Source organism: Panthera tigris, chromosome A1 (assembly GCF_018350195.1).
Source record: "Panthera tigris isolate Pti1 chromosome A1, P.tigris_Pti1_mat1.1, whole genome shotgun sequence".
Taxonomy (NCBI): Eukaryota; Metazoa; Chordata; class Mammalia; order Carnivora; family Felidae; genus Panthera; species Panthera tigris.
This window is the reverse complement of record NC_056660.1, coordinates 119,186,456-119,763,171: the sequence shown is the minus strand read 5'-3', so window position 1 is coordinate 119,763,171 and position 576,716 is coordinate 119,186,456. Positions and strand designations below refer to the sequence as shown.

At 39.2% G+C, this 576,716-nt stretch overlaps 2 protein-coding genes, 2 long non-coding RNA genes and 1 pseudogene across 11 annotated transcripts; 2 read left to right on the top strand and 3 right to left on the bottom strand.

The window, feature by feature from the left end:
* Window positions 1–132,875: 132,875 nt before the first annotated feature.
* LOC122232440 lies at window positions 132,876–133,012 on the bottom strand (annotated as a pseudogene).
* Window positions 133,013–243,345: 110,333 nt separating this feature from the next.
* KCTD16 (potassium channel tetramerization domain containing 16) lies at window positions 243,346–502,456 on the bottom strand. Of its 2 annotated transcripts, XM_007077946.3 has the most exons (3): window positions 502,351–502,456; window positions 500,803–501,981; window positions 243,346–245,431 (listed from the first exon to the last, which is right to left on the bottom strand). In XM_007077946.3, the coding sequence occupies exons 2-3, from the start codon at window positions 501,632–501,634 to the stop codon at window positions 244,977–244,979; spliced, it is 1,287 nt and encodes a 428-aa protein (XP_007078008.1). In that variant the 5' UTR covers window positions 501,635–501,981; window positions 502,351–502,456; the 3' UTR covers window positions 243,346–244,976. The 2 variants fall into 2 exon arrangements, 1 of the variants encoding a protein (XP_007078008.1); XR_006217648.1 differs by lacking the exons at window positions 500,803–501,981; window positions 502,351–502,456 and adding an exon at window positions 441,826–442,255 and having other exon boundaries at window positions 245,369–245,431.
* LOC122238636 lies at window positions 442,255–487,125 on the top strand. 4 transcript variants are annotated; one of them, XR_006217652.1, is made up of 7 exons: window positions 442,255–442,491; window positions 451,282–451,464; window positions 456,236–456,316; window positions 460,796–461,008; window positions 477,211–477,304; window positions 485,878–486,072; window positions 486,787–487,125. It is a non-coding gene; the product is annotated as an uncharacterized LOC122238636 (long non-coding RNA). The 4 variants fall into 4 exon arrangements; XR_006217651.1 differs by lacking the exon at window positions 485,878–486,072 and adding an exon at window positions 486,494–486,541 and having other exon boundaries at window positions 442,259–442,491; XR_006217653.1 differs by lacking the exon at window positions 485,878–486,072 and having other exon boundaries at window positions 442,259–442,491; window positions 451,329–451,464.
* Window positions 502,457–535,445: 32,989 nt separating the features above from the next.
* YIPF5 (Yip1 domain family member 5) lies at window positions 535,446–553,630 on the top strand. Of its 3 annotated transcripts, XM_042986333.1 has the most exons (7): window positions 535,447–535,572; window positions 535,693–535,820; window positions 536,149–536,268; window positions 544,100–544,272; window positions 545,113–545,258; window positions 546,293–546,474; window positions 547,755–549,139. In XM_042986333.1, the coding sequence occupies exons 3-7, from the start codon at window positions 536,159–536,161 to the stop codon at window positions 547,915–547,917; spliced, it is 774 nt and encodes a 257-aa protein (XP_042842267.1). In that variant the 5' UTR covers window positions 535,447–535,572; window positions 535,693–535,820; window positions 536,149–536,158; the 3' UTR covers window positions 547,918–549,139. The 3 variants fall into 3 exon arrangements, with proteins under 3 accessions (XP_042842275.1, XP_042842267.1, XP_007078007.1); XM_042986341.1 differs by lacking the exons at window positions 535,693–535,820; window positions 547,755–549,139 and adding an exon at window positions 553,356–553,630 and having other exon boundaries at window positions 535,446–535,572; XM_007077945.3 differs by lacking the exon at window positions 535,693–535,820 and having other exon boundaries at window positions 535,448–535,572.
* A 16,019-nt stretch (window positions 553,631–569,649) lies between these two features.
* On the bottom strand, window positions 569,650–575,161 carry LOC122238630. 2 transcript variants are annotated; one of them, XR_006217643.1, is made up of 3 exons: window positions 574,990–575,161; window positions 573,672–573,819; window positions 569,650–570,464 (listed from the first exon to the last, which is right to left on the bottom strand). It is a non-coding gene; the product is annotated as an uncharacterized LOC122238630 (long non-coding RNA). The 2 variants fall into 2 exon arrangements; XR_006217641.1 differs by lacking the exon at window positions 569,650–570,464 and having other exon boundaries at window positions 573,375–573,819.
* Window positions 575,162–576,716: the final 1,555 nt, after the last annotated feature.

Below are 576,716 nucleotides of genomic sequence, written 5' to 3'. Positions count from 1 at the left end.
CTCAAAATTCTCATTCAGAATGTTCATTCAATGTGCCACAATGATGCACCGATACCTATGAAAGTGAGGATAAAAAAAGTGTGGGTGTGTGTATTGTTCTTGTAGACTAATTGAGCGCTGTTGTTTCTATTTCAATTATTAGTAGTAACTGCTTAGAAGACATCTGTTAATGCTGGAGTTTTCAACAGACTTGTTCTGTAACAGCTGGAGATCTGAAATAATGATCTCCGAATACTAAATTCACCTTTGAAGTACATTTTGTACTCAACCAATTTGAGGCATTTTTTGCACATCTTAATTATTCCAGACTCGAGACATGGTTTGAGTACATTAGAAAGACCCAGATTCAAGGTGGCCACAGCTCTAGTAACTGCTTCTCTTCTAATTAGCAGTGACATTTCTGAAAAACTCTTACAATCCCCAGGCCTTGGTTTCCTCACTTGTAAAATTAAGTGTAGGAGTAGTTGGCTAGATGATCTTTAAATTGTTGGCCAAATAATCCTGTGATCCTAGCTCTGTAAGTTAATGACATGAAGTTAATGACTAGTGTATTTAAAAAATAATAATAAAATAAGTCCCATTAAGTTCCTGTTCAATCAGTCTGAAAACATCAACATTTTTTTAAAAAATCATGGATGAACTTGGATGAAACAGCTTAACAATGGCAAATACCACTCTTAGGTACTTCTTCAAAGACTCATGCCATCCAAGTGAGGATAGGATGCCAATGGTACATACACAGCCATGTTATTATGTCTAGCTTGATGTACTTTATAATCCTCCATCAAAAATTTAATAAGCACTTACTGTATAGCGGCCATAGAAAACAGAAATAAGTCTTACATAGTCCCAGCCCTTAAAAATTCACAGCACTGGGGATTTAGGGTAAGACTCAAGTTCAAAATGGCCAGATGGTCAACGAGGAAGCCCCAGATCCTTTTTTTCCCTACAAAGGTATCAATTCAACAACAATATAGGGAGTTCTCTTTGTGAGCATTTCAGAAAACATTGAAGAAGTTCCTGCACCCCAGATGAACGTAAAACCAGCCACATTGAAACCAGTAGGAAAATTTGTGGTACAAAGCATGGAGCATCTCCCTGAGATGGTAAAGACTGAAGCAAATGTTCAATGTTCTGGCTTCTCAGGAGACTGCCTGAAGGACTGACGTGCATTTTATCTGAATCTAAGTGCTGACAGGAGAGGGTACCAGATCAGGGATTAGAGAAAACAAAGGTGAAGGTTTGGAATACATCCCCACTCATCACAGTCCCTACCCCTGGGTCAGTATGAAATGAGCTTCAGAAAACCTCCAACTCCCAGATTCTCCCTGGGGAGGCAAAGAATTGGAACAGACATCCAATATTCCAGCTTTTCAGACATGTGCTCAAAGAACTTGTTTCTGTCTCATTTGTTTTGGATGCTGCCTGGGACAGACATATTCTCACTGCCTGGAGGCTGCTGAGAACAAGAGAGCAGGGTAGCTTACTGATGCTCCAGAATCCCTCTGGTTCCAGAAACAGAGAATGATACAGTTCAGGAGGCTCTCTCTGGGGGCAAAGAAAGAGTAGATTACACATCCAAAGTTCTGGGTTTTCCCAGGGGGAGGGGCAGCGGACAGACTGGTTTTTGTGTCACCTGTCACAGCACTGATGCGGTCCAGCAAAATCAAGAATCACGGGACCACTGAGAACAAAGGACCTGTGTAGCAGCTCCACAGAAGAGGTAGTACCACAGACAGATACCACAGAGAAGAGGATATTATGAACACCAAAAAGAAACCAACTCATCTCTCTAACTGGGAATTTACACATACAATTTCCAGCTAAGTCGCATCAACAGAAAATACTTGAAAGACCCTCAGAATCGCTAGCCATGATAAATGGTAAAAATCTTTCCCTGTACAAAGCCAGTTCCCTAAAGACTTGAAGAGGTGGCTGTTTTTCAAAGCATAGATATTAACAAAATGTTACAAAGCACATGAAGAAATAGGGAAACAAAGCCCAATCGAAGGAATAAAATCAATCTCTGGAAACAAACCCTATAGAAATGGAAGTGTATGAATTATCTCACAAATAATTCAAAATAACCATCATAAAGAAGTGCAATGAGCTCGAAAAATGGTCCATGAACAAAATGAGAGTATCGATAAGCGAAAAAAAGTTTTTTTTATAAAGAAACAATGGAGCTTAGGAATACAATAATTGAGTTGAAACCTTCACTACAGGCATTTGCCAAACTTGATCAATCACAACAAAGAATCAACAAACTCAAAGACATGTCATTTAAATTTTCCATCAGAAGAACAAAAAGAAAAAAAACAGAATGAAAAAGAGGAAGAAAGCCTAAGGGATTTCTGGGATACCACCCAAAGGACCAAGGTACACATTATGAAGATTGCAGGAGAAAAGAGATAGCAACGGGAGAAACACTTATTTGGAGAAGTAATAGCTTAAAAATTTTCCACATCTGGGGAAGTAAAAAGACATTTATATTCAAGAAACTCAGTAAACTCCAACTAGAACCTACCTAAAGTAGCCTACTCATAGACACACTAATATCAAATTGTCAAAAATCAAAGACAAGGAGAAAATTTTGCAAGCAGCAAGAAAAACGGACTTATCATACAGGAATCCCCGTAAGGTTATCAACAAATTTTTCAGGACAAAAGGGAGTGGGATGATATATTAAAAATTCTGAGGGAGTGGGATGATATGCTAAAAATTCTGATATAAAAGAACTGCCAACCAAGAATACTATATATGGCAAACTGTCTTTCAAGAGCAAAGAAGAATTAAAGGCATTACCAGATAAACTAAAGGGAGTTCATCAGCACTAGATCCATTTTATAAGAGATGCTAAAAATGGGTCTTTTAAGTTGAAACAGAAGGATTCTAGGGAGCAACACTGAAAGCATATGAAAGTATAAAGCTTGCAGGTAAAGGTAAATATATAAATAAAAAATACTGTATTACAGTAATGGAGGTGAGAAAATCACTTTGAATTCTAGCATAGAAGTTACAGGCCAAATATAAAGAAACAATTTTAATTACAAAAATATGTTAATGGTACACAACATAAAAGACATAATTTGTGACATCAATAACACACATTGGCGAAGAGAATGAAAAGAGTAGATTTTTGTATGCTACTCAAGTTGTAATTAGCTTAAAATAGATTGCCTTAACTCTAAGATGAACATACAAAAAAAAAAATGACTGTAGAATAAACAAAACAGTAGAAAGCAATAAAACCATGTCACTAAAAAAGAAATCAATAAAACACAAAGGAAGAGAGAGGAAAAAAAGAACAAAAAAGTTGTAAGAAAAACAATTAACAAAATAGCAATAGTAAGTCCTTCTACCAGTAATTACTTTACATATAAATGGTTTCAACTCCACAACAAGAAGACATAGAGTGGCTGAATGGGCTTAAAAAAAATACAACTCTATGCTGTTTACAAGAGTCTCACTTTAGACATAGGATAGATAGCACTTAGGCTGAAAGTAAATGAATACAAAACATATTCCATGAAAATGGTAAGCAATGGCAGGAGTGGCCATGCTTACACCAGACAAAATAGACTTGAGCCTGAAGGATACATTATAATGATAAAAGAGTCATTCACAAGGAAGATATAACAATCGCAAATATTCACGTGTCCTCAGAACACATGGATACATGAGGCAAAGAGAACTAAAGTGATCAAATAGACAATAATACAATAATAGTAGGAGACTTCAATATTCCAACTTAAAATAATGGACAGATCATTTAGGGAGAAAAGCAATAAATAGAGGACTTGAACAAAACTATAGACCATATGGATCTAACAGACATATACAGAACATTCCTCCAGAGAGTAGAATACATATTGTTCTCAAGAGCACACGGAACATTCTACAGAAAAAGCCACATGTTAATCACAAAACTTATCATAACAAAACTAAGACTAAAATCTTGACAGGTATCTGACAAACCAAAATAAAACTGGAAATCAATATCAAAAGGAAAACTAAAAATTCACAAACATGGAAATTAGACAAAACAGTTTTTAATAACCAATTGCTTTATCAGAAAGCAACCAAACTTGACAGCCCAAGGAACTAGAAAAAGAAGGACAAACTAAGTCCATAGTTAATAGAAAAAAGGAAATAATAGAGATTAGAACAGAAATAAATGAAATAGACTCCAAAGAAAAAGAAAATATCAACAAAACTAAGTTAAATTTTTAAAAATATAAACAAAATTGAAAACATTTGTCTAAGAAAAAAGAGCAAAAGTGCTTTTGCTCTATACATGATTCTACAGAAATAAAAAGGGTTATAATCGACTACTATGAACAATTATAAGCCAAAAACTTGAATTACTTAAAAGAAACAGACAAACCCCTGAAAATATACAATCTACCAAGACTGAATCATAAGGAAATAAAAACATGAACAGGCCAATAATAAATAAGAAAATTCAATCAGTAATTAAAATTTTCCCAACAAAGCAAAGCCTGGGACCAGATGGCTTTATTAGTGAATTCTACCCAACATTTATTAGAGAATTAATGCATTTTCTTGTCAGACTCCTCCATTAAATTGTGGAGAAGTCAACACTTCTAAACTTGTTTTTAGGAGACTAAAACCATAAACACGACAGGAAAAGAAAATAATAGGCCACTATCTCTGATAAACATAGATGCCAGAAATCTTCCAGAAAATACTAGAAAACTGAATTTAACAGCACATTAAAAGGATAATACACCATCATCAAGGGACTTTATCCCTGGGATCTGAGAATGTTTCAACATACATAAACAATAAATTAGATGACCATGTGAATATAACACAGGACCAAAATCATATGAAGCAGAAAATTCCTTTAACAAAATTCAAAATTATTTCATGATAAAAATGCTCAACACACTAAGAAGAATGTATCTCAACAAAGTAACAGCCATGTATTGTAAGTCCACTGCTAACATTAGTTCCACAGTGAAAAAGGAAAACCTTTTCTTCTAAGCCTGACACACATCAAAAATGCCCATTCCCACCACTTCTACAACTCCTAATTAGATTAGGCAAAAAAACAAAAAATAAACAAAAATAAACAAAAACCATCCATATTGGAAAGGAAGAAGTAAATTATCTTTGTTCAATGAAAGACATGATCCTTTATGTAGGGAGCCCTAAAAATTCTATAAAGTATTACAATTAATAAGTTTAGCAACACTGCAGAATACAAAATGAACATACAAAAAAATCAGTTTCTGTATACTATATAGTAATGATGACAAAAAGTGCAAAATGGAAAATATAAAAACAGCCCATTAACAAAAGCATCAGAAAAAAATACTTAGTGATAAATTTAACCAAGAGGTAAGAGCCTTGTACAAGAAAAACTACAAAATGGTGATGAAAGAAATTAAAAGTCATACAAATCAATTGAAAGATATTCCACATTCATGAGTTGAAAGACTTAATATTGCTAAAATGTCCATACCACACCAAGGTAACTAGAGATTCAATACACTCCTTATCAAAATCCCAAGGGCAATTTTGCACAAATGGAAAAAATTCTAACATTTCTATAAAACCACAAAGGGCCTTTAATTGCCAAAACAACCTTGAGAAAGAACAAAGATGGAGGCATTATACTGCCTGAATTCAAAATATATTACTAAACTACACTAATCAAAAGTATGGTGTTTAAATAAAGACACGGATGAAAGGAACAGAGCACAGAGCCCATAGTTCATTGAATATGGTAAGATGATACAGTACAGCTTCTTTAAATGCTGATGTAAATATTTACTGACCTGGAAAGATATCCAAAGTATTTAGCTGGAAAACATAATATAAAAATACATTTACAAAGAAATCTATTTATAAGCTCATCTTTGTTTTAAAATTTCTATATATAGGAACATGTTTATGTAAGAAATCTGGAATTGTTGGGCGCATGGGTGACTCAGTTAAGTGTCTGATTTCAGCTCAGGTCATGATCTCACAGTTCATGAGTTTGAGCCCTATGTTGGACTCTGATGACAGCTCAGAGCTTGGAGCCTGCTTTGGATTCTGTGTCTTCTTCTGTGTCTACCTCTCTCTCTCAAAAATAAACATTGAAAAAATTAAAAAAAAGAAATCTAGAATTGTATACACAAACAATTAATACTAATTTTCTCCATAAGGTATAAAATGAATCCTTTTTTCTCCTTTATGTTTTTATGCGTTTCTTTATTTTGCAAAGAACAAACATTTAAAACTGGGCTTGCATGTGTGGAGAGACACAGTAATGCTGTGTAAATTAACAGCCTGGGTTCCAGGTAAATTTGGTGATCTCAACATTAAAACCTATGAAATGGAGGAGATATATTATGAAAATCTGCCTGAGGGCAACTGGGTGGCTCAGTTGGTTAAGTGTCTCACTCCTGACTTCTGCTCAGGTCACCATCTCACAGTCGGGGGATCAAGCCCCATGTTAGGCTCTGTGAGACAGCACACAGCCTGCTTGGGATTCTCTCTCTCTCCCTCCCCCTGCCCCTGCCCTGCTTGCACTCTCTCCCAAAATAAATAAATAGCCATTAAAAAGAAAAAAGCAGGGGCGCCTGGGTGGCTCAGTTGGTTAAGCGTCCAAATTCGGCTCAGGTCACGATCTCACAGTTTGTGAATTCGAGCCCTGCACTGGGTTTTATGCTGACAGCTCAGAGGCTGGAGGCTGCTTCTGATTCTGTGTCTCCCTCTCTCTCTGCCCCTCCCCTGTTCATTGTCTGTCTCTGTCTCTCAAAGATGAATAAACGTTAAAAGAAAAATAAAAAAAGGAAAGAAAATTAAAAAAAATAAAAAATAAAAAAAGGTCCAGACGGGACCTCTGCCCGTCTCCCCCACTCATGTGCATGCTCTCTGTCTCTAAGGATGAAAAGAAAAAAAAATCATGAAACTATGTCTTTCATCCTCATTTCAGCTTTGTCTCCCATTCCCCTTTGCCTCCACAGATGCCCTCCGGGAGCCCTGAATCCCTCAGTCCTCAAAATATCTGTAGCATGTAATGTTCATTGTTTCATAAGTACTCACTATCTATAAGCATCTGGTACCTTGAGTCCTTAGCTCTTTCTCACATGCCTAGCTTTTGCCTCTCGAACTAGTTTTTAAGTTCCATGAGGACAGACATTCATGTCTTTCATGGGGTCTACTCAACTGCTTAGGGATTTTAAACATTGCTGATTTTGCTCACATTACACTTATTCTCTTTCTAGTTATTCTCTGTTCTTTAATCAGTTGCTGACTTGTATGCCTCCATGGCTATGCTCATGGTGTTCCCTCACCTCTTCACCCTTTGTCTGCCTGACACACTTTTAATAAGCCTTCCAACCTACCTCAAATGTTTCATCTTCTCTGTAGCTCCCCTGGACTTCCCTACCTGGCACCCTCACCTCTGCTCTGAGCTTCTGTATTGCCTTTGTCACAACACATTATAATTACTTACTCAGTAGACTGTCCACTCTGTGAGAGCAAGAAGATCTGTCTCTTCACACTCCATGCCTCATATACAGTAAGTGCTCAGTAAGTGCTGTGTGTTGAGTTGAACGGGACACAAGGTACAAAGTTTCAAAGACTCAGAAAGGTAAGCTACGAATGTGTTAGGCCGGCCCTCTTCCTATTCACGATGTGATTTTCTATTTTCTCAGCAATGAATTTGAAAGGTAAAATAGTTCTCAGTTGGGAGGCTCTCAGGGGAAAGAGTAAACATCTTAGTTTTCACAGTTCATCCTTTTGTGTGTGGGGGAGTCTTGGTCTGAACTGATAGAATATCAGGCACACCCTTGTTAAAAGCTATCAAAATATGCAGTGATGCCAAGATTATTCTTGAAAAATCTGCTGTTTTAAATTAACCACTCCCTTCCATTAGGAGACATCATTGAAAACTGAAGCCAACCAAAACAACACTTAAAGTACATCCAGAAGATCTGGAAGCAGAGAAACATGTGAACTGAGCTGACAGTACGTATCCTAATGACTCTCATTTCACCAAGATCTCTTTATTAAACGTCTGTGAATTGCTAAGTGCTGTCAGAAATCTTTCAGAAAGAAGCACTATGTGGTCATATCCCTCATGGGAGGACTATACCAGGAACAATACTGCTCATGTCATTAGTGTGTGGTGAACAGATGCCGTGAGAGACGTTCCCAGGGAAGTCGCTGTACAACTGGTGTAGTCCTTATTCTCATTATGGGAGATGCCAAGCAGGGAAGAGCTTGGGTCAGGGCCTCCCTCATGGTCCTGGAGATACCATCATTGGAAGTTTCTGGCCTTTATTATTCAACAACTGTTCTAATTTCCCTTATTCTGTGTTGGGCCATATGTTACATGACTGTAAGCAGCACATTTACAGGGCAGAAAGCTGGAAGGCACCTCGCCCTCCAGGAACTTCTCGGCCATGGCCTCAAACTCTTGTTCAATCTTCATGCCTTCAATCTGCAGAAGACCTAACAAGGTCTCTGGCTTCAGTGCCGAAGCAAACTTCTCCAGCTTCACCTTCTGCTCCTGGCACAGCTCCACGAGCTTCCGCAGCTCCTGGTACATGTCCGAGAGGTTTGAGCAGCTTATCTCCAGGGGACCTTGAAACTCCAGGTTGCACTCTGCCAGGCTCCAGCTGGTGGCCAGAGCCATCTCTCATTCCAGCTGCAGGGCCTGGACCTCAGGGGACTCCAGGGCCATCCGGTCAATGGCCTCCAGGTGGTTCTGCATTTCCAGTTCATCCAAGGTCTTGTCTTTCAGTCCATCTTCCCTTCACACATGGGGGCTCTGGGGCCTCAGCATTACAGGCTCAAGAGCATCACTGCTAGTTGTATCTAGTGCACCGACAACCTTGGGATTCCCTTAAGTATTCTCTGCACCTACAGTCCCCTCCACGTGCCACAGAAACGGATGTCACATGTAGGTCTCCTTCCCCGGCCAGGGGCTGTAAAAAATTATTTTGCTGTAAAAAATAATGACTCTTACTCTGGTCTGCACCTTGGCTCTGCCCTCTAATTGAGTTTTCTGAACAAAAATCAGGGTAGTGGCCATTTTGGACACTTTTCTTCTGTCTTTATCCCCAGACAAAATGGAGCAAGATGGCACTCAAGTTCATTACTGAAGAGAAAACAGACTTCTAAAAGATTCAGTGACTTCAGGACTCGGGTCACTCCTCTTATAATGTTTAATTATTAAAAAAAAAATCCTCCCCAAATTTCCGCTAAAAATTTCTCTTAAAGTAGGTTATTCATAGTTTTTTTTTCCAAAAAATTTTCAAAATTCACAGTTAATTTTGCTAGTCAAAAAATAATATGACCCCTCCTCAGGCAGTTATAGAATATCCAAATTTGAGGTCTGAAAGATAACTTAGAAATAATTTTAATCAATTCTTTTATTTAACAAATGAGGGAGGGTCAATTTGACAGGCTAAATGACTTTCCTACTACTATACCATTAGTTAGGGACAGGATTCAGTCTAGAGTTAGAACTCAAGCCTCCTAACTCTGAGGGGGGGCATGGTCTATCTTCAATTAGCTTTTTGTACCAAAGGGAAGACAACTGTTTAACTGAATTACTAAATCAGGAGAATTATAATATGCATTTGATTTTAATCTATAATGCAGAAAAATAAACACATTCTACCAAAAAATCCCTCTGATTACCAAAGAAAAACATCCAATGTCAGAATAAACCCCTTGGCCTCATGGCAAGGGTCAACCTCAGAATACTGGTTTGGTACGTATGTTTTGATCAAATAAATGATTCATTAGATTCAATCAGAGTGTGTCATCTACATGATGCCAAAAACAACCATTCAATTCAAACAAATCAGAGAAACAACAGTTCCAAATTAGTCTATTCAAAAGAACCAAATGAAATATGTAACTTGATATTCAGAAATTAAAAGAGCAAAGGGCAAAAATAAAAGCATAGCACCAGAATCCTCTCTGGGAAACCACAGACCTAATAACACATCACTATGTGATGTGTTCAGACAACTCTTAGGGCACATGCCTTTACTCCCACCCCGTAATTGTCCCCATCCAAAAATGTGTGGTCTTGGCATGGATGCTTATATAACTTGATCCATCACCCTAGCCGTAGTTGACTGTACCAGAGTAGGTCACCTGAACCAAGCTGGGACAATCAGTACCACTCTCTAAGAGCTGGAATTTGGACAAGACGAATCTCACTGAGTGACTTTTAAAGAAGTGAAAGTACCCAGCATGAGTGGAGCACAGGGACTAAGAAGGATGGAGAATGAGTTTGAAGATAGCGGTCTAGTTAGTGAAACCTAGGGTCCCCATTTGCCTGGGACATGAGTTGTTTGAGCCTGTTGCCCAAGCAAAATTATTCCCAGCATTCCTTTTACTCTCCAATTGTCCTAGTTTGGACAATGAATTATATGGCAATCCTATAATTTCTTACCCAAAGGTAAGAATTTCTATTACCAGTGAAGGTTTTGAGGGAGAAATATCGAGAACAAATCTGTATTTTTTTCAGAGATCACTTTAGTAAAGAGTACGAATTATAAATTAGAAAGCACAAACTATGGATAGCTGGACTTCTGGTCCAGTGTGGTATTGGAGAGCACCTATTCTGGTGCTTTTTATGTACTCAGAGCCGGGAATTTCCAAATAGTTCTATGAAGAGATACATAGAGAGTTCCCAACACTATGTAAGAACAGCTGTTAAAGGGACAGAGGAGGACATAGAGCATTTAGACCACACCAGTATACAAAACAGAAAGGGTTCCAAAGTCTGGATTACCCAAACAGTTACCTCAATTATCCTCCGTTAGATACATCCTCATGATTGTATTACCTAAAAACATTCATTCACTTTACTTAATGCTTTCATTTAACGGTAATTCCTCTGTGATAAGAAAAAAAAAATCTAAGCGAAATCCCAAAACCAAGTCAGAGATAAAAGAAAACACTAGAAAGAAAAGAATTCTACATACAGCTGCCGCGTTCTGCATACAAACAAAAGCAATTGGTGCAACACCTGAAATAAAGCACCCTAATCAGGAAGCTCGCCTGGCAACCATCAGACCCCACAAATGAACATAGTTATGATGCAAGAAAGATTAACGATTTAAAAATATCGCTGGCTTTCAACAATACCACAAAGTGTACATTAAGACAGATAAAGTTGGTTACCTCTCTAAAAGGAGTGACTCCTCTCCATGCTGCCCGCTTGTCTGGGGTAGTTATTAGGAGCGATGAGGAACTTCCATGTCAAATAAGAATAAGCGAGAGCTTTGCAAAGGCGTTATTTTTAAAGAAGTAGGAAGGTCAATGGGTGCCTGCGTGGCTCAGTCCTTCAAGCGTCTGACTTTGAGGTCACGGTTTAGGAGTCAGAGTCCCACATTCCAAGAGCTCCTGCCGGGAGTTCCAGGGAGCACAAGTACCTCCTTGGGTGAGCAAATGCCCCGCCTCCGTTGAGCTCCAGCCCTCGCTTCTGGTGAACACGTGCCCTGCCTCAGGTGAACTCCATCTTCGCTTTGGGTAAAAAGCACGAGACCTGCTTCAGGTGAGCCCGCTTCTCTTTCTCCTTCTCTCTGCCTCTCACTCGTTTGTTCCTTCTCAGGAAGGAAGGGAGGGAAACAGAGAGGGAGAAAGAGAAAAAAAGAGAAGGAAAGGTTAAATCAAGAGGCATGACTATTGACACAGAAGAAAAGGTCTAACGGTGGAAAGTTATCTCCATATTGTCGTGTTCCAAACTGTAGGCTCTTTTCCTAAATGCAGTTTCTAGGTTTGAGCTATTTTAGACCAACATTCTTCCATAGCCTAACGTCTCCGCTTTTATTCTCCTCACACCCTATCCCTCAACACAAGAGACAATATATTGCTTTCTCAAGCTTAGCTACAGGCCTACTCATTTTACTAGGAGTTTTCTTATAAAATACAGCATATTCCTTGAGGTGAGAGCAAGAGAAACAGAATTTCAATGATACATGCATCATTAAAAGTGTATTATATATATTTCAACCTGAAAAAGGAAAAATAGTGACTTAGAATTGTAATAGTATACAAATATTGTTCAAGTCAATTAAGTAACTGTGCACTGAGATAGCTTTTGGACGTCCTGAATTGGGCTATGCTCCATGAGCAACATAGAAGCACCTAAAAAATATCCCGTGGTCTTGAGATGATGTATTTTGTCAGTGTCTCTAGGAAAGAGAAATAGGGGGAATAAACACATGTGTATGAGCCAGAGAATAAATTCCAGAAGAGATAACAGAAACTGAAATAATGTTTGTTACAGTGTGATCCAAAGTCTACCTCTGTGGCAGTTTAACAAGTGAAGATCCTCAGATGCCTTCATTAACATAATAAATCAGATTCTCGGGGGATGGGCCCAAGAATGTCAACAAAAATTATATTATTCTCCTTCTAAAAACTCTCTAAACAAAATGAAATAAGATTTAAACTCTTTATGAAGACCTACAACGTCCTACACAATCTGTCAACTGCTTGTTTCTCCTTCCTCATCTCCCATCCCTTCAACACTGCCCTCCACCACCATAAAGGCACACACCTCAATCCTCTATTAAGCTCCAGTTATACTGGTATTATTTCCAGTTCTCTGATGACAAACTTTGCCTACACTGTCCTCTCACTTACTCACCCTATTTCCTCTCTGGGAAGTTTCCAATCAATACCCAAGATAGCACAGCCTCCCCACCACTTCCACCACTTTCTTTTCTGTCCTTTTTTTTATGTTTATTTTTGAAGGAGAAAGAGTGCACAAGTAGGGGAGGGGAAGAGAGAGAGAGAGAGAGACAGAATCTGAAGCAGGCTCCAGGCTCTGAGCTGTCAGCACAGAGCCCAAGGCAGGACTTGAACCCATGAACCATGAGATCATGTCCTGAGCTAAAGTCAGATGCTTAACTGAGCCACCAGGAGCCCCACCACCACCACTTTCTACATCACTATAGATGTAGTGCATGTACACACTACATACATAGTAAGTATATATATACAACCTATCTGTATTTTTTTATGGTATTGTAGTAGTTTTCTACAAATGTTCTACAAATTACCACAAACCTAGCAGCTCAGGACAACACAGATGGATTTTCTTATAATTCTGTAGATTGGAAGACCAGCATGTGTCTTATTGGGCTAAGATAAAGGTGTAAGCAAGCCTGCATTTCTCTCTGGAGGCTTTAGGGGAGAATCTGTTCTCTTCTTTTTCCAGTTTCTAGAGGCTATCTAAATCCTTGGCTCATGGTCCATTTCTTTCATCTTCAAAGCTAGCAGTGTAAAAGCTCTCTGATCCTTCTTCTGTAGTCATATCTCCCTCTGACCACAGCCAGGAAAGGTTCTCAGCTTTTAAAGACTACCAGGTTAATGCAGGATAATTTCTCCAGCTCAAGGTCCTTAGCCTTAATAAGATCTGCAAAGTCCCCTCTGCCATGTAAAACAACGTATTCACAGATCCTAGGTATCAAGACGTGGATATCTTTAGGAGCCATCATTTTGCCTACCACAAATACTTAACACTATCCGAAATTACCGTATTTGTCTCTTTATGAATTTACTGTCTTTATCATCTTGCTAATACGAAAGCCCACCATTGATTCAGAGCGCCTAGAAACTAGGCTAGCATATAGTAATCTGCAAAAATATTCCATGTATGAATGCCTGAAAAAATGAGAGGCTTTTATAGTAACTCCCTGAATGACTGCTATACAGGCTTTTCTATTATGAATCATTGCACATTGTCCTTTTCTTAATGAAGGTGTAGTCCTCAAGTCCACCTAATAAGTCTAATTTTCAGTAATTCCAAATTTCTGACATAATATGATCTGTAGTCCATATAAGGAGCATCTAGTACGCTTGTTCTAGAAATGCCTTGCCTTTACTAGAAAGTGCCTGTAATGGAAAGATGCTTTATGTCTAACAAAAATCCTTTTTATTGCCACTGATGCTCCTTTCCTGTACTGTGGCTTTGAAGAACAGAAAATATACTATTCTCTCCATACACTTCACAAGATGCAAAATCAAATGATTACAGAGGGGTGTACAGAGGACAGCGGTGAGTGAAGCTGGAAGAGTGAAGGACAATATAGAGTGGTGAAGATTACGTGTCTTGGTAACTTGCCTGCTGAGTTGAAAGGAGTCAGGATTCTCTGCTGCCATGGCTTGTTATTTTCAAGTGCAAAAAAAATGTGAATTTTCATGTGAAATGTTCTGATGTCTAAAATAATATGCAGGTGAGAATGCTTCTGCTTCAAGTGATGATGGAGTAGTACATTTCACTAAGAGAAACTAAAAATCCAAATAAAACACACACAGGGGCTCCTGGATGGCTCAGTCAGTTAAGTGTCTGACTCTTGGTTTTGGCTCAGGTCATGAGCTCACGGTTTCATGGGTTCAAGCCCCGCATAGGGCTCTGTGCTGACAGCATGGAGGCTGCTTGGCATTCTTTCTCTCTCCCTCTCCACCCCTCCCATGCTCATGCTGTCTCTGTCTCTGTCAAAAATAAATAAATGAACTTTAAAAAAATTAAAAATAATAAAAACATAAAAAAAATACAAACACACACACACACACACACACACACACACACACACACAATCTGAAGACAGAGTAAAAATGCCAATGCAGTCAGGATTTGTGGAAACTTACTGAGGTGAGGTGTATATTCTGAATATCACTTTCCTACTGGAAGAATCTGCTACTTTTTGCTTGAGATGAGAGGTTGAGAAGCCAAAAGAGAGAAGGAAGCAACTATAAAGAGGGAGATAAGCCAGCAGCAGAGTATTCTGGCAGTTTTCCAGAGCTGTGGAGACCAAAATTTAAGTTTAGGGCTGCCAACGTTTTTACAATGAGAGGAAACAAGATTCCTGAAGGAAGGGAAGGTAGAGTCATAAGCCTAAAACTCAGTATGTATTACTTTGAAGCATTTGCCAATTCTTAAGCTGTGCATTATTCTATGTCTGACACAAATCCATATTACTGCTACTAAAGCTTCTTTCCTCTGTTAAGGAGAGAATATCCTATTTTCATACCTGATTTTAGGAGACAACAATCAAATGATTGCAGAGAAGGACCATGCACCTGATAAAAATGAATGAATTATTCAACATAGGGATGCATATATCCTTTCAAATTAGTGATTTCATTTTCTTTGGGTAAATACTCAGTACTGGAGTTACTGGATCATATGGTAATGCTATGTTCAATTTTTTGAGGAACCTCCATACTGTTTTCCACAGTGGCTGCACCAGTGTGTGTTCCCACCAACAGTAAACAAGGGTTCCCTTTTCTCCACATCTTTATCAACATTTGTTATTTCTTGTCTTTTTGATGCTATCCATTAGGACAGGTGTGAGGGATATCTCATTGTGGTTTTAATTTGTATTTCCCTGATGATTAGTGATGAGGAGCATCTTTTCATGTGTCTGTGAGAAAAATGTCTATTCGTGTTTTCTGCCTATTTTTTTAATTTTTTATGTTTTGTTTTATTTTAGTTTTGAGAGAGAGAGAGACAGAGTACAAGTGGTGGAGGGGCAGAGAGAGAGGGAGACACAGAATCCAAAGCAGGCTCCAGGCTCTGAGCTGTCAGCACAGGGCCCCATGCGGGGCTTGGACTTTGAGATCATGAACTGAGCCAAAGTCGGACGCCCAACCGACTGAGCCACCCAGGTGCCCCTCTCTGCCTATTTTTAATTGGATTATTATTATTGATTATTTTTTGCTGTTGAGTTGTGTAACTTCTTTATATATTTTGGACATTAACCCCTTACTGGATATATCATTTGCAAATATCCTCTCTCCCATTCTATCAGTTACCTTGTTGTTTGGTTGATCACTTCCTTTTCTGTGCAAAAGCTTTTTATTTTGGTGTAGTCCCAACAGTATAATTTTGTTTGATGTCCCTTGCCAGAGGAGACCTCCCTATAAAATTTTTTCTAGGGCTGATGTCAAAAAAATTATGGCCTATGTTTTCTTCTAGGAATTTTATAAAGGAGATGTGGTACACAGACACACACACACACACACACACACACACACACACACACACATAGGAATATTACTTAGCCATAAAAAATCTTGTCATTTGCAACAACATAAATAGATCTAAAGGGTATAATGTTAAGTGAAATAAGTCAGTCAGAGAAAGACAAATACCATACGATTTCACTCATATATGGGCTTTAAGAAACAAAATAAACAAAGGAAAAAGAAAAAAATAGACACTTGAAAATAGACAATTGGTGGTTGCGGGGTATGGGGGAGTAATGGGAAGGGTGAAATGGGTGAAGGGGATCAACAGTACACTTATCTTGATGAGCAACGAGTAATGTATAGAATCTTTGAGTCATTATGTTGTACACTTGAAATGAAAATAACACTGCTAATTATTCCTGAATTAATATGTCTTTTAAAAATTTTAAATTAGGGGCACGTGCATGGTTCAGTTAACTGAGCATTCGATTTTTGATTTTGTCTCAAGTCATGATCTCAGGGTCATGGGATCCAGCCTTGCGTCAGTTTCCCGCTGAACATAGAATCTGCTTAAAATTCTCTTTCTCTCTCTCTCTGCCCCTCTCCCCCACTCCTGTGTGCTTTCTGTCAAAAAAAAAAAAAAACACTTAAAATTAAAAAAAAAAAAGAAATTAGTTGGGTGCAAAGCAACAGTGAGCAGAAGAGTTTGCAGTGAGCTAGAAAGTGCACACTGCATCTAAAGAAGAAAGGTATCCCTGAGTACCAAACATTTCTTGCCTTTTAAGAACAAGAGTTCTGTATGCTCAAAACAGGACAGATTTTTCAGCAGTTTCAGTAACAAAACTGGAGTTCAGGATCCCAAGGAAGAGGGGCCATAATAAGAACTCCAGGCAGTCAGTTAAAATCCCTGAAGACCTACATCCTAGGAATACTGATTTTTACATTGATTTTTAAAGAAACTCTCTCCTTCTAGTATTGAATATATACACCCTACACTAGCTAATAGCCAAAAGCAAGGATAAAGAATGTTTTTGAGGAATTTAACATCATCTAGAACCTCTACAATTTTCCTACAAATATTTATTCAAGAATCACCAGTCATGACAAGAAAAGTGGCTAAGACAAAAAAAGCAATAAAAACAAGCCTACAGGTAACCGGACATTTGCAGTTATCAAGCATGGCCTTTAAAATGGCTATGAATATGTAAGTGATGAATCACTGAATTCTACACCTGAAACCAATATTGCACTGCATGTTAACTAAAATTTAAATAAAAAATAAAATAAAATAAAATAACTATGATTAATAAGTGCAAGAAAATAAATAAGATGAAGACTCTTCACAGAGAAATATACCCTTAACAAAAAAGTCAAATGGTATCCCCAAACCAAAGAATATGATTGATAACTGACAATACTAGTGAACCAGAAAGTAAGTCAGGATAAAACACCAGATAGAAGCACAGAGTACAGAGATTTATACACACACACACACACACACACGTATATGTATATGTATATGTATATGTATATGTATATGTATATGTATATGTATATGTATATGTGTAGAGAGAGAGAAAGAAAGAAAAGGGCTTAAGAAATGTTTGGGAATGGTCTAACTTATGTGTTACTGGAGTTTCAGAGGGGAAAGAGAATGAGACACAAGAAATACTTGAAGTCAAATGGTTGAGAATTCTCTAAAACTTTTAGGAAAAAAAAAAAATAAACCCACAGCCTCAAGAAGCTCAGCAAACCCTTGGCAAAATAAATACAATGAAATCATTCCTGGGCACAATATTGTCCAACTGCAGAAGATAAGACAAAAAAGAAATCTTAATTGGAGAGAAAAAAAGATACTAGCTTTAAGCATCAACAATAAAACCAACAACTTATTATGTAACAGAAATAATGGGAGCAATATGATAATAGAATGACATTTTTAACCAGCTAAAAGAAAATAGATGACAAAAATAAATCACTAACTTGGAATTCTGTACCTAATAAAATATTCCTCAAAAATAAGGGACAAAGACATTTCCAGAAAAGATATAATAACTGAGAAGACCCATTGCTCACAGACCCAGTAGTACAATTACGGTAGGATTTTATCTTACCCCATTTCATGGTTCTCTATTCCTTTCTTTTGACTTCTTTTTCAGGTGATTTATTAGTAGTAGTGACTCCAGGAAGATTCAAGCTTTCATTTTTATAATTAAGAGTTGAGTAAAGAAAAAAGGTTTCTTCCAGCAGTCCAAAGTATAATTGAGTCACATTTTTAAATTAATCACCAAAGACTGGGGATTCAAGGTTTTGATTATATAGCCTTTGATCACATAGAACACATAGGTAGGGGTCAAGTTGGCTCAGTCAAACACATGGAAGAGATCATTGTCCAAATGAAATAGAGTGTAGAGTCAAAGAGAGCAGCATAACATGCTCCTTACTTGTAACAAATTTACAGGCTCTTCTGGGGTTCTATACTTTCTCTCGTAGATAAATCCACAGCTCTGGAAAGGTTTAATGGGTTGGTTAAGACTTGGAACTTCACTTGACTGGGTAAACTGGCATGTCAACTGGATTTAAAAATAAATCTTTCACACTTTCAAAAAAAAAAAAAAAAGACTTGGAACTTCAAAGCTTATGTCAGACGCAAATTGAAGAAACAGCACATCTTATTTCTACTTGGTCCTGTAAGGTCTGCATGTGGCCATCTCCTAGTATGTACTCATCTGGGACTTCTGTAAACACACATTTGGCTGAATCCTTTCTTCCTTCTCTCCCTCTCTTTTCTTCCCAATTCCCTTTTTCTTTATTATTCATTTTCCCCCAGCTTCCTGTCCTGCATTTGTTTGTCCAAGGTGGCTCCCCCTAAACTCAAGATTTTCTTCTAGAAACTTCTGAGTTCAACTTTTTTACTTTACTATCTTCAGGTATTTCATCCTGAATGTACAACTTTCTTGAATTTTTAAATGTCCATAACAATTTCCCTGATTTTCCATTATTTTAGATCCCGATTCATGTTGTTTAATCTCTCCTCATTTGTCCCGATTATCCTAGCAACTTCCCATGTACCTTCAATACCCAATAAAATTTCTGTTCTTTAAAGAATACTTTTCTGAATTCTCCAAACAATAGCATTGAAATCTATAACTCCCATTTCACTTATCAGATGGCATTGCAATTATATGATAATATTTCCCTTCTCTGACACTTTGTGATTACTCAAAGGTAAGGGCTGCATCTTATTATGTCCTCAATACTTGCCACAGAGCCCAGCGCATGTTACATGCTCAATACATGTTGACTGAGACGCATGGAAAGGAGAACAAATGAAGGATTCTAGACTAACTCTGTGAAGCAAAAGTTCTTCTTTCTCTAAATCATTTTTACATTTCGTTCTCTCCCTTTAACTCTCTCTCTCTCCGTTTAGAATTGCTTTATGAATGTTCTGAAATGTAAATTTATGAAACAGTGTAATATGATAGTGAAGTCTTTTTTTTTCTTTTCCTATCAGATCTTTAGACCATTTAAAAAGTAATTATATGAACCCACAGTGTTATTAGTTACGTTCACTGAATTGGCATTTCCATTATGAATCCATTTTTAATTACATTGGACACATTTCATCAATATTTCTTCTAAGAGCAGCAGAATGTATAATGGCACTTGCAGAGACATGTGTACCAGATTAAATGGAAAATTCTACACCTGTGCAGTTATGCCAGCCACGATTGGAGATTTGATGAGGCCTGTGAAGAACCTCATCAGCTTAAATGTGGTCTGCACTAGCAAACACAACAGAGGGGAGCAAGGGCACATTACCTTGGTAATGCAGGTTTTTGTATCAGTCAAGATGATTTCGCTACAAGTGTTAGGATCCTATTCACATGGCTTTAGAAGAACAAATATGATTTGTTGGCTCATGTTAATGCAAAGGCAAGGGCTACATCTTCCTGGATCTAGGAGCTTAAATAAAATATATTTTTACCAGTATTCTAGTCCATGAGTTAGCCAACTGTTTTCCGTTAAGTACAGGATAATAAATATTTTAGGCTTTGAGAGCTTTATCAGCTCTACACTGCAAAATTTTGGAGGCTTTTTTTCTTTCTTTGTTTTGCGGAGGGAGGTTGTGTTTTCACATTTTAAAACGTAAAAACCACTCTTGGCTCACAAATACTACAAAAACGGGCCCTGGGATAGATCAGGCTCACACACTGTAGTTTGCTAATCTCTTATAATCCATAGTCTATATTCAAAACTCTGTTAATTCCTGCAATACCATCCTTTATAGCTGTTTCTTTTTCACGTGTAGAACCCAATTCAGGGTAGTACATTACATTTAGTTGTCCTGTCTCTTTTAAAATAAACAATACTTCAGTTTTCTTTCTAACCTTCATATGTTTAAAAAGTACATGCAACTTAGTTTGTAGATTATCTCTCAACTTGGATTGGCCTAATGTGCCTTCTTAATTAGGTGAATGTTACTCTATTATTATAGGCATTTTCTTTCATATACCGAGGAAGAAACGTTACATCTTTTTCAGCGCATCATGACAGCAGGCACTTGATGTTGATCTGTCTCAGTGTCGGTAATATGAAATATTAGCTGTTATCACTTGAGTAAGGCAGTGTATGCCAGGTTTTTTCATCATAAAGCTACTATCTTTTCCCTTTGTAATCAGTAAGTAAGTTGGGAGAGATTTTTTGAAACTATGTCAGTCTCATGTTCCTTATCAAAATTAGATCTATAAATTCTAGTTTCCATTGATCGTTTTTAAACTTCTAAACATATTAGCTATAATCCCACTATAAGAAAGAGATTTTCCTATTGTTGCAAGCACAAAATCATATAATTGTTTAATTAATGGGTTATAATTCACTGCTTTCATTTCTTAGGCATTCAAAGTATTCAAGATTTGATCACTGAGTGCCCAAACTGGCTCCTATGTCCTTTTGACATGTCTCTTCCTTACTTTTTTGATAAAATAAGATATTTTGGGCTCAGCTTACCACAATCATGGAATCAGCCATTGCTCCAAGAATCTTCTTGGTTCTTTCTCATGCAGAATGGCATAGAACATGCATAACAAGGCCACAATTTGCTATGTGGATGAAGGTCATATGGGAATAGCAACAAGCCATCTTTAACCTTCCCAGCCAGGCTAATATCCCCATAAATGATAGGAGGAGTGTGAACTCCTGTCTTCTACCCAGATTGCTGAGACATGACCCCGCTCAGGATGTCAAGGAGGCTGAGTGGGGAACCTGGACTTCAACCCTAAGTGACAACAACCAGGTGGTACTCTACTTTGCCCACCAAGCAGCCTCAGAGGGGGCTGGTAAGCAGAAGACTTAAATGAGATTAAGAGTCCCATAACCTAATATATAAAATGTACAGGATTCAACAACAACAACAAAAATCACTCATCTTTCGGGGTGCATGAGTGGCTCAGTCGGTTAAGCATCCGATTTTGGCTCAGGTCATGATCTCATGGTTTGCGAGTTCAAGCCCCACGTCAGGCTCTGTGCTGACAGCTCAGAGCCTGGAGCCTACTTCAGATTCTGTGTTTCCCCCTCTCTCTCTGCCCCTCCCATGCTCATGCTCTGTCTCTCTCTGTCTCTCAATAATAAATAAACGTTAAAAAAATTTAAATCACTCATCTTTCAAAGAAGCAGAAAGATGTCAAAGACAACAAAACAAATGCCAACAATGAAATGACCAAGATGTTAGAATTAAGTGAGATGTATTTTAAACCAGCACACAAAAATATGCTTCTATGAGCAATGATGGGTGTACTTGAAAGTAATGGGAAAAAAACAGTCTTGGAAAAGATGGGAAAAAATGTAATAAAGAATGAAATGAAAATTTTAGAACTTAAAAGTAAAATAACCAAAATAAAAAACTTACCGATGAGATCAATAACCAAATTGAACAGAGATCACCATCAGTGAACTCCAAGATAGAACAGAAATTATCCAGCAAACACAATAGAGAGACAACAGACTAAAAATTCATAAATAGAGCCTCAGAGACCTGTATGACTATTGCAAAAGATCTAACATTTGTGTCACCGGAGTTACAGAAAGAGTGGAGAAAGAGAATGGGGCTAAAAATATATTTAAAAAAAAACAAGGAAAACAATGGCTGAAAATTTTCCAAGCTTGGTAAAAAATGTATGGAAACAAAAGAAGTGAGCAAATCCACAGTGGATACGCAATAAAATATCATGTGATGAGTAAACATCTACTCATATTCAAAGGACTTTAACAAAATCTGAGTAGATCTCTTAGTGACCATCTAATATGGGGGCCCACAGTAGGTCCACTGGCTGCCTTTATCTCAGATGTCAACAACATCTGGCCAGGAGAGGGGATCTCATGGTTCCAGATATGGGTTTATGTATGAGGAATGCCCTCGGGCTCTGTTGGCCAGGGACTATAAGCTGTAAAATCTCTCAAAGGATGATGCCTATCACACATATTTAATACTCCATTGTCATACATTACAAGTCAGACTTTTCTGATAATCATTGCTATAAAAAGCTAAACAAAGTTTGATAGTTTACTTGTAATATCCCTTCTGACTGAGAGGCACTGGGTGACATTGTTTGACTCTTGAATGACTCTCCTTGGAATTTTAATTACCAGATTGATGTACAATGTGATAGGCGTCACATTAATTAAAAGACTGATGTCCAAGGAGATAAGGGCAAGGGTACACACAAGCTATTCTTTGGGAAAATAGTGACAATGGAAGGAACAAAGGGAAAAATGAGGGCAGACATGGCAAAATAAGTAATTTTATCATGCTTTTTAAGAACACTGGTCAGATGTTAGTTTCCAAATTTTTCATTCTGTGTGTATTCTTGTACGATCTCCCAGGTAGATGGCCGCCAATGTAGAAAGAATAAATGAGATATTTCTAAAAGCATTCAGTTCCAGTGGCCTCTTGGGAGCAAGAGGCAGGCAGGGAGGCATTGCATTAAACATGTGGGAGAGACAGAGGGGAGGAGGAGTGAGGTTAGCCTGCCATCTCACTCTGTATATGCTGCCCTTATCTAGGACATTGAGGAAATCCATAGGATACTCCCAGTAGCACCGTTATTCTCAGGGACTCTATAGAAATTATTATGGAGGAAAATTGCTCTCCTTAGGGGAGTTATTTCTGTTCATTCAATAAGCATGACTAACAGAAAACTTATATAAAGAACATTATCAGCTAAGCCAAAGCTTCTCAATTCCCCTTGGCCATTACACATCTGCCTTTTTGGCACTAAATAATCTGCTAATAGATGGAAAGTACATTACTGTTTGAAGGAAAAGTAGGTCTCTCAGTTATGACTTTCATATTTTCCCATCATAAAAACATAATACATTAGTCTGCATAAAGTGGATGCTAAAAGTTAATACTAAAAAAAAAAAAAAAACCTCTGAAAACTTATAGATCAGATACATACTAAGAGCTAAAACACATGTCAGAAGTGCTAAGTGCTTCAGAGTCATCATCCTGATCATTACTATATAACCCAATGAAGTAGTTAATATCATTTTCCCATTTTACATATGAGTACACGAGGCCATGTAGCTTACAGGGTGTGGAGCCACCGTTTTAATTTGATTCCACGGTCCAAGGTCTTAAACACTATGCAGGAACATAGGCTTCATGATCAAGAAAAGGTTTTAAAGTCCCCAGTTGGGGCCCGGCCAAGATGTCTTTGAATACCAAAATAAGGAGTCTTCATCTTATTCTCCAAACATTTGGGAATCACTGAGGATTTTGAGCAAAGATGTGGCATTATTACAATGATGGTGTAGGAGGATTTATGTGAGCATAATGTACAGAACAGACTGAAGAGGAAAAAGAGATATTCAAAAACATACCACATCTCCCATTTATTAGGTACTTATTATGTTCCAGGCACATGGTATCTAACTTAACGAATGATATAAGGCCTGGAATAGAGGGGGGAAAAAAAGGAAGTAGACAAGTATACAGAATATACAGTAAATAAAACCAGTAGAATTAGCAGTTGATTAGCAATGATAACAAGAAGCTCTCAAATATATTTATAATAGCTCATTCCTCTTACCTATAACATGAGAAAAGGGTGATGATGGCAAGAATGAAAAGCACTGAGCAAACAGGACGCCAAGCTGTGAAATAATAAGCCCTATTTCCTAACAAAACCCCCCCATGTGCTGAAACTGGTGTTGTGGGTCTGCCTTGGAAAGATCTATTTCTACAACCTCATACACAACATACGCGCCTAGCCTACACTTCCTCCAGCAGCAAACAGCATTTATTGAGAGTTCACATTGTGTATAGCCCCAAACCTGCTGCTGTGTATCTATTCTAATAAAATACCCAGTAGCAAGTAGCACATCTCTATTGTGAAAAAAAGTACATATATTTAATAATTTATATAGCACCATGAGAATATCTGTATAAAACTTCAGAGCTCACCTCAAATTCCCTCAAAGAGATCCTTTTTTTCTTGGATCTGCACATGAATTTCACAGCACCGGGGCTTTGAACAAAAATGTTCAAAATTCCAAAACTTCATGAATAACTTTGAAGTAAAAGATTTTTGAAGCTGACAGAGCTGAACATATTAAAGATTTCATTTACTATTTCCACTTCAGGGTTGATCCTAATTTACTGAAAATGCTAGCATGATGTTAGTCCCTAGAAATTAAACTAATTTCTCCACTGATTGGTTTCTTGGCCCACCCCTCCTCAGTACCATCCCATTGTAGTGTGGCACCTCCCTTCCACAACTGTTTCCAAGGATCGCAAGCATACACAGCAAAATCCATTTCAACTGAGAAATTAACATCTGAACTAAGGCCTGGAAGAAGAGATGTCTTGGGCGAGGGATGAAGGGTTGTATATTGGTTATGGGAGGAAGTGAGTTACTTCATTTGATTAGAAAAAAGAGCACTGGAAAAAAATGGCATGAAAAGAAAATCTTTCTATCTAACTATGAAGTATTATTTATTAACTGTATGACCTGCTTACGATTTGGAAGACATCAAATAATTGGTTCTACAACATAATGCCTTTTCTGTGGTTATACAAGCTAGTTAATGTCACATAGGAGAAAGATCACTTGAGAGAAAACACATGTATGGAATATAAAAATGCTTGAGTGATGACACTTAGCAATGATATATAAAATGCTCTGTGTTTCGTGTATCACCCACTATGAACTTGTAAGTAAAGTTGTACCTATGCCAGGTACTAAATATACTAATTCAAATAAGACAAATCTTTTCCATCAAGGGGCTTATGGTTTTATACATGGATATATATCCATGTATATGGATATGGATGGTGGGAAGAACAAGTATACAAACCTCTTTAATATAGTATTATAAAGGGGTATGTACTAAGGAAGTATACAAAAGGCATAGAAAATCACATTCAGGATATCAAGGATGTTTCCCAGGAGAAATGTTCAATTTGAGTTTTAAGGGACCAAAGTAATCAAAGAGTTGGCGGCAAGCATGTAAAGAAGAGGGAACTTCCTGGTTTTGATGCCTACTGACATCCTGAAAGAAAATAAACCCAGCCAATCAAAGCCTTTCTAGACTCTGACAATGACTCTCGTTTTGAGAATTTGGGGACGAACTGCATGACCACCACTGCCACCTTCAAGAAAATTCAAGAATGCTTCCAAGAATAACTAACTGTCACAAGAGCAGAGGGGAATTCCTTAGTGATCAGTCCAAAGGAAACACGCCCGCATCACAGTCACTGCCTATTGATCTCTTTCCATTTAATTTTCTTTACAGCACATATCCCATATCACCTCTTTTACATATTTATTGTTTAACTATGCCCATCAGAATGCATGACCAAAAAAGCAAGGACCGAGTATATCTTATTTACCTATCTATCCCCAAAGTCTGGAACAGCCCCTGTTGTATAGAAGCTGCTGAATACATGGCTTGTCAGATGAATGAATGAGTGCCTTCTGTACCTACTAAACAAAGGTTAGGAACATCTGGTGTACTTCTGCCCTGGCATTTCTAGTAGCAGCTTAATAGACCACAATCCTTGATTTTAGTGTATACTGAGTCATTAAACAACATCAGGGTATCTATTCTGTCACATCATAGGACAAGTTCATTGCAATGCAAGTATTTAACAAAATGCAATCATTGTCAGTGTGTTGAATAGTTTCATGATAGCGATCTACAAATCTTGTGTAAATATTTTAAGTCTCAGATGAAGAGATTTGCTCATAAAGATCTATTGTATATGCTTCCTTCTCTTACACTAGAACAAATAATACAAAGGAAAACCACCTCAATTTATCCAGTATTTGTTGAGTAGTTATTATGTGACAAAGCTTTTGGGTAAAAGGATTTAGTCATTACTCTGTGATTTAAGGAGTGTATGTAAAGTCAATCTGCATCTTTTGAGAAGACTCAATATAAATAAAATGCTTTTTCACCTGTACATCTGACTCGTGATACAAGAATGGATTAGAACTCCAGCTTATATTCAATTTTAAATTGTCTCAAAATATTCCCAACTTCCTACATGTTATTTCAGTCATAATCATAGTAGTAGAAATTCTAAAAATGATTAAAACTTACCAACTTCACAGCAGGCCAGGCCTTGCATATCTGCAGCATCTTTATTATCCTCATTATTTTTTTTTTAATATATGAAATTTATTGTCAAATTGGTTTCCATACAACACCCAGTGCTCATCCCAAAAGGTACCCTCCTCAATACCCATCACCCACCCTTCCCTCCCTCCCCCCCCCCCCATCAACCCTCAGTTTGTTCTCGGTTTTTAAGAGTCTCTTATGCTTTGGCTCTCTCCCACTCTCACCTCTTTTTTTTTTTTTTTCCTTCCCCTCTCCCATGGGTTTCTGTTAAGTTTCTCAGGATCCACATAAGAGTGAAACCATATGGTATCTGTCTTTCTCTGTATGGCTTATTTCACTTAGCATCACACTCTCCAGTTCCATCCACGTTGCTACAAAAGGCCATATTTCATTCTTTCTCATTGCCACGTAGTATTCCATTGTGTATATAAACCACAATTTCTTTATCCATTCATCAGTTGATGGACATTTAGGCTCTTTCCAGAATTTGGCTATTGTTGAGAGTGCTGCTATAAACATTGGGGTACAAGTGCCCCTATGCATCAGTACTCCTGTATCCCTTGGGTAAATTCCTAGCAGTGCTATTGCTGGGTCATAGGGTAGGTCTATTTTTACTTTTTCTGAGGAACCTCCACACTGCTTTCCAGAGCGGCTGCACCAATTTGCATTCCCACCAACAGTGCAAGAGGGTTCCTGTTTCTCCACATCCTCACCAGCATCTATAGTCTCCTGATTTCTTCATTTTGGTCACTCTGACTGGCGTGAGGTGATATCTGAGTGTGGTTTTGATTTGTATTTCCCTGATAAGGAGCGACGTTGAACACCTTTTCATGTGCCTGTTGGCCATCCGGATGTCTTCTTTAGAGAAGTGTCTATTCATGTTTTCTGCCCATTTCTTCACTGGGTTATTTGTTTTTCGGGTGTGGGGTTTGGTGAGCTCTTTGTAGATTTTGGATACTAGCCCTTTGTCCGATATGTCATTTGCAAATATCTTTTCCCATTCCGTTGGTTGCCTTTTAGTTTTGTTGGTTGTTTCCTTTGCTGTGCAGAAGCTTTTTATCTTCATGGGGTCCCAGTAATTCACTTTTGCTTTTAATTCCCTTGCCTTTGGGGATGTGCCGAGTAAGAGATTGCTACGGCTGAGGTCAGAGAGGTCTTTTCCTGCTTTCTCCTCTAAGGTTTTGATGGTTTCCTGTCTCACATTCAGGTCCTTTATCCATTTTGAGTTTATTTTTGTGAATGGTGTGAGAAAGTGGTCTAGTTTCAACCTTCTGCATGTTGCTGTCCAGTTCTCCCAGCACCATTTGTTAAAGAGACTGTCTTTTTTCCATTGGATGTTCTTTCCTGCTTTGTCAAAGATGAGTTGGCCATACGTTTGTGGGTCTAGTTCTGGGGTTTCTATTCTATTCCATTGGTCTATGTGTCTGTTTTTATGCCAATACCATGCTGTCTTGATGATGACAGCTTTGTAGTAGAGGCTAAAGTCTGGGATTGTGATGCCTCCTGCTTTGGTCTTCTTCTTCAAAATTACTTTGGCTATTCGGGGCCTTTTGTGGTTCCATATGAATTTTAGGATTGCTTGTTCTAGTTTTGAGAAGAATGCTGGTGCAATTTTGATTGGGATTGCATTGAATGTGTAGATAGCTTTGGGTAGTATTGACATTTTGACAATATTTATTCTTCCAATCCATGAGCAGGGAATGTCTTTCCATTTCTTTAAATCTTCTTCAATTACCTTCATAAGCTTTCTGTAGTTTTCAGCATACAGATCTTTTACATCTTTGGTTAGATTTATTCCTAGGTATTTTATGCTTCTTGGTGCAATTGTGAATGGGATCAGTTTCTTTATTTGTCTTTCTGTTGCTTCATTGTTAGTGTATAAGAATGCAACTGATTTCTGTACATTGATTTTGTATCCTGCAACTTTGCTGAATTCATGTATCAGTTCTAGCAGACTTTTGGTGGAGTCTATCGGATTTTCCATGCATAATATCATGTCATCTGCAAAAAGCGAAAGCTTGACTTCATCTTTGCCAATTTTGATGCCTTTGATTTCCTTTTGTTGTCTGATTGCTGATGCTAGAACTTCCAGCACTATGTTAAACAACAGCGGTGAGAGTGGGCATCCCTGTCGTGTTCCTGATCTCAGGGAAAAAGCTCTCAGTTTTTCCCCATTGAGGATGATGTTAGCTTTGGGCTTTTCATAAATGGCTTTTATGATCTTTAAGTATGTTCCTTCTATCCCGACTTTCTCAAGGGTTTTTATTAAGAAAGGGTGCTGGATTTTGTCAAAGGCCTTTTCTGCATCGATTGACAGGATCATATGGTTCTTCTCTTTTTTTTTTGTTAATGTGATGTATCACGTTGATTGATTTGCGAATGTTGAACCAGCCCTGCATCCCAGGAATGAATCCCACTTGATCATGGTGAATAATTCTTTTTATATGCCGTTGAATTTGATTTGCTAGTATCTTATTGAGAATTTTTGCATCCATATTCATCAGGGATATTGGCCTGTAGTTCTCTTTTTTTACTGGGTCTCTGTCTGGTTTAGGAATCAAAGTAATACTGGCTTCATAGAATGAGTCTGGAAGTTTTCCTTCCCTTTCTATTTCTTGGAATAGCTTGAGAAGGATAGGTATTATCTCTGCTTTAAACGTCTCGTAGAACTCCCCCGGGAAGCAATCTGGTCCTGGACTCTCATTTGTTGGGAGATTTTTGATAAACAATTCAATTTCTTCACTGGTGATGGGTCTGTTCAAGCTTTCTATTTCCTCCTGATTGAGTTTTGGAAGAGTGTGGGTGTTTAGGAATTTGTCCATTTCTTCCAGGTTGTCCAGTTTGTTGGCATATAATTTTTCATAGTATTTTCTGATAATTGTTTGTATCTCTGAGGGATTGGTTGTAATAATTCCATTTTCATTCATGATTTTATCTATTTGGGTCATCTCCCTTTTCTTTTTGAGAAGCCTGGCTAGAGGTTTGTCAATTTTGTTTATTTTTTCAAAAAACCAACTCTTGGTTTCGTTGATCTGCTCTACAGTTTTTTTAGATTCTATATTGTTTATTTCTGCTCTGATCTTTATGATTTCTCTTCTTCTGCTGGGTTTAGGCTGCCTTTGCTGTTCTGCTTCTATTTCCTTTAGGTGAGCTGTTAGATTTTGTATTTGGGATTTTTCTTGTTTCTTGAGATAGGCCTGCATTGCAATGTATTTTCCTCTCAGGACTGCCTTCGCTGCATCCCAAAGCGTTTGGATTGTTGTATTTTCATTTTCGTTTGTTTAAATATATTTTTTAATTTCTTCTCTAATTGCCTGGTTGACCCACTCATTCGTTAGTAGGGTGTTCTTTAACCTCCATGCTTTTGGAGGTTTTCCAGACTTTTTCCTGTGGTTGATTTCAAGCTTCATAGCATTGTGGTCTGAAAGTATGCATGGTATAATTTCAATTCTTGTAAACTTATGAAGGGCTGTTTTGTGACCCAATATGTGATCTCTCTTGGAGAATGTTCCATGTGCACTCGAGAAGAAAGTATATTCTGTTGCTTTGGGATGCAGAGTTCTAAATATATCTGTCAAGTCCATCTGATCCAATGTATCATTTAGGGCCCTTGTTTCTTTATTGACCGTGTGTCTAGATGATCTATCCATTTCTGTAAGTGGGGTGTTAAAATCCCCTGCAATGACCACATTTTTATCAATAAGGTTGCTTATGTTTATGAGTAATTGTTTTATATATTTGGGGGCTCCGGTATTTGGGGCATAGACATTTGTGATTATAGCTCTTCCTGATGGATAGACCCTGTGATTATTATATAATGCCCTTCTTCATCTCTTGTTACAGCCTTTAATTTAAAGTCTGGTTTGTCTGATATAAGTATGGCTACTCCAGCTTTCTTTTGGCTTCCAGTAGCATGATAAATAGTTCTCCATCCCCTCACTCTCAATCTAAAGGTGTCCTCAGATCTAAAATGAGTCTCTTGTAGACAGCAAATAGATGGGTCTTGTTTTTTTTATCCATTCTGATACCCTATGTCTTTTGGTTGCCGCATCTAATCCATTTACATTCAGTGTTATTATAGAAAGATACGGGTTTAGAGTCATTGTGATGTCTGTATGTTTTATGCTTGTAGTGATGCCTCTGGTACTTTGTCTCACAGGATCCCCCTTAGGATCTCTTGTAGGGCTGGTTTCGTGGTGACAAATTCCTTCAGTTTTTGTTTGTTTGGGAAGACCTTTATCTCTCCTTCTATTCTAAATGACAGACTTGCTGGATAAAGGATTCTCGGCTGCATAATTTTTCTGTTTAGCACACCGAAGATATCGTGCCAATCCTTTCTGGCCTGCCAAGTTTCAAAAGAGAGATCAGTCACGAGTCTTATAGGTCTCCCTTTATATGTGAGGGCACGTTTATCCCTTGCTGCTTTCAGAATTTTCTCTTTATCCTTGTATTTTGCCAGTTTCACTATGGTATGTCGTGCAGAAGATCGATTCAAGTTACGTCTGAAGGGAGTTCTCTGTGCCTCTTGGATTTCAATGCCTTTTTCCTTCCCCAGTTCAGGGAAGTTCTCAGCTATAATTTCTTCAAGTACCCCTTCAGCACCTTTCCCTCTCTCTTCCTCCTCTGGGATACCAATTATGTGTATATTATTTCTTTTTAGTGTATCACTTAGTTCTCTAATTTTCCCCTCATACTCCTGGATTTTTTTATCTCTCTTTCTCTCAGCTTCCTCTTTTTCAATAACTTTATCTTCTAGTTCATCTATTCTCTCCTCTGCCTCTTCAATCTGAGCTGTCGTCGTTTCCATTTTGTTTTGCATTTCATTTAAAGCTCTTTTCAGCTCCTCGTGACTGTTCCTTAGTCCCTCGATCTCTGTAGCAAGAGATTCTCTGCTGTTCTCTATACTGTTTTCAAGCCCAGCGATTAATTTTATGACTATTATTCTAAATTCACTTCCTGTTATATTATTTAAATCCTTTTTGATCAGTTCATTAGCTGTTGTTATTTCCTGGAGATTCTTCTGAGGGGAATTCTTCTGTTTGGTCATTTTGTATAGTCCCTGGAGTGGTGAGGACCTGCAGGGCACTTCCCCTGTGCTGTGGTGTATAACTGGAGTTGGTGGGCGGGGCCACAGTCCGACCTGATGTCTGCCCCCAGCCCACCGCAGGGGCCATGGTCAGACTGGTGTGTGCCTTCTCTTCCCCTCTCCTAGGGGCGGGATTCACTGTGGGGTGGCGTGTCCCATCTGGGCTACTTGCACACTGCCAGGCTTGTGGTGCTGGGGATCTGGCGTATTAGCTGGGGTGGGTAGGCAAGGTGCACGGGGGCAGGAGGGGAGGCTTAGCTTGCTTCTCCTTAGGTGATCCACTTCAGGAGGGGCCCTGTGGCAGCGGGAGGGAGTCAGATCCGCTGCCGGAGGTTTGGCTCCGCAGAAGCACAGAGTTGGGTGTTTGCGGGAGCGAGCAAGTTCCCTGGCAGGAACTGGTTCCCTTTGGGATTTTGGCTGGGGGATGGGCGAGGGAGATGGCGCTGGCGAGCGCCTTTGTTCCCCACCAAGTTGAGCTCTGTCATCCGGGGGCTCAGCAACTCTCCCTCCCTTTGTCCTCCAGCCTTCCGACTTTCTGAGCAGAGCTGTTAACTTATGACCTCCCAGACGCTAAGTCCCGCTTGCTATCGGAACACACTCCGTCCGGCCCCTCCGCTTTTGCCAGCCAGACTCGGGGGCTTTGCTTGGCCGGTGGGCTGCCCCTCCGCCCTGGCTCCCTCCCACCAGTCCGTGGAGAGTGCACTGCCTCGCCGCCCTTCCTACCCTCTTCCGTGGGCCTCTCGTCTGTGCTTGGCTCTGGAGACTCCGTTCTGCTAATCCTCTGGCGGTTTTCTGGGTTCTTTAGGCAGGTGTAGGTGGAATCTAAGTGATCAGCAGGATGCGCGGTGAGCCCAGCGTCCTCCTACACTGCCATCTTCCCTCTCTCCTCTCTCTTATTATCCTCATTATTAGTTCATGGGTGGGTAGGTGCTACCCTTATCTCCATTTTGCTTGTACAAGACTGAGGCATAGAAAAGTCTGTTCTGAAAAGTCAGAGCTATCTAATATCAGGACCTATAAATATCTGATCACAAACCTTATGTTTCTAGTCATTACATCATAGAGAACTAAGATACTTGGACTTTTGCTTCCAAAGTAAAAAATCTACTCATTTAGGTTTGTACCTATTTGGTTTATAATTCATATTCATCTCTGTTATTAAGAGAAGCTTGTCTGTCTACTTTATCATAGACTTAAATGCACAAAGAATCCATGCAAATTCATTTGCTATTGGGCTGAAATTTTGCTTTCATTTGTGAGGTTCCTGTGGGGACCTCTGAAGACACAGTGCAAGTAAAAATGATAGACACCACAGGGCCCTGATTGTGTCTCAAAGCAATTAAAGATCAAAGTTCTTCTTACACTTGTCTCTTGACTTTCCTTAGCCAGTACATGCTAACATACTCATATCACATTATGAGTGAGTTAATTTGAGACAATGTAGTGAGTTGTTTTCTTCTGTTAAGCTGTTAAACCATCCTCTCAGATAGAGTGAAAACACTGTTAACCCACTTAGTACTTTCTCTCTTTGTCCCTCCTTCCAGGCTCTAGCGATATATCATACAAATAACTTAAAGTGATAGTGAGATCAATAATCCCCAACTGATCTAGCTTTGAACTGACACCTATTTGTCAAAGAGGCCTTTGTGTGAAGTGAAGCTTTCAAAGAAGTCAGCCCTACACAGACCTTTGTTCAATAGTAGCCCTGTCTCTTAACCATCAGTATGTCCTAGGGTATATTGGTTATTCTTTTTTGTCCTACCTCAGTTTCTCCTATTTGAGATAAGATAAGAAAGATAAGATGAGATGAGATGAGATGAGATGAGATGAGATGAGATGAGATGAGATGAGATAGGAAAAAAAGAAGTGCTTACACATACTCCTCAATGGTTTTTCCCCCCCTAATTAAAGAACATGCAAGTGGAGTGTTGGCCATGAAACAGGCACTTACTAAGTACTAATAAACTATGATGACACAGCCATCAAACTTATCAAGAATCTTCAGGGTAAACTTCCATCCCACTTCATCCCAGAGTTAGCCCAACAGAACTATCAGATAGAGGAAAGGAGATTGAGGACCCAATGAAATTAGGTCTTTTCCTGACAGACTGATCCCTCTTTCATTCATCACAGTGGCTCCAGCTGTAAGATTTACTGTCCTTGCTCCTATTTTGTTGTGTAGGTACAAATCTGACCAGGGGACAAAACCAGAGAGCACATCAAAAGAAAGCTCTTTTGCTTGGGCTTTTAAACAACCAACATACCAACAAACCATCCATCCACCCTTCATCTGTCCATCCATCCATTCGCTTTGGCATTGAAGAGCTGTACCCACTGTTGATGAAGGATAGATGGCCAAATCTCTGTACTTTGGCCATAAGCTGCTTGACTAGTGAGTGATTAGTGGGGAACAAAGCCAAATTTGAGCACCAAGATTCCTAGAATCTCCAATGTTTCCTATGGGTTTGGCATATTCAAAAACCACCCAGGAAATATTTATGTACCATTTTCTTAGAGGGTGATAACTTGATTGTATTTGAGTGTGTGTGTTTGTGTACATGTGGCCTTAGGAGATGAATTATTCAGACCTATGAGCTAATTTAATCAATTTTAAATATTTATTTATTTTTGAGAGACAGAGTGAGACAGAGTGTGGGTGGGGGAGGGACAAGGACAGAGCAGGTACACAGAATCTGAAGCAGGCTCCCAGCTCTGAGCTGTCAGCACAGAGCCCAACACGGGGCTCGAACTCACGGACTATGAGATCATAACCTGAGCTGAAGTTGAACGCTTAACAGACTGAGCTACCCAGGCACCCCAAGACCTATGAGTTTCTTTATTAAAAGAAAATAACTTGGAACAAATCTTATTAATTGCTTATCTGGCGAAGAAGAAAAAAAAAATCTCCTTCTGGGTATATCCCATGTGGAAACAAACTAGGAAAAAAAATACTAAAACACTTAAATCATCTTTTCTTATGTTTCAAATAATTCATGTCTATTTCATTTAATCATACTCTTCTTTCAAAAAGATAGTTAGTCATCTTTTATCTCTACTGGAACAGGGAATATTATCTGGTTTTGCAGCCTGAACTGAATTTGGTAGAGCTGGTGTATTAGAAAGTGATTAGTGACTGGGCCTTATTTATACAAGTTTATACTTGTTTGGGTTCCTCAGCAGAGTAGCCACAATGTCTCCACAGACAGGGAGGCCAGATGACTGTCCTATGGTCAGGAGATAGAGGTTTTGCATACAAATCAGCACCAGGTTTTCAGTAGTGACATTCTTTCTCTGCATAGCCACATTAATTTTGTTAGCTGATTGCTCTCCACTGGCTGCCTTTTTATGACCCAAATAACTCATTTAAAAATTTATATTTTATCCATTTTTACATTTTTAGTCCAAGTAATCATCTAGGAGACAAACGTGTTTCCTGAAATATATGCATACAACCATACCCAAATCCCCTTGGGTTAATGCACACTAAGAGAACATGCCATCCGTTGATGCTAATTATTCCAAGGTCACTAATCCCTGTGTTATGGTAACCTGGGCTCACCCCTAAAAGCCTTCTGTGTCTCACTCAGGCCAGTCCCACCCGCTCTATGTACTCAGAGCAATTTCACTTGGGTTTCAATGTGTTAAGAGTTATGAAAGAGTTGAAGACATAAAGGCCTGGCCTTCCTCATTCTAAGCTGATGCCTATCAAAATGTCTCACTCTGTGCTATGCTACACAGAACTTCGTGTCAGAAATTCCACTAAAACACTAAATTCCACTAAAATACTGACATTGCAATAAGTTGATCTATTATACAATTTGGTCCAATCTTCTTTGGAACCCTAATTTTTTTTCTTATTTTTTTTAATTTTTTTAATATGAAATTTATTGTCAAATTGGTTTCCATACAACACCCAGTGCTCATCCCAAAAGGTGCCCTCCTCAATACCCATTACCCACCCTCCACCCTCCACTCCCTCCCACCCCCCCCATCAACCCTCAGTTTTTCAGTTTTTAAGAGTCTCTTATGCTTTGGCTCCCTCCCTCTCTAACCTCTTTTTTTTTTTTTCTCTTCCCCTCCCTCATGGGTTTCTGTTAAGTTTCTCAAGATCCACATAAGAGTGAAACCATATGGTATCTGTCTTTCTCTCTATGACTTATTTCACTTAGCATCACACTCTCCAGTTCCATCCACGTTGCTACAAAGGGCCATATTTCATTCTTTCTCATTGCCAAGTAGTATTCCATTGTGTATATAAACTACAATTTCTTTATCCATTCATCAGTTGATGGACATTGAGGCTTTTCCCATAATTTGGCTATTGTTGAAAGTGCTGCTATAAACATTGGGGTACAAGTGCCCCTATGCATCAGCACTCTTGTATCCCTTGGGTAAATTCTTAGCAGTGCTATTGCTGGGTCATAGGGTAGATCTATTTTTAATTTTTTGAGGAACCTCCACACTGTTTTCCAGAGCGGCTGCACCAGTTTGCATTCCCACCAACAGTTCAAGAGGGTTCCTGTTTCTCCTAATTTGTAACTTGCTGTGTGATATATAGCAGAAGCTTATGCTTCTGTTGGTTGAATGAACAAATGATAGCCTTGGAAATTTTGAGTGATCTGGATATATCACATGTAGATTTATTCAAAACTAAGATACAGGCACTTTAAATCACCAATGTATAGATGTAGCAACTTCTTATGTTAAGAATTAAGAAGAAAGTGATAAATAAAATACTGCTAGAGTATCTCCTCACTACCTCTTCACTCCTGCCCCAGGGCCTTGGCTCACACTCTTCTTCTATATAAAGGAGTTTCCTCCTTCTGTCTTCTCTTATACAACTTAAAGCCACCTCTTCCACAAATTTTCTCTGCTTAGTCTAGGTTTTGTCGAGTCTTGTGTTCTCAAGAATCTGTCTGATTTCATGAGGTCCTCATATACTTAATGATCTTTTTAGTTCAATATTTGCTAGGCTGTTGTCTACTTCATTATTCTCCAACCTCGGAGAAGTTTAAATAACTACATCTGAAAGCAAAAAGAGTAGAAGCAAGAAAGGATGAGAGGGAGGACAAAGGTAATGTAACCTTTCTTTTATTTTGTTTTTTATACCAGCACCCTGCAGCTGTTTAATAAAACCATCTACTTGCAGTGATAAATTACTTGCAAATTATATCAGCCCTAAATTGCTTCTCGAAGTTTCTAGCTGCTGATGGCAGAAATGTTTTATGGAGATTTAAACAAGGTGATTTGGCAAAGGAGTTCAACTCACACTCGTGCATCCCTGAAATGACAGTTTTGGTGGCAGAGACTGAGAAATGAGCCCTGAGGTAAATGTCCCAAATACATAATTTGTCACTTCATGTACTTGTGCTGTCTGAGTTAGCAGCAACGCAAAATGCTTGATGGCCAAAGATATCTAGCCTTCATTACTGCTTGGGGGACCATTTGCCAATATTGTTTTAAGGCTAAAGAAAAAAACATTTCTATGCAGATGGCTTCTGATCTCAGTATTCAGCAGGCTTTTGCTGTTTTGTTTAATGCCATGTAAATATACTCCAGGGAGAAAGGAGAGGCGAGAAGTGAATACTTCAGTGTCTCTCACTCACACATACACACACACAGCCTCTTTCCCCCCCACCCCCCCACAGGGGGATAGCCTAATAAAAATTTAACTGTTTGGTTCTACTGAGCCAAAGTTGAACCACCATCACGTGGCATCTTTGTTTTAAAACGAAAGGTAGGGGCGCCTGGGTGGCTCAGTCGGTTAAGCGTCCGACTTCAGCTCAGGTCACGATTTCACGGTCTGTGAGTTCGAGCCCCATGTCAGGCTCTGGGCTGAAGGCTCGGAGCCTGGAGCCTGCTTCCGATTCTGTTTCTCTCTCTCTCTCTCTGCCCCTCCCCCATTCATGCTCTGTCTCTCTCTGTCTCAAAAATAAATAAACGTTAAAAATTAAAAAAAAAAATAAAAAAAAAATACCATAAAACGAAATGTAGTCCCTGTGTCAGTAAAATCTAAGAATGGTTGTGTTTAGGAATCAAATAGCACAAATACTTGTCCAGCTCTTGACCTGCCTTCTGCCTTTTTTTGACACAATTCCTCCAGTTTAACAAAGTATTCAGCTATGTCTCAGATAAAAGAATTGGGTTGCAATAGCTTGATCCAGACCACTACAGAATATATGCCTATCTTTTTAAAAGTCTTTATCAAGAAAACATTTGCAACATTTTGGATTCCATGGAAACCCTTCAAGAGTAAGTAGCTGGCTTCATCAGAAACTTCCTGGCTCATGCATGGAAGAGGTAGCTGTTCATGCTTGGGCATCTTGTGTGAAAGCAGATAATTCCCTAGGGAAAGCACCTGCCTGATACAGCACAGATCCCCCAGGAGCAGCTTTATAAACTAGAGCAAAAAAATCTCTATTTCTGCACAGGGCTGTTCTGACTGATAGGGCTTTGCAGAAATGCAGCTGAAACTCCAGAGATGTCCAGACTACACAGACGTAGATCTTAAATTGCTTAGTTTCACCAACCTATTGCAATTCACTCAATTAGTAAATATTTTAGAGGGCCTATTACTAGAGCCACTCATTTTGTTAGACACTCAAGCAATGCAGTGGGTATCAAAAAAACAAAATCTCTGCTCATAACGTTATATCCCGGTAGAGGTAGAAAACATACAAATCAGTTTCTTTTCCATTATTATAAGTGCTCTAAAGGTAGCAAATAGGATGAGATACTATAAAACATGGAATGAAGAGGGGCTGCCTTACATTGACTGATCCAAGATGTTCTTTATGCGGATCTGAAGGGGCTGCATTTCAACAGTAACCTGAAGAATGAAAACACACCAAATATACAGATATGCAAATAAAGCAGAGGAGGGAATGAGGATTGCGCAAGCCTGAGGTTAGAGCCTGTGCACAGATTTGAAGACTTTAAGTCCTGAAAGAAGAGTATGACAACTTAAAGAAATACAAACAGATCATATAGGTCCTGTCAAGGAGTCTAGACTCTCACCCCTAAGAGCCCTGAGAAATGACAGGTATTTTAATTCACTGACAACAAATGATTTTCAACACTTTCTAATGTGCTCATTGGTCATTCATATGTATTCTACTGTTAAGTGCACATTTAAAGGGTGCCTTGGTGGCTCAGTTGGTTAAGCCTGTGACTTCAGCTCAGGTCATGATCTCTTAGTTTGTGAGTTCCAGCCCTGCATCAGGCCCTCTGCTATCAGCACAGAGCCGACTTCGGATCCTCTGTCTCCCTCTCTCTCTGCCCCCTCCCTTCATTCTCTTTCTCTAAAAAATAAACAGAAGAAAGTAGTTTAAACAGTGTATGTTTAAGATTTTTGCCTGTTTTTATTATTTATTTTTTGTCATTTTACTGGCAATTTTACTGGTATATGGAGAGTTCTCCATATATTCTGGACCTGAGTCTTTTGTTAGACTTGTGTATTTTGATTATTCTTTCCCATTTTGTAGCCTGCCTATCATTTTCTTAATGGGGTCTTTTGATGAACATTCATTTTTTTATTTTAATAATGCCAAATTTATAAATTTTATGTTTTGTGGTTAATGATTTTTTTTTTCCTATAAAAGTAATCTAGAGCCAACCTAATTGTCACAAAGTTACCCTCCACTGCTTTGTTCTAAGTACTTTTAGGTTTCTAGCTTTTATGTTTAGATCTATGATTCATCAAAAAATAACTTTTGTGTATGGAGTGCTGTAGTATGCTCAAAATTTTACTTTCTTCCTGCATTCCTAGTATCCAGTTATGATGCCACCATTTGTTAAAAACCAACTAACCAACAAAACAACAACAAAAAACCTTTGCAGTTCCCAATGAATTCAATTGGCGCCTTAATCATGATTCAACCATATGTATTCCTCTTTTTGTTACTTTTCTGTTTCTGTGATCTATTTGACTATCTTTATGCCAGTAATGTACTATATTAATCAACATAACTTGATTACAAATCTTGAAATCAGGAATTATAAGTTCTCCAACTTCTTTCTTCTTTCGTAGGATTGTTTTGACTATTCTATATACTTTGTATTTCTATATACATTTTAGAATCAGCTTGTCAATTTCTAAATAAAACGCTTGTGTTTTGACTAGGATAAAATTGATACCACAGATCAATTTGGAGAAAATGAGCATCTTATAGTAACATGGAATTTTTCAATTCATGAACAGAAAATATCTAATTTTCCATTTTTGTTTCTCTCAAAATTTTTTTATTATATTTATATCTAGGTGTGTGATTTTATAATGTTTATTTCCAGGTGTATAATTATGATGTACTCATACATTTTTACATTCATTGTTTAATTGTTTAATGCTGGTATAGTGAATACCATATTTTTTCTCTATTTGGTCTTGCATTCTGTGACTTTTCTAATTTCACATATCATTACTAGAATTTTTTGTACATTCCATAGGATTTTCTATGTACACAATCAAGTCACCTGTGAATTATGAGGTTTTTATTTTCTTTTTCTTACCTTTAAACCTTTTATTTCTATTGCTTATCTTTTTACATTGTATAGGACTTCCAGACAGTGTGGCAGATCAGTGATAGAATTTGACATTCATGCTTTGTTCCAAATCTTAGAGGAAAATCATTCAATGTTTTACTATTAATTATGATGCTAACTGGAGATTTTTTCATAGATTTCCTTTGTCAAATTGACAAAGTGTCCTTGTATATTTTTGGTATATTTTAGTTTGTCAGATAATTTTTAACATGAATTGGCGCTAGATTTTGTCAAATGTTTTTCCCGTTATCTACTGAGATAATCCAATGACTTTATCCTTTTTTATGTTAAAGTGGTAAATTGCATTCCTGAAATAAATTCTACTTAGTTATGATATTTTTAATATGTCACTGCATTTGATATGCTAATAGTTTGCTAAGAACTTTTGGCCCTTTTTTCCATGAGTGTTACTAGCATCGTGTTGTCTATTTTGTTTTGGTGTCAGAATTACACTGAACTTAGAAAACAAGTAGAGAAATGTTCCTTCTATCCCTGATTTCTAGAACAATTTGAGTAAGATTGGTATTACTTCTTTTTAAAGTTTGAAAGAATTCCCTAGTGAAGCTTTCTGAGCTTCAAGTTTTCTTGGTAGGAAAGTTTTCTTTCTGCTTTTTTTGTTTTTGTGACTTTTACAGATACAGGTCTCCTTGCATTGTCTGTATCTTGCATCAAAGCTGATTTTCAAAGAAATTGTCCAGTTTATCTAAATTTTCAATTATTTGCATAAAGTTGTTCATAACATTCCCCTACCTTTTAAAAAGAAAATTAATATTTATTTTTGAGAGAGACGGACAGACACAGCATGAGCGGGGGAGGGGCAGAGAGAGGTGAGACACGAATCCAAAATAGGCTCCAGCTCTGAGCTGTCCATACAGAGCCTGACAGGGGGCTGAAACTCACCAACTGCAAGCTCATGACCTGAGCCCGAGTCGGAAGCTTAACTGACTGAGCCACCCAGGCACCCCTTCCCTCCCCTTAATACAAACACACACACACACCCACACACACACTCACACACTATTTTCTTATGATTTTTGTGATTCATGAATTGTTTTGAGGACCTTGCTGTATTTCCAAATAATTGAGAATTTTCCACATATCTTATTCTTGATGATTTCTAATTTATTGTTGTTGTGACCTAAAACACACACTACATGATTTCAATCATTTACAAGTTGTTGAGAGTTGATTTGAGTCAACTAAATAGTCTACCTTGCTGAATATTCTATATATATTTGAAAAAAAAAAACACTTGTATTCTACAGGTTTAGAGCATAGTGTTTATAAATATCAAATAGGTCAAATTGTTGGTAGTATTGGAATGATTAATATTCCCCCTGACCTTGAGTGCTTTGGTTCATTTTGTTCACTCTTTTTTTTTTTCCTCCAAAACCTTCCCTTTAGATAATCTTCATGCTTCTTGATCCTTTTCTGTTATGTCCAGTCTTCTGTCAAGATCTTCAAATTAATTTTTCATTTTTCCTAGCACACAGTTTATTTCTACCATTTCTATTTGGTACTTTTTTATAGTTTATTACTCTGCTGAAATTCTCAATCTGTTCACACATTTTGTCCACATTTTCCATTATACTTTTTAACATATTTGTCTTAATTATTTTGAAGTCCTCAACTGTCCATAATTCCAATTATCTGAATCATTTTTGTGTCTGCTTCTACTGATACTTTGCTTTTTTTTTTTACCATGTTTCATATTTTCTTGCTTTTTTTGTGTGTTATGCTTTTTTTTTTTTAATTTAATGCTAGATGTGTGTGGAAGAATAACAGAAAGCACTATTATACCTACAGAAAGGCATGGTGCTTCTTTTATAAGGTAGCTAATCTGTGGCTGATTGGAATTTGATTTTTGCTGCATGTTTACTTAGATTCAGTTCACCCTTGGCCTTAATGTTCATTGGGGAAGAATTAGGACTTCCCCTTCAGGAGTGCTTGAGGTCTAAGGGCTAATTCTCCAGAAATCTTCACATCTAACAGTATATCCACCATCATTTGGGGGTTCCTAGGGAGTTTTCTTAACTCTCTCACTCTGTCCCCAGATTTAGGTAACTCAACAAATCAATCTCTACATTCCTGTCCTGCCTGGCCTTTAGCAACCACCACCCTGCATGTGATGAAGGAGGACAGCCTTGAAGTGTCAAGTCTAAACTACCTTAAGAGGAATGAGAGAATTCAGCAGAGAACATTCAGTGAGTCTAGGCAACTAACCAGTGATTTTTTTTTCCCCAATGTCTATGCCTTCTCAATGGAAATGAAGATAATTTACATTTTCCAAAGTAATGCACAAAGATTTTAACAACTAAGATACTGTTTTGCGACCAGTAGACATTATGCATATCTTTGTTTGTTCTGGTTGAGTGCTAATGTAATTGGAATTGGTAGATAGAAAGCCAACAGTTGTCAGATCTCATCAAGTTACACTACAGCCAAATTAGAGGTATACGAACAGACAATGCATCCAGCAAAGGTGAACCCACACATCCCACGTTCTTCCCCATAAAAAAGCCTTTCTCATATTTCAAAATAAATATAAACAAAATATCAAGAGTTCCCTGGGGGTTGAAGCTGAAGAACACCCAGGTACAGTGTATTTCCACTGAAAGCATTCTTCATTTTGATACTGAGATAGAGGTTGGTAGGTTAATTGAAACTTACAATATGCTGATGTGAACATCAATGAAGCTTGACAATTCTGTAACTTTATTAACTCTTTTGCATCTTTTGTATTTGGCAAGAATATAATTCACTAGTCCTCCTATTTTTCCTTGAGAGATACATGAAACCCACCTTGAATTTTCTAATGATAATGTTATAACAAAAATGTACCACTGTCATTTATTTTTGAAGAGTAGCTGTTATAGTTTTAAGTGCACATGAATCATAAGGAGATGACACCAAAATGAAGATGCTTTGATGTCTATCCCAAGAGATTTAGATTCAAGTTATAGGCAAAGCTCAAGATTTGAATATGAAGACTGAGGCAAGCCCTATTTGAAGCACTGCCATATAAGTAACTCCCGAATTTACAAATTTACAAATTCCAAATGATTCATTACACTCTGATAAGGACATGTTAGGTCTTTATGTCTCTAGTTTCCTCTTACATTACTCTCCCCTCATTACTTCAGCTACACTATCCCTCAGCGTATGTATAACTACATGTTCTTTTCTGCTTTTATACCATCACAGAGGCTGTTTCTTTTGCCTGGAAAGCCCATTTTTCCTCCCTGATCAACTCCTTCTTATCCTTGGTTCTCAGTTTAAATGCTTCTCTAGTGTGGGGTGCCTGGGTGGCTTAGTTGGTTAAGCGTCCAATATCAGCTCAGGTCATGAACTCACAGTTCAAGCCCAACATGGGGCTGTGTGCTGACAGCTCGGAGCCTGGAGCCTACTTCAGATTCTTCATCTCCCCATCTCTCTGCCCATTCCCTGCTGATTCCCTGTCTCTCTCTCTGTCTCTCTCTCTCTGTCTCTCTCTCTCTCTCTCTCTCTCTCTCTGTCCCAAAAATAAATAAATATTAAAACTTTTTTAAATGCTTCTCTAATGCATAGATTAGGTAGGTCTCCTTTCTCTGAACCACCTCCCACCTCAATTAGACATTTCTTTTAAAACTAGCTTCTTCACAGCTATTTACACAGTTGTAATTATGTATTAATTTTAAAAATATATATTAAATAGCTGTCTTTATCACAAATAGTATAAATGTAGTAGTAGGGACATTAAGCTTGCTGGTTATGTTCACTAATGGCACATAGTGACTATCTCAGTGCTTAGCACAAACAGGTACTCAATAACAACTTCATGGACTGCCTGACACCTAATGGCTGCAAAAAGGAGTAATGCCAATCATGAAACCTGTGTCCTTTTATAGTGCTAGTTTGTTTTTCTGTCCAGCCATCATCTCTCCTCTTTTGAAAACATCCTCCTCAATTTGAGTCCATCCACATGGTTACTTTGGGTACCATCCTGTTGACTAACTCTAATAAGCTCTCCACCTGACCACTGTTGGCTGATCCAGCATAGACCATTATAGCTCCTGGACAAAAGTTTTAGAAGTAAAGTCAAGAAAGAGAAGGAATTTCTCTGGGTGACTGTTGTATTACCTGAAACATTCAGGAACTCTCAGGAGTCACTGCTCAGACCTAATCATTGGAGAAATTGAAAAGCCAGTCTCCAGAGAGAAAAGAATGAAGTTGACATGCATAATGGTATGTAGGAAGATGTTCTTATATCCATTCTAGGCTGTGGTTATTTATGAGGCCCAACCACTTTCCTGTCTTTGAGTTTCCTGAGATAGTTCTGTAGATCAAAAGTCTAACGCGGGTCTTGCTAGGTAAAAATCTAAGGGGATGCAGAGTCTTATTCCTCTCTGCAAGCTGTAGGAGATAATCCAATTACTGTTCTTTCCAGATTCTAAACACTGTCCACTTTCCTTGGCTCATGGTCACTTCCTCTCCCTTCCAAGCCAGCAATGTCACATCTCTTTCTAATCTCAACTGAGAACCTTTCCCTGCTTTTAGGATTCAAGTGATTAGGTCGGGATCATGTGGATATTCCAAGATCAACTCATTTCAAGGTCCTTTATCTTAATTGCCTCTTCAAAGTCCTTTGTGCCAGGAAAGAGAATATATTCACAGGCTCTGGAGATAAACACATAGACTTCTTTGAGGAGCAGTATTCTTCTTATCACACTCAATGTCTTTGAAACAAATTCTCCTGTGTACTCCAAGTCAGAATGAATTTCTATAATAAAGAGAGTCCCCTCCAAAAGCCTTATGTTTGCTTCTAGATTAGTGGAAATAAAATTCCTAGGTAGATATCCAGAACTTTCTTCAATGTCTTATGTTCCTAACATACACATCTAATTTTTAACTTAGTCCTGCACAATTTAACCCTACAATGGATTGACTGAACTTTTTTCTCCTTGTTTGTACAGTGCCCTATTTTAGTTCACATCCCCTTTTACCATTGGAGCAGCTGGGTAGCTCAGTGGGTTAAGCATCCAACTCTTAATCTCAGCTAAGCCTTGATCTCAGGGTTGTGATGTCAAGCCCTACATTGGGCATGGAGCCTACTTAAAAAAAATAATAAACAAACAAACAAATAAATCCTCTTTTACCTGTATTACAATAGCCTTCAGCCTGGATTCCATGCCTGTAATTTCTTTATGTTCCCAGTCACTCTTTCCCACTGCTAACAGTGTTATCTTTCACTGCTGACCACATAATTACATAATGCTACAAATTTCCTAATAAAAAGCATTTGCTGGTTATTAAAGACTTTAAGTCCAGACTTTCATAAAATAATCTGATATAACCTATGGGACATTCATTTTTGTTCTGTGGCCTTCTCTACCTACCCCTCTAACATTCTGAGTTACCACAAATACTAAATGACTATTTGTGGCATAAAATGCTTGCTCCACCCACCATTCATTTATCCTGCACTTTATCAGGTACTAATATGATAGGAAAAGATAGCGTTCGATAGGCAGAGATGGAAAGATTAGGACATGAGATCCCTGGGTGGGGAAGAAAACACAGATTTTGGAATAATGCTGGGTGTGTCTGACCACAGCAAACCCCCTCAAAGCATAAGGTTCCTCTTAAGAATGTAAAAGACCTATTCCCCCTCAGGTTTCCCTCAGGAATTTGGCAAAAGACCTTAGTATGGTCTTAGACCACCCCTCATACAATGGACTTGGGCCAGTCAGGAATGGACAACCCAGCACCCAGAGCTATCAAACCAATAAGGGTAGAACCTGAGAAGGAACAAAGGGGAATGGAAGAGGGAGGGCTGACCAGAACCTCATAAAACAAGGACACTTGCCTATAGTCTGCATATTCACTTTCAAATGCCCCGTCTCTGCAAAGAGAGCTTTCCTACTGTTCTTCTTTCTGATCTTATATTATCTTTTTATTTTTTTAATGTTTATTTTTAAGAGAGAGACAGAGAGAGAGCAGGGGAGGGACATAGAGAGACAGAGAGAGGGAGGCAGAGAATCCAAAGCAGGCTCCAGGCTCTGAGCCGTCAGCACAGAGCCCGATGCAAGGCCCGAACCCACAAACCACAAGATCATGACAAGCCAAAGTCAGATGCCCAACCAACTGAGCCACCCAGGAGCCTCTCTAATCTTATATTTTAATAAACTTTTGCCTGCTGCTCATTTTGTGTTCACCTCTCCATTCTTCTAACCGGTGAGACAATGAACCCTGGGTATTGAGGTAAAAAATCCTGCAACACCACGAAGGGTAGAAAGATAAAGTACACTCTAGGCAAATTTATTTATTTTTTAAAATTTATTTTTATTTATTTTTAGAGAGAGAGGGAGAGAGAGAGAATCCCAAGCAGGCTCTGCACTGATAGTGCAGGGGCTCATACTCAGGAACCCTGATATCATAACCTGAGCTGAAATCATGAGTTCCATACTTAACTGACTGGCCCACCCAGGTGCCCCTACTCCAGGCAAATTTAATAAAAAGTTATGGTATGGAAAAGGTTCAAAAAATAGGAGAGAGATGGTACACCATAGGGGACAGAGGCAGGATATTCTAAGTTGAAGGAGAGCTTAATAGTTGGACACAAAAAATTGTTTTTATTAGAATGTATTCATTCCTTGATTCCAATATTTTTAGATTATTTACTATCATTCTATGTTTTTAGGAGACAGTGGTAAAAAGACAAAAAACAACAACAATAACTTCTTGTCCTCAAAGAGTTTATATTCTAGTGGAAAAAATACACGATTAACCAGTAAATACACACACACACACACACACACACACACACACACACAATTTTGGATAGAGTTACTTTAATGAAGAAAATAAATAGGGTAAGACATTAGAGAGTCCAGGTATGGGCTGGAAGCAGTTTTAGATTGGGTGATAGGGACAGTCTCTGAAGAAGTGATGTTTAAGAACAGATCAGAATGGTAAGAAATACCCTACAATGTGAAAACCTAAGAGAAGAGAACTCAAAGATAGAGACTAGTTGTGCAAAAGCCATGTTTTGCAAATAAACTCTGTTTATTCAACAAAGAGCAACAAGGTCAGTTTGGCTGGAAAAGACAAAGCAAAAAAAAAATGTATTAAGAGAAAGAAGAAAATGCAAATCTAAAGTAGCCTTGTTCACCGTGACATGCAGTTTGAATGGTATTGTAAGTGTGATAGGAAGGCACGGGAAGATTTTCATGAGGAAATGTGCTATCTGATTTGTGTTTTCAAAAGCTCACTTTGCCTGCTATGGAGGGAATGAATTTTAAGGGTGCAAGAAAGGAAAGAGAGATCACTGTAGAGTCTATAGCAAGAGTTCCAGCAAGAGAGAACTGTGGCTGGGACAAGGAAAGTGACAGGAGATGCAGTGAGAAAATATTGGACTTGAGACATTTGTTGAGGACTGAGTGACAAATGTCAAGGAATGGAGTATAAAGACAAAAAAAGAAGAGGTCTAAGGACTGAACCTCTGCTAGCACCCCACGGTGGCTTAAATCTTGTGATATAAAGTAGAAAATTAGCCAGGGAAATGAGTGAAATTGAAATACAGCCGGGAGGGGTAGCCAAGAGAACAGGAGCCTGTGTCATCCCAGAAGCCAAGTGAGGAAAACATTTAAAGAAAAAGAAAATAATTAACCATGTCAAAAAGGCTGACAGAAAAAAGGGGACGAGAAGATGGTAAAGATCATCGTTACCCTAATAGGAGTCATTTTCATATTAGGACAAAAACTCTACTGGAGTGGCTCAGGAGAAAAGCGATGAAGATAAGGAACCAGCAGGTATAAACTACTCTTTCACAAAGTTTTTTTTTCTGTGAAAGGAAATAGTAAAATTAAGGAGTAGGTGAAGATGGACATAGGTTCATGTCTCTTCTAAACATTTTAAGATGTCTGCATGCCTGTGGGATTTCTGATAGTAAGCTTTACTCTAATGGGGTTGACTCTACTCCAAATGTCGGTAACATTCTGGATAAAAGTTTTCCTCAAAAGCCGAGTATTATAGTAGGCAGCAAACATTATAATTAAGAAGTTAAGCCTATATAGGAACCCTGACCCTGCTACTGGTGAATATGAGTTGAGACTAGTTCGTTCAGTTCTCTGAGCTCTAAGTTCCCTATTTATATAACGTTTATGACCATTTTTTTGAAGAGAAAATGTAATCGTGTATATAAAGCATAAACACAGTGCCCAAGACAGATTAAGCACTCAATAATTGAGAGGAATTATCATCATTGCTATTTAGGGCTTGACTGTTAACACCTTCTACAATCACTAACACAGCCTATTAGGATTACAGCAGCACCAAAGATAACAATTTCTGTCTTGATTTTTCTACCCCCTTTCTGTACCTCTTGTTTCAAAGCAGACTCTAATGCCCTTTCCCATTTCAAAGTACAACAGGGGATATAGCCAAGGGACTGAAACAGCTGTGTGCCAAGCCCCACATGGAAACTGAGTGAGTTAATGTCATTTTAAACATGGTTTTCTTATGAGTAAATTAGCTTGCAGATTTTGCAAGCTTCCTACCACTAATTACTAGATTAGCTAGAGTTACCCTGCAGGGAAAGCAGCAATGAGGAAGACAAACACAGCATTCTTATGTGAATGCTCATTTGCATAGTTCATACAACTCTAGGCTTTCAGGAAGACAGCCCCTTCCTCTCCCAGTTAAATCTATTATGACATTTACAGTTTTACACAAGAATATTAGACAATAAATTAGCCCAAAGCTGCAATTAATCACAATCCAGAGTCAACCCAAGGGAATAGAGAACTAAACAAATGAATTTCTAACATTTAGCTCTCCCCCTGACCTATGCACAGTTACCAAGATAATGTCCTAACTCAAGAAATGTTGGTTGAAATTTCCACAAGGAACCTTTGGTAACAAAGTTGTGACATGCACAGTTCCACAAATATAATCACTTGAAACCACTTCAAATCTCAATTCTCATTAACTTCTTACAAAGAATAAATATTGTTCACCAAGACAATCTCGCATGCAAGAAAGGGAAGGGTGCCCAATTCAAACAACTTAAGCAAATACATTGGCACATGTTAGGGAGAAGTTGAGAGATCAAAAGACTTCAGGCTTAACTGGATCCAAAGGCTCAAAGCATGTTATCAGCAACTGGTCTCCTGCCTCCCCATCTTACGATTCTGCTTTCCTTTCTGTGCATCATCTTTGCTGCTAGGAGTCCCAGAAAAGAAAAAGATTCCTTCTTCTTAAGACCTTCAGAATTGAGGCACATGCCCACCTTAAACCTATCACAGTGGCCCATGATGCTGATTGGCCTGGACTGGGTTACATGCATAATGCTGAACACAGGGTGGGATCCTCTTCACCTAAACCATAGCAACAGAAAACACTGGTGGTTTTGCTTCCCCAGAGAAAATTGGGATGTTATTACTACTTTAAGGAAAGAAATGTGAGTTGAAGCTAGGAAGAAAAATATCACAGATGCTCCCTGCTACAAATGCTTCAATTGCCCATCTTTTCAGTTTTCCTATTTGTAAAGAGATAAATAATAACTATAATTATAGGAGTATCTGCCTCTTGGGATTATGCATGTTTGCATAAATTAAATTCTAAAGAATTGTGTTTTATTATCATTGCTTTATTGAAGCTATGCAGTCCCACTGCTATTGGCCATACAGCTGATTTCACTTTATCATATCACTGCTATAATTACAAACACATTATGTCTTATAAGTTAATTGTATTATCTCGTTTAGCAAGTGGTTCTTGAAGCATAAGAAGTGAAGTGATTCCCAAAGCCCACACACTCTTCTAAGCATTGTTCAAGTTAGCCTTCTAGTTACCAAAGTGCTGGAAGCCGAGCTATCCCAGCCTGAGTGGCAGGGCCCGGGCTGTGGATGGATTGGTGACTGCAGGGTGGCCCGCCGACAGTGAAGCTTCTTGTCCTCCCACTTTTAGGTAATTTGGCCTTAAAACTACCTGGGGTATTGTCTGTTGGGGAATTGCCCTCGGCAGACCCCCTGGGAAAACAACCAGTAGGAAGAAGATAAGGTTCTGCAAGAAATTCTGTGGCCTTACTTTTAGCCCTTGCCATCCCTATGGAGACTCCTCTACTTACAAGAAGGATAACCTCATACCTTTGCCAGCAAAGAGGGCATGTATAGGAGAGACATATGGATTTGAAAGCCCCACTCCGGCAACTAAGGAGTGTATCTCTGGGCACAGGTGACTTCAACCCCTAGGCCCGCCTGGCCCCACCGGAGGCATTCCAGATGATGACTGAACCTAGTGGGTTAAGGTACAGAATGGTTCATTGGTTCCTAGGTGCATGGTCTCTCTGAGAATGTATAAGGCATGGGTTTCTAAGGCCTTTTCAGCCCCTTTCTGGCACCTCGGACCGAGGCAAACACATTATTCTTCTGGCCTCATGTGGTTAGGAGGTCATGTCCCTGTAACTGTTCCACTTGAGGTGTTGAGAAATGGAGGGCCTTTCACGAGAGCAGCAAAGCAAATGCCTTGTAGATTACAGATAAACGCAGATGCATAATGGAATAATGTAAGAAATTAATCTATAATCAAAGGGTATGCGGGAAAGTTAGGGGAAAATCACCATGTTATTTCTTAAAGGTCGTTTATACATAGGAACATTTTCAAAATTAGGTAATGTTAGAAAAACATAGTTGACGTATGCTACAAGGAAATCACTAGCCTATATAATGCCACGTTTACTGCAATAAATCGGCCAGTTCAACACACTGCTGTTGTCTTGTCCATTTTTATTTTAGTTTTAGTTTTTTATTTTAGTTTTGTATTTTCCAGTTTTTTATTTTAGTTTTATTTTATTTTCACCAATGCCATTCTTCCTTCAGGAACCCCTGGTTGCTGGAGCTGGTCTCCAGCACCAAAGTTTAGAGGCAAGCATCTCCCCTTACATGAGTGAAAAGAATTGTTGAATAGAAGAAGTTGAATGCCAGGGTCCATCACCAGTAAAGCTTCTTATGATACATACTACATAAGAATCAAGTATAGACACACTTTATTTTTGAGATATTAGTTGCAATCTGCACATAGATCACCTCAAGAAGTTTGCCAATTCCTTGCTATTTGTGTGTGCTCACCACAATTTTGTATTTTATTGTGTCCCACAGAGGATAAAAGCAATAGTCCCACAAACTCTACCTTCAAAATAGCAAACAAATTTCCATTGCTATCGGTGTTGAAAGAAAATCCCGAGAGATTTTCATCTTCACTTTAACAATATAAATGTATAAACCCAATAACCCATAAAACCATAGTTTGTAAAAACAAATCAAAAGAAAACAAAACAAGGCAAACAAAAAACTATCAAAGAGTTCAGGATGCAAAGAAATCCAAATGAACTAAGTGCCAGAAAGTTAAACGTCCTTCATAGAGAAGAGACAAATGGAACCTATTAAAAATATTAAAAAAATAATAATAATAAATGCTAGAAATAAAAAGTTTGCTATTTGAAATGAAGAATTCTTCTGGTAGGCTGAATAGCAGATTAGATACAACAGGAAAAAAAGTGAGAACTTGAAGACTAGTCAAAAGAGAGATCCAAATGGAAACTCCAAAATAATAGAAAGGAGTTGAAAACCAGATGATTATGAGACATTAACAATTGGTTTAATGCATATGTATTTACAATCCTGGAACAGAGAGACAAAGAGGAAGAGATAATGGCCAAGGACTTCAAAAGCTGACAAAAAGAAAAAACCCACCAACCTATAGATGAAAGAAGCTCAGAGAGAATGAAACAGAATACAAAGAACTCACATCTAAAGTTACCATGGCTAAACTGATGGAAACTAAAGACAATGAGCAAATTATAAAAGCAACAAGGGAAAAAAATAAAGGTAATTTTTAAAAATCAGCAAATTGAATCCAAAATAACCAAATGATAGTTATTACATGAATGCAAGTTTAGCTCAATATTTGAAAATCAATATATTTTACCACAGTAAAGAATAAGGGATTAAAAACTATGTAGTTTTATCAGTAAATGCAGAAAGGGCATTTGACAAAATTCAGCATCTATTCATTATAAAAACTGCTAGTAAATTAAACATCATAGAAGACCTGCTAAACCTGATAAAGAGCATATAAAAAAATCCTGAAACCTGGCATCATATTTAATACTGAAATATTGAATGCTTTCCTTCATAAATTGGGAAGAATGAAAGAATGTCTGTGCTGATGATTTCTATACAGTATTGTGCTGGTGGTCTTGACCAGAGAAATAAGAAATAAAAATGTTTGTTTGTAGACAACATGATTATGTGGAAAGACTGAACAGAACCTATGAGAACACTGATAAAATAAATGAGTTTAGCAAAAATAGTAGATACACAGTCCATATGCAAAAACCACCTAAAACATAAATGCCTAGGAACAAATGTAACAATAAATGTGCAAGACTTCTAAAAATTATTCAAAATTCCTGCAATTATTAAGACCTAAATAAAGAGAAATACAATATTCGTTAATTAGAAGACTCAATATTAAGATGTGTATTCTTCCTAAGTTGATATATATACAACTAGTATCTAAACCCTAACACAATTTTGATGAAGAAAGGGACAAGTTGATTCTAAAATGTGTATGGAAATGCAAAGAATCTAAAAGAGCTAAAACATTTCTTAAAAAAAAAAAAAGGACAGTGATGGAGGAATGTACATTATTTGATTTAATGACTTACTACGAAGCTACAATAACAAAGACAGTGTTGAAATGGCCCCAAGATAGACATGTCCGTGGATGAAATAGAGTTTATAAATAGAATGACATTTAACGGTCACAATATTTTAAAAAAAAAGAAAGTTAACATTTATTCATTTTTTTGAGAGACAGAGAGAGATGGTACAAGAGGGGGAAGGACAGAGAGAGAGGGAGACACAGAATCCAAAGCAGGCTCCAGGCTCTGAGCTGTCAGCACAGAGCCCGACACGGGGCTCGAACTCATAAACAGTGAGATCATGACCTGAGCCAAGGTCAGATGCTTAACTGACTAAGCAACCCAGGCGCACCTTTATGGTCACAATATTTTTTGACAAGGTGCTACGTCAATGTCTTTTTGCTTTACTTTGAGTAATTTAAGATTTACAACAAAGTTGCAAAAATAGTGCAAAGAATTCAAGTATACTCTTCACTGACTTGCCCCTATTATTAACATCTTATATCCATGGCACATTTGTCAAAATTTTAGGAAAGCAGAACTGATATATTATCATTAACTAAATCAAATCCTTATTCGTATGTCACATTATTTTTGTATTTGAATTACTGTATAGTTAATATACAGTGTTTTATTAGTCTCAGTGCTCATGATGATAAGTGTACTCTTGATCCCTCTCACCTATTTCACCTATTCCCCCTCTGGTAACCATCTGTTTGTTCTCTATAGTTAAGACTCTGCTTTTGGTTAGCCTTTTTTGTTTTGTTTTGTTTTTTCTGTTTCTTAAATTCCACCTGTGAGTGAAATAATATGGTATTTGCCTTTCCCTGTCTGACTTATTTTACTTAGCATAATATCTGCTGGGTCCCTCCATGTCGTTGCAAATGGCAAAGTTTAATTTAAAATAATTTTTTAATGTTTATTTATTTTTGAGAGAGAGAGAGAGAGAGAGAGAGAGAGAGCACAAGCAGGGATGGGGCAGAAAGAGAAGAGACAGAGAATCCCAAGCACAAATCAAGAGTCAGATATTTAACTGACTGAGCCACCCAGGAGCCCCCAAATTTAATTTTTTTAATAGCTGAGTAATATTGCATTATGTGTGTGTGTGTGTGTGTATATATATATATATATATATATATATATATATACACATATATATATATATACACACCACATCTTCTCTATCCATTCATCCATCAATGGACACTTGAACTGCTTCCATAATTTGGCTTTTGTAAATAATGCCGCAATAAACATAAGGATGCATAAGGATCCTTTCAAATCAGTGTTTTGGTATTCTTTGGGTAAATACCTAGAAGCATGATTACTGGTTCACATGATAGTTCTATTTTTAACTTTTTCAGAAACCTCCATACTGTTTTTTATAGTAGCTGCACCAGTTTGCATTCCCACCAACCGTGCACAAGGTTCCTTTTTCTCTACATCCTGGCCAATACTCAGAGTTTCTTGTGTTTCTTATTTTAGCCATTCTGTCTATGTCATTAATTTTTTTTACTACTGTCCTTCACTTTGTAGTTTCAGGGAGCCAAATTGTGTTTAATCATCATGTGTCCTTAGGCTTCAGTAGTTGGTGACAGTTTCTCTGTCTTTCCTTATTTCTGATTGCCTTGCTATTTTTGAAGAGTGTTGGTTAGATATCTTGTGGTATGTCCCTCAACTTGGGTTTGTCTATTATTTTTCTCATGGTTAGTCTGGGGTATTGAGTGTTTTGGAAGAACAGCACAAGTGTCAAGTGCCCTTATCATCACATCCTACCTGGGGTACATGCTGTCAAAATGATTTATTACAAATGATAGTAACTTTGATCACCTGTGGCCAGAGTAGTATTGCAGACTTCTTCACTGTTGTTTTCTCATTCCACACTCTGTTCTTGGGAAGCAAGTCACCAGTCCAGCCTATAGTTCAAAGTGGGGGCTTAAGGGGATTAAGCTCTACTAGCTGGAGGGAGGGGTAGTATTCACATATATTATTTGGAACTGTTCTGTAAGAGAGACTTTTCTCTCCTCCCTCATTTATTTATTCATTCAATCATTTATTTTGTTTTCACTTTGTGTTAGGATCTAATATTATATTATTAACTTTGTTAAATTTTTCCAGCTTTGGCCATTAGGAGCTCTTTCAAGTGTGTTCTTGTGACTCTTTGATAAGCCCTCATTCTTTTGATTTTCAACCATTTTCTTACATTTAACCACTACAAGAATCTCTTGGCTCCTGTTGCATTTTCCCTTCCCCAGTCCTGAAATCAACATTTCTCTAAGAGATCCAGGTACTTTTTATTGGAGAATGGTATGTAGAAACCAAGATCTGAGCCCTGGCTCTCCTCGTTGCTACTGGAATGTCACTGTTTCTAGTCTCGCTTGGTGGACAGAGCCAAGATATTTATGTATGTGAACTAACCCATGTATACACACATATCTATATTTATTCTATCTATAGAATTTATCTATAGAATTATTTATAGAATTTATCTATAATTATTCTTGGATCTCTTCATCTACATCTATGATAAATTAAACATATGTTAATAATATCTTCTAGTCTAATCCAGTACCACATAATTAATTCAAGTCATGCCCCCTTGCTTTATAACGTTGCTATCCAACATTGAGAAGCCCATCTCCCACCACCATCCACAGCTATTTAATTATTTGTTTGACTTGAGTATACAGGCATTTTTTGGAATCCCTAACCTGTATGTCCGTGATAAATAACCTTTCCAACTAGAGCACACAGTTTATGTTCAGTTCATTTTGTCAATACCTCTATAATTTCTGGTTAAACATCTATTTTCAAGAGTAACTTCACTCTTTTTTTTTTCATCTCCTTCAAAAAGATTATGTCAAAAGTATGTAATACAGATAGATTCTTTTATCACAGCTAACATTTCTTTCCTGGATTTTATCCCAAACTGATTTTTCATTTAATTTGGCTGATTTTTCATTTAATTTGCATACATTCAAGTTTACTCTCTGTAATGTAAATTTCAGTGGATATTGACAAAGTCATAGTTGTATATTCACCACCTTAATACCATATCGTATGGGTCCATCACCCTAAAAATGCTTTGTTTCCCCTCTGTAATCAACCAGCTTCCCTTCTCCCCAACCCTTAGAAACCATTGATCTAGGGGCAACTGAGTGGCTCAGTCAGTTAAGTGTCCGACTCCGGCTCAGGTCATGATCTCACGGTTCATGAGTTTGAGCCCCACATCGGGCTCTGGGCTGACAGCTCGGAGCCTGGAGCCTGTTTCAGATTCTGTGTCTCCCTCTCTCTCTCTGCCCCTTCTCTGCTCTCTCTCTCGCTCTCTCTCTCTCTCTCTCTCAAAAATAAATAAAACATTAAAAAATTAAAAAAAAAAAAAAAGAAACCACTGATCTGTTTTTTGTTCTTTCAGTTTCTCTTTTCCAGAGTGCAATCATATAATATGTACCCTTTTGAATTTGGGCTTTTTAACAAAATGCATTTATGATTTATCCAGTTTGGTGTCTGATTCAATAGACCATTCCTTCTTACTGCTAAATAGTATTCCATTTTATGGATATATAATTATTCACCCATTGAAGGGCACTTTGGTTGTTTCCAGTTTGAGGCAATTATTAATAAAACCTCTATGAACATACACACCCAGTTTCTGTATGAATCTAAGTTTATTTTCAAATGGATGAATACCTAGAAATGTGTTTTTGGTGTCATATGGTTAAGTCTAGTTAGTTTTATACAAAACTTGCAAACTGTCTTTCAAAGTGGCTGTAGCATTTTTTTATTCCAACAAGCAATAAATCAGTTCCTATAGCTCTATATCTTCACCAGCATTTGGTATTGTCAGTTTTTTTTAACTTTCTTATCCAATATAAGGATCTACATATAGCAAGAATAAATATAATTCTGTGGCTCTGATTTAAGTAAAATTGTATTCACCAGAACAAAATTCCTATCTAAATAAGTGTCAGGAAATTTGTTTTGTTGATATTTGTAAACATGGGATTGCATTAAAAGGAAGTAAAATTACCTCTAGATGGAAATGGTAAAGTGGTTTCTCTCATGTAAGAACCTGAGTCTATTGCTAGAGTATACTTGGAGCTTTACCTTAAGAAGGATGCTGAGGCTATACCTGGCCTCAGTAAGAAAACATGCTGAGAACAATTAGCAATGTCTGTTACAAAAAGAGGACAAGACACTGGGGCACAAGATCATTTAGTTTCTAAGGTCTGGGCTAATTCAGTGCCATCTCATTAAGGTCTTCCAGAAGGACCTAATATGGTAGGTAGAATTATGGCTTCCAAAACTGCCCATGACCTTATCCCCAGAGCCTGTGACTATGTTATGTTACATGATAAGGGAGCTCTGAAGTTGAGGATCGAATTAACGTTTCAAATCAGTTGACCTTAAGATAGAGAGATTATTCTGGATTATCCATATGGACTCCACATAATCACAAGCATCTTTAAATGTGGAAGAAAGAGGGGGCCCTTGGGTAGCTCAGTAAGTTAAGCATCTGACTTCAACTCAGGTCATGATCTCACAGTCTGTGAGTTTGAGCCCCGTGCTGGGCTGTGTGCTGACAGCTCAGAGCCTGGAGCCTGCTTCAGATTCTGTGTTTCCCTCTCTCTTTGCCCTCCCCCACTCATGCTCTGTCTCTCAAAAATGAATAAATGTTAAAAAAACAAAAACTTAAAAAAAATAAAAATAAATGTGGAAGAAGGAAGTGGAAGAGTTAGCATCGCAGTGATGGGTTGTTAGAGAGATTTGACTGGACAATGCTGATGGAAGAGGCTGTGAGCTAATAAATGCAGTAGCCTCTAGGAGCCAGAAAAGTCAAGAAAACAGATTCTCTCCTAGAGTCACCAAAAAGGAATGCGTCACTGTCAACACCTTGATTTTAGCTCAATGAGACACACACCAAAAGCCTGACTCAAAGAACTATAAGATAACAAATTTGTATTGATTTAAGGCACTAAGTTTGCAAGATTTATTATAGCAGTGATATAATACAAATGCAATTACTATTATTATTATTATTATTATTATTATTATTATTTTAATTTTGAGAAAGAAAGAACACAAGTAGGGAAGGGGCTGAGGGAGAGAGAGAGAGAATAAATCTTAACATTTATTCATGCCCAGCATGGAGCCCGATGTGGGGCTCAATACCATGACCCTGGAATCATGACCCAAGCCAAAAGCAAGAGCCAGATTCTCAACTGACTGAGCCACCTAGGTGCCACCAAAGACAGTTATTTTAATAATTAGAAAGCAAAAGTTAAAGATGAAAGTGTTAACTTTTTTTTTTGAGAGTGTTAACTTTTTACCATGAAAGCAGAAAGTTTAAAGAGTTTTAGGTGGGTTATACAGTCAGCTATCAATTCATTTCTTAAAATATTGTGAAAGTGCAAATTTCAGACTTACTCCTATCCATTTCACACTACTTTGGAAATGATGGGTATAAAATAATGAGGTTTTCTGACACTACCAAAACACCCATTCAGAAGAACTAAAAACTTCTAGAGGCATTCTGTCGGAGTAGTCTGCAAAAATACGGGCCAAATGTCATTGGAGGAACACTGGAAAGATGGAAAACATCATCATTGCTGCCATGGTGTAAGTGCTCTTCTGTTGATGGAAGAAAGCCATGTGTCAGGACTCCATCTCTGACTCCTTACCCGACTCCCAGGGTAAGAGCAGCATGCACTTATGAGTCAGCCAACCCTGTCATTCTTTTGATAATCTCTCTGTGTTGTTTATGACTCTGGGCTGTGTAAACACATAATCAATGCTGCTATTATTGTCTGATGGGCCCCCATGTGCGTGTGGGTTCTCCTTGCCCCATATTCGTGACGAATTCTTCGTCCTCCCTCACGTCTCATTCCACACCTCCATACGTTTCCCCTTCAGATGGCATTGGAGGCGATGGGAGATGTGGGATCGTGCTGGGAGCACATTCTTCTCTCTTCATAGCTGTGTGAGCTGTATCCTTTTTATTAAATTCAAAATTGGACCTCGGGGAACAAAAGCAGCATAATGGTTGTATGAAGGAAGCACTGCTTTCGTCACACGTCATAGAAAATAAAGCCCATGAACTATGTATATCAGTAAAAGAGCATCTTTATGGAAACATTTAAAAACAAAGAATAGCCTCAAAATCGTGACTGGAGGCTATGTAAAGTATCTATTATTAAATAGATATCTGAAATCTAAAATAATTAGGAATGGACAGAAAAAAAGAAAAGGATTTTTTTCCTTACCCCTCCGACATGTGGCTAAAAGAGTTTTTTGGGTTTTTTGTTTGTTTGTTTGTTTGTTTTGTTTTTGCCTCTAACTGAGCCAATGAAGAATAATGAGAGTATTAATGTAGCCCCAAACCAGGACCTGAATAGCAGGGGGAACCATCAGGGGAGCCTCAATCTCTTCTGGGAGGCAAGAAGGAATTAAGAGAGCCTCAGGGCCAGAAAGCATCCCACAGAGCCATTAAGAAGCTTTCTTTGAGGGGGAAAAAAATGTCCTCTTTTGATCTTATGGTTCATATCCAAAAGGGATGTTGTTTCAGCTATTGAAACTTTTTGATATTGTTTGTTTGTTTGCCAAAGGATTCACGGAAAAATTTTGCCCTAATTACATGCTTGGGTTCCTCACTCCCGTTTTATATCCATGATGAAGAAATGATGGACATTATCGCACACCATGTCATGAAATTTAAGTTGTTGCCTAAATATCGAGATCTAGAGCTTAGTACACAGTAAATGTTCAATATTGAGAAGCTCCAGGCTTATCTTTGTTACACTTTGCAAAAAACAGAGCACTCTATCAGTAATGCCCTCAGTTATCAAGAGGATATTCTAAGGGACTTAAAAAGTAAGGCGGGAAGCTGACTTCCCAGCATCTCACAGAAAGATGATATAGGACAGGGCAGAAAAGACATGTTTAACTTACAAAAAAGTATCTCTGATATTTAACAACATTTAAATAAAACAGTATCACTTTCTCTGATTCTGTGAGTGCATTCAAGCCACAGGTAACAAGTTATAAGTACAGAAGGTAAAAATGAAGACCCAGACTAGAATTACAACACTAATGGTCACTAGCAGAATGAACATCGACAAAGGGCTTAAACTCTCTGTGCCTCTGTTTTCTCATCTGTAATATTCTGTGACAATTAATGAGAATGCTTGGCTCATTCTAGGTACTTAGTAACAAGTTACTGACAGACTAAATGAAAAATGAATGGAAAAATCAATAAATGACTCATTTAGAGACTTCCAGATCTTCTTCCCAAAATTACTCTACCCATAGCCTGCCTCATCTCGGTAGATAGCCACTCTGTTGTCACACTTCATATCAAACCTGTCAGGAAATGTGCAGCTCCCTGGAATTTGACTGTTTTTCACCAACTCCACTGCTATTCCCTAGTCTGAGCCATGCCTGGGATTTCTAATAATCTTATACATTTTCCCACTTCTAACTTTGCCATCTGTAGTCTGATCTCAGGGTGTCTCTTTTAAGGGATGGGGTGCCTGGGTGGCTCAGTCACTTAAGTGTCTGACTCTTGGTTTCAGCTCAGGTCATGGTCTCACTGTTCGTGAGATGAAGCCCCACCTCAGGCTCTGTGCTGACAGTGCAGAGCCTGCTTGGGATATTCCTTCCTTCTCTCTGCCCCTCCCCCGTGCGTACACACGCTTTCTCTCAAAATGAACTTTAAAAAAATAAAAATAAATAAAATAAAGGATAGATTAAATACCTCCTCTGTTTAAAATTCTACTTCAATTAAATTAAAAACTTAAACTCAGAATATCCTACAAACCGTGTATGATCTAGCTCCCAGGTCTCTCCCTAACCTAATCTTCTGGTCTTCCCCAGGCCCCCTCACTTGGCTTTTGCCCCCATGGCCTCAGCTGATTTTAGAACTTGCTGAGCATGCTTCTGCCTCAGAGCCTTTACTGGCTGTCCCTCTGCCTGGAAGTTTCTTTCCCTAGCTATCATACCTGTAGCTCCCTCTCCATCACCCTTCAGGCTTTTTTTAGCTCACTTTCTCAGGAATGCTTGCACAGACTATCCCATTTAATACTGCTGCCAGTCTCTGCCCCTTTATTTCCCATTTTCTCACCCTGCTTAACTTACCCCCCGCCCTCCTTTTTAACATCCTAATCTTACTAAGCAGTATGCTATTTTGCATATTTATTTATGTTTGTTACTTGTTGTCTGTCTTCACCTGCTAAAATGCAAGCTCTCTGAAGGTTTACTGATGCATTCCAACATCCTGGAAATCTAGGATGTACTCAATAAATATTTGTTGCTGCTGCTTCTTCTTCTTCTTCTTCTTCTTCTTCTTCTTCTTCTTCTTAGTACTATTATTATTGATAATATCATCACATAGTAGTCACAGTGTTCCTCTGCACTACCTTTCTATCTTCCGAAAGAACAACAGTGACAAAAAGAAGTGGCTTGGGACATGAGACAAGTTATGACACCACAAGTTCTGTCCCTGATGGATAGAGACTGATTTTTCTCTTCCCTGGCATATGCAAATCAAGCAGTTGTCTTTTGATGCATATCCCCAATGTTTTAGACACAGCACCAACCAACAAGCCAGCAAGAATGCAGCTAATGAAATCAAATCACATATCAATATCAAAGTCATCTCCAGAAAGAGAAAAAACAAGGAGGAAAACATCAAACTTTTGGCATCAGAGGAAAATTTAATAAAAACTAGTGAGAACCTCAGGGCAAAATAAGAACCAGAACAACTAATTTTTTCTCCAAGTTAAAAACATCTTACAGTATTTTTTTTCCCACAGACCCTGATAATATGCATGCCTGATGAAGTGAGACCAGTATACAAAGATCTCCTTATAGGCAAAGACAAATTAGGATCCCAAAATTTCATTGGGATGAGAATTACTCAATAGTTTTGTTTCTGATGATTGTGTGGTCAAGAGTGATGACCAGCACCGATTCTTGGATCAGATTTTTTGGATTCCCTGTGTGACTCTGGGAAACTAGTTTTCATGGTTTCTTCATCAGTCATTTGGGGATAGGGTTCTTGTAAAGATAACATTAGCTAATGTTCAGGAAGCTCTTAGGATAGCACTTATACATAGTTTTCAGTTCTAGCTTCTGAAATGCTCCCTCATGTTTAGTAAAGGCAAGACTCAGTCTTAAGCAACATTCTGTCAATACAGCACATTCCTTGGTCCCAAGGAGCCATTCTGCAACAAAAGTGGCAAAGGGAATGTGCTTAGTAATCAGATACCATAGCCTTGGGCAAGTGATTAAACATAATGAGACACTGTCTCTTCACAAATTAAATAGGGATCATACTACTTACCTCATAGGAGTTTATAGTTGAGATAATACATACAAGAGCAGTGCCTAGCACATAGGAAAAGCTTAATAAATGGTTATTATTTTGTTATTATAATCACATCCACTAAAAGAATATTTCTTTGACTCTCTCTCCACCTGTTCCTAAATATAGATGTCGCTTCTTCCTTTCTTTCACTCGTTTTGAGTTGTTGCTGGGCTCTATGCCTTCAGTTTCAGTGCTGGCACTTCTCCCCATGTTGGCCAGACCAAGTTTCAGCCCAAACTACCTGTCTTTCTTCTCAGCTCTTCCATCAATTCTAATGCTGCCAGCAGATACCCCAACTCTTGCTCTAACTCCAATCTTCACTTTGCTGTCCACTTAGAGGGCTTTCCTGCCCTTGACTCTAACCTTTTCTAATCCAGAGGTCAAGAAGCATACGATCTGGGTCTACTTTACTTTTATGTCCATATGAAGATCCACCATTGCTGTTCCCAGCAAACATAACGTTGCTTGTCCAGCAAACATGTCCCTTTATTTTGTGAATAGAGGGCTAGAACACCACTTTTCCTTCAAGAGCCATCTTGCCTCCACTCTGAGCCTTGTGATGTGGGTGGGAACTCCCCTACCACCTATGCCAAGAGGGGATATGTAATTGTTTTAATATCCACACAAGAAAACCTTGATGAGAACAAAGCAGATGGAGACATTGCAGAGAGATGGAGAGTCCTGATGACTATGTTACGCTGCTGGATGAAGCCACCCCTTAAAACCTGAACCACCTGAACCATGCCTGAACCACTTTTCACTTTCTCATTTATATCAGCCAATATGTTCCTAAAAACCCAGATGGGGAACCTCATCTTGATAGTATGAGGAAAAAAAAGAGCATCATACAGCTATCAAGAGTGAGATAATTACTTCCTAACTACTTGGTATGGATGGGTTAAAATTGGAGAGTGGGTGTGGTTAATACCTTTTACAAAAATCCATAGAAGCTATGTAGTCCAAGATAGAAAATAGAGGGAAACCTCTGAAACTGCAATCTGTTGTGCAAGGAGTTGGTTAAATTGTGTAAAAACTCTATCAGATGCAAAATTAAATTGCGGCTAACTTTTAAAAAAAATATTGCTTTATTTTTTTTTTTCATTGAAGTTTAGTTGAAATACCATATCATATTAGTTTCAGGTATACATATTAATGTTTTGATACTTTTATACATTACAAAATGATACACACAATAAGACTAGTTACTATCCATCACCATACAAAGTTATTACAGTATTAATGACTACATGACTCATGCTGCACATTAGACCCCCGTGACATTTTTATTTTATAACTGGAATTTTGTACCTCCTAATCCCCTTCACCTATTTGTCTGCACCTCCCCCCTCCAGCCCCTCTCCCTTCTGCTAATCAACAAGTTGCTTTCTGTATCTGTGTGTCTGTTTCTGTTTTGCTTTTTAGATTCCACACATAACGGAAATCACGCAGTATTTATGGTTCTTTGACTTATTTCACCTAGCACAATACCCTCTAGGTCCACTCATGTTGTCACTAATGGCAAGATTTCGTTCCTTTCTTTGGCTGAAAAATATTTCACTGCGTGTATGTGCACATGTGCACTTTCTTTCATTTAATTTTTATGGAAAAATCTTAACACATACGAAATAGACAAAGTACTATATGAATCTTAATATGCCCATTATCAAATCATAGCCAATATTTTTTCACCTCTATCACCACCTACTTCTTTTCTCCTGGTTTTTATTCTGTATTTTCTAATTGAGGTAAAATTCACCCAATGTAAAATTAACCACTTTAAAGGAAGCAATTCAGTGGCATTTAGTACATTTACCAGGTTGTGCAGCCACAACCTCTACCTAGTTCTAAAACATTTTCAGCAACCCCAAAATTATTGTGTACATACTGAGCACTTGCTCATTCACCACTCTCCATTCTCCATTATCCACTGGATCCCAGAACCTTATAAGAAATATGATTTTCAAATACTCTTTGCCATTCTGTAGGTTGCCTTTTCATTTTTCCTGTTAATGTTCCTTCTTGGAACAAGTTTTTAATTTTGATAAATCCCAATATAACTCTTTTAATATATATTTTACGAATAGTTTGTGCAATATGCTCACATTTACAATGCCATAGATCCTGGTATCCTGAAATTCTTTTGTTCCTTGTGCTTTTCATGACATATATAAGAATCTGTTGACAAATCCAAGTTCATGAAGATTTATCCTTGTATTTTCTTCTTCTAGCAGTCTTATTGTTAGCTTTTACATTTAGGTCATGGATCTATCTTGGACCTAATATTTTTGAGCACCTAATATTTTACAGCAGGAACTTAATACAAATTATCTCTTTTAATTCTCAAAAGAATCCTCTAAAATTAATTTTAAAAAATAAAAAGAAAAGAAAAAGAATCCTCCAAGTAACTGACTGAAGTACTTTTACTATTTCTCTTTCATAGATAAAGCAACCATGGCTTATAGACATTAAGAATTCGTGAAAGCTTGCAAAGCTGTTCAGTAGGAGCCAACAGGTGAGGTGAACACAGCTCTGTAACTGCAGACCCGGAGTTCTTTACTGCTTTCAAAAACAAACAAACAAACCAAACCAAAGCAAAACAAAATGAGAAAGGGGAAGCACTGAAGAGGAAAATAGGTTTTTTGTCAGTTGTTCCTCACTCTTCAACATGTTTTGTGTTCCTCTCATGTTTTACATCCTGAGCCAAGGGAAGGATATATAGATGTCCTCAAGCTCTCCCTTGTCTAGAGGTGAAGACTGGGGAGGCAATCCAAACCAAGAAATATTCTAACATTCATGATAATATAGATCCTGATGCCCTGAAATTCTCAGCCTGGACTATTGGAGCCTCTAACTATAGGGTAAATCTTTCATTATAACCTTTCATCATTGTCCACTCTTCCCTCCTTATCTCCATGCACTGGGTGCTGACCTTTATGGATTAAATCACCTGGGGTCATTTGACCTCTGCTCTCTGGAGTTTGACCAGTTAGAGGAAATGACACAGTATCAGAAGATGCAACTGGGATATTTTTTTTTCTACTGTGTTCTCTGCTTGAGCACTGTGTTAGAGCACTGGACATATCACTTGATGACCACAACTCCTTTAGGTGGCCTACCTTCTAAACTCCAGTCTCTTATCATTTACCACTGATAATGGTACTTCCCCCCCTGCCTCATCAGGCCTAGAGATGGTAACAGGAATGGGCAGTAAAGAACTCTAAACACAGTTGATTTATTCTATGATGGAGGTAAATCAAAGCTGGTGAGATGTAAAAGGACATAACCCTCATGTTTGAGACTCTTTCTATGGGAACTGACGTTCTAGATCTTAAACAAAACTTACATGTGAGTTTCTGGAAAGAAATCCATGTGTTGGATCAGGGTCCCTCTGTTATTCCCTCCTCTGCCTTTCTGTCTCTCTCTCAGCAGCCTGAAGGAAAGAGCACCCTGTACCTTCTCCAACAAAAAGCTGCCTTCAGAGAATGAGCTTGAAATATGTCAGCATTGAATGGAGTTAGAAGAAACTCTACTTAGCAAGCTGTTAATTTGGGCACATTAGATGGTTCTAAAATGAATAAAACTAGAAGGAAACAAGGTAAATCCTTCCAAAATCTAGGAGTAAGGAAAATCTTTTAACTATGAATCAAAAATTTAGGAGCCATAAAGGAAAAAATGGTTAACTATATAAATATCTTTCAACTTTTGTTTGGAAAATAATACACTAGAAGTAATACATGACAAACTGGAGAAGGGGGACTAAAATTTATAGTATAGGTAAGCAACTAATCTCTCTAATACATAAAAAGCCCTTAGGTAAAAATCAAGAAAAACAATCTGACAGAAAAAAATGGCCAAGAGACATGAAGAGACTGTTTACCGACATACATTTCCATTGTATTCCTAACAATAGAAATGCAAATTAAAATCCACTAAAGTACTATTTTTAAACCAAAGAGACTAGCAGAAATTCATAATCATAACAATGTGCTATATTAGCAAGGACATGTGATGGATCATTTGTAAAATTGGCCCCAATTATTATTTCCCCTACAACCAGACCTCTTTGCAATGTGATTTTGCAACTCTTCTGATTAAGATATGGAGTCCATTCCCCTCATGTGGGCATTCTTGTGACTGAGCTTGACAAATAGAATTCAAGAGAAGTAATGTTATGTGATGTCTAGCCTAGCCCTCAAGAAGCCTTGTGTGATTCCTTCTGTTCTCCTTGAACTCTGCTCAGTCACCATGTGAACATGCCTGGGCTACTTTTCTGGATGAGAGACACTTAACTTGGTCACCTCCCTTCTATCTCAACTATAGCCAACCAATCTCAAAAGCTGATCTGCAGGTGACCACAGATCCATGATGGAGCCAAGCTGACGCAAGAACTATTCACTTGCACCTAGCCTAAATCACCTACCTGAAAAATTATGAACTAAGTCAATTAAATGGTGGTTGTCAAGCAAATAGGCTTTGTAGTAATATTTTATGCAGCATAAACTGAAACAAGGAAATAGACACTCTCAGACACAGCTGATACGAGTATAATGCTTCCCTATAAAAGGAAACTTGACAAGAGCTAACAGAATTAAATACGCATTAACCTTTTGACCAGAGTATACCTGAAAAAGTAGGAATTCAATTATGTGTCAGGTTACTTTTGTGGCATTATTTTTAATAGCAAATGATTGCAAATAATGCAAATGTTCATCAAGAGGGAGCTGGTTGAGTAAATGATCATAGAAGCACACATCAGAATATCATGCAGCTGTAAGAAGAGGGAGGAAGCACTCTCTGTACTGACATGAAGTGAATTCCAAGATGCAGAGATAACCTTCTTTTTCACTTACATTTTTCACTGATTTATTAGGCTGCATTTTGTGTAAGAAAAGAGAGAAAATATGTATGCATATAGGATATTGCTGGGAAAAAGAATCAGTGAAAAGATAAATCAAAAACTAATAAAATGGTTCCCTATAGAGGTGGGAGAATTGGTATAATGGGAATAGAGAAGACAATGAGAATTGCCTTAGAGTACCATTTCACATATATAGTTTTAACCCTAACCATGCATTTTGTATATTAAAAAAATAGTAAACAAAAATATCATAACAGAGAGAAGTAATCATTTTGGATGCCTGTAGAATGTATTTCTTGAACTGAACATACAGAGTGAGATCTACACTAAGAACAACCCGAGCTGCAAAAAAGATAAAATTCATTCAGTACGTGTAGCTGTAAGCTAAAGATGTTTTACAGACATTGAAGGAAAATGTAAATAAACAATTATGTTAATGTAATTAGAAATCACAGATTTTCAAAACAATAGAAAAGGTGACAGAGACACAAGTGTAAAATCCAAGTAGTTGAATAAAAATTCAAACTAATATAACTGTTCTTAAAGATGCATAAATATATTATGCACATGTAAATGTACATATATTAGATGCATTTTTTAGTTTTGTCCACTGTTAAAAGAACCTAAAAGCAATGCCATTCCAACACCAGATTTTGGTCTCTAAGCACCAATCCTTTTGATGGAAATTGAGCTCTTTGGAGAAATAGTTGATTCCAGGTATGAAGAAGGTAAGAGGACTTAGATGTACCTGGGACATCTTTTGCCTGAAAGCAAGAACACTTTCAGAGACTAATTGGGTTGTAGTAATAGAGTTGATAAATGGAAGGAGATAATTCAAAGGAGACAAACGAGTATTAAAAAGAACACTAACTTATTTTAACACATTAGTACATTAAAATCCTTTATACTACATTTGTACTTAAAAAGAACCAAAACCTGGGTGCCTGAGTGGCTCTGTCAGTTAGGCAATTGACTCTTGATTTCGGCTAAGGTCATGATCTCAAGGTTTGTGAGATCGAGCCCTACATCGGCTCTGCACTGACAATGAGGAGCCTACATGGGACTCTCTCTCTCTCTCCTCCCCCCACCAAAATAAACAAATAAACATTAATAAAAAGAACCAAAACCAAAAGAAACACATAAAAATCCTCATTTATTACCATTTCTCTAAAAAGTTATGCTTAAATGAAAATCATTGTTTATCTTGCCTTTATAATAGATACTAGAATTCAGGGTGATCAAACAGCCCTAGTTTGATCGAAGAGACCTTCACAGATGAATTATAGTTGATAAATGTGTAAAGCATTAAAAAATCAATGCCTAAAATATAATCAATTCAAGAAAGGAGCAATAATAAGTGTTTAAGCAATTAAATAAGAAGTTATTGGAAAATCACACATTCACAAGATGCAAAATATCAATCCGTCATCTTTCTGGTCATAAAGTGGGAAATGTGAGTTTATTTATTTATTTGTTTGGTTATTTACTTTTGTTTTTTGAGAGAGAGAGACAGACTGTGAGCAGGGGAGGCAGAGAGAGACACACAGAATCTGCAGCCGGTTCCAGGTTCCAAGTTCTGAGCTGTCAGCACAGAGCCCGACCTGGGGCTCAAATTTATGAACGACTAGATCATGACCTGAGATGAAGTCGGACGCTTAACTGACTGAGCCACCCAGGCGTCCCAGGAAATGTAAGTTTATAATAGAAGGACCTAGCCTTTACCACCTGAATGCAGGCCTCAATCTTATAACCACTATAAGTGAGAAAAACATGCGTTATATGCCTCGACATATAATTCATTATGAAATTAATGGTATTGCATACAAACAATTCTTTTTTAATTTTTTTTAATGTTTATTTTTGAGAGACAGATAAAAACAGAGCATAAGCAGGGGAGGAGCAGAGAGAGAGGGAGACACAGAATCAGAATCAGGGCCTGTGCTCCAGGCCCTGAGCTGTCAGCACAGAGTCCAATGAGGGTTCAAACCCACAGACCGTGAGATCATGACCTGAGCCAAAGTTGGATGCTTAGCCTACTGAACCACCCAAGCATCCTCAGGCAATTCTAACAAAAAGGTTTTAATTAAATTTTATACAATCTGTAGGTCTAACTTACATGTACAGGAAAACAAAAACAAGTAATAAGAAAACAAGGAAATAATCACACAAACCCAGAAAGTGGGACATTTCTGAAAGATAATAGGCCCAATGTTTTCAAGAAGTCTTTTCAGGGGATAGGAGGGTGGAGAAGGTGGCAGGGAGTGTGCTAAATTGAAATTTTAAGAGATATACCAATAAAATGATAGGTGTCATCATTGACTGCATAGTAGTTGGAATAATCAAGGTGAAGTAGTCATTTTTGAGATAATTATGAAAATATGATTTCTTAGGTATAAATTCATTTAAGTTATATAAGAAAATGTCTTCATTTGTAGAGATGCATAGTGGTGAATTTAGAAGTAAAATGTTATTAATTCTTTAATTTATCTGAAAATACTTCAGTAAATATACACACATGTAATACATGTACACACAGATCCATATACATATATGGAAAATTATTAAGTCTTGGAGGTTAATATATGGGTGATAATTTAGTACTTCCCTCTACTTGTCTATATTCAAAAATATTGATTATAATTAGATGTAGAAGATGGGGGCAGAGTAGGCTCATCTTATTGCAGGAATACAACTATATAACTATCAAATCATCCTAAATACTCCAGCAAATGACCTGAGGACTGGCAGAACAAACCCTACAACTAAAGGTAGAGGAGAGACCACATCAAAGAAGGTAGGAAGTGCAGAGACCCAGTTTTGGAGAGACGCAGAGAGGTGCCACTGCAGTGGGAAGAGGACTGCAGTCATGGAGAAGGGCGAGAGACAGACAAGCACACAGGGCAGCACATGGGTAAGACAAACCCCCATAACAGTTGGCTTGGAAAGCAAGAGGGGCCAAATTTTGTGAGTTCTTGAAACCAGCAGGACTTAAAGACTGGAGTTTTAAGAATAAATATTTATGCACCAAATGTGAGCACACCCAAATAAAGAAAACACTCAACAATAAACATGAAAGAACTAATAGATAATAATGCAATAATAGTAGGGGACTTTAACACCCCCATTTAGATCAATGGGCATATCATCTAAACAGAAAATCACCAAGGAAACAGTGGGTTTCAGTGATACACTGGACCAGGTGGATCTAACAGATATATTCAGAGCATTCCATCCTAAAACAGAATATACATTCTTTTCAAATCCACATGGAATATTCTCCAGAATACACCACATATTAGTCCACAAAACAAGCCTCAACAAATTTAAAAAGATCGAAGTCATACCATTCATCTTTTCTGACCACAACAGTATGAAACTAGAAGTCAACCAAAAGAAAAAATCTGGAAAGGCCACAAATACATGGAGGTTAATAACATGCTGCTAAATAATAAACGGGTCACTCCGGAAATAAAAGAAGAAATTTAAAAAAAAAAAAAAAAAGGAAACAAATGAAAATGAAAACACAAAAGTCTAAAACCTCTGGGATATAGCAAAGCAGCTCTAAGGCAAATTTTTAGCAATACAGGCTTACCTCAAAAAGCAATCTCAAATAAAGAACCTGGGGCACCTGGGAGGCTCAGTTGGTTGAGCATCCAACTTCGGCTCAGGTCATGATCTCATGGCTTGTGGGTTCGAGCCCTGTGTTGGGCTCTGTGCTGACAGCTCAGAGCCTGGAGCCTGTTTCCGATTCTATGTCTCTCCATTTCTCGGCCCCTCCCCTGCTCATACTCTGTCTCTCTCCTCTCAAAAATGAATAAACATTTAAAAAAATTTTAAATATTAATAAAAAATAAAGAACCTAACTTTACATGTAAAGGATCTAGAAAAAGAACACTAAACAAAAAGGAAGGAAATAATAAAAATTAGATCAGAAATAGGTGATATAAAAACTAAACACACACACATACATGCAAAACCCCAACAACAGAACAAATTAATGAAACCAGAAGCTAGTTCTTTGAAAGATGAACAAAATTGATAAACCCCTAGCAAGATTCATAAAAAAAAAGAGGATCTAAATAAAATTACTAATGAAACAGAACAAATAACCACCAACACCACAGAACACAAACAATTGTTAGAGAATAATAAGAAAAACTACATGCAATAGTTTTCCAAATGAATTGAACAACCTAGAAGAAATGGATCAATTCTTAGAAACATATAACCTATCAAAACTGAAACAGGAAGCAAGAGATAATTTGAACAGACTGATAATGAGCAAAGAAATTGAATTAGTAATCAAAAAAGTCCCAAACAAAAGTCCAGAACCAGATGGCCTCACAGAAGAATTCTACCAAACATATAAAGAAGAGTTAATACCTATCCTTCTCAAACTATTCCAAAAAATAGAAAAAGAAGGAAACTCTCAAACTCATTCTATGAGGCCAGCATTACTCTGATACCAAAACCAGATAAAGACACCATTAAAAAAGAGAACTACACGCCAATATCCCTGCTGAACATAGATTCAAAAATCCTCAACAAAATACTAACAAACCGAATTCAACAATGCATTAAAAAAAAAAAAAAAACATTATCCACAATCAAATGGGATTTATTCCTCGGTTGCAAGCATAGTTCAATATTTGAAAATCAATCAGTGTGATACATCACATCAATAAGAGAAAGGAGAAGAATGATATAATCTTTTTAATAGACATAGAGAAAGTATTTGACAAAGTACAACACCCAGGCATGATAAAAACCCTGAATAATGTAATAAAGGCCATCTGTGAAAAATCCATGGCTAACATCATCCTTAATGGAGAAAAACTGAGAAATTTTCCTCTAAGGTCAGGAACAAGACAAGAACGTCTACTCTCAGCATTTCTTTTTCAACACAGTACTGGAACTCCTAGCCACAGCAATCAAACAACAAAAGGAAATAAAAGGCATCCAAAAGAGTAAGTAGAAAGTACAACATTCATTATTTGCAGATGACATGATACTACATATAGAAAACCTGAAAGACTCCACCAAAAAAAATTGCTAGACCAGATAAATGAATTCAGTAAGTTGCAGGATACAAAATCAACATACAGAAATCTGTTGCATTTCTATACACCAATAACAAAGTAGCAGAAAGAGAAATTAAGGAAACAATCCCATTTACAATTGCACCAGACAGCTAGGAATAAACCTAACCAAAGAGATTAAAGACATATACTCTGAAAGCAATGAAAGAAATTGCAGATGACACAAAGATATGGAAAGACATTCCATGCTCATGGGTTGGAAGAAAAAACATTGTTAAAATGTCTCTGCTACCCAAAGCAATCTCTACATTTAATGCAATCCCTATCAAACTACCAACAGCATTTTCAGAAAGCTAGAACAAGCAATCCTAAAATGTGTATGGAACCAGAAATGACTGCCAAAAGCCAAAGCAACCTTGAAAAAGAAAAGAAAAGCTAGAGGTATCATAAGTCTAAACTTTAAGGTATATTACAAAGCTGTAGTAATCAAAAAGGTATGGTACTGGCACAAAAATAGACACACAGATCAAGGTAATGAACTAGAAAACCCAGAAATGGTCCCATAACTATTTGGTCAACTAATCTTCAACAAAGCAGGAAAGAATATCTGATGGAAAAAAGACAGTCTTTTCAACAAATGGTGTTGGTAAAACTGGACATCAACATGCAGAAGAATGAAACTAGACCACTTTCTTACACCATACACAAAAATAAATTTAAAATTGATGAAAGACCTAAATGTAAGACAGGAAAACATCAAAATTCTAGAGGAGAACACAGGCAGCAACCTCTTTGATATCAGCCATACCAACTTACTAGACATGTCTCCAGAGGCAAGGGAAACAAAAGCAAAAATGCATTACAGGGACTTCATTAAGATAAAAAGCTTCTGCACAGAAAAGGAAACAATCAACAAAATTAAAAGGCATCCTACAGAATTGGAGAAGGTATTTGCAAATGACATGTCTGATAAAGGGTTAGTATTCAAAATCTATAAAGAAGTTAAACGGGGGTTGTCTGGGTCGTTCAATTGGTTAAGCATCTGACTTTGGCTCAGGTCATGATCTTGTGGTCTGTAAGTTTGAGGCCCATGTCAGGCTTTGTGCTGACAGCTCAGAGCCTAGAGCCGGCTTCGGATTCTGTGTCTCCCTCTCTCCGAACCTCCCCCACTTGCAGTCTGTCTGTCTCTCTCTCAAAAATAAATAAACTTTAAAAAAAATTAAAAAAAAAAAGTTATACAGAGGCGCCTGAGTAGCTTGGTTGAGCTTTTGGCTTTGGCTCAGGTCACGGTCTCACGGCTCATGGGTTTGAGCCCTGTGTCAGTCTCTGTTCACAGCTCAGAGCCTGGAGATGCTTTAGATTCTGTGTCTCTCTCTCTTTCTGTCTCCCCACCCCCAATCACACACTCTCTCTCTCTGTCTCTGTCTTTCTCTCTCTCCCTCTCCCTCCCTCCCTCCCTCCCTCAAAAATAAATAAATAAACATTAACAAAAAAGAACTTATACAACTCAACCCCCCAAAACAAGTAATCCAATTAAAAATGGGCAGAAGACATGAACAGACATTTCTCAAAAAAAGACGTACAGATGGCCAACCGACACATGAAAAGATGTCCATCATCACTTATCATCAGGGAAATACAAATCAAAATCACAATGAGCTATCACCTCATTGTTGTCAAAATGGCTAAAATCAACAACACAAGAAACAACAAGCATTGAAAATGATGTGGAATGAAAGGAACCCTCATGCACTGTTGGTGGGAATGCACAGTGGTGCAGCCTATGTGGAAAACCTTATGGAGGTTCCTCAAAAAGTTACACATAGAACTACTCTATGATCCAGTAATTGGACTAGTTGGCATTTACCCTTATGTTTATAGCAGAATTATTTACAATAGCCAAAATATGGATGCAGCCCAATTGTCCATCAACGGGTAAGATAAAGAAGATGTGGAATACACAATGGAATATCATTCAGCCATTAAGAAGAATGAAATTTTGCCATTTGCAGTGACATGGATGGAGCCAGAGAGTATAATTCTATAGGAAATAAGTCAGAGAAAGACAAATGCCACATGATTTCACTCATGTGGAATTAAAGAAACAAAACAAATAAGCAAAGGGGGAAAAAGAGAGACAAATCAAGAAAGAGACTCTTAACTATTGAGAAGAAACTTATGGCTACCAGATGGAAGCAGGGAGTGAAATAAGTGATGGGGATTAAGGAGGGTATTTGTGATGAGCACTGGGTGATGTATGGAAGTGCTGAATTACTATGTTGTACACCTGAAACTAATATAACACCATAAGTTAACTAACTGGAATAAAAAATATATTCATTATAAATATATACAACTGAGTGGGTAGAAAAAGTAAGAGAGTTGTCATCCAGCACTAATTCTACCATGTTTTGTGCTGGCTGCAAAGTTCTACTTCTAAGGAGATATGAAATAAGATTTAGCTTAACCCTAGCTCGATGACCTTGGATGAGGAAGTAAATTTCTGATATAGTTTCTCGATCTGCAACTCTTTTTATGATTCATTAGGAATAAATAATACCAAATGCTGACCACATGACAACCCTTCAATTAATTTTAACTATCATCCTCCTCCTCTTCCCCATCATACTAAGTGCATCTTCTTCCAATAGATATGCTATTGCATGTATCAAATAGATAAATTAATCCTGCTACTATTTGCAAAGGTGAATGGATTTTCCAAAGGACTAAATTTAGCTCTAATTCTCTAGGCCAGTGTTTCTCAGGGTTTATGTTCTACATGTACCTAATTTTAAGAGATATTAATATATGCATGGCAAATAACAATTCTGCAACAAACATCACAAACAAAAAAGAAATCTATGTATAAATAAGTTTGAAAAAAGTATCTCATACATGAGAGGCTCTAAGAAGTCTGCAATAAAGACAACTACACATTTGTGTTTATTTTCATTTAACTCAGAGTTTTCAAACTTAGCGTGAAAGTGTTTCTGAATTTCTTACTTCTTAATACCATGGAGGAAAGTTCTCCATGAACACCAATTTGGAAAACGGATCCACATGAGGAATGTAGAGTCAGTTGTGACTGAGGGTTTGATTTTTGGGGTGATCATTACCTACAGAACTCCAGTAGCTTTAGTTCCTAGTGTTCATTAAGCTGTTTTCCAAACCAAATATGAGCTTGGGTCCATTGAAGTGTCTATATTGTGCTCTCATTTTTTTTTTTTTGTTTCTGTTGAAGTGAAAACACTTAACATATCAACTACCTGAATAAATTTTGACGTGCTCAATACGATCTTGTTAACAATAGGCACTGTGTTGCCCAGTATATTTCCAGAACTTAACCACCTTGCTTAATTGAAACTTTATACCCACTGAACAGTAATTTCCCATTTCCCCACTGCTCCAGCCCCTAGCAACTGTCATTCTACTCTCTAATTCTATTAGTTTGACTTGTTTAGATACTTCATATATGTGGAATCATGTGCTATTTGCCCTTTTGTAACGGGCTTATTTCACTTAGATAATGTCTTCCAGGTTCATCTACGGTGCTGCAAATGGCAAGATTTTCTTTTTTTATAGCTAAATAATACTCCATTGTATGCAGGTAATGGATTTTCTTTATCCATTCAGCATGAGCTCTTATTTTTAAGCAAGTCGATATCCAAAATACCTTTGTTTCCTTTATTAGCATGTTGCTTTTATACATTCATGTGTTTATGCATTCATTTACAACACTATCTGAATATCCATCACGAGCAAGACACTATGCTAATGGTTCTGACAGAAGTTAAAAGTATGTATTACCTATCCCTTGCCTTGAAGAAATTTGCAATCTAGTTGTTTTCAACCAATTGATACTCTATAATTGTAATTTTATTTCAACTGTCATTTTTCCTCTCCTAATGTACATGAATGAATTGGGTTAACAGTTCAAAATGCACACCAAAAAGAAAGAAAATCTAAACTCATTCCAAGCCCAGAAGTGATTTTAATGTTTAAGTATAATCAACAGTTGATTATCCTTTCAGAATTATCCATTTTAGTTTTTATTTTGTTTTGTTTTCTTTTTTTTTTCTTTAATGATCAAGGTAGTTTGTTTTATGTTTGTGTAAATAGGCCTGGGAATTTTTCCCAAAAATTTATAAGTATTTTCACAACATGTAATACATATTCTAAATGTACTATTGAGCACAACAAAAGGAAAATATAACTCATCGCTGAATTCCAAGATCAAAAATAAATCTTTGACTGCATCTGCTTTCAACCAACAAGCCACACTACCTCACAGTGCAAAAAAGAAGAGGGAAAGGGGGTTATTTTTAAGACTTCCCTAATATGAAATACGATCCTTCCAGTGACATACAGTATAGGTTATGGGAAAGACTACAAACTCAAAGGCTGTGATTCAACTAGGTAAACCTTATATGTCACTTCAGAAAAGCCACTTCCTTTATTTCTCAGTTTCATCACAAAATTAATAAAATCTAAAATTATATTGCTAAAAATTGCAGTTCAGCTGTCTTTTCTGTGGAGACATTTGCTACAATAGTCTAAACCTGCCATTGGTCTCACTATGATAATGGTGGGAGCATAATAGAGTTATTCTGTATTCAATCTTATTCTATTGGTGCAGAGTTCCACTTACAGTGGCTACTTAATGAATTCTCTCTGAGTGAAATATTTCATTGGAGACAGAAAATTCTTGATTTTTAATTGAAATTTAAATGCTTCATTCTCAGAGTTCAAAGATGATAGTAAAAGCTGGTTGTAAAGTAGAATCATAATTGGTTTTAAGATAGAGAGCCTCTCATCAGCCAAATGTTTCTTGCAATGTTGGAATATGAAAATTCATCATCAAACAGCTTAATTTTCACCGAAATGTAGCATATACCATGTAGTCTTGCCTTAAAATTTTGACTAATATTCATCTAACCTGTATGCACTTTTATAAATATTACACCTTTAGAAAATAAGTTTTGAAATAAACTGTAGATTTTCCAGTTAGGAGAGCGAGTGTTCAAGATGGGAGGAGATCTGGGATGAGAAAATGTGATAAAGCTTTTCATGAAGATAAAAATACTTCTGAGTTTTCAGAGCCTAGGAATCCCCATTTCCCTTCTGTAATAATTGCACAGTGTAAAAACCAGAGTGAACCACGTGTCCTGGTGACTACAGCTTTGCATGCTAACTGGATCATAAATGCCGTAGTCTTCATCAGAGGCAAGAGTGCAGAAAATAAGAATATACAGACACTGAAATTTTACTACATGCCACACAGGAGGCTGTGTTTTACTCCTGTCCCATTTAAAGGACACTTTTGTGCATATTTTATATGTGAAATTATAAAGGTAAGTAACATAGCATTTTCCTTTCTCCCTTCCAGGGTCTTATTCTTGGCAATACACATATTATTAAAATGTTAGTAATACTTATGAATCCTTTTGAAGTCGGCAGAATTTCTGGGATAGGATTTCAACAGACTAATAAGATATTGTAGGATGTATGTTTGAGAAATGTGAAGTCGAATGTAATGAACTTAAAAAAATGAATTTAGAGTAAAAATTTTAAAGATTTGTTGTAGCCTAAATGTCTTTAGGATAGATCTAACAATTATCCTATATTATGAAAAATACAAGGAAAGATTATTAACTGCCTTCTGGCTCCCATGAAGTATGCTCACATTGGGATGTCTGACTATTTGACATAATTTCCAGACCTGTCCTACAACCCCATTCCCTTCCACTACTGTTCATAATACACTCAAACCCCTGCTTTCAGGGGAAGGTGCTATCCCCATGTGATAGGATCACAGCACATTCTTTCTTCCCTCATCATACTTATGGCTCCAATTAGCTAAACCCAATCAGATGTTTTGTCCAGATTTTTCAAAATCAAGCTAGAAATGGAGAAATTGTCCCTAAACAGATGGAAACATGAAACCATGGCCCTGCTGTGTGAAGAACACACATTTACAATAGAAAAGATTGAAAACCTAATATGCAGAGACCAGCAGATGAAAGGAGGGGGGAGCAACGTTGACTGAGTCCTACTTATACTTGATGTCAGTTCCCTAAACAAACCTATATCAACCTCATTCATGTCCAATTTCTATCACTTGCAACCAATAGCATCTTGTCGCAGACACTCAGCATTTTAGAACTGGTTGTCGATACTGGCTAAATCAAGTATAGATTTTAAGCAATTACATAGATTTTTCACAAAAACCTGGGATGTGATTCATTACCAGTAATAATTACATTCACAGGGAAATCATATTGAGTTAGTACTCTACCATTATAGCTACTTTTAAAAATTTAAACCTTAACTCCCATTCTTACATATACTTTTGCTTTCTTATGTTTGCAATTAAACTTATTATCTCAATTCTCCATGCAGTCTAAGTCTTTTGGTTTTAGAGTCTTTTGTTCACTCTGATCTATATACTTAAGTCACTAGACAATTAACAATGTAAGAAATTGTACTAGCAACTAGTGTGATGAAGTCTACCTATGAGCCAGGTGTTTGCCGAGCTCATTTGAGGCTCCATTTGGTTGTCCCAATACTCTTACGAGTCAATTATTATAATCCCACTTTCTAAATAAAGTGAAATATAAAATGTTAAGTAATGTATTCACAGTTATGAACCTAGTAAATGTGAAGGAGCTGGGACTAAAACCCAGGCAATTGGACTCCAGAGTTTTATTTATTTATTTCCTTATTTTTATTTTTTATTATATGAAATTTATTGTCAAATTGGTTTCCATACAACACCCAGTGCTCATCCCAAAAGGTGCCCTCCTCAATACCCATCACCCACCCTCCCCTCCCTCCCACCCTCCATCAACCCTCAGTTTGTTCTCAGTTTTTAAGAGTCTCTTATACTTTGGCTCTCTCCCACTCTAACCTCTTTTTTTTTTCCTTCCCCTCCCCCATGGGTTCCTGTTAAGTTTCTCAGGATCCACATAAGAGTGAAAACATATGGTATCTGTCTTTCTCTGTATGGCTTATTTCACTTAGCATCACACTCTCCAGTTCCATCCACTTTGTTACAAAGGGCCATATTTCATTCTTTCTCATTGCCATGTAGTACTCCATTGTGTATATAAACCACAATAGTTTTAAAAGGGCATATTCAGGAGCACCTGGGTGGCTCAGTCAGTTTAGCAGCCAACTCTTGATTTGGACTCAGGTCATGATCTCATGGTTTAGGAGTTCAAGCTCCATGTCAGGCTCTGTGCTGACAGCCTGCTTGGGATTCTCTCTCTGCCCCTCCCCTACTTGTGGTCTCTCTTTCAAAAGAAATAAGTAAATAAACTTTTTTTAAGGGCATATTCAGACATAAAGAAGTGTTTATAAGATGGGTTCTGAAGTCACAAAGTAGTAGAAAACTATGTATAGTAAAACCTTGGTGTGTGAGTAACTTGTCCTGTGAGTGTTCCACAAGATGAACAAACATTTCTAATAAATTTTAACTTGATAAATGAGCGATGCCTTATAATATGAGTAGTAAATGATGCTGAATGTCACATGATCACAACTGAGTCAATGGTTCTCTCTCTCTCTCTCTCACTGCGGAATTATGGGTGACAGTCTCCCATGCTCAGATGATCAGACTCAGGCCACGGTATTTGGCAGAAATCAATTATGTTTCAGAATATTGGAAGGTGCCCACAATTGGCACTAGTGTATTTTTTGTCACTTCAAAGTACCTATGGACATCTTTTGCTTTTCCAAAAAGAGTAAGCTTAGGAATGCTTTGCTTCATTCTATGTCAGGCTGCCTGCAGATATAGACCCTATCTTCTGCTGCCTTATTGCCACTTACATTAAATACAGTAAATGACAAGAATTTATTAATACTGTACTGTAGTCGACATCCATGCAAGTGTATACAATGGCCACCATGCAAAGGTTGAAAAGAAAGGTGGTAAGAAAAAGGAGATGATTACAGTGGAAGTTAAGAAGGAAATCATTGAGAAGCATGAACGAGGTATACAAGTGGCTAAAATTGCAAGATTGTACAAGAAGTCTATGTGGACCATTTGCACAATATTAAAGAAGAAAGAAGGGGGCTAGATGCAGCAAAAGGAGTCACAAGAATACCAAAGGTATGGCCACGTGTTCTGGAAGATGTAGAAAAGTTGCTTCTAGCTCAGATAAATGAGAAGCAACTAGCAGGTGATACTGTGACCGAGAACTTTATCCAAAAAAGCAAAGCCCTTGCACACTGACCTTGTTAAGTAAGCTGCCAGGCATGGCAACAGAAAACAAAGAAGGCTCCAAGGCAAGCAGGGGATGATTTGGTAACTTTAAGAGGAGAAGTGGCATCATCTACAGTGTTGTGAGGCATAGAGAGGCTTCAAGTTCAGATGCTAAGGCAGCTGAGGTATTCACTACTGAGTTCCAGAAGCTCATGGCTTCCAACCATTACCTGCCAGAGCAAGTTTTTAACTTTGATGACATGGGGCTTTTTTGGAAGCAGATGACAAGGAGGACCTACGTTACAGAAGAAGAGAATACATTGCCTGGTCTGAAGCCCATGAAAGATCCTCTCACCATCTAGTTTTGTGCTAATTAAAGCAGGGATTTCAAAGTCAAGCTCCTGCTTGTGTACCATTCTGAGAATCCACCAGCCCTCGCGAAATGCAAGGTGCAGAAGAGCCAGTTAACGTTATGTGGAGGCCCAACAGCAAGGGTTGGGTCACTTGTATCTTATTTATTGGGTGGATCAATGAGGTTTTCTGTCCTACAGTGAAGAAATACCTTTTAGAAAAGAATCTGCCACTCAAAGCCTTGCTGGTTATGGATAATGCTCCTGCTCGTCTCCAGGCTTTGAGGACGACTTACTGGAGGAATTCAAGTTCGTTAAGGTCAAGTTCCTTCCTCCCAACACCACTGCAATCCTCCAGCCCATGGATCAGCAGGTCATTTCGAACTTTAAAAAGCTTGGGGCGCCTAGGTGGCTCAGTTGGTTGAGCGTCCGACTTCTGCTCAGGTCATCATCTCACAGTTCGTGAGTTCGAGCACCGCGTCGGGCTCTGTGCTGACAGCTCAGAGCCTGGAGCCTGCTTCGGATTCTGTGTTTCCCTCTCTCTCTCTGCTCTTCCCCTGCTCACACATTGTCTCTCTCTCAAAAATAAAGATTTTTTAAAAATTAAAAAAAAGAAAGCTTTACTCCAAAGCATTATTTCAGCGATGTTTCGAGGTAAATGAAGGAACAAATCTAACTCTCCGAGAGTTTTGGAAAAATCATTTCCACATCATGAACTGCCTCAAGATCATTGATAAAGTCTGGTATGGGGTCACCAAGAGAACCCTCAATTCTGCTTGGAGAAAACTGTGGCCTGATTGTGTTCTTGGACATGATTTATGGGAGCCTGCTCATAAACAGGAGCCACCAGTTGTCAATAAATTGTGTCCTTGGGGACAACCGTGGCAGTGGAGGTGGATGAGGATGCCATTCAAGATATGGTGGGAGAACACGTCCAGGAGCTGACCACCCCCAAAGTGACAGATCTGCATCGTGAGCAGCAGGAGATTATGGAGGAGATCTCGGCTGTGGAGGAGGAGCAGGAAAAGCTGGGAGAATCCTTCACTTCAAATGAGATTAGGGAGATGTATACAATGCAGGAAACAGTGACAAATTTGTAGAAAAAGCCACCCGAAAAAGGCTGTATCAGTGTGAGCAACGAATCTAACAAAAATGCAATGTCAAATTTCCACAAAATCCCCAAAGTAGGAGAAAGCATGTGTCATTGGATAGGTTCCTTGCTAAAGCTGCACAAAAAGAAAAAGATTCCATTAAGCTAATAGATAGAAGTGATTCATTAGTGATAGTGAAAGTCATCCTACACAATAACCCTCCTCTCTCTCATTTCTGTCACACCAGCCACAAAGGTTTTCAAAGGTAAGTGCAGGTTCATTTGTTTATTTTTCTTTATATTTTGTATTTTCTTTATTATTTTATATTATATTGCAGTACTGTCATCATTTTATAATAATATTTTTGGGTTGTGGAACACACATCATCTAAGTTTCCATTATTTCTTATGGGGAAATTCACTTTGATATACAAGTGCTTTGGATTACAAGCATGTTTCTGGAATTAATTATGCTCACAAACCAAGGTTTTACTACATATACATATACACACACATACATAAAATAAGGTAGGGAGAAGAATGCAGGTGGTTTACTGTCATGACTCTCTAGCTCACTCCCATTGACAAAGGAATTGTCAAAGTGATATTGTGGCAGTTGCTTAAAATCTCATCTTCTCTCACAGTTTCTTAATTTTTGTAATATTCCTACTGTGTGGCATGGTGTTCAGGACATAATAATTAACAAAAACTAAATGAATGAAAGAGTAGTGTCATGAAATGAATGAATCAAAGAATCTAGGGGGGAAATGACAGTAGAAAACCAGAGAGTATACAGAAAGGTTAATTCAAGTATCTGTGAAGGGCACTGAAGACAATTAAATACCTCAAGAAGAACTCAGAATCAGATTGCACTCCATCTTTCCACTAATTCCCACCATAAGACCACTATTGGGCTATTTTCTCTCTTCTTTGGGATGTTGAAGAGCTTCAAGGCTATCATATTCCTAAAGTCCCCCTCTTTACTCCCAGCACTTCTTTAGCAAGGAGTGACTATGTCGATGTAGGGTGTTTATTTTAGATACAGCTCTCTGGCCTCCCAGCTACAAGCTTCTGAAGACCAGTTTATTTTCTGCACATTTAATGAAGCCCACAGGCAAGTGGAAAAACAGCATAGAAAGGAGGTCAGGCCAAGAACTTTTTCTGCCTCCTTTAGCAGTGTGGTTTACCTGAGAGAGCTAAGAGATAAGCAAAACCTTAAGGTGGAGAATCTTTTCCTATTTCTCCTTCTTAGCTTCTTTGTCAACAGAACATGAGTGTTGCATTAAGGGTCGGTTCATGGCTACACTTACATTCTTTACTTGTCATTATTGGGATCAGGGACATAGTATTTGGAGTTGGAAGGGGGGTGGTCAAGAGAAACAAACTCCACCTAGCCCATCACTAATTTCTGAAGTGGTGTCTTATTCTGCCTTCTATGACGTAAGATGATTATGTGTAAGCTGCATTACCATTGGGCTTTCTGTTGACAAATGATTTTAATATCTGAGGTCAGACCTCCAATTGGTACCCTATGCTCTCAATCTAGCATGCACAAGTAGTTTATTTTCCTGGTACTGTCTTTAAAAACTCTGAGCCATCATTTTCAAATTGGGAGGTTTTTCCTACTAAGATCAGGTACAAGGCAAAGATGTACCTTATCTCTCACCACCCATTTCAAACAATGCATTTTAAGTTCTAGCTAATGTAGTAAGATGATAAAAGTATAAAAGCCATACAGATTGAGAAGGAAGAAATAAAACTGTCTTTTTTTTTTTGCTGAGGACAGGATTGTGCATTTAGAAAATCTCAAGGAATTAACAACAACAACCAAAAAAAAAAAAAAGACCTCTTGGAACTAGAAAGTGATTACTGCAAGGTTGCAGGATACATGGTTATTATATAAAACTTAATCACTTTCCAATATACCAGGAATGAACTATTGAATTTAAAATTAAAAACACAATGCCATTTACCTAAGCATCCAAAAAAATGAAAGTCTTAGGTATAAATTTAATAAAGTCTGTAGAAGGTCTATATGAGAAAATTATAAAACTGATGAACAGAATCAAGGAACAATGAAATAAATGGGGAGAAATGCTCTATTCATGGATAGGAAGACCCAATATTGCCAAGATATTAGTTCCTACCAATTTGATCTATGGATTCAACCCAACACCAATCAAAATCCTAAGAAGTTATTTTATGCATATTGAAAAATTGATTCCAAAGTTTAAATGGAAGACAAAAGACCTTAAACGACCAGCAAAATGTTGAACGAGAAGAAAAAACTTGGAGGACTAAAAGTAACCAACTTCAAGACTTACTATAAATCTAATGTGATCAAGACAGTGAAATATTAATAAAATAATAGACAGCGGATGATGCATAGGGGCACTTGTACCCCAATGTTTATAGCAGCACTCTCAACAATAGCCAAATTATGGAAAGAGCCTAAATGTCCAATGAATGAATAAAGAAATTGTGCTTTATATACACAATGGAGTACTACGTGGCAATGAGAAAGAAGGAAATATGGCCCTTTGTAGCAACGTGGATGGAACTGGAGAGTGTGATGCTAAGTGAAATAAGCCATACAGAGAAAGACAGATACCATATGTTTTCACTCTTATGTGGATCCTGAGAAACTTAACAGGAACCCATGGGGGAGGGGAAGGAAAAAAAAAAAAAAAGAGGTTAGAGTGGAAGAGAGCCAAAGCATAAGAGACTCTTAAAAACTGAGAACAAACTGAGGGTTGATGGAGGGTGGGAGGGAGGGGAGGGTGGGTGATGGGTATTGAGGAGGGCACCTTTTGGGATGAGCACTGGGTGTTGTATGGAAACCAATTTGACAATAAACTTCATATATTGAAAACAAATAATAGTGGAAAAGAATACAAAACCCAGATATATACCTATAAAAAGATACTCAATTGATCTTTAATGAAGGAGTAAAGGGAATAAAATGTAGCAAAGAAACTCTTTATCAAATGATGTTGAAAGCAGACATCCACATGCAAAACAAAACAAAACAAAACAAAAGTCAATCTAGACACAGACCTTATATCCTTCATAAAAATAAATTCAAAGTGAATCTCAGACCTAAAAGTATAAAACCATAAAAATCCTAGATGATAGCATAAGAAAAAACATAGATGATTTGTGACTTTTTAGATACAACACCAAAGTCACAGTCCATAGAAGAAATAATTGAGAAACTGGACTCCATTAAACTTAAAAACTTTGCTCTGTGAAAGGCAATGTCAAGACAAGACAAGAGTAGGAAAACAAAATATCTGCAGAAGACAAATATGATCATGTACTATTACCCAAAAATATACAAGGAACTCTTAAAATTCAACAACTTGACTTAAAAATGGGATAAAGACCTGAACAAACGTCTTACCAAATAAAACATACAGATGACAGATAATTATATGAGAAGATGCTCCACATAATGTGTCATCAAGGAAAATCAAAATAAAACTGTATACCACCACACAACTATATAATGACCAAAAAAAACAAAACAAAACAAACAAACAAAAAAAGAACACAAAAAACAAAAAAACAGAACACTAACAACACAAAATGCTAGGAAGGGTGTGGAGCAACAGGAATGATTATTCACTGATGGTAGCAATGAATGCAAAATGGTACGGCTACTTTGATAGACAGTTTGATGTCTTCTTACAAAACTAAACATACTCTTACCATGTGACCCAGAATTGCACTCTTTGGTATTTATTCAAAGGATTTGAAAAGTTAATCTGCACAAAATCTGCACATGATGTTTACAGAAGTTTTATTCTCAAGTGCCAAAATTAGGAAGCAATCAAGATGTCCATCAAGAGGTGAATGGATAAGAAACTGTAGTACATCTAGACAATGGAATATTATTCAGTGCTAAAATGAAATGAGCTATCAAGCCATAAAAAGACATGGAGGAGGGGCGCCTGGGTGGCCCAGTCGGTTGAGCGTCCGACTTCAGCTCAGGTCGCGAACTCATGGTTCGTGAGTTCGAGCCCCGCGTCAGGCTCTGGGCTGATGGCTCAGAGCCTGGAGCCTGCTTCCAATTCTGTGTCTCCCTCTCTCTCTGCCCCTCCCCCATTCATGCTCTGTCTCTCTCTGTCTCAAAAATAAATAAACATTAAAAAAAAAAATTAAAAAAAAAAAAAGACATGGAGGAACCTTAAATGTATACTACTAAATGAAGGAAACCAACCTGACAAGGCTACATACTGTATCATTCCAACTACATAATTTGTGAAAAAGGCAAAACTATGCAATTAGTAAAAATATTAGTGATTGCCATAGAGGGCAAATGGAGGAATGAATAGAGAGCACAGACTATAGTTAGGGCAGTGAAAACACTCTTCATGATACCATGATGAAGGATAAATGTCATTATATGTGTGTCCAAAACAGTAGAATGTGCAACATTAAGAATGATCTATAATATCAACTACAAACTTTGGGTGATTATGATTTGTCAATGTAGATTCATCAATTGTACAAATAAACCACTCTGGTTGACAATGAAAGAGATACATGGTGGGGCAGGAGGTGTATGGAAAATGTCTATACCTTCACTTCAATTCTGCTGTGAACCTAAAACTGCTCTTAAAAAATTATCTTAGTAATAAAAAAATTATCTTAGTAATAAAAATTAAGAAGCTTCATATGCAACCCTGAAACTATAATTCTCCTCAAAAATCCAGTTTTCTCTTAAAAAAAAAAAAAGGCTTAGCAGGATTTGGCCCATATTCCTGTAAGGCAACCAGCAGCAAAACTACAAGATGGCTGCTTTCCTCCCTGAGAAACTAAGTCAGAATCACTTGCATTTGTCACTAAGCTTCCACAGCTGTTTTGCTCAGAGTAGAGAAATATCTTTCTCTATAAAAAGTAGGACTGTAGGGGTGCCTGGAAGCTCAGTCAGTTAACTGTCAGACAGCTCAGGTCATGATCTCACAGTTTGTGGGTTCAAGCCCCATGTCGGGTTCTATGCTGACAGCTCTGAGCCTGCCGGGCATTCTCTTGTCCTCTCTCCCTCCTCCTCTCCTGCTCACTCTCTCTCTAAAAAATAAGTAAGTACTTTCAAAAAACCCTCAAAAGCAGGATTGTAAAAAGAGATTAAGAGGGGAAAATGGCCTAGGCCCACTCATACTTACTCATGTTACATGCTTGCCCCACAGACTTTTGAGTTTATGAGTCTTAGATATGGATGGTAAAATGATGCCTATTCATGGAGAAAATACTATAGTAGTCACAATGAAACTAATAATAGAAGCATTTAATTGAGCACTTTGCCTTACTAAGTTCTTTATATGCAATGTGTAATGAACACCGTTATCATCTTTGTTTTACTAATGAGGTAAACAGAGGTTAGAAAAGTTGTTTAATTTCTCAAGGGCATATACCTCATTAGTAGTTGATTTAGAAATCAAACGCAGGATATTGTGGCTTCTGAGGCCATACTTTCAGATAATATGCATACTAGTTCCAAAAAATGTAAAATGTTCAACTTAAATATCCAGAGACTCTGGATAATGCTCTTCATAATTTTATATGTATGACTCCTAGGACCCTTATCAGTGATATCTCTACAAGAACACTAATTATCACATCATGTAAGCTCAGCATACATGAAAAACATAAAACGTAAGAAATACATACTCAAAAAGTTTCCATTATTAACTCTTTTGCCTGATTACCATTTTGGTTAATTAGTTTTACTATGCTGTGTTTGATTGGTTGTCAACAAATTCTACCTGAATTGAAATGATCTTTTCCAAAGCTATCAGTTCTAGGATATTACTTGATATGTGGTTAGATTTCTTGGGTCAGAATCCAAGAGCTCAATCTTTGAACACTACAGCCTTAGCAAGAGAGTGTAAAAATACCTATCTCCACATTACTTCAGATCCTGGAACAGATGGTACACACAAATTGGTTACTCTAAGAAGAGTCACAATGCAGGCAGGGTATTGGGAAACCACAAGAACTTGCATTATTATCATTCCTAAAATGTAAGGGAGCAGTTACCAGAACCTGGTGATAGAGAGCTCTGTAGAAAGCACTATAGTTTTGGTTAAAGGAAGCAGTCAAACCATAGTGATGTCACAGGGATGAACACAGAGAAGTGAATACCAGCACAACACTCTGCAAGCCTCCAATCTCTTACCAGCTCTTGGGATAAGCCAGAGGGAAAGAGAACCCACTGATGCCACCTATATAGGTTCAGCTTTTCCAAAACACAGAGCATGGTAGAAAAGCACGAGGGAATGTCTAGAGTGGAAATGGGAGATACTCACCACACCCATCTTGGCTAAAATGACTAGGATTTTCAGGCTAGCAGACATATTTTCAAACATAAATCATGGACAACTGTTATGCATCTTGCATTTAGCTGAGTAGGAGACCCCCAATATGAAAAAGTCTCTCGCAGAATTTTAATGGAGGAAGTAAGCATAAAGATTTAGTTTTATACCCTGTCTAAAGCATGAATCACTGCTAACAATACCAACAAACAATGGTCTGAAACACCCTTAGTTTGAGCATCTGAAATTGATCAAGAATTTGCTTTTCACTGACTTAGACAGGATTCCTTAAGTTCCAAGTAATGCATACCCAATTTTGAGCACTGACCTAATTAAGAATTCCAAGTGTGGCATTCATGCAATGTTGGATCCAGGAGCTCAAATCATATCATCAGATGCAAGGCTTTCTCTGTATTGGATTCACTCTCCAGCAGGCTATTTTAGCAGTTAGTAAGATGGTTATCAATAGTTCCAATCTTATACTTTACCCACCTCGGATGCAAAGCTTCAGCAAAATCCATGACTTGAATTCACTGGACTTCTCTGTCATGTTTCCATTCTTGTCCCACGAGCAGTTTTGAAGAGGATAAAATAATGTAATCAGCCAGGCCCTGGTCAAGAGCCCACTTTGAAGGTGGGTGAGGAGAAAGTTTATCCCACCCAAACCACCTGGATTTAGTTAGGGAGAACTACTCTCAAAGACAAATCCATATGCTATAATTTCCAGAAGAAGGGGAAATATATACTTGTCAGGAAAAAAAAATGACAACGATACTTACATTTCTAGAAAATTCTTCCTAAATCATCTTCTTGGTTATATGTATTTGTCCTAGCTCTGACTGATGAAATCATTGAGAGATTTATCTACTCCTGCTTCTGCACCAAGTTCCTCATATATCGGAGAATATCCCTCATACTCATATTACTCTGAGTCCTCACTAGTCAAAACGCCATCAGTAGCCTTTACCTACTCTTCACGGAATGTATTTCTATGTGTCCTGTCATCCTGGACTCTCTTTTATATTCTGTGAAGTTTATCAATGGTTCTCTTAAAGAGTAGTGCCCAGAGAAGGATGCCAAAGGGGTAACTCAGAGAAGAATTTGATGTTTATTGAATACTTTCCATTTTCTAAGCACTTAGAAAATGATCCAAGAATGTTACATATTTTAACATAGTTGTTTTTTTTTTTAATTTTTAAAAATGCTTTTATTATTTATTTTTGAGAAAGAGAGAGAGAGTGTGTGAGCAGGGAAGGAACAGAGAGAGAAGGAGACACAGAATCCAAAGTAGGCTCCAGGCTCTGAGCTGTCAACACAGAGCCCAATGCAGGGCTTGAACTCTCAAACCACGAGATCATGACCTGAGCCCAAGTCAGACGCTTAACCAACTGAGCCACCCAAGCGCCCACATACTTTAACATATTTAATCTTCACATCAATCTTCTGGAATAAGTACCATTATTACCACCATTTTACAAAGCATTGAAAAGTTAAGGGATTTGCCCAAGGTTACTTGGTTAATAAATGAAATACTTTGAATTCAAACCCAACAATTTTTCCTCCCACATTGGCACTATGATCCACTTTGAGAATCAAAAGTCACAGCACTGGTATGTAAGACTTGGAGGGAAAATTTTTAAATCATATTAGTAAGTTAAGAAATGGATATTCTCTCAATGTAAGAGACCACTTTCAACTATAAAATTGGCATGTTTTAATAGCAGCCAAAATTTGTCAGTGGGAAATGCAAACTATCTTATGTTGCTGGTCTAAGTGGTAGACCAGTTTGCATTATGCTAACTAGAATCACAGAAGCATATTCTTTGAATACATAACCTATGGATGTGTTCAAATCTATAACTACCATGATGTAAAATGCTATAAATAACAGAAAACATCAGAAACAATCTAAACATAGAGCAATTAGAGATTGGTTAAATAAATTTGGAGACATCCTCTCAATGAAATATGAAGTAACATTAAAAATGTTGATATACTATGGTTAATGATACACAAGCGTTTATTTTTCTAGTTCACTGAATGAGCACCAAAAAAAAGTGTATTAAGAGAAATTGGAATAAAAGAGGAGGAGTTACTTATCCTTCATACAGATTCCCAACAGAATGAATTGATATAGCTAGCTTTCTCCACAATGCAATTCGTAGAAATAGGACTCCTACCAATCTTTCTAGAAGCATATCTATTACAGAGGAGGACTATATTGAACTAAGCAAGAGCTAACTATGTCTGTACTCCACATTGCCAACAGCCATCTTCTACCGGCCTGTGTTAACCTCTGGTGGATACCAGCATCACAAATGAAGGAACATTCCACCTTCTACCTTCCTTCAGTAGTTGCATGTGAGAGAAAAATCTCTATTAGATCTTTTTATGCTAATTTTGGGATGAATTGCCAGCTTCTTCACCTCTAATCCTTTCAGAAAAGGATGTCTAGAGGCATAAAGGAATTATTTCTGTCTTGTCTGAGATCTTCCTCATTTCTCTCTGAATTTAGTTGAAAAATAAAGCCTTGACCATAAGTAGGAGACTTCTCCTTCTGCTTGTACTTGTCAAGCCATATAACTTGGAGTACAGTATTTCTGTATATGAAATGCCATGTTCATTGTGAAAGATGTAAAAAACAGGACCAACTTTTGAAAAATGAAAGAAGAGAAAATAATTGGTAATCCTACCATTGGAAGTACCACCTTTAACATTTTATGTACATATTTCTGTAATTTTACCATAGAAACACATACCTTTTAGACATATGTGAAATCACACTCTGTACCCTATTCTATAACTCTTTTACAATTACTGAAATAACAAAAATATCTTTGCCTATCATTACTTATCCTAAAGCAGGAGGTTTACCATATAGATTGCAATTTATTGTTGAACAAGAAAAGTTAAGGATTCCCAAGTGAAGAAACCAAGAAACCTTTGATGCTTTCAATATGTGCTAATATTACAGTCACCACTAAAAGCAATTATAGATGAGGAATGAAAAGGGAACGAAAGGGGATCTAATATTTATTATTAATAAGATCTTTTACTAAGTGATTTACATTCATGGACTCATCACAATCATAACCCTGGAGGTAGGAACGTTTATTCCCCTTTTCCCACATGAAGAAATTGAGATTCTGAAGGTTATATACGTTGCCTAAGGTTGCATTACTATGATATGGGAAGCCAGGACAGAACTTGCTTTTGTCTGATTCTAATCACATTACTATAAAATGGGAAAACCAGGACACAAACTCGGTTGTGTCTGACTTCAAAATTCTCATTGCATCCTGCAATTTCTTTACACACGAATTCATTTAATCTTTTTTGGACAAATATCTATTAAATGTTTATCAGTTTTCAGGCACTGGATGAGAAAGTGTACATGCGAAACTAAGCCAGAATAGGTCCCTTTTTGATGAAGTTTACATGCCAGAAGGGGAGACAGGAAATAGACAAGGAAACACTTACACAACTGATATCAACAAATAGACCCTCCCACCCAAATACTCCCAAAGGAAATGAGGTCCAAACTTTGTGCTTCTTTAAAAGGGGTCTCTGAGTCACATGGCTGTATCCTGGAACCCATTAGGCATAAGGTCGGTTCAGACTTCAGGGCTCTCACCTAGGAAGATCTTTATTCCAGCTTGTGTTCTCTTAGTATTGGCTGACAATACATACCCTGGATAGAGTTCAGTCATGAGAGGTTTTCCTTCCAAATTAATGGTCATGAGACCTTGCGACCAAGAGATAGGAAAACACCATAGCTATATTGTCACAGTATATTGCATAATGCTTTAAGAGCTTGAATTCTGCCTCCAGACTGTCTGGGTTGAAAGCCTCCACCATTAACTAGATGAGAAGGCTTCAGCAAGCTATTCAACTACTCTTGACTGTGATTTTCTCATTTATAAAATGGACATAATAACAAGTAGGAAAAGAGAAGGAAAAGAACTTACCTGGTAGGTTATTGTGAGCAATGATGGAATTGAAACATGTGGAGAACCTTGAACAGAGCCAGGTACATAATAAACGCTTTGTAAGTGTTATAACTGTGGCATTGTAATATGATACCCTGGGATCTGGGGCACTGGAGGCACATCTCAAATGACATGCACTGGAGTCAAGCATGTGAAGGCATTATTTGATCCCCACCACTCACTACCTGAATGATACTGAATATTTCTGCAAATTTCATTTCACTCAACCTTAAGACGGGGATTTCAACAGGACTTACTTTAGAATATTGTTTTGAAAATAAAATCAGATAATGTGAAAACATATACAACAATGTGCTTTACATATGGTCATATTCTACAAAATGTTAACTATGATTAACCTTACAGTAACAGAACATATATGCTCTCACCCACTGTTTCACCATGTACCACGCTTGCCCTCTTATGGGGACGGACATCAGGGCCTCTGGTTGCTAAGTCACCTAAGTCTCCCATGGTGTGATGAAAAACATCTCATTCAATCAGGTGAGATATTTTCTTTAAGTGAGCTAAGTCAGGAAGCAGACCCATAAGAATTTTGAGAGAGAGAGAGAGAGAAAGAGAGAGAGAAAGAGAGAGAGAGAGAGAGAGAGAGAGAGAGAGAGACAAAGAGAGACCAGGAGTGAGCATATGTTACAGAAACAGATGAGCCTTAGAGTCTGAGAGTGCACCTCTCTACTTGTAGTTTCCTTACATTCTGCTTTCTATTGTCATACCATTTTTTGAATTTCCCTGGATATATTATAGTATCAGTATCCTCTTTTTGATATTCTAGAGCTATTATGTAAAAGAAGAAAAGAAATGAGTTCTGCCATGAAATTTTGTATGGTGCTTTCCAGGTGTCCCCATAGAACTGTGTTATTCTAGACTGGGGGCCAAGTTCCTATTGTTTCTAAGTTAGGACTGTTGCTTTCTTTGCTATCCTATTACACCAGGAATGCATTTTCCCTTAGAGTGTCAGACAGTCTCTGATAATTGACCAAAGCCTATCTCTTGTTTTGTCTTTTTAATAATTCCCAGCCCCTGGCACCAATTCTCGAGTTATAGATGTAATTGATATGCTAGAAAGCTAAATTTTCTATGGAGGTGTCAGAAGCACCTGCTCCCATGGTATTTCTCCTCACTCCAATATTCACTGGCACATTCAACAAGCTCACTGAGTGCCTACTATGTACACTGCAATGGGGATCCAGCATTGAGCAAGACAGGTAAGTCTCTGCCTTACTGACTATGCATTCCCGTAGAGAAGACAGATAATTTACAAAAATACAAACAGATCTTGGGGCGCCTGGGTGGCGCAGTCGGTTAAGCGTCCGACTTCAGCCAGGTCACCATCTCGCGGTCCGTGAGTTCGAGCCCCGCGTCAGGCTCTGGGCTGATGGCTCGGAGCCTGGAGCCTGTTTCCGATTCTGTGTCTCCCTCTCTCTCTGCCCCTCCCCCGTTCATGCTCTGTCTCACTCTGTCCCAAAAATAAATTAAAAAAGTTGAAAAAAAAAATTAAAAAAAAAAAATACAAACAGATCTGAAAAAAGCTATGCATAAACTGCAAAATCATACAGAGTGAACAAAGGTGAAAATGGCAGGAAAGGAGTATCAGGAAAGATCTCTCTCAGCAAAGATAATACCTGAACTATCCTAAGACTTGGATCTAAGAAAGACATTGTAAGGTAAAGTCCAAAAGAAAATGAGCCAGGGAAAAGTACAAAGTGCAACATCCTTGACGTAGGAATAAATTTGACCTATTAAGGCACAAAAAGAAGGCCTCTGTGGCTGCTCCCTGGCTAGCAATGGGGAATGATGGGAAGGATGGATCAGAGAGGCAAATCATCAGTTCTACTTGCTTTTGGCATAGAAACAAGACTGTTTTGTGGTGTCTTGTTTTTCTCATTTGTGAATAATAAAGTAACAGGAGGTGAAGTGAGGACGAGCATGATGCTGAAGGTTCATATTTGTCCAACACTGCATTTAGACCATACAGACCATGGCTCCATGACATAATCATACATCTAATTGGAGTCCACACTCACAATCTCACACTACGACCTTCAAAGGCAGAATATAGAAAACTTACCCTCCAACGGGCTTTTTCTAAGCCTTAGGTTCCTCGTCTGCAAAATGGGACTAATAGTAATAGCGTACCATTGTGAGCACAGGATATTCACAGTACCAAGGTCAACATGGTAATGAACACATTAAGACCAAAGAGTTATCTATAACCCCATTTTCCCTACAGCACTATTAACAATAGCCAAGATAGGGAAGCAATTCGAGCGGCCATCAATAGATGAATAAATAAAGAAAACATAGGGGACGCCTGGGTGGCTCACTTGGTTAAGCGTCCGACTTCGACTCAGGTCATGATCTTGTGGTTCATGAGTTTGAGCCCCGTGTTGGACTCTGTGCTGACAGCTCAGAGCCTGGAGCCCACTTCAAGTTCTGTGTCTCCCTCTCCCTCTACCCTTCCTCTGCTAATGCACTCTCTCTCTCTCAAAAATAAATAAACATTAAAAAAATTTAATACAGAAAGAAAACATGGTACATATATACAGCTGAATACTCCTTAACCTTAAAAAGAAGAAAATCCTGCCCTATGTGACAACATGGATGAACATGAAGGACATTATGCTAAGTGAAATAGCATTTCACTTATATGAAGAATCTAAAAGAGTCAAGTTCATAGAAGTAGAGAATACAATAGTGGTGTCCAGGGACTGGGAGGTGAAGGATATACAAGGTTGTTTTTCAACAGGTATAGAATTTCACTTATGCTAGATGGATAAATTCTAGAGATAGGCAGTAGAGTATCTATAGCTAACAATATGGTATTTAGTACTTCGAAATTTGTTTAGATGGTAGATCTCATGTTAAATGCTCTTAGCACACACACATACACACAATAAAAGGGACATAGGAAACTGTGAGAGGTGATGGATATGTCTATTATTACCTTGATTACGGTGATGACACCATGAGTGTTTACACAGGTCCAAACTCATCAAATTGTACACATTAAATATGTTCATATTTTTGTATATTAATTATACCTCAATAAATCTATTTTTAAAAAAGACAGCTAGACTATCAAAAAAAAAAACTAGGGACATATGGTTGGGTCACTTGGTAAAGCATGTAACTCTTGATCTCAGGGTTGTGAGTTCAAGACCCATGCTGGGTTTAGAGATTACTTAAAAAAAATTTTTACAAAAAAATAAATACATACAGAAGGAAAAATTAAAGAAATAAAAAAAAACAACCTGCATGTCTGAGAGAGCGAGGTGTTAATCTATATTTTGCTTTTTGTGCTTACACAGCAGCTGAGAAAACTGCCTTCCTAGAAATCCAGTCTTGTGTCTATGGCATGACTGACTCCACAATACATTTTCAAGGCATAAATCATTTTCTTTTTACCTGTTTTATGCTTCATAATGATGGTAATGGCTGAAAGGTCACCAATTTCCTGGCTGTTTATAGTCAGCAGGGTTAATTTTTTCAACTGGTCAGAAAATGTCAAGCCCATCAGCAGCATTATTCACTTCATTAGCTAATGCAGTATAATTTAGTGTTTTGGGGATCAAAGAAAAGACGCATTGAAAGAATACCTTGGAATAAGATCAAGAATATTATTCAAAAGGGAAATTCTCTACTTAAATTACTATCATCACTATAGCTGATTATCTTTTCTCAGAAAATGACCCCATATGTCTGCATGTCAAATGACTGTATATGTCATTTTCCAAATAGCCCTGAGCGATGCTTTAAAAAACCTTTAGAACCATTATATAATCATTCCGATAGCAAATATTTATTAAGCCCTTAATATGTGCAAGTCTCTGAGATGAGCATTTGAAATAAATTGCCCCACAGAATACTCATGACATCCTCATGAGGAAAGAACCATTGCTCTCATTTTGCAAATTAGAAAATGGATGCTTTGAAAGTCTAACTGGAGGAAAGTCACCATGCCTCTGAGGCCTCACCTCTTGAGGTATTTGGGTGTGAATGTAGGCCCTGGCCTGGCTGGCTGTGATTATGTCTTAAAGTCAAGGAAAGGGCTATTTCAAGGTTGAATGGCAGTAAAAGAACATGCTATCACCTTCAGCTTTGTGCTCAGCTCCACATCAGCTTTGCAATCAGCCTTCCTTGTTTCCTCCCAATCTATTTTACTGGAACATTCATTCTACTGAGAGAAGAAAGATGCCATTGCCCTGTGATTTCCCTACCAATATCCCACATGCCCTAGTCCATGGCTACTTCTTAGAACACATTACCTGAAAACGTTTCCCTTCACACACTTTTCTCCTGCCACCCTAGCCTCTATTCCTGGATTGTGTTATAGCACTAGCACATGGTGAGTACTCAATAAAAATGTGTTAAATGTATTATGAAATCCTACAGTGGAAAACAGGTAACCTGGTCAGTTACTTGTAATCCCCTAATTAAACACAGTTTTCAGAACTTTATTTGTATTCTTATTTGAACATCACATCCAGGGCATAGAAATTAAGAAAGGCAAAAGAAGACGCACGGTTTAGTCAATTACTGAAGTAGAGGTTGTCACGTGACACTCTAAATGAAAACTGATTCTTTATATAATGTGACAGCAAAAAAAAAGTGACAGTAGCGTCTTAAAATCAATAGGAAATAGACGTGTAAGTAAGACGTCTTCAGTTCAACATCATGGAAACTTACAGCTGTCTCAAAAAAAAGTCAGCTAATTTCTTTACTACTTTTACACAGGATTGCCAGAGTATCTTAACTGGGAAAAAAAAAATCATTGTGATATAATTCCCACGAGAAAGGTAACCAAAAATAAAAGGATAATAACGTTAGAGAATAGTATCATTTTAACGATTCCTTAAATAGGTTACGTGAATACTCCAGCAACGTTTGTCCCATTTTTTCACTAATTATTTTTTCCCTGCTGATGAAATGCTAAGGCCTAAGCCTTTGAAAAATTTTGTTGTGTTTTTTAATCAGTGTTATTTATAGCCCAGTAAATCTAATATCCCAGAGCTGATGCTAAAATGTTTGTCTCAACAAAGCAAAAGGCAAATTCCCTACTTTCGTATTTCAATGCTGTGAGCAGGGGCAAATCACACCTAAGTGCCTAGAATGGCAAACATCACAGGATAGGAGGGCACCAAGGTGGTCATGAGTGTCAAAGGACTATGGGAAGAGAAACTACCTATTTTACAATTTCCTCAAAAAGTAGCCCTTAAAAAACTGATCAAAAATATGTGTTTATGGTTAGGTCAATACTCCACATTAAAAGTAAAAGAGGGGAGGAGGAGAAGGAAGAGTAGGAGGAAGAAGAGGAGGAGGAGGTGGAGGAGGAGGGAGAGGAAGAGGTGAAGGCGAGTAGGAGGAAGAAGAAGAGGAGGAAGTGGAGGAGGAGGAAGAGAAGGAAGATGACAAGAATGACAGTCTTGGATTGCTGACATGGTGACTTCTATATGGTATCGGGAGACCAGCAGGCCTGCAGTCTAGATACTCTCTCTGCTACCTACAAGTGGGAAGCTTAGGGACACAGTTTAAGCTCTCCAGAACCCAGCTTTTGCATCTGTAAAATAAAATAATAGCAATTCCTACCTCAGAAGCATTTTTAGTGACAAACGAAACTTGTTTAGGAATAAAATTCTCCGTAGAGTAAAATGGCAAATGATTGCTTTTTGTGGCAGTTTCCACTGAATGACTAGACTTTGTTCATTTTTGTTGAAATCCCAGATAGTGAGCTGAATGCCTTTGGGCAGGTGACTCCTGCTCTCAGAACCCTGATTTTCTGATCTATAAAATGGGGATATGACAGTCGCTCCTTGGGCTGTCTGTTTCCTATTACACCTAACAATTGCTCTCCAGTTTGCCCATCCTGCTTTCTGCTCTGGAGAGGACTGTGGAGCAGAACAACAGGCTACCTTGTATCTAACTTCCAGTCCAATGTGGCCAGTGGCAAGCACAGATGAACAGCGGTGGGATGTGAGGTGTTCCTCTGGAACCCTTCCTATTAGGGAGGACTTGTCTGCTACTCACTGTTCAAATCAAAGCTTCAGTTAAATGGTCCACAAACCATTAACCTATAACCACAAACACTCTGAATTCAGCCAACAGCTCCCTCTCCTTGCCCCTGTAGGCCTATGGGTGGTAACAAATACTGCATTTGCAATAGTTAGGGTGCTTCGCCAGCCTTTGTTATCTTCTCTCAATTGTGATCACAGCTTTGTAAATAGTCACTTTATTAAAATCTCTTCAGTGCATGTGAATGTCACATTTTTCTTGCCAAGACCAAAATCGTAGCTGATAGAATAGGAAGGGCCTGAGGAAATAAACTGTCCTAGCAGAATTCTGAGATTAAGTTGCCTATATATTTAAGGAGAGCATAGATACTGTCCTTGTAGGTGGTAAATGAAACACCAGTATTCCATGTGGCACAGTAGCATTATCATTATTTGGGGTATAACTGAAGATGGCTTGGCATGAAGTGCAAATGGAAAACAAGGGATTGGGAGATTAAGTGGCTGTGGCACTCAGTTTCTATGGTGACAATATTGTTTAGAATGTTTTGGGGGTTAGTTAGTTGCTTCTGACAGCCCTGGAGAGCTAACAGTCGCCCTGAGAAAAGAAAAATTGGAATCTTTAACTGCCCAGCTCATAACTCAAGTGGAAAATCAGAAAGCCATGATGATACCTTTGCTGTAGTGCTCTTTTTCCAGGAGTTCTAGAGCTGATATGTCTGGGACCGATCGTAAGTAACACTGAGTTGGGAGACCAACTAAATGCTTAACTGCACCAGATCTTGTATGTAATGGCTCTAATGGAGAAGCAGTAAGACCCTGCTAGGTGAGGAGGCTACATTTAGGCAGAACAAAGATGAGGGTGACAGCCCTTCATCCCTAAGTCTCTTGGACAGAAACAGATATCCTGAATAAAAGGAAAAAAAGAAAGAGAGAAAAAAGAAAAGGTAACTCCTAGCATGGCCAAGACAGAGAATTCAAAGCCTGGTCTGGGAAGAATATAGATAAATAGATAGATAGATAGATAGATAGATAGATAGATACATACATACATACATACATACATACATACATACATAGATGTCAAATAGTATATATGTCAAAACAAAACTCTAGGACATTGCCAATTTTCACAAAGGGAAAGGAGTAAGTTGGGGTACCATGTCTGGGAGCAGACACTAATAGTGTTAGACCAAATATACCAAAATATGAAACTTAATTTAGGGCAAATTTATTGATATTGGTATACTCACCTCACTGGGAGTAAAGTTAATATTGTGCTTGACTGGCTAATTCAAATGGGATTCAGGAATTGCCTAAGGGTAATGAAGTTGAGATGTCAGAACCTATATATGAAGGAGTCAGAATGCTCAGGGAAATGGGAATGACAGAATAAACCTGTGTGTAACCTGCTCATCCATATCCTAACCACCATAACCAGAGAAGAACCCAGAGGACACTGCCTTCAACAAAATATTAAAAATGTGTCTATAAGGGGGCATTGGTCTCCTTTGAAAACAATTTGTTGGCTGTCCTCCCAGGCTAGAGATGATGGAAGTGTTGCAAAGGAAGTTTCTTTTCTGACCTCAGTGGAAACAATGGGATTCTGGAGTAGTAGAGTTACAGGAAATAATTACTGTTATAAGCTACAGGGGAAACAGAACCTTTGAGTGTTTTGATGTATAGTGATAAAATGGCCATGGTTAATGAGCTATCAGATCATTAGGCGTTAAATAGATATGTAGCTTTTTGAGTTCTACTTCATATATGTAAGAAATTTCTAGGTATTGGTGGTGTGGTAAGAAATCTAATTCACATCTTTGGGGCTAACCATGGCTTTTTATACAGTATTCAGACATAAGCTAATTCATAAATCTAGACTCTCTTGAGCATGGTGGAAGATACCTTCCTCTGAGGACAATCTGAAACAAGTGGCCATCGACGTGTACTATAAACATTTATCCAAGTCTTTCTTAAAGGAATCTTTGAACATTTACCAGACTCTCTGAGAATTATTAGATATTGACTCTGCACTGAAATTGATTCCCCAAGATCCCAAAACACAACTATGATCTACTGTTCTTAATGGAAGACTGGTGATTAATTCTTGACCCCAAACCATCTCACAGTGGGTCCAATGGGAGACTGACCCAAGTAGTTTCTTCCTCTCGTCCTAGAACTTAGAATGGAAAAAAGTAGAACTTCCAATTTTGTTCCTTGACCCACTGAGTGAGAGCTACCATGGTAAAAAGGACTTAGTGGGAGCCCCTGAAACTATCCCCCACTCCAACATATGCTGACATACTTTCTCCACAGGGTTACTGCAGAGATTAGGAGTGAGGAAGTAAGATTCACCAAAGACTTCAAGATGTTTGAGTTGGTGTCACTACCTTACCTGCATTTGCTTCATATGTTTGGCCAGAGCCAAACCTAGGGTAATGGTATTTAAATTCACAAACATGTGAAGTTATCATACCATAAATATTACAGCAACAGTAATAATGATGTAAAATTGATGTGGCTTTTTTGATCGATCACCTAAAAGCCATAACTTGTGTCAGTATATAAGGGAAATCAAATCAGCCAGTTGAATAGAAGCTTGTATTGAGAAGGGTAAAAAAAAGGAGACTTTACAAATCTATTTCCAAGATGTGTTCAAAGAATATGGACTAATTTGTGACTGGGGTCAATAAACCAATATTCCCCTTGCAATGCTAAGCTCAGCAGCCATCACAGGAGGACCTTCCCTAAATGAATCATTATTCCTGTGATCTCATTTAGTTCTTAACATTACGTATGAAATCTAAGAAGGAGAGAATCTAAGGAGAGCAATGGCTTTAGATAGATTGACACTTAACTTAATTCTGCAGAATTTTTTTTTTAATTTTACCCAATGAAAGACCTAGGAACTGTGATATTTGAGATCTACCAATATTACATAAGGTTAACCACCCAAATTTGGAGCAGAGGTTCATTAGCAACCTAAAGCCTATAAATGTTTCCTCCTTTTTGCTTTGGGATCTTTAATAGTACATTTTCTTTGCTACCAAATAGCACTTAGATTAGTTTTATCCTCACCTTAACTTCCAAATCCCCAAAGTGGATTAATGACTTTTTCAACCAATATTTGGGTACCAGTGAAGACTTTTCCTTTCCAGACCTCTATCTTCCTAGAGAACTCTGCCTCAGGTATTGTGGCCTCACCTTCCCACTAGTCAAAAGAACTTAGAATAGTTGACCTATTTTCTGGTGAAGGCTTGGTTTCTCTGGAAATGAAGCCCTTAATCATGTGGGATGTCTCTGAAAGTACATGCTCTATTAGGTAATCCATGACATCTCAGGTGTACCAAGAGTAAAAAAAGGATGGCATCTTCGCTAGAAGGAAAATACAAAATAAACAAACAAAACACTCAGAGTCCCAAAGCTAAACCTTCCAAGGTTGTAAATGCATGCAAGTTTCAGATATCAGGGAACTCTTCATGGTTGCTAAAAAGCACAGGTTACTGTTAAAAAGAGGTCTGGACACAATCCTCAAGGTAAACATATCGAATGGTTCATTTATAATTTTCTGTAGAATCTAAACAGCTTTCAAAACCTATGACTTGAACTACACTAGAAATTGGGAAGGGAAGGGAGAAATCATTCATGTAAGGAGAAAGGGGGAGCCCCATTAAGGCAGAGAAAATGCTGATCCTCTTAGCCACTACATCTAGGACCAGTGGCCAGCCCTGGCACATGACATACCATAAGTGTTTAATACATGTTGCTTGAATAAATGCACCCAGAAAAGAGAAAGAGGATAGGCCGAAAATTTTCCGAAGACGATCCTTGCCTACATGATTTACCATCTCCCCATAAAGTGAGCTTCAGGCCATCATGAGGTACTTCCTCTGGAAAAATACAGCTCTTCCAAACACTTTTTTAGATTTTGCTTATAACTCAAAAGGAAACAAAGAGCAGACATGCAGGACCTATTACTATCTTTGATTATTTGTCTTAAAACAATTGTGCTCCAAAGAATGCTCTCCAGGATTTTGTCCAGGAAGTGGTTTATTTGTCTCATATATTAAACTGTCCAGAAACAAACAAACAAACAAACAAACAAAATAAACTTAGGGAAATACACATACATTATTGAGTGTTCCAATTATATGCGTTGGTATATTACAATAAGCTTTTCCACCCTCTTTCCTATCTCTTTCTCCCCCCTTCCTCTTTTCAGTCCTTTCTTTCTCCGCCTCTCCTAGTCTCATCAAACCATTTCTTTCCCATCTCTGTTCTTTTATGTGGGGTAAGACATTTCCCATCTCTTCTGTTTCTTTGATTTCAATACCATCCATGTCTTCTTGATGTAACAATTTAATTACTTTTTCTAGCAAAAGCCGTATCTAATCTTAATTTTTCCCCCTTCCTCATAATTGGATAATTGCATATTTGGTAGCTTAATCAGTTAATTGTGCATGTGCAAAAAAAAATGCTTTAATATGTTAAAGATTCCTTTAGCAAAAGGAATTAATGTTTGGTTTTAGAGGATTTGTGGATAGATTACTTTATAGCTTCCACATCCTGTGTAATGACACCTGGGGTCAATACGACTTCTATTCTTAATGAAGGAATGGCTTCTTACAGACAGACTGAATCCAAAGAAAAATTGAATGGGGCTTATTTCTCAGAACTAAAAAGTCTGTGTTTTTACTGACATGGCGTCATTGTGGTAGTTTTTTAGTGGACTGTCTAAAGCAACAACAACCTTTGTGAAAGTGCTAGCAAATACAAGTGACATTTCTGGCAAAGGTCAAAGAACCTAATTTATAAGGGTTCCTCATTCAAGTTTCATGACTGAAGTCCCTGAGGCCTAGAAGCTAGTTTATTAGTTAATTAGTTTAATAGTTTACCACTACGGGTAAAACATATTACCAGAAATTTTTAAATGGATCCTTCCAACACTAATCCTGGACCCAAGGAATTGTTTCTATAGGAAATGGATTTAAGGGGAACCATTAGCTACATCACCCCACCTTGTAGCCCACAGATGTAAAAGTGAATTCCGCCCATGAGCATCAGGTAGCTCTGATAAAAACTGATGCCCTACTATGGCTATAAAAATTTTGTCACACTCTATCCCACCCCCTGCTTCTTGAAGATGCTGAGGAGGAAAATGAGTCTGTTGCTTAGACTCTGAAACTCCTACACACCACAATAAGGGAAATTCTATTTTCTCTAAGATTTAATCAACTTTGAACACCCTTGAGGATTATACATGTCTCTTATTTGTCTTGGTCTCTGTAGCATTAAGGACACACAACATGACCGATGATGAGTACATGACAAGAATGAAAAAAAGGCAGGAAGAAAAAGAGGGACAGGTAAGCAGGCAGAAAGAAAGGAAGAGAGGAAGACAGAAAAAGGGCAAGAAAAAAATGAGATTGGGGTAGAAAGAAAAAAACAAGGGAAAAGAGAAGGATAAGAAGTAAAAATTCTATAGCATTAAAGAATTAGAACTTAGCAATAAGAAATACTTTATGATAATTACTTCTTCATCTGGAAACTGGGGCTAAGACTATGTACCCTGTGGAATTTTTGTGACCATGGGAAATTATTTATTTTGAGTCGGTTTTTTTTTACATTGGTTCATTTCTACTCTATTCAGGGTGAAATTTCACTTCCCTCCTCCCTTGTCTTTATTATTCCTAAAAATATCTGAGATACCAGTTGGAAAAAAGAAACATTTGTGAATCTTCAGGGCTATTAGAAAGGAAGTAGTCCGAAGGGGATATGTCAGATAAGGGATTGAGAACCACTGAGGGGCAAAGACAAACATCTAGAGAACCATGGATAATCTACCAGGTAATTAGCTGGTCATTGGTTTTAACTGGAACTCCATGGAAAGCCTCAGGAAGAGCAACCTGGTGCAAACACTCCTTCCTCCCAACAGCCCCTACAGGGGGCAGTTCTCAGCCCAGAGAGGTGGAGTCTCAAAATGTTACTTTTTCCTCCCATATGATTTTTCTTCTTCATCTTCCTCTCCTTGACTTTAAATCTTTGTCACTTGCTTAACCCAGAGAGTTTTGCTGATGTGTTTGATAGTTGTACATTTGCAGTTTTAGCTCCTGACTTACTACTAGGGGTACTCAATCACACTTAACTATTCACTGTGAGGGCAGAAAATACCTCACAGAGTATAAGGGATTCAGTGAGATGGGGAGAGGTAGGAAAAAATCAACGTATTAATACCTTAAAACTTTTGCTTGTGTCATGTAAAAGAACCAACACATGATGGATGACTCTGTCAAAGGTAGCTTATTATTATTCACCAAGACAGGATGGACCCAATATCTTATCTGCCAAGACAGATGGACTTAGGGTAATATTGATAGAACACTCAAACACAAAAATAAGTAGCTGTTATGGTTATCTGCCGAAACATACATACCCCTACCCACAGACATGATTCTGATGTCAAGACATGATGCCATACACACACACAGCAAAGAAAATGTTTGTTACTTATATAATTGAAGTCCCTGGGGAGAGCAGGGAAGCCGTCTCAAGTAGGTTTGAAATGGCTTGATAGAGCAAGGAAAACAGATATCTCTGAGTATGTGCCCCACTAGCAAGTCAGAAGCTAACGCTGCAAGGGTATAACCATAAAGCAAAGTCAACATCAAACGAAACCTTGGGTGGAATCTATCTGGCTCTGCAGGTGACTATAGTGACAATCACTGTAGAGTAATACAGCGGAGTGCCAAAGGAGAAATAGAATTTGTGGTATGGTCAATAACTTGTAAGAATTGAAAGAAACCAACATCCCCCATGAACTAGAATTGTTAGGAGTGGTGTGGCAGAAAATAATACGCATTGGATACATTCATTCCAAATCATCTATTGAGTCAAGCCCTGTGCCAAATGTCATGGATAGAAAATTAATATGTGACACAGATTTCCTTTTGGAGGAATCTAAAGTCCAGCAGTAGGATAAAAACAATAAATGTAGTTATAATAGAATAATATGCATGTGATGAATTATTATATGTTAGAATTATATATAACATATACTCTATACATAAACACCTATATAATAAGCACCATGACAGTAGTATGAAGTTGGTATATAAAAGGATCATTGAGTAACTGATTAAAAAAAGGGTATAACTGGGTAGACAATCTGGCAGAATATAAATCCATGACATGAGCAGGCTCTGATGGGGCAGAGCATCTCTGTGGATCCCAGTTCACTCTGGGCACTCAGGCCACCACCATAACCCCCGTCCAGCTCCTGGGGTAGAGTCATGTCTGAGAATAGTCTAAAGGAAAATTCTAATCTTCCCCTTCCCCCAACACAGAAGTATATAAGGGCATATTAGTACCCTGCCAAGAGCCAAATCCTCTGCTTATGGAATAAATACTACTCCATTGGAAATATCCCAGAATTTAACAGGTATTTTAAATGCTATCTCTTAAAACTTCTAAAATTAAAACTCTAACGTGTTTATGTATGTTTGCCCCTATCTTCTTACTGACTCGCCCAAGTGTTCTTTTTCTCTGGAGGTGGTCAAGAGAAAAGCAGTTCTAAAATACTCTTCAAATTCCCACTGATCCAGGTATTATCATCTAAGCTCTGTGAGACACAGAAATGGTTTCAGATTACAATTTCAGGATTGTACTAGCTAGGCACTTCATTATCTAACGGTATTGTCATGTGTTACTAAAAAAAATGCCAAAGAGAAAGTCTAACAAAATCCCCTCTTATCTCCTTCAGCACACACACATCAAGAATATCAGCCAAAGAGAATATGTGAATAGGCAAACAAAACTTAGGCCACTTGCCCCAACATCCGTAAGCGTACAAAATAAAATGATGAATAAAGACAGCTATAAAAAAGCAATATTGAGAACACTCTAGCCTAATAATATTAACCCGGCAATAATGTCTGTTACATTGAGACAGCAAAAATCCAATGAGTGATGAGAGTTAAATCCCTTTGAAGATCCCGGAACTTTATAAGTAAAAAGACAAAGATCAAGGAAAATAACTATTCACTGAGCTGAACACTAATTGGCCTCAGTCAAGTTCTGACCGAGGCAGTGGAAGACTGCACCAACTCTCCAAGTCTTTCTGAAGAAAAAGGGGCTGCTGTTTTTCTCCTCTCTGTTGCCCCACATGACCCTCAGTTCAAACAAGAGGGGATCTAGTTACAGACAGGACATCTGTCCTGGTGGGCCAGGATGTTTGAATCCTTAGCTACTGCCTGAGAGGCCTGCAGTGGCAGATGAGGAATGGCACCAAAAGTAAATAAGCAAATTAGCAAAAGCAATTCAATGGAGAATGGAAATCCTTTTTAATAAATGCTGTTAGAGCAACTGGACATCCATAAGCAAAAAAAAAAGTTGACCTCGACAGCACACTTTATACAACATATAATGCAAAATAGATCATAAGTACCAATGTAAAACATCAAACTATGAAGCTTCCACAAGAATGAACAAAACAGCATAGGAAAGAATCTTCTGTAGCTATGAATAGGTAAAGAGTTTACAGTGATACCAAATACATAATCAATAAGAGGATAAAATTTAAATATTGGATCTCATCGGGTCACCTGGGTGGCTCAGTTGGTTGGGCGACCTACTTCGACGGGGGTCATGATCTTGCAGTTTGTGAGTTCGAGCCCCGCGTCGGGGCTCAGAGCCTGGAGCCTGCTTCGGATTCTGTGTCTCCCCTCTCTCTGCCCCTCCCCTGCTCACTCTCTGTGTCTGCTTCTCAATAATAAATAAATGTAAAAAAAAAATTTAATATTGGATCTCATCAAAATTAAAACCTTTTGCTCTGTGAAAGATCTTATTTAGAGAATACCAAGGCAAATTATAGAGTGGGAGAAAATACGTGTAAATCACATAACTCACAAAGTTCTTTTATCTAGAATATATAAAGAACTCCCAAACCTCAACACTGAAAAAAATCCCCTTCAGAAAATCAGCAAAGTCGAGGAAGAGACATTCCACCAAAGAGGATATGCCGATTACAAATAAACACATGAGGGGTGCCTGGGTGGCTCAGCCGGTTAAGTGTCGGACTTTGACTCAGGTCATGATCTTGCGGTTCGTGAGTTTCAGCCCCGTGTCAGGCTCTGTGCTGACAGCTCAGAGCCTGGAGCCTGCTTTGGATTCTGTGTCTCCCTCTCTCTCTGCCCCTCCCCAGCTAGCACTCTCTCTTAAAAATAAATAAACATTAAAAAAAAAAAAACAAGTAAACACATGAACTCATGTTCAACATCATCAGTCATGAGAGAAACGGAAGTAAAACCACAGTGATATATGAATTCACACCTATTAGACTAAAATCAGAAAAATAGTGACTATACCAAATACTATCAAGATGCAAGAAAGCTCAATCACTCATACACTGGCAGTGAGAGTGTAAAATGGTAAAGTCACTCTGGAAAATAATTATAGAGTTACCTTTAAAATTAAAAATGAACTTACCATACAAGCTAGCAATTGCAATCTTGGTCATATATCCCAGCGAAATGAAAACTTATTTTCATGCAGAAACATGTACACAAATATGTGTATCAGCTCTACTCAAAATAATCAAAACCTGGAAACTACACAAGTGTCCTTCAATGGGTGAATGGTTAAACAAACTGTATATTCATGCCATGCAATACTATGCAATACTACAAAGCAATAAAAAAGGACACCTTCGGGGCACCTGGATGGCTCATTGAGTTAAGTGTCCAACTCTTGATTTCAGCTGGGGTCAGGATCTTACGGTTCCTGTGTTCGAGTCAGGCTCTATGCTGACAGTGTGAAGCCTGCTTGGGATTCTGTCCCTCTCTCTCTGCCCCTCCCCTGTGCTCTCTCTGTCCCTGCCAAAATAAATAAGCAAACTTAAAAAAAAAAGACACACTTTGGCTGCATACAGTAACTCAAATGAACCTCAAGGAACTTTTGCTGAGAAAAAAAAAAGCTCACCTCAAAAAGATACATACTTCATGATTCCATTGATAAAATATTTGTGAAATAGCACAATTGTAGAAATGGAGAACACATCACGGATTGCCAAAAGTTAGGAATGGGGGAGAAAGAATAGATATTTCTTTAAAAGGTACAAAGTTAACTATCTTCACTACAGTATGGGTTACATGAAGCTACAAGGGAGATCTAACTACAGAGAGCCATAAGCACAAACCACACTTACAAAGCAATGCATATATAAATGGTAAAATGTAATTAAGCTCTAGGAGTTGTACCAAGGTCAAATTTTTAGCTTTAATATTTAGCTTTTATAGTGTAGTTATACACAACATTGAGGATGCTGAGTAAAGGATCACAAAACCTCCCTGTCTATTTCTTTCCAACGTCCTGTGAATCTTCAATTATTTCAAAATAAAGAGTTCTTTTTCAACTTGCAGTCCAGACAAGATAGTGCAGACCCATTTTTTACCAAGCTACTCCCCACTAGTGACAACTGTAAACCCCAAAAATGGTATAACAGGAAAGAGAGGTAGCAGTCTGAGCAGAGCTGAGAAGCTGAGCTGGTTTGGGATGGTGGGATTGGAGAAGTGACACTGGGAGGGGATCTTGGTGGCCCATCCGATAGGAGACCACACAGACACGGGATTCCCCGACCCCTGACTTAGCAGAAGGCAGCCCACGTAGGTTCTTTTCATCCCCCAGATGGAATGGAAGTCTCTTGATGACATCAGGCACACCTGCCACCAATGATAAGGAGGATCCACTAGGAGTCTCACTAAAAATAAGCATCCAGGGAAAACACTCTCCTTCTCATCCTGGTCAGGGACTCCCCCTTTATGCCAAGTGGTACCCAGGTGGTAAGTGCTACTAGCAAGAGGAAGGACCTCAGGCTACAGAGCCACTTTGTTCGTTCAGGCCCCCAAACTCCCCTTCCCATCACAGAGACAGTGGATCAGGCAGGCGGACGGTAAATGAGGACCAGTCTCAGTGAGCAGCCTGCTGTGTTTTGTGGCCAAGATTTTTACCCCCACAAGAAGGTGGTCAAGTCTCTTAATATAGGAGGCCTCAAAAACAAAACAAAACAACGCCTAAAAGCAAAAAAAAAAAAAAAAAAACAAAAACAAAAACAAAAAAAACAAAAAAAAACACACTGGAAAACAAAATTAACAGTAATAAAAACAGTACAATTAAAAACTGGGGGAAAGAAATGAATAGTATTTCACTACAGAAGACATCAACATGGTAAATAAGCACCTGAAAAGATGCTCAGCATCACTGGCCGCCAGGGAGATGTAAATTAAAACCACAATAAGATATCACTTGCAGTCCTACCAGAATAGCTGAAGTGAAAAAAATAGTGAGAACACCAAAAGCTGTCAAGGATGTAGAGAAACGGAAGCACTCCTATATTGCTGGAAGAAATATAAGATGTTACATTCACCCTGGAAAACAGTTTGTTAGGCCCTTGTAAAATGAAGCATGCAGCTACCACGGGTCCCAGTAATTGTAGCTTGGACTATTCATCCTCAGGGAAATGAATACTTATATTTCCACAAAAAAGTAAACACAAAAGCAGATTTATTCATAATATCTCCAAACTGTAACCTGCCCACATTTCCTTCAAAAAGTGAGCACACAGGGGCGCCTGCCTGGCTCTGTCAGTAGAGTGTGCACCACTTCAACTCAAGGGTGTGAATTCAAGCCCCAGGTTGGGTATAGAGATTACTTAAAAATAAAATCTTAGGGGCGCCTGGGTGGCTCAGTCAGTGAAGCGTCCGACTTGGGCTCAGGTCATGATCTCACAGCGTGTGAGTTTGAGCCCCACATTGGGTTCTATGCTGACAGCTCAGAGCCTGGAGACTGCTTTGGATTCTGTGTCTCCCTCTCTGTCTGACCCTCTCCCACTCATGCTCTGTCTCTGTCTCTCTCTCTCAAGAAAAAATAAACATTAAAAAAAATTGTAAAAAAAAAAAAAGTTTTAACCAACCAACCAAACAAACAAAAAAACAAAAACCAAAAAACAGGGGGCAGAGGGGTAGTGAACAAGTAAATAAACTACAGAACATCCATAACAAGGAAATCTACTCAGCAATGAAAAGGACTAGAATAGTTACACGTATAGCAACCAGCTGAATTTCCGGGTAATGATGCCAAATGAAAAAAAAAAAGTTCTTAGAAAAATGAAGGGATTGCTATTTACACAACAGTTTATTACACACCAATTTAGTAATCCGAACTCTGTGCCTCATACTGTTCCACATGTTGGGAACCAGCAGTGAACAAAGTCCCTGACACCGAGGAGCATAAACTGTGGTGGGGAGAAGCCGACCACCAACATACATACAGGACGCCAGAAACTATATATATTGGGAAAGAATTTTTTTTTTTTCAAAAAAAGCAGAATAATGGTGAAGTAGTCCAGAACAAAATCACGAAGTTGTATGTAGAAGACAGGATTGATGGGTAAGGCCTTGGCATTTTATTATCATCTTGCAACTTGCAAGACTTTTGTAAAAACCTGTCTGTTTGAGGGGCACCTGGGTGGCTCAGTTGGTTAAGTGTCGGACTTTGGCTCAGGTCAGGATCTCATGGTTTGTGAGTTCGAGCCCCACATCGGGCTCTGTGCCGATAGCTCAGAGCCTGGAGCCTGCTTCAGATCCTGTGCCTCCTTCTCTCTCTACCCCTCCCATGCTCACACTCTGTCTCTCTCTCTCTCAAAAATAAATAAACATTAAAAAAAAAAACCTGTCTGTTTGAGCTTGTATCATGGTTATGGGTTCAATTTTTTGCATGGTATGAAGGGCATAAGGCAATGAGTCAAATTTACAACTACTCTGGGCTTTTACATTAAAATTATAAATTTACCAAGTGGTGTTATTTTCAATACATATTACCCTGGACTCGTGGTGCTTCTGGAGGGCGGGCCCTGATTGGTGTATTGGTGGCTAAATCAGTAACAAAAGGAAGGTTTGGGCAACAATACCGTATACTGTTTCATGGTCAGTTTGGATTTTTCTCCTTTGTACTTGATCACAAAGCGAAAAGTGTTCTGTTATGATCCCTATCTCCTCCTTTCTGCTGTATTCAATCTTCATCACCCTTTAGACCTTCAAATTATTTCCCACTCCTTTCTCTACTTCTGAATAAAAGTAAAAAGAAAAAGAAAGCTGCTTTCCCCGGCACCACTTGCCTTGCCACTCACCACTTAACATCTCTCTCTTATTTTTTTTTTTAGTGTTTATTTTTGAGAGAGAGACAGAGACAGAGACAGAGTGCAGGCAGGGGAGGGGCAGAGAGAGAGGAAGACACAGAATCTGTAGCAGGCATCTAGGCTCTGAGCTGTTAGCACAGAGCTGACATGGGGCTCAAACTCATGGACTGTGAGATTACGACCTGGGCCTAAGTCGGATGCTTAACTGACTGAGCCGCCCAGGCGCCCCATCCACTTAACATTACGTGTCCCCTCCTATTTCCTCCCAACTGAGGAAAGACGCAGCCTCCACTGTCATGTTGGATTTCTTGCCTCTGCTCCCCAAACTTGCAGAGACTCCAGCATCCTCTCACTGCTAAGGCTACTCCTCTCTTCTCTCTGCTTTTGCCTGCATGAAATATCACTTCATCTTCTACAGCCCCCTCTCCAAGAGATTTTTATTAACATTACTGAGATTATCAGATGCCAAAGATGTGAAAGGTGAAGACATTCTATTGATGTTCTCTTAACTAATATACATTCGTCCCCTGGGGAAGATTTTTTCTTATCAAATTGCTTCCTTGTGCCTTCAAAGGACAAATGGAATGAGCTGAAAAAATTATTCAGGAACTCCAGACCTTAAGAGCAACACCTCCTACTGATAATGAAGTAGGATTTTGTTCTGAACCATGTCACCATTAATCACATTTCCCAGATAAGTTCTTGACTCTCTACTTGGCCTCAGTGGAAAGAGATGGTGAACAGAACACTGGAGTTGGGAACGGTTAAGAGATGTAACTCGGTGACTTATCAAATCAATGGAAGCTGCTTTTGGATTTCAGTCTCTGAATACAGCAGTGGTGATTAATACCATGGAACATGTTTCTAGTAATTACGAAGCTGAACAAGAGCCATATCTATAGTCTGCCCTATTTGGGGACATTTTTAAAAAAATTTTTTTTAACTTATTTATTTATTTTGAGAGAGAGAGAGCAGGGGAGGAGCAAAGAAAGAGGGAGAATGACAATCAGGCTCCGTGTTGTCAGTGCAGAGCCCAACACGGGGCTTAAACTCACAAAAGCATGGCATCACGACCTGAACTGAAATCAAGAGGCAGACACTCAACTGACTGAGCCACCTAGGTGCCCCTTTTTGGGGCATTTTCTTAAGCTCCCTACATATAAACATATTTTTTATAAGTAAAATAATGAGAAAAACTGTGAAGCAGTTCTAACTTTGATTAATTATTTAGCTGTTCCAGATAAACAGTGTGGGGGACCTGGAATTGCTTGCTGTCTCCACTACATGTGACTGGAAATAACCAGTGCTCAGAGCCAAAAATCAGTCACCCAGCGTTCTGTTGCACCAAAGAACAGACCTATGCAGATGACTGTACACACTGTTTTTGTTTTTGTTTTTGTTTTTGTTCTTACAGCCAGTGTGGAGCCCAATGCAGGGCTTGAACTCACAACCCTGAGATCAAAACTATATATCAAGGCCTGAGCTGAGATCAAGAGTCAAATGCTTAACCAACTTAGACACCCAGGTGCCCCTGTACACACTGCTTTTTAATAGTTGGACTCAAGTGTCCCAGCAAGAAAACTTCAACCTGGGAGTCACTGGATCGCGTATCAGCCACTTGGTAATACAATTCATGTATCTAAACTGGGAGAAATTGTTGTGGTCACTAACTGCCAAGTCAAAACCTAGGTCAGCGTACCAAAGCTTAGCCCTTCATAAACTTCCCTCACGTCCGCAAAGAAAGTGTGTAAGGCCTCTAAGAGGGAGATATCTGAGCTGACATTTTAATTTTCTTAAGTATGTTCATTTATTTTGAGAGAGACAGAGAGAGTGTGGGTGCGGTAGGGGCAGAGAGAGAGGGAAAATCACAAGCAGGCTTTGCACTATCAGCACAGAACCTGATGCAGGGCTCAAACCCACCAAACCATGAGATCTTGACCTGAGCGAAAATCAAGAGTCAGAGGCTCAACTGGCTGAGCCACCCAGGTGCCCCTGAGCTGCCATCTTCATGAATAGGAGATGCCCATGGGCAACTGTTAGGAAAGGTAATTCCTGGTAAAGGGGACAGAATGTGTGAACACCTTGCAGTGAGAAAAAGCTGTGTGTGTTCCAGGATCAGAAATGCCAAAAAGGCAGAAGGGTAGTGCCAAAGCAAAAACTGGACTGAGTTAAACAGGCAAGAAAGACATGATCCAACTCCACTGCAATAGAGAAGAGAGACCACAAGGTGGTCTAAACTCAACTCCACATAAAGGGCAGGAGAATTTTTAAAAGCTAGGGTGAGGTAGTTTTAGGGCATCTGTGTTTGCTAATTGACCTTATCCACAATAACAATCAACTTTCTCCTATTTTCATGAGAGGAGGGGGTTTTAGAACTTTGACAAAGTGCTTCCAGAGGTTAGGCTCCTACCCTCCCACAGAAACTGGGAAATAGGAATGATATCTTCTATTACATTTCAAAGGGATGGCTCCAAGTTCCCTGAGAAAGACCGACCAGTTTTAAAACTAACAAGAGACATTTTAGAAGACTTACATCTCAAAAATTCCGAGAAAGAATTCACAAGTTCCCAAAAGAAGATGCTCTAGAAAAAGAGAGGTCAGGCTCTAGAGTCAGGAAGACAGCTATTTAAAGTTTAGTCAACCAGAGAGGAATGTGAAACCATCTCGGTTACAAGACCGGAGGAAAAGTGGAATGGAGGGAAATTTTACAGACAGTGGGACACCACTAAGTTCCATGATTATGACAAGAAGGTAGACTTCACTCCAAGTGCGTCAGGAAGCCATTGAAGGTAGTAAGCAGGACAAAATAATTATCCTTGGCAACTCCCATTTAAGCCGATAAAATACTTTGGTAAAAGGAATTAACAAACATGAAGAACTTAGAACATGTAGCACATGCATTACTTCTTTTAACACTTACAACCTTGATGTTACATTAAAAAGACAAGCCTAGGTAACTTTAGGAGTTCTGGTTAATTATCTCGCAATCTAACTTTTATCCTAATTTTGGAGTTGAAGGAATGGAAGGTAGGAAAGGTTAAACAGCTTGCCTAAAGTTACCAATTGCCCTAAGTTCTTAATAATGAAGAATCCTGATGATTTCCATTTTCTGTCAACATCCAGTTCATTGGTGATCTCATCTAGTCTCACGACTTTAAATGTCATCTCTGTGATGATTCCAAATTTTTACCTCCAGCCCACTTCTCTCCCTCATAGCTGGGTGATGATGGTGTGTGATGTAGACGTAGCCCTTGAGATGCAGAACAAAACCTTTCAGGAGGAAGTTCTGAAAAGTAATTTCTATTCTGATAAAGAGAGATATAGGAGGACAACTTTCTGGAAAACTTATTCTTACTTTCACATTGTTAGATAAGGATGTGATGATCACTATTATTTGATCCTTGCCAGCACACTGAGGATAATGGAATAGAAAGACAGGGGGACCCTGGGTCCCTGATGATTACTGAGCAAGTAGAACAACCCAGGATCATCGTTCAGTCTATTTTTTTTAATTATATAATGGAATATCAAATACTATTTAAGTCTCTTTTACCTGGTTAACATGTCAGTTGTACCTGAAAGTAACCACGATTAGAGGTTGTCAGAATGATTAATCAGAGCCTGTGATCTAGCCAAACCAGCTTCCTTACTCTTCAGTATTATTATTATACGGCTTACTTACTAAAGCACACTCCAATTAAGTCCAACTGCCTGCCATACCAAAAGCCTCCACCCCTCAAGAGGAAATAACCTCCAGGTGATTTTTTTCTACATTAATTCAACAAACTGGGCATCCATTACAAGCCAAGAAATATTCAACTCTCTGAGGATGCAGCACTTGTGAACTCAAGTGGTTAACACGCCTGAGTTCATGGAATTTACATTCTACTAGGAGAAAACGGATCAGCATGGTTCAGACTTCCAGGAATCACCTATATATGATTCTTCTCTTTCTAGCCTAACATTTATTGATACCTTAGCAGAAAGTGTCACATGACTAGTTCTGACCAAGTCTTGCTAATGCTTTGTGAGCACAACTGATAGGTACTCCTTCTGGGCCAAAACATTTCATTTCAGTGCAAAAGACACTCTCTTCTCCTTTTTTCCATACATAAAGGAATATATATTGATATGGACTTACCTTAAGAGTTCTGAATTTCAAAGTCATCTTTCAGAGAACACGTGTCCTAGAGCATCATCCTGATCCTCAGTTCACTTTGCATAATGGAGAAACTTCATCATGTTTGTCCACTGAGATTTTGTGGCACATTTTGCTTGCCTCCGCTAATTTAAAGTGTTAGATGGTGCATTTGACTATAAGTCTCTATTTTTAAATATAATTTTCTCACATAAATGCAGCATATTATATAAGCATTTACAAATTTTTCTCGGCTACATTTAGAAGTTATCTTCTCTAAACAGTGTGCATCACTTTATTTTTAGTGTGTCAAACACACACATCGAGTAAAATTATTACAAGCAAAGTCAGATTCTGATTCCTATCAGTCATTGATCACAGCTTCCCTCTAAATTCATTCTCTTCTATTGTAAAAATCACTAGGAATCAAATTTAAAAGTCTATACCTTTTTAAAAACAATCCAGGGCACGGGACAAGTATACATATATTTTAAAAAGCTAAACTAATTAGTTCATATTTAGGATAGAAATTGGAATCACATAGAAGAACAGGGAATTCAGTCTATTTGCAGTAGAATGATGATGGAATCCCCACCATATTTTTTTCAGATAATCTCTGAATGTCCCAGGAAACCAAGTGCCCATCTGTCATCCCAGGAGATTACTGTGTTGTGAACAGTGTTCTTTTTCAGCTGTTTTCCAAGAGGTATTTGCTCTAGAATTTTTCTATTCCCAATCATTTACCACCACGCTCTTTCTACAAAAATTCAACTACCAAATTCATCACATCATGATGTGTTTTGAAAATGGTTATTAGATTAAGTCCCAATAAGACACATTTGATATTATCATTTTTCTTATACTGATAACAAGGATTTCCTTCTATCTCTAGGAGATCTCTGTAGAAAGACCTCTTTTTTGTAAAAAAGAAAAAAAATGGATAAAGTTCTCTCAAATGCTCTTCTAGAGTTTCCTCAATAGGATGTCCTTTCAGAGACTATGGGTTGTGGCTTTATGAGACCAGGGAACATGTTTGCATCACCCACTGCTTTATCCTCAGGGCCTAGTTTAGTGTGGTATATAGTAGGTATTCAATAAAACTACTTATGTACTAGCTCATCTCAATTCCCCTTAAATAATTAGTTGCATAAATACCACTATAAAGAATTGGAAATCTATTGCCATTAATTTAATTTTATGGCATCCTAGCTCAATCTTCCAAAATTAATAGCATTCTAAAAAATACTAAAGATTTAAACACAATTCTTATCCCACATCTCTGGAAATACTAGAACACACATTTGACCCTTGAACAACAGAAGTTTATATTGCCCAATTTATAGGTGCCTGGGTGGCTCAGTCAGTTCAGCATCCGACTCTTGATTGTGGCTCTCTCCCTTTCTCCCTGCCTCTTCCCAACTTGCGTAAGCTCTTTCTCTCTTTCTCTCTCTCTCCCTCTCCCTCTTTCAAAATAAAAAACTAATTAATTAATTAATAACATAAGAAGTTGCAAAATTTATATGCAGATTTTTTCAATCAATACAGCACCATACTGTAAATGTATTTTCGCTTCCATATGTTTTTAATAACCCTTTCTCTAGCTTACATTATTATAAGAATACAACACATATACATATAACATATAAAGTATGTTGATTGTTATGTTGTTGATAAAAAAACAGTAGACCATTAGAAGTCAAAGTCATACACAGATTTTCTACTAGGCAAGAAGTCAGTGTCCCCCACCCCCACTTTGTTCGAGGGTCAACAATATATTCTGGATATTTTACATGATGTTTTCCTTCTTGTTGCTTCATTTTACTCAGTACTTTACAGATGGCCTCCCATTGTCTTTGGGTCTCTCTTGCTTCTTATGATGTCAGCTATAATTCTTACCAAAATTCTTGCATAAATGTAAACTTTTTATTTGACTTTTGTTAAAATATGTTCTATATTTTGTTGTCAAATGTTTATGAGCTGTTTATGCTTGGTTCTCTTTGGGTTTATTCTGCCTTTTTATTTTATTGGCTTTTTGGATCTATGCATTGCAATTTTTATTTTTAATTATTTTTTTAAATAGCTAGTATCTTCCGGGTGCCTGAGTGGCTCTGTCAGTTAAGTGCCTGCCTTCAGCTCAAGTCATGATCTCACAGTTCATGAGTTCGAGCTCCATGTCAGGCTCTGTGCTGACAGCTCAGCACTGCTTCGGATTCTGTCTCTCCTTCTCTCTCTGCCCCTCCCCTGCTTGCGCTCTGTCTGTCTCTCTCTCTCTCTCAAAAATAAATAAGCATTAACAAAATAAATAAATAAATAGCTGGTATCTTCTCAATTTTAGTTTTTTTTTTTTTTCTGTTCCATTCTCCCTTTTCTTTTCCCAGTCCAATTGCATACATGTTCAATCACTTAACATTGTTCCAGGATCATTTTGGTTTTTTTGGTTTTTTTTCTCCAATGTTTTTTTTTTTCTTTGTGCTTTATAAAATTTTTTTAATGTTTTTATTTTTGAGAGAGACAAGGTGTGAGCGGGGAGGGGCAGAGAGAGAGGGAGACACAGAATCCAAACCAGGCTCCAGGCTCTGAGCTGTCAGCACAGAGCCCGACGCGGGCTTGAACTCATGAACTGTGAGATCATGACCTGAGCTGAAGTCAGATGCTTAACCAACTGAGCCACCCAATCACCCCTCTTTTATGCTTTAGTAATTTCTATGCTCTACAAATTCACTGATCCTTTCTTCTGAATTTCATAATCTGCACTTAAACCTGGTCATTGCATTTTTAATTTCAGGCTTTATTTTTTTAGTTCTAGGATTTCTGCTTGCTTCTCTTTTAAAAATTCCCTGTCTCCTTTAATATTCCCATACTTTACTTTCATAGGTATTTTGTTACATATTTTGTTATTTTGAAGTCTTACCCCAGATGATGAAATTATTAGGCAATCTGTGAATTTGTTTCTATTGTTTATTTCTCTACAGTCCATTGTTGACTTTTATTCTGTCTAGTAATTGTGTGTTAGTGTGCTGGACACTATAGATGATGCATTGTATGTACTCTGCATTATCTGTGTTCATTTGAGTCATGTGGAATTTTATTCCAGGGGAAAATTAAATTAATGATAGATCACCTATATCCTCTAGCAGCTTGGTATTAAGCTTTATTAGCGAAGGTCTGTTTTGGATTTTTCCTTAGTCCTAGAGCACAGCCCTTAGTTTTGCCATGTAGTTCTTAGTCCTAAAACATGAACCTTTGGCATTTTACTCAAAAGGCCAAGGTGTTTACTCTTCTGTTAAAACTCGGGGATGACTGCATCCCAAACCCTTTCCAGCACCAGCAAACTGCTCAATTTTCATTTGTTTCACCCCTGTCGTTTTTGTAATTTCTTGAAGTTTCATCCCATTCATGTCCAATTTAGGAAACTATCAATATTTTTGAAGAGAACATATATGCTGATTTTGCAGCTTCCATCCTCCATGACTTTTTTTACTGGATTCCTTTCAATTTTCAGCCATTTTTGCAACTAGGGAAAAACCATTTAAATTGGAGTCCAACTATTATATGTCCCTTTTTTCAAACAGTTACTCAAATTTCTGCCCATAGAGCATCACTCTGATTTGTTTTCACATAACTCTTATTTATATCTTGTTTGACATTATACATTTATAATTGTTAATAGCAGAAATATTAATCTAATAAAGTCCACACCACCATTATTCAAAATAACTTACAAAAAAATAACTGAATATATAAAACTGAAGCAAAAATAAGTAAAAATAATAGACACACACCACAATGAATAGACATTAAAAATAATCCAGCCTCTCTATCCACCTACCAACTTATAGGAAGAAGGAAAAAGAAGCCAAGCCATGAGGGATCAAGTAAATACATAATATGCAACATTCTGCAGGACAAGCGATCCTATTTCTCCAAGGAATCAATGGCATAAAGAAGGAATGAGAACCAATCAGATAAAACAGACTAAGGACACCCAACAAGGAAATGTTACAAATTGTCCTGGTTTGTAGTTTGATTTTAAAAACTTTAAGAAAACATTTATGAGACAATTAGAAACACTTAACATGGACTGGAAATTAGATAATGTTAAAGAATCATTATCTTTATGTGTCCTGAAATATTTACTAGTAAAATAATGTTACATCTGTAATGTTTTAAAATTTAATAGGGAAAAATAGGTGGGGAGTATAAATATGAAAAAGCAATGGAATCACATTTACATTTTTTAGTAAACATAGTTCAAAATAGTAACCCCCTGACAAGAGACTCAAGATGCATACTTAAGTCAAGGATGACAAAAGTGTGGTGTATGTGTCACTGCTTCCACATTCTGAGCCTAGAGAAGACAATGGTAAATGACGAAGGTGCTTTTCCTGCTAATCAAGATTAACTTTCTTAACCAAGCCATCTGGACAATTACAAAACAATGAATTGACACTAACACAAAAGATAAAACATCCCTACAAATGTCCTCCTCTTCCATTTTATTTTCTCCTTGTCTCTTTATGACCCAGCATTTTCCCGTTTCATGAGGTTTTTAATACGTAGACTTATGAGTCTACTAGAAAGGAGGAGATTATAAAAGACAATACTAGAACTCCCTGGTACCCATTTTACACACAGGATCCGTGGAAATGTCTTCTTGCATTGAGTTGGTGGGGATTTTAAAAAGCAATGCAACTTGCAACTGACCATGTAAAGGACAGCTGGCCTGAGGCCTCACTTGGAATCACAGAGACTTTGGTTCAACAAGAAATTATATTTTGTTGTATTAAATGACTGACATTTAAAATTTGTTGCTATTAGTGATTTGCCTATAAACCTAAATTAACTCAATTAATAAGGGAGTAGAAATGCCAATAATTTGAAGTATGGGATGATCAAAATGAGGTGTTTTTAAATTGTACACCATAGCATATTTTAGCAATAATTGCCATTTATTAGGTGCTTATTATATGTTAGTGATTGCGCTGTGTTTTATAAGAATTACCTTATATTCATTACATGAATTACATTCATAAGAACATATAAGGAAGGTGTTACATTTTATACACAAGAAATGAAGCTTAGAATTAATAATTTCCCCATGTTCATGTAGCTAGGAGTCAAGGAAGCCAGAATTTTAAACTAGGTCTGTATAATTTGAAGCCTGTGCTCTTAACGATTGTACTGTAGGCTCTTTGAGGGTAACATGGGACCTTGTATTTTTATTATATTCTCCAGTGGCCCTGGTAGAAATATGAAGTCTGTATTTTATTCAGCGTGAGTTGAATACAATGAATGAATACATTTTAATGCCGGAAGTAAAGGAGACAGTTTTAGGAGATAGATTGGGTCAGGGAATTCCATTAGTGAAAATTTGTCTCTCTTCCCTATTTTAAAATAATTCATAACAAGTTGGAAGCCATTAATATACTGTTACATTGCTAAGCATACCTTCTTTTCAAAGTATTTGCAGTTTCAACAACAATGAAAGGTGTAAAGGTGAGAAGAGGTCACGAATACTAGGGAGAGACTCTTTTCTCCATCTGATTTCGTACGCTGCTCACAAATACTGGTTTGGTCTTATAAGGATTACAGTAATAGAGTCATGGCTAATATTTATGGAGCATTGATAATGAAGTAGGCAATGTGATCAACACTTTTTATATATCAACTCGTTTAAAACATGAGCACAGAAGTAGGATACCAGTACCATCGCTATGGACATCTTACAGATAAGGAACCTAAGACTCGGAACTGATACGTGGCTTGTCCAAGGTTATAGATGAGTTAAGTGACCCAAACACTGATCTAAGTCCAGTGTATAAGTTCTTAACTACTGAATACTCTGTCTTCATTATGGTTCTTTCTGCTTCTCTCTGCCATCTAGATCAATGGCAAAACATGTTTTGTTAAAAAAGAAAAAGGCTTCCAGGAGAAGTTGGATTCTGGTAAAAACCATGAAGTTTCTGGATTTATTCATTTTTCACAGGTTATCCTTTTATGAAAAAAATCATCCCTTGGCCTTTTCCCTTCAGCCAACATCATGGCTTATTCTGAAAACTATGTCTGAGTTTCCAGAGCATCTCCATAGGGATGGGCAAATTTTAGTAATTAAGGTTCCCATGTGATTTAGAGTATTTGGGGCTCCCTGTAAGAGCAGTCAGCAAAATCAAAACCTAAATTAACACTGACATTACCTTCTCACTTAACTCAAGCTTCAGCCAAGCCCTTCTTTAGCATCTGTTGTCCAATTCTGACTTCTAGAAAGATTGGCTGGAAGCAGGAATAAAAGATTTAAAAATAATTCCTATGAATCATAACATCTTAGACTTAGAAAGCACTTTACATTATCATCTACTCCAACTTGCTCATTTTATAAGTGACAAATCTGGGGTGCCTGGGTGGCTCAGTCGGTTAAGCGTCCGATTTCGGCTCTCGGCTCAGGTCATGATCTCACGGTCCGGTCCGTGAGTCTGAGCCCTGCGTCGGGCTCTGTGCTGACAGCTCAGAGCCTGGAGCCTGCTTCGGATTCTGTGTCTCCCTCTCTCTCTGACCCTCACTCATTCATGCTCTGTCTCTGTCTCAAAAATAAATAAACATTAAAAAAATTAAAAAAAAAAATAAGTGACACATCTTAGAAGGTTTTTGTGACCAAAATCTCAATGGCAAATTCACTTTTTTTTTTTCCCAGACACACAGTCAGTGCTCTTTCTACTTCCTCACAGGAGAGGAATGGGGAAAGAAATTACTTAAAGAGAAGCAAACTGAGAGGATAGAATAAATACATGAAGCTTCTTATCACTAGAGGAGAAAAATAGGCCTCAAGCTTCAGTTTAAGCATCAGAGGATTTCAACTGGGAAAAAATTGTAAAAATCCAGTTGTGTGAGATGATTTAAGGCTAAAGTATAGCATGGTGAATATAGTTAGTAATACTGTATTATATACTTAAAATTTGCTTAAGAGGGTTGATCTTAATTGTTATCATGCACATAGAATTGTAAGTATGTTGAGGTGATGAATATGTTAATTGGCTTGATTGTGGTAATCATTTCACCATGTATATCAAGACATCATGTTGTTCACCTTAAATATACACAACTTTTATTTGTCAATTATACTTTAATAAAGCTGGGGGGAAATATAAGTACACTCTGAGGTATACACACATACAAAAACTGCCTGCTAAAAGTACTTAAATAAGGGAAGAAATAAAGAAAAGAGTTAATGAGTTTCTTTCTCTGTGAGCCTGGAAAATCCAAGTGATTTTCACCAATGTAAAATGCAATCCTTACAGTCCCCATCATAGCCAAACAATTTTCATTTCCTCCTTCATAAATATTTATGTAGCACTTTTCACATGCCCGATTACTTTTTAAGTTTGAAGTTAACACAGAATAGATAGATGACTTCATGAAGCTTACATTTTAGGGAGATTTTCCCTAAAAAAAATGTAATTAAAGATACAAATTACTGGGACTCATGGGTGGCTCAGTCAGTTGAGCCTCTGACTCTTGATTTCCGCTCAGGTCATGATTCCCCAGTTGTGGGACTGAGCCCCTTGTCAAGCTCTGCACTGAGCATGGAGCCTGCCTGAGATCCTCTCAGTCTCTCCCTCTGCCCCTCTCCCCCACTGATTATATATATATACACATATACGTACATAACATATATATATATAAATTTTTTAATGTTTATTTATTTTGAGGAGACAGAGAGACAGAGTGTAAGCTGGGAAGAGGCAGAGAGAGAGGGAGACACAGAATCCGAAGCAGGCTCCAGGCCCTGAGCTGTCAGCACAGAGCCTGACCCAGGGCTCGAACCCAGGAAGCGCAGGATCAGGACATGGGCTGAAGTCAGATGCTCAACTGACTGAGCCACCCAGGTGTCTATATATATTTTAATACAAAACAAAAATGAACCTAAAACTATGCAAATAAAGTAAATGCACATTGTGATGTTAAAGAGGACATAACAGGACAATGAAAGAGTAAATGAGAAGGTCCAACATTTAAGAGGTCATTGAGGCAAGTTTCTTGGGCTAGATCTCAAGTGCAAAAATATGGTAAATAGGGAAAGGGGCAGGAACAAAGCAGTCCAGGGAAGAAGGTACAGCGAATGCAAGCAACAATCCCTAAGGAGTGTGGCTTCAGGGTCAGCTAGGCAACAAAATAATCTTTCACTGGGATTCATCAAATCCTGGCATCCTCACCGTGGTATTTCTATTTTCCTACTTTTATGTACTTAAGTTTCTAAATTTTCTTTTTTTTCCCCCTGAATTTCTTCAGTGCTTTTAGGTAGATGACCATCCAGCCCAATTTAAAATCTCTAAGGGGACTCTAGTCCTTTATTAATCACTAAAGGTATTCTCTGCACACATCTAATTCCAGCTCTTCTATACTGATCATTCTAATTTCTGACACAGGGAAAGAGCCAACACCTCTGTATGCACAGACAGATGGAAAAGAAATGTCTACTATCCTACCCCATGGAAAGTCTCTTCAGTAATTCCCTGATCACCTTATCTGTAGGACAAGAATAAAGACATCATGATTTCAGTGCTATTTTGATAGAACAAATAGAGTGATAGACTGATTAGCATGGTCAGCATGTATTGTCATGTAATGTCAATATGTCAGCTTGATTTTCTACTCGGACAAGCATTTAGCACTTTGAATGGGCCTGTTCTAGGTATCATACAAATTACAAGTAATCTTCCTCCAAGATTATAATATTTTTTTTTGGTTTTGAAAGTAGAAAATGGGTTTTTATGCTACTCATAGAAATCTGTATTTTTCCTCGTTAGCACATATGTTAACTATAATTAAATAACCTTGTGCAAAATTATTTAACATCCTGCACTAAACATTAAGTTCCTTAAGAACAGGGGCAAGTTGGGGCACCTGGGTGGCTCAGTCGGTTGAGCATCCAACTTCAGCTTAGGTCATGATCTCACAGTTTGTGGGTTCGAACCCCACATCAGGCTCTGTGCTGACTGTTTGCTCAGAGCCTGGAGCCTGCTTCCGATTCTGTGTCTCCTTCTCTCTCTGACCCTCCCCCGCTCATGCTTTGTCTCACTCTGTTTCTCAAAAAAAAAAATAAATAAATGTAAAAAAAATTAAGAATAGGGGCATGAAAGTCATGCTTATCAGTGTATCAGTGAACATCTTTCACAGTGGGTAACGCATAGTAGGTGTCAATCAAGATTTTTTGGATGTATAAAAAAATTAAAGTCTGTGTCGTTGTCTCATTCACAATCTAGAAGGGTGCTAATCTGTTTGGATTTGGAAGAAGCAAGACAAACTCATGAAATGTTTAGAAGGTGATGCATTAGCCGTTCATTCAGCAAATGTTTGAGTAACTATTATGTGCTTGGCATCATGCAGGGATAGCTTAGTGAGCAAAATTAGAAATGGCTTTAGTTTTACTGAGCTGATCGCCTTGTTGTGGAACAGATGCTAGTTAAATAATACCACAGATAGAAAAGCACAATTCAGACTAATGCCATGAAGTTGCCATATAGAGGCTCATTTGGATTTTAAGAGCTCTAAACAAGGAACTGCCAATGTAAAAGTGCAAACAGTAGCCCAGTCAAGCAATTAGAGTTTTGCTTTGTCTTCATACTATTAATAGCTTCCTCTCTATCCATGACCACCGATAAGCTAGAACCTGTTACTACATCTTAGCCACTCTTTTGGACTTTATAGCTCACCAGCCTTTGGAATCTTTTTACCCAGGTCCCTTACTCCTGAAATGTAACTTTTCACTTAGCCTTTTGGATGGATATCACAGTTGGAAATTTGACTTGGTTTGATTGGACCCTGTATCTTGTTGTCCTCCTCTGGACCCCTGCTTGGCCAGTGCTCATTAATCCCATCAACCAACCTAGAACTCAGGATCCCAATGACTGACTGGGTATTGTTTATGCTGGAGGGAAATTGTGTCTTGTGCTATACTTTCCTGCCTCTGTACCTGTGTAGCTCCTCCATGCAGCCTCCATCCATTTTCCCCAGCTTCTCTAAATTCAATCCAAATTTTCCAGGTGTAGTTCAAGTCTGATCTTCCCCAGGAGATTTCTGATCACTCCATTATCCCTGTACTTTGCAGTTTTCTGTTACTTTACTCCGAAATAGAAGGGATAGTTTTACAATGTAAATTACTTCATGTTGCTCCCTGCCTAAAAGTCTCTAGAGGCTTTCTTTTCTACTGAAAATAAAACCCAAGATCCTTACCATGCCCTGCAAAATCCTACTTGATCTGTCTCTACAATTCTATCTGGTGACATCCAGTAATCTTCCATCACCACCACTCACCGAGTTTCAACACACTGGCTTTCTTTGGATTGCTAAGATATGTTGACCTCATTCCCACCCAGTGGTCCTGATGTTCGCTACTCCCTTTTCCTGTAGAACCTTCTCAGGATTCAGAACATGACCTGCCTGCCTACCTCCTGCCGATCTATTACCTGCTCTGAGAGACCTCCCTTCAGCATCCACTCTCAAGTTACTTCTGCTTTATCCTAGTCAATATCTATTAAGTTGCCCAAACCTATCTCCTCATGGCTTTTACCACATGCTCAAATTATCTTGTTTACTGATATGAGTATAAATGAAATCTCTTTTAAGCATCTCAACAGCTCAGTCAATATTGATTACTGATGAATATGAATACATTTCTACTGCAGCTGTCTACTTACTCCTTCCTTGGACATAGGTATCAACTGGTACCTCAAGATCTTTCTTCTGATGTCTATTCAATCTTTCTACAGCCCTCCCAGAAACACCCCTCCCCTTGTTTCCATGCATACTTTGTCCATGGGGAATATCTAAGTATTATATTCCTCAATAAAGTCAAGGGATGCAGGCCACTCAATACTCCATCACTCCAGTACCAAAGCAGCTAGCTGACCTATCTTTCACTTTCTGGATCTTTCAGAAGAGATCGGCTCAAGTGTACAGGGTTCCCCAAAACAAGGAGAAATCATATTTAACTCTGAATGGTCTCCTTAAAGTACATCTTTCTTAATGTAAGCAGAAGAAAGAAGCAGACCCACCCTTCCCATCCTTAGGGGAAAAGGTAGCACTTAGAGGATCCCAAATGCTCTCAACAGCATTTTTTTTTTCTTTTATCTTCAAGCTGACATTTAGTTATACTCAATGCATGAGAAGATTTTAATAGATACGGAAGTGGATTTCAACACCACTTTTGAATTGTTTATATCATGACCTCTCATTTCACTTTGGAGTATGGTATTTATTGTCATGGTGCCTCACCCAAAACGTCCCTTTCAACATAATTTGCTAAGTATCTGTACACAGAATTACATTCACTATCTTTAACAACCAAAATGATGTAGGAACCTATGGATTAGAAATTTAGCTGAAAACAGGATGGAAATTTAACTGAAAACAGGAAGTGGTACAGCCATGGTATTGCATAACAGGTTAACATCAGCCCTTGGTCTCCTCCCACTAGAATCTACACCTTGTGAAAGTAAGGCACTTGTCTGTCTTGTTTACCAATGTGTATCTTTTGAGCACACAAAAAAAGTGTCTAAGCACAGAATAGGTACTCAAAGAATAACAGTTAATGTGCATTAAAACACACATTTCAAAACCAGTCATTGGTCTTTGTTAGATAAGAGAACTGAGGTTCAAAGCAATTAAGTAATTTGTCTGAAGTCCTATATGTCAAAGCTGGGATTCAAATCTAGCCAGCCTGACTATAGAACCCTTAAATTTCTATAGCAGACTATCTATTAGGAGCAAAGAAAGCTAATAGGTGTAGTATACTGCCAGCCCCCAAGGGCCGCATCTGACACTGATGCTTCTCATATTTCAAAAAAGGAGAGAATCAAACAGGGCCCCCATAACTATCATGCTATATAGATAGAACCATATCATACTAGATAGATTTTTAACAAGAAATACACATGCTATAGCATTTCAGGTGAAGGCAATCTCAAATTTTATTGGGCAAGCTGCACTTTCAGAAGGTTCTTAGAGATCATAGCTTCTCAGAGGACTCTGAAAAGAGGTTTTAAATTTCAAAAGTTGTAGATAGAGAGTAAAGGTATTCAAGGAAAATGGAAGAGAGAGGTTGTAGTAAAAAGGGAAGGAAGAGGACCTATGAAGCCAAATCTAACAAACTTGGAGCTCATGAGATACTGTATATAAAGAGAAAGAAGAACTGACTATTGATAATAAGGATTTAAGAGCTTCAAACTGAAATCAGAAAAAGAAAGGAAAGGTCATTACCATTAAGGCACAAGGAATGTGATGGTGATATGGAGCCTAAAGGGAAGAACAAGAGTCTGTAGTATCAGGTGCATATGTAAAATGAGCTAGAGTCTAAGGGAGTTTACCCCTAGTAGTGGACTTCAAAACTCTGTAGTGGACCCAAATAGCATCTTTCAAGAGATGCAGCTCTGTTACGAAAAATGGAGAAATTAATTAAGCTTTTCTACTTGTATTAATATAATGAATAGATATCTAGTATTAGCTTTTCACAGGAAGATAATAGATGGGAATAGGTCCAAAATAGTTGTTGCAGTTTCTGGTAGGTCATTAACCATCTCTGGGCTCTTCCTTACAATATTTGGTAAATATACAAGACCATGTTTGATTTCTTGGTATCTGGTTGCCTAAAGGTGATATATAATCTTGGCCTTCTACGTGTGGCTACAAGAGAAACTCCCCACAGGAGGGGTTGAGAATTATCCATCCTACCCATGGACAATGTAGAACAGACAGAGGAAAAGCTAGAAGCAGTAACGTATGTGTTTAACATTTAAATTTTCCCATAATACTATTTTCCAATATCATTCACAACTGAGAGTGTAGTTAAAAATCATGAGGTATTTGTGACTTTTCATATATCTATCTGTATCTACAGCTCTAGATGCACTTAAATATCTTTCTTTTATTCTTCTTCCAAAATATGGAACAGAGATTTATTCCTTAAAGTTCTTGAGTAATTTGATGTGTCAAACCAGGGACATATCTCTGTATCACCAAGGACACGTTGAAATGGTAAGTATGCCTTGATTGTACTTTAGGATTCACCTAAGGGTCTCTAGTTCCCAAAATGGAATGATCTTTGTGGTACTCAGTTGCCAGCTCCAAATTTTACTGTTCAAATGGGAGCACCTTTCCCAAAGTTAAGAAGAAATCTCAGGGGCACCTGAGTAGTTCAGTCGGTTAAGCCTCTGACTCTTGATTTCTGCTCAGGTCATGATCTTGTGGTTTGTGGGATCAAGCCCCATGTCAGGCTCTGTGCTGACAGCATGGAGTCTGCTTGGGATTCTCTCTCTCCCTCTCTCTGCCCCTCTCTGACTCACGCTACCTCCTTCTCTCTCTCTCTCAAAAATAAATAAACATTTAAAAAAAGAAGAGGAAGAGATCCCAGCATGTTCACAGTTTCTTTAGATGAAAGTACAAACTCTGGGGATTTTCAGGTCATTCTTTGCCTCCTCTTCGGCAATCAGCAACGTCTGTCTAGTGTCTCAAATTAGGCCAATGAAAACAACAAGAACGTATGGAGTAATAGCTGAACCCAAGGCTGCCATATCAGAAAAATGGAGTGGAGAGAGCAAAACCCAGCAATCAGAAAATATAAGTTCCAGTTCCATGTCTGCAAGGTAAGAATGATCATTTTTATTCTGCCTATTTCCTGAAGCTGGTCTGGGAATTAAAAAGTTTATAGAGGGTACAGAACTGCAATCAATAGAAGAATTTTATCTGGCTGTATATTTGTTTCACTTAGTAATTCAACCAATATTTACTGTGTATACCTTAGTGCCAAATGCTGTACTATTCTCGGCTGGTAGAACAGAAATCGTCTCTGTTCTAAGATATCTATCTACTGGTATATCCATGTGAAATGTTACTATTGGTAATATGTCAGGCATAGACTTTATTCTAACCTAAGAATCCAACATATGTATGTGTGCATATATGTGTGTCTATATTATTTAAAGCTCTGGTCCAACATGTGTGTGTGGGGGTGTGTATGTGTGTGTGTGTGCACGCGTGTGCTGTGTTTTCAAGCTCCAATCAGAGGTTATGCGCTTAGGAGAAAAGATTGGAAATGGAGTCAAGTAGACCTGTATTTGTAAGCAGGTTCCATCACTTACTAGTCGTTGCCTGGAAAATTTACTCCACTTCTACTATTCTTAGGAGTCTTTATATGTACAATATAGGTAATGATAGTTGATCCACCTTAGGGTTGCTAGAATTTGAAGAATTAAACTTATTAAGCACATCATGTAGCAGCTGGCACACCTAGAATCCTATATAAATTATGGCTGAAAAATTTCACTTGGAGATGCTCTTTTTGCATGCAGCTTCTGGAGAATAGGCTATCACTTCTCCCACTCTCTCGGTGAAGCTTGTCACAGAGGGCTACATTGAGCAATTTCTAAATAATTTACATGGCTAGAGGCAGGCCCAGACACAGGTACTGGTACTTATTGCTGCCTTCCTGATTTTACTTCCTTCCTATGCAGGATTCTCAAGTCCTGGTGCCCCCATAAATAACTTGAAGCATGGGAAGGGAAACATCCCCTGGAAGATACCCTGCCAGGTTCATGGTAGTGTGTGACCCCAGCAGCAGCCGGAAGTGCAAGCAAATGAGTCAAACACTACCTCCGGGAAAATCCTGAGGCAAGGTGGCTGTTCCACGTACAGTGGAAGGAGCTAAGCTTCCACAGGCTCATCTCCAGGCACTTGATTGGGAAAGGGAGCGCTGGTCAACAGCTCCCTTCCCCACCAGCCTACATATGAGGCACGGACGCAACCCCTGTGTTGCATGAGAGCTGGCAAACAGCCCCGCAGTCACTAAGGGTCTTCAGGCTGGCGAGCAACATCCCACCTCAGAGGGCCAATTAGGAAAGGTACTGGGTCTGGTTCAGGAAGGATCGTTGAGGTACACCTGCCAGTGTCAAGAGCTGCTTCCTCAGGGTCTCACTGGGTGTGCCGCACTGTGTCAGCTCCTGCTTGCTAGTTGAAAGTAATTGAAGCAGGTGCCACATTAATATTTATCACTCCTCCTTTAAACAGCATTTGATCTGAGAGTGTGAAATGGCACACAAAGAAACTTTCCCATGAGTTCGCTCTCCAGCGTCCTACTTCTCAGTGACACCCGCTATCTGAAAACTGGAGGCTAGAATTTCCAGTTAATTAGCAGAGGACTTGCCAATTGTGAACTACCATGATGCATTTGATCAAATACCCTTTTCTCATAGATCTTTTTGGAGTTTATTTTTCTGTGGGATCTCATCAATGATACTACCTTAAAATGTTAAAGGGTGTGTGTTAGCTTCACAGGGCTATTGTAACAAAGTACCCTAAATGGGCTGGCTTAAAATAGGAATGTATTATCTCAAAGTTTTGGAACACTAAAGTCGAAAATCAAGGTGTCTAAAGGGTTGGCTCCTTCTGGGGAAGACTGTGTTTCATGCCTCTGCCCTAGCTTCTGGTACCGGCCAGCAATCCTTGGGCTTTTTGGCCAAGTCCAATCTCTACCTCCATCTGTAGCTGGTCTTCTTTCCTATAGGTCTCTTCTCTGTCTCTAGATCTCCAAATCTGTCTGTATGTAAGGACACCAGTTATTGGATTTAGGACTCACCTGGATCCAGTACAACCTCTTCTTAATTTTATTACATCTCCTAAGACCCTATTTCCAGATAAAGTCACATTCACAGGTACCGGGAGATAGAACTTCAGCATAATGTTTTGGGGGACACACTCCAAACCACCACAGATTAGAAGGAAAAAAATAACTCTCTTCTATACTTAGAGAAGCTTCTTTGGAAAGACTCTTGGTCTTGCATACAGTGAGTATATAGTGGAGCTAGAACCAGAATTCAGGGTCATGACTGCACACTCAGTGACTGCAGGAAGTCCTAGGAAAATGGCACAGTAAATTCTCATTATTCATGGCAATTAATGTTTTATCAAGTAGTTACAAATATAGAACTCGCAAATATTAAACCATTCCTTCTAGGAGAAATACAGGTTTAGGTTCTCACGAGCCCCTTGGCCACACCATTTTTATCAACCGATCAATATGGAACCTTGTTTTGTGTGTGCGTTTGTTTAAAGAAACCTTATTTCACATGTAATGCTAGCTAACTCACCTGATTTGAACCCACAGCCAACAACGGCATAACTCAGAACTGAATGCAGCCTTTCTAACACATGGCATTTTCTCAATAAGGCATTTCACAGCCTTCTCGTAATTAGGAACACTCGACAGTACTATGCTTCGAGTCCATTTTAAACGCAACATCACCAGAAAAAAAGCTCAAAAATGTTGGGTAAGCCAGCACTACATAGACTCAAAAAGGACCCCTGCTTATAGCAGGAAAAGTAACACAAGAACACTGAGCATCGCTATATTCAGCCCCAACTGGGATTATGCACAGCGGATTTTTACACTGCTCTAATCATGTTTTTATGGGACCACAAAATAGTGCCAGCTATTGATTTTAAGATTCTAAACCAATCACAGCAAGTATGAACATTCACAATTGTGAAAGCTGCAAATAATGAGGACCGGCTAGCTGTATACTAGAGGCCATCTTAGTTAGTTTCATGTAGGGATGTACCGTCTTATGTACAAATGCCACGGGGGATGGAGTCTGCCTATCACAAAGCACAACAGTGTTGTTGCATTAACTGATGGGCACCAGGATACATGGATCCAGACCAAGCAGTAGGGTACCCATCTCCAGGTACTCTAATCTTGAGTCAATCCTAGATGATAAAATCTGTAGCAGGGAGAAGAAAAGGAAGAAACCCTGAATTTTATCACTTACCTATAAGTAGAAAAACAATGGAATTACCTAGAATTAAACGTATTTATTTATTTATTTATTTGCTGACAGGTAAAAGGAAAACATGACAGAGATTAAACGGAGGTACAGAAAAATAGTTAACATTTTGGGTCACCTGTACTCCAGACTGTGAAGAATATATAATACACAAGTATTTATTGAGTGAATATTGCGTAACAGGCACCTTGTCGGGGGCTGATTTAAGAGTGAATGATACAAGGGCTCCTGGCTGGCTCAATCGGTTAAACATCCAACTCCAACTTAGGCCATGATCTCACGGCTCATGGATTTGAGCCCCAGGTCAGCATGGAGCCTGCTCGGGATTCTGTCTTCTCTCCCTGTCTCTCTGCTCCTCCCTAACTCACACTTTCTCTTTCTCTCTCTCTCAAAAATAAATACACTTTAAAAAAAAGTGAATGATATAGACATTAAACTCATAAAAATGAACATCCAAAATTTACAAATTTATGCCTAATTCCTATTCCATAGCATATAACAGATGTTTAAAAGTAAGTACAAATGTAGGTATCAATGAGCATGTTATTAAGAAAATGATATTTAGCTTATATCTGAGTATATGTTACCCTCACAGTTTGGAGGGAAGTGGTGTTCCTAGTTGAAGAAAAAGTATGTGAATAGTCGCAGGACCTAGAGAAAACATAGGCAGTTAATAGATACTACACTTGATCTTAGCCAAAAGGCTGAGAAGCGATTCATAGGGAGTTGATAGAAAGATTAGTGGGACTACAATGTACTGGCTCATCAAAATGGGCCATGAGAATCACAAAATCGGAGATGTGTAAGCAACAGTAATACATTTGGCATCTGAATTGTTCACTCAAAAATGGAGCACAGAATTGAACTGTTCAAACTCTAGCTACTCAAGAGAAAGGCAGATTGGATTTAAGGCAGCAATTCTAAGAACAGCAAAGTCCCCAAGACATTTCCAGGGCACCCATGAGCTCAGAACTGTGTTCAGAGTACACCAACACTGCCTTGTTCACACTGGGTTGATATTTGCACTAACAGAGCAAAAGCTATGGCGTGTAAAATTTCTCGTGCCTTTGTACAAATCAAGTCAGTACCACCAGACTGTACTACTGGGAAACACTGTATTCTCTACCATAATGAATATGAATATATATATATATATCACCAAAGACTATCCTTGTTGAAGATGTATACTTTATTTTACTGACTCTCAATCTTAAGTACACGTCTTTTTAACACTGTATGTGAAGAAATGATGAATCGGGAGGTATGCATGAGACATTAATGCTGCACACCCAAAGTGGGATTGTCTTGAGCAAAAATGCTTATGTGAATGTTTGAGTTTCAAAGTTTGTTTTTTCCCCCCCTTATTAAACATAAACTCTAGTCATTAAGACTTGGAAATGTGGCATAAAGATAATTTTCTTGAGAATTTCTTGAGAATAATGAAGTGAGCCTGTAACTTTAAGAAAAACTGGTATTTGTTAAAGATGAAATTTGAATGGAAAAATGAGAATTTTGAAAACCATGTGTCTGAAACCATGAACTTGAAAGCTTCTCAGTATGTCAGGACCTTTCTGGTAAGATCAGTAGTGCTGTTAACATGTGTGATTTTTTTTTTTTTTGAGACTATACAATAAATTATGATGGTATTTGAAAAAAACTTCACAACTCAGTAAGTCAGTATTTTCAAATAACCAGAGCATGATTTTATCAAATCATGCATTGGTAAAATACTCATTCAAAATGCAAGTAGACCACTGTATTTTAATGTGACAGAATACAAAAAGTTCACTGAAAAGAGTACACATTCCATATCACAACTAGTTTTCAACAGACTATCACCGGTTGAGTTCTGGTGTAGTAACAAAGAAAAACATCCACAATCATCTGTAAAGTATATTAAAAACTGCCTTCATTTCCAACCATGTATATCTAGATGGTCAATTTTTTTTCTACACCCATCAACCAAACCATCCCCTTGAAACAAATTAAATGCAAAAGAAAATGTGAGAGGCTACTTGTCTTCTATTAATCCAAACCTTTAAAAAATATTTTCAAATTTACAAAGACATAACATTTTTGTTGTTTTTGCAAAAATACTGTTATTTTTTTGTTGTTTTGCCAAGTATTTTTTAAGTAAAAAATATACATAGTTGCATTACAGTGTGATTGGTTTATTTATGTTACTTTATTTTTTTTTAATTTTTTAATGTTTATTTATTTTTGAGACAGGGAGAGACAGCATGAACAGGGGAGGGTCAGAGAGAGAGGGAGACACAGAATCTGAAACAGGCTCCAGGCTCTGAGCTGTCAGCACAGAGCCTGACGCGGGGCTCGAACTCACGGACCCTGAGATCATGACCTGAGCCGAAGTCAGATGCCTAACCGACTGAGCCACCCAGGCGCCCCTATTTATGTTACTTTAAATGAAATACTTTAAATGAAATGGAGTGCCTGGATGGCTCAGTCGGTTAAATGTCAGACTTCGGCTCAGGTCACAATCTCATGGTTCATGAGCTCAAGCCCCTTGTCAGGTTCTGTGCTGACAGCTCAGAGCCTGGAGCCTGCTTCGCATCCTGGGTCTCTCTCTCTCTCTGGCCCCTTGTCTCAAAACATGAATAAACATTAAAAAAAATTTTCAAGATAGGGGCGCCTGGGTGGCTCAGTGAGTAGAGCAGCTGACTTCAGCTCAGGTCTTGATCTCACTGTTCATGGGTTCAAGCCCCACATCAGGCTCTGTGCTGACAGCTCAGAGCCTGGAGCCTGTTTCGGATTCTGTCTCCCTGTCTCTCTCCTCGGCCCTCCCTCACTCGCACTCTGTCTCTCTCTGTCTCAAAAATAAATAAACATTTAAAAAATATTTTTAAAAAATTTCAGAAGATGGCAGCGTAGGAGGACGCTGGGCTCACCGCGCGTCCTGCTGATCACTTAGATTCCACCTACACCTGCCTAAATAACCCAGAAAACCGCCAGAGGATTAGCAGAACGGAGTCTCCGGAGCCAAGCGCAGACGAGAGGCCCACGGAAGAGGGTAGGAAGGGCGGCAAGGCGGTGCGCGCTCCACGGACTGGCGGGAGGGAGCCGGGGCGGAGGGGTGGCCCGCCGGCCAAACAGAGCCCCCGAGTCTGGCTGGCAAAAGTGGAGGGGCCGGATGGAGTGTGTTGGGACAGTGAGTGGGACTTAACATCTGGAAGGTTATAAGCTAACAGCTCTGCTTGGAGAACGGGAGGGCTGGAGGACAACGGGAGGGAGAGTTGTTGAGCCCCGGATGACAGAGCTCAGCTTGGCAGGGAACAAAGGGGCTCACCAGCACCATCTCCCTTGCCCCTCCCCCAGCCAAACTCCCAAAGGGAACCAGTTCCTGCCAGGGAACTTGCTTGCACCAGGCAAACACCCAATGCTGTGCTTCTGCAGATCCATCCCTCTGGGAGGTCTGACTCCCTCCCAGTGCTGCAGGGCCCCTCCCGAAGCGGATCTCCGAAGGAAAAGCGAGCTGAGCCTGCCCCTCCCGCCCCTGTGCACCCTGCCTATCCACCCCAGCTAATACACCAGATCCCCAGCACCACAAGCCTGGCAGGGTGCAAGTAGCCCAGACAGGCCACGCCACCCCACAGTGAATCCTGCCCCTAGCAGAGGGGAAGGGAAGGCACACACCAGTCTGACCATGGCCCCAGCAGTGGGCTGGGGACAGACATCAGGTCTGACTGCGGCCCCACCCACCAACTCAAGGTATTCAAGACAGCACAGGGGAAGTGCCCCGCAGTCCTGCACCACTCCAGGGACTATCCAAAATGACAAAACAGAAGAATTCCCCTCAGAAAAACGTCCAGAAAATAACAACAGCTAACGAACTGATCAAATATGATTTAAACAATATAACAGAAAGTGAATTTAGAATAATAGTCATAAAATTAATTGCTGGGCTTGAAAACAGTATACAGGACAGCAGAGAATCTCTTGCTACAGAGATCAAGGGACTAAGGAACAGCCAGGAGGAGCTAAGAAATGCTATCAATGAACTGCAAAATAAAATGGAGACAACCACGTCTCGGATTGAAGAGGCAGAGGAGAAAATAGGTGAACTAGAAGATAAAATTACGGAAAAAGAAGAAGCTGAGAAAAAGAGAGATTAAAAAATCCAGGAGTATGAGGGGAAAATTAGAGAACTAAGTGATGCACTAAAGAGAAATAATATACGCATAATTGGTATTCCAGAGGAGGAAGAGAGAGGAAAAGGTGCTGAAGGTGTACTTGAAGAAATAATAGCTGAGAACTTCCCAGATCTGGGGAAGGAAAAAGGCATTGAAATCCAAGAGGCACAGAGAACTCCCTTCAGATGTAACTTGAATCGATCTTCTGCACGACATATCATAGTGAAACTGGCAAAATACAAAAATAAAGAGAAAATTCTGAAAGCAGCTAGAGATAAACATGCTCTAACATAAAAAGGGAGACCTATAAGACTTGTGACCTATCTCTCTACTGAAACTTGGCAGGCTAGAAAGGAATGGCAGGAGATCTTCAATGTGATAAACAGAAAAAATATGCAGCCGAGAATCCTTTATCCAGCAAGTCTGTCATTTAGAATAGAAGGAGAGATAAAGGTCTTCCCAAACAAACAAAAACTGAAGGAATTCGTCACCACTAAACCAGCCCTACAAGAGATCCTAAGGGGGATCCTGTGAGACAAAGTACCAGAGGCATCACTACAAGCATAAAACATACAGACATCACAATGACTCTAAACACATATCTTTCTATAATAACGCTGAATGTAAATGGACTAAATGCGCCAACCAAAAGACATAGGGTATCAGAATGGATAAAAAAACAAGACCCATCTATTTGCTGTCTACAAGAGACTCATTTTAGACCTGAGAACACCTTCAGATTGAGAGTGAGGGGATGGAGAACTATTTACCATTTCACTGGAAGTCAAAAGACAGCTGGAGTAGCCATACTTATATCAGACAAAGTAGACTTTAAATTAAAGGCTGTAACAAGTGATGAAGAAGGGCCTTATATAATAGTTACAGGGTCTATCCATCAGGAAGAGCTAACAATTACAAATGTCTATGCCCCGAATACCGGAGCCCCCAAATATATAAAACAATTACTCACAAACATAAGCAGCCTTATTGATAAGAATGTGGTAATTGCAGGGGACTTTAACACTCCACTTACAGAAATGGATAGATCATCTAGACACACGGTCAATAAAGAAACAAGGGCCCTGAATGATACATTGGGTCAGATGGACTTGACAGATATATTTAGAACTCTGCATCCCAAAGTAACAGAATATACTTTCTTCTCGAGTGCACATGGAACATTCTCCAAGATAGATCACATACTGGGTCACAAAACAGCCCTGCATAAGTATACAAGAATTGAAATCATACCATGCATACTTTCAGACCACAATGCTATGAAGCTTGAAATCAACCACAGGAAAAAGTCTGGAAAACCTCCAAAAGCATGGAGGTTAAAGAACACGCTACTAAAGAATGAGTGGGTCAACCAGGCAATTAGAGAAGAAATTAAAAAATATATGGAAACAAATGAACATGAAAATACAACAATCCAAATGCTTTGGGATGCAGCGACGGCAGTCCTGAGAGGAAAATACATTGCAATCCAGGACTATCTCAAGAAACAAGAAAAATCCCAAATACAAAATCTAACAGCACACCTAAAGGAAACAAAAGCAGAACAGCAAAGACAGCCTAAATCCAGCAGAAGAAGAGAAATAATAAAGACCAGAGCAGAAATAAACAATATAGAATCTAAAAAAACTGTAGAGCAGGTCAACCAAACCAAGAGTTGGTTTTTTGAAAAAATAAACAAAATTGATAAACCTCTAGCCATGCTTCTCAAAAAGAAAAGGGAGATGACCCAAATAGATAAAATCATGAATGAAAATGGAATTATTACAACCAATCCCTCAGAGATACAAGCAATTATCAGGGAATACTATGAAAAATTATATGCCAACAAACTGGACAACCTGGAAGAAATGGACAAATTCCTAAACACCCACACGCTTCCAAAACTCAATCAGGAGGAAATAGAAAGCTTGAACAGACCCATCACCAGCGAAGAAATTGAATCAGTCATCAAATATCTCCCAACAAATGAGAGTCCAGGACCAGATGGCTTCCCAGGGGAGTTCTACCAGAGGTTTAAAGCAGAGATAATACCTATCCTTCTCAAGCTATTCCAAGAAATAGAAAGGGAAGGAAAACTTCCAGACTCATTCTATGAAGCCAGTATTACTTTGATTCCTAAACCAGATAGAGACCCAGTAAAAAAAGAGAACTACAGGCCAATATCCTTGATAAATATGGATGCAAAAATCTCAATAAGATACTAGCAAATCGAATTCAACAGCATAAAAAAAGGAATTATTCACCATGATCAAGTGGGATTCATTCCTGGGATGCAGGGCTGGTTCAACATTCGCAAATCAATCAATGTGATACATCACATTGATAAAAGAAAAGATAAGAACCATATGATCCTGTCAATCGATGCAGAATAGGCATTTGACAAAATTCAGCACCCTTTCTTAATAAAAACCCTCGAGAAAGTCGGGATACAAGGAACATACTTAAAGATCATAAAAGCCATTTATGAAAAGCCCACAGCTAACATCATCCTCAATGGGGAAAAACTGAGAGCTTTCCCCCTGAGATCAGGAACACGACAGGGATGTCCACTCTCACCGCTGTTGTTGAACATAGTGTTGGAAGTCCTAGCATCAGCAATCAGACAACAAAAGGAAATCAAAGGCATCAAATTGGCAAAGATGAAGTTAAGCTTTCACTTTTTGTAGATGACATGATATTATACATGGAAAACCCGACAGACTCCACCAGAAGTCTGCTAGAACTGATACATGAATTCAGCAAAGTTGCAGGATACAAAATCAATGTACAGAAATCAGTTGCATTCTTATACACTAATAATGAAGCAACAGAAAGACAAATAAAGAAACTGATTCCATTCACAATTGCACCAAGAAGCATAAAATACCTAGGAATAAATCTAACCAAAGATGTACAAGATCTGTATGCTGAAAACTATAGAAAGTTTATGAAGGAAATTGAAGAAGATATAAAGAAATGGAAAAACATTCCGTGCTCATGGATTGGAAGAATAAATATTGTCAAAATGTCAATACTACCCAAAGCTATCTACACATTCAATGCAATCCCAATCAAAATCGCACCAGCATTCTTCTCGAAACTAGAACAAGCAATCCTAAAATTCATATGGACCACAAAAGGCCCCGAATAGCCAAAGTAATTTTGAAGAAGAAGACCAAAGCAGGAGGCATCACAATCCCAGACTTTAGCCTCTACTACAAAGCTGTAATCATCAAGACAGCATGATATTGGCACAAAAACAGACACATAGACCAATGGAATAGAATAGAAACCCCAGAACTAGACCCACAAACATATGGCCAACTAATCTTTGACAAAGCAGGAAAGAATATACAATGGAAAAAAGACAGTCTCTTTAACTAATGGTGCTGGGAGAACTGGACAGCAACATGCAGAAGATTGAAACTAGACCACTTTCTCACACCATTCACAAAAATAAACTCAAAATGGATAAAGGACCTGAATGTGAGACAGGAAACCATCAAAACCCTAGAGGAGAAAGCAGGAAAAGACCTCTCTGACCTCAGCTGTAGCGATCTCTTATTGACACATCCCCAAAGGCAAGGGAATTAAAAGCAAAAATGAACTACTGGGACCTTATGAAGATAAAAAGCTTCTGCACAGCAAAGGAAACAACAACAAAACTAAAAGGCAACCAACCGAATGGGAAAAGATATTTGCAAATGACATATCGGACAAAGGGCTAGTATCCAAAATCTATAAAGAGCTCACCAAACTCCACACCCGAAAAACAAATAATCCAGTGAAGAAATGGGCAGAAAATGTCTTCTAAAGAAGACATCCAGATGGCCAACAGGCACATGAAAAGATGCTCAACGTCACTCCTCATCAGGAAAATACAAATCAAAACCACACTCAGATATCACCTCACGCCAGTCAGAGTGGCCAAAATGAACAAATCAGGAGACTATAGATGCTGGCGAGGATGTGGAGAAACGGGAACCCTCTTGCACTGTTGGTGGGAATGCAAATTGGTGCAGCCACTCTGGAAAACAGTATGGAGGTTCCTCAAAAAATTAAAAATAGACCTACCCCATGACCCAGCAATAGCACTGCTAGGAATTTACCCAAGTGATACAGGAGTGCTGATGCATAGGGGCACTTGTACCCCAATGTTTATAGCAGTACTCTCAACAATAGCCAAATTATGGAAAGATCCTCAATGTCCATCAACTGATGAATGGATAAAGAAATTGTGGCTTATATACACAATGGAGTACTACGTGGCAATGAGAAAGAATGAAATATGGCCCTTTGTAGCAACGTGGATGGAACTGGAGAGTGTGATGCTAAGTGAAATAAGCCATACGGAGAAAGACAGATACCATATGGCTTCACTCTTATATGGATCCTGAGAAACTTAACAGAAACCCATGGGGGAGGGGAAGGGGGAAAAAAAAAAAGAGGTTAGAGTGCGAGAGAGCCAAAGCATAAGAGACTGTTAAAAACTGAGAACAAACTGAGGGCTGATGGGGGATGGGAGGGAGGGGAGGGTGGGGGATGGGTATTAAGGAGGGCACCTTTTGGGATGAGCACTGGGTGTTGTATGGAAACCAATTTGACAATGAACTTCATATACTGAAAAAAAATTAAAATAAAATTTAAAAAATTAAAAAATTTCAAGATAAATGAAATAGTACTTTAATATTTTCTCAGGTTTAAGTTACAATATGGTCAATGTCTATAGATATAAGTCCTGTGAAGAAAAAATCTTCAAGGTCCTTGGTAAATGAGGTCCTGAGGTAAAATCATTTAAAAACCACTTGTGCAGGGGAAAGAATATGGACTTTATAAAATCAATGGCCTAGACTCCATCCACTTCCTCCTGCATCACTAATTAGAACAGTGATCCTAGATAAGTAAGTAACTGCACTCCCCAAACCAGGTTCTTCTTTCATAAAATGAGAGTAATTATCATAAATGCTCACAAGGTCACCAGAAGGAGAAAGCATGGTCATATCTGGGGAGGCACTTTTTACTCTGCAAAGCACTACACAAATGTTACTTCCTTATTATTCATGATACTAACAACTTAGGCTAAAACTTGATAAACTATGTTATTATTAATTATCTTCTGTCCATAAGGATGAAAATATAGATTTAAACCGTAATGTAAAACATTTTTACCTCATCCCTGACACAGATTTCTTTTACTGGTTTTCATTACTTTTTAAAGTCTTTAAAACCTCAGAAATTCTGATCACAAGACTCATTTGTAAAATTGTTTCCGAAACATTTTTTGGAGTACATGTACGTATTGCAGTAAAACTCAGGAAAAGATTTGCAATCATATGAAAGTAATGAGTACTCGTGTGGCTGCATGAACCGTGGATGAGAGTTAAACGGCGACACCAAGGTCGGACATGCTGACCACCCACTTCTTGCTGATAGCAAATAATGTCAGTGTGGCAAACAACTTTAGCAACTTTCTCATCTAATGCCTCACCTAAAGCAAGAATCTCTTTTTTTTGTATACAAATAATTTTTTAAAAATAATTTTTTGTCAAATTGGTTTCCATGCAACACCCAGTGGATCCTGTCATTGGAGACTTACAAGGCAGTTCATTTCATCTATTACAATGTTTCTTTTATTATCCATATCTCATTATACAAAAAGCTAAGGAACTTCTGGGGCACCTGGGTTGCTTAGTCGGTTGAGCGTCTGACTTCAGCTCAGGTCATGATCTCATGATCTGTGAGTCTGAGCCCCGTATCAGGTTCTGTGCTGACGGCTCAGAGCCTGGAGCCTGCTTGGGAGTCTGTGTCTCCCTTTCTCTCTGCCCCTCCCCTGCTCGCACTCTGTCTCTCTCTTAAAACCAAAGGTTAAAAAAAAAAAAAAAAAAAAAAAAACAGAAACAAAGCTAAAGAACTTCTTGAATTTTAACAAGTTCCCAAGCGATGCTGATGCTGCTGGTCAGGGACCACACTTTGAGAACCACTGATCTCTGAGTCTAACCACAGTTCTTTACACATCTTACATGGAAGCATGTTCTGAGTTGGGTCCAACAGACTTGCAATGGTGCCCATTCACAGTTTTGAGACCGTCTGGATGGTTAACTCTCAACTGTTTGTTAATAGAAGAGCAGTGGTGTGAATAATCCACTACCATGGATAATCCAAAAGTCATTTCAACTTGGTTTAGGAAGGTGTTCAAGTCGGATTTTAATTTTTCAGGATCACTGGATTTGCCTTCAAATAGGTTTTGCTGAGGCCAATGTTAAAACTGAGTGACTGTTTCCTGGGTAAACTCATGCTTTCCTCAGAAGGGAGGCAAGCCAGCTAGCCTCACATGCTGGCCATGGAGACACAACTGGTGCTCAGAGTTCACAAAACAGACAATCTCTGTAAAGCATAACTGAGAGTCGAATCCACAGAACGCTTTTAAAATTTTTAGTTACTAAGAATATGTATGAAAGTTGGGAAGTTTAGGGGAAAACTCATCATTTCTTCTTTCTATACATTCCCCAAAATAATTAAACTCAAGCAATTTACAGCACTCGAATTATTTCCTTTGTACCCTGTGTCCAAACCCTCAAGTAAAAGCAAAACAAAAAACCCACGAAAATGTGTGTGCCTGTGTGTGTGTGTGTGTTTGTGTGATTTTACCTTAGGGAAGTTATAAAAGAAAAACACCACCCAAAATCTCATAAATCCTATTGGAACTGATAGGAATGTCAAAGCTTGTGGTTAGAGGTAGTTATAGTCTATAAAAGTAGTTTCCAAACGTTGGCTTGTGGATAAGCTGTATCACAACAAACAGAGAACTTATTAAATTCAGATTCCTTCCTCTGCAACTCATCACTGAAATTCTGCATGTGTGTCTCTATCAGCTCCCCTCTAACTAGTTTTCCTCTTCCATTTCAGTGTCTCAAATTATACACAGAAATAATCAGTTATTCCTAAACCAACTTGTGGATTTGGGGGAAAAATATTTAAAGGTTCTATACATGAAGTCTTATTATCACAGAAATGAATGCCAGAAATGGGGTAACAGTAACACTACCTACCAATTTTTCAGTTCTTGTCAGAGGTCAGATAGTGTGTGAAATGCCATACATGACTTATTTTACCTAATCTTCACAAAAGCTGACCAAATAGGTCCTTTTCTTGGCCCCATTTCACAGATGAGAATCCTGTGTGTCCCCAAATCCCACAGTGGCAAAGCTACCATTAAACTCCCCTTTGCCAGAATGAAAGCCCATTCTTTCAACCACTGTGCAGTACTGTACCCCATATCTATTTAAGAAAAAGGTCTACTTGCAAATTCACATGTATACAAAACACCTCTTAGGGGTTACTGTCGATCTTCTGACCACTGGTCTCAGCCTCACCTAGCTCTCAGCTGGACTTCACTCCCCACAGACACAGCTGCAGAGCATTACACTTCACGTGCACCCTGTATACAGCTTATCTCTCTCCTCAGGTCTCTGCCTCGGAGACTGAGGTAAGAGATACTGCTGGCAAGTATGAGGGAATCAATGTTTCATTAGGGGAAACGTTGGGCCAATGGAAATCTAACAAGAGAGAATAAATGTCTTCCTTCTTCCCTTGCATGATCTTTCCTGAGAAGCAGTCTATAAACTTCTGTGAAGACAGCCCTGCAAGATGGAGAGATCAGTCCCACTTGATACTAAGTAGTTGCTCACTTAGTAATGTGGTTTATGTTGGCTCATTGGTTCTTGTTCCTTCCCTGCCTCATACCTCTTCTCCCTTCAGTGAGACTCTCTGGAACTGTATCCATCGACTTTGTGAAATGGTACCACAAAAGGCTTCACCCAGGCTCTGCTTTCTAGAAACTCAGGCTAAGACAATTTGGAACTGCCCAGCTCCGAGGTAAGTGCAAGTGACAGTGCTGCTTTTCACTTGTTTTGGAGGTGGAACAAAAAAGGAAGAAGAAAACTAGGAAACCACATAACTATAGGATTGTGTATTATCTGCTTTAAAACTATGTCTGGAAAAAGCATTCCTCTGCTTTAAGCCAAACAACACAAACATGGCTACAGCTCTGTGAGCAAGGAAAGGCACAATTACAAGCAAGCAAATAATGAATGGCTTGTCTTTCTTTTCCTACAGGAATGTTCTTACTCTTGGTCTGCCTCCAGTGCTAAATAGAACTCACTGGCCTGGGAATCCAGTCTACTGAGGCCATGCGTTGTTAAAGACCCTCCTTGTGAAAGCGGAGAAATGAACCTCCTGGAACCAACACCAGAATCTAAAATGTCACTTTCAGGCCTCACTCCAGGTGGGATTGAAAAAGCATGGTATTTCCCCAGAAATGAACCAGTCTGGGGAAAGTGTGGCTCCAAGCCAGAGCTACAATTGAACAGGTGTACCTCAGGAGACAGGTTCCCAGTACCTTCTCCAAGCAAACAAAATTAACATGTGTTTCCTTTCTCCTCTATTCTAAGAAAATCTGTCCAACAGGCCCAGAAAAACAGACACTATAAAGGAAAAGAGTTATTTCAGAAATCCTTAGAAAGCATGTATCTATATATGCTGATGAAATGTAGAGCTAATACGTGTCTAAATAATACAAATTCTAAATACGTTGGCCTTAAATAAATCTTCAGATGTGAAAACACTAGGTAATTGTGGTCTTTATTGCATGTTCCCATCCTTTATGCATTGATACCATGTAAAAATTCACTTACATCGCTCCTCGGCCTTTTGGCTAAGATCAAGTGTAAAATTCACCTGCAGTGCTCCATAATCACAATGACATAACTCTACTTATGATCACATAAATAAGTAGTTTCTAATATGGTAATGCCAGGGATAGAATAATAATGCAAACCTGGGTGTGCATGTGTCCATCCAAACTCAGTACTTCTTTTCTAAACTGGTGAGTGATAGGTTTAAATGTGGATGGTGGGCTATTGTAATGTAAAGGTGCAGAAAATATATGTCATATTTTGATTAACATGGCAAGTCCTATGCTGGCATTACTTTATAGGAATAAGTGAATGTGCATAAAACGTAACCCCAATAGTCCATGAACTCACACTGCCAGGAGATTAAAGCTATTGGCATTGTTATGCTAATGGATGCTAACACACCTACTGTGGTATTTTATTTCTTTGCATGTGTTATCCTCTAATTCTCTTAATGACCCAGTGAGGTAGATGCAGTCATTTCCATTGTACTGATGAGTCAACAGACTCCAAATATTTAAGGACCTCACATAAGAAAAAACACAGAGGTTGGGGCGCCTGGGTGGCTCAGTTGGTGAAGTGTCCGACTTCAGCTCAGGTCATGATTTCATGGCTCGTGAGTTCGAGCCCCACAACTGGCTCTGTGCTGACAGCTCAGAGCCTGCTTCGTATTCTGTGTCTCCTCTCTCAGTACCTCCCCCACTCATATTCTCTCTTTCTCTCTCTCAAAAATAAACATTAAAAAAAAATTAAAAGAAAAGGAAAAGAAAAAACACAAAGGTAGAAATGGAGAGTCAGGGGTTAAGACTTGACAGCATTTGTGTTCCTGGCCCCACTTGTTCTTGACTTGGTTACTCACTTGCCTTTTTTGTGGTGTGCTGACTCAACCCTCCCTGGAGTTCTGTGAGTTAATAGATTTCCTTCTGAATGAACTTAAGTGTGTTTCTCTCCTGCGTAACCCAAAATAACTCAACCTATTACAGTATCCAAAGAAAACACAGCCACTTAAAAAGCACCAAGTCATCTATGAAAGCACATGCTTCTTTTATTGGGGCTCATCCTTGTGACCAACTTGGACCCTCACTCACCGTCTGACTCACCTGGTCTTGCCCCAGTCCATCCAGTAGAGTCCACACGCCTCGTCTGTGTGAGCTTATACCGTCTGGCAACCACAGGGAGCACTCCCTGCTCCCACATCAGCCAGCTCAAGCTATATTTCCAGGGCCGTTATTCTGGGCTGAGCAAATAGATCTGTTTGTATTCTAGCGGGACAAGGTAGGTACGTACCAATGGCTGCCATCCTGCTGTCCCTTGCCTGGCAACTTCCTGGGAGGCCCAGACGTAACTTTTAGAATGAGAAGGTTTCTCTTCGATGCTTCCAAAATGACGAAGGCCCAGACAGGAGAGTTCTAGGGCTACATAAGGGGTCATCTTATGTCAAGTCCCCTAGATGTAAGCCTGAAAGAAGGATTTGGAAACTCATGATTTATGCAAGGAGGGCTTCATTAGACATCTCATCGATTCCCATAGGTCAGGCCTCTTAGATGCCATTCTAACTTTGCTGCTCACTTTACAGCATAATTAATAAATACGATATTTAAGCCCACTTTGCTTCTGATGATTAAGAGTTTCCCTCTGGCCTCTGGTAATCTAAAATCCTATTATCCCCACTGTCACCAGACATCTCAGTTCTGTACCATCACGTCCTACTGTCAGTTCTGGCCTCAGGTGACAGCCCCCACTGAGCTTCTCAAGGACCATGTCATGCCGATACTCTTCTCCAAACTTTGTCAGTTATCCCCTTAGTAAATGGAGTGCGCTCAGGAGCCTCGCAAGATACAGCAAGCTCGTGGGTTTTCCATTCTTGTACAGTAGACCCCTTCTAGCATGCCACTTATCTGAGTCTTCTGATGCCTTCCTCCTTTATCTGCCATGGAAGTTCTGCCATCTCTAGGTCATTGAACATGGGACCAATTTATTCAAGCTTCTAAGGCTTGTTCCAGCAACATACCAGGCCCAGCTTCCAGCGTCCTGCTAGAATGCCAATCCTTTGACATGGGAGAGTGCCTCCTATCAACAAGCTCTCCTTATTCAATTTAATACCTTGATTCTGCAGCCACAGGCTCCAACTCTGTACTTGCAGTTAATATAAGACAGTCAAATCGTGTGGCCTCTTTAGCATGTAACTCCTATTCCACCTTATCAGAGCAGCTCTTTCTGCCCTCCCTTCTTCATTACTGGTCTGCGAACCAGGGGAGGAAGAGCAGGAAGCAGATTCTGAAGACCAAAATTATCTAAAAAGCACCTGCCTCATTTGTGATTTCTGTAAAAGGTATGGGGATAGATGGGTGGATTGGGCTCTATCTTCCAACAAGAGCAAGTGAGACACTTCTTTGCACTTTGCACTTTGCACTTCTTCAGGTGCAAAGGGATCGGGACCATGTGCAAATTCAAGTTGCTCAAGTAAGTCTACCCAGTTACAGTCATCCCCATTCCTGGAACACACTTGACTGGCTCTGATTTGGCAAAGGAGACTTACAGAGGCTGGGAATCAGCTATCTCCAAAATTCTGCCAGCCCCCCAGGTCTGTTACCTGGGTATGCCCTCCAGTTGCAGCTGGTAAAATTCTCTTTAAAAGCTGCCAAGGAGGCCCTTTGACCCTCATGCTTTAGTTGAATTTGGTTATCAATTATCCTGAGCTTGTCCTTTCTTCTTTTCAAAATATCCATGGTGGACAGCACGGTATCATTATAATTAGTATCTTTCTCTACCCTTGAAATGCGTGAGAAAGCGTCTCGGCTGGTACATCCCCTCCGTTGTACCCTTTACTGGTTCACCGCCTAGCGTATACACTGTGACTTCATGCTAGAGGTTGTTGCTAACTCCGTCTGCCATCAGCGATGGTGTCCCCATTACCAACTGGTGGGAGGGGATCCCCTCCAAAACTCCTTTCTAGCAGGCTGCTTCCTAGGACCACTCCCGGTACCAAATCTCATAGGCAAGCTCCGTGACAGCACAAACAAAGAAACTCAAGGGCTATATGAAGGGAGGGCCCTCTGGGTTTTCTTGTCTCCAGGATCACATGCTTCTGTATTACTGCTTCTCTGTGCACATCTACTACTTTGCCCCCTCCGCCACAATTCTCTCTCTCACCCTCAAGGCAAACTTCCTGTATTCCAGCATGTACATAGCCAAGAATGACAGCCAAAAATCAGTTTAAATCTCTCTTCAAATAATCAGCAGTCTTTTAAGTATCATTAGTATAGAATTTGGAATTTGAAATTAAGAAAAAAAATGTTATTTATCTAGCCATGGTAAGAGCCCATGGGTTTGGCCATGGTGATTGAGAGGGTAATGTAACATAGAAAAGACATGCTTCTTTGGGCATATTCCCATGATTGGAAGGAACTCACTCAGAGAAGAGAATATAAGGTTAAGCAGGCACTCCAAACTTTTCTATTAGAGCTTCCTTCTCTAGAAATAGTCCAGCCAACTTTGCTGATATGAGTGTTACCCTAACTTACATAATTAAATATCCCAATATTTTCTGGCAAAATATTTCTTTGATTTCAGTAAGACATATGAGAAATACCATAACCTTGATTCAAGGCCAGTAGAATGGAAGCTCCATGACAGTAATAACTTTATCTATTTTGTTCAGTAATGAGTTGCCAGCACTTTTAAAATTACCTATGTCATAGTAAGCTCTCAGCAAATTTCATAAGAGAATGAGTTAAGAAATGCCTGGTCTTACAAAGATCTATTTTAAAGTCCCACGCCCATGAATTAGATTCTAGCTGTTTTGTGTATAAAATGGGGATAATAACAACATCAATTGTACAGGGTTATTCTGAAGGTCGAGTGAATACTGTCACTGTCATTAACCTTGGTTCCAGGAACAAAGCAAGTGTTCAGGAAATGAGAGCAATTATTAAGAAAGTCATGCCAGGACACCAAAGCTACTTCAAGGAAAACAAGCCAGAGAATGCAAAGTAACACTTTCCCAAGAGAAAGATGCATTCTCCTTTTTGGGCGAATTGAGATAAAAATACAGAGAAGCAATTAGAGCAGAACCAAAGGCAGTCATCCCTGTGAAGGCAGACCCCTTCAACTGGTCAGAAAAAATAAATAAGAACCACTGCCACAGCAGCAGCAATGAAGCTGTTAGCACGGTATCTCCAGCAGGACTGCCTCTTGACAACCGTGGCCTTTGCCCTACCATCTCCGCAAAAACTATTAAACTTTCCTGTAGGAGTGATTTGAGCAAGGTGAAATGTACTATAGGTGCCACATCTATACCATGTAGACAGAGACCTTCAGGATACACGAAAGAGTCTAATTTTGAGCTCATTGCCTCTGGAATGGAAGCTGTGTCTCTTTCCACCTGCTTTCCTTTTTTTTTTTTTTTTTTTTTTTTGGTTTTGTTTTCTCCCGCCCCTTGCAAACAGCACAGATGGGAAAGAGAGAAGCAGACGATTCAAACTGGTACATTACGTGGGCACAAACAAGTTGGGGAAAAACATCTTTGCATAGTGAGAAAAATTCCACTCCTTTCTTGGACAATTTCTAAAGTATTGGAAACCATGGCAACTAATATAAATGTAGCCAGTGCATTGTACATTCTCAGTCTGAAACAATAAAAAACAATTGTTAAAACAATCTGTTAAAAAATTAAAAATAAACACAACTTGGACAACTGACTCCAACAAGTTTCTTATTCCCTCAGATGGAAACTTATGAAAATCGGACATTTTGAAGGGGTGAAGGCTATTTAGATTCAGTTCATCATGTAGATAGATAGATAGATAGATATAGATATACACACACATATATTTCTACATAGATGTATATGTGTTAATACACATACATATGCATTATATAGTATATTGCATATTATACAGTATAGAGTAATATGTGTATATTATGTGGTATATAGTAATGTATATATATTATACATTTTATTGCATTGTTTTATTATATGTTATATTTTATTATATATACTTTATATGTTACATATGCATGTGTATAAATTTTATATATATATATATATATATATATATATATATATATATATATCTTCTAGGGTTAAGTATGTTCATAGAACATAGTATTGAACAATAATTATAATTCAATATATATGTGTGTTAGTAAGTATACATAATATGCAATTCTTATCATTTAACAATACTATGTATTAGGAAAAGTCTTATCATTGAGAATATAGTGATGCACCAATATGGTCCCTGCCCTCTTGGGACATAGAGGCTACTGGGGAAACAAAGACATTAGTCACATAACCAACTAAATGAATACTTAATTAAAAACAGCGCTAAACTCATTGAAAAGAAAACACACAGTCATGAGTAAGTGTGACAAAGGATCTAATTTAGATGGGAAAACAGGAAAGTTGTATAGAAAAATAAGGTACAAGATTTCAGAAGCATGAAACACCTTATGTGTATGGTTCTGCAAAACAGGTGTAAAACATCACATGATGCAGAAAACATTCCATTAGTCCAAGAGTTAGAAGAGAGACTGATCCCTGGTTGGCTCTCATTAGAGACAGCAAGCAGAGGGATCAATTATTTCTATTAGAAGAGGGAGAAAAGTTGAACCAGGTCTTCCTTACACCATGGAAAACTCTATTTAAAAGCTTGGCAAAGATTAGCAGAATCATGGCAATGGAACAAGCCGCTGATGGAATCAACTTCTCAGGGGAAGCCAGAGGTGGTGAAAGGAGGAAAAGTTATTTGGAAAAAAATTTTTTTTCTTAAAAAAATGAATTTTTTCTCAGTATCATGAAAGCCATTTCATGAAACACTGCTCCCAAATGCCATGTAAACCCATGAGCCAATTAATTAAAGTTCTCTTCCAACTTCCTTTTTTCCACATGTTGATATTAGATCTCAAAGCCCACAATAAATGTTAATCGAAATTCCTCTTACAAGGAAGGCATTATTAATTGCATATTTGGACCACAAAAATCAAACAAATCATTTGTGTGGGTCATTCACTTTAGCTGTTGATTGGTCCAGAAACACAACTCATATACGGGGACTCTGACTTTCATGTATTAAAAAAGACCATGTTCCCTCCTCTATACTGGGAACTAAAAACTTAATTCTGGCTTAAGAAATAAAATAAAAACAGCAGCTAAACCATACACTTGAGAAATTATCTTTACATTATGTTGAGTTTTTCACATCCTGAAACAGTCTGTTTCCTACCTTTAATAAGTTTGAGTTTGCTGTGCTCAGCATAATTGGACACAGCTGCCTGCATTTTCTGCCAGGGTGTGAGGAAAAATGGAGTTATTATTAGAGCTTGGTATAGCAACCTGCCTGGCCAATGTAAATCTTAAGATTCAATTGTTTATTGGTTGTGAATTTTCCATTATAAGGGCACCTAGGAAGTTTCTTCACTAATAGGAGTCTGGAGAAATAGGCATCTGGAGAAATAGGCTGAAAGCTCCCAGTATCCAATCAGAAAATTAATTGGTTGACCCATCCATAATGTCAGAGTCAACAATAGAGACATCAGACCACACAAAATTGGGTTGTCCTCAAAATCAGTAACTGCAGCCAGCAATTTCCAGGACTTGTAAGTGAGACTCTTGATGCTTTAAGTTAGAGGCTTTTGTAAAAGCATTACTTCCCTGGAAGAGCAGATTTGAAATCAGTCTTGGTTTAGGTTTTGCCAGAAGCACACTCTGAGATAAGGAATTGGATACAAGAGGTTTACTGGAGAGATGCAGACAGCATCAGCAGGAAAGAGGAAAATGTCAAAGAAAAAGGAAGGCAGCTAATCGATGTGCATTACTTAGCCAGCTTCCGTAATGAGCGAATGAATATAGCTTAACCTCATGAGGAAAGTCAGATTTTGTTAAGGACGGCTCAAATTATCCTATCCAAAAAGCAGGACAGCTGGGGTATTTATACACCAACTCCTGAAGCTGTTCCCAGAGGTGGTAATTCCTAGGTATTTCTGACCTGTTAGGAGTCCGGAGCAGTGCCACCTTCAGCGACTTGGAGAAAGCCCTTGGGCACGAGACAGGAAGATAATGGCAGAAGACGTCTGCTAGAATGCGCCTAAAGGTTAGAAGGAGAGGGCTGGGGGCACTCGCAGAGAATGCCTCAAAAGTCTTCTTAGCAAACTTGAGGGGTAAAAGGGCAACCCCACCAGATTAGTATGAACTTCCAGGAGTAATTAGTTGATGGGGATCCTAAAGCAGTCAGAGAATGTTTCTGTAACCCATTAAAGGTGTCTGCCACGCGCACGGTAAAACAGAACAGCAGCATCTAAGCCACGTCCATATCATCCTTGGTCCACATTAGGCATCAGCAAACTTTTTCTGTAAGGAGCCAGAGTAATATTTTAGATAAATATTTTAGGCATTGCAGGTCATAGTATTGTCTCTGTCACATACTCTTTCTTCTCTATTTGGTGTTTGATCTTTACATTTTAAAAATGATTGTTAAAACATTTTTAGCGTGTAGGCTATAAAAAACAAGCTGCTGGCTGGTCATAGTTTGCCAACAGATCAATAATTCTGACCTGCCTGTATAAGGATCCCTTCTATGTTTCTCACAAATTACATTTTAAATATAAATGGGAAGGTCTTAGAAACAAAATATAGCCACTCCTCAACCTTGTCCCTGAGGTTCTTGACATGCAGAGTGCAATCCACTTACCTAAGTGAAATGCTTTAATTTATAGAAGAGGAAACTGAGGCCTAGAGAGAAAAAAGGACTTGCCAAACATCAAATGCCTCGTGGATCATCAACCAAATAGTGCTTAGCGGGTGATAAGGCACTTACTGACTTAAAGCACATAGAAGTGTAATAGAAAATCCAAATTCCATAACATAAGAAGTACACATTTGAGACATCTGGAGCTTAGAGGAAAGGCAAAATACAAGATAAGAAAATAAGCAAAGACTTCATGAATAAACACACGCTAAAGGGAAAAAATCACCTGTGTTTTATAGTAATTCAACAAATATGAAATTGAGCCCCTAAATTGTGTCAGGTACCCTGTGGATAAGGGCACAGCCTTCCATAGTACAGGCACTACAAAGATAGAACTAAAAGAAAAGGAAATGAATGTAGTGTGTTTCTGGTTTAGGTGGAGATTCAGAATACTTTGCATGTAGACTTCAATTAATCATTTTTCAATGAATGAATAAATGAATGGTTCAGATAGCAATTTTGGCTTGGAACACATCACAACTGCTGTTACTCATATGCATTAGCAATAAGGTCCTTTCATGTCTTTTGTGTTCAGAATACACAAATGCATTCTTAGAGATGCCTAGAACCTGGATGAGCAAACTGATACCCTCAGTCTATAGGAGGATATACAAATAACAAAACCAACAAAATGTATCCTGCTTTAAGAGGAGAGCCCTAGCTAACAGTAGCCATTCTCAATTTCTTGAGGTCTGGCTTGTCCTGGACAAAGCTAGGGGTGGTGAACAGACTTGCATGGTCAAGGAAGCTAGCCAAAGCAGCCGTTACATGGAGAATAAAACCTAAGTACAGTGGCAGTAATTCATACCCAGTTGCAAAATAATCAGTGAAGGAGCAACTTGATTGCCAAGACTTCTTGGGCAAGAAGCCAAGAACAAACACACAACGCACTGAGCTCAGCAGAATATCAACAAGAGATTCCATATTCCTGTGGCTTTCTTGGAAACAAAGAGCTATTCAACAGGCCAATCCCTTTAAACTCTTTTGTCGGCTTAATGCACGGCACCCTCTGGTGTGGTGTGTGTAACACAGGACATGTTTGATTGGTTCAACCCAACAGCCCTAGAATAATATCACCAGAAAGCAAGTGGCTTCAGGATATGGGCATGTTTATTTAACCATGATTAAATCCCATTATTTTGGTTATTGTAGTGGCATAAAACAACAACCATTTGTTATGCTCACAGATCCTATGAATTGGGAATACAGAAAGGGCACAATATCTGGGGCCTTAGCTGGCAACACTAGAATGGCAGGGAGTGATGCACAAACCTAGGGAGGAAATTTCTAGAGCCTTCTCCAGGCTGCTGACAGCAGCACTGAGTCAACTTAGAAAGCTACTATCAGCTGGGACTATTAATCGGAGATGCCTACACAGAACTTCTCTGCAAACCTTGGGTTTTGTCACTCTGGCATCCTCTGGTTAGTTAGAGGACTTTCATTGCAGTTCAGGACTTTATTAACAGATGTTCCATGTAACAAGGTGGAAGGGGCATGGCCATCTATGGCCCAGTCTTGGCAGCCACATAATGTCACTTTCAAACTCCCCAGATTTAACAGAAGAGATTATAATTTCACACTCTTCCATGGAAGACTTGTTGGTAATTTGTCATTACGCTTTCATACCACCACACCATTATTACCTGATCTGTGTAAAATGGAAGCAAATACTGCAAGACAGGAGAACACAGGAGCTAAATCTGTGCCAGGTTTAAATACCAGCTCTAGGGGTACCTGAGTGGTTCAGTCTGTTAAGTGTCTGATCCTTTATTTCAACTCAGGTCATGATCTCATGGGGTCTGTGCTGAGCATCAGGTTCTTGCTGAAAGCACAGAGCCTGCTTGGGATTCTCTCTCTCTCTCTCTCTCTCTCTCTCTCTCTCTCTCTCTGCTTCTCCCTTGCTAGTGCTCGCCGGCTCTCTCTCTCTGTTTCTCTCTCAAAATAAATAAACATTAAAAAACTTTAAATGGTAGCTCTACCACTTCCTGGCTGTGGGTGCATTACATCACTTTTGGCTGACCCAGTTTCCTCCACTATACAATAGAGATAATAATTACCCCATCGAATTCATAAGGTTATTGCAAGGACCAAATGAGTTAATGAAGTCATTAGCATCTGCAACAAAGCACTATCAGCATTAGCATCTGAAACAAGTCAACACTCAGTAAATATTACTATTGAGATGGATTTATTGATTTATCAAATACCAACATAGTTAGCAACTCTGCTCACTGTGGCTGTGATGGTCTCTAGGAATACAAAGATAAATAGAAGGCCACTGATATTGATGGGGTTACACTCAAGGAGGGGATTCCAAATTAAAAATAAATAAATAATAAATAACAGATATGTATTTATTATTATTAACATTTAGTAGTAGTAGTAGTAGTAGTATTTTGATAGAGAGAGGTAAGAGGAGGGACGGAGAGAGGGAGAGAGAGAATCCCAAGCAGACTCCAGGATGCTAACATAGAGCCTGATATGGGACTCAAATCCACAAATCAGGAGATCATGACCTGAGCTGAACACATGACCAAAGTCAGACACTTAACCAACTGAGCCACCCAGGGAACCCAACAGGTATGTGTGAGGTACACATCCAAGATAATATTGTCTAAGGGAGAAACACTGATTTTGGAATCAGAGGCCAGAATCTGAAACCGGAATCTGACACTCTGTGTCACCTTCTCTATCCACTCAGCTTCTCCAACCCTTACTTTTCCGTGTCTATTTTTTTAAGTTTATTTATTAATTTTGAGGAGAGAGTGTGCATGCGAGCAGGGGAGAGGCAGAGAGAGAGAAAATCCCAAGCAGGCTCAGCGCTGTCAGCACAGAGCCCAATGTAGGGCTCAAACTCACAGTGAGATCATGACCTGAACCAAAGCTAAGAGTCCGATGCTTAACTGAGTCAACCAGGTGCCCCACCTTGCCTATTAAGTGAGAATAGTTCAACATTTTCTACATATCTCATCAAGTTATTGTAAAGATGAGTGGAATAGAATTGTAGAAGTATGTCATGAACTCAAATGTTTTGTGCACAAGTTTGCACAAACTTGAGGCACCATCACTCACCAATTAATCTTGCACCCTACATGTTGCAATTTAATCACCAACCAGTGAGTCTGACAGAGGAGCTCCCCAGACCCATCCCCAAACCAATTTCTCAAAAGAGGAACAAAATCGTTACATTTTAAATCCCATAATTCACTGTCTATTGATTTTAAAAGTATGTTTTTGGTAAATATTTAAACTACTGTCATGTACCAGAGATGTATTTATTTTTTTAATGTTTATTTATTTTTTTAAATATGAAATTTACTGTCAAATTGGTTTCCATACAACACCCAGTGCTCATCACAACAGGTGTCCTCCTCAATATCCATCACCCATCCACCCCTCCCTCCCACTCCCCATCAACCCTCAGTTTGTTCTCAGTTTTTAAGAGTCTCTTACAGTTTGGCTCCCTCCCTCTCTAACCTTTTTTTTTTTCCTTCCCCTCCCCCATGGTCTTCTGTTAACTTTCTCAGGATCCACATAAGAGTGAAAACATATGGTATCTGTCTTTCTCTCTGTGACTTATTTCATTTAGCATAACTCTCTCCAGTTCCATCCACGTTGCTACAAAGGGCCATATTTCATTCTTTCTCATTGCCATGTAGTACTCCATTGTGTATATAAACCACAATTTCTTTATCCATTCTTCAGTTGATGGACATTGAGGATCTTTCCATAATTTGGCTATTGTTGAGAGTGCTGCTATAAACATTGGGGTACAAGTGCCCTATGCATCAGCGCTCCTGTATCCCTTGGGTAAATTCCTAGCAGTACTATTGCTGGGTCATGGGGTAGATCTATTTTTAATTTTTTGAGGAACCTCCACACTGTTTTCCAGAGTGGCTGCACCAGTTTGCATTCCCACCAATAGTGCAAGAGGTTCCTATTTCTCCACATCCTCACCAGCATCTATAGTCTCCTGATTTGTTCATTTTAGTCACTCTGACTGGCGTGAGGTGGTATCTGAGTGTGGTTTCGATTTTTATTTCCCTGATGAGGAGCGACGTTGAGCATCTTTTCATGTGCCTGTTGGCCGTCTGGATGTCTTCTTTAGAGAAGTGTTTATTCATGTTTTCTGCCCATTTCTTCACTGGATTTTTTGTTTTTCAGGTGTGGAGTTTGGTGAGCTCTTTATAGATTTTGGATACTAGCCCTTTGTCCGATATGTCATTTGCAAATATCTTTTCCCATTCGGTTGGTTGCCTTTTAGTTTTGTTGATTGTATCCTTGGCAGTGCAGAAGCTTTTTATCTTCATGGGGTCCCAATAGTTCATTTTTACTTTTAATTCCCTTGCCTTTGGGGATGTGTCAAGTAAGAAATTGCTGCGGCTGAGGTCAGAGAGTTTTTTTCTTGCTTTCTCCTCTAGGGTTTTGATGGTTTCCTGTCTCACATTCAGGTCCTTGATCCATTTTGAGTTTATTTTTGTGAATAATGTAAGAAAGTGGTCTAGTTTCATCCTTCTGCATGTTGCTGTCCAGTTCTCCCAGCACCATTAGTTAAAGAGACTGTCTTTTTTCCATTGGATATTCTTTCTTGTTTTGTCAAAGATTAGTTGGCAATACTTTTGTGGGTCTATTTCTGGGGTTTCTATTCTATTCCATTGGTCTATGTGTCTGTTTTTGTGCCAATATCATGCTGTCTTGATGATTACAGCTTTGTAGTAGAGGCTAAAGTCTAGGATTCTGATGTCTCCTGCTTTGGTCTTCTTCAAAATTACTTTGGCTACTCGGGGCGTTTTGTGGTTCCATATGAATTTTAGGATTGCTTGTTCTAGTTTCGAGAAGAATGCTGGTGCGATTTTGATTGGGATTGCATTGAATGTGTAGATTGATTTGGTAGTGTTGACATTTTAACAATATTTATTCTTCCAATCCATGAGCATGTAATGTTTTTCCATTTCTTTATGTCTTCTTCACTTTCCGTCATAAGCTTTCTATAGTTTTCAGCATACAGATCTTGTACATCTTTGGTTAGGTTTATTCCTAGGTATTTTATGCTTCTTGGTGCAATTGTGAATGGGATCAGTTTCTTTATTTGTCTTTCTGTTGCTTCATTATTAGTGTATAAGAATGCAACTGATTTCTGTACATTGATTTTGTATCCTGCAACTTTGCTGAATTCATGTATCAGTTCTAGCAGACTTTTGGTGGAGTCTATCGGGTTTTCCATGTATAATATCATGGCACCTGCAAAAAGTGAAAGCTTGACATCATCATTGCCAATTTTGATGCCTTTGATTTTCTTTTGTTGCCTGATTGCTGATGCTAGCACTTCCAACACTATGTTCAACAACAGTGGTGAGAGTGGACATCCCTGTCGTGTTCCTGATCTCAGGGGGAAAGCTCTCAGTTTTTCCCCATTGAGGATGATGTTAGCTGTGGGCTTTTCATAAATGGCTTTTATGATCTTTAAGTATGTTCCTTGTATCCCGACTTTCTCGAGGGTTTTTATTAAGAAAGGTTGCTGAATTTTGTCAAATGCTTTTTCTGCATCAATAGACAGGATCATATGGTTCTTATCTTTTCTTTTATTAATGTGATGTGTCACATTGATTAATTTGTGAATGTTGAACCAGCCCTGCAGGCCAGGAATGAATCCCACTTGATCATGGAGAATAATTCTTTTTATATGCTGTTGAATTTGATTTGTTAGTATCTTATTGAGAATTTTTGCATCCATGTTTATCAGGGATATTGGCCTGTAGTTCTCTCTTTTTACTGGGTCTCTGTCTGGTTTAGGAATCAAAGTAATACTGGCTCCATAGAATGAGTCTGGAAGCTTTCCTTCCCTTTCTATTTTTTGGAACACCTTGAGAAGGATAGGTATTATCTCTGCGTTAAATGTCTGGTAGAACTCCCCTGGGAAGCCATCTGGTCCTGGACTCTCATTTGTTGGGAGATATTTGATGACTGATTCAATTTCTTCACTGGTTATGGGTCTGTTCAAGTTTTCTATTTCTTCCTGTTTGAGTTTTGGGAGTGTGTGGGTGCTTAGGGATTTGTCCATTTCTTCCAGGTTGTCCAGTTTGTTGGCATATAATTTTTCATAGTATTCCCTGATAATTCCTTGTATTTCTGAGGGATTGGTTGTAATAATTCCATTTTCATTCATGACTTTATCTATTTGGGTTATCTCCCTTTTCTTTTTGAGAAAGAAAGCCTGGCTAGAGGTTTGTCAATTTTGTTTATTTTTTCAAAAAACCAATTCTTGTTTTCGTTGACCTGCTCTACAGTTTTTTTAGATTCTATATTGTTTATTTCTGCTCTGGTCTTTATTATTTCTCTTCTTCTGCTGGGCTTGGGGTGTCTTTGCTGTTCTGCTTCTATTTCCTTTAGGTGTGCTGTTAGATTTTGTATTTGGGGTTTTTCTTGTTTCTTGAGATAGGCCTGGATTGCAATGTATTTTCCTCTCAGGACTGCCTTCGCTGCGTCCCAAAGCGTTTGGATTGTTGTATTTTCATTTTCGTTTGTTTCCATATATTTTTTAATTTCTTCTCTAATTGCCTGGTTGACCCACTCATTCGTTAGTAGCGTGTTCTTTAACCTCCATGCTTTTGGAGGTTTTCCAGACTTTTTCCTGTGGTTGATTTCAAGCTTCATAGCATTGTGGTCTGAAAGTATGCATGGTATAATTTCAATTCTTGTAAACTTATGAAGGGCTGTTTTGTGACCCAGTATATGATCTATCTTGGAGAATGTTCCATGTGCACTCGAGAAGAAAGTATATTCTGTTGCTTTGGGATGCAGAGTTCTAAATATATCTGTCAAGTCCATCTGATCCAATGTATCATTCAGGGCCCTTGTTTCTTTATTGACCGTGTGTCTAGATGATCTATCCATTTCTGTAAGTGGAGTGTTAAAGTCCCCTGCAATGACCACATTCTTATCAATAAGGTTGCTTATGTTTGTGAGTAATTGTTTTATATATTTGGGGGCTCCGGTATTCGGCGCATAGACATTTATAATTGTTAGCTCTTCCTGATGGATAGACCCTGTGATTATTATGTAATGCCCTTCTTCATCTCTTGTTACAGCCTTTAAAGTCTAGTTTGTCTGATATAAGTATGGCTACTCCAGCTTTCTTTTGACTTCCAGTGGCATGATAGATAGTTCTCCATCCCCTCACTTTCAATCTGAAGGTGTCCTCAGGTCTAAAATAAGTCTCTTGTAGACAGCAAATAGGTGGGTCTTGTTTTTTTATCCATTCTTATACCCTATGTCTTTTGGTTGGAGCATTTAGTCCATTTACGTTCAGTGTTATTATAGAAAGATATGGGTTTATAGTCATTGTGATGTCTGTAGGTTTCATGCTTGTAGTGATGTTTCTGTCATGTACCAGACATTTAATCAAAATTACCAATTTGGATAATTTGCTAGCTAGAAGGGGATGTTGCAAAGAACTACAGAACTCTTTTGAAAGATGGAAAGCGTCATTTTTCAATTTCAATCAGTCATAAGGAATAGGTAAATCTCAGAACATGGTTACCTGGGAATGATGAAAAACAAAAACATTAAGGTCACCTCTGTGTACTGCTTACACACTTTCAACATTACTCTTCTGGAGGGGAAAGGAATGGAACTTGAAAGAAATTTGCAAGTATCATGTTATCAAGTATTTTTGCATTGTAAAACTTTTACAGGATATGTGAATATTAAGAGAACCTTCAGAATGTTTCCCTAAAGTAGAAATTGGTGTTGGGGCATCTGGGTGGCTCAGTCAGTTAAGCGTCTGACTCTTGATTTCAGCTCAGGTCATGATCTCACAGCTCATGGGATTGAGCCCCATGTCAGGCTCTGTGTTGATAGCTGGGGGAGGTCACACTGGATTGTATTAGTGTTCTGGGGTCTTAAAGTGATTAAGAAACATCTGGAATAAACAGTCTGTATGCTATCATGGTAGAGCTTAACGAAGGATATCAGTTTATGAAAACTATATTATGTGTATAGCTTGTTTTGTGTATATAGTACATTATATAAGATACAATGTAATATAATATATCACATTATAAAATATTGCATAGCATATATTACACACAAGTGCTGGTACCTTGTTCCCCCATTTAGATAACTATTTCATATGGATTTTTTAATAGGGAAAACTTCTGACCAGAAATTGAAATAAGAAAGGTGCCAGAAAAAAAAAAATCAAGGAATTTCTAGGTAATCTAGGTGATTTTGGTAGGTGATCTTCAGAAAGTGACAGAATACAGGTAGAAAGGGTAACTGTTGATGACTTATCTCATGAGATATGGTTTCCTGGAGAAGAACTGAAGGACTTCTCCACTCAATCCCAGATAAATGCCCTAAATGAGAGAACAGGAAACATGCTATTGCAGGACGCAGACTTTGAAGGGATGGTAATGAGGCAGGACTTCCAGGAAATATGACTTCAACAGAAAAATTAAAAAATCACCTGACTTGCTTCCAACTGAGGAAATACTCTAAATTTGAAGTGCAGTTCAGAAAAAGAATATCACCTTACAAAAAGAAATCACAGGAAACCACTCTAACATAGCGAAAATCAAAGAAGCATTTTAAAGAATTCTGTATTATTCCTAAAAGATTTCAGAGACTGTTTTATCTATGAAACATCTTCTATAATCAGTAAAGACTTTTATAAACATTTTTTAAGTGAACATTATCTTTTTAAAAAGTTTATTTATTTATTTTAAGAAAGAGAGAGCTCAAGTGGGGGAGGAATAGAGAGAAAGAGGGAGAGAGAGAAAGAGAGAGAGAGAATACCAAGCATGTTCTTCACTGTCAGCACAGAGCCTGATGTGGGGCTTGAACTCACCAACCATGAGATTATGACCTAAACCAAAATCAAGAGTCAGAAACCTAACCAACCAAGCCACCCAGGGGCCCCTACATTGTTTTAATATTAGAATAAACCACAGGTTAGATACCTCCCATAAATTCACAACATACATGAAAAATTCAAAAAATTCATAAGGATGCCAAAAAATATTAACATGATGAAAGACATGAAAAATAGATTTATATGAAGAATCAAAAAGAGATGGAGAATAGAAAAATAAGACAAAGATGATAATTAAGAAACAAAAGGGAAAGAGCAAGCAGAAAAGAAAACAATAGAAGAAAACTTTGCTAACTTGAGGAAGGATACAAAGTGACAAATGAACAGTTTTTTTAAGTACAACCAAGTACTATAAGTATCAAGTACCATAAGTATTGTACAAAGTGGAGACCAAAAAAACTTTTGCAATTATTTCAAGAATAAAAAGATCTCACCTATAAATAGATGACAAGAAAAGAGATTCTACTTGTATAACACCCAAAATACTCTTCTTAAAAAACAAATTACTTGAAGCTATATAACAGCACTGCAGATATAAAGCAAAATAGTCATCTCGAGAAGGGAATGATTATAAAATGAGGCTGAAGTGTGTGCAATATAACTAAATTAAACAAGGTAACATTGAAATAATTTCGGGCAATATGGCTTTAGAATGTAAACTGTATCGTTCTAAAATTCTTATGTTACACATTCATTCATTCATTCATTTTTTTATTCATTTATTCATTTATTTTGTCAGCTCCAAGCACAAAGTGACCCTCAGATTAAGAGTCACATGTTCTACCGACTGAGCCAGCCAGGTACCTCATCATAGTCAATTATTTAAATTTTAGTATCAATCTTAGTAAACAAATGTAACTTTAAAAATTTGTTTTTATTTCAAAGTAGCCATAATTAAAATTAAATATGACCGGGGGCGCCTGGGTGGCTCAGTGAGTGAAGCATCCAACTCCTGGTTTTGGCTCAGGTCATGATCTCATGGTTAATGAGTTCAAGCCCCACACATCGGGCTCTGTGCTGATACCTCAGAGCCTGGCGCCTGCTTCAGATTCTGTGTCTACCCCTCTCTCTTCCCCTCCCCGCTGGTGCACATGTGCTCTCTCTCTCTCTCTCTCTCTCTCTCTCTCTCTCTCTGTCTCTTAAAAATGAATAAAGTTTTTTTTTTTTTAAGTTTAAAAAATGACCTAACCTTTCCAGAAACTTGGGGTTTAGATACAGTGACATACATTTTTTTCCCAATTGCTCTTACCAACAAATACCCAATTGGCAGGAGGTTCCACTGTCCCCTTTTGAGACTCTCTTCTCCCCAGTAAGATACCAACTTGAGGGCTTTACTCACACCCAAGAGGGTTAGTTTACTACATACCTAATAGAGAATGCCCTGAAGTAAGGTGTGTTGACCACAGCTCTGAGTGGGTATTAGCAATCTGAAAAAGGTTCTTGCCCATCACTGGGAGGGATTGCTGTACCAACTGTAGATTCTTCCCAGAGCATTATCAAGGCAGGACTGGGCAAGGTACTCCTGGTTTGGGTTCCTAAGGTTACAGCTCTGAGCACTCTGCTGCCTGGGTCTGTATAACCACCTTCCAGAAAGCCGTCCTCATCCTTCTTGGGAATGCCAATACAGAACAGGCTGCAGGCCACCTCCTGCTGGACTCAGAAACACATCCCTCTGGACAAGTGAGTTTTTCATCTGACTTCTTAAGGAAGATCCCCTCAGCAACTCCAGGGTGCTTTACAATTCTGAGGGAGCCTACCATTACGGACTCAATGTTGACGTACTGCTAAGGGTGACTGTTCCAATTACTTGAGATGACTCTTTACCCCCTCCTTAAAAAAAAGTAACAAATTACCTTAATAAAATAAAAGCAAAAACATCTGTGTTTGTATATGAGAGACACATAATAAAGCTATGGAAGGAGAAAAACCATGAACAAAAAAGTAAATGTCATGAAAATGACTGTAAGGAGACTCAACTTTATCAGCCATCTGTATAATTTTAAATGAATTCTATCTCCTACTAAAAGAAAAAGAATTACTGATGTGGGGGTTTGGTGACCAAATACAAGAACTTATAAAGACCTATCAGAGGGGGAAAAGAATGGGTTGGCAAAATTATTCAAGTAAGATTTAAATCAAAGGAAAAAGGAAAAAAAGGAGTAATTTATATTGACAAGAGTTAAAAACAGTAAGGACATTAAAGATGTGAGTCATGAACCTTCAAGTAGAGAAAATCAAATTCAAATATAGTAATCAAAAACTGCCAGAATTATAGAAGGAAATTGTCAGAAGCACAAAAGTAGTAGGAAAATTTAATATACCATTCCCTGCTTTTGACAGAAGAAGCAGAAAAAATCATATATGTAAACAATACACAGACGATTCAAATATAATACATAATTATGTATGGAACAGGTTTTTTGGGGGTTTTTTTTGTTTGTTTTTTTGTGGGTTTTTTTTTTTTTTTTTTTTTTTTGCCAAGAATCTACTTTATTTTCCAAAGATTATGGAACATTTACCAAAACTGGTTATATTCTTTGGCAATAATAAGACCTGCATAAATTCTCAAAGGTAGAAATTATATACTTCTTTCTCTAATAACCATCCAATAAAGGCAGAATTAAAAAATAAAAGTATATTTTTGAGACCTAACGAAGAAACTGTTTTAAAAGGGGCAAAATCAAAACTATAATTATAAGATATTTAGAAAATAAGGACAATAAGATTACTGTAACACGGAAAATGGCTAAAGCTCAAAGAAATTCATACCTTTGAATTAAGCAACTTCTAACTTCAAGATTGAGAAAAGAAATATTTAAATATTAGAGGAAAAGAACATTAATTCAAATTTAACCAAGTACATTCAAACAAAAGCCAAGACATCATACAGGGGTCTAAGAGGTGTTTTTTGGGTGGGTGCAGTAATGTCTTAGGTCTGCTGAAATCAAGAAAAGATCATGAAGCCAATAGAGAAAATGATCACACATATTGAGTATGTATATATTTATCTATATATCTAGATGTATATTATATAGGTAGGTACTTATTGTGTGTACTAAAATATATAGTTTTTTTTTTTTTTTTTTTTTTTTTTAGTATGAAATTAGTTTTTATTTTTACCTCAAAATAAACGCTTAACATTTTTCCAAAACCTGAACTAAAGGCAGATGCTTAGAAGTGGCGGAAGATTATTCTTTCCTCCCCTGGGGAAACCAGTAAGGCAGACGTTCTGACCGGGCCTGGCTCTTCCCGCGGGACTAGTCTGGACGAATACCTGGCCCCAGCCTCTCGTGTATCGTCAGCTGTCGCCACTAAAATATATAGTTTTAAATGAATATGGAAAATTTAAATAAAAAGAACAAGTTCTAGAAAAATAAAATTATGAAAATCTACCTGAAAAGAAAAAAATGGATCCCCTGAACGACAGAAAAAGATGTTGAATAATTGCCTCTGACATTCATCACTGTTCTTAAATGGTTTTATAAGTGGTAACAATTGCTTATTTAAGACAGGGACAACCCCCACTCTCCATCACCTCATACAACTAAACTTCAGCATTTCGTTTTTTTTTCTTTCCATTCTTAAAATATCATTACAGCAAATCTTACTGGTATATTGAAATACATCTAATATATTTCATAAATTGTCAGTCAGTTTAATCTACTAGTACATTAAAATAATGTAACAGTGGGTTATGAAATCCGTCAGCCTGGTTTACAACCTGATTTTACCATGAATGCTAACTTTGTGAACTTACGTGACTTAACCTCAGTGAGCCTCCATTTCTTCAACCCTAAAACATTAACAGCACTGACTACATAGCATTGTGGTGAGGATTTAAAAAGATAATACAAAGTATTTAGTAGCATTTATTGAGTGTGTATGAGTAGATACTCAATATTATCTTTGGTTATTGTTACCTTTTTAAATAGATTTATTTTAATGAATGCAAGAGGTTTAACTTTAAGTGTATACGAATATATTTCATTGCATGAATAGGTCAAAAGATTTAAAAATGTTATAATCTTGATACATTGTATAATAGCACTGATAAAATTTAACATGTTCTTCATAATACATTAAGTCCCTAAAATGAGAAATGCACAAGAACATTTTTCTAAATTGCAAATTTATTTGGAATTTAAAAAACCACAGAAAAATGCTTTTTAATCACTGTTTGTTTCAAAAGCAAGTCATTAAGCAAGCATTCCAATACCTCTCTTCTGAGAAGTTACCTAAAAGCAAAAGAGAATGTGCACATTCTACTTTCAGTTTAAAAGAGCTAAAGCCTCACTTCTCAAGATGTGCCAAAGGACAGCCAAAGCCTCACAGAGAAAGCAAGAAATCATAGAGTTAAGTCATGGCCTCAGATAGACAGTCAATGGCTCAAACTACTCTCCCGAAGGCGAGAGGAGGCCCACATGGGTCCAACATCTCTATTCTTGGTCTACATTGGTCCAAAAGGGCACATGGACAGGTTGGAGAGGTTTCCTCAGATGAAATACCCATCAACCATCCAGAGAAAAGAGCACACATATAGAAACTCATCAAATGAGCAAACCTCATGTTTGCAAATGAGTTTATCTCTTTTAAAGAAAAGATGTTACATTCTGAACCACCTGCCCACCTCTTGGTCCAAATAGAACTATTCCCAGTTGAGAGCCATTGCTAGAGAAAGACAGACAGGAAGTTGACCAAATATTATCGGCCCAAAAAGCACCATACTTACAAGTTTCAGAGACAAGTTCTACAAAATATTTGGGGGAAAGAGAGAGAGAGAGAGAGGAACAATAACAATGCTATTTACAGTTTTCTAGAACATAGGCAAGTAAGAAAACCTCCTATTTGTGATATGAATATAACCTTGATAACGATTCAGAAACATTAGACAAAGTGATTCTATATACAAACATTACTTTAAAATGTCATTTAAAAATCCTTAAATATTAACTGACAGGACCCAGCAACACATTTAAATATTTATGTACCATGACCAAATGACTTGATTCGAGAAATTCAAGTGTAGTTAAACTGCAACACATTAAAATACATAACTTGTCTAAAAAGATGAATTATGCTTATTTGCATAGATGCTAAAAAATTAAAAATCCAAAATTATTTTTAATAGAAATGGGGTTTAATAATATAGGAACAAAATGCCTACTGCCTAACATCATAAATTACAACCATCGCAACACTAAAGTCAACATTTTACATAGTAAGTACTTGAAACATTCTCCCTTAAAATCAGGAATCCGAATAAAAGATTCCATAGCCATCATTATTATTTAACATTGTTTTGGAGGATTAAAACTGAAATTAGCGAACTAAAACTAGAGATACAAAAATTAATAGGAAGGAGTCAAAAATTTCCAATATTTGAAGAGGCTATTATTGCAAATAATGATATTTCAAGCAAATTAACTGGAACCAATTACAGACATGGAGAATTTAATAAGGAGGTACTACACAAAATTAATACAGGGAATCAATAGTCTTGTTATACAAACAATAAGTTAGAATTTATAATGGAAGAATAAATCCCATTTAAAATGTCAACTCTCCTGTCCCTTCAAAGAAGGTTAATACCTAGGAATAAGCTAAGAAGTGTGTAGAATCTATATGAAGAAAATTTAAAGCATCTTAAAAGATGTAAAAGTGACTTTAATTTAAAGGGATGCCATGTTCTCATATAGGAAGACTCAACCTATAAAAAGTGGGTCCTTTCTAAATTGATCTAAAAACTTAAGAAAAATCCTAAAGCACAAGTAAGAAAAACCCAGTAAAATTTTGGTGAGGAGAAACTAGAAAAAGTAATTCTAAAATTCAATCACAAAAATTAAGAGGCAAGAACATCCAGGAAAATTTCAAAAAGAAAAAAAAAAAGTAATAATGGCGATCAGCTCTACAGTGTATAAAAACAGGTCTTAAATGTACTATAATTAAAACTCTGTAGTACTAGTAAGTGAATAGACACCAGAAGTTTGATGGCACTCTCATGTTCAATGCATTAGTTACTGAAGACTTGCTAACTAAAACTGGTTTCACTAGTAATTATTCAGATAAAGACTGAAAAGTTGCCAGGAGTTTGGAGAAATAGGAAATGCCATACACTGTGCTAAGTTGATATAAACTAATTAGTAATTACTTAACACTTTATTTTTTAAGTAATTACTTAACACTTTAAACAAATTCATAGTTGAATTTCAGTACTTTTATTTAAAATAAAGTATTTAAGAACTGAAAGTATATACAAATATGCTAGAATTCTCATCCCAGCATTATATAAAATGGTAGCAGGTAGATATTATTAAAATATTATATGATAGGAAATAGGTAAAATAAATTTAATACTTCAATAAAATAGAATATTTTTGTCATATTTATAGAAGCTACTGAAATAAAAAGATAGAAATCCAGTTCAAAATGTGCAAACAGCATGAACAAGCAATTTCTAAACACCATAAATGGATAATTAGAATTATGAAGATTTTCTCAAATTCACTATCATCTTATGAAAATAAAGATAACTCACATTAATATTTAGATTTAAACAAGTTTCAAAACTTTGATCACACCTAGATTTAATGCGAGAAAATCAGAACTTTAAGCATTGCTTATGGGAGGGTTATCTGGAAGAGTTGTCTCCCCAAAGTATCTGGTATTATTTATAGAAATTCAACTTCCATATGTCTTTTGATGGAGAAATCACACTCTGGGGGATACAACCCTGAGAAATTCTCACTCATAAGGGAACATGTTCAAGGGTATTCCTCACAGCATGGTTTATAATGATACAGTGTCTATCAGTTGAGGAATGAAAAAAATCAAATGTAATGGATGATTATTATAAATACTATGAAGCACAAGCAGTCTGAAAAATATTTCAACGGGGAAAACATACAGGTAACTTATTTTCTTTTATGGCACTCAAAAGAATACCCATATATCCAGGGCCATGTACCCAACATAGTAGAGTGGGTGTGTTTGTGGGTTGAGGGAGAAGTAGGGTTAAAAATGATTGGTGGTCAGGAACAAGAGGAACAATTTTGACAATAAAAATGTGCCCTGAATTCTCTGTGCCAGAGACTTAAAAAAAAAATCATGATGCAGAAAATAATTTAATGTCATGAGAACACATGTATAAAATTTAAATGACCAATAAATCAGAATAGCAACCATTATATATGGTTTATCTCAGTAATGTTTAAATATATTGTAAATGAACAAAAGAATAATAGGGTATTAACAACAATGTTATCTCAAAGCTGCATTTTTTAATCTTTTCTTTCTACTCACATTTGACTTTTAATGAAAACTTGCAATTAATTTTATAATAAAAAAAAGCTGTAACTGTTTAACGAAAGAAAAAAATCTGAATAAGTACTAAGGGACTAGAAAAGAAAACCTAGCTTCAAATCCTTGTTCTCTCTGTGATTAATTATGTGACTGGAGACCTACATGTTTAAACCTCAGTCTTTGAAAATGCTTGCAGTCATGCTTTCATTACGTCTCAGGATTGCCTTAAGCCGTAATGAAGGTAGCACAGGTGGAATTATTTATAACCCATAAAATTAAGGGGATATGGGTCCACAATTCTTTAAGTAAAATACCTAGGTTTTTATGTGCTTCAGAATTCGAAATTTCTTTTAGAGACTTGATAGTGCAAGAATAACATCTGTTATGTACCAACCCAAATAAGGCCAAGGAAATCATCTTGTAATCATATTTCTTCAGTGAAATATTAATCTTCTGATTAAGAAGAATACATAAATAAACAGCCTCAGGCCAGTTCCAGTTGTTGACAAACTAGTGCAAGCCACATCAGTGTAGCCACCAAATACATAGTAAAAAAAAGTTTCATTTCCAAAACTTTTGACATTAGAATTACACATAAGGAATTGAGATTTGTAATGTTAGTATCTTGTTTGTGTGAAATTAGAACAAAACAACTCAGCAATTTCATTCACATTTATCTCGCTAGAAACTTAGGTGTTTCAAGAAAATGAAACAGCTTGTTCAGAATTAGAGGTTGGCAAAATGGATTGTGCAATCGTTGAAGGTAAAAAAAACAAAACAGATAAGGGAACGAAGACAGCTGAGAGGCATGAGAACCTCGGTAAGAAAGGCCTTATGGGCTTCGGGTTGAGACTAGGTTTATTTGGGGTGAAGAGAAATGAGAAAGTTGTGCCGAGGTGGAATTTTCAAAGTTCCAAGCCTTGGGTGGGTATAAAAATCAAGGAAGTCGATTCTGGGCTAGCCCCTCTAACCACTTGTTCACAAGCCTTCCCAGCCAGGCTTAATTGTGTGTTTATCCTCCCAAAAGCGAACACTGGCTTCTCTGCTGAGCAATGTTGTCAACTGTCACAGCTGCCAAGCCAACAGATGGTGTGGGCCTATGTCACCAGCAGTTTCCAAATGTAAAAATATAGTCATTTAGATGTTTTCTATGTACACCCATTTCTTCATTAATCTTCTAAATGCAGCTGCAAATGGGTAATTTCCATGTGACCATAGGAGCCTTCTAGTCACCTTCGTTCTCCTACTTTTCAACTACCTGCTGTGTGCTACAATGGGAAGTGTGCAAAGAACATAGGCCACAGTCTCTCTTGTATTTTTCTTTTATGTAGCGAATTCATTTTTATTCTCATTAGCTGTATTTAAAGCTCTTTGAGGGCCCATACTTATTATTTTTTTAATCCCAGGAAACACAGAGCAGCACTTAGCACACAAGAATTAATGAATATTTCTAGGGCAGTATGGGGGAAACAGGAAGAGGTTGTTTAAAGGGCACAAATTTTCAACATTAAAATGAATAAGGTCTGAGTATCAAATGTGTAATATGGTGAGTATAATTGATAACACTCTACTGCATAATCAAAATTTCCTGAGTGTAGAACTTTAACATTCTCAAATATATACATGTTTTTCACAAGATGATGTGTGTTAATTAACTAGATCAGAGGATTCCTTTTACCATGTGTATGTGTACCAAGTCATCAGGATATCCACTTTAAGGACCATAAATTTTGTCAATTATAAGTCACTAAAGCTGAAAAAAGTTCATAAATATTTCTTACATTGATCTTAAATCAAAACTTATTCATAGGAAGTGCCTACATCCCCTCCAAGAAGTCACACACAAAAAACAAAAGCTCAAAGAACGACTACTAGTTTTAAAGCTCAATATAAATAATGACTGAATTGTCCACTGCCTTGGTTTTGTAGTCACTATTAAGAAGAACAATTCAGAATATTATATCTGTTGTCTCCCACCATGAGGCTACCAAGAATCTCTAATTAGAATCTATGTCACTAATGCTTCCTTTCCCCAATTCATCTTATAAGTTCTGACCAAAATAATCTCTCTCAAGCACATGTACAATTTTCTGCTGCCTAAAATGACAAAGAATTTCTCTTATGTGAAAAGAGAAAAAATTCAGAAATTTGGGGCCTGGCAGTTTTTTTCATCTGTTGCCATATTGCCCTTCCAATGTGGAGGGAGTGCTACCTCTCATCACTCGTCTGATTGATCCCTGGGCACCCCTCTAGGCAGGTGCTCACTCGCTCTAGGCAGGTGCCATTCCATACTGTGCACATTCCCTTTGAGTGTGCTATTCCTCCTGACTATGCCAGTTCCCACCATCTTTGAGGCCTACCCTATTCCACCAGCTCTGTGAATGAGTGATGACTCAGGGCCTGGCCAATCATGGAACCTAGGAAGGACCTTCCCAAGAAGGGACTCTTGCTGCAAGTGTTTCACAGAGATCCTATTTCTAAGGTACATGTAATCCCAGAATTATCAGTGGCCATATTTATCCCACAAACACCCACAAAGTAAGGATTTTTTTTTGCCTTCACTGTTCCTTCACTGCCTCAGAATCAAGTCAGTGTGAGGAAGCAGAGATCAAAGGATGATAAACCAACTTTGAAAGACAAAGACACTAAATTATTGAATCCTCAAGTTGTTCTTTGTGTATATTCCAAAAGCTCTCCAAAAATGTCTCCCTGCCAGAAAATACACACACACACACACACACCAAACATATTCTGCCTAAAAAATCTTAGCCATCTATCTGGACTTTAAAGTGATCTCATCCCTTGGATCTATTTCTTGCTCTGTGAGCAATACTTCAGGTACAAGTTTCATATTCTGTCACATATACTGGTCTATGTAAATGTAACATCAATTTACTTGTCACAGAGGGTGCCTAATAAAGAGATCTATACAAAAATGAAAACTATATGCCCTGGCAAAATGTTCATGTCCCTTTTCAATCGGCTCTCTTTTCTCTCACTTCTGGCACTCCAAACTCTCATTGTGGAGCCACACCAAGCCCCTGGTCTTCCTCTTGCTCCACATATAGACCTAAGTCCCTGAGATTTCCCTATCATCAAATTCAAACCTCAGACTTTTTCTGCAACAACCCAAAGTGGATTGCGTGGAGGTCAAATGTCCCCTTTCCTCTGAACCATCATAAATCTACATGACATGGACACCTCTGGCTAATTCACCAAGAAAATCAGCCATTTTTTTCTTTTGTTGGCTTAATGCAGATTATAAACAAATAGCTGACTGACTCTTCACTTTCCATTCAGCTGTTTAGTCCTCAGTAGTTAGATCCAGACTTTTATCATTTATTGCCATGCAATGATTTTGAAAAATTCCTGCTATATAATTCTAGCCTGCCATGTTCCTCTCGAGTGTTCCAAGAGAATAGTTGATCGGGAGCTGGGATTGGGAGAGAGGTGCTTTGGCAGAAGAGGAATGAAGGCAGGTGGTTGGCAGAAAGGTATACTACCAAGCTGGCAGGGTTTGAATGGACAGGTGGGCAGGTCTGGCTACTATCACCAGAAATTGTTGGCCCTTGGCCAAAAAAACAAAAGAAGACACCATTCCAAGAGGTAAGCTAATGATGTAGATTCTTGGGTAGGAGCCAGACATGGAATGGACTCTGCCAAAATCAGTAGGCTGAAAAAGAGAAGGACCTAGTGGACTGAAGGGAAAGAAAGGTGGATGGGGCTCTGTCCACGAAAAGAAGTTATGGAGCCATTATCCTGATGCATGGGGAATGGGGATATGGGAAGATCACACCACAGCACAGTGGAAAGCATACAGGATTTTAAGTGAACAAAACTTAATTCAAGCACTAGCTTCACCAGTTCCAACCTGGTCAAGGTATTTTATTTAAGTATCACTTTTTTCCTCAACTATTAAAAGAAAGGGTGAAGAATATTACTTTTTAAAAAAAGTAATCTCTATGCCCACCATGGGGCTTGAACTTGCAACCCTGAGATCAACAGTTGCATGCTCTACTTGCTGAGTTAGCCAGGTGCCCCAAGTATATTATTTCTTAAGTTTCCTACCTAAAGAACTCAAAGAGCAGTATTTCTTAAGAAACCTTAAGGTTCCCTTTTTGAAGGTAAAGTTCAGTAACAAATGGTGTGCAATGCTTTGTAGGTATTTGCAAACAAATGCTGGTTGTTTTGTTTGTCATAGGCAAAAGCAACTGCCTTTTAAAACAGAGATTCTAGAAGAAATAGGTTATTCAAAAAAAATAGCTGGAGACTTGAATACCCCTATTTATAATAATGGAGAGAACTACCAGACAGAAGATAGGCAAGGAAACGTAAGACTTTAATAACACTACTAACAAGAAATTAGTAAGAAATTAACACTCCAGCCAACAGAAAACATACTTTCTTAAGGGTCCATGGAACCACATACAGGATATAGACCATATGTTAGGCCATACAACAAATAAAAAGCTTTAGTAAGTTAGAAATCACACAAAAGATGTTCTCCAACCACCATGGAATGAAATCAGCCATCATTAACAGAAGGAAATTTGGAAAATTCACAACCATGTGGTAAGTTAGTAATAAATTTCTAAATAACCAGTGGATCAAGGAAATCATGAGAAATTTAACAATACTTTGATTTCAATAACAATGAAAACTACCAAAACAAATGATTCAGTTTAAACAGTGCTCAGAGTGAAATTTATAGCTATAAAGACCCATGTTAAAAACAAAGGTTATACCTTGGCTATTAGTTCCTTGTGTTGCAATGAACATGTAAACACAGGTGTCTTTCCAAGATAGCCAAGACATGGAAGCAACCTGAAGGTCCATCAACAGGTGAATGGATAAAGAAAACCTAATTTAAGCCCAGCACTGAAAGACAAATACTGAGTGATTCTATTTATGGAGGTATCTAAAATAGTCAAATTCATAGCATCAGAACAAAGAATGGTGGTTGTCAGGGACTGAAGGAAAAGGAAAAATGGAATACGCTAATTAACAGGCCTAAAGTCTCTATTACAAAGTAATTTCCAGATATCTGCTGTACAACCTTGTGGCTATAGTTAACAATACTATATTGTACACTTATAAATTAGGATTTCAAGTGTTCATACCACACTAAAAAAATTCGACAAAAGAGATCTCCAATTAATAAGCTTCCACATTAAGCAACTAGGAAAAGAAGGACAAAAGAAACCCAAAGCGAGCTTAAAGAAAGGTTAAAATGAAAATCAAATAGAGAGTAAAATAACAGAATCAACAAAAATAAAAGTCACTTTTCTGAAAAGATCAGTAAAATGATCAGCAAAATCAGATGCTACAATTTAAAACTGACAGTCGGTGCCCTTCACATTCATAAATTTTCATAAATTTCTTCACATTAATAAATTTTCTTGAAATGTTTCTCATTAGGCATTCTTAAACTTGAGTCTACCCATAAAAAGTAGGCAAAACAAAAGTAGGAGAATTAAAGAGGAAAGGGTATTTGCTCCAATCATGGTCTCTTGAACAGAATGTTCATTTCCCAAAATCTAATTACTTGGTCTCTTTAATGTAATAACATGCAGTAATGCTGGGTCTAATCCTGTCCAGCTTAGTCTGGTGTTTTTGACACAGCTCTTGCAAGACCACAACATACCTATTTTTTTGTAATAGCTTTCTGAATCCAACAAAAGATATTCTTTTTAAATTTTTTTAATGTTTATTTATTTTTGAGAGAGAGAGAGAGAGAGAGAGAGAGCGAGCATGAATGGGGGAGGGGCAGAGAGAGAGAGAGGGAGACACAGAATCTGAAGTAGGCTCCAGGCTCTGAGCTGTGAGCACAGAGCCCGATGCAGGGCTCGAACTCACAGACCATGAGATCATGACCTGAGCTGAAGTTAGCCACTCAACCAACTGAGCCACCTAGGCGCCCCCCAATAAAAGATATTCTCTACCGAACACGGTATTTAAAATCACAGAACCAAGGAATTAAGATTCTTCAAATAAGGATAAGGATATTCTTCTAGTTGTAACTCAAATGTAAAATATCTCTAATATCTGTGACAGACCTTTAACATTATCCGAAGTCAACAGGTTTTATGTGATTAAAAGTTGGTCTCAAAATTTAAGTTAATTAATCTCAATATCATAAAGATGAATTGTCCAGGGACTCCCAACTCCAGCCAAGTAAATGCTGCCCTGTTTTATTTAAGTAAACCATTTCAAATATTTAAAAAATAATAAATGCATTTCTCATCTATGCATCAAAGAACAAACCATAAGCAAAATTAGAAAATATTTTGAACTAAATGAAAATATAACCACAACCTATTATACTTTATGGAAAATGATGCTTAAAGGGAAATTTACAGCATTAAGTACTTATATTATAAAAGAGCGTTTGAAAAGATATATGTACCCCTGTGTTTATTGCAGCATTACTTACAATAGCCAAACTATGAGAGTGGCCCAAGTGTCCACTGATAGATGAATGGATGAAGAAGATGTAGTATTGGGGTGCCTGGGTGGCCCAGATGCTACAGTTAGGCATTCTTAGACGTGGTTTCATCTCAGGTCATGATCTCATGGTTTGTGAGTTTAAGCTCTGCATTGGGCTCTGCACTGATGGCATGGAACTTTCTTGGGACCGTCTGTCTCCCTCTCTCTGCCCCTTCTCCCCCCACACACTCTCCCTCTCTCAAAAATAAATGTTAAAAGCATTTAAAAAAATGTGATATATATGTACAATGGAATATTGGTCAGCCATAAAAAAGAATGAGATCTTACCATTTACAATGACATGGATGGGCCTAGAACATATAATGCTAAATAAAGTAAGTTCATCAGAGAAACACAAATGCCATATGATTTCACTAAAATGTGGAATTTAAGAAACAAATGAACAAAGAGGAAAAAGAGACATACAAACAAAAAACGGACTCAAATACAGAGAATTAGTGATTTCCAGAGCAGAAGTGAGAGGGTGGAGGGGTGAAATAGAGACAAGGATCTAAGAGTACACTTATCTTCATGAGCACTAATGTGTGAAATTGTTCTATCATTATTTTGTATACCTAAAACTAATACAGCACTCTTCATTATTATGCTTCAATTAAAAAAATAAATGACAAAGAAAGAAGGGTCTCAATCAATGATCTAGGATTCAACTTTGAGAAACTATAGGAAAAAACAAAAGCAAAGTAAGCCTGAAGTCAACAGCAGGAAGGAAATAATTAAGAACATAAATCAATGAAGTTGAAGACAGAAAAACCATGGAGGAAATCAGTAATAACAAAAGCAGCAATGAAGTTGATAAAGCTCTCATCATATTGATCAGGAGAAAAAAGATTTAGATTACCACTTAGGTAATGAAAGGTAATTCATTTTCAAAGGAAAATTCTTTGAAAGGTAATTAGGAATGAAAGAATAGACACAATTACAGCTATTAAAAAGACAACATGGAAAATAAAATAAAATAAAATAAAATAAAATAAAATAAAATAAAATAAAATAAAATAAAATAAAAAGACAACATGGGGAGTGTCTGGGTGGCTCAGTTGGTTAAGCGTCCAACTTCGGCTCAAGACACGATCTTCCGGTTCATGAGTTCAAGCCCTGCGTTGGGCTCTGTGCTGCCCTAGCTCAGAGCCTGGAGACTGCTTCGAATTCTGTGTCTCCCCCTCTCTCTGCCCTTCACCCACTCCCTCTCTCTCTCTCCTCTCTCTCTGTCTCTCAAAAATAAATAAACATTTTTAAAAAGTGGATCACTTTCCACCTAAAAAAAAAAAATTAAAAAAAAAATAAACAAGACAACATGGGACTATTTTGAACTGAACAGTTGAGAATACCATATTGGGAAGAATGTAGAGAGACCAGAAGCCTCATACACTGCTGCTTTGCTAATGGCCCAATCTTAGAAACTACCAAGAGATCCATCAACTGGTAAAAGAAGGAGCAAATTGTGGTACATAGACAGTTATGGAATACTCATCAGCAATAATAAGAAACCCACTACTGAAACACACAACTGCATGGGTGATTCTCAAAACATTATGCTGACTGAAGTAAGCCAGACATAGAAGACTACAGACTTTATCATTCTATTGGTATCAAAATCTGGAGAAGACCCTTTGGTGATAAGAAGGATCAGTTGTTTCAAGACACCCTGGTAGGGATAAAGAAGTGTTTGCCAAAGGGCCCAGGAAAATTCTTTGAAATTATGTAATAGTTCTATATTTTTATTTTAGTGATTATTATGTAACTGTACTAAATTACCAAAACTCATTTAAATTGTATATGTAAGGTTGATAATGTTTGTAAACTACACCTCCATAAAGCTGATTTTTCTCAATGTTTTATTTATTTTTGAAAGAAAGAGACAGAGCATGAGCAGGGACGGGCAGAAAGAGAGTGAGATACAGAATCCAAAGCAAGCTCCAGGCTCTGAGCTCCCAGTACAGAGCCCAGCGTGAGGCTTGAACCCATGAACTGCAAGATCATGACCTGAGCTGAAGTTGGATGCTTAACCGACTGAGCCACCCAGGGGCCCCAGAGCTGATTTTTAAAAGCACTTTAGTAAATATATTTCTTCACATGGACTATACATTTTAAAATATTTATTTATTTAAGTAATCTCTACACCCAGCATGGGGCTCGAACTCACAACCCCAAGATCAAGAGTCATATGGTCTACCTACTGAGTCAGTCAGGCACCCTGAGTTATGGATTTTAAAGTAGAAGAGAAAAATATTCTGAAAAACAATGGAGTAAGAAAATTGGATTAAAAACATTTTTAAAGATATTGAAAAAAAGAACTGCTCCTTTAGACTAACCAATTACCAAAAACTTAATAGAGACTAAGAATATTCATTGTCATAAAAAAAAAAAACTATTTCCAGCCAAATTGGAGTTGATCAAAATCACTGGTTATTAAGAGAAAATATTAATCTTTTGACAAATATTGACCTTATGGATTATAAAGGATTAGGTCTTTGCAACATCAACACAGTCAATTCATTAAACAATTCTGTCAGTGAGGTTGTTGGATGCTACGCTTAGACAAAGGCCATGTGAGCAAAGGCAACTTTCAACAATATTTTGGCATCATAGAAGTGTTGATTACACACTATTTCGAGAAAATGTCAGAGGAGAGAAGTAGATCAGGGTGCTAATGCCATCATTGTTAGTAAAAGTGGGAGCTACTGGATTAACATTCACTCTGCAATGGCAGTGAGGGGGATGGGGGCTGGAAGCAGGGGGAGAGCTGGAGACAGACATGAACACATACAAAGTCGGCACTCGCCAAGTGTTTACTGAATGGAATTGACTCTAGTCAGTAAGGGAAGACTTAGGTTGTTTTTTTTTTAAATTGCAGCACTGTGAGTTAGGCTGTCAAACCTTATCAAGTCCAAACAGGATTCACACTGGTCTTTGAAGAGTTCAGTCCCTTTAAATAGGTAAATATCAATGAGGAAGATATAGGACAAATGTGAGCAAATACCCATCAGGGACTGACCTTGCATGATCAGAATACAAGAGCATCTTAAACTCTTCTCCCTGAGACAAAGGGAGGAGACTCGCCTTGACCTTGATAGAAGCACATGTGGGACTTGAAGATGCCTCATCCTTCTCACTTAAGGTGAACCAGAGACAAGCTGGTGAGACACACTTGGCCCTTTCTCCTTACCCATCCCCTTCATTCTGGAGCCCTGGGTCCTATAGTCATCCTTAGAATTTTCTCCCAGAGAGAAAGAGGCACTCACAAAAAGAAAAAAAAAAAGAAAACAAACAAAAATAAGAACCCTAAAACTCTATCCACTACAACCTTTGCATCATACATGTGCTGGGGTGTCCTAGAATAAACAGATAAAGTTGAGGGCCGCCTGCGTGGCTCAATCGGTTGAGCGTCCGACTTCAGCTCAGGTCATGATCTCACGGTTTGGGGGTTCGAGCCCCTCATCAGGCTCTGTGCTGACAGCTCAGAGCCTGGAGCCAGCTTCAGATTCTGCGTCTCCCTCGCTCTCTGCCCCTCCCCCATTCGTTCTCTCTCTCTCTCTCTCTCTCTCTCTCTCTCAAAATAATAAATAAACATTTAAAAAAAAAACAGATAATGTTGATTTGCAGTAACTTGGGGCATGTCTCTCATAATGAGGTCTGAAGACCACAGGGGAAATGCTGTGTGCCATCTCAAACTCCTTACAAAGGAATGCAGATTACCCCCAAATCATCCAGTACTCCTTCCTCCCAGGCACATGAAAAAAAGTGGCTCTTTCTCAGAGTTCTGTATTTTTTATGATATTCATAGAAAACAGTTCTATCGTATTCTCACGGCCCAATTGTTGCTGAGAGAACACTGCACTTCCTGCCTCTGAAGACTCCATACTGTGTCATTTCCACAGAACGTAACAGAGTCCTGATTCCCTACAGATCCATAAACGGCTTTAGGCAACATAGATAACAGGGATTAGCCAGGGTATCCTAAAACAATTAGCAGAGCTAATGAAATGCACGAGAGGAAGATTTATAAGACATCCACAGGATTCGGCCTTAAAATAATTTTCAAAACCCCGCACGAGGTAAGCAAAGAGCATTCTAAAGGGTTTAGCTTACCAGTGTGGTTTACTTAGTTAGGTGCTATTACTAAGGCCTCTATCCCCTCAACACATGTTTACTCGTGTACCCTATACAGAGCACCCTTCCTGAGCAGTAGAACCCTGCTGGGGATACTCGATACCACGACTGATAGGATTCAGCGTCTGTCTTCAAGCAGCTCACCACAGAGCATGGGAGATAAATAAGCATGGCGGGGTGGGGGAGTGAGGGGCGGTGGTGCAGAGTGGTAAGGGCCTCCGTTTCACCACATCACATGAGCGCAAGTAAGCCAGGCCAGGCCTGGCATTAAGGGTAAAACAACGGCGGCTTTGTGAAGGAAGGCATATCTGAGGTGAGCCAACCTACTGCAGGTAGAGACGCTGAAGGAAGACAAGAGGTCAAAAGAGGAATGAGGAACTGATTCCAGCAGAAAAACCAGCACAGGAATGTAATCATGTCAGTCCCGGACCTGTCACATGTAAGTAGATGTGGAGCTCCACAAGGTCCGGTTGTCACTGCCACAGACACACAAAAAGTCTGCGTAATGGAGCCATTCGCAGAAACGAGGAACAGGAGAGAACAAGAAAGGTGGGAAGAAGTCGGTGGTACAGTAAACCTGGAGAATTCATGATCAAATATCATTGAACAGTAAGATTTGAATACAAAACATCTTTCCTGAGGCACAACTTAATATTCTATTTGTTCTCCATTAAACAACTTTCTTAGTTTCCCTAGAGCTACTGCTTTGGACACCTTAAAAAATATTAAATGCACTAGAAAATGTAAGTACAGCATGGACTTATTATTACAAATTCCCTCTTCTGCTTATATTGGCAAGCTGTTTTACAACCATGTTGACTTTTAAGAAATAATTATTAACTGTTTCTCATGGGGTCTCTTAATTGAATTATTGAATGTTGCTGTGTACATAGGTCAAAAGCAGGATTTTTCTGGGTTTAACACACTATTTTCCATTGTTGAGCAGGATAGAGTTATATAGATGCCCATTACTATAAGCAGCTACCAAGATATTCCCACTTTAACTTCTAAAAAAAATTTTAATGAAATTTATTTCAATGTTCATTTATTTTTGAGAGAGAAAGAGACAGAGCATGAGCAGGGAGGGGCAGAGAGAGAGGGAGACACATATCAACAATAATGAATTATTATTCATTCCAATCTGAGCTGTCAGCACAGAGCCTGACACGAGGCTCAAACCCCAAACCATGAGATCATGACCTGAGCCCAAGTCAGATGCTTAACTGACTGGCCACCCAGGTGCCCCAAATAATTTTTTAATATTTATTTTTGAGAGAGAGAGAGAGAGCACAAGTGGGGGAGGGGCAGAGAGAAAGGGAGACATAGAATCCCAAGCAAGATCCAGTCTCTGAGCTGTCAGCACACAGCCCTACGCAGGGCTCAACCTCACAAGCCATGAGATCATGACTTGAGCCCATGTCGGACTCTTAACGGACTGAACCACCTAAGCTCTCCATGAAATTCCCACTCTAAAATGAACAAAATTGGGGCTCCTGGATGGCTCAGTTGGTTAAGCGTCAGACTCGTGATCTCGGCTCAGGTTGTGATATCATAGTTGATGAGTTCCAGCCCTATGTCAGTCTCTGCACTGACAGCGTATAGCCTGCTTGGGATTCTCTCTCTGTCTCTCTGCCCCTACCCCACTCGTTCTCTCTCTCTCTCTCTCTCAAAATAAATAAACTTCAAAAAATTAAAATGAACAGAATTATTCAGTTCGATATATACTTAAGGCAAATTGATTTTCATTCATACCCACATTTCCCAAACAAAGACACAAATGCAGACAAGAATGATAACTGTGCTGAAAACGTGGGACATATTCAGAATAAGAGACAAAAATCGACATTCCAGAGTTTACAGCAAGTTATAGTTGTTTGGTACACTGGATTTGCTAAGAAATGAGAAGTTAACATCATCCATACAATAACACTTTTTTGGAGTTCACGGAACATAAAACTGCCTCTTCCCTACAGAGAAGACAGCTCTGTCAAGGGCAGCTACATGACACGTATGAAACGAAGGTCAAATGCGGGGCAGGTTTGAAGCTAATCATTATCCCCTCCTCCCCCAAGAGATCTTTCTGCAGTTTTTTGCAAGTACAGTGGTCTCAATTTGTGGTGTTTCTTTTTGTTTATTTGTTTTAAACCAAAAATCTTAAGCCACACATGTTTTTGAGTTTATCTTAAATTTGTCTGAATAAAGCAATCCCTCCAACATGTTTGCAACATTTTGCAATGTCAGATGTTGCTTCCAGCTGCAAGAAAATGTATCCTTTATGTTCTAAGCAACTTAGAATGTTTACATCTGTAGAAACAGTAGCTCCACGTGGAATCCAGCACCCAAGAGATGGTTGTTTCTATACACTATTGGACTTTATCAAAGATGGCATTGACAAGTACATAATTATTGGCTTTTCATGTGGGACCCAACATTTCAACAGAGACTTTATTATTCATTCCAATCTGGCCTTAGTTCATCCTCCATAGACACTCCAGATTAAATTTTGTTCATTATCACTACAGAACTAGATGAATAAGTGGTACATCTGCTCATGAAGTGGTTTATTATCTGTTGTAGGAGGTTTGGGATGAATAGAAAAATAACTATGGAGAAGACAAATGCACCCAGGTTTACACTCACTTTGAAATGAGGGACTAGCGATGCTTTCTCTGTAAATCCACTGGTCTCTCCTTTCAGTGAATGGAAAATTATTATTTAATAAGTTGATACAATTTATCATGGTGAAAACACAAAGCAGACAGGAATCAAAGCAAAACAAATTTACAGAAACCTGGCATGGATTTAGGCCTAATGAAGACCTTCTATTGTTCAATTCAGTTCCTAGCCTATCTTTCCAAAGGAAAATTTTAAAATCTGTAAATATTTTACCAACAATCCCTTATCAGATATATCTTATGCAAAACCAGACCATAAAAATAAATCTGTTGATTATGAAGATGTCAACACATTACAGCTGTGCCATTCACATGAGATTTACAATGAACCTGCTATAGGACTATTAGGATTGTAGCACCCATTTCAGGACTAGCATCAGGCCTACACAGCCTGACGAGTCTATGCCATTCTTGGAGGAGCCCCACAGGGCCCACACTGAAGAATTTGTCTGCAATATAATTTAACTGTACCTCCCATCTGCCACAAACCGGCCATATAGCTTAGAAAATAGGTATGAATGGTTCACTTCTGCAAACACCAAAATAAGTGAGAACAATAAAAACAGTAGCTCTTCAAATTGTAATGGACAAAAAAAAAAAAAAAAAAAAATTCACCTAGGATTTTTGTTGAAGTGCAGACTCTGATTCAGTGGGTCTGAAGTGGACCTAAGATGCATTTTGAGTAACCTTCCAAATTCCCCTATGCTGCTAGCATTTAGAATCTGTCAGCATGGAGATAAACCCACGATGGTTAATCATGCTAGCCACCGACAGCTATGGAGGACTCACACATACTTACCCAAATGAAGATGTTCCATGAGTACAAAATACACATCACACTTCAAAGATTTAGTATAAAAAATAATATACAAGTCGCTAATAATTTCACACTGATGAAATGTTAAAAATATTTTAGATATATTGTTAAAAATTCATTATCAAAATTAATTCCCCACGTTTATTTTTACTTTTTTAAATGTGGCAATGATACTTTTTAAATTCCTATGTGGCATACATAATTCGATAGCACTGAGATTTAAAAAAAATGTCACAAAGTATCTCACATCTACGTTAAAATGGCACACATGTGTATGTGTACTATATATATCTGATATATAGATGACGTGGGATTAACCAAGTAGACGGATCCATTGAAATGCTTTCAGTGACGAGAAAATCAGACTGTTCACTGAGGTCTAGGAAAAGTATTTGCTTGGGAAACAGTAAATAAGATTCTGGAATGCTTAATTTAGGGACTCTGACGCCATTTATTTTTAATTCTCTTGGTTCTGGTTCAATGTTCAGGCAAAAAGGTACATCAACAACAGGAAACAAAAAATCCAGAGAAAGAAGAAATAATCCCCTCCCTAAATCTCTATTTTAAAACCAAGAAAACTGGGGTGCTTGGGTGACTCAGTCGGTTAAATGTCTGACAGGCTCAGGTCATGATCTCATGGTTCATGGGTTCAGGCCCTGCATCGGGCTCTCTGCTGTCATCACCACAGAGCCCACTTGGGGTCCTCTGTCTCCTTCTCTCTGCCCCTCCCCTGCTTGCTCTCTCTCTCTCAAAAATAAATAAACAATAAAAAAATAACACCAAGAAAACTTTTCCAGAAACTACTACTTAGCTCCCAATTCCATGTTCCAAATGGAGTCAGACTCCCAAACTTGAACCAATTCCCGTGGCCTGAAAAGTTGATGTGTTCTTATTATCTTATCATCTTCCAGAATCAACCTGAATCAGAGGAGTGGAATTAACAAGAACTGGCCTGGAGTGATCATGGCCCCCTTGCAGAAAAGTACACACATTGGAAAAAGCAGGATGTGGTGTGGGGGTAAACTCAACACCAACAACAGATGGGCCCCACTCCTGTTTTAAAATGTATAGGATTATCATCTTGGGAAAGTTCTACCTACTCATGGTAACCATTTTTTAAATTAAAAATATATATAATTTAAAAAAGATCTAAAATAGAATCCTATCACTTAGTAATAATAAGTAATCCCATCGCTTAGTAATAATAATAATAATCGTATCACTTAGGAATACAATACTGATGGTTCTCCCTTCAGGTATTTTAGATGTGCACTTATATTGAAGTTGTATAAACTACACATACTCAATTGCAACCTTTTTTTCCTACTATACAGTTGGCAGTAGATAGCTTTTCATGGCATACATTTATATCTACGTTATCATTTTTTTGTAGCTACAAGTACTCCACTGTACATACATGCTATAACTGAGAATTTCCCAGAATGCAATAGATGGACTTCAGATATGCCTCCAGAAGTGAATTCACTCAGTCTTCTGGGCATTCAGGTAGAGTCAGGGGCTGCTCAGAATACAGTTTTATTAGAGCAAGCATCTACTGACACTCTTTAATAGTAAATGCAGTGAAGTACAACCACTAACTCTCATTATAGATATTGGTGCTATTTCCAAATTTTCATTATTAAGAACCAATCATTGCTAACATTGTTAGGCACATATATTTTCCCAGGTGAGGAATTTAATCACAGAACTTCACACACTTGATATTCAGCAGGTTTGGAAAGTCTACCAGACACATTGAGATGTAGGAAGAGTGCTTAATAACCCCACCAGATACACTGTCATCCTTCCTAGGCCTACAAAATCCACAGGGCAGCAAGAATCACAAAAAACAATCCAGTTCATTTGATACCACTTGGGGTAAAATTAGAACTATGTAACCTGTTCCACTAGGGTTAGTGAGTATTGCTACACCCTGAAATAGTAACATAGTTATTATCAAACCATGACAGAGGAGGCTGGCTTCCCTAATGCTCAAGTATGGTTGCTTTGAGCCAGTGTTTGATCCATGGAAAGCACAGGTGGTTTCACTCAAATATCCCAGGGTGGATGTGTACATGTATGTGATAGAAAAGAAAAACCAACAGGCAGGTAGGCAGACAAATGACACAAAGACTAGCAACAACTTCTAATTATCTGGCTCAAGTTAAATGTTTTAAAAGTTACAAAGCAACATTCTTCCAAAAGTAACCATCATTTGCCCCATTTTACCAAGAAGTTCATTGAGGCTTAGAGAGTAACAAAATCAAAAGGTCTTCAGAGCAAAATCTCAACGCTCTTTTGCTTTTTTTGTTTTTTTGTTTTTTTGGTTTTTTGGTGGAGAATGGTCTAATATGGGGTTGGAGAAGTCATCTGTAAGCAGGTTACAGACTCTAAAGCAAATTGAAGATTTTGGACTTTATTCTGAGGGCTATGGAGAGTAAGGTATCCAGACATAATCAAGAACCCAACTAAATCTGATTTAAAATAAATCATGAGTCATTTTTAGTATGTTTGTTCTGAATATTGCCTGGAACATGCTTACACTAAAAAATTCATTGTTTATTTGAAATCCAAATTTAACTAGAGACCCTTTATATTTTATTTGCTTAATTTGGCAACCTTAAAAGAAAGTCACTAAAAAAGTTCAACCAGAGGAATAACGTGATAGATTTCAAGCTTTAGAAAGATACTACTGATTATGATATAGAAAGAAAGTTCACTGATTTATCTATGACAGCAATTTTTTAGCAGCTACCTTATTTATTAGACAAAGTTTTAAATAAGAAACATCCCTGCTTTTGCAATATAATTCTTTTTGTATTGATATGTAACAGCTAGTACAGTAATGGCTAATGGAGGAGAGTAACATTGTTATAATAGAGGAACATTGACTTTGGAGCCCAAGTACCTGGATCCTATCTTTGACTTCCTTTACTTAAGAATTATGGGATATTAAGATATTTTACTTCTGTCTCAGGGTCCTCATCTGTCAACTGAGAATATATTATTGTATGCAGATCCTAAAAATCAAATGACAATTAAATATATGTAAAGCCTGACAGGAAAAAAAATGTCATGAAACCATCAACTCCTACTATAATTATTGACTTTGTCCAAGTACAACCATTTTAACTTAAATAAGCTTACCTCAAGGCAAATAGAAAACCAATTTCACCCACCATGAACAGAAGGTAATTTAAAACATGTAACCACATGTACAACAAAAACCCCATCATACTGGATTTATTCTTTTACAAAATGGCAATGAAACCTATTTTTTTTTAATCTAAACATTGCCTTTTACATAAGAGAAAACTGAAGTTCAAAGGGAAGATACTTATATCATAGACTTAAACACACAGCTGGGGATTAGATCTATATTCAGTAATTTCTTTTTCTTTTTTATTTTTTAAATATTTTATTTATTTTTGAGAGAGAACATTAGCAGGGTGAGAGGCAGAAAGAGAGGGATGCACAGACCTAGAACAGGCTCCAGGCTCTGAGCTGTCAGCACAGAGCCTGACGCAGGACTCGAACTCATGAACCACGATATCATGTCCTGAGCCTGAGTCAGACGCTTAACTCGCTTAACCGACTAAGCCACCCAGGCACCCCTATATTCAGTAATTTCTAATACAGTGATTTCCCTTACACATGCAAAGTTGCCCTATCGCAGGTCTTAGCACAGTCACCTCCAGAGTTGGGCAGGCTTGAACCTCTAATTATGCTAAAAATCTTGTAGCCGCAGTCTTAACTGCCTAGTCTTGCATCTCTGAAACCTTTGGGGTTTTTTTGTTTGTTTGTTTGTTTGTTTGTTTGTTTTAATTTTTGTAACGTTTATTTATTTTTGAGAGAGAGAGAGACAGAGTGTGAGCAGGGGAGGGTCAGAGAGAGAGGGAGACACAGAATCCGAAGAAGGCTCCAGTCTCCGAGCTGTCAGCACAGAGCCCAATGTGGGGCTCGGGCTCACAAACTGTGAGATCATGACCTGAGCTGAAGTTGGAGGCTTAACCCACTAACCCACCCGAGAGCCCCTGAACCCTTTGTTTTTTTAAATCACAGACCATCTCTGTCTTCATTCACCTTTCCAAAATCTCTTCTCCCCCTGATTCTAAGGGTGGGTACATGGGATCAGGAGCAGAATTGTCTAGCTGGGGTTTCAGTGGTTTCCCCCGGTGAGGCAGGTTAGGAAGAAGCTTCTAAACATGCACAGACACAGACACACACATGCTGCCACGTCTATAAATCTTTGTGTTTCCGCTACAACCCCTAAGTCCAGTACTTCTCCATTAGCAACGGATCTTCTCTTTTCACTTTCCTCATTTCCTGGGGTTTTTTTTAACAATGACTTTTTAAGTTTTATTTATTTCTTTTAAGAGAGGGAGAGAGAGAGGAAGAGGAGGGGCAGAGAGAAGGAGAGAGGGTGGTCCCAAGCAGGCTCCACACAGTCAGTGCAGAGCCCCACGTAGGGCTCCATCTCAGAAACCACAAGATCCTGACCTGAGCCAAAACCAAGAGTTGGAGGTTCAACAAACCGACCCACCCAGGTGACCCTCCTCTCTGTTTGAATCCCTCTTTCATTTCTCTATTTACTTGTTCCTGCTCTGACCCTTTGCAGGCAAAGGGAGAAATAAGTAAACTTCACAGCAGACTTAATACAAAATGGAAAGATACTACCACCGTCAAAAATCCAAATAGTCTCTTATGTACCACCTAACATCACCTTGCCTGACACTCTTCAGAAACCTATACCTCCCCCCGCCCCGCCACACACACACACAAACGGTCCTGAAATATAAGCAAAGAGAAACAAACTCAAACAAGAAGTGAACAGCTGTTGTCTGACAGACAACTCAACACCTCTCCAAGCTGACAATGCTGATGACCAAGGACAAAGCTCTTATTTTATTAAGGCAAGTCTTTTCCCACAGAGTGATGATTTATGAGCTTGCTAAAGACACATGCTCTGATAATGCTTATACACATATCTAGCACCATTTGGCTTCCCATATTTATTTGCTTGATTTTACAAGTCAAGGCAGCCCTCCTAATGATTTTGATACAGAAATGTGATTCATACCTGGATGGCTGCAGAGAACATTTAAAATACAAAATCCATTTGGTACCGATTAGCCTTAGAACATTATTTATGTAATCTGTCACAATGGCAGATATTCGAGAGAACATTTTTCTCTTTCCTTTGAAACAGTTTATCAATCACCCTTGCTCCAGACAAGCCCTTAGGAGGAGAACATTTATCAGAATGTATTAGAAGACTAAAAATAAAAGCTGAAGCTCGTGTTTATAAGGAGAGTATGAGCAGATTGCAAAGACAGGAGAAAAGGCTGCTCAGTGTCCGTATCACTGCGGCAACGGGAGAAGCCAAGCTTGTAGAGATGCACTGGAGTGCTCTGGAGTAGAAGGAAGAAATCCGTGGGGGATGGAGGGCTTCAAATTTGTAATGGGTAGAGATGCGGGAGTCACGCAATGCAGTGACTGATACCTGGCTTCCAAGAGGCAATGTGACATGTATCGATAAAGCAGTTCCTTCCAAATTTGCAAATGTCATAGGATTCATGTTACCCAGAGGAGTCAAATGAGTAATAAAATTCTTGTATGAGTAATGAGGATATTTAGTACTTACACAGTGTTGTGCTACTCATTTCGGAAATGGAAGGGAACCTCATTCCACAGTTAGGACAGCAATTTCAAAGTCCTCACCTCCAATCCCTCCTCTCTTGGCAAGTCACTTAATTCCTTCAAGGCCACTACTCCACTTTTGGAACAGTCTTCCAGGTCAATGGAGGGGACAAAGGTGGCGGCCCACCTTTGGAAGTGGAAGACAGAACGTGACCAGGTGGCCTCGAGGAGAGGAAGGTTGATAATTTACATTACTACGCATTGGATTCTCCCCTGTGCTCATGGAAAACCCAGCATACAGCAGCCCAGCCACTGAGGTGGAAGCCACAGCCAAAGATCTGTGCCATACAACCACTGGGTCCCACCCTGGGACTACCAAATAAATACCTGGAAAGCACAACCACTCAGTGCCAAACCAGCTGCTATCCTTTTTTTCTAAGATTTTATTTTTAAGTAATCTCTACACCCAATGTGGGGCTTGAATTTACAACCCCGAGATTAAGAGTCGCATGCTCCACTGACTGAGCCAGCCAGGCATCCTCACTCGTTATCCCTTAATGTGACAGAAGGACTACACACTTGTGGTGAAAAACATCTCATATTCCTGGTTCTGTTCAGAGTGATTTTTCTGTTCACAACATTAAAGAACAAAAATTCGACTCAGTAAATGTGAAGATCTATGCATCAGGCAGCATCCCATCTAGCGAGGAGATGGGAGCGGGAGCGCTGAGGAACTGTATGAAATGGAAGATTTCTACAGAAAGGAGGTTAAGCAAGGAAGCTATCAGCAAAAGAAAGGATTGCTGCAGGCAGGTCACCTTCCCTTAGTGGGACAGCAGGAGGGACTTGTTAGCTGGATTATTCCATCTTGCTTTGGGGGATGAAAGGGCCCATGTGACAGATTCCTTCATAGGTGCTGACCAGAAAATACCTGACTGAATAGTTAAGACTACATTACTCGGGAAGTTGGCACTATTAGAATAGGTATTAAGGTCCAGTTTGGTGATCTGGACTGGCATAAGTGACTCCATCTTGGGCCCTTGATTTTCTTTTTAACACCAACATAGGGGTGCCCATATGCTCAAATGTCCATAACCTGGGGAGAGCCACATTAACCCATCCCAAATCTGAATACAGTCACCTATGGCTTTGGTGGTATTTTTAGGACCTTTCTAGTCAGCAGTTTGAATGGCTGCCTGTGTAGTTAGGTTGACAGAAAAAGAATACTCAGGGCTGCATTACTGATAGTGGATGCCACAGGCCAGGTTTGGGGATTAGCATTAGTAATATAAAATGAATTAAGAATACTAGCCTTAGCTTGTTCTTCCTTAATGTACTGCTTTAGGGCTTTCCAACCCCCTCTGGCATGGTGATACTCACCATGGCAATCCTGACAAGCTACAGTGGCTCAGCCGCCCACATACCCAACAGTTGGATTGATTCCTTTACTGGGCATACATGTGGGCCCACTGCAGGAAGGTGTTTGCATCAGGTGCCCATGCCATGGCTAGATACCACATGCAGCAGAGCTCTAAAGTCAGCAAGACAGATACATAGTAGGAACTGTTATGGGAAGGTCTTCTCCTTCTATAAGATTTGCACTTGTGGTCTGATCTTTAGAGGATAGAACTGCAGCTATAGAAATGTGACCATGTTGCGCATGCTACACATGTTGATTAGGAGAGGTAGGATTGTGAGGCGTGAGGAGACAGACTTAGTGAATACGCAAGACCAGAATTTCCACTTTCTCCCTTCTTCCAGCAGTGCTTCTTCCACTCCAGGTATAGTTCATTTTAACAGGACTGGCTTGCAGCAAGACCATGGGATCCTAGTGGAGATTAAACAGCCCCCCTCAGCCAGGGGTACAAATTGAGTCATCCATTCTGGTGGGATGTTCCATTGTAAATTCCAGTAAATAGTGATTTTCCCAGGCTTGATGGGACTCAGTGTTCTCAGCGCATACATAGCACGTTGGTCCACTGTGAGAGTCAGGGAAGTGGCTGTTTACCATGATTTCTATACCTTTTCAGTATTGGTGTCTCAGTAGGGGGCCCCATGCTGGCATATGGGACAACAGGACCTACTGGTTGATTTTTTAAATGTGTTAAATCCTAGGATAGAACTTTAGTCCACAGGGGGAAGGTGGTTTTACTTATAAGCAATTTAGTCTGCTGCTTTAATATTTCATTCTTCATTTCTAACAACTCTCCTGCTCACAGATGATAGGGAGATGGAACCTATATTCAATGTCATGTTCTTTTGTCCAATCTCCCACATCATGACCTTAGAAATGTTACCCCTGATCATTGTCTCTTCATCGAGAACATCTGTACATCATACTTAACTTCTTTAATCCCCTAATGGTGCCAGCCTGTCTTGCCTGGCAAAGGGGAAGCTTAGTTTAGGCCAAGTGCAGTGACCACACAAACCAAGGCACATTTAGACCCCTCACTCAGAGGGAGGGGCCAAGATACAACTGACACTTCAACAATTTGGGGGTTAGAAGCAATGATATCCTGCAGTCTTTTGACCACCCCCCCAAAACTTAACTACTAATAGTGTACTATTGAACAAGAACCTTACCGATAACATAAAGTCAAGTAGCATACATTTTGCATGGTATGTGTATTAGATACTATATGTATTTCTACAATTTCTCAGTAAACGGAGAGAGAAAATGTTAATTGTAAGGAAAAGACATTTACCATACTACACCATATTTATTGAAAACCTATGTGTATAAATAGCCCTTCACAGTTCAAACTCATGTAGTTCAAGGGTTATCTCTAATTAATTTCCCAGTTCCTCACTGGTTGGGAACTCTGGTGTATGATGTCACGTTTTTTTAGTAGTTCACTTGGGTGTTTTTTAGAACACACAGGACATGCATTAACAATGTCACTGTACAATAAAACCTTGGATTGCTTGTTCTGCGAGTGTTCTGCAAGACAAGCAAACATTTCTAATAAGTTTTAACTTGAGAAATGAGCAATTTCTTGCAATACGAGAGTATGTGATGCCAACTGTCACATGATCACAACTAGGCCAATGATTCTTCTCTCTCTCTCTCTCTCTCTCTCTCTCTCTCTGTGGCATTGTGGGTGATCGTCTCCCATGCTCGGATGCCCACTCTCAGGCCATGGTATTTGGCAGAAATCAGTGATTTTTGAGAATGTTGGAAGGTGCCCACAACTGGCACTCATGTAATTACACTAATAATTGGCACTTCAAAGCTCCTGTGGACAGTCCTTTGCTTTTCCATACAAGAGGAAGCTTGAATGCTTTGCTTCATTCTAGATCAGGCTGCCTACAGATACACTCTTTATTCTGCCTTGTTGCCAGTTACACTAAATACAGTATATGACGAGAGCTTATTGATATTGGGCAGTAGTCAACATCCATTAGTGATAGTGAAAGTCATCCTACACAATAACCCTCCTCTCTCTTGTCTCCCAGACACCAGCCATGAAGGTTTTCAAAGGTAACTGCAGGTTAATTTGTTTATTTCTCTGTATATTTTGTATTTTCTTCATTATTTTATATTGTGTTACAATTGCTATCATTTTCATATGAATATTTTTGTGGGTGGAACACATCATCTGAGTTTCCATTGTTTCTTATGGGGAAATTTGCTTTGATATACAAGTGCTTTGGATTACAGGAGTGTTTCTGGAACAAATTATGCTCCCAAACCAAAGTTTTACTGTATTTCAATAGTAATCCAACATCTTTAGCAATATGCCATCCCGCCAAGGTGCTACCGTGGCTGCTTTCTTTTTTTTTTTTTAATACTTAAGTTATTTATTTTTGAGAGAGAGAGTGAGCGAGCACAAGCAGGGAAGGAACAGAGAGAGAGGGAGAGGTAGAGAATCCCAAGCAGGCTCCATACTGTCAGCACAGAGCCCAATGTGGGGCTCAAACTCAGGAACCATGAGATCATGACCTGAGCCGAAATCAAGAGTTGGACGCTTAACCGACTGAGCCACCCAGGTGCCCCAGCTGCTCTTTCTATATACCCAATTTGCTCTATCTACAGAAGGATCCAGTTGCTAAAGGTGTGTCAGCATCTATGAGCCAGGATGTGGAAAACATGAGGACTTCCTCCAGCTTTGCAGGAGAACCCAAATGTCTTTCCATGTATCCTGACCCCATATGGGGTCACACATCATCCCTTGACTTGCCATTGTCCACACTATACAGCCAATCCCTTTAGGACACCCCAGTTGTCTGTGCAAAGGGTTAATAGCCAAAGCTTAAGAGTGATCTCCAGCCAAAACACTCTGAGTTCAGCCCACTGGCAGTTGCAGTTCTTTTTTGTTACAAGGAGAACAGATTCTTATGAACTTATGCAAATAACTATATTGCCATAAAAATAACAATACTAAGAGCTTCCAAATTCTGGAGGGATCAGGTAGAGAGGAAAAGACAAATGTTTCATCTTTGTTCACAAAGGTACGTGTTGGCAAATTGCTGATAGTTTAAGAGAAAGGAGAAAAAGGTTTTCTTAAATCTAAAAAAGCAAACTATAAAAGAGCCAACAATATTTGAAATGAAAGTTATAAAGATTACAATCATCCTCATTAGTTTTTCCTTTAGAGTTCTGTAAATTCGTATTCAGTCCAGTGGTATGATCTTAGTTATCAGAAGCCTGTACCTGTTGGTCTTTTCCATGAATCTCTTTGAAGAGGAAGCATTTTACAGGAACATTTTTTTCAAAAACATCAGAGTCAAACAATAACTGTCTGTGAATGACAAAAGATTTAAAAAGTGGTCATGGTTAGAGATCTGATGAGTTTATTATAATGCAATTGACAAGGGGATTTGGTTATTTATGTGACAACCATTTTAAAAGAATAACTAGAATTATGACAAATCATATTATATCAGGACATATCAAATTTTTAGGAACTTCATACAATTTCTGGAATGCTCACATTTATACAAATATAACCTAAGAAAGATTAGTATCACTTCTTGTTTGACAATGCTTCCCATGTAATTTAACATGTCAGGTAAGTTGAGTTTAATACCATTTTCTGTATGCAAAGACAATAAACTTTTGAAATGCTCCAAGGACTCTGGAAAATCCCAAAGTTAGCTCAAGTTCAAAAAAACTTCATTTAAGGGGAGACTGGATGGCTCCGTTTGTTAAGCGTCCAACTTCTGCTCAGGTCATGATCTCACGGTTTGTGAGTCTGAACCCGGCATCCGGCTCAGTGCTGACGGCTCAGAGCCTGGAGCCTGCTTCACATTCTGTGTGTGTGTCTCTCTCTCTGCCCCTCCACACTCGCACTGTTTTTCTCTCTCTCTCTCAAAAGTAAATAAACATTTGAAAAAAAATATTTCATTTATTTGGGGAAATTTTGTAAAAAAAAAAAAAAAAAAAGCCAAAACATTTTAAAACACTTGATTGAATAGGATCATAAGTCACTGGGAAGCAGTATTTAGTTATCCATTTAGCCAAAGTGACAATTAAATACTTCATAGCCAATACAGAAAGTCACATAATTGAAAGAAAGAAAGAAAGAAAGAAAGAAAGAAAGAAAGAAAGAAAGAAAGAAGTGGAAAAGAAAACTTTACTCTTTTAATAAAGAACTCAGTTTTCTTAAGTAATGAAAGACCTGATAAAGACAACATGATGCACAGGAAGTTATTTTGATAAAACACAGAATCTTTATTTCCCAGGCAGATTACTTAAAAGGCAAATAAAAGCCTTCACGATCTTATCAAAAGTAGACCAATAATCCAATAACATTTTGTCTTTCTGGCCCAGAAGGAAAATTACATTTCAGCTTTATATAAGTATGATATTGATATTAAGGCTTATTTTTCGTTAAGCCAATTAAATAGAGCTCTTTCACCAATTAATTTTGACAGTACCATCTGGAGGTAGAAAAACACCCTATATGTAACATATATCCTGTCCACATACATCAACACACAAACAGACCTAAACAGAGAGCTGATAACTTTCATCCCAAAATCAGAGCCATGAATCAGGTACAACTGTATAAAAACTCACTCATTTATACATAACAGTTGAATCCAAATCGTGTCTCTGGCAAACAGAACAAACTCACCCACTCAAATGGCTAAGGCTTTTTAATAGCATTTGTGGAGAAGACTTTTAAGGTTTCTGTTTGCCTTTGACAAATAATCTTACATAAACTATAGGGACGAGGTTTCAGGCAAGGGAGCTTCTATAGAGACCTGTATTTTAAGTCACTTTCCTTTTTTCTCTTCCTTTCAGGCAATCATGGGCAGTGTTTCAATTATGTTGTGGAGTGTTTACATTCCAAAAACATAATAAGATTTAGGTCTTGAAGGGACAGAGGAAAAAAATGCAAGTTTTCCTCTCAGTTTTGGGGTGTATTTCTCCATTATCAGGAGTCCAGGGTAATTTCTATTTAAAATTTTCTTTTGTATTAGAGGTTGGATGGCGTGGGGCACTTCACTCATTCCATTGTCAATTGGTGTACCATTCTTCCCTTTGTTCTTCTCAATTTCCCAGGGAATCTGCCTCCTATTGTCTCAATCAGGCTTTTCACAAGCAATTGGACCTTAAGCGCCTGCATTATCTGCTCTTCTAACTTTGTAAAATGGCATGTTAAGGTCTCCAACTTATTATCTTCTTCTCCCACCTTACCTGCTAGCTCCAAGGCTAGTCCAGTAGTAGACACACGCACATTCTTCTTTAACATCAACTCTTCTTCCAGTGTTCTTCTTCCAATGTTAACTCAAGCTTCATCTTCTCATTGGGCACAGTGGCCGGCTGAACTGCGCATGGGAGAAGCCCACCGTGGCAGCCACTTTTTTTCCCTTCTTTGCCTCAATGTTCTGTGTGCAGTTCCTCAAACAAGCACATTAGACCAGCTGATGTTTTCAGGGCATCCCCGTCCTCACACAGTGGTCCACACGCATCTAACACACAAACCACCTCTCCCCACATTGAAGCTGAAGGCCAGCTGCGAATTTCCCCTGAGGATACCTTTCTCCCAAGACCCATTTATCTGCTATACCCACTGGCTTACTAATTGTTGGCCCCCGTACATAGAGGACAAGGACAGACTGAAGATAGAGGGAGACAATTATAGATTGGTAGGTGGCAGGTTTGATAAGCAAGGAGATTAACACATGAGGCTGGCCTCTGGCATCTACAAGACAAGGAGATCTCCACATCCACCTGCCAGAATCTCAAACATTTATACAGAAACTTAACAAGTTTCGGTCATATATATCATCCAGATGATCTCAACAACACAGTGCTCTCTCAAAACTTTAAATCCTTAAAAATGACTTTTATGGGGGAAACACGGGACAGTACATTCCAAGGATGAGCAGGGGGTAAGGAGCCCTGCCCATTGCCCACATCCAGCTCACAGGTCAACATCCTCTCAAAGACTTTCTCCAACAAATGATGGGAGCCACCCATCTTTTTTTGTTTAAGCATCTTAAGTGATTATAATGTCCAAATAGAACTGAGAACCACTGGCTTACAATAGTGATTCTCAAATTTTGCTGCATAATGCGAAGTTCTAAAAATTTAAATACTCAGATCACATTCAATACCAATTGTGTCAGAATCTTTGGCATCGGACCCAAGCTTCAGTATTTTATATAACTCTCCAGATAACTCTCATGCACAGCTGAGTTAGTGGACCAGCAGTCTAGACCACTGCATCTCAAACTTTAATGTGCATATGGATAATCTGGGTATCTTATTAAAATAGAGATTCAATTCTTATTCAGTGGATGGTATCAGGTACTTGGCACCTCCAACAAACTCCCAGGTGATGCCCCTACTGCTGTCCTGTGGACTGCATTTGGGTAGCATTCTGAGAAGACCAAATACCAACTTCCTACCTAGCCATTTAGAGTCCTCCATATCATTCAGTAAAAAAAAAAAAAAAAAATTGCCTTCTGGGGCTACAGAGCTACAAACTCATCTCTCATAAAGAGCTATCTAAGACCCATAAGCTCTCACATGGCACATTCTCACCGTTACAAAATCATAAATATCTTATTCCAGTACTTTTCTTCATCCTCCCTCTTAGAAGAAACAGGAAATGGTCAAATAGAGGATCAATATTACAAGAGCAATTTCGAACCATCATTTGGTGTCAAGTCACACTGCCTGCCTAAATTTACCTACTGCCTAGAGGGAAATCGCAAAACGTCCAATAATACTAACATGGAGAAGCTGTGGGAAACCTGGGTAGCTCTGTCGGTTAAGCGTCCGACTTGGGCTCAGGTCATGATGTCACAGTTCGTGATTTCAAGCACCGTGTCAGGCTCTGTGCTGACAGCTCAGAGCCTAGAGCCTGCTTCAGATTCTGTGTCTCCCTCTCTCTGCTCCTCTCCTGCTCATGCCCTGTCTCTCTCTCTCTCTCTTTCAAAAATAAACAAACATTAAAAAAAAATTTTTAATGGAGAATCTGAGAATAACCCAGTCCTGAGACTCGAACCCAAGAGATCCAGGCTATGGAACCATGTTGTGAATCTCCTATTGTAAAACGCCTGAGAGTCTGACTGGGGTTAGAAGCTGTCCCAGCTTCTATATTGCAGTAACACCAGAACTGGATTTAGGAAGATCCTTGAAGTATACAGCAATGGCAAGAAGTTCCTGAGAATACCCAGATCTTCAACAGTTTTAATAAATATTTCTTATGTCCGTCTCCCTTCTTTTGGCTTTTAAAATAATCATCCTGTCCAGATTTCTTTTTTTATAGCCCTAAACTTAGAACATTAATTTCCTAACAGGCCTGGCTATTCCACTCTCTACTCCATTTTATCCCCCAAATCGGTATGCAAGTGATGTTTCTAGAATACGGCTTTCATTATCATGCCGCATTTAAAAATCATTAGTCATCAGTGGTCCCAAATGACAATAACGTAACCATTATTGGTTAACTCCAGGGGAGGGACCTCTGAGGAACCCACAAGCATGTTCCGAGGGAGAAGAGACAACTGTGAATCTTCCAAAATACAGAGAATTCAATGCTGCATTAAAATTATACCAACCAGTGAGGGGCTTAAAATCCATGATACCCCAGTAGCACCCAGATTCTGGTTTCTGATACTATTCCCCAATAAGAGGAATCACAGCTCCTTGAAGAAAATGCTAATTATCAGGCCAGGGTAGGAAAATACAAGGTGATCTTAAAACATCTTTTAGTGTGTAAAAATAAAGAAATACTCAAAAATCAAAAGGTTGGGGGCTTGCCAAACACACAAGCATCAATCTGAACAAGATGCCAGTGCCCAAAGGTGAAACCAATTAAGCAACAAAATAAATAATAAATAATAAACATACTATCATATTATAATACAAAGGATGAAAAAATAAATATACATGAGGCCACAGATTTAAATAAATGAATGAATATATGTGAGTGATAAATAGATACATAAAGGTGGAAAAAAACTCTTTTTTACAGAGAAATTCCAAATAATTTATGCAAGTACCCAAGGTAAAGCTTAGCTCTCCCCTCACCCACCTTTTTTTTTTTGTTTTTTGAGAAGGGGGGGCTCACCGGAAGCGGGGCACAAGCTCACCCAAAGCAGGGCTTGTGCTCACCTGATGTGGGACTCGAACTCATGAACTACAACATCATGACCAGAGCCCCTCTCACCCACCTTTTTGAATACAGACTGGACTTAGTGACTTACTTTCAAAGAACAGTATAAGGAAAAGGGAAGAAAAACAATTTTACAATGCAGAATCTGCTGAACGTTACATTGGCCATATAATCAAGATTAACATCGGGGACAACCGGGTGGCTCAGTCAGCTCAGTGACCGACCCTTGATTTCGACTCAGGCCATGATCTCTGTTCATGGGTTTGAGCCCCGCATCGGTCTCTGTGCTGACAGCACAGAACATGCTTGGGATTCTGCCTCCTTCTCTCTCTGCCCCAACTCTACTCGCTCTCTATCTCTCTCTCTCTCTCTCTCAAAATAAATAAATAAACATTAAAAAAAAGATTAACATCTCCAGTAAATGTCATGTTCATAGCATATACACTGAGATGATATAATGAGGACACTTCACTACTGTGGTCTTTTCCAAAACTCATACCCTCAAATCGGATAAGAAAATATCACACAAACCCAAATTAAGGGGCATTGTACAAAATAAGTGACCAGTGCTTCTTAAAATTTTTAAGGTAATGAGTAGTAAGGAAGTACAAAGAAGATTTCACAGACCAGAGAAGGTAAATCAACAAAAGGTAAGTGGCATCTTGGATGGGAACCTAGAACAGAAAAAGGATGTTAGTAAGAAAACACGTGGAGTCTGAATAAAGTGTGGAGTTTGGTTGATAGCAGTGTAACTATATCGGTGTCTTAGTTGTGAAGAATGTACTATATGGTAATGTAAGGCATTAACATTAGGGAAGACTGGGTGAGGGGTAGATGAAAACTCTCTGTACCATCTTTATAACTTTTCTTTAAATTGAAAACTTTTAAAATCAAAAGTTTATTAAAGACAACAAGGGGCACCTGGGTGGTTCAGTTAGCTGAGCGTCTCTTGATTTTGGCTCAGGCCATGATCCCAGGGTTGTGGGATAGAGCCCTGTGTCGGACTCCACGCTGAGAGTGCAGCCTGCTTGGGATTCCCTTTCTCTCCCTCTACCCCTCTCCTGCACTCGCATTCTCTCTCTAAAATAAATATATTTTTTTAATTAAGAAGTAAAATAACAACAATATACCAGCCATGTGAAACCAGCACTATTCCCTTTAATTAGCCACCTTGAGTCTGATCTTGGAGCAGCCAAGGAAGGAGATGAAATCGAAAAGAGAGCAAGGTTTCCAGCTACACAGAAATGGGCACATAGAAATTATTCAAAAATTTTTTTTTAATTTTTTAATGTTTTTTATTTATTTTTGAGACAGAGAGAGACAGAGCATGAATGGGGGAGGGTCAGAGAGAGAGGGAGACACAGAATCTGAAGCAGACTCCAGGCTCTGAGTTGTCAGCACAGAGCCCGATCCGGGGCTCGAACTCACAGACCATGAGATCATGACCTGAGCCAAAGTCAAATGCTTAACCAACTGAGCCACCCAGGCGCCCCTCAAATTTTTATTAAAGGGAAAAAAAAACAGAATTAAAGATCATGCAGAGCTATGGAAGGAAGGTATAGAGACGGAAGAGACATCTAACCTTAAACTAATGTTGCTTGTGGTCTGGCAAAGAAGGCAAGACAGAGGGATTTTTTTTTTTTTTTTAAGGAAAAAAAAAAAACTATCATACAGAGAAAAAGTGAATTGTGCCATGACTGCTCCAAAAATTTAGAGACATTCATTCTAACTGGAGGGTTCACATCTATTATTTTAATACAGTCTCACATGAGTATCTGGACAGATGTGACTATTTCCATTTCATAGTTGAGGAGACTCAGGCACAGGGAGGTTAAATGTTTTCCTTGCGATCTCCTGGTGTCCTTGAACAGAGATGTTAGCAGTCTGCAAGGAAGGAGAATCTGTCCTAAGCCTATAACTCACTTATGAAGGTAAGTGACAAGAAAAAGTCTCATCTCTAACACCTAAGTATTTATTAATTAGCAACTTTAGAAGCTGCCAGATTGTGCTGCTCTAGACGACAATGGGCAGGATCTATGAGCTATGCCAGCAGAGAGTGTCAAGCCCATCCAGTCTTTTAAAGTTTGGGAATTTGTAACAACCTGTGTAAATGTGAACATGATTACCTAGCCAGACAATCTGAATATGCAGATTTATATCCATCCATTGAGCCAACACATCTAAACCTTCTCTAGATCACAACTCAAACATAAGTGCTCATTATATGGTCTTCTTCCCCATCTAGCATCTCATGGATGGGCTGCCAGGCTCTGTAACAAGAGTGGTTCACATCCTTTGGCGGGGAAGAAGGGCACCCATGAGTCAAAGAAAAGCCCCCTCTCCCACGGTGAATGCCAGTTCTCTACCTCTGGTGCTCCACACACCAGTGTGAGATCTCCACACTGACCCCATACCTCTCTGCAGAAGTCACGTACCTGGCCAAGGACTTGCAGAGATGAGCCAAGAAAAGGGGTTCATACGATTGTGGCCTCCAACCTGAAAACTCTTCAGCCTAACTGGCGATCTAGTTTGACCCATTTTTAAGAATCTCTTTAAGACAAGGTACATCTCCCTTATGATAGAGCCCTGAATTCTAAACTTAAGCATCACCTGTTTTGCCTCAGATACTCCTCTCTCTGAATGAAAAGGTTGCCCTTTTATTGTTGTAATAATTGTCCAGAATCTCTCATCATCATCCCTATCCCAATCAACAACAACCTTTTATGAAGGTTTTCTTCTGTGCAAAAGGATATACTAAGCACTCTGTGCACTATCTTCCTGGGTCTTGAAAAACAAAAACAAAAACAAAAACAAACAAAAAAACCTGTGGGTAAAGTACTATTATTACAAACCACGTTTTACTGAGGGAGAGAACAGACCTCCACTAGAAAATGCAGAACCCTGATTTACACCCAGATTCAGAGCCCATGTTTTAACTGTTTGGTTAATGTGTTTTCAAAGCTTAGGAGATTTGATTCCCCCCTGGGTTAGGCTAGGTTAGATTAGATGAGATTAGATTTGATTTGATTCCCTCCCAGGGCCTTTTTCACTTTGAGAAGAAAATGCAAACTGCTTCACCACCATCTCCCCAGTACTGGACAAATGCCTGAACAGAATGGACACTCAATAACTTGTTAATGAAAGAACAATTAACACTCTACTGAGGCAGTAGAGTAGATCGGGGAGTCTTCAAACTTGGAGCCACACAAATTTTTATTCTTACTAAGTAAATTAATTATAGGCAGATTACACAATATCTGGGCCAGGAAAATACATAGTAATTTCTTCCTTTTAGGCAACTCTTGAGGAATAATGAGAAAACCTACATAAAACACCATAAAACTGGCACGCTGTGAGATTTTACTATCGTTACATGTCAGTAAAGATTTCACTTCCTTCCGTTTCTCTGTCTTCTGACTAGTTTTCTTATTAGAAATCATGTATGCAAATTCTAATTAGCCTTGATAAAGTCTGGCTTCCTCACTCATTGGTCAAACCCCATCTGTGAATATTCTAGAGACACTTTTGGATTCTGGTTTCCTGAACAAAATAGCTTTGCCAGAATCGTCAACGGAATCTGTCTGAACGAAGATGAGAAGCCAGTGCGATGACTCTGATCAGTGGAGAGCAAAGATGGGTCGGCTTTCATTTTAGGCAAGAGGAGACAAGTGCATTCATGGGAAACAGAAGTTATTGGTTTGGAGGAAAGAGATATTGCAACAAAAGAGGCTATTATGGTTGATGGCATGTTTCTACTGTAAAGTACCTCAGAGAGAAGGATCCTTTTTTATTCTTCGAAAATGAAGCGGTGTGTGCCAGTTAGAGTTCTCAGATAACATCTGAGTGCGTGTGTGTGTGACTTCCAATCTAAGCTTTTGGTACGTGAAGAAAAACAATTTCAGCCCAGATCATAAGACCAATGTTCCCTAAGGAGAAGAACGAAAACTAAAGTTGGCACAAAGATCTTTTTTCTTGCCAAGCACATCCAAAACTATTTTCCTTCTCTTGCTCCAAGAATGTTCTGTGTTCCTCTTGGCACCAGCCCAGTAGATCTGGAAGCCATTTCCCACTGGTGGGGTACCTGGCACCTCAGGTGATGAGTGTAATCCAGGTTGCACGCCACCCGGTACTTCGTGGACACCCGACAGATGTTGCACAAGGCAGTCCAGATTTGCCATTTGCCATCCCTTCCCTGGCAGCCTGTTTTTCCTTCTGAAGTCTGACGTTGCCTTGCAGTGCACAATGTCTGTCTGAAGAGCAGACGTGTTAGAGAGGGGTATTTTTCTAAGCTAATTCTGCACTACTGTTTGCTGACTAAATCCCAGAATGTTCACTGTACAAGCTTCTCACAAAAAGGAGGGAACAGGATCTATTCAGAGCTGACTATCATCTAGATGACCATTTGAAATTATGCATGTTCTTTCTGTGGAAAGGAAAAAAAAGCATTTTATTTCACTGTAAAAGTTGTTTTGCTGTGATATACAAGAGGGGGCAGAAAATATGATTTATCTACGGCTGAAAATACTGAAATTGGTCTGAATTACCTTGAAAGGTAACTTTGGGTGGCTATAAAACACATTAGATATGCTATGCACGAAAGAAAGAAAGAAAGAAAGAAAGAAAGAAAGAAAGAAAGAAAGAGAAAGAAAGGGAAAGAAAGAAAGGAAGAAAGAGGGAAAGAAAGAAAGAGGGAAAGAAAGAAAGAGGGAAAGAAAGAAAGGGAGAAAGAAAGAAAGAAAGAAAAAAAGAAAGAAAGAAAGAAAGAAAAAGAAAGAAAGGGAAAGAAAGAAAGAAAGAAAGAGCAATATTAGTCAGGTAACACTCCTTGATCCAAACACTAATTGTACTAACTCCAGAAATGCCAATATAGAATTTCTCTGGAAAGTACACAGTGGTAAACATTTTCCATAGATGTTTTTCTGTTCTTACTACTCAGAGACATGTTCATGGATACAAACTTCAGGGGAAATCAAGAAGCAGTGTCTTTGTCATTGCACTGACTAGTCAGGATAATCTCAGTTGTAGTGAACAGAGACCCAATTAGGTCATCTCGAGGAAGGGCGTTTACTGTAAGGATAGGCAAGGACTACAGCAGAAGACAGGACTGTTCCCAATGGACGCCAGCCTGAGGGGCTACCTGTTCTCCTGTGTCTCCCTCAGGGGCTTCACAGCTTTTACCTCAAGACAACCCACCTCCTCTCTGCAAAACTCCTCCACTTCCTCCCTCTGTAGGACTCCTCCCCTGTTCTCTACCCTGGAGCCAAATTATGCATGGATTTAGCTGATGCATATTCATCTCGCAATGCTGCCCACATACTCGCAGAAGTGAGCAAAAGACGTGTGTCCTAAAACTGCTGTTCCCTCAGTCAGCTTCAGTCTCCAAGTGTCTCACATACTGTGAGGATCTCACTGTGCGAAGCGTAATTCTATCATTGAAAGGTACATATTTTCAGTAAAACAGGGCCCCTAAATGCAAGCCAACTACTTCATCTGGTGCTCTACTGAAAAAGGAATAATCTGTTCCAAAGCTATAGAAAAATCATGCTATGTTGAGCTTACCAAGAAACAGTATGCTGGTCCCAAAGTGGCACCATTTTAAGGGATTTTCAAGGGTAGGTTTGACAGCCTGTAATACCAACTGTCTTTAGGGACCAACCTCTAATACATGACTCCACTGTCCATCTTTTATGCATTCTGATAATGCTGGGCACTGAGGCATTCCCACAGAACTTTTTGCTTTCCAAATAACATCACAGATTCACAGTTCTCAATTCCAAATCCTGAAGGAGAATCTGCATGGCTTACTTTATGTTTTGTTGCTGAAAATAGACCCCAGTATACTGACCGGCATCAAGACTGCCTGTCCATAGATCAGGGGTTGATCCTCAGTCCAATCTCCTGGAGCAGTGCAGGGAGAGGCATGGCTATGGCTGGCTAAGGTCAGGAATTAGAAACTGGGCCATTTTCTACAAACACCTACGTGAAAGGTTTGTGATCTCATCAGCCAAAATATTTCAGTTTTTATTTATTTTTTAAAATGTCTTATTTTCTTATTTTGAGAGAGAGAAAAAAAGAGTGAGCAGGGGAGGGGCAGAGAGAAAAGGAGAGAAAGAGAATCCCAAGCAGGCTCCAGGCTGCCAGTGCAGAGCCGGACGCGGGGTCCGTCTCGCAAACCGTGACATCACGACCTGAGCCGAGGTCGAGAGTCGGACGCTTAACCGACTGTGCCATCCTGGCGCCCCTGTCACTGCCTGGTTTGTAGAAATTTTAGTGAACCACCAATTAAAAGGCAATAAGACCACTTTAAAAGTAGGAGAATGCTTATTTCATAGAAAGGTACACAGCTCAAATTAGCATGTTCAGATAGCTCCATGTCATTAGTATGTAGAGAAAGAAGCTAGAGGAAACAGTAAAATAGTCTTCACATTTAAATGCAAATTAATTGAAGAAATAACCACTTAATGAACAAGACAATACTACATGCCTTGGGAAATATAGGACGCATTAGATATGGAACATGCCCAAAGGATTTTCTTTCCTCTTTTTTTTTTCTTTTCTTTTTCAGAATTTTCAGAGGGTGGTGACGCATGTGTTATATATAGATCAGCACTACTACAAAGCAGGACCTGATGGGGGTGCCTGGCTGTCTCAGTCCATAGAACATGCAACACTTCAGCTTAGGAGTGTGAGTTTAAGCCCCTCGTTGGGCATTATTATTTTTTGTTTTTCAAAGTAGGACCTGATAGCTGTGCGAACAGAGAGATGGACCAGATGCTTTGGGAAACTGGAGCTAAGGAGCTATAATTTCCAGCTGGGGAGAACTTGCAAAGGAAGGAGTCATTGATGGTAAGAAGGAACCATACTGAAAAAAAAACGTGGAAGAGGACGTAATGCCAGGCTAAGGAAGTACTAGAAACACTTAATATTGGAGCACTGAGTGGGTGAAAGAAGCGAGTACAATCAGTTGGGGTTGAAAGTACATAAAATTTGGAAAGCCAGAAGAGGCAAGGTATTTATAAGTTATCCAAAAGTTGAGGGAGCCAAGAGCAGTGAAGTAGTGATAAATCTGGATGGCATGAAAAAGAGATATTTGAGGGAGCAGAAAGTAGAGGTGGGCAAACAAATTAAGAACTTACTGCAATTTTACTTCTAAGGAACTTACTCAACAGCAACAATTCTAGCATATGAAAATATTTATTGCATTTTTTGTAATACAGAAAAAAGAGGAAATCACTTAAATGTCAATCAATAGGGGATATTTTAACTGAATAATTATTCATCCATGTAACAGATATGGCTATTAAGAAGAGGGAAATAGAAAAACGAGTATAATGTCATCACGATTTTATTTCATTTTTTTATAGAATATTTTTTGTGCATAGTAAGAGCAAAGTTTGAGGCTCTGGAGTTAGTCAGAGGTTAGAATTCTTATTAAATCGCTTACCAGAGTGTACAACAGGGATTGCGTATGAAAATTTATGTATGTTGCACAACACACTGCTGGCTCATAGTAATTCCACAATAAACACTAGCTCATTTGTGATCATGATGTATATATTGATATGAATATAGCACATTGATACATGGAGGTAATATAAATATGTTATATAAGCATAATGAAATCAGGAAATAACCACCGTCCAGTTAACAACAGTTGGGCAGTGAGATTAAAGGAAAGCTTCAATTTTTATCTTAGTCAATTTTTTTATTTGAATTTGTTACCCAAGAGGCACCTGGGTCACTCAGTCAGTTAAGCATCAGACTTCGGCTCAGGTCATGATCTCAGGTTCGTGGGTTGGAGCCCCACATTGGGCTCAGTGCTGTCGGCTCAGAGCCTGGGGCCTGCTTCGGACTCTGTGTCTCCCTCCCTCTCTGCCCCTTCTCCACTCACGCTCTGTCTCTCTCCCTCTCAAAAATAAATAAGTATTAAAAAAAAATTTTAATGAATTTGTTACCCAAAAAAACATGAATAATTCTTATAATTAAAAAGAAGGTGAGGGGTACCTGGGTGGCTCAGTCACTTGAGCGTCCAAGTCTTGGTTTAGGCTCAGGTCATGATTTCACAGTTTGTGAGTTCAAGCCCCGCATCAGGCTCTGCACTGACAGTGTGGAGCCTGCTTGGCATTCTCTGTCTCTCTCTCTCTCTCTCTTTTTTTTTTCTCTTTCTCCCTCAAAACAAATAAATAAACTAAGAAAAAAAGTTGAACACTTACTCTGGAGAATAAAGGGGGTCTGATATGAACTTAAATCTCAGGAGGAGAGGCAAAAGATATGTAGGAATATACCTCTAAGTTGACTCCAGAGAAAGCGCTTACTCACTGGCTGGAAATGAAAGGCAAAGAAGAGGAAGAATAGATGCGTGGAGCCCCACTGCCTGAAATAACTGCACTGCTCTCGGACAGCAGAGGAGGAGGAGGTTTGGGAGCAAAGGCAGGCGAGTTTTGTGCGTCATTAATCGAAGGTTCTGTAAGGATTACCTAGCCATTCATTCTTTCCTGGAAGAACTCCCTTGGCAGAGTTTCCCTCCGTCACTGATAAGGGACCTGGACTAGGAAGGAAGAGAGTTTCTAAGGTGATTTTTTTTTTTTTTTTTGTCCTTGCCAGCAGGTAGTACAGTCAATGTTCCAGGTTTTTTTGGCTATTCTAATAGGTGCATAGTGGTATCTCACTGTTTTAGTTTGTAATTACCTAATGACCTATGAACATGTAAACAACTTCTCAAATGTTGATTCACCACCTGCTTATCTTCTTTGGTGAGGCTCAGTGAGGGGTCTGTTCAGGTTGTTTTCTTATTGTTGGGTTTTAAAAGCTTATTGTATCAGAAATGTCCTTGGCAAATATTTTCTCCCACTCTATGGCTTGTCTTTGCATTCTCTTGAGATTGTCTGCTGAGGAGCAAAAATTTTACTTTTAATGAAGTATAGTTCATCAATTCTTTCTTTCATGGATCATGCCTTTGGTATTCTCTCTATAGTCATTGCCATACCCAAGGGCATCTGGTTTAACTCCTGTGTTATCTTAGGTCAGGTTTTCTTAAAATGAATCCTCCATTTCCCTAGAAATATTTTAAGGAATCTAAAATCTGATTTTGGCTAAAGGGAAAATTCTTCTTTAACTTCAAAACTTTTAAATTTGTATATAGATCATATCCATTCACAGCCTTCTTTTTTAAAATTTTTTTAATGTTTGTTTATTTTTGAGAGAGAGAGACAGAATGATAGTGGCAGAGGGGCAGACAGAGAGGGAGACACAGAATCCGAAGGAGGCTTCAGGTTCTGAGCTGTCAGCACAGAGCCTTACACGGTGCTCGAACCCACGAGCTGTGAGATCATGACCTGAGCTAAAGTCGGATGTTTAACCGACTGAGCCACCCAGGTGCGCCTCACAGCCTTATTTCTATTAAGTGAGGATTATTTCTGAGTCCCAAATCTTGAAAGCAACCTCTGTGTTAATCAAGTCAATGTGATATCAAAGATCTAGATGCTTAAAACAAGAATCTGTCAATTAGCCAGATGTTTCCAAATGTTCAACTACTTGGCATTGTATGTACAGCTGGTTCCAGAAACCTCTAATTGATTGATAGAGACTTTTTACTTTTAATCCACAGGTTGGTTATCAGGGGAACACACTACCTACACCTTAACATCTTTACTAGTTCCATGCATATAATCAAGAGAACTAAACTTTCAGATTAAACAGTGTAGCACTGACTGTAAGTAATCACAGATGCTACTTGAAGCCCTTGAAACTAAAAGATCTAGTGAAAGAACAGGTTCTTCTGGATACAGGCAAATAAGGAATCTAATTATCAACAGCATTTTTTTGTATTACTGCATTATCTTCTGCAAGTCTGCATTCAGATTTTGAACCTTTTATTTGTGAAGTTGTCCCTTGACATGCCAAAGTGATAGTAACAATGTGATGAACAATTTTGGGCTCTGGGTTCTTGGAGTCTATATTTGTCTGTATCATAGACCCATAGTTGTTGCACTGGTGCAAATGACAACACAGGATATGGAATGATAATCTAGTTGGTTCACTGCAGCAGATTACAGTGCATGTGACCTATAGGGCTATATATAGTCTTTGTACTGGAGTAGATTACAACTAAGATCAAAGACATTAATGTAGAACAATATAAGCAGGCCAATAAAGATACAGTGTGATCCAGATGTAAGAATGGAACAAATACAAAGGGTATTAGGATTCTCCAGAGAAACAGAACCAATAGGATATGTATAGATATATACAAGAAGGTCTATTATAGAGATTGGCTTATGCAATTATGGAAGTCAGGAAGCTCCATGTTCTGCTATCCACAAGCTGGACAACCAGGAAAGCCAGTGGTGTAACTCAGTCTGAGTCCAAAGGCCTGAGAATCAGGGGAATAAGGGTATAAGTCTGAATCTGGGTTCAAAAGCCCAAGCACTAATACCCATGAGCAGGAGAACGTAAATGTCTCGGCTTAAGCAGAAGAAATAATGTGCTCTTCCTCCACTTTTTTGTTTTATCTGGATCCTCAAGGATTGGATGAAGCCCACTCATGTTGGGGAGGGTTATCTGCTTTACTCAGTTCACAAATTAAAACGTGAATCTCTTCCAGAAACAGCCTCACCGATACACTCAGAAGTAATGTTTTACCAGCTATCTGAGTATTCTTTAGCTCACTCAAGTTGACACACAAAATTAACTGTCACACAAAGTAAGCTAAAATTCTATCAACTCAGATTGGAGAGGTGGGGAAAGTAATGGAGACTGGAAATAGGCCAAGATATGATGGTCAAGAAGAAGTCTAAGGGAAGATGAACTGCTAGATAAATCTTAAAAGAGGCCTTCATCTGTCTCTTCTGGCTGTGGTATGTAATTGAAAACTAGGAGTAGAATTAATGTGAAGGCCAATTCTAGACTTCCCTGGCCCATGGTACAACTACACACCACATCTTTTCTGGCAAATACAAGAACACTGGGTCTGATGAATAGCCCCTGACTCCTTCCTACTTTTATTCCACTGCTGCTCCTGGGTCCCCAGATTCAAGTTTTTCAATTTCCACAGCTGAAACTAATTTTTACCAATAAAGTTTTGCTGCCCATTCAGATGTCTACCACTGTAAGTGTCTATGACAATCCAGCCTGGGTAGGACAACCACAGGACTACTGCATGGGGAGGTCCAGGCCATTGAAGGTCACCACCTGTCTCAGTGTTCTGACCTGTGGAAAGGTTAGTGCTAGCAGTAGATTTATCTTTATGGGGTGACAGTAAAGTCCACCTATTAAAGGAAGAGCGTCTGAAACGAACTTAGGTGTCATCCATCCCTGGTGAGCTGGGCCTCCTGGTCTACCCAAATCAATTAAAGTCCTACCCAAATCCTAATTAAAATTAGGATCAGCTACAAACAGCAGTGAACTAACATCCTCCCCAGACTGGACAAAGCAGGGAAAAAGATCATTAGCACCATGAACATATTCCAGAAAAGCAAGAAATGAGTGATCTTGTATTGCCTGGCCATGACAGTGTGATGCATTGAGCAGATTGGATCATTCAAAGAGTTTTGCTTTTATTCAAAGCACAGATCAGAATATGGTTCTTCCCAGGTAAAGACAGTTAGTGAACAAGTCTCATCCTCTAGGAGCCACTATACTGGAGAGTAGAGAATTATCTTTTTCATGTGAATAATCTCTTTCTGAATCCAGAACCAACCCTCTCTAGAACAGCCTCAGAGAGCAGAACATCCTGTCCCTGAATGTTTGCTTAGTAAAAGTTGACACAATCAGAAAGAAAGAAAGAAAGAAAGAAAGAAAGAAAGAAAGAAAGAAAGAAAGAATCCCAAGTGCAAAGGTAAACATAGATTGATGGAGCAGTCATGGGAGGGCATATGCAGCACCTAACAAGAGAATATAGATGTAAAAACATAAAGAACTAATTTTTTGAGCTCTTAGCACATGCTAAGCACTGTACCAGATGCTTTACATAAAGCACATCACTTAATCCTAAAATAATGCTGCAGAGTAAGTACTATTATTATGATTCCTGTATAGATAAGAAAAAAATGCTCAGAAAGTTTAAGAAATTTACCTAAAATCACACAGAATAATGTTTTTGTGCTGCATTGACTTAGCTATCCTGGAACTACAAACCCCACAATCCCCTTCCACATGTGACTTCAGGTTAGGGTTGACCACAAGGAACATTAGCTATAATCCTGGCAACAGAGTGAATCAGCAGCCATTTTAGTGGTTTGAGAGAGGTTACTGTTAGTCTTTACTTTTTTCCAGTCTGAGTCCATGTCTTCCTCCTGACTGAGTTTCTGCAGAAACTCCAAGACTACACCCGGATATCTCACTGAAATCTCACAAAAGCAATGCCTACAGAGTCAACAATCTTTCATAGACTTCTATACCAGCCCATTTGCAGTCTTCTCTGCCCGTTAGCAGCTGGACTGTCGCGACCCGCGCGACAAACACCGAGGTCAGCGTCCTGAGGGTAGGGGAATGCAAGAAAAAAAGAAAGAGAGAAAGTTTGGGAACAGGAGGGTCCCCTGGGCTGATGGCCCAAGTGACGACCTTATTGTTGCTGTACACAATCTTTTATATCCAGACTCTTATGGGTCAGGCCATTCGAAGAATAAACAGGTTTCACATAATCGCTGCCCACCAAAACATTTAGTTCTGTGTTTCTTGTGCATTTTCTAGACGGGTCACAACAAGACCTTGTTGATAAGATTGCTAGCAAAACACAATTCCCATGTTTGTTTCTATCTGACTCGGGGTAGAAAAAGGGAGGTAGCATTACTGCCAACACCTGCAGACCACAGGCTTCAGGAATTAACTTCCTCAGCCTTGACCAGGCTTTCGTATGCCCTTGAAAGTGGGGGAATGGGAGGGGGAACCACCGGGTTGGCTTGAGTCAACAGGGAACATTGCTCAACCCGGTCTCAGCCTGGCACCAGGGCCCGGCCCCCCACACTGGACATGCCTAGCTTCCTGCAGGCTTCAACTTACTCACATGCCCCAAACTGGTTCACCTGTGCCAGTCACTTTTCTCTGGTCTCTTTTGGACCCTTTGTTCCCCTGATTCACCCAATGGCTAAGGTATACTTTCTATTCTCTAATACTTACAGTGGTTCCATGTCTATAAGTTAAGCATTAACTGATACTCAAAATTAACTAGTGGTGGAGCCTGGATTCTGATAGAGCCTTATGGCTGGGCTCCAGAACGATCCACTGTTAGGTGCCATACCGCTACCTAAGGTAATGTTAGGACTTACTTGTTAGAATTATTTTACTAAGAAGAAAAAAAAGGGGGGGAAAGCATTGTATAGTAGATTTCTCCCATGAAGATCTAGTTTTACACAAAGCTTACTAACATTCTCTATAAACCAAAGGGTAAGAGCAATATATTGATAAATAAGGATGTAACATATACAAGTGAGTCACTATGGATGATCTGCTTCTTATGATTAAACATTACTGAAATGATAGGAGTTGAAATGCCATGCCCATAGAGAGGCTAGCATATATGATCCTGTTCCTATAAATCAAGTTTCTTTTACCCAAAGCATTTATGAAGGTCTCATGCCTGCAGTTACAGTACCTAGTGCTCTTATGCACAGAATATGTGACTGTGCACCACAGAAGTTCCTGAGACTGTTGGAGCTCAGTGGGTACTGGTAGGCAAAGGAAACACAAGAAAACCTACTCATCATCTGCACAAGACCTGCATTCTCTCCCATTCACAACCATTTCCAGGATTTCTGAAGCCAATTTTTCTGGTGACACTGCAGTTCCTAAAGTCAAAGCCCCTTTCCTGGGTCCTGACTCCCCTATCTTTGAGTCAAGTTCTCCTGTGTTCTAGAACATGCCTTGCCTGGCAATTGTTTTCTTCAGCACACATTTTTGGTAATTTTCTTTCTCTCTAAAAATATCAAAGTTATAAACATTATTTTTTTTAGAAAGGCAAAGATAGCAAACTATCTATCTGGCTCTTGAGTCAGGCAAAGGTGTTATTGGAAGAAACATGAAAACTAAGAGAAAGCATTGAGGATATGGTACCAGATAGAGTTCAATAAAACACTTGTTTAGGGGGCGCCTGGGTGGCTCAGTTGATTTAGTGTTGGACCTTAGGTCAGGTCATGATCTCATGGAATGTGAGTTTGAGTCTCGCATCGGGCTCGCTGCTGTCAGCACAGAGCCTGCTTCAGATCCTCTGTCCCCCTCTCTCTCTGCCCCTCTCCTGCTTGCACTCTCTCAAAAATAAATAAACATTTTTTAAAAAATAAAACACTTGTTTGTACATGGAAATATTTTGATTTCAGAAGTGATTGTATTCTCACTCATCTTCCTAGGGACCGAGTTCTTTTTGTGAAGACTGCCTGGCCAGATATACATAGAATAATCCCAGCAGAAAACGAATGCAGAGAGAATTTTTGCATGTGTAACATAAAGCCAACCTGTGCAAGAACGATTATGGAAAGCTTGGTGTTCTAGGCTTTAATGTCCTGCATTGGAACTTTTATGTCTTTAATCATAACAACAGCTACCATCTGTGGAGGTTCCAGATAGGTGCAAAGCTAGCTGCTGGAAATTAGAGTTGGATCCAGTTAGAGCATTTGAAAATCAGGAAAAGTGGAGATGTGCCCAACTTTACAAAACAGCTATAAGAATATTTTCCAGAACCTCCTCCCAACAAAGATGTAACCAACCCAGAAGCCAGGTACTGCATTGTTATTGTCTCTGTTTTACAAGTGAGAAAACTAGAATAGAAGCTCAGAGACATTTAGTAGCCGACTGTCAGGACACCAGAGCTCAGCCCTAGCAACTGACCTCAGATCTAGCGTCTCTGGCCACAAATTCTATACCCTTTCTGTATTTCTCCCCTATGTATCTAGGAGTGCTCTCTGATTGGTTTGGTTCCTCAAAGACTCAAGCATCAGCCAAGGTATATCATTTGAAATTTAAAATCTGCAAGCTGCTGTCAGCTTCAATTAATATCCTATGCTATACTGGTGATTCCAACATTCAAAACTACTGAGAAAAAGATAGCTCTTTAGCTTAAGAAGTCTCTACAGAAGGATATTTAGATACAAAGATGCAAGGCTGAACACATGAGCTCGACAATAATAAGCATATTGAGGAATGATCTGTGCAAACGATATCTTGTTTTCTCTGCTTTTCAGAATGCTCTTCCTTAATTGTGTAGTGCAGTCCACTTCGGTTAACCATTCCATTTAGATTAGCTGCTCCAGTGAAAATCATGACAAGTATTATATTAGATTATATGCTAATAACTATGCAAATATTCCCTCAGACAAATAATAAAATTCTCATGAAGATTTAGGATGGAGCTATTATAAAATAAAATGTGGAGAAAAAGAAGATCATTTAACTTCATGGTGGTGAAGCAATATTTTCTATCATTTAAATATCTGATCTGGGACTTATAAAGGTAAAACATAAAAGAGGCTATTACTCATATATCAACAGTGAAATAAAAAACAACAAACACTGCAGCATTCTGTTGAGAATATAATGATGAAAACTTTGACATATAGAACTAGTAACAGGACATAGATTGGGGAACTAGGAGATTCGTGATTGCAACTTCCCAGGTCTTATCTTTGTATCCTCAGATATAGGGTAAATGTTTTATAAATATTTGGTAAATGAATGGGATTTTAAATAGAAGCTTGTAACATCTGGGAAACAGGGAGACATTTAAGGTTCAAAAAGTACATTTCTTGGGGCAACTGGGTGGCTCAGTCGGTTAAGCATCTGACTCTTGATTTCAGCTCAGGTCATGATCTCGCAGTTCCTGAGTTCCAGCCCCACGTCAGGTTCTGCGCTGCCAGTATGGGCCTGCTTGGGATTCTCCCTCCCTCCCTCTCCCTCTCCCTCTCTCTCCCTGCTCATTGATTCTCTCTCTCTTTCTCTTTCTGTCTCTCTGTCTCTCTCTCAAAATAAATAAATAAACATAAAATATTTTTAAAGTACATTTCATTTTTGTAAGCTCATTTATTTATTTATTTATGTAATACCTACACCCAACATGGGGCTCGAACATATGACCGGGAGATCAAGAGTCACATGCTTTTCCAAGTGGGCCTGCAAAAACTACAATGCCACATATACATGAACAGAACATTAGAAACATCTCAATTCTCTATTTGGATCATAGGAAATCAGAATATCATGAGGGTAAAAAATTACAAAACATTTAAACTTTAGAGTCTGAAAGATCTTTATTCAAATCCTAGGACCACCACTTACTCTATGTAAGATTTTTTACAAGTTACCCTGTCTTTACTTCATTTTGTATAAAAGGAGAAAATATGCCCACCAAACACTGACCTCCCCAGCGTCTAAGAATCGTGTGGATTGGGCACCCTGGGAAACTCAGTGACTTAATTCCAATTTGGAAAAGCTACTACACTGAACTATTTCATTATTTCTGGAAATCAAGATTTAATTAAAAGTAGGCAAAACAGGGGCGCCTGGGTGGCTCAGTCGGTTGGGCGACCAACTTCGGCTCAGGTCGTGATCTCATGGGTTGTGAGTTTGAGCCCTGCGTCAGCTGACAGCTCAGCCTGGAGCCTGCTTCTGATTCTGTGTCTCCGTCTCTCTCTGCCCCTCCCCTGCTCATACTCTGTCTCTCTGTGTCTCAGAAATAAATAAACATTAAAAAAAAAAAAGTAGGCAAAACATATTATATCATTTTGTGACTATCATTAACCAGAAACCAAGCAGAAGCCAGTTGGCTTAAAAGGTATAAATGACATAACTAGAAACAAACACTGTTCTTAGTTGCAATGAGTAATAATTTATAGGCCACTCCACTTACTTTATTTCCCAACACATCCATCCCCAATACAACAATGTCCCATTAAAGGAGATCCCAGTCTAACCTGGAATTTCACATGACCTAGGTCTTAGTTCTTACCCAGGGCAATTTTATTGTCAAAATTCCAGAAGGGACTTATTATAAGGTAACATTTTTTCACCTATAAAATAGTCCCACCTCAGAGACAGCCCCCAAAGATCTTACAGGCTTATCACTGAAAAAGGAATTGATTCCTAAGACATAAAGCCACACCACTAACATCATACACAAAATAACCATAAAACATAATAGGCAACTGAGCTAAGTACATTGAGACAAGCTAGGGAAAAGGATTCCTATAAATTCTGCAAAATATCTTCCTGCTTCTATTAGATCTGTTGGAGAGAAAGAAAGTCCCCTGCAGTACCCCAGAAAATAGTGGCTATAAACAAAGAGAGAGGGCAGATTGAAATTGGACTCCATGGAAATTCACTTAATGACACTTCAAGTTATTTTCAGTAAATTGGCAAATGTGTGAACTCAATCTATCCTTAACGGGGGACCCGATCAAATAAGGAAATACCAGTTCTTGACTTTTATTAATAACTCATGAGAAAGCTTTTTAATAGAACATATTACTTCCAAGTCTTTGCCTTAACGACAGATCTTCTTTCTGTCTTTTCCTTATTGTAACACTATCAATTAGCACCTGTTGAGCCAGATTCTCCCTGGGCCTGAGCTGTACCCTGAAGGGAAAGAGCAGCCTGGGACACTGCCAAGCCTGCAGTCAGGTGGTCTAGCTGATTCCAGGCTAGTGATGATCACAGAAACTGACCGCTTGTGGCTCCTGTAGCTGCTTTAACAACTCAGGACTAAAGAATGCCTTAAATAGCTCATTTTAGTTTTGCATGTGTACACAGCTTAGGGGAGGAATTTGGGGGAACAAGGCTGCCTGAGTTTGGAGCCCAATCCCACACCTTACCAGCTGCTTGAAGCTGAATTAATCTCTTAACCTAGAGCATGCCTCCAATTCTCACCTATAAAATGAGAGGTTATAACATCATCACATGGGGTTGTTGTGAGAATCAGGTGAGACAATCTAGTCCACGGCTTAGCATTGTGCCTGGTACATTGTGAGGGCTTAACAGGGGTAAGATGCCTATAGACGTAGGTGCTCGAGGTGGCCACGGTGGAGGCCACGATGCAGCAGAGCTAGTGATGGAAGCAGGAATAGTTACTGAAATACATCGTGTGGGCGCCTGGGTGGCTCAGTCAGTTGAGCATCCAACTTAGACGTCGCCTCAGGTCATGATCTCCCAGCTTGTGAGTTGTGAGTTTGAGCTCTACATTGGGCTCTATGCTGACAGCTCAGAGCCTGGAGTCTGCTTCAGATTCTCTGTCTCTCTCTCTCTCTGCCCCTCCCCCACTCACTCAGGCTCTCTCTCAGAATAAACAATATTTTTTTTTTTAAATAATAAAGATGATCTGAATTCAAATCTGGAATTCTTCCCACCAAGCTGATACTCACAATCCTTACTATACATAAGTGTGCCTAGTACAGTGCTTACTCATACTAGTTACCAAATAAATTCAAGCTCTCCTCCCTAACCCTCCTCACCTCACCCTGGGTATATGCCAATGGAGGACTTGGGAAATATCCAGATATGCCCAACACAGTACACTGTTACCATGCAGGACTCTCTTGATGTTAGCAGAAATCCATTTCAAAATATCCTCTGACACGTTACTTATTACAACTTAATGTTACTTATTTTTATATTTCCTTATTTTATATTTCCTCTTTTTGTCTCCCTCCCGAACTAGGATGTAAGTTCCATGAGGTCAGGGACTTGTCTCTTGCTTATCAATCTTGGGTGGACAAGTGAATACATTTTTTCAAACAGCATTTCTAGACCAATGGCAATCTTTCCACCCCCCCTCCCAGGTAATTTATATGGAACCCTCACCCTCTAGCTTGACAGAATGTGCACCACAATTTCAAAATCATTGTTGACTTCCCGCCTCCACAAGAAAGGTGAGGAATTCTGTAATATGCTTATAAAATATAGGTTTAATTAGAAATCATCCATCTTAATCATGGCTTTTTAAAAATAAGAGCACACTTTCATCTCCCTAAGAAGGGAGACTCTTTCACCCACCCAGCACTGCACACCAGGCAGCTTCTCAAACTCATTTTTTAGGGCAATAAAACAGGGCAGAATTACATACCCAAGCCCTGCTCCAAATTCGTTCATAGTTCTTTCCTGTTATTAACGTAATTGGTTTTCGGTCTTTGGCCTTACAGGGAGAAAACTATTCCTTGATCATCACTAAACCTGGACTGTGAATTTAGAAAGAATATCGAGTATCTTATGGATACTCTCTCCCTGTGGATCCATTTGGACTCCACGCAGTCAGTTTACTGCATATTTCACTCAACTTGATGGAGTGCAAGTAGGTGAGTATTTTCAGATGATTCGTCAATATCAACTGATGTTTTCTCGTCACAGATAAACAGCCTCTGCCATGAATCAATAATGTGTCAGCAATACTGTCGCCATCCCCCCTAATGTGTGTGCGCGTATTGACAGCAGATATATTACCGTGAATGTCTGCAAATGTCAAACAGCTGAGCTATTTATGTGCCACCACTCCGTGCCTCTTTACAAAGTAGGGTATCTGTTCGCGTGGCAGCCAGGGAACGTGACTGAGGCTGGTCCGCGTGCACAACGGCAGACGGCTCCATTCCATCCCAGTCCAGCTGTAAGTTTTTGTTGAGCCGGTTAGCTGAAATCCATCTAGGCTGTGTGGCTTTGATTACACAGCTGTGCCCAAAACAGCACGCTGATGTTTTCATTCACATCAAAGTTATATAGTGTCCTGGACCGGGCGCTCGGAATCAGTACTCCATATATCCCAGCACAACTGGGAACCTGTATTGTCAACCTAGAATGCTCCTAGCTCAGCTTTCTGAGTCAGACTTTCTCTGACTGGTTCCCATTCCCAGAGCTATCAGGACTCTATTTCTAATCCAAACAGATAAGTGTTCAAGAGCAGACGGAATCCTGAAACCCAGACTGACATCTTCCTCCAGCTCTAGAGGGGACAGTACACTGCACTCATTTAGAACTTGGGCTTTGATATCAGACTAATCTTATTTCCAGTCCTTCCAGTCACTACCTATGTGACCCTGAGCAAATCAGTTAGTCTCTGTTTCCTAGTTTTAGAAAGGGGATCACGGCAATAGAATCTGGTGATTAGGAGGGTTTAATGAAACACTACATGCAAAAGATTCTACCCAAGAATAGGCACTAAATGTCTTCCCAAAATTTTCTCATATTAGAAAAAATTGAGCAAGATGCAAAAATGAGCAGAGGCAAGATTTCAGTGAACTGTCCCATTGAAAGATGGAACTGATAATATTGTTCTCGTGGGCAAATGGACATGTATGGCTTGACTTTATGGGATAAATGCCACCTGCATTCTACTTTGTACAGATATTATAATTTTTCATGTACTTTAGAATATTAGTAAGGTAAAGAATAAAACCCTTCCAGAATCCTTTGCATGAAAGCCTGTTTTAATAAAAACTACCAGCTGATTGACATTTCATAGGTGTTGATAACAATGTCTTTTTTATTCACTTTGAGTCCTTTGTTAATATGTAGACACAAAAAAGAAATCCAGACAAACAATAAACCCTGTTTCTGCAAAGGTTTATGCTCCTTCAATACCAAGGTTTTTACCAAAATTATAAATACATTCTAAAAAAAAGGCATGTGAACACACTGTCTACTTTTCTCAAGAGCACTATGAGGTCAGTAGATCAGGAGGTAGTGTTTCCCTTTCTCAAGTGAAAGAAACAATGCCAATGCCAGGAAAAACGACCTGCCCAAATGCACGTACATAATACTAGCCTTACAGCCAGGCCAGAGGGGGCGCTGAGTGATAAAAACACACACTACCTAACTGTAAGAATCCGTGGGCACGGCGCTCAGAATCCAGCACTCAGACCTGGCACAGTGTGGCCCTAAACACCCCCTCTCCTGATTGATACTGTTCAGGCTAAAGAAACCACTCTCTCCACCTTTCTTGCCCTAGATGCTCTGAAAAGGCAATTATACCCCAAAGCTGTGAACACCTGTGGTTGCCGGCTGGGCTGCGGGTGTTGGAAACTGACTCTGCTTCAGAGGGAGGGCGGGGTTTGAGCAGCAGAAGTGGTTAGGTAAAAGGAAAGGCAAATTCATTAACTTGTCAAATCCTTTCCCTCACATAGTATGAAAGCAGTCTTTTCCTACACTACAAAGTATACTTTCCCCAGAGCGAGTCCATTTTCTCATTGGATTCATAGTTCCAGAGACACTTAGGAATTAGTGCAGTATCCGCAACGCAGTGTTTGAGGAATATTCTGCCACATTAAACAACTGACATTACTCCTAAATTCCCATAGCATGCTGCAACTTTTCCCATGTCAATTAGATGACTGAATGGTAGAATTATAAACAGTTTAATTAACATAAAACTATTTAATAAAAGGTAATCACATTTTCAAAATGTAATTAAAATTAAATTACAACTTTTTAATTTAAGAAACTATTTTCAGCATTGATGTGCATTATTAATGATTTGAATTTTCCCTTTTAATTTTCACGATTTTGCATAATTTAGAAAAATTAACTTTGACGACGGGTAGAAAATATTTTTATAGTTCGTGACTTTATTTACATTTATTGTAATTTACTTTTTTGAGGAGAATATAATCAAATTGTGGACATTTTGAATATAATCGTATTTTTTAACCTTTTAAGTTAACGTTTTAAGTTAAATACTCCAAAACCAAATTATTTGGAAAAATCTTGATTCTAACAGCCTTGCTAGTGCTTTGGCTGAAATAAAACAGGAAAAAATTTGAGGAAATGAGTGTATAATACCTTACTAGTTATGCGCGTCTTCATTCCTCATTCAAATATTGCTGGCCTATTCACAAAACACCCAGACGTATGAAATAATTAAATTCCATCATCTTTGGTATCTTGCGAACTTCCAGTCATACAAAAGCTAAAACTTTACACATTTTGATTTTGTCATTATGGAAATTAAGTTAGGATGATAGAATATATTTTACTTAACGGCTTTTAAGCTTGATTTATTATCTTTAAACATGTAGACATATGGCATGCTGACTTCCCTGTGAACTCTTACCCCAGGTTTCATAAATGTTGGGGGGGGGGGGAAGTCAGAGTGTACAGTTAGTGAGTAATTGCCTGAATGAGGCTCAAAGCCTTCTGATCTGAATTCAACGCAACCATACAAACATACTGATGTGGGAAACAAAGGCAGAAGGAAACGGCAGATAAATTAAATTCCCTAAAATAAATTAAATAAATAAATAAATAAATAAATAAATAAATAAATAAATAAATAAATAAATCTTTATAACCTGTAGCCCATTGACAAATACTTGATGCTGGCAGAGCAAAACATTTCTCCAGGAACTCCCTCCCCTCCTGTCGTAATGCTCATGCTTTGCTCAAGGGAAAAACAACCCTAGCTTGACATAGCTAGGCCTCCAGGATCCTGTGTCTTCTTTAGCATATGACTTTGGAAACTTCCCCTGGACTTTACCTCCACCAACTCCATAGCATATAACCAGTCTCTCCTCATTGTCCTGGGGCAGCTCTTTCTGCCCACGGGTCCTGTCCCTGTGCTTTAATAAAATCACCTTTTTTTGCGCCAAAGACGTCTCAAGAATTCTTTCTTGGCCATCGGCTCCGAACCCCCATCACCCAAAACCCCATCATATACTATGTGCCAGGCCCCATCATGCTAGGTGCTTTTTAGATTGTTATACATACAAAAGTCACAGTCATGTAGAGTCCAGGCAGGGATCCTAGGCAGGGAAGATTTCCCGGAAGGCCCGACTTCACCACCCCCGCCCCTACCCGCAGCTCATGAGACAGAACATGAAGGCAAGGGTCCCTTTTGTAAAGGACTGAGAGCCCAGACGAAAGGCATATTACTTTTGGTTCAGATGACAGTAAATAAAACATAGTAGGTTCTGGCAAAAGAAGCCACCCCATCCCCCTCTGCACTATCAATCCGTGCCGTACCTCCATCTTTAAAACAAAGCAAAGTAACTTCTTGTCTTAAATCCCAAATTTGTGAGAAATAAACCCACTGACCCAGTCACAGGACGGACGCGGGGACTCGAAGCACAGCAAAGCGAGGCTTTAAGCAACGTTCTTGCAAGAGCAGGTGTCTGACTGACAGGCGCACACGGGGCAGTCACAGCAGACGATTTAATTCCTAGGACCCAGGTCCTTCCCCTGGTTTCTCATTGGCCCAGTACTACAGAGCTTACAGCCTTACCAGGACGTCACCTGTGCCCATATAAGGCAAAAAGCTGTCTGATTGGAACAACTGCACATTCCCTGAGGTGACTGAGAGGCTTTCAGTCCCTCCTCCCTCTCTTCTTTGGCGCATGCTCATTGCAAAGCCTGTGAAAGTAAGCGCTGGAAGGGGAGAGGTAGGGGGCTGGGAGAAGAACCAGGAAGTGAAGTGTCTAAGCGCGTGGGACTCCGTTGTGGGGAGAGTTCCTACATATTTCCAATAGGTTGTAAACCTACTGTTAGCTAGACAGTACAGCTTTTATTTGGTATTTCTGAAAATGAATCACCTCCGTTACTTCTCACACCAAACCTCAGTCTTCATAGTCGAGTGCCAAATTCCATGCTTTTGTTCACCAGGGCTGTTCCACCATGCCTTCCTACAAAGGAGCCACTAAACTGCCAGCATCAAACTTAGATTTAAAATTCCAGGCCTTGCCGCACCTGGGAGGCTCAGTCCGTTGAGTGAGTCTTGATGTCAGGTCAGGTCATGATCTTATGATTCTTTTTTATTTTTTTTTTTAAATTTTTTTTTTAACGTTTATTTATTTTTGAGACAGAGAGAGAGACTGAGCATGAACGGGGGAGGAGCAGAAAGAGAGGGAGACAGAATCGGAAGCAGGCTCCAGGCTCCGAGCCATCAGCCCAGAGCCTGACGCGGGGCTCAAACTCAGGACTGCGACGATCTTATGGTTCTTGAGTTCGAGCACCGCATTGGGTTCTGCACTGACAGACGGAGCATGGTTGGGATTCTCTCTCTTTCTCTCTGTATCTCTCTCTCTCTCTCTCTCTCTGCCCCTTCCCCACTCATGCTGTCTCTCTCTCTCAAAATAAATAAATTAATTAAAAAATTAAAACTCCTGGACTTGAGCCAGACTTCAGCCCCCTTTTAGCTTCATCTGGTGACCTGGGAGCAGTTCTAAATTCTCTGACCCTGGCTTCTTGCCACGCCTAGAGCAAGCTTGTAAACACCAAAGGAAGTGATAGTAGGTATCTCTTAAACTCTATATGGAGACCAAACCCCTTGGGTGGTCTTTTTCTACAGCAATACAAATGCAAAATGGCTCCTATTCCCCCAGGGATCTGCTTTCTGAAGGACAGCTAATCTGATAAACAAACACATTATTTATCCCTGCTAACATATTCATACATTTGTTGCCCCAAGTAACATTTGCATTTTAACAAGAGCCTTGGATGTCTCAGGAGGTGTGATTCTAAGGATGGGGCTTGCAGGCACCCTGATAGGTGTTGCTGGAAGGGGGCTGCTAGTGGGTTGCAGGAGTCTAAAACCACATGTTGCCTCTACATGCAACTAATGCCTCCCATACTTCTGTTCCCCCCTATATTTACTGCTGACACTGAATTACTCAACCTCCCAGACTGGGATCATTTACTCTCACAGTTGAGAATCTGTGGAGAGTATTTCAAGAACCTGATAACCAAGGAGAAAGGCAACTTCTGAGATCTTGGTGGAGAAGCTTAGCTCACTGTCATTATTACTGGTATCATTTACTCCCATCTGCCTGCCACTGGAGGGCAGGGAGACCCCTGCTTGGTGAATCGGGCACTGAAGCCCAGGCAAGCCTGATTTCTGTCTCCAAGTCAGGATTCCAGGTCCTAAGTGAGTTGAATCAGCCAGAAAAGAGAAATCAGGAGACTTCTTATTCCAAAAGAACTTCATACGTTTGCTTTGTAATTGGTATCTAATAACAATGACTGAATTTTACTTCTAAGCAGTCGTTTCTCCCAAATGAGAGGACATTTTTTGAACATGAAAAATGCCTAAATAATCATAATGATAAAAAACAATGCTCTGCATTTATTAAGTGTCTACTGTTCTTCTGAAGCTGCGGGCATTATATCAATAAATCTGCACACAAAAACCTATGCATCATCTATTTTACATGTTGAGGAAAGAAGACCTATAGAAACATGAAAAATAAAAGCCATCAGGACATGTAAGTTGAAATCCTGGTCCTACTCCTTTCTAGCTGTGTGATATTGGGCAGGTAACTTAACCTCTCTGAGCCTCATATGTAAGATGGAGATACCACTATTTACTCCACCAAGCTATGATGAAGACTGAATGAAAGAAAGTTATAAGCTAGTAAATAGTAGATTCATAGTAAATGTTAATTTTCTTTCCCTCTCCTTTGTTTCATAAATATGGGGAAAAGAGTTCTAGAGCTATTAAATGACTTGCCCAGGGTCCCCCAGTGAGTCCTGTGCGTTGCCCAGAGAATCCAGTTTCCCCTCCCCTGGCACCCTGCCATCACTTCTTACTGTCTGTTTCTGATCAGCATCATTTCAGCTGGGTAGTTCTTTGTCTGGGGTTCTTCCATCTGGCCCACAAGGAGCCTGGGTGCTGGCTGCCAGACTGCCTCTTTGGGATAATCAACTTCTTTCTTTCCCACAAGACTGCCGTGGCTGACATGGTTTTTTTGTTTTGCTTTGTTTTGTTTTGTTTTTACTAATTTTGTCATACTCTAGATGTATGTGCATGCTCTGACTCTGTAACCCAATGCCAATCGATTTGAAGAATGTGAGTGTTGTGCCCCAAATCATTGTAGAATGAACTGAATCATTATCTGCCCTCCATCAAGGAAATTTCCCTGGGGATTAATAAAATTTGTCAATGGCTGTTTATCTGCATACCTGTTAGGAGGCCAGAGCTGAAACCAACAGCTCCCCCAACACACACATGCACACACACACACACACACACACACGCTCACAACAGTATCCCACCCTCAGCACTACTGACATTTTAGACTGGATAGTTCTTTGTTGTTGGGTGTGGGGCTGCCTCATGCATTGCAGGATAGTAAGCACTATCCCTGGTGTTTACCCATTAGATGCCAGTAGCAAGCACCGCCCCCCCCCCCCCAGGGTCTCCTCTGTCTCCAGATGTTGCAAACATTCCCTGCAGGACAAAATTGACCCAGCTGAGAACCACTGGCTTACGTGATTTCACGGGACCTTGTGACCACTAGGTTTTGTCAGAGTCCACCTCCCCTCGACAGCCCAGCACAGAAAGGAAGCTAGAGGAGACTTCCGTCACCAATTGTTTCCCCCCTTTTTAAGACTTCTGCTACTGGCTGGCCTGTGACCAGGAAAGGCTCTGAGTGTCAAAGGCTGGCTCTTGCCTTTGTCGGAGAAAAGCAAGTCACTGGGAGCCAGCACTGAGATGTCCAAACAGGGCACCCTTCTGGGATGACCTGTGGGTCCCAGTCAAAGCTAATCTCTCCTTTCCTTCTTCCCTTCCCTCAATCATGTACCTTGATAGCAAAAGGCCGGAGGTAGTGACTCACTTTCTTTAACGGAATAAAGTTTAATATATGGGGACGCATGGAAAGGGAAATTAGTAAAACAAATCAAGCAAGCCATAAAGAGAGAGAGAGAGAGAGAGAGGGAGGGAGATGAAGTTATCAAACCCCATTTATTTATTAAATAAAAGATCCACTTTAAAAATAACCCTTCGTGAGGAAGCACTACATTTTAACAGAATGTACCTCTGTAGGATGAAATTGCAATGATCTTTCCCTTCCTACTTCATGCCTTTGATTTTCTAGGGTCTTACTTTAATAGGTACATGTTATATGGATTTAGGAGAAAAAAGAGGCATTTTTAAAAGAAATGAAAAAGTTAAGGAAACATTTATCAAAATGATAATGTCAGTTACTGCTTTCTCTGTTTTCAAATGTATTGAAGTGTATTTCTTGACCACCCAGGTCAAAAAATTGAACACCACTGACTTTCCAGAAGCCCCCATCCTGCATCCCCTGTCACACCTGAATGGAAATTACTTTCCTGATTTTTTTTTAATGTTTTCTTTATTTTTGAGAGAGAGACAGAGAGACAGAGCATGAGCAGGGGAGTGGGAAGGGCAGAGAGAGAGGGAGACACAGAATCCGAAGCAGGCTCCGGGCTCTGATCTGTCAGCACAGAGCCCAGCGCAGGGACTGAGCTCATGAACTGTGCCACAGTCGGATGCTTCATGGACTGAGCCACCCAGGCGCCCCCACTTTCCTGATATTTAACAGCACATCTTACTTTTGCTTGTTTAGAATATTGCATAGAAGGAATCATCTAGTATGTATTCTTGTTTGTATCCAATCTGTTAAGGAATGGCATTCAGGTTGTTTGTAGTGTGGAATTTATACTGATATTTAACAGATGATGCTAAAGGGATTTCCAAAGTAGCTTTACTACGTAATTCTCCTACAAGAAATATATGAGAGAGAGTTCCCATTGCTTTTCATTCTTATGGGCATTTAATTAAGCTGGTCAGTCTTTCAGTATCAATGTGGGGTTTTTTTTTTAGATCAATAGTATTAATGAAAAATAACCCTTCACAAAATTCACATGCATAAAAATATCAAAATATGATGTAAGCAGGAAACAAAAGTGAAAACATAGCATTTATATTCCCATTCTTATAAAATCAATATATTACATATAAATGATTGTATATGATATATTGTTATTATATTGTTTAGCATTTATTTATATATTTTGTAGCTAATTTATTCTTTTTTTAATGTTTAAAATTTTTTTTTAATTTTTATTTTTGAGAGAGACAGAGAGAGAGAGAGACAGGCAGAGAGAGAGGGAGACACAGAACGTGAAGCAGGCTCCAGGCTCTGAGCTGTCAGCACAGAGCCCAATGCAGGGCTTGATCTCACGAACCGTGAGATCATGACCTGAGCCAAAGCCGGCCGCTTAACCCACTGCGCCACCCAGGCACCCCTGTAGCTAATTTATTCTTAATAATAAATATTTACCTTGATGAATTATATCCATATGTCGTTGTGTATCCGTCTTTATATAATATACTCACACACAAAGAAAGCGGAAGAAAGGATAAAATGTTAACTCTGGTTATAACTGATGTTGCAACTACAGTTAACTTTTATTGCCTTCTTTTGTTTAGCTGCTAAACGTTCACATTGACCATCTTTTATCCAAAGTAAGAAACTTTTAAAAATTACCAATAAAGTTTTCTTCACTCAAACATGAAGTGTAATTTCACCCACCGGTGGTATTTTTATTATCGCCACAGCAACCTCCCCATCACCTAACTCCAAGGCTCCACTCGGAGCCATCCACCTCTCATACATCCCTTCACCTTGAACCTCCTTGCCCCCAAGGCTATGTCTAGGCATCCTGCCATACCTTACAGGCCAATGCTTCTCAGACTTTGACCTGTGTGTGACAACCTGGGTTCTGATGAAATTCAGATTCTGATTCAGTAGGAGTGGGGGGGTGGGTGGCCCTGAGAGCCTGTAGCTCTAACATGCCTCTGGGTACTGCCACAGCTGCTTATGCACAGGATCCCCTGAGAAGCAAGCCTCCAGACCTTTTTCCCTTCCCCTCCCAGACTCTATTTCATTCCAACTCCTTGTTGCCTCTTTTCTGCCTTTTTTTTTCCCCCTAGGTTACTCTGAGAATTTCAGAGCAGAAACAGCAAAGGAGGGAAACAGGGTCAGAGGGAGGGAAAGATCTGGGGGAAGTCAAGTTCACGAGATTAGGCCCATGAAGTTGGGCCCATGAGAAACATCCCAAGGTCTTGTGCCTGTAGGAAATATAATTGTTGGACCTCTTACCATTTGTTTTATTTCCCAGGGTTTTTACTTATTTATTTTATTTTATTTTATTTTATTTTATTTTAATTTTATTTTATTCATTTATTTTTTTAATATGAAATTTATTGTCAAAATGGTTTCCATACAACACCCAGTGCTCATCCCAACAGGTGCCCTCCTCAAAACCCATCACCCACCCACCCCTCCCTCCCACCCCCCCATAAACCCTCAGTTTGTTCTCAGTTTTTAGGAGTCTCTTATATTTTGGCTCCCTCCCTAACCATTTTTTTTCCTTCCCCTCCCCCATGGTCTTCTGTTAAGTGTCTCAGGATCCACATAGGAGTGAAAACATATGGACTCTGTCCTTCCCTGTATGACTTATTTCACTTGGCATAACACTCTCCAGTTCCATCCACGTTGCTACAAAGGGTATTTCCCAGGGTTTTTAAAGAAAGACCCTTGGAATTCAGCACTTGCGATGACTTCCTCCAGGGCTGCCCTTAGGGTCGTGGGAACCCCTATGGGTCTCCTTGGGTCTGGGTCTTGCTTATTTCAGAGGTGTCTTTTGTTTGGGTGCTTCCGCTGGGGCGGAAGATGGCATCTACCCTGCCTGCATGTCATAAGCCAGAAAATAATCAATTTTCCCCAACTCAGTAAGAAGCTACCCAAGATACCCCTTGTGTGTTTTTGTCTTTGGTTGACATTTATTAATAAAAGAATACTACAAAATATGGGAGGCAACTGCACTGAACATGTCTCTATGTCGTCTCACTAACTTTCATTCTGCTCTAATTCCAGAATCTCCTCACGGCCTCATAAATATCAGTGTAAGGTACCCCATGGCTAACAGACCCATGTGAAGTTATGTGAAAGGATGATAGAAGGGGGAAATGGTGGAAAACTTTCCAAATCCTGACCTTTTGCTTCTGCTTTTAGAACTTTAGATGAAAAAAGCATACTCACTGCAAACCTCACGGGTAAGTCGGATTTAATTCCCATTGTGAACGTGGAAACCAGGCTCTGCAAAGTGACCTACAGGTAGCAGCTTCCTTAAGAGTGGACCAAGATAATCACTATGCTATTCATTTACTTGAGCAGGAAAATACTCTCATGCCTCCCATTCATAGAGTGTTATTTTCTCTCTTTCTTTCTTCATACCCTCTCCCATTTGTTCATGGAGGTGGCAGAGAGAGAGTCCAGTGTCCATCTTTGACATTTCATTTCTAGGTACCAAGATATATTCTTTCCCAGGGGAGATGGGGGAGAAAGAAGAATTTGCTGACAGCCATGGTGCTCCCATCCCCAACTCCCATTAGTTGACTCTTTGTCCATTTTTGTCTACCCTTGTCCAATCTCTCTATATTGAAGGCAAACTGGAAATTCACACTGGACTTTCTGAAACACAACCTGCAGCTCTGGGTCATGCAGGAGATGAGTCATTAAACCTGGGCACATATGGAAATCAACACTGAAAGGGCTTGGGTACCTATGTCAGCCCCTGGGAGGCCCACAGTCAGAGGGAAGAGTGAGGACAGCCCACCCATTCAGGAAGACTTTGGAACAACACCATCTGAAAGGGTCCACCCACAGCCACCTTACCTCTTTCTTATCCTTTGTTCTCTCTTAGATAGACCAGCTGTTGTCTGTCAAAGACCATCTGAAACTGTTAACTGGGGGGAGACGGCAAAGCCTCCCATCCGGCCCCTCCACGCATACCCTCAAGTTAGGGGACTGGTGAGGGCCCAGGCAAAAACCAGTAGAGAGGAGGAATGACAGCATGGTGCATAGAAGCACCTCCTCCAAAGTCCTTGTTCACAGATCAGTTAAGGAAACAGAGGCCTAGAGAAGAGTGTGGCACTGGGGGTGGGGGGGTCATATATATCAAACATGTTTACTCTGTATATCAGACATTTGAAAAGCAAACAGAACAAAAAGAGAGAAACGGAAAAGCAGAGATGCACAAGCAGAGAAACCAAGAGGGATGAAGGAAAAAATAAAACCGGCTTTTTTGTATGTCAGAAGGGACATGTGGCTTGGTGATTTTATGTCTTGGGGACGTCACATTGAATTGCTTCACTTCCACCAGGGATTTTATAGCTTTGGACAGCACGTTGCAGCCCAGACCCAGTTCTTAGCAGAGAAATAGCAAACTCATTTCAATGTACCTGCTATCTTCAGGTTACAGAGGGTGTTTTGTTTCTTGTTACCCTAAAGACAGGGGATACGGTGAACGAGAAGAAAGGGAGATAACAAGCCAAACACCAAACTTGGTGCCCAGACTTTCCTTTTGGTACATTCATGACGTGGTTGTCGACACTAAGCAACAATCCCACGGGGGTGAATCCGGAGCTCTCTGGGACTCTGAGTGTCTGGAAAACCGGCCCTCCTGGGCCTTTGCTGCCACCACGTTGCTATTTTTAAGGCTTTCAAGGTGAATCTCACTTATTAAAAGCTGAAGGTGTTCGGCCAGGCTAGGAGCTGTTATCTACCCCCTACTGGGATAAACACCTATGGTGACTTGTGTCCCTGACAGCTGCCATTAGGGCTGAGATTGACAGGGCTCCTACGTTTCGTTCCTCCCATGGGAAGGAACGCTTCTTTTAGGTTGAAATTGGAGGGGAGGAGAAGTGTTGTCTGAGAAGGTGGTATTTTTCCCTATTTCAGTGCCCTCATTCCAAAAGCTGTGATCTTTCTGATCAAGTCCTGTTCAACTCAATTTGTCAGAAGGATGAGTTTTTGGACAGTGGCTGTATGTAACCGCTGGCTCTTTGTAACTTCAGGGCTGAGATGTATGAGGACATATTTCACTCAGGTCTCTCCAGAAAGCTCAAGGGGAAGTCTTTCTCCTGATTCACCATCAGTACATTCCCACTGGGTCCTCACATACCCTCTCTTCTACACAGCTTCCCAAGTAAGTGCAGAGAGCAGCCTCATATCCTCACTACCCACATCACAGTGCTTCTGCAGGGTGTTCTCTGGACCCTTGGTTTGTGGAGAACCCAGCTGCTGTACTAGGTAGGACAATGGTGTCACATACGTTCTTGAGGCTTCTCGTTCTTTAAAGCTGTAGCCTGTAAGCCTAAAGCCAGCTTATCCTGTTGACATCGATCCTTCACTTGTCTATATTATTTTGGAACAATGGAAGCAAAGTCTTCCCTACAGTGTGCGTTTAACAAAGTTATTGGCTCTATTTAAGCCATTTCTGGGCTGGGATGTCAAGAACTTCATAATTTCCCAACACAGGGTATTCCTAAATTTTTTTGGAGGAAAGCCACAACAACTCACATAAGAATTCATGGGGTGGGGGGGTGCCTGGATGGCTCAATCAGTAGAGCATGTGACTCTTGATCTTGGCCCTGAGAGTTCAAATCCCAGGTTGTGTACAGAGCTTACTTTTAACAAAAGTAGAATTCAGGGGTACCTGGGTGGCTCAGTCGGTTAAGCCTCTGGCTTCCGCTCAGGTGATGATCTCACAGTTCATAAGTTTGAGCCCCATGTTGGGCTCTGTGCTAAGAGCTCAGAGTCTGGAGCCTGCTTCAGATTCTGTGCCTCTCTCTCTGTCCCCCCCCCCCCCCGCTCATTTTCTCTCTCTCTCTCTCTCTCTCTCTCCCTCTCTCAAAAAATAAATAAACGTTAAAAAATTTAAAAAAGAAGAATTCATAGGAGAGTTGCCCTCCAAACCCCTCCACTACTTTGGTCTATCTAAGCTCTTATCCCTCTGCTGGGCTAAGGGACAGCGTGGTGCCACATCTGTGTTGGTAGTAGCAATGATCTATACTGATAGCATAGGGGTGTCCAGGCAGGTATCTGGGCCTGCCCCAAGTCATCTGGCAGGCGACGGAGTCTAGGAAAGGATTCCTCTACACTGGATCCTCATTTTTCTGCTGCTTGGACTTCGGTACCTTGTGTGACTCTTTACTGTGGGTCTGTGCAGGACAGATGTCGTGAATTTAGAAGACTTTTTCAGAATAACTCCATTGCTTTTGTCAGCCACCTACATGAGAGTATTTTAGGAGGAATGTCCCAGCTTGGGGCCATAGATGGGGTTCTAGACCCAGGGTTCTAGACCACAACTTGAACACATCCCTTCCTCTCCCTGGGGCTCAGCTTTCCCTCCTGTACAAAGTAGAGACAGGATAAATTAGCCTTTCCCAAAACGTGCACCTCAAAACTAGAAGTGTGTGTGGTAGGCAGTTAGATAGTTGTGTGAGGCCCGGGTCCCACAGGAAAGAGGAGGAGCTGGGGGTGGGGGGGGTGGATGTTGGGCTGGAGATATCTGGGACCTGCAGTCAGACATATCCTGCCCAGATGGTCAAGGAAATTCGAATACAGAAGCCACAGGACATCCATTAGCATTGTGGTTTCGCCCACCCCTCTCCCGGTGGGCTTTCTTAAGGGATGCTATGTAATGAATTAGACAAAAGAACTTGACGAAGGCGCATGGCCCCAAGGAAGGAGCCTTCCTTCATGGCCAGCTATTTGGAAGGTAAAAGGACTGTCCTGTCAGTACCTCACAAGGAGCTGGATCAAACCAGACAGACCCAAGATGGAGGATACCAGGACAGGAAGCCCTCACCAAATTAGGAAGAAAAGGCATGAAACCCTGCTTCTTGCCCCAAGTAATGAATATTTTGTCCCCCAGTTAACAAGTAAAAAGCCTGGGACCAATTCTGCTGGGGCACTTAAGCCTCCCCCAAGCTGCCTACACCCCACTCTCGTGAGTGTGCTCAGTAAACTCTGCTTGCTGGAGTTTTCTGGTCTCTTGGCTGAGTTGTTTCCTGCCAGAAGGCTACGAACCAAGGCTGTACTGCTCCAGGCAGTGACAAGAAGCATCCTTGGTGAGAAAAGTCTGAAAGGTTCTGGGTTAAATAAAGTCTGAAAGTTCCTTTACTGCATAACTCCCTGGGCTTTGAGTATGGTAAAGAACACTTTAACATTATCAAGTGGGGTGGGTAGAAAGTTATATTCCCTAAGCCTTACGTCATCTAGTCCCTTTCCCTCTTTTCAGCACATATCATGTGACAAGTGTTCTGCTGAATACACTTCAATGGGCAGCAAAAGGCAAAATTATTTCTAAAGCCCCTCTAAGAAAAAGAATTCTCTTTTTCTTCTGTGTAATTTTTCCCTTTTGATTAAAAATCATACAGAATACTTAGCTCTATCGGTGATGTCATAAAAGGCTGAAGAGGAAAAGAGAAGAAACATATACAAATATTGAGAGGGTTGAAGGGAAACTTCTCTTTACAATATGCATTTTGGATAACAGTAATAAGAAAAGTTAGGGATTATTAAGTATTTACTTAAAGTACTACAGACTGTGTTAAATGCTTTACTTGAATTATCTGATTTAATTCTCACACTAGCCTTAGGAAGCATCTATTATTTTTGTTCCCTACCTACAGGGGAGGAAACTGAAATTCAAAGAGGCTTGATAAATAAAGTGAAGCCGCCTGAGTAAGAAGAGGCAGTGCTAAGGTCTCCACTCATTGTAATTCCATCCTAAGATTTTTTTTTAAGTTTATTTATCTTGAGAGATGGGGCGTGGCTAGGGACAGAGAGAGAGAATCCTGAGCAGGCTTTGCACTGTCAGTATGGATCCCGACCCCAGGGCTCCGCCTGCCGAACCGCGAGATCATGACCTGAGCTGAAACGAAGAGTCAGACGCTTAACCAACGGAGTCACCCAGGTGCCCCTTATTCTAAGAATTTTAAATTACAAGTTACTGTCTCCTTTTTTGTACCCCGATCCAGCAAGCTGCCACAACAAACCAGAAATAAACTAATTGCAATGGTAATTACCTTCCATCTAAAATTCTTGAGTTCACGTGAAATAATGTTGAATCATCAGTCTCTTAGGTCTACTGAAAATAGATATATATATATATAGCAACTAAATGTTACCAAATGATTTATTATGATTGGTGCTAAGTTACAATGTATATGAAATGGAGTCATTTATGGAAACACATAAAAAATAGTTGCCTATTTCTGTAATCATATTCACACAAGAATCTGAAATATAGTTTCTGGTCTGCCTTTTAAAATATATCCACAGAATGACTTTTGTAGTTTTCACCACACAATTTTACAATACTGATACTGCACCTGTATCATTTACCATACTAGATGAGCTAAACAGAACATGAAAGCAGATAATAGCAAATTGGTTTTTTATATCATCAATGATTCCAAAGAAAATAGTAGTTTCCATTGGCAGTGAAAATAGATGGTAGTAATTAGCATTGTAGAAATTGCATACATAGATATGTATGTATATATTTATATGTTGCTCAGGGCCATTGTTCCATCAATAGGCAGCTGCCTGTTAGGTGGACCAATGGTGGCCAAAATGGTGTGCAATGCCATTGGGACAATTAGTAGTACTACCTTTTATGTCTCTCTCCCCCAAACAAATAGGTAAGAAAGTAATACAGCAGGCTAAAATCTACAGTGTTACATACCAAGGTAAAAACAGTTACTGAGTTATTAGAGTCACAGTAGTTTATGTATATTTGCTTTTCACAGACCGCAGACTTTTTGCTGGATAACCGAGCTGCTGGAAATTGACGACATGTAGACATGCATTCGTAGGAGTCCATAATTAATGATGTTTATGCTGTAATAAGCACATTCATTTTAACACCATTCAATAAACAGATGCCTTTAAAATTTGAGCTAAATCTGCTATCACAATTATACACAAAAAGAACCTGTAAACAATTTGACACTACACTTATGTACAAGCGAACTGCATTGGAAAGGAGAAGAGGTAATTTCAGTGGGTGCCACTTGGTATACATCAGTGTGCAACAAACTGACCCAAGTCATCAAGCACTTGAATGAGGTCAGGAAAAAGTAACATGAGCAAGGCCCCAACAGATCACCACTCGATATTAGTACCAGCAAAATTCAGACTCCTCTCTGTTGACATCACATTCAAAGCATCAGCAATGGATGTAGGAGGAGCTTGACAATTCCTGGCAAACCGTGTTTGGAGATCTCCAGGTGACCTCATCAACAGGGTCTTGATTTTTATAAGTGTCGAGGGTGATGCTGATAATATTTAAATGTGTCCATTTAATTTGGACAGATCATCTTGTTGGTTAGCTTCAACCCAGTGCTCTGCTGGTTCTGAAAGATGAGGGGAACAGGAATTCAACTGAGATCATGAGTTCAATTCCTTCAGCCAACACAAAGATTCTTGATTTTACAGAGTAAAGTCTTATAAGGGAAGCAAGCTGGACTCCATCACTAATCTAAAAGGTCACCCATTTATAGCAGATCCCATTAAAGCTTTCAATAGGACTCTCTGAAATGCAAGTCCCCTAAGTTTGTATTTCTCTGTGTTTTTTAAGAAGTTTATGTATTTATTTTTGAGAGAAAGAGAGAACATGAGCAGGGGAGGGGCAGAGAGAGGGAGGGAGAGAGAGAAACCCAAGCAGGCTCCATGCTGTCAGTGAGGAGCCCGACACCAGGCTCAAACCCAAAAATAGTGAGATCATGACCTGAGCTGAAATCAAGCATCAGTCACTTAACTGACCGAGCCACCCAGGTGCCTCTGTGTTTCTATGTGTTTTAAGAAGGATACCACTCCATGAATTCATGAATCCATTTCTTTATATCAGAAACAGAGTAATCAGGGGTTTTGGCACTTCTCCACCCCTCCTGATTTACAAAAAACACGTTACTCTGTCCTTTTATACACTAAGCATATTTCAAGCAAAATTCTCCTGATTCAACATTCTCCTTTGGAATTAAAAATAAATCAATGAGAGAAAATGATAGGGGAACTTGAAGCCAGGGATGAGGTAAAACTTCCCCCTCTGCTCCAAAATCGCTGGGACAAACACCCACTCCTTTTTCAAGTGTTCTTAAAGCTAATTAGAACGTTTAATTGCTACAAAATTGATTTTTCTTTCATATGCTTTTAAGACCACATCTGCAGGGAGCCTATGGGAAAAAAAAGTGACCGTAATGAATTATCTTGCAAACGCTTCTGATTGTGTGAGCAAACCTGACAGGTCCCTGGGAGAAGGATTGTGTGCTTGGACAGGTAGGCTGGCCCTGGGCTGGGAGTCAGGCTATTTCTGAGGGGATGGGCTTGTAGGCATACAAACTGATCCCATGGACCTCCAGGGAAGCTCTGTTTGCATAGGTTGACTGAATACGCAAAACATGCAAAGCATGTGGTTATGAACGAAAACATAACTTACCATATTCGTAAGAGTGCCCCGATTAAATTTAGTCATTTGGCCATTCTGTCTATAAGATGCCAAAACATAAGCAATTGTCTTTCACTTCACTGTATGTTGTTCCCTCTTTGAGCAGCTGTTTTGGTGTCTGAACAGGCTTACTGGGTTATATGCAGGAGTCTGGAAAGTGTTTGGTTATTATTACAACGTGCCCTTAAGCTGTACTATATATTTACAATGTGCATATTACAAATTATTTACTATAGTCTTAAAACAATTAAACAGGTAACTAGCTCCACATACAAATTGTGTAGGGTTACAGGGATCCCCTTAGAAGCCACGAATGCTAAAGTGAAACCAGTAGGGAAAGAATAAACTAATGGATAGCAGGTGAAATACCATTAGTGTAATAACCACTGAATTTGTGCTCTTGTAGACCGATATAGTCTTATTCTTTTCTTCTTAAATATCATCATATTCATTTGGTGGGGTTTTTGCTTTTTGTTCTTTTGGGACTTTTTTTGGGGGGGGGCGGGAATGATCATGTTCGAAAACACATAGTTTGGAATTCAAACCACTAGTTCAAATAAGAAAGCCAGTTTTTACAAGTTTGACTTTTCCTTAAATGCACTTTGGTTTTGTATCCACAGATGTTATACCAAGGTATTCTAATCATATTTTTGGTACCATAATATATACACACTCATAGTGGGAGATAACTTTGGAAAACAGATCTAGGAAACCAATGATAAATAATAATAATAATCCCTCAAACCCAAAATCCCAGTTTCAAACTATCAGATTTATGTGTGTATACATATGTATAGATATAGATAGATATATACATTTAGATAGATGTACACACATATATACATATATACATAAAAGTTATATATTAACACACATACACACCACACATATATACATATTCTTCATACACACACTCCTATTTCAGTGCAGTTTCCTTTCGTGGCCGCCTCTCTTATTTTCCAACTTAGAACAGTAATGATGACATTCTGGGGGCAGCCAATCATGTTTGGATTTCTGACCTATCTTGAAAAAACTGATATTGTTTAGAAGGCCCAAAGGTGAAAATAGCACATACACGCACGTACCCACACACACACGCACGCAGGCCTATTTTACCTCCCGTGAGATCTCCCTGGTAACCTGTAAATGCCCAGGAAGCATGTGTAGGCACCATCGTCTTAACACAGAACGTATCTCACCACTTTGGGTTTCTTAGGGCATCAGTGTTCCCCAGACATGTGTTCTGTAACGTTACTGCCCCTTGATAGGGCGTGTGTTAGGAAGTACAGTCTGTGGGAGGCAAGACTACCCCTCCAGGTGTGCCCTTCTTTATCTCCTAGGGAGGTGCATGTCTAATGGGATTTATAGTTTATTAGCTAATGACTTTCCGGAAGGGTGTCAGGCTGGGTTCTTCCTGGCTACCTTTTGGTTAGAGTAGAAGAAACCAGAAACAGGTGAAATCCAGAGAACAGAGACAAAACATTATATAATGAGGTGGTTGGAGTCTAATAAACCCAGATGGAAATCTGGCTCTTCCACTGTCAAGTTATGTGCGACTTTACCTTTCTGATTGTCACTGACTTCATCTGTGAGAAGAGGACAGTAACAGGGCCTACTTTGTTGGGTAATTATAGGGTTAGATAAGGCATGTTTTCTGGCACATATTCCTTGTGTGCACACTATCCTTAATATACGTCATTTATAACTTAATATTTAAATTAGAAATCTAGAATGTGGATCAGAATTACATACAAAAATAATGTTAGTCTAGGAATTGAGGGATAGGAATTCAAGTGCTGTATCACACACGTGATTCCCCAGTACATTATAATGCTCACCACAGTGGCCTGTACATGGTAGGCACTCAACAAAAGCCTGCCAAATGAATGCATGAAAAAGGAAAGAATGCATGACTGACTTTAAGTCTCTGGGTCCCAGTTTCCCTTGGATGACATGAGGATAGAATGTTCTGACCTTTATTCCAACACTGGGATGTTAGCATGAGAAGTTGAAAGAAAAATGTCAAATATTTAAGACACAAACATGTTTTGTGTCCTAATGAAGTCAGTACATACAAATGAAATAATATGGCTCAATAGCCAGGGTCTATGCTCAGACTTGTCACGTCTTTGAAAATAAGGGCATGGGGACCTCCAGTATGAGAATGAGAATATTTTCCTAGCTCTAAGTGTCATCGTTAGCAAGGGGGTTTTCGGCCTAAAGAAACAAAGTACATGATAAGCAGTTTAAGACGATGAAATCATTGGCCTATTCTCAGTACTATTTCTCCCTTTTTCCTGTTTCATTTCTTAAGAGCACCTGTTAGCTACTGTGGTTTGGCTTGAAAAACATCCCTAATAGGGTCGTGTGAACTCAAAATGCTCCCAAAGTGTTTTACACCAAACCCATTTAGTTGTAAGATTGATGACTTCACTGAAATACCGTTTTTCTGAGGCAGAAAGTGACTAGAAGACAGAATCCCAGACCGCAGACCTACCCCGTCATTACTGACACCCCAGAAACCAGGATGTAAACTTCTCTAAATCTCAGCATTCACATTTGCATAAAAGGACAATTGTATGCCATCTTAAGTAAACCCTGTAGAGATGTAAGGTGGTATAATAACTATCACACCACCTCATCCAATCTCCTGAACCAGATGTCCTTTCTCTTCATGGCAACAATGCTTTGGAACATGAGAGCCAACCCTTAATTCAGGGTTTTTCCATCTCAGCGCTATTGACATTTGGGGCTGCATAATTATTTGTTGTGGGGCTGTCTTGTGCATTCTGGGATGTTTAGCAACATCTCTGGTCTTTACCCATTGGATGCCAGTTAGCACCTCTCAAGTCATGACAATCAAAAATGTCTCCAGGCACCTGCCAAAAGTCCCCTGGGGCTTTGACAAAAATCACCCCTGAATGAGACCCACTGCCTGAAATACACGTAACCCACACAAATCGAAGAAGAGTGTTTCCTGAGACTGTTTCTCTCACATACAAGAATAAATCAATGACCACTGGCTGCAATTGAGAAAAACTGCCAGTAATCACTGAGAATCCTGTGTATATTTTAGCTTTCATGGTTATCTTTTTTTCTTCCCTTTCCTTTTCTATTTTTTTTTTCTTTTTTGAGTAAATGTCATTGCTACTAGTGACTATATGAATAAAAATGAGTTTGATGTTTACCCTGAAACCCGTGGTGCTCAAAATCCACATCTGCAGACCAGCTTTGCTCAACATTGTCAGGCACTGACACCCATAGTAAAGACCAATTCGTGCTGAATTCAAAGCTTTGAAACTTTGTAACCGAAGACTTTTTCCATGCATGCAGATAGCATTATCACGGACATTAGCCATTGACCCAACCCTGACCTAAAAATCGCACAAGTGTGCGTCCACACTCCCATACACTCACACGGAGGTGCAGTTACTAAGCAAGTCTCCGCTACTTTCTGGTGCATCAATCTTGCTTCCATTTGTGATGGATGGAGCCAACCACCAGCAGTAGAGAGAGTCTGAAGTGAGGCTGATTTTTATTGTGCAAATGCAGGTAAATTAGCTAAAGGTCAATTCTAAGAATCAACTGACAAGATGAAAGAGGTTGCTGGAGAAAGGAGACACTAAATCCTCCAGTCAGCATGTAAGTGCTTTTAGGAGGCTGATTAACAGGAAAATCACCACTCCTGTTCAACCCAGGACAAACCCCTAGATAGTTGCAGGGCTAGGGTACATTCTTCTTTAGCTTTTTCAAAGTAAATTTCCTAAATAAAGCATGGGTGACAGTCTAGGAACTAAAAATTCTTTCCCCAGTAAACAACACACTTTGTTCACAAACAAGAGAAACATTTTTTTAAAGGTTAGGAAGCTGGGACAATGAAGGGCCCTACTTGGGAAATAGAGGAGGGAAGCAAGCTGAATCCAATTTAACATTTTTAAAAAATCTTGGCCAAATAATCTTAACTGGCAATTTAAGTTTATTAATTTCATTAACCATTCTTTACTTTCCTATGACAGTGGTGTTTAAATATTCATGGAGGATCATCATGAGAGTGTATTTAAGCCATTCATTCTCTATTTCTTGTATCAAGTGGGAATTTGATACCTGCCCAGTTATTCTGTTATATGGGTAGAACCAACTGGATCATTGAAACTCCCTAAAATGGTTTCTATCTTCATAATCATAGTATGGCCATCCCTTCTGGTCAGAGTGGAAAATTATAGAAATTCATCTCCTTCTTGCCATCGTATATGAAATATGAACAGTGTCTTGAATTTTCTTTTTCTTCCTTCCTCTCCTCTCCTCTCCTCTCCTCTCCTCTCCTCTCCTCTCCTCTCCTCTCCTCTCCTCTCCTCTCCTCTCCTCCCCTTTCCTTCTTTCCTTCTATCCTCCCTTCCTTCCTTCCATATTTATTTTCCCTCATGGGTTTTGCTTGCCAGTTTTAGTTAATATCGGCATTCAGGATCTTCAACTATCTGAGAGTGTCATAATCTTGCGTAAGTCAAATTGGACAAACTTAGCAATTCAATGACTCAGGATCTTATTGGTGAGATGCAGCTAAATTCACTAATCACTGCCTATTCATTTTGGTGGTGTTTATATGTGCAGTTAATGGGACCGCCTTTGGGGCCACACACACCACCATTAAATTATGGATCATTATCAAGTTCCTCTGACTCAGACTGCACAAGGCCTGGAAACAAACAACTGTCCTTGCGAAACTTCACCTTTTTTTCCTTCCTTGATGGGTATCATAAGGATACATCTCACTCAGAGATGTGCTCCCATCTACCCTCAGTACCAAGACATAAAACTATATTGATGCAGGCTTTCAGTTTGGCAAAAAACAAAACAAAAACAAAATACACAAATATGCACAAAATGGAAAGGTGCTGTGGTTGACAGGCAGATGAAAGGGCAGAAGAACCATGGAATCTACTCTGCCCTAGTCCTAGGATTCTTTTCTTTGGGCCTTTTCTCTTAAGATAATGAATAGTGTAAGCCTTGGCTTCTTTGTAGTGGAAATAAAAGTGAAAGGAAGTGAGAAAATACAGACCTCTTCATAGTTCCCTCAACAGAATTTCTTAAAGGTCCAGAGACCATCCCATTAAAATCATGAAAGATGCTGGGCCACAATGCATATTCCTTGGCCCTGCTAGAAGTTTCTGAATCACTCTCTCTGGAGCTACGGTAAAGGGATCTGCATTTTTACAGGTACTACAAAAGATTTTTGTGCACACCAAGTATTGAACAACACTGCTAAAAGTTTGCAGTGGAGGTCACTAGGAAAAGAATCTCCATTTGAATGTATGTTGCAAGATGAGAAATACAGATATTTCAAACATATAAGTTCTGTGGTTGCATCATAACATGGTGATTATTAAAGTTTAAGACTCTTTTCTTTCAGCAGGGGTGGAGAGCAATAACCATTTCATCTAAATCCAGAGTGATGAAGGCAATATAAATCAAACTCATTCCAGCAGGTTTCATTTGGTCTAATTTCTCTGCAGATATTAATCATTGTACAGTCCTGTACAAATGACATCTAACTCCATTTTAACTCAGAATACAGAATACTCACTCAGATTCCTTCTCTAGTGTGTTATTTGACAAATAAAAGAAAATAAATAAATTGGAACAGTGGGCCATCAAGATTGCAAGATGCCAACAATGCCAAGACATTAAGGAGAGAAATGGCCCATGCTAAACCTACAACCCAGCATGCAAATTGGCAAAAGCATTTATCTGCTACAGAGTCACCAGGGGGAAAAAACGACTCTCTTCATTTTTCCTTTGAAAATTGCTATGTCAAGTGGAGGTGACAAAGAATTCTCCCTAAAAGTTCACAGAAAGACTCTCATTCATTCTAGCAAAGATCATCTAGAAGACCAAGGTTAGTCAAATTCCACAGCATGGTATCTAGTGGCAGAAAATACCAGCACTCAAATGCGCTGGGTTAATTCGTCACGGTACATACAAAGTTGGAAGGTTACAACTAAAACGAAGGAAAATGTCTGAGAATCTATGTGTGGCTCCCATTATGGGAGTTGGTGTCAGGAAATTTTGCCAAACACCATATATGCCTTTTCTTCTTCTCACTGGAGTGTGTTTTGCCTGTGGCAGCAACAAAGGATAATCAGAGGGGAATCTAAAGCCTAGAGAAGCAAAAGTAATGCAAAAGCACAAGCTGTTGACAACTAAGAGGGCCCACGATGAAGAACACACATCTGTGCCTAGGAATAAAGGTGCCTTTGAATCAAACAAGGGCAACTGAAAAGTGAAAATGTCCATTAGTTTTCTTCTAATAAATGTGTCTCCCTAAGTGAATCAGTTGAGGGTAGACATGGCTAAGGAGGAATAAAGGGCGAAGGGAACACATGATTTGTGCGTTGTTCCCCTTTTATTTTAATTTACCAGGCATGCATGTCCAGTAAGATAACTGCCTACAATCACAAAGGATTACACCACAGCATATTCTGGAAGCCACCTCACTTTGTTGTTTTATGACCACATCTCAGTGCAATTTTTTCTCAGCAGGGGGAGGGAGATCACGGCACCACAGTGATCTCACAGTTTTATTTTCCTGTCTCCCCCGTTTCCTGCTAAACATAAGTCACTTCCTTTTTGATAGTGGGTAGGAGGACTTCATAAATGTGTTTCTGACTTCAGGAGATCCATGGACCTGTAGAGAGTGACATCCCCAACCTCACTGGATTTTAGCACTGCAACCTAAGTTGGGGTTCTACACATGATTCCTCATTCATTCGATCCATCGGATGTTCTTAGTTTCCTCATATCAGCAAATTACGGCCCTCATCATAACCAGTATTTAAGAAGTGAACCACATATATCGTTCTGTCCAGAAGTGAACTACAAGTTCCTAAAGCTATTCTAAGTTCTGGGAAACTGGCATGAATCAGGGGTAACCGAAGGTTTAATCGTGTAACTCACTTAGAGCTCATTTCCATTGTGGCAGGCCACACTTTCCTCAGGGGATGACTGCACTCAAACAAGGACAGAAGCTTCCCACGGACTTGGTGGCTCCTCAGAGATTTCCTGATCAGGTCTATATTCATCTCCATAATCAACACCCACAGTTGTCTTAGCTATTTGGACTACGGGTAGGTGTCAGTTTAGAGCTGACCCAGATTAAAACTGTTATTATTGTTTTAATCAGATTTCCTACCACCAGTTTTGTTCACTGGGGAGGTCTAAGGATTGCCTATGGAGAAAAAAATTCACGACGGGTCAAGGGTCAGGGACGTATGCCATGAACATTTTCTTTGCAGTGTTGGGTTTCCTATTGAAAGCAGGCGGTAGAAGCAGTGGGGTGGACTGACATCTTCCTCCTCCTCCAGTTCTTACTAGTGCATCTCTGTCTTGACACCATTATAGTCAGGCCTGAAATTTAAGGAAGCTGGAACTTTGGGCAGTTAATGTAGATGGCAAATTCCAACAGGGCCACAGGAATCATCCGACCTAAGTGAGTTTGGGGATATTTTATCTGTATTCAATTTCTTCTTGACCCATTCAATTCTGTGATTCTTTGCAGGACTGCTATCATTGGGATGATGGTATTTGGGTATGGTATTAAGAAACTTTGAAAGGAAACAAGACATATTGGTAGGCTTTACAAAACTATGTTGTAGTTACGAACAAATGCCTGTTAATATACTAATACATAAACGGACACCACTTAAATTCATAAATGGTAAATCTCTTAACAACTCAACTCCCCAGGTGAACTTTCTTTTTCACTTAAGTAGACCTTTAAATTCCATTTGAACCTCAGGACAGGAAAACATTGGCTGCGTTTGTCGCCCAGAGGTGAGGGCAATAATTACAAAAATTCAGAAAGATATCCATATACTAAATAGGCACTAGTAACAGGAATCAAGAGAGAACCTCTTACATAATAAATGTGCATCAACAAAATATTTCAAAAGGAAGCGAGTGGTCATTACTTTTCCCTCCTACAGACATCATCCAGTTGCCTTTATTACCTGTGATACATATACACATACACACACACACAATAAAAAATAAAAATAGGAGTGCTTGGCACACAAACAATGATTGACAAATTATTGTTTAAGTTCCCACTGAAATGCATGAGGAATGCTGAAAATAAAAACTGGTCTTTTCATCCTCATTTACCACAAGCCTATGAAAGACCTATTAGTACATTTATGGAATACAGAACCATATGGATAGATGGCTATTAACAATTTCTTTTTGGCTGTGTCTCTACAGGCCAAAGATGGACTCAAGAAAGATAGCTTAGAAAGCCAAAACCTTCATTTTCAAGCTCTAGTTATCCAGTTGGGTTGTGCATTCATATCAAGGAAATGACAGCCACATCATAGTACAGACACAGCCAAATCCCAGAATACTAAAGACAAGACCAGCTACCAGAAGTAACAATGTAGCACTGTAGTTTGAAAAGGCTATGAGAAATCAGGTAGAGTGTGGAATACAAGTGCTTCTTAAAGAAACAAAACAAAAGGCTGGACCCCTATTCAAGTCCTGTGTGTTATTCTTACTTCCACAGCCATATAGGGACGCAGAGAACTGAATGCAGATTACATGAAAAGCCCACGCCATTAAAACGTGGGCAGGAAGGACTCTGGAAACATTGAGAGAAGGAAGGTAACTCAGCTCAGGGTGGGGAAGGCTGAGTGTGGGGTCAGGGAGAATTTTCGCGGCTCGGAATGTCTGTTTCTTTAATACAAAGAATGTTTTACTAGCTCTTCTCACCCTCTCCTAGTGCAGAGAAAGAGCAAAACCGTACTATGGAGCCTGAGGGTGTTCATTCCAAAATAAGGAAGACAATTTGTTGACGATGAGGGTTACCTGATGGTATAAAGTGTTGCCAAGAGAGGCTGGGAAATCTTCCCAGAAGGGTTTTAAGAAAGGAGCTGAGACTCCTCTGTCTGAAGGAGTCTAAGAGGTTGCTGCTGGGAGCAGGGGTGATCCCCTTAGGATGCCCCGGCCCTGGGGACGTGTGCACTGTGTGTATGTACATACATCGTTGTGCTTGTGTTTGCACAAATACTCATGCGTATGTCATCAATATAAACTGGCACATAATAGATTTGAGTGAAAAGTCATATAAATCTGCCATTCCCCCCCACCCCATAAACAAAAAGGAAAAGGAAAATTAAAAAAACCCAAACCTATGCCATTGGGCCAGATCTCTTTCTACCATGCTCTCATTCAAAGGAGGGAGGGAGAAGATGAGAGAAAAACCCAGTTGGGGAGAGAGGACTCCCAAGGCCTCTCAGCTACTCCACTGTAGCTGGCTCTCCTTATACTAAGATGCTCAGCACATGGGACCCAGTGAACAAACAAACAAGTAACCAAAAAGAGATTTTCTTATAATTCCACATCTGGAAAGAGATCTACCCTGTGGATTTAAATGTTAAGGTGAACTAGGTAAATAGGCAGTAGTGTATCGATGGGCTACTGTGTTCTCACAAACGTATTGTTAGTTGTTACTTTTCTTTCAAATGTGAATTTCGCTAGGAGGTTTATTTCCAAATGGTGACATGATTTCTTTCTTCTCCCATTGCCCCGCCCCCCACCCCTCCCCTATAGATGATACTTCCGTAAAAGTTCAGACTGCCAAGGATGTTTTCTCTCGGGGAACCGATCTGGGATTTTGATCTTTAGGAAATCCTGGATGCATTTCTCCAGCTCTTCCTCAATGGAGAGCTTTTCCTTAACAGCTTTTTTTTTGCTGCTCATGTTCGACTCCCTGGAGCCCGAAGTCAGAGTCCGGAGCAGATCGCTTTTCCGCCGCATCTCAGACTGCTGGATCAGCTGCACGGGGCCCTTCTTGATGGGACGGTCCAGAGTCTGGATGTTGGTCTGGCGTGTCACGGGCCCACAGATGACCGTCTCCTGCGGAGAGCTGGCCTCAGACTGGCTGTCGCAGCTAGAGGTGGAGAGGTCGTTGCAAGACGTGCCACTCTCCCCTTCTTTGTCGCCTGCGGTGCTCTTGCAGCAGCAGTGGCAGTGTGAGGATGACCACCTGGAAGGCTCACCTGCAAGGAAGCACAGCACCCAAGGGGTTAATGCCAGCCACCTCAGTCTGGAGGAGCAGCACAGCACCTGAACACACACGCACCCAAGCGTCCACAGCCACGTCTTCAGAAAAAGCAGGGGGCCACACAGGCCAGGCTACAGCATGACTACCCAAAAGCCAAATCTGCTGATGGAAGGAAGTTAGTGGTCTACTGCACAAAAGGAAGGATGGCATCACGCTTCCGTCCACAGGCATTGTGACCAACGGCTCAGCTGTACCACTCACTAACCTTGTCACCCCGGCAGTCCCCTTCCATTCTCAAAGCTTCAGTTTCCTCACTGGGAAGGTGAGTATAATCACCCTCCTACTACCTTGAGTTGTAGGAAGGATTTAAATAAATCAAGTGAAATGCTTAATGCAGTGCATGATATTTACCCTCCGTAAATGCTACCTGATTTTACTGTGGCTGACGTTAAACCCGGATCCAAAGCCCCACGTTACTGTAATCAGGTACAAGAGGGGAAGGGTCAGGGAGGGCTTCTTTTGTGGCAGCCCCCAGGTGAGTTCTGCACAGCCATCAACTCATGGGAGCCGTATGATAATTCTATGAGCTCAGTAGCCCCACTCCTAGTTCCCATACAAGGAAACTGAGACAGACCCTGAGAATTTAAGAAACTTACCCTAGTTTGTACATTTTGCAAGTGGCAGAGCTGAGATTTGAATGTAAATTTCCCAAATACCATAACCAAAGCAATTAATCATTCTTCTTGAATTTGCTTGACTGTAAAAATTCCTGCGTTTCTTTAAAAAACAATGTTCAGGGTTTAACTTCTCTCTGCAGTCCTTGCTCACCTCTCCTCAGAAATATTTATCACTTTTTTCTCTGAATTATGGTTTTGTTTTCGAAGTGCCTCTATTATTGCACATATCACATTTTGTTATAATTCTTTTTTACTTTATGCATTTCAGCTATTCACCATGAGCTCCCTGAAGTGGGCACAGCATAGTGTCCATTGTTGTAACCCCAGCAAATAGCTCAGAGTACAGTGTACAAATTCAATAAAAGGCTGTATCCTAACAGTCACTTTTAAGCCCTGGATCTAGCCACACCTGAAGCTGGTACTGTCAGTAGGCTTTTAAGCTCTATGAACCATTGTATTATATTTAAGCCAATGTGAGTTCCTCTCTTCCTATTCCCCTCAGTCTTGACTCATAGCATTGCATTCAGCTGTTTGGAGACAGACTCATTTTTCAGATACGTGGTTGGTGACTCTCTGAACTAGAAAATCTACAGTTAGGGAACAAAGCAAGTTCCTAAACATAAGTCACTGCCCCCAGCCTTCTATGCTCCGAACAGTCTTCTTAGAGTCATGAACTTGACACTATCTACTCATCGTATATTATATGCTGGACATTTCATATAGCTCATTGCATTTAAGCCATAAAAAATAAAGGGAAATGAGTCCCCTTTATGATGCTAATATTGAGGACAAGGATAATGTAGTATCTTTATGTGTTTAAAAGGAGACCCAATTTTGATTTGTGCTATATCTTATTCTCATAAATAATGGATCATATTATAATAAGATCCCACTTTAGTGCCATTTCTAATATGGTCAAGGTAGAGGAAACCTAAAAGGGAAAAAGAAACTATTTGCAAAGTTATGTCCTGTCTTCTTGTAAAAGGCCTGTCATCTACATATCTAAATAATTTAAATATTTATAGACACTTATCTTAAACATTTTCCAGAGGGAGAAAAAAAAAAAAGAGTCCCTGTGAATCGCAGCTCCCAACTCCACAATTATCTCTAAAGTATACCCACTCTTTCAGACCACTTTTTAAAATGTGACTGTAATCATTGTATTTATACACCCATTAAATGAAATGCAACAATCCAATTAGCCAAAAGGAATCACCACAGCAATAATGTTCTACTTCTCCCAGGCTATTACCAATAAATATCTTCCATGCAACAGGGAAAATGCTCAACATGTACCAGCTGGTGACTGAAAATATCAGCAAGAGAAAATGTTTTGTCTGCCAGCTCAGATTCTGAGGGTATCATTTCTCTCCTTCTGAAGGCAGAATCTGCCTCCACCTCTCCAAACCCAGCCATCCCTATACTAATATGACTTGATGGAGAAATGGCTCGAATGCACTGGGCCAAAAAAAAAGTAATCATATCAGGCCAGAGCTGATCCAGTTTGATCCTTTTTGAGAAAAGTGCAGAAACTGACCTAAATCTTAAGAAAAAGAAAGGAGAGGAAAGAAGAGACAGATAGAAGGGAGAAAAAGAAGAAATATATGCTGAGATATGCCTGCCCATTATCTCACAATGAAATGACAAAAAATTTTGGCCATAAACCCTGCTGAACAAGCAGAAGTGCAAGCCTGTCCTGTGCTCTTCTCCCTAAGAGTTACCTTCCCTACCAAAAAGTCATTTCCTTCAGTGGACTTGGAGGGACACCCGGGCTCTCCTAAAAGTCAGTTTAGTAACACAAACACCATCATGGGACAGAGCGCTGTGTGTTTCTGCAGAAAAACGTACACAACACTCACTGCACATCCAGGCCAGGAACCTGGGATAGATGCGGACTCCTCCCTAACCGCTGGGCTGATCGTGGATTCCAATGTCAGCTGGGATTCTCCAGCTTCCGGGCAAATAGAAATATTACTTTCCACCTCTTCCAGGCGCTATCACTATTAAAGGGAAATTGAACAACTTAATTTTAGTGGAGCCCATTATACTACCACGTGTTTCAATATTTTATGAGAACATTTGAATGTTTTAACATTTTTGGCAAGATAATTCATAAGAAGGCTTCTGAAGTCTGTATATTAGGTCAGAATCAAGGAAGAGAATGGTATTAATCCAGCTGGAGATACTGTGTGAAGAGTCATCATGAAATGTGAAAGATACTCAAATGTAAGAAGACAGACACCACTCTGTTTCTTTTTTTGGAAGCATTGTCTCTCCGATTACCCGCTTCCCAAGAACTTAAACAGAGCAGAGGTTTTCAACCAGAAGAGAGAAGTGATGTGTGTGGGAGCTGGACACAGCCGCCCTTAAAGTCCCACTGACATGTGCTCAGCAGTCCTGGCAGACGTGGAAGGATCTACAAAAGGTCAATCTTTCTGTAACTCAAGGTGTTCTAGGATCCCCTCAATTATAGCCAATTACGATCTCATAAATGCCTTGATGCTTAAAATCATAACATACTTTTGCTCCCAATCTGCTGAGCTTTCTATAGAGGCTGGAACATTTCTCTCCATTTGAAGAGAAAATAGGTTACAACTGATTAGCCAGATACAGGGAGAAAACCATTTCATCCTAAGAAAAGTCTGATTTATTGATACTAAAAAAGCAAAAAAAAAAAAATTGTTTTTCGAGGGGTTTATTAACTCTTTAATGGTCAAACAGCACAACTGCACTCTTTATTTTTAAATAAACCATTGCTGAATTTGTTGGATATTCTACCATTTGTGGTGCCCAGCACAGAATAGAGGTTTGGTAAAAAATGTTTGATGAATGAATGAATGAGCCCAAACACATATGCTGAATTGCATTAAGATCCTAACAGGGCACAGCTTGTAGGCTCCAGAATAAGCCCCACAATTTGTCAGTTTGGATAAATTACTTCACCTCTATGAGCCTCAATTTCCTCATATAAAAAGTAAGACAAGGGGTACCTGTCTGGCTCAGTCAGTGAGCCAGAGTCAGCCAAGTGTCTGACTCTTCATTTCAGCTCAGGCCATGATCTCAGGGTGGTGAGATCCAGCCCTACATTGGGCTCCGTGTGGGCATGGAGCCTCCTTAAGATTCTCTCTTTCTCCCTCTCCCTTTACCCCTCTCCCATGCTCGTGCACGTGCTTGAGTGCTGCTTCTCTATATAAAAAAGTAAAATAAAATAAAATAAGGCCAATAATAGTATCTCCCTCAGAGAGGTTTTAGAAAAATGAGACAATTAACGTGAAGGTGTTTCATGGCTGGCAGGCAGCACCAAGAAGTATTGCTTTCATCTGTACATAAGTGCTCTATTAAAAGCCAGATGCTAACCTACATAAACAAAACAAATCAGGAGCCTGTTAGATAAGATTAGTAGGTTCCCACCGATGGGCTATACAACCAGTTGTTAGGCCTGGCTGGAACATCACGTGAGGAAGGACACAAATGCTGAGACTGGACTCATCAAGAAAATGTATAATGCCATTTAGTAATGTCTGTTGTTGGTGTGGGAGTGGACCGTGACCACAAGCACACAACACAGTACGTGACCAGGGAGACTTTTGGAAAGAAGTTTCCTTTACCGTGCAGGGCTTAGAATTTCACAAATGGATGCATCTTCTGAGATAAAAATTGACTTGAAGACACATAAAATAAATTTAAACCCAGAGCTGGGAGTAGTTTGTAGTTTGGATTAACTGGGGAGGAAGCAGGACCCTCAACTGGCCTAAGTCCTTAAAACTCAAATCTTCCAACATTGTACAACTTGGAAATATCGAGAACCAATCAAGCGAACTGTACGACTGTACACGGCCCCTTTCGACTATAGCCCTAATGGCAGAAGTCCTTACTGATAAAGGAGGAATGAAAGAGGAAAGACTACAGAATATTTCTCCCCTATGAAAAATTCAAACCGAGCCACGTGAAACATGACTTAGCAAACTCACAGAGTGCTTATGCATTTTTAAAAGAGGGAGCTCTGCAATCTACCCACACTTCAAATTCTCCACCTGCTAATGGCTGTGAGCACAATGCACATCATTTACAGCAACAGCTGGGAAAACTGCTTTCCCCTGTCTTCCCTGTCAATGATGTAGGAGCCTGCCAGTCTGGGAGCTAGGTGGCTAGATTTAATTTATTGAGGCTGCTGAAAGACTTTCTTGGTATCCTGGCTGAAAAGTCAATAATGGCCAAATTGATGTTTTCATAATTCTGCTAACCTTGGAAAAGATATTTCATAGTAGAGACTGGGAATAGGCAGGCTGTGCAAGCTTCTGAGAGGAATACATTTTCAAGCCTGGTGATCATCCTTTCTTGCTTCCTTTGCCACTCATGGACATTTGGCCTTGGACGGGCCCAGCTGGGGCTCCTCATTAAGGGGTGGCAAATTTGGGTAAGAGCAGACAGTTAAATTAGTCACGGGTCAGTCGGGGCCAGTCAAGAAAACGCACATGCCACCTGTAATCTTAATAGGGAGAACTGAATATAAGGAATCGGCTAAACAGGGATTGGAAGGATGAAAAAAGGTGAAGAAAGACAGCACTGAAGAGACAAATACAGTAACTGCAGGGGGGCAGCTACCATACTTAAGGGTAGGGAGACAGATGGAAGACGGAGTCATTAGAACCTGAAAGCTTGCAAGGGTCACTCTGTGGAGGTGGGACCCAGGCATCTGAGGAGGGCATGTGGCCTGCTGGTCCTGGTATGTCTGAAGGGCCTCGCTCTGCAGAGGACAGAACACAACAAAGTTGGGAACTGGGACCAACTGCTTCTGAGATAAATAAAATCTGTGTTAAAACTACAAGCAGTGAGCTGATAAGGAGTCCCTCCTCTGTTCACGACTAACAGCCTTCATCTGGCAACCCCTCTGGACAGCACAGAACCCACCGGGAAGCCCGCTGGGCAGATGCAAAATGAGGTGAGCTGAATCCCCAGCATCACACAGCAGAACGGGGAGGGGTGGGTTTGGGGCTCAGAGACAACAGCTTAATAAGAGCACACTGACCCTGCCACGGGGTGGAAAGAAAAGAAAGACACAGTTCCTGACCTGCTGGAACAGGTGCTCAAATGCAGGGGTCAAGAAATAAAAGGACAGAAACCATCACCTCGGTTCCATGCCTGCCCTTCTGCCCTTTCTTATACCTGAGGGTTTTGTATTTGTTCTCCCTCTGCCACACTCACTTTTCTGATTTTCACCTGTTTTGTTCTTTTTTGTCCTCCAATGCTTGGCTGAGATGTCGCTTTCTCAGAGCAGCCTCACCTCTATCCCCCAACCAGATGGAAGCCAGTCCCCAGCCTCTAGACCGCTTCTTCTGCACCACCACAATGTGTAATTATGGACGTGCTTCTACATTTATTTGTTTAACGTCTGCTTCCCACACCCGACTGTAAGGCCTGTGTTTGTTCCCTTCTGCGTTTTAATGCACACTCCAGGCCACATACAGACTAGTGTTTCAGGGCACATAGTAGTAGAGGCCCAGGAAACATCTGCATGATAAATGAATGGGAGAGGAAATGGATGGGGTGTATAGAAATTTAAATTTTTGGTTCAGAGTGTATGATAGAGACAGTAAACCCTACACACACACACACACACACACACACACACACACACGCACGCACGTTCACACACAGGAACGAAAAATTTGACATGCAAATGTAATTAAATTGGAAAATAATGGGGCACCTGGGTGGCTCAGTCGGTTGAACATCCGACTTCAGCCTAGGTTATGATCTTGCGGTCCATGGGTTCGAGCCCTGCATCAGGCTCTGTGCTGACAGCTCAGAACCTGGAGCCTGCTTCAGATTCTTTGTCTCCCTCTCTCTGCCCCTTCCCCTCTCACGCTCTGTCTCTCTCTCAAAAACAAACATTGAAAAAAAATTCAAATGGAAAATATTTAGGCATATCACTAGACGTTTGATATGCATTGACAACAGTGTGCTGACCAGCAGAGATAATGGCAAGATCCATAGGCATACCCAGAATTGAATAATGCATGTACGTACGTGTGTGTGTGTGTATATGTATGTGTGTATATATGTGTGTGTATATATATGTGTGTGTGTGTGTGTGTGTGTGTGTGTATATACATATATATATATATATATATATATATATATATATATATATATATATATAATTTTTTAAATGACCATCATTCAATCATTTATTGATGTAAAAAACCCTTGGGGGTATGTGGATGGCTTGCTTGGTTGAGTGTATGCTCTTGATTTCAGCTCAGGTCATGATCCCAGGGTCATGAGATCAAGCCCTGTGTTGGGCTCCATGTTGACCCCAGCTCATGCTCTGTGATCTCTCTCTCTAAGGAGATATATATATATATATATATATATATATATATCCTTAGAGATATATATATATCCTTAGAGACATTACACAATTTCAGTAAAAATTAACTTTCCTAACCATTCAACCATGGTCTCTATTCATATTATTTTCCAATTTGGTAATGCTCAGACCTATCCTCCTACCTCAGAATTCTCACCTGTGGGATTTCTCTTTCAATAAAACAATGTGATGGTTTGCATAAAGCAGGAAATGCTGAATTTGGACTTCCTGGCCTACCACCTTGCTCTCTGAATTTTCCTGGATGACTCATTTATTTCCAGGGGCTTTTTACCCTTTTCCAGGTTCTCCTTGCCCTTTTCTTGCTTTCTTCCTCCTTACTGTATTTCTTCCTCTTGGTCTCAGCATTTCTCAGTTAAGATCATTGTGAGTTACTCCTGCCTCAAAAGTCCTCATTTCTCTGTTTCAGAGGGAAGTCTTGTGGCCCATCCTGATCCCTTTTCCTACCCAGTCCTCTTCAGCATGGCTGCTCCATTTTACATTTTTCTTCACCCATTTTTCATAAGCTTGAACTATTCCCCCCAACAATAACGCCCACTATAACTCCTCTCATCCAATACCTAATGGTCTTTTGTCTCTTAGAAGGAAATGTATATGAAATGATGATAGGGTTTATTTGTTCTCTTTTTCCAGTAGAAACACCCTTTTTCTCCCTTTCAAGAACTGCCTCTTCCTGACCCCATACTGTCCTCAAGCGACTGTCACGCATGCTGCCGTGCCTAGCCACGAGGAGAGAACACTGGACCCCTATCTGAACCTCCCATCTCCCAATCGTGTGACCCCAGTTGTGTGAATCAGTCTTCACTGAAACTGTTCTGCTGTAGCTTATGGGTAAAATATGTTCTAGTGTGCGATATCACCAGGCTAGAGGGATGTGAGTTCACTGGCCATCTTTCCCACCAGTTGAAGAGGACATTCATGTGGAAAGAAGCCAACCAACACAAGCAAAGCTGAGAATACTCAAGAGACAGAACCCTACATCTAGCAGTGTCTCAAGCTGGCCCCATTCCTAGGCTTACAATTTCATAAGCCAGGCATTTTCTTTGCTTAATCTCATGAGAGTTAGTTTTCTGTCCAGTAGAGAAGTAATCTTTTTTTTTTTTCCTAATGTTTATTTATTTTTGAGAGAGAGAGACAGAGCATGAGCGGGGGGAGGGACAGAGAGAGAATGAGACACAGAATCCAAAGCAGGCTCCAGGCTCTGAGCTGTCAGCACAGAGACCGATGTGGGGCTCAAAGCCACGAACTAACCAACTGAGCCACTCAGGTGCCCCCAGTAGGGAAGGAGTCTTGAACACTCCATTACTTTCGTATGAACACTCAAGGCCTGCCTGATTTACCTCTGTCATCCTTGTGTCACTCCAGCACTAATGTGACCAGTTCTCTAGGGGCAACTGCTCTTACTTGGCTAAACTATTCCATAGGTAACTTGTTTCTTTTATGGGATGGTGCCTCTTCACTATACGAGTTCCAATGAAGTTGGCTAACACTCTCAGACATACTAAGGCTCTCTTGCCACCTGTTATACACAATTATTCTGATAGTGGATAATAGCTGTATCTCCAAAACCAGAAACTTAGCATAACAGATATAATTTATTGAGAGCCCCCTATGTGCCTATTATTGTGTTCAGTACTTTATAAAATCTTCACAATGCTCTCTTAGGTGGATGTTATTCTTTCCTTTTTGTGGAAGAGGAAATTATAGCTCAAAGTGGTTAATTATCTGATCAAGTTACCCCAGCCATCCCACATGCTGTCCACCAGCCCCACTGACATCTCTGAATTCATCAATGGCAGCTTGGAGGTGGCAGACACTGACCCAAGCCTCCCCGCTCTACGATACAGCTCTCATCTATGACTATGAGGGGGATGGTTCTGTGGGAGGGATGCTGAGCTCCAGCCCAGGTGACAAGGGACTGGGGCCCCTGTGTCACCCTGCTGGCAGAACTGTACAGGTCCTCATGAGGGTCCGAGCAAAGGCCAGGGAATGAGGGCTTTCCGATGTGATTCTGTGCCCACCTTGCTGAGGGCACAACCACTCAGACACAGAGGGCAGATGTCCTTCCCAGGACAGGTAGCCTGTTCTCGCGGGCCTGCAATGGTGGCTGTGAGGCCCAGCTGACCTCTGCAGAGGTGGCCAGACGGCACTGGGCCCCGTCCCTGAGACCCTCAGGCAGCCTGCTTCTCCTGTATTCCAGGGCCCAGAGCCTGGAATTGCCCCTCCCACCCCAGAACCAGACAACCCTCCTGTCAGTCACCTCCACTCCCAGCTGCCTGCCACTCATATGGACTGCATCTTTGTGTGAAAGGAAGCAACCCTCCCACCCCTGAATTAAAAATATGCTCTTCTAGGGGCACCTGGGTGGCTCAGTCAGTTAAGGGTCTAGCTCAGGTCATAATGTCACTTTGTGATCTCTCGGTTTGTGAGTTCCAGCCCCTCATCAGGGTCACTCAAAGCATAGAGCCCACTTTGAATCCTCTGTCACCCTCTCTTTCTGCCCCTCTCCCACTAGTGCTCACTCTCTCTCTCTCTCTCTCAAGAATAAACATTTTAAAAAAACCCAGAGGCACCTGGGTGGCTTAGTTAGTTGAGCATCTGACTTTGGGTCAGGTCACGATCTCACAGTCTGTGGAGTCAAGCCCTGTGTGGGGCTCTGTGCCGACAGCTCAGAGCCTGAAGCCTGCTTCAGATTCTTTGCCTCCACCTCTGTCCTTCCCCTACTCGTACTCTGTCTCTCCCTTTCTCTCTCTCTCAAAAATAAATAAAAAATAAAAAAAAAGTGCTCTTCTTTCAAAAAAATTAATCACTTGTAACTTTTAACTAATTTGACAAGTGGCAAACTAAGAATTCAGATCCAGATCTCTTTTATACAAAGCCTCTGCTCTTTTTGTTGGACACGATATTCAGTATCATGGAAGTTTTCCACCAGAGATATTAAAAAGTGGAGTAAGCCCAAAGGGTCCAAGTGTTGACTTTAAGTCATGGTAGTCCCAGTGACTCCAGCACTTCAGTAACTTTTAGAAGTAACCGACTCACTGAGCAACTTGAGAATCTGTAGGACTTTTATCATCACACTTATATAAGAAATGCTAGTTCTGCCTCCTGAGCTGACAGGAAAGAACTGAAGATGACTAAACGAGGGATGAAGTGTTACGGGCACTCCTCCTGCTGTGTGGGCACGCCAGCTCCACCCGCCATGCTTCAGCTCCAACACAGGTGCCGTGCTAGCAACCTGCAGTCCTTGAAGTACTCACTTAGCACAGGAAAAAAAGCCTCTTGCCACTTAACTAAGATAGAATGCTTACTAATACTGCTCCATGGATTTTCAACAACCAACCGATATGTGATACCTCCTCAAAGGCAGAAAAAATCAAAACATGACCATCTATGGTTTAGTGGCAAATGCAAACCTAAACTTGGAGTGATCCTCCTGGTAGAAGGGGAAAAAAATAAAGGGCAAATTAAGCCAGAAACAGAGAACCCTGTGCATTTTATGAGAATCACAGATTCAATAAAAGAGGTGCCTTAAACATTTGTAAGTCACCTTAAAACTATTCTGAAGGGAGTTGGGTTAACCATGAGAAGCACAGTCGGCCATGAGGCGTCCCACCTGGACCACGGTGCCGAGCTCCCTGTGGGAAGGCCCACGCAGAAGCTAAAGAAAGGACCTTTGAGGCCTCTGAGCATCCTTGTTTTATAATGAGAAAGAAAGGGGCCTAACAGTAAGTGTCAGAGCCAAACTCCAAGCCTGGAGCCCTGTCTGGGACGTTGCCAGAGACACAGCTAGGAAGATGTGCAGCTCTGTGGGCAAAATGAAAGCCAGCTGGAGAGGGGCTCACGTCTGGACAGTCTTTCATCTGCGGTGGGGAAATTCACAGGGAGAGTCCACTGCTGAGTCCAGTCAAGGTAAGCAAAACACAGAAGAGTCTGGAGAGAGCAGATTCCTGCCATATGTTCACACGCCTAACGGTGAGAGAAAGAGACAGAGAGAAGGAGGCAGCATCAGTGGTACCTCTACCTGATGATAATGCTGACCTCTGTTTGCACCCACCCTGAGCCACACACAGGGCACTTCACCTGCACCATCTCATCGAATCATTACAACCAGTGAAGAGAGGTGAGGAATTGCAATTCCTACCTCCTGGATAAGAGGCTCAGGGGGACCGAATCTCCTAGCTCCTACGGAGACTCACATTCCATCAGAGGAATTCGCTTAGAAGCAACTCTCAAAGGCCTTATTTCGAAGTGCATGTACCCACAGTGTAAGAATAAGTATGACACATCAGTGTGCCTCAGTTTATCACAATGCTTGGGCTCAGCAGAGGAGGCCTAGGAATTCACAAATGGCATTAATGAAAAATAAGAATGTCCCACATGTCATGTGCAATGCTAAGTGCTTTATACACATTTTATTCTAACAACACTCTAAGGCAGGGTTTCCCACTACTGACATTGGGCTCAATAATTCCTTGCCATGGGGGCTGCCCTGTGCACTGTAGGATGTGTATCAGCAGGCCATTCCTGGTCTCTATGACCACCCTCTCCTCCCTTCTTCAGTCAAGGCAACTAAAAACGTCTCTGGGTATTGCCAAACATCCTCTGGGGGGCAAAATCACCTCCAGTTAAGAACCACTGTCCTGAGGTAAATAAACACTGTTCCTATTTTATGATAAGGAAACTGAATTCCACAAAATTTGACTAATTTGCCCATGAATCATACAGCTAAAAAGGCGAAACCAGGATTAGATTTTTGGTCGATCTGACTCTAAGACTGTTCCACTTGTTCCACTGTTATGCTGTGGTGCTCCTGAGAAATGCTGCCTTTCTGAAAAACAAATCTTCCATTCACAGGAAGTTCCAAAAGAAGCTGAGTAAAAGGAAATGAAGAAAACTGACTTGCCTTTTCACTTTTCATAAAATGCAAAGAACACCTCATCTTTGCCAGGTTATCTTCAGATAATAGAATACAAAGATGTGCAGAATTTAGCAGCTCTGCCTGAACGTGTTATCTCTGCTACATGGTCACTGATTCATTACTGTTCTTTTATTTAGGGTTTCAAAACAGGACAATGGAGGCTCTGCCCAAAGACTTTTCCCACCTGGCCACAGCCTATATTCACAATCACCTCATGATAATAAACGACATCAGATGGAGTGGTTACTACATTCCAAGTGTTGCTCTGTCCTTTCCTTGCAGGATCTCATCTGAGATCCAAAACATCCTTCTGAGGGTTGATGGGGGGGGGTTGGAGGGAGGGGAGGGTGGGTGATGGGTAAGTTGGAGGGCACCTGTTGGGATGAACACTGGGTGTTGTATGGAAACCAATTTGACAATAAATTTCATATTAAAAAAAATAAGAAAAAAATAAAAGGTCTCTGCTTAACAGAAGACCATGGGGGAGGGGAAGGGGAAAAAAAAAAGTTAGGGAGGGAGCCAAACCATAAGAGACTCTTAAAAACTGATAATAATAAACTGAGGGTTGATGGGGGGTGGGAGGGAAGGGAGGGTGGGTGATGGGCATTGAGAAGGGCACCTGTTGGGATCAGCACTGGGTGTTGTATGGAAACCAACTGGACAATCAATTTCATATTAAAATTAATTAATTACAAATAAATAAAACATCCTTCTGAGGTAGTGTCAGCTGTGACTTGCATTTTGCCAAAGAGCTAACTGAGGCCCCATAGCTGACCCAAAGTCTCTAAGAGGCAAGCTGTGATGCAGGCCTGGATGGTCCGGCCCCAGCATTTCCATTACAAGTCAGGCAATAACTAAAGCCTTGTGGTTCAGAACTTGGGCTTTGGAATCAGAGAAACAGGAACGGAGCACAACTCAGCTGGTGACCTGCAGCTTCCTCACCTGAGCATGTTAGAAACAACAACACTTCTCTGGTGGGAGCGCAAGAATTAAGTGGTATTTGTCCGCAGCATGACTAGGGTCCTAGAATATATTTGATGCCATCGAACAATGGGTTTTTTTAAAGATAACTGATCACTTTGACACCCTAACTGGCAATGTTTGTGTTAGTTATAGTTGTGAAAAATTTAAAAGGCAATTTCAATAATGATAACTTGACAGGTAATTTCTTGTTTCTTCTCCTTTTCTTCATCTTCATGTTACTTAACCCAGATCTCTACTTTCCATTCTCATTATGGGCTGTTTACCAAAAAACTAATCCCAATGCATAGACTGATAATATTTAGGAAAACATTGCTTAAGAACAAATACATTACTAGATAAGTTCTCTTCCTCCTGGCTCTGGTGTGACTGCAGTGACTCTAGGGCAAAAGAATTTCTGAAAGGGGGTAAATTGTGTACCGTGATGATAGTTCAGAGTTACACCTTTATATATAATTTTCCCATTTCTCTTAAGTCATAGTTATTACACACAAATGCACAACCTCATAAAATTGCCCAACTCACTCTTCCCTGATACGGAGAAATACCCTTAAGTCATGGAGCACACCAGGGTTAATTCATATAAAACAGTCTTTAAAGTGTTTTGACAGATATATCCAATATAAATGAAAGCAGAGGGGTACTGCCAACATAAATAAGCACTGACAATTTCCACATAGTAGGGCATGGAAAATAAATGTCTCTCTGATCACCCTGGGGAAGTTACACTGAGAGAGATCCAAATTCTATATTGCTTGGTCTGTGGTTGTTAAATATATTATCTTCTCTTAATTGATGATTAGATCCCTAGTAACACATTCTTTTTTTTTTTTTTTTAAGTTTATTTATTTATTTTGAGAGAGAGAGAGAGAGTACAAGCAGGGCAGAGGCAGAGAGAAAATCCCAAGCAGGCTCTGCACTTTCAGGTCAGAGCCTGACGTGGGGCTTGAACTCATGAACGGTGAGATCATGACCTGAGTTGAAAGCAAGAGTTAGATGCTTAAATTACTGAGCCACCCAGGTGCCTGTCCCCCTAGTAACACACTCTTAACTGTTAATATTTGGAAAATAGCTAGAAAATAACTGTTTAAAAAGAGAACCAAAAAATATGAGTCCAATTTCATTTTTCTGCATGTGCTTATCTACTTTTCCTAGTACCATTTATCAAAGAAATGATCCTTTCCTCATTGAGTACTCTTGGCTCCCTTGTCAAATGTTAGTTGACCATATATGTGAGGGTTTTTTTCTGGGCTCTTGATTCTGTTCCATTGAACTATGGGTCTGTTTTTATGCCAGTACCATATTGTTTTGATTTCTATTGCTTCGTAATATAGTTTGAAATCAGAAAGCCCCAGAAAGCTTTATTTTTCTTTCTCAGAACTGCTTTGGCTATTCAGAGTCTTATGTGACTTCATACAAATTTAAGGATTTTTCTTTCTTTTTCTAAATTTTAATTTCTGTTTATTTATTTTTTAAGTAAACTCTACACCCAGCATGGGGCTCAAACTCATGACCCCAAGATCAAGAGTCACATGCTCCACCAACTGAGCCAGCCAGGTAAGCCTGGATTTTTCTTTCTATTTCTCTGCAAAATGTGATTGGAATTTTGATAAGGATTGCATTAGCTCAAAGTGGATTAAAGACTCAAACAAACTCTGAAGCCATAAAACCCCAAAAAGAAAACACAGGGGAAAAATGCCCTGACCACAGGTCCTGGTAATGTTTTTAAAAAAAAAATTTTTTAACATTTATTTATTTTAGAGAGACAGAGAATGAGCAGGGGAGGGAACAGAGAGAGAGGGAGACACAGAATCCAAAGCAGGTTCCAGGCTCCAAGCTGTCAGCACAGAGCCTGACGCAGGGCTCGAACCCATGAATTGTGAGATCATGACCTGAGCCAAAGTCAGTTGCTTAACTGACTGAGCCACCCAGGTGCCCCATGGTAATGATTTTTTTAATAGGACACCAAAATTACAAACAGCAAAAGAAAGCAAAAATCAGCAAGTGGGACTCTATCACACTAAGAAGCTTCTATGCAGTAAAAGAAACAACCAACTAAATGAAAAGGCAACCTATGGAATGAGAGAAAGCATTTGCAAATCGTGTATTTGACAAGGGGTTAATACCCAACATATATAAAGAACTCATATAACTCAATAGCAAAACAAACAAACAAACAAAAACAAAAAAAAAACCTGATTAAAAAAACAGGCAGAGGAACTAAACAGACATTTTTCCAAATAAGGCATACAAAAGGCCAACAGGTACCTGAAAAGTTTCCAGGATGAGGAAAAGGTTGGGGGTTGGGGGTTTGGGGGTTGGCGGTTGTGGGGGGAGGATAAAGACAGACACTATTTCAAATTCCATCCCCCTTCCTCACATTTCTCATCTCTTTCCATGAAGACATCTTTGTTTCCATAATTCTATGTGACATGCTTGCATCTATACAGTTGTATAGAGAAGCATGGTGTAAAACAGAAAACGGACCTCAACAATATGAATATAAGATATCTTATATTTTCTATAAGACATTCAGTTTTACTCTTATGTTAATCTTGTCTTTCATTTAACTATTATGACCTCCTGGAAAGTAAGTGTCCATTTGAAAGTTCATTTCTGGCTGAAAGTTATATTCATTCCACTCTCACAATGACTTGAGAAGAGTCCTGACTTAGCACGAGATAAGAAATTATGAAACCTAGTATTTGTACAATACTTAATAGATTATAGAACCATTTCCATTCACTATACCTCATTTGATTCTCTGACATTTATTCACTTGGCACTCAACTAATATTTGGTGGCTCTCTGCTAAACACTGTCTAGGCCATGGGTTCACAGCTAGCCACAGGGATTTACATAATAACACTAAACAATTAAAAGATAATAAAATTTCAGATAGTGTAGAGGGCTGCAAAGAAAATAAGACAGGATAATATGATGGGGTGACTTAGGGTGAGAAGGTTGTAATCAACAGATAGAGTGATCAGATGGCATCTCCAGAAAAAGTGACATTTGAGTGGGGACCCAATGTCCAAAAGAAGGTAGCCTGTGAAGATCTTGTAGAAGTGATTACAGGCAAAAGGAACATCAAGTGCAAAGGTCCTGAGGTAGGAATAGGAGAGCATATGCAAGGAGCAAAAAAGAGAGCCTGCATGGCTTGAATGCGGTGACAGAGAAGGAAGTGTAGAAAATGAGGTCAGAGAGACAGAAAGGGGCCAAACTGAGTAGGACCTCAAAGGATACAATCAGGAGTTAGGGTTTTATACCAGGGCATTAGGGAGGAAGGCGTTCACAGAGGAATTACATGACTTTCAGTTGTGTTTACAACAAGCTTACTCTTGCTGCAGAGTAAGCTAGAGCATGGATTATGAGTGAGCAAGAAGAGAGGTAGGGAAATCAGTTAGAAGGCTACTCCAGAGCCCAGGCAACTGATAACAGTGACTTGTAAGAGTAGAGATGGAGAGCAGGGACTCGAAGAGATACATTTCCTTAGTCTCACTTTACAGATGAGGAAAGTGAGGCTCAGGAAAGCAAATGATTTGTCAAAGCTGGGTAGGAGAGTAGAGAATTTTTCTGTTTAGAAGTACAGTTATCCCCCCTCAGTCATGGTTGTGTCAGTGGTTAAGGCATCTGAATACACTGATTATTAAAATCTTCCACAAGCAATCCGTTTTTGAGAAAAGATGTTTTCACTGTATCTAGCCCTATCCTATACATCAGAACACTTACTTAGTCAGTCCTTTAGCTGATCTGCACCTGCTGGGGTTACGTGACTGACTTCACAAACTGGGAGCCTGGCGTTTAATTCTACAATCAGGAATCATTATATTGTTTGTAAACAATGACAGACTATGATAAATATGCATCCTGGTTAATTACTTCCTTCCCACTTGCTGTCTTTACTTTCTCATTTCCATCATCTTGTCACATCTTAGTACCTGATTGTGCGTTCCCCACAACAGGCAGAGGGAAAATAGCTGCCAACATATTGAAATGCACGAAGACACCCCTGCATCCTTTGGGTTCTCAGAAACAGGAGCCAAACCTGAAGGTCAGAACCAGTGAAAACTAACAGATTTCAGTATGTTCAATGAAATCCTTACATTATTCTTTGGTTTGCACATTAGGTTTTATTTCAAGAAACAGAGTTCCTACTAGATTTCCATTACAGCCCAGCCCATGAGGCTGGATTATGAAACAAACAGTAACCCAAATTGCATTAGGGTATAAGACATTTGGTTTCTTTCTTTTTTTAACAGCAGGACCAAGGAGTAGTTAGTAAACATTTTAGGACAGGGTTCTTTTATCTACAGAAGAACAGCCTCTGCAGCAGAATTCTTGGAACAGAGAGAGCAGTCTCCATATGGTATATTAAATACCAACAATTCACATATGGTACAGTATAGGTGCTGTGTAAATCAAGCAGCAGTATAAGAGAAAGGCAGTTTCACGTGGCAGTGAAGAACTTGGGCTGTGACGTCAGAAATATCTCAGTATGAATCACACTGCTACTTATAACTTGTGTGACTTGTGCAAGGTGCCAAACCTGTCTGCTCACCTGTAACATGGGGGCAATCACAGTACCTGCCCCATGGGGTTGTGAAGTAAATGCAAAGTGTATTTACATGGCTCCTGAACTAAACACATTTGTCATTGTTGTTACCAGTTATTATTAGTACAAATAATACATTAGTAATATAGATTGTTACTAATTATAAGTAATTGGTAATTACCAATCTATCATCACTAATTATTATGGATTATTCCTTAATCTGTTTCTTTCATGTAAAGGGAATGAATCGTACATATGAATTATATGTACAATAGGAGCTTTCTCTCCTCATCAATGGGGTTGACCCTTGACCCTGTCCTACTCTACCGAACAGAAGTCCATCTGAATGAACCCACGGGTGAACAGACAGCTGGCCTACATTTTAGGATACAGTGAAGACCTTGCGTAAAGGTACCTCCATTACAAGGGTGGATGGCATACTGCACCAGCCACAGTGTGAGATTCTTGTTCTAGGTACTTAATCTGGTACCAACAAGTTACATGGCTTTGGCCATATTCCTAAAACCCCTATATTTTTCTCATTATTAATTTTCATAATATTACTACCCCACTTAAAACCTGCTAGGTTCCATCAAATGAGAATATGCATGAATATATTTTGTAAAATTATAATAATATCACAACATATAAATTTGAGGTAGAATTTGTATCTTTGGTATTATTATCATTCTCAGTGTCAGTCTTTAGTTTGGTCTCACCCACTGGATTATTCTCCTGTGCATGACCGAGGAGATTCTTTTTTTAATTTTATTTATTTATTTTTATTTTTTTAATTAATTTTTTTAATATATATGAAATTTATTGTCAAATTGGTTTCCATACAACACCCAGTGCTCATCCCAAAAGGTGTCCTCCTCAATACCCATCACCCACCCTCCCCTCCCTCCACCCCCGATCAACCCTCAGTTTGTTCTCAGTTTTTTTTTTTTTTTTTTTTTTTTTTTTTTTTTTATTTCTGAGACAGAGAGAGACAGAGCATGAGCAGGGGAGGGGCAGAGAGAGAGGGAGACACAGAATCGGAAGCAGGCTTCAGGCTCTGAGCTGTCAGCACAGAGCCTGACGCGGGGCTCGAACTCACGTACCATGAGATCATGACCTGAGCTGAAGTCGGACGCTCAACCGACTGAGCCACCCAGGCGCCCCTGTTCTCAGTTTTTAAGAGTCTCTTATGCTTTGGCTCTCTCCCCTTCTAACCTCTTTTTTTTTCCTTCCCCTCTCCCATGGGTTTCTGTTAAGTTTCTCAGGATCCACATAAGAGTGAAAACATATGGTATCTGTCTTTCTCTGACAGAGGAGATTCTTGACCTGATATTGGAGTCTCTTCTTAATCTAGTCTCCTTCCTTGCCCATATTTACTCTTTAGTGTTTGTACATTAGGTTTCTTGCCTCACTGATGACTCAGATTGCCTTTCCTGCCTAGAAAACCTTGCCTGTGCCCTCTTCCATTTGCCTGGATAACTCATCTGAAGAGTCAGCTTAGTTGTACATTCTCCAGAAAGTCTTCTCATTTCCACCATATCCAACCACCACGGCCCTAGAGGTCAAGGTAAGGACCCTTCTTATGCCCCTCCCCCAATCTCTCTTGCACCCACACCACTGTATTGTACTCTGTCAGGAGATCCTCCATCAAACTCTAGGACCCTCACCAGCAGGGACCATGCTTGTTCATCTTCTATGCCCACAGGAGAGCAAAGGGCTTACAAGGGCCACCCCGCTCTAGTCACATGAGTGAGCACAAAAATGAAACACTTTTTAATCGATGAGGCTGACCACAGATTCATTAAATATTCACTACACTTAAATACACACAGTCCAGTGATTATCACCTTTCCAAGTCCACACATCACGTGAGCACAGCTTCATGTGTTTCCTCAACGATGTTACTTGGAGCTTCAACTTCACTGTTCATCTATAGCTTTGTGCATATTTTGCTCAGAAAATTTCTCTATTCTCCTTCTCTCAGATCTTTAGAGACCACTTATGAATAAAAACAGTTTGTACAGCATAAGGTGTAAGAGAATGTTGAGGGAAAGACAATTTTAAAGAGCCGATCTTTTCAAATATTCATCTTTACAGCCATTGCAAGAGGTTGATTTTCTTGTTTGTTTTTACATCAACCAGGAAAAAAGAGACGTGGTGTAGTCTCAGAGATACTGTTGCCAACATCAATTCAAAAGCCTAGATCTACCCAACTAAAAATGAATCAGTCAAAAATACATTCCTCAGTTAAATGAAATCATTGAATCATGCATTAAGGAAAATGAAGAGTAACCTGAGACGATGGCAATTTACCTTCCTCAATGGAATGAAAAATGGGCAGAAGTCTGATATTGAAATTTCACTGGAATATAACCCTAATGTATGTGTGGGTGGGTGGGTGTGTGTGTGTGTGCGCGTGCATGCGTGTGTGTGCGTAGGGAGAGGGGATGAATGGAGAGGAACAAAGTGACAGAGCAAGTCAGAGAGAGGAAAAAAGTACACCCTGAGTTGAGAGACAGGTTGTGTTTTTAGTTATAATTTTAGTTAAAAGCATGCAGATATTTTCTTGTAAGCTAAAATGTGAGTGTTAAAAGTCAAAAAGCAGTACATTACTCTCATCCCTATTCTTCAAAATCCCAGAAAAATTAAACTTTTTTCTCTTTGTGTGTGTGAAGGAAATAAGGAACTTAAAATAGTGAAAATAGGTAAGGAATTTAGTGAATATATATATATATATATATATATATATATATATATATATATATATATATATATCTGAAGAATTACGTGTGCCTTTTTAGATATACCTGGAGAAAACGATTGAGTTCCCAAATGACAATCATGTGCCTATTATTTGAAGATGATGTGTGTACTACGTATGTATTCCTACGGGTTTCAGAAGGTTGTGTAAGCTTGATACAATTTGAAAATGGTATAGTATGACACATGGCAATGGCTTGCAGTTTATCTTTGAATCAAGTTGACATTTTTAGCACATTTAAACACGTAACACTGGGCACAAGTTTCCCTTCTGTGATGCTGCTGCAGGAGAAGAGGGCACAGACCCAGGGCACCAAGACAACAGCCCCTGGAGAACTGTACCCATATCAGGGATTCTCGACGGGTTCACTCCCAATTTATGCAAGGCCCTTTCTTAAAAATCACAGACTGTGGAAGCCGCCACTTCAATGTTTGATTGCCCTCTTTGAACATGGCTAGTCCTGCCCAGAAATACTCCTTCTCCTTCCTCCACCTTGCTACTTACCTTTCAGACTACTACAATCCCTTGCTCCCCCACTGAAGCATCAGGCGCAACCATTCTCCCAGTCCATCTCTCTCCATCACACCACTTGGTTCCATTGATCCTGCTCAGCCAGAGGGGCCACAGTAGCTAGGGCTTGCCCCCAGGTCCCACACCAAACTCATTTATTCTCTGACTCTTCCTTCTCTTGGTCTCCATATCATCTACTACTGTGACCTCCACCACAGCAAGAGAATGCTCTAATAGCCAGTAAAATTAGGTACTGTTGCAGAAATTGAATGTGTCTTCCTCCTGTCAAATGGTGCTGGGGTACCACTCAGAGGAACCCAATCAGTAGGAAAATGGATTCTGGCTAAACGAGGAGGAGGAGGAGTCTCACAGAATCACACACTTTGGAAAGGAGGAGGTTATGCAGAAGCAAGAGAAAATTAGGGGACATTCCACACTTGCCTCTCCCTCATCTCCTCCAGACTCAGAGGTGTGCACACTCCTCCATGCTGCCATGCTGCAGAAGAGGAGGAAGGATCTGCTACAACTCACAGGGGTAAAGCTGGGGGTGGGGCCTTCCCAGATAGCAGGGAGCCTGCGACCTCTTGGGGCCCTCCAAAATACTAAACCTTGCTTAGCTTACGCTTTAGAAATGTCAGCTCCATGAGATCAAGGGCTTTTAACATCTTATCTATTACTGTATCCTCACTGCCTAAAAGAATATCTGCACATAGTAGACACTAAACCCAAAATATCCATTGAATGAATCAGTGTAATGCACTGGCTTTGGCCATTATATCTCCATCACCATATTCCCGTTCTGGGAAACATTAGTCTGAGCAGCTTTTACAGCTCTAAATCTCCCCAAAGGAGTCACCAGATATTCAATGATACTTCCCTTTCTTTGGGGGAAAAATGGCAATAAAATAGTAACTTTTACTTAGTGTCCTTAGCAAGGATAAATAAAGACCTGTGTGCACCTTTCTCAGAATGATGTATCCCACATTATTGCAACAAAACAAATATCCAATTTCTTTTTTTAAAATTTTTAAAATTTATTTTTGAGAGAGACACAGAGCATGAGTGGAGGAGGGGCAGAGAGAGAGGGAGACACAGACTCTGAAGCAGGGTCCAGGCCCTGAGCTGTGAGCACAGAGCCTGACGCAGGGCTCAAATTCACGAACAGTGAGATCATGACCTGAGCTGAAGTCGGCCGCTTAACCAACTGAGCCACTGAGGTGCCCCCAGAAATATCCAACACTTTCAAAGTTTGCTTGAAAAATATGCTCAAAAGTTCCCCGCTTGCCACGTAGTGGTGCTCCCGAACAACATGGAGTGGAACTGGGCACTAAATGTGCCTCAAATGGAGTAATGGAGCTCCAAGTGGATGTTGTTATTAGAGGTCATATTTGCCCAGAACAACCAGGAAAGAGGATGAGAACAGGTCACCACCAGCATGGAAGCGGATGCCTGTTGTGAACATGACCACTAACAGACTACACAGTCCACATTATCTCAGACATGTGAATAGAAAAAGGAGGAAATGTGAAGCAGATGGTTGAAAGTGCTGTGGTAACTTCAGAATGTGGTAAACTCCCGATGTGCTGTTTTAGTGTTGGGATCTATAATAAAAGGGCAGCACAATCACGTCCTGGGTGGACTCCACATTTTTGGTGACCTGAAACTTGAGATTCTTTGTTTGTCTACTAGTCACCAAGAGCATTTCTCCATCAAGATTATGAAACCTAGGTGTCACGCTTTCTTAAAAGGAATCAAAATGTGGACTAACACAGAAAAAAGACATGTCCCTGACTCATGCAAATGAACCCCTGATAAGGAGAAAAAGGCAACCCACACATGTAGGGTAACAAAGAGAGAATGACAGAAAGTGCCTCCTTCTCAAAATTGAGTTATCAATGAGGGATCTTTACAAATGATATCCCAACACTTCCCATAGAAACTGTAATGAGTTTAGGGGCGCCTGGGTGGCGCAGTCGGTTAAGCGTCCAACTTCAGCCAGGTCACGATCTCGCGGTCCGTGAGTTCGAGCCCCGCGTCGGGCTCTGGGCTGATGGCTCGGAGCCTGGAGCCTGTTTCCGATTCTGTGTCTCCCTCTCTCTCTGCCCCTCCCCCGTTCATGCTCTGTCTCTCTCTGTCCCAAAAATAAATAAAAAACGTTGAAAAAAAAATTAAAAAAAAAAAAAGAAACTGTAATGAGTTTTAAGAAGCTTCTGATGCCAATTAGGGCCCAACCACAAACTTTAACATTACTTATATGAACAAATGTTTCCCAGATTTGATATTTATAGAATTGCAGATATGTGGCCCATTCACAGTGGGCCTTAAAAACTCCTTAAACATCTTAAAAAGTTGGCTGAAAGAAGAATCCACATTTACTGGATATTATCAGGGGCAGATGATAGAGGAGTATTAATAATGAGTTTCCTAAAAAAAAAAAAAATAATAATAATGAGTTTCCTAGAAACCACAACACTGATTTACTCTGTCCATGTGACAAAAACAAACAAACAAACAAACAAACAACCCATAAAGTTGAAGGGAGTACTTCTGGTTCTATGAATGCTTTAATTTTATGAAAGATATGGGTGATTTAAAAAAAAATGTAATGTTTTTATTCATTTTTGGGAGACAGAGACAGAGTAGGGGAGGGGCAGAGAGAGAGGGAGACACAGAATCTGAGGCAGGCTCCAAGCTGTCAGCACAGAGGCCCATGTGGGGATTGAACTCATGCACTGCAAGATCATGACCTGAGCCAAAGTCTGACGCCCAACTAACTGAGCCCCAGACATGGGTGATTTTATTAACTTCAGTTTTTTTAACAAAGATTTTTTTTTTTTACTGAAGTACAAAAATTGAAAAATATTTTCATGGTAAACTTCCTCAATTCTAGGTTTGGTAGCAAAATAATGCATAGCATAAAGATTTAAGCTTGGGGTCTATTAATTCACTCTTGATTTCTCCATCATAGCTAGAACCCTAGTTAGAACAATGTAGGTCAATTTTGTCATTGAAAGAAATCTGAGAGTCAGTCCTCCTTGATCCCAGTACACGTCTCATCCCCACTGGCTAAATTTACTGAGTTTGGCTAGGCTCAAGGTTACACTAATAGCTTTTCCAGGAGGTCACACTGGAGTCAAAGGAGGCCACCTCTGAGACCTTAGAGAAATTAATTCCTGCAAAGGCTTGGTGTAGTTTAATATCTCAGTCCCAGATTGAGGCCAGGCTAAAACCAGTAGAGTAGGCAGCTGCTACGGGATACGATACTACAATCTCAACGGTAGCACCCCTCCTCTTCTGCCAAAAATACTTCTTTTGCTGGCCAGTCAAGAATTCTACCATGATAAAAGTAATAACCCAAACAATAATTGCTCAATGCTTAAGAGCATTAGCAATGAATTATATATGACTCTAATCACATTTTACTCTTTATCCTGTGAAATAAATGATACTTTCTTCCATTTGCCACATTAATGAATTGTGATTCATATTAACTAAGGACCTTTTCCAGGTTCCACAGTTAGTGTGGACTCACACTGGGGGCTCATGATACTAAATCCTATCATTGGTTCTCTTAAGGCATTTTGTTTTCAAGAACCTCCTGTGAAGATCTAAACAGACCACAGAGACATTGTAAAGTGGTCAGGAGAGTCTTATGACTCAGGATGAAGCGACTTCTTTTTCAACATCAACATGAGAGGAAAACTAGAATGGGATGTATTTCACCTCCTTTTTTTTTTTTTTAATTTTTTAACGTTTATTTATTTTTGAGACAGAGAGAGACAGAGCATGAACGGGGGAGGGGCAGAGACAGAGGGAGATACAGAATCGGAAGCAGGCTCCAGGCTCTGGGCCATCAGTCCAGAGCCTGACGCGGGGCTGGAACTCACGGAGTGCAAGATCGTGACCCGAGCTGAAGTCGGACGCCTAACCGACTAAGCCACCCAGGCGCCCCTCACCTCCTTTTTGATGGTGGGGAGAAAGGTGAGCAGACCAGGAAGTTGAAACATGCTGGTTGTTCATGCTGGTGCTGAACTCAAGCTTCATGTTGTTTCCATCATCACAGTGATTAAAGGGTGTGGTATTTAATTTTGGTCCAGCTTTGGCAGCTGATTTGGCAAATGACCAAGGTCAACTAGTCATCTGCACATTCTCCAAATGGATATCCTAAAGTAAACCCCATATTTAAAAAACTGGGTACTGGATACTGTATTTTCCTATGGCAATGCTCCCTCTACCTTCCTTCCGTCCCTGCCCCTCTCCTCCCCTCCCCTTCCTTACTTTCTCTCTCCTCTCCTCTCCTTTCTCTCTCTCTCTCTCTCTCTCTCTCTCTCTCTCATTCTCACTCTCACTCTCACTCTCTCTCATATTGCATTAACAAATAATTAGGCACATCTTCCTTTCTCTGCCTGGAAAGAAGATTCTTATGTGTCATTGGATAAACTGCCATCTTTAAGTCTGTACTGTATTTAGATTTCATTCTCTTCCTTGATTCACCTATCCTGTTCCTTGAGATAGGTTAAATTCTACATAGTATGTTCAAGCTCAGATTATCTGAGAATTTGCCCCATGTTAAATCTCAGGATTAGGCTAAATCCAATGTTCCTCAATACCAAAGTGCCTTTTTCAGGGTGAAAGACACAATGTTTCTAAATATGGAAGGGACACATCTTTCTACTGGCTCTGAACCAGCCAGAGGATCAGTTGGGAGATAGGAGAGAAGTGTCCATTTGTAGTACCAAAGAGAAGAGACCAAGAGAAATTAAAATGCTATGACTGATACAGTTTCACTCCTAAGTGTAACATCTTTCCCTTTCTCCCTCCCTCCTGAATATTCACACTATTAAGGGAGATGTGTGAAGTCCTTCTCACAGTTAATGAGTAAGGATGCTCAAGAGAAGTATCTCAGAATACCTGCTTCTGAGCCAGGGCGTTGAAGCGATGAAACCCCAGTTCACAACTGCCTCGGGAAATGCAATGCATTCATGTTCCAAGTACAAAGCCCCTCAAACTCACTTTGAAAATTTGCTTAGAGTCTAAATAAATCAAACTGAAAGACTTAATTATGAAATCCCAGAGCTGGTCATGAGGATAATAAAGTGCCTGGGTTTCTGTTTCAATAGATGTGTTAATATTTTAGCAGCCCCTAACTGCCTATGTTCTATTTCACAATTCATGATTAAAGTTTGATTTTAATAGAGACTCAAAAAAAAAAAAAAACACCAAGGAGATCTGCATTTAAGTCCCTTGCTATTGCACTAGTATGTGCTTTCTAACATGTAATTAATGTCTCCCTCCTAGCCATTATCTCTTGATGGGGCAGAACCAGCACAGTCAAAGCCAAGCTCCATGGGGTGACCTGATCCACACTACACAAAAACAGACGCAGAATCATCAGGTGGCCTCTTCTGTATCTTCTCGTGCCATTTACCCCAGGTATAAGTTGGCGAGTAAGACCGATTTTAATAAACTGACGACCCTGCTAGGGGGGAAAAAACAAACAAACAAACAAAAAACACCTCCCTCCTTTAATTTGAAATCATAACTTGAGACCTCTACAGAACTGAGAAATGAATGGAGGCAGGTTAAGTTGCTTTAAGAGACACGTTAGTTTCTGCTATTCAGATAAAAAATATATGAAGAGTAATAGATTCTACAAATCCCTCGACAGAGTCTGTAAGAAGGCAACTTCTACTAGCTTAGAGGAAAACTCTAACTATACTTGCATACACACACACACACACACACACACACACACACACACACACACATATATGGCCACTGTAAGAAAACTGGAAAAAAAATTAAGAACACTGAAAAAAGTTAAAATGAGCTGCAATTTTATCAAAGAAGAGGTAACCATTTTTATTATTTTGGTGTGAATCCTTCCAGACTTTGTATCATCAACTGTCCATAACTGTAAAGATGAACCTGTGACATTATTTTTAACAGCTTCATGGTAGTTACTGGTTGGTCCAAAAGTTTATCTTATTTCTAATCAAGATAAGTTGTTTGGTGTCTCCTGGGACTTAATGTGATACAATAAAACCCATTAGGAAAAAGTAGTTTCTCATTTTTTTCCTAAGGGCGGAAGCATTAAGAAAAAGAGATTTGATTAAGAGAATATGGAGACAAATCAAAATCTTTAATCCAGGACAGAGCCTTCTGGAATCATGATTTAATCTAAAACAGGAAGTCCTCTTAGAGATGTCATTTAAAAAATATGCTTGCTCTTGTCTCTGAAGCTGTTTTAATGCAACCACTGATAAGAATCCACTCCTCACAATACCAGAGCCAGACCAAGCATATTTTAAAGTGGCAGGTCTAATTTCCAACTGCAGCCTGGGTATTATGAATATAAATCATCACACGGAGAAGCAAACATCCTATAGAGGTCCCAGTCAGCAACTCATCCTTCTCAATAAACTTTCCAAAGACCAAAACTTACTGTCCAGGAATTCATGGAGATACCCAGAGACAGCTGAGGGCTTACCTGCGAGCGAGGAAGAACTGGTTCATGTTTTCATTCAGTTAGGGTTCAACAAGGGGTTCAGTATGATGCAAGAAAGCCTATCAGCCATTTTCCTTGCCTTACGTTAAGACCATATACCTGTAATAATCTTTAAATCTTTTACCTACAAGCTATATATGTGGTAGTTATCAGGTGAATAGACATTTTAGGTGGAAGGGGTAATTCTAGGCAAAGAGAACAGTATAAGTAAAGAGACCAAAGAAGCAACAGGGTAATGAATTTGAACACTATAACTCGTTTGATATGGCTGATACATGGGTTATTTGTGGGCTTGCCAGTGAATATCAACACAGAGAGTTGGAGAAATGAGAAAAGAGCTAGATTATAGTGTAAAGGGCCTTCTACTCAAGCCCCCCTCCCCCACCCACAGGAATCACCTGGGGAGTTTTAAAAAATGCACATGCTTGATCCCATGCTTGTACCCTAGGGTAAAATCTGGGCATCAGGATTGTTGAAAGCACCCTAGGTAATTCTAATACAGGGCAAAGTTGGAGAACCACTGTTCTAGCCTATTAAAAGAAGCATGGAATTCATCTAAGGATAATAAAAATATATAAAATCATTTTTAAAGTACAGAAGTGCCACATTCAGGTTTGTTTAAAAAAAACTGCTCTGTGGGATTTGGGGGGGAATGGCAGATGTGACAGCATTATTTTTAACACTTTGGAAACCCACATAAAAAGAAAAAAGAAAAAGCAGTATATATGATTGATTTACGACAAAGGAGTCAAGAATACACAATGGGGAAAGGAGAGTCTCTTCAATAATTAATGTTGGGAAAACTGGACAGCTATGCACAAAAGAATGAAAAGGGATCTCCATCCTCCTAAGCAAAAATCAACTGAAAATGGATTAAAGACTTAAATTTGAAACCTCAAACCGTAAAACTCCTAGAAGAAAATACAGTGAGTAAACTTCTCAACATTCATCATGGCAGTAAGTTTTTGGATTTGATGCCAAAAGCAGAGGCAACCAAAGCAACAATAATTAAGTGGGACTACACCACACTAGGCAGCTTCTGCACAGCAAAGGATGCCATCAACAAAATGAGAAGGTAACCAAGTAATGGAAAAAATATTCGCAAATCATGTATCTGATAAGAGGCTAACATACAAAATATATTTAAAAACTCACACATTCATAGCAAAAAATTGGATTTAAAAATGAAAAAAAGACCTAAATAGATATTTTTCCAAAGACCTACAAATGGCCAACAGGTTCATGAAAAGGTATTCAACATTATTACTTATCAGGGAAATGCAAATCAAAACCACAACAAGATGTTACCTCACACCTTTTAAAATGTCCACCATCAAAAAGACAAAAGAGAATAAGCACTAGCAAAGATGTGGACAAGAGCTAACCCTTGTGCACTGCTGTTGAGAAGTAAATTGATACAACCACTATGGAAAATAGTATAGTATGAAGATTCTTAAAAAGTTAAAAATAGAACTATCATATGGGGCGCCTGGGTGGCTGAGCCAGTTGAACATCTGACTTTTGATTTCGGCTCAGGTTATGATCCCAGGGTCATAGGCTTGAGTCCCACATCAGTTTTTTAAAAAATTAAAAAAAAGAAAATAGAACTACCATATGATCCAGCAATACCATTTTTGGGTATGTATCCAAAGGACTGAAATCAGGGTCTGGAAGAGAAATCTGCACTTCTGTGTTCACAGCACCATTATTCACAGTAGCTAAGATATGGAAACAACCTGAGTGTCCACCAATGTATGAATAAAGAAAATGATATATATGACATATACGTATAACAGTATTATTCAGCCATGAGAAAGAAGGAAATTCTTCTGTTTGTGACGACATGGATGGACCTTGAAGACATTGTACTAAGTGAATTAAGTCAGGCAGAGAAAGACAAATACTACATGGTATCACATATATACAAAATCCAAAAAAGTTAAACACCTAGAAACAGAGAATAGGAAAGTGGTAACTAAGGGCTAGGGGTGGGGTAGGTAGGAAGGAGTTGGTAAATGGGCTTTAACTTTTAGCTATAAGATAAATAAAGCCTGAGGATCTAATTTATAATATAGTGACTATCGTTGATAACACTGAATGTACTATATAAGTGAAATTTACTAAGAGAGTAGAATTTGAATGTTCTCCCTCACCAAAAAAAAAAAGTGAGAAAATGGATGTGTTACTTAACTAGATGGAAGCAATCCTTTCACAATATATACATATATCAAATCATTATGATGTGTCCTTTAAATATCTTATAATTTTATTTGTCAATTATGTCTCAATAAAGCTAAAAAATAAAATAAAATCCGGGGCCCTTAGGTGGCTCAGTCGGTTAAGCATCCAACTTCAGCTCAAGTCATGATCTCACAGTCCATGAGTTTGTGTCCTGTATCAGGCTCTGTGCTGACAGCTCAGAGCCTGGAGCCTGCTTCAGATTCTGTCTCTCTCTCTCTCTCTCTCTCTCTCTCTCTCTCTCTCTCTGCTCCTCCCCCACTCATGCTCTGTACCTGTCTCTCAAAAATGAATAAAAGTTAAAAGAAATGAATAGAATAAAATAAAATAAAATAAAGTAAAGTAAAATAAAATAAAATAAAATCCAAGAAACAAAAGAAAATAGCAAAAGCAAAACCCATGGAAAACATTTATCACCAAACTAGCTGACAAAGTAGACCCTCAAGTAAACAAATAAAAATACAAATAGGAAGGTACAAATTACCTACAGCTACAAGGCCTGTATGACAATGGTATCTGTGTGGAAAAAAGCAACAAGGTGGGACATAAAGGACTTGAGAACAGGAGAACCCCCCAAATAGCCAACACACATGCACTTGAAAGCACAGTACGCCATTTGAGACCACCCCCCTCCCAATTCTGGGGGAGGGCCCACAGTATAGACTGAATAGACTGAAGCAGTCTGGCCTCTGTAAACCCTAGTTACTGACCTACCTAGATTCCTTTCTAAGACAGGCTCTTACTGAGAAGGAATTGCTGGGAGTAGAAAAAAAAAAGAAAAAGAAAGGAAGGAAATAGAACAAACAGATGAAAGGAGAGAGTGTGGGCTAAGATGAGAAGGAGAATGTAGCCAGGAAATCTCAGAAGGTAGCAACCATGATTTTCAACATTATACTAAAACAAAAGAAAAGGAATTTTGTGAAATTAGAACATCCATAAACGTCACCTTATTCTAAAAGGCCAAGAAAGATAATTTTACATAAAGGTAAGCAATATAAAACTGTTGAGCTCAAATTCTATACAAAGATATAAGAAAGGAAGACTAAGTGAGAGAATATGATTTTTATACAAATGTATTATAAGAAATAGAAAAAAAAAGAGCAGAATAACATCCCTACAGACAGCAAATGCATTATAGAATGACATGCACATAAAAAAGATTAAAACTACAATTTACTATTTAAAAATGAATTCAAATACATTGAAAAACTGATACAAAACACTGAAGGATAACATAAATTGGAATTGGAAAAGACTAGGAATTTAGATGACAGTATTTATGAAAGAATTATAAACAGACGAATAAATAATTTTTTAAACGAAGACTAAATGGGAAAGATCACAGGAGTGCAAGAATACAACAGATAATGTCTTAGAAATAAAAAGGAATAAAAATACTTACAAAAATATTAAAAAAAAGAAATCAAAAGGGTTGTAGAGAAAGTGACAAATAAATATTGAAGATAGGCCAAAACAAAAACAAAAACAAAAAATCAACAATCAGATAATAGGCGTTTCTAAACAAGAAAACTGAAGCAAGGAATAGACCAAATGTTAAGATCTGTTTATCTAAAAAAGTTAATTATTTCATATATGCCTAAGTAACTTTAAGGAAAAAGAAAGAGCATGTGACTCTTTAGGGAAATAATATTAAATTATCAGACTTTCTGACAGCAATACTTAATGCGAGAATAATCAAATTTAGGATATTCAAGGAAAGAAAGTGTAGACCAAGGATTTTATATCCAGCAAAACTAACTTACATATATCAGTGGCACAAACTGTTACCAAGTGTAAGAACTAGGGATAGTCTTCTCTTGAGAGCTTTCTGGGAAATCTGTAATACAACAAGATTTAGTGAACCAAAATAACTGGAGAGGGGTCAAGATTAGGACTTGTGGTTAACATTAAATACATATTTATTTGAAGCAGTTAATTACTGTGTCAATTTAGCTTAGCTAGAATTGTGCTTTCCAGAATGCCTTTCCTTATATATTCCTAGATTAAAGCTGTCTGTAAAACAAATTTTCATAAGAATTAGAAAGCAGAAATGAAAGAGAAGCCATTATGCTGTGTATGTCAGATGAGGATTCCATGTACTACTATTGCTTCACCCACCATATAGTTGTTATTGGATAGCCTTGTTGGTCTCTACCATCAGTCAGAACTTAAACTCCTTCAGTTCCAATAAAACATCTTTCTTTAGCTTCTCTAAGTCATGTGTTGTTAAGCATGTGTGCAACTCTTTGGCAAAGTGCACCAGTCTCTTCTACAGATTACCAATGTTGTTGGGATTATAGGGAGTGAGAAACAGACATAAGACCCAGATTCTCTTTATGGGGTTCCACTTTTTCTTTGTTTTTCCCTGCTTCGTATATACTATTTCTTCCCTACTGATCTATAACAGCTTCAGACCTACACATTCTAGAATCAGAGGAAACAGCCTTAACAGACTTCTTCATTAGCTTCCACAATTATGTAAAATCTAATCCCTAAGACCCATATCTCACACCATATCATTTGGAAAGGTCTGCTTCACTTATCAAACCCTAAGTGATCCCCTTGTAGAACTAAGATTAATGAAGTGTAGGAGGAACAGAGTATAGTATGCACAGGTTATATATCATGATTTTTTGAAGCAGAACAAAAGAGATCAGATATACTACAGAACAGTTAAATAAAAACCCTATAGTTTTTCATCTGTATTGTAAGTATCAATAGGAATTAATCAGGTGTTTTATCTTTCTATGTGTATTTGCATTCTAGCTCTGTCCACTGAAGAGACACAGAAATAATGGCTACCCCAGTGGCAATGAGTATTCTTAGTACCCAGACTGTGATCTTCAAATACTGTTTCTCATTAAAATAAACCAAACTTTCTTGGAAAAGACTGATTTTAGGTCTGGAATAGGAAATATACAAGATGAGCTTGGAATACCTCATGATACCCGATTGCTACTAAATGATCAATGACTATGAAAATGAAAATCCTATTAAAAAGACTCAGCAAATTGAAGAGGTTCCCATTGGCCAAACAGAGAACAATTTAAGCTTCATAATGATAATAATTATAACATATCTAAACCCATCAAATTAGTTTAAATCCATGAGTTAATGATAATTAAAAAAAAAAAGTAACTCATCACAAAGGAGAAGAACAGGGAACCAGTTCATTACCTTGACACCAAATATGTGTAACAGGAGTACTAGAAAGAAAGAAGAAAGGGACAGAAAAACTATTTAAGGAAATAATAGCTGAAATCTTTCCAAATGTAATTAAAAACATTAATCACACATCCAAGAACTCCAATAAGCTGCAAGAGGGATAAATACAGACATTGAAATCAAGATACATTATAATAAAAGTGTTGAAAGACAAAGACAAAATGTTGATAGCAGCATGAGAAAAATGACTCATCATGTACAAACTGAATAAGGTTAACAGCGTACTTCTCATCAGAAACAATGGAGGTCAGAATGCAGTGAGATGACATAGTCAAAGTACTGAAAGTAAAAACTGTCAACAAAGAATCCCATACCCAGCAAAACTAATTTCTTTTTTAAAATGAAGGCAAAATAAAGACATTACCAATAAACAAAACCCAAGAGAATTTGTTGCTAACAGATCTTCCCTACCAGAAAAACTAAAAAAAAAGTTCTTCATGTTAAAAAGCAAGTGATACCAGATGGTAATTGGAATCCATATGATAAAACAAAGGATGCTGTTAAAGGTAATTATCTATGTAATTACAAAAGACAGTATAATTATATATTTCATTTCCTTTGTTCTCTTGACTGATTTAAAAAGCAACTGCATAAAAAATATGAATGTAATTGTAACATGGGGCCTTTAACATACAAAATGTAATGTATTTGACAATAACAGCACAGAAGAGACCAGTTAGAACAAAGCCATACTGTAGTAAGAAAATGAAACCAGATGGTAGCTTACATCCAAAGACAGTAATGAATTAAACCAGTAAAGGTAAATAAGAAGGCTAATATAACAAACTCTATAAATATATATTTGTTTTCTTCTTTCAGTTCAGATTATGCAAACTGAAAATTATAACAAGGCATTTGTTGGATTTGTAACATACATAGACATAATAGTATATATTAGTATAGTGTATAATAGATATCTCACAAAAAGGGTGGGAGGAAATGGAGTTTTATAAAAGTAAAGTTAGTATATTTGCCTGGAACTAGGTGGCTCAGTTGGTTGAGCGACCAACTTCCGGTTCAGGTCACGATCTCATGGTTTGTGAGTTTGAGTGCCACATCGGGTTTGCTGCTGTCAGGGCAGAGCCTGCTTAGCATCTTCTTACCCTCTCTCTACCCCTCCCCTGCTGGTACTTTCTCAGAAACAAATAAACATTAAAAAAGAAAAAAGAAAATCATGGGGTGCCTGGGTGGCTTAGTTTGTTGAGCGTACAACTTAAGCTCAGGTCATAATCTCACAGTTTGTGAGTTCAAGCCTCACATCAGGCTCTGTGCTGACAGCTCCGAGGCTGGAGCCTGGTTCAGATTCTGTTTCTCCCTCTCTCTCTGCTCCTCCCTCACTCACACTCTGTCTCTCTCTCAAAAATAAGTAAAAAAATTAAAAAAAAGGAAAGGTCACAAATCAATAACCTAAGCTTCTACCTTTAGAAACTAGAAAACAAAGAGCAAACAAAACCCAAGAAAGCTAGAAGAAATAATAAAGACTAGAACAGAGAAAATCAACAAAACTAAATCTTTGAAACGATCAACAAAAGATCTTTGAAAAGATCAACAAAACTGACAAACATTTAGCTCTACTGAGCAAACAGTAAAGAAGATGCACATTATTAAAATCAGGAATAAAAGGAAGAATGCCATTACCAATATCACAGAAATAACAAAGGATTATAGTGTTTTACTCTGAACAACTATGTGCCAACAACCACATAATTTAGATGAAATTTTAAAATTCCTAAAAAGACACTAATTACTGAAACTGACTCAAGAAGCAATAGAAAATCTGAATATGTTCACATCAGGTGAAGAGATGGGATTACTAGCTTAAAATTTTCCCACAGAGAAGAGCTCAGGCCAAGATAGCTTTGTGAGAAATTGTGCCAAACATTAAAAGAAGAACTAATACCAATTCTCCAAAAACTCTTCCAAAAAATAGAAGACACTTCCTAATACAACCTATGTGGCCAATATTACTGTGATACAAGGTAAAGATATCACAGGAAAGAAAACCACAGAAAGTATCTCTAAAATACAGATGCAAAAAGCCTCAAGAAATTACTAGCAAACGGAATCCAGCAACATGTAAAGAAGAATTATGTACTACAACCAGTAAAGATTTACCCCAGAAATGCAAATTTTGTTTAACATGCAAACATCAATATAATAAATCATTTCATAGAATTAAGGATAAAAACCATCTGATCATCTCAATAGATACAGAAAACCATTTGATAAAATTCAATACCTTTTTATGGTAGAAATGTTCTACAAATTAGAAAAGTAGCTTCCACATGATAAAGGGCATCTACAAAAAACAAAAAAATATGATAGCTAGAGTCCTACTTAATGGTTAAAAGTAAATGCTTTCTCCCTAAGATCAGGAAAAAGACAAGGATTTAAACTTTCACATCTTATTCAACATGTACTGGAGGTTCTAGGCAGGGCAATAGGGCAATGAGTTTGTATAAAAAAATTTAAAGAATCCAGAAACAAAACAAAACAAAACAAAACAAAACAAAACAAAACAAAACAAAACAAAACAATGGTGGGCCCAATAAACAAGTTCAGCCATGTATCAGGATATAAGATCAATACACAAAAATCTATTGCATTCTCATATAGTAGCAATGAACATCCAAAAATGAAAGTAAGAAAATTTCATTTGCAGTAGCACCAATAAGAATAAAACATTTAGACATAAATTTAACAAAAGGAGTGTAAGGCTGAGATACTAAAAACTACACAATTCGTTGAAAGAAACTAAAGAATATCTAAATATTCTTCTTTAATGATATGTTAAAATGTTTATAGATAGAAGCCTTAATATTATTAAGATAACAGTACTCTGCAAATCAATCTACAGGTTCAATGCAATCCCTATCAAAATCCCAGATGGGATTTTTTTTTCCAGAAATTGGCAAGCAATCTAAAACTTCATGTGGAAGTGGATGGGGCTCAGAATAAGCAAAGCAATATTGAAAAGAACAAAGTTGGAAGATTCATACATCCTTATTTCAAACTTGCTACAAGATGGTATAGGTAGTACATAGGATAGACATTTAAATTAATGGATTGGAACGCCTGGGTGGCTCAACTGATTAAGCATACAACTCTTGGTTTCCACTCAGGTCATGTCTTGCAGTTCATGAACTTGACCCCCACATCTGGGCCCCATGCTGCCAGTGTGGAGCCTGCTTGAGATTCTCTCTCCCTCTCCCTCTGTCCCTTCTCTGCTCTGTCTCTCAAAAAAAAAATGTCAAAAAAATTTTAATAAATTAATAGATTAAAACTGGAAGTACATAAATAAAATCTTATCTTTATATTTGTTGATTTATAAGGGTATCAAGACAACTGATATGAAACAATAACAAAAAAATAGTGTTGAGACAACTAGATATCCACAAGCAAAATAACGTAGTTGGACTCCTATCTCATACTATATACAAAAATATCTCAAAATTAGTGATAGACCTAAATGTAAGAACTAAAAATATAAAACTCTTAAACACAGCAGGAAACCTTTTTATCCTAGGGTTGGGCAACAGTTTCTTAGATAGGACACTAAAAGCACAACCAGCAAAAGGACAAAATGGGCTACATCAAAACAATTAACTTTGTGCTACATCTAGAATATATAAAAACTCTCACAACTCAGTAATAAAAAGGTAAGTAACACAATTAAAAAATGGATGAAGAATGTGAATAGACATTCTTCCAAAAATGATCTACACATAATCAGTAAATGCATAAAAAAGAATATAAATGAAAACTATAATGAGGTATTACTTCACGCCTAGTAATCAAAAGGTCATATGATAATAAATGTTAGCAAGAATGTGTAGAATTAGAGATGGAAATGTAAAATGGTGCTGCCATTTGGGAAACACTTTGGCACTTTCTCAAAAAGTTAGAGAGTTACTATGTGATATAGTAATTCCACTCCTAGGTCTATAAGCAAGAGTAATTAAAACATATGTCCCCACAAAAATGTGTACATAGCTGTTCACTGCAACATTACTCAGTATAGCCAAAGAATGAAAACAACTCAAATATCCATTAATTGATGAATGCATAAACAAAATTTCATAAATTCATACAGAGGAACATTTATAATTAAAAATTAATGAATTATTCCAACATGAATGAACCTTAAAAACAATATGCTGAGTAAAAGAAATCAAGTATGACAGAACGCAGTATATGATTACATTTATAAGAAATGTTCAGAATAGGTAAATCTATAGAGACAGAAAGTAGATTAGTGGTTGCCTATGGCTTCAGGCTGAGCTGGGTTGGGATTTGAAGTAATTCCCAATGGGTACAGGGTTTCTTTTGAGGGGAGACAAAATGGTCTAAGATGAGAATGTGGTAATGATTTCCCAACAGAGTGAATATATTTGCAGAGGACAGAGAAGTACATTGAATAATATGATGTGCCTGCGTTCAGCCACAACCAAAACTCTGAGAAATTCCACAGTTCAAACAGCCTGAATTTTCAACACATTAGTTGTTAGTCAAAGGAAGTGATGGAGGGATAATCATAAGAATATCCAGGAAATATTTAGTATAAAATTCAGGGTGGTGCTTACTTACAAGAGTGCTAAGGAGTTGTGTTTGGAATGGGGCACATGGAAGGTGCTTCTAGATTGTCTAACAATGTTCTATTTCTTGACCTGGATGTGATTTCAAAAAAAATGTTTGTCTTAGAATAATTCATTATCACAAATTCTGTTTTGCACCATTTTCTATATCTGTGGGGTTTTTAAACATATTTTTTAAATTAAATAAATACATAATTACTTTGGATGTATTGGGGAGCATAGATTTTGGATTTCAGCAAAATGAAATCAGAACTAAAAAGAACATATAGGAAACTACTGAAGAGGCAGGGGAAGTTGGGGTATTTATATGTAGCTCTTTAGAGGCAAATTAATATGATATGGGGACCAAATGGATAAAGTGTGTGAGCAAGAAGTGGAAGGAGACAACTTAGGGACTGATGACTCCAGTGAGTATGAGATAAAGACTAGATAATTCTCTCCTACTCTGACAGCCTTTGATTATTGATCTTCCCTGCCCAAGAGCCATTCACATTTGGTCTGGTAACAGATAACCTATTTTCTTGGTGACCTTCATTCTTGGTCCACGGGTTTCAAATGACTGTCTCCACTTGTGCTCTAGGGAGCCTCCCGGAGAGAGGCCTGTGTAATCAATGCATAATATGCCACGCCACAGTGATTGGTGCAGTGGGGGCATATGACCCAAGCTAGATTTGTTGGAACTGAGGAAATGAGACCATCTCTTGTTCTTCTAGACTAGGAGGTAAAAAGCTATAGACGTTACTACTGTCTTTAATGTGAAGTGAGAACATGCTGAGGAGTGAAGCCAACACAGCAGAAAACAGAACAGAGACGGACACGCAGAATCCACATGGATCCTCACATTGGTAATGACATCAATTTGATCCAGTCAAGTCTGAAGACAGGTTATTCCCATACTGTTTAGTTATGTGTGAGCCATAATATTCTAATTACCCCCTTTTGTTTTAAAGAGCACATTAAGTTGGATCTCTGTCAATTGAAAATGAAAATAAATTAACTAATGTGGGGATCAAAGAACATTAAACTGTTTCCAGAGGGCTCAACCATATATCTGCTCTAGTCCAGCAAGGGTCAATAGAAATATAATGTGAACCACAAATGTAGTTTCATATTTTCTAACCTCCACATTAAAAAAAGTAAAGAGAAATAGGTGGAATTAACTTTAATAATATATTCTATTTAACCTAACATATATTTGTATATATATAATATCATTTCAACATGTAATTAAATATTTTAAAAATTATTATTAGAATACTTCATATTCTTTCTTTCTGAGGACTCTGAAATACACTGTTTATTCTACTCATACAGCTCATCCCAATTCAGACTAGCCTCATGTCAAGTGCTCAACACCCCTATGTGGCTGGTGCCAATCTTATCGGGCAATAAACTCTAGGCCATGCTCTACCATTTCCCGCCAGACTCTCTCTGCCTTCTCCTGAATCTCATTCATAGTGTTTTGGCATTGTTAGATAGCTTAAATGTCAAGTGGTCCACATTCTCCTGTTACAGACGGAGTACCCTAGCGAGATTTTGCCTGTGGCCTAGCCTCCCAAGAGGCTGAAATTTTGCTTGTTTCCTAGAACTGAACCTGTACCCTTCTGTTTATCTGAGAAGTCATGGTTAAATTCTTACAGTAAATGCCCTTTGGCTTAACACATCTAGAATAAATTTGTATTATCTACAAATAGGAATGTTGATTGATACCAATAGGAAATATTATTATAACCATCTTATGCAGAAAGAAACTAAATCTTTAAAAAGTTAAATATTCTGCCCCATATTGCCTAGGAAGTATTTGGCAGAGTGGAATTTGGATCCAGACCTCTAGTCACTTTATCTGTTATCCTTGGACTAGAATCTAGGTTTTCTGATCCCAAGATCAGCTTTCTTTCCATGATGCCAATTCCCTAAGCTACAAACAATAGACTTTTTAATATGAGGACACAGTAATAAAATAAAAGTGCAAAGTTTTTCATATGCTTCCTAAAAATCAAATCCTAAGGGGAGAATTTTCAACACTATGGCAGAACAGTGCAAGAGATATTCAGGGAACCGGATAATCGTAATAGGTGGTTGGCAGTCAACTCTATTTCCACTACACCAGGGCTGCCTGTCTCAATATGTAAACACTCCTTAAAGCTGCACAGAACTTTAGCTTTAGCCCAACAGAGAGGAAGATTAGAGTCAAGGCTTGGACAGCTTCCACTCTGGAATCGCATCTGCACAACATCACCTAGTTAAAACCAAAATGGTTTCCGTGGGGAGCCAGACAGAGCAGTTCTATAAATAGTCACCTAGAAACACAGCTGGTCTATGGCCTTTGGGTATGTGGATGGCTGAAAGCAATGCGTCAGGGAATGGAATTAAAACTATACACATGTACGCACACAGCACAGAGCACTCGTGAGCATACAATTACACAAAAACAATAACCATCCCACAACAAAATTCTCTCTATCACTGCTGGCAAAAGTGTGGGAAGAAGGGAACTCTCTGATACTATTAACAGAAGTGTAAATCAACTCAACTGTTTTGAAAGACAATCACCAATATTTATCAGACTACATCCATAGATGCCTTAGCAATCCTCTTTCTGGTAATATGGAAGGGTACATGTACAAGGATATTTACTGCAGAGTTTTGTTTTTAATAGCCCAATAATGGTTAATAATGTAAATGTCTATACAAAGGGGCCTGATAATTACAGTACATTCACATTTTGGAATATAAAGTTGACTTTAAAAGAACAAGACTATTCTGTGCGTGAGAATATGAAATGATACCCCTGATAAATTGGTGGGGGGAAAAGCTAGTGGAGGAATATCACAGTAGATAACCCAGATCAATAGACAGATCCAATGATGTGGAATGACAGGGCTGGCAGCTCTTTCTATATGTTAATTCATTTAAACCTCACAACAAACCTACAAGGTTGATACTACTGTTATCTTTGCTTTATGGATAAGGAAATGAAGCAAGTCACAGAGAGGTGAAACACATTAGCCAAGGTCATAGCTGTTCAAAAGAATGGAGAGGGTGAGGGGCTAACTATCAGTCTTTCCTTTTATACAATTCCATAGGGTTTTATTTTTCTTTAATGAATGAGCATTTTTTTTTATGAAGCTGGAAAAAAAAAGTAGGTAAGAAAGAAAAACAATACTGTGAAAATCTCTTTAAGAAACCATAAAAACTATGGGCCCACAGATTGCTTTACACTCACCTCTGGCCATCTCTCTACCTGCCCCCATAGCACACTTCTCTCAGCTGCCTTCCTTGCATGCTTCCCTGTTCTGCTTTGAAATAACAGAAAGACTTTTCCTCTTATTTGCTCAGGGATGGCCCTACCTGCTAATAGCCTTCATCATAGGAAATATGTATTGATATTCAGACTAAAGGCTCTTTTGCTCAGTTGCATCCCACAGCGTGCGTTACATAACAATGCAGAACAGAGTGTTTTATGTGACCTGCAGAACAGTAACTACCACGATGATCTAATTGTGTTAATGACACATATTTTAGGTACTGAGGCCAATACTCTAATCACTTCAACTAGAAAAGGAGTCAGTTTTGGGTGATTCTTTCAAACCGTCATCAGGTTTGTCCAGTTGCAATTAACTACTTGTACCATACCCAAAAATGGTATAATGAATAGCATTAAATTGACACTGATTGAAAAACAGGGGTGTAAGTAAATGAGATGAAGTATGGGGCCAATGTGACCTAATCTTCTCTCTGGCCTTTGAGAAAGATTACCATAATTTACATCAGCAATAGTATTCCATGAGCTATACATCCCTCCCTCATTTAATGTCCACATACTGAATATTACATTTAGGAATATTATTATATTGTCTGCAAAATATAATCAACTTAGCTATTTATTCTCGTATCAACCATAAATATATGACTGCTTTAATATCAAGTAAAGGGAAATCACTTCTCAGCTGGGGAGTGGATTTCAAGTATTAAAATAAGGCACAAAGATTGTCCATAAAGGTAAAGATCCCCAGATGATAAACTCGATCTTTAAGGTTAATTACATCCAAATACTAAACACTTCTTTAACATTTCTTATTTCCCAGAGATAAGCGGACCACCACAGGTGAGTAACCTCTCGGCTCAACAAACTGGCTCAGTGGATAGTTTTGTTTCATTGAAGAAAGCAATTAGCTTTTAGTGTGCTGGAAAGTGGGAAGCAATTTCACAGATTAGTAGAGCTTCGGGCTCTGTCTGCTGGTGATATCGGTAGATGGCGAGACCTACTTCCCACATTCTTTCAGGGCCAGCATAATCAGCAGATGATAACACAACACACAGAGGCAGCTGTGTCCACTGACAGGCTCTTACTCGGCAGAATGCATTATCTGAAAAGCCCAATGACAGAGGCTACATCGACAAGGAAATAATGCATACCACCACATTGTTTTTCATAAGCAATAGGGCACGATGCAGTAACTAGAGCAAGAAAGACAAAGTTTTAAGGACTTCAACCATCATCATTATTGTAGACATGTTAACTCTACCAGGCACATGAGAAAGAACAAAGGAATATAACATAGCAGAAACAGGAGGAACTTATCACAGTCAACTTGGGAACTCAGAAAAGCTGGATGCTACTTCATATGCTGTTTTCTACTCATTCTTAAATGACAGATAAGAAATAATCACAGCAGTAGAACACAAGTGGTCTAGCAACTTCGTTAGGGTTCCATACATGTTTGAATTAGGTGAAAAAAATTTTTATTTTTATTTATTTTGAGAGAGAACACAAGCAGGGAAGGGGCACAGAGAGGAGAGAGAGAATCCCAAGCAGGCTCTGTGCACTCAGTTCAGAGCCTGACATGGGGTTTGAACTCACAAACTGTGAGATCATGACTTGAGCCAAAACCAAGAATCAGATGTTTAACCAGCTGAGCCACCCAGGCACCCCTATTTAGGTGACATTTTAAAATAAAATAAATAATTAAACCTATAGCCAATTTTTAAAACTTAGGAGATATTACATAAAAACCCAGAGTGCCAACTTTTCTTGAAAACTCAGAAAATCTGGTCCCTCTGGATCATCATGTTCTCAGGCAGCAGTTGGCTGGAGAGGAGTAATGCCTGCTCCTCTCAAAGGCCCAGTTCACCACAGTCTGTTCAGGAATGAACATTGGCTGTTTGGGTACCAGGAATGAACATAGGCTGTACTTTATCACTGCACTTGACTATCACTGCTCTATTATTTCCAGATAGCAGAGAAATATTGCTCTGTATCCAATATTTCTCTATACAAAATGGGAAAACAGAAGAGTGGCCAAGAGAGCCAAGTAATTTCTTTTTTTCACTCCTGACCTGCTATGTTCATATTCATGACTAGTCTGGACTCTATAGGCACCTGAGTTTGTGACACCTGCTGTAGCTGATAAGAAGCTGACAATAACAGGCTTTTGAAGTCATAGAGACTTGGGAATAGCCCCTGGTTCTGCCACTTAATATTGTTTGGCCTTGAATAAATCATTTTCTCTCTACAAATTTGTTTTTCCATGAGTAAAATGGGAACAATTATGGCAAGAATATCTTGACATAGATATATACACACATAGATACATAAAACTGGGCAAAACAATGAGAACATAAAAAGTGACAGAGAAAGAAAACTGACATAATTCAAGAAAAATTGGGCTTGACTTACAAGATAGAATAAAATTAGATTAGCAGAGGAAAGAAATTTATTTGGATAAGCTATAGAGTCTTAGTTATCTAGCTTTTCTCCAAAACATCCAAGGACTTCATATATATTTATATAAAACTTTGTTTTAGTCTTTGCCACTATGGTATGAATGTGATCCAACATAAAGTATTCTCTCTGGCCCACATGGACCACTGACAAATTACAGTCACTGATGAATTAAGTTTTTTTCAAAGGAATCATTTCAGTAAGTCCTGATAAGATATCTATGCTAGAAAAAGGTAATTGAAATGTTAGGTAAAAACCATTTCTAGTTCTGGGGTGCCTGGGTGTCTCAGCCAGTTAAGTGTCTGACTCTTGACTTCAGCCCAGGTCATGATCTCATAGTTTGTGAGTTGGATCCCCATGTCAGGCTCTGCACTGACAGCGTGGAGCCTGCTTAGGATTCTCTCTCTCAAAATAAACAGGTAAACACACACACACACACACACACACACACACACACACACACACACACACACATTTCCAAGGGTGCCTGAGAGGCTCAGTTGGTTTAGCATCCAACTGTGGCTCAAGTCATGATCTCACAGTTCATCAGTTCAAGCCCCATATCAGGCCCTGTGCTGACGGCTCAGAGCCTGGAGCCTGCTTCCAATTCTGTGTCTCCCTCTCTCTCTGTCCCTGTCCCTCCCTGCTCTCACTCTCCCTCTTTTTCAAAAATGAATAAACATTAAAAAAAAATTTCCATGGGGCGCCTGGGTGGCTCAGTCGGTTAAGCGTCTGACTTCGGCTCAGGTCATGATCTCGCGGTCCGTGAGTTCAAGCCCCGCGTCGGGCTCTGTGCTGACAGCTCAGAGCCTGGAGCCTGCTTCAGATTCTGTGTCTCCCTCTCTCTCTGCCCCTCCCTTGTTCATGCTCTGTCTCTCTCTGTCTCAAAAATAAATAAACATTAAAAAAAATTAAAAAAAAAAATTTCCAGTTCTACTGGCTACTAGTTAGGTGACTGAGCAGTTTACTTCCCTGAATCCATGTTTTCATCTGTAAACTGGGTATAACAATTGCTTCTTAAGGGGTTGCAGTGAGGCTTAGCACAATGTCTTTAAAGCACTTGAAGTTCTTAGCACATAAAAGGAGCAGGACACATGGTTATTCCATTTACCTTCATTGTAGTGATTCATTTGAAAAGCATACTACTTAGATTTAAAAAGGAAAAAAAACACATGAGATTGGTTTTATTTTTTTTTATTTTATTTAAAAAAAATTTTTTTTAACGTTTTATTTTTGAGACAGAGAGAGACAGAGCATGAACAGGGGAGGGGCAGAGAGAGAGGGAGACACAAAATCGGAAGCAGGCTCCAGGCTCTGAGCCATCAGCCCAGAGCCTGACGCGGGGCTTGAACTCACGGACCGCGAGATCGTGACCTGAGCTGAAGTCGGACGCTCAACCGACTGAGCCACCCAGGCGCCCCGAGATTGGTTTTATTTTTAAATGGAAACCAGAGCAATTTCAAACACTGATGAAACTGCATTACAATAATCTAAATGTACATATTTTCAAAAAAGCATCTACTTGCAAGGTGAATTAGAATAAGAGAGAAAGAAGGAAGTTACCACATCATCTATTTCATTTTTGTTGAATTATAGAACGTAAATGGCTCCTTTCACAGGATTAGAAAATGAGCAGCTTAGAATGATCAACATATTGAAAAAACATAGTATAGGAAAATTTAGCTGTGATTCCTAAGACATATGGTTTGGTGTTAACATTTTCCATTCCTTCGTATATTATGGTATACAGTGCTCTGCGAAACATTCTGAGCCCAAGCAATTTTCCCATGATTCACTCAAGCGGGAATAATTCAAGTTCATGAGCATGTATTAGGTATCTGTTATGTATAAGGTATTGTGTCAGAATAAAAACAAGATATGATCTTTGCCTCACGCTATCAAACCCTCTACTATAATATTTCTCAAAGTGTAACCCTGGAACCCTCCGCATCACAATCACCAGAATGTTTTACAAATGCACGTTTTTTGCCTCTTCTCACAAACTTGGGGGCTGAAAGTTTTGTGATCTGCACCTGTCAACCTGCATTTTAATACACCTTGTGATTTGTATAACCCCTGAGGTGGAAGAATCAATTATCTACTAATACCAACTGAGTTAAGAACTAAACTCCCTTTCATTAGTAAATGATGCACTGGTCAACTATTTAACTATATACTAGAACATTAAAAACTTAAAACTGACTCCGAGTTTAAGAAATCATGCATCTAACCACGCCCTTGTACAAGCAAGTCTCTTCACCCCTCTAAAGTGAGTGACTTAGCTGCTATCATACTTCAGTGAAACAATCAGTCATTTATGGAAGAAAAAATTGCCTGATTTTTCTACTAAGTAGACAAAACATGTTACATGTGCATACAAGTGGGCTGCTATTCAGTGTTGACATAGGATACTTCATTTAAATACACAATGAGATTTTTTTTCTAATTTCACAATTCACAATTAAAAATGTTTTGACATGATGATAAAGTAACATCAGGCATTTAATATCCTGGAAAGTTTCCTTGGGGCTACATGTTTGGTCTTCAGAAGGACTATGAAACCCTTGAAATTTTATGCAAAACATGGAATATTTATGTTCTTAGGTAGCACATCCACAGCTATTAGATTCTCAGGGAGGTCTATGCATCAAAAAGAGGGTACAAACCACTATGAAATGAAAACCAGGAAAGCAATTACAGAAAACTCATTCCAGAGATGCTGTCAGTATAGATGGGAGGTCCTCTGGATGGAAGTATGGGGGGTTGGACCAGTTTCCTTATACTCCTCCTAGAAGGAAAATGCCTCATCTGTCACAGGGAAAAAAACCTAGCAAACCAACTTCCACTAAAAATTAATGATAGATGATGGCTTAACATGTTACCTGTCTCATTGCTTGAAGTCCTTTTCAGTGAATCCAGACACAACCCTTCTTACTACTAATTGATCAGAATGGGCCCATATCATGAAACAAATTGCCATCACTAATTTAATTCAATCTCTCTCATTTTAGAAATGAGATATTTTAGGTTCAAAGAAGTGATACAACTTGCCTGAGGCCAAATAACAAGTTTATATCAGCCTGTCCTAGAAGTAAATTAAATCTGCCACAGACAAACTGACAAACACTGAGAACTCATTTCCTCCTGAATGCTGCCTCAACCTGGCCCCACTCCTTTATCATTCTTTCCTGAGTCTTCTCTGCCATCTTGGCTTTGAGCAATTCCCATTTCAAATTTCTTATCTTTTTATTTTAAGGAAACAGTGAGCTATGTCTGTGGAATATAAAATAAAATTAATTAGTAACTGGAAGATAAGCATATTTGCAAAATTGGAATTAAAAATGAGGTCTTTGGTTTCACTGCTTTGCTTTACACACACACACACACACACACACACACACACACACACACACACACACAAACACACAAGAAGCTTGCACAAGACCCATGTTCCCTGAGATACTATGTAGACTAGCGGAACTTGTATATTTCATACTGTATTTTTTTTTCCTATTGCTTTATTCTAGTCCTCTTACAACCTCACACATTTGTTGTTCTATAAAAGTGAGGCCTATAAAGTCTCTCCTAAGCCCATTTCCTTCTTTTTTCCATTTCTCCTTCTTTCTCTCTTACTTTTTTTTTATTCTTTCATTTTTTGCTTTGATCCCTGGATATTAAACTTATTTGTGAATATGTCTTAGATCTCTGTATGGATGTACATTCCTTGAGGGCTGTATATATATCTGTCTGCCTTATTCATCTAAAATGTGTTCTTCATTTTAGCTTCCATTGTTGCTGAGAGAAAGTTTGTGCACTATCATTGCCACCCCCACTCCAACCTTTTCCTTCTTTCCTTGGGGAATATCTTCTCTTCAACTAAAAAAACATGGCTCTCTTGTCAAATGCTAATTATGGTACCCTGCCATCAGCCAGAAACAGGTGTATATCTCAGATCTGGCCAATCGTACCCTATCATTTCTACTATGGCACATGATTGGTTAAAGGGAGGTATGTGACCCAAGTTGGACCAGAGTCCTTCGCAAGACTGTTTAAGTTAAGCCGTTAAATATTGCATCTACATCTTGGGTCACTCAAATAAAATGGTGTTAGTTCACTGCCTGAGGCCATGTTCCCTTTTGTTCAGAGAGGAGCCCCTTGCAGCTAAAGAGGATGATAGCAACTTGCAGAAAGACAAAGAAGCCATAGGGAACCCAGCTTTCTTCTGTTCTCTGCGTTTGGTGAGCTACACCAGTATCTTTCCAATAAATTTTACCTTTGGCTCAAGTTTGCACAACTTGACTTTTGATTTTTGACTTTCAACCAAAAGTTCCTGATAATAACACTCATAATGCCTTAACCCAAGTAAATGCTTAATGAAAATGTGCTGAAGGGTTTTTATTCCAAATCACTCTATTCCATTTTTCTTATCTCTGCTTCCTTAGATTATACCTTTCTTCCTGCCCAAAATCTGTCTTCTGTTTTCTCCTTTGGAGAAGTATTTTACTGCTACCTGCTACAGATGTTCTCATGCAAGATGTCAGTCCAAGTAGTATGCAGCAGAATACCTAATCTTGAAAAGACACTTCAGGAAAAAAGAGATATTATTCTTGTCAACTGATGTCAGAAAACAAAAGTTGAGACAGGGGTCGGAGAAGACATGGTGTTCAGCTTAAGAACATCTAAAACAAGCATTTAGGAAACAGCATCTGCTCTGCTCACTGGCCCCATCTCTTCTTCCAGAACTTAACTGCTGCTCATTCAGCATTCCACTGTGTTCATGTGACTGGTGCATTTCTCCTGACTTTACAAAGCATCTGGGAGATTATCTCACTTTAGAAAATAATCACCTTTTGGCATCCACCTTCTCCACTTGCTATTTTCCATGCTGTATCCCAACAATGGAGTACTAAGGGTTGAAAACAGTATTGCTCATTATTCATAGCATACATAAAAAAGAAGAGCTTGCTTTGAAATTTTGAGATAAGGTAGTCCTTGCAAAATGCCAATTTAAGTCATTCACTCAGGCGAACATGTTTCCTGGAACACCCCGCCGAAACGACACACGAATTAAAGGTCTTATGATGAATGAGGGAGCAAGATCTAATTGGTGCTTTAATAAATGTATTTTGACTTGGTAATCCACCTAGATTTATCAACAGAAAATGCCCCTGTCTAAATCGAACTACCAAGTTATGGTGTAAAAACAATGACAAATGCCTTGTAATTGGCTGTTACACAAGGGCTGGCATCGGGAAGACAAGCACGATATTGGTAGGTAGAATTGTTTTCAAGATGCTGAGTAACAGACAAGCAACAGCAGTGGAGGGGTGACCATGATTTTATCTATTTCATATGGTTTGGAATAAGAATGGGTTGCAAGGCATACAGAAGTTGTACTTGGAGGACAGAGCTTTGGAAGATACTGCCACCTAACTTGGCATCCTCTCACAAGATCTAAGAAAGAAAAAAGGATCTACTGTACCTATAAATGGGGCAAACACAGCCCTCATGCTGCCACAAATCAAGGGCTGGGAACATCCCCTTTGGAAGTATATATTTATTTTTTGTAACCTACTTTTTTGACTTAGCATTATGAGTATCTTTCCATATCATTAGATATTCTTCTCTTCTTAAATGTCTTCATTTTAAGTGGTAACATACTCTTCTATAGAATACCATAGCCTACTTAATAAATTCCCTATTGTTGGGTATTAGCTTGTTTTCTTTTCTCACCTCATTATATAAGCTCCTTTATCATTCATGTTGTGGACAAGGATCACAGGACACATCATCTTTGTCAACGGAATGAATTTTACTTGTGATGTTATTGAATAGTGACGGACACTCACTTCCCCAACCAGATATCCAAATCAAACACATGGGGCTGTACTATTTGGAGACAGAACTGAAATGGACCTAGGCCAAGCAAGAAGAATAAATAGCATTTGCTGAAATTTTTCAGTACAGCCTGTTGTATTTTTTACGGAAATAAGGGGAACATAAATACTTCCATTTGTGGATCTGTTGGAAAATTTTAAAATGTGGATGTTCTAACTTTCAAGCTGCCCGAGTAAGTGGGAAGATTAGTACAGGACATACCACTCAGATTCCCAAATCAACACACAATCAGACAGAAACAGTTAGATGGAAATCAATAGCTCAGAGAGCCTGGTCCTGGCTTCTCTTACACGAACACTAGACCACAGCTTTGATGATCATCAGCTCAGCAAAGTTAATGGCACTTTTAGGTTTTACATACTAAGCATCCCGCAGTTTAGCCAGACAATTTGTTTCTGGTCTCACATGCCCTGTCTTGTCACTCAGAAAGCAGAGATTTTAGATGACATTTAAGAGTCAGAGAATGTGATAAGTAGACGAAGGACACTGATTAAAATTCTACCAGGGGGACCCACTCCAGATTTTTGACTGAAGTTCCACCACACATGTAGACAAATGTCTTCCAGTCCAGGGCTTTTATGGCTAATACAACATCCTGGGTCTCACATGCCTTTAAGGACAAAAGATGTAAGATTATCCAAACCCTATTCAAGTTTTGTCCACTTATTTTGGGAAGCTTCAGGCATCCTCTAACAGAGTCTCTCTCAGTTACTTCTTGGGGATCCCCAGGGTTGACTCAGGCGTGCCCCAGAATGAATCTATTCATGTTTCTCATCTCTATAATTCTTACAACCAAAGTCTCTGCTAAGTATGTTAGCTCTGGATGTTCCCAAAGTTGCCAGTTCTAGAGTTGTGAGAGTAACTGTAACGTTCATGCAATGACAGAGGCAGAGGCCGTCTGTCTCTCTGTAACACTCTCTCACTTTGAAAACAAATCCTTTCAGCTCTGACTCACCCTCTAACTCCACTGACATCCAAACCTAGTCCAAGGAGTCAGGTGGACTACTCATGTCATTCCACCTTCTTCTAGACCCTAATCACATACAAAAACTTCTTCCTACTCTTTTACACACAGCAACCCCTCTTATAATTCAACCCACACAAATAGATGCTCGACTGATTCCCAGGCCAACAGATTCACATGCACATCAACTATAAATACAAGTCGGGGCTCAGAGGAACACCCTTTTAATACACGTCAAATCATCTTCTTGCAGGGAGATGTGGGGCTTGAGAGAATCATTTGATTTCACTTTAATATCAAATGATTTGTCTGATTTTCAAAATCTAAGTCGGGAAACACCCACATTAAATCATTTGGAGTTAAGGACAAAAAAAAAATCTTCCTGTGTATTCTGAACAAGATTTTCCAATTAAAAACAAGTAACCAAGACATGCCTACACTTGCCCTTGTGGCCTGCCTGCCACATGACAGCTGGGAAAAGTTCTGAGAAACCGGAATAACAAAGTAGAGCTTAAAACCACTAAGGGAGAGAAGGAGCAGAGAGAAGCTTGAGATGCTGAACAAAACAGAGGCCAGAGCAGATTACACAAATCTCATTTCCTGTGCATGAATTCATTCCATTGGTTTTGAGATGATTTCATCAAGCATGCATTTCACACTCACAGGGCAATCCAAACCATTGCCATGGGTGAAGTTACCTTGATGGTTATCAGTGAGCACTTGACAGCTACTTTTGCCTCAGTCCGCTCTTAGGGTCCCTAAGAATATTGCCTTCCAGGATATATTAATATATTATGTTAACATCATATTATTGATTAAATTTTAATTATTAATATCAATATAATCTTGCAATATAATATTATATATTCCAGGATGCTATAAGCAAGGCATTTTCTCTTTGGATTATAACCAGCTTTCAAGCAGAGGCACTGCCCATGTATATATGACTCTGCACGATTCATCGGACTTGTGAAGTACCCCATTCCCAAGACAGGAATTAAGGGCAGTTTCTTCCCTGAGCACACCCAAGTATGGTTCCAGCTCTCAGTCTCAAGGAAACTAAAGCTGTTCTGTTTTAACCATGGTATCTGGAAGAGGAACACAAACACACATTTTAGGAAGTCACTTTGGAGCCATCTTCAATTCCTCCTTTCCCCTTACCGCCCAGATCCAATCAGTCATCAAGGCTTGTCAATGCCACCTCCTAAATATCTCCATAGTCTACCTCTTTTCTCTCTGCCCACATTACCATCGCCCTTAGCTCAAGCTATGGTATCTTTTTTTTTTAAGTTTAGTTATTCATCTCGAGAGAGAGAACAAGAGAGAGAGCAAGAGCGAGCATGTGCAAGCGGGGAAAGGGCAGAGAGAAAGAGAGAGAGAAGGAATCCCTGGCAGGCTCCGCAATGGCAGTGCAGATTATGATGCTGACTTTGAACTCACCAACAGGGAGATCATGACCTGAGTTGAAAAAAGTCAAGAGTCAGAGGCTTTAATGACTGAGCCACCCAGGCACCCCAAGCTATAATATCATTTACTAAATGACTGCAGCAGTCTCTTAACCAGTCATGTCCTCCACAGCCCATCCTTCACTTTGCAGCCAGATATTAAAGAACACATTTGGCCAAGATATAGTCCTGTTTAAAATCCTTCTGAGGATGCTTGATGCCTACAGGGAGTCTGTGCTCCTAAGAACAGCACAGCAGATCATGATGTGGCTTCTGCCTCTACCAGCTGTAGTCAAGCCTCAGCTCTGGTCATTTCCACCCCTCATTGCTCACTCCAGCCAGATCAGGTACCACAATTGCCAAATATACAATGTTTTCTGCCATCACCAGGCCTGTGCATATATAGTACCCTCTGACTGGAATGCATTTGTCACCTGTTTCACCTCTCTTAGTCCTATTTATAACTCTGCTATACATTTATAATTATAATGGGCCTGGTCCATTCCCCAACTGTTTTCCTACTTGTCTGCCCCAGGATGGGCATATACTAAGATAACATTAAGCAGACTATGTTTTAGTTGTCTGTTTACATGTATATGTAGTTCTTCCCTGTATATGTATGTGAACTCTGGAGGCAAGGACTATGTTGTATTTATTACTGCATCTCCAGGGCCTAGGTCAGAGCCTGGAAGGTTGTATCTGAAAGCTGGCCTGCCATAACAGAATACTGTAGATCAGGTGGCTTCAGCAATAGAAATTTACTTCTCATAATTCTGGAGGCTGGGAAGTCCAAGATCAAAGTCCCCACAAGGTAGGTTTCAACCTGAGGCCTTTTCTCTTGGCTTATAGGTGGCTGCCATCTCACTGTATCCTCATTTGACCTCTTCTTTGTAACAACACAGGAAGAGAAAGAGAGCAAGCTTTCTGGTGACCCCACCTCATGACCTAATCACCTCCCTAAGACCTCACCTCCAAATACCATCAAAGTGGGACCAGGGCTTCAACATATGAATTTTGGGGAGACACAAACATTTGGTCCATAGCAGAGATGTAATGGATGCTGGAATAAGATATGATGATTCATTTAATAAATGACATCTTGGACTAAATTTGTCCATTTCTTTTAAACAAGTAAGTACAATTATCTACCCATCCACTAGATTGGTGGTTTTCAGGGTATGTGTGTAGAGGGTATTTTGCTCCCCTGCCCCCAGGAGACATTTGGCAATGTATGCAGATATTTTGATTATCACAATTGAGTTGGGGGTGTTTACTGGCATCTACTAATGAGAGGCAAGGATGTCACCAGTCATCCTGTAACACACAGGATAGCCCCTCACAAAAAATTATCTGGCCCAAAATAGTGCCAAGGCTAAGAAACCCTGCACTAAAATATAAGGACCAAGGCAGGAAATTATATTGTTCTTTACCATATCACCAGCATCTAGAACAGAGCTTCATACATAATAGGTGCTCAAATACAGTAGTATGAAATACATAAATGCATAAATTAAAGCAGATGGGAAAATTGCCAAAAGTCATTTGTCTTCTGCCTTGCTAATTCCCCCTCAGTTACTTCTCATCTAATGTTTCTTGCTTATCAGCTACCAGGGTTACTTTTATCTATGTTTGCTCTATAACTCCATTCCTACCTTTACCGAGTTCAGAGGTCATAATTTCTAAGGGCTTCCTTATCCAAAATGGTACCAACTAGCCATATGTGGCTATCTACTTTAAATTTAAATTATTTAAAACTAAATAAAATTAAAACTTTAGTCATTTCCCCAATCACACTAGCTACATTTCAAGTGCTCAATAGCCACATGTAATTGATAGCTACAATATTAGAAAGCATAGATGTATTTCCATTTCTGCAAAATGTTCTTTTGGACAGTGCTGGTCTATAGAAATGAGGTGGGTTATTTCTTCTTCATCTCCACAAATAACAACTAGAAATAAAAGGCATTTTACCTCTGCCTTTAGGACATTATCTTGACAGCAGCAGAGAAAGAGGAAGAAACACAATGCTTGATAACTGTGGGGGAAATCTTCCCATTCAAATTAGACATAAACAAGAGAGCAATATATGAATTGGCAAGGGTATATCTTTATGCTAAAGGGATATTCTATTGGCTGAAAGACAAAAAATCAGCAAATCACTTTGTGGCAGAATTTCTTACTTATTTTTGTTGTTTTGGTCATAAGAAAAAGATCAGGTAAAGTAAGCTAAAAGGGCATTTTAAACCCCAGCGACTGAGTTCAGAAAAAGGTGCATGCAACAGATTGCCCTATTAACCTTTCCGAGTTTAGTTTGAAAGGTAGTCTGAGATCTAGGCATAGTAGGAAGGCAAAATGCAACAGTGCAATTTTCTTTCTTTCTTTCTTTTTTTTCTTTCTGCAAAATATACTGGAAACTGAGCAAAAAATACATGTCAAATGGACAAATCTAAGCAATATTACAAGAGCCATATAAGTTATTTGATTTGATTGTTTTTTAGGAAGATCCCTACAATTCTACTAAAGAGTGGGGAACAAGACAAGAAGCAGAGACATGACTACTTGTATAGCTAAAGACAGTGTGGTACAATGGAATGGGCATGAGCTTTGTAGTTGAACGATCTGTGTTCCAAAGATGATCATGACATTAATGGATTGCACAAGCCAGTGTGTATGATTCTACCTCATGGTACCTCTTCTCTACAAGAGACTCATGATTCTGTGGGATTGTTGTGTAGTTCAGAAATAATATATGTACATCTTTGCCAGCATGGTTTAGCACACAGAAAGCCTGTAGCAAATAGAAGATATTTTTGTTATTAATATATGTAACTTCTGAACTTCTATTTCCCCACTGGCTAAAGAAAAACAATAATCACTCTCCTGTGTTTTTCTTCAACCTTGTGAGAAGTAATAACAAAAATAAAGATAATTTAATTCATATATCTAAGGCCAACTGACTTTTGACAAGAGTGCCAATACCATTCAAGGGGAAAGAATATTCTTTCAACAAATGATACTGAATCAACTGGATATCCACATGCAAAAAACGTTTGACCTCTATCTCACACAATACACAAAAATTAATGCAAATGGATCATGACCTAATACATAAGAGCTAAAATTAAAAACTCTTACAGGAAAACAGGGGTAAATCTTTAGGATTTTTTATTTGGCAACAGATTTTCAGGCACTATGCCAAAACCACAAACAACAAAAGAAAAATAAATTGTATTTTATTGAAATTAAAAAATTGTGTATCAAAGGACACTATCAAAAAATAAAAAGATAATCCACAGAATTGGAGAAAATATTGTGAATCCTTTATCTGATATGATTTAGTATCCAGGATATACAAAGGACTCTTACAACTCAAAAACAAAACAAAACAAAAAACCCAAAAAACCCAATTTAAAAATGAGGAAATAACTTATGCAGACATTTCTCCAAAAAATATATACAAATGGCCAAAAAACACATGAAAAGATGCTTAATTTTATTAGTGATTAGAAAAATGCAAAATCAAAATCACAATGAGGTGCCACTTTACACCTACTAGTATGTCAATAATAATATTTTTTAAAAAGAAAATAACAAGTGTTGGCAAGGACAGAGAGAAATTGGAACTCTTGTACGTTGCTAGTGAGAATGTAAAATGGTTCAGGCATTCTGAAAAACAGTTTGATGGTTCCTCGGAAAGCTAAAAACAGAACTACCATATGACCCTGCAATTCTACTCCTAGGTATATACCCCCTAAAACTGAAAACAGATACTCAGATACTCAACCAAGAACATGTACACACATATTCATAGCTTCCCTATTCACAATAGTCAAAAGGTAGAAGGAGCCCAAATATCAATCAAGGGATGAATGGATAGACAAATTGTGGTATATACATATGACAGAATATTAATCATAAAAAGCAATGAAGTACTGATACATGCAGTGTGGATGAACCGTCAAAATACTACGTTAAATGAGACAAACTACACACCACAGATCACATACGGTATGATCTCACTGATATGAAATATCCCAAATAAATACATCCATAGAGACAGAATGCAGATTTGTGATTAACAGGGGCTAGCGAGAAGGGAAAATGGAGGAGGCTGTTTAATTGGTACAGAGTTTTACTTTGGAGTGATGGAAATGTTTTGGAACTAGACAGAGATGGTGGTTACACAAATTTATAAATGTACTAATTGTCACTGAACTGTTCGCTTTAAAATGCTTAATTTTATGTTACATAAATTTCATCTCAATTAAAAAAAAATTGGGGCACCTGGGTGGCTCAGTGGTTAAGCATCTGATTTTGGCTCAGGTCATGGTCTTGCAGTTCATGGGTTGGAGCCCCGCATCAGGGTCTGTGCTGACAGCTCAGAACCTGGATCCTACTTTGGATTCTGTGTCTCCCCCTCTCTCTGCCCCTCCCCCACTCACATGCTATCTCACTCTCTCTCAAAAATAAATAAACTTTAAAAAAATAATAAAAATTAGGGTGCCTAGGTGGCTCAGTCGGTTAAGTGTCTGAATTCGGCTCAGGTTATGATCTCACGGCTCCTGAGTTCAAGCCCCGCATCAGGCTCTGTGCTGACAGCTCAGAGCCTGGAGCCTGCTTCAGATTCTGTGCCTCCCTTTCTCTCTGCCCCTCCCCTGCTCGTGCTCTCTCTCTCTCTCTCTCTTTCTCAAAAATAAACATTAAAAAATATTTTCTAAATAATAAAAATAATTTTTTAAAAAGTAAAAGTACTTTGTCTTTTATAAAACAAAGCCAATTCAGTTCCTCAGTGGAGACATACTGACTTGAACAAGGAATACCTTTAATAAAAATGTCTCCCATTTCTATCATAGGTATACCTCATCCAATCTTCACAGCATTCTCCTTGGGAGACCGAGTCTCAGAATAATGTTGTAACTTATCCAGATTTGGGCAGAGTCCAGAATAGACATGACTGACTCTTGGGCTACTGTTTTCTGCCTTTTAATCTTCCAATGCAAGCAAAACTCAATTTACCAGAACAGGGCACCTCAATAAGGAAGAATGCTTGCCTATACCTGTATTTCTCTTCTAAACTTTTGTGTTAAGGAAAAAGCTAACTACTTTGGAGATACACAGCCTGGGTTTGTGTTCTGCTATTGCTTCTTACTGACCCTACAACACCGAGGAAGTTACTGGTGTCCCTAAATCTTAACCTCCTCATCTATATAACAGGAGAAATAATAGCACCTCCCTCATACAGTTGTTGAGGGGATTAGAAAATCAAGCGTGTAAAACATGGCACAGAGTATGTGGTCAGAAAGTAAGTGGTAATGATTAGCATTATTATTAAAATCCTACCACCTATTCTACATTATGAGAACATCTATATATTCAGAAATAGTCCAAAAGCAGCTTCAATTTTTCACTCAGCACCCAATTGTTTCATATCACAAGGTTTCCTTTAGTTATGAGGCATGAAATAACAGATATTTATTTGAATATCATGGACTTAGCAGCTTCCAGCACAACATTGCTTTTCAGCATCATTTGTAGTACCTACTGTCAAAATTTTTAGAGCTAACAGTAGTTACATTTCAAAAAATACTTCAAAATACATTTTCAACTTTATTCCTCTTAATAACCATGAGAAATAGGACAGTCTAGGATAATTGGCCCCATTTTCAGAGAAGTACTAGCCCAAAATCAAATAGTAAAGAGTCTGTCCACGGACCTGGATTCTTTCCACTATTCCTCAAAGCTTGCTGGGGGCATACTTCAGTGGACATGTTTTCTGCTCCAAGTGACAGAAAATGCAACCCAAATGTCTTAAACAACAAGGGAATTTATTGGCTCACAAAGTTGCTAAGTCCAAAGGAACTTCGGGTGTGGTTCAAGTTCCTCCCCAGTCTGTGGCTTTTCTCTGTTCTTTGAGAACTTCATCCTCAGGATCCATTTATGGTGTTATGGTGGCCAATAGCTCAGATCAATCAACACTCAGATTTAAGGCTAGCTCAAATGGGACATATCTGTCTGTTTCTCAGCAGTGTGTGTTAATATAACGGGTTCACGTGTCTAAAACCAGTTAATGTGGCCACAGGAATACAATGCTCTGACTGGCTAGACGTAAGCCACATCCCCACTTTTGTGGTTGGTGTAAAAGTGACTTCAACCCAAAACCCACGACAAAGCGTTGGAGAGGGAGTCATATCCCAGAAGAAAACTGGAGTGTTAGTAGATGCTGGCAGTAAAACACACAATGATCTATCTCCTGTGATAAATAAAACTTTCCAGGTTTAAAATGATCGTCTTTTATACAGAAGTTCATGTACCAGCAAGATTCTGACATTTATTCATTGACTTATGCAAAAATCATGTATTAAGTGTGTACTCTAATGTAAGGCCTAGGGATTCAGTGATTAAGAAGACATTTTCTTTGCCTAAGTTAAGCCTAGAAAGTGAAGATTTGAGCTGGATAACCTCCTATCTTCACACTACTACTGGCTCAAGATTTCCCATTGCAAAAATAACATGAAATAGTTTGCAGGGACACACAGGCCATGCACTCCTAGTGCACTCTGCAGGATAGAAATGTCATCAGTTACCATGACAACCTATTTGAGTTCTGAGAGTATGTAGCATTTTTCATACTATCAATCAGTAGATAGATTCATTTTATAGTACCATATAACACTGACCCCATGGAGAGGACAATATGGATGAAATAACTAAAGGAATACTGAAGAAATGACAGTTTAATATACCTATACTAACACCTTGAAAGTTTGGAAGCAGAGAGAAGTTTTTCTAAATATTGACTTCTATAACTTGTAACCATATGGATGGCTTTTAAACCCACCAAAAATCTTTATAGGTGTGAAATGTTTCTCAACCATATTAGCCCACTGGGGACACTTAACAACATTGAATGTTACAAGTAAAATAGACCTATAAGGTCATCAAGGCCAATCCCTTCAGCTCACAGATGAAGACTGTAAAATCCACACAGAAAAGCAGTGGTCAAGGTTCCACAGACCTAATGACAGACCTCAAACCAGAACCTGGCTCTCCAGAGCCAGTTAAACCCCTGGTAATCTGTCCATTCAAGAGAGAGTACTTACAAATCTTATAAATCATAAACTATATATTCATTCCAAAGCTTATGGTATAACTGCAGATCACAGGATTCTCCATCTTGACCATGCCCTAAAGATGAATGACTAATGTTACTATAGTAAGTACCATTTTCCTAATAACTAGGCAATTCTCTTTATTCTAATCTTTCTTATATTCCTTGATTCTCTTCCCCTTCAAGGAGTCTTGCAGACTCCTAGGGGAAGCTGATTAACATTCTTGACAGAAACACTGATAATACATTCCTGAAAAATACACATAAACATTTTGCTCTAAATTAATAAAAGATATACCAGGCAGTTAACAAATGAATGAATTACCTGTAATCTTCAATTTATTCACTTAAGAAATGGGATAGAGCTTGTATTAGTTTGTGAGGACTGCCATAAAAGTATCAGAGACTGGGTGGTTTAAACGACAAAAGTATATTTCATTATGGTTGTAGGGGATAAAATTTGAGATCAAGAGGTCACCAGGATCATTTCTTCTGAGGCTCCTTTTCTTGTCTTGCAGGCTGTCTTCCACCTCTGTTTTCTCACTGTCTTTCCTCTGTGCCTGTCTGGGTCCTAATCTCTTCTTCTAAGGACTTTAGTTAAATTTGATAAGGGTCCACTCATGTGACCTCATTTAACCTTAATTACCCCTTTAAAGACTATATCCAAATATAGTCATATTCTGAGGGACTTCAACATGTGTATTGGGGGTGGGGAGGCATGGTCCCCAAATACTCAGTTTCTAGCAGGACTGTATTTATATATATTAAGCAAAAGTTTCAAGTTATCAGACTTTTACAAATGAGAACAAGAAAACATTTTTTTTTCTGTTCAAGGCACGATCGAGGCTTTGAGGGAAAAAAAGAAATCTCTGAAATGTCATTTTCCCAACAGTATATGTATTGCCTGGTACCAGATCCTTAGTACCATGACGACATGGGCTGAGAACCTGAGGAACTTGACACAACAGGTCAAGCAGGATAAAAACCAAATGTCACAAAGGAATGAATAAGTCCATGTTATTGGGAAGTAGCACAGTTTGAAAATCCACAGCGTTAGCTAGAGTTATTTTCTATATTCTATAGGGAAAAAAGAGGAATTTCCTTTTTGCAAATAGTCCCCTAGAATTATCTGTTAAATATGAAGTTATGAGTAGGGTATTACGAAAGTCAAACGAAATAGCAAGGTGGTACTAATCTAACTTCTATAGAAATAGATTTAAGAAGCTACTATCATAGAGAATAAATTATTTAACAGACACACAGACCATACGATTGATCCTACTCTGGACCTTGTGCCTGAGAAGGTATTAATGAAGGCCTCTTTTAGGAACCAGAGAGCCAAACAACCTAAGATGATCTTCCCTTTGCTTTGCAAGAGCTTGTGCACAGCGATGTTTAGCTACATTTCTTAGTCATCTACTTCTTAAACTCTCTGCTCCCGCCTTTCTAACTATAAAGCTTCTTGAAACAGGTCATATTCTCTCTTCCCTAGAGATCTTCACACATGCTAATGCCTCTTCCTGATACACCCCTCCCCTCCTCATCCTCACCTGGGCAACACTACCCTTCCAGTCTTATTTGAACTGTCACAGTATCATGGAAGTCTCCCTGATGTCTCATTTGCATTAGGTATTCTGCCTGTGGGCCATCATAGATACTCCCCCATCTTGGTACTCATCACTGTATTGAAATCACTATTGTTAATTGCTGATTTATTGAGAGTGTAAGAAACTTGAGGCAGAGAAGGTCTTGGTCATTGTTATAGTCCCAAAGTCTAATATTGTGCCTGATTCTCAGAGTGATTGTTGAATGAGTGATGGATTACACAGTTGTCCTAAGAACTATGTCAAAGACTCAGTCATGGAAGCTGTTTACAAATTGAACTATGGTATACCTTTGTGGAAATAGTCTTCTATGCTCATAATGTGAAACAGAATTTAATGAAGCACAACCAATGTAAACTTAAAGTCCAATATGAAACTCAACTTAGAAATCTGGTTCATATTTTTTAGTTTACAAAAGGTGAAATTGAGGCCTAGAGAGTTCTAGAAATTGACACAATAATGCGAGAGATAGGACAGAACATAGATTTTTTTGACTTCCAATTCATTCAACTATCGAGTAGTATTGATTAAACATGTTTATGTGCCAGTCACTGGGGCTATAAAGGTGAATAAGAGAAGTGAGGATCCTGTCCTCATAAAGCATGTGTTCTGGGGAGACAAGATAGATGACAGACAAATAAAAAAGGAATTACAACAACAACAACAACAAAACCTGACACAAGAGAGAGCTTGTTGCTATACAACGTGATCAGGGAAGGTCTGTCTGAAGAAGGTGCATTTGACATGAAATTCAAATGTCAGCTATGTGAAGATCTAGGGTGCAATAAAATAGGAAGACAACTGGAGCAATGGAATCAAATAAAAGAAATCAGGACAGTGGGAATGTAAGGTGGGAATGTAAGAGGCAATGAAGGTAATCGTGGACGGTGAGGCTAGAGCCACAGGCAGAGGGCACATAACTTAGAGCCCAGGAGGCCAGGGTAAGTAGTGTGGATTTATTCTAGGTGTAATTGGAAGCTCTGAGAAGGCGTGATGTGACTGGTATATCCCCACTTCAGAGGTCTTTTTCACCAAACTACAGTGTCTTGCTTTATCCCATCATTACTGTTGAATTGGTAAGTCAAACAGAGTGAAAAACTTTTAAGAATTAATATAGCAAATGAGCCAAGGGTTCATTTCTAATACATTTCCCAGAAATTAGGAAGGATTTGTAGTTATACATAGGCTTCTGTGAGTATTTGTTCTGAGAACAATCTGACTGGAGCCCAGGTGCTTAAACCATACAGTGCAGCTTGGCCTTGGGAATCCCACCAAGTTATGGTATCCAAAATAGTGTTCCAATGAGGATGCTCTCTGCCAGGGATGTGAGGAGCCAGTGATTGTTTACAAAGATTATTCAAATACCAGCCCTTCTGCTCTTGGTTTTGTGCCTTATCCCACTAGGCAATGTGCAGAAGAGCAACGGTAAGAAAAAGTAGCTGAGATCAATAGCCTTTAAACATACGTGGTCATTCAAGGCTCTACATTTCCACTTTATACTAAACATGAATTCAGTGAGTTTAAGTGATGAATTTCTAAAGAAGCCTAAGTGAAACTATTTTCTGTGTTATTTATTCTAATACTTTCAATCCAAAATTTGAATGGTGGGAGAGGGAAAAAAAAGAATACTAGAAGAAATAGTATGAAAAGTTTGGAGACTCTGATAACCCTACAACATGCCATTTTCCCAACTGCCTCCCTTCCCCCTACCTTTCCTAAAGAGGCATGAACTCTACAATGAAATACCTGCTCATTCCCTTCCTAGGCTTTGCCACAAGACTTCCTGCTCTTTACTCACCTAACCACAGGGCCAACGGATCCAAGTTTTACCTTTAAAGATCAGCTAAAAATCCTGCCCTTATGACCCGTTTGAGATAGTCTAATAGGGTTTACTGATAAAGATTGATCAGTCAGTTGGGAGGGGATCAGGAACAGGATTTCAGCCTCCAAATCCCTGAAGTATCAAGTTTGAGACTAACAAAAAGGTATTCTGTGCATAGTTGCATAGGGAGGTAGGCGTCAAGGAGAGGAAAGCTCCCAGGAGGGGCTTGTGTCAACTGGCACATCACAGACTTTGTTGGGATCTCCCTTGCGTCACCCCTCTGCCTTCCTCATAGTGTTCACCCTCCAACACCATCAAACCATTCTTGCCCCTCCATTGGTTGTTACTGAGTGGATGTTGTTGGTCAGGTTTTATGAAACAGATGCCTGCTTGATTATTCACACCAATGTGATGTATGTGTTTATCATGAAATGAGATGAACCATAACTAGTGCATATGGACCACAGGATAATAAGGGGGGAGATCTTGCCTTTTGACAACTGGGGTAGACAAGTGTCACTTGTAAGTGGAGATTTTTAGAAGAGATCATTGACGTAAGGCATTTAAAAGATGCCGTACCACGGAGGTGATTTTTAAATCCTTTCGTCAGTTCAATTCATTAATAACTATCTGACCTTTAAGGACTTTTTTTCTGCCCTTCTTGGCATATTGTAACAAACTAATGTCCTTCAGTGACAATAAATTTGAGACAAAGTAAGGAACTAACCAACTGTGCCTCGTGATGGGAAAACATCAATCACTGCCTCTGAGCCACTGCATAGGGCTAGAACAACCTTTGTCCAAAGTAAAATCACTGTGTGCTTGGTTTGAGTTTCTTTTTATTACATTGAAATAGCTTTGGGAATTCTCAGGGTGATTCCTAGCTATCAAGTAATTCTCACTGTGGTCAGGCACAAGGACTAGGATAGTCACATCATTTGCTAATGCAAATAGCCTTGTTTGCAGGGTATGTACAATGTATTTCACCAGAATGAAAGAGTTCAACAATTTTCCTGCTTTTTAGCAAATCTGCCCTGTAAACAGAATCAAGATCAGCTTTTTCATCTACTCGCTTGGACACTCAAAATTAACTATGATTGCCAGTGGGGCTTAGTACCACCAATAGCTTCCAAGAGGCTACAAGGGAGAGGTAAGACTCACAGCCTGAGCAGAGAGCCCTATTGTCTTGGGTCTTTCCGAGCATTCTTCCATTCTTCAGGAGAACCCCACTGCTACCTTCTGCTCTCCCAATCAATTGTGTGAAAAACAGAGCTGTTTGCCAACAAAAGCCCAAAGAAGCCGTGTCATCAGGGAACCAGCTTCCTGTGGAGGAGACACTTGCTAGAATGTGTGGCCCTGGAGTTGCAAGTTCACAGCTACCGGGAGGAGCCTGTGAAAAGCAGAACCTAAGTCCCCATCTTAGCAGGATGAGCCTTCTCATGTGTTAGATAGAAAGGAAACTAAGACAGGGGTCCAAAGAAGTCTTCAGGTACAATGAAGGCTTATTTTGTGGAAATAGTTACCGGCAGGTCACTATCTCTACTGAGGACAGAACGAGAGGAATGAAGTTCACGCTGTGACAGCAGGGATTAAGGCAACCTGGAAAGTAATTTTCTAAACATCACAGGGTCCTAGGAAAGTCTTTTCAGCTCATGACATTCTCACTGGCCTGAATTCACCCCAATCTCCAGCAAATCGTGGTCTATAAGAAACCATGTTTAAACCTTCTGTTGATTGTACCATAATTTCCAGACCACATTTTACAGAGAAAACACTAAAATCAAATGAGTATTATTTAACATGGAATATTAATTTCCAGAGGCAATTACTGTAAGATGGCTTAAAGCTTGGCCTTTGGAGTTAGAAAGTTGTAGGTTCAAAGTTGTTGGCTTTGATATTTTATACCTGTGATCTTGGGCAAATTACTTAACCTCAGTTTCCCCATGAGGAAAATAATAATGTGTGAAGGGCTTAAGAGAGCACTTGTTACAATAAAGTACTCAATAAATATGAACTAAGTATTATTATTACTATTACTGTTCATTTCTAAACTCTACTCATGGTACGAGCAAGATCTGGCTTAATTTGTTCCTGACAAAGAATGGAAGCCAAACGCCTCGATTCCCTGAAAGCTGTGTTCTGGCCAGCTCTGCATCTGCTGAAGTGCAGGGCAGTTCAGCCATGGGAGAGTCTTCATGCAGCCGTGTAGATGGGGTCCAGGGACCACTCCTACCTTTTTCTCTAGTGTAGATTTCCACCTGCCACCTCTTTACCACCGTGAGATTCATCACAGAATACTCCCAACATGCAACGGTGCCAAATTCACTCTTCTGGCTTCTCAACAAAGAATAAGGCCCATTGGTTTTGCCTACTCATTTTTTGTTCATAATTATATATTTCTGCTTTTCTCTTTTCAAAGCATGTCCACATATGCCAACTCAGATGTATCATGGTCTTGGTATTCCTGTGACACAGATAAGAAGGGGTTGCCATGTACAAATTACACTTGAGGGATACTCCCCATTATCGGAAGATTTGCCAACCAGATCATACACAATTCCAAACTGACAGGGATGGAGTATTCACTGAATATGAAGGGTAGACACATAGTCAACCGTCTAGAGTGTGGGAAAAGGCAGAATATAGCTATTAACATGATGATAATATCAATATTAATTGATATTTATTGGATGCCTATTACTATTGGTGAGGTGAGGTGAGGGCCTTCTCCTCATTTTTCTTTGTTTCCACATCAGTTGATAGGGAATAGTATTTCCCCCATCTTCAAGTGGATGAGGGGGCTGTTATATATAAAGTTTCTAGACATTTTTTTCTATCTTCCTACTCTCTTTCCCCAGAAGAAGTGTTATTAAATGGATCCAGTAGATCCTGAGACATTTTTCAGGCCGTGTTTTGCAGTGGTGGGTCAGAGTACTGTGTGTGGAAGACTGGACTCTACTCTGCCCTTCCAGTAAGGCAGCAAGGGGGTACATAAGGCCTGCCTCCCAGGCCTGGCCCTCTGGCTGTCATACTATTTGAGTTCACTGCACATACACAGTGTAGAGTAAGGGGACCCTGAGTTTGCTCTACCACCTTAGAATTGGGGTGGGATATTAGTAAGTCTCATTTATCTTCATTTCCAGAACTACCACTTATGCTTTGGTACTTACCAGAGAGTCCTGCATGGAGAGAGTGGGGTAGGGAAGACTAAGCAATGTGTGTGGTAGGTGGGCTGAATAATGGTCTCCCAAAGATTTCTATCCCCAGAATCCGTGACTATGTTATCTTACACAGTACATTAATTTCCTGGGGTTACCAGAGCAAATTACCACACACTAGTCGCTTAAAACAACTGAAATTTATTTTCTCACAGTTCTGGAGGGCAAAAGTACAAAATCAAGATGTCAGTAGGGCAATTTCTTCTCAGAGGAAGAATCTGCTCTAAGCCTCTCTTTTAGCTCCCAGGGTCTGCTGACAATACAATCCTTGGCCATCCGTGGCTTGCAGACATGTCACTCCAATCTCTGCCTCTATAGTCACAAAATATTCTCCCTGTAGGTCACTTCTATCTTTGCGTCTTCGCATGGCATTCTCTTCTGTGTGTCTGTGTCTAAACTTCTCTTGTTGTATAAAGATACCAGTGATTGGATTAGGATCCACTCTCATCCAGTATAAACTAACTTTATTTTTTTTTAATTTTTTTTAACGTTTATTTATTTTTGAGACAGAGACAGAGCATGAACAGGGGAGGGTCAGAGAGAGGGAGACACAGAATCTGAAACAGGCTCCAGGCTCTGAGCTGTCAGCACAGAGCCCGATGCAGGGCTTGAACTCACGGACTGCGAGATCATGACCTGAGCTGAAGTCGGCCGCCCAACCAACTGAGCCACCCAGGCGCCCCAGTATAAACTAACTTTAACATGACCACATCTGCAAAGACACTATTTCCTTTTTAAAAAATGTTTATTTATTTTGATCACTGTCAGTGCAGAGCCCGATGTGGGACTTGAACCCACAACTCTGAGAGCATGATCTGAGCCGAAGAGTTGGGTGCTTAACCAACCCTTTGCAGCAGGTACCCTTATTATTCCTAGTACAAAGCTGAGAAGAATAATAGAAGAAACAATAAATAACTTTTAGCTAGCAAGGTCATATTCACTGGTACTCAGGATTAGGGCTTTAACATATATTTTTAAAAGACACAATTTAACCCACATTACATGGTAAAAAAAAGACTGCAGATATGATTAAGGATCTTGAGATGGGGAAATTATCCAGGATTATCCAAGTGTGCTCAATAGAATCACACGGCTCCTTATAAAAGGGAGATGGGGGATCAGAGGTCAGAGAGAAGAAGGCTATTTGACTACGAAGGGGAATGGGAGTGATCCAGCCATATACCACCATATACCAACAGACCCCAATGCTAGAAGCAGCAAGGAACAAATTATCCCCAGGAGCCTCCAGAAAGAATCAGCTCTGTGAACATCTTTGATTTTTAACCCCAGTAAAACTCATTTCAGACTTCTGACCTCCAGAAATGTAATATATCTAGGTTATTTTAAGCCACCTAGTTTGGAGTAATTTGACACAGCAAGAATAGGAAACTGAACACTAGGCAATTAAAAAAAATATAATTTTTACACTTTGTTTTCCATTAATATTTGGGGATACAGTTCCCTTACCAAGAGGCAAATGAGCGCTTGGTAGAATTTGAACACCAAAACCATGCCAGAAACCTTTAACTACTAAGTTATACCACTCAACTAAGCTCTCTTGAAGAATTATCTCATCAACTTTTTTTTTAATGTTTTATTTTTGAGAGAGAGAGCATTAGCAGGGAAGGGGAAGACAGAGAGGGGGACAGAGGATCTGAAGCAGGCTCTGTGCTGACAGCCCCCATGTGGGGCTAGAATTCATGAACCGTGAGATCATGACCTGAGCCAAAGTCTGACACTCAACCAACTGAGCCACTCGAGTGCTTCATGAACACTTCAACAACCCTTTGCAGCAGGTACCCTTATTATCCCTAGTACATGCTGAGAAAAATGAGGTCAAGAAACAATAAATCACTTGTAGGTAGCAATTAGTAGAGTCAGAATTGAACTCATATCATTTTGACTCCAGGACTTCTATTTTCTTTTATCAGCACATCATACTCTTACTCTATTGATCTATCGTCAGATAGGTGACTTCACGGGACACAAGACATAAAGCTTGGTCTACAAATACTGTGAAAGTGCCACACTTGTCATTTGTCTTTATACAAGAGAAGTAGCCACTATTTACCTGGCCACCTAAGGGGAGGCAGTGAAAGAGAGGCCAAGTAAACATCTTCCTGCCACAAATGCTATTGTGAAATAATCAATCAGTCCAGTAAAGCTTCTTTTGAAGCCAATGAACAATCAGTGGTGCCAGTGCCCAACTGGCAGAAGAATAACAGCCTTGGGTACTCCGTGTGCCAACAGATTCTGGCTTAATGCACCAAGCTGACCTTTTCTTCCAAAAACTGAATGTAAGAAAACCATCCTCTCATCTCTATTTCTTTGGGCTATTTCTGAGGCATTGGAAAGTTGTCCAGCATAGGCTGTAAGCTCCACGAGGGCACCATGTCTGATACTCACTTCTGTTGTCAGGGCCTAACACAATGCCTAGGAAAGAGGTGCTCCACAAATACTAGATAAATGAAGAGAACAGGAGTTTGAAATGCTTAGATCCAGACATCATTCCTACCATCTATCAGCTGTGTTAAATTGAGTAATTCACTTCTCCTCACTGAGCTTATTTCCCTATCTGTGAGGCACAAATTTAAAATCTGGGAGGCAATGACTTTGTCTTATGGAGCATTAGAGAACTCAGCAAGATGTACTGCACATAAGTTATCTTTTTTTTTTTTTTTTTAGATTTTCTTTTTAAGTAACCTCTAAACCCAACATGGGGATCAAACTTAAGATCCTGAGATCAAGAGTCACATGCTTTGCCAACTGAGCCAGCCAGGTGCCCCGTGAGTTATCTCTTAATGAAACAGCCATGACTGAGTCAATGGATGAATGGATGGGTGAATGGAGAGTAAAGGTAAGTTGGGTACATTCTTTGTTGCCCCAAAGCAATGCTAATATTGCAAACATACATCTGTCTGCAAAGTGCACAGAAAACTGCATGCTCCCGCTTGTCAATGCTGTTGGCAGACTCAAGATGGCCACAGCTTCCCCAAAGGTCACCAACTAAGCCCTATTTACATGGAAACAAATTAAAAGTACGAGTGGAATGATATTTTTCTCCTTTTCACACATATGGTATCTGTGTTTGTGTCTGTGCATTCCGTGTGTGTTTCAGTTGAATATAGGAGGAAGTATAATCCTACATCACGGAGAATTGAAAAAGACAGTGCAAGTTTGGCATATTTCCCCTCTGGAAGTATGCTCATTTCTTTTATTTTTTATCAATATTTCTGTTATGAATTTCATATGATTGACATTGTAACTCCCCGTTATATATGAAAATCAATGTATAATGTAAGAATTTAAGTGAACTACACCTTTAGTAAGAATGTGACTGTGACATAGAGGCCAGAGCAGCAATCGGAGCCTGGGCTGTCACTCACCACCTTGGTAAAGACACAAAGCACCATGTGTCTTTGAGCTTCAACTCCTTTATCTTTAAGAGGAGGGATTCATACTTGACCTATAACTCGGCCTACAAGGTCTCATGATATAGCCTCTACCTACCTTTCCAAACATTGGCCAACTACTCCCCTCCCTCACTCTGTCCCAATCACACTAGCCTTTTTTCTGTTCCCAAACATGTAAAGCTTCTCATAGTTCATGACATTTTACCTGTTGTTCCATCTGCCTGGAAATGCTCTTCCCTCAAATTTTCCTATCACTGGCTCCTTTTCCTCCACCAGGGCTCAGCTCAAATGACTCCATGTAGGGAGGTCTTTTCCAGTTGCCCAACTTAAAAGTGAAAATCTAATGATTATCATGATTTTGGTTTGTTTCCTTTATAGTATTTATGAATATATAATGTTTTCTTGATATTTGCTTGCTTTGTTACTGTTTGACTCCTCTCTTTAGATTGTAAGGTCCACAAAGATAGGAACTGTTATCTGTCTTTCCCATCATTGAATCCTAGGATCTCAAACAGTGCCTGGTATAGAGATGGTTTTGAATGAGTAATTTCCAGGTTGCCATCCATGTATAATGTTCTCTATCATGTTAAAATTTACTGCGACTTATTAGACATCTCTCTTCCCCCAAAGCACTGCACCCAGTAATAAAAGAAAATAAACACACGGATGTGTTGCAGGAGGATTCCTGTGGTAAGCAGTTCCCTGCAGCTGTGCTCTGGACAAGAGGTGCTGATACACATACCATGCTTAGGAACTCTACCTGATCGGATGCTACAGGGTTCCAGGTGGCCACCTCCTTCCTCCCCCTTGGGCTCTTGATCCCTTCCTTGTATCAAACTAGTAGGGATATCACACCTGTGAGTCACGTGTGGTGGACATCTCTCAAGGAGGCCTCTCGAGCCTCTGCCTTCTTTACTGCAAGCCCCTTGTCCCATCCAGCAGGCTCCTATACCCATAAGAATTCTGTCTTGATTTATTCAAACTTCCTTTGCTGTGTGACACAGAACTGAAACTCTTGTTGTAAGCCAAGGGTGAAAGTGTATCATGCGGAGAAAACAATCAATATATTTAGAAAGTAAACATACTGAAAGTAAAGAGGCACTGAGATCATAGCTGTGCCTATTTTATGACTATGGCATTATGAGTGGGGGATATGGGAACATAAGTTAAAGACAAAGCCGAAACAATGAAGTATTTGAACTTGAGTTTACAGATTCTCAAAGGAAAAATTCTCGCACCCAAAATTCCTTAGTTCTTTGCTCTGCTATCAGAGGTACAATCAATCTGAGATCTTTTCTCACGTGGAGATTTAGAAAATAGAGAACTGCAGTATGCATTTGGTGCCAGATGATGGGCCGAGGATGAGAAAATGAGGTGAGTATAAGGATATGATAATAATTGTTGCTATATTCATGATAAACTAAGTTCTATATATGAAATGCCGTTTGTTCTTCTGATTTATCAATCAGACTAAGGAAGATTATACTGAGTGGACTTTGTGGACTGGACTGGCTTTTAATGAAATATACTTCAACATTTCAATAAGATTTATAGAATGAGGAAAAATGTGCATAAACTGTCATTATATATTCAAATGGTTTCATCTCAACAAATGTCCTTGTAATTGATATGGCGGCCCCCAAATGGTAAAACGCGAGCACTTTGTTCACTGGAAATGGCTTCTATTTAGAAATGATCAGAGAAAAGATATTACAAAAGCCAGAGAAGCCTAATTACTGTCTCTGTCTCTGCCTCTATATAATGTTGTAAAGTTGCAGTATTAGATATTAGGATATTAGATATTAAATATTAGTATAAGAATATTAGGTTCTTAAAATGCCAGGTGAAAAAATTCCACTTAATGGTGAGCCACTTGCACCTCAAGGAATGGAGAAAATAGGAATGACTTAGATGTAACTTGAGGGCACAACATAATCTCATGTGAGTCATCTCATAGTTAGATAACTCTGGTAAAACTGTACATGTAGGTCAGGAGTGTTCCTAAGGCTCAGTATGCACAGTGATGGTGTCACTTTAATCTTCAGATTCCCCCGAGCACCAGGCATCTTGTTTCACACATAGTAGGAGTTCAGTCAACATTTGCTTCAAGGGAATACAAATCAGCACCCTGCTCCTCTGTATTAGCAAACTTGCTGTCATTTCTCTCCAGTACCTACAGGATAGATGCACACTAGAGCCTTTAACTCACAGAAACCAGTTGAGGATCTCATATTTTACTCTTACAGCAAAGGTTTCAAAAAGTTATGGTATATAGGTACAAATGCAAGGAATTATTGAGATGTAACAATAAAAAACATGGTTGTTTGTACTGCAGACCTAAGTCCTGAAGAAATAAAAAAAAAAAAAAACTCTGATAAAATAGTACAAATAAATAACTAAAGCAGGTAAACCTATATGGGAGTCTCTCTCTGGGGTGAATTTACATAAATGTACGTGTGTGTGTGTATACAATATATTCTCAAGTGTTTATACCAATAGCTTATTTGTATTAACTACTCCAAACTTTTTATGGAAGGAGGCATTTTCACATCTAGTCAAGCTACAAAACTTGTGAATAACTTTTAAAAACAACTTGGAGACATAAGATAACTAATATTTTTAGAGCTCATGCTGAAAGGACTTAATGAGGAATTAGCCGTGAAGTAAATTAAAGCAAATTCCCACTTTCTTTTAACAACCTGCCTTGTACTCTAGCTATGTAAATTAGCATGAGCTCATAATCATGTCAGACTAAAATAAATCAGACTGGACATAAACATAAGAAGATTGAGGAAAAGCAGGATTTAATAAAAATGTTAAAGTATATATACTAATAACAGATGCAGGAAGCTCTCTTCTTTACTACCTAATATGTTACTACCATTCCACTATAAATATGAAAAATAGTAGTAAACACATTACTATTTTGTAAAACTATAAACTGGCAACATATCTACTAATAAAACATAAAAAGTGAGCAAAATACACTCAATAGGTTTAGCTATAGGATTTCCATTGGTGGCAAAGCACAAAGTCAGTAAGCTCACCAGAAAGTTCATTGGATTTGGGTATGAAGAATACAAAATAGTCAAATCCATGGTTTCATGGTTCAGCTATTTTGATTACTTGGTCATCAAACCAGCCCACCTGCACAGTGATGCACTAGTTGCTAGTGTGAAGGCTGGGATGGAAGGCCTCATGTGACATGTTCTATACATGTTTATTTTATTTTTTTTGGATCATCTCAAAGGGAATCTGAGACATGCTCTCCTTACCAGCATGAGGGATGGCTTCTTTTTTATGGACCATTTGCCTGTGTCTCCATCATTTCCAAAATATACAAGACAAGTATTTCTATAAAGTGAATCCAACAATGCTAAAAAAGAAAAAGAAACAACTAGCAAATGAATAATAAACAAAGTACTGTACTTGACTAGAAGATGTTACCAGTCAGTTTACATCTCAGAGACTGGAAAAGAGGCTAATCTGTCTTTCACACAGGAGCACTGATCAGCATGAAACCTATCTTGAGCCTCTCTGAAAGAGACAAAATTATGCTTAGATTTTTTTATTTGCAACATTAGATTTGGGCAGAAAGCCTGATGTGGATTTCAGAAATGACCAAACATATTATTTAGGCAAGTAACCTGTAAACAATCTCAGGAAGCTTCCCTGCTTATCTCTTCAAAGTATGTCTCTGAACCTTGATTCTCAACGACAGAAGAAGGTATCAACTAAGTTTTAATTAAGTCCACAAATAGTTTCCCTACATCTTTCTCTAATCAAGATCCCAGAATGTCAGCTGAGTTTTATTTAACTGTTTAAACACAAATGTCATTGGGATATAAATCATGAGTGTTGGCTAAAGACCTCAGGTGATAACTTTGAGACACCAAAATGAAGTACCAAACTAAATTCCATGCTTTCAAAATGGATGGCCCAGATGGGCTTTATGACTATGACTCCTCATTTACACAAAGGGAATACAGACATTGAGAGCTAAAAAAAAAAATAGAGGATTTTTACAGTAATTTATTGCATAAGCTGCTGCCATGTAGCTACTTTCTTTCCTTAAAGGCAAGAGAGGGGTAGAATCCTTCAAGGTGACTACCTGAAGAACTTGATAAATCCCTGGAGTTTGAGAGGCAAAGTGGATTGGAGTATGACTTCCCATTTCCTCCTCCTGCTTCCTTCCCCTGTCCTCCCCCTCCCCCACACCCAAATTCTAGAACAAGGTTGGCAAACCTCTCAAAATAAATAAATAAACATTAAAAACAAACAAACAAACAAACAAACAAACAGGCAGTGGGCCAGAATTGGCCCATGGGCCATGGTTTACCAGCATGTGATCTAGAAGTTGACAGATATCTTGGGCAGTGCAGCCCAACGAGTGGCTACGGAGGTGTAGTCAGCTTACTTGACTGTAGCCCTTAGGCAAAGACGATTGAGGGTTTCCCTTGGTACAGATAAGGACCATGTTGGAAACACAAAGCCAGCCTGGAACTGCTTGAACTGTGCCCAAAAGTACTACCTGGGAGGGCATTAGAACTTCAACAGGGAGACTATCATCAAGAGAACTGCCAGAATGTAAGGATGCAAGGAGGAGGGTGTGAGTGAGGAATAAAGAACCCTACTAGAGGTTCCCCCTGCAGCCAGCTCAGCCAGAGTGGAGACGCAGGCTAGCAATTGCATTGAGACCTATTAGCCCTGAGAGAGTTCATAAGACTTTCATTGCCTCAGAATGCTTAGAGAGGCCTCCATAAGCTTTCTGCTCAAGGCAGGGAAGGCCTCGTTTCGGTCGATAAATTTTAAAGGATGCGTGGAAAACAAAAATAAGCTGGCATTTTGACTACATTTCTTAAGCTATATGGTTCAATACAACAGATACAGAAACATCCCCTCCCCATGCCTACCCATTAAAAAAGAAATTGATAAATGGAAACAACTATCTGGGTTATCAACTCAATTAAATAACTCTCCCATGGTTGCACCGATTCTCCACTGTCCACTTCAGTTTAAGTCAGTGCTTCTCACATTTTAGCAAGCACCAGCCTCGCCTTGAGGACTTCTTAAAACACAGATTGCTAGGTCCCACTCCCAAAGATTCTGATTCAGTGGGACTGGGCTGGGACCTCAGAATGTACATTTCTAACAAGTTCCCAGGGGATACTGATGCTTCCAGTCCAGGATCACACTCTGAGAAACACTGGTTTAACCCAGGCCTGGTTTCTAAATGTGACTTGTCACCACAGTATAGGACCTTCCAACATCAGCTGGGCACATTATAACACTTCAGTTGTTCACAGTGGTGATTAGTCACGCTGGTTCAGTTTTCAGAAACCAGCTATGGCTACCAAATCATTCATCTGTTTTGCCAACACCATCTATCTCTTCTGGTGTCATGGGCAACTTTTCTCAAGGAACCTGGATTTTCTGGCCTTGCCTTTCCTTTGTTCACATATAACATGAAGGTAGTTGCCTGCCAATATCAAGCATTTTACACAATGTCACCGATCCATCCAGTGCAAGAAAGGATATTGAAGGGAGTTTACTGACATATTGTCTGACATTGTCATGATCCATGAGTGGCAGAAAATAGACACCAGTGAGTAGGCAGATTTCCATCTGGCAAGAAGATGGCTGTAATGAGCACCAATGTGAAATGACAGATAGTAATAGAAACTAGAAAGTCGATGGGAAAATTAGTTTTTCTCATTTCACATCTGCACGACAGGGGGAGCTGCCAATCAAGGTCTCCAGAGAGAGAGGCTTATCTAGGTTCCCAACCACGTGCAAAGCCATGTTCTCCTAAGTTAAAAAAAAAAAAAAAAGAAAGAAAGAAAGAAAGAAAGAAAGAAAGGAAGAAAAAAGAAAAATCATGGGGAAAAAAATAGAATCAGTCTGTTATAGAGCTTTAAACAAATGTGGGGCTGCGAAACAAGCTGTCGCAAATTGGCACAGAGAATGCAGAATATCAATGTGAAATGAAAGCTGCCTCTCCCAACAAAATAAAGCCAGCAATTAACTCTTCCTGTCCTTGCTGCAACCTGCAAGCCATTTAAACACCAGAACGCAGGTTGCTAGGGAAGGGGCCAATGCTTTAAATACACAGCCTATTCTCTCCTATAGCATGGGTATGTGAGTGGGTAAGAAACAGGCATGCAGGTGGCAAGGAAGAACCAACTTGGCTTTCATATATACATATCTAAATATACCCAAATATATACATTTTATATATATTTATATACACACATATGCATATATAAATCTATGCATATGTATATATGTATGTGTATGTCTGTATGTATGTACATACACACACATACACACTAAATAGGCACAGGAGACTAAGAACATATATTTGAATGCCCAAAATTATGCTTGTTGCCTAGAATGGGCAGGGATGACACAGGAATAAAAAAGCATCTCACAAGAGTCTTAATATTCACATGCAGAGACATACAAATCCACCACTACTTCAAAACACAAATTAAAGAATGTAACAATTCAGACACACCTTATGTTCAGCTGTTCAAACGCATCTCTGTTTTGAAGGATATACAAACGATAATAAATAGAAGGAGGTAACTAAAACAATTATGAAAGTGCTTAACGGCACAGACTGAAAGACCAGGATATTGATACATTTCACTAATTAATGTTGCAAGAATTATGCTCTGAATCAGAACGTAAACAAGTGCAACAAACATGAGCTATAGTTCTACCAAAAGAATTCAAAAGGGTCATTCATTGCAGTATCAACATCTTTGTAAAAATGCAAACTAATGAGCATGTTTACGTGGAAGCACGGTATCGGTCAAGACACTTTCTGCTGTAGTAACAAACATCCTCCAAATCTCAGCGGTTCAGGATACAACAAAGGTGTACTGTTTGCTTATACTAACATCCAGCGTTGGTCAGCAGGGAGACTCTGTCAATCATAGTCATTCAGGGGCTCACAATGCTGGAAACTTCCATGGATAAGTTATTTCCATACACATCAAAGGAGAAAGATAGAAAAGACAGAAACGCACACTAATTCTTAAACTTCCTTTAAAAAAATGTTTAATTTATTTATTTTGAGAGAGAGAGAGAGAGAAGCAGGGAGGGGCAGAGAGAGGGAGAGAGGGAGAGAGGGAGAGAGGGAGAGACGGAGAGAGGGAGAGAGGGAGAGGGAGAGGGAGAGGGAGAGGGAGAGAGAGAGAGAGAGAGAGAGAGAGAGAGAGAGAAGAGAGAGAGAATCCCAAGCAGGCTCCACACCATCAGTGCAGAGCCCGACACGGGACTCGAACTCACGAACCATGAGACCATGACCTGAACCAAAATCAAGAGTCGCATGCTTAACCGACTGAGCCCCCCTGGCGCCCCTTAGTTCTTAAATTTTCTGTCCAGAGCTGACATGAGTTCTCAGTTTCACTAACCAAAGTAAGAATTTAAAGCTCATACCTGAAAAGGAACTGACAAATGAAATCCAGAAAGAAGAGAAGTAGAAATATGCAATGAACAGCACCAGTGATAACCACAATCACTCCCATTTCTTGCCAGGACCAATGCAATAAAACTAAGTCTTAGCCTGTCTACATGTTTCCACTGCAGGTCTACCTCTAACCTATTCACAGAGCAACCAGAGAGAGTGAAGTGTTTTGTTTGTCTGTTTTTTCTTTTTTAAGATAAATCTACTAGTCCTATCAGTTTCATGCTTCAATACCCTTCAGTCACTCTGCACTGAACTTACAATGAGATTGAACATCTTAACCATGGGTTTACAAGGCTTTGCATGATCCAACCTCTGGATACATCTATGAATTCCTCCATCTGCTCATTATTGGATCCAGGGAAAGCACTTCCCATTATCCACCTCATTCAGAGCCACCAGTGATCTTCTTTAAGTTTCCTGAATTTATGAAGCTTTGTCCATGTGCTATTCTCTCTATTGTGACCTGGCTTATTCCTACTCATTCCTTCAATATTAGGCTTTCATTCTCTATCATATCTTTCTCACAGGCCTTATTTTTTCTTCATAAATCAATTAATATGCTTTTAATTATAAATTCATAATTATATAGTTATTTATGTGTTTATTTAATATCCTTTTCCCTCTGTAAATTCCCTAAGGGAAAATAAAATATTTTTTTTCCATACCTAGGCATAGCACTTGGCACACTACCTGCCATACAGTGACCACTCAACTACCACATGGATAAGTGAATCAGACTCACTTCTGCTAATGTCTAATGAAGATCAACAAATCAGTTAAAAGAAGTGTAGCACAAAGCTACTAACCTGAGATTTACAGTGAAAGTTCAATGTTAGAATTAAACATGTCTTTGTATCTTTGTCTACGCTTCACCATTTGTGCAGAAGATTCATATCCAGTATGACAAATGATCCCTCGAATCCACAGTATGTAGGTCAGCTAATGAAGTTGCCATTTTACAATAAGATAATAGAAGCTGGGAGAAATGAAGAGACTCACCCAGTATCCTACTGCTAGTAAGAGGCAGAGTTAGGAGCTAAATTAAGAGACTTCTCATTGTACATCTGCTTCGCTTTCCACACACCATCCTGTCTCTCGATTCAAGAAGGTCAGCCTTAGAAGTATTCATGTGGGACAGTGTTAATGAAAGGAAAATTATTAATATAACACCTGGGCCAGATTCTGTACAGATATGCATAGAATGACCTTCATTCTTACTAAGCATTTCAGAATCTCTGCCCAAAGGAATTGATTAGACAAAAGAACTTCATCAAGGGTTCAGCTTTATAAATGTATCTCTCCCTGATATCCCTAAGGACCTTGAAAGCTCTACCTTTAGATCATGCCAACGTATATTTCTAAGAACACTTTATGAGATACCTGTGGTATTTGGTAGAGGTTACATATTAAGCTATGACCACATTTCAAGTACCTACTGTATGCCAGAGGCTGGCAATGGAACACAGATTCAAGGTACCAGGTTAGCTGGAATGGTCAGGAGGACAGGCAGATGTTTTAATGGGAACAAGGATCATGGTAGAAATGCAGGGTAGGTGTAATCCCAGTGGAGAAGATAGAGGCAAGAAGTGAGTGAGCAGGAATTGTTGGGAGTGGGGGTTGGAGGAAGCTCACAAAAGGCACCAACCACATTGGAACAAAAGGAAGAAACACAGGAGGAATGGAAAAAGGGAAAGGAGGATGAGAAATGTCACAATTGTGTCCTACAGGTGATGAATGAGCTTGATCCTGGTTTGAGAAGAATACAATTAACGCTCGTTTGAGTTCTTCTCATGAATACTCAAGATGATGTCATGACTGAGTTTTCAGCTAGTGTATAAGTGAACTTCACTCCCAAAGCCAAAGCAAGGCCCTTCCAACACCATCTGGAGCTAGACCCCAATTTCCTCTCTCCCTCTGCCCAAGGGTTCCAAATCCAACCTTCCCCTTTTTCCTTTGAACACATCACCATTTCCAGTTCTTGCCACAGGGTGCCCCCAGTACATGCTTCTCCTTGTTCTCAAAAAAGAAATCCAAAACCACTGTTTGGTAGGCCTGGACTAGAAACAAAGAAATCCACCTGCCTGGGCAGATAGCCATGATAACTTATCATGCACAGAAAAGGTGCTAAATAGATTGGCTATAATTCCACTCACATCCATATAAAAGAGCTGCATAAAACATTAAATGTGTATAGCCACTTGCTTCAGAGATAAATGATAAGACTCATTGGTTTGGACAAAAGAATTTTTTAAAATATGAGATTAGGTAATGAATATCCTCAAGAGGCTCTGTAGAAGATAGTACACATTCAGAGATAGTCTACAAGCTAGAATCCAATTTTAATTAGGTCATTCCTCCAGCAATAACCAAGACCTTTGGAAGAAAGAGAAACTGTTCTTTCTCCCAAGCAAGGAAAGGGTCAAATCACTTCTGAACCGGAAACTTGCATAACCAACACAAAGGGCAGCTTGATACGGCCAAGAGAATTTTTACCAACATGCCTATACTTCATACCCTGTACACACCACTTACAGTTCTCCTGGCTGTCCCTTACTTGATGTCTGCCTCTGGTAATCATTTATTTGCACTGATTTGCTCACAGATCAGAAATGTCCATCCACCCCAGGACCCATGTAGTCTGCTGCAATGGGCAACCCCACAGGGAACCTGCCTCTTGGGAAGGAAGGAAGGAAGTTACCCTCACAGTGGTCTTCCATGTCCACCCTGTATAGAACATCCGCCCATTATTAGAACATACAGCTGTTATTCCTCATCATGCCTTTACCTAGCTTTGTTTTTCTCTGTGACATTTCTATCACACACACACACACACACACACACACACACACACACACACACATTTTTAAAATGTATTTTATCTACCAGAATTAAAATTTCACGAGAATGAGATCTTTGGTTAGTTCATCGATGGGTTCTCTCTGTCTTGACTAGTGTACCCCAATCATGGTAGGTGTTCAACAACTGTTTGTTGAATGGATATTTTTCCTTAGGGTGCTCCCTCATAGCATGTCGAGGAAGAAGAGACTGTAATAGCCCATATAAAAGTCTGAAATAAATTCATTCTACTTTACATCACAAAGGCTGAAAATGTAAACAGAGAGCTTCACACGTTTGCATAGAGAGCCGAGACTTCATGAATTAGAGCTTTGGGGTTAAAATAGAAGTCTGCTTCTGCAGTAAACAGTGGCTCTTCTATGGTATCCAACTGTCAAAGAGGCCTAAATTTGAGGATAAAAATCTCAAGAACATGTATTAAATCCAAGATAATACTCAGAGTGAATTAATTAAAGGGTGAAAATTGGTAATGAAAGGAAAGCAAGAGAACACAAAAGAAGTTCATTTATTTTAAAAGCTTATTCTTAAAATTCAGTTTTTTCTGGTTAATAATAGATGATGTGTTCTATATAATATTTGCAATTTGAGCTTAAAAAGGTGAGGAAAAGTAAGGAGGTGTATAGAAATGCTAGCTTTGCTGCTTGCTAGCATTGTGTCCTTAGGCAAGTCACTAAACCTCTCTGACTTCAGAATTGCTGATTGGTTAAACTAAATGGGAGGGGTCACGAATAAACTCCTAATTTATAGAGCGGTTGCTAAAGTACCTATTCCTTACAGCTGGACTGAAATGTCCACCTGGTGGCAAAGCTCTTGGAGGGGTCATGTTTTGAGTACAAAGATCCACTTAGGAAGTGACACCTACAAAGTCTTCATGGAGTAACAGACAGTCTCATACTCCTGAGCTCTTTAATCCCTTTGCTCTGCCTGGAGCCTCTGTGCCTAGCTTGTGGCTCATGCACAACTCCAAAATCTGTGGGTTCCTTGATTTCCTTTTAGACAAAGCAAAGGAGTAACCCTTTCTTAATTCTTTAAATGAGTAAGAAGCACCATTACTCACTAAAACAGAAGGTTATTACCCTGTAGTATTTGTGCTATTGTGCAGGAAGGAGTTCTGACCTAGCTTGAGAAAAACAGAGCTTGAACCTTGACTTCACTACTGAGTATGTGATCTCAAACCAATTAATTATCTTCTCTCAATGAATCTGTTTCTTCATCTGTAAAGTGGAGATAACAAAATAGCTCCCTCGTGAGGTTGTTGAGAAAACTGATAGTGATGCTGTGTATGAAAGAGCCTTGCAGTTGGTAAAGGGCTTTACAGATGTAAACTATCTTAGTCTGATGAACATGGGGTTGTCATTTGAGATAACAGGAATACCCCCTTTATAGTTGACCAAGTACTCTCACGTGCGTTAATTCATTTGGATGTAATCTGAAATCCTGTCCTAAGTTCTAATTCTATCAGGAATGGTAGGTTTTTTTTTTTTTCCAAATAAAGTTTCAAACCCATTTTAGAATGCATCCTTTTTCATTTCTTTCTTCTCTCATCCACTACTTAATAAATGAACATCTCTTGTAAGTACCACATTAAGCTAAGAAACCTAGGAGATATTAAAAAATGAGGATATGTCCCCTTGTCCTTTGCAAACACACATTCATTTAGCAAATGTGTACTGAGCACTCAAAATGGACTACACGATCATATCAAATACAGAGTTCAAAGTAAGATGTGTAAATGAAAGAGAACACATGTGACTGTAGTACCATAGTGCTACCACAGAGTTGCCAATAGTGACCTAAGAAAGTACCAATCTCATGTCACCAATTGTTAGTCTTTTTACAATGTCTAGAAATCTCCAGAAATATATGCTTAAGAAATGTCTCTTGTCACTAACTGCATGGAATTATCTGGGATTCTCTGGAATTGGTTACCAATACAGGTGGGATGCTGCCATTCAGGATATGTGAGGTACCCACCCTAGACACACACTCAATTCACTACACAGGGCCTTTTACAATCAGCTGAGAATGAAAGTCAACAGGTATTCAGGTCTGTAGAAAAGACTAAGTGAAGAGATTAATAAGCTTTGCTCTTAACTGAGTCTTTCTGCCAATCCAGCAGACATACCCATTTCTCATCTTCTATGTATACATTTCTAAAAGTACTATCTCTCAGTATCAGCTAGACAATGTGAAAACATTGTAAGAACAATCTTTAACATCCCCAACAGTGATTACTACAGAGCCCAGCCTCACTCTCAACCACCAATATTTTTAATGAGGAACAGATGGCATGTGAAACTTTTGAAAAGCAACTTTCCGCCTTCGTAAAATAAAACACTCTTACACGATTTGAGAGTTGGCAACATTTCTGTGCAGCACTGAGCACTATTCATGAAACAGGTGAATGTTCCAGAGGCAGACACTGTACTTGTGCAAATTTGGAATTGGGGCCAAGAGTTGATTCTGTCTCTTCTGAACAAATGGATAATACACGAACTTGGTGACATATGGTGGCCATAATTTCCATTATGAGAATGGGAAGCAGAGAAAATCATTCTATACTGATGGAGTGGCATAAGGCAGATGTCTAGAGGAAATACAGAGATTTAAGATGGAAAAAGGATGATGTTATTTCGCCCATTCCACCTATTGTCAGTGAAAGTGATGTAACATCTCAAACCAGAAAAGGGAGATCCAGGGCACCCGGGCGGCTCAGTCAGGTTAAGCGTCCAACTCTTGGTTTCAGCTCAGGTCGTGATCTCACAGTTTCATGAGTTCAAGCCCCACATTGGGCTCTGCACTGATGGAGACTGTTTGGGATTCTCTCTCTTCTCCTTTCTCTCTGTCCCCACTGCCACATGCTATCTCTGTCTCTCTCAAAAATAAACAAACTTAAAAAAAGAAAAGAAAAGAAAAAGGAAAGAAGAGAAAAGAAAAGAAAAGAAAAGAGAAAAGAAATGGATGTGAGGGGAAAAAATCCCTATGACTTGACTCCAAGAATATTACCCACAACTATTTAAAACTAAATATGGAAAAATAAATAACGAATCCATAGGTCATGTCCCTGATTACACTTTTGTTATCAAGATTTGTTGATTTTATGCAATATATGGTCTTCACTGAAGTCCTCAGTATCTATGACTAAATGAAAATATTTTTCTGAATCTCTGCACCTTATAGTTTGCCTTATATTTTAATGAAAGGTTATATCCTCAATCAACATTTCCCTTTAGGGACAGCTATAATCAAAGCAAATAATTTTAAGCTCAAATATTATTATTTCACAATAAAATATGAAGGGAATCATGATTCATGAGTTTGCTGACTATTTATTCCTAGCTGCAAACATCACCCCGTTAGCCATACAAAAACTATAATGCATTTATCTAAGTGTCAGGCTTCCAGCAATGAGTCCAAAGGGAATGAGCCTCTAAAGAGCCAAAACAGACACCACAATATGGAACATGTATTCAATGAAAGGTTCATCTTACAATTATGTTGAATCTTACTTTATCTTATTTTACACATCTGATTACCTATTTACTTATCCTGAAACTTTGAAGAGTAGTCAACTGACCATCATTAAAAATAAAAAGCTGGAAGACAGAAATATAACCCTAAAAATTGACCACAATTTTTAGGACTTTTAATCAAAGTCCATTAGCTTAGTAACATTTAGTCTCTACACTAAATAAGTAGTGCTGCAAATATAAGCAATGCCTAAAGGATGTTTGTAAAACTTATCCTGAGTCATCAGAAAAAGTTAAATTATGTTCAATGGATTTGTCTTAAGATGATAGCAAAATGGGGACTATACATAGAAAGATTTATATTCCGAGTGGAATTTTATTTTAAAGTCACTTGTAAAATATATTTATGTTGAAAACTTCATCATGAGGTATCACCATATTCAGAAGTAATGTAGCTGGTGCTGCTGTTTCCAACAGAAGTTAAATAGAGACAACAGAGAAAGGATTTCAAGCACGGACTGGCCTATCTTCTTTTCTACCCTCTTCCTTTCTCCAGTACTGATGCCTTCCCTTGGTCTCCTTACCAGCTTTTCACACCTGCAAGGGTGAAGAAAAGTGCATAAAACTTGTATGTCCACTACAAGGAAATCATGGGGACCCATTCTTCACAGATTTGAATACATTCAGAAATGAACCACTGTGCTATTTGATCAGCATGGAGGAGAATATGAGAAGGGTGTAAAACATAGCAACTCTCTATCTTAAGCCCTCTCCCATTTTATTGGCTTCTCCTTCTAGTTTTTCCTTGGGGGGAAAAATCGCTACTTTTCCACTGCAGAAGGACTAAATATTTAATTAGGGGAAATCATTGTTTTATAACTGTTGATTCATAGCTGCCACATTTACTATTTTGGTTTTTCTGATCAAAGATATGTCTACAGCTCATCATTTTTAATGAATAGATTTTTATATATTTTATGTAATATTGGTTTTTAACCCAGTGTTTCAAGCCCATCTGGATTGCTACTAAGCCTCAGGCTCACATGGTCTTAAAGGCAGATGATATAAGTGGCACCAAATAGAGGATGAGCAAGATAACCCTAGGGTGGTCACAATAATGCATGTGAAAATTTCTGATGTATGACTCTCATTTGACTCCGTAATGAAAAACTACTAGTCACCATTCCCTTTGCTAACACTGATTCTGGAACCTCATGGGCTATTGTAACAAGAAAAAAAAAAAGAAAACAAAAAAACTCTCCTGAGAAAATATTGCCATTTTAGGAAAACAATGTTTTCAGCTGCTGTAATCATTCTAATTACTTTAGATCGTTTCTTTTCTTTTTTTTTTCCCCTTTCACCCTCTAGGGCCTTTTTTGCCTTCAAATCAGCTACAGAAACAAAGCAATTTAGCACAGTAAAAAGCTTATTAACACATGATGCAGTTCAGTGGCATGAGAAAATGCTAGGGACAAAACAAGGAATCCATCCCACGAAAAAAAGTGAGATGTGAATATTTCAAAAAAAAGAAGCTGAGCCGGGGAGTGAATAACTTGACAGGATGTGGGAATAAAGGTCAAGATGGCGGCTCTGACTGCAGAGAAACCTCAGCAACATGGGATGAAGATAGCCCTTCAGTTCCTCAAGTCGCCCAGCAAGTGCAGTTTACAGCCAAGGCGGGCAACTATCGAACTCCTTATCTGTCATTTAAGAGAGTCCCCAGGTTCTCTTCAACTGTACTTTCTTCCGTTTTTTTCAAACTTCTCTGTATGACACCAGGGAAGGTGAAACAACCCCATTTATCTGTGGAAAGTGAACGTGAAGATGGCTGCTTCTCTGCAGAGGTGACAGTAAGGAAGTGTGAGGGTGAAGCGCCAAAACTATCTTAGCAGAGTACAGTCAGAAAAACAACCTGATGCTCCCTCCCCGAGAATTCTGAGGGCTTGTAATGGAAGGAAAATCATGTATGCAATAGGGTGCAAGATACACACGAGTTGGGCAAAGCAATGTGGAATCCAGCGGTGACCTTGCTGTCCCAGTAGTATTTTCTGGATCCATGTAGATTCTACCGGAACAATTCCGTGCACTTCCAAAGTACATGAGCAAATTCTCAAGTGAAAGACACGAACATCAAGGGTCTTGCAGTGGATACAGACACACTTTGAATAAAAACTTTGTCTCCTTAAGAATAAACATTCATTCTTCCATTCGCCCCTTGGCTATCAGGCATCCACCCTATGTTGGGCATGGTGCTAGCTCTCGACACGTGAACGTGAACAACACGTTCCATGTTTCCTTGGAGCTCATAGTCTAATATGGGAGAAAGGCTATACATCTATTCAATATCCACTCATGCCATGCATGTTCACTGAGCACGTAAACAGAGTGAGCTCACTCAGAGGAGCCCAAGGATGATGTCGGAGAAGGCCACGGGATCCAAGAAGGCTTCCCAGAGCTGCTGATGCCTGAGCAGGCTTCTAAAGGTGAATTCTTTATTATGGTGAATGGCACTCTAGGCAGAAGAAACCACACTTGCAAAGGGATGTGTGCATGAAACTGGCACACTGCTGGAGCACAACATTTATATGGGAGGAAAATGAGAAAAATGAAATATATAGACAGCTTCTATGATCTAGTGCTTATCAGTGTTGGAAACCCTTAGATGACTGGTTTATTCTTTTATCTGCATTTTGGTTGATTCGAATATAACTTCCTTGGCATATTTCTGAAAGGAGTGATGAGGATTTGAAGCTACAACCACTGATTCATGTGAGCTAAAATTTTCAAAATCAGACACTAAGCATGGGTTATTTGGTGCATTGTGTAGGGGCTCTCTTTGCGGAACTTTAAAAGAAAGAGTGGAGGGGCGCCTGGGTGGCTCAGTCTGTTAAGCGTCCGACTTCGGCTCAGGTCACGATCTCGCGGTATGTGAGTTCGAGCCCCGCGTCGGGCTCTGTGCTGACTGCTCAGAGCCTGGAGCCTGTTTCAGATTCTGTGTCTCCCTCTCTCTCTGACCCTCCCCCGTTCATGCTCTGTCTCTCTCTGTCTCAAAAATAAATAAACGTTAAAAAAAAAAAAGTAAAAAAAAAAAAAAAAGAAAGTGGATAGCCCCACATTTCCTATCACACCTGTACAAAGAAATCTACTTGAAAAACTGTCAATAGTTTTATCTTTGAAAATAAAATAACTCTATTTAGAATTCTAGGATGCCCAAAAATCCCCCTGATGAACCCCTTGTCCATAATCTATCAGGATGATGTCCTTACAGATATCCTCCAAAAGAATCTTCCAAAGCCTCCCTCAGTAATGCATTCGGGTTTCTCTCGGGCCTTATGGTCACAAAGCTTAGCTACAGAACACCTAGATTTTTCTTAGCATAATTCTATTCCCATCTCAGGTAAGTCCCTCTTCTTCCAGGGCATGAAAGATCTCTTTATTTACTAATCCCCTAACCCCATCCAAAGTTCAACCCAAGGTGTAAGCAAACAGGGCCTAAATAACAAAAGAGCTTCTTTCCTATGACTTCCTTGTCATCAGTGGAAACACCTGAGGAGTCATAAAAGTGGGAAAGCTAACAGAAGGAGAGAAAGAAAGTGCAGATGGTGGTAAAAGGCACATACCTGCCTGGAGGATTTTGTGACAGACTGAATCTACTTTTGAGCACAAAGCATGCTGAGGGCAGGAAGTTCCTCTGGCAATACCCAAAGTATGTATTACTCACCCTGTCTAGTAAATGAATATTCACTCTGAAGCCAGGTACCTCAGAGAAAGCCTTCAATTAACATAGCAAAATCCTATTTCATGGATGCTTGCATTTTCTCCTGTGATGAATGTTAGTTGAAGATCAATACGTGTAAAAAGTCGTCTGACAAAGCAACCATGTGTCCATATGCACTGAAGTGGAGAGAACAGGCCAAATAATACATTGGTCCAGCTCAATCTATGTCTGCTACATTAGTTGTTTACCTAATTTAAAAACACAAGTCTCTTCTGCTGCCTTGACCAGAGCTAAACTTAATGAAGTTAATCTGCCAGCGATGACACATGTAAAATGATTTTAATGCACATAAAATATTTACTTAAATCACACATTAAAATAACAAAAACACAGAACTGACACAGTCGATAACATTGGATTCCAAAGAGGTTAAAAAAATAAAGTACAGATTGGCTTTAGCATATCTGCGCACATCTGAAACTAAGTAATTATTTCTCTAACTTTATTACAGAAATGAAAACCATTCTGTTACAAGCTAGCTACTAGCTCTCAGGAGAGTAAGAGCTTATAATGGCTCAGATGTGGTACTGAAAAAATTTTTTAAAAAGATTGATTTAAATCCTATAAATCACTTACTAATAACCTGACAAAGCAAGGAGCTAGATTTGGTTTATTTTTATTTGACTATATATTGATTTATCCATATATGTATCCATCTGATTTCACCCTGTGTCTAGAATTCCTTAGGTGTAAGTTCCTCTACTGCTTTTCACTACGGATTTTTCTTAAAGCTCTAAACATACTTTCTCTCTCCAGCCTCATGGCAAGTAGTGTCCCTTCCCTTGGGGAAGAGGAAGGAGAATAAAGAAGGGGGAAAGGCCACATCTTTTAAAATTCATAAAAAAAAACATCCTTAAAATCTTAAACTAGGGGAGCCTGGGTGGCTCAGTCAGTTGAGCAGTCAACTCATGATTTCATTTCAAGGTCATGATCCCAGAATCAAGGGATCGAGCCCTGTGTCTGGCTCTGCACTGAAAGTGGAGCCTGGTTAAAATTCTCTTTCTTTCTTTCTCTCTCTCTCTCTCTCTCTCTCTCTCTCTCTCTCTCTCTCTCTCTATCTCCCTCTGCCACTCTCCCCAGAGCTGTCTCTCTCTCTTTAAAAACAAACAAACAAACAAACAAACAACCCCTCAAACCATGCATGGAAATCTGGATAGATGATGAGTGTTTAAGTTCTTCTTAATTTATTTCAAGATTAATGCTCCCCCAACAGATTCTATGTGATATGTACGTAGGTGAGAGCACACACACACACACACACACACACACACACACACCCTCACACCCTAATAGCAATGGAATGAAGTAATAAAAATGAAGTCTATTTAAAAAGAGAGAGAGAGATGGGAAAGACAGTAACTCGGTTAACTGTACAAAATCCTGGCATTGTGGAAAGAGATTTGCCAGGGAGGGATGGAGAGCTTTGTTAATAATGTTCTCTTTATCATGTCCCTCCTCATTCCTGAATCTGGGGACTTAGTGAACCCTAGATGACACTTTTTTCAAAAAATTTTTAATGTTTTATAATTTATTTTTGAGAGAGACAGAGCATGAGTGGTGGAGGGGCAGAGAGAAAGGGAGACACAGAATCTGAAGCAGCTCCAGGCTCTGAGCTGTCAGCACACAGCCTGACATGGGACTCGAATTCACGAACCACAAGATCATGACCTGAGCCAAAGTTGGACGCTTAACCAACTGAGCCACCCAGGTGCCCCTAGATGACACTTTTAACACAAGAGCCTGGAGAAGACTTGTCAGGAGGATGTGTTCCTAGCACTATGAAACGGTGGATTGATTTTTAGATAATCTTGAACAGGCCTAAACTTAGGGAGGGCCACTGCCCTCCCTTCTTCAATCTGTAGAATCTGAAATGTGTGCAGCAGGTTAGGTAAAGTTTAGAGAAGAAAGGGTTAAACCAAGGGCATAAACCGATGATACGGACTAACTCTGGTCCCAGAGATACATTTTTTTTTTAAATTTATGCAATGCAATAAAATTAATAAGGATCACATAAAGTTCCTAATTTCCATATTCTGTTGAAAATCAGAGTATCTGGCTAGAGTAGCCAAATACTTGCCTGGTAACAATCAGCTAGTGTTTAGTATCAGCTGTCCCCTTTAGCCAGGATATAAATTCAAAAGATTGCCACAGTCTTGACCATTTCTTACAGTCTAACACCCAGCCACTTGACACTTGTCTGTTATCCCCCAGATCTCCAGAAACACTTAATTTGAGGATGTTAGAGTTAAGATGATCGAGGAACCCCAGGGGAAAGTAAAAAGGAGAGAAGTTCAATAGTGGATGTTTCTCACGAACAGAGAAAGGCTCTTGAAGGAGGGCCAACACCCAGAGCTACAATTACAGGCCTATAGGAGCAGGAGGGGGAGGAAATGAGCTGCATAAAGGACAGAAACCACTGTCCAAACTTCACCACTTCATCTAATATCATCCCAAATGTGCATGGGCAGGTATATGCACCCAGGTCTCCAATAAAGGATATTCTGCTGGATTTATTCTGGGAACTTAAATGGCTGCTTGTTTACAGATGGTGCAAAGAGCTCAGTATGGTGGCCACACCGTACGTCTCAGCTTTATTTTGTTAGTGACAACAGCCAGCGAGATGGTGCTTCCTAGTTTATGAACTTCATCTTCTCCCCATCCTTACAGGCTTCTACCAGAAAACCAAACAGAGGAAGAATATTGCAGGACATTTCTAACTGAAAAAGTTGGCCTCGCAGGAAGGATCCATATCCTACTCCACCATCATTTCATTTGGAAAGATATCAACTAATACATGATTCCTCTCTCAAGAATCCCTGGCTACTCTTGTAAATCAGGCTCCTTAACTCATCCTATCCTGTTCTCTCCTTGTGTAAATCACAACCCTCTCCTTCTGACTCTCACTGCTTTATTGTACAGGGGAGCATCATTCTTCTGAATCACACCTGGGTGCCAATCTTGAGCGTGGGACCCAGTGGCTCATTTCTCCCCTGTGGATGTCTCATCAAAACATTTTCTCAGTAAAGCCTATATCTTTCTATAAAGGAATCGCTAGACCAAGATTATAACATTTTGCCCATATCATTACACATGTATCCAGTATACCTCTTTTTGATAAAAAAAAAACAAACCTGCACTTTCTATAGTGCTCTAGTCCACTTTCTACAGATGCTATAAAATAATATGTATCAGCAAGAAGCTAAATCATAATGAAAAGAAGAGTACTGGGATCCAGATGTCCCAAAGAATTTATAACAAGAGGAGAAAAAAAAAAGTAGAAATGAGTCAGAATGAAGAAGGTTTAGTGGAGAAAAAGCCTTGATGTGGCAATCCTCCAGTATGGGCCCTAGAAAGCACATCTTGGGGTTCCACTTCTCTGTTTTCAGATGGGAACACTAAGGCAAAGTTCTTGGTAACAAGAAGATTAGCAAATACAACTGAGGAAGTAAGAACCTTCTTCCTCTCACACCACAGTGGGGGTAGTTCTACCACATAAGCCTTTCTGGTACCTAGGTTCTACATATCTGGTGGTTCCACCATCACCTGGGACGTTGCCTCTTCCACAGACCAGCATGGCACTGTCACATCCACGTCCCCGATCAGTGGAAGAGAGAAAGACACGGAGTCCAGGTCAAGCATTTTGCTTTTAAGTAAGTAGCTTTTTGTTACATGTGCTTACATATCATGGGTGAGAATTAGGTTGCATTTCCACACTTTTCTGCAGAGAAATGCATATGCAACTGTAGACTCCAGTGAATCAGGTGAAATTCTACTGTAATGAAAAGAAAAAAGGAAGTATACTTTGGAAGAGACTGTGAGCAGGCTGGTGTAGGTATCAAGAAGGTAAGATACTTGCCAGAGATTGTGTGCTATTCCAACCATTTCAGGATCCTAACCAAGAGATTTGGCACTGTTCTCTAGGATCTCTCTCCCCCTAAAGAGCTAGGCAAAGAATACCATAAACAGAAGAAATGAGATCACAAGAAGTAGAAGAGATTCTGAATGAAAGCCCTTCCTAAGAAGATCATAGCTAGCCCATGTCGATGAAGCCAATGCTGTCATCAGGAACAAAGCTGCAATGCAATGAAGTTTGCTATACAACGGACCTAAAAGGCATTACGATAGATGCATTATTGCTGGGGAATGAAATAGAAATCCATGAGGACCAGGAGAGGACAGCAGTCCCAAAGTGAAAACCCCTGAGAAGGAGGCTTTACATGTTTTTTTTTGTTTTGTTTTATTCTTGGGTAGAAGCTAAGAAAGTAGAGTAAAAATAAACCTGTCCCCAGTGGAAAGCAGCACAGAAGATTGTGGTAATGAGGGCTACAGGCATATCATTCACCTTAGCTGAGTTGAACTTTATCAGGAAAACAAACAAACAAACAAACAACAACAACAAAAAAAACAAAACAAGATGCTATTTTGTTTGTTGGGAGAGCATAGAGACCACAAGGCTGGCTGCAGGCCACTGAAAGAAAGAAGAGTGAAAGGAGTTATCATCCAATACCTCCTTGCTTTCCTTTTTACCACACATGGCCAAACTCACTTCTAGTAGCAAAGAAATGAAAAATCTGGAAGTTATGGTGTGGAATCTCATGCCAGTGAAAGAATTTGGATGTATGGAAAAATCGGAATTATTTTGCTTTCTGCCTTCCATTTCATCTGCACCACAGCATTTAGCAGAAGATGCTATTTCATCTTGACAATTTTTCTATCATGTCAAATATTAACCTTGCTATCCAATCTTAGCCTCACATTCCCCCCAAAATGCTAGATTTTAATGTCTTCAGAAGCTGAAATTATTTCATAATTTCTCCTATGTCCCAGCACACCTACTAGAATGCATGAGGCATCATTCATGGTCATCTTCAAAGCATCAAGTCCTGATTTTTCATGATGCTTTGAATCTCAAACACTTCTTACTGGAAGCCCAGCATTTCATTTTTGAGAAAATTGTCACTTGGAAGACTGACTAAATGCCCCTCCAAAGATGTCCGCATCCTAATCTCTGAAACCAGTAGATATGTTACTTCACAGGGCAAAAAGGGACTTGCCAGTTGTCATTAAGTTAAAGATCTTGAGATGGGGAGATTCTCTTGAATGACCCACGTGGGCCCCAAATGTAATAATAAAGATCCACATAAGAAGAAAGCAAGAGGGAGAATGTGATTTAATGACTGACATGGTCATTGGAATGAGACAGCCAGGAGCCAAAGGCCACCTGATTAGAGAACTGTAAGGAAATAAATGTGTGCTGTTTTAAACCACAAAGCATGTGGTTATTTGTTACAGCAGCAATATAAAACTAATACATGTATCCTCCTAAGTAGCAATGGTATCACATGGGCTAACTAATCTTTTTTTACCAATTACATTTTCCCATATACAAATCAAACAGGAAGATGGGATTTCAAACATCCATTAAAAAGAATAAGAACCATCTACAGATGTTGACCTCTATGCTGATAGAGATGATATACCATGTAAAAGATAATAGGCAGCAGCATACTACAGGAATTGAGGGATCTCTCAAACATCTTGGAAGGATACACACCCAATTGGCCAGCATGGCTGTCTCTAAAGGGTAGAAATATAGGATAACCTTCCTTTTCTTCAATTCTGTATTGGTTCATGTTTCTTTTTACAATATAGTTTTATTATTTTAACAACCTGAATATGCAGGGAGGTTTTTCTATCTCGGACAAAAGACAGGTTTTATTTACCCACAAAGACTTAACATAGCTCATGGTTTTCCATGACTGATGTACCTGCCAGTACTGCCGTGGACTCTTCTAGCACCTACGTGTCAAGGTCCTTCTGTTTCTACCATGGCACTACCAAAAGCAACACCAATGTATTTTATGGGGGAAATGAAGGCAAACACAAGTCAGGCGTACCACAGAATTTAATACAGGAACCTCCATCTTCTCCCTGACCCAGTTCTATCCCGTTTTTCCATATGGTGTTTCATGATACCACCACCTCCCCAGTTGCCTGAGCCAGAGCATCAGCACTGTTTTTAATCCCCTGTATCCCACATCCCAGCATTCACCAAATTCTCCCATTCTATCCCCTAAGTTTTTCTTGAATCTATTCCTTGACCTCCATTCTCACTATTATTAGTAAATTTAGACCAGGTCACTTGATAATTTCTTCCCCAAAGTAAAGTAATACCCTTCTAGCTGGGCTCATTGACTATAAATGGTATTCACCCGACTTGCCTCCTCAGAGGCATGAACGAATGAATGAATGAATGAATGAATGAATGAATGAGTAAATAAAGTCATTGCCTCCTTATAGATCTTCACAGGCTATGTATTCTGGCCTAAGAGCTCCCAAATGGTCTGGCAAAGATTTTCATGATCTGGTACTTCCAATCTTTCTGCCTTTTTATTACTATCCCCCACCCAGACCTCTTGGATATAATTCTTACAACAACACAGAACTTCTTCCACTGCCATGCCTTTAAACATGCAGTTTCTTTACCTGCTATACCCACTTGGTCTATCCAGTAATACCCCTTCACCCTTCAAGTTTTGACACAGATATTGCCTCCTCTGTCACCTGAGTTAGGCCCCTTGGTCCCTAAACTCAACTTACCAGTACCTTGTAACATACCACAGCTGTAGCTATAGTCTAGAGTATCTGCCATTATGCTGTAATTAACTGCTATGGAATCTGCAGCCACACCCCCATCCAACCTATGAACTCCTAAAACCACTGTGTTCTATTTATTTATGTATCCCTCAGCACATAGCAAAGTGTCTGGCACAAATAGGCAATTAGTAAATGGTTGCCAAATGAATTCATAAATAAATGAATGAACAGCTACCTTTTTTTTTTTACTGTTTATTTATTTATTTTGAGAGAGAGTGTGTGTGTGAGCAGGGGAAGGAGCAGAAAGAGAGGGAGAGAGAGAGAATTCCAAGCAGACTCTGCGCCCACAGCATGGAGCCTGACACGGGGCTCAATCCCACGAACTATGAGATCATGACCTGAGCTGAAATCAAGAGATGGACACTTAACCAACTGAGCCACCCAGGCACCCCCACAGCTAACAGTTATTGGAGGCTCATTCTATAGAAGGCAATGTGTAACATTTTCCAACTGAATCCTTACAAAAATCCTATCAGATAGGTTAATACTATTATTTGCATTTTTTAGGTAAGGAAAACTAAAGCACAAATGGGGTTAAATGAATTTCCCAAATTTACCTACTTAGAACTTGCATAGAAGCTGAGACATTCTGACTCTAGGACAATGACCTCTATTTAGGGAGGGAGGGAGGGAGGGAGGGAGGGAGGGAGAGAGCAACCTCCTGACCTTTCCCGTTACTGTCCAACACGTATGACTCTGGCCTAATTCTTAACCCCTCAATGAGACAGATGTGTCCAATCCACTGTCCTTTATTCCTTCTTGTGTTGAAAATGGGGTGAGAAAGTGAGAAGGGATGTTATTAAACAGAGCATAAGGCGAGAATCCACTGACAGCTAGTGGGAGGAGAGGAAGGGGAGGTTTGGTGTTATTAAGTAGTGTGTTAATTATTCATTAACAGTAAGTTGTGGCTCCTGCCTAGCAGCTATCCCATAAATGGCATGACAGTAAAAAAGAAGAGCAATGGTTTTGATCAACTATTTCTTAAATCTAAATTAAGAAGACAGCCTCCAAGGTGAATTTCAATTCCTCACCACATTATTAACTTCCTGGGAGCTTTTCCACAAACATCAATGCCATGGAACCTGAATTAAAGAGAATGTGTTTAATTCCAGCAGAGTTTGCTAACTGCTTGGTGACATATATAGAATCAGCAGTCTCTGGTTGTTGTGCTTGCTGCCCAGGAACAAGGAACATTCAGAAACCTTCCCTGGTAGATATGAAGAAGAAGCAGATAATAGATCCTCATCTTACAAAAGAGAAACACAAGGCCCGAGAGGCTGTCATTTGGACAAAGCTGCAAAGAAATGTAGTGCTTGACTCTCAGATCCCAAGAGTCTTGAAATACATGCCTTTCAGTCACAGCAGAAATGAGCAAACAGGGACAATTTCCATTTTGCCCTACCAACGAGATTGTTATTTCAGACTTATGGTTGAAAAAAAAATTTCCAGAAACACTTCAGAAGACTAAAACCATAGTGCGATACAGAGAATTTGGGTAAAGGGAAGAGTAAATATGAGTCTGGTACACCCAGCTTGTCAAAGCAGAGTGAAGCAGGAATTTGGGTTGTAGTTGTCAAAAACCACTCCAAAGTGTCTTGCACCCCAAAGGGAGAACCAAGAAGCTCATATGACCAAACAAAAGGGAGGGAAAGGACAGGGTTAGTCAAAACCAGAGAAGAAACTAGTAGAATTCTCTTTTTTTCCCAATGATGGCATCCATCAGGAAAAGGACTGTCTCATTTTTATCATTAGGACTGTGATGGATGGCTGATGGAATAGTGGGATCCTCTATAGTTTTTCAGCAGCATTTGTATTTTCTTGAAAAGATATTTGTTTCTCAAGTCTAATGGAGGTAATGCCAGTGAGCAAGGGAGTTGTTACAGGTCATATCCAGCTCACCTTCGATCTTTATTGCCTTATAAATACAATTTATATTCCCATAAGTAAGAATCTGCGTGATACCTATTCTCCAAATAGATGCCTAAGGATTAGTAGCAGATTCTGTCCTTTATAAACAACTGCTCCTACAAGCTACAGAATCCCAAGCTGCTTCCATATGGGAAAGGCAGGTGTGGGGGGAAGTATAGCAGGAAGAATGTTATTTCCCACAGGACTCAGGCAACACTAAGTCAGACTCCTTGGCTCATGGAGTTTTTAAAACCTCCTACCAGATATGACATCAAATAGCCTTTAAAGAAAGTTTTACTAGGGGAGAAAGGCAGAAATACAACTAAGGGGGTTTCAGGGAGACCAGGTGACTGCTCTCTGAGCACATTCTCTGAGTGGCATTTCAACTATTTAAAAATTTTAAATCTGTAGCATGTTACGATGGTCCTTAAGACTAGGTGATGGAACATAGGAGGGGACAGCACTGGGGCACCTGGGTGACTCAGTTAAGCATCCAGCTCATGATCTCAGCTCAGGTCTTTGACGTCAGGGTCATGAGTTAAGTCCTGCATTGGGCTCTGTGCTGGGCATGAAGCCTGCTTAAAAAAAAAAAAAAAAAAAAAAGAGGGGGAAGCATTAAAATTTATTTATTTTTGAGACAAAAAGAGAGCCAGAGTGTGGGAAGAGCAGAGAGAAAGGGAGAGAAAACTCCAAGCAGGCTCCATGATGTCAGTGTAGATCCCAATGTGGGGCTCGAACTCACCATCCACGAGATCATAACCTGAGACAAAGTCAGACGCTTAACTGACTGAGCCACCCAGATACCCCATAAGGGGGTGCATTAAAGCTAAAGCAGGAGACTGGCAGAAAAGACGCCGTAGATTGGAACCCTCGTCTGAGTTTGTTCTCTACCAAATATTAAGCCAGGGTCCGAGGTTTAATTCCTTTCCTGCCTGTGACAACGTCAGCATCAGGGTAAGTACATTTGGGGAGGCATCACAAGATACGCACAGTGGTCCGAGCTTTAACATCAGCTCTCTGTGAGACCCTAGAGAAATCACTTACTTGTCCATGTTCCAGGTTTCTTGTCTGTAAACTGATGAGGTAGGTCAGGTCCCTCCTGGCACCAAGATACTGTGAAGACTATTGTTCTATCAAATGGAGCCAAAGTAAATTGTGCTACCGCTAAATAAATAAACGAATCTCCTAGTGCAGAGCCTGTTTGCAGGTAAAGCAATTCTGGAAGCCATCGTCACTCTCTCAGGCCAGTAAGAATCACACTCATTTTTCCTTCAGGCTGATAGAACTCAGAGAAAATTTGAAGGCTTCCACATCAGGCATGAATGACCTTAAACCTCTCTGTAAGGGGCTTTTTATATCCTCCACTGTGACTCCTGGCAGCCTTGAAACCTCCACCCTATCCTCATCTTAATCCCCAGGGGACTGGGATGTCTTCTATCTTCTCTTAATGCCCTCTTTGCCACTAACCTGATGAACTGAGAAGTCACACTAAAGCAGAGATTCCATCTGCCACAAACTGCCTTCATAATATCTCCCTATCTTTGTACTCCCCGTATATAATTTATATAATTATCTATTGAATAGTTTCCTTTCAATAGACACACTATTTTTACCTGCTACCAACTTTAGCCTTGTTAGAAATCATGCACTTAACATGGTGTGTATGTGTTCTCATAACTCGTATTAAAAACACACAACAATGAAAATCACATGTTCATCTGTGAATCACCTAAATTAGGTCATGTGTCCCTAGTGGTATGAATTTTATATGTGCACAATGCTTTATTACAGTATGAATAACAAATACCTTTTACCAGCGGTATTAGATTTGGATCAAATGAAAACTCCTAACATCTTTCAAGCTGCTTGCTATTTTCTTACAACCATGTGCATTTTGGAGGTGTCAAGGAATGGGTCACAAAGGTAAGAAAACATATTATAGGACATTAATCTGAAACCAAAGGAATGGAAAGATCCCTTAATTGTGACTGTAGACACTTTGGAGGCAGACAGCTTTTCTCCCTGCCCCTGAAATAACCGTATCATAATGGCATGGCAGTAACAACACGAATGACCGCTGCATATCGAGTGTTGAGTACTGCTGGGATTCGAGGACTGCCCTATCTCCCCTTGATTTGTATTCCCGCCTGCACCACCCGCTGCCATATCATACAGAGGACCCGAGAGACCTTTTTCATGCCTGCCCTTATTTCATCTTTAAAAACAAACAGTAGGGGGGAAATAGCCCAACCAAACTCCATGCAGTGTCTCTCAGGCTTCAGCACAAAACCCCATTTCATGCTTCGGAGGCTTGACTCTGACACGGTGCTCAGGTTGCCAAGCAGGGTGGGAGCTGGGCCCCAGATGAGCTCCTGCCGTGGACTGACTGAGGCTAAATGGGCCCTGTGGGGCAGCCGGGCCACGTCCTGCAAATGCACAGCTGCTGTCTGGCTCCTTTTCTCTCCCTGACAAGCAAGCAGAGACGAGGCAGTATGAGCTGTATACTTGGCCTAACAGTCCAAGCAGTGGTTCTCACTGTATCTTCCAGGATGATGGGGCAAGCTCTCAATTCCAGATGGCCAAAATTTCACATCCCACTTTGGGAACAACTTGGGTTTGCGCCTCCTGCAGGTACGCCTCGGTTCAAATCCTATCTGCCAATTACTGAACTCTATTACTTTAAAGCAGTTACTTAACCTCTGTGAGCCGTAATTTCTTCATTTGTAACTGACAGACTCAAGAGTCTCTCCTTCCTAGGGCCCCTAGATGACTCTGGTGGAAGGCCTGGAAAGCCCTTAGCACTGGTGCAGCAGCTACCACTGCCCTAAGTAATTGCCAGAAACATGGTAACTTGGAACAACAGCCTCTCATTAGCTCACAGTTTGCACAGGTCAGAAGTCTAGGCACAGCATGACTCAACTACATTCTTTGCTCAGAGTCTTACTCTGATCAAAGTACTGACAGCACTGGGTTCCCATATGCAGTTTCCTGGGGAGAAGCCACTCCCGAGCTCATTCTGCTGGTTGGCAGAATATCCAGGTCCCTGTGACTGTAGCTCTGAAGTCCCCATTTCCTTTCTGGCTGTGAGCTGGGGCCACACTGCTCCTAGATGACACCTGCACTCCTTCTCCCCTGTCCTGCTCCAGGCAGTCACAGTGCTGCACAGAGTCCTTCTCAGAGCCCGGCCTCTGCCTTTCTCGTCTACGTTTAAGGATTCATGTAATTTTCCGGGACAATCCATAATAATCTCCTTATTTTAAGGGCAACTGATTAGTAAGTTGAAGGCCAGTCAGTGCAAATTCCCTTTGCCATGTAACATAATGTATGTATGAGTGTAACATCAAATGCAAAGGTCATGGGGGCCAAAATTCTACCATCATAATTATTCCTGGTTAATTACTAGTCACAGGCTGGCTATACATAGGTGCATAGTCTATCTACCATGACTGCCTATAAGGCATAGAGATTAAAAAAACATAATAATACTCTCTAACTTTGGTCTTTACAATAGCTCCTGAGTAGGGGAGGTAGCATCATTATTCCCATGATACAGATATTAAAATGTATTAGAAGAGTTTAGGACTTGAAAGGATTCCAGGGTGTGGTGAAAAAGACACAGATTACTTTCCTCAACGGGGATTTATGGCAAGAACACTGAGGCTATAGGCTGTGGCCTCCCTGGGGGCACACAAGGTTACTCTGGGTCTCAGAACTTCTGGGAGTGATGCATGGCAGCGTCCATCACAGAAAGCCAGACTTCTCAGTCATGGCTCTCCTGATTTCAAGCAGTGGGAATCCCCTTGAAAAAGCATAAACAAAAAAGAGGAAAATGTTTTAAGAACTTAATATTAAGGGCACAAAAGGATATCACATAGCCTGTAACCAAAGACTAGAACCAGAGACAAGAAAGCCTCAGAAATCCACGCAGCCACTCCTATGTGGCCACTCACCTTTGCATACCTAATAATTCCTTAGTCTTGGCAAATCTGCCCTCTTTTTTTTTTTTTTAATTTTTTTAACGTTTATTTATTTTTGAGAGACAGAGAAAGAGACAGAAAAAGAAAGAGCACAAGTGGGGGAAGGGCAGAGAGAGAGGGAGACACAGAATCTGAAGCAGGCCCCAGGCTCTGAGCTGTCAACACAGATCCCGACGCAGGCCTTGAACCCACAAACCTCGAGATCATGACCTGAACTGAGGTTGGATACCCAACCGACAGAGCCACCCAGGTGCCCCTGCCTTCTTTTGTTTTTTAAGTGCTTATTTATTTATTTTGAAAGAAAGAGAGCCAGAGAGAAAGCATGCACACGCACATGGGAGGTGAGGAGGGGCAGAGAGAGAGGGAGCAACACAAAATCCCAAGCAAGCTCCACCTGTCAGCACAGAGTCTGATATGGGGCTTAAACTCATGAACCGTGAGATCACGACCTGAGCCAAAATCAAGTGTTGGATACTTAACTGACTGAACCACTCAGGCGTCTCCAAATCTGCCTACTTTAACAGTACTACACTTCCCACCCTTTCCCCCAAATCCAGAATTTACCTGACTGTAGTTCAAGTGCCCAACTGACAAGGGATTCTAGGTTTGGATTCTAAATATGGCAGGGACAGTTTAACTAGTTGTCCATCTATACCCAGAGGGGCAAAGTCATGCAGGGTGGATATTGCTGCCAGGCCCAAATGTGTGTGTGAGTGTATGGAGGGACAACTCTCAGAGAGGCAGAGCCCGTGAGCTGGGCGAACATGGCTCAAGAGCTTTCTCAGCATTCTGCACAATATAGCCAGAACTCAAAAGACCCACTCTTTGTATGTATTTTCTGAGCAATCAAACCTCCTTGCAAGTGAGGATCTGATTGGATCTGACTGCCACTGTCCATCTGATCAGGCAAGAAACTTGTGCTGGGTAACAGGCCTTCAGGTGACAGGCCTACTTTGTAGCCAGGCCACATGTGGCCACTGCTGGTTCGCATTCTGTGCAGTCACTTGTGACTAGGGTAGCGGGGCTGATTTCCTTCGGGATACACATTGTGGACACCTGAGGTTATACTAAAAAGACTTCCTTCAGGCTCTTCCCTCAGACAAGGGCCACAGGTACAGCAGCATCTTGAAGGCGCATCAATTGCCCACAAGTGAAGCTGAGTCTTTATTCCAGGTATTAGAACTCCAAATTCCTTACTCTTCCAATTCACTGTCTTGGAAAAGTTACTGGAATTTACAGAAACATCTGAAAACCACGTGCTCCATTTCCAGCAGATAATGATAGCTAGGGATGTCAGGGGACAGAAGCCTTGCATAAGTAATGTCTGGCACAAAAACTGTAGTCTGGCCGTCTGATATTCTTGCACTCTGCTCTGGGATCTGCAGTTCAATGAGACCCCGAAGGTGAGTTTTCTGAGCAGTAGTGAAGTCTTTGACAGGGTACTCAGATGTGTGTGTTAGCACAGTTTCAGCCATGAGCTAGCTTTTATATGACTACTTATAAAAGCAATACAAGCTAATCTTCACTGAGCATTTATTAGTATCAGGTTCTTTTCTAATCCATGTAAATATATATGTGTATGTACATATAGATTTTGAGTAGGTAAAACATGCGTATGTAAAAAATATGTTAATGTAAAAGTATACTTCCTTCCAATCCCAATCCCATCATTCCTCCCAAAGTCAAACTTTGTCACCAGCATATTGAGTAGCCTTCTAACAATAATGTGTGTATCAACAATCACAGATCAATAGCCAATTAATTTTATACCAGTGGCAGGATAATATTCATGCATTTCTTCACCAGTATTTTTTACTTAACAGTAAATCTGAGAGTTGTTTCAACTTGGTATACTATATATAGATATGCTTTTGCCTTTGTAACACATAGAAAATAAATAAACTTCAAAAAATAAGTTGTCTACTATACCCTCACCTGCTATACAGACTCTAATCCTTTACTGGGTTGCCCATTGATTGTAACTGGGTGCAGATGAACACATTCATTTATATCCTGAGAAACTACACAGTTTGATTGGTACTCACACCCCTCTGCATTTTACATTACCTGCAACACAAGGATTTTTCAGGGAAATTTAACAGGTTAGAGTAACCTCAAGCAAGTAACAAAGAGTATTGATCCTTATCGGTTTTGTTCCTGAAGATGCATGCAATTTGTGTTACCCGAATTTCAAATGGGAACAGGAAACAAGTGGGAAAAGAAATGTTTATCTGGCATGGACTTAATTAGTTTACAACTGTCTCCCCCCTCCCCTGCCCCCGCCAACTAGACAAACAAAAAGCTCCCTATTGATCTAGTCAGAAGTCATGATTAATAAAATAAGTAAATATTAAATAAATAAAGTGCACCTTTATAGAGCATAAGACAATCTAGATGAGTGGCTTGAGTACATTATCTTTCTCTTCCCCACTCCCTCCAGCACCAAATAAATGAGTAGCTATAGCATATCAAAATGTCTCCAAGAGGAATCTTTTAAACGCTCTCACAACACGGAAATTGGGGTACAAAAAGAGCTGTCCCAGTTACCATTAAAAATAGCAAATGGAAATGCTCCTAGGACTGGTGACCTCACTGCCATGTTTGTGGTAATGACAACTTTTCATCAAGGAAGCAAATAAGGGAGATGCAGGAAAAAAAAAAAAAAAGAGGTTTACTCTGCTCACAAATTAACTTGCACCCAGTTTTGAAAGCTGCTGCTAATGACAGCCACTAAAAGAGCCATAAGTTGGATGCGTTCTAAGGAGACCATGCTGCCCAGATTGCTTAAGGTAAAAATAAATAAATAATAAATCAAAATACCATGGCATTTCTCTTGAGATGACTGCAGGGCTTCTGATAGCTGGCTAGCATTGCCTATCAAATGAAAGATTCATCTGTTTATCTCCAGTTGTTTTACTTGGAACAATTCCTTCCCGCAAATAATTATAAAGCAATTACTTGACAGTTTTCACTTTACTGGTTACTACTTTTACTCAAAGAATAGCAATTACTACATAATTACAGTACATGGTTATCTGAACAGTCTTAACTATGTCTACCAATGATAAATTATACAGTCAGGGTAGCTCTAATTGCATATTCTGTAGAGCATAAATATGTAATGACTGTGTAGTTACATATTAATAAGTGCTTCTTTATTTTTCAGAGCCTAGCACAATAAAATGCCATTTGCTGCACTTCCTGTTGGTCATCTCTACAGTCATAAGCATTGCTCTGCCTGGCATTCTGGAAGCCAATGGGCTACAATGTACATTTGGTGTTTGCCACCAGTTCTCAATCTCGTCCAAGCACACTCACTAGGGCAGAGAGAAATAAAAAATGAAAAGTAAAAATCTGTTCCTAACCCTCCTTTTTAGTGTGTCCTTTTTGATGAAAACTCAGCAGCAGTGGCTTAGATTCAAGAATTGCAGGTGCATAAGCTTAAAAGTGCCACCACAGCCTTACCTACATATCATCACTGCACCCAGAATGCCCGGATTCAAAAGCAGGAAAGAGGCTTAGACTTGTTTTGGATCATTCATTTGTTGTTTATGGTCTTAGGATACTATTTTGGTTCCAAAAGTGACCATAGGGAATCAAGTATCTTAGAATAAAGGGTTTAACAATCCAATCATCTAAAAGACCTTTTTTAATTTTTTTCTTTTAAATATAGGGCTAGATTTCACACACACAAAAAATATGAGTTGCATGAAAAAACCATGTACCACCAAACTAAATAAAGCCCATCAAGCTGTACTATACCTGGGTTACTACACATAATTCAAATGAAGGGAATTCATGCCCAGGAAGAGATTCAAGGAGGCAGAAGACAAAGGACAAGAAGGTGGCTTTCTCAACAGTTACTGATGATCTCTGAGAGGTGCTACCCAGGTACAGACCCTGGTGTGCACACAGGAGGTGAGAATGAAATACAAGTAGACACCTCAGCACATGCCGTCCTACTCTTGGCCACACACTAGAGGTGGCTGTTTTCTGAAAACTTGCTCCTTTCCAGTTTGTCCCAATGCTCCTGGAGCAGAGATTGTGCTGACTTGTCAAGTATTCATGTGGGAGGGAAGAGCCTAGCACAAAGGAGTAGGAAGAGGCAAGGGCAGAGAATATGTGTGCAGAGATACAGGGCTAAAGCTATTACCACAGGGGCCATACCACAGAAGGAGGGTGAAGGGATAAATCAGATAAAATATGGGTGCCATCCTCCCTGGTCTTGAGGACTGGATTCAATACACAATAAACATTTTAAAAAAATAAGTAAATGAGTGAAAGAGGGTCTTTATAGAAGTTTTCAGTTAAGGAGCAATGTAAATTAAAGAATGGATTAAGAAAAGAGAGAACATTTCTTAAAAAAAAAAACTATTGCTCAGTTTGAGGGTTGATGAGGGGGTGGGTGATGGGTACTGAGGAGGGCACCTATTGGGATGAGCACTGGGTGTTGTATGGAAGCCAATTTGACAATAAATTTCATATTAAAAAAAAAACTATTGCTAAGTGCCAATCACCCTGCACATACTGTCTTCTCAATCTTTGCAAGAACTCTGTGTGATAGGTGTTATTCTCATTTAACTGATAAAGAAGCTGAGGCTAGGACTGAAAAGTCCCTTTCCCAGTATCACATAGTAAGTGGCCGGACTTGACTCTGCACTCAAGTCAGCCAGATGCTAACAGCCCATGCTCATTCAATCCTGACACTCACATTCAACACCAGGTAATAATGACAACTTCTTTTTTTTTAATGTTTATTTATTTTTGAGAGAGAGAGAGAGAGAGAGCAAGCACATACACAAGTGGGGGAGGGGCAGAGAGAGGGAGATACAGAATCCAAAGCAGGCTCCAGGCTCTGAGCTGTCAGCACAGAACCCAATGAGGGGCTCGAACTCGTGAACCATGAGACGAAGTCAAAGTCAGATGCTTAACTGACTGAGCCACCCAGGAGCCCCAAAACTTCTTTTTTTTTTCTAATGTTTATTTATAGAGGAAGGGGGAGGGAGGGGCAGAGAGAAAGGGAGAGAGAGGGAATGCCAAGCAGACTCCGCACTGTCAGGGCAGAGCCCAACGTAGGGCTCAAACTCACCAACCATGAGACCATGAGATCGTGACCTGAGCCCAAATCAAGAGTTAGAAGTTTAACCCACTGAGCCACCCAGGCACCCCAGAACTAACTCCTTATGACTACTTACAGATGCTTTATACACATCATTTTCTTCAACGCTACTAACTAATACTATTAAATAACCAGGGATAATTCTATTATTATTCCCACTCCACAGACGAGGAAAATGTGCTATTAGGAAGTGAACTCTTGCCCAAGATGACACAGTAAGTAAGTCCTGGAGCTGAGATCAAACCCTGTTTAAATGAGCAAAGCCTGTACCCTTCATCACCACCCTTCAGCACTCTTACACGAGAGATTCAAAGGGAAAGGGGGATTTTCTGCCGAAGAGAAGTCTATAATCTAGTGGAGGACCTCTCGCCTTCCCACAGGAATTCATTACTGAATTATATTCAAATGGTAAAAGAACACATTTTCCTCTCCTTGTATGCATCACCCTTCCCCACTTCCCTAGGTATAGTAGGGAACTCACCTGCACACTCCCATAGTACCCTGGGTACAGACTATCCTCTTTCCCTACTGGGTCTAAAATTTCAATTCTTGTGTCTGCACCTGTAGGGCCATGCACAGGACCTAGCTGACAGCAAGTGTCCAATTTCTTTAGAGAGATGAATGAGTGAATAAGGAATGAATGAAAGAGTAAGTAAGTAAATGAACAGACATGGAACCTTAGACTGGAAATGATTTTAGAGAAAATTTACTCCAACTCCCTCATCTTACAATTATTTTCTTGAATCCAGAAAGATGTTAAGTGACTTTCCCAGAAGCAATTTCTAGACAAACATGTAATACACACACATAAACACACACACACACACACACACACACACACACACACACACACACACAATACTAGCCTCCTAACAAGAACAAATTATATAAAATTTGCCTCTCCTGGGACTAAAGCTTTATGCAGATTTTGAATATCTTACAGGTTTTTTAGCTATATAGGCTACAGATTGTGATGAGAACACACCCTAATTTGGCAAGTGTTTTGTATCCATAATGAGATTTCTAAATGTTATCTGTTTTTAGTATATAAAGATATTCTGAGTAAAATATTTAGTGTAATTGTGGCACTTGTCATAGAGTCTTTCCTCCTCCTATACCCCAAAAGGATTACATAGCCTGAGGTGATAGTCAGCAATGAAGGGGTTCTGTATATTTGTGTATTTTTCACTCATGATTTTTTAAACATACAGTTTATGCCTCCGCAGTGAGGGATTCCTAAAATCACGGAGAGACTTGAGATGGATGCAATGCCTCTGACTAGCAGCCTTATTAACTTACCATCCAAACCCAGATCTGATATATCTGAGAGTGAAAGGGGCTGTTATTGATAATTAGGTCTGGCATGTCCCCAGTATCTCAGGGCAAACACTTATCCTCCTCATCTGGACACATTTACAGAGCCATATGAAATAAGTTTTCAATGAAGGTAAGAGGCATGGTTAGGAAAAAGCAATGGAGAAAACATTCTTGAGATGAAAAATGACAGGGACAGAAGCATTGACAGTTGTCATCTTTGAGGGTTGATAATTTGATGGGAATCATAGACCTTCTCCTGCAAATAGTGTATACACACACACACAGAGTTTTGCAAAAAAAAATGTCAGGGGTCCATAAATTCCTTAAGCTTTATGCAGATTTTGAATTTCTTACAGGTTTTTTAGCTATATAGGCTACAGATTGTGACAAGAACACACCCTAATTTGGCAAGTGTTTTGTATCCATAATGAGATTTCTAAATGTTATCTGTTTTTAGTATATAAAGATATTCTGAGTAAAATATTTAGTGTAATTGTGGCACCCGTAGACTCCCAGACTGTCAGCACCCCCAGGTTAAGAACGCTCGTTCTAGAATGGGATTTCTCAACTTTGGCACTATTGACATCTAATGTTGGATTATGCTTTGTCACTGGGGGCTGTCCTATACAATGTAGGACACTAAGCAGCATTCCGAGCCTCTACCCACTCCATTAAGACAACCCACCTCCATTAAGACAACCAAAAATGTCTCCAGGCAAGGCCAAATGTCTGCTAGGGCACTGGCCACTCTTCTAGAGGTAGGAGCAAGAAAATCTCACCAGGGGATAAAAAGTAGACATGACTTATTAGAATGCAATATAGACCAAATCAGAGTTTAATAAAAAGTGAAGAAGTACAGTATAAACATTGCAAAACTCCCAACTTTGACTCTGTGCTGTTCATTTATGACAGATAAGACCACTCTCTTCACTAAAGAGAGCTAACGACACCTACTTAGGAGAATTTGGCTCCATTGAAGAGTACCTGGGCTCTATCACCTCACACCACCATCTGACAGGTGTCGAGCAGAAATGATTCTGCTACAAACAGTCTGAAGTGTTTGTAACAAGGAGAACTGGTAACCTAAACTGTGAGAAACATTCTGGGAGGCTGTTCCATTTATAATCAGTCCTACAGAGATGAGGCTTATTAAGCACCTGCAGAAGTGCAGTTTCCAATTCAGGAAGTGTTTATTAGTGGCATACTGTATCCTCAGCATGCTCTTCTCATTTGGAAAATGAGCAAATGGACATGTGATCTCAAAGATCCTTTCAGTCATAAAAATGTGATCTTATTAATGTGTGTATATGATAGAAAGATAGAAATATGAAGACAGATACAGATGTATCTCTCACTTGCTGAACTTTCTGAGCCTCAGTTTCCTCTGTAGACTGAGGTCAGACAACCACACAGCAAATCCAAATGTGGGTATGGAGACTAGCACCTGGCAAACCGTGTAAGATGCCCCCAAGGAAGTTGTAAATGGTGGGGGAGAGGGGGCAGACAATGGAGTAGCGGGCAGGGGCTTGGAGTGTTGTTTGTCCCAGGGTCCCAGATGTTAACTCTGCGCTATCACCAAGTGAGATTATACATACAGTCATTCTATTTTGAACCTATGTTAAAATAATTCACTAAATGTAACCATATTAAAAGTCAGAGATTTGCTCCTCCTACTGTGGCATTTCTCCAATATCATATGCTAGGAGCTTCAAAAAATGGAATTAGCATAAATTTCTCAGCATCACTGAGGCTCTGCCTATTACAAACATAAATGCCTGTACCCAAGCCCTACTGATTCTATTTCAGCACCTCTGGGATGGAGCCTGAGACTCTGCATTTTCACAAGCACCCCAGGTGATTCCAAGCAGATGCCCTGGGAGCACACTTTAACAAGCAGGGATTTAGCTAAAGAGAAGGAAAAAAAAAAAAAAAAAGGTATCTTCCCCGGGAGAGTAGACAAAGGGGAAATACAGAGAATTGTGGGCAACTTGACAAGTTTAAGCTCCAACATTTTCCTTCGCTTCCTTCTCCGCCTAACAAACTCTGGCTTCTTCTTCCAGGCCCAGCTCAAGTGTAACCACCCTGTGAATCCCTCGGACAATTCCCTGTTCCATCCATTATTGTAACCTCCACTGAGCCGCGAGCTTCCAGAGAGAGAGAGCATACAATGGTTATATCTTATTTACACGGTGCCTGGTATGAGAAATATTCAATAAATTTGATGGCTATAGTGTGTTCTTCTCTGTCACAATCTGTCCCAGAAGATTCCAAACTTCAAGAAGAGGCCATAGATTCTCATCCTACATCACATAAGGTTACATGCTGGAGTAACACCTGAGATGAGAGGGAACTGCCAGCAAGGTCAGGTGAGGACTTTCCTCCAGGCTGCAAATTTCTTGCATCCTCACCTGGCTGAATGGACTAGAGATTTCTCTGGAGACTCTTTTATAAGAGCATGAATCCCACTCATGAGGATTCTATTCTCAAAACGGAATCACCTTCCAAAGGCTCCATCTACTAACACTAGCACCTTTGGGGGTTAGGATTTCAACAGATGAGTACTGTGGGCACAAAAACATTCGGACCGTAGCACATACACATTTCACTAAGACTGTAGTGGATTTTAGCCATGATATATGGGAATTATAGAAGCATCAGACATAGTCCCTGCCTTAAAAGTTTTGCTACCTTTTTAGTAAAAGGACATTCACAAATGAAACAAGAGAGCAATAAACTCTGAAGTACTGAGAACTTAATTGTGTTCTACAAGCTCCTGGAGGGAGGTCAACAAAGGCTAAGATTTTTCCTTTCAATGTCTCAGAAGCTACAGAAATATTTCTCTCAAATGAGCTGACCTTACTAGACTTAAGCTGATTTAGAAAAATAGATAGGATTTTAATAGAGAGAACAGAACAGGAAGGGCATTCTGGGCAAGGGGAATAGCTAGAGGGGAAAGGAAAAAAAAAAAAAAAAAGGAAGCCTGAAACCAGCATGGTATATTCCTAATACAGGCCTCAACAAATCTAGAATAAAAGAAAGGAAGAAGGAGAATAGAGAATGATTATAAAGGATCAATTGACAGAAACTACAGAAAAAGGATAGGTTAAAAAATAAAGAGGAGTACCTGGGTAGCTCAGTCGATTAAGCATCTGACTCTTGATTTTGGTGAGGTCATGATCTCACAGTTCATGAGATCGAACTGGGCTCTGCATGGGTGCACTGGGCTCTGCACTGTCTGCTCAGGATTCTCTCTCTCCCTTCTTCCTGCCCTGCCCCCACCTGTGCTCTCCCTCTCTCTCAAAATCAATAAATAAACTTAAAAAAAAAAAAAGAAACAAAAGAAAACAGAAATAATGGTAGGAGGATACATTAATTTGAGAACTGTGAGTAGGTTCCGGGTTGTATAGCTGCCCGCTAATTTATGGAAGGACACTAAGGCCCACAGAAGGTGAGAGATACGCCACATTATGCAGGTCTTCTGGACAGTCCACCATGTGCCCACTACTTGTCTCTTCCCAATGGGTGACACTCTTCCAGAAGCTTCAATTTCCTAACGTAGAAATTTAGTTTGAAGGTTAGTTTGGAGATCTGATATTCCTTAAACGTATATGGCCATTTTCTAAACATTCCTCTTACAAGCCTCCGAACTGAATAGGAAGAACATAAATTTATATTTTTGTTTTTATCTGCAAAGTTAAGGTCATGTGAACAGCAGATAACCAGAGAACTACATCTCAAAAAATATGCTCAATGTCATTATCATCCACAATAATAAGTGAGTGCCAATCCATAGAATGGGTAGAGGGAAACCATGGACATGGCAGTAGTAGGTTTGTTTTTTGATTCCAAAACTTTGGCCGAGTCACTCAGTCTCTATAATTAGGTTCCCTTAACTATAAAATTAGGTTGATAAAATCCTTCAACTCCTGGGAATGCTGTAGAGACCAACTAAGATAAGGCATGTAAAGTACTTAATAACGAGCTTGGAACAAGTTGAGTCCTCAGCAAATGTTAGCTATTATTGGCTCTAATACCTTCAAATACACCACGTTGTAAAAGAAAAGTTGGAAGATAAATCCTAGGGTATCAGACTATGTTCTGATTTTTAAGTCTCAATTGAAATTCACTAAGAAACTGACTGCTTTCTGGTTCACATGGGTAGTTTGTTTTTCTATTAACTAATACACAGACTGAGTACATGCTTCAGACCCAGCAAAGCAGGAATCCCCATAAATGGCATCTTTCTTTTTCAATGAGTGCATTCCAATTTTTGCAATCATAAAATCTAGAACTAAGGTATTTTAATTTCAACATAAAGTTTTGTGTTTTACAGTTTATTATTGTTTGCATGTGTGATTACATACGCAGGCAATTTCTGCTGAGTTTGGGAGTTCCATGGGTCTTAACTGGCTGTAGTGGTGGGGTAGAGAGGGTTTAAGGATGACCTCCAGGGGTACCATAAAGTCTCTATAAATTGGGAATGCTAAAAGGTCCCACAGATATAATTAGATTTTCAAAGGACTCCATGATAACAAAACTTTAAGATCTAATAAACAATACCAATAAGGGAATAATAAAGTCAATAATTAAACACATATACAATAATCAGTAACAGTTCTTACAGTTAAGTAGATGAATATGACTGATAAAGTCTGTGATACATTGATAAAAATGAGTTACAGATTTTTTTGTAGGTTGCAGAATGGTGTTTATGATACATATTTTTATATATACTAAATACATGTAGTGTTTCTAAGCAGACATCATATATAGCATATACGTTAACATATTTTTATAAAATAAAGTTAAATCGTGTATAGACATGTGTTCCTGTGTATGTACTATGTACTTATTTTAAAGACCTTAGGGTAGTCTGGGTGGCTCAGTTGGCTAAGTGTCCAATTTTAGCTCAGGTCATGATCTCTCAGTTTGTAAGTTCAAGCCTCACATTAGGCTCTGGGCCGACAGCTCAGAGCCTGAAGCCTGCTTCAGAATCTGTGTCTTCCTCCCTCTCTGCCCCTTCCTTGTTCGTGCACACTCTAAATAAATAAATAAATAAATAAACAAACAAACAGCTTAGAAAATATATTATGATGGTTAATAAAGGTTATCTTAGGGAATAAAACTAATACATGAGGTATTCTTCTTAAATGTCGTATTTTCTCAAGTAAAAGTTACTTCTTCTCCACATTTTAATATTTATGAAATCAGAATTTACCATATAATCAAAATATGCATCTAATTAAGTTTTGTTTGCTCCCTTCTGCCAGAAAACTCTTAATAATATATAATAAGTCTTGCAATTGGGGGTGAGTTCAAGTCAAGAAGATATAGTAAGTATGTATTTCCAAATTGCTTAAATTCTTCTCAAGGAGCAAATATTTTATGGGTTTTTCTCCTTTAAAACAATGTAGATAAGTTTCAAGCTCCTTACTTTTATTCCACGCTATTCAAATAAACTAGGTCACAGGAATGTGCATCTACCTACAGAAATTCAATGTTTGAATGCATTTGCATATTATTTGGTATCATTAAATGCTAGTTCCTCACATCTAGGAAAACTCTCCAGCGGTAAAACAGCACTACCATGATATGTTACAGCTAGAGGATTTCTTCCTCCCAGCTCTCAAATATTTTCACATGGATACAAATATGTGATAATAATACACGCATCATTACAGAGTTCTTATAATATGTGAGGCACTGGTCTGAGCACTTTGCATGCATTACCTAATTCCCACAATTATAACATAAGTTCAATGTATTATGCCCAGTTTACAAGTGAAGACACTGAGGCCCAGAGACTGAAAATTATGCTAAGTCTCATAGCTAGGATGAAGCAGTGGCAAGGATCCTACAGATCTCTGCCTGTCCCTAAAGCTTCATTTTTTTAAAATGTTTTTATGTATTTTTGAGAGAGAGAGAAAGAGAGAGAGACAGACTGAGCGGAGGAGGGGCCGAGAGAGAGAGAGGGAGACACAGAATCCGAAGCAGGCTCCAGGCTCTGAGCTGTCAGCACAGAGCCCAACGTGGGGCCTGAACTCAAGCTACGAGATCATGACCTGAGCCGAAGTGAGACCCAACGGACTGAGCCACCCAGGCGCCCCCCCTGAAGCTTCAGTTTTAAACAGTGCACCTCTCCTTCTCCACCTCTTCTAGCTCCACCCCCCTGACCACAGAAATTATATAAATGTACCTGGAAAATAATATACTGTTTGTGTCCAGCTGTGATGAAGGCAGAGTGTTCCCCAAAGAGGAAAAGAATGAGCAGTAACGCAGGGCAGATCAGCGTAAAGAGCTTATTCAAAGATCTCTCAAAAGCTAATGTGCTCGTTAGGCCCTACTTCCCCAACAATGTACCAGGGTCTGACGATGGCCCTTTGGGGCAGACACTATTTTCAAAGGTTCCTACAGGTTTGGGAGACCAGGTGGCAAACATGAGCCCTGGTCTACATTTAATAAGGCTTTTCCTCAGCCTTGCTCCTATTTAGATTACCAAGGTTTGTGTAGCTTAAAAGGCACGTTACCTTCTTAAAAGCTAAGTGGAATGAGCAAAGTCTAATTAAGCGTGATTTGCTGGTTGATTCAGTATTTATAAGCAGACAGCTCACCGGCTTCAGAAGTGAGTGTTGGTGTCAGTAAAGCAGAGGATATTCAGAGAGGTTAAAAATAAATGGATGGAAGATAAGGCTCAAAAACCCGTTAGTGCCAAGCTAGATGATTTATTTCCATAAATCATTCCAATGTTCAGATTTCACGTGTTAAAATAATTCAAAAATAATTTTGTACCGCCTTTTGATCTGAAATCATAGCTAGTGCTGCCACTGAAGCAGATGAAAAATTAAGTGTCTTCATTTCTTCGGAAATAGGGCACAACTAAATTGCTCTGTCGTAAATTTTAACATCCACAACTCAGTGCTCTGTAGGGACTGTGCTCAATTTGCTAGGTTTTGCTACCACGGAAACCGAAGAGCAATTAGGTATAGGATAGGAAACTTGGAATGAAAACCTTGGGGGACAGAACAGGCAATCAAAAGAATTTTCCAAGTAGCGCCCATTTCAGGAGTGAGAACCAGAGAGGCGGTATGTGTGTCACAGGTACATTTTGGCGGGGAGGGGTTATCAGCTGACACCACCAATTCCCTTGCATTTGCTCAGCTGTTATCCTCTGCCTACACTCCTTCTCTTGGCACTCTTGAAATTTTCTGTGATCTGCAATTCCTCCACATTTTTACCCGGTTTACCTTCCTCCTATCCCTGATACCAGTCCCCAAGCCAGATGGAATCAACAGCCCAAGGTTATTCATTTGCCATTGACATTACTGTGTTCTTAAGTGGACATGATCATATTGTGTTGCTGCTTTCAAGCATTTGTTGGCTCCTTATTAGCCACAAAATCAAGTTCGAATCCATTAGCACAGCATAGAAGGCTTTGGATTTGGCCATATCCTCTCTTTCCACTTACTGCTCACCACGCTTTGGTAAGCCACTCCCTCCTCCTCTCCAAACCATTCACCAAACAGGACACACACCTTCACGTCCTAGACCACTGTTCATGTTTTTCTGCTGCCTACGATCTTCTCCCCACCTTTCCTTCCGTGTCTGATGAGGGCCCAATGTCCAAGGCCCAAGTCCAATGCCGACTCCTTGGAGAAGCTTCTTAGAGAAGAATTAAATACTCCCTTTCTTTATCCAAAGGTCACATTAACCATATCACAGCTATTGTGTTTGTTACGTCGTGTTGTACGGCCAGCCAGTCTGAGTAGCGCCTCTGGTCAGCAGAGAGTGGGTGCCCTCATCAGAGACCCAAGCGTGATCCACCCTGATCCAGTACTACATCCTTCACAGGATGGTCAAGACAGGCTTATAAATGAGTGAAAAAGAGAGACAGGAAGTCAGACATGAAGAACAAGATAAGGATCAAAAATCTTCTCCATTAAACACTTTAAAGGGAAGTAATAGGAACTGCTGATCATAAGCCCTCTCACCTATCACGCATCATATATATATATATATATATATATATATATATATACACGTTCCATTCCACTTTGTAATCTATGTTGAAAGCATATTTTACTTCAGGTTTATTTTAGTTTTAGAGACAGAGAGGGAGCATGCATGAGCGGGGGGGGGTGGGGGGGGGAGGGGCAGAGGGAGGGAGAGGGAAAGAGGGAGAGAGAGATTGGGGAAGAGAGAGAGAATTTTAAGCAGGTTCCATGCTCAGCGTGCTGCCCAATGCGTGGCTCAACCTGGAGACCCTGAGATCATGAACTGAGACAAAGTCAAGAGTCAGACAATCAACTGAGCCACGCATATTTTACAAAGCATATTTTACCTCAGTGGCACCCAGGTTTAAATTTTAAATTGAAATATAATTGCCTTGATTCTTACCAATTAGGTTTACTCACAGACCTGGATTTAGGGGCAATTTTCTTTTCTATGGAAAATATGTGTATGTTTCATGCCACTCAGCATTCTCTAGAAAACAAAATATCTGAAGGTCTCAGCATAAAGCAGCCACATGTAATAGAGGGGGCTAATATAGCTGTTGTCTGTGGAAATACAAGGAGAGTGGGAAAAAAAAAAGGAAAGAAAAGAAAAAGGAAAACTGTATCACTCCTGCAGGTTTACCTTAAAAGAGAAAGACCATAATCTCATGAAGATCTTAACTGCATAATGCTGCAAGTATTGTTTTCTTTTCTAGACATGCACACCCAGAGCTCTGAGTACCAAGATTCAACATTTCCAGTGCAGCAGCTATAATTCAGAAGTATTCATATACTAGAGGTTTTCTTCAGCAAAGAGGAGCATCACGGGGTCAAAAACTCTCCTATTTACCTAGGTAGGAATTTTGGGGTAAGTCACTAACTCTGAGACTTCTCTTCCATGTAAAGTTACAATGCCAGTGTAGTATAAAACTGAGAAGGCTTCACCCTGTCTCCATCTTCCCCACGAGACTTCTGTCAGCTCCCTGTATCTGGGCTGCCCTGCCTTGTAACCTCTGGACACTGTACTTACAGAAAAGACGGGGAGGTGGGGGGCTGGTAGGTATCCTTCAGGGCTGATGCAGGAAGAGTCTGCCTTCTATGAATAGGACTATGGACCAGAATAAACACACAAACACAAATCACTATTTCTCAAGCTCCAGAAATCTACAAAAACAAAACAAAACAAAACAAAACAAAACAAAACAAAACAAAACAAAACAAGAAGGTACTTTGAGATCCAAGACTCTTTAAGGGAATTTATTTTAAATTTATATCTTTTTTAAAAAATTTTTAACATTTTTTTAACGTATTTTTGAGAGACAGAGCATGAGTGGAGGAAGGGCAGAGAGAGAGGGAGACACAGAATCTGAAGCAGGCTCCAGGTTCCAAGCTGTCAGCACAGAGCCTGACGCGGGGCTCCAACTCATGAACCGTGAGATCACGACCTGAGCTGAAAAAGTTGGACGCTTAACTGACTGAGCCATTCAGTCCCCAATTTATGTCTTTTAATATCAGATGAAATTTAGAAAAAAAATTTTAAGTTTATTTGAAAGAGAGAGAGAGAAAATGCAAGTGAGGGAGGGGCAGAGAAAGGGAGAGAGAGAGCATCCCAAGCAGGCTCCGTGCTGTCAGTGCAGAGTCGTACACCGGGGTTGACTCACAAAACCTCGAGATCATGACCTGATCCGAGACCAAGAGTTGGACACTTAAGCGAATAAGCCACCCAGGCACCCCTATCAGTTAGAATTTTTCATAAATAATAAATCATGTTCTCAATTATTCCTAATGCCATCTCTTTGTAACTGACCAGGGCTCCAGGACTAATCATGGAAAGAGCAGATACACCAAGGCTTCTCAAACTGAGAGAAGAGACCACATATTCGGGTTCCTCAAGCTCTCAAACTTGAGACGCAGGCCACTGAACAACAGCTTGAAGTAACAAGATGAGGAAGACAGGTAGAGTATTTGGGAAAAGCACTGAATTCAAAGTCAGACACCTAGTTGGTGATTTGGGTCAAGGCACCATCTCCGTGTTTTGGGACAAGAAAATGCAACTCCCTAGAATAATTTTTTTTTTCCTCATCTGTAAAAATGGGGATGGGGATGGTGATCATGATGTCTGTGACAGTTATAACAATACTGATAAAAGCAGCTGCACTTCACATGTGTTCCCATACGTGCAAGTACTTTGCGGCGCTGAGAGAACACTAGGACCAGAATAAGGAGGCTACAGGGAGAGAAGTCAGTGAAGCAGTTACGGGGGGCCTACCTGAGGGGGGGACAGCGGGGAGGCAGTGGAGACACAAAAATTTTAGGCATTGGAAGGTGGATCATACACGATTCAGAGAAAGGAATTAAGTTCTTCTCTTTCCAGAGAAATCAGAAAAGGCGAGACACAGAACGCAGGTTAGGCAGCAAGTATCTCCTGTGCTGCCTGTGTACACCTGGAGTGTGAGAAGCTCAAAAAGCACTCGTGGAGCCACTGGGCAGACCAGACATGGCAGCTCAACAAGAGAAGGACGGAACAGCATGTGCCTCGCTGCTCCGCGGCCTGGTATGTGCTCCCAGGCAGAGCCAGTCCTCCCAGAGGAGGGCTCTCATCCAAAGTAGAAGCTTCCAGCCCGGGTGTGGGTCTGGGAGGGAGAGACATTCAGGGGGAAGAGTCAGCACATTCAGGGCACTCCTCGCTGCTCCTTCTGCCTGGTGTCCTCTTCCTTCAGCTCCTCCCAAGTCCGGCTCCTTCTCATCCATCCTTCAGGTCCAACTCAAAAGTCACCTCAGCGGCAGTCCTAATTGCTCTGTCTGAGGTCAGCCTTCCCCACCACCGTCAGCACATTCTGCCTCGTCCCTGGCACTTATCACAATCTGAATATACACTGGTTTCAAGTCAGTCTCTCCCACTAGAACTGTGCTAATATCATAGACACTAGCTCTGTGTGGTTATTTAAATGTAAATATATTAAAGTTAAGTAATTCTCAAAGTTCAGCTACTCAGTTGCACTCTCCACATTTTAAGTGCTTAGTTGCCTCAAGTGGTTGGCAGCTGCTGTACTGGACAACAAATCATCCCCTAATCTAATCTAATTTAATCTAATCACTTTGCAGCATTTCTATCATTACAGAAAGGTCCAGTGGGTAGCAATGATCTGAATGAAAGTTTCACAGGAGCGGTGCTCTTACCTATTTGTGTTCACTGCTGTATTCCTACTGTCCAAGATAGTGCCTGGTGTAGACAGGTGATCAGGAAATACCTTCTGAACAAGAGAATGGAAGAATGAGAGTGAGGATAGGCACAAACTCTTATACCCATCCTGGTTAAGAATAAAAAAAAGTAAATAATGTGTTTGAAGAAAAATGGGTTTGCAGTCTGAAATCACCAAGGAATTCTCAATATCTAATCTGCCCACAGCCTATAAAAATCAATGTGTGACATGTGTGTTACATTGCATTTTCTGCTAATTAAACTTCTTAACGTATTATGACTTTGTGGCCACTCCCACAGTTCAGATATTCCCAGGAGATCTCTGAAAGGAAGGTGAAGGCAATAATATACTACTGGAAAATTTCTGTGAATTGACTTACATAAGAAACTGCGTGAAACCAATCCATGGATCCAATTGCTACACAAATGTGTGCTTAATGGGTGACAGAGTGAGAGAATAGCACTTACATTTCCTATAGGGCTATGCACAGTTTGTTCATGTAATAAATACATGAGCATATGCTACAGACAAGTGGGAATGCCTTGATCCCTAAAATCTAACTCTATGTCCTACTGTGGCTAAGAAACAGGAACTCAGACTTGCAAAGATCCCCCCCACCCCCGCCAAAATGCAACGAATCAACCAGTTGGTAGTGGGTTTTTCTCATTGAAATTCAAGGTCAACATGTAAATATTCTTTTGAAGATGTTGTCTGTTTGTAATGACACTAACCCACTGTAGCACATAGTCTTGCTCGTTATGGATCTTCAGATGTCTGCTGAGAAAATAGGTCTTTAGCTGTGTCCCCATTCACAATAGGGAGGGCTATTAGCCAATGGGCTAAGGGCTGGCATGAGGAAGAATGCTTTTATAGGGTCTCTGATCTCTGATGTGTGTCTCTGATCTGGAAAATACTGTTTCCCCTCAAGTGAGCAAGGTGGTATAGTGTTATTCTGCCCATCCTCGCTCCACCCAGATGAAAAATAAAGGGTCCTGCCGGGTCCTGTTAACTGTTCACAACAGACATCTAGTCATGTTGCTGGAGAAATGTGGACAGACTGAGGCTGGGTGCTTCATGCCCCAGAGAAGCCTCATCTAGTTCCCAGGGTTCTGGCCAAGCTCCTCTCTCTAATTCTGCCCCGCAGATCCTGACTTGTAGGCATGACCATAGGATCCCATCTGCCCTGCTTCCAAATGTCTGCTCAGTGAATGGAACAGAATTAGATGAGATTTACCCAAGCCTCCCTCCACCCCTTCGTTTAATCTTCGGTGCTGCCCTTCTTGTCCAATAGCTTTGTTCTGTTTGGAATTTTTATAAAAGGCATCAGTCAAAGCATTATCTTACCAAGTGTTGACTGAGGGATAAGCACTGAAGCAGAGGCCCAGGTAATGTGCACTGCAGCCTGGCAGTGGGTCAGAAACAGGTTTTAATCACGGCCATCTTGCTGTGCATTTTATCTGTACCTCTAGCAATGAGCCAAGTGTTTGATATAGAACACTCATCTGACAAATATTTGTGGAAGGAAGGGAAGGAGGGGGGTCATGGGGTGAGGAGGAGGGAGAGAAGGGAAAACAGACAAAAGTGTTTCCCATCTTTGGGAGTGTCAGCTCAAACATCTTGCATTTATTCAAGTCCTTGAGGGCACTGGACCACACCTAACAGCACCATGTACTTACTGAGTACTTTCTGCCAGCACTGCATCAGACATTACGGAGAAATAAAAACACAGGAAAATAGACTCACTCAGCAGAATGCTTGGCACATTATATGAGTTCCATAAATGTTGAGGGATTGAGTACATGAGCAAGCATTTGGGCAAGGGCAAGAACAGGAGAGGAGAGGTGGAGAGAAAAGAAATGCAATGCACGGGGCCGGGGTTGGGGACACTGGGGAAGAAAGGAGAGAAAGCAGCAACTGAACAGTAACTATGCAAAGAGATTATGTAATGCTAACGTTAGAGACTGGGAAGAGCACAGGTTGGGAGACAGGTAGTCCTAGATCTGAATCTGACCTCAGTTCTTACGAGGTGTGCAAGCTCTCTAAGCCTCGGTTTCCTCATTTGTAAAAGGAGAATAAAATGAGCACATGATTTGAGGGTTGTTGAGAAGATTAGATAAGATAATGACTCTGCAGAGTGCCTACAGTAAGTGTTCAATGGACAGTAGATGATTATACTGACCAAAAGTGGTGTTAATCTAGCTGTTCTGTAAGAGTGTGGAAGTATTCCTCTGGAACAAACCTTGCCTCAAAACCCGGGGGTTTGATCAATGGAGATGATCTCTCTAGTGAAGCTGCAAAACACAATGCTACCCGGTCTCCTGTTCATCACCAGCAAACTGGTCTGTGCCTTTTCAGTGCCTCTTTGCCCTGGTCCTGAAGGCCCTAATAAAAGTGAGGGGATGGGGCGCCTGGGTGGCTCAGTCGGTTAAGCGCCCGACTTCGGCTCAGGTCATGATCTCACACTCCGTGAGTTCAAGCCCCACGTTGGGCTCTGTGCTGACAGCTCAGAGCCTGGAGCCTGTTTCAAATTCTGTGTCTCCCTCTTTCTCTGACCCTCCCCTCTTCATGCTCTCTCTCTCTCTCTCTCTCTGTCTCAAAAATAAATAAATGTTAAAAAAGTTTTTTTTAAAAATGTGAGGGGGATCGCGATCATCCCAATGTATCTCAGGGAGCAAGCCTCCCACCATCAGAATCCAAGCCTATCTTTCCAGCTTATTTGCCATCACTCCCATACCTCAGCCATCCACATCACTTGAAGTACATGATTTTCATCCTATGCTCCCCCACATGCTTGGATATGCCTACCAAGAAGTCTGGGTTCATGCCATCCTACCCCATTGACGGCCTCTCTTTAACCCTTAACTCTGTCACCTAAGGACCAGTTCAAACTCTCTTGTTCTCTGAAGCTGTAGGATTTTTTTTTCCTTGGGCCATAAGAGAAATTCCACTCACCCAAAATAGAATTACTCATGCCTTTTCAATACTGCTTATAACTTTCTGTAGGTCTACTATGTATACGACACATACACATACACTTTTCAACTTACTTAATTCTCCAAACAACAAAACAAGGTCTGGATGAGGCTCAGAAAACTCAAGCAAGTTGCTCAAGGCTGCACAGCTAGCCTATTACAGAGAATGGATTTGAACTCAGGTCAGCCAGTCTTCTAAGTCCATGCTCCATCCACGTTGCCATGCTATTATTTAACACACATGTTTATTTCTTATCTCTTCATTTAAACCTCCTGGAAGGCTGATTTTTAAAAAAATACTTTCTCCCTGGACATAGCAGTTTATCACGGGGATTTGATGTAGAAGATTCTTGATCAACGTTCACTGAAATATGAAGTAGGGCCGTAAGCAGCAAGGATAGGACTGGGAAAAAACTTGGAAGAAGGTCACAGTTTACTTTCCCTTATCTTTTCTGCCCATTAAAAACTCAGGCGTCATTTCCCTCTGATTCTCTTAAAATTGTAATAACTACATTTATATAGTTGTTTTTTTTTCACTTATACAGTTCTTGATTTCAGCCATCCATAGTAAGCACTTTGCTTTTATCAATCCTTTTAATCTTCACAACAGTCCTACGAGTAGCTATTATTACTATCCCTATTTCATGTTCTACCTAAAGCCACAGAGTAAATGGTGGAGCCAAGATGTGGACCTGGATTGTCCAACTCTAGTGCACTGATTTTCAGCCACTCTTCTGCCTTAGAGGAGGTCAGGGGTGCTCTAAGAAGCTGGCATCTGAGCAGACAGCTGAACAATGATAAGTAGCAAGTCTAGCCAAGACTTGGGGGAAACCATGTCAAAGAAGCAAACTGTTAATGTCTACAAATGTCTAACATGGTGTACAAGTGGTTAATACCCATGCCGTGTAAAGGAGTCATTAAACTTCAAGAGAAACATGAAGATAGATACATATCTTCACCAAATATATAAACAATGCAGCTAAGAGAAAATATAAAGTAAGTGGGGAAATATTCATGTGCCCTACTAATCATAAAATTTCAAATGAAGGCAACTTTGTTGTATCATTTTCCACCTAATAGGTTAGTAGAACAAACAAACAAAAATCTTAAAGTCATAACATACTACCGGGAAAATTCTGGTGATATTGGTACATTGACAAGCCTAGTGACATAAAAAGTTTGCACTACCTATTTTAGAAAGCAACATGAAAATAATTAGGATCACAAAAATTTTTCATAGGTTTTGCCCCAGTAATTCTACTCTATGACACTTATCCCAGAGAAATCATTCTGCAGCAAACAACGCAAAGATGTCCATTATAGCCTATCTGATAATCACATGTATTTGAAATGGAAATGTCCAAAATGAGACTACAAGCAAGTGAACTATGATACATTAATCAATGCAATTTTATGTTGTAGTCACGAAGACAGTAATTATGAAGACAATGAAGAAACTTGGAAAGTGTTTACGACAAGGCAAAATATAAAGTTATATACAGAATATTGGCCCTCAATCACACAGACTTCTCTCCTCTCAAGTTTGATGTAACTATGAATTCCCTACACCTCAGTAACCTTCCATATAGTTTTACAGATAAGAGGGACATGTATGAGTGTGTTTTATTCTATGTGTTGGTATGATGTGTGCATCAGGGTAAGTGTGGCAAGTTTCACAGGGAAGGAGGAGCATATGAGTGGAAGTGGATTCATCACATGTGAATAAGCACTTTCTTTCTGGGAACTCTTGGAGAACAGTTTATCTTTTTCATCTAGAAGAAATCATAGAAACAGCCTTACCAAGCACCTACTGTTGCAACCTGGTAACTTCTTTCACTTTCACAAAGGTGAGAAATTCCCAGAGCTTTAGAATAATGCCCTGGATGTAACCAGAACATAGCAGTGATGAACTCTGGGTCATGAGTCAGGTAAGGGACCAGGGACAAAGAGGCTTCAGAAGTATTTTCAGGCTGAGAGAAGCAAACGATGACATTAGGAGAATTCGCAGTGACAGCTTGCTTACTAATTCACAGCATGAAAATGCAGATGCTCTTACTGGCTTCCGAGTTGCCTGATTCTTTCACAACCTGTTCCAGTCTTTCAGGAACAGATTTTGTGCACCATTGTGGACTGGGGTTCAGGCTTACATACACCTTCCTGCTTTGCTCATTGCCCATACTGCTGTCGGAGTGCCAGAGAATGAGGTCAACAGCTGTGCCAGGAGCCTGCTCATCCGGCACCCCAGCTCCTCCAGCGCTGGCAAACGGGGGGAAATGAGAACTTTTCCAAAACAGATTTTATAGCAGCTCTGCTTTTGCAAGGGCCAGTGCACAAAACAACCTGTCTGCCTGGATTCTGTCAGTGTGGGGATGCCATGTGGTCTCCCAGGAAGGTCCTTTCAGCTAAGATGGATGGCACTGGACAAGTGGCATCCCCAATCTGTGCCTCTGCTAGTCCTCTTGGAAAACAGGAGCAAACCCTGCCCAACATGGGTACTGAAGCATTTTACCATTTTAACTTTTACTTAATTATGGATTTTCAGGTTCTTAAAATCAATGGCTCAAACATTTGAAGTAACATCTCCATTTTCTCCACACGACCCTTTATAACCTGTGCCTTGCTTGCCTCTTCACATTCTTTTCCCATTGTGCCTTCACACTGCACTCTATCCTGCACCTGCAATGGCCTGCCCATGCCTCAGCATTCTAAACACTGGAATGGGCTTACCTACTTCTGTTTTTACTTATTGGTTTTCTCTCTGAGGAGTTCCTTCTCATTTTTCATGACTCAGCTCAACTGTCACCTCTTCCATGGAGCCTTCCTGGACTCAGACCCTGTTTCCCCCACATCAATCCAAAGTCAGTCTTTATTACAACCCTTTGCCATGCTACATTATCACTGTATGTGTGTGTGTGTGTGTGTGTGTGTGTGTGTGTGTGTGTGTGTGTGGCCATCACTAGAATATGAGCTCCTTTACGGCAAGGCCTGCCTTACTCATGCCTCAATCCCCTGACCCTTCTTCTTAGATTTCCAATAAGTGATCATTAAACAAACAAACAAAAGTCATTTTCACATGTATAGCTCTGCAGACTCGTCTCAGTCACCATCATCCCCTTGCCCTCCACCAGTGGCTATAAGCTACTTACTCCCTTTAAGTATGGACCACATATTTAAAAAGTCTTCTTTATCATTCTTATTCTTATCCCCTCACTTTTAGCAGTATGCTGTACACAGTAAATACTTAACAAACATCACCAATAGCACCATGACTTCTGTTTAACGCAACTTACTACATCATGGGAATTAAGTCAGGGGTGAACACTTCAGGGAGTGCATAAAGTTCACAAGGACATAAGATTGCTACAATGTACAGTATGACAAGAGTAATTAAGAAGGTGGATTCCAAAAGCCTAATTTAAAAAGATATATGCACCTCTATGTTTATTATAGCATTATTTACATAGCCAACTAAAGGAAGCAGCCCAAATGTCCATCAATAGATGAACAAATAAGGAAGAGGTGGTACATATATGCAACGGAATATTATTAAGACACAAAAAAAAGCAAGTCTTGCCATTTGTAACAACATGGATGGACCTAAGTGAAATAACCTGGTCAGAGAAAGACAAATACCATACGATTTCACTCATATGTGGAATTTATGAAGCAAAACAAGTGAGCAAACAAAAAAGCAAAGAGACAATAACAACAACAACAACAACAACAACAACAACAACAAACCAGACTCTAAAATGCAGAAAACAAACTAGTGGTTGCCAAATGAGAGGTGGATGGGGGATGGGTGAAACAGATAGAGAGGATTAGGAGTACACTCATTGTGATGAGCACTGAGAAATGTTTAGAATTGTTGAATCATTATTTTGTACACCTGAAAATAACATAGCACTATATGTTAATTTTACTCCGATAAAAAAGGGGAAGAAAAGAACACAGGTTCTGGAATTGAACTGCCAGATTCTTTTCATTATACACTCCTCAATACCTGTGAAATCAGGTAAGTTATTTGACCTAACACTCAGACAGGGATAGTATTAACTTCCATAGCATTCCCATTAAGGGTAAAATTACGGTGCTGAAGGGCTTATCATAGTGCATGGCACGTAATACACAGCCGGCAAATGGCAGTCATCATTATTGTAGCTAATCCTGTCACAGGCTAAGTTCATGATCAAACAGTTTTTGTCACATTGATGATACAAAAATTTTAACTGATCTATAATCTTATACATTTAGATTAGGTATCATCACCCATTTCTGTCACTGAATCATTAAGTTTTCTTTAAAAGGATAATCACCCTGTTTTCTCAATAAAGGAAGCAGAGTCAAGTGGCTTGTCAAGGTCACCCAGCTTGAGCCCTGTAACCAAGTGCTAAAAGATGCCTACTCTTCCAGGACACCTCCCTATATGTGGTCCAAAAGTTTGGACTTTGAAGATGGATCAGAGGAAGCTCCAAAGTAATTCTATCACCTCTACTCTGAATGGGGATTTGTAAATTCAGTCCCATGTTGATTAAATCCTTCATAACCACAGTTCAAAGAACAGGAAGTCTGTTGTATAAACTGGTTCCCTTCAACCTCCAAGGGATTCCTTTTTATGTCAGTGGCTTTCTAAGGCAAATGCATTTTGGTTTCACAGGGAGTTGTATATTTAAGTAAACTGACACAAAGTACATAGTTTGGGGTCCTTTAAGCCAAGAGTAAAGTGTTGGGTAAAGACAACCCCCAAAAAATCTACACCCCCTAAACTTCTGAGTGAAGTCCATACATAAAAGATAGGCAGAGGAATAAGGTGAAGCCAGATGTGACAAATTAATACCACTGACAGACCCAATTCTTAACCTACCCTTGTCTCTGGACTTGGCCATGTGGCATGCTTTAGCCATTGGGATATTAGCAAACACGATGTTAGCAGATCATTTACACACTGAGGCTTGCTTTCATTCTTGCCCCTCTGCCTTTGCCAGACTGCCACCCATGCTAGACTGCAGGAGGATGAGACCTAGGAAACAGAACTGAATTGCCCCAAATCATCCCCACATGAACAACCCTCAACCTGTCAACACCCAGCTGATCCCCAGACACACAGAGAGACTGTCAGAGACAGTGCAGGCAAGAAATACAGGGCCATCAGGCCTACCTCCAGCTGACAAGACACAAATGAGTCGAGTGAGCCCAGCCAACAGAATAACCACCCAGCCAACCTGCACACTCTTAGGCTAAATAAAGCTTTATTGTGTTAAGCTGTTGAGATTTGGGGAGGCTTCTTTTGCAACATTATTGTGGCAATACAAAACTGATACACCAAGGACTAAGTGGGAAGAACAGAAGAAAATCCACCTTACAGTAGCAAATACATATTACTTCTCAAGAGCCTTTGGGGAACTCATAAGTAGAAGCTCCTTTTGCACAAACACCTAGAGATTCCAATGCTCTGGAATGGATTACTGAAATGTTCTGGTATTAGTAATCTCATCCTAAAAATCCTGAAGTATGTATAATGTAATTACTTTTAAAATTCATGTCGTTTTGGGGGAAAAAGGGGCCAATAGCATCATAACACACTTACAGGTTTTACAGTAGCACGATCCAAGATTTGGCTGTTTCTTGGGGGGAATGTTGTGTTAGTTTTACCAGTGTCTCCTCACTCCTTGCTGGGCATATCAGTTTCTGTAGCGAGCAATACTCCAGTTTCTTGCTGAACTATTCAGAGTTCAGGGAAATATTCAGAGGACAGAAATTGAGGGTTTTCTGAATCCAGGTGTAGATTTTAACCTAACCCCCTATTTTCAGGGAAATACTTCAGCACTGCCCTTCCTGGGTTATCATCTCTGAGTTGAAAGCCTCCCTGATTCAGTTATTTGAAGAAAACCCTTGTTCCTGCCAGGTCAGGGAGGGTGGGCTACTGGCTGTATAAGGTGGGTGACTGATTGGGTAGCCTCACTGCTCCTTACACAGGCTTTCAGAGGACACCGCTGTTGGCCGTCCTTCCTTCTGACATCTTCAGTGACTTGGGATCTCCGGTCTCCTGGGGCCTTGTCAGGCTCATAGGCTCAGCCTGTTCTTGTTGTCTTTACCCTCCATGCAGGTTCAGCTTTCTGCTCCCTCCTAAGACAGTTACCATCACCTGCCCATCCACCTTCTAACTTGCAAAGTGTTGTTGACATTGTACATCGGGTACCATATTCTAGAGTGCTGTCTTTGTCCTTGTAGTTTTATGACATTTTATTCCTCTTTTGTCACTTTAGAGGTACGTACTAGGGATCAGAAGGAAAAATAAACCTGTGTATTCATTCAACCTGCTGACTTTTACCAAAGCACCCTCTCTTTTATTTTTTAATATACATGGGCTTCCTTTAAGAGTTCCTGGTAGCTTGGGTGCCTGGGTGACACAGTCCAACTCCTGATCTCAGCTCAAGTCCTGATTTCATAGTTTTGTGAGTTCATGCCCCACATCGGGCTCTGCACGGACTGCAGGGAGCCTGCTTGGAATTCTCCCTCTCTGTCTGCCCCTACCCTGCTTGCACTCTCTCTCTCTCTCTCTCTCTCTCTCTCAAAATAAATGAATGAACTTAAAAAAAAAAGAATTCTTGGCATCTTCCTATGCTCTTAGTAATCAGGACAATTATGTATGCTCTGAGTATAGAGACTATTCTTTAAAAGGCAGAGCAGAGCTTTCTTACTTGCTTCCTATACAGAACTTAAGCATGATGAAACTTTAAGTTTGAAATTAAGTTGAATTCAACTCCACCAAAGCATCTTTATGGATAAGCACACTCCATGGGTCTTCTATTTCCAGTTAACTCTAGGACTTCCCTGGTGTTCCTTAAGAACAGAAGGTACTCCGAGGATGCTGTTATGATTTTGTCAGACTCTTACTGATATGAAATCAACACTGATGAGTGAAGTCACATTGTACCTTCAAATAAGAGACCCCAAGGTCTTCAAGAGAAATGGACAGACTCCCCCCACCCACCACCACCACTGCCTCAGCCCCACCATCTTTAAGGATACATCAGAACTAGGATAACATATTGTTTGACAGCTGACAACACTCACTCATTTTGCCCCTGGGTAATTATATACTCCCTGCTTTCAACCTATGCTATTGTCTCCTATGAGATTAGATGAAGATGTGAAATCTTTTCGTATATTTAAATAGCAATCACCATGTTGCGGAGGGCAGCTAAAGGCCAATTTGTTGACATTTATCTGCACTAAAATCCATTCTGCTGTGCGCTCCTGAAGCTAGTCCAGTGATGGTGTTATTCTCTGGGCCCTAACTTCTGTAAAAGTTTGAGGAGCTCATTTGAGCTTGAAGTGACAGTAATGACAGGACCATCATGCAGGACCTCAAGCAACTCAAACAGTACCATGAACCCTATGAGGATTCAAAAAACTCTCCAAGCAGCCCAAAGAAGAAACCCTTAAATGTGATTCCATGTTTTTGCACATGTTTTCCTCTCTTCCTAGAATGTCCTTTCTCCTTCTTTGTCTACAACACTTTTATGGCTATTTTCAGACCCAAGTTAAGTTCCATCTACTAAAGTGAGCCCTCTATGATTTTCCTTACTTTATGTTCCCAAAACACTTCACTCATTTCTTTGCTAGTGAACTCCCCTCAGTTCACTGCTAAGTTTTCTGTTCCTGTGACTGTCTACTCCAGACCATGAGCCAGGGATCAGAGCATGGGGAGAAAGAGTTACAGAGAGGCTAAAAAGTATGGGTTTCTATCACACCAGCCTTTGAATTAAATTCCGTTCTCCCACATACTGTTTACATTGGAGGTAAGCCTCAATTACCTTCTCTAAAAAATGAGACAATAAGGGAACTTATATCATAAAAGGCTGTTGGGAATAAATGTTATAATGTATCTTAAGTGACTGGCACTTTACCTGACATATCATAAGCTAACATCAGGAAATATTATCTAATACTGTTATTGTTCTTAAGAGTAGAAATTAGGTTATTCATTTACATATCTACTACAGTTCAATGGCTAGTACATAGAAAATACTCAGCAAATTTTAAATGAATAAATGAAGCAATACTTCAATAATCCTGTAGTAATCAAATTGTTTTTAAAATCCAAGTAAATAAAACCCTAGATGTCTTTATTTTTAAGACATTGAACTATCCCTGTGGATTAGCCATCCTATTCCAGTTAAACTGAATACCTAAACTGTGGCTTTATTTTTCACTCGAGATGCTGATTCTTTGGACTTGGTACATTTGACTTGAAGATTAGATTTGAAGCCACTATAGCTTTGCTGGTAATTTCTCAAGCCATGGGGTATAACACACACCAGAGACAACAAAGCCACTCATGAAAATCTCAACCTCACATCCCTCAACTTCTCTGAACTACATATGCCCTCATCTCTAAAAGAGAATAACTATATGAGTTACACCTGCCCCTTCCTAGGGTTAGGGGACTGAACATATGATATATGCAAAAATATTTTACAAATTTGTGAGGCCTATGCAAATACTTATGTCTGTGTGTTTATTTATTTGACTGATTGTTTATTTGTAGAAGCTTGTTTCTTGGCACCACCTGAAAATTCCTATCCAACTTCACTAATATCCACATTCCTTCAAATACATCTAACAGATTGATTCAAGGCCACCAACAAAATCTGTTGCTGTTTCGGTGCATAGTGGAGTTTTGAGATTTTCTGTAGTAAAACCCAAGAGGGCCAATAAAATGTTTTCAACTGAACTGCGGTGTCAGTTTTAGATGCTGCAATGGCTCTGAACAAGAGTCATCTTTTAGCACTCTGCTGTGGATTTACTTTTTATGGTTCTGGGATCTAGTGGGTAAATCTGACTTCTGCATGAACACTAACCTGAAGAGACAAACCTCTCAGGTGGACCATCTCATCTTTATGCTTTTCCAACCCTTGGGCCATAAATCCTATCAGCCTGTAGAGAGGAGGTATCCTGAAGACTACGGGGGCACAGAGGTGCTCTCTGAATGAACCGAGCTGATAAAAATTAAAGCTCAAAGTCGCTGGGTAATCTAAGACATTCATTAAAGCTGTACTGAGCCAGGCTCGGCTAATCAGCCAAATAGGCATCAGCCTGGTGGAGAGGCAGGCGAAAGTAAGTACCTCTAAGATTCACCTTGCCTCCCCCCAGGAGGAGGGGATTTTATTATTTCAAAATAAATGTGCCTTGGAAAGCACTGGAGGTTTTAAAAATTGCCTTGAGTCTCTAGGCTGGAATATAAATGGGTGACATATTTACAGTTCATTCACTAAAAAACTGTGTACGGATTAAACATCACTGTGACAGCCAGTGTGAACTAAGGATGACTGGCATCAATGAATCAGACAAGAAATCAGACGACGGGGAGGTACACCTGGGTGGCTCAGTCGGTTGAGCCTCAGACTCTTGGTGTGGCTCAGGTCATGATCTTACAACTCGTGAGTCAGGGCCCTGCTTCGGGCTCTGTACTGACTGCACAGAGCCTGCTTGGGATTCCCTGCCTCCCGCTCTCTCTGCTCCTCTCCCCTTCTCTCTCTCTAAAATAATAATGAACATTAAAAAAGGGAAGGGCGCGAGGGGCAGTAGCAAAGGCTCTTACAGCCCTAAGATTCAGAAACAGGTAAACTCTTTTCACAATGAAGAGGATAGAATGATCCCCAAAAAGAGCCTGGCAGAGTCCACAGGTCTCCAGCTACCAAGAGTAGCAGGACACACACTTGAAGCCAAATATTGGAGGGTATGGATGGTCACGCTACAGAGTTTAGAGTGTATCTGTTAGGCCCTTGGATCCATAAATAGTGTTCACATGCATCATGTATAGGACATGAGGAAACTAATGTTTCAGCACTTCATCAGGCAGAAGTACATACTCACTGCTTGGGGCAAAGAAAAGAGTGTTCACCCCTCCCTCCCTGTTCACATCACGCACCCCTATCACCAGGAAGTATGTCTGCTGACCCTTGAGGATGGTCCACTCTGAAAGAAAAGATATACAGGTTGACTCTGGAACCATCCCTCCTTCCTCTTCCTGGGCCTCGAAATAAGATTAATGAGGAGGTTGCATACAACTGCCTGGTGAATTCACAACCACATTCATACCTTTCCATGAACCATCAAACCTGTCTCAGTGTCACATTAACGTGTGACTTTGATATTACCTCCGACAGAACTCCACGGTGTTAGCCCAACCTAAAATACGGGCAGAACTTTTCATTCATCATTTCTTCGTCCTGCTCATATTCATGGAGCACTATGCTAGATGCTTCAGGGAACAAGAGAAAAAACGCACCACCCTATGCCAATTTTCACACCTTCTAGGTGGCAAGAAAGAAAAGTAAACCAATTTTTATATGTAATGTGATGCTGATACAGTGTGACACTAACTGATATCAAACTTTACAGTACAGTCAATCAACCAGGAGTCAATACACACAGGCCCTCTGACCCTGAAATCTCACTGGGATGAAACCTGAAGACATATTCACAAAAGTTCACAAGGCATGATTTTTTCATGGCAGGGCTTAAATTAAAAAAAAAAAAAAAAAAAAGGAAGAAAGAAGGCAAATAATCAAAATGATTCTAATTGGGAGCCTGAGCAATTATAAACTATAAAACATCCATAAAACAGAATCAGTAGGCAGCTGTAAAAAGAATGAGGCAGACCTATAGGTGTTACCAGAAATATATCCAAAATACAGTAAATAAAAAGCAGAGTGAGAAAGATCGCCTGAAATATTATCTTTTTGTGTGATTTTTAAAAATCTATCTTTATATTTAGTTACATGTGATATCATCAATATACAAAATTTCATTTTTATGGAGAGAGACACAAGAAACTTAACAATGATTATCTGTAGAAAAAGGGATTGTGGTAAGGATACAATTAATTATTTATAATTAATTAAATTATTTAAAAACAGTGTGGCAAGTGCACATAGCTCGAGGGTGGATGCCATGGAAACACAAGGAAGCATTCTTGAATTCTAATGGAAAAGAAACAGGGACGCCCAACAAAGCTATCCAAAAAATGTTAACAGTTGAAAAGAGAACCAGCCTTATATTTGGAAGAGCAAGCACAAAGGCACAAACCTATTCTAGAAGAGGGGAACTACTAAACTTTAACCAAGTAGGTATATGTTACTCTTGGCAAGGGTTCATTGGAAACAAATAACTTCCAAATCCCAAACGTCACTAGAACACATGCTCTTAGCTGGTCACCAATGTTATGCAGATTTAGAAATGACTGTACACTTCAGTATGAGGAAACAATATCACGCTGGCCCTAGAGGCATAATCTCCACCCCTGACAAAACTGTCACCATGGTTGCTGATTCTAAAACTTGGGCTTCCATAAATAAACTCAAATTGGATGGTTTAATTCCCTTATTCTGTTATGCCCTGTTTTCCTCAAACCTCCTGAACTCCCTCAGAACTCCCAAACAATATTGAATGTAACGATATCCTAAGCACTTCAAAAGTTTCAAGGGCTGGCCATAACATTATACTTGGGAAGAGGAAAGCGTTTGGTTATGAGAACAATTTATTTGTTTTGTAGAATGTATTATGACTGAAGTTAAATATTTAAATTTGTTGTTGTTGTGTTTGTTTGTGGCTCAGTCTGTTAAGCATCTGACTCTTGACTTGGGCTCAGGTCATGATCTCAGGGTTCATGAGTTCAAGCTCCAAGTCAGGCTCTGCATTGTTAGGATTCTGTCTCCCTCTCTGCTCCTCTCCCACTTGCCCTCTCTTTCTCTCAAAATAAATAAACCCAGAACTATTCTCCAAAAGGCAAAGAGGTGAGCCTTGGAAGCAAATAAACAGAACTTTTTCCCTCAGTTTTTTGAGCGAATTCCAACTGATTTTCAAACCAGGTGAAAGTCAGGCTGAGAAGCAGCCATAAAAATCTTCCTGTAATCCACAATCAAGAGGAGACTAGTGGGAGGTATTGAAATTAGGAGGCACAATTAGTTATAAGGTCAATTTGATCTGTGACACAAGTGTTTCCATTTCCATTTTAATACATTGAGTTGCATATATTGAGTGGAGTTTGATAAAATGGATGGCAAAATATTTCAACTCATCACAAAGTAGTATACTTGATAGCAAAGGCTATAAACATTAAAAAAAATTACACTACAGATACGTGTGTTTTTCCTCTATCAGATAATTATTTTCTATTTTTTCCTAGCTGGCTCTGACATCCATCAACTCTGATCACATTGGTATTCTGTATTTACTGTTACTCTCTCAAAGTCAATTTACTTCATGGACCTTATTGTCACAGACATGAGCATCTATCTTAGAGTGTTTCTGAAGGGAGGTATCCCATGGTAACCGAAGAGAAAAAAAGTCACATATTTGTACCATTTGGTGTCTTCCTTTTAACAACTGCAAAACATTTTATAAAATATAGTTGCCTTTATGAATGGCCTCAGTTCTATGAAAAAAACAGGACATTTTACCAGATCACTAAAATAACCATATTAAAACCAACTTTTATTGAGTATCTTATTATGATTAACTATTAATCCCTTTCTGGTAGGTTTCTTTATGAAAACGAAATGGAATACACATAAAATCATCCATATGTTGCAAAGTCTCTACATGAATTATTTTATTTACAGAACAAGCATTTACTGAATGCCTACCATGTGTCAAGCGTTATTCTAGACACTGCAGATTTGGCAATGAATAGTTCCTAAGTTCATGGTCCTCACAGTCAAGGGAAAAGGGGAAATGGGCAAGTCAAGAGGCAGTTATGACACAGCATGGCAAGGACTTTTTAATGGGGAAGGTTCCATGAAGATCTTAACTCCTCAAAATAGTTCAAAATATTTGAGAGTCATCATTGTGGAGAGGAAAAAACTTATCAGGTTCTGGCCAAAGCTGTGCCATTGTCAGTAGTCCTGAATCATTAGTAGAATGCAGGACAGTGATTCCTAAATCTGTATGATCATCAGAATCCATTTTATAAATATGCAAATCAGGGGCTCTATCATAAACCTACTAAGTCTGAATCTCTCTGCAGAGGAGCCTGGGGATATTCTTATTTAAACAAGCTACCCAGGTACTTCTTAAACACGAAATTTTGAGCACTGGGAGAAGAGTTCACCATGGACAGAGAAAATATATGAGTAATATGAATCTCTAATTGCATCTGACAATAATGTTTCTCTCACCAACATCTCATCTACCCTACGGATCCTCACGCAAGACTGCTCTGAGTCATGGTAAAATAGGCCATGGAATCCTACTGGTATATTTTTGTTGCTTCTGCTTTTGGTGTCATATTCAGGAAACAATGGCCAAGATCAAAGTCATGAAAATTTCTCCTACGTTTTCTTCTAGAAGTTTTACAGTTTCAGACCTTAAGTATTTACTTGATTTGAATTGGTTTTTGTGTATGGTAGAAGGATCCCATTTCATTCTTTTGCATGTATATCCAATTTTCCCAACACTATTTGTTGGAGACGTTATACTTTTCCCACTGGGTATTCTAGGCACCCTTGTTCAAGATCAACTGATTGCATATACATGGGTTTACTTCTGGGCTCTTTGTTGCATTGGTCTTTATGTCTGTTCTTCCGTCAGCACCATACTAGCTAATTAATTAGTTAATTACTTTAGTTTTGTAAGACATTGAAATGATGACTGCAGCTTTGTTCTTGCTTGAGATTGCTTCAGCTATTTAGGGTCTTTTGTGGTTCCATGTGAATTTTAGGACTGTTTTGTCTCAGAATGCCATTAGAGTTTTGATAGGTATTGCAATGATTTGTATATTGTTTTGGGTAGTATAGAAATTTTAACAATATACTAAGTCTTCTAATCCATAAATACAGGATGTCTTCTCATTTATTTGGTTTCTTTAATTTCTTTCACCAACGTTTTATTATTTTCAATGTACAAGTCTTTCACCTCCTTATTAAATGTATTCCTAAGTATTTCATCCTATTTGATGCTACTGTAAATCAGAATTATTTTTTTAATTTCCTTTTTGCAGAGTTCACTGTTAGCACACAGAAACAACTGATTTTTGCATGATGGTGTCTGCATGCTGCAACTTTATCAGTTCTAACAGTTTTGTGTGGAGTCTTTAAGGTTTTCTACAAATAATACTGTTGGGAAAACCGAACACTCACATGTAAAAGCATGAAACTGTAACCTTATCTTACACCATACACCAAAATCAGTTTAACTGTATTAAAGACTTAAATATCAGATCTGAAACTGTGAAAATCCTAGAAGAAAACACAGGGGGAAAGCTTCATGACTTCTATGGTGACCATGATTTCCTGGATGTGACACTTGAAATCACAGATAATGAAAGCAAAAATAGACAAATGGGGCTACGTCAATCTAAAAAGCTTGTGCAGAGAAAAAAAAAAATCAACACAATGAATAGCTAACCTACAGAACAGGAGAGAATAGTTGAAAACTATATATCTGATAAAGGATTCATATTCAAAATATATAAGGAAATCCTACAACTCAATAGTAAAAAAAAAAAAAGAAAGAAAGAAAAAAATAATTTGATTTTAAAAATAGGCAAAGGACTTGAAGAGACATTTCTCCAAAGAAGACACAAAAAATAGCTGACAGGTACATGAAAAGGTGCTCAACAACACTAATCATTAGGTAAATGCAAATCAAAATCATGAGATACCACCTTATACCTGTTAGGATGACCAATTACCAAAAAAAAAAAAAAAAAAAAAAAAAAAAAAAACCTGTAAGATAACAAGTGTTGGTGAGCACATGGAGAAATTAGAATGCTTGAGCACTGTTGGAATGTAAAATGGTGCAGCCACTTTGGAAAACAGTAGGGAGGTTCCTCAGAAAATTAAAAATAGACCCAAATATCCCATTTCTGAGGGTATCTCCAAAAGAACTGAAATCAGGATCTCAAAGAGATATCTGTACTTTCTTGTTCATTGCAAAATTATTTACAATAGCCAAGATACAGAAACAATGTAAATTTCCACCTGTGGATGAATGGATAAAGAAAGTAGACATATATTACAATAGGATATTATTCACCCCTAAAAAATAAGGAAATCCTGCCATATGCACCATCATGGATGAACCAGTATCACTTATTTCACCTAATAAGTAAAAATAAGCCAGTCATAGAAGGACAAATACTACACGATTCCACTTATATTACGTACCTAAAATAGTCAAATTCATAGACATAAAGAGGTGAGTGGTAGTTGCCATGGCCTGGGAGCCAGGGAAAATGGGTAGGTACTGCTCAAAAGTTATAAAGTTTCAGTTATATAAGATGAGTAAGTTCTAGAGATCTGCTGTACAACATTGTGCCCGTAGTTAACAGTACTGTATTGTGCACTTAAAATTTTGTTAAGAGGGTACATAGATCTGATATTAAGTGTTCTTACCAAAATAAACATCTATGAATAACAAAAATAGATTAAATTAAAGGAAATTAATGTAGGACATGGAGTGCTTTGCCCTAGTTAGTTATCTCCTCTTTTTTATAGCAATATATTGCCAAGCTAATTTTATGGGCAGCCTCCTATGAATAGGCTACAAAGACTGAACTGACAAGGACCCAATTATTTCTGAGAAGCAGATACACTTTATTCATTTAGTTAACAAATATTTTGAGTATGTTCTAAGCTAGCTTTGTGCTAGGCACTGTATTTAAATTGTAAGCAAAATCAGACATGGTCCTTGCTCTCACATGGCAAAGACAACCACTGATTAAATATTCATATGAATAAATGTGTAATTACACATTAACAGTAGCCCTAGCTATAAAAGGAATGCAATTTTATAAGCACAATTCTTAGAAGGTATATTTAAAAAAGAGGCTTTACTAGACTGTAGAGTCAGGGTAGTCTTAACATGATTAAGTTATTCTGAAACTGAAATCAGAAAAATAAGTACAAAGCAATGAGATAAAGGAGAGAAATGGGAAAAGTGATCCAGAGAGTAGGAATGCTGAGTTACAAAGGCTCAGGAATAGGATAGAGAAGGATGGCTTTCGTGTAACAAAAGAAAATGAGACAGACCTGAAAGACTTAGGGCCAAAACTCCTAAGTGGTATAAAATGACTCATTTCAGATCATTTGTTCAGCTACAGTCTCTAAAAATAGTACCTATGGCTACAGGCCTCTAAATAGGCCTATTCATAAAGTCTTCATGTTTGTTACTATCATCATCAACATTCTCATCACTAACAAATACAGGGCACTTGCTATAAGCCATGTACTCTGCTTAGCACTATGTATAGTTTATCCCATTTGATCTTCTCATGAAGCCCATGATATAAGGGCTGTTGTTATTACCACTTCAGGTTTAAGGCATACTGAAGTTAAGTGATTTGCCCACATCCACAAAGCTTCTAAGCAATAAGCTAAGATTTTAATAGGGCTTCCCTGATCGAAGTCCACACTTCAATCACTATGCTACACTACAGTGATAATATTTAGAAGAAAGTCTTAGTATGTGTAGTGGCTATAAAAATGTGCCAATTACAGGGAGAAATCTGACCAAAGGCCTCAATTGCCATGTTCTGAAATTCATCACTGTGTGCTGTAGACTGAATGTCTCTGTATCCCCCAATATGAAGGTATATGGAAGTAGGGTCTTTGGGATGTAATTAGGTCATGAGAGCAGAAGAACCCTTTCAAATGGGATTAGTCCCTTATAAAAGTGACCTGAGAAAGTTCCCTCACCCCTTCCCCCAGGTGAGGACCCAGCAAGAAGACAGCCATCTATGGATCTGGAAGCAGGCTCTCACCAGACATCAAATCTGCTGGTCCTTACTCTTGGATTCATTACCCCCCTCAAATTGTGACGAAAAAAATTTCTGTTGTTTATGAGCCACCCAGTCTATGGTAATTTGCTATAGCAGCACAAACTAACACTATGTTTGTACACCTCAAGCACACTTTCTAGGGGCTGCTCTGAGCCCAGGACTAAGTACTGTGGGCATACTAGAAGTGGACAATTCTTAGGAGTTAGGGGATTTCTCTCACATTTGGCTTTGGACTGAGGATACCCTGAGAGTCTTGCATAACCTAAAACAGAACACTTCTACCCAAACTTCCTTCTTCTCTCCTTCCCTTGGGGTCAGATTTGTACCACAGCCCAACTATACTCCCAGCCTTTTCTGACTTCCTCCTCATTTTCTCTCATAGGGATGTTTCCCTAATGAAATTATTACACATTTTATCCTGTTCTGGCACCTGTTTCTTGGAGGACACAGACTAAGATGGTGTTCAATAAGATATAGATATAGATATAGATATAGATATAGATATAGATATAGATATAGATATAGATATAGATATAGATCTGTGTGTGTATATACATATATACATATATATGTATATATATATAAAATCATAAAAGCTGATAGAAATGAAAAAGATCTCATGGCTTTTTAGCACTCCCTTAGATCTATTATCTCAGCTGATAAGAGTCTGGTACTAAGGTTACAGATTCTAATCCATTTATTTTCAATCTATTCCATACTATCAATCTCAATCTTTGTGGAATAGTTTTAGTTTGCACCTGCTATCCTGTCATAATTGTCCCACTTTTTCCTTCTTGAAATTTCATCCAATGAAATGATGATATCCAGGACTCACTTCAAAATAAAACTAAATGGAAAGATTTTATGGGATACAAAAGAAGGAAAATTGGTCAATGAATTGATGGTGTTAAAGCTTGGTGACGGGTTCACAGGCGTTTATTATATTATTCTGTTTACTTGTTATGTAGATTTAAGATTCTCCATAATAAGAAGATAATAGAAAAATAAGTATTTTGATTTAGATAAAAATTATATAGTCACCCTACCTATAACCCAGGCCAACTAATCTGTTCTACTGGTCACAAGAGAGATTCAGGAGGACCTATGCAAGACCCAGTGCCCAGTGCAAACCCTTTTCTATTCTTGGAAACTAGTAAGTTTCAAAAAGTGTTTTAAATGTTTAACATTTTTTTGTTGTTGTTGCTACAAGTGATAGAAACCGATGGCTTAAAAAAATAAAACAAGAAAAAAGAATATTTTGATTGTATAACAGTCAAAAACAATAGTATGTGATTTAAGACTTGGTTAGATTCAGGGACTTACATTCTGTCATCAGGAATTGGTCTCATGCCTCCCTCCACTTTTTGTTCTATGATAGTAGACTTCCCTTTCATGGTGGCAAGATGAGTGTGTTTCTCCAAGTTTATGCCCCATGTTTTCTGTACATCTTTCTCAATCATCCTAGACAGGTTTAGGATCAGCTTTGATTGGAACAACTTACATTATAGGCCATCCTAAACCAATCACAGTTCCCAGGAAGATGAAATATGCTGATTAGTCAGGGCTGGGTTGACTGTCCATCTTTGACTGTTAAAGGTGTAAGCACACAGACTCTGAGGGAAATGGTTATTCCATATCAGGGTGCTACTACCATTAGAGGGAAATGAATGCTGGGCAGGCAGGTAGAATAGCTGTTCAGTAGACTTCTCATCTGCTTAGGAATCCACTGCTTAATTATCACGTAAGTGAGAAGCAGGACGTGTGTGTGTGTGTGTGTGTGTGTGTGTGTGTGTGTGTGTGTGTGTGTAAACATGACTTTACATCTACTCAAAAACTCAAGCTAATAAAAAATTCTACTTGAGGAATTATTCTTCTCCCTTGAGATTCATTAAAGTGATAAAACTGCACAAGATTTATATTGCCTCTACTCTTTCTCCTTTATCAACAAAGATTTGTTTTGATTTACTTATATTTTTAAAAAATAAAATGAAATTGGATGTGTACCTTGCTAATTAGGTACAATATACAGCAAATTGTGTAGCAAGGACAGAGTTAATAGCAGAATAAAGGAAAGGTTTTTCAGTACATGTATTATTCTTTTTTCCTCTGAGAAGACATGCTTGAAACTGAATTTTAAATACTTCAGCACTGGTGAAACAAATTAATAATGGCTCAGACACCGAGGTGTTGCATATTATTCATGATCTTGAAATTATTAATGTAACACCGAGCCATTATTACCACATATTGCCATCAGAGTAATTAACACATCTTATCTAATAGAATAAAGCCGTCAAATCAAACTAAGAAGTAATTAAGTTACATAACTACACAGCTGAGGCAGAAAGATGCATGTCAAATGAATTAAAAATTGGAGCTCACCTACGTGGTTTTGAATAGCCAAGCAGGGTGATTTGTTATTTACTGCCTACTTTACCATTGATAAGTCACTTCACTGCATTATACCTCAATCTCTATGTACTATGAGGAGATCAGAATAAAGTGTTTACCAAACTAGTGTTCATAAGACTTTCCTAAGGAGCTTCTGAAAAATCTGTATTTCCTGGTCTCCCTTGGAGACACTAATTCAGAAGGTCTAGAGTGGAAATCAGGCATGTGTATTTTTTACACCCAGGTGACTCTGAAGTCCATGAGATGCATGACCCACATTTTGAGGAATTCTAGAAAGAAGATTTTCAAAGGGCCCTTCCAGTCTTAATGATCAATGATGAGATCGTTGGCCTTCCCAGATATACTAGAGAAGTTTTTGTCAGAAAGTGGCATTTGCTTCATATATGAAATGCCCATATCCCCATTATCTACTTATGGTCTGACCCATCTCTCCCCTAAAACAAGCATGAAAAAAACGTGAAAAGCAAAAGAAGAGAAAAATAACCACTCAGCTCAGAAATTATTCCAAACCTTAACACTCATGTCCTATCATAAGTAGTAAATGAGTCACACAGAAGAAATCAAGGTGTGAGGAACAATTTATAATTTTAATGAAACTAAGAAAACTCTGTAATATATTTTTCCAAAGGCCTCTTCCTTTTTAGCCCTCTAATTTCACCTAGTGGGGACTATTTATAGAGAATGCAAATAGTCTTAAACTTAAAAAGATTACAATTGTGGTAAATTAGAAGCTACTGGTATCCTGAGATTTCCCAAAGATCTGAGAATGGCTTTCAAGAATTTAACCAGTTTTATTTATCAGATTGAGAGACTTAATCAATACTTAGCCCATTCTTACAGCTCTGGCTAATAGATCATTGTGCCCAGCACAGCACAGACATACTATAAATATAAAGAGTGGGGTGGGAAGCTTTTGGTCACTTAAAATGTATAACTGTTTATGAGTGAAATGGGCAAAATAAGTTAGTTATTTATACATCTATATGTAAAATCAACAAAAAAAAGTATAGTAATTTTGAAAATCTCTTTTATCCCACTCTCGGCACCTTCATGTGCACCATTGACATTCATGTCTTGGTGACCATCAGAGCCACTGTTTGCATCAAGCAGCATAGCTGTCCAAAGCACAGTACAGCACCATCATTGTCATAAAAGGTGTCTGAGATAGAGTACTGTTTGGGTCATTATATGACAAAGTCCTCAGGAATCTCAGCTTGAGATGTGACAGAACATTCTCACAACATTGGCAGTGACACTGAAGAGGAGTTCCAGAGGACGGGACAGAAGCAGAGACTAAAAGGCATGTCCGGGGACCTCTAAGACTTCACAACATACATGCTGTGCAAATGGGCAGGGTCCAGCGTGATTTACCAAAGGCACAAGCGTGGCGGCACACTCATGACCACACAGCTAATTGAGCTAACTTTTAACATGTTGGAATATTTTTACCACCTTAGGGAACCCAGGTGGGGCTGGAAATAAAAACCCCATTTTAACTTTCAAAATCTATTATCTAGGGATTCAAAGAAATACACTTGGGTTTTGGTGACAAGGGAGAGCAGACCTATCACCACTAGCTAGGGGACCCTGTGTAAGTTACTATCTATGCCTCAGCTTCTTTATAAAAGGAAGACAAAAGGGCAACTTACAAGTCAGAACTAAATGGCATTTTGTATGTAACATTTCTGGCCCAGTGACTGGGCACAGTATCATCGTATAATAAATTTTAGCTAATATTATTATTTTTATTACTCATTCATTCCAATAAATACCTATCAAGAACATACTACGTATCAGGAATTATACTGTATCACAGTATTTCCACAATTTGGTTATTGGAATATCACCTTAACTATTTCAAATTATTTTTTTAAGTTTATTTATTTTGGTTGGGGGGAGGTACAGAGTGAGGTAGAGAGTGAAAATTCCAAGCAGGTCCGACGTGGGGCTCAAACCCCTGAACCATGAGATCATGACGTGAGCTGAAATCAAGAGTCAGATGCTCAACTGACTGAGCCACCTAGGCGCCCTTCCTCAAACTATTTTTAATACTATTTTCTTATATTTTCCTTTATTATTTTCTTTTTTTTTTAATTGAGGTATAACTGACATAACATCATGTTAGTTTCAAGTGTACAACGTTATCATTCAATATTGGTATATACTGCAAAATGATCACGACAGAAGCCCGGTTAACATCCGTCACATAGTTACAACTTCCTTTTTTTTTTTTTTTCTTGTGGCGCAAACGTTCAAGATCCACTCTCCTAGTTATTTTCTTTCTTTCTTTTTTTTTTTTTTAATTTTTTTTCAACGTTTTTTATTTATTTTTGGGACAGAGAGAGACAGAGCATGAACGGGGGAGGGGCAGAGAGAGAGGGAGACACAGAATCGGAAACAGGCTCCAGGCTCCGAGCCATCAGCCCAGAGCCTGACGCGGGGCTCGAACTCACAGACCGCGAGATCGTGACCTGGCTGAAGTCGGACGCTTAACCGACTGCGCCACCCAGGCGCCCCTCCTAGTTATTTTCAAATTTAAGTTTTCCTTCAACACCTAATTTGGTCTCCTAAACATCAAATCTACGAAGTCACAGGTTTTATGTACCAGTTTAACTCTTTCTAACACACATTAACATAAACATAGAACAATGAAACATTTGTAAATGTTGATCCATGCACCACCTAAAATCATCAGTAGTGGCACAGTTCACTTCGGAGAATGCAGAGATAGTGCCCCCATCCTCAAAGAACGTTTCTGCAATAACACAGGGCAGTCCTAGCCTAGTGCTAAGAAGTATCTGGGGTCCAGCTGTCAGGCAGGGCCAATGAGATGCAAGGCCTGACAGAAAGGTAACTGCAGAGGAATAGTTGTGAACATGAGCAGGACTCACAATACTTAGGTAGAGCTCAAGCTTCCCCTTAATGAGTCTGAAAGTGGCAAGTTAATGCAATTACCTTCCTGTAACAGAGGATACCTGCTGTGGCACCCCAAGAATCACATTCTGCACGCAAACCAGCATCTGCTGAGAATACACTATTCCTAATGTAATAATCTCATACATTTCTTCGGTGTCGCCGGGCTGTCACAAAGACATCCCCTTCCTTATTGCATTATACGATAGTCTCACTGGCAACGTAGTGTGAACAAGGTTCCATCCGCATCAACCAAGTTAGATCAAAGCCTCTGATAACATATACAGAAAATCTTCCCCTTGGCCCCTAGCTACAAAGGGAAAGTACTAAAAAAGGCTTGAGCAGGCAGTTCAGAGCTGTGCCTTTGATCCCTCTTTCAAGGCTAGAAGGAGATTTGCAAGGGTGGCCACTGTAAGAAGCTTCCTTCTTCAATCTCTCCTACCCAGGGTTGAAGGGAAGCAGTGGAGGCAGGAGAATGCATCACAGCCAGAAAACATTCATGCCTGCCAGTCTCAGTGTGGTGGCAGACTGAGTGGAAAGCATGCTTCCCCCAGAGTACTTGCGCACTCATTCAGCAGATGTTTGTTGAGCATTATTATTTACCAACCAGGGGCACAGACCCTGGGGAAGTACAGATGAATAAAACCCCATCTCTGCCCTCCTAGATTTCACACTGTAGGAGGAGTGCCACACAAGCTACAGTTTAATTGCAAATCTGGCTGATGTGTGCTAAAATAGAAATACAAGGTAGAGGGGGAGCCACACAGTAAAGTCAGAGTGAAGGAACCACTGGGCTCTGCTTCAGGGGGTAAGTGCAGGAAGGAATCAGAGAGAGGAGGGCACAAGCAGGGATTTGAAGAAATGTGCTTAGTGGTATAGGAACGAAAAGGTGAAGGTGTACATGCCAAGAAGGAACAAGGGCAGAGGGACTGAGCCCAGACAAACGTGGCAGGATCAAGCATGGTAGGTTGGTTGTGCTACGAGAGGCAGGGCCAGATCATACAGGGCCTTACAGGCCATGCTTATATTAATAAGGTTGGCTTTCTCGGGGGGGGGGGGGGGGGGGGGGGGAGGGTAAGGTAGTTCTTTTTTTTTTTTTTTTAAATAAATGTTTATTTATATTTGAGAGAGAGGGACAGAGAGGGTGTGTGCCCACGAGCGGGGGAGGGGCAGAGAGAGGGAGACAGAATCTGAAGCAGACTCCAGACTCCGAGCTGTCAGCACAGAGCCCCACAGAGGGCTCAAACTCATGAGACGTGAGATCATGATCTGAGCCGAAGCGAGATGCCTAACCGAGTGACCCACTCAGGCGCCCCCTCAAAAAAGGCAGTTCTTAATGCTGGATTTATGCTATTAATTTCTTCAGTTATGTTTCATTTTTATTTTATCAGCCCAGTCTCTGGGGAGTGGCTTTGGAATTTTTCCTTCCTGGGAAATTCACCGTACTCTTTAATGCTCATGTTTTGAAGACGTGGTTACCAAGACTAACTGAGAGAGGTATATGAACTTCATACGAAAGATGCAAAAAAAAAAAAACAAAAAAAAAACCCTAGAAAAAGAAGTAGATAAACGGCTTTAATAAACACATCCCCTTAGATGTATGGAACATGGAAAAAGAGAATAACTTCCTCTCCATGAGTAACTTCTGCAGGGGTGCCTCTTAGCATGCTTGATAATTTCATCATAAAGAAGTTCTCTTATCTGAACTTGACTTTAGCCAAGTACCAACAGGCTCAAAAGTACAGGCTGGTGCCCAGGGCAGTGCTGAGGGCTTAGAGCTAGTAAGCCCCAGGCACCACTGCCTCACCAGATCTACTGTTTGCTCACCAAGAATCAGTGGTTCTTGTGCCCAAGTTGGTTAAAGCCAATTTTATATTTGCTGTTATAATGATCCAGTTTCTTTTAAAATTACATCAACTGGTAAAATATAAGAACAAAAAGAGTTGCTTCTATGAAAACTAAATTAATTGCTAAAAAAACAAACAAAACCTCTGAAAAATTTACCACCTGCTATAAAGTTACAATTGAAAATTATGTTATGGGTGTTGCTTATTTAAGAAAAGCAAAAACTGGGGCTCCCAGATGGCTCAGTTGGTTAAGCGTCAACTTCAGCTCAGGTCATGACCTCATGGTTCACGAGTTTGAGCCCCACATGGGGCTCTGTGCTGATAGCTCAGAGCCTGGAGTCCGCTTCAGATTCTGTGTTTCCCTCTCTCTCTGCCCCTCCTTGGCTCATACTATGTCATTCTCTCTCAAAAAAAAAAAAAAAGTTAAACATTAAAAATTAAAAAAAGAAAAGCAAAGCAAAAGTCAGTTGGCGTAGCCAAATTTAAGAAATAGCCTGGGGGGCTCCTGGGGAGCTCAGTCTGTTAAAGGATTAAGTGTCTGACTCTTGATTTAGGTTCAGCTCATGATCTCACAGTTCCTGAGTTTGAGGCCCACATGGGGGAGCTCTGTGCTGACAGCACAGAGTCTGCTTGGGATTCTCCCTCTCCCTCTCTCTCTGCCTCTACCCCGCTTGCGTGCTCTAGATCTCTCAAAATAAATAAGTAAACATTAAAAAAAAAAAAAAAAAGAAATAGCCTTGGTGTTACATCATTGGTTAAGGAATTAATGTATAAATGATGTATATTTTAAGTTAAAGTATTATGATGTGCATAGCTCATCTTTTACGATTTCTTTTTTTAACATTTTGATAGGGTCCCCAGGGATAATGCCTTAATATAGTAAATTAGGGTCTGGCTTCGCTATTGACTACGTATGTGGTATAGGTCCCTTTAACCTTTTATCACTTAGTTCCCTCACATACTAAGCTGGGAAATAATAGTACTTACCCCCTAGAACTATTACGAGAGATATATCTGCTAAGGAGTCCAAAAGTTGAGCATGGCACAAAGTACTTAATAAATATGTTATTTCGATTTTCATTATCATTATCATTACAGTTGGGATGAGGTTACAAGAACTTCCATTTCTAATTTATATAATTCTCCACTGCTTAAATGTCTATAATAAGCAGTATATAATTTATGCTTGATAAAAATATTTTTATGTTTTGAAAATGAGTAGGAAAAAGGGAAGTTCTCTTTAATCTAGATAAAAATGTCCAAAGTATTTCAGGAAATTGTTTCAAAAGGAGGGACAGGAGGGAAATAGAACACATTTGCTCTTTTTACACAACTGGATTTGTTCAGGGATGATGGTCCACAGTAGGATTTACTGGAATAAAGGTTCATGAGAGAATGTTTAGATGAAACTCGAATTAATGTCCCAAAGCAACATATGTCAGAGCAAGCACACTTGTCTTCAGGAAAGCTGGGTGAGACCACTTTCGCAGTTTATAGCATGGAGGTGCTTGTGTCTCTAAAATACCTTCGAATATTAGAAACTCAGAAACAACATGTCCAACAATAGGCCTAATAAATGACAATGGATGTACCTTTCCTTGAGCCACAAAGATCACCACGGTCTTTAGAGCATGCCCATGCTGGAACACTTCTGTACTTTACCACAGATTTCTAGAGAAGTTTTAGTAGGACAGAAGTCTGGGCAGGAAAGTGAGACTTAGAAATGAATATAGGCAAGGAGATGTGGTCCTGTCCTTTTTATTACCCCATCAGTTTTTCAGCATGAAGTTTCCAAGGTTTCAAAATTTCATTTATTTTTCTGTGTGTGTGTGTGTGTGTGTGTGCGTGTGTGGTGTATGCATGCTCGGGGGCCCATGCACGCATACATACTCATGTATGTTCTATTAAGAACAGTTCAACAAATATAACATAAAACCTTCCTGTATTCAAATAAAGCAATAACTTCTCTATTTTTAAAAGAAGTGCAACTAAGCAAAGGTCACAGCCAGATTTTTTTCATACATAATCCCAACATCCCTCCCTCCTGCAGTCCTTCCTGCTTCCTCCCCTAGCTCCTGTAACAAGCCCTAAAGACCTAACATGATGCTAGCTGGGTGATAAAGGACACCTGGGCACAAGGTGCTCTCCAAGGAGTTTGTGGTCCAGTCTCTAGCAAGAGTTTTGTTATTGGGCTGCCTGACCAACCTCTCCTACATAAGAATATAATGCACATTTCTTTTTTTTTTTTGTTTTTTGTTTTTTGTTTTTTGTTTTTTGTTTTTTTATTTTTTATTTTTTAATATATGAAATTTACTGTCAAATTGGTTTCCATACAACACCCAGTGCTCATCCCAAAAGGATAATGCACATTTCTATAGTTTTTTGTGTGTTTGTTTGTTTGTTTTACCAGATATGTCAACTCTAGGAACAGCAGATGACATAGCCTAAAAACTTGTGGGAGAAATTTCCTCTGCCCATGCTTTCATTACTCCCAAGACAGTTATGCTTTATCTCAATTTGCTGTGGTTGAGTACTCCCCAATATTCCAAAGAATTCATGCCTCCCAGTCAAGAAAAAAAAAAAAAAAAAGAACAAAGTACTTACAGTATCTATCATGTGAATACTCTGGGGTTTAACTGTAATATGTGTATTAATCACCTGCATTGGTTAATAAACCTGCTAATTGCCAAATCTCTTTTGTTCCCAGTGAAATGAAAGTAAGCGGGAAATTATTCTGATAATTCCAGTGATCGTTACAAATGGGCGTTTAACTGCATAGTGCCTGATACTCGGCTTTCCAAGTCAAAACCTGCTGTTTACCTCTTAAACAAGTTAACAGATCCCTTTAAATCTCAGTTTCTGATCTGTAAAATGCAGGAATAATAAAAGCATCTGCCTCAATGGGTTACAGCAAAAACAAAATAAGATAATACATACCAAACACTAATTCGAGACCCCTGTCAGTGTGAATATAACTGACAGCACCTGGCATACTGTGGGCTCCGTAAAAGTTTACTACCACTACCAACACCACTACCACTGAGAGGCAAAAATAGTTCTGGAGGCTCTGAATATTCCAGGTTGACTACCCGCGTGGATCAACTTTATCACATAAATTTTCAGCTTGCCACGACAAGGATGTTGTAATCATAAAGAAGTCAGTCATCACTTCCTGGTTCCCAAACAGGGAAGAGCAGTATTGTTTATAAGATTTACCTATATCTTGAGTACCATTAAATTAAAGTAACAGCATTCATAAATCTGTAGCAATTGCTCCTGTCACCAGAATCTGAAAAAACAACAACAACGACAAACTGTAGCTGCACTTTCTAAATTCTGATCTACCCTCTGATAATAAAACCGAGTGATGGGTTTGGTATTTTCATGTGTGATCACAGGGACAAGCTAAGGTTCATTCATGCCCCAGGAGCCCCAAGGCCATCAAGGTAAAAAATGTTCACTGTTAGCTTAAGACATAATATGTTTGGCTATGTTTGGCAGAAAATTTTTGATGGCAAAAGTTGAGATTTTACTAACGCTTATGTCTAGCAGCAGATGGATGCTATGGGAATCTGACCCATCAATGCTAATGTGCTTTTTTGTTTCTTTGTTTTAGTATATTTAATATTCCTGCTGTTTGTTTTGTACTGATCTCTTACCTCATCACAGCCATAGAAAACAAACCCCAAACGTTGTCACTCACTTCCACCACCAATTCAACAATCATGTTCCATCAGCTTTTCTTGGTACCCTACATCGCCATACATATTATACCCTTTTTTCTGCAATGCTGTCTTGTCAGTCCAACCTCCTGCCATCATGACTACGCTTACCTTTCTCACCTACACTTGGGACTGAAGTCCACTAGCAGAAGTAGAATTATTAAAATTGTCCCTTACAGACTGCTTAGGACACATAAGTTTGACAGCTTTCTCAGGGGTGGCTCAATTGGTTAGGCATCCAACACGTGATCTCTGTTCAGGTCATGATCTCACAGTTGGTGGGACTGAGCCCCACATCGGGCTCTGTGCTGACAGTGCAGAGTCTGCTTGGGATTCTCTCTCTCCCGCTCTTTCTGTCTCTGCCCCCTACATGCTCGCTCGCTCGCTGTCTGTCTCTCTCAGAATAAATAAACTTAAAAGAAAAGTCAAAACAAGTTTCCTTTGCCTTGTCACTTCCTCTCACAGAAGGGGAAGTTGTGTTGCCATCATGTTTTTACAGCCACTCTGAAGTCCATGAGAAATGCTCAGGAAGGGGATAAATAAGAATCCTCCACAGCCCTTCCAACAGAGGGTCCTCCAGCACTTTCCTCACAGGCACCATCTTATACTGACCCTTTGTGGAAGACACCTCATTTACAGGAGCACAGATCAAGACTAAGATTCCTCTCTTCTTCTGTGTGTTCATTCTAAAAAATTAGACTGAAAATCGTATTCCATTTTGAGGACATATCAGTGAATGAACAAAGTAAGGGAAGCCCCTAAAATCACCTTGGCTCCCTTCCTCAGGAAGAGGCAGGCAGCTCCAGCACGTATACATGGGAGGACATAGGACAGAAACGTGATTCGAAGAGGAGGTTAGTTGAAGCTGCACCGGAAGTCACTTTTATTTTTGCTTCAATTGTGTATGTGTAACCAGGGTGAGGAGTGCTAAGGATAAAGGATGATGGACATTACTGATGGCACTGAGCAGCTGTCTGGGAGCCTTTGGCTCAACCCCTGTGTACGTGGCAGAAGGGACATGGGGAAGCAAAGCCCCAGCTCCCACCTCGATTAACAGAGACAACCAAGTCAAATGCAGTTCCTTTTTCTGTGCTTTCGGAGGATTTGATACAGTCTTAACTCTAAAAGAGCCGACACCGTATATTTTTGTGAGCCATCTAATAAAGGGCCTGGCATCTAGTAGGCTCTTTACAAATATTTGCAGAATGGAGTTGATTAGAGTGCCAGCAGAAATCTGTGGCCAAATGTTTTTAGCAGTGTATACCTTTAGTAGCTTTAAAAGGTAAAATGGCAATGCATTTTCATGCAGGAAAGGTTTGAAATGCTTGTTAATAGACACAAGAAAATAGAGATAATCTTTTAAGATTTAAAAGTCATTTCTCCCAGATTTTGTCAACATTCTGTGAGTAAGATTAGAGGTGATTTTCTAAATATCTATATTTTTCTGTCTTAAAAAAGTACTGCTAAATATGTATTACTTGTATAGTGTTTTAAGGCCTGTAATTTTTAAAAACATCTTTCTGCCACTGTTGGTAGATATCCTGCCTGTCTTCATATACCTGTATTTTTACGGGTATATAGTTGCATCTTATTTCTATCTATCTTTGGAAAACAATCTGCTCTTTGTAAGATAACATATCATAAACTACTTGCCCTGTCACTGAGTAAAATTCTTCTAAGGGACTTTTAATGGCTTCAGAGTATTCCTTGCAGTGAAAACTTCATTGTGAATTACTCTTGTACAGTTCTTGGATAATTCAGTTCCCAATTATAAATAATACTATAATGAACATCTATCTATAACTATATATATTTTTTCACTCACATTCATAACTAATTATGTTTTCAGCATACTTCCTAGAAGCAGAATGTCTGGATAAAAGTCAAGGACATTTTATTTTATTTTATTTTTTTAAAATGTTTATTCATTTTTGAGAGACAGAGAGAGACAGAGCACAAGCAGGGGATGGGCAGAGAGAGGAGACACAGAATCCAAAGCAGGCTCCAGGCTCTGAGCTGTCAGCACAGAGCCCCATATGGGGCTCGAACGCACGAACTGCAAGATCATGACCTGAGCTGAAGTTGGATGCTCAACCTACTGAGCCACCCGGGCACCCCAAGGCAACCACATTTTAAAAAACAATAACAGTCCTTTCACTGAGTGTTTATTATGTGCTCGGTATTTACTAAACAATAACTCATGTAATCTTTATAATAATCCATAAGTTAGGTACTACTAATGTCTCCACTTTAAAGATGGGGAGGTGGAGTCTCCCAGAGACTGGCTGTCAAGAGCCTCAGGCAAGTCTCAGGAGACCAACTGACCCGGTAAGCCCACAGCTAAACCAATCAAAGGGAAGACTAGGATTACTATGAATGGTCTTGGTGGGAAAGGCCAATCACGGATAGGAGTTGGAAAATCAATCACAATAGACCTAAACCACTGTTTAAAAATACCACGAAGCCACCACTGCAGTCTTGTGAAGCAGAGTGTGCCTTGGCACTGTGGGGAATGTTCTTTTCCAGTCCCTACAGCTGTCCAATGGGACTGAACATTAGGTGGACACAGGAACAAGGGTGGGAGAAAGATACCCTAACATCTCTCGGGGCATTTCAGTTTTGGTAACTTTCAACGTTCACCAACCAATTGAGCCACACAAAGTGGAGAGAGTAAAAAATATAGAAAACTCAAGGGCCTCAGCTCTAAGCTTATGGGATTCCCCTGTATATTGGAGAGGTCAGTCATATGAATTGGACTTTAATATCCAGTTTTAATCATTAGGATTTTAAGTAATTAAAAAAACAAAACAAAACTTGTGTTTCTCCTGGCTTAAGAAAAAGCACATTTGGAAAAGAAGAAAAATTTCATAAAAGACCAAAAAAGATTTCACAAATTATTTCTTAAATATACACAATGACACCATACAGAACTAAAAATAAATTAAATGGCACTGTATACAAGTTTCCCTCTACTCCTCTCCCCTCTCACCCTTCTTCTGCTTCCACGTTATTCAGTAAGTTCCCAAAGAAATAAATGCTCCCAAATAAGTGTGTCTCTGTATATCCCACTAAGCACACCTCAAATCAACCACTTCTCTTAGGATATCCTTGGGAGTCTCTCAAATTTAGGCATGGAATGTGAGTTTTAAGAAGCCATGGCTCTATGGGTTGGCTGAGCAGATGTACAGCCTCCAGGATATGTCTCTGAGGTCTATTCTGCCATCTGTATCCAGACCTCCAGTGGATTGAGTACTAATATTTTGGCCCAAAACAGTAACAGAAGTTTGTCTGGTCTCAGGACTCTGTCATCAGGATTACAAATTGACCTGGCTCATTTCCCAAACTAACAAGGTTTGGAAGATTCAAATGTTACCAATGAAGACTTCATTCAAAATATGCCAAGAATGTGTCAACCCACATCACACCTCCTGGGTTTTACAAGAAATCAGCTTGACTTTGAACCGCTGTTATCTTCTCTGCCTGGGAAAAACAAAACAAAACAAAACAACAACAACAAACAAACAAACAAAAAAACCTCAGAGGAGGTATGAATGCCCTAGATGTTCAGTCAAGAGGATGTTACTCTAGGTGGCTATCTTCCCTTCTGGAGTTGTAGGGTGTATTGATCAAGAGTTTCAAATTTAGGCATTCTAAGAGTGCACTGGGCAGTTTGGCAAAGAACTGTCCATTAAACACTGCAATAAAGGAGAATGTATTGATTCCTTCTAACATTTCACCTCCTCTCACTATTAATTGGTTTGTTTCAGAGAAGAGGCAATGTGAAATGTGTTCAGAAATGTGACAGTTTATCACAGTACATCCTCCATAGAGCATCAGGATCAGATGAGCCCACATTAGATCCCCACCCTAGCACTTGACAATCTGTGACTGGCCATGTTACTTGTTCTGGCTCTCAGTCTCTGTGTGAAAGCGATGATGAAACCCATCTCAAAGATCTAGTGTGAGGATTCAATGAGACCCAAGTAAGAACTGCCCAATGCAGAGTAGAAGAAGTTAATAGAAGTTAATTTCTCAATAGAAAGTTAATTCTCTTATTAAAAAACAAAAATAGGCTGGTGGGGGACACTGTTACACTTTGTTCTCTTTGGCTTTCACTATTTTTTTAACAAGTTTCTTTCTTCCATCCTTGCCCACCACACTTCAAGAATGGAGGCTTTCTCTATCTTTGTGTCTATGTTTATCCTTTAAGTTGAGTGGGCCTCATTTGGAAAGAAGAAAAAAATTTCATAAAAGACCAAAAAAGATTTCACAACTTATTTCTTAAATATACACAATACCATACAGAAATAAAAATAAATTAAGTTTTATAGACAGATACAGAACGATAGATATAGAATGATATATAGAATGAATACACAGAAAATGATATACATAAAGAATTCTTCCTCTCTAAAAGAATGAGAGAGATCAGGTAAATAGATAGTTCATATACACAGATATCAATACATAGAAATATATATCGCCACAAATGATAGGTCAGAGCATTGTCAGTCACATCAGTGCATGATGGGATTCACCAAGACCCCAGACTCCTCAGATGGAACTTGAGTGCCCTATTGAGGTGATGTCACCCTGGAATATCTGGATGCCCTAGCAATTCAAGCAGCCCAGTCACAAAAATCAACACCTGCCCACCAGCCTCAGGCAGGCTAAATTTTGCCTGGTTCAAATTAGAATCTGCCCACTGAGCCAGCAGAAATAAAGCCAAGGGACAGAAAATTTCCTCAGAATATACATTTACCTGACTGGTTGGCGGTAGCCATTTTCAGTGCTATGTGTGAAGCTGTAACTGGGGAACGTTTTGGCTGTGGGACCAGAATGTGAGCATATATTTTAAAGGTGCTGATATGTGTGAGTGGAGGGGGAGGGGAATGCTATGACAGAAATAAAAGGGTCGGTGTCTTGAGCAAACAGAATAAAGGCAGTTAAATTTTTGGAGAGCCTAATCTATTCTTCTCGCTATTAATAAGACTGCCTGGCTCACCATCTAAACCTGTATCTCATATTATTCCCTTCAGACTAATAGGTACACAGCAGTGAGCTTATGAGATATGAAGAGTCTGTTTAAGAGCCCGAGCCAGGCAGACCATCTGTCAGCATGATTAATGTGCTGGTTAACATTCAGCTGTTCTTTCCTTAGCATGGCAAATGCATCCAACACATCACCTTTGCTCAGCTGCCGCAGGGCTGGGCCAAGATCAGCAATGCACCTCGATCCTTAATGACACTCGGGGCTCTTAATCTCCCTGAACCTCCATTAGGCAACTTTCTTGGCTGGGAATTAGAAAAGGAAGTTGGTAGCAAAAGTGGCAGCTGCAACAACAGCAATTGTGACTGGGGCTGTTCTGTGAACTCGCCTTAACATAAATAGGTTTTTTAAATGGAAAGCCTGGGGTGTCTGGTTGGCTCAGTCGGTGGAACATGCAACTCGTGATCTCAGGGTTGTGAGTTCAAGCCCCACGCTGGGCGCCAAGATTACTTTAAAAAATAAATAAAATTAAAATAAAATAAAATAAAATAAAATAAAATAAAATAAAATAAAATAAAATAAAATGGAAAGCCTATTTCATCCATATCAATTCAGCATGAATGTACTGAGGGCCGAAAGGCAGCACTGTAGACCAGCCTCCTGAGAAGTCACAGAGAAATGGGTTTGAATTTTGCCTCTACCATTCACAAATGGTATACTTTTAGAGAAGTTACTCAACCTCTCTAAGTCTAGTGGCTTCATTTAAAAAAAATGTTGCCTATTATTTCTTTTAATTTTATTTTAGAGAGAGATTGTGAGCAGGGGAGAGGAGCAGAGGGAGAGAGGAAGAGAATATTAAGCAGGCTCCATGCTTAGCATGGAGCCTAATGGAGGGCTCCATCCCAAGACCATGGGATCATGATCTGAGTCAAACAAGAGTCGGATGCTCAACTGACTGAGCCACCCAGGCACCCCAAAATATTGCCTATTAAATAAAGTATGTATGTTGAGCTCTTAACATACTGTGTGGTATACAGTAAGTGCTCAATAAATGATAATTGTGATTGTAAAAGCACTGGATGGATACTGGGTGGGGTATATCTATAGGAAGACAAGATGCTGTCTAGTCCTCAAGGAGTTGAGTGGAAAATGCCAAAGTAAACACTCTTAACTGAAATAATGCATCTGTGAGCAGGCCAGGCTCTAATGGAGTTATAAAAATCATGAGTGGTAACTCAAGAAGTGATTCATTCCCATTTGAGAGACTGAGCAGGTTTTTATGGAGATCACATTTGATGTGGGATTTCAGAGATAGACTGAGAGAGATAGTGATGAGAGCAAAGGTGCTTTAGATAGAGAAAGTCACACCACTAAAGGAATGGGAAGCGATGACTGAGCAACAACATGTCTCCTTGTGAGGCTGGTGTGTGGTTATAGACATGGCCAGAAAGGTGGGTCAGTGTCTGATTAGAAATCTCTGAATAACACACAAAGGAATGGGGCTTTATTCTCTAAGTGGTGGGAAGCCATCAACCATTTCAAGGAAAGGAATTATATGCCTAGGTGAGATAAAGAGGGACAGAATTTTTCTTTGACTCTGGTATGTTAAGAATAACTATGTAAGGGGAGACACATGGGTGGCTCAGTCAGTGGAGCATCTGACTTCAGCTCAGGTCATGATCTCACAGTTGGTGAGTTTGAGCCCAGCATCAGGCTCACTGCTGTCACTGCAGAACCCACTTCAGATCATCTGTCCCCCTCTGTCTCTGCCCCTCTACCACTCACTCTCTCTCAAAAATAAAACAAACATAAAAAAAAAAGAACTATGCAAGGGGCACCCGGTTGGCTCTGTCAGTTAAGCATCTGACTCTTGATTTCGGCTCAGGTTGTGACCTCACGGTTCATGAGTTCATGTCCCTGTGTCCACTGACAGCAGGGAGCCTGCATGGGATTCTTTCACACTCTCTCTCTCTCTCTCTCTCTCTCTCTCTCTCTCTCTCTCTGTCTCTCCCCTGCTCGAGCCCTCTATCTCTCTCTCTCTCTCACACACACACTCACACACAATAAACAAACAAACTTAAAAAAAAGAAGAACAACTATGTAATTGAACATATTTGTCTACAGCACAGCAAAGAAATTTCCAAAGGGGAGAAACTCTGACCTCCATAAAAAACAGCTAGAGTATCCAATCCTATTTTGGAGACTTTAGAAAGGCTTGATAGCCAACAGGAAAGATCCTAAGGGAAAGTGGAGATTTAGGTGAGATTCAATGATGCCAAGAGTTGTTTCTACATTCCCAGGCAATCCCAAGACAGGTCCCCACAGCCCAAGTCAAGTAGAGAATTGAGGAAATGATGTGACCAATTCAGGCCAAGTAAAAGTCATTTAATCCTTACACATTTATTATCTGCTGAGGAGTTTGTAAAGCCCGCAGAACAGTGAAGACAGTCCCAATGGCAATCACTGGCATGAAGTGGGCTGTGAACTAACTCCACCCTACGCGAAGCTCTACCAGTGGAAATCAAAAGCGGGGAAGCACAGAGGGTAGGACAAGACTCCCAAAGGCTATGTTGCTGGGCAGAAACAGCAGGGACGATCATGATAGGTGTCCTGCCACAGGAGCCAGTTTGCAAAAGCACCAAATACTATGACTGCCTCCTTTCCTAAAGTTTTTGTTCCAATCAAGTACACTCCAGAGGATATTGAGAATAATTGAGAAACAAAGCAAGACAGAGCTGAACTCTCTGTTCCAGACCTAGAAAAGCATGATACTGGACCCAGTTACAAACTCCTAGCAAGGGGAGTGGGGTACTATGGCTGGATAAGTCTCTCTGTAATCATCGCCTGCTGCTGATATAGAGTAATGATAAGGATTATAGTGATGCAGCAGATTTTGTGGGGTCTATTCAGTCCACAACAAACTCTACTTCTCCGAGCACTACAATGACCATCTATATTAGTTTTCCAGGGCTGCCATAACAAAGTACCACAGCCTGGGTGGCTTAAACAACAGAAATTTATTGTATCACAGCTCTGGAGGCAAGAAGTCCAAGATCAAGGTGTGAGCAGGCTTGGTTTTCTCCTAAGGCCTCGGTCCTTGGCTTCAGATGCCCTCCTTATTTTCGCATGGTCTTTCCTTAGTGTACATGTGCCCCAGTCTCTTTCTGTGCATCCACATCTCCTGTTCTCATAAGGACACTAGTTAGATCAGATTAGGGCCCAAAATTTACCTGAATTTTTCTCTTTATAGGCCTATTCTCCAAATACAGACATATTCTGCAGTACTGAGGGTTAGGGCTTCAACATATGAATTGTGAGGGGCACCATTCATCCTATAACACCACATGTGCTGGTGGATTCTCCTACCCAGGAACTCCTACCCCAAGAAACAGTTTATTGGATCAAGATGAATACTTGCCCCAGGTGAGACATAATGGAATCTCTGTCCTGGGGATTTAGGCTTGGAGTGAAGAGATGGTAAGTCAGTTTGTTCTCCTGCTCTAAGGAACTCTAAATGCAGAGTTTCCCACACATCAGGTCAACCATACAGACATAAAAATAAGGTCTACTTGTCCAGCAAAGGACAGCGCAGGGGGAAAAAAATTTTTTTGATACTCTCACTGGCTGTGAGGTTTCTGTTTCCAGTATCTCAAGAAGCCCTTTGGCCTTCGTGTTGTGTGAGATCCATCTGTTACAACTGAGGGGCGCAACCACAGGTGGTAATATCGGTCAAGACAGTCCCAGACTGGACTGCTGAAAGGTCCCTCCTTACCTTTAGAATAACCAGATTCATTACCTACCTTTGTCTACTTGATGATCTGAGGACAACACATGACCGCATCTCTCAGTAGATCCTTCCAGTATTTTACCACCCTACTATTCAAGCTACTATTCCTCCTAATACACACTCACAGTCCCAGTGCTTTTATTTAGGTTCACTTATTCTGGCTAATGTCTTCACTCACAAATAGAGAGAAAACTACATTCTCAACATGAAAATACATCATATCCCTGAAGCATAATTAACCCAGATTCTCTTCTCCAGGCTAATAAATTCAAACATCTTTAGCCTTTCATCCAAAGAAACATTTTATTCATTTTTTTAAGCTCTGGGTGCCTCTCAGCTTCTTCACATCCTTTTAAGGGTCACTGACCACATCTGGATTCCCCCACCATGAGGGTCAGATCAAAGCTGAGGACAGTGGGACAATGACTTATCAATGCTGTATGACATGTTCCTCATGATGCATTTCAGGATTCTCTTGCCTTTTCTTTTGGGTGCAACACGAATACACTAGTGACTCCCTTTCCACTGACATTTAACTATGACACTCTGGTCTTTTTTTTTGTTCTATCTAAACTAAGCCAGTTTTTATCCTCACATAATTTGCTTTGTCCTTGTTTGCTATAAGGTAGTTCATGTATGTCTTTCATTACCTTCTTATATTTTGTAGAACCAGAAAATTCAGACCAAAAGAAAAAAAGGGGGGGGGGTAGTGGTAGATCAGGTGGTGGTAAACTGACAGCTATGGCCAAACATTGCCCACAGACATATTTTCTGTGACAGGATATTTTAAGGATTTTAGGCTGTAATACCTTTAGGCCAGGTTGACATACACTCTCCAACTGCCCCAGACCTTATTTCTACCTTTTGTCTTATGTTTGTTTGTTTGTTTGTTTGTTTTCCAGGTCTCTAGTGGCATTTGAGTTTAAACTCCTAAATTCAGCCAACTCACATGAAACAGGAGGATGGGAGCTGGAGAGGAGAAATGATTTCCCAATGCCACAGAGCTATTTGATGGAGAGCCTGAACCCCAGCCCAGTTAAATACCAATTTAGGTATTTCAAACAATATTTTTATGACAACCAAACAGGTACATATCACTCTGAGATAACACACATAAAAAGCCCAATCACTTTTGGAACTTTTATTTTTGTAATAACATTTTTTTTTTAAATTTATTTTTGGGACAGAGAGAGACAGAGCATGAACGGGGGAGGGGCAGAGAGAGAGGGAGACACAGAATCGGAAACAGGCTCCAGGCTCCGAGCCATCATCCCAGAGCCCGACGCGGGGCTCGAACTCACGGACCGCGAGATCGTGACCTGGCTGAAGTCGGACGCTTAACCGACTGCGCCACCCAGGCGCCCCTGGAACTTTTATTTTTGACAAGAGGCTGAACCTTGTACCATTCCCATGGTCCATGCTGCACACTCACAATTCATTTCCATCTCTGAACAATCCCTCCCCACCTGGAGGCCCTAAAGAATCTTAAAAGGGCTAATTGAGTTTTTCACAAAACATAATGGATTTAACATACATCTCAAAGGCCTATAAAGCAATGCTTTACTACCACTCTCGAGGAAGAATCACTTCCAAGGCTTGGGTAACTAACAGTTAGTTGAAGCACAGGGGGTTTACATCAGAAATACAATTCCAATGACATTTGCAGAAAACAATGGGTTAACTAGAGAAAGCCAGCTATTCTGCTGTGGAGAGAAAGTTTGCTGGCAATCTTAGGTCTGCTTTCTTTGACATGTCTATCAAGATTGCTAATGACCAGCAACCACATGCCTTGTGAAAGGAGGCATTAATGCTCTAATGATGCCAGTTATATAACTGAATACTAAACAAAACAGAAGAGAGGAAAAACTGATGAATGACTGATAGAGGTAATTAGATTTCTCCCCTACAATATAGAAATGATTTCCACATTTCCTAATATCCTGCTGCTCATTCTATAGACCCCTCTTCTTTTCCTCCAGTTATAGCCAACCCAAAGGGATCCAAATTAAAAGAGACAGAACAATGAAGAAGTAAGAGGTGAGGGGGCTTTTTAATCATTCTGTCTGTATCAAATTATCAAAAACATTCAATCCTTCACATACAACTGTGGTATAATCTTGCATGTTATTTGAGAACATATTTCATACAGAGAGCAATTGCTTTTACTGAGTATAAGAATCTCAGATCCAGAATTAGACAAAAAAAACCGTTTTATAATTAAGTTATTCTTTTTTTGATACTGTATTTGAAGTATGATAACTATTCGGGAAGCTAGAGTCATTTCAGCTAATTCTGACCCAAAAGAAAAATCAGTGGGTGAAGATTTATGAATTTCTTAATAGGTCTAGAAACAGATTAAGAGTAAATGAAGCTGAAACTCCCAAAAACTCTTATACTCTAAGTGGATGTGGATGGTTCTTCCATACGAGGGATGGAATCCAAAGCCATGGTGGAGGGCCCTCTTTCACTCTCTGCCATAAATCCTCCATTGTTTCTGTCCTTCATATGTCATCTCATTCAAAAATATTGATTTCACACTTACTGTAACAGCATATATTCTTGTTTGGAAACCATTTCTCAGTCTTTCTCTTTTTCCCTTCTTTCCTTCCTTTTTTTTTTTTTTTCCTACTCTGTGAAGCCTGCCAAGAGTCTCTCAAAATTTACAATGTCATCACAATGATACTATTAGAGTCCCAGCACTAAACTACTGTGCTGTGTTAAATGTGCTTGTCTCTCCAGTTTTGTATGGTGATGAATGTGCTTCGGGGTCAGAAAACCTGGGTTGAAAACTCTTCTCCTCTAGCTGTTGCTCTTAGACAAGTTATTTAAACTGTGCCCCAATTTCTTCACTTTGAAAATGAGATTATAATAAAACCTACCTCAAAATGATTGTATAAAAAGTTAAATGAGAGGGGTGCCCAGGTGGTTCAGTTGGTTAAGTGTCTGACTCTTGATTTCCTCTCAGGTCATGGTCTCATTGTTCATGGGATTGAGTCCTGCATCGGGCTCTGTGCTGTCAGAGTGGAGCTTGCTAGGGATCCTCTCTCTCCTTCTGTCTCTGCTCCTCCCCCACACAGTGTCTGTCTGTCTGTCTCTCTAACAAATAAACGAATAAATAAACAAATTTGTTTTAAAAAGTTAAATGAGATGATATCCCCGGGTACTTACAAGAGGGATTGCACAGAATAAGCATCCAATAAATGAAAACTATCACTCTTATTAGAAACAATAATAGTAAAATAAAATTGAATAAAAATGAAATAAATACATGATTTTGAGATTTGTTTTCATCTCCATGAATCTTAGACATATCTAAAACTTTAAAGGCTACTTTTTTGAAGATACCAAAAGATGAGTTTGTGACGGACAAACTTCAGCCACTCTGCTGCCAAGAGAATCATCAAGACACTGTTTTATTCATTGGATGATCCCCAAAGTGGTAATTTCCATGCTAAAAATGACAGAGCTTTATCAAAGTCATCCTGTTCACTGGGTCCTGACTCTGCTGTGCACGTAAAATTTTAGGGTAGAGGTGGATCCCAATCTATTTACAAGGCAAGTGTTTTCCAAGAACCTACTATGTATGTAGAATTATATGAGGAACAAAGAAAGATACCAGCAAAACCTAACCTATACCTGATGTTCCCACAAAGAACTCAGGGTTTATCAATAAGTCAAGGTATACACTCTGGTCTAGTTCAAGAATTGACTGTCTTTCTTCTTACCTACTTAAATAGCTGCAATTGATCTTACCTGTGGCCTTACTTCCTTTAGCGCAATCTCCATGGGGCTCCAATCAAATAATTTCTCTACCTAAAATTCTTCCTTTAGAAAAAAATCCCATTTCAGGGTGCCTGGGTGGCTCAGTTGATTAAGCAGCCAACTCCTGGTTTTGGCTCAGGCCATGATCTCACAGTTTGTGGGTTTGAGCCCCACGTTGTGCTCTGTGCTGGCAGTGCAGAGCCTGCTTAGGATCCTCTCTCCCTCTCTCTGCCCCTCCCTGCTCTCTCTTTCTGTCTCTGAGAAGAGAAGAGAAGAGAAGAGAAGAGAAGAGAAGAGAAGAGAAGAGAAGAGAAGAGAAAAAAGGGAAAAGGAAAGGGAAGGGAAAGGAACAGAAGGGAAGGGAACGGAAGGGAACGGAAGGGAACGGAAGGGAACGGAAGGGAACGGAAGGGAACGGAAGGGAACGGAAGGTCCCGCGTCTTCCAGCATTTCTGTCAAGGTCCTTGACAGTCTCACTGATTCTACTTCCCTCTCTTACCTTGCTCCACCTTCCTCACCACGTATTGTCATCAAACTCCTCACCATTTCCTAAGCATGGTTAAACCTTACTCTGGATCTGCTAGACATTCCACTTGGCCTGTCTTTCTCCACTTATCCTAGCAAATGTCTGCTTCTAATGGAGTACCATATAACATGAAATGCTTTGGGAGAATTCTGCTTCACCCAGACACACTGATATTAATTATAGGCTTCGATGGCTATACTCTTCACCAGAGGATCAGGCCCTCCTCACTAGTGGGGGCTCCTTCATCTTCACGGTATAGCTCCTTCATCTCATATCTCCTGTAATTACCAAGATGTCTGCCATGGGGTGAATAATCAATGAGTATTTATTGATGAATGAATATGGACAGTCAATTATAACTTACATACTGTATAGTCATACAATAAATTACATTGCAAAATACCCTGAGGATTACAAGATGCTTCCTGCTACATTATCTCAATGAAGCAGTACAAAGAAATTTGAATATTAAAGAGTACAACTGGTAAGTTGTAAAAAGTGGAATTCAAAATTAGCAGCAGCATTCAGGGAAGGTTGCAAGGATTTGGAAAAAGAGATATGAAGTAAGGATTTGAAGGATGACAGTGAAGCAGAGGTGTTTTATGATGCCAAACATAAAACATCTAGATCTATTTGAGCAAGGGAGTAACCTGCTATATCAGGAGCCCAACAGACTTACTGCCCTACACTTTCTGAATGAGCCCATATCTTCTTTGATTCAATGTTCCATTTGAGAGGCTGAAAATGTTTTGGTAATAATACAAGCATGCATTTAGATCATATCTGAGTGTGGCCATGTGGCTCCATTAAAGTCAACCACAGCCACTAGGCTTGACTGGTTGAGAAGCAATGCAGGTATATTGATCATGAAGGAATCTATATTGATTTCTAAGACAGTCAGCCACAACTGATCCCTGACCAGTTTTTCTGGCTACATACTTTCATTTCTCCACATACAATAAAATTGTATTTTGTGCTGGTAATACCAGCATTATTATTATTTTTCTTGTGAGACAGATTAATACATGTCACTGTATTTTTGGACCATTTAAAATGAAATTCTAATTTTTCTATTATGTTTAGTTACAAATACCTTTCCTTTCCATCTAATTTCCTCTCCAAACCTTCTGTCTCTTTCTATTATTCTAATCCCAGCATATACACATTATCTAAAACACTACGCCAAGGGACCTAGCTGTAAAAAGTGAAAATTTATCACTCCTCAGTATTTATAAGGTTGGAAAGAAAGTATGGGACACTTTTCTATTTCTCAGTAGAGGAATCTAGTGAATCAGATAACCTATTGACATGTGAATGTTTTGGTCATAGAAAATGAATTGGTTGAAATGAAGATACTCATATTTGATTACAGGTTTTCCAATGTCACTCTCCATAAAGATACTGATAAATCCTAACACCATATTAGAAAGGCCATATAACATAGGGGTTAGGACCAGGTGTGTAACTCTAAACAAGTTACATAACCTCTCTAAACCTCTTACCTACTCAATAAAATGAGAATAATAGTACAATAGTAATATCAACATCAGAGGTTTACTAAGGACTGTGTGAAATGATTTGTGTGAAATGCTTAACATACGAAGTTTTTGCTATTATTTTTATCACCTTTCCTTGAACTCAAAACAAAACTATCCTTTTTTATTCCAATGTGTAGAGAGAACTGCCTCAATTCCTCTTGTGAAAAAGGACTTGGTACTCTCTCACCCTAACTCTTCTGTGACCTCTGTCTCCTATACTCTGGTGTCCTTGATCCCATGATTGATATCAAAAGAAATGGGCCAAGACGTCCTCCTATTACATCACAGCCAGAAATGGGATTCTCCTTCTACCTTGTTCTATAGAAAGCAAATAAAAGCCACCTGCTTCCCCTCACATGGCCTTCTTTCCAATGAATCAATACATAGCTCCAAAAGATAGTCTTGGCCTTCAAAGGAAGCAAGTGGAGAACCCAAAGTTGACTCACTTATGTATATAACACATTTCTCTGTTTAAGCTCTAATTGTCCTAAAGTAGTAAAAGATCTGAGAGATAAAGCCTTCCAGTTATGGAATGCATAAGTCATAGGAAAAAAAAGGTAAGCATAAGGAATATAGTCAATGATACTGCAATAGCAATTTAACAGGACAGAGGGTAGCTACACTTGTGAACACAGCATAATGTATAAACTTGTCAAATCTCTAAGTCATACAACTGAAACTAATGTAACATTGCATGCCAACTATTCTCTCTCACTATCACCCTCTCCATAGACATATAGATACAGATGTAGATATATCAACTATTTTTAAAAAAGAAAGACGTGAGTGAAGAAGTCTTCAAATTATTTAAATAATAAAAGAAAAGAAAAGAAAAGAAAAGAAAAGAAAAGAAAAGAAAAAAAGAAAGAAAGAAAGAAAGAAAGAAAGAAAGAAAGAAAGAAAGAAAGAAAGAAAGAAAGAAAAGGGGTGGGACACCTGGGTGGCTCAGTCAGTTAAAGCGTCTGACTCTTGATTTGGGCTCAGGTCATTATCTCACAGTCAGGTTAGTCATGAGACTGAACCCCGAGTTGGGCTCTACACTGAGCATGGAGCGTATTTAAGATTCTCCTCTCTCTCTCTCTCTCTCTCTCTCTCTCTCTCTCTCTCTATGCTCCTCCCTAGCTGACACACTCTCTCAAAATAAATAAATGAGCATTTAAAAAAATAAATAAAACAAAATGGTAATAGAATGTACTTGATATAAAGAGACCTGGATTTTCCTACCCAGTCACTAGTTTCAATGACTGGGATACCTTTAAAGGCATCATCAGCAGTATTATCCCCGAAGTACAAGGCACTTACTTGTTTCGGCAATTAAGTGTCTGAGCACTTCCTTTCAGACAATACACACACACAAAAGTGATAAAACTAACGGTGGATGTAACTAATTCTCCTTTCAAACTTAGAGGGCAGCTGGTACAATTAGACAAGTGGCAAAAGAAAAAGAAACCCAAATGGAGTGCCCATTTATATGAGCAACATCAAAATAGAGCATAAAAATTTTAAAGTGAAGATGAATTCAGGTCTGTATGGTCACCATCCGCCACGGGCAGAATGAAATTAAAACCATGATGACAACAGAGCATGTTTAAGATCACTAGGGTCTCTTCCTTCTTCCTCCTCTTCCTTCCTCCCTCAAATTTTGCCAATGTATCTTTATGTAGGTCATGAGGTGTGATTCTAATTCAGCAAGGCTGTCAGCAAGGCAGAAACAGTGGATTTTTATGATAAATGACAAAGTGGTTTGCATTCTTGGTCCTCTCTGGGGAAGGGAATGAAAAAGCTTGAAGGTTTTTGCCAAAGTGTTAGTGGTCCATGGTCTAGGACTTCTAGGCAACATCAAATAGCTCAGTGACAGGGGAAAAGAAAAATGCATTGCTCCATTTTATTTATTTATAACATTCTATTTCATTCCTTGCCTCTTAAGAGAAGCTTATGTTAGCTTGCTCCATTACTGATCTCACTGTGCTGATCAGGATATTGGGTGAAAAGGAAAAATGAAAGAAGACTAGAGAGACTAAATTGATCTGTGTAACAAATTGCTGCATCTGAAAGGAGGAAGACAGGAAAAAGGATGCAGAGATACAGGACTTGGGGAAAGACCCAAGTACAGTGGGGAATAGCTTTGACAGCAAGAGACGGTTAGAAAGGGGAAGATGAAGGAATGAAGAAGAATATTTGGCTATTTTTCACTGCATGCAAAACAATAGCCCCATACCTGCTCTGAGAGTCTCCTTAAGTAATTAAACACTGCCTTGGTTGTTTGGATATTGGACTGGTGTTACCACTGGACATTAAAATGGCTATCACAGAAGAAAATTATCTGCCAAGGAACCATGTTCCAGAAGGCATCTTGAGCCTGGGTGCACCTGTCAGCACCATTCTAAGCACTTAACCACATGATGCCATTTCACTATCACAACAACCAGGTCCCAGACCCAGGGCTGAATGTCCAACTGCCATCACCATCATTTCATCTTCCTCCTTGCTGGCAGAACCGATCTCCCAATGTAAAGTCTGAAAACAGTGTTACATATGTTCAATTTCTAAGCCTTGCTGTCTTTTGAACATGGAATGTGATCCAAAGTAAGCTGGGGTAGTGTGGAGGCAACTTGACAATACTTTACTCCACGTTAAAGGGAACTCACTAAAGTAAAATTCTTCTTCACCCTACGTAGTATATCTGCACATAATGTCTGAACCTTTGCACTCAACTTGGGGCTGTGACCAGAGGCACGTCTGACATGGTCAGTAGAAATATGAAAAGCACCTGGGTCCTCAACTGCATCACTGTATCAATCCTGTACCTGTCCTGTCTGCTGAATTCCTATTAAGAGGTCACAAATTCCTTATTGTTTAAGCCTACTTTGGTTACATTTTCTCTTACTTGCAGCCAAAAATATTATTATTAGATTTAAAGCATCTATTGGGATTAGATGATCTGAAACCAAGTAAAATTACAGAAATCACATCCCAAAACTCAGGACATCAGCAAATTCATTTCCTTTATATTTTGTACTCCATTCAGCTATCTTTCCCTGACTCTTGAAAACATGGATATGGAATCACTCACTCACACACATAGACTTTATTCTAACTTAACATGGGAAACACAATTCATTTGGGATTTCTGCCTAAGCACAGAAAGTGGAAAACAGAAAATAGGGAGGGGGAAGGACCACAGAAAAAGTGGGAAATATTCCTATAGCCTATTTTTCTTGACTTTGACTTCTCAAAACATGTGTTTCTAAAGGCTTCTCTTTTCTCCATGCCTAGGTAGTTTTGTTTTGCTTTTTTTCTGCCAAGCAAGCCAAATGCTCCAGAGGATGATGAATTCTCCAGCTGGTTAGTTACAGCAGTTTATAAGTCAGGTACTCAGAATGCAATGAAATTCTCCAAAGAATTGTTGAATTTTCTGGAGGATTTCTACAGCATAAATATCACTTTAAAGTTTGCTTGTTTTTACTGTGTCTATAGAATACTTCTACTTTCCTAGCCCACTGGCCCCTTGGAGAACCTGAAAACAAGGGGAAGGCATTAAATGTAGAAGAACATCTTGGTTACTAAATACTCTGAATGGGAACTGCCAACATGCCTACCTGTGGTAAGAAGTCATTTCTTACATAAGCTCTCTCTTCCAGTTGTTTACATAAATATGTTGGTTCATTCATTCATTCATTCATCCATCCATCCGTTCAGTTAATAAATACTTACTTCACCCTTTAGCAAACACTGTTGGTGGCTCCCCAGATCTTCTGTTACCATTTTTTAGTTCATTCTACTTTGGTGTACTCTAGCCTCCTACTTCTGCACCTGCCACTGCTCTTTGGAGAACTTTCCACAGGCAAAATGAGTTGCCTTGCACATGAGAGCAGAGAGTAAAGAGCCTAAAATACCTAGGAGTTCATGTCCCCATATTAGATTTCTATTGCTATACCAAATTACCACCAACTTAGTAGCTTATTCATTTATACAAATTTAAATTTTTTAAATGTTTATTTGCATTTTGAGAGAGACAGAGACAAAGCACTAGCTAGGGAGACACAGAGAGGGAGGGAGACAAAGAATCCGAAGCAGACTTCAGGCTTAGTGTCCCACGTGGGGCTCGAACCCATGAGCTGTGAGATCATGACCTGAGTTGAAGTCAGATGCTCAACAGACTGAGTCACTCAGGTGACCGTGCATGTCTCTCAATTTAAATTTAATATTTTTCTTTTTCTTTTTTTTTACTTTTGAGAGAGAGAGAGAGAGAGACAGACAGACAGAACGCAAGCAGGGAAGGGGCAGAGAGAGAGGGAGACACAGAATCCGAAGCAGGCTCCAGGCTCTGAGCTGTCAGCACAGAGCCCGATGTGGAACTTAAACTCATGAGCCGCAAGATCATGACCTGAGCCGAAGTCTGATGCTTAACCCACTGAGCCATCCAGGCACCCCTGTTTATGCAAATTTATTACCGTACAGTTCTGTAGGTAATACAGAATTACATTTCAGACATGGTTCTCACTTGGTGTTGCCAGGTTGTATTTCCTTCTAGAGGCTCTTGGAGAAAATTCTGGTTCCTGTCTTTTCCCCACTAGTTAAAGCCTGCGGCATTCCCTGCCTTATAGCTCCACTTTCTCCATTTTCAAAGTCCACAGTATCACTTCTTTCTGACCCTTCATCTGTCTTCACATTTCCCTCTCACCTCAGCTAGGAAAGACTTTCTGTTTTTAATGACTCAGGTGACCAAACTGACCCCACCCCGTGAACCCAGAGGAATCTCCCTATCTGAAAGTTCATACCCCAGATTACATTTGGAAATTTTCCTTTGCCATGGAAGGTGATATATTCATACATTCCAGGGATTAGGGCATGGAATTCTTTGGGAGCCAATATTCTATCCACCATAGTTCCCCCTGATGCCATTAGACAATTACTGACAGGTACAAAGATTGATACCTCTCTTGTCTTGAACTGCTCTGAGGAGTAATTTATCCTCTAGAGTCTCCTGAAGCATCTGGTCACCTCCACTGAAGTTTGCATGAATCCTGCCCTTCCTTGGCTTCTTCTACTTTACTGCTCTGATTTCTCAAATTTGTTATGTTTCTCCTGGGAGGACTTCCTTAATTAATTATTTGCACATAATTCTTTTCTTAGAGTTTGCTTCTGAAGAATCCTACCTAAGACAAAAGCCAGATAGGCGCTATGAAATATGCTAGGCACTGAAACAAGACAAAAGTGACTGGTCAGGAGACTTAGAAGCTAATGATAATGTTATAAAAAGTATCTACCATTTATTGAATGCTTAATATGTCTAGTACTTGGCTTATCACTTAATCCATGTCTAGCACTTAGCTTACCACTTCCTTGGCTAATATTAGTTAATTTGCATAACTTTATATGGTAGATACAATTTTTTCCCTCCATTTACATGTAAGCTCCAAAAAAATCAAAGACCATGCCTATCCCTAGCAGTTTATGTAGTGCCTCCCATATAGTAAATGCTCAGTGATGATAGGTGAATGAGGGATTTAACAGTACAGATAAGGAAATTGAGGTGTGGAGAGTTAAATTAGCATTTGTATGTCATAAATAGTGAAGCAGTGATTAGAACCCAGTTTAGCCAACTCCAAAGTCCATGCTTTAACTATACTATTCTGCCACCTAAGTCTATTTGTTCAATTAAAAAAGAACACTGGGCTGAAAACTCTACATAAAAGAAATGAAGAAAGGTTTCCTTCCCTCTCTCCAAATCCCAACCTGAACTAGAAGTTATTTATAAAAGGATACTTCCACAGTTAATAGCCCTTAAGACTTTGATCAGCAAAGGGCACATTTATAAAAATAAAAATAAAAAAAATCTGTCAGCTATGAACAGACTTGCAAAATTTGGATCAGATAATCTGATAATGCAGTAACTAAAGAAAAACTGCCAGATAATTAAAAATAAAGCTCATGTGTAAACATGCCCACACATACCCAGAGAGTGAGGTAGGTATCTGGAAATGTATCATGAAACATCTCTACGAATCTTAGAGAAGACACATCTTAGACATCAAGTTAAAAAGTAAGCTGCAACCACGAAAGAAAAAATCGACAAGTTGAATATCATTAAAGTTAAAAACTGGGGCACCTGGCTGGCTCAGTCGGTAGGACATGAGACTCTGGATCTTGGGGTCAAGAGTTTGAGCCCCATGTTGGGTGTAGAAATGACTTAACAAAATAAAAATTAAAAAAAACTTTAAAGAAAAATTAAAAACTAAATTTCTGCAAAAGCCAATGTCAAGAGAATGAGAAGACAAACTACAGACTAGGATAAAATCTTTGCAAAAGCACATCTAATAAAGGATGGTTATACAAAGTATACAAAGGAACTCCTAAAACCAACAAGAATAAACAACCTGATTACAAAATGGGCCAAAGACCTTAAAAGAAACTTCACAAAAGAAAATATACAGATGATAAATAAGCATAGGACAATATATTCCATGTTATGGGTCATCAGGCATATGTAAGTGCAAATGACAATGAGATACTACTACATGCCTATTAGAACAGCCAAAGTCCATAATACTCACAATACTGCATGCTGGCCAGGAGATGGGGAGCAACAAGAACTCTCAATTGTGGCTGGCAGGAAGGCAAAGCGGTATGGTCATTTTGGAAGACAATCTGGCAGTTTCTTATGGAACTAAACATATTCTTTTTTTTTTTTTTTTTGGATTTTTTTTTTAAATATATGAAATTTATTGTCAAATTGGTTTCCATACAACACCCAGTGCTCATCCCAAAAGGTGCCCTCCTCAATACCCATTACCCACCATCCCGCCCTCCCACGCCCCATCAACCCTCAGTTTGTTCTCAGTTTTTAACAGTCTCTTATGCTTTGGCTCTCTCCCACTCTCACCTCTTTTTTTTTTTTCCTTCCCCTCCCCCATGGGTTTCTGTTAAGTTTCTCAAGATCCACAAAAGAGTGAAACCATATGGTATCTGTCTTTCTCTGTATGGCTTATTTCACTTAGCATCACACTCTCCACTTCCATCCACGTTGCTACAAAAGGCCATATTTCATTCTTTCTCATTGCCATGTAGTATTCCATTGTGTATATAAACCACAACTTCTTTATCCATTCATCAGTTGATAGACATTTAGGCTCTTTCCATAATTTGGCTACTGTTGAGAGTGCTGCTATAAACATTGGGGTACAAGTGCCCCTATGCATCAGTACTCCTGTATCCCTTGGATAAATTCCTAGCAGTGCTATTGCTGGGTCATAGGGTAGGTCTATTTTTAATTTTCTGAGGAACCTCCACACTGCTTTCCAGAGCGGCTGCACCAATTTGCATTCCCACCAACAGTGCAAGAGGGTTCCCGTTTCTCCACATCCTCTCCAGCATCTATAGTCTCCTGATTTGTTCATTTTGGCCACTCTGACTGGCGTGAGGTGATATCTGAGTGTGGTTTTGATTTGTATTTCCCTGATAAGGAGCGACGTTGACCATCTTTTCCTGTTGGCCATCCGGATGTCTTCTTTAGAGAAGTGTCTATTCATGTTTTCTGCCCATTTCTTCACTGGGTTATTTGTTTTTCGGGTGTGGAGTTTGGTGAGCTCTTTATAGATTTTGGATACTAGCCCTTTGTCCGATATGTCATTTGCAAATATCTTTTCCCATTCCGTTGGTTGCCTTTTAGTTTTGTTGGCTGTTTCCTTTGCTGTGCAGAAGCTTTTTATCTTCATAAGGTCCCAGTAATTCACTTTTGCTTTTAATTCCCTTGCCTTTGGGGATGTGTCGAGTAAGAGATTGCTACGGCTGAGGTCAGAGAGGTCTTTTCCTGCTTTCTCCTCTAAGGTTTTGATGGTTTCCTGTCTCACATTCAGGTCCTTTATCCATTTTGAGTTTATTTTTGTGAATGGTGTGAGAAAGTGGTCTAGTTTCAACCTTCTGCATGTTGCTGTCCAGTTCTCCCAGCACCATTTGTTAAAGAGACTGTCTTTTTTCCATTGGATGTTCTTTCCTGCTTTGTCAAAGATGAGTTGGCCATACGTTTGTGGGTCTAGTTCTGGGGTTTCTATTCTATTCCATTGGTCTATGTGTCTGTTTTTGTGCCAATACCATGCTGTCTTGATGATTATAGCTTTGTAGTAGAGGCTAAAGTCTGGGATTGTAATGCCTCCTGCTTTGGTCTTCTTCTTCAAAATTACTTTGGCTATTCGGGGCCTTTTGTGGTTCCATATGAATTTTAGGATTGCTTGTTCTAGTTTCGAGAAGAATGCTGGTGCAATTTTGATTGGGATTGCATTGAATGTGTAGATAGCTTTGGGTAGTATTGACATTTTGACAATATTTATTCTTCCAATCCATGAGCAGGGAATGTCTTTCCATTTCTTTATATCTTCTTCAATTACCTTCATAAGCTTTCTATAGTTTTCAGCATACAGATCTTTTACATCTTTGGTTAGATTTATTCCTAGGTATTTTATGCTTCTTGGTGCAATTGTGAATGGGATCAGTTTCTTTATTTGTCTTTCTGTTGCTTCATTATTAGTGTATAAGAATGCAATTGATTTCTGTACATTGATTTTGTATCCTGCAACTTTGCTGAATTCATGTATCAGTTCTAGCAGAGTTTTGGTGGAGTCTATCGGATTTTCCATGTATAATATCATGTCATCTGCAAAAAGCGAAAGCTTGATTTCATCTTTGCCAATTTGGATGCCTTTGATTTCCTTTTGTTGTCTGATTGCTGATGCTAGAACTTCCAGCACTATGTTAAACAACAGCGGTGAGAGTGGGCATCCCTGTCGCGTTCCTGATCTCAGGGAAAAAGCTCTCAGTTTTTCCCCATTGAGGATGATGTTAGCTGTGGGCTTTTCATAAATGGCTTTTATGATCTTTAAGTATGTTCCTTCTATCCCGACTTTCTCAAGGGTTTTTATTAAGAAAGGGTGCTGGATTTTGTCAAAGGCCTTTTCTGCATCGATTGACAGGATCATATGGTTCTTCTCTTTTTTTTTTGTTAATGTGATGTATCACGTTGATTGATTTGCGAATGTTGAACCAGCCCTGCATCCCAGGAATGAATCACACTTGATCATGGTGAATAATTCTTTTTATATGCCATTGAATTCAATTTGCTAGTATCTTATTGAGAATTTTTGCATCCATATTCATCAGGGATATTGGCCTGTAGTTTTCTTTTTTTTTACTGGGTCTCTGTCTGGTTTAGGAATCAAAGTAATATTGGCTTCATAGAATGAGTCTGGAAGTTTTCCTTCCCTTTCTATTTCTTGGAATAGCTTGAGAAGAATAGGTATTATCTCTGCATTAAACGTCTGGTAGAACTCCCCCGGGAAGCCATCTGGTCCTGGACTCTTATTTCTTGGGAGATTTTTGATAACTGATTCAATTTCTTCGCTGGTGATGGGTCTGTTCAAGCTTTCTATTTCCTCCTGATTGAGTTTTGGAAGAGTGTGGGTGTTTAGGAATTTGTCCATTTCTTCCAGGTTGTCAAATTTGTTGGCATATAATTTTTCATAGTATTCCCTGATAATTGTTTGTATCTCTGAGGGATTGGTTGTAATAATTCCATTTTCATTCATGATTTTATCTATTTGGGCCATCTCCATTTTCTTTTTGAGAAGCCTGGCTAGAGGTTTGTCAATTTTGTTTATTTTTTCAAAAAACCAACTCTTGGTTTCGTTGATCTGCTCTACAGTTTTTTTAGATTCTATATTGTTTATTTCTGCTCTGATCTTTATTATTTCTCTTCTTCTGCTGGGTTTAGGCTGCCTTTGCTGTTCTGCTTCTATTTCCTTTAGGTGTGCTGTTAGATTTTGTATTTGGGATTTTTCTTGTTTCTTGAGATAGGCCTGGATTGCAATGTATTTTCCTCTCAGGACTGCCTTCGCCGCGTCCCAAAGCATTTGGATTGTTGTATTTTCATTTTCGTTTGTTTCCATATATTTTTTAATTTCTTCTCTAATTGCCTGGTTGACCCACTCATTCGTTAGTAGGGTGTTCTTTAACCTCCATGCTTTTGGAGGTTTTCCAGACTTTTTCCTGTGGTTGATTTCAAGCTTCATAGCACTGTGGTCTGAAAGTATGCATGGTATGATTTCAATTCTTGTAAACTTATGAAGGGCTGTTTTGTGACCCAGTATATGATCTATCTTGGAGAATGTTCCATGTGCACTCGAGAAGAAAGTATATTCTGTTGCTTTGGGATGCAGAGTTCTAAATATATCTGTCAAGTCCATCTGATCCAATGTATCATTCAGGGCCCTTGTTTCTTTATTGACCATGTGTCTAGATGATCTATCCATTTCTGTAAGTGGAGTGTTAAAGTCCCCTGCAATGACCACATTCTTATCAATAAGGTTGCTTATGTTTATGAGTAATTGTTTTATATATCTGGGGGCTCCGGTATTCGGCGCATAGACATTTATAATTGTTAGCTCTTCCTGATGGATAGACCCTGTGATTATTATATAATGCCCTTCTTCATCTCTTGTTACAGCCTTTAATTTAAAGTCTAGTTTGTCCGATATAAGTATGGCTACTCCAGCTTTCTTTTGGCTTCCAGTAGCATGATAAATAGTTCTCCATCCCCTCACTCTCAATCTAAAGGTGTCCTCAGATCTAAAATGAGTCTCTTGTAGACAGCAAATAGATGGGTCTTGTTTTTGTATCCATTCTGATATCCTATGTCTTTTGGTTGGCGCATTTAATCCATTTACATTCAGTGTTATTATAGAAAGATACGGGTTTAGAGTCATTGTGATGTCTGTATGTTTTATGCTTGTAGTGATGTCTCTGGTACTTTGTCTCACAGGATCCCCCTTAGGATCTCTTGTAGGGCTGGTTTAGTGGTGACAAATTCCTTCAGTTTTTGTTCGTTTGGGAAGACCTTTATCTCTCCTTCTATTCTAAATGACAGACTTGCTGGATAAAGGATTCTCGGCTGCATATTTTTTCTGTTTAGCACACTGAAGATCTCGTGCCAATCCTTTCTGGCCTGCCAAGTTTCAAAAGAGAGATCAGTCATGAGTCTTATAGGTCTCCCTTTATATGTGAGGGCACGTTTATCCCTTGCTGCTTTCAGAATTTTCTCTTTATCCTTGTATTTTGCCAGTTTCACTATGGTATGTCGTGCAGAAGATCGATTCAAGTTACGTCTGAAGGGAGTTCTCTGTGCCTCTTGGATTTCAATGCCTTTTTCTTTCCCCAGTTCAGGGAAGTTCTCAGCTATAATTTCTTCAAGTACCCCTTCAGCACCTTTCCTTCTCTCTTCCTCCTCTGGGATACCAATTATGCGTATATTATTTCTTTTTAGTGTATCACTTAGTTCTCTAATTTTCCCCTCATACTCCTGGATTTTTTTTATCTCTCTTTCTCTCAGCTTCCTCTTTTTCCATAACTTTATCTTCTAGTTCACCTATTCACTCCTCTGCCTCTTCAATCCGAGCTGTCGTCGTTTCCATTTTGTTTTGCCTTTCGTTTAAAGCGCTTTTCAGCTCCTCATGACTGTTCCTTAGTCCCTTGATCTCTGTAGCAAGAGATTCTCTGCTGTCCTCTATACTGTTTTCAAGCCCAGCGATTAATTTTATGGCTATTATTCTAAATTCACTTTCTGTTATATTATTTAAATCCTTTTTGATCAGTTCATTAGCTGTTGTTATTTCCTGGAGATTCTTCTGAGGGGAATTCTTCCGTTTGGTCATTTTGGATAGTCCCTGGAGTGGTGAGGACCTGCAGGGCACTTCCCCTGTGCTGTGGTGTATAACTCGACTTGGTGGGCGGGGCCGCAGTCTGACCTGATGTCTGCCCCCAGCCCACCACTGGGGCCACAGTCAGACTGGTGTGTGCCTTCTCTTCCCCTCTCCTAGGGGTGGGATTCACTGTGGGGTGGCGTGACCCGTCTGGGCTACTTGCACACTGCCAGGCTTGTGGTGCTGGGGATCTGGCGTATTAGCTGGGGTGGGTAGGCAAGGTGCACGGGGGCAGGGGGGGCAGGAGGGGCAGGCTTAGCTCGCTTCTCCTTAGGTGATCCACTTCAGGAGGGGCCCTGCGGCAGCGGGAGGGAGTCAGATCCGCTGCCGGAGGTTTGGCTCCACAGAAGCACAGAGTTGGGTGTTTGCGCGGAGCGAGCAAATTCCCTGGCAGGAACTGGTTTTCTTTGGGATTTTGGCTGGGGGATGGGCGGGGGAGATGGCGCTGGCGAGTGCCTTTGTTCCCCACCAAACTGAGCTCTGTCGTCCGGGGGCTCAGCAGCTCTCCCTCCATTTGTCCTCCAGCCTTCGTGCTTTCTGAGCAGAGCTGTTAACTTATGACCTCCCAGACGCTAAGTCGCGCTTGCTGTCGGAACACAGTCCGTCCAGCCCCTCCGCTTTTGCCAGCCAGACTCGGGGGCTCTGCTTGGCAGGCGGGCCGCCCCTCCGCCCCGGCTCCCTCCCGCCAGTCCATGGAGCACGCACCGCCTCGCCGCCCTTCCTACCCTCTTCCGTGGGCCTCTCGTCTGCACTTGGCTCCGGAGACTCCGTTCTGCTAATCCTCTGGCGGTTTTCTGGGTTATTTAGGCAGGTGTAGGTGGAATCTAAGTGATCAGCAGGACGCGCAGTAAGCCCAGCGTCCTTCTATGCCGCCATCTTCCCTCTCCCTCCAAACTAAACATATTCTTAACGTACAATCCAGCAATGGTGCTCCTTGATATTTACCCAAAGAAGCTGAAAACTTAGGGCCACACAAAAATCTGCACTTAGATGTTTACAGAAGCTTTATTCATGCTTGCCAAAACTTGGAAGCAACCAAGATGTCCTTCGGTAAGTGAGTGGATAAATAAACTGTGGTGTATCCTTATAAGGGAATATTATCCAGCACTGACAAGCCATGGAAGACATGGAGGAACCTTAAATGCATATTACTAAGTAATAAAAGCCTATATGTAAAGGCTATAAACTGTGTGATTCCAACAATTCAACATTCCAGAATGGAGATGGTAAAATGATTACCGGCTGCCAGGGGTTGTGAAGAGGGAGATATGAATAGGTGGAACACAGAAGGCTTTAGGGAAGTAAAAATACTCTGCATGATACCATAATGATGGATACATGGCATTATGCATGTGTCCAATCCATAGAATGTATAACACAAAGACTGAATGAACCCTGATATAAACTATGGACTCTGGGAGATTATGATGTAGATTCATCATTTGTAATAAATACACCACTCTGGTGGGGAATGTCGGTAATAGGGAGGTTATATGTGTGTGGGGGCAGGTGACATATGGGAAATCTCTGTACTTCCTGCTCAATTTTGCTGTGACCCTTAAATTACTCTAAAAAAAATAAAGTCAATCTTTAAAAAAGCAAGTAGCACTGAATTCTAAAGTTATCGGCCTAACTTTGATGGGTATCAACTGAAACTAAGTTCACAGCTATTTAAAAATTCAAGATAATATGTTTCAGGTTTTTCTTTTATTATTTCCCTCTTAGTGTCAGCAAAAGCAAAATATGATATGACTTACTGGTATTCATTCAAAAAATACCGCAGTTTTAATTTAAGAGGATGCAGGGTTTATATTCTAGTTAAATTACTAGATAATCTTCTAAAAAACATTTAACATTATATGCAAAATGCAATTGGCTTCTTGTTTAATCACATAAAAACTGACTAACGAAATGAAATGGATATTTCGTTTTATTAAACTACGCTTCTGTGGTTAGTTCATCATTGAAATTGGCTTGGACCTGAGGGGAATTGATATTCCAAATTCAGTCTGCTAAGCAGGTTACCATCCTTCCTGCTTAATATGAATGTTTTTGAAGGTCCCTATAGATGGATCAAGTTTCAGTCAAAATTATAAGATACTTCAAAATAGAATTTCAGCAATAGATGAAGTCAGAGACAGTAGTGACATATAAAAATAAAGGCACAATGCATCTTTCTTTTTAAGAGCAAACCTTTAAAAAACAAAAATTGAAATGTGTACAAAAGGCACAATAAAAAATTATAGAAACAATAAACGTGAACCACTAAATGATTGGAAACATGTTAAAGAGCAAACATCCACACAGTTCTTTAAATGTTTGCAAAAGGAACAAATTAGGGGAGCAGAGGTTTGAGGGTTTCCGTATGACAGTAAAAATTTTTTAAACCTTGAAAGACAGTGTAAGACTTCAAAATCAAACACATGGGAAAAGCGTCATAAATTAACAGAGAAAGGAAAGCCCTGGAGAGAAGGAATCACAATGGAAGAGAAAAAGGATCTGGAGAAATCAGAGAATAGCTTTAGTCATATCAAGAGTGGGACTTGGATGCCATGAAAGCTGTAGGAAGTGAGGCCAGGGAAGAGGAAGAGCAAGCTCCTAATGAGTCACATAGCAATGTGCGCGGGACTTGGCCTTCGAGGTCACCAAGCTTCTGTACAAAAAGGAATTATATGCCAGGAGCATCACAGTCTGAAACCAACCTGTGTTCTTGGTCACTAGTGAACACTGGCCCTTGTTGGGCAGCATAACTATCTCCTACATACATGCAACCCAGGAGCCCAGCCCGCCCTCTGGATCCTGACTCCACAGAGGGTGAATGCCTTCAGAACAGAGCTTGCTCTGAGAGGTGGAAAACTGAGAACTTTCTATTCTTTCTGAGCTTTCCTGCCTAACTGTCAGCCTCTTCTGTCATTCACTTCTCTGTACTGATAGCTTTCAAGTCCCTAGCTTCACGATGAAACTCCAAACCAGCATCTAAACCTACAAGACTTTTATGGTAACTCAAAGAGAGAACAATCAAACTCACTCTTGGTCTTTCCTACCCAGAAAAACACTTCGGTGCTCATCTCCATCTAGCTCTATTTTGCCTCTTGTGTAGTCCAGGCCATTTCTTCATCTTAAATCCTAATGGCCACCATCTTTGGTTGGGCCTCCTCACCTCATACCTGGACTACAATAAATTTCTAAATGAGTTCGACCCTCTAATCCACCTAATCTAATCCAGGAAGGACAAACAGACCCAATTTCCTAAAAGAATGATTTTATTGGGGCACCTGGGTGGCTCAGTCAGTTAAGCGTCCAACTCTTATTTTGGTTCAGGTCATGATCTCACAGTTGTCAGATTGAGCCCCATATTGGGCTCTGAGCTGAGCAGGGAGCCTGCTTGGGATTCTCTCCTTCTCCCTCTAACCCTCCCCCGCTAGTGCACGCAAGCATGCAAATACTCTCTCTGTCTCTCAAAAAAGCACAAAACAAAACAAAACACTGTAAGAAAGATTTCATCAAATCAAATTCTGCTCTTTATATCCTGGATTAACCAGGCCTTCAATGCTAAATTCCTTACCACAGCAAGGATATTCTCACCATGTCCCAAAATACCACTCCCTTGAACTGGGCCTGTATGGACACCACCAACATCCCTCACAGGCTGTGACCTCATTGAGCTTATAGTGCAAGTATTCCTATTTTTGTGCCAAATGTCCCTTGAGCGATCTGATGAAGATCCCATGAATCCTTCCTCATATAAAAGTTTTTAGATGCATAAAATAAAAGACAAATGATTACATAGGAAACCAGTAACGCTGAAAAATAGTAAAAGTGCTATTTTAAATCTATACATAAATATACGAGTGCCTTCACTGGTGCATTAAATAACAGGATCTAGCAGGAGTCTAATAATTATGCTAAATTTGAAGAAGTGACCTTAAACAACATTGCAAGAATCTAAAATAACTGATATGACACAAAAACATTTGTAAGTTCTACTAATATCAAAATCAGAGATATTGTTAATATCACCCTGTTTGGTGGCCATGATTCATAACTAAAATAAATATTCAGTTTAAGGGGCGCCTGGGTGGCTCAGTTGGTGGAATGTCCAACTCTTGTTTTTGGCTCAGGTCATGATCCCAGGGTTGTAGGACTGAGCCCCGCAAATCCTCAGCATGGAGCCTTCTTGAGATTCTCTCTTTCTCCCTCTGCCCCGCCCCCCAACTCATGTTTTCTTTTTCTCTTTCAAATAAAATTGTAAAAAATTAAAAAATAAATAAATATTCAGTTAAGATAGTGGTGTATAAAAACATAGATGAATTTTGTTTCCAACTACGTTCCCAGACCCTCTGAATTTTATCTCATTTTAACAGTCCCTGGTCTAATGATTTTTAGGTAAACCTCACAGAAGCCCCTGGAAACTTTCCTCTCTAAAAAAGTATATTGCAGCACTGAGGGAAGAGTCATAAACTTTGTCTGGGAGAGCCAAGCAAGACAAATGATCTGAAAAAAAGTTCAGCATGTATACAGGCACGAAGGTGAGGGATACTCGCAGGGGTAGAACTGAGATTGCTTGAAAGGAACGACAGTATACAAGAGAAGATTAATAAATTCTGGAGGTCCAATTTACAACAGAGTGAGTACAGTCAACAAAACCATGTTATAAACTTCAAAGCGACTCTAAGACTAGATCTTAATTGTTCTCAACACAAAAAAGAAATGAGAATTATGTGATGCGATATAGGAGTCAGCTAACACTTCTGTCATAATCACATTGTAAAATGTAAATGTATCAAACCAACACCTCATACTCCTCACTTACACAATGTTATATGTCAATTATATCTCAATAAAAAATAAAATATTTTAAAAGATTAATAGTCCAGATTTTCAAATGTGCAGCAAATAAAAAACAACTTTTTTCTTTTAACAAAAAAAAAAAAAAAAAGAAGAAGAAGAAAAGAAGAAAAAGGAAAGAATGACCAGGATGATGATATTATATACTTAAGGATGCCAACTGAGGAATCATCAAAGAGTATTATGCAGTCCATACTTCTCATTCTGCTCCATTGGCTCTGAGACCCAATCTTCCCATTTATTTATAAACTTATTATGTATATACTATTTCTTCTAGACCTAACACCTCTCTTCTCTAAAAAGTCTTCACTGCCTAACCCCAGATCTCAATGTTCTAAATTATTTTAACATCCTCGATCGTTACATCTTGGTAATCCACATTAAAATACGCTGGAATCAACATTGTTGTAAATAAACTGATAAAATTTCTTTATAATCCTTGTGGCTCTATCTGAACAGAAAGATAATTGCTTGGCATGAGGTCAGAGTTCAAGGGAAGCTGCATGCAAAGATGCAGACACTTCGGGAACGACTTCCAGGGACATTAGCTGAAATCGCTGAAGGTGAAAACTACCCTTCCTGACAGGCATTAAAAGAAAATAAAAACAGGACTTCTTTGGAAGCAAATATCTTGGTAATGTTACATACCCAAAAGAGAAAATTTGACATTTGTTTACAAGGCACATCACTGATGGATGATTAGAAGGAAAGATCTTACTAGTATAAAAGAAAGAAAGATGTCTGAAAAAGAAGGCATTATGGAAAATGCTTCTCCCTGGGCGTTTACTCGTCTAGTAATTAAGAGGCATTCAGGCACACTGACTCAATCATAAATCTGTTTAAGAAGAACACCTATGACTGTAAAAGGAAAATTCCAGTACAAAAAATAATCATAATCTAAACAGGTATATTTTAGTGTATATCTCATCCAATTCAGTCCATGTGAAAATTTTCCTATAAGGAATATTTATAACAGAAGGTTTTATTGTTTGGTTTTATATACTTAATAAATGTTCATGAAAAATTTTTATCTGGATTTTCTTTTTTTTTTTTCTTTTACTTTTGGTAGCTCTGTTAATTTTATAGTGTGAAATGTAATTCTAGGAACAAAAGTTTAAAATATTTTCCCTGTTGGAAGGAGGGATCAGTATTAAAGAGAGCTTCTTGTGTAACCATAATCTGATAACCAGTTAGGTCTTAAGAAAGGGATTGCCTCTACCTTACCTGATCCACACTGAAACAGAAGGGGAAAGTATTATTACCCTCAAGTTACAGGTAAAGAGAAGGAGGCTCAGAGGGGCTAAGCGGCTTTTTCCTTTCCTAAGATCATTGGTTGAAGAGCACAATGGAGAAGAGAAAAGCACCAGGATAGAATCCATGGAGGGAATGTGTGCGGCAGTGCCCAATCTCAGACAACAGGTACCCCTCTCCTACCAGATACTGCTTCATAGACAGACAGGCAGAGGAAGGGTAACATGAGACCAGTGACAAGCAATCTCTACAGACAGGTAAAAATATTAACGACAGGCACCTCACAGCTTTAAACCTCATCATCTTAAATCCTAGGCAGACAGGCATTTGAGTTGATGCCTGAAATTTGCTTTCAAGAATTGTAGGAATGTTAGATACCTCGGGTTAAACTCAGTAGGGTGCAGGTTCTAGCACATCCGGGTCCCACAGGAAGCTGGAGGAAAAGACATGCATTACATGAATATTTTCTTCATCTTCCCCAGCACCCTGATTTACTATCCCTGCTAATTTTTCAAAGGAACCAGTAGTAATGCCATGAACAAAAGGAAAAAAACACCAATGAAATGCCTTTTCAAGGATTCCATTTTTGAGCCTCCCACATAACCAGGATGATCTCTAAAGACTGGATATACTAGTTATTACTGTAGAACTAGAAGAGAAATTATTCTTTGTTTTATTGACCACTTTAAAGACACCCCTTTTCCCTCACCTGGATTCAAGGGCAGCTATCAAATATTCTCGCATCGGAAGCACACCACATACCCACAAACAGCCAGGGGCCCCAAACCATCCAACAACACAGCGATGATGCTACCGTTGAGGGCACCTCGGCCAGCAGCATCACTGCAGACATTTACATAGTGCTCCCCCCAGCTCACCAAGCAATGCCTTCACATCTAGTCCAGCAAACTCACAATGACCTGCTGAGCCCTATTTAGTTAATTACTGTTGTTATATCATCTCCATTTGCAAATTTGTAAGCCGAGTTAGGCAAATCAGAGCAACCTGAGACTTTACACCTAGAAACTGGCACAATCAGAAGTGAAACCACTCTTTTCTGTCTCCATACCCAGTATTTTCTCTAGAGCAGGGTTTGTACAAGTCCGATTCAAGAAGCATTTGTAAAGGATCACTAGGGATGGCCCTTGAAAATGTATACCCTGAAGGTGCACCCCAGATTTACTACACCAGAATTTGTAGGGGGAGAAGCTATATTCATTTGCACCTCTGGGGTGAATGTACGCAGTCTGAAGTTAAAGAAATGCTGCTGCATATCTTCATACGGTATTACAGTTTGTAAATCAGCATAAAGATTTTTGTTTCAATAGTATCAGACTATGACAGTATAACCTTGGGATTTGGTCAAGGGATTAAAAGCAGAGAATCTGACACCAAACAGCATGGGTTGGAGTCTTGGCCACTTATGAGTTGCTAACATTGGGCAAATCACTCAATCTGTTGCCTTAGTTTTCTCATCTGTAAAATGGAACTGTTATAAAGTATGGTGGCCAGGAGAACATATCCACAGACTCCAACCATGGGGAGCTGTAATCCATTAAGCAACCAAGGACACTGGCAGGTGCCCCGTGAAACGGACAGCAGCATATGCACCAAGGCCCCCCGCCCTCGCACAGACCCCTCACTGCCCTCAGCAGAACACAGGAAGGATATTAAGGCAGGCTAGTTTCTAGAAGACATGAGACTCCTTCACTGGCTCATTTTGACTCAAGGGACTCCCTGCCCACCCTGCCTAACCTTCCTCAGACTAATGTAACTGCAGACACCTCCACCAAACCTACCTTCCCTCTCACACCTGAGGTGAAACTCACATCACAACCTGACAGACCCACCAGCCTTCCCAGGCTCCCTCCCATTTTCTCTCACAGGCATCTCGCTAACAAAATGCTTTCCTGTGTTGTCCTGTCTTGGCATCTACTTCTGGGAGGATTTACACTACTATGTAAGGATAAAATGAGGTAAATAATCGAATAATTTTAGAAGCAGACTTGGGACACAGTGAGTGCCCAAGAAGGATCTGACATAATATCACCATGCTTCTCACTATGGCTACCACTACAGCCATCATCCTAATGACCAGGGGAGGTAGACTGTTCCTCACCAACCATGGTAACTAACTCACAGTGTTATCACTAATCCAGTTCTAGGTAACTCAATCTATATAAAAGGACTTTGCAGGTATTCTTAAAATTAAGAACAGAAATAGTCATAATTCTCCCTTATAAAACCAAATTTTGGAGTCTGAATTTAAATGGCTAACTCTAAGGTACAATGCACATGTCCATTTGTTATAACATGTTTTCCCACCTGTACCTCCATCCTTAGAGACAATGTCTCATTCATCTTCAGAGCCCCACATTTCTCATGGTGTCTGGATCATGGTGGGTGTTCATAACTATTTACCAAACTGGATTGTTAAATTGAGCAACTCAATCAAAGGCTTGCAGTATATGAAGCAGAAGATTGTATTATTTGTTAAGTGATTTATTTTCCATCACAAATCCTATAGCCCTTTATCATTGGACAAACACTTTTTTAGATTAAGTACAACCAAGTCAATTCCCAAAAATGATAGTGGAAATCACAATGGTGACTCTGCTAGAGAATCTATGGGTCAATCCAGGCCCATGACTATACCTACAACTCACTCAATTTGCAATCCAAATAGAAGTATATTTTTATTTGGGGGAAGGACAAAAGGTATCTTTATTCATACACTGTGATATATATAATGCATGACTATGATCTCAAATAAAGCAGCCGAAAACATAAAGAAATAAAGAGAGATGGGCACCTGGGTGGCTCAGTTGGTTAAGCAGCCGACTTAGGCTCAGGTCATGATCTCATGGGTGGTTGGTTTGAGCCCTGTGTCGGGCTCTGTGCTGACAGCTGCAAGCCTGGAGCCTGCTTCCGATTCTGTGTCTCCCTCTCCTTCTGCCCCTCCCCTGCTCGCACTCTGTCTCTCTCTCCCTCAAAAATAAAATTAAAAAAAAATTTTTTAATGAAACAAAGAAAGAAAGAGAGCTATCTAAACACATAACAAACATCTCCAAACCTCCAAGTTTCACATCAAACTAGGCCTTGCAATTGGCAATGATTCAAAACAAAATCAAACATGTGACTGCCCAAAACATCAAGTAATGATGCCAGTGATTTAAATCCTTTATCCGGTAATTACTATCACCATTAGCAGAAGGCTTAAAGTGGAAAAAGAAATTAGTATGACAGCCATTACTATCATCCTTTCCACTTAGGCCTGTGGTTGAAACACAAAAATTCTGTACATTTAAAAACTGTTCTATCTACTCTGAATTTTGAAGAAATTCAGGCAAAAATAAGAAATAAGAAAGAATAAGAAATAAGGCAAAAACTTATAAAGGGATTAGTCTTTTAATAAAGGTTTGTGGTCTTGTCAGATCATCAGAACACCAACTATAAAACATTCTCATATGAAACTAAAGCCCTATGTTTGCAAAATAGCAATGTGTTGTACAATTTTTGAATTAAAATAGAAATGCTTCATCCATGATCCAGTAATTTCATACTTGTAGAGTGAAACAGCACATGGGAACATGTATATTATGAAAGAGTTTGGGTAGACCCTAGTGAAAAACCATACTACATCCGTGCGGTCTCAGAAAAACAAAAAGCTTGGTTCCAGAGTATATTATTTGGGCCATAGACATCACCTGAAGGTCCCCTGACTCTACAAAAACCAGAAATAGGGAAAGGAAAGAACGTTAAGAAAGCTGTGAGTTAACTTTTCATCCTGAGATGCTTTCCAACAGTTAGAGGTGGCTATGCCAGCTATTCTACATGTCAGACTTTGAATAAAACATTAAAGCATTTTTTTTGATGGTTATTTTCCTTTTTCTTCCTATCCCAAAGATGTGTGTGTAAGGACTCATTTTAGGCTCTTGGATTTTCTGAAGTGTTCAACAGTCACCTTGCCGTTTGCAACAGGCCGAGAAATTTGCTTCAATCTCCAATCTCTTCCTCAGTTCTCAGGAAACGTTTCTTTTGTGATACAGGGGCTGCAGGGAAATCACAAACCCCTCCTGGCACAGAACATCTTCACAGCCTCCCACAAACTCGCCTTGGATGGGGAGAGGCACAATCTTTTGTGCAGCAGTTTTACCTGCAAGCTTCTCACCTCCGCATCTCTGTGGGCAGCTGAATGGTGGTGGTGGTGGTTTCAGTGATGTGCTCCTGGGATGGCGTATTTCTGATGATCACTTAAGGGATTCTGTCTGTGACACTGAACCCTGAACCCCCAGTACACCAGTTTGTGGTGAGACATATGGAAGAGGAGAAAGCAGCACCCATAACTTTGGAAATGCCTACTCTCTTCTTCCAGATTCTTTTCTTCAACCAATGTTCTGCTTTTAATTCCCAGTAATTTTTTTTTCTCTTAGCTATAAATATGTCAAAATTAAAAAGTGTATCTGATATACTTTTTAACGTGAAAAGCAATCTAACTTGAAACCTGTTCCTTAATTTTTTTTTATAAGTAACAAAATATAGCAGGTAGCAATTAGTGGGGGGGAAAAAAGGAGACATTGGTCTGTCTTTTGTATATGCCATTCAGTATTACTGAAGAATGGCATTTACTATACATGTCAGTGCTGAAATCATTGACTACAAAAACTCAGTATATTCACTTACTCCCCTGGATTCAAGAGAATTGTTACTGTTAGAGTTTTAGAAAATCAGCCTTTAAAGTTTCCTTCTCACACAAAATAGACTGCAAAGTAGGAAAGGTTTCTTTTCATAGCTTTCCACCCTTCTTTCAACATCACCAACATGGTGGATAGCTCGTTTTGCCTTTTTAGAATCAATGCCCTCTTCTTATAATCACAGGACCTCAAATTTCCTGGAGGATTTGCTCTTTCCTCACTGGTAGCCTGTGCTCTATCAGTGGCTGAGCCTACTTCCCATTTCCAGACCCAGACCAGGAAAATCAGAATAGTCATTTGTTGAGAAACGGGAACAAAGCCCTGACCAGGCCAATCAGTGCTAACCTTGAACTTTCAATTACAGTTGTGAGAAAGATACTCTATTTCCTGGAGTTACTTTGAGGAAACACTGTAAATCTGAAATTACTAGTGACCTTAACACATCATGGGAAGAATCTGTCCAAGAACGAAGCCAAAAGAAAACTCTACAAGCCAAAAAAATGAGGAAGACATTCCTGGCTGTATAATTTAACTAACGAGATTTAGCCACTTCTGAAATCATATTACCCTTAGATTTGTAAATACATTTATTTTTAGCTTAAGCTAAATAGTGCTATGATCACAACCAAAAGAGTACTTACTGATAAAACCCAATACCTATTGATTTATATCCCTCAGGTAATCAAAGTTCTTATTTGTCCTTTGTGGGTTCAGGGACATATATTTTCATGCCCTTCCAAGACATGGTCTCTAGAAAGCCAGTCTCTAGGATTTCTTTTTATTTCTGCCAAGGAATTTTAATTCTCCTTTTTGGTTCTGCTATCTCTTGGTTATGATCTATACTAGTGATTATCTATTAAAAGGATTAGAATTAAGGCATAATTGGCTAAAAACAGCTGGGTATTGCATTTGCATTACTCACATATGTTAAAATTAGTATGAAACATAAGGGCTTCAAGAAGAATAATAGAACCAGTTGAGAGGTATTTTTGACCACAGTGACAGATAGTGAGAGGGAAGTCTGAGTTGTCCCCAGTGAGGATTACAGTGTGATTTCTGAGGTGAAGGTTCCCCCTAACACGGAGTAAGCTCACTCCATACTTTCTTTTCCTGATTACAATGAAGAACACTGAGCAGAATATACATTAAGCAACTACCTGATTACCCTACAAGTAAATAATAGAACTGTGAGCATGACCAATATGGTACAGATATTCCTATCCCCCCCCCCCCATCTACCAGCTTGAACTCCACAAAACTCTGAATCTCAAGACCATGCAGCAGGTGTAATCAGAAAACACTTCAGGAGGGTTCTCTCCCCTCTCTTCAAGGCCAAAAAACCAGGAAAGGGGCCTCTGTGGGATGGATAGCACTGTGAGGGGAATACTGGTTTAATATTTTTTAGCCTCCTGTGTTATCCCCAGGCAAGCCTAAATCATGAGGCTATACTCCTGTGCAGATTTTTATCTAATCTGAAAGCCATATTTTGCTATGATCAGAGGAAGTGGAAAAGAGGGCTGCTGTGAGCTCAGGAGTCTTTCTTCCTATTCTCTTGCTCCTTTGCCACCAAGTTGATCATAGTGGAGGCTACATAAAGATAAGATTAAGACTTTGGAACAAGAAAAATTATGAGATCAAGAGGGATGTTACAGAAATTATTTTCAAAGGGCCAATTCATTAATATAAAAATTCTAAGTGTATTTGTACCTAATAACATATTCAAAGCAAAAATGAGTGTAGCTGAAAGGAGAAACAAAGCCATAATGAAACTTGGGAGACTTGCAAACTCATCTCTCATATCCAAAGATCAAGCAGAAAGAAAACCAACAAGGACACAGAAGTCCTGAACGCTATCAACCAATTTAGCCTAATTGACATAAAACACTCTATTCAATAATGTACAATACATGTTGTTTTCAAGTACACATGGAACATTCAACAGGACAGACCATATGCTGTCATAAAAACTAACTTTAACAAAATGTTTAATCTAACTAATGCAAGATATTTTTCATAACAAAATTGAACCAGGAATCAGTAACAGAAAGATACCTAGTAAATCCCCCAAAATTTGAAAGTTAAACAACACACTTGTAAATAATCCAGGAGCCAAAGGAAGTTAGAAAATACTCCAACTTGAATGAAAATGAACATACAACACGTCAAAAACAATGGTATGCACCTAAAGCAGTGCTTAAGAGAAAACATACAGCATTTAATGCTTCTATTAGAAACAAAGAATGAGGAAGCTTGGCTGGCTCAGTTGGAAGAGCTAGCAATCTTGGGGTCATGAGTTTGAGCACTACATTGGGTGTAGAGATTACTAAAAAAAATAAACTTTCTTAAAAAAAAAAGAAATGAAAAACATTCTCATATCAATAATCAAAGTTTCTACCCTAAGAAACTAAGAAAAGAATACCATATGGAACTTAAAGCAAGCAGAAGGAAGTAAATAAAGAAGAAAATGGAAAACAAGAAAAATCAATGAAACCAAAAGCAGCTTCTTTGAAAAGATCAACTTAATTTATGGGGAAAAAAGAAAAACAAAACCGCCCTCCCTCCAGACTGACAAATTAAAAAGAGGGAAGACACAAATTACCTATATCAGAATATACCACTACAGACTTCAGAGACATTAAAAGGATTATAGGATAATGGTAAGAATAACTTTATGGCCATAAATTCAACAACTTAGATGAAGTGCACCAGGTGAAGACACACTACCAAAACTCACTTAAGAAGAAATAGATAGCTGGGGTGCCTGGGTGGCTCAGACGGCTGGGCATCCGGCTTTGGCTCAAGTCATGATGTTGCAGTTCGTGGGTTCGAGCCCTGCATTGGGCTCTGTGCTGACAGCTCAGAGCCTGGAGCCTGCTTCAGATTCTGTGTCTCCCTCTCTCTCTGCCCCTACCCCTCTCACGCTCTGTCTCTCTCTCTTTCTCAAAAATAAATGAACATTTTAAAACAATTTTAAAAAGAAGAGCTTTCTTAAACTGAATAAAGACCTCTTTAAAAACATGCAGCAAACATCATAATTAATGAATAAAGAATTAATGCTTTCCCTAGAATGGAGGCCAAGGCAAGGATACCCACTATCACTGCAATAAGACACACTAAAAGAAATAAAATGCATATGGATTGCAAAAGAAGAAATAAAATTGTCTCTACTCATAGGCACTATCATTGCCAACATGGAAAATTGCAAAGCATCTATCAAAAAGTTCCTAGACCTAATAAATGAGTTCAACATGGCTGCATCATGAGATCAACACACAAAAATCAATCATATTTCTTTACAGTAAGCAATGAACATTTGAAGATTAAAAAAAATGTTTTAAAGCTCCAAAAAATTAAATACTTAGTGATAAAGCTAACAAAATATGTGCTAAATCTGTTGCTGAAAACTTTAAAACACTGATGAAATAAAGAAGAATGTGAATTAGTGGAAGGATATACTATATGTGCAGAATGGAAGCCTCAATATTTTAGGATTTTAATTTTCCCAATGTTTTAAGATTTTGATTTTCCTCAAATCTCTCCAAAAGGACCTAAAGATATAATACAATCCCAATCAAGAGTCTAGTAGGATTTTTTTTTGAAATTTTGAAAAACTGGTTCTATCTAGATGAAAAGGTAAAAGAACAAAGTAGCCCAACCAATTTTAAAGATTAAGAACAAAAGTGAGATATCTCATGTGATTCCATAACACTTAGTATAAAGCTACAGTAAATAGGACAGTAAGTGTGGTATGGATGCAAGGGGAGTCATATGGATCAATGGAACAGAATACAGATTTCAGAAACAGATATACAGAAAACTGAGTTTTGACAACAGAGCAAAAGCAAGTCAATGAAGAAAAAGTATAGACTCTAATGAATGTGGATGGACAATTGAACATATAGAAGCCAAAAACAAAGACAAAAAACAAAACACAAAAACCCTGTATTTATAGCTCATGTGTTAAATAAAAATTAACTCAAAATGGATCCTACACTTACATAGAAAACAAAGCACTATGAAACTTTTTGATGCCAACAAGGATTTCTTGAAACCCTGGGTTAGGCAAAAAGCTCTTAGATGTGACATCAAATCACAACCCATAAAATAAAACTGATAAATGTGGCTTCATCAAAATTGAAAACTTTGCTCTGTAAAAGACAGCAAGTGAAAAGACTAACTACACACTAGGGGGGAAAAATAGCCAAGCCACAAATCACATATTCAACAAAGGACTTACATCTTGAATATATACATATTTTTAATTTTAAAATTCAACATTACTTTGGCTATTCGGGGCCTTTTGTGGTTCCATATGAATTTTAGGATTGCTTGTTCTAGTTTCGAGAAGAATGCTGGTGCGATTTTGATTGGGATTGCATTGAATGTGTAGATAGCTTTGGGTAGTATTGACATTTTGACAATATTTATTCTTCCAATCCATGAGTAGGGAAGGTCTTTCCATTTCTTTATACCTTCTTCAATTTCCTTCATAAGCTTTCTATAGTTTTCAGCATACAGATCTTTTACATCTTTGGTTAGATCTATTCCTACGTATTTTATGCTTCTTGGTGCAATTGTGAATGGGATCAGTTTCTTTATTTGTCTTTCTGTTGCTTCATTGTTAGTGTATAAGAATGCAATTGATTTCTGTACATTGATTTTGTATCCTGCAACTTTGCTGAATTCATGTATCAGTTCTAGCAGACTTTTGGTGGAGTCTATCGGATTTTCCATGTATAATATCATGTCATCTGCAAAAAGCGAAAGCTTGACTTCATCTTTGCCAATTTGGATGCCTTTGATTTCCTTTTGTTGTCTGATTGCTGATGCTAGAACTTCCAACACAACAGAAAGGCAATAAATAAACCCATTAAAAACTAGATAAAGCATTTTAACAGGCATTTCCCCCAAGAAGACCTACAAATGACAAGGGCATGAAAACCTGCCTAACATCATTCCTTATTAGGTAAACGCAAATTAAAACTACAGTGAGATACACTGCAAACATATTAAAATTGCTGAAATCTCAACACGAACAGTAGCAAGTGCTGGCAAAGGTGAAAACACCTGAACATCTTGCTCTGGCGGCACTACAAAATGGTAGAGCCACTCTGGTTAAAGTTTGGCAGCTTCTTCTAACGTTAAATATATGCTTACTGTATGGCCCAGCAATTCCGCTTCCAGTGGAATTACTCTAGACTGATACAATCTTATGTTCTCACAAAAACTTGTACACACATATTTATAACAGCATTATTTGTAATCACCAGAAATTAGAAACAACCCAATTGCCCTTCGGTGGGTGAAAGGATGAAGTAACTGCAATATATCCACACAACGGAATGCAACTCAGAAATAAAAAGGAATGAACTTCTAATGCACTCAACAACACGAAGGAATCTTAAACATATTATTTAAGGGGAAGGAGCCAAATGTAAAAGGTTACTCTATGCTTCATGTATACGAAATCCTTGAAAAAGCACTTCTATTTCAGAGACCACTAGTTGCCAGAGGTTAGGGATGGAGGTCAGATTTGGTTACACAGGGGAAACACAGTTTTTTGGAATGATGGAATTGTTTTGTATCCTGGATGTATTAGCGAATGTGTCAAAATTCATAGAACTATTAAAAATAAAATTTCAAAAATCTGATTTATAATGCTGATGCTACCACTATCGTCCTAAGTGATCTTGGACAAGATATATCACTTCTTTGAGACCCAATTTTCTTTTTTTTTTTTAATGTTTATTTATTTTTGAGAGAGGGACAGAGCACAAACAGGCGAGGGGCAGAGAAAGAGGGAGACACAGAATCTGAAGCAGGCTCCAGGCTCTGAGCTGTCAGCACAGAGCCTGACAACAGAGCCTGCTCGAACTCACAAACCGTGAGGTCATGACCTGAGCCGAAGTCGGACGCTCAACCGATTGAGCCACCCAGGTTCCCCGAGACCCAATTTTCTTAAAAGAATATGAGGGTGTTTGTCTAAGTGCTTTTCCAAGTTTGGCCTTCTGCGACTAAAATTACATCATGCAATATTACTTGGCGATCAAAAAGAATGAAATCTTGACATCTGCAACAACGTGGATGGAACTAGAATGTATTATGCTAAGGGAAATAAGTCAGAGAAAGATACATATCATGATTTCACTCATATGTAGGATTTAAGAAACAAAGCAGATGAACATAGGGAAGGGAAGGAAAAATAAGATAAAAAATGAAAGGGAGGCAAACCATAACAGAATCTTAAATACAGAAGAATAAACTGAAGGTTTCTGGAGGGGAGGTAGGTTGGGGGATGGACTAAAGGGGTGATGGACATTAAGGAGGGCACTTGTTGGGATGAGCACTGGGTGTTGTATGTAAGTGATGAATCACTAAATTCTATTCCTGAAACCATTAATACACTATGTTCATTAACTTGTATTTAAATATAATAAATAAATAAATAAATAAATAAATAAAATCATGCAAAAGCTTATCTATTCCCTAACTAAGCTTAACATGTACTCTACAGAAGGAAGTCATTGAGCAGTTTGTTTTTTCCTTCAGCAAGGATTCCCATTAGCTCACTGGAGCACTATCATCATCATCGCCATCATTACCAACTTTGAGCTATCTACACTCTCTGAATTCACCAGATATTTCACTATTTCCAGATTATGAGGCCCACCAAAGAATACAAAGAACTATACAATTGAGAATTATTATTTCTGCTCTATGGCAAACTTTTCAAAGAGAAATGACATACTTAGGGGAAAAACTGATAGGGAGCTTTTGACCCTTGGAGAAGAATACAGAATCTATGGACACGTAGCAGCAATGAATCAACGATATTAACTCCATCACTCAGAGCTCTGCTTTATGCCCGGTCATCTGCGCTGTGGATAAAACACAGGATATGACTGCCATTATGATGTAATTTCTTGCAATATTGTGATTTTTTTTAATCACACAGATTATGGAAAAGAAAAATCTCTCTTTTCAGTAAACCAGAACCTACCAGTCAAAAAAGGAATGTTTCTAGATATATCTGCTGATACAGAAGACTAAGAGAAAGGGGCAAATTCCTTGAAAAAGTAGGTTCAGAGTAATTGCATTTCTCAGTATCTACCCTAATATGAGCCAAATGCAAAAATATTCCTTGCAGCATTATTTGTATCCTTGCAGCATTATTTGTAATAATGAAAAATTACAAGTAATCTAAATGTATACCATTAAGAAATTGGTTAAAAAAACTATAATATAATTATATAACACTAAAAGCAAATAAATGAATTAAAGCTATAAACATCAAAACTGACAATCCTCTAAGACACACTGATAGACAAAGATCTTATTTTAGAAAGACTTTTATATATATTTAAATTTTTTAATGTTTATTTATTTTTTGAGAGAGACACAGAGTGCAAGCAGGGGCGGAGGGGGGGGTGTGGCAGAGAGAGAAAGGGAGACATAGACTCTGAAGCAGGCTCCAGGCTCTGAGCTGTCAGCACAGAGCCCAATGCAGGGCTTGAACTCACAAACCACAAGATCATGACCTAAGCCAAAGTCAGACACTTAACCCGAATGAGCCACTCAGGTACCCCTAGAATGACTTTTAAACGATAGTTTAACAATAGTGCTACATATAATCTGTAGATATATATGTAAGCATTTTGAAGAGTACCTATTAAGTTCACAACAGGAGTTAACTCCCAGAACAAGGAGAGGGTACTGGGTTTAAGAAAAAGAGCCTTTAAGGGAAAATGTATTCATGTGTATTTGTATAACTAAAAATTACTTTTAAACAGAGGATCCAATAAAGAGTACCAAAGAGACCTATTGAGCCAGGATATTTTCCCAGGACTACTTAAAAAAGTCCGAAGGACACATCACCTGGAAAAAAACAATGTCAAGGGGCGCCTGGGTGACTCAGTCGGTTAAGCGTCCGACTTCGGCTCAGGTCATGATCTCACAGTCCGTGGGTTCGAGTCCCACGTCAGGCTCTGTGCTGACAGCTCAGAGCCTGGAGCCTGTTTCAGATTCTGTGTCTCCCTCTTTCTCTGACCCTCCCCTGTTCATGCTCTCTCTCTCTCTCTCTCTCTCTCTCTCTCTCTCTGTCTTAAAAATAAATAAATGTTAAAAAAAATTAAAAAAAGAAAAACAATGTCAGAAGACAGAGTGCTCAGACTTGCCAAGAAAGGCTTTCCTCCTAGCCCAGCCTATATGAGAATAGCAACCTGGGAGCCACATTTAAAGGACTAGGAGTCTATTCTCCATTATTCTGAAGAAACCACATCATCCTGAAATAATCTCTACCATTAAATTTTCAAGTCGTTTTGAACAGATCATTATTTAATTTCACTCTCATCATCATCCTTACGCACAGCCCACATTCTTTACCATCCAGTGGCCCCAAACCACAGAATGACACATATTTATTTTTAAATTTAGAGTGAATTAAAACTAATTCTGTTTTAAGAGTCCCATGACACCCCCCTGGAATAATTAGAGAGACCCTGCAGTGTCACAAAAGCAGAATTGGAAAAGCACTGGCTTGTATCGTTGCCATAGGGACCTGCCTCCTAGAACAATCCACTTCTAGGAAGAGCAGAAGAAAGGGAAGAAATCTCAGACAAGATGTAAATAGACCATGGCAGAGTTGCAAAGTAAATAATACCAGTGGGTTAGGAGCTTTGCCTGCCCCTGTCCAGACAACACGACACAAGAGGAGGAAAAAATCTGCATTGTATTAGGTTGCCATGAGCCTACTCGGCTCAGATCCATTTTGCAGAATTAAATGCAAGAGGAGGAGCAACTGAGAGGTGGGAATGTTCTCCTCTGGAATTGTCCCGATTCGGTGGGTCACCTACTGACTGTGTGATTACAAAACAGGGGGCCTAGAGCACTGCTTTCCTCTATGCTGTTAAGAGCACCAGCCCCTCCACGGAGGTGTATTCTGTTCCCAATTTTAATTTTAGCATCTACACTTCAGCAATTTGCATTTAAATGTGTTGTCAGAGAACTTCCAGAAATCTTTAATAGGAAGACCGATTTGCATTTTAATATGCTGTTAAAGAATTTCAAAATATCTTTTTTTCAGTGTGATACACAATACCAGAGGAATGGCCACCGTTAAAGAAATTATAATTCTGGATACAATTTAAACAGAGCAAGCTTTCAGGAGCACCACGGCTTTGCTGGACTTTGTTAAAAGTTCCTTGTAAAAAAGAAAGTCCAAAAGAAAAAGAGAAACCTTCTGATTCTAGAGGCCTTAAAGGTAAGATGGACACTTTCAGTACAGAAATCAAAGCAGAAGTGAGTTGGGGGAAGTTAGTTATAAGAAAGGAAGATCATCTGAAGGAGGAAACAGGAAGGCAGAATTTTCTTCGCTGTCTCTTGGAGGTGCCCCGCACCACCGTTTCGACTCTGCTGAAGTTTGAAGGCTGAATTCAGAGACAGGTGAGTCCCAGCAACACATAAAGCTTGTTTCTGCCCACTCTTCCCATTTAATATTTTTACAAGAGTAACCAGGACACTTCAGTTTTTGTGGATTCTGGAGAAAACCTGATTAGGCTATAACCTCATGTCCAGAGTAATAAGAAACATTATGTATCTCATTCCCTCTGCCTCCTCATCCTCAGTGACTCTGGGTTACTATGCATTAGCACAGGATCTCAAGCTTTCTTGGATCTATCCTATACCTACTTTTCCAACTATTGATTGCCCCATTCACAGTAAGCTTTAATCTAGCCAAACTACCTTGTTCTTACATACCTAGGTTCACTGAAGACTTCCAGCCACCAATGCCACACACTGAGCTGCACTGAAAGGAAGAGCAGAAGAAGAGAGAGGAGGAGGGAAAGAGAGGAAAAGGGGAGGAGAAGAAGAGAAAGAAAAAAAAGAAGAGGAGAAAAAGTTCAGAAATTCTAGCTCTTCAAAATCTTAACCTTTTCCTTAAAATTCCCATGTGGCTTAAAATAACGAATTGCCTCCTTTAATTTTAATAAATTACCTTAACAAGCCTGCAGATAAGTTTTGCAAGTGGTGCTTTTGCAGTATTGTTAAAAAAAAAAAAAAAAAAAAAAAAAAAAAAAGACAACAGGGCTAAAATAGAGTCATTTATGTTAAGCCCCATACCACCAAACCAAAGCGTAATTTAATTATAGTTCCTGCTCTCCCAGAAGAGGAATCTTAAACCAATCAGGAATCCCCTCATCAGCAGCACCTGGGTGGCTCAGTTCCCTGAGCATCTGACTCTTGGTATCCGATAGGATCATGATCTCATGGATCATGGGTTCAAGCCCTGCATGGGTCTCCATGCTGGCAGTGCGGAGCCTGCTTGGGACTCCCCTCTGTCTCTGTCCCTCCCCTGCTCCATGTTCTCTCTCTCTCTCAAATTAAATAAACAAAAGAAGAAGAATTTCCCGATCAGCACTAGTTACTTATTCTGCCAGATAGACCCCTCCATCCCCTAAAGGAAGGTAACCTTCCAACAACTAACCTGCCTTTTTGTCTAGTAGTGTAACCTCTTCGTTCCTGCTCCCCTCTGGCTGTAAATGTCTTTCATTCTGTACAGCTCCTTGGAGCTCCTTTCGATCTGCTAGATTGGATGTTGCTGGATCCGAATCCATTTTTGTCCACATAATGTCTTGAAATTGTAATATGCCTCATGTTTATGTTTTCACAGTCCTGGCGATGGAAGAGGGAACCAGGAGCAACCAGACCGAGGTAGGTACCTGCTGTTCCCCTAGAGGTTCAGCAACCAAACCCGGGTACCTGCTGAGCCCCCTGAGCTGGAGCAACAAGACCCAGGTAGGTACCTGCTGAGCCCCTTGAGCTCCAGCAACCAGACCCAGGTAGGAACTTGCTGAGCCCCTTGAGCTCCAGCAACCAGACCCAGGTACCTGCTACTCCATTTGAGCTGGAGCAACCAGACCCAGGTACCTGCTGAGCCCCTAGCTTGAGCAACCAGACCCAGGTAGGAACTTGCTAGGCCCTTGAGCTCAAGCAATCAGACCAGGGTACCTGCTGAGCCCCTTGAGCTCCTGCAACCAGACCCAGGTACCTGCTGAGCCCCCTGAGCCCAAGCAACCAGACCCAGATAGGTATCTGCTGAGTCCCTTGAGCTCGAGCAACCAGACCCAGGTACCTGCTGAGCCCCTAACTGGAGCAACCAGACCCAGGTAGGAACTTGCTAGGCCCTTGAGCTCAAGCAATCAGACCAGGGTACCTGCTGAGCCCCTTGAGCTCCTGCAACCAGACCAAGGTACCTGCTGAGCCCCCTGAGCCCAAGCAACCAGACCCAGGTAGGTATCTGCTGAGTCCCTTGAGCTCGAGCAAACAAACCCAGGTACCTGCTGAGCCCCCTGAGCTCAAGCAACCAGACCCAGGTAACTGCTGAGCCCCCTGAGCTCGAGCAACTAGACCCAGGTAGCTGCTGAGCCCCCTGAGCTGGAACAACCAGACCCAGGTACCTGCTGAGCCCCTTGAGCTGAAGCAACCAGACCCAGGTACCTGCTGAGCCCCCTGAGCTCGAGCAACCAGACCAGGACACCTGCTGAGCCCCTTGAGTTCCAGCAACCAGACCCAGGTACCTGCTACTCCCTTTGAGCTGGAGCAACCAGACCCAGGTACCTGCTGAGCCCCCTAAGCTCGAGTAACCAGACAAGGAAGGTATCTGCTGAGCCCCTTGAGCTCCAGCAACCAGACCCAGGTACCTGCAGAGCCCCCTGAGCCCAAGCAACCAGACCCAGGTAGGTACCTGCTGAGTCCCTTGAGCTCGAGCAACCAGACCCAGGTAGGTACCTGCTGAGTCCCCTGAGCTTGAGCAACTAGACCCAGGTACCTGCTGAGCCCCTTGAGCTCCAGCAACCAGACCCAGGTAGGTACCTGCTGAGTCCCCTGAGCTTGAGCAACTAGACCCAGGTACCTGCTGAGCCCCTTGAGCTGGAGCAAACAGACCCAGGTAGGTACCTGCTGAGCCCCCTGAGCTCCAGCAACCAGACCCAGGTAGGTATCTGCTGAATCCCTTGAGCTCGAGCAAACAAACCCAGGTACCTGCTGAGCCCCCTGAACTCAAACAACCAGACCAGGGCACCTGCTGAGCCCGATGAGCTCCAGCAACCAGACCCAGGTACCTGCTACTCCCTTTGAGCTGGAACAACCAGACCCAGGTACCTGCTGAGCCCCCTGAGCTCAAGCAACCAGACCCAGGCACCTGCTGAGCCCCCTGAGCTCAAGCAACCAGACCCAGGCACCTGCTGAGCCCCCTGAGCTTGAGCAACCAGGCCCAGGTACCTGCTGAGCCCCCTGAGCTCCAGCAACAGGATCCTTGAGCTCGCTGCTTCTCGCTGCCTCAGGAGGTGGTCGGGACGCCCCTGTGAGATCCCAGCAGCTTTTACGTGAGAAGCTCTCAAGCGTTCCTGGAACATTTCTTCTTCCTGACTGGACCCACAAGCCGGCCGGAGTCGGACTGGGTCTGACTTCGAAACCAGGCCGGGTCCCACGGCAGCCTTAGTCCGACTTCAAAACCGGAAGAAGTTCGGGGCCGGACTGGTTCCGGCTTAGAAACCGGACCGGGTCCGACTGTGAAGGGGGACTGAGTTCGGGTTGTTCGGCGTCCGCTGTAAAAACCGCCCGGTTGCGGGGCCGGGGCGGGGCGGCGGGCGGCGGGCGGCGGGCGGCGAGCCCTTCCGCTGGAAGGCTGCACGAGCAGCTGAAGCTCCGCAAAAACCGTCTCGCGTTACCGTGGCCTCGCGGGAGCTCTTCTGTCCGGGAGCGGCTCGTGCACCTGCGCGGTGCCCTCCAGACAAAGGCGTCCCAGCCGAGCCCTCACCGTGAGGGAAAGGGGATATTGGTCCTCCTCTGACGTATCTGGTGACCAGGACGAGAACGCTGGGGCATCGTGTTCTCTCGGCGGCCGGCAGGGGCATTCTGGGAAAACTGGCCGAGGCCACCTAAAGGGTAAGCATTCGTACCAAAGTGGGCTCTCCTATCTCTATCTGTGGTGCCTGGTCGATAGAGGAAGGTAAAATGTCCTTGCCTCTTCCTTTCCAAATTCAGATTGGCAAGAAAAAAACAAACAAACAAACACAACAAAAACAAAAACATTTGTAACAATTAGGTCTTTGAATTGTGACTCATGATTTTGCTCTCGGGTACCATTAGTTGGTCCTTTCCCAGGGACAGCTACTCCCTTCTTGTTTGTCTCATTTTGTGTCCTACCAACTTAGGTTGACAATCGTCAGATTGGGGTCCTCCAAAATATGCCTGGGCAGAAATGTAGGTTGCCCTGCTTTCTTTTTTAGGGTCCCACCAACTCCTGCTGGTTCTTAGGGGGAATTGTCTGTTTTGGTTATCTTTGAGAGTGACTCTGGATCTTGGGAGGATAGTCTCTTTCATACTGTTCTCCTTGTAACAGGACACAATTGGAAACATTGGTTATGTTGCCAAGGCCTTCGCTGGAATGTCATATTTGAGAACGTACATAGACTCAGATAGGGCCACAGCTTTAAGGAACTAAGGTTTACTTTATGGAGCTAATGAAGCCCCTTGGAAAGACCTTGCTTACAATGGTTCCCAGCTGCCTTACCAGGAAAGCAAAAAAGGTGACGTCCTGGCAGGCCCAGGAAACAAGATAACTGTGGAACCTCAAAAAGGGAAGAATTCACCCAAATCTATAGGTATTACAGGCGAAGTCTGATGACACATCTGATGGCAAGTCCTGGGCTTGATTTCCTAGCCTCAAAAGGCTTTAAGAGTTCAGTCTGAGATTTCTTATAAAGGAATTCTTGTTGGACTTAGGTAAATAATACCACACCAAGTTTAATGCAAACAAATTAGCTTTACTGTGATTATCTTTGGTAAAATGAGGTTGATTATAGAGAGAGAAATTACCTTTGGACCTTTGTCTGTATTTAAATTCTAATCCTGCTAATTGTCTTTGAGGTGTGTTCCATACCTGTAAAGTGAATTGGATGCTGAATTCCTCTAGTTTCCTCAAATATCTGGTTATGACTTTTCAAAAACTAATGTTTCTAAATTCTCTCCCACCCTTCTGGTTTGGAATTATGAAGAACAAAGACCGCCCTTGAATGTCCTTGGAAGGGATGATACCAGGTTCTTCTCACTACCCAAATAGCAGCCAAACTTCAGGGACTTGAACTTTAGGTTCATATATCCCAATTAAAAAGGGTTTTTTCAGACTCTTGGAACTGTACACCAGCTGGAAATCTAAAATTAAAATTGACTAGGGAGGTTTCTCCCCAGAAGCAGACGGCATCTTGAGGTGGGCAGCTTTCCCAAGATCACGGATCAAAATGTTCATCCCCAGTATGAAACCTTTATTCTTCTGCCTTTTTGCGCCTTGCTTTTCTTCTTTGTAAATGCATGGGAAGACAATGTTCCTTAATTCTTGCACTTATCCCCGAATCTGCTGGCAAAGCAGTGGTTGCCCAACAAAATCCCTAGACTCTCTGACCAAACTTGTTCTCATAATAGTATAAGTCTTTAATTATATTTTAGCTGAGGAAGAAGGTGTTTATGCTATGGCAAATATCACCTGCACTTGGATTAACATCTCTGGGGAAGTTGGGACCCAGCTACGTGAGATCAATGAATAAGCCAGTTGGCTTAAGAAAGTGATGCCTTCTATGGGAACTTCCTTTACTTATTTGATTCTCATTGGTTTGGGTCTTGGAGACCAAGCCTCCAAAGTGCATTCCAAACATTGGAAGTTATCCTGCTTATAATAATCATAAGTCTTGTTGGTGCACTAAATTCTCTCAAAATGCATGTTCACAGCCAATCTCCCACAAACAAAAGATCTCCTGATGAATAGAATGTTGGAAAAGTAACAAAGATAATGACCAACTAAAAGAATCTGAACTTACAAATGAGCAAAGGAAAAAAGGATAGAAAGAGACAAATTAAGACCCAGATGTTTAACTATAGAGAACAAACTGATGGTTACTAGAGGGGAGGTGGATGGGCGGGGGGGGGGGGGGGGGGGGGGGGGGGGGGGGGGGATAGGTTAAATAGGTGATGGAAATTAAGGAGTGTACTTGTCATGATGAGCACTGGGTGACGTATGGAATTGTTGAATCACTGTATTGGACACCTGAAACTAAAATAACACTGTGTGTTCACCATATTGGAATTAAAATTAAAAACTTACTAAAAACATGTGAATCTGAACTTGTGACCTGTGAATATCACACAGAGATTCAGCAAAAACTGTGAGAACCCCAGAGTTAGCTGAGAGTGGCACTCATGCCTTAAATTTTAAAGACCTCTCTCAGGTAGGCAGAGAGTCCAGTAAAATGAGGGGAATTGTTGAAAACGAGGCAACAGGTCTGCCCAAAATGGAGCTGCCTATGCTAAGCTTAATACCACCAAAGCAAGACCTAATTACAATTTTGGCTTTCTGTGAAACGGAATCTTTACTCAAAAAAGAATCATCCTGTCAGTACTAGTTAACTAATCTGCCTGATAGGCCTCTGCTGTCCCCTAAAGGAAGGTAACCTTGCAATTACCAACCTGTTCTTTTGCCTAGTATAACTTCCTTGTTCCTGCTCCTTTCTGCTTATAAAAGGCTTTCATTGTGTGCAACTCCTTGGAGCTCCTCTCTATCTGCCAGATTACATGCTGCCTGATTCAAATTGATTTTTGTTCAAATCAACTTTTAAAAATTTTAATAGGCCTCAGTTTATCTTTTAACAATTCAAAGAGATTATCTGTTGAGAAGCAGAAAAAGTAAAAGCTTAAAGTCTTTGCAGCTCAAATTGATCAGTATAGATTTGTCACTGGAGGAAAAGAATGGCAGCTAATTTGATAGACTGCCTCTTTGTTTTGCCTCCTCTTTGTTTTCCCCCGTCCACTGGTCATGTGCATCCTTCTGTGGGAATCTTATATGGAAAATCTAGGGTACAAAAGGACAGCACTGATCCATTAAATTTAACCTAGTGATGGAAAGCAGAATGAAAAACATAAAAGCCGATATGTCCACAGCTTCAGGGTGGAAACTCCAGGAAACATGTGTGCACTTATTTAATTAACATTTGCTATATGTCAGGAGGAAGAGCTTCACCCAGAAAGTGTGTTGAGACAAAATGACTCAGAGCAGCTACATTTACAAAGTACATCCTCTGCTCTAGCCCTGCCCTGAGTGCCTTCCATTTATTAACTTGCTTAATCCTCACAGAAACTTTCTTAGGTAGGAATAATTATTATCTACAGTTAATAGGCAGGGAAGCTGAGACACAGAGAGTTAAAGAGGGTGGTCAGGGTCACACAGTTCACATGTGGTGTAGCTTAGCTACAAACTAGGTCATCTGACCCAGATCCCACACTTTTACCACTAAATCAATCCTATCCATCTTCTCTAAAGAGTCACCATCTTTGGCAAATAACTTAGAATCTCTCCTGAGCAATGATGGAGTTTCATGAATCATTCACGTATTCTTGCCTATTTCACCTTGTGACCAGAGAAATAGATTTTACTATTAGTTCATGCAAGGGATGTATGTCCAGAAATGCAAACCAGTGGATTAAAACACTATGAGGGGAATTCATGCTTAATAAGGAGCAGGTGGACTAAAATACCTTCGTCATAGGACAGGGAACATAAGTCAGCAAAGAGGTTAAATAAAGAATTGATTTAATGACTTCTTCCTGAAGACGAGCACAGTGTCCAACTGCTGGCTGGTAAAGAAAAACAACAAATAGAAACCTTGAATGCTCGGCTGGCTTCATGTACTTATGCACATTCCCTGTTAAGCATGACACTGAAGCCGAAATTTTACACACTAGGTGGGCAATTACAACAAACTCATTTGCGTGTTACGGGTTTTTTTTTTCCAAGAAGGAAAAAAGGATAAAGGTATCCAGTCAAAGCCTTGATGTTTTTCGATTAAGAATTTTTTTTAAGCCCATCAGATTCTCAGGCTTTTGAGACAATTGTGCCGTTCTTGATAAAACATTACCCAAGTGAATTATTTATAAAACTGCAGGGAACTGCAAACTCTGGTGAACAAATCTTTTTGATGTTCTCGTCTCCTGGAGGGCTATTTTGCACTGCCCTCTGCTCCCTTCTGCAGGGATCCTGGGCTCTCTCTGGCCATGGCTGCCCAGTCACCTCAAAAGGTGGCCCAGCTGCTGATGAGAGGCAATGGGTAGGAAGGAGGTATCAAGTCAAGATGCCCCTGACTTGATACTTAATATGAAGTCTGAGCCCTTTAGCAATCCCAGCTGCCAGGTTGCTGAAGAGAGATTAGGCAGCAACAAAAGATTGAAAAAAATGGACTGACACGCATATACATATTACTCATACATACACATATGCTGTTTTTTTTTTTTCTTAACAGAGCCTAAAAGTGTTAATAACCGTCACTTACCAAAGGTTCGTCCCAGCCCTTCAGAGGCAAGCCAATGGGAAAATCCCAGAAACAAACATGGATTCTTTTTTTTTTTTTTTTTTTTTTGGATAATGTTACTAGATCACCCAAAAGAAATTGAATCTGCACCATTGGAGTTTTCATTTTTATGTATGACACCCTTTTTGAGGTCATATAACACTTTCCATTCTGTAGGAGAAAAAAAACGGAAGCATTGGCATCAGACATATTTAGCTTTGAATCCTAATCCCTTCACTGTATGAACTTGGCATATTAACATTTCTGAGCCTGTTTCCTCAATGAGACAACGCAGATAATAATCCACTACAGGTTTAGCCGTTACTAGAACTGGAGTTGGTACAGTAAATAATAGCACCTATTGCATCTTGGGTATTTAAACTTTTTTTTTAAGCCCACCTATTTATTTTGAGAGAGAGTGTGTATGTGTGTGTATGAGCAGGGGAGGGGCAGAGATAGAAGAGAGAGAATCCCCAACAGGCTCCTCGCTGTCAGCACAGAGCCCAACACAGGGCTTGAACTTACAAACCAGGAGATCATGACCTGAGCCAAAATCAAGAGTTGGATGCATCACCCACCAAGCCACCCAGACACCCACATCTTGGGTAAATCTAAATACATCTTGGGTATTTAGAAATAGCTGCTATTATAATGATGGCTCATTCATTCAACAACACTGAAGGGTCCTTTAGGAACCGAGCACTGTTTCAGGCACAGAAGATATAGCGAACCTCATGGATTTCTAGCCTTCCTGGAGACTATAGTCTTGAGAATTGTTAGTATTTGAGTGGAGCCAGGTGGAATGAACCACTGGAGTTTATTTCAAGATGATGGGTTGTCCTCTTAGCTCCATCACATTTCCTGACAAAGTACTATAACAAGATCCTATAATGTAAACCTCTCTCACCTTAGAACATCAAAATCAAGTAATGGAGTTGTCATTCTTCTCAGTAGAGAAATGCTTAGTGAGGGAGAGGAAAATGAAACTTTCATTGGAACACCAGGTTTCAATATTGGTGTGGAGTGGTTATTATTGTTGCTGGTTGCTTGGGATTAAGGTAATAATATTACATCATGTTAATGTTTTGCTTTGGGGAAAAAAATTGTAAATAGACATTTCCAATACGAGTACCATGTGTATGAGTGGTTAATTATTTTCCTACACCTGTTGGCTTGGTATGGCAGTAGGGCCAAAGCCATTTCCTTTCACTGAAAATTAAAATACAGCTCAATCTGGCATGTTTTTATCCTTCCATTAGTAGGAAGGTAAGTTTGCAAAGAACTGAAAAGTGTATGTTTCTGGCAAGTAAGAAAAGCCAGGGTTTAAGTGCATGATTTCCAAAAGGAACCTTCACTCATCTCATTATAATTGAAATTGTATGAAATTTTATTTATTAAAGGTATGTGTTAAATTGCTTGACAAGTATAGTGCTTAATATTATATGTATATAAATTTTGAGTAAATGAAACTTTTAAGTACACAGGGGAAGGTTTGATACTTAAAGTCATTCTATTGTTAATTGTTTTTAATAAACAAAACCATAACCCTTTCATTTCTCTTATGTAAATTCAGATTTACATACATATTAACATTTTGAGATTCAAAATCATCTCATCAGTTTCCAAAAAGTACAACAAAAAAAAGCAAGCAAGAAAGAAAACAACTCACATCTTAAATGTGTTTGTCCCTATAGTATACTGTTCTGAGTTCTTTATCTTTATGCCATTATGTATTTTTTATTTTATGCCATTATGCATTTTTTAATTTTTATGCCATTATATATTTTCCGGGACCTATATTCCAAAAATAAACATGCCTAATCCTTATAATGAGAAAAATATTGTAAAAATAAATAAAAATAGAAATATACATGGCATATTTATTTTCCTAAATTACATTAATTTATATTAATTTCATATCACTATTTTTCAGTAAATGTGCACCTTAAAGGTAGGCTCAGAAACAAGGCTAGGAATCATTGGTCTAATCTAGTTTCCCAAATGTTAAGTCATTTTACATCAGCTCCATGGTTTTTGCCAAAATTTGTGTATGACCTTTATCGTATATATTTAAATCTTGTACTTTTTACTTCCAAAGATTCACTGAAGAATGAAATTTTATATTCTCATCCTATCCGGAAAATGATCATTATTTTCCATAAAGAAAAGGAAACCACAAAACGAATATAATTAACAAAATAACATTAAATTCCAAACAAATACCATTTCCTGTTCAAAAGCTCTGATCCTGAGGCTTGTTCACTTTTCATTAAAAAAGTAAGATTAGCAGGGACTTGAGGGGGTTAAGGATAATCTGCCACAAAACTGAGAGATCACCTATGTAATAATTAGAAAAGCTAAAGCAGAATTGAGCATGGAATTACATTATGAAAGTAGAAATCTATGTCATTTAATCTGGATGCCCTTGCCACCTACAAACGCTTCCTATACTATTATGTCTCCTGTGAGACCCATTTGAGAACCGTTGGTCTAAACCAGCCAGGGCAAGTGGAGTACTAGCACCTCAGAAAAGACCTCTAGAATTGTAGAGTTAACACTTTTTTTTTTTTTTTTAATTTATTTATTTTGAGAGAGCTCCAGCAGGGAATAGGCACAAAGGGACAGAGCGTGTGGGCGAGTTGAGGCTGGGCAGAGAGAGGGAGGGAAAGAGAGAATCCCAAGCAGGCTCTGAGCTTAGGACTCCATCTCACAAACTGTGGGATCATGACCTGAGCCAAAATCAGGAATCGGGTGCTTAACCGACTGAGCCACCCAGGCGCCCCCTAGAGTTCACACTTTCACCCATAAGTCATTGCAGTGGTTATAAAAGTTACCATAGATCCCAGTTCAACAGGTCCAGTCCAACCTTACACTGTCATCCAGCATAATCATTCATCACATCACTTTTCACTCAAATGTGTTCCAATCTGGGATAATCCATTATATTCTCACCACACTGTTCACTCTCCTGCCCGTCCTTTTTGGAGCACCTGGACCTGGCTCTGTGATTATGACTGGAAATACAAAGGTGAGTAAGATTAATTCCCAGCCCTCAAAGAGCTCACAAACAGAAGATCAGGGTAAGGTAACATTTAATGACAATACAAGTGATAAAGGTCATGCATAGGTCTGTGCCTTGTGCTGTAAGGGTCACAGGGAGGGAGAGCAGATGAGACAAAAGAACACTGCAGGTTCCTCAGTGAAAAGGGCAAGAAGACCAGCTAATCCATAGTGTAAGAACTGGTGAATCAGCTCCACAGAAGCAGCTAGGTCTGTCCCTTGTAAAATAATGTTCTACTTTGCATCCATGAGCATTTGGGGAACTTGGTGCAGTAAGGATTAAAGGGGGAAGAACAGTTTCCTACGCATATTTCCTCAATAGTTATAAGGTATGAGAAAGCCTGGCCTGTCTGGTGAATCTTTACAAGATTCACATTACATGTGTAGAGACAGATAAAAATATTTCAGAGGAGGGAAACCTGGATGGCCCAGTTGATTGAGCATCCCACTCTTGGTTTTGGTTCAGGTCATGACCCCAGGGTCATGGGATTGAGTTCCCCATTGGTGTGGAGCCTGCTTTGGATTCTTTCTCTCTCTCTCCTTCTGCCCCTTTCCCCGGCTTGCACTCTACCGCTAACATAAAATTTAAATTTTTTTTAATGAAAACATAGATCATGTTACTAATCTGCTTCAAACCCATCATGGGTTGATCACTGTTGTCGGAATACAATCCATACTCTTTCCCATGGCCCACACACTCTGCCCTTCCTCCAAAGCCACATTTCCTGCTGTTCACTGCAGTGCTCTAAGCTTCAGTCATCTTCCAATGGTCCAATCTTCCTATGGGTCCATCCGCCATAGAGGGAAAGCAAAAAGAGTTTTGATTGGAGGGGGGCCTTCCCTGGTCCACCCACACCTACTAAGTTCACCCAGCTCCTCATGTTTATCATCTTTCCAGCACTTGACCAAGATGTATCTGTTTCTTGCTTATTGTTCGTCTTTCCCATGAAGGGAGGAAATTGTACTGTTCCCTGTGTCCAGGATAGTGAGAGGCAACAAAATAAGTGATTAACAAACATTTGTTCACTGGATCAATAGAAGAGTTTGGGAGGGGGGAAAAAAAAAAAAAAAAATATATATATATATATAGTCAAGTACTTATTTAATCAAAATAATTCATAAAAATCTTTTATTTTTTTATATTTTATATTTTATTTATATATAAAAATATATTTTATATTTTATTATATAAATATATATATATATATATAGTCAAGTACTTATTTAATCAAAATAATTCATAAAAATCTTTAAAAAATAGTCATATTCTCTCCTCACTTAGCTTTGGGAATAGATAAGAAAGAGAATGGCTGACTTCTGGATTTCCAGGTTTGTGAGAGCCTCTCGAGGTTGAGAAAAGACCAAGTGATTGGAGCCTCACTGTAAAGATAAAGGAAGATTATTCAACCCTCCAGTGGTACTTGCCAAGAGATACAGAAGTCTGGATCTGCAATGAGGCTGCAAGGTATTTTTACACTTTGAATATCCATTTCCAGATTACACAAAGGATTTCTCAAGTGACCTTGAGTAAGCCATTTTGGTAAATTTCTATGTTACTTAAATGAACCATCTCTATGGAGAGAAGTGATGAGGCTTGTTAATTTACATTTGTAAAGACACTTTGAAATCTCTGGATGAAATAACTTCTGTAGAGAGACACAGAGAGTGAGGTAATATGATGGGTCAAACTCTACCCTTTTGTAGAAGCAGACAGGAGTAGGAAGACTTCAGGACACTTAAGGGGAGCCTCTGGCACATTATTTTTCAAATTAATCTTCTAAGAAAACACTCTCCTTTCAGTACATTGAGTGTTTTAATCACTTGTATAAGTTATTACTCTAGCAATCATTTCTTTTAACGTTTTTCTCCTAAAGTCCCAACTCTGTATAAAGGGAATATTTAGAGGGATTTGCCTGTGAGGTTTTCCCTCTACAACACTTACTTTAGTTTGTTAATTTTTACCCTACATCAGTGGCATTCAGTTCCTAAGCATGACAGTCTCTGCTGCTGAGCTGATTGGGACCCAAATGAGGTCATTTCATCAATTCTAGACAGATGTTTACAAGTTACAGTCAGAGATTAGAATAAGCTCAGGAAGGAGAAAAGAGAATTTCAAAGAAAGCTGCCAGTCTATGAGTTAATTATATCCATTTATAAGAACGGTATTAATAGTTACTTAAGAAATAATTCCAATAGAATAGAACATTTTCTCAGGATAATGATCTCTTTCAGCAAGGCAAACACAGACTCAAAGATAAGACATTAATTGTAAAACTGTCAAGGCAACAGCTGTAAAAAAGCTTAAAAAAAAAAGGCAACCACCTTTTCCAACATGCTACACCAATTATATACTTGTGATCTTTGCCCAAATGACCATATAGCTCTCTTTATGTTTTTCTTGACCTTATAATTGTGTTTTCTTTGGGAGGGAGGTTGGCATTAATTAATTTTATTACTTGCTCTCAGGAGTAGGAAGGATTTTTTTTTTTGCCGTACTGCACCTTGCTCTCCCTGAAAACTGAGTTCCTTAGCCCTTTTGATGGGTTCAGACAAAATTCTTGTCCTTGGAACTGCTCCTTGAAGAGGCTGCAGGTCTTGACGTTCTTTTTCTGTTCATCATATCTCTTTGAGATTTTCTTTAACTCCTTCACCTTTGAAATCTCATTTCATCAGAAGATAGTTGGTCGCCTTCTAGCTGCCAAGAGGCCACACATAACAGAGTTCTTTCCAGGTCACATCCTACACATTGTCAGCGATCACCCACCAGCTCATTACTGGGTGCATCCTAGACTATATCCATGATTCTGGTTGTGTGAATACTGCTTATGGAGCCACAGGAGAGGTTGCACATAGCCAGCCTTAGGGTTCGGGACTTCTTCTTGTCTCCTCATACATGGACTGTGGGAATGGAGTGGGGCCAATCTACTGGGTGCCCTAGGTCATATTTCTCCCTTGTGTGCCAAAGTTTTTCTTGGCTTTTGAACTAGTTATCTTAACAGATGCCTATCACTTCATGCTGGCTGGGAAGATGGAATGCAAAGTCCCTAGGGACTGATTTGTAAACTCCTGTCCCACCCTCCAATTCATCACCTGGCAGTACAGTATTGAACATTATGACATGTTAGAAAACAACTGAACTACTAAATTCCTGTGGGCAATGCATCCTAAACAGAGACTGAGATACTATAAAGAAAATGTTTGGTATTTCAAGATAAGTGACTTTTTGATGACTGCAGGGTTTTCTCCAGCTTTTGACAGGACACCTAATTTGTTCTGTTTGATTGGCAAAGAACTTGATTATCTTGACTTAAAAGAAAGCAACTCAGGGTGTCACCACTATCACCTATTCAGCCAACATCAGGTATTTATTGAGCACCCACTGAGTGCAAAGCATGTTACAGGAGAATAAAAGCTAAGAAAATACAGCCTTCTCTGCAAGGGAAGGCATTCTTTAAAGGATGAACTAAAACAAATGGGAATACCCAATTTTCAGTCACTAATCTGAGCACAGTGCAAACACACAGGTTTGGGGCATATAGAGAGGGCTAGTTACAAGGTCTGCAAATGGGCGCATCTTTGTATCCAACTACTGGTTCTGTAAGTTGTCTCCAAATCCCCTACATTTAGAAATGACATCAAAATCCTGCAGGGACTATAGAAAATGAAATAAAATATACAATTTGTTTGAAAGAGCATCTCAATTTGATACTCATCAGGCAGCATCTATGCTCATGTCTAATCTGCTGACCCATTGGCTATTCCCATGATGATTGCTTAGTACCTACTTCAAAGTTTCGCCCAAGGTTTTCAGATAGGGGTGTGGCATGGTAAAAGAGTGGGGCTTTGAGACAGAGACTTGGATTTGAGTCCAGCTTCCCCACTGACTTAGAGCCATATCTCTGTAGGTTAATGACTAAATCTTATTTCCATTTCCTCTTCTCTAAAATGGGTATAATAGCACAAAATTCATATAATTGTGCAGGCGAAATAAGATCAGGTATAAGTAGGCTTATAGCAGTACAAAGTCTAAAAAGTAGTAAGTATTAAAGAAACAGGAGTATTTTTCTTATTTCCCTCCTTTTGAATGGAAGTCTGTGTGTCAGTGAATGAAGAACACAGGGACTTGTAGCAGCAATTGTGATCGCTGTTTCCTTTGAAATTTGTTCACATTGCACGTAAGGTCTATTTTAGTTTCATGGCAACCGTATACAACCATGAGTTACCTCTTGTGCTGCTTAATGTTTTAATCACACTGCCCACTAGTTATACACTAAACAATACCTATTGTCTCCTCAGTTGAATGAAAAATCCTTGTGTACAAGGGCCGTTAGCATCTTCTATAAATGTACTTTTAGGGTATATTTCAAGTGTTCCCTCTATATTTTTCTAATGACTAAAATGTAAATAACATGATAAATACCTATGATCAAACCAGGATACCTCTCCACTCATTTATAATTTGTTTTTTGTTTTTGTTTGTTTGTTTGTTTTTGAGGGCGGGAACTACCGTGCCCAGGTGTACACTGAAGGTTTGGTGTCCGTAGGACACTTTCTTCACAGAGCAGTTACTCCCATATCATTGGCTTTTATGTTTCGATCTTACTCATTTTAGCATTCCAGGATGTACCATTGTATGTTCTTGCACATAGAATATATTCTGTGTACATTTGATGCACCAGTGACTAGTCTTGGTATAAATGTTGGTGAAATTGAAACATGGGAGTATAACTCATGAATTAAGAAGGATGGACCTATAGTTAGGGGGGAAATATGGTTATAGAATATCTAAGCAGCTGCAGGCAATCTAGGTCGCACAGAGCTCTTCCAGCTTGGTGGGGCTGAGAGATGATGCTGTGTCGTCCAGGTGAAGTCAGTCCCAAACAGCACACCACTCACTGAGACAAGCCAACTCCCAAGAGCCTAATAAAAAACTGTGCCTAAACCTTTGCCGACTTACTCCGTGTTAAAAGAAAAGAAATGGTTGTCTGAAATTACTTTAGCATTTGCAAGGTTGAAACCAACATGTTTGTGCTAGCTGTTCACTAGCTATAGGAGTCCTCAATTAAATAGGTCCTACCTTGCAGCTAAAAAGCAATTAGTCTCACAATTCATGAACACTTATCTTACAGTTCTATGAAATTCTGGCTCTATTGTGAGTGGTGGTGGCAGGAGCGTTTTAGAATAAAAACGATTCCTTGAATTTGATTGTTCAATATTGTGCTTTGGGGACTATCAGGGGAAATGATACACACATCCCTGCCCTCTAAGAACTTACGATTTGGTAGGGATGCAGATACATGTATAAATAACTCAAATATAGAGTGAAGAATGAAATACAAAGTTAGTAATCATGACTTACCCATTACCTACAAAAGGCAGCATTTTTGCCACACTATCCTCCTTGCATATTCTGATTTATCACTACTCCCCACTCAAAAGGATTATTAATAACTTAGTTTAAGATATTAATAACCACCTTTTCAGGTTCTGAGGGAAGATGTTGATCACACTTATTATCCCAAGCCTCTACTGTACTGTACTTAATATATATATATATATATATATATATATATATATAATCTCACTGATGGCTCATGTTCATCATATGCAATAGTATGAAAATCCTAAAATTTCTTTTAAATAAGGAATTTCCTCTAGCAACATGATCAATGGCCCCCAAACTGCCACTTACGATCCCTAGACCTTTTAGGACTTCTTGTTGCTTTCGAAGTGTTGTTGCAAAGCACTCCTCTCCATCCAGCCTGGGGGGGAAGTAAGGCAGACAGATTATCACTATTAAAAGACTCCTGGGGGATTTTCTGGGTGTCTCAGCTGGTAGTCTTCCCTGGTCTTGTCCTTCCTGATGCAGCACAGGAAATAATAAACTTGTGGATGCAAATTTATTCTATGTTCCTATAAGCTAACCTTGGGATGAATCTGTTTGCAGGACCCCAAACAGGTTCACCTCAAAGAGATGTTCTAACAGCCTTTCTCTCAGGACTAGACTTTGCAATCTCCTTGATTTATTTGTTTTGTTTTGTTTTGTTTTCAAAAAGAGGCCTACAGCAGTCACTTGTTTTGGCTGAGGTCACAGCGTTTAGAATAATTGAAGAGTTTCTTTGGTTTTACACTGCAAACGATAGGAATAGAATGTAGAATGTGATGTTTGTATTCCTGCAAAGAGCCATCATTGTACTTTTTTTTTTTTCAAATGATGCTGTTACCTCTTCCCATAGGTGATTTCTGATCAGTGAAGAATAGAGTTGGAGTTTTAAAAAGGAGGAATCTAGATCTTAAATGCCCCGGTTCAAACCCAGGTAATAGCAACATAATGGTCACAGTCATATTTTATCCAATGGAGGCTTAAAAGCATCCCAGTAAAATTTGTGGGAACAAAAAATGGATGCAATATGAGCCTGGCATTTACAGTATTAATATCTCGCAGGATAATTATATATGATCCAGCAACCTACTTTTAGAGATCCAATTCTGCCAGTAAATATCTGGATGACCTTACCAAGTCATTTAATTTCTCCAAATCCCCATTTTATCATCTGTACAAGAGTAAGCCATTCTTTAAGGTTTTCATTTGCTCAAAATCCTATGGATTAAGATTTCCTCTTTGCCGAATGTTTGTAGTTTTATATGCCCACCAATTGTCTGAAGCAAAATCAAGTGATTATAGGATTAAAATAACTTTGAGCCCCAGGAACTACATTTTTTCCAAATTCAGAGGCAATTTGGCCTCTTCTCTCAATTATCAGAAATTAGTTGGGGTGAGAGTTAATACCCTCAAATAGAAAGAAGAAGGTATTCTGGTTGCGTTGCCAGCTTAGTCTCAGTCTCCAGGGAAGTGTTTTCCAGATAATATGGTGGAATATGCTTTTGCCAACCAGATTGGTTTTCTCCAGAGACCTACACAGGCCTCAGATACACCGGTCAGTAGACAATGGGTTGTGACCCTAGAGATGCCTATAATCAGCTTCCTACTTCTTTCTCAAGTCCCAAATGGGAATTAATGTGATGGAGATTTAGTAGAAACATAGCAGACAACAATCCTTTTTTTTAATTCCTGAAAAAAAGAGAAAACCCAGGACTTTTATATTTAAAAAAACTCTTTTGTAAAGTTTAAATATAAAACAAACTTCCAGGTTTCATTAGCATTGGATTTGGTCTTGGTGTACGTATTATTTTCCCTTCGAGAGGCATTTAATCTCTCTGGGTCAAGTGCTTTCAAATAGCTGCTATCTCAATTTGTAATAAAAGACACTTTTTTCAGTAGAAGAAAAAGCCTGTTATAAATCCCTCTCCTGTCAACAGGCATAACATCTTTTAAAAACTACAGAAAGGGGTATCCGGTTGGCTCAGTTGGTTAAGCGTCTGACTTCAGTTAAGGTCATGATCTCACAGTTAGTGAGTCTGAGCCCTGCATTGGGCTTTGTGCTGACAGCTCAGAGCCTGGATCCTGCTTCGAATTCTGCATCTCCCTCTCTCTCTGCCCCTCCCAAGCTCACACCTTGTCTCTGTCTCTCTCTCTCAAAAATAAATAAACATTTTTTTAAAATTAATAAAATTAAAAAAATTAAAAACTATGGAGAGCTGCCCAAATGGTCTTTTTTTAAAAAAACAAAAAAAATGAAAAAAAGCTGATTCTATTTTTTTTTGAGGGGAGAAGGGGAGGGGCATACGGAAAGGGAGAGAGAATCTTAAGCAGGCCCTACGCCCAGCACAGAGCCTGATGCAGGGCTCTATCTCATGACCATGATATCATGACCTGAGCTGAAATCAGGAGTAGGACACTTAACTGGCTGAACCACCCAGGTGCCCCTAATTCTGTTATTTTGTATAGTCACAGGTTTGCACTTTTGAACGGGGGGTGGGGTCCAAGGAATGAAATTATACAAAGTTGTTCCCTACTTTTGAAGAAGGAACTACATTTAATAAATAGGCAATCAGCTTGATGACCAAACTTGTATAAAGCACCTGCTTTGTCCTAGTCATAATTCTAGACCTCACAAAGATACAAAAACACATGAAGTATCATAGTCCCTGATATGGGGTTCATTATACTACTCTCACTATTTTCACAGATGTTTGAGGATTACCATAAAAAAATGTGTAGTGATACCCAAATCCCAATATTATGTGGCTAGAAGAGGAGTGATACATAGGATATCTGTCTATAATATATAATTATACATTATATAAATATGTGACACTGGTAGATCTGGATGTACCTGTAAGTAGTGGGATAGGAGGAGAAAACATGCTGGCTTAGGGATAAAGATGACAATGAAAAGGAGTTTGGTGTGGCACACGGCAAGATGACCATGGATCTTCAAGCATACAATATCTGGCATGTAGCTGGTGATCCCTTGCCAAAGGATACATCTAAATTATAACACTTTACCCTTTTCATTAAGAGAACTAGAAATGGTAGGTCTGGCTTGAAACAGTAGTTCACAGAAATGACCTGTTGGGTTCCTATTGGTTATTGGCAAAATTAATTCCTAATATTAGAGACATTGCCTCATAGTGAGGAAGGAAAAGGTGGAGGTGGGTGGAGGTAGAAGAAAACCAAGACAACACAAGGCGAGAAAAAGAAGCTGCTTAGGCCGTGACAGCCATGCTGTAACCCCTGAGTTAGGGATAGAGATGGATGAAACTTCTCTGATTCTCATCCTCTGTTCCGAAACTTGCCTAATGTAGTATCATGTAGTTGCATGTCTTTTCCAGCAAAATCTTCCAGTAAGGTTTTTTGACATGAGCCTCCTTATTGCCCTGAAATCCAAAGAATTCTGTGGATTGATTCTTTGTTATCTGGTTGAACTACACTGAGAAAGCTGAGAAAATCTCACCAGTGAGGCTGTAGGTGTCATTGTCACCCTAGCCTATATTAATCAAAGGGGAATACTTTGGCTCTTTGACTTTTTCTAGGGAAGTGACATTCCAATTTAGTATCCACCTACTTTGAGTTTTCACAAAAAGCATTAAGACCACCTGTCCAAAGTTTGTACCTAGAGAAAACGGACACACTGAATATTAATAATGACAGGTTAAAATATTTATAGATTTTCTGAAAAGGCAGTAAAGAAAAAAATCAAGATTCACTTGGATTTATTTTTTGGTAGCCCTCCCCATAGTGCTTTTTGGTAGATATTGTTTATGCAGACTTTTGTTCACCCAAACAAGTGAATGCTTGGATTTAAAAAGATGATAAATGGGGTGGTGGTCTCTCACACATTTTAAAAATAAACGAATGACCACATTTTTCTAAAGAAAGACCTCTTTTTTGCTTAAATTATTCCATGTACAAAAAGTTACATACCTTCTACTTTTAGGAATAGATTTACTCATGCACTGTATTGATATATCACAAACCACAAGCTGTCAGTGGCATGCCTGTACATGTAAATCGTATCTGCACATGCCACCTGGCATAGAAATTCTTAAAGTTTCCTCCAGCTAGAAGTTGACTGAATTAATAATGGTCAGGAAACTCTTGGAGAAAAACCAAATGTTTAGGGATTGGAGAAGATGTTTAAAATGTCACATTTTATGGCTGTCTCACTGAAAATGGATCACCGTGCCCAGTCTATCTATAAAACAATGCTGAAAGTGTTGTCTTTTGCTTCTGCTACTTGAAAATCAACTACTCAGTTATATGCAAATAATAACAATAATAACCTTTTATTTAGCGTTTTCCCAGGCTCTCAGCGATGTAATAAATATGTCCTATTTCATAATGCTCACCATAAGCCCATGATGTTGGTGATATTATACAAGTCAAGAAACTAAGGAAGAGAGAGATTATCTAATTTGCCCAATGTCATGCAGTAGTCATCGGTGGAGCCTGGGTGTAAAGCCTTCCAGGTGGTTGGGCTCCAGAACTCCCTTTTCAACAGCATCCTTTACTAACTGACCACATACATTGGTTTAAATATAGATTTTTTTAGTTTGTCACTCAAAACTCTTCAAGCCTTACCTAATTACCCTTCCAGATTTATCTCTTGTATTTTAAGACTTCTCCACACAGATGTCAGACTCTGGCCAGATTAGGACTGGCCATTTCCCCAGACATCCTGAACTTTCTTATTCCATTACTTTAGTGATGGTATTTCCTTGAGTTAAAGTGCGGTCACTTATTAAGGGCAGAGGGAGAATTGTAACCATTTTAAACCATATACAGATATATAATAATTATAAAGGCTAACAATGATTGATCAATCATTTACTATTTGTCAAGAACTGCATTTAATCCATTTTACACAAACATATAACGAATTCACTTATATGTAATAATACATGTCTGAATTGCTACCTTGATGTTAGAAGAGGAAGCCAGGCCTTAGGGAAGTTAAAGCATCTTATCCAAATCAACCCAACTAATAAGCAGCAGAACTCCAAGACTGTCTGACTCTAATGAGCAAGCTTGTAACCAAGCAATCTAGGCTGCATCTATTCCAAATTCTAATTTGCATTATAGTTGTTTGAGAGTAAGTTTTATATCTCCCTACTAAACTGCATGCCTCTTGGAACAAAGGCTAGATTTTGCATCTCCAGCCCCTCCCCTGCCCCCAAATACACGCACACACATGCACACACACACACAGAATTCTGAGCACAATAAGTAATAAGTGGAGGGAAAGTAAGGAAGTGAATTAAGTAAAGCCAAAGAATTCCAAATAAAAGTGGCAACTTTGTGACTCCTGGACTATTGAATCCCTGGGAGAAATATGCCTCCTGTGCCCCTTGAAGCATCACATATGTTAACTGGGCATTATTTTTGCCCCTAGGTCCCCTGACATGGACCAGAATACTGCAGAAAGCGCCAGTGTGCAGTGGATCCTCTTCATAAGGCCCTGCCAGAAATATCCCCAGGTTCAAGCAATTCACAACCCCTCCTTGCTATGAATGCTGTGCAAAGTTGTAGTTTGTGAACATATGGGAACCAGCCGTTAATTCAGGCTTCTCAGAGATTACAAAGCCTGCAGAGACTGTAAAATCAGGTAAAAATTTTGAAAGGAGCACGTTTCCTGGGCAGTTTTTGTATTCCCAGTTAGATTCCCAGCAGTCTGAGAAATAGGTATGTAAATTAAAGAAAGTTATTTAAAAATTCCAGGGCCAGAAGATATTAATAAATCTGATTTTGGTTCTAAAATGGGCAAAGACTCGAGTCAGCAAAATTTGAGACCACTTCTAATTTTATCTGACCCATTTGGTTACACGCTGCTTCTTGTGACAATATCAGTGCCCCCGGTATTCTCGAGAACTAGCAAGGTGTACGGAAAGAATGCTGGACTCAAAGTCAACAGACCTGGATTCAAGGTCAGGTCAGACTGTCCCTTAAAAGCAGAACAAGCTGGTCCCTTGAGCCTCATTTTCATATGTAAATTGGAGATGGCCTGACTATTGACTTGGTATTGTTAATACAAAAACCCACATGAAATACTTTGCAATATATAGGGTCTACAACATAAAATGCATTAATCAATGGAGGGAGGCAAAAATTATAGCTAACATAAAGACCATATGTGATACATATTTTCTATTTGATTATAAGCAAGAATAGAGTTTTTCTCTCTACCTCCTTTTCTTCCTACCTCTATTCACTTAACTGACCTTTACTGAGTGCCTAATATGTGCCAGACATTTTATCAGGTGCTGGGAATACAGTGGCAAACTCATCAGATAAGATACCTTCAGGGGAGCAGGCAGTCAAAGAATGTGCAAATATATAAATGAATAATTTCTGAGGATGAGAAGCACTATGGAGATAATGATTACAAAAGAACTTTTTGAGGAGGAGACACATAGTCTGCAATCCGAATGATCACAAAGAGTCTCTGGCACAGAAGAAAAAGAAAAAGTGAGAGGAATATTCCAGGAAGAGAGAATAACAACTGCAAATCCCTAAGACTGAATTATCTTGGCATGTTTAAGCGACGGAATCAAGGCCCCTGCAGTAGTAGTATAATGAATGAAGAAGAGGGTTTACCAGACAAGTTGGACAGGTAATACGTGTAGGAAGGGCCTTGGAGAGTGTGGCAAAGAATTAGATTTTATTCTAAATTCACTGAGAAGCCATTAGATAGTTTTAAGCAAGACAATGACTTAATCTGATTTGCATGGTGGAGATCTTTGATAAGATCAAGTAAAGAGGTAGAGTCTGTTAACATTGTAACACTGAGTGTTTTTGTTCATAGAGGCAGCCAATATTTGGCTTTAAAAAGATTCTTCCACTGTGGAGGTTGATCAACATCTCAGTCTCAACATGCTGTAATTGAGATTTCTTTCCAGTAGGATTTCTCTCCATTTCTTCCCTCTTTCAGAAATGGTCATTAAATGCTTCCATCTTTGGAACAAAAACCATGAATGCATCTTCGACTCATCTAATCCATCAGCAAAGCCAGAGGCTATTCCTCACCTTCTTCATTGGAAGTACCATGGCCCAAGTCACACTCGGCTCTGCCCAGATGACTGCAATGGCCTCCTAGCTGATCTCCCTGCTTTCGACCTTGTCTTTCTGCAGGCTATTTTCAACACAGCTGTCAGAAAGAGTCTGATGATATTATTTCTCTGTCCAAAACCTTCCATTTGCTCTCTCATCTCAGAGTCAAAATCAAGGTCCTCACAATGTCATGTAAGACTTGACCCCATGTAGCCTACTTGCTTCTCTGTCGGCCTTTCATGCCAAGTTCCTGTTGACTCAGCTTCAGCCACACTGGCCTTCTTGCTGCTCCTTGAACACTTATGCCTCCTCTACCTCAGGTCTTGGCTCTTCCTGGCCCTTCTGCATAAAATGCATTCTATAGATATCCATGAGCCTTTCTCATTTGCCTGTTTCAGGATTTTACTGAAATTCCATCTTCTCAATAAGGCCATCCTCAGTCCCACTCTCTAAAATGGCACCACTGTCCCCAACACTCCCTTTTTCCCTTCTTGGCTTTATGCTTTTCCATAGTACTTACCCACATCTACCATACCATAGATTTCAGTTATTTATCTGGGCCAAACTAGAATATACTACTCCAAACTAGAATATAAGGTCTGTAAGAGCAAGATTGTTGGTCTGTTTATTCATTGCTGTGTTCCCAATACCACATAACAGGAGCTCAATAAATATTTATTAATCAAATGAAGAACCTGAAATTCACAAGCCTCCTCCACAGGTCAGTGTCACTGAGCATGGAAATCACCCAGGCACCATTCTCCAGACCAAAGCTGGAACCCTGGGTGGACTGGGGCAGGCGCAGTGGGCAAAAAAGATGGCAGGAAAATTAGAGAAGTGTTAGGAAGGCCTGAGAGAGAAGGCACTGTTGGATGCCCATTTACCACAACACTGACTTGGTAAAGAAATAGACGTGTTCTACAGCATCTTCCAGACTTTATGATCAGTAAGATTGGTTTGTTTTCATTGGTTTGTAATGTACTATATATAAATAACCCTATGAAGGAGGTAATAACATTAATCACAATGATGATAATGCTAGAATTTATTGAAGACTGTTGCAGTTACTACTACTAACTATTCCACAAGTAGCTTAAAACTACCATTTATCATATTCATAGATTCTGTAAGTTAATTCAAATGGCATAGTGGGAAAGGTTTTGTGTGCTTCATGATGGCTGGAGCCTCAGCTAAAAAGACTTGATTGCTGGCAACTGAAATCAAGTGAAGGTGTCTTTATTCATACAACTGGCAGCCAATGCTGGCTATTGGCTGGGACCTCAACTGGAGCTTTTGACCATGCACCTACTTGTGGTCTAACCATGTGCCTGGACTTCTCAGGGTGATCAGGCTTTTTCCATGGTAACTCAGTGCTCCAAGAGGGAGTATCCCAGCATACAACGCAGACGGTGCAGTGCCTTTCGTGACCTGGCCTTGGAAGTCACAAAATATCATTTCCACCATATTCTGCAGCCAAAGCAATCACAAGTCATAGAGAGGACATAAACCTCACCTCCTGATATCAGAGAAGCTGGGAGATACTGTTGCGGTCACCTTTGGAAACTCACAGAAACTATGATAAGCATTTTACATAATTACCTAATTTAATTATCATAGTATCCCAGTTAGATAGTCAGCATTATTTCAAATTTAGTGTAAAAGAAAACTGAACTGTAGAACGTTCAATGATTTGCTCAAGATCACATTGCTGACATCTGGTGTTGCTGAGAGCCAGGTATATGTATAACTAACTCCAGAGTTCATGCTCTTCCTAATATATCTTCCCCATGGCCAGAGGAGGCTCAATAAACAAAGTGATATGAGGTTGGGAGAATAATACAGAAATCAAAGTGAGAGAAAAGGAGTAGTAATTAGGAAAACAAAAAGAAAATCAGTAGGCAGTAGGGCATTATGATGGTACCTGGTCAATGTACAATTATCATTTAGTGATTTCATTTGTTTTATTTCACAGGATACGGAGATAGCATAGACAATAGCCTACATACAATTCCTCCTAAGTTAACACAAACCAAATATTTAAAACTTTAATTAAAAAATCAAACACCATCAAAGTTCCATACTATCCATTTTATTCCATTATATTTTAAACATTTTGAAGTAAGAATTTGATTGTTTGAATGTTCTCAATATTTTGCCTTTTAAATGAATGTTTAGTGGATGTAACTCAATGCCAAATTTGGCTTGGTTTTGTCTTAATGACTTCTGCAAAATAGCTACCATTTATTCATTGAGCAAATGGAATATTCTGATGATTTTTTAATGCTACCTAGAATTACATACAGTGTCTTTTCAGTAATGCACTCTTGGGCATAAACTTCCAGATCCTGCTGTATATTGAAGAATTCACATTAAATTACTCTTCTCTGTGAACATAATGGTAGATAATGGAGGAGTCAAACAGCTGAAGACCATCTCTCTGCCCAAATGTCACCTGATGTCTGAGATACAGCAGCCTCATAATTTCATTCCCCTGCAGACTTCAGTGGCTTCCCCCATTGTCCTTGCGATGAAGAACAGGATACTCAGCATGACCATAAAGCCTTTCAGGATCTGAACCCTGCATGGTTCTCAACCCTACCTGATGTCCCACTTCCTCGTTGCCCCTGTCTTCCAGACATTCTGTATTTCTTTACTGTCTTTGAGCAGGTCAGTCTTGCTCTCCCCTTAGGACTTTTGCAGACGGTAGTTGCCTGACCTGGAATATTCTTATATCCTCCCTGTATCTGGCCAACCCCTAGACAGTAAGTCTCACAGTAACCAGCACTTGCTTAAGGACATCTTCCCAAATCTCCCTGACCAGGTCACACCCTCCATCCCTTCATATATACTCTTAAAGTCCTTCCTTCAAGGTATCCATCTCAGCATGACTTCACATTTATTAGTTTGATTCTCTGATTAATTTGTATCTCCCACAGTAGACTCTAAGCTCCTCAAAGACAAAGATTGTGTGCATATTTGCTCTGCAATCCCCAGCCTCCAGCACAGTGCCAGGCCCATTACTCAGTAATTACTTATTAAATAAGTAAATGGATAAATAAATGTTAAAATGAATAAAAAACTATAATTCAGGTTTTTGAGGGTCTCAATCAGCTTTTTTAAAAGAATAATCATTATTGTCTTCCCATATCCAAAATTTTCTAATCTTACTCCCTCCATAGTTCACAATTAGATGACAGGCCAAAACGATATTAATAATGCATAATTCACACACAATTTTCAGATTTTAAGGAGTTTCACATTAAATACTACAATTTATTTGATCTACCAATAAAGAATATAAGGCTCAAAATGCTACATAGTTGATAAGACAAAAAGTTAGAATTCTAATCATGCCACAAAGACTCCTGGCAGAGGTGAGAAAAAAGGAAGGTGAGAAGCTGGAAATTGGGTCCACTTCTGAAGACTCATTGGGAAAGATATCTAAAAATAGATGTATTTCTTCCACTTCAAACAAAACACAGACTTAATTTATTAAAGAGGTCATTTTGTTAAAGTTGAGATAGATTGGGATATGGATATATATATATATATATATATATATATATATATATATATATATTGCCAGAGAGTATATCGGATAGGGAAGTAGAAAAGTAGAAAAGAAGCCTGTTAGTTCAATTCCACACCTTAGACATAAACTCTCACCAGTTTCTCCTTTATGTATCTGTTTTGTGCTTATTCCTTCTATTGTACAAACAACCAACTTAACATAGATTCTGCTAGTCTTGACTGGCCTGTACAATGCCACTGGCTCTCAATGTTTTTTGTGTATACTCTTAATCTGACAACTAAAATAGAAATTGGTAGGAACCAATTTATTTAAGCACAACCCAGTGCCCCACACTCAAGGGTCTTATACATCATTTGACTCAACCACCTCTTACACAGACTTCATTGGACACCAGTCAATCCCAAAAGAGTGGACTAAGAAGCTGAGTACAGATTTACACTGTTGAGTTAGAAAGACAAAAAATGAAGTCCTAAGTCCGCGAAGGATCAGGAGTCGTGGAAACTCTCTATGCTTTGCCTTGGGTACCTTAAAATACTATATACCATAAATGCATCAACCTTCACAATGATAAAAGGGCTGATTCAAATTATCTCAATCCTTGAGTTTGAGTTAACGTTATCCAGGACTTCTTCTGTTAGCTCTAGCCTCCTGTTGGAAGCAAAAATAAATCCTGTCTAGAGGAATACCATCTTAGAGCTCACTTTACCCTGATATTTCAAATACAGTGTCTGGAACTCAATTAAAAAAAAAAAAACCAAGCCCAAGAAGGAATAAGACAAAGGGATCACAAAGAGAAGAAAAAACAAAAACAAAAACAGAAAACATTAACAAACTCATATGGGATCCAAATAATAGTTGGTTGGCGAAGGTGCTGACCTAAGTAACTCTAGAAATGGATGGAGTCTGTTAAGACCCAAAGCAAAGTAAACTGTACATAAGTACCTTTCTCTAGTTGGTAAAGCTATGTCCCACAGAGTACAGGTTAACAATTTTGAATTTGCTACACATGCATACTGGAATTGAACAGTTAAGTAAGTGGATGGCAGATAGCAGGAACAGGTTTCTCTCTGTTGGAGAGGGAGTTTACAGATAAGCAAGGGGAGGAAGCTAGAATGATCCATGTAATAATGGATTAGAGCTGGAGTCATCAAAATGAACTCCTATTTAGCTTAATATAATTACAGATGGTTATGCTATCTGTATCATACTTACATATATCCTGTATAATATTTTTAGGTATATATACATACATAGTTAGTATACACATATGATAATGTGTGTTCTTGCTCTGTCAGATGCAAGAGACTAGAAGTAATGTCACCTGAGTAGCAAGAAGTACACTGAACACCCACTTCTTGATTTTTAATACCATTATCCAATACAAGAAACCAGTCTTCCTCATAGAAATGGTTGAATAATTCCTGAGATTGGAATAAGAAATATTCAAAATAAGCCCAGAGTAACTTGTAGTACCAGAAAATAATGAAGTCCTTAAAGACACACACGCGAGCACATGCACACACACACACACACACACACACACACACACACACACACACACACACAAAACCCATAAAGCTGGTGGTATGTCAAAGGAACACAGATGACAAATGAAAGAGTTGCCAAGAGTCAAAGCTGGAAGAACTTGAACAAAAAGTAAATAAAGTATAATGCAAAGTTGAATTATAACTTTGTATAAAATATAAAATAAATGTTCACAACATTAGTAAATGACTGAATAAAGAAATAAATGAGAAAGAAGAGGCAAATCTCTGATGCAGAAGAAGTCCAAATAATTTCTGTAGATATTCTCACTTTGAGGAGGAACATAGTGTGAACCATGTATAGAGACTTCTTGTTTGTTTGTTTGTTTAATTTCCTTACATGTTTATTTCTGAGAGAGAGAGAGAAAGAGATAGAATGAGCAGGGAAGGGGCAGGGAGAGAGGGGGATAGAGGATTTGAAATGGGCTCTGTGCTGATAGCAGAGAGCCCAATGCAGGGCTTGAACCCACAAACTGTGAGATCATGACCCAACCAAAGTCAGATACTTAAGCAACTGACCCACCAGGGTGCCCCAATAGTGACTTCTTTTCAAAGAATACAGCGTGGAAAGGGTGGGGAGGGAAGGTGCAACTTTATGATGGAGAAACCTGACAACCACAAAATCAGCTAAATGATCAAGGTCAAGATCAGAATGATAAGTCATGTTGATAGTGTGTACTATTGATATGACATGACAAAAGCCCACAGTTCTGACCTAATCATTAGAAAAACATCAGCCAACAGGAGCCTAAGGAAAGGAGATGACTAAATGTAATCTGGAATCCTAGAACAGAATAAGGATATTAAGTAAAAAGTAAAGGAATCTGAATAAATTATGAACTTCAGTTAATAATAATGTATCAATATTGGTCCATTAATAAATATGGGCTATATAAAATTATTATAATGTCTGGTGAGATTTAATATACATGTAGAATTAAAATATGTGACAATAGTTTGTATTATTTATTCAATAATAATAATGATAATGATGATATTGTATTTTGTTGAAAGGCTTATCATTTTCTACAAAAAGTCACCTGCTAAGAACTGTATTATTTTCCAAACAAGACTAACATGACCCCATCAGTAAAGTAGAATGTTGGTACATGGTCCCTAAATAGGTAAGAAGTTTCTGGTCTCAGAATTCCAAGTAATGCATCTTGCTTTAACATTTTTTCATATTTACAATAGCAAGCTTGTAAAACATAAAACATTTAAAAAATGTGTTCCCTTTAAAAAAAAAACCTCTTTAGATTACCAGCTCTTCTTCTGAATTTATCAATTTCAACTTACCAACAACCTTTAGAGAAAGTAGGTGTGATGGGATACAGCTGTGTACTCTTCCTCCCAAAACACAATGAAAATCTTAAATTCTCAACTGCAACATGGTTGCCATGTCGTATCATAGAATTGGCACCAGTTAAATGAAGCAAGACAGTGAAATGAGATTCTTTTCACGTTTCATAGAACACAGGGATTTGTGGGGGCTTTTCGTGGGGGGTAAATACTGAATGTAATATTTCAATCATACCCCAAAGAACATGAGTTAATATTTCATAGCTACTTAATCCACTCATTCAGAAATGGTAATGCAAATGTTCAAATATTTATGCTTCATAGGCAAAACTTTGTGCCCTGAATTATTGTATTGTGCTCTCTTATGCCACTGACTTTTGATTCATTTTGGATCAGGTAACCAGAAAATCACTGTATTCAACAGGGGAGCACTAGTGATAAAGTCTTTATAATAATCTTTTCATTTTTATTCACACACAACCGTATTTGCCTCCTTGAATAAAATTAAAACATCCACCAAAGCCAGTGATTAAGGAAAGGATTCGTGTAAAAAGTAGTGTGCCTTTAATTGACCTGATTGCAATTTCCAATCTACTTCATGTGTAAAATTCAAAGGCTCTCATGAAAAGAGTGCTTCCACTGAAATATCCTGTTATTCCCAGACATGAGTCCCTTTAATATAATCTTTCCACCTCAGCCATAATGAAAGTTGTATGTCAGGTTTTCAGTCCCATCCTTTAATGCCCCTGAAGTGTTGTGAGAACGTGAGTGAGGTCAGAGAGGAACTGCATTATTTGGAATGTTTTTTACTCATTTAGTGCCCTTCCTTCCGCTATCACTATCCCCAGGCTATCAAAGCAGAAAATCATGTCCAGACAAAAGCTTAGCCCCTTCAGAGTGAATTTCAGAGTTAAGAGGACCTCAGGCACCCTGTGTGACTTGACAGAAGAATTTGTCCTCTTGAACCCTGTATTAACTTCAAAGTGTGGAGGATAAGGTATAGGAGCAGAGCTCATCACTTCCCACTTGCAATGCCTGTACCCCCACCCAATTCTGTTTTTCAGAGTTACGTTTCCTTTTCTATCTCCTCACTAGCCTAAACAATCTAGCGACATCAAAGGACATTTTAAAGCCATATACTGTCATCAAGTACCCCTTGACATGAGGCACTGAGAAGGACCCATCACCTCTCTGGTATCCTTTCCAATAATGCATAACCTCAATCTAATCATAAGAAAATATCAGATAAACACAAACTGAGACACATTAGACAAAATAACTGGCCCGTACTCTTTAAAAGTGTCAAGGTTCTGAAAGACAAGGACAGACAGAGGTGCTGTCACAGACTGGAGGAGACTACAGAGACACGACCAAAGGCAGTGTCACAATCTGGACTGGATCTTAGAATAAAAAAAAAAAAAAAAAAAAAAGGACATTAGAGGAAACTGGTGAAATGCTAATAAGTCCTGTATATCAGCTAATTGTGCTGTGTTGTACTAAGGTTAGTTAATGTCTTAGTTTTGGCACATGTTCTATGATTACATAAAATATTAACATAAAGAAAGGCCAAGTGAAGGGACAGAGACATTGTATTTTTTAAAACTATTTTATTAGATTTAAATTATCTCAAAATTTAAAAATTAACTGAAAAAAAAGACAAAGAAAAAAAAGCCACCATATTATAAGAAGAGAAGGAGAGAAGATGTGAAGGAGGGAGAAAAGAAAGAAGGAGGAAAGAAAGAAGGAAAGATGGAAGGAATGGAGGCAGAAAGGAAAGGAGGAAGAATCTAATTTAAAGAGATATTCAGGAAATTTTAAAAATGCTGACTAATTCCTCAGTGGATGTGAGTCATTCATTTGAAACCTTTCCAACGCACACAGAGTCAGAAGGTGGCATAATACGTTGGTTAATAACATGGACTTTGAGACAAGATTTAGCTTAGTTTAAGGCCCGACTTTATCACTTATTAGTTCGGTCTCTAATGACACATAATTCTCTGAAACTAAATTTTCTCATACATAAAATAGAGATGTGAATAGTATCAACTTCATAGGTCTGTTATGAAGATAAAATGGAGTCCTACACATAAAGCTCTTAGCACATGTCTGGCATATAGAAAGCATTTCATAAATGGAAGCCATTAATATTAGCACAGAAACTGACACTAAAAATTAATAATTCACCCATTCCATTCAGCCTTATCCAAATCTTGTCCATTCTCCAGGCACCAATGGAACCTCAATGCCTTCATAAACCCATGATAAGTTCTCCAACCCATTCTGTATGTGATGTATGTTTGTGTAGTTTTTCTTCATTATCATTTTGTGTGGGTGGTCATGGTCCATCAATCAGCTATATGATCCTTGATGGTAAAGACCACCTTGTTTCTTCTGAGATTTTCCTTGGCATCAATGTTGAGCACACAGTAGGCATTCAAAAAGAGAAGGTAGTTTATGATTATGGTATTTTTGAATGTTTGTAGGGGAATCTGGTACCATCATGGATTTAATCACTGGGAATTTACAGGCCTGTCAAAACAGGTGTTGAAGAGGTAAACATTTTCTTAAAAGCCATTTAAAAATGAAATAAAAGTCTTTCAGAATCTTCTTCACTCCAAATGCAAACTGAATTAGATTCTTCACTACTGTCTCTAGGGTTTATGTCATGTGTTTTTGTCTTGTAAAGAAGGCACTTTCAAATAAAGTCTCTCAGGGACTTCCACAGACACATTTATTTGGCTGAAATCCATTCTCCCAGGAAATTTACCCAAAAATTCTGAATAACTTCCACATTGAGATACCATGACCACAGACAACATCAGGAAGAGAAAGATCATTTCTTTTAATAATTCCCTTATATAGCATTACGGTTTCTTAAGTGCTTTTAAGTGTATTGTTTTCATTGATTCTCATAAAAACTCTGAGAAGCTATCTAGAAGCTATTATTAACCCCAGTTTTCAGATAAGACAACTGAGGCACAGGCTTGCCAAAAATCGTACAATTAGTAAGTTGCAATTTTAGATCTCTCGTCTCATTCAATAAGCATTTAGTGAGCATCTCCCATGGGCTTCCCTGCACTGTGTGTTTTCTCCACCTCACATGCCTGCTTCTATCACAGTTTTGTGCTTGTTATGGATTACAATCATCAACTTAATTGTCTGAATCCTCCCCTGGACTACAAGCTCCTTGCAGGCAAGCATCTGTCTTGTCCTAGGTATTCCTAATACCCAGCACCAAGAAGACACTCAGTAAAACACTTGTAGAATAGATGAATGGAGACAACTCAATAAATGGTCCTTAAGGGTGTGCCAAAAGAGCTCAAATTACTTGTTTTGGATGAATGCAAGTTGTATCCTCACTTTTCCAGATCTTAGTGTCTTATAACCCAATTCTTCTCAACAGAGAGAATGGTTGTTAGGAGACTAACACACTGCACTCTTGGGAAGGAGAAAAGCCTATCCCTGAGAAGAGTCAATAAGACTAAATGCTCATTAGAGAAGCATGAAATGAAGTCTGGTTACTATCACACTCTCCATTAAAAGCCGTTTATCTAAACAAGTTTCAATCCTGACTATGTCACACTTCTTAGGCAACTCTCACTTCTTCCGAAGAAAATGAGAGAAGCAACAACTTTTGACTTGAAGTTACCAAACTAAAGGGGATTAATGCTCCTAAATGAAAGTGATGGAGGCTTATTGACTCTCAGGGTGACGAAATACTGAAATAAATTCCTAAGAGACTGAAAAGTCAGCTCCTGAAAATCTTCAAGAAGGCAATCGAAATTTATGTGACATATTTGCCTCCCTGAGTCTTTTTCAGCCAGAGCATCCAGGTCCTAGTTCTTGTTTCCTACATTCTACATCAGCATTATTGTTCCTCCCTTCTTCATTGCAACATCTCCTTCTTTCAATCCATAGCTATTTGGTTGCACAAGTCCCACCTTCAGAATCAGAACCATGAAACGTTTGCAGAACTTGCGGTTTTTCAGAAAGTTGGCAGAGAGTTTGTCCTCCATAGTGATGGCATCAATTTCCCCATGTGGGAAATATGCCAGTCGCTAGTAACAGTATCTGATGCTAAGCAACCGGACTGGTTCCAGGAGGCTGTGTGGTGTCTGAAAAGAGTACCAAACAGGAATTTGAAGACACAGTTCTGGCCTTGACTCTTAAAAACACTTCAATGTGACCTTGGATAAATCACTCAGTTTCTCTGATGCTCTATTTTACTTTGTCATCTCTGAAGTGAGCATGGGCCCTTCTAGACCTGGGTGCTAAGTTCTGCTGTGCTGTGCTACTGACAATTTTTCCTGGGGGTGGAGCAGAGTGGGGGTGTATGATTAGGAACTCTTGATAACCATAAAGTGTTTTATTCCAGACTAATTAACAGTGTGGACTGTTTTTTGTTGGGTTTTTTTTTTTTTCTCTTGTTCCAGAGAAACTGGAAAACAAATAGAAGAGGTTTAGGGGAGATAATCTGGGTCAACATAGAAGGAAATATGTATTAGTTAAAATCAAAGATCCTGCCCACAAAAGGATAAAGAATAAGAGAAGTAATTTGTAATCACTAAAAAAATAAAAGTCACCAAAGAAAAAAGATGCAAAGTAATTTATATTTAACCTACTCCAAATAAAAATAACCAACAGATAAGTTCACTGTTTGGACCATCTGTATCTGATAAGCATAAGTTTAAATCCTGGCACCATCTGCTCAACTGGAATTTAATACTGTATCAATCTGCCAAATCACAATTATGATAGCAAGGACAGCAGCCTCATGGTGTGTGATCTAAATAGTGACCATTCTTTAACAGGATGAGAAATGAGAGCCAAACCAACTTGGATAGAAATATTTTAGTGCTTTCTGTTCACCCTGATGAAAACCAAATAGAGGCATATAATTGGCAGAGCCGCAAGCAGCCAGACTTTCAGAGTAGGAGAAACATTCTGGGAAGGGGCTCAGAACACCCAAGGACCTAGCACCAAAGAGAAGGAACAATGAAGCTAGAGAATCTAAGTGGAGATTTAATAGAATTTCTGTCCTTCTAGGGCTAGTCACTTGTGCCTAACCACCTGACCTACTGTCATCGATTAGTCATGGGGCATTTTTCAGTGGGGAGCAGGCAAGCCATTAAAACATACTCCAGTCCTGAGGTAGTCATTGCCAAGATGATAAATCCTTAAATTTTGAGTCTTTTAAAATCATCTCGTCCAAAGCCTTTACTTTACAGATGAGGAAAATAAAGCCTGCCCGGTTAAACAACTTTCCCAGGTCACCACCAAGCTGGTAGCCGAACAGATCTTTCTTCTGGACCACTGCTAGTCCCATGATGCCTCCCCCAGAGTCCCAGCAGCTAAAGGCATTTACATAGATCTTCCTTACCGAATAAAACCTTTAGGGAAGGCTCACATTGATGCCCTCCTAAATTTCTCCACCTGTCTTACTATGCTAGAAGCATGTTTCTCTACAATAGTATCTTTTATAATACTTAGCTCTACTTCACAAAATATGAGTTATTCATATTTTGTATTATCTCTATATCACTATGGGAGAGTTATGTCCATAATTTTTAAGTAAGTGTAATTAATAGCACAATCTCTATCATACTTTATTCTTGCAATACTAAACCAACCACTAGTTTCATATAACTCCCAGGAGCCATCCTTTCGAAGATCTGTGCCTTTGCACATGCTGTTCCTTCTGCCTGAATGGCCCTCCCCCTTTCCAGACCGCCACCAGCCCAACTCCCACTCATCTTCAAAGACCCATCTCAAATGTTGCCTCTTCTTCAGCTTTCCCTGACTTCGTCCAAAAGGCAGAATTGCTTTCTCCCTCTGCATTGTATTTGTTCTTCAGATACAACACTTCCTAATTATCTAATAAGCACTTCTATTTGTGTTTGTGCCTCCACTAGAGTATTAGCAGCTCATGGGCAGAGACAAGGTTTTATGTGTCTTCAGCATCGAACAGTGCCTCGCATGCAAGAGGACCTAGGTAAATGATTTGGTATCTAATGATGCCGATACTATAACAGAATCATTGCCAAGATCTACACCATTTTTCTTGTTCTATGTTCCAGACATTGACAACGACCTTTTGGTATAAAAACTATCACAGTCAGTAAGTACTGAGTAAAGCACACAACACTATGATAAGAGTTGGGGGTTTAGAGAAAGAATGAGGATGTTCACACTCTGAAGTTACTTCAACTCTTCTGGTGGGTTTTGTGGCTTTTAAAATAAGAATCAGACATTAAAATGTTTCCAGAGGACATGAGGCTCATTACCACAGATAGGAATTTTCAATAGTGAATCTAAAAATACCTGTTTAAAGTTTAATAAGGAATAAGGAATATTATAGTATAAATTTCTATCTAAAAAGCTTAAAAACCTCTCATTTCAATAATAATAATAATAATAATGATAATAGTAACATGAAAAACTAGTATTAACTGAGGGCTTACCATGATCCAGACACTTCATTAAGCACTTTATAATTTCATTTAACCTTCTCAGCAACTCCATGAAATAGTTACTGCCATCATTTCCATTTTATAGATTAGGAAACTGAATCACCAAAAGTTTAGGTAATTTGTGTGCACAATATCAAACAAGAAATAAGTGGTAGAGTTTGACCCAGTCAGACTGATTGCGCAGCTCCTATTCTAGTTAAATACAGACTATGGAAATCTAGAGCTCAGTAAATTCATGGAAGCTTCTGGTGCTAATCAGGAGATAGAGGATTTTAGCTTAACCTCTCTTCCCTATAGACAAGGCAGCTACATGCTGAGAAAGGTACTAGAACCTTCAAAGAATGGGAAAACATGTGACTTATACCAACCTAAAGGAACAAATTGTTAATAGGTTGAGATCACTTAATTAGTTGACTAAGCTTTGTTCATAAAACCAAGATTTTTGCCCTTGCAAAATGATCCCCTCTAAAAGCATAGATTGAGAACATTTTATTCCATCAGCTGGCTGTGCTTGTGTGCTTTCATGGGTTAGCTTTAGTGAGGCTAGTGAGGCTAGTGTATATATTTCCTGGTAATCATTTATTTATTGCTCATTAGACAGCTTTTAGCTTTCATCCAAAGAGACAGGGATATATTTCTGTTTTCATTACAAGAGAGAGGAAAAGGTTGAGGTCACTTGAGGGAGAGACTGGTTTCTGGCCCATCCTAGTAACTTATTTTTTTATCGTAGTAACTGTTGTCTGTGGAAAAGGAAGGGACTGTGATGAGTATGGTTTACGTATGTATTAACGTTCTTACTACAGTGCATTACAGTTTGCCAAGTGTTCTCCTGTAGACATCATCTTCTTTGAGCCATACAACAACTTGATGAGGGTGGATTTGTTCCCATTGTTTACAGGGAGCTTGACTCAGTTTGCCCAGTGGCTTGTCTTGGCTCAAAAAGCTTTTAAATAACAAAATTGGTGTTTGCAACTCTAGTCTGATTCCAAGTCTCGGATCTTCTACTAAACCAGGCACTATGTTCATTGGTCTTTCTGGTTTGAGTGTAGTTGCTTAAAAACTGCCTCAGCATGGGGCACCTGGGTGGTTCAGTTGGTTAACCATCTGACTCTTAATATCGGCCCAGGTCATGATCTCCCAGTCAGCAGCAGTGAGATTGAGCCCCATGTCAGGATCTACGCTAAGCGTTGAGCCTCCTTGGGATTCTCTCTGTCTCTGTCTCTGTCCTTCCTCTGCACACATGTGCACCAGCTCTCTCTTCCTCTCTTTCTCTCAAAATAAATAAACTTAAAAAAAAAAATGGCTCAGCAGGTCACCCAATTAACTTGTGATCTCCAGGATAGAGAAGAAATACAAGGGAAATATGAGTGATTCAACCAAGACAGACTGAATTAAAAAATTAATGTGTGAAGCTTTTATATATTACATTTCTCACAAGAGAGTTAAAATCTGAACTTTCTTTTGTGGAATGAGGCTGGTGAGCACCAGTTTTAGAGATAAATTGCCAGAGTCCCTATCAAATAGGGAGGTTTGAAGAATTCATCTTGACTTGAATTGGAACATCCAAAGGCAACATCAAAAGCAAAAAATAACTCATTTCCTTCCCATTGCTGACTTGGCTGCTGATATGGCACCTGTTTGGCATCAGATGACTAGGGAATGTAAATGCTTCTGTACAAAAGCAAAATATAATAATTGAAGATTAGATTCTTTGCAACAGATCATCTCCTACTGTTTATTTTAATTTTATTTATTATTTTTACCTAAGCAGAAACTATTATAATTGTGTTTCAAACCTTGGAGACTTTTGTCTAATAAATACTATGTGGTCCTATGTGTAAAATAGATACTGTAGACATTAAAGGGGGGTACTTATTAGTGTGTTTTAATTCTTCCTCATCCCCCCAACCCCCAGCACTGACTGCCAAAACTGGAGAGGATTTATCACTACCAGATAAAACTGGCCAGCACAATTCAAACACCTGGGCAATTTTGCCTTATCTTCCTAGGTAAGCTGGGTTCTTTTATGTTCATTATCTGTACTGTTTATGGAAGATCTAAAGTGTAAAACAAGAAAAACCTGGTTTTAACAATGAATTCCATTTAATGTACAAATAATGTAATAGTACAGTCCTTTTTGGACAGGACTATGATGGACAGCAGGGGAAGCCATTATCACTAAACTCTTTGTGGGTTTTTTTTTTTTTTTCAATAAAATGAAAAAAAAAGGGGGATGGGATGGGATGGGAAAAGAAAAAAGACCTCTGAGTAGGGCTGACATGCAAACTTCAGGTATCTTTTCTTTCTTCCTTGTCTCTTTTCCCGGCTTAGGAAGGAAGCTCTGATAGATTAGACTCCCTGTAGGTTGTAAAACTCAGATGGAAACAGAGTCGACCCTGATGGTATCAAGCCCTCACAATGTAGATTTCAACATAATAAAGTAATGAATTTTAAATGATAGAATCAGAATTTCTTCGGGGATGGAAGGGAAATGATGAAGATCACAGCCTGCACCTCCACCTATGCCTACAAGAACAAAAAAAAATTGTTTTTCAACTTTAACTTTCACAACTGACATCACTTTCTTTTATTTAACCATTGATACGGTTTCCTTTATGAGCCTGGAGGCTCACTCAAGCTGGAAATATGGCAGATAGCTACAAAGCACTTATCAAATTCTAGAAGACACAATTCTACAATGAATGGAAAACACCTGCTCTGCCTGAAATAGCTTCCATGTTTCTAATCGTGCATTAAAAAAGTAACTACAAAATCTCAGGGTCTACTGATGAATCTGTACAGAATGTTACTGAGCAACTTGATGTTTAACTTGAGGTTATTTTTTTTTTTAATGTTTATTTACTTTTGAGAGAGAGACAGACAGAATGTAAGCAGGGGAAGGGCATAGAGAGAGAGGGAGACACAGAATCCGAAGCAGGCTCCCCACTCTGAGCTGTCAGCCCACAGCCCAACTCGGGCCTGGAACTCACTAGCCTTGAGATCATGACCTGAGGGTCAGAAGTTTTACCGAATGAGCTACTGAGGTGCTCCTAACCTGAGGTTAAAATGGAACCCTCTAAAGCTTCATTTCCTTAAGACAGTAGCCATTAGCCACAGGTGGCTACTGAGCATTTAAATGATGGCAAGTGTGAATGAAGAGCTCAATTTTTAAGTTTTATTTGGTTTTAATTATTTTAAATTCAAAAACTGAGGGAATGAAAAATATGTGGAAATATAGTGAAATGATAATTTTTTTATATATTGGGTTAGATAAAATATTTTATTCAAATTAATTTTACTTCTTTCTTTTTACTTTTTTTTTCATGTAGCTACCAGAAAATTTTAAATTATATGCATGGTTTGCTTTATGTTTCTATTGCCTGAAACACGGCAGAATCTCCCATAGGGACAAAATCTGCCTTAGATCTAAGGGAGGAATCTATTTTAGATTCCATCAAAAGATGTTCATTTTCCAGAAGGAAAAAGACCACGTGGTAGCTTGGACCTCTGGCAGCGTGGTCACATACCACAGAGGCTGAGAGCCCAGGTTCTAGGAAAAAAAAACCCATGTCTCAGGTGTGAAACCCAACTCTGCTTTTTTACTAGTAGTGCCACCTGAGGCAAGCTGCCTAAACACTTTGAGCCCAACATTTTGAGTATTCAGGTAGTGGATATAATATATTTAGCAAGTGAGCGCTCAGAATGTATTAGCTATTTATTGCTATTGTTTTCACTAGCAACAATTCTAAAATAGTATTGTTGTTATTTGTTTCTTTTTAATATTTATTTATTTTGAGATAGAGAGAGCATGTGCAAGTGGAGGAGGGGCAGAAAGAGAGGGAGAGAGAGAATCCCAAGCAAGCTCCACACTGACAGCATGGAGCTCAATGTGGGGCTTGAACCTGCAACAGTGAGATCATGACCTGAGCTGAAATCAAGAGTTGGATGCTTAACCGACTGAGCCACACAGGCGCCCCTATTGTTGTTATTTGAGTATTATTAGGAGATTATCTGAAATTTGAAACATGAATTTAAAAAAATTAGTGATCTTATAGACCACATATATGAATTTGCAAGGGAATAATAGTCTATCCTTTGCTAAACCATCAAGTAAAGAGAACATTGAAAACTTGAGACTAGTTCTCTCTTCTTAATGATGAATTAATGATATGATTGGAAACCTTTGTCCTTCCTTTGTGGTGTTTCCATTTCTGGACCACTCTTTTTTTTAATATTTATTAATTTTGGGGAGAGTGCAAGCAGGGCAGGGGCAGACAGAGGGGGACAAAGGATCCAAAGCGGGCTCTGTGTTGACAGGCCGACAGCAGCGAGCCCAATGTGAGGCTCCAACTCACACACTGTGAGATCATGACCTGAGCCAAAGTCAGACACCCAACCCACTGAGCCACCCTGGTGCCCCTGGACCACTCTTGATACCAGACAGCAACGAAGGTATAGCAGAGGATAGGGAGGGACTTTTTCGACTTCATAGTTCAGCCTAATTCGCATCCTATATAGACAGTATTCATGCGTAGTGATTTAAGCCTATACTATTTGGCTCCTCCAACCTACATTGTAGGGATACATACCATGGTCTCTATCACAAGATTACAGAATAGAAAGAAAGAGGAGTCACAGGAAGGAAATTAACAATATTAGTATGAAGTAGCAATTTAGGATAACATGTAATTTGCATATGAATTTACCTATCAATCTATATCCCCACTAGAATATAAGCATCATGAGAGCAGTAACTATATTCATCCTGAATCCATTACTTAGAACATAACTGGTACTGAGTAGGTGCTCAGTAAATATTTATCTAAATACATGAATGAAGAGACTCAGTAAGCCAAATAGCTGAAAGGAAGAAATGTATGACAATGGTCCAAAAAAAGTATACCCCAGATCATAGATATCACAAAGTGTTCTGTAAGCACCAAACAACAGTGATGTGAATTTAACTAACATTATATTAACAACAAAAACAAAAAGAAGACACTGATAAAAATGTTTTGTGGTTCCTTGGTACCTACAAGTCTCCCCAGCATCCATGATAAAGTCCAGTAGTTTAGCATGTCATATAAGGCCCTTCACCATCTGCTCTATCTTAGCTCTCAAGACCGAGACTTTGTCTGCTCCCTGCCCTTAAGTTCCAACTATGAGGTTCAGAAAACAAGCCATATTCAACCTCATTTCCATGCCTTGGCATCTGTTGGCCCTTCTGCCTATATCGTCGTTTTTTATATTATCGGCCTGATAAGCTCCTCATTCTTTATGACTTTGCTCTTATTTTTTAAATAATTTTTTAAGTTTATTTTTATTATTTTGAGAGAGAGATAGAGAGCAAGTGGGGGGCGGGGGGAGCAGAGGGAGAGGGAAACAGAATCCCAAACTGGATCCATGCTATCAGCACAGAGCCTGATGCAGGGTCGAACTCACAAAACATGAGATCATGAGCTGAGCCAAAATCAAGAGTCAGACACTTAACCGACTGAGCCACCCATGTGCCCCTGTGACTTTGCTTTTAAAAAGCCCACTGGGTGGCTCATTCAGTTAAGTGTGTGATTCTTAGTCTCGGCTCAGGTCCTGATCTCATAGTTCATGAGTTCAAGCCCCATGTCCGGCTGCATGCTGACAGCTCAGAGCCTGCTTGGGATTCTTTCTCTCCCTTTCTCTCTGCCCCTCATTTACTCGTGTTCACTCTCTCTCTTTCTCAAAATAAATAAGTAAACATTTCAAAAAAAAAAAAAGGCCACCTCAGGGCCACCTGGGTGGCTCAGTAGGTTAAGCAGCCAACTTTGGCTCAGGTCATGATTTCACAGCTTGTGGGTTCCACCCTGAGTCAGGCTCCAAGTTGTCATCTGTCATCTGGAGCCTGCTTGAAAATCTGTGTCTCCCTCTCTCTCTGCCCCTACCCCACTCTTACTCTCTCTCTTTCTCTCTCTCTCTCTCTCTCAAAAATGAACATTAAATTAAAAAAAAAAAAAGGGCCACCTCAGGGAAGAAATCCTTGATCATTCCACACTGAATTGAATATTTCCTCTTCTACTTTCTTCCCAATACCTATATCCATTCTATATTATAAGTGGTCCATATATTCATACATAACATATCCCTTTAGTCATGTATAAAGACCTTGTTGCACAAATCAAAACATAGGCATCTTACATGATAGACATTCCCAAACAAGGACAGTATCTTTGAAATACAGTTCTCACACTGTATACCTTTTCTTTTAACTTGATTTTTTTCATTCCTAACTGAAAACTCACTCAACTGATTTAAATCCAATGATATCCACTTGAGGCTCTTTGCCTCTTTCAGTATGCCTAAAGATTTCCACCTTTGTCTCAATTATATTAAATTTATGAGATATATGCTTCATATCACCAATATCAGCACTTTTCATTTTCTACTCTCTACTCATTTTTTATAAGCTAATAAGGGCAAGATACAATAAAATAGTCAAATAATGATTCAAGTACTTTCTTACTGTCATGGATGATAATACAGCTGCAACTGAATTTTCAACTGCAATTTCATATAATTCCTTTCATCCTTGTGGCACTGTATATGGAACAGTGGGGCACACTGGTGTTTAGTAGGTGCTTAACAAATCCATGTTGGTGAATGACAGATTTGGTAGGCAAATGACACCAAGTATTTGAAAATTTTCAGCCCCTTTAGCCATGGCATAGAGGCAGAGAACATTCCATATCTAAGCCACCATGCACAGTGGGTAAGAGACATGAGTCTTACACACGAGATTCAAATCCCAATGCAAATGCCTCCTAGCACTGGAATCTTGGACTTAATAACCAACTCCAAGCCTCAATTTTTCTTCCTACAGTGAGGATAATAGGACTGTTATGAAATTGAAATAACATTATTCTTTGCTTTCAAGATGATCTTTGAATACTCCCAACCGCTCTCTTACAATAATCACATCTTCCACTCTCCCTCAGCCACGTGCTTTCATGGTCATGGCCAGAACTGAGTCCTTATCATTGCCTGACTCTCTGTAAGCCCAATTTCATGCATCACACCATCTCCTCCTGGTTTTCCAGCTCATTTTCTCCAATAGTAGATCCCAACAACCTTTTGATCCCACAGGGAATCAACCCATTTGATCTTACGCCTTTTCATTATCCTTTATCTCCATCATGTCCTCATTGAACATCTTACCTTATTGTATTATTAATAATTTTATTATTAATAATTCAATTGTTTTAATAACTCTCCTGCCTATATCTCCAACTCTTTTGCCCCCATTTTGCAAAACCTCACATCCAATGGTTAGGATCATATCTGGGCCTGCTCCCCACCTGCACCTATGCAGTTGGAGAAAAATATAAAACCATGTTGAATGATTTCACTTTAAATTCATGGCCACTTGGAGAGCGCCTGAGTGACTCAGTTGGTTAAGCGTCTGACTTTGGCTCAGGTCATGATCTCATGGTTCGTGGGTTGGAGCCCCACATCAGGCTCTGTGCTGACAGCTCAGAGCCTGGAGCCTGCTTCAGATTCTGTGTCTCCTTCTCTCTCTGCCCCTCTCTCATTCGCGTGTGCTCTCTCTCTCAAAAATAAATAAGCACTAAAAAAAAAAATTAAATTCATGGCCACTTGCTTCAAGTGAGTCCTTAATGCTCCCAGTGAGTAATACATTCCTCTAGTTCATTCACTCCCCAGAGTCCTGGTTAACTATTTTATAGTGTATTTTCTCTCTTCAAACCTCAAATACTTCCTTCCCCATCCTCAGTCTTAAAGCTACTTATTTTACTGAACAAATAGAAATGACCCAAAGGAACATCAGTAAGTTCCCACCAAAGCACATCAACCATGTCTGTACCTATATGTTCTTTTACTATATAAATATATGTAGTAATATATAATATAACATATATTAATATATATTAATACATATATATTATTTTTGTACATGTATGTGTGTAGACATTTATTATTACTATATCTATTAATATTTATACACTCTATTACTCTGGATGAAGTGACAAGGTTCATAACAAAGGGATCAACTCTATGCCCTCAATCCCATTACTTTTTTACTTACCCAAGTATCTCACTCCAGCTATCTCTCCTTTCTCTTCTATATTGTCTCTTTTTCCCTAAAAACTGAATTCTTCCTATCAGCATACAAATATACTGTTTCTTCTACCATCTTTTAAAAAAATATTTTGATGTCACTTTCTGTATTACTGATTTCTATATTTCACTCTATAGGAAGGATCTGTACTATATGGACAATCCAAGGTAATTTAGCAATTAAAAAGCATTCACAGTCTTTAGAGTCAGACAGACTTGACCAGAGTCTAAATCTTGATTTTATTACCCACTAGCTGCGAACCTGGGTAAGGATCTCCCTACATCTGAGTTTTGTCATCTGTAACATGGAAAAAAATAATCCTTACCCCCTAAGATTGTTCTGAAGAGAGAACATGGTAATATCTACAAACACTTATCACAGTCTTTGCTGTATGATTTGGACTCAGTCAGTGGCATATGTAATTAATGTTAGAAAAGAGCAAACAGTTAAATGGAGTAAAACAAAAGCTATAAGAGATGGGGAAGACCAAAGTTTAATATGCCCCCATTTCTAGGGTTCTAGGATTTTCATCAAGATTTGGAAGGTCAATTGGTTTTAAAACCAAGAATTGATGTTTCTTTTTAGTTTTTGGTTATAACCTTGCTGATACATAGGGCCAAGCTTCTAAGGTAATACAGAGTTTATTAGTATAAAATACTTAACCACAATTATATTATTTTTTAAAATGTTTATTTTGAGAGAGGAAGAGGGAGAATCCCAAGCAGGCTTCCCACTTAGTGCAGAGCCTGATGCGGGGCTCAATCCCACCAACCACGAGATCATGACCTAAGTGGAGATCAAGAGTCAAATACTTAACCGACTGAGCCACCCAGGTGCCCCTACAATTATATTCTTAAGTAACTTTCCCCAAATGAGTAACTAGGTGAGCTGCAGTATATATGACTTAAATTTTTTTAATGTTTTTATTTATTTTTGAGACAGGGAGAGACAGAGCATGAACAGGGGAGGGTCAGAGAGAGGGAGACACAGAATCTGAAACAGGCTCCAGGCTCTGAGCTGTCAGCACAGAGCCCAACGCGGGGCTCGAACTCACGGACCGCGAGATCATGACCTGAGCCAAAGTCGGCCGCTTAACCGACTGAGCCACCCAGGCGCCCCTCAGTATATATGATTTAAACAGAGTTTTGAGTTTGTCATAGGCTCATGTCCAAGTGTGCCTTTTCTCTGGGGACCAACAATGCCTGTCAAGGCATCTGGATTAATCTTGTTTATGACTACCTCACTCATCTCAGGTTTGACAGTGATTCTAGAATGAGAAACTGCTAATATGCCTTTGTGGGTTTTTTTACACTTAAAGATTTTATACATGTGTATATGTACTTTTTTGTGTGTGTGTGCTTAGGTATTTAGGAAGACAAGGATAAATTCTTCCTATTCCATTTCAAATGTTTTTGACATCTTTTTGTACTATGAAGTCTTGTGCCTCTTCATATTTGTGGTCCTAGGAAATCAAATTCTTAAAAATAATGCTGTGTAGGAGTCTCTGGGAGAAGAGATTGTGTCCCAGAAGTTCTGTGTGGGTAACTGAGGACAGATTCGCAGATTTCAGCCCAATCTGGTTTAATTTTTTTAAAGCAGTATCATGGGGGAAGTCGTGTTCCTAAGGCTTGAAATTTGAAAGGGAAAGAGAAAGGGCAATTATCCCTGTCCAGCACTTTCTGCCATCCCACCTCCTCCTGGAGGCTGGATGTGACTTCCTCACTCAATCTTGGGAGGTGGTTCCCTTGAAGAGCTACTTTTGGCCAGTCAAAAAAGATAGCACTTCCATCTGGTACCTCTGTGGTATGGCATGATGGTGAAGAGTGCCAGAACTGGGGTTGGGGCAACTGGGGATTTGATTCTGCTTGTCCCAGTTATTACATCCCACAGCAGCAACTTGGGTCTGAGAGGTAGAGGAATTAATGTTAAGCCTCATCACCCACCCCCTTTTTTTTTTTCTTTAATGTTTATTTATTTTTGAGAGAGAGAGTTCAAGCAAGAGAGGGGCAGAGAGAGAGGGAGACACAGAATCTGAAGTAGGCTCCAGGCTCTGAGCTGTCAGCACAGAGCCTAACATGGGGCTCAAACTCGTGAACCCTGTGATCCTGACCTGAGCGGAAGTCAGACCCTTAACCGACTGAGCCACCCATGTGCCCCACCCACCCTTGATCTCCATCAGTCTACCCCCACCCTATTCTTGTTATGAACAAATGAACTTCTCTGAAACTTAACACTACATGGTTTTCCTATACCGCAATTCTGACGCAGCCACTAACAGTGACCTTGAAGAATCTGAACCTCTCTGAGCCCCAGTTTCTTACTTTTAGGGTTTTCTAGGGGATTAAATGAGAAGCACTTGATGTGAACCTGATATAGAGTTCAATCAAGGATAGCTATGATTATTGTTAACATCTCTGAATTCAAATATACGTCACTGCATACCTGTATTTTCTTTCTTTCTTTCTTTCTCCTCAGGAGGACTTTAGCAGCAAATTAAGATAACAATTATTTGATTGCATTGCATCTGGTTGTTGGGAAGAAAACTTGTTTTCTTATAAAAGGAAGCAAATTACCAAGGCAAATCACAGACTATAAACAATATGAAAATATAGCTATGATAAAAAGAAAGTTTCCTGCTGTTTTTATACAGAAGAATATGGCTGGTGTGAGGTATTATTTCCAAACACCCTCAAAATAGAATTTTTGTTTACAATTAATTCTTCATGTCAGGATAGAAAGCACCATTTTACCCAGAGATTTTACCATAGCCCCTTAGGCTCAATGGAGAAAATATACATTATATTGATATAATAGAATAATATGCTAACCTTATGCTTTATTCACAATATAGAAAACAATTCCAAACTTACTAGGTAGGAAGCATATAAAGTTGGTTGTAAAAACTCTTTTCCAGGCTTTCTTTCAATAAGTCCCATCACTTGTGTTGTTACACAAAAATTTATAGTAGAAAATTACGGTAACTTCCTCTGTGACATATCAAAGATAAAGGCAAAATTAATTTATTTTTGCTCTTTACCTTTTCTAATAATTGCCTTTCTTCAGTTCATCCTTCATTTACATTTGTCCTCAGAATGAAACAGAAGTCAAATGAAAATGAAAGAAGTTAAAAAAGTACACGGTAAGAACCTGACCAAAAATGTAAAAAGACAATTTTTCAAAAGATGAAAATTACCATTTGTTTAGGGTGTCTGGATTATGGTTTTTCCAGAAGCTACACTGAGCCCTAGATTTCCTGGTGCTTCCCCAAGGGCCACCAAGAAAACAAGCAGAAAGGGGAAATGGAGAAGAGTATCTTACAACCAGTTCTCACTTAAATCAAAATGACACCATTTTAAAAGATTCTGTGTGTTGGCTTCTACCTAGGACTTCATTTCAAGCCTGGAGATTCAAAGAGAGGAAACTGAAGCATGGAATCATAAGATCCCCCATTTCTGAGGATGCTCTGATTTTATAAATCAAGTTGGTACTCTCCCTGGCATGAAAGATACACTTCAAGCTCCTATCCAGCAGGACAGTTTATGGGGCTTCCAAAGGGGATTTGTTTTTGTCCATTTGGCCGGAATCTTCATACCATAAATCTATGATAATTACACAAGTGGGGATCAGAATATCCACCTCCCATATGTTGACTGTATGCTACTCAGCCTTATACAATAAGAATACTAATTTGTTGAAGTCCCATTAAAACTCATTTGCACATTTTGACTATTCGTATCTAAATGCCTTAAGAGTTTTTCCAAATGAGCAGATTTAATCTCTCTTCTCTTGGGTGTAGTTACCTTTTCTTAAGATATTCTCCTGATGTTCACTCAAGCTAAGATAAAATCTGCCTTCATTGCACACATCCATTCAAGCTATATAGCTTCTTCACAGGTGTCACATTATTTAGTACTTAGTGTCCTATGAAACAATGAAGTCCACTATTCCCATTACACAGCTGCAGTACCTGAGGGCTGGAGAGGCTAAAGAACTCATCAAAGCAAGTTTCCAATCTTGTCTACATCTGTTATCCAACCTCTCTGGGTTTACATTTGCTGCCTTCTTCTTTTACCTTCATTCACTTCTACTCTACTAGTCATGGATTATTTATGTACCACATGCACTATATTTATATCATCAGTTGCCTTCACCATGAGAGGGAACCCTACTATTATAATTTTACATGGTGGGGTAAAGTGGATAGAGGAAATACAACGTATTGAGTCCCTACACTGTGCTAGATGCTAAGGATACAAGAGAGCTCCTGCTATCATGAAGCTTACAGTCAAGTGAGACAGAGAGAGAAAGAGAGAATAAGTAAGTAAATCAAGCAGACAACTACACATGTGAACAGTGCTATGCTGGAAACACGGTGCTGAATAGAGAATGATGGTATCTTCTGCTTCAGCTGGGATGGTAACAGAAAGCCTCTCCAAGGAAAACCCATTAAAGCCTGACTGAAGGATGAGCAGGACTCAGAAAGGCAAGGATTAGAAGGGAGGCAACACAAGTGTAGTGTCTTGAGGTGGCAAACAGACTGGCCAGCAGGAAGAACTGCCAAAAGGTCAGTGTTATGGAGCTCTGTGGATGGACAACTGTTTGTTTGTTTGTTTGTTTTTTCTTTTAAAGTTTTTTTTTTTATTTTGAGAGAGAGAGAGAGAGAGAAAGAGCAGGGGAGGGGCAGAGACAGAGGGAGAGAGAAAGAATCAGAAGCAGGCTCCACATGGAGCCAGATGTGGAGCTCGAACTCACAGACCATGAGATCATGACCTGAGCTGAAATACAGAGTCAGATGCTTAACCAGCCGAGCCACCCAGGTGCCCCTGGACAAGTGTTTTCAGAGGGGGCGAAGTGGTGAGCATATTAAGGGAACTAGAAGAGCGTGTGTTATGGGATGTGTTTTTCCTTCCTTTAAGTTCATGAAGTGTGTGTAGTAATAGTCCAATGTGAAACCAGTGGGTAGCAGCTTAACTTTCGCTGTGATAGTGAGCAGGATCAGTCCTAATGAATCCATATTCCCTTAGTTTCTTCTTCTAGGTCCAAACACATCTGTTTGTAAGATGAATTAAAAGAGCCTAGAGATGGACATGGCTACCGAGGAGCCAAGCTAATAAGATGGTATGACCCTGGCTTAATCCTCACAACACTGTCAACAGAGAAGTTTCCTTGTTCCCCTTTTATAGATAAGTGCTCTGAGGTGTCAAGAGGGTAAGACATTTGCCCAAAGATGCCCTGCTAGAAAGTGACAGAACTAAGATTTTTATCTGGATAGATCTTAATGCTGACAGTTTTTCAACCACATACTCACAGTGTCTTATAGAATGCACCTGTGGTTAAAAGTAAATGTCAAGTTAAACTGGAAGCAAATTTCATTCACTTTATACTTCACATTTTCTTTATTTAAAAATGTAGTGTTATGAATTTATTCATTAATTCAGCAAATGCTTATGATCACCTCCTATGTGTTCACACTGTGGTAGTTACTGAAATTGAGCCATGCATGAGATTGACAAAGTAAGTCAGCAATCCTGAGTTAAAGTTAAAATAATAATGATGGCATTTATCATTACAAAAAGACACTGTAGACATAATTATAAAGTACCTTTAAAGTCAATTGCTAGTCCTCTGAGGCTATCATCTGGCTTTGGATTTTGCACATACACTTTTGTAAGACAAAGGGTTGAATGGAAAAGAGAATTGAAGAGTGTTTTTATGATAGTGGTTCCTGGACTGACTAAAATCACTCACACAGTGATCTCTGGAAAAAATCTAATGAGATTTTTCTGATGAGAATGGAAATGATTGCTGGTGATCTTAAGGTTCTGTGAAGCCATCCTAGGATGTAATTTTTATGACTCCATCAGCCAGCTAGTATCTTAAAGTCAACAAATGCATTAAAGATTTAAGCATTTTCTCCTCTTCAAGCATTAAAATAAGCCCTGGTTTAATTTCCTGACACTCCAAGTTCAGATTAGGAGCTCCTTCTCTATTTTCATATCAATCTACACTTCCCTATCACACTAGATCGAAATTGCCCATTTACTAGTCTACTCTCTCCCTAAACCATATGCTCTATGAAAGCATTGACCATATGCTTCTTATTTACAGGCGAATCCCTGGAACTGCATGAAGTCTCTGGTGCATAGTAGGTGTTCAATAAATATTTATGGAATAATTATAAGGGCCAATCATTGCAGAGATGTCTAAGACCCTAACATACACAAAAGCAAAGGGCATAGCAAGGTCACAGTGCTTGGCATTTACTCACATAGACAGAAGACAGAGAACAGAATTTTATATAAGTAACTTGGAGCTAGATCTAAATCTGCCTATTAGTGAAGACCCTTCTGATGAATGGATGTCAAGATCTGTTAGAAAAAAAGATCATGGTTCACTATATGCCTTGTCTGTATGGAAGGATGCAGACGAAAGAAGGTTTGAAGGGCCGGCAGTTTCCAATCAATGAGGCTTGTGCACGTTGTGAATCACTTCCCTGGCACATTGTGGAAAAGTACTAGAAAATCATTAGCATGAGGACTTTGTGAATGAAGTTATCAATTTTTTTTTGCCTACAGATATGATATTTTCTATCCATCTCAACTGGACAATCCTACCAAAACAAAAGTACTTGATATAAAACAGTCCCTTAGTAAGTGTGAAGCCATCAGATCTTTTCAAACAAATATTTTACATTATTGAGCATTCAATATGGGCCTTTATAATGTTGAAAGTATCACACATTATATCATTAGTCATTACTGCTCCATGCCACAGGGTTATCTTATCCAGAAAAGCCAAGCAAAACTGCTCATTTTCTAATGCATACTTTTCTTACACAAATCAAAATTGACAGTTTTCTGTTTCATTGCAGCTTAGCAAGTTGTAAGGCTCCACACAGGTACCCCTCTATTTAAAGAAACAAAGATATTTCACCTCACTGGCTACAAAGCAAATTAATGAGAACTGAATCCTATTTTCCATTTTCATTCCAGTGCAAATTTGCAAGCACAATGCCCACAGGAAAGTTTTTCTACCTGACATAACTGAATACTTATGCTGTAAGACAATGAGCCATGATTCCCAAACAGTGTTTGTTGTGCTTTGTATCATAGGCCAGCTCTCCTTGTGATTAGGGGGTTTTCAGAACTGTAACGCTTCCCCAGGTCTCAAGTCTCCCCGTGGTTTTAATTGTATGCTTCTGCAACTCTAACATCTGTACACCCCTTGCTCTTATCCCAGTCCCTAGAAAGTCTCTGCTGCTCCAGGATCCCCTTTACAGGAAAGTCACCATTACTAGAGCCCACCTCCCCTTTTCTCTATTTCACTGCCCAGTACTGTTGACCTGGACAGTCTACAATATTGTCTAAAACACAATATGCAACAACCTCAAGGCATCTATTTTTGTTTTAAGTTTATTTATTTATTTTTGAGAAAGAGAGCAGGGGAGAGGGAGGGAGAGAATCCCAAGCAGGTTCCATACTCTCAGCACAGAGCCCCATACGGGGCTCAATTCTACGAACCATGAGATCATGACCTGTGCCGAAATCCAGAGACGGACGCTTAAATGACTGAGCCACCCTGGTGCCCCAAAACCCAAGGCATCTTATGTGAGCCATCAAGTTGTGTATAATGGGTTGCCTTCTATTTTCATCAATGGAAGTAATTCACAGTCGTTTTATATTAAATACACTCAGAATAAAAGATCAGTATAAATTGGGGTGGGAAAATGGTATGAATTTTCTACTTTGGAATGTGACTGATGAATGAAAGTGGAAAGTATCAATTTCTTCCCATGAGCAGGTCACACGGTTACAGCCCTGCATTAATGCTCTGATTTCTTTTTAATGCCACACAGCTCAGCTACTCAGTGTGGAGCGAAATGTCTGGTTTTCTTTTTTTGGAGCAATTTGAATGATCCTATTGTCAGTGGAATGCTCAATAACCATTTTCTGTCACCATGAAGGAGAATATTCTCTAGGTTGAGATTCATAAAAGGTTTTTCTAATTCTGCAGTGACTGAAGATATAATTTAAGTCGTATTCTTAAATTTCATTTCTGCCTCATATCAGCCTAGGTTCTGAAAAGCCACAAGTTGAAAACAAAGTGGAGGGAAAGGCACTATTAATGACTCCCATGATGGAATAGCCAGGGGAAGAAAAGAGTTACTAGAATTTGAAGGCTTTTGGGGTATTTCCTTTTATACATATTCAGATTCAAGTAAAATGCACAGTTTGAATCTCCTTTTTAAAAATATTTGTGGATGTGTTTGTTTGATTGTTTCAAAATGCATAGAATCAACATGCTGGGCAAAGTGTCCAAGGGGAGTATCAGAAAGAATCAGGTGGTTTATTTAAAGAAAGCAACTGTGTCTCCTCCGTCCAGTATTTCTAGCCATCCTGGAATTACTAACACTTTCACAGCACTGACCGGGTGCCAGGCACTGTCATAAGCGCTTTATATATAGCAATCCATTCGATTCTATGAGTCAGGAACTGTCTTTACCTCCATTTTACAGGTGAGGAAAATGAAGCACAGAAGTAAAATAATTTTCCAGGGATCCCAATAGCTAGGGGTTCAACCTCGAGCAGTCTGGACCTCAAAACCGAGGCCCTTAATTACCATGTTCTGCTGCCTAGGAAGGCAGGGAGGAGGAAATGGAATACCTTAGTGGTAAGAGAATTAAGAAGACAACCTGTTGGTCTCATAACATTCTTTGCATTCTGGTACAGTTCTCTTCCTACTGGAGCTACTTTCTCTATTTTGAAGCACTTTTTTGAATCTCGAGTCCCTCCTAGGTTGTTCCTTAAACCATGGCCACACCCCACCTTCAATTTGCTCCTGCTTGGGTGAACCAACTAAAAGGAGACCACAGCCTTTGCTGCTGCTAAGTGTTTTTCTCAGTCCCTTTGAGCTAGCATCTCAGTGGGTGCAGGTGCTAAGAGCAAATCTTTTGGTAAGATTTCCAATTTGTATGTAAAGTGCTTATCTGAGTGCCCAAAGCACTTAGAGGAAGTTTGGAAATGCTGTTGTTATTATTTAAAGTATCATCACTCCATCGCTGTTCTTTAGTTGTTCTGTAAAGAGATAATGTAATGGTATATGCAAACAGTGGCATCAGGGACCATAATAGAACTCTGTAGGGGGCATCTATTTCTCATTCTTCTGAAAAATATTTGTGGAGGACCTACATTTAGTCCAGATACTGTGCCAGGTATTGTGACGAACATGACAGATACAATTCCTATCTTCATAAAGTTTACAGGTAATGTTAAAGACACCATTAAATAATCAATTATAATACAATATTATGTGTGCCACAGTAAAGGAGAATAAGGTCCTCGGGTCAAAGGTAAGGGATCCCCAATCCAGATACGATAGACTAGGAAAGACTTCCCAGAAAAGATAATCTCTAGATTGGGACCTGAAGATGTAGTTCATCAAAGCAGATGGAGGCAGAATTCCAGGCATAGAGAACATCACATACAAAACCAAGCAAGTATATAACAGCATTCAGGAACTTAAAGAAATCAAGTATAGCTGATATTAAAAATGCAAAGGGCAGGATGGCAACAGAAGATTCTGAGGAAGGAAACAATGGTCATTTCATAAAGAGATGTGATTCCTGGTAAGGAGTTTGCATTTAACTTATAAGAGCAGTTGTAAGGCAATGAAGAACTTTAAGCAGGAATGACATGGTCAAACTCACATTTCAGAAATCTCACCATTTTTGCAGCAGGGAGAAGAGATCCAAAGGGGATTACACTGAATTTGAGGTAGGGAGGAAAATTTAAGTTTCTTTGTAGTAGTCTAGAAAAGTGTTGGGAGAGGTGATCAAGGGGACATAGCCACTGGTTGACACATGAGCTGGACCCAGGCAAATTAGAAGCTCCTCCACCCCTCCCCTGTCCTTGGAATGTGCTTTCTGCTGGCCTTCCCTGCTCCCAGAAGGTGCTCCAAGGACACAGGCTTGAGGTAGTGATATGGTGTTGAGACCATCTGGATGGTTTATGTCACTGAATCCCATTAAGGCCTCTTTATAAACTTTTAAGATTTGGTAGATGGATGCAGAAATCTATTCATTTTGGGGAGCCTGGGTGGCTCAGTCGAGTAAGCATCTGACTCTTGATTTCTGCTAAGGTCATGATATCACGATGTGTGAGATCTAGCCCCATATCAGGCTCCCCATGTCAGCCCCATAACAGTGTTTCATCTCACTCGGAAGCTCCCAGGTTTAAGAAGCAACAAAAAGCAGTGCTGGTGGTCTGGACCAGGGTAGCATCGGTGGTGATAGAAAGAAATGGATGGACTTGAGCGAGATGAAGAAGAACCAATGGGACTTGCCATATGCTGGGAAGAAGGAAGAGTCAGGGATGCCACCCAGGCTTCATTCTCCCCTGGGAGAATGAGTAACTAATGATGCCAATTACTATGATAAGGAACACAAGAAGAGAACAGGTTTGGGGGAATACAAATGATGAGTTCAAGTGGAGTTCAATACAGTTGAAAGAATCCAGGAATATAAAATGTGAATAGCCAGGAGAGGAACTTTCTCACCCAAAATGATTCCTCTTCCCAGTCTATGGGACCCACTGTACATCTCAGTAAGCTCATTGCACCCATGATATTAGCCCATTTTAATGATAAAAACAATAATGGAATATTAAATAGTTCTTAAATTACTAGAAAGAAAAATAAGGGTTTATTTTACTGCCTTCTAAAGCAAATTAAAAATTAAAAATGGACTTGCCTTGGGTGAAATAAAGGGGATTAAGAGTATACTTATTATGATGAGCACTGAGTAATGTATTAAACTGTTGAATCATTACGTTGTAAACTTGAAACTAATGTAATACTGTATGTTAATTACACTTCAATAATTTAAAAAATGGACTTGCCATCATTTATTAAGATTTCTTGATGGAAATACTGAACTTGAATCTGAATTCTAGTCTCTAGAAACTAGAATCTAGAGTCCAGATCTAATGAATTCACAGAAAATGTAAGGTTCAGAAAAAAAAAAGTTTTAATGAAATCACAAAGATCATATAGATGTATAAGTAAAACCAGAATGCTGGATATTGAACATGGCAAGTAATTTGCTTTCTTCAAACAAACAGAAAGGAAGGGAAGGAGGGAGGGAAGAAGGAACTAGGAAGGAAGGAAGGAAGGAAGGAAGGAAGGAAGGAAGGAAGGAAGGAAGGGAAGAAGGGAGGAAGGGAGGAAGGGAGGAAGGGGAGATTAAAAGAGATTTAAGGGGTACCTGGGTGGCTTAGTCATTTAAGCTTCTGACTCTTAATTTTGGCTCAGGTCATGAGATCAAGCCCCACATCAGTGGGGCTGGAGCCTGCTTAAGATTCTCTTTATCTCCCTCTCTCTCACTTTCTCACTCTCACGCTCTCTCTCTCTCAAAAAAAAAAAAATTTAATATATACATTTTGCTACTTTGTTGCATATGGTTTAAATACAGGGTTTTTTTTTTTAATTTTAAATGAAAAAAGAAGTAGCAAAGACAATAGACCTTATCTGAATCTTGACTCAAGAAGCCAACTTTAAAAAATATTGTAACAGAATTAAAGAAGTGTTAACATCAATTAGATATTAGATGATATTAAAGAATTACTAATTTTATCTGTGATAACAGTATTGTGTTATATTTTATTTTCATTTTATTTTAGAAACATACAGTATTGTATTTGTGGATGAATGAAATGATTGATGTCTGAAATTTACTTCAAAATAACACAGTGCAGACAGAAGGGAAAGTAGGTATGAATATCTATAATACAAGATTGCTCTTGTAATGTTAATTGTAATTATTGGAACTTGGTGTCTACATTTGGATGCATCTGAAAATTTCTGCGTGAAGTTTTTTTAACTGACTTGCCAAGAAATACAGCATTTGAGGAAAGCCATAGCAAAGAACAAAGAACAAGAACAATAGTTATGATGCAGAAACTGAGCGTCCATGTGTCCATTTCTGAAGAACTTTCTTCTGTATATTGGATGCATACTCTCTCCATTATTCATGTTGGAGGTGTTCCAAATGGCACATTCTCAGCTATTTCCATTTCTAATTTCTTTGATACAATGTTAACCTCATTAGGCTGTCAGGAACATATTTGGTCTTCTCTTTCCATTTACATATATATATATATATATATATATATATATATATATATATATATAATATTTATAAATATATATAATAAATATTTATCTATTTATAAATATTATATTTATATATAAATATATAAAATAAATATAATATTTATAAATATACATATAATATATACATATTTTTTAACATGTTGAGACACTACTTAAGGGCAGTCTCAGAGACCTCCCCATTCTGCCCACATACCGACACTTCTTTTGCTGCCAAATTCATTCAGTGATGCTACAGACCTAGGAAGAAGGTACCTGAATTTGCACAAGGGGCTGGGCTCAAGTGACATATCTTGTTTGGCATGAAAGTGAAAATAGTGTAAGAAAATATTTTACTAGCATGCTTATATCACTGTTATATTGAGACCAATGCTCAGAGCACAGCACCTTAAAGAGATTTTTAAAAATTACATCCATACACCTACCCTTTGCCATCACTATTACCATTCCATATCTGCCCACACATGGGTCAACTTTGACTTCATGATAAAGCCTTATATTTAAATTGTGCTATATTTTTAAGTTATACATTAAAAAGCCTCATGCCTTAAGAGCACTCTCTTCAAGATGCAAAGTCACCTGATCTACAACTATCAAAGGGTTTCTTGTGTACCAAAACCCCTGAGAAAAGTAACACCTTACCCTAGAAGTATTCTAAATACATGGCAGAAGAGAATTTTTACTGACAATGGAGAGAAATAACTTGAAAGCAGGAATGACTAAAACAGGACCAAAAGAGAGTATCTAAGCTGGAGAAGACAGTGAAACAACACAGAAAGAGGAGAGGTAGGTGGTAGTAAAGACCAATCCTTCACAGTTTTGACTACATTGCTCTGTCACTTCGTTTTGAACGTGACAACATCATATCTCTCTGGGCAATAGAACAAAAGTTATCATTGGTATCTTTTGAGTAACCAGTAGAAAAAAAGCTAGAATAATTTCAGGATAGATGCATTGCTACCTGTTAAGAATAAACCCTCGTACTGAAGCTTTCCAAAGTCAATGTTGGGTAAATTATTCACGGTGGCCACAACCACATATGTCTTCCCAATACAAGGTCATACAGTTGAATTCTGAGTAATCACTTTCTGATTGACTTTTCTCCAATACCCCGTCTCAGTCAACAGCCCTAAAGTTCTATGTGCTGTGAAAATTTTACAAAAGGAAAGCTCATTTAAAGTGGAATCCAGATCCCAGAATGGAAAGCTCTCACACCTAAACACTTGTCATCAATTGCAGACCCAACAGGAAGAGATGGACCTTGCAAGTCCATACTGTTTTACTATCCTGCAGAGGAAAGAAACGTTTTCTACTCTCCCTGGCAAAAGCCCCAGCCAATAAGAGATTGTCACAAATTAGCCAATGACAAGCCATTATACTGAGAACCCCTAGTTTACTCCAATGGGTTTTTTGTTTGTAACGGCCCTTCTCAAATGCCCACCCCCACCCCTCTCTTCTATAAAAGATAATTTTTCTTCTTTGTTCTTGAGTTTGCCTATGGTTTTGCCATAGCTTGCTTGTCCTGAATTGCAATTCTCTGTTATTCCTGAATAAACCCATTGTTGCTGGTAAAATAACTGCCAGCTTCATTTTTAAGATTAACAGTACATAAAGCCATTTAGAGAGTTTTGTGGAAACGACCCTTTAAATTTAAGGAAAAAAAGTAAAGAGATGAAAGATTAAAACACACTGACAAGCAGCAATTTGTTGAAAAGGTGATGAGTTGATGTCTCTACTATAATTCACAGACCTCAGAGTGAACGTTTTTGAAGTAGCATCCTATGAATTAAACTCCCTACTTGTCATGTTATCAGTTTTATTAGAGGCAAATTCCTTTGAATTTGAGTGTTTCAGGCATTTATCTGAAGGAACTCACTCATGAGTAGGATTTTAAAAATTGTTTATAGTTCTCTCCAACCGACAACAATCTTCTGACTCTTGGGCATTGGAAGATGGCCTAACTAAAAGGTTCATTTATTTTTCTGCACCTGTGATTTCATTTCTAAGTGGTGTGAAGAGCTCCTGAATCTCTGGTTCAAAATCAGGACTTTTCTTTTCCAAATTACTGAGCTCCCATTACATTTACAGGTGAGTCAAAAAGGCATTCTCTGTGTTATTGCCTTCTATGTAATGCTTGAAGAGAAAAGAGAGGTAATTATTTACCTAGTGGGGTGGGAGAGAAGGAAAGCTACCTTATCACTGTTTTAAAACAAAGGACATATCTATAATGCTTTGTGACGGAATCCTAGCTAGACATTTCTTTTCTGTGCTCTTACATCAATCATACTTTCCTAGTTGGGGATAAATGAATCATAATCCATAGCATCTCACGTATCATATTTTGGTGTGTAAGCAATGTAGACAAACACATTTCTTACCACCTTCTTCAACACATACAAACACCTATTGACTTTAATTGTTCATAGTTCTCCATTAACTGAACACTCAGTCTACCTGATGTTGACCATCAATTCTAGGTCTACATTAAGATTAAATAAGACAAGAATCTAACCTGTTAATAATTGACAGGGATATTTTGGTCTTTCAATTTCCCCTTGGAAAACTTGTAAGAAAATAGGGCAAACAGGGAAAGAAAGGGTTCTCCCCCATGACTGTCAGCCAACATATGAAATGTATTCATTTCTCACTGTTCACTTTTTATTGTGTTATGGAACCAGGAAGAATGACTTTGTATTATCCCTGGGTTATTAGAAGTGTCTGATTGTTTGGAGTTAATTCTTTGGATCTAAGGAGTTTGTGTATACAATACAATTTTTTTAAAACCCAGGAGCATGTTGAGTTTCTCTCAAAGAGCATCTTTTTTTGTTTGCTGTTTGGCTGATTGATTTTTTTGGGTTTTTTTAAGGATGTGGAGGTGCTCCTGGGGACACATGCTGCCCCTTTCAGTCTCTCAGGTGGTGGTTCCAAGTGCTCTGCTCACACAGGGCACACCAGAGCTACGTGCTGGGCAGTGCTAGGCAGGGCTAAGCAGCACTAGGCAGGGCTGGGCAGGGCTAATGCTGGATGAAGAGCATCTTTGCATAGTCAACTTCCTGCTTTAGAGCACCTCCCATAGTTTCAGCCCATTAACCCAAGCACAACAGCTTGATGAATTAATGCTTATATAGGCACAGTTGGCAGCTTCTAATTAAATAATTATGGTTAAGCGTCTGCACAGAAGCTGTTATGCACCCTAGAAAGCCAGCTGTCAGTTTTATTGGTCCTAAGACAGAGGAAGAGTTAATACTTAGCTCTGGATGTTACATACAAAGGGAAGTATATCATATATGATATATACGCTGTGCAATATGAAGTTGCATTGTGCTTGTGCTAGCCTGTCCATTAGTGATGAAGAGCAAACTGCTCCTCAGCAACCTCTCAGAAACCCAACAAAGAAGGAAGCAATTATATGATCAGCAGAGCAGAACCTGTTCAGAGCAATTTACAGAGGACATAGTGTTAGACGGATGAGTCTTTGATGAACACCCAAATGTCACTGAGCTAGCAGGCAAATACATTTCTGGGTTTTGTTTAGATGAGCAAGTGATAGAAATCTAATGTGGTCTTTTTTGAGATGGTTATGGTGGGTGTGTTTTCATTTACTTGCCTAAAGCTTCTTAAGATGCTGTTTTCAAATATTAGAAATTGGAGAACAAAGTAAATATCACAAACCTAGATTTGAACTCTTTCTACGATGCATTTTTCCAAAAAGTTAGGAAGAGATATTTGTTCTATAGAATTACGGATAATGTCAGATTCCTTTATAGAAGGCTAAAAAGCTAGAGTCTTATCTCAACACCCATGGGGTGGTATCTGGTGACTAAGCTCCATCATAGAGGAAGATATAGATTATAGATAAAGGCCATTGATAGGTTTGTTGGACCAAATAATGCTTGTTATTACACATCAATATGTTTTTGAACTGATAGCTGATTTCATTTTTCTCCACAGGCTGTCCTTTCCACACAATCCGTGTGTCCTCACTTCTAAAAATCAAATGTGCCATAACCCAGCACAGAACAACTCAGCTTGCCACTAGCCTCTTTAACCAGGGTTCCCAGAACCATCTCCACATGAATAAACACAACTGTAGGCAAAAATCAGTCCAGGACATTCAGTCATACTTTTATGTTTAAAAAAGAAATAGACATTTTAATCCCCCAAATTTATGGATTTACCTTAAAATAAGAGGAAACTGAATTTTAAGGTGGAAACATTTCTTATGGAATTCTCTTCACCCAACCCCCAGGCCTTGTTAAAAATCAACTGTTAAATCAAGCACTAAACTTTACAGACTGATTTACTGTTCACCCTCCAGAGATCAAGGCTTAAAGTTTATTTAGAACAATGCCATTTCATAAAACAAAGCAATCTGTACCTTATGTCATCATTTAAGCAAATGGACTGACCTCTAAGTGCTTATTTAAAATGCTTCAGAACAACTGCTTCCATTCCTTTTACCCCCTCCCATTTCCTTTCATGTCAGTAATTCTATCATCTCAGCTGTCTGGAGATACTTGCTTGTGATTGACAATTCTCAAAGATCTAGTTCCTTTTAGACGGATCTTAGACAAAGTTCAGTACAATGAAGTCTGCAGTGCAACTCAAGTCTCAGTACAAAATGCTAAAGAATCAGATAGATTTGTAAAGCCTATAAAAGCAAGTTTCAGACTTGGTGGGGCAGATAGGGGGTCTTTTTATCAGTCTATACTGCCATCTATCTAAGCAAGACCACATCATTTGGTATTAAATCCATTTGTGTTTTCAAAGCCCCTAAAGGAAAGCAAGTCTCCAGCAACTGGCTTTACAGATCCCAAAGTTCCGATAAAAGAATGGACAGCACCACCACATTCACTCTGAGTCTGCCAGTCTCCTGTGGACCAACAGCCAAGTTCTAACCATCATCTTATCCTCACAACTCGATATCTGGCAAACAGACATACATGTCTGCTTTCATTCCCCATATCACCTAAACCAGTATCATTTGCATCTTGTGATTTCTGAGGCCTCTGAATATTCTGTGATGTCATTGATAAAACAGATGAGAATTGCTTAGATAGACATGAGACCCAAATTATAGCCTCTAGTATTCTAGCTATACCTCAGGAGTTTAAAAACAAAAACAGACAAACAAAACCCAGAGTATTCCTTAGACACTGACTGAATGTGCAAACAACAAACATCTGTAGAGAGAATTGATACAGATGAAAAATAGAAAGAACCCTTTGTACTTACGGTAGAAGACATACTCAGTGTAGCTTGACCAGATCTTGTCATCTGTATATTGGTTGACAAAAGATGCTGTCACTGAGGAGTTACAGGCCACCATGTGGAATCCACACTCTGACAACATATCAAAAGCCCTTTCCAGATGCTTGAATTTGAGATAAAATCTGGAGGTGTATCTTTCTGGGGCTCGGTCAGGGTCTCTGCTCTCATTCAAAGTTTCTCCAAAGACTTCTTTTGCCAAAGAAATCCTTCCACAAACCAAAATCCGAGGAACTCTACGAAACTTGGCATCTGCCTGCCCCTCTCTGCCCATGGTGCAGGACCCCCTGTAGCCCACAGTAATGAAGCCCCACTTGCGGTCTGCAGGGAGCACTGAGGAAGGAGGGCAGATTCTCGTGTCGCTTCCTTGGGAGGCATCTTCAAAGTCACTATGGCAGAATTCGTCCGGGCTTTGCTTGATCTCATCAGGGGTCAGGAGTTTGACCAAGTCTGGGAGCTGGAAATACTCAGCTTCCCTTTTCAGTCTTCCCCTTTCTGGAAAGTGATCAGGCAGGACCACCTGCCTGTCCCTGAGATAGTCCAGAATATAACGGAACAAGAATCCATCTCTGTCAATGAAAAACCTTCCTTTGGAGTCCTTGGCTAGATCGTTAGCCGTGTCTCTCTTTGGGGAAAACATTTTCCACAGGAAGGAATGAGGGATGCTTATTAATGTGGAATGGCGGGTGAAATAAACTTGACCGCCAACATTCAGCTCCACGACCTCAGGGAAGGAGTTGGGAACTGCAGCCCCTTGTTCTCGAGGATAATAACGACTACAGTTTCCACTCAAAGCCATTGTCCCTGTCTTCTTTTGCTTCTCCTATTTTGATTTGAAGGCGCAATCCAATGGAGTCACAGCCTTATCCTTTGCATCAACTTGTCAAAGAGGGAGAAGGATGTTAACTTCTTAAAAATGACCTTCTCTCTTGCCCCAGTTTTTTCCCCAAGCAAGCAAAATTTAGAAGAGTCCACAGGTGAAGTGATGCTGCAAAAGTAGTTTAAACCCTGGCTGGTGGTGAGCTATTACTTCATAGAATATAATCAACTCATCTCCATCCGATCTGCCCCAAGCTCAGATGTGGAGCATCTGCCCCAAGCTCAGTAGGCAAGGCAGGCCAAGTCCCCAGTTACTCAGAGGTCCGTCTGAAGGAAAAGAGAGAAAATTATTTCCTCAAACCCAGCATGAGTCAGAAAAAGAGACACCGCTGGAGAGAGGAGAGGGAGGGAGAGGGAGGGAGGGAATAAGGGAGGGAGGAAGGGAGGGAGGGAGGGAGAGATTATTTGACATAAGCAGCCCTGGAACTACTGATTTCAGCCATTCAACTAAATCATGGTTTCTCACAAGCTATTTTGTGTCTACATGTTTATTCATATGCCTCTGTCCCCAGCAATCATCATTAAAAATCTTTCTATTTGTATTTCTGCCTTAAAAAGGGATACAAGATTTTCAACTTCTAAAAGGGGATTTTTCCTCCCTGCTGATCAGGAAAAGCAAGAAGTCTCAGAACTTACCTTAGTGCTGAAAACCCAGCTCCTGTGAAGAAATACCCATTTGCAAAGCAGTCAGAATCCACAGCCACCATCTGGAGCTTGTCAAATCCCGAAGAGGTAAAGGATAGAGGTATCAATGAAAAGTGCAGGAGAGATGTGCTCTTAGAAAATAATATTTTTGTATATATATAAATATTTATATAAATGTATATCTGTATGTATGTATATAGGTATGTATTCACTCCCAATCCCAAGTTGAAACAAGTCACAAAAAAGTTAAAGCGTGATGAGAGGTGGTTGGGTTGAAGAAGCGAGGCAGAGAAAAATATCCAGACAAAGCTTCTCCAGTGGGGGGGGGGGGGGGGGGGAAAGGTGGGGGAGAACCTTTAGAAAGAATCCTTAAAACAAAAGAAGAGTTGCAAAAGGTACTGGGACTTAGAAGCCTTTCAGAAAGCCCAGAAACAGAAAGACAGATATGCCTTGCTGGGGTCCCAGGTAGCCACCCCACCTGCCAGGCAAGGGCAAAGGGACTCCCATGTTCGCAGGCAGGTGGGAGGCGCTGGGAACCTCCGCGAGCCGCTCGGCCCGGCCGCCGCAGCGCTGAGGGGCCGCGGGGGGCTCAAGCTCGGGCTTCTCCGGCTGGCGGCGGAGCTGGGTGGTTCCACAGTTCCCAGTGCAGTTCGGATGCTGTTGTTTCAGCAGTGCAGGCAAGATACCATCCAGGGAAATGACTATTACATCATCTTAAAGGAATAGGGCTTGGAGAAAGCGGAGGAAGCTCCGAGTCACGTCGTCCTCGGTGACAGGTCGCCAGGACTGCACGGGGACGCTGCGCACTGGCCACAGCACGCGACTCCCGAGCTCCAGGCTTGGGGCGGGGACGCGGGGACGCTGCGCCGCGGCGCCGCCGCGCAACCACTTCCCTGGGCGTCCTGTCCGCGAGTCTGGAGTTTGCAAGGGCCTTCGCTTTTCCTTTTCTTCCCGCCTTTACACCTCCACCGCCACCACCATTCCCCAGAAATAAGCCCCCCAACCCAGCGGTGACATAAACACAAGTGATTATGCATTTGGAAATCCACAAACAAATCTGCACATGCACTGAATTTTTGCTGAAGGACAAATTTCCCCTCTAAAAGCTTTTTTTTTTTTAAAGAAAAAAACCACACCAAATGAACCCCAATAATCAAGGTACAAAGTGGCTTTTCTTTAAAATCAAAGGGGATTAAACCATGTCCTCATTCAGATGCCCTCTTTTTTTCCCTCTTCTCCATCCCTCTCCCCCCCCCCACACCTGCCCAGCATGAATAAATAAATACAATCTCTCTGGAATTATCCATGCTCTTTCCAAAGCATGCATGAGGCACTGATACCCTCAGAAAGCCCACAGTTTACATCAGTAAGTCATTATCTTCGCTTACCTGATAGAAATTGTTACCTGCAACCTTTTTCTGGGGCTGTTTCTTTACTAAGCATCTCTTCGGACGTCCCCAGCCCGCTCCCAACTCATCCCAAGAGGACTTCAGGGGAAGACACTCCCGGCTAAGAGACATTTTACTCAGGTCCCAGAGGGCTTCCTTAAGTGCATCATTATAGTTTCAGGAAGGCATTTCCAGGGCAACCTAATCCACTAACAAAGTGCTTCCAGTCGATCCCGCCAGTCAATAATGGCCCAGCCAACAGCTTACAGTAAGTCGGCCATTTCTCCTTTAAAATGCCAGTGTCTTAGGACTTACACTCCTAATCAGAATATAGCATTTCATCTATGAATAATATATGTGAGGCAAACTCCATCCCAAATAATTGCTACTTTAAAAAAATGAAAACCAAAAATGGAGATAAAAGTATGAATTAGATACATTTTAAGGGATCATGTGTTATTGCCAACTCTTGCCCTGAGAAGTAGCTTAAAGATAGACTCAACAGCAGGATAAATTAATTTCTAGTTTAACAATCTGTTCTTTCAATAAGTATCAGGTTACTGAACACATTCAGAGTGTTAGCTAACACTCCAACACCTGATTATATTTGACTTTTTTCCTTTAACTAATGTATTAACCTGTTCTGGCCTCAATCATTGGGATTTTAATGCTGGACCAATCAAGGAAATGTTTATTATTTGGTGCAATTGTATCGCCATCTAGTGTCTATAAACTATCAGTGCAGATCTGTAATTGACCACTTAACCTGAGCCAAAAGTTAGATTTTTTTATTTTAAAGTTTTTGTATTGGTTTAAGTATTATTAGACACACACTATTCACCATGATGACAGAATAAAAAGTTAGCTGCCAACAGAACAAGGAAAGAAATGAGTCTGAGTCTATGCTCACTAAGTACTGGGTTTGTCCTAGTTAAAAATAAGCAAATGCTTCATTTTATTTCTAACAGAATAGGCAATACACCATAACAACAACTTTGGAGATTGGGTATTAAAATATTCTGGGGACAGTTGGGCAGGAAGTGGGGAACAGGAATGAGAAAAACCATAGCCTTTTAAAGCTTAAAGGAACTTGAGGGGTGCCTGGGTGGCTCAGTCGGTTGGGCATCCAGCTTCGGCTCAGGTCGTGATCTCATGGTTTGTGGGTTTGAGCCCCGCGTTGGGCTCTGTACTGACAGCTCGGAGCCTGGAGCCTGCTTCCAATTCTGTGCCTCCTCCTCTCTCTGCCCCTCCTGTGCTCATGCTCTGTCTCTCTGTCTCTCCATAATAAATAAACATTAAAAAAAATTAAATCTCAAAAGAACTTGAGAAATAGGAATTACTATCTCAGAGATACGGAATCTGAGGACCAGAGAGGGAAAGAACTTCTGCAAGGTCACACAGCTGTAGAGTAGGGGGCGGGGAGGAAGGGTTAGACCACTGCCAATTCAGTACGACCAGTGTCCTTTTTTTAAGTGCACGTATTCTAGAATAGGGATAGAGTGGAAGCAAATAAAGGAAACAAGAATTTCAAGGGTACCCATTTGGGAAAAAAAATGGCAGGTCATTTTAAAGAGTTTTCAATATTCAGTTAAATTGTAAGTCCAAAAGATCTTACCATTTAAATAAGAGGATTCTGATTTTAAAAATTGAGGAGTTTTGTTCGTTTGTCTGGGTTTCAAAGGTTAGGCTATTTTTGAGACAAGTAGTTCTTAACCTCTTTTGGATAATGGACTGGCTGGAGAATCTTAAGAAATCTAGAAAATAAATAAACAAGACTAAAAGTTTGCATTCAATGTCAGGGGCAGAGCCTCTCAGAAAGGTCCGAATAAAAAGAGGAACCAGGAAGCAATGTGGGCAGAGACTTACATTCCCAGAACTCCTTGAATTTTGACAGTGAACCTTCTTTTTGAAATGAGATTACATACACACTCACACAGACACACTCTGAGGATTGAAAAAATAAAACATTCACCAGATAACCTTCACCTCATGACCCATATTGGACCACATCACCTGAGATGCACTCTGAATTCATATTGTTTAATAAATACTGTAAGTGTCCTGTGCTTTGCACAGTTGTATTGCTTTATATTTTGGGGCTCAAAATGTTAATTTATGATGTTAAACTGTTAGAAATACATGACTGTTTTGTTAACCCTCTTTAGGTATATTTACTTTTTAATCTACCTAGAGCCTCCAGAAATCAACAGTGCTTGGGTATCTCTCTCATCTTTTGAGAGGTCAGGGATTTGGTTCCAGATTGGCCTGAAGCCTATTCACCTGGGGTCTGCAGATCCTGGGTTAGCATCTTCTGATGAATACATTTTCTTGTTCCTTTAGGCTAGGGATGCAAACAAATGAGAAGTGAGATTAAGGAGATAACAGGCTTGAAGGAAACAAAGCAATACACCATATAGAGAGATTTAAATAGTGCTGGAGTAAGCGCCTGTGTCTCAGGGAGGCTGTCAGTGAGCCCAGCTGCTTGGTGCCTTAACAAGAGGCAAGAAGCCAAGTCTAGGCTGTAAGCGTATATCTGTCCTCCGTGTCAGCAGATAACACAGCTAGTGTTATTGTTCTCTTCTGGCAGCTCTCCCCTGAAACACTGTGGGATGCCACACTCGGCCCAAAGACCGAACACACAGCAACAGATTTCTCTTAGGGGAAGAGTAAGAAAGAATGTTTCATCCTGTTCTTTGTAATATTCAAGACTCTAGCACATCAAGATACACTATGGGTAAATTGAGGAGTTGATAAAATGTGTCTTAGCCTGTTTCCTGTTCCCTACCTTCACACACCCCCGTAGCTGAATGTTGAAGAGTATATTCTCAAAAGGACAATTTTAATCTTGGAATAATGTGTTCATTTCCCACATCCTTACCTTCTAACACATCCTTAAGTTTCTTCTCCCCTCAAGCAGAGATCAGTTTTATGCTGACTGTCTTTGTTACCAGGGAGGGAATGATCTCATAAACGTATACTGAAATGCTGTGCACTCATTGTGTAACGTGCCCCAAAGACTCCTGCATTATCACCATCATTATAATAGCTACTGGTTACAGAGTGCCAACCACCAAGAACTCACAACAGACATCATCCCTCTTCCAGCTCTGCCTGATGGCTGTGGGACATCGGACAAGAGGCTCAGTGTCTCGGAGCCAGGGTACAATGAAGATAAGAAGACCCACCTCCCCGGTGTGTTGTGCAGATGAAATACTATGATGCATGTAAGACCCCCTGCGCACTCTCTGGCCCTAGGCGTGTGCTTACTAAATACCAGTAGTGCCCCTGGTAGTGGCAGAAGCAACTGCATTTGTTGTTGTTAGACTCAAGTTGAGGCATAAATAAGTTACAAAAGATGCCCAAAGATTGAAATTCAGTTCTACTTCCAAAATCTTTGTTCTTCTCACGATGCAGGTGTAGGTAAGGATCATTGTTTGTTACACACATGTGTATTAATAATGAGGGGATTTCAGGATTTGCTGGGGGAGATGGGGTTGGCCAAACGGGGAGCTGAAAATAGTACCACAATGGTTAAAAATGAAAATGCCACTATCTTCTGCCATACGAGTTTACATTCGTGGTACCCTTTCATTCATGCCACATGGATTTAATAAGTGCCTATGTTGTGTCCAGCACAGTGCTGGGTACTCAAGATACAAAGTTGAATTCGAGAGAATCTCTGAGCTCAAACGCATACAACACACATTCATACTCAAAATCATACCAAGGAAGGCAAAGATTAAAAAGTCCTAGATTCTTGAGCACTGCTTCTTATTTGCAGAAAGATGCCTGCAGCTCTATTGAGCTTTGGGTGCTATATAGTTAAAATATGTTTTGGACAAACCACTTAACCTCAGGGTGGCTTCTGCTTCCTTGCCTACAAAATGAACCCATCTCCCTTTATAGGGATACTGTGACTGACAGCAAAGGGATGATGAAATACAGCCGCCAAATCTTCAGAGACATACCAGGCAGTAATTTGCTATGGAAGAAACAGAGGAAGAAGCAGCAAACAGCAATCTTGTTAACATAACACCTTGCAAGAATGAATTTGGATTAGATGAGCATAATCTTAAAGTTGAAAAGGGAAACCCTTGGCGGTTACCCACTGAAGCCTCCGGTCCACCTACAAGGTTTACATAACTGCAAATGTTCAGTCTAAGTCATTTCTCTTGGTCTCTCCTGAAAACATTCTTGAACTATACTCTCATAAAATACATATATGATAGCTAAAGCAGTTCATGTCACCATGATGCCTCTGAAAGGAAGTCTGTAGAATACAGTTCTTCCAAGGGAATGATCCTTTTAAGACCTGGGCTTTCAAAATTTTTTATGCTGATCTGAACAGAAAGTACTGCTATTCAAGTACGAAGGTGGCATTATTGACTATATTAGCAGGGTCTAAGGTTTTTTATATGTGCGTGTGACGCAGAAAAGATGGTACATATTTCTGTAGTAGGTGTGGACATGTGGCCACCTTGTAGGTTTCCCTTCAAAACTAGGAAGCTTTTCTGGGGCACATGGTCAAAGTTAGGAGTGCACAATTTGTCCATGGAGTTGAGTAAAGCCAACCCATACATATGTACTTTGAAACTGTGATCTCAGCAGTGTGGAATACAGACTTGGTGGGAGATGAGGGGGAAAATAGAACATAGCTGCCCAACTGCCAAGCAATTAATGCCAGCAAATACACAAGCAATATTTTAGAAACAGCTATAAAAAACAAAAGATGTCTACTCTCGCCTCTCCCTACAGTCCTTTTCCTAACAGTCTGCTTACCCATGCTGTATTATTTGCTGTATGATGCTTGTTACATATGTTTTATTACACTTGTCAGCTTAGTCCTTATTATGTTTGCTCTACATTATACAATATATCTCTTGGTAAAGGAGTAGAGTAATTTGTAGGCCAGTAACTGTCAACCTTTCATCTCCTACCTAGGAAACCCATTTTTCAAACCACTTCTCTGTCATCTTTCCAAAATACGCAGCAAGTGCAAGCAGTCAAAACAGAACGAACTTAGGTCTTAAGTTCAAAAACAGTTATTTAAAAAAATCAGTCAGAAATTGCAACAATATGTCACTGGTCTCTAGAATGCACTTTTATTTTTTTCTGAATAGTTTTATACATGCATAAATGGAATTTATTAACCCCCTGTGGCAACTTACAGGGAATAGAGCTTGAAAATCCTGGTTACAATGGAAAAGAGCAGGTGTTAGGATCAGGCAGATCCAGGTTTGAAAGAGGCACCTACCAGCTCTAGGATCATGAGCTAATTACTGTACCTCTCCCAAGATATTCTCCTTATGTATATATTAGAAATCAAGGGGCACCTGTGTGATTCAGTTGGTTAAGCATCCAACTTCAGCTTAGGTTGTGATCTCTTGGTTCATGGGTTCGGGCCCCACGTTGGGCTCTGTGCTAACAGCACAGAGCCTGGATCCCGCTTCAGATTCTGTGTCTCACTCTCTCTCTGCCCCTACCCTGATCACGCTCTGTCTCTCTCTCTTTCTCTCAAAAATAAACATTAAAAAAAAAGAAATAAAAATATGTACTTTACAGGATTGATGTAAGGATTAGAGATAATGTGCTGGAAGTGCTTGGAATATAGCAAATGTTTAATAAGTAATGGGCAGTGTGGTTATATTTATGTTTGGCTCAGTCACCTTCTCTGCCCCTCTTCCCTCCACTCCCTGTGCCTACCCCACGGGTCTGTGTGAATGAGTGGATGGAAGGATACCACATTAATCATTAACGCTGGTGATGTGACCAATGCATTTTCTGAAAGTCTGCTTCTTCCTTCAAGCAGGGGAACAGAAGAAAGGAAAGCGATACCTGAACTCTAAGCACATTTGTCCTTGGAGATGGACAATTAGTTCATTTAAAAAATACTCTCCTGCCTTCATAAGTGGCTACATTTTTCAAAGGATGATGAATGGAGGAAAGCAAATGAACAGGCTGGCTCATTCAAAATATCTCACATCATTTTACAGTGATTCAGCACAGACACTTTGGTGTAGGATTTGGTTTGTGGAAGGCATTTTTTACAACTAAATCCAAACATGTCATTCTCACAGGTTGAAATGAATCTTGCCAGTGGCATCTGCCCATGGGGCACAGCAGGAGGACAGAAAGACAAAGACCAACTAACAAATGTAAAGACTTAGTTCAAGGAACAATATTGAATTGTTTTATTAGAAGACTTGAAAAGTCAAAGCTGGGGGTTTCATGTATGCTCTGAAATACCTTTTGGTATCCAGAGCACTTCTTTCCTTGCTTTTTGAGTTGTTTGCAAGAAATCCATGGGGCAGAGATCATTTATCATTCATCTTGCTATCCCCCAACCAGTAGCACAGGAGATCATATTTTGAAGGTGCTCTCTATGTATTTGTTGAATTTAATTGCAGGAGCAAGAGTGTATCCTCAAGTTAGCCCAAGAAAATCATATGTTAAGAAGTCGGAAGGGTCATATTGGAACAAGCTGTTGGTTGGGAAAATACGGCAGCTGATTTTGGTTTATTTAACAACACACTGAGTTCTCCAGGCTAGGAGGGACCTTTTCATTTGGTCAAGTCCAGAGAAATAAACTAGCTGCAAAAAAAAAAACCAGCCTTTATGAATTCACCATTGCAAACGGATCATGCACAGACTCAGTGTGGAGTCAAACTGGAATGAAAAAAGAGCCATTAAAAGGAACACCCCAACAAGAAGAGTAAGAAATGACAAAGTTTCCAGTTTCAAATTTTTATTGATGCCAATTTCTTAAAATATCCATGTCTGTGTCTGTGGCCAAATACGCTAATAAAATTAACAAATACAACTGACTTTGACTACCAGACAACTTCTCATACATTATCTCTTTCAACTCCTGTAGCAATCTTGAACTGCTGGCATTGTAGGGAGAATTAAAAGAGGCTCCAAGAGGCTGAATTATTAACAGCGGGTCACACCAAACCTGCCTGATCACAACCCCCCCCTCCCCTTTTAACTACCCAGTCATATAGCTCCTTTTACTAAATATCTTCAATATATGCCCAATATTTGGATTTGGCATCGCACAGAACAACAACACATTCCTAGCACAGATTACCACTATATTGCAATCCTGGTTCCATGCCAGACACAGTGTAAGCGCTCCATAAGTATTTGTCCAAGGACTGTTAGGATTATGAAGTGAATGACTGAATACACAAATAATGAATAAATGGACAAACTACCAACTGGAACAAAAGTATCCAGAAATTCTAGCTGGATACAGCAAAAGCCTATCTTATGTGGTGTGTCTAATTTTCTTTACTTTGGAAATGTTGGTTCCAAATGGGAGAATGATTTCAGAGATGAAAAATAAAAAGTTTGTATCTCAGCATTTGAGAATTAGCCCTTCATGAATCCAAAAGAATGAGTAATACACATTTATGTGTTTATGTTGCAGAATTTAGAAGATTTTAGAAATAAGAAACTACTTTTGGGATAAGACTCTCCCCCAGAACAATAAAAAAAAAAAAAAAAAAAGCAAATGCATAGATCTAGAAAAGTATGATTTACTTTAAAAAAACAACTTGAAAAGATACCAGGCAACTCTAATACAGCCATTTTATGTGTCAGTCATTCTGCTTCCCTTCCAAAAATGTGTGTGGAGTGGAGTGTGGAGTTAAAAGACCCAGTAGTAGTTGACCTATACAGACACACATACTGGGCACACAAAATAAAGGGCTATGGCACACAATTCAAACACGAGTTGGGAAACATCACTCTTTGCCGTAGAATGCAGATTTGCACAGTTTCTGCCAAAGAAATTCTGCCAAAGAAATTGTATGTTACCTTTACAGACAATGATCTGAGCCTCAAGCACATCTCACCATTACCCTAGGGTCTCTCGAAATGACAGGCTGGTTTGCAATGTGTGGTTCCAATGGCTGCCAGAGGATATCAGGTAATTGTTTGAGATGGAGACAATATCATCTATCTTTCTGAGAAATATGGTTGCCATTCATCAGGAAAAAGAATGCCTATGAACAAATGGAGTGACACAAAAAAAGATTTATGTATCCGATAGAAACTGGATCCAATCTTGTGTGTCCTGACCAACCCTTTGAATTTTTCATATATGTAAATGAGGTTTTGAGAGTGGTTACATACATCTCTGTTGTTGAAGTGCCATCATAGTGGACACAGAGGCTAAGATTACCCCTAAATGGGATATCGGATAAAATAATAAATTAAGATGAAAAATTAGATAAAAGGGCCAGGGATGGAGAAGTGATGGAGTCCTTATTTTCACCAAAGAGAGAAAGCAAATGCACTCCTTATAGTGCCATTTTTCCCGTGGATACTTATGCCTATAAGTGTAAAGAAAGAAAGAAACTGCCCAATGAAAGTGACCAACAAATTCTAGGTTGAAAACCTCAGAGCTTCACAATAATAACCCCCTCCTCTCAAAAAAGTTCATCTGCAGAACCACTGGCTAATCAGAGCCAACAAAGAGTCCTTCCCCAGACACCAAATTAGTAACAACAGCTGAGGTTGAGGGAGTCCAACAAAAGAAGCTTTAAACTCCTTGAAAATCCCTCTCCTACTTCATGTCATTTATCTTCATCCATTTACTCAAGTATTTACATATATATTTGTACAAAGAACTATGTTAGACATTGTAGAAGAGGCGAAGATTCATCAGGCATGAGTCTTACCCTCCGCAAGCTGATAATCCAGCAGGGCAAAATAAAGGAAAACCCTGAAACTCCAATGTGGAGGCTGATTACTGCAGCATGGAGGAGGCGGTGATTGCTGTTGGAAAAAACTGCAAGAATTTCCATGAGAGAGGCATGGAGCGAACTAGAATGAAGCCATTTTTTTGAAACTCTAAGGAACATCATGCCTAGCACAAAGTGCCCATTAATAAATTATGGATGGGCTAAAGGAAGTGCCACTTTGCATTACTACACATTTATGGGATGCTCATTTAGAATGCATTTAGAACTGCCCCAAACTGGGCTGATTCATTAGAATCCTGATGATCTCAGAAATATTTTATATGCGGATATAAATGTATGCCCATTACAGCACTAGAACCTACAGCTAATTTATATTTGGTTCTCAGCCAATGAGGACTAAGAGCCATTTGTGGGGCCTTTCCCAATCATGTGCTTACTCCAGCAGGTCCCTCTTTCTGCCATTACTTTCATGCCAATGGACACTGGTTCAAGATGGCAGACAAAAAATATGCAAGTGATAGTGCTAAGAATTCTACAAGACATTGAGGAAGATCCTGGATGGCAGCAGGTAGGCCTCGCTGCAACAGCTCCCAGTGCCTCCAAGGAGATAGGCTAAGAAACCCAGAGCAGCAGACACAAGTTGCCTGGGAGAAATCCTCTGACGTTCTGCAGAGTAGCATAAGCCTCATGGCAGCCTGGAAAGATTGGCTAACAACAGTATTGAGGATAAAAAGAAGAGATGTTAGGCCAGAGGCATAGCGCAACTTCGGGAGACTTGAAGAGAAAGAAGGGTAATTGCCAAAGTATGACAACAGCTGCATATCTCCATTCTATCATGCCATAATAATCACATAGAGCACCAATTTAACTAACATGACCATTTCCAAGAGCAGGTTTCCACAATAAACGGGATATGCCTGTAGTTAAAACTCGGGGGTGGAGGTGGAGGAAGATTCAAAACACTAATTTCTATTTCAGATACCCCAAGAGCCCTGTAATTAAGGACATCCTAAGGGTTTGGAAAAGTAGACTGTCTGTAAGCAATGGCAGTTCTTTAAGGCAATTGTGTAACACAGAGGAGATCTAATAAAAGAATGAGTTACTTTTGTTCAGCACAAAAGGACAACCTCAGAGTAATTTTGGCTACCATTCACTACTATAAAAAAAAGTTCGCCTGACGTATTAACCTAATATTCACAACTTTGGGACGGAAAGGGAAAGAAACTTACAAAGGAATATGGCAACAAAATTTAAGCACTAAAAACAATTATTTCCTACATAGGGAAGCATTAGAGCCTCGTGGTTAAAAGTGTGGGCTTTGGGATCAGGCCATTCTGGAATCGCATCCCACCTCCATCATTTAACAGTTGGGAAAATTACATTACCTCTCGAGCCACAGTTTTCTCATCTGTAAGATGGGTAATAATTGTCATTCTTTATTAGAGATTTTGCGAGGACTAAATAAGAGAATATGTATTGAGTACTTAGTTCGTGAGTGCTCAAGAAATGTAGCTTTTCTTAATGTTTTGCCCCAAATTGTTCTGCATTATTCATTGCCTAGATTAGAGGATGAAGCTGCATCATTAAGCTTACCCGGTTCTCTTTCTGGACCCCTTATGGATTTGAAGGGAAGGAAGCAGAGCAGTCACACAGATCCCTTCAGGGTGCAGAGCCTCCTACAGAGAGATATTTTGGGCAGGTCAGAGGGCACCATATGGTAGTGCTGTCATTCTCCTTGCCTGAATGGCACAGTCTCTCTCTATCTGCCAAATTGTTAGCGTCTCCATCCCCAGTCCCATGAAACTCCAGCCCTTGCTCCTCGTTTGTTAGATGTCACTGGTGCCAGCATGATTTCTTGTACACAAGGATGTTTGGACAAATATCTGCACATTTTTAAAGTTCTCTTCTTTCCAGTTACATACTTTCTCTTGTTGGCAAAATTCAGTCTCCATGGACTATCATCACTATGCAAGTGGCTCCAAAATCTAAATGTTTGGCTTTGGCCTCTTTTCAACTTATATATACCTGCTGGGCTTCCCCCATAAACCTAGAAGCATCTCACACTCAAGGCCAAAGCCAAATATCCGTTGGCCACTCCCATCCATTATACTCCACCAACTTCTCTCTGAGTTGATGGCATCACTGGCCTTTCTCTACTGTCCAAGTGAAAACCCATTATCTATTCCCCTCCTTCCATTGGCTCCTGATACCCAATAATCAAACCTATCCACTGTATCTTGTCTCTAATTCTTTTAAATATCTCTTCTCTTCCAGTTCAACCGTCTTTCCCTTCTTCTTTACTTCTTACCCAGATTCATATGTTCAACAAGAAATTACTGAGGATTCACCATGAACAGGTGCAGCAAACTCTATGTATTGGGGACCTAGAGGTGAATGAGGTAGACATGATTCTTGACCTCATAGAACTTCCATTCTAGGCAAGGAATATAGATCTTGAACAAGTAAACAAATGAGCAAGATAATCTCAAATTGTGATATGGGTAATAAATAAAATAGAACCAGCTGATATGAAAAGAACATCTTGGGCTGGGAGTAGGGAGTCAAAGAGAAAAGGATGGGGCACTACACGCTGGAACTCTTTGAGGAAGTGATACTTGAGCTGAGTCAAGAAAACAGCTATGTAAAATTCTGAGAACAGCATGCTCTAGACTAATGGAATGACAGGAACAAAAGCTCATATGTCTGAGGTGAGACTAAGCTTGGCTTGTTCAGGGAACCAAGGAAGCCAGAGAGTAGGAGCCAGTGAACAGAAATGAGAGTACAGGTCTGAGAAGCAGACAGGGGTCAAATTGGGCAGGGCCCCATGTACCACAGTAGGAGCTTGAATTTCATTCTAAGTATGATGGGAAATCATTTGGTTTTTAAAGTTGAGTTTAGCTTGCTGGGAGAGATAATGGATTATAGGGAAGCAAGACTGGTTGTATAGCAATGAGTTAGGAAAACATGGCAGGGATCCAGGTGATAGATCCTGGTGGCTGGACTAGGTTTGAGAGAGGATAAATGAGGAAAAACTAGGAAGGATTTTGCTTGCATTGTGTAGATACCGGCGCCAGGATCATTATGTGGATCTGCTAATGTTCTCCTTCCTTCCAAGCTTTTTTCATCTCGGTTCATTCAACACAAAGCTGACAGTGTCCTCCTTCCAAAGTGCAAAGTTGTTTGCTCAGATATCTTAATTGGCTCCCCATTGTTTTTAGAATAATGTTATGGATGTAGATCCAAAGCCCTATGCTATCTGGCCTCAACTACTTTAGAGATACATAAAGGGGCTTGCAAGGAAAGGAGAAAAGAGTTACAAAGCAGTTCAGAAGTTCTGAGGTAAGTCATTTCACAAACAGTGCTCTGCAGAGGAAGTGGTGCTGGCTTTTGTACGTGAAGAACCAGCATTTTTAGCTCTTTAACTGCTCTCAATCTGAGAGGCTCTGTCTTAGATGAAAAGAATCATTGGTCATGCATTGACCAGTGGTTGTGCTTTAACTTCCAAGGGAAGACATAGGGAAGTTTTAGGAACTAGAGAAAAATCAAGTAATCCCTTAGAATACGAACTAATAAGTGAATTAATTTTGTTACAATTCTTGACTTCATTCGTTCCCCTGAAATATAATATCCAATTATAATGCAAAGGAACAAAAACCCCACAACAAAATTTAATGGCCAAGGGAACTATAAAAAGAGAGAACTTGACAGAATAAAATCGTGTCTCACATTAAACCTAAGAGTTCCCTTCCTCTCTGCCTTAAGCAAGCATTTCTTGGAAATTAAAATTCATGTCAGGACCATCAAACCAGACTTGAGAAGTCACCAGCACTAACAATCTAGAGGAACAGAAGGGGGCAGTGTTATCACAGATTCTCACACAGACTTGAGGTGCTGAGGAACTAATTGAACATTCCGCTGAGTAACCCTGTTGACTTATCCACCCCCTCAGAGTGAATCTCAGTTTCAATTGCTTGTTTCTTTCTACTTGCTAAGTCTCAAGTCCCGAAAAAAGTTAGCAATGAGGTCTCCCGCCCCGGGGTCCTGCCAAGGGTTGTGAGAAAATGACCACTTCTCACTGTGGGCTCAAGAAATACAAGCTCAGCTCTGTGTTTATATTCATTATGGTTTTGCTTTTTACAGAATAGATGGTGAAAAAAATTCACCTGTATTGACCATATGGGAAAAACACTTCATATTTAACATGTTATCATCAGAGAGGCCCTAAGGACTCACTCTTTCTTTCTTCTTTCTTTCTTTCTTTCTTTCTTTCTTTCTTTCTTTCTTTCTTTCTTTCTTTCTTTCTTCTGCTAGTAAAATGGATATATTCAGCTATATACCCAGAGACTTACTCAGAAACGTTCAGTGAATGTCTGGTTCATGTAGAAAACGGAAAGAAAAGAGTCTTATCCCTCAAGACAATTTAGCAAACAATTCTGGTGATAGCGCTATGTAGGGAAAGGCTGGCAAGCACCCCTCCAAAGAAGGTAAAAATTCTTGAAGGAATCTGAGAAAGAACTCAGCTGCTGTTTCCAAAGTTTAAGGTGGAGAAATGGGAGAGAAATGAGAGGAAATATCCTGGCTAGACAGTGGCTGTAATTGCACCTTGAAGGACTGTAGAATCTAGGGAGAAAAAAAAAAAGTACTTTGCAGAAGGGAAAAATTCCATTTGAAAGAGAACGTGTGTGTGTGTGTGTGTGTGTGTGTGTGTGTGTGTGTGCAACAGGAGTATGGAAGCTGGTAAAGAACAGGGAATGATCCAGTTTGGCTGGAATGGAAGGTACCTGTGGAACAAGAAGAGGAGAGCTGCTGAGGACTTTGCACTTAAATCTGTGAAGGACAAACAGTCACTGAGAGTCTCTGAGCAGACATGACAGAAACAAGCTGTTTAACAACAGCCACTCCCACAAGGTCACAGAGAGCTTGCCCACCCTTGTCCTGCCATGTCCTTTCTCACCTCTCAGAGGAGACCCCTGCCCCTCAGCCATTTCCCTCCACAACTCCACTGAAGGGTACAGCTTTGACATGGAAGTGCTAATCGCTTCAGTTTTTGCAACACTTTTGGAAAGTATTTTCCCCTCCCAATCATGGAAGAAAGAGAAATAAAGGTAAAAGCTGCTCTCTGACCATTTGGCCAAGTGAAGGAATGCACACATTTAGTGCTTAACATGGAGCAACAATCAGCGAGGTTCACCTAAATCCAAGAGTGAGAATGCTTTATGTGTGTTGTTGTCTCTGTGTGTCCATCCATCCATCCATTGATTCATTCAACAAATATTTGCTGAGAATATTTCATGTGCCAGGCAGGCATTGCTGTAGTGGGGACAGCAGTGAAACCAACCAAAGCTCCTCCTTCATGGAGTTTACATTCTAGACAATAATCAAATAAACATATCAGGTGTCAGATGATGATAAGTACAAGGTAAAAAGGTAAAGCAAGGAGGATATCAATTGCATGTTGCAGAGGAGGGGCATTAGTAGCAAAGAGGGCAGAGGCGACAAGGAAAGAGGTGGGAGAAATGTGTGCTCTTTGGTAGTTTAAGCTTAAAAGGCTTTTTTCCCAGCAGGTGAACTACAGTAAGTAATGATATGCAACAATCAACAGTAATGATAATAGATATAATAGTAATATCTATTATTATATCTGTAGAGACAGACACTGTGCTAGGCATTATTTCATTTATTCTTCACAGTTAACCAATAAATATTAGTCGTATGATACTTTTAGGTACAAAGGAAATTGAGGAAAAGAAAGGAGAGGAGGCAGGAAGGCAGGAAGGAAGAAAGGGAGGGAGGGAGGAAGGGAGAAAAAGGAAAGAAAAAAAGAGAAAGACAAAAACCAAGGCTCAAATAAATTGCATAGCCTGACTAAGTCATCCTATTCATATGTACAGAGCATGGATTTGAACGCAGACAGTCTGACTCCAGAGCCTGCACTCTTAACCCAGACACCGGATTGGGGTACAGAGATAAATAAGTCATGGAGTCTGTCTTGGAATTGCTCATAGTCTGGTAAGAGACACAGACTCATAAACAAATAATCCTAGTGCAGTGATAGGAGCTATAATCAAGGTATAATAGAGTTAAGGAGACACAGAGGAAACAGTGACTAAGTGCCTGACCGTGGGTGGGAAGAGGGGGGAGTCATCAAAATGCAGACATTCGTGTTTATGTAATTCATTGCTCTCTCTGCGCCTGCTTACCCACAACCAATCTGCAGTTCCTTCCCAAGACTCTTTCCGGTGGATTTCCCCAGTCTGTCTTCACAGGTTGTGGTTTGTCAGCCTCATCCTGCATGCAATAAGTAGTTCTGACACAGGGGCCACATAAACTCTTTAGAACCATTCTGGAGAAGGAAGAAAAATAATAAAATAGCAATTTACCTTAAAAACCCTCAGAAAAGGATGAGGAATGTGACAACCAGGCAAAGTAAAATGAGATAACCGTGCCATGTTACAATGGAAGAGAAGAGGGAAGAGGATGCTGGCTACCCACTGGAAAAACTCAAGGCCATGTGCATTGTTCAGGCAACTGAAAACATAGTCAGTCAGACAGGAAATCTATATTCCATTACCCAGCAAAATTTGATTTAAACATCCCATTCTTGGGGTGTCTGGGTGGCTCAGTCGGTTAAGTGTCCGACTCTTGTTATTGGCTCAGGTCGACATGTCGCGGTTTTGTGGGTTTGAGCCCCACCTCTGGCTCTGTGCTGTCAGTGTAGAGGCTGCTTGGGATTCTCTCTCTCTCTCCCTCTCTCTGCCCCTCCCCCCATTTGTGCTGTCTCTGTGTTTCAAAATAAATAAATTAATTTTAAAAAATCCCATTCTTAACCTTGTCCACGTATGAACTTCACAAAATTCATGAATCCCCTGAAATTGTATGTAAAACTCTGTGTACCTGTTGCATGTTTTCTAGAGATTATGGAGTTCACACGAATTTCAAAATAGTCTGTGTCCCCCACATAGGTTCAGAGCTATGCATTAAATATTTTCAGAACTACTACTCCAATAAATTTAAGTATAATATAGTCTTAATTATAGACATAATTAAGAAGGTCTGAAAAGTCTAAGTGAATACTTTGATACCATTGTTACTCATCATATTCATCAAAAGTCTTGCAAATTAGTGTTGCCATCAGATTCCCACAAATGAGTTCAAGACCTCAGGGCTTTCACTTAATTATGTTGTATGTAGTTGACCTTTATTTTCCTTTTGGCACTTCTGTACAGGAAGATTAGCTCTTGAGGGCTATCGCTTTGTATTGGTTCTCAACCTTTGTGTGAGTGTGTGAGGGGGAGGTATTTGATTGGGAAAGACAGTATCCCATAACCCATCTCGTGTTTTCAAGTTACACACACCCTCCCATCCATTCCTACTCTACCCCCTACACCTATTCCAGTCCTTTACTGATACTGCCCAATGACAAATGTGCCAGAGGCTGAAATGTCCACTCTATTAACCATCAGCCGGGTCATTTTGAGGTAACTGTCCTTCAGAGATTAAGAAAAAAAATACAGGACAAGAAAGCTCACCTCTAGATGTACAAGTCTAAAGTGCACCATAAAATGGACTATTAAAACTTTGTATTCTCATGGATCTCACTGGAAGGCGTACGGAAAAAGAAAATCTAAGATGATAATTTGGCCTTGGTGATTCCCTACTGCTAGATAACAGGGAGTCTGAGAGTGACACAAAGCAAATATTGCTAGCTTTTCAGAAGTACCAAAGGTGAATTTGCAGAGAAGAATCACAAGACTGAAAAAGCCAGATGAATTCTTAAGATTTGGGCAAGTTCATTATCAAACATAACATTTGCCAAACCTCTTTTACATCAAAGCAGGCTTGCTATCGCGACAAGAAGCAAGGAACCTATCATGACTACAGATGATCAGAGCTTCTTGTCCACTGTAATGAAAAACAAGTCCAGATATGGAATGTATGCATAAGTCTAGCAGCATGCATAAACTAGACTCATAGTGAAGAGTGCTATACACTAAACCAATCACATCCACTTCTGGTGGGGCTGAAGGCGGTGGTTAGGGAAGCAATGTCTCGCACAAATATCTTTTCATGAAATCACAGCCCAAGGTGGAATAGCCGCTGACAAAAATATTCTAAGCAGGCTACTGGTTGACTCTCCTCCCCTCCCACTTTCCGCCCAATTAGAGACAGGTGGAACATGTAGGATAGTTTTTAAAGATAAAACCAAAATCTCTACAGAAGATTTCATTATGGACCTGACTTGTGACATCACAACTGCTGTCACAGACTTAAGAATAAGACTGTATTATTTTTCAATCTCTTCTTGCTCAAAAAAAGTTCTAAGAATGAGATGAAAATGAAGACTGAATTATCATTTGAAATTATGCATTCAATGTGCATAGTACTATTATTACAATCATGAGCCAGGACAATGCATTATGGCATTGACAGGTGGAAAATCATCATGAGTAGTTTGCAATATACATAGCTAACAGTCTGGGGAGGAAATGAGTCTAAAAAATAAAATGGCATTTATCACATCTCTCAAATAAACACATATGATGATTTGTGTTTTATGAATTATTCTTTTATTTTTCTGTGCATATGGAATTTAGGAACTGAAAAGTAAGGAGTCTTGACTATTTGATAAGTGATTATTTGAATCAGGTCTGTCCCCCAATAGCACTGACTGTTCTGCAAGATAGGAATCCCATCCGTTCTTTTCATCTCTGTAGCTCCTCACCAGCATCAGGCACAGTGCCTGGTACTTAAGAGGTGCTCAATAAACAGTCATTGGATGAATTGATATATTGGCACACCCCCATTCCAATTTTGACTCCTTCATTTTTCAGTCGAGGAAGTTGAGGCCAAGAATAGCTAAAAGGCTACTATTACACACCTAGTGGTAAAATTGTCTCTAGAATGATCCTCTGCCTCCTTCCAATTCGTTGAGGACTGCCAATTTGTTCAATTTTTTTTATCACCACATTGAAGTATGACTATTTTAAAGGAAAATATAACAAAAATCTTTTATCTTAATCATTGTTTGCAAGATATTAGAACTTTAATGTATCTCTGGTATATTGCCTTTGATGCTTTGTTCCTTGGGAGTGACTTGCAGAGAAAATGTGGGTACTTGCCTAAGCTAACTGGTTAAAAACTCCTTTTGCTTTATTTTAACAGGTGAAAGAGAGACTTTGCAGCTATGCTTATTAAAAAAAACTGAAAAACTAGAATGCTACTGAAGTTCTTCTAAATAAAATAATCAATGCTTATGATGATGACTGGTTTTGACTGATAATACAGATATTTTTTTTTTAATTTTCAATCACATCCCTTCAACTCTGAACAGGTACAATTAGTTTTTTAGAAATCAGGGTCTAGCACAGACTACATATTTATATGTTTTCCTCATATATTTATAAATTTTGGTTGCTTAGTGTAAGCCCAAATTGTTAGGTGTAAGCAGTGTTGACCAATGAGAGTCCCTGATGTCTTTCCTGAGTGAATATCAGGCTTTGAAGTTTCTGAGCTTTGGCTTCTTTCTGTATTTTTTAAATGTTTATTTATTTATTTTGACAGAGAGTGAGTCAGTGGGGGGCGGGGGGGGTGGGGGGAGTGGAGAGAGAAAGAGACAGAGGATCCCAAGCAGGGATCTATACTGTCAACAAAGAGCCAACATGGGGCTTGAACCCACAAGAGACCATGACCTGAGCCAAAATCAAGAATCAGACACTTAAAGGGCTGAGCCTCCCAGGCACCCCTGCGAGCTTTAGTTTCTATACATAGCAAGAAACCTCCGTAACTATGGAAGTGGAGAAGAGGCTCTGGAGCCAGTCTGCCTGGATGAGAATCTTGGCCGCACCCCTTATAAACTGGATCACTGAGGGCAAGTTATGACCTTCTCTTCCAGGTATACCCAGCCACTTATGCACCTCGGTTTTCTCATCAGTAAAATGGGTTAATAATACAATTTGCCTTACAGAGTTCAAGTGAGGATTAGTCAGGCAACACATGTAAAATACTTAGGATGTGTTTGGTATACAGTGAGCACCAAATGAATGTTTTGTATTACTCACACAATTATAAGCAAACTATTTTTGAAAGCAATAATTTTGCCTGTGTATTTGTCCCAAAAAGAAGAAAAAACAGCCTCCCTACCAATGCCCCCCCCCAGTGTAAATTGGTGTCCAGTAATACTTCCTAGGGACCACCCCTCCACCACTGCAAGTTTTTGGAATTGAGGTGGTATTCATGCCACGTTTGTTACAGTTGTGGGCATAGGACTTACTTGGTTTTATCATACTCCCTGCCACCATGATTCACCAGCAATGGGCATTGGGCTCAATCAGAGCCAAAGGGATGTGACTTGAGGACATTTGCTGATATTATTGGGGCTTATAATACCTCTTGGGCCACTGCATTCAAACATATCTGAAGCTAACTGTACCCTGGACTTGCCATCCAGCAGAGCAATGGATTCCTTTTTACAGTGTAGTCAATTTGCATTTATTTTTCATTATCTGCAATCCAAGATCATGTAAACTTCCATAGAAGACTTGCCCAAGAAGATATCACAAAAAAGATGTAGGTGATATAAAAATGATTTAGTGGTGTCAGAGGGGAGAAATAATGTTGTGGTTAGGTGCATAGACTCTGAAACCAGCTGTCCCACCCGGTACAAATCCTGGCACTACAGCTCATTAGCCATGTGACTTTGGGCTAGTCACTTACCTATTTGTACCTCCACAACATCCTCTGTAAATGGCAGATGGTAATAATAGCCACCTTATAGGGATGTTTTGAAGATTAAATTAATGTATATGCAAGTTACTCAGAACAATGTCTGGGGCAGAACTTGTGCAGGTGTGATGCAAGCTTTAGTTATCTTATCATTACTATTCAGATCTTAAATAAGTGGGGACATAGTGTACAAAAGAAAAAGTAGGGAGAATGGGTTTTATATTGCCAGCTGACATTTTTCTGTATCCAGAGGAAGAAACTGATGAATCAAAAATGCCTCTTCGTAGCAATTTCCTGAATAGACATTTCTCCAGAGAGGACATGCAGATGACCAACAAGCATGTGAAAAGATGCTCAACATCACTAATCATTAGGGAAATGCAAATCAAATCCATAAGATACCACCTCACGCCCGTTAGAATGACTACCATCAAAAAACTGGAAAACCGCAAGCGTTGGCCAGGATGTGGGGAAATTGGAATGCTTGTATGCTGTTGGTGGGAATATAAAATGCATCCACTATGGAAAACAGTATGGCTGTTTCTCAAAAAATTTGTCTTAAAAATTAAAAGTAAAAACAGTTAAAAATTACTATATGACTTAGCAATTCTACTTTTCAGTATATATCCGAGATAATTGAAATCAGGGTCTTGAACAGAATACATGCAAACCCATGTTCACAGAAGCATTATTGACAATAGCTAAAAGGTGGAAACAACCCAAATATCCATCAGTGGATAAAAGGATAAATAAAATGTAGTATACACATCCAGTGGAATATTATTCAGTCTTAACAGTAAAGGAAATTCTGATCTATGGTACCACATTGGGGAACATTGAGGACATTATGTTAAGTGAAATTAGACAATGACAGAAAGACAAATACTGTATTATTCCAAGTTTGTGAGGTATGTGGAGTTTTCAAGTGTGTAGAAATAGAAAATACAATTGTGGTGGCTGGGGCTGGAAGAAGGGGTAATGGGGAATTGTTAAAACAGTATGGATGGGGAGCCTGGGTGGCTCAGTTGGTTGAGCATCGGACTCTTGATTTCAGCTCAGGTCATGGTCTCCGTTTTACATGAGTCATGATCTCATGATTTTACAGTTTGTAAAATCGAGCCCTGGTCTGGCTCTACACCGACAGTGCAGAATCTGCTTGGGATTCTCTCTCTCCTCTCTCTGCCCCTCTCCCGCTCTCTCTCTTTCTCTCTCTCTCTCTCAAAATAAATAAGTAAACATTGAAAAACAAAGGGTATGGAGTTTCAGTTTTGCAATGTGAAAACGTTCTAGAGGTTGGTTGCACAACAATGTGAATATTGCACTGTACACCTAAAAAAATTGGTTAAGATGATACATTGTATGATATGTGTATTTTGCTGTAATTAAGAATAAAAACTTTTAAATAAAAAAATTTTAACAACCTTTTGGTAGCTCTGTAGGTAGCATGCTGCCTAATGCAGCTGGTACTCACTAACATCGAATAAATAAATGAATCATAATACTAAAATAAACCTAATGACAAATCAAGTGAAGTATGAGATAGTTTAAGGGGTTGAAATATTGTGGAGTAAAATGGAATCAACTATCTAGTGCTATGTGAAAGATTTATTATGAGGATGAGAAGACAGACCCCAGAGTTAAACTGTATGTTACCTGGAATTTTATATAGATAGATAGATAGATAGATAGATGATAGATAGATATGGCATGGGATCTATAGATAGTCCTTCCAGTTTTGAGTCATTAATTCACTCATTTTTATCATTCATAAAATATTTATTGAGCACCTACCATTTGCCAGTCACTAGCACTGTTCATGTTCATTACTGAACAAAACTGTCCTGCCCTTGTAGAGCTTATTTCTAGTGGGATGGGAGAACAATATTGAATTTCTGGTTCTAGCTGGATGTTTGACATCAGACAAGTCCCGTAAGTTTTCTGGGTCCTGATACCCTCTTCTGTACAATGAGATGCAGGTGGCAAGGGGGTCAGGGGGACACTTTTCCTTCCTAACATTCCAAAAGATTTGAAAATTACATGTAAATGTGGAATGAACGAGGACATAAGAAACCACTAGGGGGCAAAATGAGCACGACATAAACATTCTACTGATGTAAAATTCTAGAAACAAAAGCATATGATTTCACTCAAACGTGGATTTAAGAAACAACACAAACGATCAAAGGGGCGCGTGGAAGAGAGAGAAAAAGAGAGAGGCTAACCAAGAAACAGACTCTTACCTATAGAGAAGAAACTAATGGTTACTGGAGAGGAGGTGGGTGGGGGATGGGTAAAATAGGTGATGGGGATCAAGGAGTGTGATTGCCTTGATGAGCCCCAAGTGATGTACGGAATTGTCGAATCACTATATTGTACACCTGAAACTAAAGTTAAACTGTATGTTAACTAGCTGGAATTTAAACAAAAATGTTTAAGAAAGATATTTAAAAAGGGAGTCAACCTTTTTGTAGCATGAAAAAAATAAGCAAACAATAAATGTATATTATTGTAGGTAAGGAAAGAGCTCTACAGAATAGTTATTCAAATAACTATCAAAATAACTATGGTTTATTCTATGAATAAAGTACTTGATTTAGAGATCATGTTTCTTTGAGGAATAACAGCATGTAAGGAGCAGAATACTTGACTAGTAATTGAATGGCATCCCTAAATGCATATAATAAGACCACATCTACAGAACCACAAAATACCAACCAACATATTCGGTCTTGACATAGTCCTTTAGCCTTTATATTTATTAGATGTTAGGACCCAATACCTATTTAGAATTCTTCTTCATTTCTTTATTGTTACTAATGAGTATCAGTCTTTCTGATTACAAAAAAAAAAAAAATGTATGCTATTTTTTTTCCACTTGTTTCCCATTGGAAAGTGGTAGTTTTAAAATGGAAAAAATCTCGGGTGCTTGGGTGACTCGGTTAAGCCTCCGACTCTTGATTTTGTCTCAGGTCATGATCTCACTGTTTGTGAGATCGAAGCCCCTATTGGGCTCTGCACTGACATTGCAGAGCCTGCTTGGGATCCTCTCTCCCTGTCTCCCTATTCCTCTCCTGCCTGTGCCTGCAGGCCTGGAGACTGCTTTGGGTTCTGTGTCTCCCTCTCTCTCTCTCTCTCTCCCTCTCCCATCACACACACACACTCTCTCTCTCCCTCTCAAATAAATAAACATTAAAAAAATTTTAATTCATTTTAATTGAACATAGGCCAGCTTCAGAGACTTGTTTCTAGCCAATAGCATGTGTCAGAAATGATGCTGTGTGATTTCCGAGAATAGTGGAGTGGTGTCACACAACTTCTGGCTGACTATCTTTCAGGATGTTTTTCCTCAGAATACAGTCACCAAACTCTGAGGAAGCCGATGCCATAGGGAGAGGCCACATGTAGATATTCTGTCTGAGAGCTCCATTAAAGGTCCCAAGTTGCAACTACCATCAAAAGTCAGACCTGTATGGGGTGCCTGGGTGGCTCAGTAGGTTAAGCATCCTACTTCAGTTCAGCTCTCACGGTTCACGAGTTTGAGCCCCACATAGGGCTTGCTGCTGTCAGCGCAGAACCCACTTTGGATCCTCTGTCCCCCTCTCTCTCTGCCTCTCCCCTGCTTATGCTCTCTCTCTCTCTCTCAAAAATGAATAAACATGAAAAAAAAAAAACAGACTTCTAAATGAGTGAGCTCTCAGACCATTCCAATCCCCAGGCTTCAGGCCCCCCAGCTGAAGCTGTGTGGAAGAGAGATGAACTATCCTTGCTGAGTCCTGCCTGAAATAGATTTGTGAGGAAAATTAATGTTATTGTCACTTTAAGCCATAAAGTTTTGAGATGTTATTTTTACCAAACAATAGATAACCAGAGCAGGAGATAACTGTCTTTGGGACTATGGCAGGATAATTTAAGAAATTAAATGTCAGAAGAGTAGATTAGTGCTTCTGTAGATTCCAATTGGCTTGGACCCAGTCACCTGCCCTGGAAACAATAAAAAAAAAAAAAAGAGGCTCATTATATGCTATCACTCATTGTCACATCCCATGTGCACTAATGCTCAGGACAGCGCAGTCTTGGAGACAGATCAAGCCTTGCGCTTTAAGGGCATTATTATCACTGACATCCACTAGCAGGTTACTATAAACATTCTCCCAAGCAGCAGATCTGCACATGAGAGCCCTTGATTGGGCTGGACCTTCTAGTTCACAAATAAGGAATGGAAGCCTGGCTGGAGAGAAACTCAGTAATGGCTTCATCAAGCAGAAGGCACTGAGGAGCAGGAGCATTTCTCAAAGAGGATGGCTGGAGATGACTAGCGTGCAGCCGGTCTACAAGGGAGCATGGGAATATTGGACTCCTTCAAGCTTAAAGCACCAAGAGGCAGACGCAGAGTCCGTTTGTCACATATAGTGACTGCCACGTGGGGGATTCTCAAAAATATTTGTTAAATAAATAAATGCCACACACACAGCATTATTCTGTCCTAGCATTGGAACACAAAGCAAACATAAACATGACTGCTCTCTTAATAGAGCTTCTGATGTAATGAGATAGTTACAATTACTCACGCATTTACCATCTCATCTTTGTCACCTAGCATCTGAAAGTCACAAAAAGGATGCAGTGATGATTATGACACTAGCCATGTTAGTAATTGATCAAATCCCTTGTTCTGATCACCTATTCAGCCTGATGGTGAAGGAAGGATTCGCTGAACATACGACACGACACTGGACAGATGAGGTGTGCAGCAGCTTATTATTAATCACATTTACTCACAGGAATAGAGCGAACCGGCAGCGGCTGTGGGAGACAAACTTTGTAGTTTCAAGAGGGCGGGGTGATCCCTGCTTTCCATGGGGGTATATTATTGGCTTCTTCTAATAATTCCACCAGCTTGTAGAAGAAGGTAGAACCAATTAGGTTGAGGACCAAGTTGGGTGGGGCTGGTGTGGCTGATGTGGGAACTAGCCAGGTCTGGAGCCCTTACCGCTGGGTTGGGGGCAAATCTGGCAAGAGAAGAGGAATGTAGGCTTTGGGGTCAGAGATGTCAAGGCAGCGCTTGACATTTAGGTCTTACGATATATCTCTTGGCCTCAGATCCTCCCTTGTAAAATCAGACCGTGGGAAACAAATGATCCTAAGATTCCTGTCAGTGTTAATTCTTTTTATTTCTCATTATATGAAGCCACTCAAATGAGAGCTCACTCTCAGAGGCACTTGCTGTCCTGATTTGTCTGTGAAAACCAGTCTATTTTTGTTCATGTTGGAGACATTTCAGTGAATTCAGGCTAAACTCCTAAGGCCCTCTCAAAATTTTAATGTGAAGCTGAAGCATTTCATTTCTAGGAAGTGGGAAGGGGAATATGTCACAACATTTAGTACAGAAGTCAATTTGGGAATTAACAGGAAGAGCTTTTAGAGAGTCCAGGAAAGAAATCATATTTATAAACCTAAAATCAACTCTTCTTTTACTTGATGTTCATCTTTTATTTATTAAGTTTTTAAAAAAAAAATTAATGTTTATTTATTTTTGAAAGACAGGGAGACAGAACATGAGCAGGGGGAGGGCAGAGAGAGAGAGGGAGACACAGAATCCGAAGCAGGCTCCAGGCTCTGAGCTGTCAGCGCAGAGTCTGACACGGGGCTTGAAGTGACGAGCCTTGAGGTCACGACCTGACCCAAAGTTGGATGCTTAACTGACTGAGCCACTCAGGCACCCCTGATATTCACCTTTTAAAACAAAAATCTTAGTTAGAGTTAAGAAATGTTTGTACTTTCTTCCAGAAGGAAAAATGCCTTATCTCAGATGGTAGGGGATTTGTGATATTCATTAGATCCTACAAACTTAGGACTGCAGGGGAAGAGGCAAAAACATTTTGATAGCTTAGTTTAAATCTAAAGGCAAAAAATGTGTTTGTCTTTGACTTCCAAAGCTAAATTTTCAGACTATAATAGAAACTTTATGTTTGATTCTATATGCCTCTGATTGTTTTAAAATAAAATTATCCTCATGTCAGGAAAAGAATTTAATTGATGTTATCATCTATAGTCTTAATAACAAAACCCTTATCTAAGTGCACAGAGAGCATTATGGTTAAAGTAGAGTAGACTGCTCTCCCTAGTAGCCATCACAGTAACCATTCTCTGCTCAGGAAACATGTTCTCCAACATTTAAGAAAGAATTGAAGAAAGTAAGAATCATAATGAAAAGGCTGTGCTGCTGCCCATGGGCTATAAGCTAGGATGCTCTCCCACATAGCCACCTGCCTCATGCCCGGTGACCTATTTCCTATTGCAGCAAGACACTGTTATTATCAAGACATTGACATGAAATCAAATCAAAATAAAAAATTAGAATTCTGTAGCTTGGGCATGTGTACTCCAAAGAATGTTTCAAATTTATATTTAAATTTATCTGGCTGAAAGCTCCTAGACAAGCAATATCTTGTGCTGGAAATACTGCCTTATAATAAAATAAAGTTTAATAGGACATTCTTTATAACTGCAAAGAGTTACTCTGTAATGAAAAGCAGTGGTAGCTTGCAATGTCTGTAACTGAGGGCAGCATGAAGAATTCTAATGGCAAAATATAAAAAAATGAATTGCCTAAAAGAAATATAATATATTAAACTTACAGTCATTTCTAGGCTGCCCTCTTATTGAGTACAATAAAAACTGATCCCTCTATCATTTTAAGAACCATTATATATTAAAAGTTTTATGGCAATTGGTTTACTTGGCTAGGACACTGCCATTTTCTTTCTTTGCAAATAAACATATTTTCCACAACATAAGTCACCTTATGCACTGCGCCCTTACAAATTCTGTGCGTTGTGAGAAGAGAACACAGGAAGGGAGGCAAAGCAGAAAGAACACATTTTCTTTAAAGTTTGAAGTAACATGAAACACACCAAGAAGATCACATACAGGTAGCACTGTTCAAAATTTTCAAGTATAACAGCTCAAATGTATGAGGGGTTCTTAAACCAATAGTGTGTAATATCAAAAGCTATTTGTGAGACTAAACTGTACAACACAGACAAGTCCCACTGGAAAAACCTAGGACAGAAGATGACAAAAGCATATTTTTTAATTAAAATTTGTTTAATGTTTATTTGAGAGAGAGAGAGAGAGAGAGAGAGAGAGAGAGAGAGAAGGGCAGAGAGAGATGGAGACAAATAATCCAAAGCAGGCTCTAGGCTCTGAGCTGTCAGTACAGAGCCCAATGCGAGTTCATGACCTGAGCTGAAGTTGGACCTTAACTCACTGAGCCACCCAGATGCCCCAACAAAAGCATATTTTTAATACAGTCCATAGGATCAAAAGACAAATTATAAAATAATACAGAACCTTCAGGGAAGCATCAGAGTAAATGTGTATGACTGATTGCAGAAACAGTTTGTTCAAACCCAATCATTGCAGTTTTTAGGAGTCCATTTTGGTTGCTGACAATATCATACTGCTTCTGTAGAGGTATAGATGCAGCAATGACAATTAGTCCAAACATTCATTGAGTACTTAGTATTTAGGCATTGATATTTACATGCATTATTCCACACAATCCTTGTAGCAAGCACAGAAGATGAATATCATCATTATCTTGCTCTTACACAGGAGAAAAGTAAGGCAAAAGATTTCAGTAACTTCATGGCTAGTCAGTGGTAGAGGATGTAAACCCAGGCAGTCTGGCTCCAGACGTGCATCCTTAACCCCTATACATTATTAATTAAATTACATGACTAATATAAGGTAAACTTGAACATTAGGTGATTTGTCACATGCCCACTGAGTAGATTACAAAAAATATTTTTTATCAATCTGAATATATACACATTTGGGGCTGTAGATACAACTATCAAATAATTGCAATTTTAGTGTATATATACATATACATATCATACACATATGCATATATATATATATAGTTACATATTAGGTAAAGTAGCACATTCATTAGATATATTGCCTTATGTTCATGTTACATAACACAATACAGTCTAGAGGTTTAGCACAAGGACTCTGCAGCCAGCCTGGATTCAGATCTCAATTCTACTACTTCTTACCTTAGGACGTTTGACAAGGTATTTAACCACTCTGTTCTCAGTTTCATCATATGTCAAGTATATGGTATCTACCTTACTGGGTTGTTGGGAAAAATAATTGAGTATAAAGGTGTGAAGGGCTTAGAGCAGTGCCTGGCACATTAGCTCTTATAAATTTTTTTCAAATGTTTCACTTGCACCTTTGGCATGTGGGGCTCTGCCATCACCAGAGCCCAGCCCTCTGATGTTGTTTTCCAGTATCTCCCCTTCTAGTACTCGCGTTGGCAGCACATATACAGTAGCTCATCTCCCCTTCTAAGTTGCTTGAGATACAGAACTTCTGGTATTTCCACGGAAATTCTTATCCCAAACCACAATATCCATTCACCTGATATTAGAAATGTTTTTATTTGCTATTTATGAGGGTGTCTGATCTCCACAATAAAAATACTTACAGCATTGTTTTAAAAATTATCTTTCAAAGCCTTTTTTTTTAAAATTTTTTTTAATGTTTATTTATTTTTGAGACAGAGAGAGAGCATGAATGGGGGAGGGTCAGAGAGAGGGAGACACAGAATCTGAAACAGGCTCCAGGCTCTGAGCTGTCAGCACAGAGCCTGACGCGGGGCTCGAACCCACGGACCGTGAGATCATGACCTGAGCCGAAGTCGGCCGCTTAACCAACTGAGCCACCCAGGTGCCCCAAGCCTTTTTTTTTTTTTTTAACAACACGAGGCACTTAGAATCTTCAAGTCAAAATCCCAAGAATAATTGCTAAGTTAGGGTTAAATTTCTTTGCCTTTAAAGACCCATTTTGTCTAAAAGCATCCCATGTTGTTCCAGGCAAATCTATCTTCCCAAGACAGTAATGTATTGTTCAAAGTAAAATAATTGAAATAACAGGAGCAGAATCTGATGAGAAACTCTTTTATAAGGGATATCCTTTTCTAAGGATAATTTGGAGGAAATATAATTATTGTATTTGGGATATGGAGTTATGTCATTAATATTCAGGAATAGTGGAAACAGATCTTAGGTATTTACATTAGTTTTTACCATAATTATCAGGTTTCATTGTAGAATTTGACATGGTTAAGGTCACAGCTGCCAAATATCCACCTCATTAGGTGCTGTGGATACAGCTAAAAGTAGGGGGAACTACCCATCTTCAAGCCAGAATTTTCTGGCACAATTCCCCACGACATATTTACTAGAAAACAGAGAGGGAAGAAAATAAGATAAAAACATAGAATGAGGCAAACTATAAGACACTCTTAAATACAGACAATAAACTGAGAGTTGCTGGTGGGGTGTTGGGTGGTGGGGTAGGCTAAATGGGTGATGGGCATTATGGAGGGCACTTGTTGGGATTAGCACTGGGTGTTATATGTAAGGAGTCACTAAATTCTACTCCTGAAACCATTATTAATGATACGTTAACCACCTTGGATTAAATATCAATCAATCAATCAATCAATCAATCAAATGAAAAAAAAAAACAGGGAGGAAATAAGGCACATCTAAAATCTAAGGACAATTTCATGGCCATTCCAAAAAAATGGAAGTTTTTTGTGTGTGTTTGTGAAATCCATTAAAGTGTTAGTGTGTATACCAGCATAGTTGTCAAACTAAATTAGGAGGTATCACTCATGATTAAAATATTATTTCTTTTTGTATTTATTGATTTATTGATTGATTGTCACTGGTTTGGTAACTGACATGCTAGGTCCCAGGGAAGACTGGGCAGCTTTTACAAGCCCACTTCATGTTCTATTAACTCTTAACCTATTTAAGGCTTTCTACTCCTAATGAACACAACTCAGTTACTTTAACAAAAGTCAGCACATTTACCATGTACTTCAGTTTCCTTTAAAATAACTCTCTGGAACCTATCCTGAGGTGGGGGGGATGCAATACCAAAAGAAAAAAAAATTGTTTTCCAAAAAGAAAGGTCTACCTGACTAGCCACAAAATTGACTGCTATTCTCAAAATCCCCAAGGGGTTTCTGCAGGATATCTTGGTTTATACTTCAAAGTCAAACAAACAATTGTGGAAGATTTAATCGTGTAACTTAACTTTTTTCCTTGTCTTATCAATTGGGGCAAGGGTTAGAGAAGAAAGAAAATCTAGTAAATATGGTCATTGCTTTTACAGACAGAAGCAGAATTGGAATAATATCTATATCTAACAATTCATGCCTAAGCAGCTAATATTGAACACTCATATTCTTACATTTTATTTAAATTTGAGAGTAATTTCTCCTTTGGATAGGAAGAAATAGAAATATCAGAAGAAACAAAAGAGACTAGAATTTTCTTTCAACCATAAGAACATTAAGTAGATGAAATAATAAATTATTGCATACAATGGATAACCAGAAACTCAGTTTCATAGATAATATAGCTTAGAGAGTATAACCAAATAATTTGTCAACCAAACTGGGATATATTTGATAGAAAAAAAAGGAGAATATTAATAATTATGCTGTAAAATACAGCCATAAAACGGGACAACATGGCTGTCTTCAGTCAATTAGGCTAAGTGGTCATCCTTCCAAGAGTTGTACAGATGGTAACTACATCAAAAAATTATAGAGTTATTTACAAAAGTTGGTAAATTAAAAAATTTGGTGAGCTATTTCAGATATTTTCTGATACTTTAAAGGATAGCTTCCATTCATCTCATGAGTACATTCTTTGGTTTTTCAGTTTTGTCCTTTTCCTATAACTCTTTCCTTTGGAAGGGTGTGTGGAGGTTTTTTTGTTTGTTTTTATTTGTTTCAATATAGTTTGTATATTGAAAAAAAAAAAACCTTTTAACTACTGAAATTTTATTATTCCTTTGGAAACTGGTCCCAGAGAAAAGGCCTGGTTTCCTTTGTAAAGACCATGGGATTTGGGGGCCAGCATATAATGTAAGGGCTTGTGGTATAAATTTTAATGCTATAAGCTCTGAAGACAGTTCTGCTCATTGGTTAACACCATGGCATTTGGAGTTAGAATTCCTTTACTTACAGAAAGTGATTTCACACAGAAGCCAGAGCAATCAAAATAAAAGAATCAAATTATGCTACTCTTCAGTTCATACCCTTCAGTGGTTCCCCTTTTCTTTTAGAACCAGTACCAGAATCCCACAAGACACTCTATCCCTGATCCTGGCCTTTAGCTCCAGTCTCAACTTCTATGTGGCTTTCCTCATTTGTCTAATCATCCTGGGTTCATTTAGACCAGTGATTTCCAAACTCTGATGTTATCCAAGAGACATTTTTAGTTGTCACAAGGTGGCAGTGGGGATGGGAGTCGTACTATTTGCATATAGCTGATAAAGTTCAGGGATGTTGCCAAACATTCTACAGTGCACAAGGCAGCATCCCCTGTCCCCCTCTGCCCCACGAGAATCATTCAGATTAAAATGTTAATAGTGCAAAGGTTACACCTTTCCTCACACCATGTTTTCCTTAACCCTAAGCCTTGCACACACTATTTTTACTGCCTGAAATATTCATGCCCTTCTGTTCCCCTTTTCACTTTTCTTTAACTCCTTTTGATCATTCCCTTCTCAAAGTACCTTTCCAGATTTTCCGTCCCAGATGAATATTACACTCTTTCAAAAAATTATAGAGGATTTAACAATATTAGTAACCATTTTACATATATTTATGTGTTAACCCCACCCCAACCAATCCCAGGTGAGCAGTACCATTTAGCTTGCATTCATCATAGTATCTCCAACAGCACAACTAGGTGAGATGTCAGGCAACACTGCATTCAATGTTACTAAATGAACATTTGACAGCCTCACTTACAAAAGGAGAGTAATAGCGTGATCATCTCATTAGGGTGTAAGGATTAAATAATACACCTAAACTCTGTAACACTGTCTGAATTACACTAAGTCCACAGAGACCGGCGTTCTGTGGTTTGTGGACAGGAGACCGGCTCCGTCCGCTTATTGACAGTATTTGCAAACCCTCCTCCAGGTCTCCGGTCTATTGAGGAATTCTTCCTCCAGACAGTAACTAACAAATTTCTGCGCTTGCGCCTTTCTGCCTCTGTCGGTAACCAGGCTTCGGGAAGTATTTCCCTTCTCGTTGGCCCGCAAATAGACTGATCAATCGACACTGCGCATGCTCCGCATCAGGTTTCCCCTTCCCCGGCCCGCCCAAGGGCCGGGACATCCGACCCAAGAGAGGCGCAAACTCTACCAACACGCCTGCGCGAGCGGGCGTGCCCCGGAAGCGGTTCTTTGGCCTTGTGACACGTAGCAACGGAGCCAGTTCAGGGTCCTAAGCGGTGTTTGGGGGTTTTGGGGGTTTGCCGGAGCCGCTGCCGCCGCTTCTCCATTTGGTGAGTGTTTCAGCTTGTGGCACACTGTTCGGCTTCTCCGCAGTCCAGTGCAGCGCGGCTTGTTGCCGCCTTTCGGCGCAGCGTTCCGGTCCTTTCGCTCAGACCCTCGCTCCCTTTCAGGTCCTTGCTTTGACGCGTCCCCTATACCTCAAGCGTGGCTTTCTAGGAGTCTGCACCGTCGCGGCAGGCTCAGCCCTTATTTTGCAAAGAGGCAGTCGCATTGTCAGCGGCAAAGCCCTTCCCCCGAGGTGAGGAATCGTCTTTATTGTTTTTAGACTTCCAAGGAACCAGTTCTCCCACGACCCTTCCCCTAGTTGTAATGACAATTGTAATAACAATTTAATGACAAGGAGCCTGGGCATACTGGCTCCTTGTAATGGAGCTGTCTTCCCAGCTCGTGATTTCGAGATTAGACGTTTCCTTTGTAACTGCCACCCAGACCTATCGTCCAAATGCTGGTGCCTCAAATTCCAGAAGAAATAATTTACTGCCTTCTGAGGCTTTTTGCCTAGTATCGAAACGAATTCAGTAGGACCTTGGGTATAAACAGTATTTGCCATTCTTCTTCTCTTGCAGATCATTTGCAATGTCAGGCTTTGATAACTTAAACACGGATTTCTACCAGACAAGTTACAGCATCGATGACCATTCACAGCAGTCCTATGATTATGGAGGAAGTGGAGGACCCTATAGCAAGTAACTTGTCAATTTTGACCATTTATTTAGTCAAGATTAAAGTGAAAGCATGTATCCTGAATGTTTGGTATTGCCTAAAACTGAATGTGGCAACATTCCCTTGTCAGGAAGGTGATTTTTCATAATCTTCCTTCCTTTGGAAAGATCTATGACATTGGTTTTGGTGTGAAGGGATTGCCCTAGTTAGAGTTTGGTGCCTTCTGCAAAATCTTTGGGTGGGCCTGAGTGCAAAAGTTGATTGTTAAAGAACTGTTTCCTCTTAATAGTATTTCTACATCATTTAAGATATGGGTAGGAGCTTGAAGGACCTAGAGGATACCTAGGCTATTTAGTCCACAGAACCAGTTAAAATTTTAAAATCTTGTGATGGCTAGTTTAGAAGTTAAATGAGTCCAGATTTCAGACCTTGTCACTGTTAACTCAGAGTGCTTAGTGACACTGTTTAGCAGTGTAAGCTGCCTGTTGTGAATCATCAGGTGATTTTATATATCAAGTGATAATCATTTTTATTACTCTTCTTACCAAAACCTTGTGCTCAGTACACACAAGTTGCCAGTTGCAGACGGAAGAGGGATCTCAAAACCTTTCAGCCCTGAACTTTTAAGAACAAAACAGAACAAAACACCCTGCTTTTTAAATAGGCTTTGGTGTTAGTGGTAGAAATACATTAGCTGAAAAAAAAAGAAAACAAATACATTAGCTGAGGCATTCTACCAATCTCTAGGACATCATATTCTTAGCTTCTTAGAACTTTGAAAGTAATGTCATCAGGCATTAAGTATACCAGGGTGGATTAACCTTGTTTGGGTGGTCCAGGACTCCTTCAATGAGCAGAATTGGAAACATCATGTTGAGAAATATCCATTCCTTTATTTACTTAAAAACGTGTTTTGTTGTTTTGTTTTGTTTTTTAATCAGTGTACCAGAGGGAAAATCAATGCAAGATTGGTCAGAGTGCAGCCACAGGGCTTTGGAAAACCTGCCTCTGTATGTGGGCCTGTTTTTAGCTAAATGGTGTTTGCATTCAACAGAACTGTGACATTTGGATTACAGCCTCCTAGGGGTATTTATCTCTGCCTTTCTTTCCTGCCCTGTCCGTGTTTGCATCACTTAAAGGTGTGGCTTATCTTTGCATCCCAGTTAACATCTTCTCCTTTCAGTTTTCTGCAGGGAGGTGGTTTACATATTCTGTTGCTAACTATCTCAATTGCATTACAGTCAAATCGTGTACCAGTAAGCATTGTTTCAGTGTAATGAAGTTTTATTCCAGGTACTTGCATACCCACTATTGCAATTAACAAATAGGAGTTTATAGATGAAGCCTAGGAAAACAGAAAGCTTAATGTATTAGCAGTCACAATTGGGTTTCGTTTATAAGTATCATTTATATGTTCATATAACGACAACAACAGCAACAAGTGAAAGGCCCTTTGATCTTAATCTATTGAGCTTTATGACTGTCATATTGGACAGGTCCCACATTGTGTGTTAGATATGCCTGTAAAATACCAATTACATATTTTTAAAGTATTTAAAGCTAGTATTTTTTCATTTTTGACTTAACTGGTAAATATCTTTATGGAATACAGTGTTGATTTAGTCAGTACAGATCGTATTTACCATACTGTGTTCTAGTTTAAAACCAGCAGGAGCAAGTCAGGAATTTTTCCCAACCAGGTCCTACCAGAAAAGGAAAACTGTAAAATTCCATGGCGTTGTCTTTCTTGCATCTTAAAGAAGGAATGAAGACACCACTTTTGAAGCAGTCGTTTTCTTGGGGACTATTTCTCTTCGTTACATGACATTTATGAGTCTTACATCACCATTCTAAAGTGTGGCCTTCAGACCCTAGAGGGTTGTTGAGACCTTTCAAGGAGTCTGTAAGGACAAGACTATTTTTATAACAGTACTAAGACATTATATACCTTTTTAGGTGTGTTGACATTTGTACTCATGTTTTAAAAACAGCGGTTGATAAAATTGCTAGTACCTGAATGTGAATCAAGACAAGGGCATCAAATCGTTCCAGTAATCATTATATTCTTCATCGCCACACACTTGCTGGGGTGTAAGGGGGAACCACTTTTATATACGGATGCCCTTGATGAAGCAGTAAAAATTACCGTGTTATTAAATCCTGACCCTTCAGTGCACACAGAGTGGCACTGTGCTGCATGACGAAATGGGAAAAGGTCCTAAAGCACTTCTGGTGTGTACTGGAGAGCAGTGGTTAGGAAAAGACCCTGTGCATTCTGAATCGCAGGCTGAAGTAGCTGCTTTTTTTTGAAAACCATTTCTATTGGAAAGAACATCTGACAAACTATGGTTAGACTTCAGTACTGGGCACATGTTTTCTTGAAGATGAAATAGTTGAGCCCCTTACTTCAAGAAAAAAAACTGACAGTATGTGTAGCCAGTGGTTAAATTCAAGTTTTCAGGTAAAAATGAGGATTTGGGAAAACTGTCCATAACTGTCAGCTTCCTAGTAATAACCATTTTTCTGATTAAATCATTGGTCATATTAACAAATGTGATTTTCTTATACTTACCCTTCATATATATGTCTTTATATTAAATATGTTAATATTTGGGAGATAGGTATAACTCATACTAATATTTTCTAAATCACCAGTGAAGGTTACGGAATCAAAAATGAGTAAAGAAAGGATCCGTTCAAAGTGCAAAGCACATTACTGTATTCTGTGAAACAGTATAAAAAGTTTATCAGTGGAGCACCTGGGTGGTTCAGTTGGTTGGGCATCTGACTCTTTTTTTTTTTTTTTTTTAATATATGAAATTTATTGTCAAATTGGTTTCCATACAACACCCAGTGCTCATCCCAAAAGGTGCCCTCCTCAATACCCATCACCCACCCTCTCCTCCCTCCCACCCCCCATCAACCCTCAGTTTGTTCTGTTTTTAAGAGTCTCTTATGCTTTGGCTCTCTCCCACTCTAACCTCTTTTTTTTTTTTTTCCTTCCCCTCCCCCATGGGTTTCTGTTAAGTTTCTCAGGATCCACATAAGAGTGAAACCATATGGTATTTGTCTTTCTCTGTATGGCTTATTTCACTTAGCATCACACTCTCCAGTTCCATCCACGTTGCTACAAAGGGCCATATTTCATTTTTTCTCATTGCCACGTAGTACTCCATTGTGTATATAAACCACAATTTCTTTATCCATTCATCAGTTGATGGACATTTAGGCTCTTTCCAGAATTTGGCTATTGTTGAGAGTGCTGCTATAAACATTGGGGTACAAGTGCCCCTATGCATCAGTACTCCTGTATCCCTTGGATAAATTCCCAGCAGTGCTATTTCTGGGTCATAGGGTAGGTCTATTTTTAATTTTCTGAGGAACCTCCACACTGCTTTCCAGAGTGGCTGCACCAATTTGCATTCCCACCAACAGTGCAAGAGGGTTCCCATTTCTCCACATCCTCTCCAGCATCTATAGTCTCCTGATTTGTTCATTTTGGCCACTCTGACTGGCGTGAGGTGATATCTGAGTGTGGTTTTGATTTGTATTTCCCTGATGAGGAGCAACGTTGAACATCTTTTCATGTGCCTGTTGGCCATCCGGATGTCTTCTTTAGAGAAGTGTCTATTCATGTTTTCTGCCCATTTCTTCACTGGGTTATTTGTTTTTCGGGTGTGGAGTTTGGTGAGCTCTTTGTAGATTTTGGATACTAGCCCTTTGTCCGATATGTCATTTGCAAATATCTTTTCCCATTCCGTTGGTTGCCTTTTAGTTTTGTTGGTTGTTTCCTTTGCTGTGCAGAAGCTTTTTATCTTCATAAGGTCCCAGTAATTCACTTTTGCTTTTAATTCCCTTGCCTTTGGGGATGTGTCGAGTAAGAGATTGCTACGGCTGAGGTCAGAGAGGTCTTTTCCTGCTTTCTCCTCTAAGGTTTTGATGGTTTCCTGTCTCACATTCAGGTCCTTTATCCATTTTGAGTTTATTTTTGTGAATGGTGTGAGAAAGTGGTCTAGTTTCAACCTTCTGCATGTTGCTGTCCAGTTCTCCCAGCACCATTTGTTAAAGAGACTGTCTTTTTTCCATTGGATGTTCTTTCCTGCTTTGTCAAAGATGAGTTGGCCATACGTTTGTGGGTCTAGTTCTGGGGTTTCTATTCTATTCCATTGGTCTATGTGTCTGTTTTTGTGCCATGGGCATCTGACTCTTGATTTTGGCTCAGGTCATGATCTCATGGTTTGTGAGTTCAGGCCCCACCTTGGGCCCTGCTGACAGTGTGGAGCCTGCTTGGGTTTCTCTCTCTGCCCCTCCTCTGCTTGCATGTGTGTGTGTATGCACACACTCTTTGTCTCTCTCTCAAATAAACTTAAGAAAGATGTTTATTAGTAGTTCCATCTTCTCTGTTGCAACTTAAGTTTAAAAAACTACCATCTTGCTTTGAATTTTGATGCAGAATGAAAAGAATATCCATGATAATCTGAAAAAGTTGTTAAATAATTTTCCAGCTACTTGTCTGCCTCACTAGATTTTCTTCAGATACTTCGACTAAGACAATATATTACCACAAACTGACAACAGAAGCAGATACAAGAATTTTTAGCTGTCTTCTGTTAAACCAGACAGGACCAAGATTGTCAAAAATATGATACAGTGCCACTTTTCTCAGTAATTTTTTAAAGAAATTCTTTCATTAAAATTTTATGCTAATATATGAAAAGTTTATTGTTACTTTAAATGAACTAATATTTAATTTTTTTTAATGTTTATATATTTTTGAGAGAGAGACAGAGACAGAGTGCAAGCAAGGTAGGGGCAGAGAGAGAGGGAGACACAGAATCCAAAGCAGGCTTCAGGCTCCAAGCTGTCAGCCCAGACCCCGACATGGGGCTTGAACCCACAAGCCATGAGATCATGACCTGAGCCAAAGTCAGACGCTTAACCAACTGAGCTACCCAAGTGCCCCATTAAATATTTTAAAAATTTCTCAGTTTTAAATTCTAATATGATAAATATTGACAGATACATCCCACAGGAATAAAAAATATTTGGGTTTCCCAGTAATAAATTTTGAAAGTGAAAGGGGATCCTAAGAACAAAGAGTTTGAGAACCACTGGTCTGTACCATTTTTTTTTTTTTAATTGCATACACATTCATATTCTCTCTCTCTCTCTCTGTCTGTCTCTGTGTGTGTCTTTCTGTGAGAGAGAGAATAAAATACATTCTGTTGATGCAGATTGTATCAGCCTCCATATGGAGCTTTTCTAGCTGTTTCATAAACCCAGTTTTAGATTTATGATACATTCTAACAGAGATCAACATAATAGCATATTGTACTAAATCAGAAAATGTGAATTCTTCCCCTAGTTCAGTTCAACCTGCTAATCCTGTAGGATATGTGTGTGTATGTTTAAGTAAGTAGAAATCAACATATTTCATACTAAAATGGAAAAAGACATATATGGGAAAAAAAGATATTATAGCTATCTCCATAAATTAGGATTTGGGGGTGATTATTATTATCATTGTTAAAAGTTGGTCCCCAGAGTCAAAAAGTCTAGTTTTGAATCTTGGCACCACCATAGGCAAATCATTTTAACCTAAATATTAGTTTATACATCTTTATAATGGGAAGGATGTTAAAAGCAACCTCCTAAAGTTATAGTGGCGTAATATGATATAATGCACATTAAACACTTAAAACTGTGCTTTACAAAGTAACATTCAGTTAGGTGACTTGTATTTCTGTAAATTTTCAGTAGCTAATACGTACCTATATGTTACCTGTAACATTTTAGAATAAATGAATTTTGATAAATAATAAATGTACAACAGTTTTAAAGATGCAGAAGTTTTTAATGTGAAAATTAAGTCTTCCACTTCCCCTTGCTTCCAAGTCCCTTTACCTGTATAATTATGTGTATTATATTAAATGTTACATTATACTTAAGCCTATGTAATTATACGTAATGTATGTATATGTGTATAAAATACACATATTCAAATATATAGATACAGATGTATTCTAAAAAGTACAATCAGAGTGGGTGCATATGGCATATACTATTCTGAACATTGGGTCTTTTTTGTTTCTGCCCACTAAGTATTTTTTGATTATCATTCCTTATTAGTTCACATAGAAGTACCTCATTTTTTTTTAACAAGTGCATAGTAATTTATGCCATATTACAGGATATTTACTCATAACTGTTTATTTTGTTTTTTATCGTTTGCTGTTAAAATAATGCTTTGGGACACCTGGGTGGCTCAGTCAGTTAAGCATCCAACTCTTGATTTCAGCTCAGGTCATGATCTCACAGTTTGTGAGTTCGAGCCCTGTGTTGGACTCTGCACTGACAGCACAGAGCTTGCTTGGAATTCTCTTTCTCCCTCTCCCTCTGTCCCTCCCCTGCTTATATGTGCGCTCTCTCTCTCTTTCCCTCTTCCTCAAAATAAATAAAAATTAAAAATTAAAAAAAATAATGCTTCATCAAATTCTATATTACTATATAGCCAGAAAACTAAATAACGTTTTTTTTTTAAGCTTGGATTGGACTAGAGTGGTAAATAAATCATGAGAGTCCCATTGGGCTCTCCAGAGGGTTATGTATATTTGAAATTTTCCCATTATTTGGATTTGCTTTTATTTTATTTTTTAAATGCTTACTTATTTATTCAGAGAGAGAAAAAGAGAGGGGAAGAGAGAATCCCAAGCAGGCTCTGCTCTCTCAGAGCAGAGCCAGTTGTGGGGCTCAGTCTCACAAACCATGAGATCATGACCTGAGCCAAAATCAAGAGTCAGACTCTTAACTTAGTGAGCCAACCAGGCGCTTCAGATTTGCTTTTAATCAAGATGTTCAGTTAATTTAAGATTTAATTTTAAAATCTCAAGTAATATTCATGGCAGTCATTAGTCTTATATTTATCAAAAGGAAACTATAAAATTTTAAAAGGTAATTAAAGGATCTTTAAGCTTTCTCAGTTCTTTTTAAAATAATTATTTTACTTCTGTATTTCTTACTGTGTATTTAGATTAGTCCCATTGATGGGTAAGTCATATTTTTCCCCAGAACATGGTAAAACAAGTTTTTAAAGATACTGCTTCAATGTCCTTCTGTTCACTGTTGTTTTTTTGGTTTTTTCTCATCACTAAAATAGCCATGGTAAAGCCTCTTTTTCTACAGTGCGGGATTTTACTACAGCACATATCAAATGAGACAGTAAGCGTATACCTACTTTGAAAAATTTTAAGTGCTATTAAAATGGAAGGTAATACTAATAATGTTTTGTTATATTCAGAAAGCTTTCGAGAAAGAGGCTTGAATTTTTCCACTCTGTGTTTGAAATTGATGGTTGTTCTTAAAGAGATTTACACATTTGGAAAAAAATAACATACTACAGAGAGTAAAGAATGATTGAACATTCAATGGAGATTCAAACCACAGTGGGAAATTACATAACTTGTAGTACAAAGTCTATCATGTTCAGTTTTCATCCATAGTCTTAGGTATAAATTTTATTCCTCAGCTATCTTTATATTATATATACTACTAGAGGGGGAGAAATAGATAAGATTTCTAAGTTTTCATTTTTTGACCACCTAATCTTTAAAAGTTTCATAGTTTATAAAATTCTTAAGCGCTGTAGAAGTGAGTGTTGGCATCATCAAGTAGATTCTCTGAAAAACACTGACAACTTACCATTGGAGATAATCATATTGATCCTAGTAATCATTTCAACACCATTTGCGAAAACTGGCCAAGTAGCTATCCTAGGAGTTGTGTGACTGTGACTCTCTCGCTCTCAGGGATATTCACTGTTGACGTAATTCTCAGAAATGGAACTCTGATTTACAGGCAGTATGCTGGCTATGACTATTCGCAGCAAGGCCGATTTGTCCCTCCAGACATGATGCAGCCACAACAGCCATACACCGGGCAGATTTTCCAGCCAACTCAGGCATATACTCCAACAACACCTCAGCCATTCTATGGAAACAACTTTGAGGATGAGCCACCTTTATTAGAAGGTAGGATTCGTTGCAGAGTACTCTGTAGTGTCCAGCTGGTTAGTGAAAATAAATCAGAGTTGGGAGAAGTTATCCCTTCCTTTGAGAGAATAATGTTACAGAAAAAATGTTTTCTACTAAGTAACCCATTTTGAACAGAGTGTGTATGAAACCACACTGAGCCATAAGGGACCAGATTTTTAATAGATCTTTATAAAGTGATTATTAGGTCAATATGTGAACATTGACTTTTACTTCACATTATTGATTCAATTCTGTCAGTGGAAGAAATGGAAGGAAATAGCATGGTAGTGATTATTCTATATGGAAGAAGTTGGCAAAACTAGTAACATCATTGAAAAATACGGTGATTTTCAAATTCTGTTCCAAAACCCATAAAGCAGTACTTCTGAACATTTTGGGCTGGGGGGGTGGAGGGTGTCGGATATCCTTTGAAAGTCTAACGAAAGCTATGAATCAAACAAATACTCTTCTCAGAAAAATGCACACCTGTGCATAGAAACATAGTTTTATATACAATTTCATAGCATCTCCAGGTATTGCTGAAGCCCCAGGTGAAGAACCCCTTACTCCGAACCCTGTCCATATATCCTTTTTACGCAGTCGTAGCTGAGAATGTCTTGTTTTGTCACATCCAAACACTTTTTCCATCACCAAAGCAGAAATAAGACTTTTGTGGAGTAAACACCACAGTCAGGGAAGACTGGTATTGAGGACTCCCCACAATAATGTCTCATATTGCTGAGTGTTTCATTCTGTCTCCTGTTCCAACATAGATTCTGGTAAACTAAAGATATATCAACAAATCCTAATTGACTTTCTTATTTTCTCTTCCTTTAGAATTAGGTATCAATTTTGACCACATCTGGCAAAAAACACTAACAGTGTTACATCCATTAAAAGTAGCAGATGGCAGCATCATGAATGAGACTGATTTGGCAGGACCCATGGTTTTTTGCCTTGCCTTTGGAGCCACATTGTTACTGGTAAGATTTTAGTTTAAACTCTCAGTATGAGATTAAACAACATTCTTTAATGGCCAAGAGCCATTTTTGAGACTGTTTATACATCAGATCTTTCATGTGTTTTGAATGGTATTGAATTGCTTGAAATTATACCCATTCATCACTTCTCCGTTGATAATAAATGTAATATATTTGGAAATACTTTTTTAGGTTTATTTACTTATTTTGAGAGAGAAAGAGAATGCAAGTGCACGTAATAGGGGAGAGAGAGAATCCCAAGTAGGATCCGCACTGTCAGCGCAGAGCCCAGCCCGGGGCTCCATCTCACAAACCGTGAGATCATGACCTGATCTGAGATTGAGAGTCACACACTTTAGTGACTGAGCCATCCAGGTGCCCCTAACACATTACTGTCTTAAGTCTGTTCAGTAATGTCTTTTACAAGAGCATAATTCAGTTTTGTTTTGTTTTTTGGTTTGTCAAAAGACTGTATAACTGCACCAATGGTTTGGAAAAATAATGAAAGAAAAATACATCTTCCATTATATTTTTCTTGCTTGTTCGTCATTTTTCTTTTCTCCTCCCTTCCCCATAGAACCCTGGTGTCCTGCTTATCCTGACTTCCTTTCTGTTAGCTCCTTTTGGTGGTATTTGTTGCTTTCAAGGGATATTGGCTATTATCCAAACATTCTGCAGGATTTTCCATCTTGGGTCTATAGTTTATTTGCTTCAAATCAAACAGATTTCTTTTTAGAAGTCTACTGCTTAAAGGTGATTGTAGCATGATTTTGTGTCTTTATTTGCTGAATTGTTCATATACTACCTGGAAAATGAAAAACCAAATATATGTATATTGGAAAGTAGGTACTTCAGACTTCCTGAGAAAGGTATAATAGCCAATTGTTGTTTTACTACTCTGCTTAAAGAATAGATACGTGTACAGATTTTGATGCTCACAAATTGAATATTTTCTACATGTACTTTTTTAGGTGAAATAAAGCCAAAAATAATTTATTTTTTTCCCTTTTAACCCATAATCTTTTCTTTACCCATAGGCTGGCAAAATCCAGTTTGGCTACGTATATGGGATCAGTGCAATTGGATGTCTAGGAATGTTCTGTTTACTAAACTTAATGAGTATGACAGGTGTTTCATTTGGTTGTGTGGCAAGTGTCCTTGGATATTGCCTTCTTCCCATGATCCTACTTTCCAGTTTTGCGGTGATATTTTCTTTGCAGTAAGTACTGATCTTTATTTGGGGGTTGATTGACCAGTTCTCTGTAGTAGGATTTCCCTCACGATCAGTTTAGGATAAATCACTAATTCATCAAACTTGAGATAGTGCCTGTTGTGAATGAGGACTATCCTCCATTAATTTCAGTGATAAATACTGAAACTAAGAATAAATTTAAATTTTTTTATTACCATCTCTGCTTTTATCTGTGATAAAGAATTTCACTACTTTTGTGTTTACTTGGCACTGAACAGTAGTGATTGTTAAGTCAAATATTGCATGAAAAGATCAGGTTGTGAAAATTATACTTTCCATCTCACAGTTTTTAGACTATAGCTAATTTCTTAAAGATGTTGGGCATATGTTAAGTGAATGAATAATAAAACACATACTGTCTACTTGGCAGCTTTTTAAGTGAAAATGAAGCATTCTTTTTATGGCAAGAGGCTGTTAGTAGCCTACCATGTTCTCAGATGTATATGTAAGCAGCTTTAAGTGTGTAATTTGTTAAATAACGTTTTAGGTAAAGTGAGAAGGAAAGGTGTAAATTCCTGCTGATAAATTCTCTGCTCACAGCCAGCATGCAGCTTCTTTATCAACAGTTCAGGCTCCTCCTTGTGGCTAGTGCCTGGCACAACCAGTGATGGGGCTTTGTTACCCTCGGTTTAGGACAAGAGCGTGTAGCAGCTCTTCGATACTAGAGATTTGGCAAGATGATGGCCTCACAGTGTTTCTGCTTTGCGTAAAAATGCTTCAGATTTTCAGTGTAGAAACCTTGACTCTTCATTTGTTGAGATTGGTACACTTATATTTGAATTTTACAAAAGAGATTTTCTATGAATGCACTATTTTCTAACCAGAGCAGTTTTGCTCTCAGGAGGCATTTGGCAGGGTCTGGAAGTAATTTTGGGGGATGCAAAAGTGTTAAAGGCGGGGGTTCTGCTGACCAGCCTTACAATGTACAGAACAGCCCTTCACAACAAAAGTGCATCCATCCCAAATGTCAGTGATGCCAACATTGAGAAACCTGGCTCCTGTGCTGACAGGCATAAAATGTAATTATAAATGAGATTTTTGAATGTGGATGTGAATGATTCAGCATTATTGAATTCACTGTGAGGTACTTTATTTTAGCATTTGAAAACAAAATCTTGACCATTTCTTCAGATGTGTACAATGTGGATTTAAAGTGCTTTTCTTTAGAATTGGGTTATTATATTCTTACGGTATCTAATCTCATCTACTGCCCCCCCCCCCCTTCCGTTTTTCCTTTTCGGTTACAGAGGAATGGTAGGAATCATTCTCACTGCTGGAATTATTGGTTGGTGTAGTTTTTCGGCTTCCAAAATTTTTATTTCTGCATTAGCCATGGAAGGACAGCAACTTCTAGTAGCATATCCTTGTGCTTTGTTATATGGAGTCTTTGCCCTAATTTCCGTTTTTTGAACTGAATTGATCTGGCATGTGGACACCATTGAGCCAAAAGGACTTTGAACTCTTATATTGGACCAGCGAACTGCTACAGTGCAACTCCCGTGCAGATCTAACATTTGACTATTGGCGCAGTGGAAGTAAACATACATCTTTTGTTCATTTTTATAGAACTTTTGAATACTATGTTGGATTTACTTGCAGTATGACTAGCTTTAAATGTTTGTGCTTATACCAATAAGAAGTGCTATTTCTTTCCTGTTCTGCAGCCTTTGAAAAACAGATTTTTTTCTTGCAAATTATATTAAGATGTTTTTGATAGGTTTTTATCAACTGTGGGAAACTAACCACAGGGCTGATAATCTTTTCTTAAAAACAACCCAGTCTTGGTTAAGAAGACACAAGATTTACTGCAGAAATGTTTTTCCAAGGGATTGGGAAAGAAAAATTGCCTGTAATTGCCTGTATTCTCAAGTTAGATGCACTTGAAGCAAAAAAGTGATCCCAATGTAGAGTTTTATGAGTTTGCCCTGCATAAATTTGACATTCCTTTAAATTATCTCATGGAGTTTTTGCTAAAATTCAACAAGACAGCAAGTTCCTAGTCTACTTGATTGTAGACAGGAAGTGTGAGCACCTGTTGAGGTTAGCATGAACTAAACCATAGTGACCTAGACTGAACGCATTAATGTTCATAGTCGTATCTCCATGTTTCCTAGGAAAAAGAAAATCACTAACCTTTTTTGAGAAATAGATTTAAAACGTCACAGTTTCAGTACTGCAGTTATCAATGTAAAGTGCATTTGATGCTTAGTAATTAAAATTTTCCCAGTTTTAACTGTGTTGAGTTGACTTTTGCTGTTTTCGGTGTCGCATTTTCTTTAATTAGGTTCTGGTTTTAACTTGTATTCATAATTTATTCTAAGCTTGAAGAATAGAAGTCATTTAGTATAGAATCAGAAAAGAGATTAAATGAAAAGCAATGTACTTTGAGTTACAACATTATTTCCTTGTATTAAATTTATTTGGTTCATGTCATGTTCTCTTGCCAGAGAATCTATGAGAAAATGCTGTATCTTGTATTTTGATACAGCATTGGCTTTTTCTGAAGAAAACTGCCTCTGATTTTTGGACAGGCTCATTTACAGTTGTGAGAAAGATGCCTTATGGGAAGGAAAATGTTGCCTTTTTCAAAAAAGGAGACTTTCAGACCAAATAAAAACAAACACCAAACTGATGTCAATGGTTCTTTTTAAAAGTTAGTTTTCAATCATAAAAGGAGGTTAAGATAATAAAACACATTTCTTGTAAGATCATGATTTCTGATCTCTGGAATCATATAAATATGTTTTTCTTCATTAATACTTAATTTCCTAGAGGAATACTCTCACTAATTTGTTTTGGGCTGGGTTTTCAAACATACCAAAGTGTTTTAGAATATTTTTTATTGTAATCTGTGTATAGTATTTGTTTTGTCTTTTTCAGTTCATTTTATAAATACACACTAATATTGTTAAGGTAGATATAATGAGTGCCTTCTGTGAATATCCAGTTTTTCCCAGTGATCAGTGTAGAGGATGCTTTGGGAATTAAATTTCCCTACTATTGCTTAGACTTAGACCATTAATCTTCAGCCAGATTCCCCAAATGGATCAAATTGTTTTATTTTTTTGCCTCTCCGAGCCCCAAGATAATACTTTTTAATTTAAATCAATATTGAGAGACTATTGTTACTTGTCTTATAGAACTCCAAAATGATTACATGCAAACCCATTTTATATATAACGGTTATCCTGTCAAAACAGCTTTATAGTGGAATTGTATTTAATGTAAAAGGTTAGTTCTAGAGTTTGCTTGCTACCTGGTGAGTCCTGTATAGCCAAAATTTCCCTTCTAAAATTTCTCTTTAAAATGCAATATATGTAGCCATATTTATGCATACTTTAAAAACTGAAAAACTATGTTTCAAAAAGTTATATGTAATAACTTTATTCTCTGGCATTGTAGTAGGTTTCTCTTTCTTGAGTTAAGTTACAAGAAGAGCATCTAGCTTGCTTTTAGGTAGGGCCCATTTTATACCAAAACCATATACATGTACCTTTAAATACTAGACACACTCAGTATAACTTCAAGCTCACTTAGTGATTGATCCTGGATAATAAATTTACCATGAATGGATCTGCAAGTTCACTCACTGGAGCTACTGTGTTATGTGTTACTTATGCATGCATGCATGTATATCAAGGACAGATAACTGCTTGTATGTATGGTATAAATGTATATTTTATGACTTTTAATACCATGTTACATTACCACGTTTACCAGTGGGTGCTTCCAAGAGCTATGTAACTAAGCTTGTAGGAAGAGGCATTCTTCCTCCAGACACAGTTATAAAGATGGTGCAAAATTCTATAAATCTTAAAATGCTAATTATGTCCTCAAGTACTAAGCATCCAGTCAAAGAGAATTTTTTAAAATGTATCTAACGACATGATTTCAGTTAGAATTTAAGTACTGTGCATTGATATTTTCCAAGTTTATTTGTAAGCTTTAATGGGCATTGCTCAACTCAAATATACTCCAAAGCTAAGTAAGGACAGTTGTCTCTGAAGATCAAATTATGCATTATTTTTATAGTATTCATTACCTATTTAAAAAAAAGGAGACTTTCCTTTCTGAAGTTATACACTTTTTTCCATATAAATGGAAGAATTTAGAGCTTTGGGCAAAAGGAGAACTCTAGAAATTACAATCTCCTATAGGGTACTGTGACCTAGTTGTGGAGAATTGTGGGAATTCAGGAGCACATTGGAGATCTGCCTGTTGTCGTATAGAGCAGAGCTGATGTAATGACTCAGACAATTTTCTTAACTTGCCCTGTGAGAGAAATAAATAATAATGTGTGTGTGTGTATATATGTATATATAACATATAACAATAATGTGTATATATAATTGTGTGTATGTATATATTATATATATATATATATATATATATATATATATATATATATATCTCACAGGGCATTTTATATATTTTATAAACATTTAGAGTTAGGCAAAAACATAAGTACCTTTTCAAAGAGTTACAGTAGTTAACAAGAGATTCCTTTTTTTTTTTTTTTTTTTTTAGGATGTATTTAGGATTTGGGGGAAGGAATGGAAATAACAAGATATCAAAGTTTGTTGTGAATGCCCTAAGGAAGAATTGGATCCTGTTTGGATCCTGTACTTTTATGAATAGTAGATAAGAATGACCTATCATATCATTAGCTTGTCAAGAATACAGTAGTTACTTTCAAACAGCTTAAGTAAAACCTATTCTCACCACTCTGTACAATCTATGCTATTAATATTTTACACCACCAGCGAAGACATAATTGATTTGTAACTCTACCACCATCCTAATTATTGAAGTTTGGATTTTAATACATTACTATTGCTTGAATTTCAATAAGCTTCTTTGTTCTTTAATAATTGAATACTCATAACCGGGAAATAGGTAAAATAAAACATTAAATATTATCGATTTCTAGGGATTGGCAGAGTACTTACTTAAAAGTGTTTTATATTGACCAGTGTATGTCTCAGAATGGCGACTATAAACTGAAGAATGAAATCTAGCAGTGTGTAGTTAGGATCTTGCATCACAGGTAGGAATACATCGTCTACCCTTGTGCACTTTAGTCCCTACTTTAGTTAATGAAGAACATTGTCTGCTGATGGAGCACAGTGTCCTGTGTTTGTGCAAATAAATTAAAATGATTACGTCCTCAAATGAGGCCTAATTAAATACAGAGCTGTTCTCCTAATTTAAAAGCACAAATACTTTCTTGAGCACATTAGGTTCTGAAAATCGGATATTACATTTTTTGTGAGCCTAACTAATTAGGCTTACCTTGCATATATAAATTTGGCTTATTTCTGAAACTACCACTAAATCTGATAGCATGCAGAGTGATTATGCATTAAGATGTTTTAAATAGCTTTTTAACACTAGTGGCACAAAAAGAATTTTAAAAATGAGAAAACAAATGTGCTCAGTAGAAACATTTAAGATACTTGTAAATTTATATACTTACTTGAGTTACTCTGATTATCTTAAAAGTAGACAAAGCAATATGGTTATTTCATTTTTTTTCTCCAAGTAAATATAAATCAAACAAAGGTCCTTAGAATTTCATGATAAATTTGCTTACAGTTTTCAGTTTGTGATCTTTGATAATGCTGTATGACTTGATAGTCTTTTCTTTAGGTAGAAATGGTCCTACAAGTCCTACTATTTTTATATGTTTTAATTTTCAAAACAGCATTGCTCTGTGGTTCTCTATTACCTCAGCATATTTATACTACTCAAGCAGCAGAATGGGAATACTGGTAAAAGTATCATGTCACACCCACGCTTCAGATTATTCCTACATCAGAAGGGAAGACTTCACTGAAAATGCGCTTTTTTTTTCCTTGCCCATGTAGAAGAATAAGTCTGACAATGTCATTTTTAGGTCACTCCTTTACATAGCTTATTGTAAAAGGTTCTGAAATGTGACCATTTTTAATTTCTCATTCAGTGGATCTGTGTGCTTACATGATTTAGTCATTTCAGGACCTTCCCCAGCATTTACTCTAATTGTACTTTAATTGTATCTGTAGTTCTCTTTAGAATATGAAATATATAGTATGATCTGACAGTGACTCTGCTCACATTAGGCCTTGTTACCCAATTTGTTACTATGTCAATTCCCAAGAGTTAAACTGTACCATGGTAGCAATTAAAAAGACTAAAACCAACATCTCTACTCAGACATCTGCAGAAATCAGTTTTTTATATAAATTTTTATTGAGCTCTCAGAGTTGAATTTCCTAATAAAATGATTTAAAATGCTTTTTTTTTTTTTTTTTTTTTTTTTTTTGCTTGTTTGTTTGCATGGGGTTGTTTGTTTAGAGGATGTTTGTTTACTTTAGCATTGTATTTACATTTTACGGCTTGTTTTTTTTAATGCACTTTAAAAAAAAAAAACACTTTCTGAACTGTTTCCATGTGGTACATTTTCATCACTGCTTGAGCAGTCCTGTTAAAAGAATCTTCTAGCTTTAATGACATTTCAGATACTCCTTGCATATCTAGGTCTGTCACAAGGTCATACTTAACCCAGTCTCAATTTTTACCATCTCTTGAGACCATATTTTATTCTGACTGGCCTAGGTCACAATCTTCCTGCGATAACATGGTTTTGGTTTTTCTATAAAAGATTGAATCATTTCTATGGTTTAATAAAAGATTAAACTGCATCTGCAATGAGGTGAATGTTGTTTAAACAAGGTTGTCCTTGCTGAACCAAAGTTAGAGTTTAATATTTGACGTGAGAGTCATACTGATTTTCTGTTCTTACTCATATCGCAAAAATAAGAGAGAATCATTTATGAACAAACCATGGAACCTCTTGTCTTAACCAGGACCCAGCTAGAAGCAGAACGGGAAGCTGAGCTGAGACTATGAAAATCAAGACTGAGTTGAGGGTGATAGTGGAGAATCTGGGGCCTTAACAGAATCAACAGGAAGACAGTGGGAGAGATTGTGCTAATATGTACTAGGAGATTTGTTTTAATACTTACACTATGTCATATGAACACTAATATAAAATTTTCAGTGTATCAAAATACAGCCTATTTTCATTATTGGTGTAAAAGCAGTAAGTACTAAAATAAAGGAAATCAAACAGCAGGAAGCTGTTAATTCTTTAAATCACTCTTATCAAAAAAAAAAAAATCACTCTTATCAAGAAATCCAACTGTAAAGCAGTTTTTAAACATCCAGACAACACGATACAATTCTTGCTGATAGTCATGTTTGCAAAAACTTTCACAAATGAATCCATGCCAGCCCTAGGGTTGGGAAATTTTTCTTATTAAACTGTGCATGCTGCTATCACAGCTTTGGTGTCCCTCCTCTTTCTTTATTGGAGACAGACGGGATCGGGCCTCCATCCTCTAAGACTGGAGCAGGGTACCTGTGGTCCCTGGCCAAGATCTGGAAGAGAGTATTCATTAACTACCACCATAATACTCTTCATTTCATCTGCCCTTGCCTCCTCCGCGAGGCCGAGTGCGCTGGCTGTTGGTACCCCTCCAAACAATTTTCTCCATATTGGCAATTACAATATTATGATTCAGATCAGAGCTAATGAATTGAAATAAAGAGCGATGAAAAGTAAGCAGTTTGTCAACATGTTTAAGAGAAACAATAGAACTACTGCCCAGGGTTTGGCTTCTATCCCTGCCTCTCTGTCCTTTTGAGGTCTGTGTATTCCAACTTTAATTGACCCTGATAATAGCAATGAGATGTATTTGTAACATTTGTTGTGCATATCAAAATTTTATGTTGCCTATTCTCAGCTGTTTAACAAAAACGTTATATTGCCCCTCTAAGTGATGGGGAAAATAGACTTGATATCTTTTTGCAGCATTACAGGGAGGAATGAGGCCCTTGCTTGAAGTTTTCCCGCCTTGCTCATTGAGCTTTTCCCATTGAATTTGGCCCCCAACCATTAAGTTCCTTCTGTGAACCAAGTCCGGCCCTTGGCTTCCCCCTTCCAAGCTGAATATTCTCTGCTTTCATGCTTTCACTCACAACTTAATTTCTTTTTCTGATTGCCCTGGCACTCTCCTCTAAATCCTTTCCAAATTCTTCACGTTTCTTTAGTTGTGTAGCCCAGATCAGAACATGAATGTTTCATGCATATATGTATATAATAGTCACCTCACATTTACTTCTTTTTGTGTGGTTAAGAAAGACATATTTCCTGTGTGCTTTTGAACTGTAAGCTAAAAGTGGAAAATACATCCCTTAGCACTAGCTGTGCTAATAATTGGTGAGACCTCGATTAAGTCATTTTGAGCTTTGGTTTTTTTTTCTCTATAAGATGAACACATTGTATGAAATTTTTGAGGCATTTCAATTCTAAAATATATATAATGTGTAATATATATTTTACATGTTATATAGAGAATATATAAATATGCATATATTGTTGACCTGGTAATAAAATCTTAGTCTTATTCAAAGAGAATATATATTGACATGGGAAAGCGTTCCTTATACACACACACACACACACACACACACACACACACACACACACAGAGCTTGTGTCTATCTTATCCCAAAGCCATATATATATATGTAAGTATGTATAGAAGAATATATTGAATGACATCTTTGTTTTTAAAAATGACATTTTTAAGGGATGTCTGGCTGGCTTAGTGAAGCCATCTTAGTGACTCTTGATCTCAGGGTCATGAGTTGTAGCCCCGTGTTGGGCGTGGAGCCTACTTATAGAGCAAACAAGGAAAGCAAAAAAGAATGAATCTTATTTAAGGAGGTATATCTGTGGTTTGAGATATCAACCAAATCAGATTTTTCACCTGGCACATATATTTTATTAAGTGAGGGAATTAATGAGTAGATGGTCTTTTCCAGAGCTCTTAATTTGATTGAAAGAAGTTTTAACTATACCTTAGAAAGAAAACATGATTTTGCCCTAATAAGTCCTAATGTAATTTTAGTTTTTAAACATTTTGTCCTTCTAATCTAATTGCAATAAAAAAATATTAAATAGGCACATCACCCGTGAGCCAGAGTTTGCTCCTCTACCATTAGAGTTTTCTCTCTCTCTCTCTCTCTTTTTTTTTTTTTTTGGTTCATCAGTGCCCTCTATCTTGTAAAAATACCTAATTTACTCTAAAGTACCAAGGACTTTTATCTATGTTAGCACTGGCCTCCTGCAGTACAACATAACTCCTCAAAAGCTCCAGTAGCCATTTCCTTAGTTCAATAATTAAAATGTCTTGGACAAAATAAAAGCTGTGCTATTCTTGAGGCAGCAATTATGTCCATTTCAGCAACATGGGAAGTGAGGGAAAAACCAGCATGGTTCTCAAAAGGCAAAGCCAATAAAGGAACAGGAGGGGGGCTTCTGGCTGGCTCAGTTGGTTGAGTGGCCGACCTCAGCTCAGGTCATGATCTCACACTCCGTGAGTTGGAGCCCCGTTTCAGGCTCTGTGCTGACAGCTCAGAGCCTGGAGCCTGCTTCAGATTCTGTGTCTCCCTCTCTCTGCCCCTCCTCCATTCGCGCTCTGTCTCTCTCTGCCTTTCAAAAATGAATAAATGCCAAAAAAAAAAAAAAAAAGACAGAAAAAGAAAAAGAAATCTAAAAAAAAAAAAAAAAGGAACAGGAGGGGTTGTCTTGGTTCCTTTTTAATAAAATGGATTTTTATACTTAGAATATGTGACATGCGAGAGGATAAAAAAGTATAATACAATGAATACCCACATACCCTGCCTCTAGATTGAATGTAAAAACATTATTAAGTACAGTTGAAATGCCCTTTTTATATTTTAATTGCAATCCACGTCTTCCCAGCAGAGTTACTAATATTCTGAATTTTAGGCTTATCGTTCAGCTTTCCTTTACCTTTTTAGTATGTATGTGTTGTGCCTGTCCTTAAACAATGTAGGATTATTTAGCAGTGTTTTGACTTTTATGTAAATGACATCACACTAGGCTTTTCTTCTGTAACTTGATTTTTTCACCCATAAGTTTGTGAGATTCAGCTATGTGCATACTTCATGAATCTCTGTTTACTAGTATGTAATACTTCATTAATATATTGCAGTATGCTGGTCCGTTTTCCTGCTATGAGCATTAAGTTTGTCTCCAGTTGCTTGCTTTCACAAACCAGTCTCTAAATGGTCCTGTGGATGTCTTGTGCACATATGTGCAAGGTTTTTCCTGGTAACTTCTATAGGGCTCAGGTGCTAGATCTCTTCCTTCATGGCTTGTGTCTGTCTTATCCCAAAGCCATTAAAAGCAGCTTCAATATTTTCTTCTAAGGATTTTGAAGTTTTGCTTTTCACATTTAATTTTTTTTTTAATCCACCTGGCACATGAAGTAAGGATCCAATTTTGCTTTTTCCCACATGAAACACGAGTTGTTTCGTAACCATTGATCTATCTGGGAAAGGGACAGTTAAGCTAACCATAAGGCACTTTCTAGGTTAGCCCTAAAAAGAATGGAAGGAAAAAAAGGAATCCTTCCCCCCTCCCCCACTTGAAAGACAAGAATCTGTCTTTAAAATGTGTCTACCTTTTGTTGCCTCTGCTACCCACAGGCCCCTGGAATTGGCTTCATTAGTATGAGACATATGCCTTAGAGGAAGCCATGCCTTGGGATAGTGGTACTTCCTATCTCCTAAAGCAGAGGTCAGTAGATTTATTCTGTAAAAGGCCAGGTAATAAATAGTTTATACTCTGTGGGCCAAGAGGCAAAAGCAAGGATAATATGTATACCATGTATATTATACATATATTATATAATATATATATTACATATATATATATGTAATATATATATGGTATATGTAATGCTATATAAACAAAAAGCAAAACAAATTTCCACAATTTTTTTTTGAAAAAATAAAAAATGTAATAATAACTGAGCATAGTTTTTGATAACACAGGTGTACTAACATGTAGAATGGAATACTTCCTGATTATCTAATTTAATTTATTCCTGCTAACAACCCTAATGAGATAGATATTCCTACCTACAGTTCATTCACAAGGAAAATGAAGTTCACACAAGGTTACCCTGATGCCAAATGTTGGAGCCATTTTTGCATAGGGGAATTAATGTTAAGTTTTATTTTAAAGATGAAGAATGGTAGTGCATGGGGTTAAATAGCTCGGGAAAGGTAATACATATTACTGTAGGGCTATATGTGTGTAATTTCAAAGCCATGTTGTTTTCCTTCTACTCTGCTACTTTAATATTTCCAGTAAACTCAGAGACAATGGCTACAATTAACAAATCAGGTCCCAAGTTATGGTACCATTTTAATTGAAATGTTTAAACACAGAAACCACCAGCTGTCTATATATTTTTTTCAGTTTAATGATAAGAATTTTATTTTTTTATTTTTATTTTTTATTGTGATTCCTTTTCCTATAATCACAGTTTGATGCTATTTTTCTTTTTTTAACTTTATTTTTTATTTTTTAAAATTTACATCCAAATTAGTATATAGTGAAGCAATGATTTCAGTAGATTCCTTAATGTCCCTTAACCATTTAGCCCATCCTCCCTCCCACAACCCCTCCAGCAACCCTCAATTTGTTCTCCATATTTATGTTCTCCATAACATATTTATGTTCTCCATATTTATCCATATTTATTTTGTTTTGTCCCCCTTCCTGTTTTTGTAATATTTTTGTTTCCGTTCCCTTATGTTCATCTGTTTTGTCTCTTAATGTCCTTATATAAGTGAAGTCATACAATTTTTGTCTTTCTCTGACTGACTAATTTCAATTAGCAAAATGCCCTCCAGTTCCATCCATGTAGTTGTAAATGGCAAGATTTCATTCTTTTTGATTGCTGAGTAATACTCCATTGTATATATATACCACATTTTCTTTATCCACTCATCCATCGATGAACATTTGGGCTCTTTCCATACTTTGGCTATTGTTGATAGTGCTGCTATAAACATGGGGGTGCATGTGTCCCTTTGAAACAGCACACCTGTATCCCTTGGATAAATGCCTAGTAGTGCAATTGCTGGGTCATAGAGTAGTTCTATTTTTAGTTTTTTGAGAAATCTCCATACTTTTGAGAAATTTCCAGTGTAGCTGCACCAACTTGCATTGCCACCAACAATGCAAAAGAGATCCTCTTTCTCCTCATCCTCGCCAACATCTGTTGTTGCCTGAGTTGTTAATGTTAGCCATTCTGACAGGTGTGAGGTGGTATCTCATTGTGGTTTTGATTTGTATTTCCCTGATGATGAGCATTTCCAGTTGAGCATTTTCTCTTGTGTTGGTTGGCCATCTGGATGTCTTCTTTGGAGAAGTGTCTATTCATGTCTTTTGCCCATTTCTTCACTGGATTATTTGTTTTTTGGGTGTTGAGTTTGATGAGTTCTTTGTAGATTTTGGACACTAACTCTTTATCTGATTTGCAAATTTGCAAATATCTTCTCCCATTCTGTCAGTTGCCGTTTAGTTTTGCTAATTGTTTCCTTCGCTGTGCAGAAACTTTTTATTTTGATGAGGTCCCAGTCATTCATTTTTGCTTTTGTTGCCCTTGCCTCCGAGACGTGGTGAGTAAGAAATTGCTGCGGGCAAGATCAAAGAGGTTTTTGCCTGCTTTCTCCTTGAGGATTTTGATGGCTTCCTGTCTTACATTGAGGCCTTTCATCCACTTTGAGTTTATTTTTGTGTATGGTGTAAGAAAGTGGTCCAGGTTCATTCTTCTGCATGTTGCTGTCCAGTTTTCCCAGCACCACTTGCTGAAGAGACTGTCTTTATTCCATTGGATATTCTTTCCTGCTTTGTCAAAGATTAGTTGCCCATACGTCTGTGGGTCAATTTCTGGGTTCTCTATTCTATTCCATTGATCTGAGTGTCTGTTCTTGTGCCAGTACCGTACTGCCTTGATGATTACAGCTTTGTAGTACAGCTTGAAGTCTGGGATTGTGATGCCTCCTGCTTTGGTTTTCTTTTTCAAGAATTCTTTGGCTATTCGGGATCTTTTCTGGTTCCATACAAGTTTTAGGGTTATTTGTTCTAGCTCTGTGAAGAATGCTGGTGTTACTTTGATAGGGATCGTGTTGAATATGTAGATTGCTTTGGGTAGTATCGACATTTTAACAATATTTGTTCTTCCTATCCAGTAGCATGGAATCATTTTCCACTTTTTGATGTCTTCTTCAATTTCTTTCATCAGATTTCTAGTTTTCAGTGTATAGATTTTTCACCTCTTTGGTCAGATTTATTCCTAGGTATTTTATGGTTTTTGGTGCAACTGTGAATGGGATCAATTCCTTGATTTCTCTTTCTGTCACTTCATTGTTGGTGTATAGGAATGCAACCAATTTTTGTGCATTGATTTTATATCCTGCAACATTGCTGAATTCATGAATCAGTTCTAGCAATTTTTTGATGGAATCTTTTGGGTTTTCCATATAGAGTATCATGTCCTCTGTGAAGAGTGAAAGTTTGACCTCCTCCTGGCCGATTTGGATGCCTTTTATTTCTTTGTGTTGTCTGATTGCAGATGCTAAGACTTCCAATACTATGTTGAATAACAGTGGTGAGACTGGACATCCCTATCTTGTTCCTGACCTTAGGGGGAAAGCTCTCAGTTTCTCCCCATTGAGGATGATATTAGCATTGGGTCGCTCATATATGGCTTTTATGATCTCAAGGTATGATCCTTCTATCCCTACTTTCTTGAGGGTTTTTATCAAGAAAGGATGTTGTATTTTGTCAAATGCTTTCTCTGCATCTATTGAGAGGATCATATGATTCTTTTCCTTTCTTTTATTGATGTGATGAATCATATTAATTGTTTTGCGGATATTGAACCAGCCCTGCATCCCAGGTATAAATCCCACTAGGTTGTGGTGAATAATTTTTTTAATGTATTGTTGGAGCCAGTTGGCTAATATCTTGTTGAAGATTTTTGCATCCATGTTCATCAGGGAAATTCGTCTATAGTTCTCCTTTTTAGTGGGGTCTCTGTCTGGTTTTGGAATCAGGGTAATGCTGGCTTCATAGAAAGAGTTTGGAAGTTTTCCTTCCATTTCTATTTTTTGGAAGAGTTTCAAGAGAATAGGTGTTAACTCTTCCTTAAATGTTTGGTAGAATTCCCTTGGAAAGCTGTCTGGCCCTGGACTCTTGTTTTTTGGGAGATTTTTGACTACTAATTCAACTTCCTTACTGGTTATGGGTCTGTTCAAGTTTTCTATTTCTTCCTGTTTCAATTTTGGTAGTGTATATGTTTCTAGGAATTTATCCATTTCTTCCAGATTGCCCATTTTGTTGGCATATAATTGCTCATAATATTGTCTTATTGTTTTTATTTCTGTTGTGTTGGTGGTGATTTCTCCTCTTTCATTCTTTATTTTACTTATTTGGGTCCTTTCCTTTTTCTTTTTGATCAAACTGGCTATTGGTTTATCAATTTTGTTAATTCTTTCAAAGAACCAGCTCTGGTTTCATTGATCTGTTATACTGTTTTTTGTTCTATGTAATTTCCTGTCTTCTGCTGGTTTTGGGTTTTATTTGATGTTCTTTTTCCAGCTCCTTAAGGCATAAGGTTAGGTTGTGTTTCTGAGATCTTTCTTCCTTCTTTAGGAAGGCCTGGATTGCTATATACTTTCCTCTTATAACCGCCTTTGCTGCGCCCCAGAGGTTTTGGGTTGTGGTGCTATCATTTTCATTGACCTCCATATACTTTTTAATTTCTTCTTTAACTGCTTAGTTAGCCCATTCATTCTTTAGTGGGATGTTCTTCAGTCTCCAAGTATTTGTTACCTTTCCAAATTTTTTCTTGTGGTTGATTTGGAGTTTCATAGCATTGTGGTCTGAAAATATGCACAGTATGATCTCAATCTTTTTGTGCTTACTTAGGGCTGATTTGTGTCCCAGTATATGGTCTATTCTGGAGAATGTTCCATGTGCACTGGAGAAGAATGTATATTCTGCTGCTTTAGTTTATTTCTGAGGCAGAGAGAGACAGAGCATGACTGGGGGAGGGTCAGAGAGAGAGGGAGGCACAGAATCAGAAGCAGGCTCCAGGCTCTGAGCTGGCAGCACAGAGCCCGACGCAGGGCTTGAACTCACAAACCGTGAGATCATGACGTGAGCCTAAGTCAGTCGCTCAACCGACTGAGCCACCCAGGTGCCCCTGTTCTGCTGCTTTAGGATGAAATGTTCTGAATATATCTGTTAAGTCCATCTGGTCCAATGTGTCATTCAAAGCCATTGTTTCCTGTTGAGTTTTTGATTAGATGATCTGTCCGTTGCTGTGAGTGGGGTGTTGAAGTCTCCTACTATTATGGTATTACTATCGATGAGTTTCTTTATGTTTGTGATTAATTGATTTATATATGTGGGTGCTGCCACATTTGGTGCCTAAGTGTTTACAATTGTTAGGTCTTCTTGGGGGATAGAACCCTTAATTATGATATAATGCCCTTCTGCATCGCTTGATACAGTCTTTATTTTAAAGTCTAGATTGTCTGATAGAAGTATGGCTACTCCGGCTTTCTTTTGTTGACCATTCGCATGATAGATGGTTCTCCATCCCCTTATTTTCAATCTGTAGGTGTCTTTAGGTCTAAAGTGGGTCTCTTGTAAACAGCATATAGATGGGTGTTGTTTTTTTATCCATTCTGTTACCCTATGTCTTTTGATTGGAGCATTGAGTCCATTGACGTTTAGAGTGAGTACTGAAAGATATGAATTTATTGCTATTATGTGGCTTGTAGAGTTGGAGTTTCTGGTGGTGTTCTCTGGTCCTTTCTAATCTTTTGTTGCTTTTCGTATGTATGTATGTATGTATGTATGTATATATGTATGTGTGTATGTATTTTCATCTTTTCTCCCCTCAGAGAGTCCCCCTTAATATTTCTTGCAGGGCTGGTTTAGTGGTCAGAAACTCCTTTAATTTTTGTTTGTCTGGGAAACTTTTTATCTCTCCTTCTATTTTGAATGACAGCCTTGCTGGATAAAGAATTCTTGGCTGCATATTTTTCTGATTCAGCACATTGAATATATCCCACCACTCCTTTCTGGCCTGCCAGGTTTCTGTGGATAGGTCTTCTGCAAACCTGATCTGTCTTCCCTTGTAGGTTAGGGACTTTTTTTTCCCTTCCTGCCTTCATGATTCTCTCCTTGCCTGAGTATTTTGTGAATTTGACTATGATATGACTATGATGGTCGGTTTTTGTTGAATTTAATGGGAGTCCTCTGTGCTTCCTGGATTTTGATGTCTGTGTCTTTCCCCAAGTTAGGAAAGTTTTCCACTATAATTTCCTCACATAACACTTGTACCCCTATTTCTCTCTCTTCTTCCTCTGGGACCCCTATGATTCTGATGCTGTTCCTTTTTAATGAGTCACTGATTTCTCTAATTCTTAAATCGTGCTCTTTTGCCTTAATCTCCCTCTTTTTCTCTGCTTCATTATTCTCTGTAAGTTTGTCCTCTATATCACTGATTCTCTGTTCTGCCTCGTCCATCCTTGCCGCCGCTGCATCCATCCATGATTACAGCTCAGTTATAGCATTTTTATTTCATTCTGGCTATTTTTTACTTCTTTTATCTCTGCAGAAAGGGATTCTGATCTATTTTTGACTCCAGCTAGTATTCTTATTATCGTGATTCTAAATTCTGGTTCAGACATCTTGCTTGTGTCTGTGTTGGTTAAATGCCTGGCTGTCGTTTCTTCGTGCTTTTTCTTTTGGGGTGAATTCCTTCATTTTATCATTTTGAAGGGAGAAAAGGAATTAATGATGTAAAAAAATTGAAATTAAAAAAATTAAAATTAAAAATTAAAAACACAGCAACACAAAAATCGAATAGATGATGCTAGTTCCTAGGTGTGTTTTGGTCTGGGTGTAGAAAGTGGTTTGACAGAATAGAGAAACAAAAAAAAAGCAGGGGAGAGACAAAGAAAAAAAAAGGAAATCATTTGAGAATTTGAAAAAAATGAATACACTAAAGTAGACTAAAATACACAAAAGTAGAGAATATAGTAGAAAAAAATTATAGAAAATTATTTTTAATAAAAATTAAAAAGAAATATGAAGTTTTTCATTTTCTGTATTTAAGAAAAAAAGAAAAGAAATGAAAAAGCGAAAAAAGATAGAAAAAGAAAAAAGGAAAAGACAAAAAAAAGAAATTGTTTGAAAGTTTGAAAAAGTGAATACACTGTAGTAGACTGAAATAAAACGATGGGAGTAAGATAGAATTTGAAAAATTTTACATAAAAGCAAAAAATATAGTAATAAGAAATAAAAATATTTTTAAAAGAAATTGAAAGGAAAAATAAGTTTTTCTCTTTCTGCATTCAAGAAAAAGAAAAGAAATGAAAAAGAGAGAAAAAGAAAAAAAGGAAATTATTTGAAAATTTGAAAAGGTGAGTACACTGAAGTAGACTAAAATAAAATGATGGAAGTAAAGTAGAATTTGAAAAAATTTACACAAAAGTAAAAAATATAGTAATAAAAATTAAAGACAGATATTTTTAATAAAAATTGAAAATAAAAATGAGTTTTTTCTTTTTCTGTATTTAAGAAAAAGAAAAGAATTGTAAAAGAGAAAAAGGAGAAAGAGAGAGAGAAAAAAATTGAATAGATGAACGTGCTAACAGATTGAAATAAGACTGAAATTGCTTTGTTTTCCCCTAGAGGTCAGTCCATCTAGCTCTTTATAGTTCATAGATTAAGCTGGTGGTGAGGTTTGTGTTCTTGAAGAGCGAAGTTGGCCCAGTTGGGCAGGGCTCGGTGTAACAGCTCTGCTCTCCCCTAGATGGCGCTGCTAGCCTACTGGGGTGGATTGTTGCGATGCTCCTTGGTGCGCGTGCGCATGCGCATGCGTGGGCGCTGTGAAAAATGGCGGCACCCAGCCACCCAGTCTGTTCTCCTGGATCAGCAGTCGTGCACAGGTCCTCCGTCTTCAGCTCTCGTCCACTCCCCACTTTTCCACTCTCCGTGACCAGGCCCCAGGCAGTACCTCTCTCCCAAGTTCTGTCTCAGATGCGGCCATTTTCCCCGGCCCCTTACTTCCTAAGGACTGCGGCTTTGATCCGCTCCGCCCCTCTGCAGGAGGGCCTCACCGAGCTATGGCCAAATGAGCAATGGCTGAATGTCGGCTGCACCCAGGAACGCCCGCTGGACCCTGCTGTTGCCGGTGCCCCGAGACTGTGGCCAGGCGCCAGCCCGCTACCCCCCAAAAAATCGCAAGACAGTGTAGCCTCAGTGTTTCAGGGACCATGGAAAATCGCAACACACATCTGACACCAGGCTTCACCCTTAATGACCTTGCCCCAGCACCAGCGAGTGTGGCTGCCTTCCGGGGTCTGCTGGGACCAGGTGGCTTCAACAGTCTCTACCAAATCTCCTTCCAGCAGTGGAACCACTTTTCCCCGTGTGGCCTGAGAACCTCCCGGACCCCACTGTGTTCCTGGGGATACACCTTTCCCACCAGAGCACCGCCAGGTATCGAGCTGCGGAGTTGCAGCCTTTGTGCTCCCCTTGTTTACAGTCTTAATGGGATTTAAACCCTCTCCTTTCTCCCTTTTTAGTTTAGTCCCTGCGGCTGTTTCCAATTTTCCACTTTCTCTCCAGCTGCTTTTGGGGAGGGGTGCTTTTCCCGTATGCTCCCCCCCCCCCTCCTCCCCAGTCTCCATCCTCTCTCCGCCTGCAAAAGCGGTTCCCTACATTTCGGGGCTTCTTGCTCCCCAAGTTCAGCTCTTCGTGTCATGTACCTGCTGAATTCTGTGGTTCAGGTTGTGCAGATTGTTGTGTTAATCTCCCAATCGGTTTTCTAGGTGTGTAGGATGGTTTAGTGTTGGTCTGGCTGTATTTCATGGACACGAGATACACAAAAAGCTTCCCTGCTGCTCCGCCATCGTGGCCCCTCTTCCAGGCTCCACACTTTCAATGCAGAACCCGATGCGGAGCTCAAACTCTCATGAACCATGAGATCATGACCTGAGCCAAAATCAAGAGTTGGACGTTTAACTGACTGAGCTGCCCAGGTGCCCCATTTTTAAAATATTGAAACAAAAACACTTGATCCCTTTAAGTGGAGAAACAGCCTGAGAGAGTGGTCAATCTTTACCATTTGATTCAAATTTGTATTTTATAGAATACCCTCAAAGAATGAGAAACTAGATGGAAGGGCAATGATAAGAATTTTAAATGGACATATCAAAAACAATCATAAAATACTGAAGGGTATTCTGTGAAAGATAAAGAGTGAAATTTATTCTTTTTTCTTGTCCTCTTCCATTTATTCTGTCTTTACTTCTCTTATATCTTTCTTTCTTTTTCTTTTTATCTCCCTCCCCTTTGTGTGTGTGTTATAAGAGCTGTTCAGAATAGAAAAAAGCATGCATGCCCAAGAGTAGAATTTAGATTCCAGATAAATAAAGGTGCTATGGTTGACCAAATAAAGCAGGAGTCTCAAAACTGTTATACATTCTTTTAATGGGTGAATGAGTTTTAGTTTCCTGGCATCAAATCAGTGTTCAACAAGTGTTTCGCTAGTATGTGGCTAGTATGTGGTAGACCCTGAGAGAATACAAATGAAAACACCTAACTTTGCCTTCTAGGAGCTCGCAAGCTAGGGAGATTCTTACAAAGCAAACTTGGGAGTAAAGACAAAACTAAGTAACTTCCTCCAAGACAGAGACTGTGTCATCATAGGTCTGGCAACTTACACCCTTTATTAAGAGAAATACAAATTAATCAGTGTTTATCAATTCCCATTTCAGTGATGCATTTGATAGGCAATAAATCTGATTAACTTTAACTTCAAGATTTAAAAAAAATTGACAAAAGCATAATCACTATTTGCACACTTGCCTTCAAGTATGCATTTAAAAATATGTTGTGGCATAAAATTGGTCACTAAAAAGTACTTGTCACATACCATGTGCCAGGCCCCCTGCCAGATGTGTCACATCTATATCTCATTTAAAGATCACAACAATCCAATGAGGTGGGCATTATTATTATCACTGCTTTAGATTATTTTAAAGATTCAAAGTATTTGCCCATTTGTTACACAGCTAAAAATGAGTGTAGCCATGGACTTAGAGAGTAGTTATAAAAGCTTAAAAAGATGGTGACATTTGAAAAAGATTCATGCTGCCTTATAATTTATTTTCAGTCCTAAGGCAAAACTAGAAAAAAAAAAAAAAACATACATGACATTAAACTGATAGGTAAATTAAAATTTTCCATCTCCCAAAGGGCTTTCTTTCTTTCTTTCTCTTTTTTTTTCCCCAACAAATCAGAAGCTGATATATCTCTCTGAGGTTTGGATTAGGTAATTTTGTTTCAGTTCTGGAATTAACTAGCGATGTGTACCTCTTATTCTAAATTCTAGATTAAAGGAGAACATGAAGCTTTGACCCTACCAGCTGTTATTTACTTTGTTTAGCAAGCTCCTAGAGGACTTCTTTGGGGCACTACAGTTATCTTGTATGTGCATTTATGTGTGTGTTTTGTATATGTTCCCTCACATGGGAGGGCCAAGCAGAAGTGGATAGTGTTTGGGAGAAAGGCAAGGAGAGAGAAGAGAAGAGAAGAGGAAAAGAAAGGAAAGGAAAGAAAAAGAAAAGAAGAAGAAGAGAGAAAAGAAAAGAAAAGAGAAAAGAAAAGAAAAGGAAGGGAAGGGGGGAGGGTGGTGGAATGGGGAAGGGGAGGAGAGAGGGAGGGGAGGGAAAGAGAGAGAAAGGAGGGAAGGGAAGAGAAGGAGGAAGGAAGGGAAGGGAAAGGAAGGAAAGGACGAAGGGAAAAGAAAAGGAAAGAAAAGAACTAGATTCTACCTCTCTCTCTGCCCCAACCCATCATATAGCTTTCAGTAAAATTTAAATTTCATACTCCTTGTAAAACGAAGGTAAAAATGATGTCTCTGTCCACTTCACTGAACTAGAGGATCAAAAAAGACCCTTTATGTGAAATGGCTTTACACAACCCAAAGAGCTACTCACATTCAGGGCACTGTTTTTAAAATAAACCTAGTTATATGTTCATACACTAGCTGTGTTAACCTGTGTTTGGGGGAAATTCAGAGCCTCAGCCAGACCCCTTGAATCACAGAGCTGGCCTGTTCACACCAAGACAGAGAGCAGGCTAGTTCGACTGTGTTTGTAAGTCCCCCTCAAACTCGCCACATTTAAAATTTATATTTGTTAGGAGAAAATATAGTGGTTAAGAGCCTAGGCTTTCTAATCTGACCAGTTAGTGCTCAGAAGCTAGTTTCCCCATTAGAATCTTGTGGAAATGTCCTCTCTCAGCGTCAATTTTGTCATCTGTGGGACAGGGTTAACTACAGCATCTACGTATGGGGCTCTGCATTAATGGAGCAAAAGAATGCTTAGGACTTAACATGGTGCCTTGTAAAGTGAAAGCTGGCACTGGTAGTAAGTAGCATATATCATTGTGGACAGTAGTAGTCTCAGCAGCAGTAGTAACCTGGCATCGTGAGGAAACTTGGACATTTTTTTTCTTACAATTATGAATATCATTACTTGGGACCTAATTTGCATGTATTGTGCATAAACAGTGGAACAGTGGTCTTATATACAATTTTCATTTGTTTTTTTTTTTTTTTGATGGAGGGACATTACTTTTAAAAAAACAATTATCTTTAATATAGATTTTTCCCATTTTGTGCCAGATGTATACTTTCTTTTGATTACATATAATTCAGTTTTGTCTGGACCTGGAAGCATCCATGCCCTTTAAATGATGTGAATCTTGATCATGGCTTTCATCCTGTGGAACTGACTCATGAAGTCACATATGTTTGCACCTCACTGCAAAGACTTTTTTTTTTTTTAATGCACTCAGCATATGCATGTTAGTTAACATTTCCTTAACTATATTTATCCAATTTTGTCTCAAAGCAAGTGCCTGGTTACTCAACCTCATATGCACATCTGCAAATAAGTTTGATGAGATCCACTATTGGAATTTTCTTGGTTTCATGGAGGTTAATACAGTTGAAGAAGAACATGAATGGTTAAAAGTCCTAAGCATAATTTGAAGGAGTGTCAACAGTCTATATTTATTATAGTAGTATTTGAGCAATATCTCATTTCCACTTAGCTCCAGAACTATAAATAGTTCCAATTTGTTTTCTTTGTATACTTACTGGATTAATTACAGTAAAACAAGCCAAGTGATATTATTGTAGCAGTTGGCTAAAGTTGACATAAACATGATAATTAAAATGATTGCTTTTTGATTTATCCCCCTTCCAGTAGCTTCATGAGCTGAATCTACAGTGTTATAAGACTTAAAGAATTCGATTTGAGAATTACTGGGCTCTTCTGTCAATGTGTTCTCATTGTAAACAGTGGATTTCAGTGCTGTTCAATATTGTTGGGAGTTTCCTTCAGAAAGGAAACACCTGGGTCCTGCTTCCATGAGATATCTGCCTAGTAAAAAAGTGTATTGTTTCAATCATACTTACATCACCATGCAATAATCATGTGTTTCCATTTACCTATCCAAATCAAAGCTGGTAACACACATGCGTGCGCACGCGCGCGCGCGCGCGCGCGCGCACACACACACACACACACACACACACACACCCATCCTTAAAAAAGGATGAAAAGGAGAGACTGATTTCTCTCCCATCAGTAAAACTCACCTATGTTCATTTCAACATGTCCTCCAACAAGCTTCTTGATGCCTAGGCATTCCCCAAGGCAACGATTGTGCTCACCTGCTCCTCTCTTCTGTCCCTTGTTCCCAGATGTCTGATTACATCTAGAAAGGTACTGTTTTTGTTAATGTACAAAAGGAGGGCCATTGGGAAGCAAGGAAGTGAAAAACGGTAACTGCCAGAGGTGTAGTCCTTTCATCCTAAAAAGGTTGCCTGAGCCACTCTTGGCCGTCCCATTATGTTCCTTCCTGGTTTGCCAATTAACTGTTCCCAGTGCTCAAGGGTCACTGGTCTGGGCAGCATCCTTTGGTTTCCCCTCCCACTGATTCCCAGCAAAGCTGTTATAAATGCACTGTACTTCCTTTTTGATTTTCCCTTCGTGGCTGGGTTGCTTTGTGAGAATTTGAGGCACAGGTTTAAACAACCTCTTTACAAAGTGGAGACAAAGCAAAAATAGAAGGGAAAAAGTGCACTCAAATGGGCTGGAATGAAAGCAAACTTCAGCTGCAAACTTTTTAATTGAAGTACCTGGATTTTTGTTGCTTTTAAGAATTTTAAAACAGCACAACTGAAGGATGGAGATATTTTATACCCTCTGTGTATCTCCGAAGGATTTTCCCCTTATATCTGACATTGAACAACTCTCTCCCTAGTCTGCCTTTAAAATGTCAAGTAATTTCTCCTGGCCTTTAGTAGAGATGGATTCACCTGGCAATTAGAGAAGCTTATCATCTGCAAGTTTCTCCAATGTTCCCAACGCTTTTTGGAACAGTGAATGTTCCTCAGAACTCAATTGTGGGCCCTCAGCTTTCTGTCTTTACATCCTGCTCTCCAAGGTAGTTTATTTTCTCTTACATTTTGAACCTTTGCCTCCACGTTAGAGATCCAAAACTGTATTGCAAACACTAACCCCTCACCTATGCTCAAATTCCTGTCATTAGCAGCCTGCTGGGCATTTCTTTAAGCTGTACCCTTGTTCAATCCACTCAAACCTAACATAAACACAGTGAATGAAACTCATCTTCTCTCTTCCTCTCTCCTTGGCCCTGGCAGGTTGCGTTTCCACAATCCACAAGTCCCCCCACCCTGTTCGTCTCCATTTCCATCTTTCTCTCATAGCTGTTCCAGTGATGAGCAAGCGGCAGAGTCTTCTTCATTTGATGTCCTCTCTCCCCAGCTCCTTCCATCCAATATGAGATAAGTCTTCTGTATTCTTTCGTGTCTCTCTTGTGCCTCCTTCCCCTACTGTGCTATGAGTGGTCATCCAGAGTTACATAAACATGCATTCAACCAAAGCATGTTCATCTCCAGGCACTGTAATAGGCACATGGAAGATTTGATGTTAGCAAAGAAGTTGTCAAGACAATTATCTTAACAGTTGCCCTGAATTATTATATAAAGCATTCCTAATTGGTATCTTGCGAACCAATGTTTCTCAATCTCCAGTCCTTTGGGCCACAGAATAACCCTTCTAAATACAACTTTGATAATATTTCTGTAAATATCATGTATTTAACTGTCACTAACTCTGTTATATATACTATGATCTAAAAATTGTAGGTTTTAAAATTTATTTTTAGAGGAAGGGGAGAAGGGCAAAGAGAGAAAGAGAGAGAGAGAATCCCAAGCAGTCTCCATCTTCAGTGTGGAGCCCAACGTGGGTCTCAATCCCACGACCCTGGGATCATGACCTGAGATGAAGTCAAGAATTGGATTCTCAACCGACTGAGCCACCCTTTAGATCTAAAACCTTTAGAACTCTTCACATAGAACATCTTAGGTCACATAGCTGCATTTTAAATCATGGCTGTGTGTCCATTAGCAAAATGGAATAAGATGTCAAATTCATCTGCCAGCCTCATTTCCTCCAAACATCTCAGCAGACCAACTCCCTTGGGGGTAAGTCACAGGATCTTAGAGTCTCACACTGCCAGAAACAAGAATCCCTGTAGAATATTGGAGTATCCAAACCAATGAGGCCCATGGATTAACTAATTTCTCAGCTGAACAACTTCAGCACCATTTAGTGCCAAAGCCACTGCCTATGCCCATGTCATTTGTTTATCCCATGTATGGGAGATTCATAAATCAATTAGTGCAGGTTGACCACACGCTGGTCCCAGAACATCAGAGAAAAGCTCCCTAATCCAATGACATCTACTTCGTTATGTATTATAAGTCAAAGAATACATAAGTATACGAGGTAGAAATTGAAGGACCCTCCTATGACCTTCATGCCCACAGATTACCAGATATAAGGAGGGCATGTTGCACTGACATTTTCACTAAAATTTTTAGTCTCCTTTGCCATTTCAACATCCCTCCTTTCTCAACAATTTCTGTAACAAAAGTAGAAATGAAAAACCAATCTAGTGGACTCATTTTATCCCAAATTTCTTCTCCCAGTGGCATTTCCAAAAGTAGGAGAAAAAGTGGAAGCCAGGGAGGGCACATGGACCCTTCGGTGACCCGGGTACACCACAGTCCCAGAAAGACAATGCTTAAGCTCATTACACACACCAACTGGAGTCTGTACACCATGAGCGTGGATGCTATTTGACCACTAGGTGGTTCTGTAACCTATCTGATTCATTTCCCACTTGCTGGCTGAGATGAAGAACAGAAACATTTAGGGTAGGATTCGTGTCTCCACACCTTCCCCATTTGTTTGTCTTAATTTTCACCCACTCCTCTGTGTCTAGATAGAATTTGATCACGGAGTCAATATGCGCAATCTCACCAAGGTTGTTGTGTGTTCCCTGCTGGGGAAGATAAGAGGGCCATTTCCTCCACCAGGCCAGGCTCAGCCTGTGAGGCTGCAAGCTGTTTTCTAACTATGGAGATGAGAGAGACTCATAGGTACTCCGTCCAGTTGCAGCAGGAATGAAAAGCTCATGTTTCACTGATGACTCCACATCTGCCGCATTCATTCATTCAATACACACTCCCTGGTGCTATTGTTATATTCAGGTAAACTTGCTGGGTCCAGAAGATAGAATGAGACTGGGGTATCTAGTTTCTGAGAGCTAAACAGTCATATCAGAGCAACAAACAAGTTGCTTGCCAAGCACCCATCCTCCCTTCTCCTGGATCTCAATTATCTTCTTCCCTGTACCTCTCCCTCAGTCCATGCGTACCAGGTGTCTAACTCTACCTCTGACTTGCTGGGGGAACATGTAACTCCACCATGGCCTGAGCATTGCATCCATGCTTACGCTGATTCGTTCAGAGATGAGTGTGTGGTCCGATCCAACAAGATGAAACCTGGTGGATTTTGCTGGGACTACTGAGAAACAAGCTTTTTCTTCTGTTTTGCTGGCCTTGAACCTGGGATTATATAAGCCTGGCTCTGTTGGCAGCCATCTTGCCATCACATGAAGTCTGAGAATGAAGGCTTGTGTGGAGGAAAGCAGTGCTAAGAGATAGAAATAGAATGGGTTCTGATGATGTCATTTGAGTCCTTGAATCAAAACATGCCTGAAGCTAGATCTACTCCTGAATCTTCTGTAGATTTCCACTTTGCTTGATCTTCTATAAATCAGATTTTCTGTCACTTGCATTAGATGTAATTGATACTGTATAATAATGTGCCTAGTAATAAATAACTGAAAGATAATAATGCAGTGTGAAAGATATATGATATGACAGAGGTTAGTATAAGCTGTTATGCAGTAAATAGGAGAGATATCTAACCCAGAGGCAGGAATAGCTTTCTTAAGAAGTCCATTTATTTAAGAACTAAATATAGAGGACTGTATTAGTTTACTAGAGCTGCCGTAACAAAATACCACAGATTTTGGCTTAAACAACAGATTTTTTTTTTTTGCCTGTTTATTTTCTTGTAGTCTGAAGGCTAGAAGTCCAAGATGGAAGGGGTTGGCAGGGTTGGCTTCCTCTGAGGCCTTTCTCCTTAGCTTGTGGATGACCATCTTCTACCCATGTCTTCACATGGTCTCCCCTATGTGCCTATCCATGTGCAATTTTCATTTTATAAGGCTATCAGTCATATTGGATTAAGACCCACCCTAATGACCACATAATTACCTCTTTAAAACACTCTATCTCCAAATACAGCTACATTCTGAGGTACTGGGGTTAGGACTTCAACATACTAATTTGAAGGTGATACAACTCAGCCCACAGTAATCATCCAATTTGGATACAAAAGCAAGTAAAAATGGGTCATCGCTCTTAAATCTACATAAGACTGAAAAAGTCATAATATAAAGCTAAACAAATAAAACATGCATTTATTGATCACATTGCTATCAGCTCTGGATTTACCATTTAAGAGACATCAATCTGCCTGTGAGATCACTACTATCGAAATGCTATGTTAACATGGGTAGTATACATTTCTGAGCTTTAATGGAGAGGTCACTTCCAGGTAGTGTGATATCTGAAAATCCCTTTGAACAGTGGGTAGGATTTTAATAGAGGCACCAGAGAGATGTGGAGGGCTCTTGCAGTGTGACACATTTACTCAAATCACCCAAACAGGCTGGACGAGTCAGTGTTTACCATCTCTTTCCATCTTCTTTCCTGTGTCAGGGCATCAAACCGTTTTCAGACTTTGTTAAATGCTCTTTGTTAAGGTAGCTTTTAAAACAGTGTTTTCTGGTTTCCTTGATTTAGATCATTCTTCCTCATCTTCATTCCATTTCTGTCACTGTTAAAAATTGTAAAAAGTTTGAGGTTTTATTTTTCCCCCTACATGCAAGCTAAGAAGTAATCCTGCCAGAGGTTTCTGGATGTTGACAGATGATGTAAGGTTTCAGGGTAAGAAATGAAGGGCTGTTCATTACTCATGGCCTTTCCTTGCATCAGGAAGAAGGTCAGCTGCTATTTGCATGTGAAATGATGTGTGTCATAGGAAAAGAGCCTAAAGTTTAGGGAACCCAGATCTTTTATAGAAGGCAGTAACATGCTTGCATTTTGCTCCTGAGAGACACGAGGCTGTTCACTACACCAGTATCCCTTAAAAGATAGTCTGGAGCAGATGGGCAGTGAGTGCTTTACTTGCAAGATGTGCAGAAACCCAAGAGGCCCATGGAGAATTCTCTTCTAACAGTCATAAGCAGCTTTGGCTAAACAAATTTCCTGCTGCTTTTGCGACAAATAAATCCCAAGACACTTAGGTGTGGAGAGAATGTCTCGTTAAGCCTTGGGTTTAGACTCTAGGTTTGTCTTGCTTGTATCTGTCAGTGGTTTTGACTAGCAGTCTAACTGCCCATACTGCAATCATCTCTCTCCCTTATCAGCAATTATGTAATGCTCTAAACTCTAAGCTTAGCTACTCATTACATCCTTCTTCAAATTTCTCTAAAATACGGTAACTGATTTTACCAGCAAATGTTGGCCAGTGGGCCGAAAGATGGTTTTAATGTTTGTAAGAAATTGTAAGAAACAAAATAAAAACAAAAGAATGAAAACATATGAGTAGAGCCTGTATGTGATCTGTAAAGTCTAAAATATTTACTTGGTGGCCCTTCACAGAAAATGCTTGCCCGCCATGTTGTAAAAACTTTGGAAATACTATAATAATTGAGCTATGTTTTCTTCCCTCTCTACCATTCCTTAACTATGTAGGTAAAATCATGGAATGGGAAGCTCTAACATAGTTATGGAATCAGGCTACATTTCTCTGATAATAATATATTGTATTTTATTTTCTTCATAACAAATGAGATTTTTTTCTTTTTCTCCTTCTCTCTCATATACCTGTCTTACCATCACCCAGCCTATACATCAAATGCAACAACCTATTACGACACCTAGTTTTCATGACAAGGTATGTGTTTCAAGCAGAGTCCCAAGCTCTTTACGTACATGTTCTTACCTGATCCTAACCTAGTCAGCCTCTGAGGTAGTCACTGGTATCTCCATCAAACAGTTAAAAAAAAAAACGAAGGCACAGGTTGGTTAATGACTTATCGGTGGTCATGCAGCTTCTAAATGGGAGATTAAGAAGCATGTTTTACTGCTTCTGTCCATCATTAGTGTCTGCCTTCTTGGGGGCAGTGATCTATTGTGATGGAAGCCACTGGTCATCCCGGGGTGTGTGGGGGGCTGGGTGGGGGGGAGGGGTGGATGAGGAGCTGAGAAGGTGCAGGAGGAAAGGTAAGACGGTCTCTTTATTGACCATCCTTTATGCGTCAGAACTCCTGTTATGCACTTAAAAAAAAAAAGTCACTTTGTTTAATCCTTGACAACAAAGGTAAAAAGGCTTTTTCCATTTTTATATACGAAGAAAATGGAGTTCAGAGAGCTGAAGACATTTGCCTCACTAGAGGTAGAATCTGAATCCCTCTTTGTCGGAGCTGGAATTAGTCTGTGAAATTATTGTCATATTGGTTGGAGGAACAGCTGCCGAATGGCCAGTATGGATCTCCTTAAACAGGATGATTAATAGTGTAGGCTGGGTTCAAGCTAATGTTTTTAAAGCACTCACTGACAGGACAGTAACATGGTAGAGTTGCCAGAGATCCAGAGCACAAAGAGGACCCACCTTCTTTCCTTCCACAAATTCTTGGTTAAAGGTAAGACGCTATATGCTTTGGGAAGGAAATTAGTGAGTGTTTTTCAGATGCTGTACGTTGCACTTAAAGCCGGCTTTCTGACATTTGTGGGTCTCCTGTTTGTTTGCTGACCATGACCTACAGTTAATTCAGAATAGGATTTCTCTGGGCGCCTGGGTGGCTCAGTCGGTTGAGCGTCTGACTTCTGCTCATGTCATGATCTCACGGTTTGTGAGTTCCAGCCCTGCATCTGGCTCTGTGCTGACAGCTAAGAGCCTGGAGCCTGCTTCGGATTCTGTGTCTCCCTCTCTCTCTCCCGCCCCTCCCTGCTGGTGCTCTCTCTCTCTCTCCCTCTCTCTCAACAACAAATAAACATTAAAAAAAAATTAAAGAAAACAAAAAAACCCACTCTCTTATACCATGTTTTCCTTGTTGTGACAACTCTGACAGACTGTTGCAGTGTGGCCCCAGACAGCAGAATTTGGCGATTCTGTCACCTCCACTCTCACTACAGTATCTGAAGATGTGGCTTTTCACGACCACAACCTCCAGCAGAGCTGTCTGAGGAAGTGCTGGCCTCCGCAGGGAAGCACATCCTCAAACACCCTGGGCTTGTTGTTCCAGTCTGGTCAGTAGCCCAGGCCCCTAACCACATAGCCCTTCTAGGAATTACAGGCCTAGACTCTATCCTACCTGTTTCTCTTCCAGTCTCCTCAGGGTAAACTGCTGGATTGGCTCTACACCAAATGGTTAAAGTTACAGCCTAACGACAAATAGCGTCTCTTTACTAGATGAATTATGAGCCTTGAATCTATCCCAGAGCAAGGTAGACTTTCAGGTCCCCAAACTGGGTCAACTTGTTATGGTCCGTGCTCAAGAGCATCAACAATTTGTAGCAGGATTTAGCATTTTAGGAAGCGATGACATTTTTTTTTTTAAATACAGAAAAAAACAACATAATATTTTTGTTGAGGGCAGAATTTTAAAAAATCTCCTAGAGTATTTGTGAGGGGGTAGGTGCTATAGCCAATTTCCAAATGGCTGCTAC

Excerpts from the sequence above, each read along its gene's own strand:
- YIPF5 (XM_042986333.1), top strand. The coding sequence starts at position 536,159 with ATGTCAGGCTTTGATAACTTAAACACGGATTTCTACCAGACAAGTTAC. Across the intron at positions 536,269-544,099 it reads AGTGGAGGACCCTATAGCAA|GCAGTATGCTGGCTATGACT; the intron begins GTAACTTGTCAA and ends TCTGATTTACAG. Across the intron at positions 544,273-545,112 it reads TGAGCCACCTTTATTAGAAG|AATTAGGTATCAATTTTGAC; the intron begins GTAGGATTCGTT and ends CTCTTCCTTTAG.
- KCTD16 (XM_007077946.3), bottom strand. The coding sequence starts at position 501,634 with ATGGCTTTGAGTGGAAACTGTAGTCGTTATTATCCTCGAGAACAAGGG. Across the intron at positions 245,432-500,802 it reads CACTGAGTATGTCTTCTACC|GTGAGCCTTCCAGGTGGTCA; the intron begins GTAAGTACAAAG and ends GCTTCCTTGCAG.